Here is a 444,923-nt window from a genome sequence, read left to right as displayed (position 1 = left end):
GTGCTAAGATTTGAGAACCACTGTCCTACAGGAAGGCCCAATTGTGGCTGGGTCATCCCCCCTCTGGCCCTTCTGGGTATGATCTTGAGGTAATCACCACTGTGTCCCACTGGCTCACTTGGTCAGGCTCACCCCATTCATTCTCACTGGCTCTGTTCCCTCCTACGAAGGAGGCGGTGGTCCACCCTCACAGTCAAGTAAGAATGCCCTCTACTGGTCTTGTGCCTTCGTCGGCAGGGTCCAATGGGAGCCCCTGAGCCCTGTTTATTTCTGGCAAGACTCCCCTACTTGCTCCTCCCTCAAAATTCACAGCCCTAAACTATTATTTTCACTTTGACTATCAACACTGATTTTATCATGACTTCCTCCCTAGGATTCTAATCCCTATACAGACCTGTGTACCCCGTTTTCTGACACTATCTTCTATACTCCCCCAGCTCCTGACCTCACTTCTATCAGGCCCTCTGGAATTCAAGATCTATCATCAGCAAAATCCCCTAAAACCTCAATCTCCTCTCTCAATGTTTGCTTCGCCTTCCTGTTGCAACTGAAGGCTCTAGCTTTAGGAGTCTAAGTGGTGACCCTCATACCAGTGGGCCTGAAGTTGGAGTAAGTGTCCTTCATGCTCCTCTTTACCCCTTCCAGCCCATTCTCCCTCCTTCCTCCTGAAAACTCCAAGCTTTGACCCTCATCACACTCTAACGTCTATTTCCTCTCCTTATAATAGTCATCCACCCACTCCTACCCAAAGATTTTATCTGTTTCACAGCACTATTGTTATAATTCTTCAGGATTTCCATATACATTTGATCTTTTAAATAACCTGATCTCTCAGTTCCTTGATCTCCTTTGCTCCAATCATCCCCCTAACCTTGACCACTCACTGCCATGGTCGTATCCTAGATCTTGTAATGACCAATAACTCATCCCCTCTGTGATCTCAGTTCCAAGCATCCCACTCTAGTCGCCACTTCCTATTTTTCCAGCTCACATTTAGTCCAATTCCAACAGTGCTTTGACTCAACCAGAACCTCATCTACCTCATGTTGTCACTCTCTTCTTACCCAGCCTAAGATTCATGGTCTATCGTGTTAATCACTCCCTTGCACACACCCTCAACTCTCTTGTCCCTCTCTCATCTCATGCTCTTAGTGAGGAAAACTGCAACACTGTTTAAATACAACTCTCTGCCACCATGGTAACTAATCTTACTAGAAATATATGGGCTCTTAATGCTGCCCTTAAATTATATTGTGTTTCTCCTGTCCATTCTCTCTCCTACACTCCCAAGCAACTATTTCACACCTTTTCAAATCTCCAACACTTTTCATCACTTTTCAAATCTCCAACACTTCCTCCATAATCCTCACTCTCAGTCAATGACTTTGCTTCCTATTTCATAGAAAAACAGAAGCAGTCAGTCAGAAGAAAATTTCTAAAGACCCCACCACATCTACTTGCCTTCTTGCATCTGTGCCTGTATGTTCTGCATTCTCTCCCATCACTACAGAGAAACTACTGATGCTTCTAGCAAAGGTTAATTTCACCACAGGCACAGTAGATCCTATCTCTTCTCACCTACTCAAGTTTATTACCCCAACAACTTCTCTTCTCTATCTGACATCATCAATTTTTCCCTGTCTCCTGGATTTTTCCCATCAGTACTCCAGCACACTCCCACTTTTTGATAAACCTTCTCTGAACTCTGCTTACCCTTCTAGCCACTGCTCTATTTCTTTCCTTCTCTTTCCAGCTAAACTCCTTACAAGATTTATCCATACTCACTGTGTCCAATTCTTCTCCTTCCATTCTCTCTTGAACCCACTCTAGCCAGGCTTTTACCCTAACCACCCTTCCAAAACTGTTCTTGTCAAAGTCCACAATGATCTATCTTCAATCCCAACTGATCCCTCTTTCCTCATTAAAACATTTTCTTCACTTGGCTGTAGGACATTCTTCCTCTGGGGTTTCATTCTACCTCATGGGTCACTTCTTTTTGGTTTCCATTGCTAGTCCCACCTAGGACTCAATCTATAGAATGATCTACAGATTCATCCCTAGCTACACATTAAATGCCTATCCAAGACAGGTCTCAATGTCCCACACCCACTGTGTCCCTTGTTTGAGTGCAGACAACCTCCCTCAGTAGATTCAGCATCCAGTGGTTCCTACAAACTCAGTTCTGCCTGACAGGTTAGTCTCCCTCTGGTTTTCTACTAGCCTAAACTGCTGAGGTCCCAGAATGCTTGGAGGCTACTTCACCCGTCACGTGACAAGAGGAGAGAAGGAATAACGTGAAAGCCTAAAATGAGGATGTTAGCTAAATGTCAAAAGGCCAAGGAAGATGAGAAAAGGTCACTTACTCTGGCTTTTGTAATTACTCAGACAAACTGGCGCATTTGCTCCACAGCTACATATGAACCAATGTTGCCTTCAAACAGTAGGCCTAGCTCTGTATAGCAGGGCCCCAGGGATGGGACTCTACCAAAACCAGCTTTCTCCTCTTCCTCATCCCCAGTCACAGACCCTAGAAGAGTTTTCTGCCCTCTGCTTACCCCCCATTGGATTTGATGAGTGATCCCCCTCTCTCTGGCACGACCTTTGTTCCAGACCTGGGATTTGGTTTCCCTGCGCCCCAGCCCTTAGAAATGAGCCTGATCCTCTCTGTCTCCCAGCCCAGGTCATGAACCACATGCCAGAATGTATATTGTATATATTCTTGTAGAAAAACAGAGTGCAAGGAATTTTAAAGAGAGGAAGTACATAAGAAGGTGAACAAACAGAGAAGTCAGTTGAAAGTCAAAGAGACCAGAGAGAATTTTTACACTGGGTTTGGTGGAGCTTGTTTAAAGATAGAAGGGAAGGGGAGAGAGAAAAATAGAAGGAAGATGCTAGAAGAGAACATAAATATGACACCCAAATCCCCTAAGAAGTAGGGTAAAAGTCTGCCTTCCTCCAAGATTTTAAGGAACAATAAAGTAGCAAACATTAATTATTTTCTTTGAGCTACACACAGTTCAAAGTGCTACATACATTGACTCAATCCTCACACTAATCCTATGAAGTAGTTTCTGTGAATATCCTATTTAACAGATGAGGAAAGTGTGGCACAGAGAGGTGTAGTAACTTGCCCAAAGTCAGACGGATAGCAAGCAACAGAGCCAGAGTTTGAACGCAGACAGTCTGGTTCTAGCGCTGTGCTCTCGACCACTCCCTGCCACTGTCTATGAAAGGACAAAGATAGATTGATGGCATGTCAGTAGGAAGACTTGGGTAAGCCATCTGGGAACTCACTCTGGGTAGTCCCAATTTTTTTCCTTACATGAAGGGGTAGGAAGGCCTAGAGAAGTGCTGTCCAACAGAAACATAATGTGCCCCGGAAATGCAGGTCACATATCTCAATTTAAATTTTCTAGTAGCCACATTTAAAAAATAAAAAGAGGGGCCAGCCCAGTGGCATAGCAATTACGTATGTGCGCTCCACTTCAGTGGCCCAGGGTCCGCCAGTTTGGATACTGGGCACAAACCTATGCACCACTTATCAAACCATGCTATGGCAGACATCCCGTATATAAAATAGAGGAAGATGGGCACAGATGTTAGCTCAAGGCCAATCTTCCTCAGCAAGAAGAGGGGGATTGGCAGTGGAGCTAATCCTCCTCAAAGACAAAATAAAAATAAAAATAATAAAAATAAACAGGTGAAATTATTTTAATTAAACTCAATGTATCCAAAATATTATAATTTAAATATTATAATTAATATTATAATATTATTTTAACAATATTGTATCAATTGCTGAGATATTTCACTTTCCTTTTTTCATACTAAGTTTTTGAAATTCGTTGTGTATTTTAAACCAACAGCCCATCTTAATTTGGACCAGCCACATTTCAGGTGTTTAATAACCACATGTGGCTAGTGGCTCCATATTGGACAATGCAGGCTTAAAGAGCTATTGGTAGGAGGAGTGAGAAAGAATGAGGATATGAATGGAGATTAGGTATTTAAGAAGAGGGAAAAATCTAGAATACCTGTGGTTTGGGATCTATCTTGAGTAGTTGATGAGAAACAAATAATAGGATTGACAAGCAGAAGCCAGATCTGCATTGAAATAAGACAACATAAATCTATATGAGTGTGTATCTTTGTGTGTGTGTGTGTGTGTGTGTACACACACACATATGTACTGGGTGCAAACAGATTCAGCATTCATGATTGGTAGGCCAGCAACTGGCATAATTTAACATCAATAAAGATTTAACATCTCCCCCACAAAATGCCTTAGACTGTCTATAATAGAAATAGTCTTCGGGGACTTAATTCCAGGTTGTCTCCCATCTGTCTATCCCTTGTCTAATTTCCAGTCATGCTGTGCCCAGTTCTCAGTGATGTACAATCTCCTCTCCGGTCTAACATCTATGACCCCTTTCTCCTCATTCGCTCCTCATTTTGGATACCCATGGCAAACACACTGATCTTGGACACTTTGGTACCGCCTTTGTCTTTCTCATACCCACACCTCTCCCTCCACGAATTTTATTAATGACACAAAACCACATCCTGTGGAACGAGGCCAGAAATTATCCCACTAACTACCTACTGTTCAACATGACATCCTTCTTTTTATTTAATGCCCTCCCTTTATTTAAAGTTTGTCATCTCTTTAGTAGTGAATGTTCATTAAGGATCACAGATCCAAAGAACTGTCTAAAGGATGTTTAGATTAAGAATCACAGGGCAGTTTGCCTGGAGGCCAGATTGGAAGACAGGAGTTGGAAAAACGAAAGAAAAGTGACTGAGGAAATGTATATCTATAAATATATTTTCTAAGTATGTAGCAATATAATAGCTATGAAATTGAATCTTCTTCCCTAGGGTAAGTAGGTTGCAGTATCAAAGGCCTTGGCAGGCAGAATAACCCCCTTTTCCAAGTTGGAAGATATCATCCTTTGATCAAAAACGTAAGATCCTTTTATTTTCCCCACTACAGTCAGTGTTTCAATTTCAAAGGCCACTCACTGTTTCTGATCTGTTATCAGTCAGACAGACTCAACACATAGAGAAAGCCACTTTAGTATAAGCTGCTGTCTCCTTTATCACAAATGCAGACTTAAGGATCCTATCCTGCTAAAACTGTACAGCTCAAGACAAAAAGGTGGAAGTGAGGGCAGAGGAAAGTCAACTTCATGATGAGTAGTTGCAGAATCTATAGTGAGAGGTAGAGATGTCAAGTGTAGGCGGAGTATGGAAAGTTACCTATATGGCTAGATAAATCTCTTTGTCTCTGAGTTAGGTTCACTCCTAGGAGCAGAATTGCCAAAAGAAAAATATTAGGATGTTGCCGGGCAGGTAAACCTTTAACATCGCAAGCAGAAAGGAAAGTACATTAATATATTGAGTACCTCATACATGCCAGGCACTGTGCTGTGCTGTCTTTCTAAATACAGCAAACCTCACATTCACCTCTGACAAGGAAAGAGAAGGTCAGAGAAGTTAGACACTTCCCCATAGTTCTCTCTTAAGTGGAGGCAGCATTATTCAAACCCCTGCCTCTCCTACCCTAAAGCTTGAGCTTTTTCTTTTAGTTATTTTCTTTTTTTTAAATTCCCTTTCTCCTGCAGCACACTGCCTCCATAGAAACAGAGAGAGGATTGGGTGTGTTGGTCTGTGGACTGGTTTAGCCAGAAGGATAAGCCTGCCTACACAGACATTTTTTTTCATTTTGTCCATTCTGTGTACATCATAATTGTGCATCCCTCAAAAAATGTTTGGTCAAATAAATATAAGACACATGAAAACATCTCTGCCTCATCCCCACAACATAAATCATATTTGCCAAATGTTGTTAAATTTGCCAAATTGGTGGTTCACCAGCCTTAACTACTAGTTCACTCCCATGCCTAACTTCACTGGGACCACAATGTAATTTTTGCCATCTGATTTTTGCAGGAGCTCTTCATATCACTCATTCATATTATTCCTTCCACAGTATTATTCAGCCAAAGACAATTAGACAAAGGACAAAAGGCAAATGATAGTTGGAATGGAATGACAATGGGAATTGAGCCAAACATAAACTATATCTTCAGTCTAATAATATATGTAATTTCCCAGCTAGTTTTATTTCAGGTTTATTTACTTTGTTTCCTTGCATAAGTTTTTGTGACCAAATTCATTTTAGTGTTTTTTTTTCAAAATCATAAAAGTAATATATACAAACTCTAGAAATACATACTCACTAGATTCTATGTGTTGTTTGGTGTGAACTCTTTCATAGCTTCTTCCATATGCTATACAAACATTTATAATTACATGAAAGTTTTTCCCACTTTTTATAAAAATAATGTACTACACACTCTATTCAACAATTTGTATTTTGTCACTTAAAAATAAATCATGATATTTCTCCAGATCGGTTCATTTAGATTGTACTTATTCTTTTAAGTCACTACATCATTTTCCATTATACCTATATCAAAACATATTTATTCCTCTAGAGATGAACATTTAGGTGTGTCCAAGTTTTGGGTTGTTTTACTATGATAAATACTATTACAACAAATTTCCTTGCACACATACCCTTCTGGACACATACTTCTTTCACAATAAGGTGTAGCCCCCAAAACAGAGCAATTAGCTCCAGAATGTGCAAATTTTTTTAAATTAACAATATTATTGAGACACAGATCTTAAGTGTACAGTTGAATCAGTCTTGACAAGTGCATATACCCATGGAACTGCCACCCCTATGAAGATACAGAACATTTCTCTCACCCCAGAAAGTTCCCTTGTGCCCCTTTCTAGTCAAACCCGCCCCCCACCCCAATCAACCATTGATTTGATTTTGCCTGTTTCATAATTTCCAACCAACAAATCAGAAAGTTTGCTTCTTTTTGTGTGTGGTATCTTCTGTTCAGCATAATAGCTGTGTGTTCATTCCATTTTATTACATGGATGTACCACAATATTTGTTCCTTTTTAATTGCATAAATTTTCCATAATGTCTTCAAGTGTTCTTCCCCTGACAAACATTAAATTTTTCTGGAATTTGTTTAATTACAATAAATGATGATACATTAAGCTTCCTTGCACTCATGTCTTTATGAACTGGTACTTGTTTCATCACAGGATGTAGCCCCCAAAACAGGATTTTTTAATTCTTTAAATTTTTAATTGTGTTAGCTACTGCCAGATTATCTTCCCAATAGGGGATAGCAATTCACACTCCTACCAGCCCATTTCCGCACACTTTTATCAATCTGAGGAGCACTTGGGGCATCATGAATACTGACCCCTAAAATGTTAAACACTCATTCAGCGGAGCAGCACATATTAAGATATCAAAAGTACGCATATGGGGCACAAACTTGTACTGAGCGCTTTGCTGGGCACTGGCGATAAAAAGTTAAAGCCTGATCCTCATCCTTGAATGTCTTACAAATCAAGTAAGAAAAACAGTGTGATTAGTACAAGAATGAAGGTTTTCACGTGGTGCAACAGGGGAGGAGATTTGGGAAAATCAGCTTGGGAGGTCTGGTAAACATGTCTGGACACGTGCTTGTAAGTGCTAGTTTTGAAGAAGTAAGAGTTAGTTGGATGAAGAAGAGGAAAAGAGTATTACAGGCAGACAGGAGACTGGAAGAAGCCATGGAGGCATAAAAAACTGATCATCTGCATTAAAGGGGACTACCAGGACATGGGACATGGCAATTACATGCAATGGGTGATCACAGGGAACAACAAAAAAAGTGCTATAAAAATTGGTGAAATTTGAATAAGGTTTTAGGTTAGGTAATCCTATTTTATTAATGTCAAATTTCTTGTGTTTGATAACTGCCCTGTGTTTGTATAAGTGGATGCCTTTATACTTAGGAAATATATACTTAATTATTTAGAGATAAAAGGGTGTAATGTCTATGATTTACTCTCAAATGGTTCAGGAAACAAATAATACTATGTAGACAGGTAAATAAATAGATAAGAAGAATGGTAAAGCAAATGTGGTAAAATGTTAACAATTGATGAATCTAGGTGAAGAATATATGGGGGTTTTTTATACCAGTCTTGCAATTTTTCCCTAAGTTTGAAATCATTTCCAAGCAAAGATTTTTTTGTACTAATATTCAAAATACAATAATGCCTTCAGTCACCTTCAGTTGCTTCTATATGACTAATGTGAATCATATAAAATGGAAAGTGGGAGCTCTGAGGGCGGAGAGGCAAGCAAAGATAAATTCTCAACAGGCCTTGTTCTTAGCTGAAAAATGTTACGTTCATCCTGAAGGCCTTGTGGAGTAAAGGAGTGATGATATCCAATTTGCATTTTAAAAAGAGTACTTCAGCAGCTTTGTGGAGAGGAACTTGCAGCGAAGGCACCAAATGAGAGGCAGGAAGACCAACTGAGAGGCCACCATGATAATTCAGACAAGTAAAGGCCTAGCTGAGGTGATGGCTGAGAGAATGGAGAGACGGGCAGAGCAACCAAATCTGTTAAGATTCTGCATGACGTAGAAAGTGAGGGATGTGGGAGGATTCAGGCTTGGGAAACTGGTTAGATGATGGTACAAGTCACCAAAATAGAAAACAGAGGTAGAAAGAGAACTTGGGAAGAAGGATGTTGACTTCTAGGTTGACTATGATGAGCTTGAAGTACACATGGAAAATTCAAGGAGAGATTCTAGAGCTTGGAGAAATCTGGACATAAGATATCTATTTTAAAGTTACCTGCATGTCAGTGGTTTGGGCTCTAATAAAGGACTGGTTCTTAAAGCTTTTTGCCTATTTCACTACCATCAAATTAACATCTGATAGTGTCCTATTTTTAGAGGGAGGCTAAAAATGGTAAGTTGCTTTCCTACAATAACTGGAATGTCTTTTTCCAAGTACCTGTGGAAACAGACCCACTAAAAAAAAACATATTAATAACTGCTCTAGGTTGAAAGAATATTATGTGTCACAATCTAGAGAGATTTCCGCTAAATGCAGCAGTGGTGAGCTGTTATGCAAAATACAGTCATGGCTCATTGCACCATCTGAGCCAGAAGAGCATGGCAGCTCTGAAGAAAAAGAAAGATCTGACTCATCTCCACTGATCCCCCTTAGCTCAGTCAGGGCTTCACAGACACAAGAATCACCCAGCCATGCCCCCAACACCCTTCACCACTACCACCCAGCAAAACTATTTCCTGAAGATGCCTGCGTTATGCCGCATTCTCTGATGACAATTAAGAGGGAAAGTGGGAACCTGGGAACTTGCTAGAAATGCAAATTCTTGGGCCCCACACCAGACTTACTGAGTCAGAAATTGGAGGTGGGCCCAGCAATCTGTGTTTTAACAAGCCGGCCAGGTGACTCTGATGCACAGCAAAGTGTGAGAACCGCTGTAATAGACATCAGTGAGGAAAACGAGCCTATTATACTATCAATCCAATGAGTGGCCCCATCCCAAAATTTGGAAATTATGAGCTTCTCAAGGACACAAGCCCTGTCTTTTAATTTTTTAGGTTCCTGTAAACCCAACGTCTAATGCATTAATTCAATAAACATTTACAGAGTACTAAATGAGTCTGACTCAATGTTTAGGAAGGAAGGAAAGAAGAAAGGAAAGAAGGAAGGAGAGGAGAGTTTGGTTATTAAAACTCTGTGGTTTCAAAGCTATCCCAGAGTTTTAAAAGTCCATATTTTTCTCTCATTCTTCCAACAGTGGCCAAGAAAAAATATGCACATGGGAGTACACAAAAATGAGCCAAGATTTTGTGGGTGGTAAAGGAAAGGAGAAAGCAGGGAAACAAAAAAGTATTTCTCTTCTCTTCCCACGTACTTTTCTTTCTTCATTTCCTTAATTCCTTGTCTTTTTTCCCCTCTCATAGTCTCCTGTTTCCTGACACGTAGAGAATTTCACTTAGACGTGCATTTTCACTCTCCCAGGGGCACATACACACCACCATCCGAAGTGAATCCTGTAACATTTCCTCCCCTGCTCTTCCCATCAGCCTTATCACCCAGGGCAGGAGCAGGCCTCCCTCCAGTCAGCTGTCTCTCTCTGCAGCTTCTCCCAGTGGGTACTTTCTATTGCTTACTATCTACAGGTTCAAGGTTCTGTTAAGATAGTATAGCCTGACTCCAGGTATATCACAGGCCACATAAAATCCCATGATTTCTCCTCTAATTTGGGATTCACTCTCCTTCCTTCAAAATCAGCATTTGAAGGAGAAACCAGGTGCTGGAGAGAAAAATAATAGCTAACACTTTTTGAGCACTAATTATGTGCAAATCTACGTGTTGTGTTTTAATAACATTACCATATATTTTCTTTACAAAAACTCTATGAACAACTGTGCCCATTCACTCTGTGAAGTTATGTGCCACATAACCTCATAAACAAGGAAATTAAGGATTAAAAAGATTGAGTAATATACCTAAGATCCAACTGCTGTAAGGAAAAAGAAGCTAATTCCAGAGTTTGCACTCTTAACTACTACAGAACAAGAAATCTCAGAATCATAGAATATTAAGATTGAAATTACCTTAAAAATCATCTAGGCCAGTGGTTTTCAACCTTGGATGCACATTAGCATCATAAGTAGTTTTTATAAGATCCCGAAGACCAAGTCATACTCTGGACCAATTAAATAATCATCTTTGGGGAGATGACCCTGCTATCCGTATTTTTTGAAACTTCTTGGTGATTTGAGTCTACAGAGAAGGTTGTGCTCCACTGATTCAAGTCCAGCTCTTCTATGCTGTTGGTAAGACGGCAAGTAGCAATAAGAACAAGACTTAGAGTACTAGGAGCAGTGCCTGCTACCCTCTGACCCACGATGAACGAATGCAGGCTTCCGCCCGCCATGGGGGCAAGGGTGGAGTGCAGTGCTCTTCTACTGCAAAGGATTCCTTTTTAAATCCTCCATGTCTAAGATTGATAGGGAGAGGTATAATTGTTTTCCTTTGAACTTTTAGGCTGGGCGTGGTATGCTCAAAAGATCAGGGTTAGTGCTCTAGAATCGACTGAGACATTTATTAACCATAATCGGGACACTTAACCTCTCCTGAGCCTGAATTTCCTTATTTGCAAAATTAGGGTAATAATAGCCCATGCCTTACTGACTTCACAGGTACTTCTAAAGATCAAATAAGACGATGAATACAATGTATACATTTGCTGCAATAAGGGTGATACAATGTTGGTTTTTAACAGGTTGGTTTTTAACTTAAAGAAAATTTGCATTGATGGCACATAGAACAGGATCTGAGTCTCGCTCTTGCTAGTCATTAACTGTTCTCAGGGACGTAAGATAAGCTCCTTGAAAGAGTACTCCCCTCTACAACACGTAGAAAGCAAAATCAATAACATCATAATTGTTTTGAGAATTAAACAATACTTTGCACGGTAAGTGACATCTAGAAGGTGTTACTTTCCTTTTCCCAGAGCCATTGAAATTTCTTATTTATTCCATCATATATTTTAAATTGAAGCATACCAGAAAAAAATTAAAGGGTACCTAACATCGTTATTCACTTTAATTAAGAATGGGCAGTCCAAAAGGAGACTTGAGCAAATGCAAAGACATTCTTTGTTCTTGGCTAGGACATCTCAACATCATCAACACACTAGTTCTAAGTGAATTTATTGATTTAATGGGATCCCAATAAAAATATCAAGAAGCTATTTATGGAGCTAGACAAACTGATCCTAAAATTCACACAGAGAAAAAAAACCATGAAAGAACAGCTAGAAAACACTGACAAGAAAGAGCTTTGAGGAGGGACTGTTCCGTCGCTCACTGAAGCATTCTACAAAGCCTTGATAATTAAAACAGTATGGCACTGGTACATGAACAGACAGGCATCCCAGTGGAATAAAACGAAGTCCAGAAACAGAGCCAACAAAATGCAACAATCTAGCATATGATCAAAGTGGCGTCTCAGATCACTGAGATGAAGTTAGTCTTTTAATAAATGGTGTTGAGATAACTGGATGACCATTTGGGAGAAAAAGACAAAATTAGATTAATTCCTCAAACCATTCACAAGCATAAACTCCAAACGGATGAGAACCTAATGTAAAAAATAAAACTGTACAAATACTAGAGGAAAACAAGTGAAATTCTCTTTAACTTGTGTGTAGGGAAAGGCTTCTATGACTCAAAACCTAGATGTAGCAAAAGAGAAGCCTAATAAGTTTGCCTATATAAAAATAAAGGATGTTTGCATGGCCAATTAAAAAAACATAAATAAAGTCAAACTGGGAGAAAACAATTGCAACTTATTACACAGATAAGGAGCAAATAAACCTACCATACGAAGAATGCTCTAAAATTGAAAGGGAAAAGACAAAAATCCTAAAGAAATATAGATAAAGACACAGACAAAAATTTTTAGGATATAAAAATGTCCCTTATACATATAAAAGATGTACCATTGTATTCACAATAAAAAAGTGAAAATTAAAACTATAGTGAGATACCATTTCTCATCTATTGATTGGCAAACACTGAGAAGCTTGATGACATACTCGGTTGGTAAGGCTGTGGGGAAACAGACTGGCTCATACATTGCTGGTGGGAATGCAAAATGAAGAATTCCCCTTTGGCACGACTTTGTCACTATTAACAAAACCACATATGCAATCTGACTTCTAGGAACTTATCCTGAAGATTATATCTCCAATAATGTGAAAATACACATGCACAAGGTTAATCATTGCAACACTATTTGTAATTGCAAAATATCAGAAACTGTGTAAACAACCAAGCATAGAAGATTGGTTTATTATCACAGTTGTGTACTATGAAGATGTAAAAAGAAAGAGGAGAATCTCTATGAACTGATGTAAAGGTATTTCCAGGAGATACTGTTAAGAAAAAAAAAATGTTTAGAGGTAAAATGTAATAAAGTAGGTAAATAGATAGATAGAATGTCCCTCTAAGGGGAAAAAAAGGGGGAAATAAGATCATATATATTTATCCGTTATCTTTACAGTAAGAAACACAGAAAGAATAAGAGCACAAAACAAGCATAGGAAGGATGAGTTGGAGAAGATATAGAAGAAAATGATCCTTCTGAATATCTTTTTGTATAGTTTTGAATTTGGGAAGCATGACACTGTTCTAGATATTCAAAAAATCAAATAAGGGGCTGGCCCCGTGGCCGAGTGGTTAAGTTCGCGCGCTCCGCTGCAGGCGGCCCAGTGTTTCGTTGGTTCGAATCCTGGGCGCGGACATGGCACTGCTCATCAGACCACGCTGAGGCAGCGTCCCACATGCCACAACTAAAAAAAAAGGACCCACAACAAAGAATATACAACTATGTACCGGGGGGCTTTGGGGAGAAAAAGGGGAAAAAATAAAATCTTAAAAAAAAAAAAAAAAAAAATCAAATAAAATTAAACCAACAAAGACGGGAAGGGAAAAAATTTAAAAACCTAAAACGGAAAGCAGACCAAAATAATAAATCCAATTATATTTCAGATGAATGCCATATTCATAGGAAAGGAAAAAGAAGAAAACTAATCTAAGAAACATGGGCAGAGTACTCGATTTCAAATATTTATCTTCAGTCTTGTGCAAGGTTGTGGAGCAGGGGGGAAACTGCACACAAAACCTAAACTCTTTTTTTGTGGGTTTGTTTATTGTAGTGGTGTGGGCAAAGTAATTCCGAAACTATCTGGGGTAAACTATGGCAATCAAGGAATACATGTGTTGATATTGTTGGGAGCCAGGGTTCTCATTAGGAAAGAAGGGACACACAAATACAGAATGGAAGAAGTTGAGAAAGAACCCTTTGGAGATGGATTGGATTTGAAGGAACTGATGAACCATGATTTTTAAAATATATATTTGTCTATGCATGTATATATGCATGCTTATGCACATATGTATACATACGTATGCATGTATGTGTATATATAAGTATGTGTTTGTATATGTGTACCTGCATGCATATATTTATTAGCCCTGTCTGCTGAAAGGTCCTAGAAACAAATATACCTCAGTAGCGATGAACACAGCCAGCACACATTTCTTCATTTTTAATACTATTCCCCACTAAAAGGAAACAGGGGTCCTCATAAAAATGGCCAATTCTGGGGCTAGGGCAAGGTAGATACAAGATGAGCCTGGGACATCTTATGAGGAAGTGCTCACAAAAATGTGAGGCCAAGTCATAAAGACGTAAGAGTCAGCTTGAACCGGTTCCACTGGCCAAACCTGGGACAATTTGACACCAAAATGTTTAAGGATAGTAACTAATTATAAACCACTGGAATAAAAAGGGAATCCATGAGTCCTTACCACTAACAAATACATAAAGAAATGTGGGAGAAAGGAGGGGTCTTATTTACAGTAGAATGCCAAGTGCCGGTGGTAAATGTGAAACAAAGGAGTTTTGCATATTTTGCAACCATCATAGAGAAAATCAGTTTGAGCAAGAATCATCACTGGATACTAAATCTAGGAGAAAGTTGGATGAGGGCCTGAATACTTGCATGATCTTAATGTGTTTCCTATAGATTGCTCATTAGTTACAAGAGAAAGAAATAGTAACTGTACAATGGAGTCATAGGAAAACACTTGACCGAGTGATCAGAATTAACATCACTAATGTGGAGCAGATCAATATTGTGGGCCTCCAAGTGACCCCCTAACAAGGTATCCAATATCACTTGTGTAAGATTTCAGCCGGGAATGCATGACCTAAATCTAATCCCTAGGAAACATCAGGCAAACCCAAAATAAGGAACTTTGGACATAAAAGACAAAGAAAGGTTACAGAAATGTTTCAGATTGAAGGAAATTAAGGAGACATGACAACGTGATGCGATATCCTTTTCTTGACTGGAACCTGCACTGGGAGCCAGGCTGAGGAGTAAGAAGAGGAGCTAAAAAGGACATTACTCATCTACAGACAAAGTGAGAATACAGATGAAATAAAAGTATCAATACATTTACCGAAGTTTTAACGGCACTGTGGTTAGGTAAGAGACTACCCCCATTCTTGGGAAATACATGCTGTGTATTTAGGGGAAAGGGGCCATGGTGTATGCAACTGACTCTCAAATGATTCAGCAAAAAATATGTACTTATATCTACATATACACACGCACATATACACACGTTATACACATACACAGAAAGAGAGAGTGTGCACAAATAACAAAGCAAATGAGATAAAATGTTAACAATAGGTGAACGTGGGTGAAGAATATACAGATCTTCTTTGTACTATTCTTATTCTTGAAACTTTTCAGTCCCTTGAAATTATTTCCAAATAAAAATTATTTTTTCAAAAAACAATAAGCTACCAAACTGATTTAGGAAAGACAGGAAAAAATGGTTTATGTTAGCCCAAAATAATATAGGTTAATATCAAAATAAACTAGAAATTCATTTTAATTCAGATCTAAAAAAGGTGAGCAAACTAATTTTGGTTAAACAACTTCGTTATTTAATATTTATAAGGCCACTTACTAAAGTAGTTTTAATACAGTAGGTTACAAACTGTAATACAATCAATAGAGTAGAGTCTATTTCATAACTAGTGATGACTTCGCAATGTGCCGTGGATTCGTTGGTGTCTTCCTGAGAGCCTTGCAAGGAAGACCCAGTTAGTGATGGAAAAAAATATTGGGGTGTCTAATCAGCAGGCTTTATATGTTTGAAATAAATATTTTAATTGCATTTCTCTTAAAATTATATCACATTTCTTTTTCTTATTTCAGAATGATGTCTTGAGACCCAATGGTAGTATCTTTTTAATTTCACATTATTAGTGCTTACCTTTACTTAAACACTAATGTTGAGATTCTGAGGGAAAAGAATACAGAATTAAATATTTCATGCCCTGTAAAAACTTAGTGTCCTTTAGCTCACATGGAAATACAGAGGCTGATATCAGAACATTTTTATTTCAATATTTGCTTCCTAAGGACTAGTGTAAACAGAATATAATCTATTGCTTTCTCAGTAGTCAGACAGCTTACCTTTGCAGGCCAGCTATACCTTTTCTCAATGAGCTGAGGTTGTTGGACCAGATGGATCCCAGGGGTTGGTTTGCATAGCATGACCTCAGGCCTTGCTTTTCTATATTCGTTTTGCTTTAAAGGAAACAAATTTGTTATAGATCTGAGATATTGCTACTTTAAAAGCTTCATGTTAATATAACATAGCAAGAAAATATAATTTACTTATTCATAAATTATCTGCTACTTATACTTGAATCAACTGAGCTATTTGCTTGTTAACTTAATAGGTTAAGTCTAAATAGTGGCCATGAGTAAATGAAGTAGTATTTGTTTTTGAAAAGAAAATCTAATTCCACTCTGCATTTCACATGTAATGGCTTTGTATAAATATACCTCTGATTAAGGCATGACTTTAAAAAGTTAACATTTAATTTCTTGTAATTGCCTGTATAAACAAAGAAAATTCATAATTTATAAATTTTCTGTGGTAGACATCAGATCACGTCTTTGCAGTTGCAAGTTACTTGGCTCGATTAACATGTAATGATTTCAACATTGGAGGGGAGACAAAAGGGAGAATTGAAAATATGGAGGGAAGAAAGTGAATGCAAAGAGGGTGAAAAGAATGAAGAGGGAAAAAGAGAGGAGGAAACAAGGGAGGAAGGAGAAAGAGAATGTCAATGGGAAAGAAAATAGACCAGACGTTAAGAAAAGGGAAGGAAGGGGAAATGGTAATGGGGCAGAGGAGGAAAATGGGAGATTAAAAATTCTCTCTCACCTGGAGGGTTATTGAAAAGCCCCTGAGCTGGAACCACCTGATTTACCTTTCAGTGAAAGGGAATATTAAGTTCTTAATCAGAAAGGACAGTTTCTTGTATTTCACATTGTTTCTGTTTGTTTAATATGGATTTATTTTATGTAAGCTAAAGCTTAGTTTGCATGAAAATATTTCTTAACACTTGTACAAAATTTAAGCATTTGCTTTAGAGACGGACGTGAACTATAATAGATGACCGGGCTGAGCAGACGCTTTGCAACATGTCTGGAATTGGTAAGAATTGCCAACTATTAATAAAGCAGTTTTCTTCCAGTTGTCACTGTGTGCCATTCTTTGAAGCATTCCCTGAGGAATATTTTTAAACAAGCTTAGATAGAACTTGTCATGGTATCATATAACTGCTATTGAACTGCTCTGAGCTTTGAATCAGCCATGTATCCTTTGTGTGAAAACGAAAAACAATCTGTCATAAAAGTGCATGAAAGTTGACAAGACTTTCTCTAACAGCTATATCCTGGGAATACATATTTATGAAGGTTTTTAAACACTGGCTTGGTAAACACATACGACATTCTCAGATCGTTTAAAACATGAACCAGTGACCTTAGCAATCACTACAACTTACTTTGCAGATAGACCTGTGGTTTTCTGATTGTCAAGCAGCCTATAATGTCCTGCATTAAAGACAGAACCCGTGTTTATATTTTCTTTCAGTATTTTAATTTATGATTAAGTACAGACATTATTCAAAATAAATGTCTCAACTTGTCTTAATGTTTATGTAATTTCCTTTCAGTATTTTAATTTATGATTAGATATAGACATTAGTCAAAATAACTGTCTCAACTTGTCTTAATGTTTATAAAATTTTCCAGACTCTATCAATTATTCTCTAATGTTCTATCATTATAAAATAAAATCAATCGGGTTATTTAAAGGCAATAATGGAGCAAAAAGTCAACTAAAGAGATCATTTTCCCTTTCATCTAAAAATTATTTTTCTCTTTCAAATCTTACCATTAATCTAAGTAATTTTTTAACTGGAAATTTGTCCTGATTTTAAAAGTACTGCAGAGTTGAATGGCAATGCTGCCAGAGTGTTATATAAATTTTCTTAGGACACAAAATTTTAAACGAAAACAAGCGATAATTATAGTTGGGTTTACAGAAGCCCCTAGAATAAACGATATCCTTGCTGTTAATTCATGATGGAGTTTATTCCAGGATGTCCAGTATGAGCAGACACAGACATCTAGCAAAACACCCACTATGTTTTACCCTTAATAAGAGGCAATACAATTCCAAGACTGGTTATCATATAATAGTCAATGCTAAATGTTACCACTGTCCTTGCATTATCTATTTGTATAGGATTCATAATTACATCCCCTAGTATTCTTTCTTTGACCTCCAAATAATATCAACTGCCTTTTAAACAGGAGTCATCTGAGGCAAAATGATATAAAGGTAACTTCGCCACCAATTAATTTAAGGTTCATTGTAATTCATGAGCTTTAATTCCTGTACTTAAGATACCAAGATACTATTTCCTCCCATCTCTGCTTATGACATTTATCTCAAATGAGAGCTAAATACCAAGATTAGCTTAAAAATTAAGACCAGAGTCAAATGCGTTAGAACATAGAAGCATAGATAAGGAACTCAAGAATTTTTGAGCTGAGGAAGATTTTAAAGATAGTGTACCCAACACTGTGAAAGAAACCAAAGTCTGAGGATGTGAAAAGAACTTCCAGATCCTGCAGAGCTAATTGGAGCCAGGAAGCAGACATGAGAATAAGGAGAAAGGAGGCTAAGTACATTTGATAAGTGCACGAGAAAGGCCAGGAGAATAAACCAAGTCTTGGCGATGTAGGTAACTAGACAGTTTTCCACAGTATTCCCATGGGCAGAGAAGTTTATGGAAGGCTGTCCAGGAAACACCCTCTAACACGGTTGTGAGCTGTGAAGCTAACCTGCTGAGGTTACTTCTTCACCACAAGCAAGAGCCAGCAGGCTTTTCACCATCACTTTGAATATGTCGACCTGTCCATAGATATACTCCATAAGCAGCATCTACACTGGACTACTACAGTCCTAAATTTTTTCATGAACAGAAAATACCAGTCTTTAATCAAATGCATGGAGAAAATGTTTTAAATAATGAAGTCTATTCCCTGGTATTTTTTTAATGAGTCAGGAAGCAGAACGGGAAGGAAGGATGTGTCAGGGACGGAACAACCTCTGTGACTAAGGATAAGAAGGGAAAACCTTTTTGCCCTTAAAGTGAAAATCCCCTCCTATTTTAAGGAAAACTCTTACTTTAAAGAATCTCTCAAATGAGTAATTAGGGTTAGATCATATTCTCCTGGGACATCTGCTTTCCAAAGAATAAGCTTTCAGTGCATTGAGAAGAAAGGGAAAAATATAATCTGACAAGTAAGAAGGAGAACCATCCGTTTCCAAATGCCCTGTCTGTTCTGTTCTCGTCAGTCTACGGAGCCCAAGTGACTGTGACAGGCAACAAAGATCTCACCTTTGCGGAGGTAAAACGACTCAAGCACGCGTTCTCCAGTCGCAGCGCTTTACGTGGTTGCTGCTCTGCAGCGACTGGCCTCCCAGAGCCTCTGCTTTACCCTAACACAGTATGTCAGAGGCAGAGAAGTAGACAGTATGGTGCTCTGAAAACCTGGCCAGCTTTCAGGGTGAAATCATAATTGTGTACTCTAAGTCAGGCTGGGTGGAGATATATACATGAATAGCTGATGTTTTATTGCTCACCCATTTAAAATGCAAATGATAATACCAAAAATTACCAAAGTCTACGCTCCAGATGTTCTGACTATTCGCTACAGCTTTTTTTTGCCTACACTTATCCTCTCCTACATGTCTCTGAATTTATTCTATCACATAACCCTCCTTATGAAAACTCCTACTTGTTTCTTAAATAATTTCATTTTATATATTTAAAGAATTGAAATCAAAAAATAAAGTCTCATTTTCCCAAGTAATGAGGAAAACACATCTTCATTTCCATATCCCAAAGTCAATTATATAGAAATAAACTAACAATAATAAAAAGTGACAGACAACCTATTTATGAAGCTCCATTGATTGTTATGTGGAAACAAAAGTGGCCCAGTTTTCCTCAAAAACATGAGAGGAAAGGTCTATGGTAGGACCCTAAAAAGAGAAATTAAAGACCTTTGATTAATGCCTAATTCCCTGCCACGAGATTGCTTAATTCAGTCTTCTTGAACCTGGGGGAAACACACACAGACACAAACACACCCACAAGCAAGCCCACTATCTTTCTGCATGAAGAAATGTGATTCCAAGCAAAGCAGGAGAGAGCAAATTCTTCTTCCCACTCCAGCCTGATAGTCTCCCTCCTGTGCCCCTCTTTGGCACAACCTAGGCACCGTGAGTTAATTATTTAATTTTCTTAATCCTCAATTTCCTTGTCTGGTAAATGGGAGCTCACGTTATTCCTACCTTATGGAGTTATAGGGAGAACTCAATGAAACGATATATGTAATGTGGCACATAGAGTCAGTGTTCAGCTAATAACTTTCTCTGTTATCAAAATAGGGAAGCTAGGGAGAGAGAGAGAGTTGTTTGTCTTATAGTTAGTTTTTGGTTTTTGAAGGGGCTGAGGACAAGGAAGAGTGAGTTGTTGTAATCGTGTTGAGTTTGAGTATCTTCCAGAAGAGCTTTATTTAATGCAGGGAGAATTGGAAGTGCAAGTCTGGACTCAACTGAGAGGTCAGGGCAAAAGGATCAATAGAATGAATGTGTAGTAAAGCCATTTGACTTGCTTAATACCACTTTTTCTGACAACAACCAGCTGTGCGGGATCATGAGCAAAGACAGGTATGCTCAGGGGTCAGCTGGAAGCTTGTGAATGGACAGACGCTAAAGCTGTGGTTCTCCAAGTCTAGCGAAATTCTATCCGAATCATTTGGAGGGCTTGGGGCCCAGCCCGGAATTTCTGATTCAGTAGGTCTGGGAGGGTGGGGCTTCCGAATCTGCATTTCTAATAAGCTCCCAGGTGATGCTGATGCTGCTGGTCCAGAGACTACACTTTGAGTAGCGCTGGTCCAGAAAACTAAGAACAGAGCTGCAATCATTGGTAAGCATCAAGACTAGATAAAAAAGGGAGAAGAAACTTAATTGTTGAGTACCTACTATGTGCCACGAGTTTCACAGGCATTATTTAATGTCATGAGTTCAACAACCCTAGGAAGTCAGTATTGTCAACCAATTTTTCAGATAAGGAAATTGCAACTCAGAGAGATAAGGAACTTGCCCAAAGCCACACGACTAGCAAGGTGGTAACACCAATATTCTGATGTAGATCTGTGCCACTCCAAAACCCATATGGGTTTTTCCCATGTGTCACACTCTCCACTTCTCTCTGCAAGTAAAGTTAGGGAGGTAATAGGCCTATTGGATAAGGACCTACAATTTACTATAGGTTTTAAGTACTATCTAGACGGTAACAACTCCCAAGTTTATCTTGCCAGGCCACACCTATCTCCTGAAACCCAGCTGCCTACCCAACATCTCTGCCCTCCTCCTTAGCTGTCCTAAATTGAACTATTACTATTGCCCTCAAGCATGCCTCCCCTTCACTTGTCCCCTTCTCAGCTGATGGCAACTCTATCCTTGCAAATGCTTCAGCCAAGTCTCTCCCTCTGCTCTTCCCACCTGTTCCCCAGCTAATCTGTCAGCAAATCTTGATGGCTCAGTCTTTAAAATAAACCCAGCCACTTTTCACCACCTCCAGTGCCACCACCCTGCTCCAAGATCCAGAGCCTCTGAAAATGATTACACTCTCTTCTTCCACCCTTGCTCCTCTGGAGCTTTTTTTCAACTCTGCAGCCAGAGTAATCACTTTAAAACCTGACTCAGATCACGTCCCTTTCTGCTGAAACCCTCCAATGATTCCCCATTTTACTCAAAGTAAAAACCTAAGTCCCACAGGATACTTACTAATCCTATTACCTCGCCTCCCATGGCTCGCTTCCTCATCCTGCCTCCTCCTTCTCTCCCCTCTCCTCTCATCACCCAGCCACAATGACCTCTCTGCCATTCCATCAGTGCTGCCAGGCACGTTGTTACATTGGGGACTTTGTACTGGCTTTTGCCTTTGCTTGGAAACTCTTCCCCCAGATTTAGTGGCTAACTCCCTTCCTCCCTCCAAGTCTTTACTCAGATTTCACTTTCTCAATCTGGCCTATTTAAAATTGCAACCACCTCTTTCTCCCGGGAACCCTAATCCCCCTTACTCTAGTTTGGTTTTTTAGTTTGTTTGTTTGTTTATTTTTGGTGAGGAAGATTCGCCCTGAGCTAACATCTGTTGCCAATCTTCCTCTTTTTGCTTAAGGAAGATTGTCACTGAGCTAACATCTGTGCCAGTCTTCCTCTATTTTGCATGTGGGACGCTGCCACAGCATGGCTTGATGAGCGGTGTGTAGGTCCACACCTGGTATCTGAACCAGCCAACCCTGGGATGCCAAAGCAGAGCCGGAAAATTTAACCACTACACCACCAGGCTGCCCCCCACCCTTATTCTATTTTTTCTGCTCTCTTTTTTTCTTTTTTTTTTCTCATGACCCTTCTAAAACACTATATAATTTACCTGTTTGTAATATTTATTATTTACTGTCTGTCCCTCTCCCCACCACTCCTAGAACATAAGTCCTTTGAGAACTCCTGTTCTCTGAATTTGGTTCACTGATGTATCTGAAGTTCCTAAAACTGTGCTTATCAAATAGCAGGTGCTCAATAAATATTTGTGAAATAAATGAGGACAGAATTGAGTTCAGTGGAAACAAGAAAGTGGAAGAGATGCGAAGTCAAGATAATGGTGTGAAAGAGAACTATTTCAGAATTGGAGCTCTTAGTGATGCTGCGGATCATGGTGATGAGTCTAAAGTATGGCAGTGCGTGAGGCCTGTGGAAGGGGAATGGACAAGGGAGATGGGCTGGAAGGAAGGAGAGATAGAGACAAAATGCGAGATTTGAAGTAGAAGAGCTTTTCTTACCACTGTCCTCAGAAAAGAAATAGAGGGTAAGGGAAAACTGGAAAATTATTTCCCCTTTTGAAAGTGTTCAAAATTTCATAGTTATCTTGAAAATATGTGTAATTTCTCAAGCCAATGTTTCTTCTCCTTGCATATCTACCTATAAAGAAGGGTAAATAGGACAAGCTTCTGTCCTAAGAACGCCTGGCATTTTCCATAGTTTGGGCTTCTGTTTCTGTTTGAACCTGAAGGGCATAAATAAGAAGTACATCCCAGACAGCAAAAGAAGAGGAGGATCCAGCCACTCTAAGCAGAATTCCAGGGACTAGGATGTCAGAACTCTTTGGGTAGGCATTAATAGAAAAACCAGTAAGACTGCCTTAAACAAGGGAGTGAAGGAAACTTATTGGCTGTGGAATATAAATGTCCACAGTTATGTTGATTTCAGGTCTGGCTTGATCTAGGTACATATATAGTGTTTATCAGGAATCTGATTTTCTCCATCAGTAGACTCTGCTTTCCTCTGACTTGGCATCATTTCCAGGCAGGCTTTCCCCAGATATGCCCTCGTTTTCTCACATTAGCAGCCCATCAGAGAGAGCGTCTTTGACAAACATTCCCAGATAAGTTCCAGGCCTGTCTCCTTGGCCTGACTTCTGTCCTCTCCCCTGAACAAATCACCACAGCCAGGGGATGCAGTGTTCTTATTGTCTACTCTTTGGTCTTACACATGTCCACTCCTGGAGACAAAAGATGAATTGGACCCTACATGGACTTATTGCAGAGAAAGATGATTCCCCAAAAGAAAAATTGGGGCTCTTTTATCAGAAAAAGGGAAAAGGATGCTGAGTAGGCTGCAAAAGCACACTGGTGTTTCTTCAGAGTTTCATAGGAGAGAGTCTTACTGCTTATATAACAACTATCTTAGGAATATGCAAGAAGTGAAGGCCAAAAACCATTTCTCTTAATTTAGAAAGTCCATACTTTTGCAAGAGTAAGCTACTTTCAATGACTGCCATGGTTGAGGACAATTTTTTTTTAAATAATTCTAGACGCTGCTGAGTCCTGTGTCACCTTCCCCTTAGCAGATGTCTGATATTTCCCAGATTCAGTGCTAGCCACTAGGTAAATACAGACAGGAACAAAGTGTGCCATCAGGGCCACCATGTTCCTGCCTTTCTCTACCTCCCCAGCCTGCTATTCAGGGGCCCCATCAGATGGCACCAACTTGAACATTCTGTTTCCAGGTCTTCCACCCATCCTGGTCCCTGCTTCCCCTAGCTGCCTGTCATCCTGCCCAGTACTACTCTCCAGAAACCTCATCCCCTCCTATTGGCGGCTGCCATCATGAGAAGTTTGTGAAAATGCTTTGGGAGGATGGGGATCTTCAAACCCTACCTCAGAAATCTAGAAACATCTCAGAAATGCCCCACTATGACTACTCACAAGTTTGACCCAACCCACCACATGTCTGGAATCCAAAAGGAAAACCCACAAGCACCAGCTCAGTTTTGTTTTGTTTTTTCCCTAGTATGGGCAAACCATCATGATTCCCTGCGGTGAGGAATCTCACTGCTGCAAGTAAAAGTAGTGATCACCTTCTCTTACCCTGTACTTTCTTAAGTAGGAAAAAAAGTAATGGCACTCCCCGTTGCTTTTGAGAAAGCCCACTTGGTGGTGATTCAGAACAGCAGCAGGAATCATAAAGGGGAAAGAAGGGAGGGAAGCATCTCTCGCAATCTGATCTCTTGCCCTTTGTTAGCCTAAAGTCTATTTTATTCTTTCATTTCTTCATTTATTCCCTCAGCAAATATTTATTTAGTGCCTATCATGTGCCAGGCACAAGGCAGGTCTCAAATAAAAAAGATGCTGTCCTTCCTCCCAGATGCTCAGTCTAACTGGGGGGGACAGACACGTGCATACTGGAACGTGTATGGTAAGTATAGCAATAGAAATGACAGTGACGGAGGAGACTAAAGAGGGGTGGAAGAGGGGCTCCTAACCCAGCTCAGGGGCAGTGGGAGTGCAGGTTGGGGTGAGGTCTCAGGGAAAACTTTGTGAAGGAGATTAAAGTAAGCTGAGTCTTAATGAATGAGCTAGTAGGGGGAAGGACAGCATGGTGGGTAAAAAACGTATCCCACAGAAGAAGGACAGCAAAAATCAAGGCAGCCAGGACGTAGCTTGGCAGGTACAGGTGGTGACAGGAGAGCCCAACAGGAATCAGATCAGGTAGAAATTTTTAAGCCAAGTTAACAAATTTGGAATTTATCCTGTAGGCAAAGCCCATGAAGAACTATCAGCACACTTTATGCAGGGTAGTAATGTGATCCAATTTCCATTTTTGATAGGTCATTCTGGCACCTGTTCACAGGGTAGGTTTTAAGAGGACAAGATAAGTCAGAAAGGAAAATAGGTGAAAGATTTCGCTAGCAAAATGCTGGCAAAAAAAGAGAAATATTTAGAAGGTAAAATCAGAATAACCTGGAGATTGATTGGATGAAGAAAAGGTAAACATAAAGACTAGGATCTGCTTACCAGCTGGTGACTATAGCAAGCAGGAGGCCAGGTGCAGCCATTTGCCATGAAGGTAAAGAGAGAGCTGAACTGGAGCAATCTAGACTTCTGGGTGGCGAGGATGCAAGTGCTTCCCACCGACTCACGGATGCAACGGAAGGTAAGCATGCTCAAGCTGTCTTCATGGGACCTGCCTAAGAGAGTGGCCTGTGGGGAAAGGGAAACTCAGGAGTTAGAGTCTGTGAGATAGACTGCAAAAGGCAAGAGCTGAGAGTCTGGACCCAGAAGTCAGTATTTGAATGTATCACCTGTGTCACTTCCCACAGGAATGAATTCCAAAAAAACACACGAATGTCCCATGAAAGAGCCGGACAGTACTAACCAGGATAGAACAATAGCAGCACCAGTGGCAAAAGACTCGCGTCTCTTCAACTGATTGAAAAAGAGGGAGAGACTCTTCCAACAGTGTAGGTCCCCTGGATGTGGGATTGCTGTTTTGATATTAAGCTGAGCTGAATCTTCTAAAACCCAAAAATGAGTTATAATTGCCTAAATGAGACTGTTTACATAACTGAAAGTGACTAGAGTGGAATCTACGCAAGATTGGTCCAACAATGAAAGGAAAGGGGTGTGTCATTGCTATGGTCTAAATGTTTGTGTTCCTCCGCTAAAAAAATTCCTATGTTGAAATCCTAATGTTTGATGTGAGGTATTAGGAGATGGAGCCTTTGGAGGTGCTTAGAGCATAAGGGTAGAGTCCTCACGAATGAGATTAATGCTCTTATAAAAGAGACCTCACAGAGCTCCCTAGTCCCTTCCACATGTAAGGATATAGCAAACAGGCGCCAGCTGTGAACCAGGAGGAGGGCCCTCACCAAAGAATACAACCACGCTGTCACCATGATCTTGGACTTCCCAGCCTCCAGAACTGTGAGAAATAAATGTTGTTTATAAGCCATCCAGTGTGGTATTTTGTTATAGCAGCCGGAACGGACTAAGACAGTCCTTGTTGAGAACAATGTTTAGAGAAAAACAAAACCAATTCCTCATTGTCTTGTTCCACCTGAGTTTGTTCCACTAAGTTCACCCCATTCTTAAAAACAGTTAGACTAATAACTCAGTGCTCCGTATTCACATAAGGTAAGGACGATTGTTAATGAAAATAGACATGTATCTATTTCACATAGTCATCTTGATCATGACAATCTACTTTGGCTGAACTTGTCAGACCTAGTTAGATCATCAATATTTTTACCTCTTAAGCGACTGATGAAGCATTTGTCTAGTAGAAGTGGCAGCGGCTCTGTTGCTTTCTTGTGGTTTGCTCTTGCTTGCATTCAGTTTAGTCTTCAAAGAGTTTCTTCGTAGGAATCTGCCTAATCCACTTGTTCATCTTGTAAGGGTTAGTTCAAGTAGATATAATAATTCATAGATGCAATTAATGTGGTGCAAGTAACCTACAACACATCAATCACAATGCTCTGAAAGCAAATAAGTGAAGGTCCCAAGGTCAAGCTTTCTCACCACATACACACATGGTGGAGCTCCCACTCTTGCCTTAAGACGCTTCAAAGGCTAAATGAAACGTGTAACCATCTGATACACACAGTACCAGTGTGAATATGTGTATTCATCACTAGTAAAGCTTAATTTTAGATGAAAAAAATCAGAAGCTCTCATTTTCTGCCACCTTCCAGGGGGTCGTCTCTCATACCGCCCTGGGAGCGTATGTGCACCTGGAGACCACTGTTTTGTCCACTCTCTGCTCTGCAGACCTGTCCCAATTTCAGTCAGGCCAGGCTCAGATGCCCACGCCAGCTGCTTTCTCTTTACCACCTCTGCCCCTTCAAGGTCCCACTGACTCTCTTTAGACCTTCAGAAACCCCTGGATGTTCTCGAGGAACCCACACTACATGGCAGTTTCCCTTCTTTTACACTTGAAACACGAAATTCTGATTACTTTTCCTGGGCAGTGGGAGTGAGGCATGTGAGAGGGATGATGTCTCTGTGCCTCAACTGGGAGTCATCCTTTCAAAGGGTCTCATGTGTCTCTGGATGAAGTCAAGACCAGAGAGCAAGGACCAGAGAGTGGGCATCTGCAGCATTCGGAAGCAGCAGTCCTTGAAGGATTGGTCTTGGTGAGGGCCCAGTAGATGGAACCAAGTCAAGGCTCCAGTTCTGGGAGAGGATTGTTATTTACTTATCATGTTTTGTTAAGTAAGCAACCAGGATTCTGGTTAGGAAGTACAGGAGGTTGTGCAGTGGCAGTAAGGACTTCCTCTTGAATTTGGTTTAAATTCTGTTCCCTTAAAATTTTCTGAACTCTTTTCTACCCATTGAGTCTTCTTGACGCCCTCAGTTCCCATCTTTCCATATTGATACTCCCTTTTGATCCCAGCACTTTATTACTTCCCTGAGGTTATCTCACATAATTCTGCTTACCCTTAAAAAAACCACCATCTTTCTGAGCTTTTCCAAGCTACCCTTATGCTGGGACTCCTGTTAATATTTTATATATTCCAGCTTGTCTTCTAAGTCTCCCAACTCTCCTTCTCCCCTATCCTTGAGAATATTTTTGTAGTTCTTATAAGGAAATGTATCTTTTATTCTGGTTCCAGATATATGTCTTTCTTTTTCCTTGGATATATGGTATTTTGAATTGTGTTATACATACTTAAGATTTTTCGTTTGTTTCATACAGCTCTTTCATACCTTTTTGTGCACATGTATAAGTAAAAAATTGTGGAATAATAAAAAATAATCAGTGGAAGAATAAGAAGTAAAAAACAATAAATAATACCTTTGGAGACAGCATAAATTATTGGGTTATTTTTACAAATTAAAAAGAGGTAAGAAGAGAAAAGATAATCTGTAATTTTGGCAAATTTCATCACATTATCACATGCAAAATGTTGTAGGGATTCTAATCTATTTTTCCCTTAACCCAATTTAGATTAAAAAAATGCTATTTCCATTTCGGTGCTAGCAGTGAAATGGATGTGAAATGACACTATGGGGATATATATATCCCTATAAAATATATATATTCTCTACTTAGCTGTAAATTTACTATTATATTTAATATATATAGGGAGAGAATATATATATTCTCTATTTAGCTGTACAGAGAACATATGTATTCTCTATTTAGCTGTAGATAAATCTACTAATCTACCCCATCATTCTTGCAACCGTATCCCATGCTCACCAATGCCCCTCCCCACACACACACTCAAATAATTGTCACCAACTGTATTCAAGTAAGAAGTTTCATGCAACACTCAGTCCACTCAGGTTTGTAGAATTTCCTAGTTAGGCCCTTATAATATTTGTCATATTGATGTTGGTAAAAAATTTTTCTATATGCATCTGGTGAGCTGCTACTTAATTGCCATCCTTTATGTAACAAATAAACCATAGATTATTTTTCAATTTGACAGTTTGTTTTTTAATATGAACTAAAAAGTTGAATATATAAACTCAAGTTTCCGGATCTATCTACGTGTCACAAGTGTTATTAGTTTCTATAAATTCTTTCCAGAGTAGTAATTGAAGCAGTATTCTTCAGTGTAGTCAATTCTCCCACATTCATCAATTTCTTTTTTAAAAAAATCTAAAGAACAAGAGGTTAAAAATATTATTTCTAGATTATTTTAACCAAAGAAAGTGCATGAAGAGTAGAAATTCTACTTTCAGAGACAGGAAATGCTATATTACCTGAGCTTCCAGAACTTTTTTCTCCTTCATATGATGTATCATTAATCAAGCAAAATGACTGCAAAACTCACTGAGCTTTCAAACTCCTTTTACCATTTAAAAGGAGCCATGTAGTGTGTGCTATTGGTGCCCCTCGGGATCAGGTTGAAGCCAGGCTCCAGCTGAGACCACATCCTTGCTAAGCTAAGCTCCTTGCCATCCCCTCTCTGCTTCCATGCTCCCCGTCTTCGGGGAACATTCCCCCAATAAATCATTCAAACAAGAATCCACATCCTGGGCTCTGCTTTGAACCAACCTGACTTAAGTCCTAAGCAAGAAATTTCTTTAAAAGAACCATTACTGCCTGTGTCACCTGCATTAAACCCCAGAAATTGATGCTATCCTGCTCAGTATTTTATATATAATGTATAAAAATTTATTTCATAGCTATAATATTATTTAATATCCATAACGTCATGTAATATTTAAGACATCAGAGGATCTTAATGTAGCAATGACCTTCTAGAGAAATCTCTTACTCTTATTTTATTAAGTAGCAAAAGCTTTCCCTCATGTATTTAGAAGTGAGCAAGGTAGAAAGGATGCACCAATTAAAAATATTCTGCTTGGAGTAGTAATTAGACTGTATACACGAGCAAGAATTTGGCTGCTAACAGAGGATGAAAAGTATATCTCTGTAAAATGTTTAGACAACAATAGTAGTTTCCTAGGCTGTTCTTCAGTCTGTCAGTAGCTTCTAGCTGTATGCTGGCTGTACAGAACATTTAAAAGTAGTTATGGTGTCTGGCCAAGCCAGAGAAAACAGGATGATAATTAATCACCTCAAACCTGGACTGAATTCTCAATGTTGTTTTAATGGCTCAGCCCTCCTCTGAGCTATCAAGTCGTTTTACAGAAGGAAAGAAATATGTCTAGCCAACTCTCAATGTTCAGCTTTAATGGAAGGACTATTCATTCCACAAATATTTATTGAGTTCTTGCAATGTGCATAGCACTTTGTTAGGTACTGTATAGAACCCAGAGAGGTAAGTAGGCTGGTAGGACATCAGAGATCAGAGCACAAAATCAAAAAACTGTACTTGGCTGTGGAGTGTCTTGCTATGGAGGACCCCAACCCATGTCAATCTGGAAACATGTCTGCCTTCTTTGCCTTCCTCACTCCTCCCTTCTCAGTTCTATTTTCTATCACATGTTACTGTCTGTTTGTTTCACTCTTCCTCTCCCTGGCATCCTAAACTCCTGCCTCTCCTTTCATTCTGTGCTTCCTCTCCATGATATCCCATCCAGCCCTCTTCCTTTTATACTCCCTAGGGGCAAGAGAATAAATAGAAATTAATCTATTTGTTCTAAAAAGACATCATGATTTGTCTAGCCAGGGAAGAAGAAGGTGCTACAGACTAGATTCAGTGAAAATCACCCATCTGCAAGAAAGCCAAATGCTTCTTTTAACATTCCTGAACTTGGAACTGTCAGAGATGAATCTAGTTCATTGGCAGAATGAATGAGCCTAGGTAATGTCCCCTTATATACTTACCTAGTGTTACAGAGTTTAAAAAATTCTTTCACATACATTACTCTATTTAATCTTCACAGCAATCTTGTGAAGTTAGCCTGCTACATCAGCAGAAACTGAGATTTAGAGTGGCTTGTCCAAAGTCACCTTGTAATACAAGAAAAGCCAGGGATTGAACCAAGTCTTCTAGCTCCAATCCTTTCAACTACTCCAGCGTTACTTCCCTCAAGCTTGTGAGAGCCCTGGATTCCTTAAAGTGGTTTTTCCTACCATTCCCCTTCCACTTCTCAACTTCAACCACTGCCTAAATCAGCAATATAACTGTCCTTCAGAAAAGCTAGCCTTTGGAATATTACAACATACTCCACCCTCTGTACCACCCAGTTCTTTAGAAGATTAGATAGATAATACATGGACCATCACTGCAGGGACAGTAATTACATTAACTACCTTCCTTTCTCCCTCCACTTGGCGGGCAATGATGCTTCAAGACATAATATTTTACTGACCAAAATGGTCTGCAGAAATTACCAGAATTAAGATAGAAAAAACTGATGTAAAGCATGTCTTGCTAGGATTCATGCACTGTTTTGGTTTGGTTTGGTTTTTTTAAAAAAAAGCACTCCAGTATTCTATAAGAGGGAGAAAGAGCTTACATGATGAAACATGTTGGGTCTCTTAGTGGGTGCCTTATTTTGGTATCTGTTCCATGACTTAACTGTTTGTTTTCTCATATGAATAATGAAGGGGAGCAAGATTAATGTTCTCAAGTTGAATCAGTCATGGGAATCACCTGGAAATCATTTTTTAGGACAGTAGTTTAATAGTATATGTGGTCTTGCACATTACATCAATATTCTTATGTATTATTCATTGATGACCAATGCCTAGATCTATTGCTATTGGTGACCACTGTCTACATCCATTGACTCATTAGGAGTTACAGAATGGCAATATTCTAATTCTAATATTCCTTCTAACACTATTCAAAAAGCAGAAAAAATTTAAAAACACACACATAAGAAATGATATTCATAACAATAACTAAACACAAAACATTAGTACTTTTTTTTTTTTTTTTTTTGGTGAGAAAGATTGCCCCTGGGCTAATATCTGTGCCAATCTTCTTCTATTTTATATCTGAGATGCCACCACAGCATGGCTTGATGAGCGTTACGTGGGTTGGTTCCCAGGACCCAAACCCACAAACCCTGGGCCACCAAAGCAGAGTAAGCAAACTTAACCATTCTGCCACCAGGCTGGCCCCACTTGATTCTATTTTTAATTTACAGCTTCATCTAAGCCAGAGGTTGTCAAACATTTTCTGTAAATGGCCAGATGGCAAATATTTTAGACTTCACAGGCCACACAGTCTTGGTTGCAACTACTTGATTCTTTCATCGTTGTATAAAAGCAGCCATGGACAATATATAAATGAACAGGTGTAGTTTATTTGTTCTGATAAAATTTTATTTACAAAAACAAGCAGCAGACTGGATTTAACCTGAGGGCCATAGTAGGCCAACCCCTGGCATGAGCCAAAGCTTTTGCATTTTTGGACACAATTTTTTATGTTTAACTTTATCTGATAGGCAACTTCAATCATATGCAAAAGTTGAAAGAATAGTACAGTGACTTCTCACTGTCCATCATCTGTCTGACAGTTTCAACAGTTATCAACTTAGGGCGAATCCTATTTCATCAACTCCTTACTCACCTCCCTTCTTCTGAATTATTTTAAAGCAAATCCTTTTACTTTATTCATAAATATTCATATTCATTTCACCTGTGAATATTTTGGTATCTCTAAAAACGTAACTGCAGTATAATTACCACATCTAACAAAACTAACAATATATATTTTTTAATGTGTGTGATAGAATCAAGAGCCTAACATGATCCACTTTCAATTGATTGATTAGTCTCTTAAGTCTCTTTTACTCCATGGGCTCCTCCTCTTCCCTCCTGCCCCTTTCAATATATTTGATGAATAAACTGGATTATTTGACCTACAGAGTTTCTCATGGTCTTGATTTTGATTATTGAATCCTCTGTTCTCCATATCTCCTGTGAATTGAAAGTGAGTTATAGAGACTTCATGAGATTCCAGTTTAAGTTTGGGGATAGAATTCTTTACGTGTGCTGTTGTGTAGTTCCATCAGGAGGCCCGTTTTGTGTTGTTCGCAGCTATTGATGATCATTGCCTAGATCCATTGATTCATCAAGAGTGACAGAACGGCGATTTTCTAACATTCTTTCTTTACTGACTAGCTGCAATACTTCTATAAAGAGAAATTGTCCCTAAATAGCTATTTAATTTCCCTGATAGCATTGGTAAATGAAAAGCCAGTTGAATGCTTTATTTTCTCTTTTATTTGGCAGATTTTAAAATAATGAATTGTTTCTCTAACATTCCCCAAAGGTGACCAATTAATTTCTCTTTAATGGGCATCTCCTTAAAGTACAGATGCCCAGACCCTACAACAGACCTACTGAATCAGAGTCACCAGAGGTAGGACCTGGCCTCTGCATAGCTAAAAATATTCCTGAATGATTCTGAAGCATGATCTACAGCCCAGCTGTTGAGATGACTGCTGAAGTAGATCCCAGCATGACCATTCTGTAAGTTTATAATGTGCAACTCATTATAGATTGCTTATATCACTGCTCCTTGTTCTTCTCTCTCTAACATGGCTTGTGCAATGGTGCCAACCAGATGTTCAGAGAACATCCATTCTCAGTAGCATGGCAGCCAAATCCTTCAGACAGCTGCACTATTTGTCAGGATTGCTTCTCTTTTCCACCCAAAGGGTGAAGGTTGGTACCTTCAGAGTTACAAATAGTTCAGGATGTCCCTCATGTTCTTCAGTTCTCCAACTCCACACTCCAAGAGATCATAGGCACATGGATTAATTTCTTAAATTAATTAAAGTCTTAAATTCACTTGCAGAGCCAGCTCTTCTTGCCATCATGTATCCTGAAGGCAACATATAAGGGTGAGATTCAGGGACCAAGTCAACAAGCAATAAAGGCACTCTGGTTATCTGCCTATTGAAACATAAGAAAGATGTTTATTGGCATCTAGGGACAAATTCATTAAAATCCTGCCTCTCTCAATTCTATGCAACTCGTGGCAAGTTCCCTAATCTCTTGCGCCTTGGATTCATTACCTCAAAAACAGGGATAATAATAGTAACTATCTCAGTGAGTTAATCTGAGGGTTAAATAAATTTAATACATATAAAATGCTTAAAACTGGCACTTATATTACTAACCACTATTATTATTTAGAGCCAGAAATGTCACCTGTGTGGAGACTTAAAATCAATAACGGGTTGACTAGATACAAACTGACTACAAATTGTTCCTTTCAAAAAAACTCAACTAATATTTCAAAGACTCCAAGATCAAGAACAGAGTAGAATATAATTCTCCTTTTCACATTATAACAGTGGTCATATGAATACTGTCAGCTAGAGGGTCACAGTATCCACAAATCTTAGTAAAAATTGGTTCAAACCACCATCACTCCCCAAATTCCACAGTGTACGAGAGTTTAAGGCCCCCCCCCCCACCCTAACAATATTTTTTGCAACTTTGTGGGACCACCTCAGACTACAGCCTGTTGCTTTTGAAGTACATCCCATATACCGTGTCATATTGATCTAGGCAAGAAATTCAGCCCTTTCTTCAATTTACACTTACCCCTACAGAGCATTCGTGAAATAAATGGGCTTTGCTGGTAATTTGGGAGAAAGATGAAAGAGAGGTTGACTTTATATCAGTGAAAACCACCTACCATGGTCAGTAGATACAGCCATCCCGAACTATCCTTTGACTCAGTATCATCCAATAGAACTTTCGGTGATGATGGAAATATCCTACTTCTACACTGTCTAACACAGTCATTACTATCCTTATGTGGCTTTTCAAAACTTGAAATGTGGCCTGTGTGACTGAGTAATTGCATTTTAGATTTACTTAATTTTAATATATTTAAATTTAAAGAGCCTTATGTGGCTAGTAGCTACCATATTTATAGCACAGCTCTAGTCTCATCCCTGTAACCTCATGGGCTTTTTACCCTATCAAGTCCAAGACTGTCCATCTTTCTCACTCTTATCATCATCTTTTCAGACCTCCCCTTAATTCATGCCAAGTAGTTTGTCCTTCTACCATGATCCCTTAGCACACACTGACACCCAAAGACAGCCACATCTTTGGATCTCTAATTACTATATGACTCTTGACAAGCTACTTAATCTCTTCATGCTTGAGATGCATTGCTCTAAAATAAGGAAAATAATAGTAAATATCTCCTTGAGCTAAACTGGGAATTAAATAAGCTAATATATAAAGTGGAATACATATCCCAAATGGGCTTAGCACAGGTCATCACAAAGAAAGACATTTTCATACCCAAAAGGAATTCTGATGATAAATGTTAAGAAATAAAATTTTCACCTCGTTACATAATTGTAGGTTTCATTGTCCAATGCAGTAGCCACTGGCCATATGTAGCTATTTAAATTTTAATTTTAACTAATTAAAATTAAGATTCAGTTCCTCAGTTGCACTAGTCACATTTCAAGTGCTCAGGAGCCACATGTGGCTAGTGACTATCATATTGGACATGGCAGATATAAGAAAGCTCTATTGAACAGCAGCAGAACATTATTATTAATTCCTTGTACATAAAATCAAGAGAGAGAAATTGCCACAGTAGGTCAGAAAATCAATTAAATTGGGGAAAACCAATTAAATTGGGGAAAACAAATCAACAGCAGATATGTCCCCTTTATCAATCTCACCCTCATTCTTGCCAGCCAATCTGCATTCCCACATTTCATTTTTCTCTTTTACTACTTCCTCTCTCATCTCAACAGTACTAATGAAATGTATTTAGCAAATATCAATAAAACATTGTAGACCTAATTTTCAATATTATCAAGAATTCTTTCTTCAGAATTTATTTTTTTCTAAGTCTTCACAGCAGAGGAGATTATGCCTTTCTTTTTATTAATACTATATCATATCTGGAAAAACCCCAGTCATAATCCTATTCATTTTCTGCAGCCATAGCACAGCTAGGCACAATAGATAACCTAATGAACATTTTTCACTTAGTCCTATTTGCTCTTAGGTTGGTAGAACCCGACACGAGATAGTGAAGGGAAAAGAGGATCCATTTTATGTGTGTGTGTATTGCACAGTGTTCACACCCATGTATATCTTTTGTGATTAATTGTAGTTGATAGAAACTTGTCTGGGCAGTTAATGAAAGTTCTCTCATTAAGCTGCTATTCTCTTGGGCCTCAGCTCCAAAGGGAAATGTTATCATTAGTACATGATGGAAACTTTCTTCCAATTTACAGAAGCTTATCTTAAGAGCACACAGTATTGCTTTAGAGGTTGTTCTGAGTCTTGACTGCCAGAATACTCCTTTTTTAATCTTGGTGAGAGCACAAATAAAGAGAAGTAGACTTGGTAGAGAAAAGGTTAATATGGTCCATCATCCTGAAGAGTATTTAGTTAGTGCTGTTTTCATTAGAAGAAAACAAAAACAAATAAAGTAGTTTAATATACTATTAAAATAATAATGAAAATAAAAACAACTCACTACTTATCTTTGAAAATATTTAGCCACATATTTTGGAGTTTTATGTGGAAATGGAAAAGGATCCAGATTCAAACCCAGGTGCTTTGAATCAGACTCTGTCAGTCCTTACAGACTGTGTGACCTGGGGCAAGCCACTTCTCTGAGCCTTTGTTTTCAGACATCTCTAAACCTCAGAGTTCAGGTCTCCCTCCCTTCCCTCTCTGGGAATATCTGAGGTCAGTTTCTCCAGAAACAGACTCTAAGACAGAGATTTACTAGCAAGAGTTTTATGGAAGAATGCCCTTGAGAATACCCATGGGAAGTCAGAAAAGCAGGGTTGGGCAGAGGGAGAAATTGGGGTACAATGAATTACAACAGAGTCCTCAGCTAATACCGTGGGAGCTCTGGAGTTGGGTAGCTCTTCAAAGATGTCCCAAATGGAGACAAGGGGGCCTGGCCTTTGAACTCCCAATTGAACAGCCATACCATGAGTGCTGTCCTTTGCTAATGGCAATTCACAGAGAAGGATGCGAGCTGCTGGGGCAATGAGTGGCTGGGCCTTGAAGGAAAGATCTGCTATAGAGAGGAAAACCCATCTCATGTCCTGCTCCAGGGGTAGTATCCATTTCATTCAGGTGTGTGGGCTGACCTCTACGACCCAGCCAAGGCAATTGTAAGAGTCCATAATGAACCACCTGTCTTAGTGAGAGCCGCCCTGAAACAGACCCTGAGATGGGGATTCCTGTTAAAGTGATTTATTAGGAAATGTTCCCAGAACAAACCAGTAGAGAAATGAGACCAGGAAAGGAAGGAGGCCAGCAAGAGTATCAAGCAAAGTCCTACAGCTGGTCACTTTGGCTCAGTTCTACAGGCAAGCTTTGGAAACAGCATAGCTACTTCCTCAGCGTTGTCCCCAGCAGGGGGCAAGGGAGCTTGCATATTTAATCCCCCACCCCCACCGCCCGGCATCCCTCAGCCATTGGTTAGGGACTTCCTCCGGGAGAGCTTAAGTTCCCAGGCTTCCCCAACTCCCCGAAGTGTAGGCAAATTGGATTCCAGTCACTTGGGCAACTCTTCAACAGACACAGAAGCTGGCTTTACTGGGAAAGTTTCTGTTTAGTCCATCCTGTAAGTGTATACTAGTGATCTCCTCAATGCTGTAACTTTCTGAATTGCTTTTAGAAGTGATTTTAAAGAGCTTTTTACAATGATATCCAATACAAGTATTTATGAGGTCATACTCCCAGTAATAATTATTATAGCTGTGTTAAATTTCTTTGCCTCCTTTAAAAATTAACTTCTTTCATCAGGCGACTTCTATCAGCCTGTAAGACTCATGTTAAGGAGGGTCATTTCAGGCTAATACCTCATTCCCAAATAAGGTTTGTTGTTCCAAATTTAAAAACTGAAAGAGAGCCTCATAATAGGAAACACTGTAAGGACCTGGATATGAGACAACTCCCTTTTTTATGGGGGACAATTTGGGGGCACAACTCCTGCTTTACAATGATAAACAAGATGAAAGGAAGGCAACATTAACCACACTTAAGTGTTGGTGCCCATGTGCAAGTGGCAAAAGTAGGCTATTAGGCAGGCACACAAGCTTTATGGGACCTGCTATAGACTTTCTTTCTCCAACTTTTTCTTAGGGTCTCCTATAACTTTATTGATCCCGTCTACAAGTACAACACTAAATGCATTTCTATACAAAGGTGAAGGAAAAGGGTTTATTCTCTTTCACTATATGACCGTTTTGAAGAAATGACCTAGGTTATGATATCAAGCAGCAACTTCGATGTCACACTGAGAATGAAATGCTCTGTTGATATTTTACTTAACCCTTATTATAATTTACTTGATAAATGTAGTATCTATATAATAAGCATGCAGTTTTCTAAGTGTCTAGATGAGAGATCTATATACACTTACTAAAAACATGATATAAAAAATCATAGACCATTTAAACTAAAAGCAATTTATAAAACATTTTGCAAAGTCTATTTTCTGAGGCCATCATGTTAGAAATTACTAATGAACTAGCTTGTTTATGTTGCCCAACAGGTAAATTGTGGAAAGCATAAATATATTTATATTTGGTCAGCTACATACAGTTTTACACTATTCAGGGATTTTACAAGAAAGATTACAATTTAAATTGGAAGTTATATAAGATTACCTGTCACTGGAGAATTAAATTTTTTGCTCAATTTGCTTAACATTCTGTTGTTAGAATATTTGCTTTGTTTCTAAATATCCTATGATTACGTTTATAAATTACTATGTAACACACACACAAGAAAATTAATCACTAAAAAACTGCAGTGGGCTCAGACAATTTGGACCTGTTATAACTCAAATTTCTTATCTTCAGAAAGGAGAGACACAATGTCTTATCACCTGTGTTTTATCTGATTTTGATTGGGAATTCCAGTCTCTTATTCTGTTGAAGACATACTGAAACCAGACAAAGGATTTCAAGGCAAAGAACAGGAAACAGGTATTGATTTCCTTTATCCACCCCAGTCTCTTCGTATCTTTTTGTATTGTACTATGATGGATTAGGCAGACAGGCCAGCAAATGTTTCACATTTGCTACTGATTTGATGGGCTTTGGAAAAACAGGTTTTGAGGCCTATGCTAGTAAAGAGAAGAATCCTTAAAGCCAGGTCTGGGTCAGTGTGATAAGTACCAAGGCATATGTTCCTTTCATTTGAAGGCCCCAAACCTCCTACCTAATACGTTACATAGCTCTCTCTTACTAAACACACACACACACACTCCTAACTGAAATAAATACTACTGATTTTCTTAATCTAAGATTTCTTTTGATCATTCTGTCTTTCCTATCTCTGGAGTGAATATGGTCATCAAAATTATGCTTTCTCATTCTCACCTATAATCTTCTCGGTCAGTATTTCTCAAAGTGTAGTCCACGGAGAGAGTGTATCCAAACCATCTTGGATAAAATGCAGATGCTAAACCAATTGAAGCAGAGCCTTAGGGAGGGGGCCCAGAAATCTGCATCTCACCACCAGAGTCTTGTGCACATTTAAGTTTGAAAGTCATTGCTACAGTTTGTCATATATGATTTAAATGATAAAGTAAATAAACCAAATTACAGCCATTCCAAGAGGTATCTGACACCTGTGAAAAAAGAAAAATACAAGATTAAGTGGAGGGGTGACACAAGCTTCCCCGGCCTCTGGGTCATCGCAGCTCCCTCTTTCCTACTCCTTCAAGGGCTTTCTCATCCTTCTTTCTCAGCAGTAAATTATTTACAACAGAATTAAGAAGTCATTGTCTAAGTGTTTCTGGCCTCTCATCCTATCCCATTCCACCTTTCGATTTTCTCCTGACATTCTCTTTCTCACTCCCTTTAGGAGAGTGAAGTTCAACAAATTGAAAAACTAAAGACAAAATAATTCGAGTAGAAATGTAACAGTAGTATGAATGGCTCTCCACCAGATACCAGCAGGGGCACTTGCACAGCAGGTTGTCTATTTTCGCCTCCCTCCATTCCCACCTCCCCTGTCGCACTTGCTCCTCTCCTCAAGCCATCCAGTCACCCAAAGGATATCCCCTAAATAGCAGGTCACCCAAATTTCCTTTGGGAACAATGCATCTCAGCAACCATATCTTTTGTTTTTTCCTTCTTCCCATAAAAACTCTTCTGTTCTGCCTTCCAGGTGAACAACACAAACAACAAAGTAATCACCAAGAAAATTTTCTATTTTGGTATTTCTCATTGTGCATATAGCTTTTCTTTTTAAATCAACTTCTTTGAAGAATAATTACATGGAGTAAAACTCACCCATCTTAAGTGTACAGTGTAAAGAGTTTTGACAATACAATACAAATGTGCAAATATCTCCACAATCAAGGCATGTAACACTACTCATCACCTTAAAGAGTTTCCTCCTGCCCCTTTGCAGTTCATCTCACCCCACACCTGACCTCCCAGACCCAGGCAAGTACTGATTTGCCTTTGGTCACTATAGACGAATTTTGCCTCCTCTAGAGTTTCATGTAAATGGAATCATATCATGGGTACTTTTTGTGTCAGGCTTTTTTTCTCTCAACATAATGCTTTTGAGTTTTATCCATGTTGTTGCCTGTATGGATATACCACAGTTTGTTTATCCATTCTCCTGTGGATGGACATTTGGGCTCTTTTCACTTTGGAACTGTTATGAACAAAGCTGTTATCACCATTGCGTACAATTCTTTCTTGGACATATATTTTCATTTCTCTCGGGTACATACCTTAGAGCGGCATTACTGTTCATATGGTAGGTTTATATTTAACTTTATAAGAAGCTGCCAAACAGTTGGCCAAAGTGGTTATATCATTTTACATTCCTACCAGCAATGTATGAGAGTTCCATTTGTACCACATCCTCACAAACCTGTACTGTCAACCTTTTCAATTTTAGCCATTTGGCTAGGTGTATAGTGGTATCTCATTGTGATTTTATTTGCATTTCTCTGATGACTAATGATGATGAGCATCTTTTCATGTGCTTTTTATTCCCATTCATGTAGTTTTTTTTCTGAAATACCTGTTAAAAATCTTTTTCCCATTTTAAATAGGTTATTTACCTTGTTACACACGTAGGATACTTTTAATACTGAACTCAAAAGATAGATTCTGATGGTAGGCATCAGACATAGTGGTAAATGTTGGAATCTGTTTTTGTATATGGGAGGTGGAACTTTACCCTATATAAGCTGCAAAGTACTGGAATCCAGTGTTAATATTGGCCCTGCTTTGTTTTCATATAACACAGTGATTAGGCACACAGACTGGAATCACTCAGCCTGGGTTCACATACTGGCCCCACCACTTACTAAATGCATGACATTGGGCAAGGTGCCCAACAATCTGCCTCAGTTTCCTCTGCTGTAAAATGGGGCAATGCTTACCTCATAGGGTTGCTGTGATATTTAAATGAGGTCATTTAAACACTTTGAACAGTCCAAATACAGAGCAAGCATTCAGTCAATGTTTGCTATTATCAGGATGAAGAATCGGAGTTTTGTTCATTAAGGTGCTCACCCAACCACATTCTTTCCAGGATCATTATCTATACAGCATCATCTCTCCTCCAGTCCTCAATTCTATTTCTACAACTATTTTCTAGATAAGCAGTGTCTGGAGACTTATTTTCCTATTGCTCTCAGGTGATTTGTAAAAGCAATGGTAGAAAAAGAGGTATCATGAAGGTAGCTTTTACTTAATTAGTTTTACATTTTGTATCAAATTTACCCATTTGTTCCTTGGAAGTCTGATTCTTTTTAGAATATTTTAACAAATCCTGAGATAACTTAAAGCTCAAACGAGGGAAGCGAAAGCAGACTCATCCCAGCATGAGGCTGGGAGTAACATTTGACAGTCAGATTATTTTATTTCAGGACAGAAAATTGGTTGCCTCCAAGACAAACAGAGGAAGTGAAACTTTAACAACTTTTGGCCTTGAACTTCAGGAAGCCCTTAAAATTCCTGAAAGCACATATTAAATGAAAAAGAAAGAAAGAATTAAGATGTATTAGATTAATATAATAAAAGACAAAAAGCACATGATCATCTCAACAGACACAGAAAAAGCATTTGAAAAAATCCAACATTCATTCATAATAAAAACCCTCAAACTAAGAATAGAAGAGAACTTCCTCAACCTGATAAAGGGCATCTATGAAAAACCTACAGCTAACATCATACTTAATGCTCAAAGACTGAATGCTTTCCTTCTCACATCAGAACAAGGCTACTAGTTGTTCTTACATCTCACGTCGGAACAAAGCTAAGGCAAAAATATCTGCTTTCACCAATTTTATTCTACCTTGTACTGGAGAGTTTCTAAAACTTGTGCAATAAAAAAAAATTTCTTTTTTAGGGGCCAACCCAGTGGTGTGGTGGTTAAGTTCACATGCTCTGCTTCAGCGGCCCAGGGTTCATGGGTTCAGATCCTGGGCGCAGACCTACACACCACTCATCAAGCCATGCTGTGGCAGCATCCCACATATAAAGTAGAGGAAGATCGGCATGGATGTTAGCTCAGGGAAAATCTTCCTGAAGCAAAAAGAGGAAGATTGGCAACAGGTTTTAGCTCGGGGCCAATCTTCCCCACACACATACAAAAAATTTCTTTTTTAAATTGGGGGCATCCACATTGGAAAAATAGAAGTAAAACTGTTTTTATTTGCAGATGACATGATCCTATATGAAAATACAAAGGAATAACAGAAATTTTACTAGAACTAATAAAGGACTTTAGCAAGATTGCAAGATCAAAATACAAAAATTAATTGTATCTCTATATGCTAGCAATGAATAATCAGAAATTGAAATTAAGAAAATAATTCCTTCACAATAACAGCAAAGAAAATAAAATACTTAGAAATAAACTTAACAGAAGAAATGCAAGACTTACACACTGCAAATGATAAAACATCATTGAAAGAAATTAAAGAGGACCTAAATAAATGGAAGGACATTTCATGTTCATGCACTGGAAGATTAAATATTGCCAAGAAGGCGTTTCTCTCCATATTGATCTATAAATTCAATGTAATCCCTATCAAAACCCTACCAGAGAGGCTGGAAAAATGAGTATCCCTCTTAGCTTGCCCCATAACTATTATGGGGCCCAGGGATGAGGGTACAAATGGCACAAGTCCCAGACACAGCCTGCTCTCTTCTCTTTCCACCCCCTGGGTCTGTCTTACACCATGAGGTGCCTCATGGGTGTGTGTGTATGGGTATGTGTGTCTGTATTTGTCCCAGCCTACAGGTATGACTTCCAACCTTTTGGCCCCTAGCCCTGTCACAAGTAGCTCCCTCTTGGCCACCCCTTCAACCCAGGACTGCGCACACTAGAAACGTAGTCCCCTTTCAGGAGGACAGAGCTAGGGCAGAGGCCCAAGCCCTCACGGTTGCTAGGGAAAAGCTCTCTTGGAGCCAAGCGGGCAGGGAATTCCATAGTTTTCTTTACCGGAGGCATGGCCTAGAAGCAGAGGCATGGGCTCCAGATGGGCTCATCCCCTTGGCCCCAGTGACTACTCAGGAGGGAGCCAGAGGTGTCCTCCAAGGCAATGCTTCTTTAACTTTAATATACAAACAAGTCACTAGGGATTTTGTTAAAATGTAGATTTAGTGGGTCTGAGATAAGGCCTGATGGTCTGCATTTCCATCGAGCTTCCAGGTGATTCTCTGCTGTTAGTCTGTGGACCACACTGAGTAGCAAAGCTGTAAAGCTGTGGCCCAGATCAGAGGCCCCGCTGAGCTGGCGCTAAGGGCAGAAATCATCTGTGGAATGGGAGTGATATCTATGGGAGTGAAATGTTGCTTTAGAATTATCAAGCCTTCATCACCTACGACTGAGCACATTGGTGATGGCTGATGGTGAGCCGACAAATAGTGTTTGCATTACTTGGCTCATGAGGAACTCATAGTCTAATGGGCTAGTTAGGCATAAATAATTGCAAGACATTGTATAAAGGGGAATAATAGAGGAATATACAAACTACATAGCTGATACAGCAGAGGTGAGTAATGTCTGAGCAGAGCACTGAGGGATGAAGTAGGCTTCATAGAGAACAAAGAGGGAAAGAGGATTCAAGGCAAAGGGAATGACTTATCTGTGACAGATTGTATTTTCCAAAGATGGCTGCAGCAATATCTCTAGTCCCATAAAACCTTCTAGAAGCTTTTCACACTCCTATCAAGAGGTGAAGTTTAATTCCCTTCTCCTTGAATCTGGGTGGATTTATGATGGCTTCCACAAGTACAATGTGGAGAAATGACACTATGTAACTTATGAGGCTAGATTAGAAAAGAGTATGCAGCTTTTGTCTGGTTGTCTTGGGATGCTTGCTTTTGGAACCCAGCCACCATTCTTTGAAGAAGCCAAGAAGCCCATGGAAAGTTCTGGTGGGGAGGAACTGAAATCCCAATCTTGGACTCCCATTAAACTCCTAGTGAACAGCCAACACCAACTTGCCAGCCATGTGAATGAGCCATCATAGAAGCAGGTCTTCTAGCCTCCTGTCAAACTGCTCCAGGTGACACTGTGTGGAGCAGAGATAAGCCATTCCCACCAAGCCTGGGCCAAATTTCAGTTTGATGCGCAAAATAAATGATTCCTGTCATTTAAATTACCAACTTTTGGAGGAGTTTGTTATGCTTCAATAGATTCCAGAAATAATATCTAAAGGTAAAAAGATATGGAACAGCCTGGTGTTTTAAAACATGACACAAATAAGGGGATGTTTATGTTATAACTTAGCTATTAGAAATAAAAACAAAAATATGGGAAATGTTTGGAATGTTGAATTTGTGACATTGAGGGAAAAAATTTTAGTAAACAAACTATTAATAGTGTAAATGTAATGAAATTGTAGCGTGTAGTCAACCATACTTGGACTAATTATTATTCATGGCTCTGCCAGAAAACATTCTAGATATAAAAGTAAACTTATTTATATAACAAAGTTTTCTTGCTGGAAAAAGTAAGTTCTTATTGAAAAGAAAATACTAATAATCTACTATTGTGTGTGCTCTGTAAATGAAGGCCAGGTTGACAATTTCCAAAAGAAATCAATTTATAGTTTTTACTACAAAATGGAAGCATCATATAATTTCAAAAATAAACAAAAAACCCACCTGAATTCTTCTATGGGCGATAAGTCCCCATATTGTTGGGATAAAAGTACACAATTCTGACCTGCCATCAATACCTTTGTTTTTCCCACTAAACATACACATATCTAAGAGAACCGACTAAAAGTTTCTGAAAGAGGTAAAATTTATGACTATTCCTTAATGCTGACAACCTTATTTTCTACAGGCCTTAGGAATGGTGGGTGCATGCTAATTTGAGAAATAAAGATTTAGAAGGTACTGAACTGGTATGCCAAGATTGTTTCCTAGGCTATGGGCCTCCTGAAAAAAATTTTTTAAAATTCTTTTGACCCTAGTCTAATGTTTAGTTGAAAAGCAATATCCCCATGCAGCATGGGAATTTATATTACATCTGAAAGTTCAGAATCATAGATTCCTCGGACAGAGGTAGCAGGTGACAACTTCCTTCTGCTCTCAGCTAAGCCGACTCTTCCTGGAATATTGTGTTCAGTTCTTGACACCATATTTTAAGAGAAACATAGACAGATTAGAGTACATTAGGGAGAGAGTGACTTAAACGATGAGGGAACACAACCCTGTGTCACATGAGGGACCAATAAAGAAAAGTGGAATGTTTACTTTGGGGAGGAGACAACTCATGGGGCATGTTAGCCATTTTTAAATAAAGAAAGAGCTTTCTTGCAGAAGAGCTGTCAGCATTATTCTGTAGCCCCAAAAACATAATGAGAAAAGGATTGGGAGACAATTTAGGGGTGAAGAAAGTCAAAACTGTCCAAAGATGGAATTGGCTATCATCTTCGGCTATCATGTAGTGATGGGAATTTCCATCACTAAAGATATTTGAGCAAATTATTTTGAAAGAATTCTAAATCAGATAGCGGTTGGTTTGGACATGCTATAAAATCCTTTTCACTGTTGCCAAGAGCTTTGAACTCCTTCAGAGTGCCCTGTACCATCGCCTCTGGGAGTCCCCAGGTGTGCTCCCGCATGTGCTCACAATACAGCCCATTCTTTTACTTCTGGCTCCCGTAAGCGATAACATTTCCTGAAGCCTATGAAATCCCAGAGATAATTTGCTGTCTACCTCTGATGGCCCCAAATAGCTCTGTGCTAATGCCTCCCTGGGCAAGAGTTGCTCCACTGTGCCAAGTTACCTTACGACTGGTCCCACTTCCACTGTACTGTCAACTCCCTCAACACAGCAATACCTGACTTCTTCCCTTTTTTGCATTATACTGTGCAACTGTTGTCAAGCCAGGACCCCATGATGTCAAGCAGATCTTATGGGCAAATAGCTGTTAGTTCTTAGTCAAAAAGTTTCTTCTCCCTGGACTTAACTAAAAGTCTACAGGTGCTGAGTTGGAATAATCAGGGAGGGGGCTGGCCCATGGCTGAGTGGTTAAGTTCGCATGCTCTGCTTCGGTGGCTCAGGGTTTCGCCGATTTGGATCCTGGGCGCAGAGATGGCACCCCTCTTTAGGCCATGCTGAGGCAGCGTCCCACATGCCACAACTAGAAGGACCCACAATTAAAATATACAACTATGTACTGGGGACACTTGGGGAGAAAAAGAAGAGAAAAAAAGATCAGCAACAGTTAGCTCAGGTGTCAATCTGTAAAAAAAAAAAAAAAAAAAGGAATAGTCAAGGAACAACAGATTTTATGTCTTGCTTAAAATTGCCTTTATCCAGAGTGATGTGCTCACTGTCCTTAAGCAAATTTTCTAGGTCTCCAATCTCTTTTATCCTTGTGGTCAGTTCTTCCCAGGACACTCTTTGGTTCCTCATTTAAATATCCCTGCTCCTCCTTAAGGGGTTGCTCTACGACCTTCCTACATACCTGACATTCTGAATCCTGGGTTGAGACAGATTAGACTTAAGCTGTGGCCTTGTCTTCTTTCCTTTCCCCTATCTGCCCCCATCCTATATGATTCTATGACTTAGTGGTTAGAGCAGAGAATAGGAAAATAAAGATAACAGATGAAAAATGTTTCATGGAAGGCAAAGGGAAAAGAACTATGTGATGTGAATGGCTTAATTAAAATTTTCAAGTGAATTAAGAAAATTTAATACTATGTTTATATGAATAAATAATGTGACTAAAAGAAATACTCAGGTAATTTAGCAGTAACAATGTGAATGGTCATCCTCCATAAGATTTCACTGGTGAAAACCTAGTCTATATATCAGGAAAAAAAATTATCTAGCAGCTTACTGATAGTATTTGTGAAACAATTTTTATTACTCATTCAATGCTAATTATAAATTTTGAGAAACAAATTGAGAATAAATTGTATATGCACTTTATAAAGATATTTACACACTCACACACCACGTGTATCAATTAGTACTCTCCAACTCATGAGTTAAGAAGCAGCTTGTTGTGAGTGTCCTTGGCAAAGTTATGCTGAGGATAGATGGAGGACAGAGCATACGTCTGCCCTTCACTCTGAACAAGCAGAGAGAGAACACTATTTAGCTCTTCCTTCTGAACTTTCCTTAGAGGTGCATAACTCCTTAAGGATGTAGTTTTGGAACATATTAGGGGGAAAAAGAAGCCAACTCTTTAAACTTTTATGTATTCTTCAGAGCATCTGTCCGTGGGCCTCTTTCTCTTACCTTTAAAAGAAAGAAATGATAGGAATTAATAAGAAAGCTAATACTCTACTCACTCTAACTTTAAACCTCCAAAGAACTCAGGCATTTGTTTTGATTTTCTGAGGCCAGTCTAATGAAAGTTGAGCACAGCATGGGACTGAACATATCAACTATTAAGCAAATGCAAATAGAAGATTTAGGGGCAGGATATCAGCTATAATCAAAAGCACGAAGTTATAACCTAGGTTAAAGTGGAAATGGTGAGCAATAGTATGAATGAAAGAGGTCAGCCAAGTTAGCAAGTCCAAGGCAGATGGAAAAACAGAATTCTAGTGTCAAACTATATTCGCGAATGTGGAGTTCTGATGACAAAGAGGTAAGGGGAGTGTGCAGGTATGGAGATGCATGGCTGGGATCATTCTTCAAGAAAGAACTTGTCTATCAGATGTGAGGATATCAGTTAGCTGACAGCTGCCAGCTATAAATGCCTTCAGGACCCATTTTACCTGTTGAGCCAAGGACATGCTCTTCTTGGGCAGTGTCAACAAATGACTAAGCATGATGGAAGCACTAGAACCTGGCCATTTCTGCCCAATGTGGGACCGCTTTAGGGGCAACCTTTGCACTGGAGCTTTTCGTTAGGCTAGACAAGACTTCCTCGGAGCTGTGCTGCAGTCTGAGGCTCTTCCTACCCAATCCTCCTTCCTTCCTCTCTCCTTTCACGGGTGTCAAACCTGCATTGTAGCCTGAAGGATTTCCCTACCTACTCCTGCTCCCCTTTCCTTTTTTCTTTCATAGATACATAGATAAATCTCTTGCACTGCTAACTTCGTCTTGGTGTCTGCTTCCTGGAAGATTCAACTGATACAGGGGGAATGCCAATGTCCCAGGTCTCAACCTAAATAAAGACAGGCAAGTAAGATATGCCACCACCTGGGGGCCTTGACACTTGGCTTCTCTGATGATGCTACCTTTTCATTTGACCCTGGTGTGAAGATTAATACCAGGGAGCCCAAACAAATTGTTTACCTACAGTGTCCTCATAGTGAGACCTGGTCAACAGAAAAATAGAATAGACAGAAAGTGAAGAAGAGCAGAAGAGTCTTTATTCTTCCGTAGTCACAAAATTTGTACCCTCCCACGAACATGTGAATATACTAAAAGCCATTGAATTACACATTTTAAATTGGTGAATTGTATGGTTTGTGAATTATATCTTGATAAAGCTGTTATTAAAAAATTGTGCATTTCTAGGTATAGAAGGGAGTACTAAGATGACTGTAGAGGAAAATAAAAGTAGTAAGATAAAGACAGGAAATAGCATCTTTTTTCATTGTGGCTGTATATAACGAGATCTCAAAATTTTTCTTCATAGAAGCTGCAGACAGGGCTAGAGGGTTCACAAAGCTCTGGAAAATATTCATTAATATATTTTCTGAATTTATAAGAAAGAGTAAAGAGCTTATGTATTCTTTGAAATGGTTTTCAAATGAATGACATGGAACAATTACACCTACCTCCCAAAGTTCCATAATTTGGGGATATGGCAGTTGGAAAGCAGGGATATTCATTAATTTGACCAACCCGTACGAGATGCCTACTCTTTTCTGTAAAGTGTAGACACAGAGATAAATAAAGTTGGTCTCTGCCCTTGAGTAGCTCACAGCAAACTAGTGGACATAGGCTTTTAAACAGTAAAGGATGCAGGAGACACGCTGCTGTGACTGACGGGGAGACGATGTGCAAGACAAAGTGGCAAACTCAGGTGAGATAGTAACACCCAGACTTGAGGGTGACATGGCCTCCCACTTATCAAAGCACTAGGAAGACTAGTAGCTCACACTTCTATGACGCTTGTTTTGTCTCAAGCTCTACTTAAGTTGCTTACATATATTAGCTCATTTAAGCTTCTCTCTTACCCTGTGTAAGTATGAGCTATTAAAATAAGTCTCATTAGTAGATGAGGAATCTGAGTGAGTGAGAAGTTAAGCAACTTGTCCATGATCACAGGAAAGAAGAAGCAGAGCCAGGATTATGAATCCAGACTGTCCAGTTATGAAGCATCTCTGTACTGCCTAAAGATGCAAATTAGGGCAAGACTTTCCTTCCTTTTGTCTTTGTTTGTTTCCTTCTGAGGTTTCCCTAAGTTTAAAATATTTTTGTTTATTGTACTAATAAAAATATAATAACTATAACAAAGAAAACCTTACCTACAGTCTCATTGCTCAGCAAATCTCTGACTCTTACATGTCATTATTCTTTCCTCTATTCTGATAGTCTTTTTCCAAGCAGATCCTTCCTTTCTTACTTCTCTGGTGTCTAAAGATGACCCCTCTGAACCACTTTTCTTTTTTTCCATGCCTGGCCTGTGCTGTCTCTTCAGACCGTTTAGCCATATCTCAGTACCTGCTTAAGGCCCTTTGCATTTCTAGGAAGCTAGATGTAATAGCCTATTTCAGGAGTGAGTGGCACTCCTCGCCCTACAGGAACTACCACAGCAGTAGCATCCTTGATATGTAGAGGACTGGAGGAGGGAAGTCCATCATTAGAGAGGAGAGAGCGTGTGTATTAATTATGTACTGCTGCATAACAAATTACCCTCAAAACTTAGTGGCTGAACACAGCAAACATTTATTATCTCAAGGTTCAAGAGTGGCTTAGCTGAGTGTTTGTGGTGCAGGGTCTCTCATAAAGTTGCACTGCAGATGTTGAGCGGGGTTGCATCATCTAAAGGCGTGGCTGAGGCGGAAGGATCTGATTCCGACCTCACTCAGGAGGATGTCAGGGGAGACCTCATCTTCTAGCCACGTGGACCTCTCCATAGGGCTACTCAGAATATAGCAGCAAGCTTCCCCTAGAGTGAGTGATGAGAGAGAGTGAAAGAGAGAGAATGAGAGCGAGCAACCAAGATGGAAGCTCTAATGTCTTTTATAAACTAATCTCAGAAGTGACATACTATCACTTTTCAGGGTTCTACCAACCCTGGTATGATGTGGGAGGGGACTACACAAGAGTGTGAAGACGAGGTGGCAGGGCTCATTGGGACCATCTTAGAGATGACTACCATTCTTGGGCAGGGGATGGGGGTGGGAGAAGCAGCCAGACTTCTTAATTTGCATCTTAATTTATGTGAATGTTGCCCCCTGACATTTTGCAGTGTGCAACACATACACTCATACATAGTGACTCAGGTGGCAGTCCCTGACCAAGTGGGGAAGTCAGGGGGATTTGTCCTCAGCTCTCTTCCATTCCCTGTTAGGAATTCATCCATTCATTTATGCAACAACATTTGTTAAGCACCTGCTGGATGCCTCTGTATTGGTACCATACTAGGCAATGAGGTCCTAGGGTCTCAGCTGTAATGGAACTTTACTTTTCCCACGTCAGTGCTGTCCTTCTTAAGTATCCAAGACATTCAGAGTGACCACAGGGTGCCTATAGCCCCTTTCAAACCAGGCTGTAAGCAAAGATGATTGTCTTCCATCCCATTTTCTCAGGGTTCTAATCTTAGGTAAACTTAAGCTAATATGATATTTCATATCCAAATATTTAACAACCCCTGATCACTGGGTACCTGCAAGAATGGAAGTTGCCTAAACAAGCAGCAGCTCTGCCAGTATGATGCGTTTTGCTGAAATCCAGCAGTTACCCCCAAACAAGTCTTTTCGATCACACTTCCAGTCAAACTGGAAAACTAATTATGACTGTAACTACTCATGAAGTTGGCAGTAATAAATTATAAGAAGAGCCCTCCAAAAAACATTCCCATTTGCCAATTATAGTGGAAAAAATGTAGGCTCTAACTTAAAGCCCAGAAATAAGAAGTGTAGGAGACAATGAATTCATGATGACAGATTGATGGACCAGAGCAGGAAATACAAGGAAGGTGAGCTATTTGTTTTGGAGACCAAGTTTGAGTCTCAGGGGAAAGGAACTGAGAAAATCAAGTAAAATCTACGTTTGTAACACTGGACTCATGCTAAAGTGTCCTGAAGTTCACAGACTCCAGAGTCAAACTGCTGATTTCAAATCCCAGCTCTGCTATTCCCTAGTGTGTGATGTGGGCAAGTAACTCAGTTTCTCTGCACCTCAGTGCTCTCATCTGTACAGCAGGGGGGACTGAATGAGACCAACCTCATGGGGTGTTTGTGAGCTAATTTATGTAAGGTGCTAGAACTTAGTCCGGCACAAACTGAGAACACAGTAAGTGCTAATTATTATTATTGAAGAAATCAGAACAATGTCTAATATGCCATCAACTGAAAGAGGTCAATTTCATTCACTCAACCACTATTTATTGAATATACATAGCAATGAACCCCAGCCAACAAAATCCTTGTTCTCAAGGTGCTTATATGTGGAGAAGGAGGGAGGGAGGAGTAGGGGAGAAGGGGAGGACTAAAATAAACAAATAAGTAAAAAATCTATTATGTCAGATTTATTTGGATGACCATGAAGAAAAATAAAGCAGAGGAGGGGGATAGGAAGTGCTGGGGGAGGTGTGGGAGGGAAGAATGTTCTAGAGATAGGAAATTTTAAGTCTTGAGGCTGAGAAATATTTGATGTATTCCACAATAGCAAGGAGGCTAGTGTGGCTGCAGGGAGATGAGGATGGGGTGAAGTTGTACAATATGAGGTCAGAGGGGTCCTGGTTGGGGGTGGCGCGCAGATCCTGTAGGGTCATGTAGCCATTGTAAGAACTTTGGCTGTAGCTCTAGGATGGGAAGCCACTGGAGGTTTTGAGAAGAGAGAACAATGTCTTAAAGAATTGCTCAGACTGTCATGTGTGGGGAGGTGGGGTGTGGTGGTGGTGGGGAAGTGGATAGGGAAAGTAGAAAGATCAGGCAGGAGGCTCTTATTGAAAGATGACGGTGGCAGGGGATTAGCTGTGGGAATGGAGGTGGGAAGAAGCTGATACTTTCAGAATATATTTTTGAAGGCAGAGTCAACAGGATTTGCTGATGAACTGGATGTAGCTTGTAAAACAAACAGCAGGGTCAAGGATAGGGACAGGGATTTTCCTCTTCTACTTAATGTCATATCCCAACTATCTAGACGGTTCCTGGTACTCAATAAATATTCCTTGAATCAATGAAAAGGGTAACTGATTTATATTATACCCTTCTTTAACTTAGTAAGTAGTATACAGCAGTTAAAACATCTGGAGATAAATGAGGTACTGTAGCAACCCCAGTTTCAGCATTTAAGCAGTGAAATTTCTTCTAATCCTTCCATAAAGTTGGAAGTTGACATTGCTGCATCCTTGGCCCCCACCTGCCAATGACCAGGACTAAAAACCAACTTTGATACTTTCTGTAATAGAAGAGTCCTTTGTTAGAAAATATTCACTGTAAACAAACAAAAACCAACAGGATATATACCGGAGTATAACATAAGAGTAGTTTATTTGGAGAAGAGCATAGAGACCTAGGAAATGGGCATTCTGTCATCTATCCTCACCAAACAGTTGCAAAACACAGTGAAAAACAATCAATAAAATGAAAATATTAATATACAAAGGTTCATGAGATAAAATAAAGAATGCACACATTCAAGGCAGTCTATGAAATGCTCTAGTTTGGTCATATTCTAAATATTAAAAAGCAAATATGTGGGGCCGACCTGGTGATGCAGCGGTTAAGTGCACATGTTCCGCTTTGGCGTCCCGGGGTTCACAGGTTCGGATCCTGGGTGTGGACATGGCACCACTTGGCAAGCCATGCTGTGGTAGGAGTCCCACATATAAAGTAGAGGAAGGTGGGCATGGATGTTAGCTTAGGGCTAACCTTCCTCAAAAAAAAAAAAAAGCAAATATGACCCATTTTATGTCATCATTTCCCACTAATATATTGCACTATGTGAGAGACATAGGTGGCTATCTCATTGACGAGGATCCTAGGAAATGGTACTTTCTATTCTTCCAATATATATTTTAGAGTTTAAGGGCAACAGGGCCTGATAATATCCTTGAGTGATACACAGCAGTGATACAAAGAACACACCCATTTATTGCTCAATGGTGACTTGTGGAGGCTAGAAACCAACATCTGCTTTTTACAATTTTCAGGGATGTTATAAAGTAATAGTCAATTCTTATAAAAGGCATTTGGTAAAAGGCTTTTCAGTTCTAGATGTATGTATGGATCTTAACTTGCTCCTGTCCTCTGGGGTCTTATTGCACTGCTTTCTGTAGCTGCTTGATCTGCTCCGGTGTCTGTGGGGCTGTCTTCAGCCCTATCTGGGCAGGATGCTCTGTCCACATACAGTAACAGCTCCAGAGTTTCTATACAGGAGAGGTTTAGGAGCAGCAGCAGCAGCAATCAGTTGGTAGGAGGGGTTGGGGGTGAAGGTGGAGGTAGGGGAAATTTTGTGGAAGCTGAGTCTGCATAGCAGTGATAATTTTTTGTTTTTTCATAGTTATTTGGGGTGAACATTATAGGAGAACCTAATGTTCCCTCGGGTCACCCACAGCACTGCTTCTGTTTCCGTACCCTTCAATTGGGTATTAAGGCAAATTTCCCCCCTCGCTCTGATAGTGGTGCTACCCCCTCCCCCCACCCCTCTCCCCAATATCCCAGGAATAAATGGCCTGGAGCTTCGGCTCCCGGCTACTACTGTACATTGTGGGCCAGGGCGAGCCAAAAGGCAGCAGGACATTCCTGTTGCCGTGTTGGGTGAAGAGTCTGGCTTAGCCTGGCAGAACTTTCCAGGCCAATGCGAAGTTTTCCCATCTTGGTGCATGTGGTTACCACGCGTCGAGTTTTGGTTAGTATGTCAACAGGGTCAGTCCCTGTCCCTGTAGCTACTTCGAGAAAGCTCTGAGGCAAGTGTGAAGGCAAGTGCGGCAGTGGATGGGGGTAATACACCGCCCCCAGCTTCGTCTTAGGGCAACTCCCTCCCCCAGCTAGCGTTTCCCTTTAATGCGCGTGCCTGTCAAGGTCCCCGCGTCCCCTCCCCTCAAGCCGCCCCTCAGCCTGTTTCCTTCACCTCTCCCGGTCCCTGCCGTCCCTTCTCCGTGGGATGCCCCTGCCCACCCACGCCGCTGCCCGCTCGCTGGACTCGACTGTCACTTTACTTTTCCTCGCTTCCTCCCCGCCCCCTCGCCCAGCCGGTGGGGCAGCCCGCCCGTGCGCGCGCCCGCCCCCGCCCCCTCGCGGCCGCGCGCGGGGAGGAGGAGGGGCGGAGCGGGCCGGGGGGGGCAGGGAGGCGCGCGGCGCGGCACGGCCGACGTGGGGCTCGCGCTCTCGCGGTCTCTCCCGGGCGGGCGCACGGGCACGCGCACTCGCGGGCGCGCGCGCGGACGGCCGGGCGGCGGCGGCAGCTCTCGGAGGCGGTGGCTTCACTTTCCAGGACTCAGGGGCGGCCACAGCGGCAGCCGCGGGCAGCAGCCTCGGGAGCCGGAGCTGGAACGGCCGGGGGCGGCGGCGGCGGCGCGGAGGGTGAGTCCGGGCGGGCGCGAGCGCGGCGGGGACAGGCGTGGCCGGGCTGTCCGGTGCGTGGTGCGTGGGTCCGGCTCGCGGTGACTAGACGGTCTGCAGGGGCACCCCGTCCTCGGGGCCTCTTCAGCCGCCCTCCCCCAGCCTCCGCAGCCCTCTCTTCCCACACTTGGGCTCGAGCCGGCGACCTGCGCGGACGCCCCTCCCTCAGGTATTCGCCCGGGCTGCGCTGGTGCCCCCCCTCGGGCGCCCTCCCCCTCGTGGGCTCCCCCCGCCACCTCCCCTCCACGTCGCAGGGCTCTGCTTACACCGTTTGAGCCCTAGTTCCCTCCCTCGCTGCTCCCCGGCGTGCCCCATTCCCTGCGCCCCCTCCCACGAGCCTCCTGCCCCGGTTTCTCGCCTTTTCCACCCCTCCCCCTCCTTCTCATCCACCCCCCCTTCTGCCTCTTCCCTCCCTGCCCATCTTCTACCCCCTTCCGTTCTCAGTTCCCCATCCTCCACCACCCTCCCAGCCCCTTCCCTCTCCCAGCCGCATTCTGGAACTAAGTCGTTGCAAAAGTACAGGATAAATGTCACGGTGGAAAGTGCCCGGCTCGATCTTTTGCTGTTTTCCCTAATTGCATAATTGCTGCACATGGTGTCTCTCCTGGCGAGTGCCGGGTCTGGCTCCTCCGCCGCCGCCGCACCCCCGTGGCCCGCCTGGAGGACACCTTGTGGGGTGTGTTTGTGTGTGCCCTGGTGTGGAGTGTGTGTTGTATTGGTCTTTTGTGAAGCCTAGCGCTTGTCACAGTTTGGAGCCGAAGCCCGTTTTTCTCTGGTCTCCTCTGCAGCCCCCACTGGCCTGGTTTGAAACTGGATTCTCTCTCTGGTCCCCCCTCCTCCCTCCCGCCCCCGCTCTCATAATGTTTTGATCCTTTTGCCCTTTACCATTTCTAATGAAGATAAAGCGTAGCTTCTTGTGGCTTTTTTTCCCACGGCCAACCAGAAATGTCCAATCCATCTTCCCTTAAGGAAATTAAGGCCGCTTTAGAAAGACATCATCCTGTGCTCGGTGGCTGTTAGACCTATTTGCATGTTTTCAAGATTTATCGTTTTGTATTGTGTATTCTTGAGAGTCTACTCGAATATTTTTATTTAAAAGTACAATGGGAAGTGCTAGGGTTTACCTTCAGATTATCTCGCGCTTCAGAAAGATTTTGAGCTCTTCTTAGTTTTTTTATCCCTGATTCCTTAAAAAGTATGTTTCTGAATTTGTAATAATTCAGTCTGGACCTTGGAATCTAAATATTTGTGTTTACTCGTACAGTTTGGATGCTCCTTGGCTCTTTAGAGTTTTTTGTGTGGGTTGATGCTGAGGGTTGATGCTGATGATGGAGTGTTTTCATATATTGTCAAACCCCATTCTATTTCCTCCAGGACATAGCACCTTTTCCTCAAAAATCGGATGTTTCACTATTATTTCCTGCATAAATATCTTTACAGTTAAAAGCTGACTATTGCTAGATGTGCATATAATATAAATTATTTTCCATGTTAGAAAAGTTTAGAAATGTGAGTAGGAAGACAGATAAGAAGATATCAAATGACGGAATTAAGCGTTTTCTTGTTGTAAAAGCTCAAACATTTGGTTTCGCAGTTTTATACCATGAGATACAGTTATAAGGCTTATCTGGACAGTAATTCGGATTTATGGAGTGACTATAGTTGCTTTTAGGTTATCAGTAATATTTAAAACCGAATCATTTTTATGGAGCGTGTGAGTTTCATTCACTGTATGTTGCTCGTTTCCAGGAGTGTACTCAGAACCTAGAGCACACAGCTAATACAGGCTTAGATAATTTGTGTTGAAGAAGAAACAATTAAACTCTTAAGATAAAACATGTTTGAGGAAAGTCTACCTTACTATTTTATGCTTAGAAGCCAAGTTTTACTTTGAGTCTAAAATAAAAATATAAATTTAAATATCTTAATAACTTTGAAACTATCATCGAAGAGTAGCGCTATGTTTTTAACCTTGGGACTTAAGTTTATTTTCCCTCTAGATTGCGTGATTGGATCAAATTAGCTATTTAGGAATTAATCTTAAAGATAATTTTAAAATCCTGATTTAGAAGATATTTAAAGAGTTTTAATTCAGGAAATTTTATTCATTTGTACTTCAGAAAGACAAAACACCAATTTCATATTTATAACTAATTAAAATGCTTGTAGGCTGCTTTTTCTTCATAAAAATTAGTTGCCACCTGAGTGGTACAATACTTTTTTCCCCATACTTTTTTCTGTGGTTAGGCATTCAAAAAACAAAACCAGGAGAAATTTGCCTTCTTCTTGATATTTGAAAAAAATACGAAAACTTTGTTTCTAAAAGTTTCTATATTGGTTATTAGTGGCCTCAGATGAATTTATCATCTGTAGGTAAGATTTGGGTGAAATAACGTATCTTAGATCACAAGTGGAAATAATTTTTTTTTTACTGTGAAACTATAGAAATTATGCCTTTATTTGGGTATTTTTAATAGTATTTTTAATAATTCTGTAGTGAGTCTAATTTTAGTCTGATATTCTGAAGCTGTTTATGAAATTTGGGTTTTGGATAATGGCTCAGATTACATCATTGAGTAGTCCTTTAGGTAATTATAGGCTCATGGCATTATTAGTTAATATGTAAGTGTACATAAATAAGAATATTAAGAATGTGTAGCTTTATAACTAATGTAATATACAGCTGAAACTCTAGGCTTAGTTTATTAAACTGAAGCCCCAGCTTTAGTAAAAAAGAATTTTATTTCATTTAGATTTCATGTAGTGGATTGCTTCTGGTTTAAGATGTATAAAATAATTTCTCACTCATTTCACATTTCTTAAAATATTGCTGGCAGCATTTTGCTGTGTCAGAGGGTCTTTCCCTGAGAATTGTTCTTTTTCTTACCTCCCTGCACATCTGTTCTTTCTAACATGCTCTTATGTGCATATTTATAAGGTTTTAAACTTGTGATATATTTTATCTGAAATAAGTGAGCCGAAAAAAAATCAGTGTTAAATCCAAGGATTAGAATTAAAGTGAAATAAAAATGAAAAAAAGCAAGAAATATGTTAGAACTGTTAGAGTAAGACGTGAAACATACTGATATAAAATTCCAGTATTCTATTAAGTGACTTTAGTGCTCATAAAAGATGTCACAGCTGTGGAGACTGATGCTCTCCATTTACAGAATAGGTGGAAAAGCAGTCACGTTTTCCTGTCAGTGTGTTTCAGAACTGTTTGGGCAGACCTGTTTTTGTTTGGCATGGGGGACGGGAGCTGTTAGGGTTGAGAGGGGTGGTGGTGGTGTGTTTGTGGAATGTCTCACTGAAGGCATTGAGTGTTTTCTATTGACTCTTCCCCTCTGTGTGCTTCCTGATTCTTCCATTCTCTTGCAATGCTTTTTGGCTTGTCTTACATAAAAATTTCAATCCATTAAAGATCTGTATTACAAAATTGCTTTGATTTAGAGCAAGTTACAAGTTAAATCTTTGGTGGTGATGAATTTTCATTTTTGTCAACTAGCTATACATTTGGGCTAATTACAGTAATAAAAAACAGTGCTTTGAGGTACATATTAATTCTTATTCTTGATCATATCAAATACAGTTTTATTTCGCATCTTAATTTGATTGAGTAATATAGCATGTTTTTCAAAAGGTGTTCCATTTATCTGATTTGTCTGTGTGTGTGTGTGTGTGTGTGTGTGTGTGTGTGTGTGGAAGATTCGCCCTGAGCTAACATCCCTTGTCAATCTTCCTCTCTTTTTGCTTAAAGATTAGCCCTGAGCTAACATCTGTGCCAGTCTTCCTCTACTTTGTATGTGGGATACATCTGCAGCATGGCTGATGAGTGGTGTAGGTCTGTGCCAGGATCTGAACCCGTGAACCTGGGCTACTGAAGCAGAGCGCGCTGAACTTTAACCACTCGGCCATGGGGCTAGCCCCCATCTATGATTTTTAAGGGTATATTTTGTGTTGTTAATGTCACTTCTTAAAGGTAGTTTTGTTTTTTAATGAAGAGGTGCCTGAGGATGTCACTGTACAGAGCTTGAAGTGGTTATTAGGTGGGAGTAACATGGCAAGCACAAGGCCCTTTAGAATCTGGGCATTGGTTTTGTCAGCTTGGTTTTGGATTTGTCAGTACACTCTAAGCTAGTTGGATTGTAAGGGATGTATAGTAATCAAATGCAGAAATCGATTATGATAGAATGACAGTTGAGAGGGGATATCCCTTTTCACTTAGCAGAATTTTTTGTGTCTGCTATCTAGGTTATAACAGTTACCTACATATCAAGGTACTGAGGAAATTGAGTTGGTAATCAAAGCTGCTTGGGGAGCATGAACTCAGAGCAAAGGGAATTTGAAAGCCTTAAGGGATATTTCATCCAGACTACAGGAAGGAAAAAAAAAGAATCCTTCAGTGTCTCAATACAGTCACTATCTCTTGTGAAACATGGTTGTTTAGTATATTGCTGGATCAATGCTGACACCATCATACAGTTCAGTTTTTATTTAGAATCGTACAGGCCTCTGTGTTCTTCTGTTATCACAAAGGATACTTCAAACAGTTGACTAGTTTAGAGGATTTTAACCTTAGCCTAGTCCTGAGGATTTATTCATTGGATATGAAAGTGTCTCCCATTTCTCTGTTCCTGTGGCTGTTTGCTAACCTGTGTTATATCACTTAGTATATTGGCTTACCCACTAGACCAAATTTTTCATGCTGTGGGACCAAAGGGCCTAGCACAGTGTCTGGTGGAGAGTAGGCCCTCAATCTTTTTTTTTTTGAGAAAGCTTTATTGACATGTAATTCACATACTATAAAATTCACCCTTTTAAAATGTGTAACTCAGTGGTTTTTAGAATATTTAGAGTTGTGCGACACCACCATTATCTAATTTAAGAATGTTTTCATGACCAAAAGGAAACTCTATACCCAATAGCTGGCCTTCCCCATTCTTCCCTCACTCCTAGCCCCTGGCAACCACTTGTCGACTTCTGTCTCTGGATATGCCTATTCTGGACATTTCATATAAATGCAGTCATACAGTTTGTTGTCCTTTGTGATTGGCTACTTTCACTTGGCATAATGTTTTCAAAGTTCATCCATGTTGTAGCATGTAGATACTGTACTTCATTCCTGTATGAGTCTGGATGATATTCCATTCTGTGGATACATCATCTGTTAGTGGACATTTGAGTCGTTTCTTCTGTTTGGTTCTGTGGCTAATGTTGCTGTGAACATTTTGTCTATATATCTTGTATGTTTTCATTTCTCCTCTCAGTACATGTTGAATGGATGAAAGAAAAGTTTTGACAACTCTCAAAGCTGTTTTGTAAATGATGAACTTATTCATTTTATATCAGCTTTACTTGTTCTACTTCGAGGGTCACTTTCTCTCTGTTCTCAAGGTACCTTACTATAGTCCTCCCATAACTGAATAAATGATTTTTGATTCTTTAATCCAGGATCTAAAATGTCCACCGAGGCACAAAGAGTTGATGACAGTCCAAGTACTAGTGGAGGAAGTTCTGATGGAGACCAACGTGAAAGTGTTCAGCAAGAACCAGAAAGAGAGCAAGTTCAGCCCAAGAAAAAGGAGGGAAAAATATCCAGCAAAACAGCTGCTAAACTGTCAACTAGTGCTAAAAGGTACCTTAATTATTGTAACCTTTTTTATTTTAAGTATCAATTTATTGTCTTGAGTTCTGTCTTTCTGTTGCATTTAATCATTTTTCTGGGACGTGGACCATGAAGTTCATATATTTTTTTTCTCCTTCAATATTAATTCTTTTACATGGTTTTAATTGTAGGCAATATGAACTTTTTGGTATTTAAAGTCAGTTAAACAGCATGACAGCCAGCCGTGGTGGTCTAGTGGTTAAGATTTGGCACTCTCACCAGTAAGGACTGAGGTTCATTTCCTAGTCAGGGAGCCACGGCCTGTTGGTCGTCATACTGTGGTGGCTGTGTGTTGCTGTGATGCTGAAAGCTATGCCACTTGTATTTTAAATACCAGCAGGGTCACCTGTGGTGGACAGGTTTCAGCAGAATTTTCAGACTAAGACAGACTAGGAAGAAGGACCTGGCCACCTACTTCTACAAACATTGGCCATGAAAAAAAGCATTTGTCTGATATAGGGCTGGTAGGTAAGAGGAGGGTGCAAAAAGATCCAGCAGGGTTCTGCTCTGCTGTACACAGAGTCGGAGTTGACTCCACGGCACAAACAAAAACAGCATGGCAAATTCACAAAATACGTATCCGTATTGTGTTCATGTGTGTTTGTGTCTTGTTAGGTGAGCATATATAGGAAAACACATGTGAAAGTGTGGTGGTTTGATATATGGTTACTTGACCATAAATATTTTATTCTATTCAGTAACACAGAATAGAGAGTAGGAATCTAATGAAATAGATTACTGAAGTAGTTATTGAATGATAGTGTATTTGCTACTACTCCCTGTTAGTAAAGTGAGAAATGGTGGAGTTAGCAACAAATGCATCCTGGTTTCATAATATTAGGCAGTGGGTCAGTCTTGATACAGATTTTCTTTTTCTCTAGAGAATAGATAGATCTGGAAGGTAGATATTTGAATACTTCTCTTGCCACATCAATTGCTTATGCTAATTAGCATGTCATTGCACTCAGCAAGGGGAATCTGCTTTAATATTGTTAAACTATAGAATATCTGTTGGAAAATAATTTAAAGATAAATTTAGTAGAGTCTTCCCTGATCCTGTGATTTAATGTTATTTTGTTTTAATACCTTTTTTATATCAAATAGGAAATGTAAATAAAAGCAGTCTGTAAATTTTAGGCATAGTGGAATGTCTGAATGTTGACTGATAGCTTTATATTTTATTGGATAGTGTGGATTGGGGGAATTCCTTTTCCGAATATCAAAAACCATCATGGTCAGTAGACTTTGTTTTCCTCTGGTCTAGTCAATCTACAGGATTGGGAAGAACCTTCTTAGGCCCACTGGTGGGATGTGACTTTCTAAGGAGAGATGTTGGAGTGATGGTGAGGGGTCAGCAGACCATTCCAAGGGACTAGGGTAGTCAATTTCCCCTTCTCAGAAGTGTGTTGCTGATCCCTGACCTCTGTTGAAGGAGTTGTGTGAAAGTCAGATAGGCTGGAACTTTAAACCTTTAAACTTCTATACTAGAACATGCCTGTGTGGGGAAAAGGGTTCAGTTTGTTTTTGCTATCCCACCACAAGTCCAGAGGGCCTCAGCTGGCCGACCTGGCCCCTCTGCTGTCTGCTACAACACAAAATGGCCTGTTGCTGGGAAGTGGGAGTGGAGATAGGATGGATAAGAAAGGTGGGAATGGAGAAAATACAAGCCTTGAGATGAAAGATAGGAGGCTGGGGGTGGGTGGGTAAGAGAGATTCAAGTGCAGATTGTGGCCCTGTGTAAATGAGGAAACTAATTCAGTCCTCAGCTTCTCATAGTGAGGGTTTTCACAGGGCCTTTTCAGCTTGTTAGAAAAGGGAGAGGAGGGGCTGGCCAGGTGTGTAGAAGTAGGGTTCAGAGAGAGCTTCTGCTGCATCTATGCTCTGCTTTCCTGTGACTGCCAATTAAGAAAGACTCCTGTCCACCTTCGTGAGGCCCTGCCTTTTCTCATGGCTGCGAGCATCACCATAAAATAACTCAAAATAATATTTCTTGGGTGATGTATCAAAGACCAGTTCTGCTTATGAAAGAGAGTGAACTGTATAATTTGTGAAAGTGAGGATTGTATGAATTTTTTCAAGTGTGTGGGTCATCTTTTACTTCATTTTACTACAGTGTGTACAAAATATGGATTATGTATTCAAATCTAGTTTTTCTCCCCCCACCCCTTAAATAGGAGATAAAACTTAGTTTTGACGTGGTCTGTGTGTGAAGAATCCAGGATGTGCCTGATTGGCATGTAATAGAAATTGGTATTGTTGTATTGGTGAGAATAAGAAGTATCTTTTGAGTTGCTTCCTGGCTGAAAGCAGCTCTTCATTGGCAAATTTGTTCTTGTGAATCTTGATTTTTAAATCGTGATTCATGACCTTTCCAGAAGGTCTCTGGGTGGTTTATGGGTGACAGTGTCTGAAGTGACTTAATCATTTACTGTTTATTTTAAATATAAAAATGCTGTTACACTGTTAGTTTTTTAAGTAAAAAAACAAAGTTTAATTCTTTCCCTTTCCCTTCTCCCAATTTAGTTGATAGTGAAGTTAGTTTTCCCCCCCCATCTCTGCTTAAGTTCTAAGAACTGAGGAAAAAAATTGGGAATCATGAGGGCAAGGACCTACATCTTTTTAATTCACCATTATATCTGCAGTGCCTAACATAGTAGGGTCACAATATTTATTTACTGGTTCCCTTAGAACCTTGAGTTAATTGTAGGGATTGGATCTTCTGTGGACGTTAGGATCTCAGTATAATGTGTTCAGAGGATTCCGAGTTAGAGGTAGTTTCAAAATAAAATTCTAATTTATATTTTATTATTGATAATTGGCTTTTATTCAGATGAGAAGTCTTTTCCAAATAGTGTCATTTTGTGGGAGAGTTAATCGGTAGCAGTGCAAAGCTTGGACTCCAGAGACAGTATCTGAATTTGATTCTAGGTTCTGGCATTTAGTAGCTCTTTGATCTTAGATACATAATTTAACATTTCTAAGCCTCAGTTTCCTCTTCTGTAAAATGGAGATAATAATGGTACCATCTTCACAAGGCTGTTGTGAGGACTAAATGTGATAAAGCCTTTATTTGGCACACAGTAAAGTCTTATACCTTTATAGACTTTGTGCTAAAGTCTACAATGATATTTTTCAAGTTCATTTGATAAGCTTTAGGAAAATGAGGTATATGTTAACCTCTGAGGACTTAATGCTATTGTTAAACTAGAAATACTATAATGCTATAATTATAGTATTGCTTTAATTATATACGTTTTATAGTAATTATATGCATTTTATAGTAACTCAAGAAAAGAACTTTGCACGTAAGTGCTCAAGTGCATGAAATGTGTTGTGATGGTAGAATTAATAATTTGGTGTAAAACATGTTTTCATGAGAAAAGTCTCAGTTTTCAGGTATTACAGAAAAGTGATGTAGGATACAGAAAACCTTTAAGTGGTATTTTATTTAAACAATGGTTTAAATTGTCTTTTTTAGAGTTTAGAGGAAGATTATAGTTACATCTCTGATGCAGTGTTGCTCTTTGGCAAGAATTTGTTTCTTAAAAAATTGGCATGCTCTTATCACAGTCTGTTCTCTTGATAATATCTATATCACTTGTTATATTTGTAAGTATGTAGTTGGACTGTGTCTGCAGTGACAAATTTTGATATTATTAAGTTGACTAGTCAATTCACTAAAACATCTATTTTGAACTCTTCATTGAATCAGCTGTACTGCTTCTTTCATGTGTTGACACATCTGTATATGTGATTCTTAAATCACATTTATTGCAAATTAACTTTGAGAGAAGACATTGTGATTTTTAAACATTTTGGCATTAACATATTTTAATATGGAAATAACTAGTACTTAAAAATAACATTCTTTAGGGAATAATATGTGTATATATATATATTTTTTATCACAGTAACGTTGGTTTATAACATTATATAAATTTCTGGTGTACATCATTATATTTTGATTTCTGTGTAGATTATGTCATGTTCACCACCCAAAGACTAATTACAATCCATCACCATACACATGTGCCTAATCAATCACCCATTTCACCCTCTTCTCTCCCCCCTTCCCCTCTGGTAACCACCAATCCAGTCTCTGTCTCTATGTGTGTGTTTGTTGTTGTTTTTATCTTCTATTTATGAGTGAGATCATATGGTATGATATTCTGCCTCTTATTTTGCTTACCATAATACCCTCAAGGTCCATCCATGTTGTCACAGTTGGTCAGATTTCATCCTTTTGTATGGCTGAGTAGTATTCCATTGTGTGTATATACCACATCTTCTTTTTCCATTCGTCCCTTGATGGGCATCTGGGTTGCTTCCAAGTCTCAGCTACTATAAATAATGCTGCAACGAACATAGGGGTACGTACATCTTTATGCATTCATATTTTCATGTTCTTTGGATAAATACACAGCAGTGGAATAGCTGGCTCATATGGTAGTTCTTGTCTTAATTTTTTGAAGAATCTCCATGCTGTTTTCCATAGTGGTTGCAACAGTTGGCACTCCCATCAGCAGTGTTTGAGAGTTCCCTTTTCTCCATATCTTCTCCAGCACTTGTTATTTCCTGTCTTGTTAATTATAGCCATTCTGATGGGCGTGAGGTGATATCTCATTGTAGTTTTGATTTGCATTTCCCTGATAATTAGTAATGTTCAACATCTTTTCATGTGCCTCTTGGCCATCTGTATATCTTCTTTGGAGAAATGTCTCTTCACATCTTTTGACCATTTTTTAATTGAGTTGTTAGTTTTTTTGTTGTTGAGATGTATGAGTTCTTTATATATTTTGGATATTAACCCCTTATCAGATATATGGTTTGCAAATATCTTCCCCCAATTGTTAGGTTGTCTTTTCCTTTTGTTGATGATTTCCTTTGCTGTGCAGAAGCTTGTTAGTTTTATGTAGTCCATCTGTTTATTTTTTCTCTTTCCCTTCCCCAATCAGACATGGTGCTTGAACATATGCTGCCTAAGACCTATGTCGAAGAGTGCACTGCCTATGTTTTCTTCTAGAAATTTCATGGGTTCAGGTCTTACATTCAAGTCTTTAATCCATTTTGAGTTAGTTTTTGTGTATGATATAAGATAATGGTCTACTTTCATTCTTTTGCTTGTGGCTGTCCAGTTTTCCCAATACCATTTATTGACGAGACTTTCCCTTCTCCATCGTATGTTTTTGGCTCCCTTGTTGAAAATTAGCTGTCCATAGATGTGTGGGTTTATTTCTGGGCTCTTGATTCTGTTCTGTTGATCTGTGTGTCTTTTTTTGTGCCAGTACCGTGCTGATTTGATTATGATGGCTTTGTGGTATATTATGAAATCAGGGAGTGTGATACCTCCAGCTTTGTTAGTTTTTTTCAGGATTCTTTTGGCTATTCTGGGTCTCTTGTTCCATATAAATTTTAGGATTCTTTGCTCTATTTTTGCAAAAAATGCCGTTGGAACTTTGATAGGGATTGCATTGAATCTGTAGATTGCCTTAGGGAAGTATGGACATTTTAACTATGTTAATTCTTCCAATCCAAGAACATGGAATGTCTTTCCATTTCTTTGTGTGTTATTCAATTTCTTTCAAGAGTGTTTTATACTTTTCAGTGTACTAGTCTTTCACCTCTTTGGTTAAGTTTATTCCTATATATTTTATTTTTTTTGTTGCAATTGTAAATGGGATTGTATTCTTAATTTCTCATTCTGCTACTCATTGTTAGTGTATAGAAATGGAGCTGATTTTTGTATGTTGATTTCATATCCTTCAACTTTAGTGTATTCATTTTTTATTTCTAAAAGTTTTTTGGTGGATTCTTTAGGGTTTTCTGTATATAAGATCATGTCATCTGCAAATAGTGACACTTCCACTTATTCCTTTCCAATTTGGATCCCTTTTATTTCTTTTTCTTTTCTGATTGCTCTGGCTAGGACTTGTAATACTGTATTAAATAAGAGTGGTGAAAGTGGGCATCCTTGTCTGGTTCCTGTCCCTAGAGGGCTAGCTTTCAGTTTTTCTCCATTGAGAATGATGTTTGCTGTGAGTTTGTCATGTATGACCTTTATTTTGTTGAGGTATTTTCCTTCTATACCCAGTTTATTCAGAGTTTTTATCGTGAGTGGATGCTGTATCTTGTCAAATGCTTTCTCTGCATCTATTGAGGTGATTGTGATTTTTTTCCTTCATTTTGTTAATATGGTGTATCACACTGATTGATTTGCGGATGTTGAACCATCCTTGCATTCCTGGAATAAAACCTGCTTGATCATGGTGTATGATCTTTTTTTTGGAAGAGTTTGAGAAGGATAGGTATTAAGACTTCTTTGAATGTTTGGTAGAATTCACTAGGCAAGCCTTCTGGTCCTGGACTTTTATTTTTTGGAAGGTTTTTGATTACTCTTTTGATCTCCTAACTGGCGATTGGCCTATTCAAATTCTCTATGTCTTCTTGATTCAGTTTTGGAAGGTTGTATGATTCTAAGAGTTTATCCATTTCTTTTAGATTATCCAATTTTTTGGCATCTAGCTTTTCATAGTATTCTCTTATAATCTTTTGTATTTCTGAGGTGTCTGTTGTAATTTCCCCTCTTTCATTTCTGATTTTATTTATTTGAGCCTTTTCTCTCTTTTTCTTGGTGAGTTTAGCTAAAAGTTTGTCAATTTTGTTTATCTTTTCAAAGAATCAGCTCTTAGTTTTATTGATTTTTTGCTTTCCTATTTTTCTTAGTCTCTATTTCATTTATTTCTGCTTGGGTTTTTATTATTTCCTTCCTTTTACTGGTTTTGGGCTTTGTTTGTTCTTCTTTTTCCAGTTCCTGTAGGTGCACTGTTAGATTGTCTGTTTGAGATTTTTCTTGTTTGTTTAGGTAGGCCTGCAATGCTGTAAACTTCCCTCTTAGAACTCCTTTTGCTGTATCTCATAAATTTTGGCATGTCATATTTTCATTTTCATTTATCTCCAGGTATTTTTTGATTTCTCCTTTGATTTCTTCATTGACCTCATTGTTGTTCATTAGCATTTTCTTAAGCTCTACATATTTGTGGCTTTTCTGATTTTCTTCCTGTAGTTGATTGCTAGTTTCATACGTTTGTGGTCAGAAAAGATGCTTGGTATTATTTTAGTCTTCTTAGATTTATTGAGACTTGTTTTGTGGCCTAATAAGTGATCTATCCTGGAAAATGTTTTTTTTTGGTAATTTTCTTATTCTTACTTGCAGTCTTCTCTTTTCCACTTAAGTAAGTACCTTTAGCATTTCTTGTATGGCTGTTTTCTTGGTGATAAACTTCTTTAGTTTTTGCTTGTCTAGGAAACTCTTTATCTCTCCTTCCATTCTGAATGATTACCTTGCCGAGTATTCTTGGCTGTAGGTGTTTTCCTTTCAGCATTTTAAGTATATTATGCCACTCCCTTCTAGCCCATAAGGTTTCTGCTGAGAAGTCAGCTGATAGCCTTATGGGGTTTCCTTTATATGTAACTTGTTGCCTTTCTCTTGCAGCTTTTAGGATTTTCTCTTTATATTTAATTCTTGACATTTTAATTATTATGTGTCTTGGTGTGAGACTCTTTGGGTTATCTTGTTTGGTGCTCTCTGCGCTTCCTGTACCTGGATGTCTGTTTCCTTACTTAGGTTAGGAAATTTTTCAGCTGTTATTTCTTCTTATAGATTCTCTGCCCCTTTGTCTTGTTCTTCTCCTTCTGGGACTCCTATAGTATGGATGTTAGTGCACTTGATGTTGTCCCAGAGGTCCCTTTGACTGTTCTCACTTTTTTTTTTGTCTGCTCAGCTTGGATGATTTTCTCTAGTCTTTCATCCACCTTGCTAATCTGTTCTTCTATATCATCTACTCTACTATTGAGACACTCTAGTGAATTTTTCATTTCTAATATTGTATTCTTCATTTCTGATTGGTTGTTTTTTCTATTTTCCAATTCTTTGCTGAAGTTCTCACTGAGTTCATCCATTCTTCTCCAAAGATCAGTGAGCATCCTTATGACTCTTAGTTTGTACTCTTTGTCAGGTAGTTTGTTTGTCTCTGTTTTGTTTAATTCTTTTTCTGGGGTTTTGTCCTGTTCCCTTACTTGGATTGTATTCCTTTGTCTCCTCATTTTGCCTCTTTCTCTGTGCTTATATCTATGTATTAGGTAGGTCAGCCACAGCTCCTAGTCTTGGAGAGGTGGCCTTATGTAAGAGATACCTTATGAGGCCCAGAAGTATGCTTTCTTCTCCTCATCAGTTCCAAATGTTCCAGGAGTGTCCCCTGTGTGGGCTCATGCATCCTTCTGTTGTGGCAGGGTTGCTCTTGCTGCAGGTGCCTGGGGAGGCTAGGCTGTCCCCACAGCTGGCTGGTTTAATGCTCAGCTGCGTGTAGCTGCTATGGACCCTACAGTCATTTTATTGGGTGTGGGGAGCCCCAGTACAGTTGGCTGCAAGGTGTAATAGCACATTTTTGTTGCAGTTTTTGTGTTGAGGAGGCCCCCAGTGTGGCTGCTTGCTAGGCTCAGGGGCTTACAATTGCTGTAGGCCTCAGGTCTGCAAGGCTGTTGTCAGCTCTCTCAGAATCACAGTTGAGTGCAGCCAGCCCCAGGCATGGGAGCACCCACTTGTTTCAGGTTTTGGAAGGTGGGGCTGTTCCCCTACGTGGCTATTTGAGAAGAACAAGTCTGCTGTAGCTGACAAGCCCCACAGCTCACAGGGCCACACACCCTGTCATCACAGTCCTGCCCTGTGCAGGGGCCTGGCCCACTGAAGTGGACCCAGCAGAGGCCCCACACATTCCACCAGTGCAGGCCTGCTCCTCACACATGCCTTGCCCCGCAGAGGTGGAGCCACTTGCCCTGCTGCAGAGTTTCCAGGCACCCTACTTATGGGGGCCCTCAAGTTGCCTGCAGGCTTGCTCTTGTGTGGGACCAGTCCCTAGGGTGGGCTGCCTGCCCTGGCTGAGCTGGATTAAATTGGTGCTCAATCATGTGGGGCAGACCCCTGGGCTAACAGGCCAGGGGAAGAACTCCAATGGCCTCTGCCAGAGTCTGCGTCAGCATACCTATACTAGGTCACAAAAATGGCTGCTGCCAATGTTTCAGTCCCTGGGGAGGTCTCACCTCTCACCTAAATGCACGCAGAAGCTATCTGGTGAGTCTCTTTTCACCAAAGGACTGTGCACCTTTCTTTCTGGTAGTTTTAGGTTGTTTTCTGAAATAGCTGAATTTGTGTGTGGGCCCTTTAAGAGCAGGCTTTTTTCCCCCTTCTGTCTGATAGCTTTTCTGGGGGTATACCTGGTTGTAGCTAATAGCCAATAAAGCCAGATGTCATGACACTTGCCTCCATTGTGCTGAGTCCAAAAGCTGCTTGTTGTGGTAAAGTTTCCTTCCTCAGATCCCCCACCCTTCCAGGGAAGGCTTCATACATTAAGATTTCTCCTGGCTGTCCATGGAGCACCATGGCTAAAAGCTGTTATTTTTCTCCCCAGAAAGGAACTTCTGCCTCTTCCATTTTAGTCTGCACTGTCCCTTGTTGAGAGGATTCTTTTCATCCAGTTTTCAGTTCCCTCTTGGGTAATTGTTCCAAGAGTAGTAGTGAATTTGTTGTGTCCATGGGAGGAGGCAAGTTCAGAGTCTGCCTATGCTGCCATCTTGACACTGTGATTTTATTGGACGCAGTTTAGTAGTGTTCTAGGAATGGCATTTGATTTTTGACTCTAAATTTTCGTTGGATTTAAAGATTGAGTCCAGTGTATTCCATTGTGAACTTTTATTATATGGACTTATCTGAATTTGTTTTCTACTTGAGGATGCAGTAGTACTCTATAGATAATCTCTCGTAATTACTGCGTTTTCTTGATTCCAGAGGTACATTTAAAAACTTTTCAATGTTTCTGAAATCAGGATGCATCTTAAAATTGTTTTGCACAATCATTTAATTGAGGATGTCTTAAAAATCAGTAGTCTCTTAGAATCACAGATACATGGTATATATCACATTCAGAATTAAACTTGAGGCTTATTATTTGCCATGGTTCTGTGTTTTCTAGGTTAATTCAGAGACTACTTTGAGATTTAAAAAACTTTTGTGATTAGTTGCGTGATGTTTTCTTCTTGAGAATAAGTTCACTTTGGAAGATTTTGACCAGTTGATTCAATTGGTTAGAATAGGGATTCTCAGGTGACTGAGGAGTGCAGTCCATACGAGACTAAAGAACGTTATCTAGGTGGGATGAAGGGGTTTTTTTTTAATAACTGCTAAGAAAACACCTTTGTGAATCACTATGTCCATATATTAATACTCCTTGGCCCTGAGTGAGTTATTGAATTTTCTCTAACCTAAAATATATGTGTGTGTTTTAAACAGGTCAGTACGTACATACTGCTTCGGTTTTCTGAACCATTAATTCAATATGTTGATGTTAAAATGAGTGCATCATATCTTCTCCATTTTGTATAATTTTGGTATCATATTCTTCAATCAAATCTGAATGGATCATTCTTTTCTTTCCCCTCTCTTCTTCTTAGCACATGACAGTCACATACAGTAGAACTCTTGCCATTCTTGCAACAGTTATTAGATAAAGTCTTACAAACTGAAATTTAGTTCTTATTTTGCTTCTGACTTGTCTTAGTAGTTATGTGCGGTTGCTGACTTTTGTATCATAATAACCAAAGCAGTGGCACTGCCAGATGGAAATTGGGAATTTAGGTGGTGGTTTAGTGATTTATGTCTAAAGAAATAATTTTGTCTTAAAGGTTCTGATAAAAGAAAGGTCTTTTTGTTTGTTTCACTTAGCAAGATAATTGACTGTCTTTCACCTTACCAGTGTACAGTAACTAGCCTTACTTTCCTTACTCTTAAGTGGGGGCTGTTAAAACAGTAATTCTTGGAGAATTCTGTAAGGTTTATTTAATTCACTTTTAATAGCCTAAGATCATCTTGTAAAAGGTACACTGTAAGTGTGAATTACTGATACTTTTTCATTTTTCTTCACCCTAAGGGACATTGCCTGAAATAGCTACTTTCCTTACCCCACATGTCAAGACTGAGAAACTTAATACATACCATGATCACAACTTTTGAGATAGAATTGAATTGCTGTCATTGAAAACAGCGGGACATCTTGCAACCGTTTAAATAGCAATTCTTAGTATAATCTTTTCTGTCAAGAGAAATACAACCACTCTTAGGTAACAGTGGCTCAAAATATAATATATTGACTCATGGCTCAGAGTTGTCAAGTTTATCAGTAAATTGCTTTTGTATTGAATAATTAGATTTGGAATTATAGGCATCCAGAGGGGTTCCAGTTCTGTTATAGAATTCTATGACAGAAAATTATGATTTATCAAATTTTTTTAAACCGAAAGGGACAGTATAAGCATAAAGCAAGACAAATTATTTGAAAATCCCAAATAAGTTCTTTTATGTTAAAAACAGTTTTCTTTGACAGTCTAAGCATGCTCTTTGCAGTGCCTATTCTTTTGGTCCTCTTAGTTTAAAAGACAATGTATAAAAGTTATTCATGTTTCTGGTAACAATTAAACAGTACAGAGACATTTTTGATGGAAAACAATAGTTTTCTGTCCAAACACTCTCCCTATCCCAATTCCATTCCCTTGAAGCGAACTTTTTTAGCTCTCTGGTTTTAGTCCTTCCATCATTTTTCTGCATAGCTCTAAATAATATACCTGTTTGTTGAATTGTTAACTTAAATAATATCTTTTGACTCCTTCCTGTGAAATTTGAGGATGTAGCTTGTTTACTGACTCTGCCTTCCTTCCTTTTCCCTCCTCCCAGTTAATGATAGTTAGATTTAAAAAAAAAAGTGTTAGTTGTCTTTCTAAACTAAATGATATAGTTAAGCCACTATTTCTTATTCTTTCAAATTTCAACAGTATTTCTTGGTTCCCTACTTTGTAAAATGGGGATATTAATACCTTTGTTCTTCCTTCCATCTACTCATACCCCTCCTCTATGCACTTTTAGCTGGTTTCTATTGCTACACTTAATTTAACATCTTCAAGGTTAGTAACATTTACATTTTTTAGTGCAGCTGCAACTCATCTTCTGTGCTTTATCTGTAAGTAAAAGATCAATAAATTGTCTGTACATTTATTGTAACTAAATATTCAGTGATGGACCAAATAGGATATTAGGATTAGATTTCCTTCAAGTCCAATGTCATGTTATCTAGGCTACAAAATAGATCAAATCTCTCTTTTTTCCCTTTAACATCTCTTACTTGGTTTAAATCAGTTTACATTTTAGTTTCCTTCATATTTGATCTATGATTTTCTTATACAGATGTTTTTCTTCTGTGATTTCTGGTTGTCTCCTCCCCCCCCCCCCAGATTGAATAATGTGTCTTTATTATATCCTTATACAATCTGCAGCCCCCTCTTGGCCATTTCAACTTGTTTAATTTACACCCATCCGCTTTGTCTTTCAGAAATATGCTGCAATTTCTCATCCGTTGGTGACCACCTCCCTTCTCCTTGCTGTTTCTTCCTTTCTGTATTTTGCCCCCGCCACAGGTGGGGTCCTGAAGGAGTGGGAGGTGAATGTGTGTGTTCAGTTTGCTCTTAGACCTGCACTTACCCATTCAGTTTTAAAGTGCCTGTTTTATACTTTTGGGTGTGAAATCCGTAACGGGTGTTTTTCTATATCAGATCTTTGAGACTTCTCTCATTTAATTATGGGCCATATGTACTTGATATGCGTGTAAACATATCATAGAACCCGTATTAGAGGGAAATTATATGTTTTAAAGATAAAAGATGGAATTTGTCCTAGTTCACCTCTTTGTTTTATAGGACAGAAAACTGAGGCTGAGAGAGAGAGAACCGGTGTGAGCAGTCTTTTTACCCAAGAACTCTCCATTAATGACATAGCAGAATTAAAATGAAAGTTTTTTTGTCTTTGAATTTATTAGTCGAGCTGTACTTCGTAATGTCTACCACCTTGAATCACGTGGCTTAGAGAAGTGAAAATCATGTTAGTAGCATTGCAGTTCTTTTAGGAAGTTGGTGCCAATCCTCTTGGAGGAGTCTCGTCTATTCTGGTAGTTCTGTTAGTTGTCTTGAAAAAGATGTAGAATGAAAATGTTTGAGAGTAAATGTTTTGTTCAGATTCTTGTTTTTTAAGGTACTTCAGTTATTTATTGTCCATGTACTATCACAAGAATGACCAAACAGCAAGCATCCAGCTGCTAGTGAATCTCATATTTAAAAACCAGGCAAAGGCGAAGAAATGATTTTGAGGGTATTTTTCTGTATTTGGTTTAACAAAGCCTGTTTTAATAATGCCTGAATGATAGTTAAGAGATTGCTAAGCATAGTCTTACAAAACAGTGTAGCATTGTTAACCTTTGTATATGTATGTAGGGAGTTAGGTGCAATTAAAACTGGAAGTTGAAAATAAAGCATGATGACAAAAGCAGGCTTCTTTAAAAGAGTTCTTTGCATGAAGCTCAGGCAGTGACAGATATTAAAATATTTATCCACATATTATTAGGCTAGTTCCACCAGAAGGAATAGTGTCAAACTTGAAAACCTCAACCTCCTGCAACCTACAGGTTTCAGAGAGGAATGCCATTTATAGTTTGATAGCAGTTTCAGGTGTTGGAATGACATCCTGATAATCCTTTCTTCACCAGTTGATTCGATCAATCAGGATGCTTGGATTCAACTTAATATGATCATCTTTGCATCCTCTATGGGAAAGTTCTAGTACAAACCAGAAGTTGGAATGATCTATAAATAATGTAGCAAAAGTTTCCAATTTAAACCAGAAGTTTTGGTTAGTGTTATCAGTGGTTTAATGAAATTTTAATTTAAGTCATAGGCTGCTTGCACTGATAGTGGCCAATCTTGTTACCCTTTGTAGGTGCATTGTCAAAATCATGGGAGAAATTTCTACTTTGTTATTGTATATGATGATTTATGCAGTATTAGTATTTCAAATTAAAAACATACAAATGGGAAATATTAATGTAAAAGTATAACATTTTGATGACCTATTAACAGAGTGAAGGCATTTTAACATAACTTTTTGTCTTTATTTTAAAGAATTCAGAAGGAACTTGCAGAAATTACGTTGGACCCTCCTCCCAACTGTAGGTAAGTACTTATGGATTTTTATTTACTTGTATCTTTTGCAGAAGGTATAATTGAACTGTTTTGTCTGTTGTGCAACTGTTGTTGTTACAGTTTGATTAATTAGTAAAAACAACATTGTGGTTCCGAGTTAAATCACCGTGGAAGACAGTGGTGGTGGTTGTTTCTGTGCAGAATTGGTATATTTAGCAAGTAGTTTGTAGTGGTAGAGTGGAGTTGCCAAAAATAGAGTAATGCAATAACGATGAGATTATGAAATTATAGAGTAACAAATACAATTATCTTTTAATGGAAGAGGTGTTAGGGCCTTAAGTGATTTCTTTAATATTAATAGTGTGTCTAAAATATTCGCTATTTGATAGTTATTCAGTTGTTATCTTATTGGAAATTGATTTTTAAAAATACTGGAACATTAAAGTGTTTCTTCATGGTTTACATTATTTCTTATAGTCATTGGTTGTGACTGAGAATGGGTAATTTGAGGCAATAACGTTAAATTTAAAACAGTCTCTCCTTTATGACCACATGTCCTCAATTTTCTGGTCAGACTTTACTTATAGGAAGTAAAAGTGCTTGCCTGGAAATGATTAATGATACACAAGTACATAGAGGAAGAAGAGAAGGGTAACCTCCTGCCTTAGACTGTATCTTGGGTCTGGTGCAGTAGTTGGAAGATGGCTGTTTGGCTGTTTTAAGACACTTCTTTCTGTTTCAATATGAGGTCAGTGTTGGAACCAGGCCCACGTGGAGTTTGTATAGTTTAAATTGGTAGTCTTGTGGATTGGAGGTGAGAGGGCAGATTGCAGAAAAATGTTTCCAATATTAAATGCAGGTAGAATTTATTGTTTTGTATGATTTCTAATTTTACTGATCTTACTTTTATGTGAAAGCAAAGATAACTATAGATATTAATGAAAGTGAAAATTTTGCTCCTGGCTATATTGATAGTTGGCTAGTTGACAACTATTTTGTGTAATAAAGCCTAATGAGGCTTATTATGTTTGTAGTGAATCTAATACGGTCCTTACATGAGAATCATATACAGTATATAAACTTGCAATAATGTTCAAAGAATATTTCACTCAAAAAGAATAAATATTTCTTTGTTAGGTAAAACTGTTTAACAGTAGGACTTTTTGTCACACTTAAGATTGTGTTATGTCAGAGCTGTCTCAGATGGCACATCATTGTTTAGGCTTTGGTGGCCAGTTCGTGGAAGTGGATTGATTTGCAGAAAACTTCCAGTTTGGGTGAAACTTAAAATCTCTTATTTCATAGGATAGTATTTGTTTTAATGGTTTGAATCCTTTTTAAAAAAATTAACTGTTACACCACATTTATTATTTTTATAACCTTTTTACAAACAACCAAATTGGTAAATATGTGAACTTAATTTATATGCTCATTTGCTTAAATTTTGACAACAGACTATTGGAAGAATAAACTAATTACTTTGTTTAATGAGCTTGTTTAAGGCTCATTTTTGATAAATGTAATCCACATATATCATGTGATGGTTAGACTCATTGCAACTTTGCTATCAGATATATTATTTTCTAATACATAAGTTTAGTTTAGCTTTGACTTATTACAGGTAATAATTTAACTTTGATTAAACCAATATATTGTAAACATGCATGAAAACTTAGTCTGAGGAAAGGAATTACATAATGTTTATTACTTAAACTAAAATAATTAAAAACCATTGTTCTATTTAAAGTAAAAAAGAAAAGTTTATAGTGTCATCTGAAATTTGGAGATTTATTTTTTCATTGAGCCTTAGTTAATGATATCATTATTGGTTATGTAAGCTCTAAGTACAGCAAAATATATGTAATAGGTTTTGATTTTTAAATGTAGATGTCACAGTTTCAGGAAAGATACCTACTTTGTTGTGTTTTTCCCCCAGTTTTATTGAGATATAATTGAATATAACATTGTAGAAGGATATCTACTTTGGTTAATTTGCTTGTTTACGAGAATTTGCACAGAAATCTATTTAACGATATCAAGATTGGATAGCGAATAAGTTTGCTTTAGAAGTGAGGTTATGGTGCAGTGGCTTTGGCTCCTTTTATTGATCCCCAAATAGTTTATTGGGGTGGATCAGGCATAGGTAAAGATCGTATCCACCGTCATGTGGGTGGTGCTCCCATTGGGCAAGCAAAGGATCCTTTATGCTGTGGCTTACTGGGGAGTGGTGATTAGTTCTGTATTCCCTATGTGCTCATGCTGCTTAATATAGATGTTCACTGTGCTTGGTAAGAGGATTACTGTGGTCTCTGGATTGTTTGGTGTCAAATATTTGATTGTGGTTTATAGTAAAATCTGCCCATCTTTAGTTCAATGAGAATGTGGTTACTCGCTTCAGAAAGAGAAGTTAGAGCATAATTTTAGTTTGGCTTATTTTTGGCACATAGTTAACAGTGCTTTTGTGGTTGATTTTTAAAAGTTCTGTGCTGCCTTCATGTGTGTCCTAATGACTATAATGAATTAATTTATAGAAATAGAGTAAATTAAAGCTATCTGCCTAATAGAAGGAGTCAAAATCCCTTTCCCTTTGTACTCCCTTTGTGTATTACCTTTTCCAGGACACATGCTTCTCAAAAATCCTGCCTTTTGGTTGCTTGGGTAGTTAACTTGCTATCACAGATAAAAATTATGTGTAAGAGAACATCTGTGGGCTTACCTGTCAAGGCAATCAGAGTGGACAAGGATTTTATCTCTTGGCTTTCTCAGTGGGGAGGTAGGTATGTTGCATTCCACTTAGAGTGTGGTTTATCCTTCTTCTCTGGAAACCTAGACTAGTACAGCCCCGTTCTCTGTATGTCAGGTTAAAGATGAGTCCTCTGAATTTTGGTGCATCTTCTATGTAACGTCTGGTTAAGCAACTCTTGGAATCATATTGAAGGAACTAGCATGTGCTTAAGTATTCTGCAAGTCTGTCATTTGAACATGTTAGGAATATAAAGTCTTCCTGAATTACGTCATTCGGTACAGGTTTGTTTGAGGCATTTCTAGAGGAAGCTACTCTACTGTAGTATGGTTTAATTTTCTTTTTCAGGTTTTGAATAAACTCAAATACTACTTTGAAAGAGCAGCCACAAAATACTTTGATAATAGGTTCAATTATTTCTTCTCATGGGAAACACATGCCTGTATATCTTTCACTTTTCTTTTCACTTTCTTTGTTGTTCTTGAGGTAAAAATGTAAAAAATTTTTTAAAAACTGAGTTAATTATCTTTTTTAATATTACGGCATAAGAGTTAATGTTTAAAAATAAAACTTTATGATACAGCTAAGAAAAAAGTTTCTTTTCATAAAATCGTAGGGTCTGAAGGGTCATAGGCATAGAAAATTATATATAATTTGAGTAAAATTTGGTTATATACTTAGAGTATTTCCTGTAGATAGTAGAACATATTTTTGCTTTGCCTCAGCTCTTATGATGGATAGCATGGTTGACCTATGACATTTGCTGGGGCTCTATCCTGAGACCTCTGCAGATCCATAAATGTTTTCATACCACCAGCTGGGCTATTGGCTAGAATTGCTCTCTACCTCAGTGCCTTGCACATCAGCTTAGATGGATGGAGTGGATAAAGTTCATGCCATGTCGTTACAGAGCTCTAATACTTGGAATTGCTGCCCCTTGTAAATGTTTGTGTTGTGACTTTTAGGATTCTTTACAAATCGTCAAAAGCATACATCTTAAATTCGTAAATGTCTTAATGTGTTCGTTTATATTTCCTTGTTACTAGTGGAAAACTGGCAGCTAGTTAGAAAAATCTCCAGATTAAAATTAAAATTTGTGTCATTCAAAGGATAACTTGTTCTTCTGTTTTGCAGAGAAGCTAAATTCAAATTCTGTTAATGATATGATACTGGCCAAGTTTGTATTAGGTTTAGGAGCATGGAAATGACAGAGATCCTTTTTACTTTTTGAAAGTAGAGACTACAGTAAAATGATTCATTTGGATTTTGATTTAGTAATTGAGCAAGCAAAAAGAGGAAATACTAAAAAGAGGATATAGTTCAGTTATACTAGCAGTTTTCACTTTTTATTGCTGTTTCAATCGACACATTGAACACAGGCTCTGCTTTACTTTTTTTTAAATTGTAGCAGTTTTATTGAGGTATAATTTAAAGAGTAACGTTAGTGACTTTTAGTATATTTGCGGAATTGTGTAACCGTCACAATCAATTTTACAAAATTTGGATCACTCTGAAAAGATACACCATAACTTTTAGGAGTCATGCCTTCCCCATTTCCTCCCAACTCTCCCACCACCTAGTCCTAGGCCACCATCAAATCTACTGTGTCTCTATAGATTTGCCTCTTCTGGACATTTTGTATAAATGGAGTCGTACAATATGTGGTCAGTACAAGCATAGTGTTTTCAAGATTCATCATGTTGTAGCATGCATCAGTACTTCATTTCTTTTTGTCTCTGAATAATACTCCATTGGATATATTGCATTTTATTTATCCATTCATTAGTAAATGGACATTTGGGTTGTTTCCACCTTTTGGCTAATATGAATAATGTTTCTGTGAATATTTGTGTACAAGTTTTTGTGTGGGCCTTTGTTTTCATTTCTCCTGGGTATATACCTAGGAGTAGAATGGCTGGGTCATATAGTAACTATGTTTAACCTTATGGGGAACTGCCAGAATGTATTCCAAAGTGGCTGCACTATATTACCTTCCTACCAGCAGTGTATGAGGGTTCCAGTTTCTCACAGCCTTGGCAATTGTTATTGTTTGTCCATCTTTTTTTTTTTTTTTGAGGAAGATTAGCCCTGAGCTAACATCTGCCGCCAGTCCTCCTCTTTTTGCTAAGGAAGACTGGTCCTTGAGCTAACATCCATGCCCATTTCCCTCTACTCTATATGTGGGACACCTGCCACAGAATGGCATGACAAGCGGTGCATGGGTCTGCACTCAGGATCTGAACCAGCGAACCCTGGGCCACCAAAGCAGAATGTGCAACTTAACCACTGTGCCAGTGGGCTGGCCCCTATTGTCTGTCTTTTGGTTGATAACTGTCCTAGTAGTTGTGAAGTGGTATGTCATTGTGGTTTTGAGTCGCATTACTCTAATGGATAATGATGATGGTGACCATCTTTTCATATGCTGATTGGCCGTTTTTATATCTTCTTTAGAGTAATGTTTACTAACATTCTTTGTCCATTTTTAAATTGAGTTGTCTTTTTATTGTTGAGTTGTAAGTGTTCATTATTTATTTTGGATACAGGTCCCATATCAGACAAGATTTGAAAATATTTTCTCCTATTCTGTGGATAGTTTTTTCACCTCTTGATAGTGACCTTTGAAACATGAAAGTTTTAAATTTTGATGAAGTCCAATTTATCTGTTTTTTTCTTTTGTTCTTTGTGCATTTGGTGTCATTTCTAAGAAACCATTGCCTAATCCAAAACTATGAAGATTTGTGCCTATGTTTTTCTTCTAGGAGTCCCTTAGTTTTAGCTTTCATATTTTGCTTTGTGATCCATTTTGTATATGGTGTGAGGTAGAGGTCCAACTTCATTCTTTTCCTTGTTGTGGGTACCCAATGCCCTCAGCACCATTTGTTGAAAACCATTTTCCTCATTGAATTGTCTTGGCTTCCTGGTTGAAAAATTGTTGGATCCTAAATGTGAAGGTTTAGTTCTGTACTGTCAATTTTATTCCATTCATCTATATGTCTATCTTTATGCCAGTACCACACAGTCTTGATTACTGTAGCTTTGTAGTAAGTTTTGAATCAAACTGTAAGTCCTCTAACTGATTCACTTTTGATTGTCTTAACTCATTAGTTAAGGCATTCCCAGTATAGAAGAGGCCATAACTGGACATAAACCTAACCGCTGTCTCACCTTACTGTTGATGAGAGCCATTTAATAGAGGAAAATGTGTTTTCCTGATCGTAGTAACTAAAACAGTATATAGGGAAAATGTGTGTGGGTTAACCTTTTTCAAAATTATGTCACAGAACAGGAAGGCATTAAGATAGAAATTAGGGACAGTGCCTATATAGGTGTGATCTCTAGAAAGAGCCACCAGTGCAAAAATGTAATTATTGTCACTACTTATTTTCCTTTTTTGGTCATTGTAGTAATATTTATATAGCATTTGGTAGCTTTTCAAGGACTTTCATATATGATCTCATACTTAGTCTTTTCAGCCACTCTGAGACTCATGGGGTTAAGTAACATGCTCAGGGTTGCAAAGCTAGAAATGGCTGATTTGGATTTAAACTCGGGTTTTCTGATCTTTCATTCTTTATTTTTCCACGTGTGTGACTAGATAGAGAAATACATTCAAAGTTACATTTGTGGCTAGTTATTTGTGGTTCAGTTAAGGGGGAAAAAAAGAAAAAATCAACATGAAGGCAATCCAAAAAATCATTTGTACTGTGTTTGATGTGTATTTCTACCACACTCCCGTGTGTGTGTGTATTTGTGTGGGCACATATGTTAGTGTGGCGTTATTACTGGCACTTGTCCAAGTGAAGAATTTCTTTACATTTGACAGTTCTTACCTCTGTGTTTGTAGATGTCTGCACTTTTAATGCCAAATTGGTTTTTTCCTGTTACCTTGATTCTAGGTCATGTTCTCGTACAGTTTACTTTAGTAATTATTGAGGGCTTCATATTAAATCTGTGCTAGGACTAGAGTAGGCTGGAAGAAGATATCCAGGTATAGTTCCTAATCCTAACGATTGTTACAACCAGTTGAGATATAAAACATACAGGTGCTTAGAGAACCAAGACTTGGAGAATGATAGTACTGTTGGCAGAAACTGCCAATATCTATTGCCTCTGGGAATCTTAAAATTGATAATGCTTCCCTCTTTACTTTGGTTGCCTAGAAGCTATTAGCCTTGTTTACTCTTCGACTTTAGTAATTAACTGCATTCTGTGTAGAAACCTCAACTCTGGATGTATTTTATTTTCTTACTCTTTCTTTCCTGCTTTATATCCACATCTTCATTTTGTACTTTTGTACTACGTACATTTTATTAAGCCATCTCAGAATCATTTTGGAGCAAGGCAGAATATGAGTCAGTAAACAGTATGAAGAACTGAAAGGTGATGTAAATGTGTACTGGTTAACAGAATGCTGGAATGCCTCTTATGAGGAGTCATTAATATGATAAAATTTAAATATACATTAAGGGTTTGTGTTATATAGAATACCGAAGTATTCATATTCATCTTTCTTTTCTTTAGTGCAAATAACAGTAATATTTTTTATTCAGTCCGATGAGTTCTTGACTCCACTGCTGCAGTGTTGAGTGGTTTTGCACAGACTTTACGAAGACAAAGTCTTTAACATTCGAGATGCATTGAGTGGTTAGAACAGATAAAGAATCGTTTGGAATAGCACCTGAGGGTTGGAGAGCTGTGGAGTTGGAGTCCGTGTGCAGCATGACAGAGAATGAGAAAGGTGGTCTTACCTTACGTTACTTTGGCAGTTCAGAGTTTCAAGCTTATGTTCTTATTTACTTACCTTCTTTTATGATTTTTTAGGGTGCACTCTTTTGTTACTGCCAAGAGTGTATTTATGGTTTTCCTTTTTCCTTTACCTTGAGGCTGACTTTTCACCTGGGGCACAACCAACATAGAGCCTTAACAGGCTGTTACTGCAGATGGAGAACTTCAGGTGTAATTATTTTATGTCGTGTAACTTTACTTCAAAACTGTAGTTGAAGAAGACATAACTATCTCAATAAAATCACCAGAAAAAGTCCTTACTCTTATTTCAAAATATTATTTTTTTATGTATGCCTTTAACCATAGATGTAAAAATGTTTATTTCATAATAAAAGAAAACGTTGAGTGATAAAGTGAGTTTAGTGCCCATTACTTGAGGTCTCTGATAGTTTATTTCTTTTTTCCTGATCTTTGTTGCCTTAAGAACAGTACAAGAATGTCTGAAAAAACATATATTAAATGATCACACTGGGATTATATTTTATAATAGCAACAGAACATTTTATCACTTATTTTAGTTTGCCCAGTTTTATAACTGGTTATTATTTTAGATTTATTACCTAAGCACTTTAAGTAGAAAGTATCATTTTACTCTCTAACATGTAATATTTTAATTCCTGTCGCTGTTTTATCTTTTAATATGTCCTGAAAACTGTATTCTTTAGTGCACCCAAAGCATTTTTTACAGTGATTATTATATTCGACTTAAATCTTTTATCAACTAAGCATTATTGCAAATAAGTAAAACTTTATTTTGTTAGTATATTTTATTTTGAGAACAATACAAATTTTGATTTTTAAATTTATGTTGTCAAAATTTGCTTTTTGACTGTTTTTGTAAACATTCATTTAGAAGTGTACATTTAGAATGTCTACGTCCTGTAGGGGCTTACTGAGGGGCCTTTCAATTATATCTAAATCCATACTTGTGTAGAAGCAGCACATTATTCTAAAATGTATAATAGAATCAGGCAAAGCCATAAGCTAAAATTCGTTTCCTATTCCAATACATAGCAGGTAGACTCTGTGTCTCCTCTCACCTACAGTCATGAGTCACTTAATGACAGGGACACATTCTGAGAAGTGCGTCGTTAGGCGATTTTGTTGTGTGATCATAGAGTGTACTTATACAAACCTAACTAGTACAGCCTAATATACACCTAGGCTATATGGTACTAATTTTATGGGACCACTGTCGTATATGCAGTTCATTGTTGACTGAAACTTTGCTATGCGGTGCATGATTTCACATGGAAGATGAAGCCTAGTAATACTTTGAAACAAACCGAAAGGAGAGGCAGGTCCCTTATACCAGAGCCGGAGTTTCTACTTTGGCACCTGCTGTTTCTTCTGCCTAGAATATAGCCGGCCCCCTCTCCTGTGCTCCAGTTCTGTCAGTTCTCCTGATGCTTCATATTACAACTCTTTTACCCACTCGGATGAGAGCTCTTTTTTTAATCTCTGTGTTTCAAATCTTAGCCTTCAGTTGATGTTCAGTGTACTTATGAATGAATAAATATAGTTAATTATGCTAGGGAGCTAACAGCTATTGAATACCTCCAGTATTTGAGGCAGTGTGCTGAGTGCTTTACCGTTTACCATTATCTCATTTAATCTTCAGGACCATCCTTGAGGTAGATAGACTCATAGGATATTGAAACTGGAAAGCTTATGGTCCAGTACTCTCTCCAACCCAGAGAGAAAATTGTACTTCTCCAAGGATGTACAGTTTAGTGACAAAGCCAGGACTAGAATTCAGTTCTGATAGATCAGTGTGTTGCTTATTTCATTGATAGAATGGATACAGTTTATATATTTAGAAAATTTAGATAATTAATATAAACAAGGAAATTTGGGAATTCTTATCAATGATCGTGAAGTACATTTGAAAGGAATTGGAGTTATTTTTGTCTGGAGAAGTGAGGGGGCCATAGTAGCTGTGTTTACCTGTTTTCAGAGACATAAAATGGAGGAGAGATTAATCTTAGTCTGTGTGATTTCAGGGAGTAGAACTAGCACTGCTGTGTTAAATTAGAAGGAAACCATTTTCTTCTTGATAAGAAGGCTTCGTCTTCAGTCAGAGCTGTCCAGAGTAATAATGGACGATCTCAGGAGGTAGTGTGTGCCCTGTCTCTGGAGGAATTGAAAATGAATCTGTTTGCTTATTTGAGAAGGATTTTCAGTTGTCAAGTGTGAGGTAGTACTAGAAGGATATTTCCCAGCTGCTGGACCTTAGACAAATGAAGTATGTTTTTATCAGCTTTTGCCCTCTTCTCCCATGATTATGACTCATTTTTCCTCTCTTATTTGCCTTCTTGGAGCCTTTAGTACGTAATTTATATAGTTTATTGGCCTGACTATTTAAAGCACCCATTTATTTGTTTTTAGTTCCATATCTGAATTAGTAAGTGAGGCTTTTATTTCTTTCTTTACTCATAACTTTTAAATTTATAAGAAAAGGACGATATTACAGAGAATGAGGAAATAAGAGCCTGGTGTGGGGTTTAGGGACATAGGTTAATATCCATCAATTTGATAGGTCCCAGATTATTACATGTTGTTTCATAAACTCCACTTATCTAACATAGTCAAGAAATAAAAATGTTACTGTTAATCAAATACTAACATAAATTGAATTAATCCTCTAATTGAAATCTTTTGAATATTCATTTAGTCATTATACATACTACCTTCAAGTCTATCAAACTATGTAACAAACTGTTTGGAATCCTCATGGTTTCCTCCTCGTCCCTGTGGTCCTGGAAAAAAATTATTTGTATCTTTAGAAATTGAATAAATAATAAATGAAGAAAATTTATGGTTTATTTGGGATGTGTTTTTTCTGACATAAATGTTCCATGAGCCAAGAAGTCTTAGGATTAAAAGAAAATTCGAAGTTTTAAAGATTTCAAATGACAGAATACACTAAAGAAACTACCACTGCTCTTGACACATACATGTGAACTTTCTTTTTCATTTGTGATCTTAATGACTGAGAGATATTTAAAAACTTTTATCCAATCTTGTGAAAAGATGACTGTCATGTCTATAAGCTAGGACAAAATTCTGTGACCTAATGCATCAGAGCAGAATGATCTGAGACCTGCATGTAAGTGGTGAACTGGAAGAAGTTGACAGATTCAGCTGCAAGTGCTGGAAAATCCTTGCCTGAAGTTAGGGCAGGTTCTGAAGAGTGGCAAAACTGCTTATTCCTTTAAGCAATTGAAATTTTGCCGTTAGGATGAAGTTAGCAGGCAAATGAAGCCCAACATGTGCAGACTCTGGCTTCCACGTGGACAGGTAGTTCCTAAGGGGGTTTTCAGGAGGGGAACTGGCACTAGCCTGGGCCTACCGAGGCAGGGAAAGGTGGTCTAGGATCTGAGAAGGTAGAACTGTAGGGGTTTGGGAGTCACGGCCCCTTGACTAAAGTAGGATAGGATAGGAGTAGTCTCTCTCAGTTCTTTCTGAGTTAACTATCTTGTTTTCCAGTGTAAGGTAAAAGATTTGCCATCTTAGCCAAGCCCTCATGCATCACTTCAGTAAATGCTCTGCTACAGCCTCGTTCATAAGTGATATTAAACAGTGTTATGATCCAACTTTGCAAACAACTGGGATTTGAGGTGTGAGGGAAAGGGATAGATAAGTTTTAAGAGGAGGCAAATGAATTACATTTACTATCCTGTTGCATTAATATTAAATCCTTTAGAAATTTTTAGAGTTCATGTAATAGATATTTTGTCTTGGATGATTTCTTAATACATTGAAACAAAACCTTGTGCATTTTGCTCTAAATTTGAGTGGCTATAAGACACTTCTGGCACAACCCAAATGACTTGGACTATCTCCAAGTAGCTTTAGTTATTGCGGTACCAAATTATGAGTTAGCTTTGCCTAAAAGGTAAAATCGACCCCAAAGACAACATTAGAGGTAGCTGCCAATATTTATGTAGCAGACTTATTCCATTCTTAATTATCTGCATTAATGGAAAATTAATAATTCACTATGTGGTATAAGGTGAAAATACATAGTATTTAAAAATCATGGAATATGAATCATAGATAGTATTCTGAATATTAGAATGGACAAAGTGTTTTAAGTACTAAATTCAGGGTAGCCTCAAGTATGTAAATATAGATGTTAGAAAACATTTAATAAGTATCAAAATTATCATATAGTAGTTATCTAAAATTGATTCTTTCTCATTCTTCAAATTATGTATGGGCCAGATGTGTCCAGCTTTCAAGTGGTGAGCAGAGGTTAAACAGTTCTTGAATATTTGAGCTCACCAGAGGTGTGGGTTAGTGGGTTGGTTGCTGACAGAATCTTTTTACAGAGAAACAGAACTATACATGGTTTCTGATGTCATCATTGTTCGTACTTGAAATAGTCCTTCATTCCCCTACTTGCCATCATTTTAACAAGTTAGAGGTTTCGACTGGGACATGAGCAAATTGAGTGTGGCTTTGTAATCAGCCAGTTGGGGACTCCTGACTCTGGATTTTGAAGATGGTGAACTTTGGTTAGCAGATTTTCAATCTTCTGTGTGGAAAGTAGTCAAAGATGGACATTGAGTTGAACAGTCTGAATGTTCAACTGAACATGTAATTGGACACATACATGTAAATGCACCCAGTGACCTTCAGTTCCTCCATGGTCAGGCCCATCATCTGGGGATCCAACTGGGGAGTTTTGACTAACCTGGAAAGTAGAGACTATTTGAGTAAGCACACTTTTTTAGGCAAGAGATTGGGCAGGCTTAAATTTGTAATTGTGTGCTTATAACATTAACTTTATAAGTTAGACATGATCAAGGACTATTGGGATTGATGCCCCATAGTTTGCTGGAGGCTTGGGAAGGGGGAGTTCTCCTGACATATCCCATGAACTTAGGATAAGCACTTCTTTCTAAGTGTTTATTAGAATTATGGTAAAATAGAGCAGAAATGCATTTTGCCACGTTGTTAAAAGGTAAGAATTTGTCAGAGGAATAAGAATAACCTCCATGTTTGACAAAGAAACTGGTCAGAGATTAATAGGGAAGCTAATGAACAGGCTTAAAATGGTATTGGGGCCTGGGAAACAGCAAAATAAAATTACATTCTTGAATAAGAGTATGTAAGGTGCTGGTTTGTTCAGAAAATAACTATTAGGTTAAGTGAATAATAAAATAAGCTGAGTAGGGTGTATTTTGAGATTAATATTCATTTAACAAATGTTATTAAACCAACGTTTTCTTAGGGCATATTATGTGATCAGCAGTGTGCTGGATACTGGGCATACAATTATAAACAAGACAAAAAGGGATTTCCAGCCTTTGTGGAGCTTATGTATCAGCTGTGAAGACAGACTGGGACTTGTATTTAAAAAAACCCAAAACTGCCTTACCGGAAGGGGGAAGTAAACAGACATAATAATTGCTGTGAAGAAAATAAACTAGGGATGAGTTTTAGAGTAGGGATCTGCTTTTACTTTGGTTTTGGAAGGCTTTTCTAAGGAGGTGACATCTAAACAGAGAAATAAATGAAGAAGAGGTACTAGTTACATAATGTGTGGAGGACCCTTGGAATAACAAGCTATATGTACTGAAACTCTAAAGCAGATAACATGCTCTGGTGTTTAAGGAGTTGCAAGAAGTCTGGTGTGGCTGTAACGAAGGGGAGTGGGGAGTGGGCAGGGGGAATGCTATGGCACAAGATAAGATTGTAAAATGAGACTGAGGCCAGATCAAGCAGAGTTTGGGTTTTATGAAGTTTGCTCTGGCTGCTGGAGTGGAGGGGTGGGTATAAGATTGGAGGTTGATAGTCATGCAGATGAGAGAGGATGATATTCTGAATTGAGGTGGTAGCAGGGGAGATGGAAAGAGGGTAATTTGAGGTGTAGTTTTTGAAGGAGAATTGCCAGAACTTACTGATGGATAGATGGCAGATTTGAGGGGAATGTTAGAGGAAAGGGAGAAATCGGATTGGGTTTGTGTCTTTTAGGGAAATGGTGGTGCCTATTCTGAGGGAAGTGGTTTGGCAGACAGGATCAAGAGTTCTATTTTGGATATGTTAATTGTGAAAGGTCAGTGAGATATCCAAATGGAGATGTCAAACAGGCAGTTGAACATGAGTTGGAGCTCATTGGAGAGCTGGAAATATCAATTTGAAGTTGTCATCCTAAAAATATTTAAATCTACAGAAATTGATGAGTTTATGTATGAAAAGTGTGTAGAAAAAGAAGAGGACCCAAGACCCAGCCCTCTGAAACCGTAGCATTTAGAGATGGGTAAAGGAGGATGAGCCAGTAAAGGAGACAAGGAGTTTGCCATCCAGGGAGTAGGAGGAAAACCAGGAGAAAGGTTTCTCTGAAAGCAAGAGAGAGAAGGGAAACACTCAGTTCTGAGTGAATGTGTCTAAAATTGATCATGAATGAAATGTTCAAGTGAATAAAAAAGTGGAATATGATTGTAATTACTCTCCTCACCAGGAAAGTAATAAGTGAATAAAGACTATCAAGTTGCACTGAGATTTCAAGAGTAATTTCTTTTGTAATTTTCCAAGATTATCCTTAGTACCTATCAACCGGACTCCATAATTGGGCTCAAGAGGGAAGGCTTTCCCCTTGGGAAGCAGAGTTTTGCCCATCTGAATGTTGTCCAGTCAGGCTCAGGATCCAACTTAATTAGGAACACTTTTGAGAACTCACAGCTGGACTATGACTATGGACTGAACACAGCTAGTTGTGTATGTGTCATTATTTATTGTCTTTCTCTTAGTCTAGTTTCTCACTAGAGAAGAAGTCATTGCTGGTAGCAAGTCAGTTTATATATGTCTAACTCCCGTCTCTTGGAACACGCAATTAAGTGTGGTCAACATATACTTTTTTTCATTTTTGCCGCTAAGAAAGAGCTGTCAGGAATGTTATACCTGGAGAAGAACAAAGGCTACTGTTAAAGCCAAGGTTGGCTTAAGCATGCTCTCAAACATTTCCTGTGAATATCTGGACCACCTGTCTCTCTCTGTCACCACTTCCGTCTGTGTCTTGTGTGTGCAGAGGCCAAATAGAAGTAGCAGAGTGGGAAAGCCTTTCCCTACACATGTGTGTAAGCATAGCCTTTCTCCATTTCTTCCATTTGGACTTTAAGACCTAGCTCAAATATCACCCCTGTTCTATAAATTTCTCTGGTCTTCGCACACCCACAGCACCTGCTCCTTTGAGTTAGAGTGGCAATATTGCACAGTGGTTTCTTCTGGAGAGACTGCCTGGGTTATATGTATATATAAAACCTCTTGGTCTAGTTGTATGACTTCTCTGTGCCTCAGTTTCTTCATCTGTAAAATCACATGGGTTTGTGTGAGGATTATATAAGTTGATATATGTAAAGCACTTAACAATAGTGCCTGGCATATAGGGGCTCAATAATTGTTAGTCGTTGATGCCATTATTATTTATAGGAGTTGCAAGCATTTACCTTTTCATTTGTTTTGAGGATGGTGAAGGCATATGACATATAATTCATATTTTCTCAATATGGTATATTGCATATAACAGATGCTCAAATATTTTAATGCAGCAGTTACTGAGGCAGAGAACTTCTGAATGTTTTATTTTTCTCTAAAAGGCTAAGCATACACATAAGTATCTTATGTGGGACCCTGGATTTCTTGGTTGTCAATATCTCTTGATAAAGGTTTTTCATTTTCTTCAGTATATGGAAGTCTGATCAGCTAGGCCAGTGTCAGTAAAAGGAAGATGATTTAGAAAATTCATTAGGAAAAAAAAAAAAATGGGGGCTGGCCCTGTGGCCAAGTGGTTAAGTTTGCGTGCTCTGCTGCAGGTGGCCCAGTGTTTCGTTGGTTTGAATCCTGGGCGTGGACATGGCACTGCTCATCAAACCACGCTGAGGCAGCGTCCCACATGCCACAACTAGAAGGACCCACAACAAAGAATATACAACTATGTACCAGGGGGCTTTGGGGAGAAAAAGGAAAAAAATAAAATCTTAAAGAAAAAAAAAAGAAAATTCAGTAGGAGGTTGTATCGGCTATTTTATCACGAAAGCAACTCATTAGTTTTTCATGTTTACAAAACTCATTAATTGGGGTTGTGTTTATTGTCAGCTAAAATATCTTTTGTCCGTAGAATGTAATCTCTAGTTTTTTATATTAGTTACATTCAGTTGAGGTACTTTGCTTCATTCTCACAGGTATGTGAATTGTCTTAGGTCTTATGTCTTGTAGCAAGGCCTACCACCATCAATAATTTAGAAGAATAGTAGTTTTTGAAAATATAAGCTCCTACATAAGCTAAAAAATATTAAGTACAATGCAATTATAAACAGAATCTTGTTGCATTTGATAATTATCTCTTCGTAACATGAGGTTAAGTTTGGTTTTAAGCTATGACACAAGTTCCTAGGGGGAGGGGGACTTTTTTTTTAAGATCAAAAAAATTTTTTTCAGTGTTTTCCAGTTTATCTTTTCTGGTGATGCAGCACAACAACCATGAATATATTCAGTTTTCATGGGTAGCTTGGCATTTTAATCAGTTCATGTACAAGTGCTCAGTGCTATGGGGAAGTGGAATAAGTGTAAGATATGGCCTCTTGACTTTAGGAGTTTATAATCTTAATTGTTGAAATAAGGCTGACTCACTTGAAATAATTAGAGAAAAATGACAGATGGTATACACAGGAAGTGTGGTATAAGTAGTAAGATATTCCTGTAGCAGTCTTGTTCATTTATTCACCAAAAAGCTACTGAGCGGCTTCTTACTGGAGTCAGAACCTCTGACTTTTAGCTCAAGATCTGCTGCTGAGAAGTTGAACAAGTCCCTTATCTTTATTGAATTTACTCTGCCTACTTCATAAGATGATAACAGGAAATATGATGTATATGAAAGCTCCTGGAACACTAGAGCAGCATGCAAATATACAGTTATATAATGTTAAATTGTTCAGGGCAGACCATACGTATGGTAGCACTTAAACAGTGAGGGCTGGAATAGTTAGGGGGGTCTCAATCTGAGGCTTGAAGGGTGGATGAGATTTTCCCCCTAAAAACATTAAATGGAAAGGCTATTTAAAAGTCAATGTATAAGGTTAATGAAGTAGTTGGAGAAAAGAAGACGTTTTTCAGTACAACGTAAAAATTGTCCGGTTGTGTGTTTTTGGAAGATGAAGTGTTCTCTGTGAGAGTTCGTTGAACAACTGAAATGTATCCCTTCAAGTTCCCAAATTTTGTATTATATCATTTAAGGTAAAATGTGTTTGTATAATGAGTTTTTCATTTCCCTTAACTCTGACAGAGTATATTGAGTTTAACACTTTTTGTTAGTTTAGGACCTCATTCTGAACTTCAGTTATAATACTGTGATATTGTGATTGATCATGGAATTGCTGAGTTACTGAGATATGTAGGGCTTTTACCTCATGCTCTATAAAGGACCTCAGGCTATCTTTTTTTAAATTGGGATATAATTTAAATACCATAAAATTCACCCCTTTAAAGTATATAACTCAATGGTTTTAGTGTATTCGCAAAGTTGTGCAGCCATCGCCAGTATTATTTCCAGAGCATTTTTATCACCCTAAAAAGAAACCCCATATCCAGTAGCAGACATTCCCCATTCTCCCCTACCATCAGTCCCTGGCAACCACTGGTTGACTTTCTGTATCTATGGATTTGCCTATTCTGGACATTTCACATACATGGAATCATACAAGGTGTGACCTTTGTCTCTGGTTTGTTTCACTTAGCATAATGAAAACATTCAGTTTTATAATAAAAAACATGCTAGTAAAATAAATTGAGTAGGGGTGAGGAGGTTTAAGAGATTCTGTGAAAGAAGGAAGATGAAATATGAGAAGGATGAGATCAGAATAAATTCAGATTTAGCAAACGTTGAACATCCGTAAGACTCGCACTGTACTAAGTTATTGGGTGATAAATAGAAGAACTTCTAAAAGATATGCTGGTGTTTCATCCTTTGCTTGATGATAATTGAACTTTAAATAGAAAGTATAGAATTACGGAATGACCTCTTTGAAAAGGAGTTGGAAAGCAGATTATTACTTATAATCCACTTTTGACTAGTACCGTTTCAACTTTTATTCCTCTTTTAAAGTATAATTCCCATTTCTTTCCAATTTCCTTTTCTTGAGATATGTAGAGCTCTTGCTCCATGATGCTAGCCTTGTCCTGGGTTATAGTTTTTCATTTATCATAGAGCAGCCAGTGAATTTTGGAAATACTATTGACTGGGGGAGTAGGCATCTCAGTAATTTCTCTCTATACCTTATTGCTTAATATTTAAGGTTAGACAAATACATGGATAAAGAGAACAGATTAGTGGTTACCAGAGGGGAAGGGGGTTGGAGGAGTGGGCTAAAGGGGTAAAGGGGCACATATGTATGGTGATAGATAAAAATTACACTGCTGGGGGTGAGCACGATGAAGTGTATCCAGGAATTGATGAACTATGTATACCCGAAATTACATACACAATGATATAAACCATTATAATCCTAGTAAAATTACTTGGGAAAAAATATTTAAGGTTAGAATAACTGGCCAAACATTCACATTTTATTAACTGGTAATTCTCATTTTTCATTTATTCCACTGACAATCTTGCCTCACCTCATTTCACTTGTTTACCTGTTTTGATTCTTTAGCTCAGCAATTCTTATCGTGCTTAGTTAATTTTTGTTTTGTTTCTTAGTTGTGCTAATGCACTGGCCAGTTAAAATATTTTCTTAAAAATTTTATTAGGTACATAGCTAACTTGGGTAATACTTGATAAATGGCAGTGTGTAGCTGCATAGCAGTCTGCTTACATTAACTGTCAATACTCAGTTCTGATTTTACCGTGTTATCCTTAATAAATGGTAATTATCCAGTTATTTTGTTAAGGGAGAAAACCTTTCATTAAATAGTTTTGTTTCTGTGGTGCCCAACAGTACTATTTGTGATGCCATTATGAATCTGCAGGGCTTACTTTGTCTGCAGTGAAAGCTACAGATGAAATCTGGCAGGATCTTTTGGCATTTTGATCTCTAAACATTATACATCTACTATAGGGTTGAATTAAACCCTCTGTGTTGTTGAGCTTGATTATGTAAATTTACTGGCTAGCCTAAGTATTTTCTCTGTTTGCCGGTATTCACTTTCAACTTACTGTTGAATAAAATTATAATTCTATTAGAGTATGTTAATATTCAGTGAGTTTTTTGTAGTTTTGTGACCTTTAATGATGGAACATTACATAGATGTACTAAAGGAATTAATAGTAGTGAAAATTTAATGATAATGATAGTAAAATAATAGTGAATAATAGTGATTAATAATAGTGAAAATTTATTATATTGATTAGCTGGTCAAATAGATGTTAACTAATTAAGGTTTAATTTTATTGTTTAAATTTTATTTTTGTTTAGCTGTCTTTAAATTAAATCCTGTCATTTAAAGTTTAATCTCTATGTCTAGCTACCTGCTCAGCACTCCATTTGAATATTTTGTAGACACTTCAAAAGTAACAAGTCCAAAACTGAACTGTTTTCCCTCCCAAATCTACTTCACCCACAGTTTTTCTCATCTCAGTTAATAGCAAATCCATTTTTCCAGTTAGTCAAAAAACCTTGGAGTCATCCTTGATTCCTTTCTCTCTCTCTCTGCATCCGTTCTGTAAGCAAATCCTTTTAGCCCTACCTCCACAATATTCTTGCTTAAATTGCATGGCCACAGCTTCCTAACAGGTCTCCCTGCTTTTATCCTTCCTTCTGTGTGGTCTATTCTTAATATGACAGAATGATCCTTTTAAAATGAAAGTCAGGGGGCTGGCCCCGTGGCCGAGTGGTTAAGTCTGTGTGCTCCGCTGCAGGCGGCCCGGTGTTTCGTTGGTTCGTATCCTAGGCACGGACATGGATGGCACTGCTCATCAAACCATGCTGAGGCAGTGTCCCACATGCTACAACTAGAAGGACCCACAACAAAGAATATACAACTATGTACTGGGGGGCTTTGGGGAGAAAAAGGAAAAAATAAAATCTTTAAAAAAAAAAGAAAGTCAGGTCATAGATACTCCTTGGGTTCCCATTACAATGACCTGTGAGACACTAAGTGATCTCTTCGCTCTCTGACCTCACCTCATAGTCTCTTGATTGCTCTGGTCCTGCTACTTTAGCCTTATCCTAATCTTCAAACATGCCAGGCGTGCTTCCACCTCAGGGTCTCTACGCTGGCTGTTTCCTCTGCTTCAATTGCTCTTCTGTTGAATAGCTGCATTACTTATTCCCTGACCTTCAGTCTTTCCTCAAGTGTCACCTCAGTGAGGCAACTCTGACCACCCTACCTCAGAAAGCCCAATCTTTTTTACTCTATTTCTTTCCACAGGACTAAACACCTATCATTTACTTCTGTTGTTTACTTATGATTGTGTGTATTGTCTGTTCTTTCCCATTAGAAAGTTAGTATCCTCCAGGCACGGATAATTTAAGTGATCAATAAATTGCACTTTATTGGCAACAGGACATTACTAGCAACCTAGAAGTCTCCCTCATATTCCCTTGCATTCATACCTCTTTCCCAGTCTGATGGTTTTCAAAGTTGTTTTTAGTATGATTGGGTATCGTTCTCATACAAATAAAGGTCTATTGCAGAGTGGTAGTCTGTACGTAGAACTTTATGTATCTGGTCTCATGCTTATCTTTTATGCTCCTAACAGTTCTATAATGGCAGGTATTACAATTTCATTTTTCTAAATATGTTTATTCAATCTCTGAGCCTTAGTTTTCCTATCAGACCTCAAATATTGAGCCTTTTCCCCTGTCTCCTCTCCCCCGTCTCCCAGCTTCTTCCTAATTTTTTATTTCATATTTGATAGTCTGAATTTTCTCTAAAGAGGAACATATACTCATTTTGAAGTAATGGCTTTAAGAAAATAAGTTATTTAATGTTAAAAATAATACTGTTTTGTTGCTCAGCAAAAAATTACCACTAGTTCAGGCATAATCATTTTGGCAAGCCTTTCTTTAAGCATTGGTCAGGCTAATTGAACTTATGAATACCTTTGTGGTATCTTAAAATTTAAAAGCTACAACTAGTATTTATAACTAGTATTTCTTTTTCTTGGCTTTAGGGCTTTAATAATGATTTTTTAACTAAATAGTCCTCTTCAGAATACTTAAATATAATAGGATGCAGCAGATTTTGTTCTACCTAATGACAATGTAGAGAATATTTTATGTTTTCTATGAAAATTATGATGCTTCAGGATTTTTCTTTAGTTTGCATATTTATTCATTTTCACTTGATATTTTAGCTGCAACTTCATATCAGAGTGGCACAGCCTTGATGATTATTTCCTCCTCGAACCATGGAGGTGTTTTTTTTAAACCTGTACAACTTGTATGTGTGTGTGTGAGGAAGATTGTCCCTGAGCTAACATCTGTTGCCAGTCTTGTTCTTTTTGGTTGAGGAAGATGGTCCCTGAGCTGACATCTATGCCAGTCTTCCTCTGTTTTGTATATGGGACGCCGCCACAGCATGGCTTGCTGAGCAGTGTGTAGGTCTACACCTGGGATCCGAACCTGCGAACCCCAGGCCGCTGAAGCAGAGCAAGTGGACTTAACCACTATGCCACCAGGCCAGCCCAAACCTGTATAGCTTTTAATCTCTTATTATATCTGTCAAGGGTGATTTAATAGGCAGAAAAACATATGCGTTGAGTTTTATATGGGGGAAAAAAGAGCAAATTGTTAAATGGTAAAATTTTTAAACATGCTTAGGTTTTTGGTTTTTTTAAAACATACTTAGGAGAAACTTTTTTCCCCCCTTGGAAAGATTTGCCCTGGGCTAACATAGGTTGCCAATCTTCTTCTTGTCTTTTTCCTCCCAAAAACCCCAGGTCATAGTTGTATATTCTAGTTGTAAGTCCTTCTAGTTCTTCTATGTGAGCTGCCGCCACAGCATGGCTACTAACAGATGACTCGTGTGCTTCTGTGACGGGGAACTGAACCCGGGTTGCTGAAGGTGGAGTGTGCTGAACTCCAACCACTAGGCCATCAAGGCTGGCTCAGGAGAAACTTTTAGTATGAATGTGCCTTGTGCAGAAATTTTAACCACGAAAGAGTAAATGATCTTTAGTAATTATATTCTCACTGTATGTTGGCAAATTCATATTTACATATGTTATTTGTATATAAAGATAGATTAGTTTCCAGCTTTGTGGAAATTTCATTCTCCAATATGCATTCTTTCTTTTTAACAACACTTAACAAGTTGTGCCTCTATGCAGTTGACTTTTCAGTATTAGTGTTCATTAGCCTCCTTAATGAAGATTTTTATAGTCAAAGTGGAAGAGGGCCAACATTTTATTGTTAGTGCAGCAGCATAATTAACTATACAAGGTTTGTTTATTATAGCTGAATACTAGAACAATGCTTCAAAGAGGAAAACATACAGAGACAATTAGTAAATAACATAGCAATGTGTGAGGCTTGCCAATTGTAATAATGCCTTCATTGGGTAGTTTTTGAATTTGTAAGCATATGCTTATATTTTTCAGATAGTAGAAACTAAAATGTCTAATGTTAATTGCCATTTCTATTACACTATTATAAGAAAATAATGGAAATTTTGCTTGGAGAAGTGATTGTATGGAGAAGTGTTATGTATGCTTTGGTTCTGAAATACTTTGAGCTGTTTTACACAGATGGATAATGTTAGAAAGATAATGAAAATTCACTCTAAGGTACATTTTTTTGTTTCTAATGTTGCAAAATTGGATCCACAGAAAAATGATACATTCCAATAATTAATAATAAGATAAAAATTTACAATGGGGCCAGTATAGTGCAGAGAATTTAGGGTTTTGTTCATCCCACATTTTCTGGGAAGGTTCTGATTTCAGATACTCCTTGTTTTCTTTTTATGTAAATACGTTTATAAATGAAAATACCCTTTGGGCCTATTTATTATGATCTAGTAAAAGTGCTTGGCCAATATTTTAGGTACTGTGGGGATATACAAAAAAAAAAAGAGGAGGTAGTGAAAGATATTGAGATTACAATTCCATTTACATGAAAATGGAGGGGCATAAATGGAAAAAAACCCACAGAGGATTTATTGTCTGGTCAAAGAGGGTATATAACTGGTAAATAGGTTATACATTGTTCAAAAGAGGATAAAAAGGAAATAGTTCTGATGTGTGACAGACATATACTGAATATTGTAATTTTCTCATTTATTTAATCTGCACAACATCTGTTCCAGGTAGGTATCATCACCCTCATTGTACAATTGGGGAGACTGAATCTCAGAGAGCTTACAATGTTGAAGGTCACACAAAGCCAAAATTCAAATCCTTACTTTAAATCCCATTTTCTTCCTATAAAATCCTAACATATGGCTAGAAACCCTGAAAGGATATAATTTCTTCAAACTAGACTGAATTGGCACGTAGTATTGGATATCTTTAAATACTTTAAACTTATCAAAAAAAGATATTACAGGCATAATTTAGTTCTTAAATGTACCAATTCAGGTTAGTAGGGGACTCTTGATATTCATAAGAATAGCATGAATAATTGAAGTCATCAGAATAATGAAACAGTTTTGTTTAGTAATAATATATTATATTAGAATAGCATTTTACAGTTTTAAAGGGCACTTTCATATCTGTTATCTGAACACGTTAAACCTTTTATTAGATCAACGAAATAATTGGTTTTGTTCCCCCCTGACCTTTTTAAAACCATGCCTCTTTAAGTTCAGGAACTATCTTTGCGTATTTATATACATACATCTTTCATTCTCCCCCCAACTGTTATACCCATGGTTAAGCAATTACAGATAAATGGATGGATGAATGAATAAATAAAAGGACAGGTTTCAAAAGGAGGAGCAAGAATCTTCAGGTGAATGTCTACCTACAAGTTGTTGAAAATAGGCAATAAAATGTATTTTGAGCATAGACTACCTGGTTATAATCAATTAAAAATGAAACTTTTTATTAAATCTTTTTTTCTTTTTCTGTTTTTCTTTTTTTGCTGAGGAAAGTTAGCCCTGAGCTAACATCTGTTGCCAGTCTTCCTCCTTTCTAGCTTGAGGAAGATTAGCCCTGAGCTATAACATCTGTGCCAGTCTTTCTCTACTCTGTATGTGGGTTACCTCCACAGTATGGCCAACGAGCAGTGTAGGTCTGCACCCAGGATCCTACGAACCCGTGAACCCACACCGCTGAAGCAGGGCACACTGAACTTAACCACTAGGCCATGGGGCTGACCTCTTTTTTTCTTTTTAAACCATAGTGATGTACGTGTGTCTTTCCCAAGAATTGTGAGGCGTGTGCATCACAAAGCACCTGGATCATCGCCTTGCACTTAGTAGGCCTTCACTCACTACTTATTAAGTGAATAAATAACCACACTGGAGACTTCCTAGACTTCTTATTGTAGTTTCATTTTTTCAGAAAACCAATTCCCAAAGAATACAAAAAGTAAAAGAATTTATTAATTGCTGAAATATAAAACTAGTCTGGTATTATTTTTTGTTTTGGTACTGTGATGTCTTGTTCTTTATTATCTGATATTTAAATCAGAAAACAACCTGGATGCATATAACTTATATCTATGAGTATATCATTTTTAAAGCAGAGATAGTTGGTCATAAGGAAGAATTCTTCCACAAAGTATTGAAAAGGCATTTCTTTGACAGTGGGCTGAATTTAGAGACTCATTTCCAAGGCACTTCCCACTGCTCCTCTTCCCCAGAAATTACCTTATAAAATAATTCTACTGACATTTACTCCTTTTTCCTCCCCACCCCCTTTTACTAAAGGGAAACAATAACCTGTAGAAAGTCACTTACAAATTCATTTGTGGTTTTCTATCTTGTACCCAAATAGCAACTCTAAAGATGCTAAGTTTTAAGTCTTAGTGTTGTGCTTTAAAAGAGGGATAGTATTGCCATGTAAAAATTTTGATTAACATAAAGCTTTAGAAGAGTCCGTTGCATATGCCAAGGAAGTGTATTTTTATTTCCAGTTCCCAGTTCTAGTAAATTTTGTCCTCATTTCTCTCTGTTGGAAAAGTGTAGCTTATGTTGCCCGTTTTTTGTAGGTGAATATTTTTCTTCCATCAAAAAAGCAATTATTGCTTGGCCTGATGCATGCCAGTTTTGCACATTTCTTTAAATGTTTTGATCAGGTGACTGCCTTAATGACAGACATCTAATTCCGTTTCTGAACATGGGAATACTCATTAGGCAACATGGCCTCAGTTACCCCACATCTTCACTACTGTTCTTTGTTTTAAAGATAGGAAAAAGAACTGGCCTTGTGGCTGAGTGGTTAAGTTTGCGCACTCCACTGTGGCAGCTCAAGGTTTCACCAGTTCGGATCCTGGGTACGGATCTAACGCCACTCATCAGGCCATGCTGAGGTGGTGTCCCACATAGCACTCCCAGAAAGACCTACGGCTGTGTACTGGGGGGCTTTGGGGAGAAGAAGAAGAAGAAGAAAAAAGAAGATTGGCAACAGATACTAGCTCAGGTGCCAATCTTGGAAAAAAAAAAAAAAGAGGGGCTGGCCCAGTGACACAGCCATTATATTCGCACGTTCCACTTTGGTGTCCCGGGATGCGCCGGTTCAGATCCCGGGTGTGGACATGGCACCACTTGGCAAGCCATGCCGTGGTAGACATCCCACATATAAAGCAGAGGAAGATGGGCACGGATGTTAGCTCAGGGCCAGTCTTCCTCAGCAAAAAGAGGAGGATTGGCGGCAGATGTCAGCTCAGGGCTAATCTTCCTAAAAAGAAAAAATAAATAAAGATAGGAAAGGAATTTTTCTGCAATTTCCATAAAACTGCATCTTAATAACCCCTGATTGAAGAAGGGGTTAAGGGGATCAGGTGAAATTTGAAATTGTTCCACAGAATCTGAGTCCTACTAGCTAAAGTGGAATATTGAAAATCTAGAACACGTAGCACAAAAACATCTCCTAAGTTGATATGAAAACCTCAAAAAAGACTGTGCCACGTTATAGAATTAACATATAATATATAAATATTAAATGGATAGAATCAGAACCACTTTTAGAATTTTTAGTGCAAGCATTATTTCACATTCATTACATTTTATTTAATGTCTGTAGATTCAACTATGTATACTTAATATCCTTACAGAAAGGGAGCACGCTTGGAAGAAATACAGTTTAAAGAGTAGGGAGCATGCTTGGAAGTTTAAAGAGTACAGAGGAGTGTCGTTCAGCCATTGTTATCTTTCTGATCACTGAATGTGTGTCCCTCAGTGAGAGATGGAAGCTGTTCTTTCAGTTCTTGATTGTGTTTCATAGTGTGAACAGTTCCCTTTCCTAAGTGTGATTTCAGTCTTTCCTGAACAGGTCAGCTGCTTCGTCTACTACTCAACTGAATGGACAGTGATGTGAACAGTGCTGCAGGAAAACTGGCTGTTTTGGCCTTACTCAGAGATAATACTTTAAAGGCTGATTTAAGAGGTATTCAAAGGTAATTTTGACTGTGTGCAGTTTTTGCATTTTACAGTGACCTTAGAATCTAATTCTGGAGTAAGATGTGACTTTGCCATAATTGTAGATGAATTAAAGATTAACTAGATGACTAGAGCTGAAGCCATATGGAAGTGTTTGAGAACAATTGGCTTTGAAAAACACTGGACATTCAGTAAGATAAGCATAGAGAAATAATTTTTTAATCAATCAGTTTTCTTTAAAGGCTGCTTAGTGTATTTTCCAACTTCTTAAAATTTCAACCAAGTGAACAAGTGGGAAGCAAGAGATTGATTCAGGATAGATGTAGTTAAATTAGCCAAGTTTAGAGATTGTAGTGACCTTGATAATAAATATTTACATTAAGTAAAAATCAGGTTATTTTAATTAAATCTGATAGTTAAAGCTTTTATGTTGACCTAAAGTTTTAAAAATACACGTTCTTGAAGGATTACCTAGTAGCTGATAAGTTATATATGTCAGACTCTGACTAACTCTGTTTAATCTTCACAATTCTAGGGTCAATGGACACATTCGGGGAGCTTTATATATATTAGCTCATTTAATTTTTAACAACTCTTAAGAGTAAGGACTGTTGTCATCACAACCTTTCAGATGAGAAACTACAATATAATCACAATTAGAAGGTCACATAGCTATTAAGTAGATGAGCCAGGATTCAACTTCAGACTGGCTTCATTTCCTGTACTCTTAATCTGTCTTCTCTGCTGATTCTTGATTCTGTATTACACTATTGTGTCATATATAAAGCTTTCAAATGCCCACTCCAGTTTATGGAATGTGGCTGCTTTGAGGATTCTGAGACTAGATCTGTACTCAGTGAAAATTTTCTCATTTCGTGTCAGAGTCTCTTATGAGCGTGAGATTGGAGAGTTGTGGCATATCCTCATTTCTAACCTTATATCAAACTGGATCATCAGAATGCTAGTTACTCCTATATTTTAGTATTATTCCCTCATGTTTTATCAACCTTTATAAGTTGCAGTTATATGAAAAATATTTCTGCATCTCCTATAAAAGTATCTTGAGTACATTGTCTCTTATGATGTTCAGTGTTCCCTTTATAAGAATTCACATGACACGGTGCCAGCTTTGTGGCCTAGTGGTTGAGTTTGGCTTGCTCTGCTTTGGCGGCTGGAGTTTGGTTCCCAGGTACAGACCTCTACTACTCATTGGCGGTCATTCTGTGGTGGCCACTCACATACAAAATAGTGGAAGATTGGCATCAGGTGTTAGCTCAGGACTAATCTTCCTCAGCAAAAAAAAAAAACCCTTTAAAAAAGAATTCACATGATAAATTCTTCAGTGATTTAGTTTTAGAGAAGTTTCATTATGATCTTCCTTCTGTCAGCCATTGAGAAGTATTTAGCCCATTGTATTTTCTATTTGTTTTGGCTGCAAGGAAGCTTGGAATTATATTTCATTTTAATTACAGTAACTTTATTAGCCTAGCTTTTTGATATGGATAATTTCTTCTCTAGTTCTTTGTGGCAGGAGTTTTTAATCCATCCTCTGTGATTCAGCTTTAGGGAGTTCATGAACTCCTCTAAAATGATAGGTAAACTTACGTGCCTGTGGGAATTTGGGGAAGTGTCCTTGGCTTTTGTTACATTTTTAGTGACCCTCCCCCGCAAAGATAAAGAACCATTGTTCTCTGGGTTTGCTGTTTGTTTTATATTTTAGTGGTCTAATTGTATAAAGTCTCCTATAAGCTGCTGATATCCTTTTTGGTAATAGTTGGGCTATAAATCATACCTTTACATTTAAATCATTATTCTATTTCTCAATTTTGTCAGAAAGTTAAAAAGCAGCCTCTGTAATTTTAAAAGCGTTCAGTTTTGGAAACTTAAAGAATAATTGATGTCTTCATGCAAACTGTATACCTGCTACATTTATTTTCTATTAAAGGAGCTTGTCTTTCTTAAATTTATTACCTTAAATAGATAATAGTAAATTATTTGTAAAGTGATTATTAACTTATATTTAGAATTAACATATTCAAACAAAATCTGTATATGAAAACAGTGTTCCTACATCATCTTCCTTTGTTTGATAGGTAAATAGAAAAGATTATAAAATCCTAATCATCTCTCTGGACTATTTATGTGTTAGGAGATACAACTCTTTCAAAATACGTGGGATAGGGTTACCAGCAATTTTTGCTATACTCATACATTTATAGGTAAAAGCTATAACTCTTAGGGGAAAATAAAGCCTGTGCTTCCAACCTCACTACTCAGATTAATTTTCACAGCTGTCATTTTAACAGTGTTTTTATAGGTTTTCAAATGTAAATTATATTGACAGGTACTCTACATAAATGTGCTATAATCCAAGGGGGCACATGTATTATGTTTTTGATTGTAATAGGGCTTTTGGTCTAGTTGACTGTTTTTCTGCAACAAAATAAAATTACGATTACTGAAGCTAGAAAATAGGAATAAAGCTGTCTACTCTTCACTAGGTGATATCTTGGTTTAAATCTGTAAATTGTATGTGCATACATATTTTTCTGTTGGAAGAGTTGATGACTGACAAAAAACCTTACCAACGTGTTGTTATAACAAACGTGATTGTGTCTGTAAATTATTATACAGCAATATGTTATAGTATGAATCATAATAAATTATTCAGTAGTTCTTCACTTCACAGTTGTAGAACCCTGTGAGTAACAGAGATCTGAGGACTATGACTTAGGAAAAGGAATAGTGCGCTATTATCCAGCTTGCTACTCTGCAGGCTATGTATGTGAAAAAAGAATTTGTATGACTTAACCACAGACATTAAAATTTGGTTTGCCAGTGAAATCAGATTTTCTTAAGCAATATGATTTATATTCCCACAATAGAAAGAAAAAAACCAAATCTGCAGCATTGTCTTGTCCTTCATTTTAGAGTGTGTTTTACTTTTGTATTTATATTGGTTGAGTAGCCTGTACAGAGACTAGTAAGCTTACAATAATGGGTAGTATTTTCTACATTTTATTTCTTAATAAAGAATATTTGAGAAACATTTATTGAATGCTTAGCATGTGAAAGGTACTTAAATAGGTTCTTCGGGGGCATGCAGAGATGACGTATTCTTTACCGATAGACTAGAGGGTTAAATATAAAAGAAAAGTAAGACTAGGAGAAAATAGATTTTGGGGATGACTTCTAGAAGTGATAGAAAAAATTATAAGGAAAAACAACCAATTTAACTAGATAAATTGCAAACTACAATGCTTAAAAAAGTGTGTGTTGGTGGAGAGGGAGGAAAAAGTACTCCAAAGGGGCAAATAAACTCAGAAAATGTATTCACAGTAAATGGGACAGGCAGAGGATGACAAACCAGTAAGAAAATCATGATGACTGCCATAGGTTAATGGGCCTAGTACACAAACAGGGTCCACAGAGGAAATATGGTTAGTAAACAGGCATATGGGAAATGTTTAACCTTGTTAGGAATCTAGGAAATGTGATTTTAAACAAGGAGGAATCATACGCAGTGCTGCTGAAACTACTGCTGTTGCTGGAGGACTTGAAAGATACAACTCTAAGTGAAAGCATGTTGACACTTTGTTTCAGTAGCAATGGAAATGTTCATAACCTTTAGTTCAATAATTTAACTTAAGGGGCTCTAGCTTATGGAAAATAATTAAAAATGAAGACTGTAACAGTGAAAAGTAAACAATGTCATGCAAAGAGAAATGGCTAAGTTGTGGTTAATCCTTTCATTGGATGGTTATGTATACAATAAAAATAGTTGGACAAACTATATAGAGATATAAAAAGATGCATGCGAAAAGTAGTACATTATATGTAATATGCGATTGTAAGTTTATAAAATACAAATACAGAAAAAAATTTGAAAGGAAAAGAAGAAACTTTATAATCCTTGCATTAATGAGGTTACAGGTGATCTTCTTTCCTCTCTTATGTCCTCTCAGAAATAGCATTATACAAATTTTAAAATTTGAATGTGATTTATATTTTAAGGAGATCTAGTTCTTGTTCTCAAGGAACTGCTAGTCTACTGGAGTAGAACTACAGGAAAAAGAAATATGCTGTTGACTGAGAGAGACATAAACAAAAGCTCTGGGAAGGCTCCTGAAATTCACTTTTCTGCATATGTACTGTACTAGCTTCTTATAAAATCAGGTGAACCTTAAAAGTTAATGTTTCTTCGTGAAATAAACTAGATTTTTAAAGGCACTGAAAAATTTGTATGAATCTAAAAATGTCAACAAGATGCTGTTCCTTTTATTCACATTTTGATTGTAGAACAATTAGTTTACATACCTTACTATTCTGCCACAGAAAAGTCAGCCAAGTAGTATTTACTTAAATACATTTATAGAGTGCTTATAAAATTTTCTCGGCATGTATGTGAGGGTGGGAAGGAATGAAAATGAGTAACTTGATTCTTGCTCAAGGGAGCTTTGCTTTAGTTGAGGAGAATCATCTTTGCATCTGATTAGACCCTGATACTAGTCACACTTTATTAAATACTTCAAGCGATGTTTACGTCAAGATGACAAAATTGTAGGGAAGAGAGGTAATTTTGACTGAGCGATGCTGGAAAGACTTTACAGAGGTTGTGACAGGTTGCTGAGCCTTGACGCATGGTAAAAAGTCATGAAATAAGCAGTGTTTTCTCAGGTGGGTGTCTTTGAAGGCAGCAGAAGATCCATGAAGTAAATAAAAGGAAGATGAAATGAGATTCCTGATATAGGGAATAGCATGAGCAAAGTCATGGAGATAATAATCCTGGATTTAGGGAACATCTGATTGCCCTTTCTTTCTGGAGATGTAAGTTTGTTTGTGGGGCTGTGATAGGAGAGTCAATAGCCAGTGTTTGAGAAGCTGATCCTTGCTAGTTTGTGCAAGTAACTAGGGATACAGAGATGAAAAAGCCTCTGTTCTCAAGGGACATGTGGTCCAGCTTGGGGACCAATAATTAACTAATATCTGGTATATTGGCTTAAATTTATATGTTAAGGTTTATTTGACCTCGTAAAAATTCCTGTGCACAAAATTCAAGACCTTCTGTTGTTCTAAAGGAAACCATAGGATGTTATGGGATTACATGAGGGTCGGGGAGGGGGAGTGTTTGATCCTGGCTGGGAAAGAGGTGAGAAGAAGTGACCAAGGAGAATTTACTTTAGGAGGCCGTATGTGAGCTGTGTTTTGAGGATATGTAGAAATTAGAAGACAGGATGGGAGTGAGGAGAAGAGCAATCTGGAAAGGCAAGATGTAGCTAGACTATTCACAAGGTAGTTAAATGATCTTAAAGGGATTTAGGGACTCTGTTGTTTCTTTAATGCATTTTTTCTTATGCCTCATGATATATCGGTAAACCTATGACCATGTTTAAAAGAAATTTGGTAATGAAAAGGATAAGCCAGTGCTGCCTAAAGTGGTTTATGATTTCATTATAACTTGGCCGTCTTCAACACATCTTAAGAACAGTTTGTTATGAGATAGTGAAGGACAGTTTAAGGGGTAGCTTTTATTTAACTTTAAAATAGCATAATTTAAAAGAGGTAAAAGGTAGAAGTTTCCCATTTATTAATGAAAAGTCATATGAACAGAAAGGAAGATTCAAGTATTTAGTGAGGCAGCTAAAGAGAATTGAGAAATACAGGTATAGAAAGAGCTAAAATAAGGAGTAATGGCATTTCCAGATAATTGACACTGGTCTATGTTAATAAGTCTAAGCACTCTCCTTTCTTCTGTTTTACAAAAGTATGAGCTTCTGAACATTTTGCTTTTTATCACCTATGGTGTCTTTGTCTTGATTTTCACCAGATTTAGCTTCTTTTAATCTAAACTATTTTACTGTTGGATAAATTTCCCAGTAGCTGGGAATGAAATACTCCAGCGGAGCAGCTTATGAGAGTACTTATTAGTAAACTTGCTTTCCCAAACCAGCCTTTGAAGTTAATTCAGGAAATAGTAACTATGTTATAAAAGCCAACGAGGCTGCCCATCATAAGTCTACGAGGCAGCTGTGGATCATTCTGTTTACCTGCTCTTTAGAAATAAATTTGGCTTGTGAGTCATGGCCACTGAATTTTTCTTATGTTCTTATGAAGTTCTGATTAAAAAGTTCTTTTTAGTATACACATGCTTTCAGTGTGTATGGAAAAGACTTCACTGAAATTAATAGGATTGTATTTATAGTCTCATCATGATATTTCTCATTAAAATAATTATTTTAGCTATTTGTACGTCTAAGTAAAATATTGGTACTGCCGTGTCCCATTGAATGCTTGGGCATTTAGATTACTGTTTTTGTTAGTCTTTTATCTTAAAGGATATTCCATAACAAGGTGTATGTGTGTGTGCGTGTATTTTTATTAGTAATATAAACTAAAGAATCTTTTGTATTTTAATCTTGGACAAAAAGCAGGTGCAGTGTAAACTATGTTCCTGAGGGTTATGTTACTTAATCAAGAGCGTTTTAATTCTTAGTTATAAATTTTAAAAAAGTGTGGTTATGTCAATTTCTTTGAAAACAAAGAATAAATAAAATTCCTTTGAAATTATTAGGATATATAAATTCTTCATAATGATACTAAATTAGGTAGTTGCATGGCTGCAGTTTTTGCTCTGAGTTCTCTACATTTTAATGCAGTGCGTTAGATAGTGCTTTAAGTGTTTACCTGGAAGCTTTATGTACTTAGTTCTAAGGCCCACGCGTGTGTACACACACACACACACACACACACATACTCACACATGACACACGAAATCACTTTCTCCTTGTTTCCATTTTATTCCCTCAGAGGTTGCTGGGGTGGCATCTGTTGTAGCTTGAGGAATATGCAGTATATTTCACTTCTTCCTAATGCTCCTGCGTGGTTTTTTTGATAGAACATCAGGCACTTAACAAAGAATAGAAATCTGTTTCTTGGGTTTTGTGAATCCAGAAAGAAGTGGCACTGACTTAGTAATTTCTCCATTTTCCCACCTCAGGTCTTGGGGATAGGATGTTTTTATGGACCATGTATTCCTTTCCTCTGGATGGATGTGACTTAAGGGAGAAACTGTGTTAATAGCTCCTAAACCATGGTTTCTCTCTGTGGGTCTCCTTTGAGGAGAGGCCAAGCCAGAACTACATGGTCTCAGGTTGTCATCTAAATGGCATGGATGTAATGACAACCACAGCACATGGGTTAGGCTGAGATCTTTTTTGGTGGTCTTCTCCCACCCAGCTCTTTTCCATCAGAGCAGACCAACCCTTCACTGGTTCCATGCCTCAGAGCCTGTTAAACCACAAGCTGAGCTTTTATTTTTATATTTCTAAGGGCCAATCTCATGAGTGAAGGTGTGCAATGAAACGGCTCTCCTGTGTTAGCTTCTGCTTTATCTTGCCTAAGGGAGAAAAAGTTTAATATTAGAACTTTCTTCTGGCTTTTACTTTTTTTCTTGATTCATGGTACATTTGAAGCCAAAAAATACCCAATATCTTGTCCTATACATGTCAGCATGACTTTTGTCTCTTCTTTTCAATTTGGAGGAAATAGCAGTATTTTGTGGAAAAATTTAAATATACAGGCTGGCATTTGCTTTACCTTTCTTCATCATCTAGGTTTATAAAATTGATAATCAGAAAGAAATCTCCTAAACTTGCTATAATTCTTTAGATTTTGTAATTTTGCTTTTCTCCATTTAGAACTGCCTCTTTCATCTGTTCAACCACTGCCATTAAAAAAAAATTCTCTTCCTAGGAGAAATGAGTGTTAGAAATGGATTTAAAAAGAAAAGGTTAATGAGAATAGATGACAGTACATATATAACCATGTGATTGCTCTGTAAAGTATGAATTAATTATGCTGATAATGGAGGCTAAGCCTAGCACAGGGATGGGATTGGAATGCTAGTAGGATGGAATGGCAACTGCATGTGCAAGATTAGAGCATGTAATTGAACACACTGAAGATAAGCCTAAGAATTTACATTTGATTAGAAAGGCGAGAGGCAAAACAGTAGATGCTTCACAAGGGGAGCAAAGATGGTGACTAGTAGATGTTTTTCGTAGGACAAAAAGGAAGAGATGTAAGATATGGTAATATGAGATCCAATAATATGAGAGAGTGTGAGTCATGGCATTGGAAATGATTTTGATGTAAGTGGGGTTAGTAGTAATAGTAAAAAGTAGAAAACAACTTAAAGCTGTTTCTGTCAACTGACTCATGGACTTTTGAAAAAAGTCACCTTAATGTACTGCTTTTGAATGAGCTTCCTTTAGTTAGTTTGTCTTTCTCTATCAATTTTATTAATAACAACTACAGTAAAATGAGCTATCAAAAATCAGATCATTATGTTGATTATAACAAACATGTTTCTTTGGGTAGTGATCTTTTGAAAAGGGATCTACCTCAGGAAAGGAGAAAGTTCATGTCATAATGTTTTGACTTGTATGAAATAAAAGACCTTTTCTGAAACAGAAAATCCTTGGCAGTTTCTTTCTTTAAGGTGACCATTTTTATGTAAGTGAAATCTATTTTTTTCTTTTTGTATCTGTAACTTTTTTTGTAAACGCACCTTATTTTTTAGAGCGGTTTTAGATTCCCAGAAAAATTGAGCAGAAAGTAGAGATTGCCCATGTATCCCCTGCCCCCACACGTGCATAGTCTCCCGCATTATCAGCATTCCTCAACAGGGTGGTATATTTGTTACAATTGGTGAACCTACACTGACACATCATTATCACTGAGTCCATAGTTTACATGAGGGTTCACTCTTGGTGTTGTATATTCTGTGGGTTTGGACAATTTTATAATGACATGTATCTACCATTATAATATCATACAGACTAGTTTCACTCCCCTAAAAAATTCTCTGTACTCTGCCCATTCATCCCTCCTTCTCCCAAGCCCTAGTAACCATTGATCTTTTTACTGAGTCTGTAGTTTTGCTTTTTCCACAATGTCATATAGTTCGAATCATACAGTATGTAGCCTTTTCAGACTGACTTCTTTCACTTAATAATATGCACTTAAAGTTCCTCCATGTCTTTTCCTGGCTTCCTAGCTCATTTGTTTTTAGTGCTGAATTCCATTGCAGTTCCATTTTCTAGATATACCACAATTTGTTTATCCATTCATCTACTGAAGGACGTCTTGGTTACTTCCAAGTTTTGGGGTAAAGCTGCTGAGTGCAGGTTTTTATGGGGACGTAAGATTTCAGCTTCTTTGGGTAAATGCCAAGGAATGTGATTGCTGGATCCTGTGGTAAGAGTATAGTTTTGTAAGAAACCATCAAACTGTCTTCCAAAGTGGCTATACTGTTTTGCATTCCCACCAGCAGTGAGGGTTCCTGTTGATCTGCATCCTTGCTAGGATTTGGTGTCTCGATTTTGTCCATTCTAATAGGTGTATAGTGGTATTTGATTGTGTTTTAGTTTGCATTCCCCTGATGACATATGATGTGGAGCATCTTTTCATATGCTTATTTGCTGTGTGTGTATCTTCTTTGGTGAGGTGTCTTTTAAGGCCTTTAGACTTTTTTTTAATTGGGTGGTTTATTTTCTTATTGTTGAGTTTAAAGTGTTCTTTGTATATTTTGGATAGTAGTTTTTTATCGGATGTATCTTTTGCAAATATTTTTTCCTGGTCTGAGGCTTGTCTTTTCATTCTCTTGACATTGTCTTTCACAGAGCAGAAAGTTTTAATTTTAATGAAATCAAGCTTATCAGTTCTTTTGGTGTTGTATCTAAAAAATCGTCACCAAACCCAAAGTCATCTAGATGTTTCTCCTATGTTATACTCTAGGAGTTTTATAGTTTGGCATTTTACGTTTAGGTCTGTGATCCATTTTGAATTAATTTTTGTGAAGAGTGTAGGGTCTGTGCCTTGACTCACTTTTTTGCATGTGAATGTCGAGTTGTTCCAGAACCATTTGTTGAAAAACTATCTTTGCTCTATTGTGTTGCCTTTGCTTCTTTCTCAAAGATCAGTTCACTGTATGTGGGTCTCTTTCTGGGCTCTCTCTTCTGTTCCATCGATCTGTTTATCTGTTCTTTCACCAATACCACACTGTCGTGATTATTGTAGCTTTATAGCATAGCAAGTCTAGTAGTTGAGTAGTTCTCCAGCTTTTTCCTTAACCTTCAGTACTGTGTTGGCTATTCCAGGTCTCTTGCCTCTCCATGTGAACTTTAGAATCATTGTGTCAGTATCCACAAAATAACTTGCTGGAAGTTTGATTGGAATTGCATTGAATCTGTAGAGCAAGTGGGAAAGAACTGACATCTTGACAATATCGAATCCTCCTATCCATGAACATGGAATCTCTCTCTTTTTAGTTTTTCTTTGATTTCTTTCATCAGAGTTTCTTTAGTTTTTCTGATACAGAGCTTGTACATATTTTGTTAGATTTATACCTAAGTATTTTATTTTGGGGAGGGTGCTAATGTAAATGGTATTGTGTTTTTCATTTCAAATGCCACTTGTTCATTATAGTGGAACAGAAGTCACAAAAAGTCACTTTAGATTATAGAAAATGTATGGAACAGGGATATGAATGTTACCAACTGGTACCTTGGTGGGATTTCTTGAGTATCTATCTCCATAAGAGCCACTGAAGGGCCATCCCCTCTCTCTTAAAATAAACAAGGCAGCCTCTCCACATCCATTGATCCTGCCTTAAATCGCTGTTTACTTCCTTCATGATCCTTGTAAGCGTGTGTGTGTGTGTATAAATGCACATGTGATCACAAATGGGAAGTTATCCCAAAGGTAGCTCTGCTCATTTTTATAAAGTTATATTTAAGTTATTTCGGGGGTATGGTTTGATAAGACATTAGGGTTTTTTTTCTGTTTCTCTAAGTGTTTAGTGAAAATGTTGCATTGTTTGTTACTATATTATTTCTTCTAATGAACAAACAGTATTTTTTCAAAAATCACTCAAATACTGCAGTTTTTCTTAAGAGTGGAATTTAGTCACTGAAGCCTATATTGCATGTGTATATGTTAACATGTAGAAAAATTATCTTACATCATATCTGTGGAAATTGTTTGGATATTTAAAAATTAAAATATCCTTTCCTTTGTGTCATTTAAAATAGTATCTTACAGTTAAATCTATCCTCCCTTTTTAATCGTTGCAGTTATGTTCTAGATATATGTATAACATTGCTGGGTTAAAAATTACTGATCTGGGGGCTGGCCCTGTGGCCGAGTGGTTAAGTTTGAGCACTCTGCTGCGGTGGCCCAGGGTTTCACCAGTTCGGATCCTGGGCACAGACATGGCACTGCTCATCAGGCCACGTTGAGGCGGTGTCCCACATGCCACAAGTAGAAGGACTTGCAACTAAGATATACAACTATGTACGGGGGGAATTGGTGGAGATAAAGCAGGAAAAAAAAGAGAAGATTGGCAACGGTTGTTAGCTCAGGTGCCAATCTGTAAAAAAAAAAAAAAAAAAAAAAAATTACTGATCTGTGTGTCTTTGAAAACATCTGACTTACAAAGAAGATTTCTGATATATTAGCCCTTTTTTATTTGATGATACATATGGTAAGTATGGTGGATATATTATACAATTTAAAAACACAATTATCTAATCCATTTATTACATATATTTAGAATGCTATTTTTTTTAGAATTGGAAAACAGTTGTAAATTATAAGCCTGTACCAAATTTTACTTGAATTATTTTCAATGCCAAGAATATTTCATAGTGTAGTTTTAATTAAAAAAGTATAAACATCATAAATCATAAAATATAGGATGTTGGGGCCACCTGTGGCATAGTGATTAGGTTCAGCACATTCCACTTTGGCAGCAGAGGTTCAGATCCCAGGTGTGGACCTACACCCCTCATCAGTCATGCTGTGGCGGTGACCCACATATAAAGTAGAGGAAGATTGGCACAGATGTTAACTCAGGACTAATCTTCCTTAAGCAAAAAACTAGGAAGATTGGCAACAGATGTTAGCTCAGGGCTAATCTTACACACACACACACACACACACACACACACACACACACGTAGTGTATAAAAAAATGTATTCTTTTTTAAAAAAAGTAAGAAGACATCTCACATGTGATAAGTTCTCGTAATTTAATGGAACTCAATATTTGATATTTAGTAAGCAATGTAAGGGTGTAGTAGAATCCTTTAAAAACCTTAGAAATTGTGTTTGAAAGTCCTTTTTAAAGTATAGTATTCTGTGTAAGAGATGCGAGATTGTTTGGAATGCATTGGTACTAGAAAAAGCTTTTATCTGTGTAGAAGTTAAGGCAAATCACCAAGATAGGCATAATATTTAAACCTTACTGTAGTCTTAAATGTCAGTATACAAGTGTTTATCTTCGGAAGGCATAAAACTCTTGGAATTGTGCTATCTTGTTTTCTAAGTGTGCGGAGGAAAAGAACTTCCTTCTGAGGAGGAAAAGCAGATGTAAAATTAGTTAGTGTTACAAAACAGAGATGTACCTACTGGACTAGTGTCTCCCCCTCTGTAATGAGGATGAGAGAAGGGACAATTAACTTTTACGTGAGAGGTGGAGGTATGTTCTTAGCTGAGGAAAAACATGAGTTTGGCATACAGTGGTACATTAACTCTACACTTAATGAACTAACTGCTTGAGCCACTGGGACAGCTGGGGGATTTTGACATCTGATTGAGTTAGGTGAGCAAGCAACCATGGGTTTCTGTCTTTTATTTGTTTAAATCTTTTTCTCAGGTATTAGTTTGTAAAGCCCGATGTTTCCAATGTTTATATATGAGAGCCTTATAGAAAGACATTATGTTTAACTGTTTACACAAAGATCTTTTGTGTGTTTGAGTTGAACTTCTTAGGTAATTAAAAGAGTTAACTTGTTGAATAAAATTTCTGAAGAGCATCTGCCAATAACAATGCTTTCAGCTTTGGCATAATTGATATTGAGCGTTTCTGACAGTAATAGATTAACAGATTCAGCTGCTTCTTGAGTCTCTTTTTGGACCATGATAAATAGGGTCATGTCAACATAGTGGAGGATGCTTGTCTTTCTTTTTTTATTATTATACTTGGGGAAGGGCCTTTCATTTAAAAGCTGTAATGATTTGTGAGATATATGTTTAAAAAAAAAAGCATGGTTGGAACATAGCCCTGCTGAATTTTAAGGAGCATAATTGCTTATCAAAAGACCATTTCAATCATTTCCTCTTTTTTTTTCTTTGAGGAGGGTTAGTCCTGAGCTAACGTCTGCTGCTAATCCTCCTCTTTTTGCTGAGGAAGACTGGCCCTGAGCTAACATCCGTGACCATCCTCCTCTACTTTATATGTGAGATGCCTGCCACAGCATGGTTTGACAGTGGTGTGCAGGTTCATGCCTGGAATCTGAACCAGCGAATCTGGGCTGCTGAAGCAGAGTGTGCAAACTTAACTGTTGCGCCACCAGGCCAGCCCCCCATCATTTTGATTTTTATAGTATTTGATAAAGACTTAGAAAGAACATTAGAAGACTTGACTTCATGTTAATATTGTAGAGTTTGGTTTGTAGATAGTTTATTTCTTGGACTCAGGGTAAGATTTTATGTAAGTGCTAACAAAGTCATAGTATTTTTAACTCTTTATTTTTATTAGTTTAAAATTTTGATGAAACAGTGCAGGTCAGTGGTACTTATAACAGATAGGCTTAAGCCTCCTTTTTTTTTTTTTTTACAAGCTTCTAAATTGATACTCAGACAGTATCTTTGTACTCCTCCTCATTCCACAGAGGATTTGTGGTGACTAATAATAATAAAATAATAGTAGTTAACATTTATTGACTGCTTACTATGAGTTAGGCACATGATCTTACCTAATCCTTACACCAACCATATGAAGTGTAGTTAGTACTATTATCTTTGTTTTGCAGTTGAGAAAAATGCTTAGAGGAGTTAAATTGCCGAAATTTAACATTCTGGAAGATGGAGCTAGAATGCAAACCTAGGAAGTCTGACCTTTGCTCCTGATGTCTACGGAGCAGAAATGCAAACCAGAGTAAATGTCCAAACCAGGAAGAAAAAGAAAATATTGGATGTTCATGTCTTAAGGTCCTATGGCTCTTATGACTAGACCATGAATGTGACTCTGAATTTCCTACAGCAAAAAAAAAAAAAAAAGGTGGGGGAGGGTGAGTGGGATATGGGAGAATACTGCGTAAAACCCTTTTCTTGGAACTTAAATCTCAAATAGAGTCCACCTGTGGGAGCCTCAAAAGGAATCTGTCTGGGAGATGTTGCGAATGATTTCTTCAATAACACTTCCTATATTCTGTGCGGTGATGGGTTTAATAGAACTGCTTCTTTTTGATCCCACAATGAAACTTGAGGCCATGATACCAAAGCGTGATTTAGTAAGGAAACTTCTGTGAGATACCATGGTGATACGGACCAAGTATGCATAGTTTGGTATGATCCATATATAAAATCCAAAATACTGAGAGGAATGGAATGGATGGTCTGTGCACATTTGCCAGTCAATCCTGGGCTTTGTATGTACTTCAGAAATCAAATGAGCAGATAGTAGAGTTAACATCTTTGTTTTGAAAATTGAGAAGTATAAACAAGGAACATAGTGATAATTGTTGGTTTTATTAAGCTCACAATTGAATGGGTAATTATCTCAGGCTAGGGCAGTATCATGGAAGCCAAGAATGTCAGTTTTCAGTAAAAAGATATTTTTCAGTCCTGTGAAATACAGTGGAGAGATGCCATGTTAGATAAAAGGACTGGAAAGTGTCACTACATTTCAGAGACAGATCTTTTGTATCTTAGCAAGAACAGCATCAGTGGAGTGTTGTAGAGTAGAAACCCCATTATATTGGGTTCAGGAGTGAGTGCATGATGAGAAAGTAGCAACTCTGTGTGTAGACTTCTCTTGTAACTGCAGGTTATAATGAGAAGAAGGAGAGAACCAGAAGCTAGGCGCCCCAGGTTTGAAGAAGGATTTTTGTGTGAGGACTTGAAGAGGCTTGAGACTGTTTATATGCTAAGCAGAAGGAACAAATGGAGAGGGAAAAATTGAAGATAAAAAGCAGAGTGATGTTGCAAGGTGCGTATGATTGGGACTGGAGGGGATGGAATTCAGATCATTGAGGGTGGCATATGGATCAGCTCTACTGAGAGAGAAGTAAGGGTGTCTCTCCCACTCCACTCCACCACCCTCTCCAAGTCATCCAGAGAAGTATAGATGTGGAAAAGGGGGGTTAGCCTGGATAAGATGGATGAAGTCAGGATGTAAATCAAGAGTGCGTGACCTGACTGGAGAGGTGACTGGGACCAGCAGCAGTTTTCTCCTAAATCCTGAAAATGAGAGCTGTTTTGGGAGTTGTAAATAAGGGGAACTGGGGCTGGAAGGTGGAATAAGCTAGAGAGTGACAGAGAAACCAAGAATCCTAGTGAAAATAAAAATATATTCCTTTTTGCCACCTTTCCTAGTGGATGATTTTGCTTTTGTACCTAGTGGGTCCCTCTGCTCAAGGGCTTCCTCATCTGGCAATGCAGGGGTAATGGAGGCGACAGGGAGCTGTGGGTAAGGAAGCTGGGTTTGCCCCTCTCATATAAGAAATTTGTTTTAGGTGGGTTATGCATTTGAAACCCACTTAGAGTTGGCATGTAGAGTTAAAAGTTAAAGACCAAAGACTGTAGAGTCTGTGCTCCCGTTGGGGACACATTGAAATAAAGAAATGTGGACAATGCTCAGAGATTGAAGAACTGCATTTATTGGCTGGAAGGGGGCACAACCTGTCCAGATGAGTTCTCACCATCCAGAGGGAGAGGATTTTAGGGCTGGATGAGAGGCAGAGGAGAGAGAGAAAAATGCTTTGCTACCATGCAAAGGGCTGGTTAAGAGAATGTCATCTGCTCTAGACACCAAAGAACAGCTTTTAGTTGATATTTTAACAAGAGCAGTGGCAGCTGAGATAGATTGTGCAAGGCACTAGAGCTCTTTTTGGCCAGAGAGTAGAAAGCTCATGGCAATGGAAGCGATAGAAAGAAATCATAGGCGAAGGAAAATGATGTGCAGCGTAATGTGGTGAAGGACCTAGTAAAAAAGAAGGGGGAAATTTTTTCACCCTATTTATTTTTAAGTGAAGAATATGTTTTCTCAGGCCCCAGCAGCCCTGAGGAGCCAAGAATCAAGAAATAGGGGTCACAGTAACACCAGATACTAGGAATTCCTTGAAAGTCTTGGTTTGGAGCACCTTCTGTGTAACTGAGGACTCCAGAAATGCCTTGTCCAGGTGTAGGCCTTGAGAGGCTCATGCATTTACTGTCTGGTTACTACCCCAGCAGCAGTGGGCCGGAGAGGTCCCTACTTCTGGGCCCTTGACTCTGTTTGTGGTCAAGACTTTTTTCCTTTTTGCCATTTCTCCTCTGGTGGATGATTTTGCTCCTTGTGTCTGGTGGGCTTCCTCTCCCACAAGGTCTTCCTTATCCTGGGTGAGGGTCAGGAATCCTCCTCACCTGGTGCCACCCTCAGTCCAGTGTGGTTAAGATTGCCTTTGGGTGTAGGGCATGTGCTGGGATGGCGGATTTGTGCAGATAGGGCTTGGCTTAGCTTGTCTGTTGCTCTCCCTTCCCTCCTTTCTACAAGAGCCCCATAGACCTGAGTTACTTGGCATCTCAGGGAGGGGCCTGGGACCAAGGCTTAGGAGTCAGAGGAACCACTCAGTGTGGTTTGCAAACACACTGGAACTGAGGCTTAGCCCACTTCTCTGCAGGGCTGATTCTGCTCTCCTTCTAGCCAGGACTTCGTGTGGTTCAGGTATTCTGGCCCTGAGAGGACAGGCTGTGATACAAGTATCTACCCACTATTTGTCTCTAAGCTTTCCGTCTCCATGCCTTGGCAAAAGAAATAAGAAAGAAATGCTTTGAGTGGACAAATCATTACTGGCTGCTGATATTTCCAGCTCCCTCTGTCAGAAAGCTCCCTGTCAACTCTCAGTTGTGTGGATATTTGTTTTTAGTTATAATGCTTAATAAGTTTCAGGAATTCATTTAATAGTTTCTCCTAGGTGTGCGGTTGTTTTTCTCAAGCAGATTTGGTTTTCAATCATAAGTCCTGGATTAAGAACAATAGTTGTCTAACATTTATGAAATTCTCCTGACAACTGAACTTGTACCCCTTTTGTTAACAGATGATCCCTGATCCGATTTACTTGCGTCTTCTCTAAGCTATGAGCAACTTGGAGAGACAGACTTTATCTTATTCATTCCTCTGTTCCCTATGCTTAGCATGGCAGTAGGCACTCGAAAAGTGAAGATGATAGCAATAATGAAAAACATGGACCTTGAGGTTCTGGAACTTGTGCTCTGAGGGGCCTTCAGAAGATAATGAGTGTGACTGTCTTGGGGTGTGCATGTGAGAAGCAAGAGTTTTGAAATGGTGATATGGGATGGTGTATTAGAGCTCTCCAGAGAAACAGAACCAACAGGAGGTGTATAGTATTTAGAGAGAGGTTTATTATAAGGAATTGGCTCACGAGATTACGGAGGCTGGGATGTCCCAAAATCTGCAATCAGCAAGTTGGAAATCAAGGAGAGCCGATGATGTACACTCTGAATCCAAAGTCCTGGGAATCAGGATAGCTGATGGCATAAGTTTCAGTCCAAAAGCTGGCAGGTTCAAGACCCAAGAAAGCTGTTGTTTCAGTTTGAGTAGAAGGAAGAAAAAGACTGATGTTCAATCAGGCAGGAGGAGTTGCCTCTTACTTCAGGGAGGGTCAGCCTTTTTGTTCTATTCAGGCCTTGAACTGATTGGATGATGGGCACCCACGTTAGGGAGGACAGTCTGCTTTACTCAGTCTGTGATGCAGATGTTAAACTTATCCCAAAACACCCTTGAAGACACAGCCAGAATAATATTTGACCGAATGTCTGAGCACTCCCCAGGCCTAAGCAAGGTGACACATAAAATTAACCATTACCAATGGCTTACACTTCTAAAACAATTTGATAGTATCAGATGTAATATAGTCATTTTAAAATATGAAATATCAGTGAACTTCTAAAATTGTTGAATTAGGAGCCATTCTCCCACTTTCCCAGATTCTTTTCTTTTCTTTCTTTTCTTTTTTTGGAGGAAGATTAGCCCTGAGCTAACTGCTGTCAATCCTCCTCTTTTTGCTGAGGGAGACTGGCCCTGAGCTAACATCTGTGCCTGTCTTCCTCTACTTTATATGTGGGACGCCTACCACAGCATGGCTTGCCAAGTGGTGCCATGTCCGCACCCAGGATCCGAACCGGCAAACCCTGGGCTGCTGGAGCAGAACATGTGCACTTAATTGCTGTGCCACCGGGCTGGCCCCTCCCGGATTATTTTCATTTGAAGTTGTTGTGGTACTTGCTGTTAAAAATGATTCAGATGTTAACAGACTTGACTCTTCTTAGTGATTGAATCATTCTTGTTCAGAAACCCTTTGATACATTGGGGGAAAAAAGTGCTGCTGATGAAAAAAGGGAGGTCAAATGTTACAGGACAGGGCTGTCGGTTTAAAAATTATTTTTTGAAAGCGCAGTAGCAATGAATTGCTATGCTGCTGTATTTTGTCTCCCTTCATGTGGTGCTGATTTCTGATCTTGGATCATGTTAAAAACCAATGGCAGTCACTGAATACAAAAATTTAGTATTTGGTGATAGCCTCGTAAGTTACAAAAACTCAACAATATGTTGAACAAATGCCTTGATTCATTAAGAAAATGATTTTCAGTGTTCATATATTTCTTTACTTGTATGTTCCATAATTTATCCTTTTCACTAGAATTCTTTACTTTTTAAAATAGTCACGCATTGAATATTCTTTTATTTTAAAGTATTCTGCATAGTTCTCATGTCTTTACAATAAATGCTGTGGGGTTAATAAATGGAGTGGAGCTGTATCAAATGGTGTCCACTTTTTGAACGGTTTTAGTAAATACTGCCTCATTGTCCTTATTAGGCAATATTAATAATATAAAATAAATATTAATAATAACAGCTAACCTATATTGAGTACTGGTCAGAACCTGGACTTTATATGGATTGTTTAATCCTCAAATTAACATTGTGAAGTAGGTGTTATTAATATCGCCCATCAGGAAGCAGCTGAGTGCCAACTGTGTGCAAAGCACTGTGCTAGACAGGGAGACTATGGTAATGAACAAGATAAGGATTGTTGATGCACATGTTGTAGAGGAAAAAGACAAGGTCAACAGCTTCTCTCAATTTATTTAATTGCCGTTGTGAAAAAGCCTATGAAAGAGAAATTTAGGCTACTTTGAAAGTGCATTACACAGGGTGTGGAGAGGGGTGGCAAGAAAGAAGTTATCTTTGAAAAAACACCTTTGCAGCCTAAGTTGAGTATGCAAAGTGGGAGAAGGAAATGTTTTAGGGTGAGGAGACAGTATGTGTGAAGGCCTTAAGGTGGATAAAAGATGGGGATGTTCTAGAAACTGAAATTAGGTGAAGTGTGACTGGAGTCCTGAGGTGTCTGGAGAAGAGTGGCTCAAGATGAGGCTGGGGCTAGATCACATAGAGTTTTTTTGGCCTTGTTAAGTATTTTGTTCTTTTTCCTAAGAGCACCGGGAAGCCTTTGAAGTGTTTTAAGTAGAGGAGTCCCCAGAGGGTTTACTTTTAAAAGGAAAACTTTGGCTGATATTGAACAGTGGGTTTGTAATGTATGAAATTTTCTATTGCCCTGTAGTTTTCAGAAACCTTATTATGGTCAGTTTGATAGGGCGAGGTACTTAAATTTCTTAAAAAGAAACTAAAAAGTTAAAAAGGAAATCCATAATCATAGAATTGAGGGGGAGGAGTTTGAAGGAGTGGCTTGGGAGAGCAGGAGGGGATGATTCAAGGCTTAGAAGTTAGAGAACTACCAATCCCTTTTTGTCACAGTGTCAGAAGACTTAGTTTGTATTTGAAGCAGAATATGTTGCCCAGAAGATCTAGATTCATTAAAAATCTGAATTTGAGCTTCTTTCTGTTGATGATAATGCTTGCCTCCATCCCATCTGATCTCCACAACCACATCAGAGAGGATGTCAATTAAGGGATTTACTGAAAGATACTGAGGGGGTTTGTAGATTGATAAGACACGGGATAGGAGAGAAAAGTATAGACAAGCTTATTTTTATTTTATTTTATTTTACAATTTCTTTTCCTTTTTATCTGCCTCATGATGTCAATGAAAGTAAGACAGCTATTTGGCATGTGCATAGGTTGGTTGTTAGAGAGTCTGCGTGATTTTTAGTTCTTTCCTTTAGCCAGCTGCTTCAATAAGTTATCTACCTCCTACTTTTTCCCCTAAGACACAGGTAGTAAATTATAGCCCATTTCTTAGAATTGTAGTTCTATAGAGGTGCGCTTCATTTATTCTAATTTTTGCTTTTAAATTTGTTTTTGTTTCAACAAACAACCCTTTTAAAACTATTGAATACTAGAAAACTGTACTGCTCTTGAGTAAGTTAAAAATAATTACAGACAAATTTTAATTTATCAACTAAGGAGGTTAATTTCCATTAGCAAAGAGCTCTCTTTCATTTACCTTTTTTGAATCTTTTCATAACCTCAGAAGGAAAAAGAGGTAGAAAGTTTGTAAAAACGTTAATGTATTTCATAATGCTTTCTGCCTTCTAAAATGTGTTGTATGAATCCTATAGTGTTATTGTGACATGGACGTGTGTTCAAATGGTCATGCTACTTTTTCCTTTGGTTGCTTAGAATTAAGCTCGAGTGCAGCAAACGTATAAAAATCACAAGTAGAGAGTATGTTTTGTGCTTTGAGGTCTTTAAGTCATTATAAATAAAAATAGAAAGTTATCTCAGGATATCTTGGGATACTGTTTTACGTTGTGAGCATCTGTACTTTTGTTTATATTTCTAATCATGAGTATGATTTTGAGATTATTTCATTATATAAACTAGGATTTATAAAAAGAAATAGCCCATCATAGTATTAATATTTTAACAGAATAATTTTTTTTTGTGCCTGCCTGAAGAAGGAAGAGTGAAGAGTTTTTTTTTCTTTCATTCTTTAATACAAAACAAAATAAAACTGAGCTAATTTAAGCAGTTGCAGTGTTCTGGGAAAACAAAGGCTTTGGTGTACATGCTTTTGATAGTAGACGTTGTGACCATATCATGTATGCTTTCTTAATAATGTCTGACATTATCAGATTGATTAACTCAGCATGGGGCCTAATCAGATTTAACTATGGTTGGCAGCTGTACACTAGAAGAATAATAATACTGAGTGGGAATAAAATTAGTTTTCTAATAAGCTGTATTAAATACAAAACTAAAAAATATATCAAAAGTGTTCATTATTTCACAGCAATATGTAATACTATTGTATTCACACAGTAGCCTTCTCAAATCCATGCTGACTTATGTTTTCAAAGATTGGCTACTGCCAGAAGCTAGATGTGCTGATAATAAGATTTTCATTTGATAATTGATGGTGTGGGTTTTAGGCAGTTATGATTTCCTGCAGGCTTCAAAGGTCCACATTTGTATCTCTACATTGTGCTTACTGTGTAAACTCATCTCCAGTCCATGTAAGAACTAGAACCAAAGCTACTGCTTACTTTTCCTAGGATCAACGTAAATATTTCTCTAAGAAATTAGTCATTGCAAAAGTAATTGTTTTCCTCCTTGCTTTATAAAAGTATAATCATGAAAAGTTAATACATGATAAATAAGAAAAAGTTAAATTAAGGAGTTGCAATTGATTCTGATTCTGCTATTATCCAGAACTTGAGCCCTAGAGTTTGATTAGATCCATCCACAAGTGTTCACTGACTGCCTGCTATGTGCAGGCCATTCAGGGCTCTCTGTTTTGACCAAAACAGCAAAGATACCAGCCTCATTCAAGGCACTATTTTGATGTGCTGAAAATCTCTGTTGAGGATAGCAGTCATTAATTAAGCTTCGAGGACTAATTTTCAACTATTGAGAAATAGGTGTGGCAAAAACAGTCTGAGTTTCTAAATTGTGTTGCATAAAGTATGTGCACAGAATTTTCTGTTCTACTAGGTATAACAATCAGCCTTTAGTCAGTGTTCTAAAGCTATTGAGCTAATAAAACTTTAAGTGAATATTCAAATATTATCCAGTCAGATGTTATTATTTGGAATTAAGGTAACAAAACAGCTGATAAGTGAGTGGAAAGGTATGCAAATTATATGGAGCAATTTTCACCTTCTGGGAAAAGAATAACTGCATTTCAGAGGAAATTTTCCAAATAAACATTCATTAAAATGGACTTAGATGCCTTGTATATTAACACATAATGTTATATGCATGTATGAGAAATAGTGTATATTGAATTTCTCATGTTGCTTAAGATTTCTAACTTAATTAGTGCAGTGTCATGACTAGTTTGCATCTAGAAAATTAAATATACTTAATTTAGGAAAAAGGAGCAATTTATGTCATTTTAAGGTACAGTAGCCTCTAACAGGTCTTCATTATAAGAGAATATAATTTTTAAAGATTTGATAAGTTCCTGAATATAGTAAATTAGATAACTTACTGAAACTTAACTTTAACAATAGTCTTGCAGATAAGAATGAGAGTAAAATATTCTAGATCCGAGAGGTGTTACTTTGAGGAGTTTTCAGTGCCAGGAAACAGCAGCTTATAATAAACATGTCTATTTAGCTGTCACTGTAGCTTTATTTTAATGTATAATATGTCTAGGATATGTTATAGGTAGACAGAAGCACTGGTTGAATTGAATTAAATGTATGCTTCCTAGAAGTAGCTTTCAAAAGATATTGAGTAATCATTTAACTACACTAAATTATAAGCAGTAATCAAATGATCAATATTAATTTATGAAATCTGAAACTAATTTAGAATAAAAAGAATTGATTTGTGGTAGAATTGAGCAGTAAATTTTGCATAAGTAAACTACTAAAACCTAAATTACCAAAGCCCTAACAGTACAGAACCAGACATAGCAATATTAGATATGATTTATGACTCATTGATAGTTTATTTAAATAGATATTCACATATTCCTTTTGTAATTTTGTTTTGAATCATGTGATAAATCATTCACTATACTAAATTGTCACTTTTTAATGGTATTAGAATTTACATAGACTTCACTGATCAGGTCTGGAGTTGTGTAAGTTTTTAAAGAGATTTGGTGGAATAAACTCACCATTTAACTTATTTTCTATTATAAACACGAGTTTTAAACAGTTGTCATTTTTAATAATTGTGCGATTGTTTAATTTTCAGGTGATAAATTGACAGATTCCGTTGAATAGCTGAGGTATGATTTCAGGAAATGCTTACCCTTCTCTCTTCAATACTTCTATCACCATTCATTCACTGATGATTAAAATCACTTAATAGTCACAGTGCTAATTCACCTGTTAGAAGGCCATAAATGCAAGTAATTCTGGGAGGGAAAACTTGTTCGACTTATTACCACATTAAGATTCAAATCACTGATACCAAATTCTTTTCTTAGGTAGCTTTGATAGAGAAGAGAACACATAGGATGGGACTTGTAGCAAAGGTAGGCCATGTGTACCAAAGAAGAATAACCTATGTTAAAATTTTGCCAAGGGCAATCCCTGTGATTAAGTTCCTTAGACAGTTTTTGGAAGTATTTTTATTAACTCTTATTTGCATCTCTTTCTGATATTCAGAATTGCAACCCTAAGTGTAATTTGTTAATGGTGAGAATTTTGATAGTACTGATATTCTTTGGGAAATATGAATTTTTTGCATATACCGTAGTCCCCCGACCCCTACAGTGAAGAACTGATACAGATCAGGATCACATTGGTACCACTTTTAACTGGGAAGTTTTGAGGGATTATGGATGGGACACGAGTACACAATCTCTTTGGTCGTTCTTTCTTTCACATTTTACACTTTTTTTTGAGGAAGATTAGCCCTGAGCTAACATCTGCTGCCAATCTTTCTCTCTCTCTCTCTCTCTCTTTTTTTTTTTTTTTGCTGAGGAAGACTGGCCCTGAGCTAACATCCATGCCCATCTTCCTCTACTTTTTATATATGGGATGCCTGCCACAGCATGGCTTGACAAGCAGTGCTAGGTCTGCACCGGGGATCCGAACTGGTGAACCCTGGGCCACCTAAGTGGAACATGTGAACTTAATTGCTGTGCCACTGGGCTGGCCCCTCACATTTTACACTTTCCCCACTTCCCCCCATCTGTAGTTGGCAGTTGACAAGTGTTGAGGTTGCCATTTACTTGGGAAGCCTATTGACCTAACAGCAGCCCTGCTGACCCAGTTGTCTTAGTCACTTAGAAATGGTGCCTTCTTTTAGTGGCCCTTGCCATAGTTGCCCTAACACACTGTTTGACATGTAACCCACTACTTGGGCTCAGTAAATATTTGTTTAATAAAGGAATGAATACTGGAGATTCAGCTTCTCTGTGTCTGCTTCTTATTCTCCTTTCTGTTTTTACTGATTCTGCTTTTCTCCACTCATGTTACCTTCTCTCTTGTTTCACATTCAAAATTCCCATGGAGGGTCAGGTCAGTCAGTCACTGTCGATTCTAGGGTGACCAGAGGGCAGAGTTCTCATATCAGCTATCACTGAGACCCTCAGTTTTTCTTCTGTTCAACCTTCAGCAGGTTACCTTTGACTAGGGTGTGGAGTCCTATTTTAATTGGCTGTGGCTTGGGTAGATGGCTTGCCTGACCCATAGTTTGAGGAATTTAGTAGAGTTTAAATGGAAAAATGTATTTTATCTTCCAAACATACTAATTATATGTTAACTCAGAAACGCTAGTTTTTATGGGGGATATATTGTATAGAATGCACATATACTTGTATTATAAAGGTTAAAATTAAAACTTTTAATGAAGTATTTTTGTCTAGAGGAAGAGTTTTTTAAGATTTGATATTTATTTTAGGTATATGTACTTATATCCACTTACATTTTAGGTATACCTACATATATCCATATTTGGGTATATCTATTTGTATACTTATAAGTGTATCTCCTTATATCTATCAAGAGATGCCTTCATGATATTAAAAAATACATTTATGGTCCAATATTAATACTGCTAAACACTTTATAAAGAAATAACATCTATTTTTCTTAAATTTTCTGTACTTTTTAATGTTAGGAATAAATAACCAGTAAATCTTGTGAATAGAAAACTCTGTTTCTGAAAATTGCATTAACAGTAGCATTAGAAATCTAAGTCCCTTATAAATCTGTCAAATACAAAACAGTTTGAATTATTTTTATTGAAGAAGTAGATATGGGCTGGATCTTCAAAAGTAGGTTTATTTTTATTAGTGAAGTAAAATGTCAGCTGCCATTTGTTGAACACTTTCTCTATGCCACAGATAGTTTGGGTGTAATTTGAATTCAGTCTTCAAAATGGTTGTGAAAGATTAGAGGAATTATCTAAATATTGCAGATGAAACTCAGGTTTCGGGATTTGGTTGCTTGCTGTCAAAGCTGTATACCTGGCAAGGGAGAAGAGCTGAGACTTAAACTCATCTCTTCCTAATTCCAAAGCCCAGGCCTTTCCTCTCTGCTGTATTTAATTTCTACTCTCCTATACAGATGGCCATGTTGCAGTGAATGAAATAAAGAAAAGAGTGTCCCTATTGAAGCCTCTGAGGAATTTTTTATTACATTGCATTTTGTGAGCTTTCATCCAGGTCCTTCTGTCATTCGTGTATGGTTGGCAGTGGGTGAATGTTCATTGTAACGAATTAAGTATAACCATTACTCTAATCACACAGGCTTACCTTTTAATGTAATTATGTATTAGTTTCTATTCTATTGTGAACAGTTTTCTTTGCTGTTCTCCCAGCAGATTATAGTTTTAATATAAGCAAAGCACACACATAAAATTCTCATGTTGATAGCTGATACACTTATAGGGCCTTTTATAGGAGATAATATGCCTAGTTTGAGTGCACTTTAAGTTGTAAATAAAATTTGCTTTGTATGCTTTACAGTAATACTGTATTTGATTATCCCAAGCCTTGTTTTCTGCAGTGTGAAATTTAGAGTTTTATCCTCTTTCAGGATAAAAATTCTATTTTTATATGCCAACAAAAATGATTTAAAAATTAAAGTTAAGTTGAAAAAAAGTACAGTCAGTATATTGTCAAAAGTAGAGAATATGAGATTAACTGGGTTCAGCTTGTTTAACACGTTACGTAATTTATGGAAGTTTTGATTGAAAAAAATGCAACAGTGAATTAATTTGGTAATGAACTAGGTTAATTTGTAGAGAAAAGGCTCTGGTCAGGATCAGATTTGGAGCTGTAAGATAGTGACATGAGTATATCAGAATAGGCAGAATTTGGAGAGGACTAAAGTTCATGTTTTATCAGATTGAATGGTAAAGGCCAAGTGATTCCAGAGGGAGACCTCAGACTGTTCAGGACAGCTAGAACAGGATGATTTTTGTCCTAAAAACTGTTATCCAAAGAGAAGTTAATAAATGCTACCCTCCTCCATGCACCCCTGAATGCAGATTAATAGATGATGTTCCAAAGTCCCCCCAAGGGAACCAAGAAAATTTTGTTTTCTTTCTGGAAAAGGTGGAACTTAGTTACTTTGCAGATGAAATTCAGGCTTTGAAAAGCAGTACTTGTTCTCAAAATTTGTAACTATCAAGGGGAGAGGGTTGAGACTTGAACCCACCCTCATTCCAAAGCCCATGCTCTTTCCTCTGTGTAAAGCAAATGCCAAATCATGCGAATTTGCAAGATTTAGAAAAACTTAGATCAGTGGTTCTCAAAGTGTGATCTCCAAACCAGCAGCATTGTGTCACCTGGGAACTTTTTAGAAGCGCAAATTATCATACCCTACCTCACATTCACTGGAACAGAAACTCTAGGAGTGGGGCTAGCAGTCTGTTTTAACAGGCTCTCTTGGTGATCCTGATGCATGTTAAAAGTTTGAGAATCATTTCCTTAGGTGTCTTTGCAATTTGAAACCTTAAGGACACACTTAAGAGGGACTCTGTACAATGTAGTACTTTCCCTACTTAGAACTTAGGGATAAACCCATTTTGTGCTAATTGATTATAATTCATGTATAAGCCTGAATTAACACTTTACTCCAATTCCAGTCCCCTGTAGGTAGGATTTTTTAAAAGCAATCCAAATACTAAATTTGGTCAGAATTTGGTTTATCTGGTTTACTGTTTTTTTTTTTTTAATTTTTTTTAAAGATTTTATTTTTTCCTTTTTCTCCCCAAAGCCCCCCGTTCATAGTTGTGTATTCTTCGTTGTGGGTCCTTCTAGTTGTGGCATTGTGGGACGCTGCCTCAGTGTGGTTTGATGAGCAGTGCCATGTCCGCGCCCAGGATTCAAACCAACGAAAGACTGGGCCGCCTGCAGCGGAACATGCGAACTTAACCACTCAGCCACCGGGCCAGCCCCTATCTGGTTTACTGTTTTTAAAAATAGCTCTGAGCCCTAATGTTTCTATTTTAGACTTAGCCATGTTGAGAGAATTAGAATTTGGGTAAGAACTACATAATATTTATATTATTCAAAGAAACAGACCATTTTTGTTTGCATTAAAGAGAAGGTACAATATTGAATTTTAATGATTGTATGGAATTTTAAAAATAAATAATCTCTTATTGGTCTTATTTTTGCTTATAAAATATTTGGACAGTTTATCAGTAGATGTTGCTAAAATAGTGTAAGGTGATTTTATTCTTTCTCAATGGTTCAGTAAAGAATCTTTGTTTGAACTGACTTGATATCTGATGTTATTAAGGAATTATCATTCATTTGTGTGTGTGTGTGTAAGAGAGGGGATGATACCTTGGATATGTTTAATAGGAGGAACATTTGTTTTTTAAAGATAAAGCATAATTTCATCTGTAAATACTTCAATATGTATCTGGGATTTGCTTTAAAATAATTGGAGTGGGGTAATGGGAGATAATACATGGGGATAGAATGGAAACATGGTCAAGCATGAGTTAATAATTGTTGAAGCTGAATGAGGGGTGCTATGGTTTGAATGTTTGCCCCCCGCCCCCAAATTCATATGTTGAAATTGTAATGTCTGTTGTGTGGTATCAGGAGGTGGGACCTGTGGGAGGTGTGCAGGTTATGAGGGTGGAGCCCTCATGAATGGGATTAATGCTCTTATAAAAGAGACCCCACAGAGTTCCCTAGCCCCTTCCACATGTAAGGTCATAGCAAGAAGGCACCAGCTATGAACCAGGAAGAGGGCCCTCACCAGAGCTGGCACCATGATCTTGGATTTCTCCAGAACTGTGAGAAATGAATTTCGGTTACCTGTAAGCTACCCAGTTTGTGGCATTTGTTATAGCAGCCTGAAGGGACTAAAATAAGGGTTATATATAAGAGTCTACTCTTCTGTCTAAAAGTATGCTTGTAATCTTTTATAATGTAAAGTTGGAAAGAAAAAAACCAACGATAATACTAGCTCATCACCCTCCTCACACAGTGAAGGTTTGTTACTTTGGCTGACTTTCCTGGCATGCATATCTTCTTATAATGTTAAAAGAAAACTTTTCTGAGCAAAAAGCAGTTTGACACATTGCCACTTACAGGTATGATTTTTCAGTGTGATGTGTGAATAGGAATTAACAAACAAAAGCAAATCAGGAGGAAAACCTCTTAAAAATGTCACTTTAAAATGCTATACTATGTTACCATAAATGATAAAATAAGGTACATTTCCACACCCTGTGTTTAGACCTTTTTGATTATTTTTATGATTCTCCTTTATATGTTGAAATATACACATTAACTGAATACCACGGTATTTTAAATGCTGGCTATGTAATTTTAAAATGTCCAAGTATTTCTTAATATTTAAACTTACAAAACTATAAAGAAATGAAATGTGCCAATGACATTACAGTTAAAGCCTTTCATTGTCAAATTGTAATGTTATTTTATTTTTAATTTCTATTTTAGGAATATAATAGTTCTCTAAAAGTGATTTTTCTTAAGGTGATACAGTTTTTCCTTAATATACAATTATACCTTTGCATAAAGATGATTGATAGATTGTTTAAAAATTTCTCTTATGGTGTGTGTGTATGTGTGTATTCAAAATTGACTAAAGAGGCCTCATTTGAAACATTTCTAAAGGAAAGTTTGAGTTCACAAAAGGGTGAATATAAAAGACATTTTAAGTCAGTAATTAAACCACTCAGTGAAAGGTGGGTTTTAGAGCATATGCACAAAAATGATTTTGTCACAACAAAATCCGAATACGTGTTTACTTTGCTAAGCAGTTAGATTGGGAACTACAAGGTAGTAGCTGCTGTATCTAATTAGGTTAGTACAGTAAATGAGAGAACACTTAGACTGTGCACCTTTTCTTCCAGCTGTCCAGGCCACTTGAGGCCCAAGGGTTGCTTTCTCTAGTAGTCCGGATACCTGTTTCTCAGACTTGAATGTAGGTAAGAATCACCTGGAGATCTTGTTAAAAACGCAGACTTTGTTTTTAGTAGGTTTGGGATGAGGCCTGAGATGCTGCATTTTTAACAGGTTCCCAGATGATTCAGGTGTAGGTTAGGGGACCACTCTTTGAATAGCCAAGGACAGAATTACTATAGTTGTGATTTAGAATTCGAAGTCTCAGATAAAATATGATTATAGATAATATATTTCCACTGACTAAAATAATTCAAATTTTATTATTTTCTTGGGTTCAGAAAATGTTGTTTGCTTAGGGATGCTCTTAGCCTCTACCATACCTTTTGCTGTTGGGTAACTAATGCTCTTTGAGGTAGATTCATAGCTTGGCCAGCTAAGAGGCCTTTGTGAATTAGGAAAAGATGCCTTCCTTAGGTAGATGCAGCCCTGCGCATGCGGGTCTTGAACTTGAGTCCTCACTTACTCCTTAGGCTGGGAGCTTTGTACGGTATACACACTCACAAATTACTGGTTGATTCTGCCTGTTTAACCTCTGAGTACAAAGTTACAGAATAGTATGAAAAGACATTTAAAATGATTATTAGAGTGATAAAATCAACTGCTGAAAAAGTGTATAAGCAAAGCAAGAAGTATTCTCTCTTCATTTGTTGACATAATAGGACTTTTCTCCACAATTTTAAAATGATTGCTTAAAAAAAAAATAGTGTTGTTGCTGTATACTCAGTAGATTAGCTAAAATGCAGAGAACATATGCAAGCAACGTACTGTTGACCATGTTAACTTAGAAACTAGGCACATCCACAGATTAGTAGTCCAGGGAAGTGGTTCCCAAATTTGTGGTATTGGACAAAATGAGAAAAATAAAGAAATGTAGTGAGCTTTTCATATTTATAAACTTATTCTATTGAAGGGACTGGTCGTTATTCATTATTATTTTTGGTGTTGGAGTGTCTTGTTTGTGAAAGAATGTTGGTAATATATTAGAGATGTATTTTTGTGTGTGTGCTTGTGTGCAGGTATGCATATCCATGCTACTTTTGTTCCTGGCCTTATTTTTTTCAAAGGGAGAAACAGCTTCTCTTCCTGGTCTTTAACAAAGAAGAAGGATACCAACACTGAGCCTGGTAAAATTTGGAAGTAGATAAAATGATAGCATTCTTTTACTTTTCACCCGTCTCCTGGGTGCCTCATAAATAATTACCAACGATTGTCTTTGTTGCAAGACTTCAAGAAAATTCACCTCCTGGGAGGAATCTAGGCCTTCACAATAACCTCCTGCTAGTTAGAGTAGCATGGTAGTTAAGAGCTTGAAGTAGACAGTCCCTGCTCTGCCACTTAATGGCTGTGTAGCCGTTACATAACCTTGACAAAGCTACATAACCTGTTTGTGCCTCTTTTTATTCATATTTAAAATCAGGATAATAGTACATCCCTCACATGGTGGTTGTGATTATTAAACATTTGGCACAGTGCCAGTAAGATGAAAAGCACTCAGCTGCTGTATTGTCCTCATTCTAATTTCAGTTGTTGCGTGGAAAGCAACAGATTAAACTATTAAATAAAAGTTCACACCCCTCACCCGAATTCTGTTTCAGTCTCTCTGTGTTTGATGAGCTTACCACTGATTCTTCTATTTAAGACCTTACCTTGTGTTATATTTAATACATAACCTGAAAGATTCTTTCATAGTGAACTTCATCTCAGACCTGTTTTAGCCACTAAGGATAGATTATGTGTAGTCATACACATGAAAGGGCAGGGATTTTGTTCGCTTTGTCTAACGCTGTATCTACACTGCCTAACGTAGCTCCTTGAATGTGTGCTCAAACCTCATAGTTTTTGGGTTTTTTTGAGAAAGATTAGCCCTGACCTAACATCTGCTGCAATCCTCCACTTTTTGCTGAGGAAGACTGGCCCCAAGCTAACATCCACGCCCATCTTCCTCCACTTTATATCTGGGACGCCTACCATAGCATGGCTTGCCAAGCGGTGTCATGTCCACACCCGGGATCCGAACCAGCGAACCCCGGGCCACTGAAGCGGAACGTGCACACTTAACTGCTGAGCCACCGGCCCAGCCCCAAACCTCATAGTTTTTTGAGATAACACAGACTTAAAAAAAAAAATGAGAGCGAACATTGGTTCCAGATACGTTACAGAGACCTTCATGATGAATTCACTGAAGTGTAAGAAATTAATGGACCCTATTTTTCCCGTGGTTTATTAGAAAAAAGATCGAATGAGCTATATTTAAATATATCTTATCTCTAGAGTAAGACTAACAACTGTCGTGGCAGTGTTGTCTCCCTTTGTTTTGACTTTAGGACAATTTTTTTTCCTTTTATCAAGAAGTTATGTAGGAAATGTACTTTTATTTTTCTTATTTTCTGGTATAAATTTTGTTTTTTTATTCAATTTTAGAAATCATACTTTTAATTAAGAAACAGAGTTCTTAGGCAGTGAGGATGCTCGTAAGTATAATCTGTAAAAGTAGAAATGTGTTTTGTTAACCTTCAATAATTTATTAAGGCATTGAATAAAAATGCTAGGAAAAGTAATAGTTCCACAAGAATAATTGTGCAGTGATCTTATTTCTGAGTGAAGCATTTTCAACTATATGTTTTTAGAGAAAAAATTTAAATGTCCTTGGTGGAACTTACATTATTCACAGGATAAAGGTAGGTATACAGCAGTTCTTTTTTTTTTTTACAGCAGTTCTTACTGAGCTGTAATGATAAATCAGTGTCTGGCTAAACTAGGAAAAACAATGCTATTTAGTATATGCTTTTTCCTGATGTAATTTGTATGTCTGGTCAACTGATTTTGTATGAGCAGATCATTTAACATAGGTTTATTGATGAGAAATCTTGATTTCCAATTGGTGTGATGTTATCTTCTACCTTCCTTGGTTACAATCTTAAGATTACCCTACCAGAAATGAAAAGATAATAGAGAAATGACTATCTCATTTCCATTTCTCTTTATCATCTATATATTAAGTTCAGAATTTAGGTGAATTTGTTGTTGCTTTTTTTTCATCGTTATTTGCTCTAAAGATACTCTATTCGCATTTGTTATAACCAAAAATATAATGAGGCAGGTAGTTATTTTTGTCTAAAAAATTACTCCCTAAAACCAGTTGCTATACTGAATACAGAAACTTCATTGTTTCCGTCTGCCTGAGACTAAGTCTGAAACCACTTCTCCCAACTTCCTCCTCTTACTCTTTTCCATTTAAATATGTATAAAGATCTACAGTTTTAAAAAAATCATCTTATAAACCGATTTACATATAATATCCATTTCTCTTTTGTTGTTTTTGCCATTTTCTCTAGCCCTTTTCGAATTCATCCATTGTAGAATGCATTCTACAGCTGCATCTGCTCTCAAAGGCTGTCAGTAGCCTCCTGCTTGCTAAATTCTGGTATCCACTTTTGCTCACTGAAGTCATCTCCTCCCATCACTTCGGCAGAGCTGTACTTTTCTCTGATACTTCTTTCTTGGTCCCTTTGCTGGTTTCTTTTCATGCTTCATAGTATTTTCTAAATTTGAGGCCTTAATTCTCTGCTTCTATTTTAGGGTTACAAATTTCTCTAAAGAGACCTGTTAGTGAGGAGAAGGAATTAATGGGCCAAGTAGGGACACAAGTACAGTCATGTATCGCATTAGGACGTTTTGGTCAACAATGGACTGCATATACGATGGCGGTCCCATAAGATTAGTACTATATAGCCTAGGTGTGTAGTAGGCTATACCATGTAGGTTTGTGTAAGTACACTCTGTGATGTTCGCACAATGACAGAATCACCTAATGACGCATTACTTGGAACGTATCCCTGTCATTAAGCCATATGTGACTGTAATAAGAAAGTGGATCCCTGTACAAAGGGAACACCACAGTTTGGCTTACTTGTAGGGAAAAAAAAGGTTTACTGTAATCAGATCTAATAACTCGAGAAGTATGGGAAGTCTAAATTTTTATGTGAAATATTCCAGAGTTTGAGTGTTGGCAATTAATTGAAGTTTAGGAACACCCATATGAGAGGGGGTTGGCACAATACTCTGTTTGGAAGGAGGTTTATGTATCTTGTACACTGCACAGCCTTTGGATGTATAGTCTACATTATAATATGTACCACTTGTACTACAATAAGGAGTGGTCCTAGAGGTTTCCTTAAAGCTTAAATTTTCACAGCAAGTGCACATTTTGTAATTTGGTGTATAGTTTGGGGGTGCCATGGAGGAAAGGTTAATAGAGATGGTAAGAGTAAATGTCCCCCAAGCCACTCTTTCTGCTGCAACTGTTTGAAGCCCATTCTTTTTTTTCTTTTAACACTGCAGTCCCAGCAAACATGACTATGGACCTCTAATTTGTGACCTCTGCTCTGAATCTTGGAGAGCTCATATGTTCTCATAGCTTCAAACATTTCTAAATAGAAGGTAGAGAACTAAATTCTTGGTTCCCTTTCAGGAAAGTTTTAGCTAATGACTTGGGAGTCATAATTCTTGGCTATCAGTTGTCTGATCTTTGAATTGGAGGCAAATACCTATCACAAAGAGAGAGGACCAACTCAACTCAAGGGCCTTTCCAGTTCTAAAATTTATGATTCTATTACTCTAAATCTCTTATTTCTTGTCTGACCTGTCATACCAATTCTCATATTATATTTCTGACCACTTCTAAAACATTTCACTACTTTAGTATTTTTTTTTCTTCACAAGCTTAAAATTAGCATGTCTCAAATTGAACTCATATTTCTTCCCAATCTAGTTTCTTTGTCTTTAATCGGTTTCGGTAATTCAGATTTGTGAGAAGTTGCTGACTCATGTCCATCTGTCCTCTAGGCCTCTGGTCCAGGACTTACTGAGACCTGGCAGCCAGATTTGCTCTCTGGCTTGTCTCCATGACTCTAGTCTCTCTGTGCCCGACTCCGTGATATGCCTTCCAGCCATTTCCAGTCTACTGTAAACAAAACTCGGACCACACAACTTCTCTTTTTGAAAACCCCAGTGGTTCTGATGAGGAACCTGCTAAAAATATTTCTCTTTCCGATTTTCGAAGACCTATAATCTTGTCCTTACCCTATCCAACCATATTTCCCACTATGAAACAGTTATTACTCCAAGTTAGGAAGATAATTTGTTGCCAGTTTTATCTGCTGTTTTTATTTCTTCCCGTTTCTCCCCCACTGAAATATCTGTGTCTTTTTACCCCTCTAGGACAAACCCCACACATCCTTAAGTTTCATGCCTTCCAGGAATCTTCTCTGGTGACGCTAGCTCATACTGACTTTCTTTGAATTTCTGTTATACCAAATGAGTGCTGCATCGCTTATCACTTAAAATCTTAGATACTTTTAGAGCTGGAAAGTATCTTAGAGATCAGCTAGTCATCTGTGCATTTTATAAATGACAGAAAATTTGTGACTTGTCCTTGATCATATTAGTTAATAGCAGAGCCCAAACTAGACTTCTCACCCAGCTTCCTCTATAGCTCAGCTGAGGTAGAGTGAAAACAGTTATAGACAGTACTGGAACTGATGAATGTGGCTGTATTCCAATAAAACTTTACCTAAAACAAGATGCAAGCCTGACTTGGCTTGTGTGTCATAGTTTGCCAACCCGTTCTTGAGTATTGCTAACAACTGTTCTAGCAAAATGTTCTTTTGTGTTGGTTTTACAACCAACACATTTAAATACACTATTTTTTTCTCCCCAATGCTCCCCCGAACATAGTTGTGTATTCGTCATCATGGGTCCCTCTAGTTGTGGCATGTGGGACGCTGCCTCAGCGTGGTTTGATGAGTAGTGCCATGTCCGCGCCCAGGATTTGAACCAACGAAACACTGGGGTGCCTGTAGCAGAGCGCGCGAACTTAACTAGTCGGCCACGGGGCCAGGCCCACAACCAACACATTGAAAAACATACGTATACACATGTTAAAATAAACAAAACTAACTTTTATTTAGAAGCATCATCTGATAAAGAAAGAGGTGCAATTTATTTTTTATTATCAGGTATAAATTTCCATGTTTAATTCAACTTTAGAAGTCATACAGTAATGTTTCCTTTCAGTTGAGAAACATTGCTTTTAGGTAATAGCGAAGATTTTAAGTATAATCTGTATAGTAAACTCATGTTCTGCATGAATGTGGTGTGATGCCTTCCCAGTGACTAGTGTAGCACTTTAAATCTGCAGAATTATTGTTTTTCTCACACTCTAGATACTTGGAATGAAACAGAGTGTAAAGTTACTGAACCAGGGTCACAACAGGTTATTGCAAGAGCAATAAGTAGAACTGAGTAGCTTAGTGTACTCAAGTCTGTTTAGGTATAATAATTAGATTCTAACCACTCCTGGCCATTAAGATTCCCATGGCTTTTCTCATAGGAATTAGACTGTTAACCCTGTTGTCCTGGCCAGATCCCAACCAATATAATTATGTTTTTAGTCTTACCTGGATTCCCTCTGTAGACTGTCATTATTTGAGCTGGGTTCTAGCCAAGGGACTTGAGCTTAGCACACCTACTCCAAAGGGGTCTTCTTATCTTCATTCCTAGACTATTGAATAATTTCATTTCTTCTGTTCAGCAGTTAACTACTACCCTTCATGGAAGAATTGGCATTTATGTTCAGTGTAGTGTATATTTGATTTCACTGTTTACTTTGTATAAGAATAAAACTGACCGTGGCAGGTCACTTTTGACCTTGGGTAGGTCAAAGATGTAAGTATGATGAAATTGTAGCAAAAGGTAAATATTTTGACATAAAGATATTGGAATCAACCTTAAAAACATAGAGACCTTTTGGGGCCGACCCGGTGGGGTAGTGGTTAAGTTCAAACGCTCTTCTGAGGCAGCCTGGGCTTCATGGGTTTGGATCACTGGTGCGGACCTAGCACCACTGTCAAGCCACACTATGGTGGCATTCCGTATAAAATAGAGGCAGATTGACACAGATGTTAGCTCAGCAGTAATCTTCCTCAAGCGAAAAGAGGAAGAGAAGCAACAGATGTTAGCTCAAGGCCAATCTTCCTCACCAAATGAAACAAAACAAAACAAAAGAAACAAAGAGACATATTAATTTTTGACAGTCAAAATCTGCTATTTTATGCCACATAATTAAATCAGCAGTTCTAAAGCTTTTTTGTTTCAGGACTTTGCACTCTTGAAAATTACTGGATTATATCTATCAAGATTTGCTGTATTAGAAATTAAAACAAATTTTAAAATGCATTTACTTATTAATTTGTTTAAAATAGCAACAGTAAACCCATTCTATGTTAACATAAATTTTATGGAATACATCAGTTTAATATACATCAGTTTAAATATATTCTGAAAAATCCTGGAAGAGTGGCATTGTTTTACATTTTTTGCAGATCTCTTTAATGTCTGACTTACTAGACCACAGCTGAATTATGCTTCTGTATTCTCATAGTATGTTGTTGTACTTGAAGTATGTAAAGAAAGTCCTCACACATATATGTAGTTGCAAAAAGGAAGAACATTCTAATAGCTTCTTCACATAATTGTGGATATTTTTCTTTGATAATATAGCAAAAGTTGACAAGAGGAATTTTTAATAGGTTAGTTGCAATGTAGAATCTGAAACCATATCAGTGAACTTTCCATACTTTGTTACATTAAAATCGCCTGTTCTGTCTTATACTTTGCATGCACGCATTCCTTCACTTATATGTTGGTGTGTGTGCATGCATGCACATGCACATTAACTTCTGTTTTTTTCTTGTACTTTGAATCTTTTATCCATGCATGATTTGTCATATCAAGTATTGGTCATTTGGAAATTGTTGACTCTGAGTTAGGAAAACCTTCCAAATGTTGATATATTTCATTACGCAATGTCAAAAAATATCAGTTCTTTAATATCACCACCAATCTCATCAGAAAAATCTTTTAAGTATTGGTGGCAGATATAAGGTTTCCAAAATTATGATTTTTGCTTGATAGATCAAATTTTGTCATTGGCAACAATTACTTTAAGTTGTTTTTCTTAATATGACAGGCTCATTCAGTCATTATTTTTAGAAAGTAGCTGCTGTATACCCAAGTTTGAATAAGCATAGTTTATGTGACAGTCATTCTTTTGAAGAAAAATGACATTTCACGAAAAAAGCAGCTAATTTTATCTTGCAACTCTAGCAGATACACAGTGCTTTGCATCAACACAGCCGTCATATTTAGGTATGTAGTAGAAACACTTTATGCATGCTCAAGGGTCAATATTTAGTACTACTAATAATTTTTACTATTTTATCAAGAACAAGGGTAGCTGGCTTTTTTTTCTTTTTTAACTTCAGGTAGTGCAGTTTGTTGCCATTACATGATAAGGCACCAGCAGTTTTACCTACTGTTATGTTTGCATCGGCTGTACAAATGTCAACACAGTGAAAAGACAAATGAGGTCTTAGTGTTGTCATGAAAATAGTTTTGACTTCATTGATCCTCTGAAAAGGTCTTTGGAATACTCAGAAGTGTATATGCCACACTTTGAGAACTGCATTTACAACCCTTATAGAAGACAATATTTAATATTCCCTTTTTTTGGACAGAATAAAATCATAACCATGCTTTTATCTTACCCATTTCATTCATTTTGGTATTCTCTAAGAACTTTACTATGAAACCTTTGTTTGTTTTCTAATGCTAAGCCTTTGTTTTGGGTTTTATTATTTTTCGTTATTTTGTACAAGTGATGATACAGTCATACTAGTAATGATTCTTGGATGAACCTTCAGAAATTAATGGTAGATCAAAAAGGAAGAGACTGAAAACAAAGTGTTTAGGAAAACTTATACTAGAATCCTACCTAGCCAGTGAAGTAAAGTTTTGAAGTGTCTTTTTATTTTATAATAATGATGGAGAACTAACCACTGTGTGTGCCCAAATCTGACTCCAAATCTATTTATTCTGTTATCCTAAGCATGTTGTTTGACCTGTCTGTGCCTCACTTACCTTAACAGTTAACATTGCTGTAATTCTGGGATGTGTATCCAAGAACTGAAGGAGATCTCTATGGGAAAAGACACCGTCCTTTACTTAAGCCCACTAACAATATTTTAGTTGTGGTCTGGATCTAAACAGCGATATTAGTCAGTTCAGTATACATTCCCATCCCCCAGGACATGTATTCATTGTATTTTCAGAGATGAGTGGTATATGTCTGAATGTTAAGCAGCTGTATCTATCAAAGATAAAAATATTCTGGTTCAGATTATAGATATCAGTAAGATTCCAATCAAAATAAATCGAAGAGGTGAATAAGTTGTCTAGTTACAGTCATTTCTTTTATACTGCAAATATTGCTTTTGCTTAGTGGCACTAATTTATGATTTATGGCCAGATATGTAAACATTTTCTCCACTTCACTACCCCTAGTTGGCTTTTGTAGAGTACCGTCATTCTGTCTAGAATGACAAGCAAATGAATCAGCAGGTACCTACAGAGCAAGAACCACCATGGGCACTGATTTCGGAACCTGGCTCAAGTAAGTGCATAATGTGGAAGAGTTTTATTTCACTATTCTCCTACCAATCCAGACAGCCCTACTTTACTCATTTTTAGATATTCTTTAAACTAGATTATATTATTAAATAATTCAGCAAGGAAATTAAACAAATCTTAACTGATTGACTTAACTAAGGAAAATTGACACATTTCTTCTATATGTTCATACGAATTCTTTTGTTTAATAAAGACATTACAGGATTTATAATGCAAGAAAAGCAGCAAACTAACATTTAGAATACCATATTCTTTATAAATTAGAGAAATTTAAAGGGAGTATGCTAATTTGAAGCTATTTTGGATAGAAGTGGTGCCCATATTTGATTAAAATTTGCTCTGTGAGACATACAACTTTCTATGCTCTCTTTCAATTCTGTGAATTTTTTAATAGTATAGTTGTAGTTTTATGGTTGTGAATATCTTCTGTGAGTATATTAATAATAAAGGTTGCCTCTGTATAATCTTTCTCCAGGTTGCTCTTTTTTGACTCTTTTATGTCCAGTAATCCTTGGTCACTTGTGTGTATTTAATTATGGGCTGGGTTTCTTGAATCTGCTCAATCATTATTACTTGTTTATGGGCTTTCCAGCTTTCAGAATTTATTGCTTTTACCTCTTCTCCCCTTATCTCCACACTGATGTATTTGTGTGTGTGTTTTTTTTTAACAAGTTTTACTCTGTCATTTTAATAGGGCTTTAAAGAGAACAAATGTCAATGTGTTTCTTCCGTTTCCGTCTTTATTTTAAAGATTTGCCTATTTAAATGAAAACATCTATACTGTTCTTACTTCGAACCAGAAGGCAAGTTCAGCAAGCAAGTATTAAAGTCAACACAATAGTCTAAAAAATTGTTTTAGCAGTCATATTTTTATATTGTGTGGATCCCATAAAATAATCATATGGTTCAATAATGTTGCTTATGAATTATCACATGTTGTTTTTGTTAAAAGTTTATAGGGTTTTAAAATTGTTATGAATGATTTAAACACCATATTTACTTAATGAATTAGGTAGTTTTCATTAGGTAAATTAAATAAAAGTGGACATCTTAATGCTCTACAACTTAAGCAGTAATTCACAATTGGAAAAGATTTATAGGAGCACGAAATTAGTTTGGTTTTGAATATGCTTGATTTTGCCTGTGTATACATTTCTCCTGACCTACTCATCAAGTGACTCCTTCTTGGGAAGTGAATTTCAAGAATGTTAGCCTTGAGATTTTACAAACTCCCTCGAATATTTTAACACATAGGCTTGGATTGAGTAGTGGAATGTCCACAGTTATTGGAATCAGAACCTGGAATTGCACCCTGGCTTTAGGTCCTAGCTCCATTACTTAAGAAGGACAAAATGGAAAATGGTGATAATACCTTTGTTTTAGAATTGTTCTTAGGATTGAATGAAATGAAATATGTTTAGTACCTAGAGCATTGCCAGGCATTCAAATATTAGTTTCCTTCCTTTGTAAGCCTGCTTTGCAGTTTTTGTTTCTTCAGAGTGACACATGTCAGTTCTCCCATTATTTTCCCATTGCCTGTGGTTTATTCCTATTACTATGATCATCCTTCAGTGTGAAGAATCCATTGTGTACTATATTGTATTCGATTGAATTAATAAAATTAGAAGATGATTTTATACAAAGAGGTTATTGTTTTTACACTAGTAAATGTTAAGGTAATGAAGATGGTTTTGCTATCATTGACAATCAGTATAAAATTTTTTACCCTGCTTTGTAATAATAAAAAAAAGAGTTGTTTTTATCATTTGAAGATAGTTATTCCTTTTAGACACATGACATCTATTAGTTTCTCAAAATTTACTATTATTTGGATAGATCACAGGAATAGCTCAGGAAAATAAACACACTTTTAATAGCTTAGGTGCTAGGTATTATTTCAAACGTCTCATTAATTCATTCATTGGCAGCTGTGTCACCAGTACTGTACTAGGTGCTAGAGCTGTAATGATGAAGAAATGTATCAGTTATTTATTGCTGTGTAACAAATTACCCCAAAATGTAGTGACTAAAACATTATCTCCTAGTTTCTGTGGGTCAGGAATTTGGGTGCAACTTACCTAGGGTATTCTGGCTAGGGGTCTCTCATGAGATTGTCAAGATGATTGCTGAATAACAATCTGTTGTCATCTGAAGACTGGGAGGGGCTGGAGGATCTACTTTTAGGGTGGCTCAGTCACATGCCTGCCAAGTTGGTCCTGATTCTTGGTAGGAGGCCTCATTTCTTTCATGTGTGGATGCATCCACAGGTTGCTTGAGTGTCCGCAAGACGTGGTGATTGGCTTCCCCCAGAGCAGGCATTCAGGAGGGAGGTGGGGGGAAGGGAAGAGGAAGAGGAAAAGATAGGGGAAGGGGAGGTGCAGAAGCTATCTAAAAAGAACCCCTCAAAAGCCACATAGCATCAATTCTATCACATTGTTTTTATCAGAAGCCAATCACTAAGTCTGGCCCACATGGATTAGACTCTACCTTTTGAATGGAGAGGTGTCAAAAAATTCATGGACGTATTTTAAAATTGTCACAGTAAAACATCTTTCTCTTCCAGATATTCTTAAGATTTAGTTTCATTGATAACCATAACTTATTGTTGTGTAAAACTGACGTGTAGTTACTAATATAAATATGAAAATGCAGTGAGGTAAGTGCTATAAAAGCAATATACACAAAAGGCATGCCCTTTTTGACAACTGCTAATTTGGGCATTTTTGACTTGGATGTCCTACCATTTTCTCAAATTCAAAAAATCTGTAACCTGACTCACCAACTGCATCCCCAAATCAGCTCTCTTTACTTCCTGTTTGTCACTGTTACAATTCTTCTGCCAGTTACCTTGACTGAAGCTAAGCCACCTTTTAAACACTACATTGCAAGCGGTCCTCTGGAGTAGCTCACACCCTTCTTTTCAACTTCCATTTCTGGTATCTTAATCATATCCCTCTTTCCTCACTGCCCTGTTACTCAAAGAATGAAGTCTTAGTTCCTCAACTATTTAAGGTTCTGAGATCTGCTCCCAGCTTCTCCTTCTAGTTTTTTTTTTCTTTTTTTTTTAAAAAAGACCTACTTCATTAGTCCTCCCCACCAAAATTGGAGAGGTTCTACCAAGAGATATACTAGTAAATATTGTCAATATGTTTCTGAAGTTGTTCTATAGGATTAAAACAATAAAGTACTATAGCTAAAGGATTGTCTTAAACTTAAATGTAGAGAGAGAAAAGATATTACAAAATTTGCTCCGTTGTGGAGAAGCTGTTGGGGGCATGATAGGGAATGGAGAGGAAAGAGACAAGAACTCTTTGGGTGACAAGTGGGGACAAGTTGAAAGATTCAAATTGAAAGGTAATCTTAATTGACTGAATGAATGTGAAAGCACTTAGAAGAGTGTGAAGCATTAGTGAGGGTAAGATAGTGCTGATGTCTTTATTTACTAGACTGCTTAGCTTGATTCTCAGTAGGAAAGTCTAGCTCTCTGAGCGCGTCAGAAAAGATGGAGAACCATTGGTGTAATAAGAAAGACTTGAGTTGTCAATGGCTGCTTCTGCAGCCTTTGTCAAGTTGCTTACATTCTCTGGACTTTAGTTTCTTAATCTGGGAAAGTAAAAGAGTTGACTAGATCATTTCCAATGCTAATATATTATGCCTTTGGGAAGGAATTTAGAATTTAAATATAACAGAAACAATTGAATTTGTCTGTGTTTCTTTTGAAACAGGTTTCCCCCATCTCCTTTTTTTTTTTTTGGTGAGGAACATTGGCCCTGAGCTAACACCTGTTGCCAATCTTCCTCTTTTTGCTTGAGGAAGAATGGCCCTGAGCTAACATCTGTGCCCATCTTCCTCTATTTTTTATGTGGGTTACCCCCACAACATGGCTGATGAGTGGTATAGGTCTGCCCCCAGGATCCAAACCCACAAACCTGGGCTGCCTAAGCAGAGTGCGCTGAACTCAACCACTGTGCTACTGGGCTGGCCCTCCTCCATCTATGTTTTAATCTCATTAGAAACAACTTCAGAAACATCTTGAGAACATTTACTAACATCTTTGTTTAGTTGAATCTCTCCAATTTCCATTTATTGAATGGAAGCCAGTATCAGGTTATACTATTATAACTGCAGTTGCTGTGTTCAATTAATAAATATTTTAAAAAATACGTTCTTATTGGGTTATAATTTGAAAGTGCTTATTTGAGAAACACTTTCTGAAACTTATGGGCTAGAAAGAGTTAAAATTACCAGTATATCTGTGTAAATAACAATCTGTGTATACATTGTCGTGTAAATTAATTTTTCCTTATATAATTTTGAATATTATTTTAAGATTACACCCTTTCCAGTGTTCCAGTTGTTAAAAAAATATTTTCAGGGACCAGCCCAGTGGCGCAGCAGTTAAGTGTACATGTTCCGCTTTGGTGGCCCGGGGTTTGCTGGTTCGAATCCCGGGTGCAGACATGGCACCGCTTGGCAGGCTGTGCTGTGGTAGGCGTCCCACATAGAAAGTTGAGGAAGATGAGTACGGATGTGAGCTCAGGGCCAGTCTTCCTCAGCAAAAAGAGGAGGATTGACAGATGTTAACTCAGGGCGAATCTTCCTCAAAAAGCAACAACAACAACAAAAAATATTTTCATGACAAAGGAAAGTGTGTGTTAAAGAAGTCAGTGAACATTAAATGGAGAGAAATTGATAGTCTGTTATTTATAGAGACTAAAGGATTTGCAAATTGTGACTTCTTATTTTAAACTGTAAATGAAATTTGTATTGTAATTAATCTAAATTGACCTTGTTAACCAAAATTGATTAAAGCCTGGTTTTATAAACTTTTTAATCTTCCAAGGTAAACAGGAATGAGTTGGGATTATTGTTTTCTTATTCTTTCCCTGCCTTAGCCCTGATGATCTCTTTGGTCCAAAATGGGACCAAAAAAATGTTTTTGGCAAAACATATGTTCTTGGTGAGAAGGGTTACAGATGAGCACAACCTCCTTAAATGCTGTAATCTTTACCTTCCTACAAGTGTTTGTGTTGACCTTAATAATACACTCTAATTCTCTTCATTTTATAGCTAACGCTTATATATATTGCTGACCATGTGCCAGACACTATTCTGAGTTCTTTTATGTGTATTGACACATTTAATTCTCAGAACAACCCTATGACCAAAAAATATCCTCCCCCCATACTTTTTTTTTTTTTTTAATAGATTGTTGTTCTCCTTTAGTATCAAGGCTGATAGCTGGGTCATAGACTATAGCTGAGATCCCCAGGATCTGGCCAGCACTGGTGGTTTGTACCCAATGGTGGGCTCAGAGAGCAGTCTTCATTCAAGAAACAGATTTGTCCTTAGCAGCAGCCATTTCTGAAAGCACCCATAGCGGGGGAAGACCAAGTTTTATTAGGGTTGTCACAGTGCCTAATACAAAGGTTCCCGGTGCAGAAACCTGAGAGTTGTCCCAGCCATCTTTCTCCCCTTAATCTTATCCAATCTTAAATATTAGTTCTACCAACACAATGTTTCCCTTTATTAGTCCCCTTTTCCTTGTGCCCGTTGACGGAGGTCAAGCTGTGATTGTCTCCAGTCTGACCCGTTTTAAGTGATAGCCCACGCTGCTCTTCATGCCTCTGTAGATATCACTCCACTCTAATTCTTTGCAAATTGTAGGTTTTGATAGCTTTGTTCTTTTTGGTAATGGCTTTATTAAGACATGATTCACATACTATACAACTCACCCATTTAAAGTGTATAATTCAGTTAGAATATTCACAGAGTTGTGCAATCATTACTCCAAAAAGAAACCCTATGCTCGTTAGCAGTCTCTCCGCACTTCCCCATACCTTGAGCCCTAGGCATCTAATAATCTACTTTCCGACTCTAGAGATTTGTCTGTTCTGGACATTTCAATACAACATGTTTTTTGTGACTGATGTCTTTTACTTAACATAATGTTTTCAAGGTTCACTGTTCAGAGAGGCTACTCATTTGGCCCTAGTTCCGCCAGGAACTTGTAGCACACAATCCCTCTAGTTCTTCCTCAGAAGGCACAGCCTTGAACATGTGTACAGTGTTCAGGACCACCAGGGATGATTGTGGTTTTAGCTGAGTTCTCTCTGATTGCTGTCCCGTCCACCTCCACTCACCTGCCCAGTCTCCTGTTAAGCTTCTGACTATTCTGTGTCTATCAGTATCACACCCATCTGTTAGTCTCCACTAATTCCTAACTGTATTAGTTTTCTAGCACTGCTATAACAAATTACCACAGACTGAGTGGCTTAAAACAACAAAAATTTACTGTCTCATAGTTCTGAAGGCTAGAAGTCCCCAGTCAGGGTGTGTGGTCATGCTGTCTCTGAAACCTGTCATTGCTTCTTCTAGCTTCTGATGTTTTCTGATGTAGTTCTGGTGTTCCTTGGCTTGTAAATGCATCACTCCACTTTCTGCCTCAGGCTTCACATGGCCATGTTCCTTCATGTGTCTCTGTCTTCACATGCTATTCTCCTGTGTGTGTGTGTGTCCAAATTTCTCTCTTCTTATAAGGACACCAGTCGTATTGGATTAGGGTCCACTCTGATGACCTTCTCTTTAACTTGATTACATCTGCAAAGACCCTATTTCCAAATGAAGCTACATTCACAGATGGGAGTTCTTCAACTTTTGGAGGATACAATTCAACCCATAACACTAGCTGATTGCTCTTTTGTTTTCACTGTGCTCTGGGGCATAAATTGCTCCACATTCTGATCCAAATGAAGTCTGGCTCTTTGGCTGGGTTAGGGTGCTGCCAGTCTGTGAGGCTTGCTTAGACCCTCCCCTAGGCTTAACTTTCATACTATGGATCAGGAGCTGGAGGGTGATGAGGAGCTTGCCCTTTACCAGCTGTCCACCTGGATCTTCCCTGTGGACATTTGTGTGAAGAGGATAGAAACTTATCCTGCCATCTAGCATAATCTTCCACAACCTGTATCTAGTAGTGGGAGTTGGGAATGGCAAAACGGATGCTGCCTGGCTGCTAACACCTCCTTGGTGTAGGTCTTCTGCAGCATAGAGCTGTGGGAAATGATATCTGCTGGTGTTCACCAGCTGTCAAATCCACCAGTAATAGCTCTTCCATTCCATGGATCTCTGGGAGATAGGAACTGCCACTTGACTGATGAGCCTACTAAAACAGCTCTTCCATAATACAGAATTGTAGGGGGATGGGTACAGGCTCTAATTGGAATGCCATGGCTTCCCACACTTATTGCCAAATAGCTGTAGATTTTGTTGAATAATGCTTTGCAATTTGTTCTGAGCCCTTCATTCAGCCTTCAGAGAATGAATCATTGTCTTTGCTAATTTTTGCCAGATTAATAAATATTGGGGAGGAGGGGTTCCAGGTTCTTCATAAAGCCATTCTAGAAAGTCTTGCGCCTTGAATAGTTTTTTTGTGTGTGTGAGGAATATTGGCCTTGAGCTAACACCTGTTGCCACTCTTCCTCTTTTTGCTTGAGGAAGATTGTCGCTGAGCTAACATCTGTGCCAATCTTCCTCTTTTATGTGGGATGCTGCCACAGCATGGTTTGATGAGCGGTGCTAGGTCCACACCCGGGATCCAAACCTGTAAACCCTGGGCCGCCTAAGCAGAGTGCGTTAACTTAACCACTGTGCCACCAGGCCAGCCCTTTGAATAGTTTTTAAAGTACCATCTTTGAGGGTAGGGTAGTGAGATGGATGTAGAATTGGAATGACATATAGCTTCAGAGAATTTAGACTGTAGAAGAATGATTTCCATTAGTGCTGATGTTATTTTTCAATATATTCAACTATTGAAAAGTTTACAACCCTTTGTTAAAATGATTGAAATTATTTCTTAACTTGATTTAATAGCGTTTTTGCACGTACACACAAAACACAGAAGAAAACATTTAAAAATAAGTGGTTAGAGAAGAATGTTAATAAAGTTTCATTTCAATGAGTAAAATTATTCTTGCAATATTTAATGAGCTAATTATGTAAGCTAAGTCCTCATTTTGTTGGAAGCTGAAATTTTTCATCATGAACTTATAGCGCATCTCTTTCATGGGTATTTATTTGATGTAAATGTCACCATCTGGGCTGCAAATTTTTTATTTTATTCAGTTAGTTGAAAGGGCCAGCGAGATATCTTGAAAGCTTTTTAAAAACTCTAAATGTATTTACTTAGGGTTAGCATTCTTGTAGTGATTAGTTTTAACTAAACTGAGCCCTATAGTTAGAGATTTCTGAAACTGAAAGCTATTATAAATCTCTGTTATTTCTCCCAGACCAAAGTCCTGCTTTTTAGACTGGGAAATCACCTGAGACTTCATTAATAATGAGGAATAATCCCAAGGTCTTCTTTTTAGTGTTTTCTGTAAAGTCTTGTAGGCTTTGTATCTTACTGTATAGGACCATAACTACCTCTCTGTATACGTTCATTTATCAGTAATGCTTTTTATTAGAATTTTACAGATGGTTTGAACCTTAGATTTTACTTTGTCCACCCCATCATTCTGAAGTAATTGAAATCCTTAGAGCTTATGTAACTTTCTGAGCCTTAGAATTTAAGGTTACATGTATAACTGTAAAGGCAAGAGCAGAATTAATAACACTTCCAAAAGTCCATAACAATGTGTAGTCGTCTTTTTTCAGAAAACTTTAGGAAATGCCATGTATTTTCCTCTATAATTTAATATTATAATAATTATTTTGTTTAGCATTAATTTGGCATCTATACCAAATAATTTGAATTTTAGATTTAACTAAACCAGAGACCTGAGAATTTTGTATTTATTTTTCTAGTAGAAAGCATTTCCTTGTCTCCTTTTTCAACATTTGTGTTTCAATAGAACATATAATAACTGTCAATAGAATTAATATAAATATATAAATTCTTATCTATACACCTCACTAAAGGAATTTTTTGACTCCATGAATCAGAAATTGATACCAGGATTTATTAGGTCTTAACAAATTATGATTTGCTTTGTTTATTGCTATATAGTTGACAGGCTTTCTATATATTATTATATTTGATTCTCATAGCCACCTTATCAAGGTAGATTGGACAAGTTTTATGATTTCCATTTTATTGATGGAGAAACTGTGGTTTGGAGTTTAAGTAATATGTGTAAAGTTCATGACCTTAATAATTTGCTCCTATAGTTACCCATTTTTTGCATGTCACTAGTCAGTCATGGTAGTATTTATCATCTCATGTCTTCCAGAGAATGTGAAAATCTTGATGATTTTTATTCTAGAGAATTTAAGAGGAATAATTTGTGTCATTTGGCATGACTGCAAAGCTAGCCCAGGTGGAAAGAATATAAGTTAAACTCTGAATGTCAGGATTTCTTCCTCCTCCTTTTAGCAAACTCCTGTCCTTCTCTCAGTTTTTGCTCAAATGTCACCCTCTGTGAATCCTGCCTTTCTTCAGAGGAGACAAAAATCTATTTCTCTGTGCTCTCTTATAGCACTTTTTTAAATGTGCCTCACTTGGTACAGGTATTATTTGTTATTACCATGATTGAGCTTGCTTGAAGACAAAAATTGTGATATGCCTCTTCACTTCTCTAGGGCCTTCAATGAACTGTAGTGGAGCTCAGTAAATGTTTTAAAAATAAATGATGAATGAATGCTACACGTTTGATATGTGTCCATAGCTGTATAAGCCAAACAGCATGTACTCTCTGCAGTGTTAAATGTTTGACTTACTGCATGATATGCTGTTGGTTTTTGCTGCATAAATACTCTGGAGTCTTCTGTTGGGGGGGCTTCAGTTTATTCCTGCTCCACTTCATCACTTATGGTTATTTGGGACCTAGGTGAAGCAGTTTCATTGTAATGTTGCGTTAGTTGAATTTGTAATTTTACTAAAAATAAAAAGTATTGTTCAGAACATTTAATTTCTTACACAAAGGAAGTTTTGTTGCTTGAAGTTCGTCACATTTGTCTAAATTTGTTTAAAAATAAAAATCTTAGCTAAACTCTTGACTATCTTGTAAGTGAATTTAAGAAAGACCAAACTTCCTTGTGAATTCGGAAGGAACTTTAAAGTGGATACATCCGGAAAAGTCTGGTTAGGGTCTGATTAACCAATTCCTGTGTTTTCTGTGCTTTTCTCCTCTCCTTTCTGGCAGCCACTTTCTGACCATTCCACTGCTTATTAGCTGCAATAACAGAAAGTGGAATAGGAACTGAAGTTCACATCCTTCAGTTTTGTTACTTGTTAGCAGATTCCTTAAACTTAGGTGTGAATAAGAATGAAAATAGTTAGGTTATTTGTGTCTCATCCCTATTATTTCTGCCTCCCATTATCACAGATAACGATGACTTATCTATAATTGACTAAAATTGCAGGAAAGAAAAGTAGTTAAGAAATGCTTCCTCAAGATTTTTTTCACACCTTTCATTTGGGAAAAGTATTAAACAGAAAAAAGACCTAAATGGATTCTGATTATTTTCTTTATCTATGGTATTTTGTTTTGTTAAATTGTGTGTTATATAATGAATAGTGGAATTGGGCTCAGTCGTGAATTACAGGAAGTGGCACATATGATAAAGACTGTGGTTTTATGTTTGTTCAACAAACCAAGGTGGAACTGAAATGAAACTATAAATATTTTAACAACACCAATACCTTCTGCCACCAACCAGGACTAGTGCTTCTGAAAACTAGATCTGCTGATACAAAGTTAATGGGAAGCAGGGCAGGATAGGTCCTTATTTAGTTTCAGGCAAACTTTAGCAGTTTTGAGTCTGCTAGGCACACATTCATTTTGTTAACTAATACAAATATTAGAATATTTTACTCTGTAAGAATTAAGTAACCACAATAGAGCTGTCTTTTATATTCTTTTTTCTGGGACAAGGATTTACATTTAAAATAAAATGTGTTTTGTATATAGTAAATATGCATGAAACAATAAATATTGAAAAGCAAGTGAAAATGTTCAATTTGTATACTCTTTCCACAATTTACATACCAATCTGCTACGAGGCTGGAGCAGGGGGATAAATTCCCCAGATTATTCAGCTGCCAGGAGTATATCATACTTTTGGAAGCTTTTTATTGAATACTAGTAACTATTAAGATTTTACTGTTCTCATTTAGGTACTTCAATATTATATAAAGAATATTAAGATATATTTAACTTGGATAGTCTTAAGTAATTTTATTCTTTCTCTTTTCTTGGATTTTTAAGTTTAGAGCAATAGACTTAGAAATTTAGCCTTTGTCCAAAGGAGTAAGAATGTTACATTTGTGCTTCCCTAAACAGCTGTGAAAGTCCTCTTGAGTTTATTTTGTTTATTCGTTTTTCAGCATGTCAGAATTGAATGCTTAGTTTGTGCAAAATAATGTGCCATTGTGAGGAATATAATAATGAATTTCTAACTCTCCTATATTATTGAGATTCAAGTCTAGTAGAGGGGAGAGAATGGTTAGAATAACTGGGGAGCTCATCTGTCCTGTTTTATGCCTCTCACCCTGGCATAATTATTAATAGTATCCTCTTTCACTTTCAAACGTCCTGGTTTGGATGACAAGTTATATGGTCACATTGTGAGTAAGTATATATAAATATCAGGCTGAGTTTAAGCATTAGGCTACTTCAAATAAAGCATTATGGAAATTTAGAAGAAGGGGAAATTGATTTAGGTACTGGTGGGGAAAGAACAGATATCTTAAATCTGACACTTTTTCTTATTAGGTGGCAAGGGACTGTCTTTTGGTTCTTGGAAACTCCCTAATGTAAAAGTAAGAATTTCCTCTCTCATTTTCACTTATAGATATGTGTATTATAAACTGTAATCTAAAGAAAGAAAAGAAGGGCACCAATTCCAGTGTTTTTTGTTTCGTTGTTTTGAAACTATCTCACTGAGCAGTTTCTGAGATTTTTATGTTTTTAAGTTGGTTAGATTAAAAGAGAAACGTTTAGGATGTTTCCATCCCCTGGTCTTTCTAAATCACTTAATCTTACTAGGAATATTGATTATTAAGTGAGAGAGAGTAGTTATAATTAATATCAAGTATCTTCTAAAAAAAAGTTTGAGGTTGTATATAGTTTTCCTTCAAAAATTTTCTAGAAGTCTTATAAAGGCACATAAAGTTTAATCGGCAATACAGATTCTAACCTGCTGCTACTCCTTTCCTCCCACCATGGTCCACTCCATTTCTCTAATGAGAAACTCTTTAAGGAGCCTTCTAAATAGGATAAATGCTTGCAGAAGCCAATACAGAAAAGATTGCTTATTGTCCTTATGGCCAGCTTTGTTTGTGGCTGTGATTAATGTTGGAGAGTGTCTGTCAGGAAGTTAGTTATTCTGGAATTGCCTTTTCTGTTCTTTAAGACAATGAGGGTATATGACTTAATTCTCTATCTCTTCTTGGCTGTACGTACCAGGAAAACAACGAATACTGAATACTTGGGCAAGCAACATTTTATGAAATTGTTGGGTAAGCATCAGGTAGGAAGGTGATGAATTGGAGACAGTGCTGCAGCTAGAATCAGTCTTGCTGAAGTCATGAAAAAACGATGACCTAAAATAAGAGGATGTGTTCTGACGAAGTAAACCAGAACTCCAACTTTGTTTCATCTCATCAACCCTGGAAAGGCTAGACAAAATTTTATAGACTACTGAAGTCTTATACAGGTCTGAAAAAAGCACTGTAAGGTTCAGATAAAATTTTTGTCTGCAAATTAGAAGTTGATATGGTCTAGGAGCGTGTAAAGATGAAGTCTTTCAGGTTCTGATTTCATGAAATGTCATTCCATATTAATCTTAGTTGTAGGATGAGAGGAATATGCTGATTTCTTATTTAACAATAATTATTGTATGTAATAATTGATTTGTCTCGTATTTATTACCGTCAACATAGAGCAGTGGTCATAATGTTGATATTGAGGACATCAGATATTCTTTTTTGTGATCGAATGTGAAAAGTAATGCAGCATTTCAGAATAATTTGGTTCACTAAGAAAGAAAAGAAAAATGAAGCATGCTAGTAATCTTGACAGGCAAATTTCCTAATTTTTGAAACAAAAGATCAGATTAGATAATCTCTAAAAGTACTTTCTCCATCTGTGTCTTTTAGTTTATAAAATTGACTCCTATCATTTAGCTGAAAGGTCTTGTTCTCAGTAGGCTTTTTGCATGTGGGCTATTTAAACTGAGTAAGACATTCATGCTTAAACACTCTTGCCCCCTTACCCTAAGATCTTATTTGCTATAGTAGGTGTTGGTTTCCCTTGAGAATATAACAGTAATTTTTAATGAATATTTTAGTGTTTAATGCTATGAAAATTAAGGTAGGAATTCATAGACATATGAATTTTTATATTTGATAATAGGGAATTCTAGGTATAGCTAAAAGTAAAAATTTCAGTATTATACTCAAAAGTCAAATTAAATAGACAGATATTAAAGGAGCTTCTAACATGTGCAAGGCTCCTCTCTCAGAATGGGTATCAAGAAATAGCCAGTGAATGAACAGTGGATGCATCTTACAAGGTGCTTTGGGGAGTGAAATTGCATATTTTCTCTTTGTAGTTTGCCTTGAATTTGCTAAAAACAGTTAAAAGCAAATGCAGTGATTATATTTTGCCAAAGTACAAGACAGAATAGTAGGCAGAAAATTGGTATGTAGGCGGGCAAAAGGGCAGATTCCCTGCCAAATGCTCTAAATGAGTTGATGCAAGGAATTTAAATATTAGGCTTTGATGAGAGATTGTTGAATTTCCTCAATGTTGTTGTTTTCTTTGGTATGCAAGCTAATTAGACAACAACAACTAATTGGAGCCAGTGGCTCAGACAGCTTGCCTCTGTTGGCAAAATTCTGGAGAGTGCACAGTTGGATTTTTTGCTCACCAGGAAGACTTCCATCAAGGCTTAACCATAATTATGCCTGCAGATCCCTCCTGGTCCTCTCTTGGAGAGCCTTGCCTTGAATGGGCCATTGGTAGCAAAGGGTCTTCCAGGAGATCCCCAAGACTTTCACTGTCTGTGGTATTGGTGCAATTTGTACTTGCCCCCTCTTAATGTATTTTAGCAATGTCAAAGTTCTGCCACTCTAGAAGAATGGAGAGATCCCCTATTTGGCAAGAATAAAAAGTATTACAAAGCATCCTGATTCTGTATTCAGTGTAATTTTCAACAGAGCAGCTGATCTTAATCCTAATTGTGTGTAAAAACACCTAGGAATCTTGTTAAAAATTTAGACTCCTGTCTACTCCATAAATTTTAATGCAGTAGGTGTGGGATGAAAAACTGTAGAAGCCAGCCTTTCCTCAGCTTGCCCAGAATGGAGACTGCTTCCTAAAATATTCAGAAGTCAGAAGTGATTTTAAAACCAAAGTGTTTATAAAAAAATTTGGTCTGTAAATACGTACTTCAGAGCTGAACTTAGTACCCTCTTTTCACAGCTCTTAATATCATGCTTTCAATTACATGAGCTCATTAGTCTCTATTAGTACACTTCCAGGCTTTTAGCAATAGGACTTTGAAAGAGTGCTTCCCTTATTTATTGTGTAGAAGTAAACACTGAAAATAAGCAATCCTCAAAAGTAAATTTACTCTACATTGCTGACTAAGATATGTCTGTCCTATAGGGGTAGGTGATAGCTGTCTTTAAAACTTTGACACATAATAAGTACAAGAGAGGTTATTTAGATAGGATCCTATAGACCACATTATATATTGAATAGTGCACAGATTACAAGGATTTGGGTGTCTCCTAGTTGAGCCATTTGAATTTGATAAAGCAGATTGCCTTCCTTAAAAGTGAGGGAGAGAATCCAGATGACCTCTTTGTTGTCCAGCAGCTTTATCCATCAGAATTGGACTATACAAATTCTGGGGTAAATGATTTAGGATTCCAAAATGCTCTAAACTATTCAGGCGTATTTATTTACATAGTTGCTTCTAAGATTAGGCCAAGTTAATATCCTAGGCTCAGAAAACATATTTGAATGTTTTGCCCAAAGAGCTTATTTTTGCTTCCTGAGTAAAAACACATAAGATAAGAAATGATTTACGGTTAATGCAAAAGTTTAGAACAACATTGTTACACTCCTTAATTATTTACAGTTATCCTTTTACGATTCTGTAATGCCTAGATAAATTTGTCTAATTATGTTAGTTGGCTGCCATGTAATGCAGTTAGTACTTGCTTGTGAATTTTGAAGTAGAACATGTTAATTTAAGGAAATATTTGGCGAATATGTTTAGGCAATTAGTAATTTTCTTTAGTTTTTTCAAATCCACTTTATCCTTTGATACTTGGGTATCATACAGAAGTATTAAATGTCTTAACAATTTCATTTTGAAAAAAAAGAAAAATCAATGCAATTAAAAGAGGTCCTTTCAAAACCTGTTTAAATGATGCATTGTCCCTTTAGTTTTTTCTTTTCAAATAATAGTGATAGGACTTGCTAATATTTATCAATTACTTTGTGCTAGTCACTGTGCTAAACTTTCATTTAATCCTTAACACTGATTCATTGTGAAAGAAGTTAGCAAACCCTTAAATATGTACCATTCCATTTCATTATATTGGCTTTTTAAATTAAACTTTTTAGTTTCAGAGAATTGTAGATTCAAATACAGCTATAAGGAAAAATAACAGATTCCTTGAACCCTTCACTCAATTTTCCCCACTAGTAACCTCTTGCATTACTATAGTACACTTATCACTATTGTGACATTGATAAAGCTGTCAAGCTTATTTAGACTTCATAAGTTTAACATGCATTCATGTGTGTATTTAGTTCTGTGATGTTTTATCCGATGTGTAAATTCGTGTAAACATCACCACAGTCAACACAGAACTGTTCCATCGTCACATCTCATGATACCCTCTTATAAGTCACAGCCATTATCATTTTGTCATTTCAAGAAAGTTATGTAAGTGACATTATACAGTATGTTAGCTTTTGAGATTGGCATTTTTCACTCAGTATAATTCCCTTGAGATACATCAGAGCAATTGGGTATATTCATAGTTTGTTCCTTTTTATTGCTGAGTGGTATTTCCTGCTGTGGATATACCACAGTCTCTTTAATCATTAACTTGTTAAAGGACATTTGAGTTGTTTTCTCTTTGGAGCTACTACAAGTAAACCTGCAGTAAACATTCATGTGTATGTTTTGTGTAAACATAACTTTTCATTTATCTGGGATATATGCTCAGGATTGCAAAATGGTTCTCTAGAGTGGCTGTACCATTTTACATTTCCACCAGCTGTGTATCAGTGATCCGCTTTCTTTGCATCCTCACCAGCAGGGATGTTTGATGTTGTCATTATTTTTTCTTTTAGCCTTTCTGATAGGTGTGTAGTGATATCGCATTATGGTTATAATTTGCATTTCATTTTGCTAATGAAGTTGAACATCTTTTCATGTGTTTATTTGCCATCTGTACATCCCCTTTGGTGAAGTGTCTCATGCTTTTGCCCATTTTCTAATTGGATTGTTTGCTTTTCTACTGTTGAGTTTTGAGCGTCCTTTATTCTAGATATAAGGCCTTTTGTTGGATGTGTGATTTTCAAACATTTTTTCCAAGTTTTCTCATCCTCCTAACAGGGTGTTTCACAGAGCAAAAATTTTAAATTTATAAAAAAGTTTAAAGGATCAGCTTATCAGTTTGTCCTTTAGTGGATGATGCTTTTGGTGTGAAGTCTAAGAATTCTTTGCTTAGCCTTAGGTCCCCAAGATTTGTCAGGAAAGGGGTGTTAAACTTCAAATTTGGTTTCTTCTTTTAGTATGATACATCTGTCACAACTAATAAACCAATAGTGATACATTAATATTAAGTAGAGTCCAGATTTTGTTCGTATTTCCTTAGTTTTTAATCTCATGTTCTTTTTCTGCCCCAGGTTCCCGTCCTGGATATTATATTACATTCATTCATCATGTCTCCTTAGGCTCTTCTAGATTGTGACAGTTTCTCAGACTTAATTTGTTTTGGTTACCTTGACAGTTTTGAGGAGTGCTGGTTATAGATATTTTGTAGAAAATCCCTCAATTGAGATTTGTCTGATATTTTTCTCATGATTAGACTAGAGTTAATGAGTTCTTGGCAGGAATACCACAGAGGTAAAGTGCCATTTCATCATATCATATCAAGGGTACTTAAGATCAAATGAGTTATCACTGCTGATGTTCAGTTTGATCACGTGGCGCAGGTAGTGTTTGCCAGGTTTCTCCACTGTAAAGGTATCCCTTCCTTCTACCTGTGCTGTAATCTTTAGAAGGAAGTCACTATGTACACCTCACATGTCAGGGGTGGGGAGCTATGCTCCACTGCACACATTTTGTTATGGTATATTTTCATTTTCATTCAGTTCTTTGTTTATTGCCTTTGAGTCATCTTCCTTGACACACGGATTATTTATAAGTATGTTGTTTGATTTCCAAATGTTTGGAGATCTTCCTGTCGTCTCTGCTGTTGATTTCTAGTTTGATTCCATTATAGCAGAAAATATACCATGTATGATTTCATTTCTTTTAAATTTTTCGAAATTTGTTCTCTGGCTCAGGATATGGTCTATCTTGGTGACTGTTCCATGAGCTCCTGAAAAGAATGTGTAATGTGCTGTTGTTGGGTGGAGTGTTTTATATATGTCAGGTGTACCCTCATGGTTGATTATTTGTTCAATTCTTCTATGCCCTTTCTGATTTTCTGTCTAGTAGTTCTATCAGTTGCTGTCAGTGGGGTATTGAAGTTCCCAACTATAATTGTGGATTTGTCTGTTTCTCCTCTCAGTTCTATGAGTTTTTTCATGATGTATTTTAAGATTTTCTTGTCTGGTATGTACACATTTCTGATTGCATCTTCCTGTTAGAGTGATCCTTTTATCATTATGTGGTGTCCTGTTTGTCCCTTAACTTTTTTGCTTTGAAATCTACTTTATCTGATATTAATATAGCTATATTCTTTCTCTTTAAAAAGTTTTTTGCATGCTATATCCTTTTCCATCCCTATACTTTCAACCTACACATTTGTTGCATTGGATTTTAAAAGTAAGTCAAAGTCAAGTTCAGGTTTTGAATATTCTTGTGAAGTTCTTTTGAGTTCTTTCAATTAAGGTCACAGTACATATGTGGGTAAATGGTTCAAATCACTTTTAAAAAGTAGAATATTGGCACAAAGCAGACTGGAGAGAGCCTTATTTACTAAGTCAGTCTTTTGGTCATCACACAAATATTTGTTGAATACCTCATGTGTGCCCGAAATTGTTCAGGTGCTGGAGACATGGTAATAAACAAGACAGAAGGAAAACAAAACAAAAACACTACTGGCTGGAGTGTACATTCTAGTGGAGGAAGAAGAGAGTGAAAAATAAACTATATTGTATGTCAGAAGGTAATAAATACTTTGGAGCAAAGTCAAGCTGGGAACGGGGCAGAGATCGGTACTACCTGTGGATAATTTTGTGTTGGAGGTGGCAGGGGTGAGGTTTTGATTTCAGGTAGGGTGATCGGAGAAGACCTCTCTGATAAGTTGACGTTTAAGCAAAAACTTGAAGATGAGGGGGGAGCAAGCTATGCTAATTTAATTTCTCTGGGAGAAAAGTATCTCAAGCGAAAAAGGGCATGCATGGCTTGTTAGAGGAACCAGTGTGAGATCAATGTGACTGGAGCAGAGTGAGCCATGGGGAGCTGGTAAGGAGATGAGGTCAGAGAGGAAGCAGGGTGCTAGGTCATGTTGAATCCTGAAGGCTACTGTACGGACTTTAGCTTATGTGAGATGGGAAGTCATTGGAGAGTTTTGAACAGAGTAGTGACATGATTTAACTTTCGTTTCAAAAAGAGCATTTGCTAGTTTGTGTATACTTACCTCGTCTGTTTAATATAGGAGAGTGGGAAGGTGGGGATTAAATGCATTTGATTTTAAAAACATTTTTTAAAAAGAGGAAGGTGGACTAGATAATTTCAAAGGGTTTTTTCATTTCTAAAACCCTTTCTCTTCTTTACCTTTAATAAATTTAAAGTAATTGATTTTTAAAATTTAAACAATATGAGGAATGTTGTGGAATAATTCTAGATTTGACCCCACCAGTAGCATTAGGGGGAAAAGATGTCTAATTTCTGTTGAGCAGTTTGACAGCCCATTTTATAGGTCTGAAGGAGTTCACCAGAGATGCAGAAGCTATCATATCAAGAATAACAAAAACTAGAACCTCTGCCACAACTGTAATTTATCTTCGTTTATTTTCAATGGACTGTCAGGCACTTCATACTCACTACAACAGCTGAGAGCTTAAAACAGTATACCTAACAGCAAGAGCAAACACAAATAATTAGGGATGGTAAAGAAAGAAGACACATAAGCCATTGATAACAGAGACTAACTTTACACAATTTTCAAATTGCCAGAGCCTTGTCATAAATTTTCTGATAGGCCATTTCACTTAAGAAACTTCAGTGAAGATGAGGACAAGAAAAGACAAACATGAGAAAATTGTGTCTTATGGATACACAGGGAAATCACAATCACAGTACTTAAGGGATACAGAAAATGCACAAAGATTGTTTTTTATAGACATCAAAAAAGTAGATTTGGGGGCCAGTTTGGTGGCGTGGTGATTAAGTTCTGCGCACTCTGCTGTGGCAGCCCAGGTTCATGGGTTCAGGGGTTCGTATCCTGGGTGTGAACCTACACCTCTCATCAAGCCATGCTGTGGCAGTGACCCACATACAAAATAAAGGAGGATTGGCACAAATGTTAGCTCAGGGCTGATCTTCCTCAAGCAAAAAGAGAAGGATTGGCAACAGATGTTAGCTCAGGGCCAATCTTCCCCACCAAAAAAAAAAAGATTTTGCAGAGGTTGAAAGTGGAAGATTTGTCTGAAATGTGATCAAAATCCAATCCAATTCACTTTTTTTTTTTTAAGATTTTATTTTTTCCTTTTTCTCCCCAAAGCCCCCCAGTACATAGTTGTGTATTCTTCGTTGTGGGTTCTTCTAGTTGTGGCATGTGGGACGCCGCCTCAGCGTGGTCTGATGAGCAGTGCCATGTCCGCGCCCAGGATTCGAACTAACGAAACACTGGGCCGCCTGCAGCGGAGCGCGCGAACTTAACCACTCAGCCACGGGGCCAGCCCCAATCCAATTCACTTTTTGAAAAGAAAAGAATAAATACAAAGAACGAAACAGTACCCTGTGCTTTATGTCAAGATGATCTCACAGCCTCTGTTATAGTTCTGACCTGCACCCAGAGTAATCTATAACCACAATCTACTTAAACCATTGTGAATAGTGTTTAAATCTCCCCAGAATTAAAAGTCCTTCTAGGAGCATCGGCATATGCATGTCTTACACTTTGCTTCACTTTGAACCCCTCCTCTGTCCCTAAACCAAAAAGTCTTTGTAGGTATTAGCCTCAAGTAGATTACTTTTTCATAATCCTCCATAGATTTTCAAATAGCAAGGACTCAACAAATGCCTTCTGATTCAAAGCTTGGGTAAATTGTAACTGATCAGAACGTCAGGCAGCAGTACCATCAGTAATAGGAATTATATTTTCTGATCCAAATATCAAAATAACAGCATCTGACAACAGGTCAAAATCTATGAAAATTGAGTCACCAGAAAATGCAAGATATAAACTCTTTGTATCTACAGAGAAAAATACTTAACTTTTATCTCAAATTTGAAATCCTATTTTCTAATCTTAGTGCTTAAAATACTTGACTAAAATGCACTGATTAGCCTATTTCCAGAAGTAGTAACTATGTCAAAATTAAATTTGATAATGTCTCTTAATATGTGAAAACTCACTTAAATATGCCTCCCTCATATTAAAAATTCATGATACCTTTAAATAAACCTATGAAAATAAATGCAGTAGCTGAATAGATCTAGTGTGATAATACCAATTAGACAAATATTTTTATTATTTATCTATAGAATAAACTCATGCTTTTAAAGAATCAAAACTATGTATAATCATTGTTATTCCTTTATGGACACGTTACAGTTGTTAAAGATGACTACTTATATCAAACAGTGTCAGATAAGTAGCCTGAGTATTCAGCCCTGACTCAGAAAAATAGATGTGTTTGTAATTCTTGTAATTTTAGTGGGCTGACTTTGCACCACGTGAGTTGAAAAAATTCAGTTTATTTTAAAAAGTCACATCCCATCACAAAAAAAAATTTCCTTCCCAATTTCTCCAATTTTTACAGTAATAATAATGACAGTAAAATAATGATGATGATAATGATAGAGCTACCACTCATTTGTGTCAGGTTAAGCTGTTACTTGGAATATCCTTCTCCTTTTTCAGAAAACTTCCTAATCATCCAGTACACAGGTGTGTGCTCAAGTGCCAAAATCTTCAAGAAGTCCCCTTGACAATGATAAGCCCATGCTAATAAGTTCTCTGAATTACTCTGATCGCTTTTGTCTCTACTATGCAATCTGGTGTCATGATGTAGGATTCTGGCTATTTCCTGAATGTAAATCTATTCACCCCTAAAAATAAGCTCCTTATGGGTCAGTACCATGTTCTCTTTCCTATGCCTTCACTTATATAGCACAGCTCTGGAAAACATATGCACTTAAAAAATAGCTACGGACTGCTCTCATTTTGCTTTTAATATTAATTAGGATTCTCATTACTTTAATTTACAAAAATTTTCCCAGATGATTATCCTCCTCATTCTTGACCTCAACACTTTATCAATAAGTTCCCCAAAAAGGCTTAGTTCACAGACACAAAGTAGAGGTTGACCTTGAAGAAAAACAGAGTATCTTTAAGTGCTAATAATGCACAGTCATAAAATTCCTGATACAGTTCAACTAAGTTTTCAGTGTAATTGTAACAAATTTTGTGTCACTTAAGTAGTGAGCTCTCCTATTAGCTCCACTAGCTCCGTTATTTTGAAGGTCATGCTGACCAGAATAACACTTCTCTGAATCCAGCCAGAGCCCCCAAGATACTTTAAGAAATAGTTTTTTTCTAGCCAGGAAAGGTTTGAGGGAGGAGTCGTTTAGTCCATTTTGCAGATATGGTATCTGAAGTACAGAAAGGTTAAATGGCACATAATGGATTCTGAATACATGTTTGATCTTGTTGTTCACCAAAGTGAAAGTGCTAGGTAAACTTATAAAAAGAGTCAAGATTAAAGCTGGATCACCCTGACCCCTAGTTTAAAGCACCCTCATTTGAAGAAGGCTGAAATCAAACTACGAGATGTACACACCTACACAGCAAATCAAGGAAAGATGTGGTGTCTTGCAAACTTTTGGCACAGAAGATGTCTTCTCTTTTTAAAGTTGTTTGGTTCCCATTCAAGCCATCTCTTCCTCCACAAAATTTAACTGTTTTGTCATTGTGATAGTAATCATGAAAATGCATACTAAAACCTCATTAATAGAAAACCTAAATGATTTGGGAAAGTTGGTTTGGATTACCTGCCACTTATTAAAGACCTAAGAGAACATTTAATCTCTGGAAAGACAGAAGTTTGTTTTGTTTTGTTTTTCTGATAGTAATCATTTCAGTAACAAGTTTGGATTGTGATTCTTAACCCAAATTATGCAAGTGATTAATGAAATGACTATGGCTGCATCCTTGAATGGATTGTTCTCATCTATTAGAAAGTTACTAATGAGAAACACTTAGAAACTGAATGGATGAATTCAGCAACAATGTTGATGTTTACCTAAAGGTGGGAATCATTTAAGGAGAGAGTTGACTTTTAAATATTAAGGTCAAGCAGCTACCATTTATAGATTATCCGTGACATTGGTTTTCTTCTTATCCTTTTTGCTGACCTCCTTCACTATATAATCATTCTGCCTCAACAGAGTAGAAATAAGATGTAATAAAATTCAAGTTGTGTAATTTTGCTTCAGGATAGGAACACTTTGAACAAGTTTTGTGGATTTCACTGATTAAAAGACAAGACTTTTTTGTTCAGTTATTTATAATGCTATTCATAATATCATGGATGAGTATTGGCCAAAATCAAGCCACAGCTCTACAACCATTAAAATTATGATTGTGGCATTTTAGCTATGTTATAGTTTGTAAATTGAAGTAGCTTATTGATAGACCTATCTCTCTTTTTAGCGCTTTGAGATGTTTGTACCAGTTTCCTGTAAGCGGGTCTTAATTAGCAAAGATTTTGAAGTCCCTGTCCCTATCAAGACTGCTTAGGAAGAGGCAGAAACCAGTATGACTGGCAGATAAACTGACTACAGTATTTGGAAGAATTTTTTAAAAAACTTTTAAAGGTCAGATCTATACATTTTGATATAGCAATATATGCTGATAGAGCAGAGTTTGTAAGTTAAATCATATACCAGTTAAATTCAGTTTGTTTTGAGGGCACAGATATCACCCCAAATACAGATCAGTAAATGCATCTCAGGAATCAAAAGTATGAGAGAATGGACTAATGAATGGAAAAGAAATATTAGACACTAAAAATGATGCAGTTTTCTGAAGTAGTGTTAGTGTTTGCCCTGAAGTTGGTCAAAACAGAACCTAACCCTGCATATGAAAACGAGATTTAGCTCTGCTAAAGATCATATCTGATTTCTTAAGCAGTTTCATCAGTGTCAGCTGTGAGATATGCTTAACATTAAGTGACAAGGCAAGATTACAGTGCAAGCCCTGGAGTCCAGCCAATTTATCATCCTTGAAGCTGTGTGGGATGCTGTAAAACACTATTGAGAATAGATGACAGAAGGCTGTCCAAAAGCAGCTGCTTCATGGTGGGCTGAAATAGGGAGACCAAGAACCAGGCCGACAGAAGAAATGCTGTCAGGGCACACTGAATCACAGCATCAAATGATAAAACTCACTCAGGGCAGCCAGCAAACAGTTGTTTCTGTGAATGCAATAATCATAAATGAAGTGACTCTTTTACAACTAAGCCACTGAAAATAATATGATTCTAAAACAGTTGCTTGCAAACGGGGGCAGAATGTACAAATAATAGTTGCAGCTCAAATCAAAGGACAGTTTAATACAAACATGAAAAGGATTGATTAGATCCTTTCCTTTGAGCAGTTCACAAACTATTAGAAAAATATTTCATTATCAAGATGTCAACAGCCTTAACCACTTATCTAAGACAGAATTTTAAATTATGTTACTTTGGTTTAAAAAATAATATCAAATTTCCAAAGGGCTAATTTTCCAGTGTAGAAATGTTCCTGTCTCCTCTAGTATAAGACATCATTTTGACATGTTAGGTACTTAGATAAATTGTAAAGTTGATTTATTAATGGTTTTCTATGACATGAAACTGGAATCTTTTTTTATCATTGGAAATAATGCATTTTATTGATGGGGACATAGACCACTTTCTTGTTCATTTGCTTATGAGTAAATCATGTTGGTATAATAATATAGAATAATTTAGTTTAAAAGTCCTATAACAAGAGTATATCAGCAAACTTTAAAAAATGAGAATAAACTAGGCCAAATAAAGATTCAAAGGAAAACATATTTCACTATAGCTAGGCTCCTAATTTAAAGCCAGTTACATCCCCAAATTTCTTTGACATAAGTAGCAAGTTACAGAAACTCAGAATGCGCTTTCCTAAAGAAATGATAAATAACAGATTCGCAGACTGCCCCACAGGTGCCAATTCAACACTTAATGTACCTCAAATATTATACATTTGCATTGAAAAAGGAAGCTAACCACTGCAAATACATACCAGTAATTAAACAAAATGGAAAAAATAGTTGAAATCAGAGAATAAAAGTCAGAAATTAAGTGATCCCTTTGCAACAAAGCCATTGAAAAGAACATCATTCCAAAACAATAGCTTGCCAACGGGAACAAGAGGGTACAAATTATGGCTGCAGCTGAAATCAAAGGATAATTTGATATAAACAGCAAGAAAAAGAGTAGTACTAATTAGAGCAGATGAGTTGGTTGAAAACTTTTGAGTCTATTTTGAAATCTATATTGGAACAGGGCAGATATTTTAGAAGTTATGATTAATGTCTTTTCAAAATGCTTTTCTTTTCACTGATAAGGGCAAATTAGAAGCCTCACTTTTTCCTCTGCTCATCTCTTAAAAGCCAGTTGACTTCTTTCACATTCTATATACTTGTTGGTGATTTCATTGACTTCCCTGTACTTAATCATTCATCTATTTGCTGAACTTCCAGATCTATACTCCTAATCTATATCTTTCCTCTTAAATTTGCTAACATATATTCAACTGCCCACTAACATTTCCCCTTGGATGTCCCAAAGATATTAAATCCAGTATGTCCTTAGCTGAATTTATTGCCCTGTCTCCCTCAGAAAAACCCAAAAATGTATACACTATCAACTCTTGGCCTAAATCAGAACTCTGAGTCCCTACCTCCCCTTTATACCTATATCCAATCAGTTCTCACCCATATTAATGCAGTATCTTCCTAAATGTTCTTCCTACTTCGTTTTCTTCCTTCCAGTTCATTCTTCAAATTCTGCTCATACTTCCTAAAACTCCAACCTGAAAATGTTACCCTACTTAAAATTAAAACTCTTCAACTGTTCTTCTTTGCCTTCAGGTAAAGTATAAACTCTTTAACTTGAATTACAGTGCCTTTTATGATTTTTACACCTGTTTATCCCAATTGCCTCTTACCTCCTGGCACAGTGAAGGGCTGATCTTCTAGCAGTTCGATGAAAAACATATGCCATTCCATGCCATTACTTCTCAGGCCTGGTCTTTTGCACATGCTTTTAAATGTATAAAGAAACTTTAGAAAAATACACAATAATTTGTAGCAGTTATTTGTTTAAAGGGTAAAACAGTTCCTTGTATTCATAAACCTAAGTGCTGGTGCCCGCCCCGTGGCCGAGTGGTTAAGTTCGTGCGCTCTGCTTTGGTGGCCTAGGGTTTCGTTGGTTCAGATCATGGGCGTGGACATGGCACCGCTCATTAGGTCATGTTGAGGCGGCATCCCACATGCCACAACTAGAAGGACCCACAACTAAAATATACAACTATGTACTGGGGGGATTTGGGGAGAAAAAGCAGGAAAAAAAAAAGATTGGCACAACTGTTGCCAATCTTAAAAAAAAAACAAACCGTAAGTGCTGTGGATAATTCAAACCATAGATTTTAATTATCACAATGAAGCTCACAAGCAATGTTGTGATTTTTAAAATGCATTTTTAAAGATGCTTAATTTGCTTAGGAGTAGTAAATGTAAACAGTGAATTCTGTGTGGTGAATACTATTTCTCCCAAAAATTTGGAATCATTTAAAAATATGAATATCAGCTTCTCTCCCAATATGCCATTGATACATACTCACAGAAAAATCAGTGGTTAAGATTTTAAAGTATTAGTACTTATGAAGGATAGTGTAACTTAAATTACCTTGTTTTGTTGACAGTTTGTAAACTATAGACAACCAAATAGTCCTGGTGAATTACCAATGGTAAGTAAAATTAACCATCTCTCGAATTACAACAGCTCTTTTAAAAAATGGGTTATGTTAGGGACTGGCCTGATGGTGTAGTGGTTAAGTTTGCATGCTCTGCTTCAGCAGCCCTGGGGCTTGCGGGTTCGGATGGATCCCAGGTGTGGACCTGTACACCACTCATCAAGCTGTGCTGTGGCAGCAGTCGACATAGAAAATGGTGGAGGATTGGCATGGATGTTAGTTCAGTAACAACCTTCTTCAAACAAAAATATTGATTGGCTTAGGGCCAGTCCTCCTCACCCCAAAAAGAGGGAGGGGTATGTTAGAGTAGGTTATCCTCAGGATGGGAAAGGAGTAGGAAGAAGGGGAAGGATCCTGGGACCATGAGACCTGCCAACATAATCTTTCTTATAAGATCACCTGTGGTTAAGCAGCAGCTATTCCCCCTCCCTTCTCAGTCTGTATCTTCCTTCACTCTCCAAGTCACAGTGGCCTAAAACAATAGGAAACTGGCATCTAAAACAATGTTAACATAACCAACACCAAGCCAAAGAAAACTTTATTTTCCTCTAAAAGTAAATCACATAGATGAAACAGGACTTTGTGAAATTGTGCTCCTAAAGAGAATAAATTGGCTGTGAACTGAATTCTCATTGATAGAAAAAAGTATCAACAGGTACTTCTAAATGATACTCGTAAGATGTTATGCAGTTTCTTTTAATAAATAAGTTTTCCCTTCCTGATTGATATTAGTATAATTCAGGAGGACAAGAGATGCTCTATTTACTAGAATTTTGGGCAGCCAGGATACTGGCAGAAAGGTCCTGCAGAGCAATGCAGGGCTCTGAAAGAATGACTGACACACACACACATCACCCTAGAGAATTTTTCCTAAACAAATCTGATCCTATACTTGAAAAAATACCCATAGCCTATCTTCCTCTCAGATATTTGCACAAACTAATAATGTTTTCTGTTCATGGACAGTGAAATCTATAGATTTATTGGGATTTTGGATAGCTTTTCTCATTTTGCTAATAGAATATATTTCTACATTTCTTCCCACATTTACCTAGAAAGAAATCATATCTGACCATCTGATTTGAATTCAGTGCTAATCTCCACCTTAACCTTACCCCAAACCTATGAAAGTATGCTGAAAATACAATCTTCAGACTGTTTTTAATGTGGGAAAATAAAAACAAAAGAAATCAGCAGGCAGATTTATAAGGAGATGATTTAAAAGTCTTTGTTAGAAAAGAAGTAGTAAATAAAGTGCCCTTTCCAGTTAGGAGAGCAGGAAGCCTGAAGGCTCCGTTCACTTAACACCACCAAAACATCAGTGACAACACTGTGGACTTTTACAATGAGTCACAGAACACGGTTATTGAAAATGAAAATACAGTTGAGTTGAAACAGTTCCAAACTTGTAAACTAGTTATATTTCAAAACTTGATCTAGCCACCTTAGTGCTTAGAATCTGGCATTCACTTATCCAATTAATTTATTTTGTATATGGTTTCTAAAATCCCATGATTGTTCATAAAAAGAAAAAGAAGTCACAATGCCACTGAAATACAGAATATCGCTAGCAAATCCAATTCTGAATCAAGGGAAAGCATACTCAAAGGTAATAAAAGAATGGTATCTACACCATTTGTATGGACTGAGGACCCCCCCCCCCCCCCCCCCCCCCGTCGATCAAAATCATTGACAGGAGGTGCATAAGCACTCAAACAGTTGAGCAGCAAACCAGAAATGTGAAAATGCAGCTACGGAGGATGAAGGTCAGGGTACTTTACAATTATTTATTTTTAAATTTCCAGTGCTTTACTGATCTGCAGATATTCATTCCAAAACAAGACAATCAGTATCAATACACTTTTGAAAGGGAATGCCTTTCCCAAAGATATGTATAAATGCATAGCAGTGCTAATTTTAAAGAAAACACTTTGGTGTCTGAGCAGTATATGGACCACACATAGAGTTTGCACAAACATTAGCAAATCACTTCTACTAAAAATGTAATAGTTAAAGTGAGTCAGAGATTTGTGAAATAAGATTGGTGTTAATGTTATTTTTCTCTTAAGTAAAATTTAGGTCTCAAACAAATAGTATTTTAAGTTAAAATGTCATCAGTTATCCACCTCTGTTTAGTTCAGTCTCCACAACTTCAGCCAGTTGAGTCTAACTTTTGTACTTTTTGCCATATCTCCATACTAATTTTTTTTATGGAATTTTTTAATCAGCACAATTTTTTTAGACTTAAGTGCATTTCAAAGGGAAACTTTATCAATTCAAAAACAAAAGCCAATTCACTTGTAAGTTAATAGAAGATGATCTTGAAATTTATTATACGTTAATTAAAAAAAAAGTTGAGCATTACCTACAAACATTTTGCCACCAACAGCTCACATACCAACCTCTGAGAAACAGGAGTTTGACTTGCTGGTTCCTGCAGAAGATAGGATTTGGTTACCCAGCATATATGCTATTAAGGTTTGGAAGGACAAAATAGCGCCTCTTATTCAGCTGTGGTGTTATGTATGTCTTTTAGAGTATAATCAATACCACAGTAGAATTATTCAGATGGGACACACATAGCTTTGAAATTATTAAGAAAAAAAGAAAAAAGAAGCATTTTACAATGAAATTCCTATATACACTAGTGAAAGTAAGGTGTGTGTAATTTTAAAGTAAACTGTGGTATTTTTTTGCTCCTTATTTGTGGTTAGCTTTGAGTATATTCTGCTTACTGACTGTATTTCCTTTTTAGATGGGTATATAAACATCATGTGTCTGAGCTCACTTTGTATTCTTATTTTAAGAAACTCGTGTGGTTTCCTGTTCTGCTTTTAATACTTCTCAGCTGTAGTCATATACCTCACATTATAGAAGATTAAGAAAATATCATGGGAGGAATAATTAACTTTAAGACACCAAAAAAGTAGGTGTTGAGAAAGGTGATGATTATGTGTGTTCTTATTAGCATATATATAGTTACATATCTAGTTTTTTTTTTAGGGAGAAAAATTACGGGTTTTTATCTTATACAGGTACACATATAAGAGATGTGTACAAGTTGTTGAAACTTGAAATTCCACATATCATTATGAAGATTAAAAAGCAAATAATATTTCGAAAAAAATTAAAAGAAGAATGTTTTTAAAAAAACAAATAATGTTTATTGAGCCCTAATCATATACCAGGTACTGTGCTAGCACTTTATCCGTTATTTCATCTAATTGTCTCAAAAATCCTAAGGGAGATAAGGAACTGAGGCTTGAAAAGTTTAAAGTAACTTGCTAAAGGTCACCCAGCCAGTAAGTGTAACAGGTGAAATTCACATACAACTGTGGAATTCTAGAGCCTGAGCTCTACGCGCTTTCAATGACAGATTATAAAAACCATGTTTCACCAAGTCCTTTCAATATTCTGCTTAATGGCTATAATCTAATACATAAATGGACCACTGACTGATCTAGTAGATGGGGGAAATCATTGTCCTGGTTCTGCCGCTTGCTTTCAGATGAAGCCTTTTGCAGATCCTTTAAACTCTGGTCTCCGAAAGGTAGAAATAGTAGTGATCTCATTGTGAAAATAATCAGGCAACAATTAGTACCATCAACACTATCATTAACAATTACTACAATTACTATTATAGTGAACAAAGTAACATAGTAATGCACTTTAGATGCAGGCTGAAAGGTATATACACAACTATTCCTTCTGCAGTGTGCCTGCTAAATGACACTGTTTTGTCCTGCCAGGTATATGGGTACTGAGGCTCAGCTGATTGAGTACAGTGCAAATAACATCAAGGTCAGGGGTCTGATTTCCTTGTAGGCTAGTTAGCTGTCCACGGTCAGAGACAGAACATGGGCTCAGTGCCAGCCACTTGTGGGGTAGGTTTGGGTGAATGTAGTAATTAGAGAAAAGCATGACTAACATCCAAATCTAGGAGAGATGCCTGAGACTGAAGTTAGTAAGAATCCACATAAAATGTCTAAATAAGCTGGCTATAGGAAAGCTCCTCAAAAGCAGCACAATCTATCTTGTGATTTAAAAGACAAGTATCTCAATACGTATTGTTAAGTAGTGGCCTATCTAAAATCTGTTCAATGGAAGAAATCTACAAACAGTATTATGACAGAGGACATACATGATACATATATTTCATTTATATAAATTCCTTTATAGCAATATTCCTTTAAAATTATGTTTAGATTGTGTATTCTTTATTATATCATGTTTTACTAAACATTACACATTTGTATTACTGAATATTGTTTTACACAATGCACGTATACTCTAATTTATGGGCTATTTATGGAATTTTTAAGGGCACTGGGACACATTTTTGTCTAATGCACTATCTTTAGAATCAACCTACAAATTAGCTGTGATTCTAGAGTGCAGAATTAAAGAGATTGATGTTGTAATAACAATCACAGTAAGAATATGCTTTTCATGGATCTGGACATGTTAATAGTTTTTAAATTTTTATAGAGTGTCTAGAACGTATGCAAGAGAAAGGTATTCTAATTATAGACAACTGGTCTTGATTCTTTATACAGAAACATTCAGAGAAAAGGGACAATTTATTAATCAGTAATGGCTTGAGAGAAATACGCCTTAAAATGCATCCACTAAAAATCCATCTGAAGTATCATTGGGTTTTTTACCTATAAGAGTCTACCTACCAGAAAGAAAGGGACCGCCTCAGTACATTTAACCACCACATATCCCTCATTCATTCATTGTAGTCTGACTTGTGTTTTATGTATTGTTGTCTAAGCCATTTTACTAGATTATGAACTCATTGAGAATAGGGACTGTTTTTCACCTTTGTGTTCTTTGTAGTGCCTGCACTGAAAGTAATGGGAACTCAAAAACGTTGGATGAATTTTTCTGGTTCTTGGATCAGGTAGCGTTCCCATGGTAAATTAAAAAGTGATTTACTAGTTTATAAATCGATCTCTTCTGAGCTTGGTTAGCACAAATTAATTTCCCAGAATTTGATTCCCATGGGTGAACTGATAAAATTAGAATGGTACATGTATCAGGAGGGTACAGGGGACAGTGTTTCTAATACATTCCTATAAATAGAACTGCACATTTCTCCAGTGCATATCAATGGGATTTTATGATATGCTAACCCTCTTACTTCACCACAGTCTCTGATGTTTTCTTGCATCTTATGATGTCCAAATAGGAATAAGAGTGTAGATTTCTTTTTATTTTTGCCTGTTATTATTGTAAAATAACTCATTTCTTGAATGGTTTTTAAGGTACGTAAATATATTAAAGGAAGAAAATAGAGTTTTCATGTAATCTAGTGATTTTAAAAATTAGAATAAATGGACAAAAATAATAATTTTATTTAGCAACTCCCTAAAGACAAGAGGCAGCAAGTTCCATCTTGAAAGTCCCAGCAGATCTGTAATCTGTGTACTGTGGATGTAGTTAGCAGGCTGGTGTTTTGAATAGGAAGATTATGGCTCATCACTGAAGTTTCATCCTGGAATGAGAGAAATGAACTTAGAGCTAATATTAACAGGTGATAATTAAATTATGGGTTCTGTATGTTCAGTGTCCTAGACTAAGGCAAGATGAGGCAACTGGAGGCCACTAACTTTAATAATTGGAGTCAGTATCTCTCAAGTAGGATTTTATAGCACATTTGCAATGATTGATTAGTATTAAATCAGAAAATAAACTATTTTCTTACGAAAGCATGTTTTACTAATTCAGCTTCAAGCCTGTATATTTAAAAGTGCAGAATAATTTGTAGGAGGCAATAGGTCTTTTAAAAGGTAAAAAAAAGGTAAATATAAAACATTTGTCAAATCCTAAAATCACTACCTCTATTTCTAAACATTATTTGTTTTCTACATTTAACATAAGTTAAAAATAACGTTCAAAATGAAGGCCCATGATTGGTTACCTTTCATTGTAAAGGCTGAGAACAAGAAAAATTTAAACATTCAATTTTATTATTAAAGCTGAAAAATTCTTAATTAAAATGTTCAAGTATTCTGTTAGAAATATTTTATGCCATTAAATTTGACTTCCTGTTTTAAATATTAGGTGGTTATTCCACATTAATTGTATGGGTGGTACTATAGGCATCATATAGGAATTATTTCATAGTAATGACAATCCTCTTTCCAAATAATTTTTTGTTTTGTTTTGAAGAACATTTAATGAACATTTGCATTTATAATATTTTTAAACATCACTGCTACTACATTCACTTTGAAATACTTAATGTCATATGTTTACATTTTGGGTTTTTGTTAATCCCCACCCTCCCTGAGAATTCTGTTTTTGTTATGACTAGAGTGACCACGTAATTTACCATCCATACTTTTGGGGAGTGAAAGGGAATGCTGTCATTAAAAATAAATATGTCAGGACAACAGGTATATAAACAAGGATTTTTATCACCCTAGAATAATAGTAGACTATTATTTTAGTACAATTCCTGGGTTATTATATTCCCTAATCACCAAAGCAGTGCATCTCTGGAAAAATGCTTTCAGAATTCCTGCTTCATATAGCAGGGATGCCTGTCTCCTCCCTGCTGCCTACAGTGAGATCTCCCTCAGCTCCGAGTCACAGGAGGTGGTTTTGTGGTTGGTTTCACTGTGGTGTCTCCAGCACCTACCAGGATGTCCAGCACATGAAGATGAAACTAGTGAAATGTCAGGCTCCAGACTAAGAGAAGAGTGTGCTGGAGTTGTGCAAAGCGGTGGTCAGAAATGAAGAGAGTTGGAGGTTGAGGAATAGGGAAGCTGAGCTCTTCTTCCTGTTTAAACTCCACAGGAGGGTGTCTCATTATTCCTCTTCTTACAGGACTGCCAGAATTTGAGCGAGCCCTCTTTCGTTTCCACGAATCTGGTGGTGTACTCAGTACCCACACAGAGACTAAAACAAAGACCATTCATAAGAGAAGTGAGGCTGTAAGTCCACCAGGATTCCGTAGTGGGGACTGGGGATGGGGGTTGTGGGCAGATCTGAGGTTTAGGCACCCCTCTTCAGTTCACCCATTTTTCTCTATCCTGCTGCTAAAGACTGTGTTTTGAACAGGAAGGGCTAATCATTTACAGGATAAAAGGTTCAAGAAGGCTGGGAGGGTCAGGTGGGAGGGGAGGAGGGATTGGGAGAGTAGTAGTGGATGTGGTCCCAGGCCATAATAGATTTTATAACTTTAGTGTGGGGGAGGGGGGGAGTGTTTCTGATGAGATACCTACGTCCATGACTAGATGCAGGTAGAACAGTCACAAAGATACCCCTCTATCTGGACATATAACCTATAATTAATCCATACCTATATAATTCTTACATATTTTAAACAGGTCTATAATCTTCTCAAAAATAACAGCATGAGTAGGCTTATTCAATTTTTCTCTTGTTCCAGTGATTTTTCACAGCAATGCCTCTGTGCTCCCAGAAAAAAAGAGAGGTCTTGTAGCTTCGCATTATCTTTAAATGTGCTTTTATTGTGTGCTTCTCTGCACTACAGTATTTCAGTGTACAGACCCCATGGTGCACGCACGATCTTTAAAATGGGAAATCTATGTAAGGAAGTTAAATGAGGAAAAAAGAAAAAAATTTCAAAACAGGGTACAAATAGCAAGGTTAAATTGAGTGCTGTTAACCCCCTGCTGATACCAACTAATAGTGCAGAAGCAACAGCAGGAATCTGAAATAGAGGTTAGTGTTGGGAAATTTCAGCTCATGGCAGTTATAAATGAAATACATTGGCAAGTTTTTCTTCCTAGGGTATCACTTTAAAGAACATTTTAAAACTAATATCAAAGATGGTACTAGGTGTATATCCAGTAGAAATTATAAAATTAAGACAATATCTTAGTCTAAAGCATCCATTAGAATTCAAGCGAGTTTTGTCCTGTCTTTAAAAAATTAAGATATATTTTACATACAGCAAAAAGTATAAATATTTTAATTATTCATTATACAGCTCACTGACTTTTAAGGTGAGAATAAACCCATGTAATCAGCAATCATATCAAAGTACTGAACGTTATTACCACCTGAGAAAGTTCCCTCATGCCTCTCGAAACCATGTCTGTTATTATTCAGAAGTTTTGATTCTCTAATTATTCTCAGTCCACCTCCAATTCTGTATAAACTACCACATCTGTTTCAAAATTACAGGCTTATTGGAATGCTTCCCTCTGCCTTCACCTCTCTCCAATATATTTCCAGAACAGTTCTCTTCTGCTTTTGGCCTTATTCCCTCATACCCTGTTAAGTGAAAAGCAGCTCTTATTTTATGGATAAGTAAATAATTAACAGTGACATGGTTGCCTTGGTAGAAAACTTGCTACTTTGAGAGTATATATATATATATATGAAGAAACAATCAGTGACATTGAGTGAAAAATGTAAAATATCCATAATGCTGTATGTAGGGTATAGGTATTTAACAACTCAAAAAACATCCGTTAGGAATATGTTTGGGGCCGGCCTGGTGGCATAGCAGTTAGGTTCAGGCACTCTGCTTTGGTGGCCTAGAGTTCACTGGTTCAGATCCCAGGCGAGGACCTACGCACTGCTTATCAAGCCATGCTGTGGCAGGGGTCCCACATACTAAAAATAATAATAATAATAGAGGAAGGTGGGCATGGATGTTAGCTCAGGGCCAGTCTTCCTCAGCAAAAAAAGGGAGGATTGGTGGCGGATGTTAGCTCGGGGCTAATCTTCCTCAAAAAAATAAAAAAGAGAAATATGTTCACAACTCCTCGTAGATTTCATTACGTATTAAAAATGGTAGTCACTCACACTCTAATTTACTCACTTGTTCATCTTTAAAAAACTTTAAATTTTATAAGCAACAGCCTCATTTATTTTTCTTTTCTTTCACTTCCACCCTTTCCCTTCTTATAAGAAAGCTAAACTCAAGAACAGTTTTCGTTTGCCTATTCATCTTCCTCCTGGTATCTTTGACTCAGGTGTTCTTTGATTGTCTTCATCTCCTTTTCTCCCCATTTCCAGAGCTCAACACATCCTTTCCCCTTATATTCACATGAATCCAGTAGTTCCACCTCCACCACTGGTGGAGCTTATGATTTCCTCCTTCTACAACCCAGGTCCTTAAATATTAAAATGCTGTTCTCACAGTTCCCGCTTTTCTCACCATTTCACAGAACATACCTATCCATTCTTCCTTTCATACCATTCCTATGAAAATAAAGTAAAATTCATTTAGAAAGGTTTTAATTATCATGAATTTAATTCTGTCCTATTTCCTAGAATATATAGAAAGGCTATATATAAAATACCAGGGTGTTCCCGTCCTAGATTCCTTTACTATAATGGGGTTAATTTTGTTTTAAATTTAGTCAGTGTTTCTTTAGTTTTCTAAATTGCCATTGTTATCTATAGTTAATCCATTTCAACATTTTATGTTTTGACTCTAAGCTGCTAGGTAGTAGGGAAAGGTGCCCACTGAACTCCTGTTGAACAATGCCTTACTAGAGAGCCACAGGAGAAGTTTAGGTGATGATTCAAGACAGGGACAAACTTAGGACAGAGAGAAAAGGAAATCTGGTAGAAAAGTAATACAGAGCTGAGAAAAGACAAAGTTTGATGAAGAATATAGAGAGATTAAGAGAAAAAAATTAAAAGAAGCAGAGTCATTTGGACCAGAGAAACAAAACAATATAACCAAAAAACCCCCTGCCTTTGGTGTAAAAAAAAAAAAAAAAAAAAAAAAAAAAGGGGAAACAAAACATGGAATAGAGCAGAAATGTTCTGGTGACTGAGTTGATTTAGCATTTGAGAAATTTTCATGCCTCTAAAAGAGTGATTAACTATGGACAGAGCTTACCTTTTCCATTTCCCACATGAGGATATTAGTATCTAAAGAGGCAACAAATATAAAATATCTGAGAGATTTGAGAGAAGTTTTTTTTTCTCACTAAACTTTGTTTTAATGGGCCTCAAAATTCTGTGACAGATTTTTGGTCAAATTGTTTCTATTAAAAAAATACTACTTTAAAAAACTAGTAACTTAAAGCTGCAGAACACATGCACAGAAAGCAAATGGTCCACAAAACACTCTCCTTTCCTTCTGAAGGTTTTATGATCCACTCTTATCGTTAACAAGTCTTTTGCTATTAAACTGAAATGGCCAGTTGAGACACACAATGCTGAGACGGTTCTTCCACCGCTGATTAAGACTGGGGTGGCAGGTATTAGGGATAATATTCATTTAGCCTACTGAGCTTTCTGGGCAGACTTGGTGACCTTGCAAACTCCAGCAGCCTTCTTGCCCACTGCTTTGATGACGCCTACAACAACTGTCTGCCACATGTCACCAACAGCAAAATGACCCAGATGAGGATCTTAGAGAGGCACTCAACACACATAAACTTGCCAGGAACTATATCAACTGTGGCAGCATGACCATATTTCAAGAATTTGGGGCCATCTTCCAGCTTCTTCCCAGAACAGCGATCAGTCTTCTCCTTTAGCTCAGCAAACTTGCAAGCAGTGTCAGCTCTGTGACAATCCAGCGTAGGTGTGTAGCCAGCACTGATTTGGCCTAGATGGCTCAGGATAATCACCTGAACTGTGAAGCCAGCTGTTTCCATTGGTGGATCATTTTTGCTGTTATCAACCACATTGCCGTGACGAACATATTTGACAGAGATGTTCTTGAAATGGAAACCCACAATGTCCCCAGGAAGAGCTTCATTCAACACTTCATAGTGCATTTCAACAGACTTTATTTCACTTGTAACGTTGACTGGAGCCAAGGTGACCACCATGCCAGATTTGAGAACACCAGTCTCCACGAGGACGATACTAATACCACCAATTTTGTAGATGTCCTGAAAGGGCAGATGCAAGGGCTTATCAAATGGATATGTTGGTGGTAAGATGCAATCCAGAGCTTCAAGCAACATGGTTCCACTGGCATTGCCATCTTTACGGGTGACTTTCCAACCCTTGAACCAAAGCATGTTAGTACTTAGCTCCAGCATATTGTCACCATTCCAACCAGAAATTGGCACATATGCTACCATGCCAGGATTGTAGCCTGTTTTCTTAATGTAGGTGCTGACTTCCTCGGATCTTTTCTGGCTGTAGTGTGGCTCAGTGGAATCCATTTTGTTACCTCTAACAATTAGTTCTTTCATACCCAGCGTGTAAGCCAGAAGGACGTGCCCAGGAGTCTGCCCATTCTTGGAGATACCTGCATCAAATTCACCAACACCAGCAGCAGCAATCAGGACAGCACAGTCAGCCTGAGATATGCCTGTAATCATGTTTTGATAGTCTCTATGTCCTTGGGCATCAATGATGGTCACATAATACTTGCTGGTCTTGAATTTCCACAGGGAGCTATCAATGGTGATACCACAATCACGTTCAGCTTTCAATTTATCTAAGACCTGGGCATATTGAAGGAGCCCTTTCCCATCTCAGCAGCCTCCTTTCAAATTTTTCGATGGTTCTTTTGTTGATCCCACCAGATTTGTAGATCAGATGGCCAGTAGTGGTAGACTTGCCCAAATCTATGTGTCCAGTGAAGATGTGTTGATATGAGTCTTTTCCTTTCCCATTTTGGCTTAAATTTAGTGGTGATTTTCATGACACTTGTGTTCTGGAAGTAAACCTGTTGCAAAATGAGGAGAATTTTTTTTTAAGATTTTGTAAAATTGACCTAAAATATATCTAAAACTCCCAGTGTAGAAGATTGGCTTAGAGATTAGGGAACTATATAAATATGAATATATCAGCAATTACACTTACTAGACTAGAATACAAAAGATCAGTCTTCATGCTTTGGGACATAAAAAGATCACTGGATGCAATCAAAATGAAATTTCTCCCCTTCTGTACATTATTGCCCAAGTAGGCAGCTCAAGAGACATTAATGCCTACCTCTAATGGAAGACAGAACTGTGTTCAAAGCAGAAAACCAGACGAGGTGGCTGGATGGCTGGCTTCAATATGGAAATTCCCATATAACTAAAAGCATATCCAAAAAGTATGCTTAATGTGTCAGCAGGTTTGGTAGTTTTGAGACATGCTGAGTGAGAAATAATAATAGAGCAAGTCCCTGGGGGCATGATGTACCCGAAATATGATGATATGTCTGTAGGACAATGATTTGCAAGAAACTGGCGCCTTTAAAGAGTGTAATTTCATGATTTTTTCTTAGGAGAGAATATAAGAAACCAAAAAATCTAAGCCTGAAAGACATCTCAGTGACACCTTATGGCTGTACATAAGAAATCTATCATAATTATACATGCTAGAGGACAAAAGCTAAAAGCACCCAAGGCAATAAAGCCATAACTTCTGAAGTTTTACTCATTTTCAGAGGCACTTTTCCTGGAACGCCATTATTCCTGGGACCACAAAGTTCTGTGTGCCTGAGTAACGGGCTAATTTTAGACTCCTTCCTCATAGACTGTTTGATGTTGAAGAGATTTTTTTTTTTTAACTATACAAACAGCATCTTTGACCAAAGGCCATCATCAAAGCTGCTCTTTGAATGAGAAATAAAAGTTTCAGACAACTGAAAATTTGCCGTAGGCTGAATCAAGACTAGTATCTGAAATTTCAGATTCCACAGTTATAAAAGACTGTAAAATATCTGTATTTCCTCCATTCAACTCATGCGTATATCAAGCTGATCCTGGTATTTTAGGGTAATGGGTTATAGAAAAATAGACATTGTAAAATAACTGCAGTGGCAATCACAAGTTTCCATTAAATAGACTTTGGGAAATGGTGTACCTTTCTCCCTCTGAAAATAATAAGCTATTAAAATTGGATGTACTTCATGACATCCAGCAATTTTTTAAAACGTTACTATATTTTATGAGATTTGTTTTAAAATCCAATCTCATTAATTTCACGTCTTCTATTCGATTTTGACTCGAATCTGCTGAAGCAGGGGTATGTATTAGTGGAAAATCTCTCAGTAACAAACTGGAGGAAGAATCATAATTTTTACATGATTCTTAATAGCCAATGTATATAAACCTAGAAATGTATTCCTACAACTGTGGGATAATCAAATTTTTATGAATTTTATATGTGCCTAAAAGACATTTAATTTATGAAAAAACTCTCATATGAGAAATTAATGCTGTTTTATTTTTAGTGAGGAAGATTGGTCCTGAGCTAACATGTGTTGCCAGTCTTCCTCCTTTTTTTTTTTTTCTCCCCAAAGCCCCAGTACATAGTTGTATATCCTAGTTGCAAGTCATTCTAGTTCTTCTCTGTAGGGTGCCACCGCAGCATGGCTTGATGAGTGGTGCATAGGTCCACGCCCAGGATCCAAACCAATGAAACCCAGGCTGCTGAAGTGGACGGTGTGAACTTAATCATTTGGTCATGGGGCTGGCCCCATGAATGCTTCATTACACCAAAGAAAGGCATAATGTAGCGCAAAGAGCACAAACTTGAGAATTAGAATGGCCTGTCTTTAACTCCTAAGATGCTCATCACCTGTACGTATTTCTTCAATTTCCTTATATATGAAATCAGGATGTTTAGCACCATCCTTGCTAGGTTGTGAGAAAGATTACTATATAAACTGCCTAGTGGGGCAACTGGTACAGAATGGGAGCTTCACAAAAGACAGCCATCACCGTCATCATCATCTTTATCATTTCATAATCTAGTTGGTTTCTATGCTAGGATGATTAATTTTTTTTGGGGGGTGGTGAGGAAGATTGGCCTTGAGCTAACATCTGTTGCCACTCTTCCTTTTTCCTTGAGGAAGATTGTCACTGAGCTAACATCTGTGCCAATCTTCTATTTTTATGTGGGATGCCACCACTGTGTGGCTTGATGAGCAATGCTAGGTCACCACCCAGCATCTGAACCTGCAAACCCCAGGCTGCCTAAGCAGAGCATGTGAACTTAACCACTGTGCCTTCAGGCCAGCCCCTAGCATTGTAATTTTTATAAAGTGATTTCCATACATAGTGATATAAATAATTAAAAGAGATTAAATGAAATGTTCTATTCTGTTATGAAATATTAATTCATACCAGTTCCTACAATTAAAAAATTAGTAATAAGGAAACAAAAGCCATCACAAAATGAAACTATTAATCAAATGACCACTTACAAAATTAGTCGTAACTCAAATGTTATTTCTCTGTTTAATACCAGTGTCTATATGTATGCCTATCCTATCAAAGACATTGGTTACTCAGAAAATACAAGGCAAATTCACTTATAAAGTGAAATGAAATCATTCAAAAGATTTCATGAAATTAATTAAAGTGATAATGAAGAACTGCTAGGATTATGTTCCAAGCCACTGGTAAATGGAAAACCAACAAGAATGATGACAGAATAAGTTCTTCAGAGTGACTTGACTTTCAAAGGGCTAAGAGAGACCCTTAGAAAGACTAATGAAGCACCTTAATATTTTTTAGAAAAATGTTATCACACTGTAAAAGTCAAATATGCAGTAAAAAAAATCTAATGTGCTATGAAGCATACAAAATAATTATCCCAATAAAACAAACTATCCTACACTCCTAATTTTCACTATTCTACTAATTAGAACACTGTTTCAGTTATATTACGCATTTTCTTAATTGAATTAAAATCTTATTTTTCTAATTTTTCACAGTTTATTCTGAATGTTTGATCCTGGTTTTAAGTGATTTCACTTTAAGAAACGTTTTCATGGAATTACCTCAGAGAATAAGTACCTAGTATATATGAAATAAAGTTTATATAAAAATTGTTAAAATTTTTAAGTTACATTAAGTAGTATGAATGGTACTCTGTATTCTCACGTAACACTCAAATAGATGATTTTATATGAAGTGGTTCTTTGGCTATATAAAGAATATTCAACAATATCTTGAACTTATGAAAAGAAATTTCTTCTGAGGAGTTCAAATTGCTTTATATAGAATTTACAAGTTGGCCCATCTTCGGCCTGAAATAACTTTTGGGTTTTTTTGTCTAACAAAGACTACTGTTCATTCAAAAGAGCCTGAAAACCCAGAATAACCATGGTAAATCCAAACTAGTAATTTTTCCAAATACGGTTGCACCTCATTTATCTGACACCACCGGAAAATGAAGTATTGACTGGAAAACCCAGCAGGATTCTAAAGCTGGTCCTGCTGGTCTCCCCCATAGCCCCTCAGGAAGGTTTCGTTATTCTTTCTTCCTTGCTCCCTAGTAGTATTTAGAACACAACCAATGAAATACTATATTGTATTCGAATTATTTGCTTACATGTCTGTTTGAACGATAACATAGTAAACTCTTTGAGGACAAAGAAGATGTTTCATTCATCTTTATATCCATAGCATTCAGTACAGGTTTGGCATACAGTAGAAATGCAATTAATCTTTGTCACATAAAGGAAGGAAGGAGGTGGGGAGGAAGGACTCAGGCGTTTTGTTTTTTTTTTTTAACATTGACAGTTTTTTTAACAAATTTTTCTAAATTATAGCACTCTCTTTTTCTTACTGTACAGCGTGAACTAAACGTGCTTGTTAAACTTTTTTGGATGACCAAGGGTCGTAGTTTGGAACATTACTTATCATTCTATGCTATAATAATGATGCCTTCCACTGCTGTTCATATGCTTTGGTTGAACTTTCCAAGAATTCATTACTGTGGGGCCTTTCCAGTTGGGGATACCTCTTCTCATCTGCAGGAAGAACTTAAGATTGACAAGGAAAACCAGTTAAACAAGCACGTGAAACTAGTAACCTTAACACTGAGGATAGTCCTGGATCCCAGTGACATGGCTGGTTCTGTGGCAGTTCAGAGGTCTTCTCCATATTCCTAAGGATTCAGGGATTTGTTCCTACATTGAGTTTAGAAAGCTAGTTCATGTTTAATTGTATTATCTATGTTTCATAAATTTTCCTCTTCTAAGTACAGTAGAATCTCACATTTTCAAAGTGTCCGCAAGATGCAGGTATTTTTTAAATAATTTAAATGCTTAATTATATTAAAAACAAAAAAATCTTAGTGCTCAGCTAAGAATTACACAAAGATAAAAATGTATCATTTTGCAATGTCCAAGAGAAAGGAAAAAAAGACAAGTTTTGTATCTTAAGTATTGGTTTTTAACATACTACAAATGTTTATTTTGTAGATCAAGGTCCATTTCAAATATGCTGCCATCAAAGCAGTTTCCAAAGTCCACAGATACCAGTTATAGAGGTCATGAGAAGTTTCTCAGAAGTTACTTTTCATTTAGTTCCAACAGAAGGAACAAGTAGATAGTGCTTTGTTTAGAAAAGAAACTTGCACAGTAAGCTAACACCAGCCCGTTCTTATCTGACTCAGGCCTGAGAAACCTAGGTGATCTCTCCAGGACCCACTGCCTGGTACAAACCTATCTTTACTACTCCACACTAGAAAAACCTGCCAGAACTATGTTTCTCAAAGCAGATGCTACACTAGAGCTGGTGGGACCAGAACTCTGCTACTACCCTTAGCAACACCACAGTCCTGAAAGTGCAAGGAACATGAGCAAAGACAGAAAAAGTAGTAGTTTGTCCAGGGTCTATGAAAAGTAGCAAAGAAAGAACTCTGAAAGAAATGTAAGGCTCATGATGTTGAGTAGTTGAAAAGAGGGCTGAGGGGCTGGCTGCGTGGCAGAGTGGTTAAGTTCATGCACTCTGCTGCGGCAGCCCAGGGTTTCACTGGTTTGGATCCTGGGTGCAGACATGGCACCACTCATCAGGCCATGCTGAGGTGGCATCCCATATAGCACAACTAGAAGGACCTACAACTAGAATGTACAACTATGTACTGGGGGGCTTTGAGGAGAAGAAGAAGAAAAAAAAAGATTGGCAACAGATATATCTCAGGGCCAGTCTTTTAAAAAAAAAGAAAAGAAAAGAGGGCTGAATGTAGGATGAGATCAGATCATGGCTCATTCATGGTCAATCCCCTTGTCCCTGACACTCCCACACCCACCCCAAATCTCAGAAATAGCAGAGTATATGTGAAAAGAACATACATGAAGGTTCGAATTTTGCTTCTAATACTTAGTGCCCTTTGGCAATTTATTGAATATATCTGAGCCTCAGTTCTTATAGGGTTAGAGTAGGGTTAAATGAGATACCATGTATAATAATAAATAGGTGACCATGCCTTGACATAAGCAAGCACTCAGTCCATGTTTGTTTGTGGCACATAATTTAAAGCATATGATGTACTTTTTTTGCTTTCCTTAGAAACAAGTAGTTATTTAAAGACCTATTTTCAGTTCTCTTGTGATATTCTGACAGCTACTTTTTAAATAAAAGAGATAGATATAAGCAAAATAGAAAGCATGATTGCTTTTAACCATGTAGTTTAATAAATTACTTTGTAATTTTTAGTTATAGAACAAGTATATCAATTTGATTCCGACAGACTCAAATCCTAAAAAAAGTCCTAAAATAAAAGTCTCAACTATTCAGTTTTTTGCAAAGGTACATATGGATATCTTTGATGGAACTATTTGAAACTCATTTTCACCACTTCTTTTAAAGAGATTTATAGACTATTTTATTGTGACAAATGTATTAGATGTTTCTAAACTGATTTTTTTGCAGGGCTTAATGAATTTTATGAACCATCATACACAAAACTATTTTTTAAAAGCTTAGTTTACTATATTTATTTTGTTCTGAGACATTTCAACAAGGCAGAGTAGCTACACTATTGTATACCGTATGGGCATTTTAACAGACCTTTCTATAAAAAAATTTTAATTCTCAATTTTAAACTCAAAATTTAATTCAAATTTTAATTCAAAATTAACTACTGACAGAACAACAAAAGGCTACCTGGAGTATATAAATATTTTTTTCAGGTGGTCCTATATCAGTTTTCTTCCTCTTTTAAAAATAGATTTCCTTCTGTTTTTGAAGATGAAATAATTTCAGATCGGAAATTTCTACCTAAATGTAGATGATAAATGTTTAGGAATCATTAAGAGTCAGTCAAATAAAAAAAAAAGCTGGAGTCAAGTAACTCCCTAAAGATATACCTGTGGTTTTTCTAGTTCTTTTTAGTATCTCTTCATTCAACATATTTGTTTTCTAAAAATAGTACCTGCTGATTGAGAGCTCTCGTGTGAAATTAACGGCTGTATCAGAAAGGCTATGCTACCGGACTCCTCAAATCCTCTTTGGAATATAATTCTACATATACAATTAAGACAGATATAAATCTGCCTATTATACTAGATACTATTGGGAATTGAAAAGGAATCAAATACTTAAATATTTTCTGTGGATATGTTTGCAATCTCATTTATGTGTATATGTAAATACACACATACACACACACACACTTCTCCAGGCACTGACATTCTCAGGACTCAGTAAATGATAGCTGTTAGAAAAAGGAATTAAGTAAGTGATCAGACAACAGGTAAGAAAACACGTACGGTAAGAAAAATTACATTACAGTAAGTCTACACACAAACTTTTCATTGCCCACACAGGGTGTGCTGATGACTTAGTATTTGTCCATTCTGGTTCCCTATTCCTTGTGGCCCATGGAAGGATTATACTTCCCTCCTCCTTGCTCTTGAGCAAGACCAAGAGACAATTTCTGGCCAGTGGGATTTGGGCCAGGTGAAAGCATTTAATTGCCAGTTTGAGACCCTCCACTCTTGTCTTCCCTGCCATGGCAATCATGGTACTATATAATCAAAGCAGCCTGGATTACTAAACTACCAACATTGTGTCAGTAGCCTGGAAGAATCACCCAGGTACACAGTGTATATGTGTAGTGAGAAATAAACTTTTGTTGTGTTAAATAACTGAAATTTTGATGCTGTTTGTTATCCAGCATAACTTAGCCTGTCCTGATTGGCAGCAGAGATTTAATGTTTGTTTTTCCACCAATGGCTGGTTCCCAAAGCCGTTTGGAGTTTACATGAGGTTTTCTGAAAGAGGAGAATAGTCTCATACAAAAATTTTACAAAGTAAAGGGTACTGATGAGAAGGAGAAGAAAACCTTTTGGCGCTATTTAAAAGAAAGATGAGGAGGTGAAGTCAAGGAATATACTTGGGTATAGGAAGAAATGAAATAATCAACAAAAGTAAATTCTGGAGAAGTGTTTTCAGGGAACATGAAAGTGAGGAATTTGTCTGCAGTTAGTATCAGGATATACCACGATAGGCTGACAGCAAGGTGAAGCCTCAGTCCTGACCTCTTTCACTTACCTCACAGGGCCCAACTGCAGGTTTAGTCTGTGCAACTCTGGGGTTCATTTTTGAATGAGCGTGAAATATTGGTCTACTTCACAACCAAGATTTCTTTGTTACCAGTGACTCTTTCTTGCTCCGTAGGTGCCTGTCTGGTTCACACTCTTGATCATCTGATTACACTGGGTAAATGCCACCCTATTTCTTGACGCTTTTCCTAGTTTCTATTCAGTGTCTTCCCCTGGTCCTGAGGATGGTCCTGAGACTACCTTTCTTGCTCAGAACTTAACAGCTTCATATGTAAAATAAAAACCTTTAAGAGATGGTATAATATCTAACAATAAAAATCAGAAAATCTTAGATGATTTACATGAGAGCTAAAATTTTCTTTATGTAGTTACAGAGGATATGTACATACTTCATACACTGCTTTATATGGTCAGTAAATAGACATGAATGGTAACATGATATTTTTCATCTTTTAAGGTTAATGGTGTAGAAAAAGGAGGAGTCAGTGTTAGTCATGCAGTGCAGGTTTTATTGATCAGGAATTTTAATTTGTATGGTGATTGTGACAGTATTATTATTTGATGTTTTCTATCATAGAGGGTATAAATTGGCCAGTCCCAATCTAGGGTATGCAAAGAAAGGTAACTTTATTTTCTAAGTGATCTCTTTGTAGTTACAGGCTGCCATTCCAAATCATAGTATAAAATACTCAACTTTATCTTTTAAAAAGATCTCTCAGTATCTGCTCATTTAAAGTACTTTGTTTTGACTAATTATTCAATCTATAAAAATTTCTCCTCCTCTCTCTGATTCTCCTCTCCCTTCTTAATCAAGTTAGCATTTGAGCACAGGGGGAGGCATAGACCTGCTTGCTGTCCTTCCAGTGAGGTGTTTCATGGGCTTGACTTCTGAGCCTCATGCCTTGTCCTCACTATATCCACTTGGTCAGTAGGAAAGCTGTGCCAGGAGTTGCAGAGGTGTACAATTCTCTGTTCATGAGCAATCTGCACTCAGCTGCCGCCTTCTCACTCTTGAAGCTGAGTGAATTTCAGTCCTACACATCCCCTCAGCACTTCCAAATTCTAAAGGGGACCTCGAAACTTGGTTGCTTTCTCTCCACTACCCTGGAGTGTGTGGAGCCCTGTAAAAACTGCCCCCTGGCCCATTTGCTGGGGAACGCCCTCTCATACTTCATTCCTCTTTCCGTTACTACTGTGCCATGATGAATGCAGCACTTTGTTCCAGACAGCACTTTCTGAAAGGCTTCTGGTTTTTGCAGCCTCTTCTCGCAAGGAAGCCAAGCACCAGCCTGAAAGATTAGGGATTCTCCCTTAGTTTTTCTGAGGGTTCTGTCTTGTTCCACCTCTAGTGTGAAAGCCAGAGAGAATGAAGGGAACTTAATCCCTCCTCAGGACCCAGGCATCGTTCTCACCCTAGGCTTATCCACTTTGAATCTCTCTCCATACCTCAGCCCTCCTAGACCTGAAAGGGATGGAATTTCCTTTGCGGGGTATCTGGAATTATTATTCTCACTATGATTATAATATAATTAGTCCTCCAAATTTGTTTTTTCTCATGTAAAAACTCAGCTTTGCAAGTTCTCAAAAAACCTTTTCACCATTTGAAAGCCTGCCTTATAAGCTTTGGACTTAAAAAAGAAAATCTTTCAAACTCAAAGTTAAGCTGTCCGGTTCTAGGTGGCATCTCTAGCAATAAATTTTAGATTTATGGCAGAATTAAGAATAGTCCTAATGGCAGGAGGGAGAGTAGGGGTGGGGGGAGGGGTGGTGTGGAGAGATGGGAATAGCATGACTAAAAAAGAAAAGGGCACTGGATAACATTTAAGAAGCTACTGTATTATTCTAAGTACAGTAGTCCTCCCTTATCCACAGTTCTGCTTTCCACCATTTTAGTTACCTGTGGTCAACCATGGTCTGAAAATATTAAATGGAATATTCCAGAAATAAACAATTTATAAGCTTTAAATTGCAGGCCATTCTGAGTAGCATGATGAAATCTGGCGCCCTCCACTTCCTCCCACCTGGGACGTGAATCGTCTTTCTATCCAGCGTATCTATCCTCCTGTTAGTCACTTAGTAGACAGCTTAGTTATCAGATCAGCTGTCAACTGTTGTGGTATTGCAGTCGTTATGTTCAAGTAAGCTTTATTTTTACTTAATAATGACCCCAAAGCACAAGAGTAGTGATGCTGGCAATTCGTGTATGCCAAAGAGAAGCAGTAAAGTGCTTCTTTTAAGTGAAAAGGTGAAGTTCTCAGCTTAATTAGGAAAGAAAGAAAATCGTATGTGGAGATTGCTAAGATCTGCCGTAACTTTTATTACAGTGTATTGTTATAATTGTTTTCTTTTATTATTGGTTATTGTTGTTAATGTCTTACTGTGCCTAATTTATAAATTAAACTTTATCATAAATACGTACATACAGGAAAAAACATGGTATATATAGGGTTCAGTCCTATCTGTGGTTTCAGGCATCCACTGGGGGTCAACATATCCCCCGTGGATAAGGGGGAACTATAGTACTAATTGGCCATCAGAGAATGGTACCACTTGAAGGGAGAGGGGTCTCTGATTACAGTGCTTTAGTACCCACAGTGTCTGACTGGGTTCATATGTAACTTAATTTTCTCCTTCAGAAAGCAGGTTGAATCAGAAATTTTCAGGAATGAATTGATTTTTCCACAATATAATAGATAAATTATGGTGTTTTTCTTCGTAAATGTTCATAGTTCTGTGATGAATGAAAAAAATAAAACAAAAATGCTGAAAACATGGAAAAGTTGCATATTTTTCTAATGTTGTGAATAAAATTTTATTGATGATAAACACCAATGAATACAGTTTAGGGATAGTATTCATACAGGAGATCATCTTAGTAATTAATATGCAGTGCTTTACAGTCTTTAGTGAAATAGTGAATCCCTTTATAAGTGTGTACACATGTATAGCTAAAACTTCACTAGTAATCATGCAAAGTAACATCATATCTCAACTAGTGGACTGCTTGCAGATCTTTGACAGCTAAATACATTTCACTGGAAGTTATACCTTAATAATTCAGAAAATGTCATTTTCAACCTATGTGTGATGGTGTAATGATAGCATCTAAACGCAAAATCTGGACCCAATAGCTTAATTATAAGTGAAAGGCACTCATCTTTTACTATGCTAGGATATTTACAACTCAACTGAAGGCATTTAACAGTTGTAGAACAAATTTTCGCCTAGCTGAGTATTTTATTTTAATCAAAGAATATTATTTCCCTGTGTCTAACAAAAGATTAACTTTTGTTGAAACCTAGCTGGCTGCCAGTTTGGTTTTTTTTTTTGCTGTTAATTATTAGCTTTAAAAGAAGTACATTTTTAGAATTTACCTTTTAAGGAAAGGGAAACCCAGAGTTAGTAAGGTTTAAAAATTACAAGCGAGTAGAATGTGTTCCAATAAAACAACGTATGAATCACACAGAACTGCTTTCTGTTATAGCACCATGATCAATTAGATCAGCAACAGCTGAAAACCATTAGTTGCTGCTGGCTGCTGTTCGTGAGATGTTTTTCCTCCTCCTCAGTATTCTAATGTCAGTTTATCACTTTTGCCTAAGGCTCTGCAAACGTTAAACACAGAATTGAAAAGAATGAAAGAAAATGTTTTAGTAATCAAAATGAGAATATCAATATCTTGTTTAAATATTAATCAAATATACAGCAACAACTACTCAAATAAAGATTGTGAAAAATGTTTTATAAAGGTAATTTAAATGCTTAACATGACAGTAAACAAAATTTATCGGTTTAGTGGTTTAAGAAAATTTTTGATATCCGTAGTTTTAATTTTTTAAATTTCAGTGACTTATTCTTCCTATACCCATTTTCTTCCATGACTATTAATTTTGATAGTAGTCAATACTATTAAGATGGAATTTAAGTTCATTTTTAGTTACATGATAACAGGAATGTGTTGGTTTTGTGATAATTATTGTGATCAAAATTCTTAAGAATGTTTTACTATGTTATTTTTAAAGCCACATACAGTAAACAATATATAACAAAATGATAAAGACAAAAAAAGGTTGTATTGGATCTGCTGTGGTGAGAGCTGCTGAACTCTAAAATAATGTCATTAACCTGTCCTAAATTTTAATAGCCAACAGAAGTTTAATACAGGATGTCCAGAGGATGAACAACTCACACTGATCAAATGTGCTGACCTAACCCTTCCCAGTGTGTATCTATAGTATCATTCAGTTTTTTATTTGCTACAACCACAGTTATACTCAGTTCACAAAGGTCAGTTGCAATTTAAGTGCACTTTCAGGCAGGTGGTCTCCAAATTTAAATTAATTGCAGTTGGTTAATCTTTAGTCAGAGGTAGAACTATACCTGTGCAAATGAGTGCATCTGTACTGACAAACGCCTGTTTACAAGCGCGGAACTGTTCCTCCTCTTTCAGGATCTCGTGAGGATGTTGTTTCCACCAGTCAAGATTGCAGACTTGGGGAAGGGTCAACAGTTGAATTCAGAACAATAATATGTAACATGTGAAATGTTTTTTTCCTCTCCCCACAAATTTTTTTCTATTCAAAAAATTATTCATTGAATTAATTCAGTCTCTCATTCATCAAACATTTTATTGATCACTTAAGTGCTAGGTGCTAGATATAAAATTTAATTTACAAACCCCCCCCCCCCCAAAGGAGCTCAGTCTGGAGGAAGAGACAGACATGTTAACAAACAATTGGAGAACAGTGTGATGTCTTACAAGACTGTAGAATAAAGGTAAAAGAGAATTCGTTTTTTTCTGTAAAGAGATATCTTTGAGAAGTCCTTTTTTAGTATGCTTAAATCACATTTTAATAATTTGCTCAGGGTCCTACTGTGGACAGTCTCCAGGAAAGGGTATACATAGGCAGACTTTACTTTGCATTTCTTTACGCTTTATCACTTAACTCTCCCAAGCTGTCTCCTTAATATCCATACTGTAATTCTCAGTTTTTCATCCATTTACTCATTTCTTGCATCAGAATCACACAGGAAAGCAACTCAGACAGTGGGAAGTGATGATAGGAGTGAAGGTGATTATACTCACTTATGTTAAGATAAGCAAAAATAGTTCTAAGGCATTACCTTGCTTCATAAACTCTGTCCAATATTACATTAATGACTAAGGTGCAAGGAGTTTTGTGGCTCTGACGCTTTTTATATGAGCTTTTGATTTCTTTATTGCAGACAGTAGGAGTCGCCCAATATGTGACCTCTGGGAAGTTTTTCAGAATGTTTTTAAACAGGTTTTTAAGTGTCTCTGAAGTTGGAAAAAGGAGAGTGAGCTGGCTGCCTCTATTGTGAAATGACACTGACCATTATGAGGGAATGAAAATCTCTGAACTAGATAAATCAAAGTACTTATGTTTGAAGAAAAATAGGTTAGGCATAATCAATAACATGCTTAGACGTCCCCAAATCTGCAGGTTCCTAATAAATCAGAACTGGAAAGAAAAAAAAAAAAAACATAAGAAAGTAGAAAACTTATGGAGTAATTAGCATAGTAAATCATTTGCCAATTTAAAGATTGTTCATTTGAGAACTAGATTTGGTTGGTATTTCTGGTTTTTAAATCCATTTTTAAGTATAAAAGTAATAAATGTTATAAGCCCAAAGTGGAAATGACTAAAGTGCTCATAAACATAGAATGGATAAATTATGATTTATTCACACAATCAAATAGTACACAGCAATAGGAATAAACAAAAACTACAAAAACAGAGATGAATCTCACAAACACTGTTGAGCAAAAGAAGTCAGACTCAAGAGAGTACATAGTGTATCAATTCCAAAAACAGTCAAAACTCATCAACAGTGTTAGAAGTCCAGATAGTGACTATTTGGAGGAGGCAGGATGCAGTGACTGAAAGGGAGCCTGAGAAGTTGCTGGCCATGTTCCTTTTTTAATTTGGGCACTGGTTATAGTACAGGTGTGTTCATTTTAGGAGAATTCTTCAAACTCTACACTTAGGATTGTGCGCTTTTCTGAATGCATGTCATACTTCACAAAAGTTTGCTTAAAAAGTAATAGACATGTTCACTTCAGAAGATTTAAAAAAATGGAATATATTACATATTTAGTCTTGAATCTTGCTTTTATTTTAATTTAACACCGTCATAAGCATATTCCCATGGTATTTAATAAGTTTCACTTACAGGAATATTATTACCTTCATTATCTTGATTAAGATATTTTGAAAATAGGGAAATGTTCATTTACACACTAACACTAATATGTAGGGTTATAACATTAAAAACTACAGTTTAAAAGCCCTATGTAGAATAACTTTTTTATGCTTTTTCATGCTCGACCCTTGGTAGCATGGTTTATGCTACCAAAAGCATAATTACCATTCCTTCAGCACAGTAACAGTAGTAGCAAGGGGAGAAAAGTTCTCCGAAGGAAATGCTTTTCTCTCTCTGTTTTTCTTTGGTGAGGAAGGTTGTCCCTGAGCTAACATCTGTGCCAGTCTTCCTCTGTTTTGTATGTGGGATGCCACAACAGCATGGCCTAACAAGCAGTGTGTATGTTCTCGCCCAGGATCCAAATCCGCAAACCCTTGGCCACTAAAGTGGAGCACGCGAACTCAACCACTGTGCCACTGGGTGCCCCAGGAAATGCTTCTCTTTATGATTTGCCCTGAAATATCAGTACTTTTAACTGTAAGAGCTTGATTGCTGTAGTTCAACACAGTTATGAAGTAGGGAAAATAATATAAAAATTTATTCTTGACCTTAAAGTTTATTAAAGGAAGTTCACCCTTTTCTAGCAAATTTGTCTCATTAAGTCAGGCTGATGCTAAATACTAATTTACATTCTATAATATTTCCAATGAAAGATTGAGTCAGAAATTTTAAAGTACATACATACGAATAAATAATAAAGTTGACTATAAATAAATACACTGGTACACTGCAGAATCCACCATGTTCTATAACCAGAGGCATGGTTTATATAATTTTAAAATTTAGTCCATTACCATAGGATAGTTCACAAAATCTCACAGAAATTAAAGTAAATGTTTATAAAGCAATGAAGAACGTTAAACCTCCTGTGCTAAAGTAAGTCATCGAATCAGCTAAGTACCCCATAATGCCTAATTCCCCTTTCAGTCTAGAGAGAAGTAAAGAGTGTTGCCATCAACACCTTTCCTCCCCTACTAACCTAACCAAATTTGGCTTTTCAAATTCAAAGTCCCATTGTAAACACCAAATTTTAAAAAACATCTGAGTCTTAGGCAAGAAGTCAACAAATATTTATTCCCTTTCACTTCCCTTACTATCAGTTATTAGGTTTGTTTTGTGGAACCATATGCACATAGTTACTTAGTCTTTAAATTCTTCTGGTTTCTTTGTAATTTTTACATCATCTCATTGTTTCCATTTGAGAATTAAGATAAAATGATACAGAGTTGAGTGTTGTTTACTTTTCTTAAGGAGGAAGAATTGACCAGATGCATTTGCAGATAAATAGTTTGGTCAATGACTACACTATTAACATTATCAAGACATTTTTAGAAAAGAAAAAGATAAAGGGAAGGGAGGGAGGAAGTGAAAGGAAGGAAGGACAGAGACAAAGATCATGATTTAGAATATACCTTATGCAGATAAGAGTAACTATAGAAGACAGGGTTTTAAAATACTACCTTTAATTTCTGTTCACAGCTGTTACCTGGTTTAGATGCCAAAATGTAGGCTTAGACCTAAGCTTACCTGTGCTTAGCTTGTGGTCTTTTAGATTTAAGGTGAAAGGCAAAATCAGAAAAATATGTATATTATAAATAAACTATCAGGGTTCATAGTAGAATCTCAACAGTATGGCTGGGTTTGTTTTTCTTAAATTGTAAAGATTGGCTCGAGCTAATATCTGTTGCCAGTCTTTTTTTTCTTCTCCTTCTTCTCCCCAGATTCCTGCAGTACGTAGTTGTATATTTTGCTCCTTCCAGTTCTGCTGTGTGGGATGCCACCTCAGGGTAGCTTGATAAGCAGTGCTAGGTCTGCGCCCAGGATCCGAACTGGCGAAACCCTGGGCCACCAGAGTGGAGCGCACGAGCTTAACCACTCGGCCATGGGGCCAGCCCCAGCAGTGTGGCTTTGAGTAATTAATTATACCTCAGTTTCCCCATCCATAAAATAAACATAAGGTTAGTTCCTAACATTATAAGGATTAAATGAGTGCATACATGTCAACCACTTAAAATAGTGCCTGGCACACAGGAAGTAGTCTATAAAAGTTTACTGTTACTACTACAACTAAGTCACCAGCAATGAGATAATTTGTGGCTTACCATCTTGTCTCTATGTCTGTAGTCCTACCTCCAGTATTTAATGCTGCAGTTGGATGGAGAAACAGAATTTTAGGCTATTAGCAAGACTCGTATCCACATCCACAGTACAAGGCCTCTGACTCTGTGATCATACTCTTCTTGGAACCATGGTCTGTGTTTCAAAAGAAACACTCATCATTTTTGTGGATAAAGATAATTTGACCTATTCACTTGTATAGTCAGAAGGATTTCCAAAGAAGCTAAATAAAACTCTGGTGACCTTGGTGTTGATGCCTCACTCCTGATCTGGGGCTGGAGAGGGCAGGGGATGTCCTTGAAAGAAGAGCATATACAAAGGAGTGTAGGAATTGAGGAAATAGAATAGGAGAGGAAAAGTGCATTGCCTGGATAGAAACAAATGGTTGATATATCTGCCCTAAAGATCCCATTAACCTAATCATCCTTTTCTCGAGTTTCTGGCTCTCTGTTATTAACAGAGTTAACAAACACACACATTTTTCCTAGCATTCAATCTTCCCTGTTTTGACTTATTTATAGGCTACATGAGGAAATTCATTGTCATTACAAGCCAAGAAGGGTTTCAAGGACTAGAGATTTCTTTTTTTCCCCCCTAATTCCCACCATGCACCCATCTAGTCCCTCAAAAAAAATACTACATCTTGTGTATCTTTTGTTCCTCTGTTTAACATTTTAAAACACGTATTTTAGTGTAATTAGTACATTTATTTTAAGGAGGATTAGGTGTGATTGTGTGCATCATAATGGCAACCTGTAATTATTGTATAATCATCAGCTGTTCAGATTTCATATTTATTTTTCAAAAACATGACGGGCACTTTCAGTTGCTTCACAAGAAGAAAAAAATATGGTACAATAGTAGATGCAAATTATTTTCCTCACGTGTCCAAAACTAGTTTATAAATACTCTGTATTTTAGCTAAAAATTTAATGTAAATAAGTGCTGACAGTTTTGAACTCTGAAAACCTGATTGCCAAATAGACAAAAAAAAATTTTTTTTAAAGAGTAATGGCTCTTCAGAAATTCAGCATAATGTTTGTATCCGTTATCATTAGGGTATTGGATCCTACAGACCTAGGTTCGAATGTTACTCCAATATGTTAACTAGATGACCCTAGTAAAACAGGTAAGCTTCTAGGGCTTCAGCTTATCCGCATATTAAATGGAGGTTAATAACTGAAAATTCGCTGTATTTCCAAATATTTAAAGATTTTGAATGTTTTCCCTCTTTCATCCTAAGTCCTTTTAAGTATTTCAGTATTTCCAGTTATTCCCAATAATTAAAAATAAGCTAAAACAAACAGAAAGTTAATTACTTTGACTTCTTTGATTATTTTAAGTGAGGTTAACATTAAATTATTTCAGGAAGCACAGTTACTATATATTAAGAATATGTTTTAAAAGATACATGGTGCTAACACAGTAGAAATATATCTGTTCCCAACATAATATTTATGAAGAGGATAGGAAGACTGAAATATTCCTCAAATGAGGTAAGTATACAAAGACAGAGCCTAAGAATAGCAAGTATGTGTCCAAAGCATAGAGAACTTGACACTAGCATAGAGAATTTTTGCAGTAAATACTTCCAGAATTATCTAATGCCTTGATCAGTATTTTATAATTGTGGTAACTGAAATATGGGATATAAATATAAAGTTAAATTTAACAAAACCAACTCTACTGTATCATCTTTTCTTCTCCATTAAATTGAAGAAAACATTTAAATTTGGGGCTTTGTGTCTTTTCTATTTTTTAATTTTGAAATAATTTCAGACTTTAAAAAAGTTGTAAAAATAGTACAGAGTATTCCCATAGACCCTTCACTTACTTTCCTCAAATGTTAACATCTTATAAAACCACAATTCAAGTATTGAAATCAGAAAATTAATAATGACATTATTCTGTTAACCAATCTACAGACATTTATTCAGATTTTGTAAATTATCCTACTAATGTCCTTCTGGTCTAGGGTCTAATCTAGGATCTCCCATTGCATGATAGTTATCCTTAGCTTCCTTTAATCTGGCCTAGTTCCTCTGTTCATCGTTCATAATCTTGACAATTTTGAAGAACACTGATCGGTAAATTTATACCATGGTCCTCAATTTGAATTTGTTTGATTTTTTTTCTATGATTACATTCAGATTATGTAATTTTGGCAAGAAAACCACAAAAATCATGTTGTGTCCTTCTCAGTAGATCATATCAGGAGGTACCTAATATCCGTGTCTCATTACTGATAATGTCTACTTTGATCATTGGGTTAAGGAGATAGCCACTTTCTCCACTGTGTATAGTTACCATGTTTCCCTTTGTACTTAGTATCTTGTAGTGAGCTACTTTGTGACTATGTAAATATCCCATTTATAATCATACTGTATCTTCCACTAAGTGGTGATTCTTGCCTGAAATAGTTATTACTGTCCCGTTCCTCAAATGGTGGTTTCCTATTTCCATCATTCCTTCTACATGTATGATTGAAGTTCTCTGGCAAGGATGAGCTTTTCTTTCTCTCCTATATAGTTACTTACTTAGTTATATCTGGATATTTATTTTTATTCTATGGATTATAATCCATTACTATCATTGCTCAGAGTGTCCCCAGTTTGGCTACTGAGAACTCCTTAAAGTGGGCTCCTCTAGTCTTTGACATGCTTCCATCATTTTTTGAACATTTCCTTACTTTCTGGCACACAGGATCTTCCAGGCTCGTCATGTGCTTTCCCTGCCTCAGTCCTGAAATCAGCCATTTCTCCAAGGAGCCCTGGTTCCTTTTATTGATGTTTAGTACTTAGAAATCAAGATCTTTGTGCTAAGTGTACTTATTGGTGCCATGATATCAATGCTTCTAGGCCCTTTCATGAAGAGAGCTAGGAAATGTATAATGTATACACATACATATGGTCACACTTTTGTTTCTATATCTAAAACCATTCATTCATGATAATATCTCCAATTCCAATCCAGTACTACAAGTTTGATCATAGCTTCCCCCTACTAATAAGGAATTATTTGTAGCTTCTTTGTCTGACATAAGAAACTTTGATTCTTAATATCTACAATATATTTATTTGCTCAATCTTAGATGTACGTCAAGTAGTTTCATAATTGCTAACTCACACTTGTAGATTTCACTGGGTTTTCAATGAGCCTAGTTAGATTGCACATTTTGATTCTAAGATGCACAAATGATGGGACCACATACACATTCAACTGTTGGAAGTGTACCAACAAACATTATTTGCAGTCTTATCAATCTTGGTAATATGTGGCACCACCAGGAAGAAATCTGTAGTCATCTTTTCTTACAGTTACCCAGTTTTATTCATTGTATCTCCCAATAGCTTGCAAACTGCTTATTTCTTTTCTCTCCAGCCTACTGTATATCTCAGCTAAACCGCTGGCGTAGCTTTCTGGTAGATCTCCCCACATCTGATTTTGCTCCCCTCCAATCCAGAGACTCAGTCGGTGATCCTTTAAATATACAAACTTGATCATTTAACTCTTGCTCTCTTTGGTGACTTTCTCTGTATTTCACAAAGTCTAAAATCTTCAGCATAGCCTAAAGTACCCTATATGATCCAACTACTACCAATCTTCCCAGCTTCAAGGCATGCAATATTCTCTCCCCTTATTCTCTGTGCTCCATCTGTATTAACCTTCTTCGAGTTCCTCTTTCACATTCTGGATCTTGCACATGCTGTTCCATTACCCTAAAGGTGCTCCTCCTTCTTATATCCCTCTTAGTCTTGCTAACTTCTAGATGTCATTCAAGTCTCAAACATCATTTCCTCAATAAAGTTATCCCTGAACTCCCAGTCTAGGTTAGACTCCTATGTCAAATCATCCCAAAGCACTTGGCATTTCTCAGTGACAGTGTCCACTAAACACATTTGTAATTACTTCTTCAAAGTTGGCTTTCCCAGCTAGACTGTAAACTTCTTAAAGGAAGGTATTTTGTTTGTATCGTGTACTGTTATATTCCCAGTGCCTGAAACAGTATACAGCACAAAAACAGGCCTCAACTGATATTGAATGACTGCCTAAATAAATGAATAAATGAATCAAAACGTTTTGTCAGAAGGTGTTAGGTAGATGCTGGAACCATATCATGATGGATAACTGCCAGCAGTACATAGCAGCTAACCTTTGTGTGATTTTTATGGATGTGGAGACTTCTGGATCCTTTCTGCTGTGTTACAATATTGGAAATATCACTGTAACGTAGTAAGCGGCCCTATTCTTATCCAGCAAATGGACAAAGGTTAAAATTGGTTTATACAATGAATCTAGAGCCATAAAAAAAGAATTTTTTAAAAAAGTCTAAAATCCAAACACGTAATAAAGAATCCTCCTCACTCTTCCTCCCTCAAAAGTTTATTAGATTTTGCTAACCATAACTTATTTTAAATCCAGCTGCTTCAAGATATTCAATACAGTCACGTGCTGCATAAAGACAATTCCGATCAACAATGGACCGTGTATACGACGATGTCCCCTGAGATTATAATCAGAGCTGAAAATTTCATGTTGCCTAGTGATGTCATAGCCATCATAATGTTGCAAAGCTGGAGAAGGGGCAAGAGAAAAAGAAACTGCAAGAGAAGAAACAGAAGGAGAACCCTCAAGAAAATTCAGTTTAGCAGAAGCTTTTGCAGACGTCAAGTTTGAAAACATGGACTCCAACACAGAAAAGTTTTCATTAATAGAAAAGAATGTTCATGGTGCATTATCTGCCTACAAGCAAATCTATGATGAAAGAAATAAACCAAGCAAACCACCATGGACATATTTCTGAAAAGAGTGACAACTCCTCAGGAAGAGCCTCACGCAGGTCCTTAAGGGAGGTATTCCAGAAGAAGGCATTGTTGTCATAGGAGATGACAGCTCCATGCATGTTATTGCCCTTGAAGACTTTCCAGTGGGACAAGATGTGGCGGTGGAAGACAGTGATGATCCTGACCCTGTATAGGCCTAGTATAATGTGTGTTTGTGTGTTAGTTTTTAACAAAAAAGTTTAAAAAGTAAAAAAAAAATTAAAAATTTAAAAATAGAGAAAAGCTTGTAGAAGACAGATATAAAGAAAATATTTTTGCACAGCTGTATGTTGTTTGTGTTTTAAACTAAGTATTAATTACCAGAGTCAAAAAGTTAAAAACAATTAAAAAGGTTTATGAAGTAAAAAAGTGACAGTAAACTAAGTTTATTATTGCAGAAAGAAAAGTATTTTTTATAAATTTACTGTAGCCTAAGTGTACAGTATTTGTAAAGTCTACAGTGTGTCCAGTAGTATCCTAGGCCCTCACATTCACGCACCACTCACTCACTGACTCCCCCAGAGCAACTTCCAGTCCCGCAGGCTCCATTCACGGTAAGTGCCCTACACAGGGATACCATTTCTTATCTTTTATACTGTATTTTTGTTGTACCTTTTCTGTGTTTAGATACACAAATACCATTGTCTTACAACTGCCTACAGTATTCAGTACAGTAACCTGCTGTACAGGTTTGTAGCCTACGAACAATAGGCTACACTATATAGCCTGGGTGTGTAGTAGGCTATATCATCCAGGGTTGTGTAAGTACACTCTGTGGCGTTCTCACAAGGACGAAATTGCCTAATGATGCATTTCTCAGAACGTATCGCCACTGTTAAGTGACACATGGCTATATGTAGGTTGGCCTGCTTTGTGTACTTGCTGCAGTTTTACATTCAAGATAATTTATGTTGGCTTAAACACTAATACAAAGACCAATCTGTTTAAATGAGATGGTGATTGGAAATTTTGAGATGTTTTGTCACTGCCATTGATTTTGTATTCCCAGTTCAGTAGATTTTTGGCAGAGGTTTTACTGTCATGTGATTAAAGAAAACCATGACTGAGCATAAATGGGTCTCTAAATATATTTTCCCATCAAAATAATTTGTAGGAATTTGGGAAAGATACTTATGAAATCAGAATCCTACTTCATTTCTCAAGGAGTGACTTATGAGAAGGAATATAGTTCATTGCAACTGGTTTTTTTCCTTCCCTTTTTTTTTCTTTTTTCTTTTTCATACAATTATTGTTTTCCTGCATCTTGGAATACCTAAACAAACATATTAGCAAACTTGTGATTTCAAAATAATAACATAAAAGCTAAACAATATTAATTCTTATAGAAATAAAAAAACAATGTTCCTCTCTCACTTTTACTAATAAGTGAAAATGAGACACTTTCTCAAGAGCACAGCACATGCGAGAGAAAGACACAGACCTGCTTTAGGCACTGATGACTGTGAATGATAAAGACAGTATTTGATATCTTGAGGCATCACAGAGGGTTATGCTACCTACTATGTAACTGATTTTTTGAGTGAAGAAGAACTAAGTCAAATGTTTGTACCTTTTACCCTGTTCATAATAATTATTGTGACGTTTGAATAAAACAATAATTTATTAAATTTAATTTTACAAAATACACTCAAAGTTGAAAATGCATTAATATATTTTGCTTTGTTAATAATAAGCAAACTACACATTCACTTTTATTTCACTCAAATGTAAAACAAGTAAAGATAATGAGCTTCAAGTGACAAGGTTTTACTATACTTGATGTTATTACTATAGATATTTACTGTGGATTAAAGCTAAGTGTAAAATATAAGCTGAAAGCAAGCCTAATGATCCCTAAATAATTTTTAAATCATTGAAAGATTATTTCAAGTTTTAAAATATACTACTGTAATCACTAAAACAAGTAAAAGTGAAACTGAAAGTCTAGATACATCAAATTGTTCGTAACGGTGGGTTTTTTTTTTTTGAGTTTTTCACTATCTTCTAAGTCTTCTCTAATAAAAAGTATCCAACTATAAAAGAATTTTTATTTTTTTAATTGTAAAATATACATAACAACATTTGCTGTTTTGATTGTTTTTAAGTGTGCAGTTCCATGGCATTAAGTACATTCACGTTGTTGTGCAGATATTACCACCATCCATCTCCAGAATCAGATGATTTTTTTAATTGACATTATTTTCTTTCTAAAGTGTCTAAAAAAGTTTTATTCAAAACTAATCATGATTCCCATAAAGCCACAGAATACTTAGGACAAAACTGACTTGGCTTTTATTAATGAAATAAAATATCAAATTATAGCAGTCTTAAATATACTTAAAAGGATCCATAAACAAAATCTAGCTTTAGTGTTTTATGAAGGAGCTTTATTTCAAATATATGTGACTACTACATGTGGGCATTTGTTTAAATTTTAGAAGAAAGAAATCAAATCTTTATTTCACTTAAAAAAATTCACCTTCCAAGCCAATGTTTTGAATAAAAGTTATTGGTGAATTCACCTAGTTTAAAACAAAAATACTTCCTATATATTCAAAATTAAAATGATTTGTTAATTTTATAAAAATTTTCTACTTTTTCCCCATTTAAAGTATGTAATACATTTGCCCCACACAAAAAAAATACTATAAACTGCGTATGGGGGCGTTTCTTTTGTGTTTTTTGGTTAATTTTATTGATTATGGGTAATAATTGGATTTATGCATTTTTAATAAACACGCAGTTTTTCACAAAGCATTATATGAAGTACATATGTACACACGTTTGCTGTGTATTTTAAACCTCGTCTGTAAACTTTACATCAAACTTTTTCTTAGTGTTTAAGTACATTCTGTTTGCCAGTTTACCAATGAGCTGACCTGCAGGTTGACATGTACAAACTGTTTTTAATGTAATTCTTAAATACAAAGTTTGGGAATTTGAGATTGACTCAATTGTGATTTATATTTCACTCCAAAGTGATTTATATTTCAAACAAATAGTTGGGGTTTTATAGCATTATTTTTTTAAAAATTGGCTTAAAAGTCAGCATTTTCCTAATCTGTAAGAGGTTAATCAATACTCCGTTAAAAAAGATTCCATGGTGAAGTGAATTTTTAAAAAATGCTTTATACCATATCCCTTTCAATAAACTTTAGCATATATGTCTCTAAAAAGTTCATGGGTGATGACGTCTGTTTCAATTTAACTCCCTGTATCTCAGCTTTTTGAAGATGGAACCAAATTTCTGGTGACATCCGTTAACACTTCCATGAAATGATGGTCTGTATTAGTCTGCTGATCTAAGAAATAGTATTATAGTTTATATTACTTCAGAAATCTACTGCCCAAAAGCCTCATGTGTCTGTTATTTGGTCAAAATAAATCTTTCTCTGTGAATCAATAGAAAGGAAGGGCAGAAGTAGACTAGATCCCTGAAAACCAGAGTCAGTCTCTCCAAGTTTTTTTCCTTTTTATTTTCTTCTTAATTGGTGGTCAAATTCTTCTCTCTTCAAACTCCAAGGATTCACCAAACCCTTAAGGAAATATATTTGAGAACCACAAAACGACCCGTTTATTTAAAGCACAGCAAAGAAGGAAGAAAGATGCCTAGAGAATCCATACAGCTGGAAAACCAATCCTTGTATTTAAGAATGGTACTCATTTATGTATGTATTTGCTAGGACTTTTAAGGCCCTAAAGCCTTGTTTCTCTCAAATCTGCACATAATGAAAGTCCTTATGGTGAAAGTGATTATGATTACATCATAAATATAAAGCTTTCTATAGGAAGTCAAAGAAAAAACTGACAAATTAGCCAAATTTTAAACAGAAGAGACAACTAATCTGGATAATTCACATCTCAATAGCTGATCTCCTGCTTAACCATCCAACTAATTGCCTCATTCCTGAGCCTGTGGCTAAGTGTGCTCTTGTCCAGAAAAAGACATTATAAGGGCTGCTCCTGGAGATTTCAAAAATATCACCTTAGCAGAAAGAAAAACATAATATGTTTGATTTTTAATTAGCACAAAAATAATGCTAACACAGTTTGTTGAATGTTTGCTATTATTCTCTTATTTGAATTCTTATTTAAAATGTATCCCTGTTCAAAATTCATTCTACATGATTTGACAGATATTCAAGTTATAGTTTCAGTTACCATATTTTGTTTTCTTTTGAAATTTTGGTCATTAAAGAGGGTGAAACGAATATTTTGGTCTTTTTTTGTACACCGAAATCTTCTCTAAGTAGGTACCACTGATACTTAAGTATAGGATATTTAAATACTGAGAGGAGAAGAGGTCTTGAAGGCTCAAAGACATAGCAGGATAAGGAGATTCTTGAAAGCCTTCCTCATAATCTCAAAAAACAAAAACAAGAAAAATTCTCACTGCAAAAATACTAGTAAGTTGTATTAGAATAAAGATGAAGAAGCCTTTTAAACCTATTTTCAAAAGAAAATTCATACTATTTTATTACTAAAATGGTTTGATACTAGTGATAGTGCACATTTTAATTTAAGCTTTGAGTAGGGCTGGAACCTGTTTCTTTTCTAAGTAACATGAAGAATGTAGTTAATGTTGCTCTTTCTGAGTGGACCAAATGCACCAGCGAGTGAAACTTTTAGTGTAACAGATGATAACAGTTGAAAGAAAATGAGATTTGAAGTCTTAGGATTTGAACTGGGGTCTCAGGTTCTAGTAGGTATGTTGTCTTAAGCTAGTTAACCTTTATAAGCTTTGATTTATTCTGGCTTAAATCTGTTAAATGAGGTGATAAATATCTCTCTCAGTTATTAGGAGTATTAAGTGACATTATATATATACACAAGTACATACACAGAGTAAACTAAACCCTTTGTAAACTGCAAAGTATCTACTACTAGATGCTACTGCTCCTACCATTACTCACTACTATTACTAACAATAGTAAAATGCAGGATTATAAATAGTTCCAAGTAATTTTAATACTGTCATTCGCCACTCTCACTGCTCTAATCAAAACAGATGCTTGGGAAGCTTTATAGGGTCATCTTAATTTTTTCTCTTGCAGGTGAAAAAAAGAGTCATATAAGCAGGTGTTGTGATTTTGTGCCAGAAAACCTTTGCTAAGGTTCCCCCTCCTCATCACAGATCTGGAACATCAGAATCTCTTTTTAGCCCTAATAACTCCCACAGTTCTCCAAGAAAAGAAAATATGCAAGGCTGGTCACTCAGATGTCCTATAACGTACTCCCTCAGGATTTTGGTCTTCCAAAGGGACAGAGATAAATATTACATTTGATGAGCATTGCTAACCAAGAGAGGGGTTAGGTATGGGAGTTGAAAAATATTTAAACTGAAAAAGAACTTTTTCTTCAAAGCTCTGGAAGCTCAGGACCCTCTGCATTCGGTATCCCTCCAGGATACCTACCCCTGGACCAGTTAAAAAACACTAGTCTCAGAGAGCCTTCCAGGGCTGTTACTTACTTCAGATTAAGGCTGAAACTATATCTGTTCAGTACTGCAGAACAGCACCAGCACAGAGGTACGGGGGGGACCTGCAGGTTGGGGTAAGGAGAAACAGGAATAAATCGCCAGCATCACACTTTTCCTAATCTTTTTCTCAAATCTCTACTTAAGAATAGATGCTTTATCACCTGTACAATAAAATGCAGAATAGCTGTATTTGTGCAGAGCTAACAGCATGTACACCTGTCATCACTTTTTAAAAGTGCCAAAGGAATCTTGATGAAGTGTTGGTTTTCTCTAAAATTATCAAAGTGATTTCAAGCTTTAGTGAAATACATTTGGTTGGCACATAGAAGTGGTCTCCTGGGTTCTTAAATACTACCCATTTCTGCAAATAAGAACATCATGTGATACATTTCCTAGACAGAGATATATCTGCAAAAAGCACTGGCTGCCAGGAAGCTCGAAGCTGAGTTTTGTGTCCAAATGCAACCATTTTCCTTAGCCTAGTTTTCTGTCACAGCTGTCATTCTTCCTTTCGTTACATAGGTCCTGTTTACTTTTCTTTCTTTAAATGGTGGGGTTTTTTTTTCCTTTTTTTCCCCAAGGCTCCCCGGTACATAGTTGTATATTGTTAGTTGTGGGTCCTTCTAGTTGTGGCATGTGGGATGCCGCCTCAGCGTGGCTCGGTGAGTGGTGCCATGTCCGCACCCAGGATTCGAACCGAGGAAACACTGGGCCGCCTGCAGCGGAACCCGTGAACTTAACCACTCGGCCACAGGGCCGGCCCCCTAGATGGTGTTATTACATAGAGTTTTTAGGTTGCACTGGTCACGTGATTTTTAGCAGGTTTTTCTATGATTTATCTGTATTTTAGTGACTGTCATGTATGCCTTTCCTTTTCAGAAGTAACAAGACATAAATAATAAATTACACAAAACAGATATTTGGACTAAAGCAACCATACATTTCCTTTAGAATGTCTGCTACTGGGAGGAATACTTTTTAATAAAGAGGACAAAGAATAGTTAAACTGAGCTTCAAATGAATGCAATGTCAACTTATGTATACTTATTCCAAACCACGTGGCAATCATCAGCTACTTAAAAATTACCAGTTTTCAAAGAAATTAAGACCATACAAGTATGCGCTTCATTACCATCCTTTACAATCTTGATTCACAATCATTTGTGGAGTAAATACTATAAAATTATTAGTAAATAAGGACTACTGCTCTGTTTAAACAATATTTCTCAGTATTTGCCTACTCCTGTAATTACATTGTAATTTTTATTGTTAACGGTAAAATATATAGCATATTTCACAGGTGGAATTCTCACTGCTGGTCTATTTTAAAATATTGACATTTGGGTGATATTGTGTAGGCTAATTAACATTGTTCTCATACATCCCTGGTCATAGTCAACGAGCCCTGTTAATTTTAGGACATTAGAGGAGAAAATATATCTCACCTGGAAACCTTATGGAAGTATGATGGTATCTGTTTACAAATGTATTTTTACTGAAATGTAAACTAATCTTAAAAATGTCTGAGAAATTTTAAAGCTTTTAATACTACCTGGAAAATACATGTAGTATTTCTTCATTTTATTGAAAATCTACATGTTAATCTCTAATACTAATGAAATATTTCAGATTATTTTGTATATGATATATTAGAAAACAGTATTTTGACATTATCAGCTTCCATTCTGTTTGTTTAAATACCAAGCTAGTATTTTTGAAACAAAATGGAAATATATTAAGAAGGTAAAGTTCAGAGGTGGTAAGATTATTTTCATAGTTGGTTTTGAGGTCTGTATGTGTTGTTTTATTGCCCCATGTTAAGTTGATTCATTATAAAACTTACAAAGCTTTTTAAAGCATGTATGACATTCACTTGTACAGTCATTTTAATACAGCCTTGCGCCACATAACGATGTTTCAGTCAACAACGGTCTAGTATTCAACAGTGGTCCCATAAGATTAGTACCATTTAGCCTAGATGTGTAGTAGGCTGTGCCATCTGGGTTTGTGTAAGTGCGCTGTATGATGTTCACACAACAACAGAATCACCTAACTATGCATTTCTCAGAACAGATTTCCATTTAGTGATGCATGACTGTAGTTACTTTATGCCATTTGTTGACACTGAACAAAGCTATCTTTATTAACCCAAAAAACAAATCACTTCTTTTAGGAAAGTTATTCAAGAAATGCCTGTTGAATTTATCAGTGATATTTGTTTACCCAGGTATTCCTTGTATGCGGCTTACTTTGAAAGCTCTTCGTATTTTAAACTGTTCTCCAGGGTAGACAAAAGAAAATTTTGCTCCTTTGGGACACCTAAATATTTCTTTGATTTTTTAAAATTGAAAACAGTACACGCATTTTTAGTTTATAGAACTGAAATTTTGGTATAAGATCCCTAAAAATACTGCTTGTAGTTGAATTAGATGCCTAATTCATGCTTTTCAGTTCCAAATTCTCTCAAAACATTGATTTTTTTCCTTTTGCAATTTTAAACCAAAACTCAAAGTTCTAAGCATGTTCCTTTGCCAGAGTATGAACTGAAAAATGATTACATAAACAACTGAAAGAGAGAAAATAAACCCTTAGAGACTTTTCTATCCAAATATGTGTCTGCTATTCCCCACATTAACTAATTTGAGATTGATTTGACTTATACATATCTATTAAAATTCAGTTATTCCTAGACAGATAGAAGAATGGATCAGGATAGAACAGAATATAAACATCTAAGAATCTACCCAAGACCATGTGGAAATGTGATATATGAAAAAAATGGGAAATCCTTAGTGAGTTAAGGACATAAAACTGCAAAGAAATCTTGAACTTTCTTCAGTGGTTTTATTAGTAATATTATTAGAATTGTGACTTTAAAATTTTTCAATGTTTGTGTATGAAAACAGGTAAGCATATTTATTAGAACTCAAGATATTCAGACAAGAGAAAGTACAAATACAAAATGAAAGAAATTAAGAAAAAAGCCCTGTAATGTCAAATTTGAATTGGTACTGTCATTATGAATTCATGATATTTCAAAAATGTATTTCCCATTCTGTCCATGGAAAAGGACCAGAAGCAGTGACTAATCTCAGTAGCAGTGAATATACCTAATGCCCAGATCTTCCTCTCTAATTACCATTCTCCACTAAAAGAAACCAAGATGCCTTGGGGAAACAGCTGATTCCAGATGTGGAGAGGGAAAGTATAAAATGAGCCTGGGATAATCTTGTCCCAAAAAGCAAGGAAGCCCTGAAACACCAACCTATTAGTGAACTAAAAGAGCACAGAAGTCCCACTGTCTAATTATGGGATAATTTGGAATTAAAAGCTGCAATGACAGTGGAATTAAAAGAACAATCAATTAAATGTAGTTGATTTAACATTGGGCAAACAAAAACATCCATAAGTCTTTTGTAATACTGGGACAGAACTCACCCAAAATTTGTTTGCCAGTATTGGAGGTTACTATTATGCCAATTCCTTATTTTGAAAATTGGTATAAAAGGGAAAAAATTAAATTTTAACCCTGACTTTTCAGGTTGATGAGGGAAAATTCTTACATAAGGCTATCAGTTAATAAATGTGGATAGTATGAGACAGTAGAAAAAGCAGTTTTTCAAGTTCGATACCTATGTCTGGTACAGATCTAGTGTTTTTATATCTCAGAGGTGAGTTCTCTTTCTTTAGATCCCATACCAGTGGGTGAAGTTTTCTAGCGCCCTCCTAAGGGACAGAACAGCTCTTGGAAGTTCTCAGCTTTATTCAGGAGTCTGTTTCATCCTCTCCTCCTCCTGTGGTCTGGAGGACACAACTTCTAGATGTATATTAAGACCTTTGCAACCCTCCATCCAAAGCAGCAGCCCCATGGGTGTGCCATACATAGAGATTTTCTCTTGGGATCCTTTTGTGTCTTTTACCATGCATTTCTTTTCTTCAGTTTGTTTGTGCTATGTTGACAGAAGTCCTTCTGGCAAGACAGTTCTTTGTCATGCTTTACACCATGATGCCTGCAGGGATCAGTTAAGTAGTGAAGTAAAACAAGTATGTGTAAATAGAAGGGAGTGGAGCACATACTCCATCAAAATGCCACTCTCGGCTCAACCAGTTGTTGCTAAATAGGAACCCTGGTGTAGTTTTTCCAGTTATTTTTGTTTTTTAAGAGAAGTTAGATATTCTCACATCTTTGTGAGAAGTCTTTTGATTTTTAACTTTTGGCAACTCGTAAAATTTTAAAAAACCCTCACACTGATTAGACAGAATAAGACAATCTGTGGGTCAGATCTGCTGAATTTTTATATTTTTTATAAATGGAGACTTTTTTTCATATTCTCTCTTCCTGCCACAGGATCTGAAATGCAGTAAGGTTTTATAAATGATGAAAGAATTCATTATGTTTTATTGTATCTTTCACTTTTTTACAAACTTTTAAAATATATCAATTCTGATTTTAGCTGTCCTTTCTAGCTTTGTTACCTACGTAGAGTTAATCATTTTTGTTCTTTCATGAAAATTACCTGGTAAGTGTTAACGGGGACTGGGTAAGGTTCAAGGCATGCCATACCTTGCAAGTTGATCTCAGACCATTGATTAGCACTGTTTGGGTTTGATCCTTCAATTAAATGAGAATCTACTTATTTATCTTGAATATCATATGACAACAAATATCTTGCAAATTTTGGTATACCACCTTTTTAAAATTCCTTCAGCTGTCAGTCTGGTGACTGTTAAAAGAAGAGAAATAGGATCTTTTAATGTCACTTCTTTAAAAATGTACCTAGATTCTGGTGATTATTACTCCTTTTTCTAAGGGTAGGCAAAACCCGTCCTTTTGAGAACTGAAGCATTTTGCTTAATTTGCTATCTTTTGACACCATGGTTTTCTTTATAGTTCCTTAAATAATACATTGGTTCCTATATAAATTTTTTTAGTCTCATGGGAATCATTTTAATTAGAATGCTTTCTCAGTTACCATGCCAAAGTCAACTAGCTGAGAACTAAAAATCTGTTAGCATAAAGAAGTAGTTCTCAAGCCAGAGGTAGTTCAGTGGGGGGTGGCTTGCTTAGGCATTGAGAGGCTTTGAGGACTCTGAGCTGTGTGGGTATCATGGGATCACTATGAGATGAGAGAAAGCTGAATAACAAGACATGAAGTACAAAGTTCACTTACTTCTAATTTTGATAGGAATGGCATTGGGTATGTGAAAGTGTTTCACTAGTTTAAATGATAGGCATATAGGCATTCTACCCATTCCTTTAAGTAGAGTTGGGTTGGGCTGGACAGAGCTCTAGGATCTTGAAGGCACACAGGCAAAAGTGAGAAACTTATCAAAAGCATCATGGAGTGTGTGTCATGCATCTGAAATTATCCTGTCTTGAAGCATATCAAATACTGTATCTGGCGTAACAATTTATGGAAGTCTACTAGGTTTTTGGCTGTGGGCGAATGAATGTTAGAGTTGGAATAATCTAATAATCCAGTAATCTATTTGTATCAGATGCTATAGTCAAGTAAGATCAATATGAGTTGTCAGTGCTCACTTAAGAGTAAATGGAACTGAGAATAGTCTTCAGTTAATAAAAAGGACAAATATTGTGTGATTCCATTTATATGAGTTACCTAGAATAGGCAAATCTTAGAAACAGCAAGTATAATAAAGGATGCCAGGGGTTGGGGAGGGGCAGAGGCAGAGTTACTGTTTAATGTTTCTGTTTGGGATGATGAAAAAGTTTTGGAAATGTATAATGGGTGATAGTTGTACAACATTGTGAATATACTTAAATGGCACTGAGTTATACACTTAAAAATAGTTAAAATGGTAAAGTTTATGTTACATATATTTTACCACAATAAAAAAATCATCAGTTATTCTCAGTAGAAAAACCGAACCAGAAAAAAAAAGTAAATAGAATACTGAGATCATTGACAAGGTGCCAAAACGTAGTCCACCAAAAGAGAGGAAAGCCACTGTGGGCCAGAACCATATGGCCGGGCTGTGCAGTCTTAAAGCAGTAAATGCCCACCCTGTGAAGGGTGAGACCTGAGCAGTCAGAGCTGTCCCAAGTCACAAAAACATAATTCTGGGCACAGCTGGACTGGCAGGCTAAGGTATCCACACTTGTTTGTCCAAGAGTGTCAGCTTATTGAAGCTAAGTCATGGAACTATGAATTCTCCATTACATGTTTGCACCATTACACATTTGGGTTTTTAGTTGACCCATTAAAATATATTTTTTGAAAAACTTAAAATTATTTCATAACAATTCTAAGCATAGAATTTTCCTTCTGTTTAATTTGTGAAACTATTCAAATTATTTTCTCTAACTTCTCAGTTTTTGTTTTAGTATTACTAACTATTATCACTTCCCAGTACTCTCAGCCTAGAGGTTCTAGAGACTAGCTCTGTGGGAGTAGTCTTTAGTGCTTTTTGTATTCATTTTTGGAGAGATAGTTTTTAGGAAGATGATTCAGTATTATTTATTTTGTACAGAATAATTTTTGTTTACGTGGATATATTTTTCTGTTGCTGACATAATAGATTTTCTGTGGAGTGTGTGGTTTAGTAGACTCCTAACAAGATTGTTTTAAAACATGTCTATTAAATAACACATTCTAATGGGCCGGCCCCATGGCGTAGTGGTTAAGTTCATTTGCTCTGCTTTGGTGGCTGGGAGTTCGCAGGTTCGGATCCCAGATGTGGACCTACACACTACTCATCAAGCCATGCTGTGGTGGCATCCCACATACAAAATAGAGGAGGATTAGCACAGGTGTTAGCTCAGGGACAACCTTCCCCAAGCAAAAAGAGGAAGATTGGCAACAGATGTTAGGTGAGAGCTAATCTTCCTCACCAAAACAAAAAATAAAAAAACAGTCTGATTTATCTTTATAGCTGTTTTTCTACTTTGAACAACCTATCCATTGAAAGGATATGTAAAATTCAGATTTATTGTTATTTTGGTTTTCCACTTGCCGTGTATTGTCAAAACATATCATTGTATCTTTGCTTTTGGCATTCAGTCTTATTTATATCTAAATCACAATAGTCATCCTATTTTAATAAGTCATTAAGTAATAATGTTAGATATATGTTTATATTTGTATATATAACAATACTTATATAGCAGCCAATGTTTATTGGATACTTATTTGTTTGTTTATTAATGAAATGCTATTTGCTTTACTTTGGAAGCATTTAATCATCACAGTAACCCTATGTGGTAGATATAGTATCCTTATTTTGCAAATGAGAAATCTGAAGTGTTGGCATGGTTTGTTACTTACCCAAAGTCAGTATCTAGCTTTATCACATTCCATAGGCAAAGTTCTTAACTACCTAACTGTGATTTAATGAATAGGTAATTCCTGGAAATCAACATGAGTTGCCAGTTACATTAACTGTTAATTAAGCTATACATTTTTAAATCCTAGTTTGAAATAAATATTAGTAGTTTGAAATAAATTTAGAATGTACAAGTAAACCATAGTTCAGGGATGTAGAAGGTACATTACCTGTGTATTAACACATTAAGCACTCATCAAAATTTTTATTGGACTTCTATTATGTGCTAAATACAGGGATGATGTAAAGACTTAGAAATATGATCACTCTCCCCAGGAGGTTTGAAATCTAGTTAGATGTTTCTCAACCTTTTTTTTTTTAAAAAAAATCTGTGCCTCTCTTGGACAAACAACCAATCAAAATGCCTTGCCCTCCTTAATTTAAAATCTCAAAATAATTTAAATTCAGGTATTCCTTACCATCTGATTCTGTTTGGTTCCTGAGTTTGTGTAGTGAGGGATAGCTCATTATCTACGTGTGTTTGGTTTCTAAGTTTTGGCTATTGAGTAGTAATGAAAGCTTGAATAGCAAAAGAAAACAACCCCATCTCAAAAAGTTTGTCTGTTCATTTCCTGAGTTTGGATAGTGTGAGTTCAGTTAGGGAGAGTTTGGATTGTGAGGGATATGAGTATCACATCTTAAAATAATAAAACAATAATAAAGAAAATGAAGTGGTAATTTAAGACAACATTTTCACTCCTCCATCATGGTTCTGTTGTGTACCCTTTGAATATAAAGATACTCCACAAAAATACCTATTCCTCTTTAAAAATAATTGTCACAGAAATTTAGTAGATTATGGTAATATCTTAATCTTCTGTTTGTGCTGGCTTACGTTTATATATAAGTAGGTGAAATGGTTTAGCATGCAGATGCAAGTATTGGGTATGAAAAGGATTAAAGGACTTGATCCACATAACAATAGTACAGTCGTGTAAAGATAGAGTCTCTTATGGATTATGTTAAGACCGATGACAGGACAGTAGACCCTTTTTTGAAATAAGCCTTAATAATGTGGCCTAGTGCATGTTGTATAATATTCTGCTAAGAATATAATCAATCAGTTCATTCAACAAATCGAGTTCATAATATGTGCCAGACTCTGTGTGAACTCCGTCTGCCTGGTGCTTGGCCACATGAAAATTAAAATCTAGTGAAGTTCTCTACTTTTCAAGAGGCAGTATTTATGGTCTGGAGGCAGATAGTTTGGATTTGCATTCTGGTTCTTCCACTTACTGCTGCTTGAATTTAGGTGAATTACTTAACCTCTTTATGCCTCAGTTCGCTCATGTAGTTAATAAAAGAGAGAAAGAGGAGGAGGAGAGAGGAGAATTCTAGTAGCATCTACCTATGGGATTTTGTGAAGATTAAATAAACAAATGTATGAAGGGCTTACAACAGTGCCTAGTATAATAAGTGTTAGCTATTTTTATTGTTTTAATATGGAGACGGATGGTTAGAAAAATTACACGTTAAGGGGATCTTGGCCTGGTCTGGGAGGGTCAGGGATGACTTTCCTGGTGATGTGATTTGGGCCTGAGAAGTGAAAGATGAATAGCGTTGACTGATTGAATAGGAAGAGAAGTAGAAAGGGAATCCCAGGCTGAGAACAGCAAGTACGAAGGCCAGGTAGGAGCATTGTCAGAATAGCTTAAGGACAAGTATGTTCCAGAAGAACTAAGTGAGGATGAGGCAGAAGAGATGCTAGGGGCCAAATCTTGTAGGGCCTTGGAAAGACTTAGAAGGGTGGTTTTAAGCAAGCAAGTGGCATGATCAGATTTTCATCTCACAAAGATCACTCTGTATGCATACTGCAAAATGTTTTGGAATGAAGCAGAGTAGGTGTGGGGAGCACAATCAGATGGCTGTTGAAAGTAAAAGGTGATAGTAGCTTGGAGTAAGGTGGGAGATGGACAGAAGTGGATAGGTGAAAATATATTTAGGAGATAAAATAATCATGACTTCATGTTTTATTGGATATGAAGGATGAGGGAGAGGAAATGTCAATGATAGCAAATCCATTGCGGTTAAATCAAGAGAGTAGAGGGAATGTTTTGAGAAGAGACTGAGGGTATACTAGAGTTTGCTGACAATATTGAGAAAGTTCTAGAGCAGTGATTCATAAGGTGTGGTCCCTGGACCAGCAGCATTGGCATCACCTAGCACTTGTTTAGAAATGTAAATTCTCTAGTCCTACCCTAGACTTACTGAATCAGAAACCCTGAGTGTGAGGCCCTCCAGTCTGCGTTTTAACAAGCCCTCAGGTGATTCTGATTCAAGCTAAAGTTTGAGAACCGCTGTGCTTAGAGGTGCACTGGAAAGGTTTAGGAAGAGGGGCAAATGAATGTTAGAGTCAGAGCAAGGACTTGATTAGTTTCATGGAGTGACAGTACTTTTGAGCAAGGATCAGCAAAATATAACCAGTAGGCCAGATCTGGTCCACTGCTGGTGTTTGTATAGCCCACAAGCTAAAAATGGTTTTTACAAATTTTTTAATGATTGAAAAAAAACAACCAAAAGAATAATATTTCCTGACAAATGAAAGTGATATTAAAATCAAATTTCAGTGCCCACAAATAAAATTTTATTGGAAGCCAGTCACACTGATTCATTTATGTATGTTCTATGGTTACTTTTGCCCATGCAAGAGTTGAGTATTTGCAGCAGAAACCTTACAAAACTGGAAATTCTTACCATCTGGCCCTTTACAGAAAAATTTGCCGACCCCTGCCTTAGAGTATTAAAATATACTATCTTTGGTAACTAGTGAAAACAGAAGAGCTGCGTGGGGAACTTTAGACTCTTGGCCTCTAGATGGGTGACGGCCTCTGAGCCTAATGGACGGAAATCTCAGCTTCCTTGGTTTGAAAAGATGAGCACAAACCACATGGTCCTTGCTTTGTGCGGTGTAGGGGCCTGCAGTCTCAGAATCCCCAGTTGTGCTTGACGTAGTAACTTTCCTGATGCTCTTTGTAATCATTTTTGGAGAAAAGCTTTTATGAAAATGCTTCAACATTGTTTATTTTGTACATTGCTGTTATCTTGGTATTGAGTGTACCGTGTATAAAAATAATCTATATTTTCTCTTAAATGTGTAAATGGTCTTCTGAGTTCCTCAAGCAGTGTTGCCCATGAGTGAGCCTTTATAGTTTGTTTGGATAAGATTCAGTCTTATCATGGAAAAAAATTGAACTTTGGAAATTTTTGCTTTTGGCAGTGGTAGATAAGCTTGTTGTACACCAGTCCTGCCAAGAACTAGAAAAACTGGGCAAAACAAAATCTAGTTGACGGCATTGGAGAACTAAGAAGTCAGTGAGCACTTGAGGGACCAGAAAGCAGAAGTGCAAAAAGAGGAGCTCAAAATTTGGTACTACCCTTCACCCTTGGTCATTTGCCTAATTCTCAGCAGTGGCTAGGAATCTGAGCAGAGCTTCTGGTGCTCTTCTGGGGCCAGAGGTTAAAAGTTGGAATCCAGAGGTTGCTAAGAAGGAATGGTCTAGGTAAAGACCCCAGGCTTTCACTTAAGACCTCCAAAGGGTTAGAACAGCACTCAGAAGGTCTACAACCCAGCCTGCAGTCAGCCCAGTCCTTTATTGAAGTAAGGTGATCTGCCACAGAATTGATTTTGGGGCTGCCACATGGTGCAGCGGTTAAGTGCACATGTACCGCTTTGGCGGCCCAGGGTTCACTGGTTCCGATCCCGGGTGCGGACATGACACCACTTGGCAAGCCATGCTGTGGTAGGCGTCCCACATAAAAAAAGTAGAGGAAGACGGACATGGATGTTAGCTCAGGGCCAGTCTTCCTCAGCAAAAAAAGAGGAAGATTGGCAGCAGTTAGTTCAGAGCTAATCTTCCTCAAAAAAAAAAAGGAATTGCTCTGATTTTACTATTATTATACTGGACTCTAAATCAGATAAAGTAGTTGAGCCCAATAATTAGGCCCTCTGTGTGGGTCTAATAAAGGCAATGGGAAGGAAAAGCCCTCCGCTGCTGAAATAACAGGAGAGGAGAGAAGGACCATTTAAGTGAGTAAACCTGCTTCTTCTGGTGACAGGAGGTTAAGAGTGGGAAGCCTGTAGGAAGCCTAACCTGGTCAGGAGGAGGGGCTGCTGGTTTTTTAGATGATGTTTTGAGAACTAACCTGATGCCTCACAACTTTCCTCTTAAGTACAAACCAAACAGCAGAAAATGGGGAGCCAGGCAGCAGCTAAATCTGGATTCTGGTGAGGTCATTTCCTGACAGCAGCCATATCCCTTTGAGGCAGAGTCTCAGCACCTAAAAATCCCCTGCCTTGGGTGAGGCGTAAGGAGAGAGACAGGTAATTGGTGTCTGTTTCTTCCTTGTTGTTCTAGGATGGTAAAAAAGTACCTGATTTGTTTAAAACATGCAAGTAGGTTATGGAACATTAAAATAAGCTGTCTATAAATTATCCAAGCTGTCTGAGAAGCATTTTACAAATACATAGTCACTATGTATTTCAGTGAATGAGAGTGAAATTAATTTCTCTGACTAGTAGACTTGTGAGCTTAATCATTCTTCTGATTTCTTGAATCTGTACTCTGATTTGCTCCCTAATCCACATTTTGGGAGTCATACCTCTTTTTTTGTTTGTTTTTAAGAGTGAATCCAAAATCTTCTTTAACTTCTAATGCCAAGAAGGACATAGTCTAAGTTTTCTTTCTGTTGACTGCATTCTTGGGTGACCTACAAACTAGAAAGGAGAATCTGGGTGTTAGTGCTGTCTCTTCTTTTAGTCAACATGATATGTAGCCTAGGCAGGTGTGAGAATTATTTCATAGCAAAGGGGAAGGCTTGCAAAGTTAAATTTGAGTGGATGTTTTTAATTTGACTGTCGCTTCACTAAGTACACAGGTGAATGTAATGAAACTGAATTTCATGCAACTCAAATCACCTTATTACTACCATATTCATTATCTAATTTCTATTGGTAAATTTGGAAGATTTTTCTCTCATCATTACTTTAAATATAATGTGTGTTCAAATTAATCATCACCTCTGTTTTGAAGAATAGTTCTTTTCTTTTTATTACAGTGCTTTTTAAGACTTTTCAATGTATTTCCTGTATTTAGTCATTTCAAAAATTAGTATAATGGCTATAATTGTAATAATTTCTTCTACTGTATGGCAGAACTTAATCTTTGCCTATGAATTTATAGACAAACATTTCCAGAAGGTAGAATATCTCAAGATTTGTTTTAAAACTTGGAATTTGGGCCAAGATCAAGCTTCTCACTTTCATATGTTCCAGGCATTAAAAAAAAAAATTCAGTTAGGCTTTACTTATCTTGAGGCTTCAGGATAAGTAGAACAGCAGGATTTAGTGGAAAGACTATGGTCGTAGGAATCCAGAAGATCGGTAGACCTGAGTTAAGCTCTTAGATCTGCCTCTTTCCATCTGTATGACTGCAGGCAAGTGACTTAACCTTTCTGTGCCTCAGTTTCCCTATAAAATGGAGACAATAGTAACTTCGTCATAAGAGTAAATCAAATAATACTGCATGTAAAGTACTTAGAGCAAAGTGTGGCACATTGTAAGCACTCAACAAATGTTATTAATATTCCTGGTAATAGTAAAAATACAATTTTTATTACTTCATCCCTGCTATAGGCAGGCATTGTGCTGGAGGTATGGTCACAGCTCATTAGGGTAGATGAGGGGAGGTAGGTAAAAAATGCAGTGTGATAGATGCTCTAAGTAGAGATTTGGCAGTGTGCTATGGCACCTCATCTGAGAAGTGGCTAGCTCACATTACTCATTCATCTTCCTAATAGGTCTCCAAAGTATGATTATTCCCACTTACAGATCCAGAGAACACAGTGATTAAAACCTCAGTCCCCAGACCCCTAGACTTGTCACATATGATCATGTAGTTCTGTGATGAATGAATGCCAGGTGAAACAAATTGTTTTTGTGTACCTAAAAAGCATGTGAAGCATTTTGTTACTCTTTTTGGAGAATACACGGGAAATGGAAGACCTTAGTTGTCGATCAAGAAGTTTACACATATGAAATGGCTAAATACTAAAAGGCAATGCAGACTCTATAGCAAGGTAGTGACTACAAATAACTATTCATTATTATTGGTAAGCCTTTCTTTTTTATCTTCAAAAAAGTTATTAACAATAATACACTTCGAAGTGTGAAGACAAATGTGTAGCATAATGAATTATTATGAAGTGAACACCCATTAACCACAACTCAGGTCAGGAGATAGAACAGTGGGGCCAGCCCCATGGTGTAGTGGTTAAGTTCGCATGCTCTGCTTCAGTGGCCTGGAGTTTGCAGGCTCAGATCCCAGGCACTGACCTACACCACTCATCAGCCGTGTTGTGGTGGGAACCCACATACAAAATAGAGGAAGATTGGCACAGATGTTAGCTCAGGGCCAATCTACTTCACCAAGAAAAATAAATTTAAAAAATAAAATAAAACTAATTGAGAGTAGCTATAAAAAAAAAAAGACATAGAACGTTGCCAGTTCCCCCAGAAATCTTCTACATCCTCTTTCCCACTCATAACTGTTTCCCTCTCCCCAAAGGCAACCATTATCCTCACTTCCATGATAATCAGTTCCTGGCTTTTCTTAATTGTTTTACCATCTCAGTGTGCATTACTGAATATTATAATTTTTTCCTGTTTTGAACTACGTGTGTGGAATCATATGCTGTATTTGGGTGCCTGGCAACTTTGTTCAACATTGTTTTTAAGATTCACCCATGTTGTATGGAGTTGTAGTTTGGTCATTTTCTTTGTTATATTCCATTTATAAATGTAGCACATTTTATTTATCCATTTTACTGTGGATGATTGTTTAAATGATTTCTTTAAAAAGCTCCTGATTCAAGGAGCTGCCTTTTTCCTATTCTATTCTCAGGCATTATTACTTTCATTCATTTGAAGTATGTTTATCACACATACATGTTCCCTTGTGTGGAGTGAAAAAATATTTAGCTGATTTGTCCATAATTCTTTCTAGAATGATAAATACTATATATTTTTCTCCTCAGCCTTCATTTCTTTTTAACATCAGAATTTGGAGTATCCTACAGCCACTTGTCACTTTATTGGTTTATATTGTTTAAATGAGCTCTGAAGGAACTTGTGATATAGGATTCCTCAACACTGTCTGTTTTTTCCAAAATAGGCATTGTGTTTGGAATGTCAGATCTCATTGTCTTGGTCTTTCTGCTCTCCCTAGCTTTGGGAATGGCTGACATATCTCCAAGAACCTCAAAATTCAGGTCTTAGAGTAGGCATGATAGTGACAACTTGGAATTGGAAAAGTCAGAAGACAACTTCTACTTTTTCCATGCGTACTTAGTATAGAGATGATGTCAGAGGGATGTGTGCTCAAGTGAACAATTGCAGCTCACCTCTATATTGATGTCAAAATGATTTTTCACTAGTTTCATTTTTTATTTCTTTACCAGTAGAATCTTCTGAAAACTACTAGAAATGCCATCTTTCTGCTAGGAGATTTGAAGAAATTCGGAAGGCACAGTGTTTTATAGCAGTGCCTTAACATTGATGATGCATCTTATTTCTTTAAAATATCTGGATTTGAACCTTGAAATCAAATCCCAGAAACACAAACTTCCTATCAAATATTTTATTAATTATTCATATGATTATGAGAAAACTATTGGATACAAACTACAAACTTTGTCTTCTTAGATAAAAATTAAAATTCCATATGATGAACTTGAAAATAAAATGAAAAGTAAAAATCTAGCATGTAAAAACCAGTTCAAATATTTACAAACCATGTGTACAACTCAATTTTCTTCTCCTGCCAAGCAATACCTTTACATTATAATTCACTATTCACTATTTGTATCATGAAATATATTTATTACATTGACATATTGCTAGTGTGGAAGTGGAAGAAAAAACATTATGTAGATGAGTTTTGGACTTTTCCTTTGCTGAAGTAATTGCATCCTTATTTGGCACTTAAGTTGAGAATTACACTCTTTACTGTGCTACACAGCAGGCTGCTTTTAATTACTCCTTTCTCTTGAACATTACAATACTTTAGAGCATGTAAAAGGTAGCACATCTCTGTCTGAACTATTACCATTCCATTGATAAAACACTGAGAGAAATATTACTATCAGGTATAAGTCCAATAAAAATGCTGCTGATAAAGTCTTATGAAGCCTCACTAATGTAGTGTGCAGAAATTCTGAGCTTATATTTTGCAAAATAAGAGGATTTGCCAGAATACCAAAATTGGGAAATCGTGTCCCTGTTAGGAACAAAAGTAAACATTCCTACAGATTAGAATTCTTGAATAGTCTTTTTGTCTGATAAACCACATTCAGTCATAACAGAAAACAGACAAAACGGAATGAAGTGAACCACTTAATTTATAGATGAGGAATAACAATAGTGGATGAGTTCATATATCCTATGGGTAGGAGCTTAGATGGCTAGCAGTTAGCTTTCAGCGTTCATCCTAAGATCTGCAAGTGAATAGAGAAGGGAATAAGTGAACCTGCATATATATACACACACACACATTCCCATATAGATTTATGTATGTATATGCATATATAAAATCACCTTTACATGAGCTCATGCCTTTGAGTACTGTAATTAGGTACAGGAATTCATTTGCTGTCCACTTATATGGAAAACTAGATCCCCATAAAGTTGTAATAACCTTTAGGTCCTCAAATTCACTTTTTTACAGTCTCGGCCCCCTTGCCTTCCCTTTCTCCCCCACTCCTTTCCTCCACCCCTGCTTTTCTTCCTCCTTCCTCCTTTTTACTAGTACTTAGGACTAGTTCTGGGTGCTAGAGATACAGCTGTGAGCAAGTCTCTGTTCTCATTGGATTTATATTCTAGTGTGGTGAGACAGACAGTAATCAAAGAAACAAATGAATAAGAAAATATCAGATGTGAATATGTACTCTGTAGATAATTAAAACAGAGGGTTCTGCTGAAGAATAACTCTTGTTCTCTTAGAATGGATGCTTAGGGAAGTCTTCTCTCAGGAGGTGATATTTAAGCTGTGGCCTGGTCATCTTAGAAAGAATCATCGTGTAATATCTCTGGGAAGAACATCTAAGACAGGAGTCAGCTTTGTTTATAGGTAACAGAAAGAAGACCAGGTGGCTGGAGTGCAGTGAAAAGATGGTACAAGATGAGCCCAAGGAAGTGAGCAGGGATTTTTAGGTCACGAAACGCTTTATAGGCTAGGTAAGAAGTATGCATGAAAAGAAAACAAGAAGAAAAATGGTAGCTGATACTGTTTATTGACTGACTTTATCAAGTGCCAAGTACTTTGCTAAGCATATTACCATACATTGTCCTGTTTAATGTTCACAATTCTATGAGGTAAATATTGTCACCCACATTTTTCAATGAGAAAACTGAGGCTCAGAGAAAATCCATTTGCTTAAGATCACATATCTATGAAGTGAGAAAAAAATGTGATTTTATTTGAGCCCTGATCTAATGGACTCCAAGACCCGTGCTCTCAACTACCATGCTGTAAGGAATCTGTATTGTTCTTAACTTGCTCCTCCTGGCCCCTCTGTCCCTGAAAATAATTTCTTCTTCGCTTACGCTGGTACTGGGACATAGCCAGAGAAGCCTATTATGTTCCATTGGAACTGGCTTCCATTCTTATTTTATTTCTCTCATTTGTCACTTTAAGTCCCTTATTTGATAACTTAATTACATTGTCTTTATTTGCAAAGAATATAAACTTAGAATAAGACTAGGACATTATGAAACAACTTCCAGGTAATGTCAGATCCAGGATAGTGATCCTACTTGATAATCACTAGTACTTCAGGTTAAGTTTGCCGGAAGAAGTACATTAACAATTTGCTAAAAAACCATTTGGGCCAGAATGGATTTCGGATTTTCTGGTTCCACTAGAAATTAGCAGACACTCTATAAAAAACAAATTTAGGGCAAGTTTCAGGATTGATAGTTTTTAGAAAATGTTTTAAGAACTTTAATCCAGGAGAAGATATTTTGTATTTCAAAAATACATTACTATTTTAGCCACAACGCCCTGAAGATTTTTCAACAATCTTTAGTTTGGATATTCTTTGTAGACAATATGTATGAACTCCTTTCATTAGATACAGAATAGAAAAAATAATTTTATGTGACATCTATCTCTAGGTATACAGCTGCTGCAATGTCATTAGGATTACGATACATGAAATAAAGTAAATATTCTAGCTATGTACTTTTAAATGGGAATATATTGGCAGTAGCACCAAAGCTCATTTTGATTTCAGCAATTTTCCAAGATGTCTGCCATCTGATTCAGCACAAGATCTGTAGTGGTCGTGACACTCATTTGAAGGCTCAGGATGAGCCTGTGACCTTAATCTGATGCCTAGTTGGATACCAAACCATAAATGTGGTTGAGCCCCAGCCAGAGTACAACCACAGCCCAACCACCCTTGACACACCTCAAGCGTGATGGTCTAAAGGCTGCTTGAGGGGAAAGGTACATGGTAGCCTCAGGTACAGATCGGATGCTTCTTTTCGACAGTGAGTGGCAGTGGCAGGCTGATTTGCTGGAAAGTATTGGACCTTGCTATGTAAATGGTTTATACTTACTCAGAATCAAATTAACAGAAAATTGTTTCATAAAATCAGGCAAAGATAAAAAAGCTTAATGAAACTAAAGTGAATTTAACTTCTTGAATAAATGTAATTATTTTTGCACAGTTATCACTTAACTTGCACTTTGCAGTACTTGATCCAAGCATTCAAAGAAATACCCATAGGCGGGATTTCATGGATGTTACAGTGACAGTCAAAAGCAGATGAAAATTGCACATCTTTCAAACATCTGCAGTTTCGCTTTTCTGGGATCTTAAAATGAGTGTTGTGCCATTAATTGCCAAGGTCTTATTTTTAAATCCAACCTTGTGTTTTGTTCAGTTGTTTGTAGACTACTGATGTCAAATGATATAACACTCTATTGAAAAGTTTTTTGTTGCCTCTGAATGCACATATTTAACTTTCCATGGAATAATGTTGCAACCACATAACAGAACTCTGTCATCAACATATTAAATCCTCAGAGTGATTATATGTGATGAATGCTGTAGTAGGATAGTAGTAACTTTAAAAATAATCAGAGAACAAACAAAAAGCACTTTCTACTTCCAGCCAAGAGGAAGAATCAGCCCTGTCAGTAACCAGAGGAGACCATTGCCGCGTCTATCCTTACTGCTTCTCTGTATAGCTCTCTCTTCCTACCTTCTCTCACTGCCATCCCATTTGCTTTGCAGTCATGAGGCAGGAACTGGATGCAAAATACTAATGACTGTGTCCCTGAAACAGAACGTTTTGCCCCTAATCTCTTAATTCTGCTCCTTTGACATTACTTTCTAAGAGAATGCTGATGGATTATACACTAATCACAGACACACACACACAATACTAATAAATTTGTTTATAAATTCAGTAGTAATGAAATTCTGCATGTTGGAATAGCATATAATGAAGAATATCTATATTGGTCTTTATCAAACATTGGGTTTTTATATGACTGCAGGAAGATTTGATGGCAGTGTTTTGAACTGTTCTTCCCACTCCTCATTCCCTGCTTAACTCTGCAACATGACATCCATTCATCAAAAATAAATGCCCAAATCAATGGAGTGTTTCTGTAACAGGTAGTAATTACCTTAGACTTATTACCCATAACCCACAGAGTCTTATCGTCATTCTTTATCAAATAATCCAATTGTTCCCACATGAGTAGAGATTGAGCTGTGTGTCCGTTTTTCTTGTTACTTGATGAATAGATCACTTGAGCGACTATTAGAAATATAGCATTTGGAATTGAACAAATAATGGGTTAAGACTTTCTACTCATTTTCTTTTGTTTTTTACGAGTCTGTTTATAGCAGCCCCAAATACCTTCTTTTGCGTAGATTTTTGTTGAAATCAGCATTTTTTGCTATTTAAAAAGCATGGTTTTTATCCTTTATGTTTAAGATAATTGCCAACTCTATCATTTAGATATTTGCCAAGCCTAATATGTCTGTTTGTGTTTGATACTCCTATGGCAACAGGCAGAATTTGGCTATAAATTTCCATCAGTTTTCTACACTGTCAAATTATATTATGCAGTTGTGGATATATTGAATACAAGAGTGTGTGAGATATAAGTAGTTTACCTCAATCCATTTCCCACTACTCTATTTAATTAAGCCATTTTGTTAGTATTATGAAATCTGGCTTGTATAGTTTTACTCAGCTATTTTCTGATGAAAAAAAGTGTGGACAAAGCTGGTACTTAATTGATAGTTGATGCTACTATAATCAGTTCACCTTTGAGAAATATATTACAGACACAGTTTCCTATACAATATTTTTGGGTTTGCTTTCATTTTAAAATTTCATAGATGGAAAGTCACATGGGACAGTATAATGTGGTAGATAAGTTTAGGTTAGAATTCTAAATCTGTCTCTTTGCTTTGTCAACTTGGGCAAAGCATCCAACTCTTTGAGCCTTTGTATCCTTTTTAAAAAATGTGAATGATGTGTCAATGTGTCTGCCTCATTGAGTTGTAAGAATGAAATGAGGTTATGTGTAAAACATTTAATACAGTGTCTAGTGCCTTTCTTTAGTCCTGAAGTCCCCAGAGCTTGGTAGTGGCGGAGTATTGATCAAAAGTCGAGTCTTCTGACACACACAAGTGATTTTTGGCCACAGCACATTGTCGGTTTTTACTGGTTGGTAGGTAGTCTGGGTACTGGCAAATGGTTATGCAGAGGTATGACTTTTTCAGATAATTTTTTCCCATAAAATTCTGTTAAAGATTTTCCTCAAGAATTCTACCAAATTAGTAAGAGTTAGTTGAAAAGAAATTGGAGGAGTCAAGAGATATCTAGGCTTTCTGCTAGGTGACTGTTGATAATGGGGACATCCAGTGAAATGGGAAGCACAGGAAGAAAAGCAGGTCTAAGTGAGCCTTAGGTGAGTTTGTTCATCAGAGCTTTAACATTTTATCTAGTTTTAACCTTTATTTAGGGGTTTTATAATCCTTAATATTATTCATTTTAGGGCATTCATAAATTTGCATAATCTACCATTTGGAGACCCTTTTTTTAATCCCCCATGCAAGTCTAGGTCAAAATAATAGAAATTCCATGGCAGTGCTATCTCTAACGTCAATCATTCAAAAGAATTGACTTTTCTATTGAGTTTTCCATAACTAGGGCCAAGTTAAAATCTCAGCCTCTTTTTTTTTTTTTTTTTTTTTTTGGTGAGGAAGATTTGCCATAAGCTAACATCCGTTGCCAATCCTCCTCTTTTTTTGGCTTGAAGAAGATTAGCCCCGAGCTAACACCTGTGCCAGTCTTCCTCTACTTTGTATGTGGGATGCCTCCACAATGGTGGCTGATGAGTGGAGTAGGTCCACACCCAGGATCCAAACCTGTGGACCTGGGCCGCCAAAGCGAAGCACACAGAACTTAAACCACTCGGCCAAGGGGTTGGCCCCAAAATCTCAGCATCTTTTAATGACACTTTTCTCCCTGAAGATCATTTTAATAAGATTCTAAATGTATGTTTGTGTAGAAAAAAATGAATAAAGACAGTAACTTGAGTATAAAACTGGATCACTTAGAAGTACTGGTTTTATGTTGACTTACTGGAAGGCAAAACCAAAAAGGAGAAGACAGTGTTAGACAGTCTTTCCAAGGTCATGTAGTTCATAAAGATTTGGTAATGTATTTTCCAGTTCCCTTCTTTCTTTCTTTTCCTGCCTTCCTTTTCTGTTTCTTCCTTCTTTGTGGAAATGATGCAGCGTACTGGAAAGGGCAGGGCAAGCTGACCTATGTTCAGATCCTGACTCCTTCGCTTACTACTTGGGTGACCTCACACTGCTCTGTTTAACTCTCTGAGCAAGCCTCCATGACTCTATCTGTAAAATGTTGAGAATGATGCCTCATTTATGAGGTTATTGGGGAAAATGAGAAAACAGATTTAAAGAACTCATTTACTAAGTAGGAGTTTTTAATATTACTATTATGCATCTAGTTGAAAATACAGAGTAACAAGGCATAGTGAAGCTCAAATAAATAAATTTCATGATTTATGGATTGCTAGGTGAAAGTTTTTGGTTAAAGAGGAGATTGAAACTAACAGTTAAAATAAGTATTCTAAAAATTATCTATGGGGTTATCCCTGCACCCTGTCTTCTGTGACAGTGATAATTGAGTTGACCATAAGAAAGATGAAATGAGGACACAATTCTCCTGCCAGCTTAAAGAAAATTTGTATGCCCAGAGGCATGCCTGTCCAGCCTTATTGGAGAAAGTGCTTTAAAATTCAGCCGGCAGTACTTGAGACTTCCCTGATGATGAATTGCCTGCTAAACTATGCCACGGAGTATTCAGTTTAATTCACCTCTCTCTCTTTGCATAGCTGCTCTATCAAGTCAGTCCCCTCGCAGGGTGGAAAAAGATCAACGGGAAAGCCCATTCCAAATTTTAAAGTGAGCATACTTAGTGATAGTTTGAATTCATGGGCTGTTTTCTTCCCAAATTCCCCAGCTGTTTTGGAGACATTTTTTCCTTCAGCTTCATGTGCTAAAAATACTCTCCAAAGGATGTCATCAAGATGGTATATTCTTTCTTTTTCTCTGGAGAACCCTGACTTTCAGGATGGCCTGAAAGAAAGGAGTTGCCCACTATGCAAGTGAGTATCAAGCTGCATACCCTCTTTCTCTCCCTCCCTCCCTTTCTTCTTCCAGGAGTCCTTATCTGAAACTAGCTGTTAACAATTCTGCTGTTTTTCTTTTGGAAAGAAGTTAAAGACTCAGAAGAGATCTGAGACAACCTGGTATAATGGAAACAGTCCTAGTTGTGGCAGTTGTATGTCTGTTCTCTGATTCTGTGACCATAGCTAGGATCTCACTGTCCACAAATGTAAAATTATGCCTTGACATCTTGATGTCTTGATTAGCTGGACGGTTCTTTTTGAAGAATTTTAAACTTTTGTGAAAATGTCCAAACGTACACAAAAGTAGAGAGTTAAACCCCCATGTACCGAACAGCTTCTACTGCTGCCAACATTTGCCATATTGTTTCATCTCTCTCTTCTGCATTCTTCCTCCTACCTTTTATGGTCTTTTGGTTTTTGTGTGTCAAGTATTTTAAAGAAAATCCCAGTCTTCTTGCCATTTCACTCCTAAACTTCATTATACAACTCAGGTAAAACCTAAAAATTTCAAGTCTTTTACCTATGCCTCCCCCCACTCTTCTTGGAAATAATTACCAATAATATAGAAATGTGTAAAAAATCTGTTTTCAAAAGATTTCTGACTCTGTAATAATCCTACTTTAGCAATTCTTAATTTGAAGTTTATAGAACCCCTTGTGGATATAGGAACTTTCTGAAATTAATGCATGTATTTGCATGTATGTATAGTTGTGCTTTTGTTGGTGGGGGGATCAAGTGATATCATTCAGTAAAGTTTCCAAGGAGTCTGGCCCGGAGATTCTGAGCCTGGGTAAAGAGTATATAGGGTCTTCACCTGACTCTGGGGCCCTGCATAAAGTGAAGTACTATATGTAGAAGATGGTGTAACCTTGATAGCATAATAGTATCTTTGTAGCATAAAACTGAGCTAATTCTACTTACAATTTTTAGTGTGCAATATTTAGTGAGGCAAGGCCATTTAGAAACAAACTATAAATAAATGCTTTGCACACATATTTAGAAAAGGATTATTTATAGCTAGGTATGATATGTATTTGCGGCCTCAAGATCAAGTTATCAGTCTTACAGTGTCTATAAAGAAATAAAACTTTCTCTTTTTTTGTGCTAATAAAATGTTTTCAAAGGAAGGTCATTTAGTATTGATTTGGGTTAGAAACCTTATTTGTCAAAAAATGAATATAATTTATCTGGAAAATCATTAAATCTGGGTTACACTGGACATTTAAATCTTTAAATTAAAACGCATGCTGCTCCTTTGCTCCTGCAGCAGTTTTTCCCAACCAAGTTAGATGTGAGTTTAAAGCTGGTAAGTGTGCCAACCCTGGGTAAGGATTTTAAGATCTCTTGAAGTGTCTGACTCTGTTGGCTGGCTCTTCTAGGTCATAAATCTCTATAGTAAGATATACAGAACCTGAATTAGGAATGACTTTTTCCAATTTGACACAAGAATTGGATATTGGGAGCAGAGTTTTGACAACAATGAAAGCCACTCACTGAAGCAGCACTCAGCTGGGCCTCGTGACCTATATCTAAGAGTTACAGTTCACAGAAACTCCAGAGATTTGCCAATACTGTGGTTTCATTTTCTTTTCCTTAAGGACTACACTTGTTACTTGGGGTGTGCTTGTCAGTTTTTGTTCTTTTGCTTTACCTGGATAGATTATCAGACATGAGCAAATGCATAGGGTTGTATTAGCCCTTGATGGATTTCCCTGAGGGATCATAAATAATGCTATCAGAAATCAGTAATGATTTTTGTGTGACAAAGAACAGACCCTTGTATTGGGAGTTATGCTTCATTTCTACTTTTGTAGGAAGTTGTTAGATCTGAGTAGCCACAGTACCCAAAGCAGATTAATGATTATTACACTGTAAGGAGTGTGGTTCTCATCATACTTCATAATTAAAGAGAATGCTTCTGGTGGTGGTATTTGTTGGGCTCCACGTCCAGCCATTGGCTTTATTTTCTCGGGAGTAATGGAAAGTGGATTGTGCTGTATCCTTGCTTTGCTCTCAGCCATGTGCCTGAGGATGAGTGTGGATAGATGACTGCGACAGGGTCAGAGTAGTATGTGTCTATAGCCCCTTTAAACATTCAACACAACATCACTAAAACAGAAAAATCAGCACAGAACAGAGAGTTACATAGGTACTGGATCACAGAAGAGAGAGATTTCTATGGCTGTGTAGAACACCAAACCAAAATCATTGTGGGTTACAAAGCAATCACGTAGATAGAACAGAAGAACCCTTGGGCAGAATTTTCTAGAAGTAGCCTTATAGCTACTCTCTGATTAACGTGCTTTTACGTGGTGGAATTGGGAAGACAATATGTAGGTACTTCTTCTAGTGAAATCTACCCCCAGATACTTTCGCCCTAACTATATAAGGCAACTGAGAAAATGGATACTGCAAACTATTTCTTCATTTTGCACTCTTTCTACTATAACTGATGTGTGTTCATCTTTAAAAGGCTGTATCAATTTCCTAGGGCTGCTGTTAACAAATTGCCCCAAACTCAGTAGCTTAAAACAAAAGAAATTTGTTCTTTCACAGTTCCATAGGCTAGAAGTTTGAAATCAAGGTGTCAGCAGGGCCATGCTTCCTCTGAAGGATCTAGGGAAGAATCCTTTCTTGCCTCTTCCCAGCTTCTGGAGGCTCCAGGCAATCCTTGAAGTTCCTTGGCTTGGAGCCACATCACTCCAATTTCTCCTTCCATTGTCACGTAGCCACCTTCCCCGTGTATGCCCTCTCTGTGTCTGTGTATCCAAATCTCCCTCTCCTTTCTCATAAAGACACGAGTTGTTGGACTTACCGCCCACTCTAATATTGCCTTGTCTTAACTTAATTATATTTGCAAAGACCCTCCCTAATTTAAGATCACATTCACAAGTTTTGGGAGTTAGAACTTGAACATATCTTTTGAGGAAGATAGTGTAACCCAGTACAGGGGCCCTTGTCAGGGGTAAGCAGAAGGATCAGTTTTCAGTGTAGATTCAGAGTTACGGTTTTATTTCTTCTTGGTCTTATTATAAAATTATTAATTGAAGAACTAAAAAGTGGATATCAGTTCTCTGACACATAATGGGAACTTGTGTTAAGTGAGAGATGATTCTACTTCGTGTAGAATTTTGTTTGGTTAAAATTTTTTGGTGTTTTTTTTTTCCTCTACAACAGTTAACAATTTTAACCTTTAGGATATGATTTCTTGATTTTTCCTTTTCTTTATTTTTCATTGTTCACATACTTGACACGGATTTCCAGAAATACATGTTAAGAGAGTAAAGATAGGGTGGGAAATAACTGTCTGTCAACCCTATTGTTTAGCATACTTATAAAGTAATGAGGCATGTATGTTATGAATGTTCTAATAAACCTTACAGTTTATTATGGGGATTAGAGTTGAAGAATACTATTAATTATGAAGTGTGTAGTGCTTTCAGTTTTTCTTTTCTACTAATTTTACCCTTAGAATAACCGTGTGAGGTAAGTTATCATATGTATTATCTCCACCTCAAAGATGGGAAAACTGATGTAGAGATAATATGAATCCTGTCCAGCATACCAAGTGGTGATATATGTAGATAACATAAAAGCAGAAAATATCAGATGTCCCCTACTCTCAAGGCATTTACATCTGGTGTGGCGTGCAGACAGGTAACAAGTAATTATGTCTAGTGTAATGTTAATGGTACAGGTGTATATAGGGGTGCTTTGTAACAAATGTGTGGGGTTTGACAAAAAGGAATGAAAATTCTTGGGGAAAAACAGAGGACAAAGAAAGACCATTCCTTCTTTCCTTTATCCCCCTTCTTTCCCCTTATTCCCCCTGGAACTGGTGCACCGTTTCTCATTTTTTTGTGTGTGGGGAAGATTGGCCCTGAGCTAACATCTGTTACCAATCTTCCTCTTTTTGCTTGAGGAAGATTGTTGCTGAGCTAACATCTGTGCCAGTCTGCCTCTATTTTATGTGGGATGCCACCAGCGGGCCGGCCCCAGCAGTTTCTAAATTTTGAAAAGTTTGGTAAACAAATTCAAGAGAGTGATCACACTGCAGAAAATGTGCTCTGAAGGATCAAGTGCAAATATTTTCACATCACAGACCAAAAACACAAGAAAGGGCAAACAGTGTCTGTTCTAAGTCTGGGGAAATCCAGGAATCAGGCAGAAAACTTTTCCCCATCAGTTGAACCCCTGAGAGGAGTCTTCTCTGCTTCTAAACAGAAGAAGCCTGGCAGGTAAGGTCAGCAAGGTCCAGGAGCAGTTTGGCTCTTGAGGGAGAGTCTCCTGGGGTTGGGAGGATTGAACCCTGCAGGGGTCCAGAGGCCTCTGTTCCAGATGCCCCCTAATCTGCTGGTCTTTTAGACCTTGGGGAGAGAGGCAAGCCTTCTCCTTTACTGCTGGTCCTTTGGCTCATGCCTGATGATGAGGAAATGAAGCTCTACTCCTGTTTTCTCCCTGGGAGATCTCAGGATAATTCTGGACCTCACCAGCATATCTGTTGGTTATTGAGGGACCTCCCAAGAGGATTTGGGAGGAAAAGGGGATTGAGGTCAAATTTATATTTGCTAAATTAAACATTTTAATTTTTCAATATTACAACTTAGAAATACTCTGGTAGATTCTTCTATAATATCATCTTAAAGGCATGATATAAATGTCCTCACTGTCTACCTAATAGCTGGAGCATGTTAGACAAGTTACTGTAGTACTAAGTACTACCGTAGTACTGTTAGTAAGTTCTTCGTAGCTCATTTTCTTCAACTAGAAGACTGAGATTGAGTGTAAAAATTAATGCTTAGTGCAGTGCATGCTACCTTCTAAAGATTCAGTGAATGTTAATTGTTATAATTATTATGCATAATTGTTTTCATCTGTTTATGAAAATCTTTAATGCATCTTTGTTAGCCACACATTATTAAAATTAATAATTCTAATTGGAGCAAAAGTGAAATCGCAGTTGCTTGTCTATGTTGTGTATGTAAATGTGTAGAGAGGAGTAAAGTTAATCGTACTGACTAGTCATAAAATTAGCTGCTGTGATAATTAAAATTGTTGTGCAAGCAACACATTTAGATGACAGTGTGGACCTCATTTGTAGCCAACTTGTGTTCAAGTAAGTGGAAATCCCCCAGAGATGGTACAGAATTAATTACTGATTATAATCACATATTTAATTAAATAGAATAACTTTTAACGTTTGTAAATGTTGACCTTAGTTGATAAAAAAGCATTGTAGTTATTTATAATTACCATTTTCACTATCTTAAAATTTATTGCTATGTTTTTTAAGAAAAGATTGTTGTTCACATTAAAAATTGTTTTGCCTATAAAGGAGCTTTTTTGTGCACTAGATCAGTTTGGAAGGTTACAGTTACATTGAGTAGCAGTGGCAGCAGCAAGGCTAAATTGGTTTCAGAGAGCTTTCAAAGGCAGAATGCCCTTAGCTGATGTTTCTTGCTAGACGTTTTTGAAAAGCTTAAACTATTTAACCACTCTTTGTGAAGATAGAAGTATACTGTTAGTAGAATTCTTACTGGTTCTTAGAATAGTAAATTCAAAGAGGAACGTTGGAATGTCAGTTCCTCAAGATGTTTAGAAAACGCAATTCAACTAAGTTACATTTGGGCAACTGACTATTACTCCCATAGTTAAAAGAGTTCAGACACAAGTGTTCTTTCCTCATACCTTTATTCAGGTACACTTAGAATGTGATTCTCTAGAGCAGTGCTTCTCAAGGAATGGTCTCAGGACCCCAGCATCAGCATCACCTGGGAACTTGTTAGAACTACAGATCCTCTGGCCCCACCTCATGCTTATAGAATCAGAAACTCTGGGCTGGGAGCTCAGAAACCTGTGTTTTAACGAGCCTGCCAGGTAATTCTGATACAGCTGAAGTTTGAGTATTGTTCCTTTTTATCGTATTGGCTCTTAGCCAATATGATGAAAATTTTGAGGAAAAACTGACAAACTAGAGAAAGTATTGCATTATACAGAGAAAATCAAGATACTTATTGCAGAGTAAGTTTAAGCTTCAGTACATCATGTGGCTAATGTTAATTAGGTAAAAATTTCCCTTCAGCTTTGTGACAGAAACAAGTTAAGTGTTTCAAGCCATTGCTTTGAATTTGTATCATGTTGATTTTGATTTCTGGAATAGTATGACTAATATCCCTTTGACCTTATCTTTACCTAACAATATGTCAAGTATAGACCTTCAGGGAAGAGATTGAAAATATTAAATTTCAAATTCCAACTATAGTCATTAAGATCAATCCAACCGTAATATCTTGGTACTTCCCCCTGCCTTGCCCCACCACTCAGTCGGTCTAAACTACTTTATTTCTCTCGACTTCTAATGCTCCTTCTTCACCTTTTGGTGAAAAAGATTTCATTACCTCTGCCTGGAAACACCCCTTGCCGCAACTCTTCCCCTTGGCCCGCTCATTCTTTAGGTTTTAACTTAGATATTTCTTGAAGTAAACTTCCCTTCCCTTCTCTGTGTTCCCACAGATCCTGTGCATCAGTACCACCAGAGGGTAATTGCTTGTTACTGCTTTGTAGCCCTACTATATGCTCATGAGATCAGGGATTTCCTCCAGCTGCTAGCGCAGTGCCTGATGTACGCATTAGCTTTCAGTATGTACCTGATGAATAAACAAATGAGGAATCATTCCGTTAGATAGCTAGCAACTAAGCATTCAAGAAAGCAATATGGATGCATGCATGTGTGCTTATATACCCTGTTATTACCATATATTTGTGTATCTTGGTTTTTACATTTTTTTCCTTTTTTTTATTTTTTGAGAGTAAAATCCTTTGTAAGTCACTGCATCCCTTTCTTAGGAACTCTTCCTAAATGTGCCTCATCCCATTTAGCCATGTTTTGAAAGAGAATAAACATGACCTAAATGGTGGTTTATCCCCGTATTACAACTCAGCATGTGAAATTCCACATTAATGGAATTGTTATAATATGAAAGAACCTTTTTAATCCAAGACTTGCTTTTACGAATTTTGTAATGAACCTTGGAGAGAGCCATACTGGTCTATTGCTTCTGATTATCAGGGGAGACCTCACTGACTGGAGACACTCAATCTACCTGACCCCATTTCCAGTGAGTGAAGATATCATTTCTCTGTATATGTGAGCTAGGGCACACTTGTAAAGCGCCTGACACAGTGCCTGGTATACTACAAGTGGTAAATAAATGTGAATTGCTTCCCCTTCCTCTTTTGAGCTTTCAGAAACCAATAGCATACCTTTTCTATGAAGAGGAAGCCATGGGAACATTGGAAAATGGAGGGGGGATCATTATGTCAAGGAATGTGCTCAAGTACCACCTTATCCTCAACTTTTAAAGGTTATTAGTTAGATTTTATGATGTATTTTCCAAGTTGAATTTCATAATGTGGGTTTCTTTGTATCATGTTTGGCCAAAGAAAGTATGGGTTCAATGAATGTGTCAAAAGCTCAAGAAATAGTGTGTTAGCCATTTTTTAAAAACTCACATCTAGGTATACTTTCCAAATTGGAAGGTTAATTCAATAATTATATTATGATTAAAGCTGACCTAAAGGTATCTGTTCTTAAAAATTATGATTATTTGATATTTTTTAAAAATAGTCCCATAGGAATTTGGCATTCACTCCTAGATGGAAAATAATTAACCTCTGCTGCTCTTATGCCATAAATTTGGTTTCGTTTGTGTTTTAAACCTGAAATATTCTTAATTAACCAAACTAAATAATAAAACAAGAGAACTAGAAAACTCAAATACCTGTATTTGGCTGGTCAGATTGGCAAAGATTAAAAAGATAAAACCCAGCTTGTCAAAAGGATGTGGGGATGTGGTAGCATTGTACACTGTCAGTGAAACTGTAAATTGGTAATGTCTTTCGATCTGGCAGTTATGAAGTATGTATCCTGTGACTTTGAAATTACAAAGGAAATAATTGGACAGGTGCTCAAAGATATTTGTCCATGGCTAGTTGTGTAGCAGTAGCCTAAATTTCCAACAGTGAGAGCTTAGTGAGGTGAGTTATAGAATGAATAGGCAGCCATTAAAATGTTGATATATACATATGAACGTGGAAAGATTTCCCTAGTACGTTAAGTGGAGGGAGGGACGTGGTTACATAGCTGTATGTTATAAGCAAAGAAAAAATTTCAGAACGAAATACAGCAAAATAACAACAGAAGTTATTTCTGGGCAGCTTTCCTCCCCCTCCTCTTATCTATATTTTCTGAAGCTTCCTTTATGGTCATGTATCATTATTACTGTTATTGTTGTTACATCTTTTTCTCAAGAGGAAGAAGCCATATTAAAATAGCATCAAGTCCTGTCCTAATCTGGTAGGCACAGAGAACTGAATTTAAGAAAGATTTTCCACAGGAAACTTATTTTAGCAATACCTACAGAAGAACATTTTAGGGGCACCTGGTTCAGCCATCCTGCTAATTTAAACTTTATAGTTTTGATACAGTATAATCCTAAATTTTCCAAAGGGTAAAAGAATTTGCCTGATGTCGAAGCTGCCCTTATGAATGCATTAAATAGGAAACCACTCACCAGATATAATTTAAGGGATCCTGGGAGTCCCCCTGCCCTCCAAATCCTTCTCACTCCCTCATCACCCATGCTCTAGGACTTGGGAGGGAACCATTAAAAGTATATTCTTTAGGTTAAGCATTTTCTTTCTGTCGTCTTTTATGAAAGATTAGTGAGGGGTGATATGTCAAATCACTGACTTTGTGTGTGTGAGTGTGAGAGAGAGAGAATTAGTTCATCAGCTTAATCTGCTCCATGAGATGGGGGTTTTGAAGCAGAGAGCAATGCATGTGAGGGACCTGAGGGAATAGAAATGCTGACATCTGGGGATAGCATGTAGGGAGAGATGGGGGAATAGTGGGGTGAAAGCTAAGTATTTCTCCTTCCTCTCTATTTTACTTTGCCCTGTTTTAGGTGAAAACCATTTACCAAATAATTAGATGAAAGAAATACGTAATTGTGATAGCAGATTTCCAGATGAGTAATAGAGAGAGTGCCAGATATAGATTTCATTGTTAGTTATGTCTGTTGCCAACTGATTTAGACATAAGCAGTTTTGGAACCAGATATCTGAGATGACATCTGTCACCTGCTTCAGCATCTCAAATCTTTCCTTCTCTTCTAGCTTTTGATACGTCTTGACAAAAAAGATTGTGTCATCCTGCTGACTTCTGGTCATCTACAGACTTAGAATAACATTTTCAAAGCTCTTATTCTCCTTGATCTTCTGTGCATTTTGCACAATGGGGGACTCATTCTTTCTTAAAACTGTTTCTGTCTTTGGCTTCCATGATGCAGTTCTTTCTTTGTCCTCCTTATCTAACCACTTCCTCTTTGGCCCTTGAGTTGGTTTCTCTTCAGTTCCCTAATTGGGCATTCACCAGAGCTCAGCCATTGGCCCTTTGCTGTTCGATCAGGTGTTCTTCCCTTTGTTGATTGATGGGGCTTTCTACAACAACTTGAACAATTCCTCTCAACTTTCACTCAAATCTTTATCTCCATTTTTGTGTCTGTCCTCCGCACTCTCTCACCAGAACTTCCTTTTTGAGAATATCTCACATCTTCTGCATTAAATCAGACACAAAGTCCTATGAATTCTTTCTTCAAAGTTTATACAGTCACCCCCTTTTTTCCATCCTTATTGGCACCAGCCTCCTTCAGGCACCTGGCACCTCACAGCCAGGTGATTGCTAACCGCTTTGTAATTGATACTGCCAGGTAATCTTTTTTAAATGTTGCCACTAATTCAGCCTTTCCGAAACACCTTATTTTTTTGCCAGTCATTTCCAATCTTACCTCCTGTACGAAACCAAATTTTTTTGCCAATTCCTCCTCACTAGATGTCTCCTTAGCATTACTTCCTTAGAAATGATGGTATAATATATTTCATAGTGTTTAGTACTTAATCATGCCTTACCTTGTACTTAACTGTTTTAGGGATTTTCTTGTATCCCCATTTAAATTTCAAGTACCTATTGAATTTAATAACACATTGCACTTTTTCCATACAAGTAATTGTATGGAGTAGTGTAAAACTCAAATGTTTTGAATTTGTATGTGTATTTTCCACAAACTTCTAATTTAGTGGTTTCTCAAACTTAAGGTAACTCTATAACTTCTCAGATTTCTTGTTAAATATGTTAATTGTCAGGCCCAAACCCCAGAGAGTCTAATTTAAGTCTGAAAACCACACTTTGAGCAATACTGCTGAGATATTCTTTTCATAGGATTCATTATTTCCTCCTAACATCTATATGTAGTACAAGTAGAAAATGTGTTTTAATAGCACTGTTATTGCATATGGTTGTGAGTGTATACATTTTTTAAATTTTATGCACATATAAGCCATAGCGGTGACATTCAAGCCTAGCCTCAGAGAATGCTAGGACTCCTTGGATGCTTTAGGAATGCCACAATGAGTGAACTATTTTCTGCCAAACAGATTTAAACTACTAGAAACTGAATCGTGGTATTTAGATTCCTTTGAGTAAAAAGACTTCTGCTATCAAAAAAAAAAGGTTGAGGGGCTGGCCCCGTGGCCGAGTGGTTAAGTTCGTGTGCTCTGCTGCAGGCGGCCAGTGTTTCGTTGGTTCGAATCCTGGGCGCGGACATGGCACTGCTCATCAAACCACGCTGAGGCAGCGTCCCACATGCCACAACTAGAAGGACCCACAACGAAGAATATACAGCTATGTACCGGGGGGCTTGGGGGAAAAAAAGGAAAAAATAAAATCTTTAAAAAAAGGTTGAAAACAACAGAGCAGTAAACAAAAGGTAGTGAGGAATGTACATTCTGTTTAATTACATGAGAAGCTGAAATAGATTTTTAAAGTAATATCTCACTTTAATAATCCACATTTTAATGTTACAAAGGGTGCATCTGTTTCATGTTATAAAATAAATGTTAAATTCTGACTTGACAAATGGGAAACTATTTAGGACTCAAATTTATTACATTTCCTGTTGAGCTTAGTGGTTTTTTTTCCTTAATAGAATGAAGCTTTTTTTGACTCTTTAAATATGGGCTATTTTCTTCCATTCTCCTTTTTCCTCTTCTCTATGCCAAACTTTAGTTAAATACAGCATCTGACCTCTGTAGTTTGAAAAACAAAATTTGTACAAAATTTTATTAGAATATAGTAAATCATTCATTGAAGAGAAACGAGATAGTTATTTCAGAGATTGAAAGATGATTTGCTGAAGATTTCTTTCTATAATTAAAAACATGTTTCAAAGAAGTTAAGTGTTTGATGAAATAATACTGATTTGTGTATTGTATGAGAATTATATTGGCAACAAATAAAGTAGAAGAACTAATCCTAGAACCATGTTTCACAGGCAAGTAAATTCCCTGCTTTGTCCTTTTAAAAATACTCGGGCAAGCTCGAAGGCAAGAATATAGCCTTCTGATGGTAGGATCAGCTAACTTTCTAGTCTGGTTAGGCATCAGAATCTTTTGCTATAAGGATACTTGCACCCCTATGTTCATTGCAGCATTATTCACAATGGCCAAGACTTGGAAGCAACCTAGGTGCCCATCAAGGGACGAATGGATAAAGAAGATGTGGTATTTATACACGATGGACTACTACTCAGCCATAAGAAATGACGAAATCCAGCCATTTGTGACAACATGGATGAACCTTGAGGGTATTATGCTGAGTGAAATAAGTCAGAGGGAGAAAGTCAAATACCATATGATCTCACTCATAAGTAGAAGATAAAAACGACAAAAAAAAACCACATAGCATTGGAGATTGGACTGGTGGTTACCATTGGGGAAGAGGGGAGGGGGGAGGGCAAAAGGGGTGATTAGGGTCACATGTGAGGGGATGCACTATAATTAGTGTTGGGGTGGTGAACATGATGTAATGTATCCAGAATTTGAAATATGGTGTACATCCGAAAAAAATAAAAATTAAAAAAAAATGAAATAAAATATGGCACAAGAAAAAAAAAAAGGAATCTTCTGCTAATTTGGGGGAGGGTATTTGATACAATAAAGAGACCTGAAGACTTTCATGACCTTGGGTGCAACTCAAAAGGTCTTAGGCTGCTGAAATTGCCAGAGAATCCTACTTCTTTCATGCAAAGGTGGAGGAGCTTGTATGCTGTTTCTGGCCAGTCACATATTTTGGATACTGTTACTTCCCCAATAAAATTTATGGCTAACATCTTTTGTGCTCATAAATGGACCCTCCATTGGAGATGCAGGTAATGGATTTGGGTAAATCTAATATTGGATAAAGACGTTGGATCCAGCTGCCTCTGGAGTTAAAATCCTGAATAAAGTCTTTGACAAGCTAACCAACCGCTCTCTTAGTGATAATCTGATCTGATAGTTAGTAGTTTGTGAAAAATCAGTGGGACCAACATCTTTTGCTTATCATAGTTTAGGATGGGATAGGATAGCAGTACATTGCATGTAATAAGTATTGTTTTGTGAAGCTTTCCTCCATATGTATAAATCACTGGGTAATGATCTAAAATGTATATCTTACTATGAGTCATAGAAAAAAAATTTGAAATCAGTAGTTAGTATATTAAAGTAAATTATAGATGAGGTGCAACTATAAACTTAGTCAATTCTAAATTTATAATGGAGTAGAATTTACTGGCTTCTTGAGAGTCATTTTAGTAAGTAAAAATCTAAGCCTTTCCTATATTTCTGAAGTTACATTACTCTTATACAGAATTGTCAGCTGAGATAGTAACTGGGAAAAAAAGTGTTGTTTGTTGAAAAACAGATCTTAAGCTAGGCATTCTATCAACAACAGTCCATTTTCTGAAGGTGTTAAAAATCACTGTTATGATAGATCTTTCATGTTAGCATATAGGTAGACTCCCTGAATCTTCAGAACAACAGTAGAGGGAGAAGATGTGATGTGATGATTACAGCAGTAATGACTCTAAGTGCCAGATTTAGCAGTATTTAAGTCATGCTGTTACTTTGCAAATGATACTTTAATATGGTTAAAATTCTCTTGGCAGTAAGGATGTTAGAATAAAGGCCTTAGCACCTGTTCTAGTCTTCCTGATTTTCCCTTTCACAAATGTTACTTTTCAAATGTGCCTATCATAACCTTTGAGCTTTAATGTCTCTGGCTATGCAGATGCTTCAAATGTAGAGAAGAATTACCACTCCTTCACCCTCAGATGTGCTCGTTTTGTTGTTTTATCTATACAGTGATGGGTTGCCAACATGTGACACACTTTCTCTTACCAGGTCTCCCTTAGGTCTGGCATGACAGTGCCTAGAGTGGAAGCCACTTAGGACTTGAAATAACATAGGGAAGTGCTTCATCAGAATCACCTGGGAAGTTGTGGCTGTTGCTTGAGAATGTGCGTTTTGTTTTGTAGTGGCTCTACGAGATTATTCCCACTCACCTGCGGGGCACAGTCTTGAGAGGGAAACCCAAATTAGATTGTGAGCTCTGTGGTAGCAGAGACATGCCCTTTTTCCTTAAAATTGTTGCCTTTGTGCCTGATACAAGCATCTGACAGATATTAGGCACTGAATAAATAAATATTTGTTAAATGAATGAGCCATTGATTTCATTGACATTTTCTTCTCACAAGGCACCAGCTCAGCTGATTTGAATTGCATTGTACCACATGCAGTGGGGCAACTCTTCCTCTCCTTCCTCTTGCTCAGCGCTGCAGAATCCGGAGGACTTCTGCCTCACTCCTCAGTTAAGAGGTTTCAAAACCAGCAGTGAGACTTGCATGGATGCTCACAAAATCTGTACCTGCTGGTAGGCTGCTAAGTCTTGGCATGTGTAAACACAAAAACAAATGAACAAAATACTTCTTAGGCATTTAGGCAGAGGCTGATGCTTACGGGAGAGAGTCTATGATGAAACATTAGAACAGGTGGCCCTCATCTACTGTAGAACTTATGATTTTCTAACCTGAATTATCATATTTGTTAGTTTCAATTGTCTGCTAACTGTAAGCTGCTTTTATGTCTTTATACTTTTTTATCATTCATTAATTTGATATTATTAATGAGATACAGCCCTTAACAAGAATGCCAGTGACATTCTAAGTACAGTTTTTCCTTTGATTATGAATGAAAATCAGTCTCCTTAGAGAGAATTTGGACATAAAAAGAGGGCAAGAGATGGTGAAAACCACTTGTAATCTCAGAAAGATCAGTATCAACATGTTGATATCTTCCCAAGTTTTTATTCTGTGTGTGTAATTTTTACAAAAAGTTAAAATTAATTTTGTATTTTGCTTTTTTCACTGAGCATTTCCCTATATCGTTACAAAACTTTCAAAAGTATTTTTAATGATTTTGTGTTATTCTGTATGAATGTATTGTAATTTATTTAACCATTTTCTGTTTTTAGATATTTAAGTTGTTTTCATTTAAAATACATAAATAAAGATATCTATTCATATTGTAACCTCTATAGCATTTGACATAGTGCATTGCACATAGTAGGGGCCCAGTAAATGCTTAATGAAGGTATAAATGGATTAGATTTCCCAGAAGGAACTCTGTAACTGCTTAGTGAGCTTCCTGTTTAATAAAATGAAGGAATTGGACTAGAAAGCTTATAAAAGAGGTCCTTTTTGTCTCTTCAGTTTTATGATTATGTTATCTGGAAAAATAATTTTAATTGACAATCCCATAGTCACAGTCACATCATCTTCTTAAGATGTATATGTAATTTAAAGTCCGTACGAGGCTCTTTTATATGGGTGTTAGAAACAAAGCTTAAAGTAATTAGAAGTACTAGAGAATAATTCAGGAGATAGGCACTTCTAATTAACAATGCCACATAATGTGTCAGTGACTGTTCTTTGTATCTGTGGTGTAGAGACAAATGATGTTCATAGTTGTAACTTCCAAGACCGGTCTTTACAATATTCTTCACCATCTGCGTCAGAACCACCTGTAAAAAGGCAAGAATATTCTCTAAGTGTTGAAACATGATATATCTGTTGACACGCACACTTGAAATTTAGTTTAAATCCTTCTTCTTCTGTGGAGTCTTCTCCCACAACTTCTCTCCAGGAAAGGAGTGGTCTTTACCTGTATATTTTTCTGCCTTTATAATTAGGCGCCCAAAATCCCAGACTAGGTGTTGCCTAGTCAGGAAAAGAGTAAACTTGAGGAAGATAATAAGAACTGTTTCACAGATATAAAATGAAGGTCATGTGGATCATGTAGAAGAGGTAGCATCCTTATTCCTTTTGCTTTCAAAAGAGTAAGGGCAAATGTTGTAGGAAGCAAGATTTGAGTTTAGTATTAGGGAGAACTTTTCTGAAAGTTAAAACTCTTCCCAAGGGGCATGGTCTACCTTATAATGTATGAACCAGTAGTGTTTAAGCATCTCCTAAGGATCATTATGTAGGGGGTTTCTCTGTCAGCTTGGAGATCAGCTAGATGATGATTTGTAGCTCTCAGATCATTTCGACAGAAATGCAACAGAAAATATTTTAGTGCATGTTTGTGGTAGGCACAGACTTTTATGTCACTAGGTAATGACTGATATCTATTACAGTCTAGCATTACCTGGCTTAGGAGATGGTCTTCTGCTTATCCAAAAGATGAAACTTAGGAATAAACGCAAGATATCAAGTCTGGCTTTCCCAAATATAATGACACTGTTAGTGAATAAGAGAAATGAGGTGTAATGGTAACAGGAGATTTGTTTACCAGTGTTGACTAAAGACCAGGAGATTTGTTGGTCAATGAGTCAAAACATTAATGGTGATGCAAAAATAACTGACTAGCTGTTATGTGATAATGAATGAACGATTTTTAAAATTAAATATATATATTCCAAATCAAGGGAGCTAAGTAGTAACTCATACCTGATGTTGATCAGATCACACTAGAATAGTGGGTTAAGAGATACTTTTTTTAAGAGGTAATTTTCTTAGATACTTATGAGGAATGTTGACAAAAAATAAGAGGAGGGGCAATGGGAGATGGTAGATAAAATGGCTGTTTTAAATAGCATGGGCAGGTATATTCCTTCTGATATATAGCACTTGAATGTTGGGGAGACTGGAGCAGAATGCCCCATCTACTGTGCCGCTGCTCAGCTAAAGTTCACTGTCACCAGCCCAGTGTTGCCAGATCTGCCATTTTTCAAGAGAATCCAAGAATCTGTACATCTTCTGAAATTTTAAAAATAGTGAGCAGGTAAACAAGCATGTCTGACAACTAGATGTTCTTCTCCGGTTATCAGTGTGTGATCTCTATAATGGGGTCTCCTAGGACCTCAGCCCTACCTAGGCATAACGAAAAAGAAAGTCTTTGAGATAACCACGATCATTTGGCCTAGAGAAGGGACAGAAAGCTACTTCAAATACTTGTTGGTTATCAGATGTAAGAGGGAGATTTGGCTTGTTCTGTTTCCAGAAGGCAGAACAGGGACTAGTGGGTGAAAGCTGTAAGAAGGCAGATTTTTACTCAGCTTAGGGAAGCACTAGCAATTAGAGCAGACTAGAAATAGTATAGGCTGTTTGCTTGGAAAATCTTTTTCTAGAAGGTGGCATTCAAGCCAATGGTGGATGATTTGTCCGGAAGGTACAGTGAAGGTTTTAGACAAGGTGACATTTCAAGTTCCTTCCTATATTGAGATTCTTGAATCACCAAGTTCTAGGTCCCTGTTTAGCTGTTCTGCAAATGCTCACCTTTATGTTCAAAAGTGAGTGAACACCCTCCCATACTGGGTAAGTCAGTGCATTATTCTTAAAGGGTTGGTTTTTCTCTTTGTGTCTACTTAGAATATATGCCAAAGATTCTTTGGTTTGTAATTCTTGTTTAAAAGGTCCCTTCTTTGTTAAGGAATCACAACATTCAAAGTCAAAGCTTTAGAGTCTCTGAAGCTGTAATTGTTTTTTGTTTTTTTAAAAGAATTTATTTTTTTCCTTTTTCTCCCCAAAGCCCCCCGGTACATAGTTGTATATTCTTCATTGTGGGTTGAAGCTGTAATTGTTTTATTCTCCTAACTACATGTAGAACAATTTCATAGCTAGGGCTTTAACTAAACCCAGTTTATTCCAGATGTAATACTACATATGTCCTGGAGGTATAGTACATTGGCAGTGCAATGTGAAATGAACTAAAGATAATCTTTTAAAAAATCATTAACTGGAATCGTCTCACATTTTCATTGTTATTTATCTTAATGGTAAGTACATGAAAATAGAGCCCTACTATTTTGTTTTTCTTTTTTCAATATACATAACGTTTTCTGAAGATTTAATATGGGAGTGAATGTCTATTCTGTCTAGAATGTCTATTCTGTCATAACTGTTGTTTTAATGGTTAACAATTGTTTCTGTCTTATCAGGATGACAGTTAATATATTGCCAATCTAGATAAGAGTTCTTGGTTTTCTTTTACTTATAACTGCTTTTAATTACTTTGTAACACACTAAAGCTATAATCTGGATAGTGCTTGCATGGCCAATGTATTTATTCAGTTCTAAGTCAGTTAATGTAATAGGTACCAGGTGCTTAAAACATGTATCTAAAAGTGGAATATGGGCAATTACACTTTTGCAAAATGTATGAAGTCTTTATTAGGATACTCATGAATGTTATCAGTGAGAATATGATCATAAATCCCACATCCATTCTTGACTTGTAAAATCAGTAGTACATGGAGCCTGGTGCTGCCTGTCTATAATAAGAGTGAAAACCCATGCCTTAGCAGTGGAGTGCTGAAAACACAATCCCCACACCCTCGTTCAACTCCTGACGCTCAGGGAACCTCATTTTGCCTGGCTTAGTTACTGAGTCTGGTGGTTGAACTCTTGAAGAGTGGGAGGGGACACTACTGAGAATTTTGAGAGTGCTAAGAGTGAGTAGATATTTTAAGAGTTTCCCTTTGATCTTTTCTTCTCTGACTAATTTAGAAAGACAAGTACTGTTTGATAACATTATTTAATGCAGTAGTTATTTACTATGCCAAGCTCTACAGAAAATACCAAATTAAATAAGACATAAATCTTTAAAGAGGTTCTTTTCTATGTCCAACCAGATAAGTCTAAGAAATAAAGCAAAGACTTCATAATTTATAGTACAATATTGATGGAAAGATAGCAAAGGCTTGCAGTTATCATATTAAGGTACAAATGATTTCCTAACTGAATTCCTTTATCTACAATCAGGCACTAAAGAAGCAGTCAACTGAGATATCTCCTCTAATAAGGGAGTGGGTAGCCTTCCACAATGGAGAGTAAATATTAATGGACTTGAATACCTTTGATTTTCCTGAATTTGCCTTACTTGATACTGAATTTGATGACTTTTCCTTCTAGTTTATAAGGGTAAAATACAGAAAATTTAATCCTATTGTTTGGATTAATGAGCATTCTTTTACAATCTTGTGCAAATTGTACCATTAATAAAAACTCCTCTGCTACAGGCAGAATATTTCATTTGAGAATGAAAATGCAAATCAAGTTAATGTATTGTGTAAGAGCTTTGTAGTTAAGTATTGTCTTAGTTTAAACTCAGCTGGGGCTGAGGTGCTCTGATAGCTATGAGATGTTAAAATAATGGGGAAGTTTAGAGAAGTATGACTGTGAATTTTGTACAAATAAGGCAATTTGATTTATAATTGATAGAGTGTATTTTACTTCTATGATTTGGTAGATGTACTAAGCCAAGTAATTTTTAAGTTGGTATCAACTCTCAATTCATATTTACTTACAAGCCTTCTAATAATAGTATCAATTCTTTTGGTAGTATGAATGGATAATTAAATTTGAAATAAACACTTGTTTCATTCTTTTCTATTTTACCCTGCTTTATCATTTGACTTTGGAAAATTTCAGTCATATACAAAGTAGGAGATTAGTATAATGAAGCCTATTTTCTTATCACATTTATCAATAGGTGGCCAATCAATCATCTTTTATCTGTACCCCCACCAACCCCCATCTCACCACAGATTATAAAGCAAATCGTAGGCATCACATCATTTCCTTGTAAATATTTCAGTATGTGTATCTATAAATAAGGGGTCTTTTTTTTCTTTAAACATAACTATAATCCTCTTTAAACAGAGCTCCTTTTTAGCTGCAGATAGGAAATAGGGAATGCTGGGATCCAACCAGTTCTGATAACTTTAAGTAGCTCTAGGTACTTGACCAAGTCATTTAACTTTCCTTTCTCCACACTCTCTTGTCTTTAAAAAGAGAGGATTCAACCAAATAGTCTCTAAAATCCCATCTGTCTCTAAAATTTATAGTTTAAAAAATGAGGAGACTTCCAGGTTCTGGTTCAGCATGTAAGGACCTTGCAAGTAGTCACTGTGTCCTAACAAGTAAAAAGCTGAAGAAACTGAAAAATCGACAACTCTCCTTAGATCTGTCAGAGAAGTGATGTTGTCACAGGGCATGCCACTGCCCCCAAAATTGGAGAGACAGACAGGTGAATACAGAGAAGCACACTGGAGCAGAAACTTCTGCAGGAACCAGGACTGGGCTGGGAAAACCTGAACAGTAATTGATGGAGTGAACAAGTCTAAGAATTAAGCACAAGTGAACCCCTTGTGCTTCTGGCAGGGGGAGGGGAAAAGAACCATAGTCCAGGACATTCTGTTCTTTATAACAAGGACTGCCCTTAAGAAAAGCTTTTACCAGAGCCTAAACTATTGGGGATTTATCAGAGCTTAAGTGACTTGGGGGAAGGGAAATACCCAACTCAAGCCCACTCCAGCCATCCTGTACCACCTAAGTTTGGGGGGGGAAACTGAGTATTTAGTTCACATTTCAGAGGCAAAGGCTCACTAAAAGACTGAGATCTAAGCATAGGCCTGCAGAATGCTTCCCCTATTCCTGTAACTTACCACTGCAGCACTAAAGGCCTGTTTAAAGCAGTTCTCTTTACCCACTCCATCACATCCAGCTATCAAGAGAAAAATCACAAAGCTTACTAAAAGGGAAAAAACACAGGTTGAAGAGACAGAGCACACAATAGAACCCGTCTCCAGTATAGCAAGGATGTTGGAATTATCAGACTGGGAATTTAAAACAAACTGTGATTAAAATTCTGAGAGCTCTAATGGGTAAAGTAGACAGGATGCAAGAACAGATGGGTAATGTAAACAGAGAGGTGGAAATTCTAAGAAAAAATCAAAAAGAAATACTAGAGATCAAAAACACTGTAACAAAAATGAAGAATGCTTTTTGGGTTTTTTTTTTTTTTTTTTGGTGAGTAAGACTGGCCCTGAGCTAACATCTATTGCCAATCTTCCTCTTTTTCCTTGAGAAAGATTGTTGCTGAGCTAACACCTGTGCCATTCTTCCTCCATTTTGTATGTGGGATGCCACCACAGCATGGCTTGATGAGTGGTGGGTAGGTCCGTGCCCAGGATCCAAACTCACAAACCCCAGGCCGCCAGAGCAGAGTGTGTGAACTTAAGCACTATGCCACTGGGCCAGCCCCCTCAGAAATGAAGAATGCTTTTAATGGGCTCATTAGTAAACTGAACATGGCTGAGGAAAGAGTCTCTGAGCTTGAGGACATGTCAATAAAAACTTTCAGAAAGGAAAAGCAAAGAGAACAAAGACTGAAAAAACAGAACAAAATATCCAAGAACTGTAGGACAACCACAAAAAAGTGTAACATTTTGTAATGGAAATACCATAAGGAGAAGAAAGAAAAAAGAACAGAGGAAATAATCTGAGGCAATAATGACTGAGAATTTCCCTAAATTAATTTCAGACACCAAACTACAAATCAGGAAGCTGAGAGAACACAAGGCAAGATAAATGCCAGAAAAACCACACCTAGGCATATCAGGTTCAAACTGCACACCATGATTGTCATGGTATAACTTCTTTATACTAATGACTTCCAAATATAGATGTAGGTATTGTGTGTGTATGTCCAACTCTGTTCTCTCCCCAGAGCTCCAAACCCACCTGTACAACTGCCTACGTGACATTTGCATTTGGATGTCTCACAAATGTCTCAAATTTTACATGTTAAAGGGAAGCAACTGATTTTACTCTAAATTTATTTGCAACCCTCTCCCCCCCACCAATCTTTTCCCAACTCATAATGGACCATTGTTCACCCAGTAACTCAAGCCAGCCTCTCACCCATCCCCCTATGCTATTCACCATTGAGTCTTATCCCTTCTACCTACAAACTAAATCACCAGTTTGTCTCCTCTCCACAGCATCTTGTTCTCCTTGCTTGCATTCTTGCCCTCCCCTCAGTCCAACCTCTACAGAGTAGCCTAAGTGATCTTCATAAAATATAAGTAGGATTTTATCTCTCTATTGACATCCCATAATGCTTGAAATAAAAACAAATCCAGGCTCCTTACCATGCCCTCAGAGACCTTACATGACCTATCCCCTCAGCCCTCATCCTCCCACTCTTCTCCTTACTCAATTTGAGGAACTCTTTCTGGTCTTCAAAACAAGGTATTTCCCATTTTAGGGACCTTGCACATTCTGACTCCCTTCCACCTCGTGCATGGCTCTTTCTCATTCTGTGGATCTCAGCTTAAATATCACTGTGAATTGAGGCTTTTCTTTACCACCACGTGGGTAAACAGCTTCTCCTCCCGCAGTTTGTTACCTTTATAACATATAACTCTTACTATAGTCTACAACTGTTACTCTTAGTCTGCTTTTGTGATTTTTGTCTGCCACCGCTCCAGAACATAAGCTCCATAGGGCAGGGACTATTTCTATCTACCTTGCCATTATATCTCCTGGTCTCTAATAGAGTGTCTGGCTCATACTTGACACTCTGAACATATTTGATGGAAGGATAAAGGGAGGGAGGGAAAGAGGAAGGGAGGAAGGAAGAGTAGATATGAGGTAAGAAATGAGGTTTGGAAAATATAGCTTAAGTTTGGAGGAATGGAGACCACGGGAGAAATGGAGAAAGGGAAATGTTCTAGATAGGAATGCAGTATGAACAAATGTAGAAAAATGAATGTAGTGGTCATAACAGTTGGCCCTAACATCCATTCCACTCTAGTAATTAGTCCAACCCATTCATAATAGTCATATTTCTCTTGTGTGGCTTGGTCTGAGCAATGAGATATGAGGGGAAGTCAGTTGAGTAGGATCTGGAGATGTTTTCCTCACATCTGTGAAATAGAACATAGGAAGTGATGCTCTCTCTTCCTGCTCTGGAGGTGGTTCTGTCTAGACAAGAAGATTGGAGCTCCTGAAACTATCTTCACACCAGGTGGAAGATGAAACCATCATGAAGAAGAAAGGGAGGGGCTGGCCTGGTGGCCCAGTGGTTAAGTTCCCACATTCCGCTTCAGTGGCCCGGGGTTCGCCAGTTTGGATCCCGGTTGCACACATGGCACCACTTGGCACACCATACTGTGGTGGGTGTCCCACATATAAAGTAGAGGAAGATGGGCATGGATGGTAGCTCAGGGCTTCCTCAACAAAAAGAGGAGGATTGGCAGCAGATGTTAGCTCAGGGCTAATCTTCCTCAAAAAAAAAAAATGCATTTTAAAAAAAGAAGAAAGGGAGCCAGAGACTTGGAGTCAGAGCCCCTGTGTTCTGCACTTACAAATTTATGCTCTTGGATTTATTATAAGTAACACAATAAACACTCTCTTTACTTACTTTCAGTTAGAGGTTCTAATGACCCTCAGTGAAACAGTGAGAATCTACCTAGTTGAAGGAGCACATTCATGTTGGCTAGTAGTAGGAATTCCTTCTGGAAAGATTAGGTTTTGAGAGTCAGGGCCCTTGAATGGTAGACTGAAGCAGTTTATGTAGTGCTTAAGAACATAGAATCTGGCTGCAGACTGCCTAAGCTCTAATCTTATTTGTGCCACTTTCTAGAGTCTGTAACCCAGGACAGGTTACTTAACCTTTCTCTGCCTTGTTCCTCAAGTGTCAAGTGCTGATAGTAATAATACCTACCTCATGTGGGTGTTATGAGGGTTAAATGAGTTCATCCACATAAACCTCTTAGAACAATGCTTGGCCCACATTAAGCATTTAATATGTTGGCTATTATTCTTGGTGGTGTTGGTGTTTATTTTATAGTTAGTAGTTCACAAGCTTCTGTGTATGTAAGAACCAAGTACAAAGTTTGTGAAAGGCTGGATCCCAGTGCCAGAGCGTTTTACTGAGTGGGTATGGATTTGGCCAGCGCATCTTGACTATATGGGTAATTCTGCTGCAGGTAGCCCACAGACCTCACTTTGAGAACCTGCAGGAGATAGTAAAGAGTCAATGGGGGCTTCGCAGCAGTGGAGTGAGATGGGACAAGTGGTCTGTTAGGAAAATTAATCTGTTGGTATCTTTACGGGGGATTGGAGGTTGGAGGATAGAAATGAAAAGGTTTTGAGATGGTTGCTTGAGGTAAGACAGGAAATTTTGACAGGCTTTCATATAAAATACAACTTTGAGATTTTGAGCTTATGTGACTCAAAGCATGATGGTACCATTGAAAGGACGAGAGACTGTCAGAAAGGTGAGTCTGTTTGCTGAGGATTTGTTTCCTTTAATATGACAGAGGTCCACTTGGGGCCATGCCTAGTGGGCTGTTAAAAGATGTTGGGGGGCCGGGCCCATGGCCAAGTGGTTAAGTTCTCGCGCTCCACTTCAGTGGCCCAGGGTTTCGCTGGTTTGGATCCTGGGCGTAGACTTGGGTACTGCTCATCAGGCCATGTTGAGGCGGCATGCCACATAGCAGAACCAGAAGGACCTACAACTGGAATAGACAACTATGGGGCGGGCGGCGGTGGGGTTTGGGGAGAAGAAGAGTAAAAAAAAACCAAACACTGGCAACAGATGTTAGCTCAGGTGCCAATGTTAAAAAAAAGATGTTGGGACCCGAAGGGAGAGCAAGAGAAGCAGTGAGCTGCCTAAGAGAAGGGTTGCCACCAGCCAGCCTTCAAGTTTCTCAGCTAAACTCATGCATCCAGAATCCTCCACTTACAGTTTCTTAGACGCTGACGTTGAGATTGCGTTGCTTGAAATTCCGTATCACTGTGTAATTATTTTTTTGTGTTTACTGAAGTTGTGATAACTTTTCCACAGTTTGCAGTTCTCTTGTTTTTCTTATTATTTATTGAAGAATCAGTTAACTAGAGACTTAATTTTGTTACCTCTCTTAAAACCTACTACATGCACTATACTGGGCACTTTACACACATTATTTGTAATCCTCAAAACAGCCTGGCAGGGTAAGTACACTTGTGTTGTATGTGAGAAAAATAAGGCTCATAGCGGTTAAATTACTCACCTAAAGTCATAGCTAAGCTGAAATTCAAGCTGAGGTCTGTCCTGGAACTCCTTGCTCTTACTAGGTTTCCACGGATGTATTCAGTCATGTAACTAACAGGCTGCATAACTGTGCTTAAACTTTCTTGGAAATCTATGAAATCTATGAAAGGACTTTTCATTAAGATGCTATCATTCTGCTTTTTTCATATTGCATGTAGCAGGTAGGTGGTATTTATGAGTAAAGAACAAATAGATCCTGAGGTGCCTATTTTATCTTTTAATGAACAAAAGTTATCATTATTTGAATATTTTAACTTTCACATCCATATACCATATTCTCACATGAGACATTAAATCCATTTATTCCATTTTAGTAAAGGATGTACTTTTTTCTTTGGATTATTGTTCCTATTTCTCCTTCCTCTGACTCTTCCCTCACAAATAAATTACCTTAAGAATAAACGTTTTCTTTATGTAAGGATAGAAAAGCAAAATCTTATGAAAACTAAAAATGTTGCCATCATGTCTTAAAAAAAATCTAATTTTGTTGGGAATGAGAAGAAAAATTCCTGAACATACAATTTATGAATCATCCAGAAAGTTTCTAGCTGAATTCCAATTTTTAGCTGAATTCCATAAAGATGTTTTAATATATTAGCCAACCTACCTTTTTTTATCATTATAAGAATTAAATGAATTGTCTAAATACTGTGGGATGGGTGTTTAATAGAGCCTTGTGAGTGACTTGGAGAGTTTTACCTGCTGAAAGAGTATTAATACATTTTCAGGAACTTGTGCGGCGTTGAAAGGGCAATTTGAGAACACTGTCCACTCTTTTACCAAATTAATGGAATTGGGTTTTCTTTAAAGTCATTTGAAAGAAAAGAGTCTATAAAGATAAGATTTTTTGTTACCACCGTCAGCAACAACGAATATATGAACACAGATAATGGCAGCGCTCTGCCTGGCTCTCTAGAAACTCTAATGCTCTCACTGTCACTATTGCCACTCTGTTGATAAGCAGAGACACAATACACATATTAGTGGAACCGCTCAAATATTGAAGTGACGCTGATATTTACATATGGCTCTTGAAAACAGAAAACAGATTTTGTTAATATACAGTTGTACCTCTTAATCTGCTCAAGCATTTTAGGGTCAATGTACATTCAACTTGGATAGGATGATAACATTTAACATGAGTTTCACAGCAATGATCTCTTCCTTTTCTTACCTCACCTCCCATCCCCGGTCTTTCTCCTACAGTCTGTGTTGCTGTTAGTTATCTGAACTGTAGGGAGTGTGAGGATGTAAGGGGCAACCGGTCAGGGGCAAAAACAGAAGAAAGGAGAAAGTAATCAGTTTGTGAGTTGTTTACAGTGCTTTTTGATTTGGGGTTTTTTTTTAAGCTATGGAACTCTTTGTTTAATCCAAAACTCTAAAACATGTAAAACCTGGGCTGCTCTGTTTGAGTAGGAATACAAAGCTGAATTCTCCTCACTAATATATCCCCCTCCTCTGAGTAAGAGTAGGGGACAAGGGGAGTCTTTTAAATAACTTGCAGGAGCACCATTTGAAAGTCATTGCTCTGCACTGAAGATTCATGCTTTGTTGCAGTATATTGAGTCCAGTGTGTTACTGTTTACAAAGAAATAAGGTTTTTTTTGTGAGCTCAATATGTGCAAGATATTAGATAACATAACTTAATAGATTAAAAAATTTCAATAGCCAGACTGTTAGTTTACTTTTTCATGTTATTTTCCTGTTAAGAACGTCCCTTTTCTTAATAAAGGATGTAGTCTCCACTTTTTGTTATTCTTCGGAAATAGCATGAGTACAGTATAGTATACTTACTACAGTAAATTCTAATCATTAAAAATTCTCTGATTTCTCTTGAGCTGTGGTGTACATCAGCTGTTAATTTTCTTAAATAAGATTTTTTTTTCTGCTTTATCTCCCAAATCCCCCCGGTACATAGTTGTATATCTTAGCGGCAGGTCCTTCTAGTTATGGCATGTGGGACGCCACCTCAACGTGGCCTGATGAGTGGTGCCATGTCCGCGCCCAGGATCCGAACCAGCGAAACCCTGGGCTGTCACAGCAGAGCACGCGAACTTAACCACCCAGCCATGGGGCTGGCCCCCCAGATAAGATGTATTTAATAGAGCTATCTTTTGTGTTGCATAATGGAGTTTACAGATTTATCATCACTTCTGACATATCTTTGGATCTCCTCTTAAGTATAAAATAGAGCTTTGCAGTAAGAATAAAAGAGTATAAGAAGATATTTAGTCTCTGAAAACCACTTTATTTGCATTCACCACGGTATATAGGAAAACCTTCCTGTTGTCACGTAGTATCCATTTGAATTACTAAGCTCTGCAAGCTGGAGGTTAAGGGCCTGAGTTTGATTGCTTTGTTATCATAAATGATGACATATGGAAATGCAGTTACGTGATACTTAGTAAAAATAAGCCTTAATATTTAGGGATTAAAATTAATTCAAAATATTTTCATTAAGAATGTGGCCAAGTTGGCCCACATACTGTAGTCCAAGCTGTTAAATAGGAATCAGAAGATTATGATGTACGATTACTAAATAAGCTCTAGCAAACAGTTCGCATAAAACCACCTTTAAATCTAATAACTTAACTGAAAAGCATGTAAGTAAACCCTACTAGTCATGATCACGTGGTAATATACAACTTTCAGTCCAGAAGATTTAGATAAATGTTCTGCAGCTACACCCAGAAATAAGCTCTTCGGTAATTCCTGTAAAGTATTCTCTATGTTTTATCAAATACAGTAATTATATCACAAGCAGTTTCAAATTCCAAAAGCTGTGTGTGGAGAGAAAAAAAGCAACCATGTTTGCCTTTCTTAATTCTGATTACCCTAAATTAGGGTAAATATTTCCTTCTTAATTAATTAATTAATGCTTTAAAACTGTGAGTTGAAAGGTGCCATAAAGTGCAAATTACTCTTTATTTGAATAAACTGTCTTCATGTTTAATAATTAAAAGGCAGGATAAAAGGAAAAGCCAAAAATTGTAACAAATAGTACTGGCATTTAAAAGCAAGTTTCTTAAAATAATTATTGCATTAGACTTTAAACAGATTTTTCTACATCTGGTGAGATTTTTTTTTTAATATTTAGAAAGCTTTTATTATGTAACTGCATATATCAATGTACCAGTTACAGGCATACCTCGTTTTCTTGTGCTTCACAAATACTGTGTTTTTTACGAGACCCTCCACCAGCAGAAATATTATGGCTCCCTGAAGGCTCAGGTGATGGTTAGCGTTTTTTAGCAGTAAAACATTTTGAAATTAAGGTATATACATTTTTTAAGACATAATGCTATTGCACACTTAATAGACTACAGTATAGTGTAAACAAAACTTTTATTTGCACAGGGAAACAAAAAAATTTGTGTCACTCACTTTATTGCAATATTCACTTTATTGCAGTGGTTGGGAACCAAACCCACAATATCTCCAAGGTATGCGTATATAACATTTTTTTAAAACTTTTTATTGAGTTCATGATAGTTTACAACCTTGTAAAATTTCAATTGAACATTATTGTTTGTCAGTTGTGTTGTAGGTGCACCACTTCACCCTTTGTGCCCACCCCCCTTTTCCCCTGGTAGTCACTAATCTGTTCTCTTTGTGTACATGTTTAACTTCTACATGTGGGTGGAATCATACAGAGATTGTCTTTCTCTATCTGGCTTATTTCGCTTAACATCATTCCCTCAAGATCCATCCATGTTGTTGTGAATGGGATGATTTTATTCTTTTTTATGGCTGAGTAGTATTCCATTGTATATATATACCATATCTCCTTTATCCAGTCATCAGTTGATGGGCACTTAAGTTGCTTCCACGTCTTGGCTATTGTAAATAATGCTGCAGTGAACATAAGGGTGCGTTGGACTTTTGGAATTGCTGACTTAAGTTCTTGGATAGATACCCAGCAGTGGGATGGCTGGGTCATATGGTATCTCTATTTTTAATTTTTTGAGAAATCTCCTTACTGTTTTCCATAGTGGCTGCACCAGTTTGCATTCCCACCAGCAGTGTATGATGGTTCCTTTTTCTCCACAACCCCTCCAACATTTGTTACTTTTTATTTTGGTTATTTTTGCCATTCTAATGGGTGTAAGGTGATATCTTAGTGTAGTTTTGATTTGCATTTCCCTGATGATCAGTGATGATGAACATCTTTTCATGTGCCTATTGGCCATCCGTATATCTTCTTTGGAGAAATGTCTGTTCATGTCCCCTGCCCATTTTTTGATTGGGTTGTTGATTTTTTGTTGTGGAGTTGGGTCAGTTCTTTACATATTATGGAGATTAACCCTTTGTCGGATATATGACTTGCAAATATTTTTTCCCGATTAGTGGGTTGTTTTTTTGTTTCAATCCTGTTTTCCCTTGCCTTGAGGAAGCTCTTTAGTCTGATGAAGTCCCATTTGTTTATTCTTTGTCATTTCCCTTGTCTAAGAAGACATGATGTCTGAAAAGATCCTTTTCATACTGATGTCAAAGAGTATGCTGCCTATATTTTCTTCTAGAAGCCTTATAGTTTCAGGTCTTACTTTTAGGTCTTTGATCCATTTTGAGTTTGTTTTTGTGAATCGTGAAAATGAATGGTCAGCTTTCATTCTTTTACATGTGGCTTTCCAGTTTTCCCAGCACCATTTGTTAAAAAGACTTTCTCTTCTCCATTGTATGCCCTCAGCTCCTTTGTCAAAGATTAGCTGTCCATAGTTGTGTGGTCTTATTTCTGGGCTTTCAATTCTGTTCCATTGGTCTGTGCATCTGTTTTTGTACCAGTACCATGCTGTTTTGATTACTGTAGCTTTGTACTATGTTTTGAAGTGAGAGATTGTGATGCCTCCAGCTGTGTTCTTTTTTTCTCAGGATTGCTTTAGCAATACGGGTCTTTTGTTGCCCCATATGAATTTTAGGATTGTTTGTTCTATTTCTGTAAAGAATGTCATTGGGATTCTGATTGGGATTGCGTTGAATCTGTAGATTGCTTTAGGTAGAATGAACATTTTAACTATGTTTAGTCTTCCAATCCATGTGCATTGAATGTCTTTCCGTCTCTTTATGTTGTCATCAGTTCCTTTCAGGAAAGTCTTGTGGTTTTCATTGTGTAGGTCTTTCACTTCCTTAGTTAAATTCATCCCAAGGTATTTTATTCTTTTTGTTGTGATTGTGAATGGTATTGTGTTCTTGAGTTCTTTTTCTGTTAGTTTGTTATTAGAGTATAGAAATGCTACTGATTTATGTAAGTTGATTTTATACCCTGAAACTTTGCTGTAGTTCTTGATTATTTCTAATAGTTTTCCAATGGATTCTTTAGGGTTTTCTATATATAAGATCATGTCGTCTGCAAACAGCGAGAGTTTCACTTCTTCCCTCCCTATTTGGATTCCTGTTATTCCTTTCTCTTGCCTAATTGCTCTGGCCAAAACCTCCAGTACTATGTTGAATAAGAGTGGTGATAGAGGGTATCCATGTCTCATTCCTGTTTTCAGGGGGATGGTGCTCAGTTTTTGCCCATTGAGTATGATGTTGGCTGTGGGTTGGTCATATGTGGCCTTTATTATGTTGAGGTAATTTCCTTCTATCCCCATTTTGTTCAGAGTTTTTATCATAAATGGCTGTTGGATCTCGTCAAATGCTTTCTCTGCATCTGTTGAGATAATCATGTGGTTTTTATTCCTCAGTTTGTTGATGTGGTGTATCATGTTGATTTGCGGATGTTGAACCATCCCTGTGTCCCTGGTATGAATCCCACTTGATCATGACGTATGATCCTTTTGATGTATTGCTGACTTTGGGTTGCCAAAATTTTCTTGAGAGTTTTTGCATCTATGTTCATCAGCAATATTGGCCTGTAGTTCTCCTTTTTTGTGCTGTCCTTGTCAGGCTTTGGTATCAGAGTGATGTTGGCCTCGTAGAATGTGTTAGGAAGTGTTCCATCCTCCCTGATTTTTTGGAATAGCTTGAAAAGTATAGGTATTAAATCCTCTCTGAAAATTTGGTAGAATTCCCCAGGCAAGCCATCTGGTCCTCAGGTTTTATTCTTTGGGATGCTTTTGATGGCTGATTCACTCTCTTTCCTTGTGATTGGTCTGTTCTGATTGTCTGCCTCTTCTTGACTTAGCTTTGGGAGATTGTAAGAGTCTAAGAATTTATCCATTTCCTCTAGGTTATCCATTTTGTTGGCATGTAGTTTTTTGTAGTATTCTCTTATAATCCGTTGAGTTTCTGTGGAGTCTGTTGTTATTTCTCCTCTTTCATTTCTGATTTTGTTTATTTGAGCTTTCTGTTTTTCTTTGTAAGTCTGGCTCGGGACTTCTTGTCAAAGAATCAGCTCTTTGTTTCATTGATCCCTTTACTGCCTTTTTTGTTTCAGTAGCATTTATTTCTGCTCTGATTTTTATTCTCTCTCTCCTTCTGCTGACTTTGGGCTTTGTTTGTTCTTCTTTCTCTAGTTCAGTTAGGTGTAGTTTAAGATTGCTTATGTGGGATTTTTCTTGTTTGTTAAGGTGTGCCTGTATTGTGATGAAGTTCCCCCTTAATACAGCTTTTGCTGTATCGCATATGAGTTGGTATGGCATGTTATCGTTTTCATTTGTCTCCAGATATTTTTTTATTTCTTCTTTAACTTCTTCAATGATCCATTGCTTGTTCAATAGCATATTGTTTAGTCTCCACATCTTTGTCCCTTTCTCAGCTCTTTTCTTGTAATTAATTTCTAGCCTATAGCATTATGATTGGAGAAGATGCTTGTTGTTATTCCAATTTTTTAAAATTTATAGAGGCTTGCCTTTTTTCCCAACATATGATCTATCCTTGAGAATGTTCCATGCGCGCTTGAGAAGAATGTGTGTTCTGCTGTTTTTGAATGGAGTGTTCTGTATATGTCTATTAAGTCCAACTGTTTTAGCTTTTCGTTTAATTCCACTGTTTCCTTGTTGATTTTCCGTCTGGATGATCTATCCAATGATGTGAGTGGAGTGTTGAGATCCCCTATATTATTGTTTTACGCATACATACCTTTTTCTTGATAGATTGCTACTGGAAATATCTCCACAACTTTCTTTACTTTCTTTTTCCAGCAAGTTTAGTACTTGAGAATAATATTTCCTATTATTCTGTCCCAATTTAGTAGTAGTTTTCTCAGTTTTGAATATTTCATATTCAATTAAAGTTGACTTAAATACTTTTAAAAGTCCCCCCCAACCCTACAGAGATGTATTTACATATGGATTCATTTACAGAGAAAAGTAACATGCAGACTTCCTTTCGATTACTTTTTCCTTGCAGTTCATAATGAAATTAATAAACCTTATGTGTAGTCCTATAAGAATAGACATTGATATCATGATAAAAAGATTCTTGATCATGCTGCAACTGAAAATGTTAAACACTACATTTTCAGCCTTTTCATGACTTTGACAGGTACTCTATCTATGTGATAAGATGTTAATGAAAGCAAAAAATAAATAGAGTTTTTGGTAGAAGACTTGTACCAAATGTTGATTCATTCCACAAATAATTATTGAATGTCATTTCCTGTATGCCAGGCACTGTTCCAGACACCTGGGATATGACAGTGTACCATATAAAATCTTACTCTCATGAGTGACCTACCCAACTAAATTCCTGTATTATCAGTTTACTCCCTATAAAGAACTAGACTAGCTTTATGGCAGTAAACAGAAACATCATAAGTTTATATTTTAAAAAAAGAAAAACACTGCGATGAGCCCACCTGGTGGCATGGTGGTTAAGTTTACACACTCCACTTTGGCGGCCCAGGGTTCACGGGTTCGAATCCTGGGCGTGGACCTACGCACGTCTAATCAAGCCATGCTGTGGTGGCATCCCACATACAAAATAGAGGAAGATTGTCACAGTTGTTAGCCCAGGGTCAGTCTTCCTCAAGCAAAAAGAGGGAGATTGGCAACAGATGTTAGCTCAGAGCCAATCTCCCTCACCAAAAACAGAAAAGAAAAACACTGTGGAAATCAGCTGATTAAATCCTATGGTATGTGAAGCTGGAATCCTGTTTGATGTGTGGTTTTTAGATAAATGGTATTAGAGTTCTTGGAGTGTTTTATGAGCTGTTTTAATGAAGATGAATATTCTGGACTAATGTCAACAGTAAATGTATATGATTTTTGAGTGTTGTTTGGCACTATAAATTGGTTGTTTAAAAATTCTTTTAAACAAATTGATACAGACTTATATAGGCTGATGACATCTCATTGGCTATAATTAACCAGAATATATGGTATCTGAATGTTGAAAATACTATGCAATATTAAAGAATCAAGAAAATGACCTGTCTTATGGCTTTAAAAAAAAATTTTTTTAATGCTGAGCTGAGTTATGTTTGTGTAATACTACCAAACTCTTCAGCCCGAGAGATAGACTTAACAGAATAAAAGTAAATGAAAAATCTGACCCATTGATGGTCTCCTTTTATAAATTTATATCCTTTAAGAAAAGTTAGATATAGAAGCATGTCATGTCTTACTTTTTTTTCCAAGATGTAAAATATGGGAATATGTATAGACTAGGAATGATAAATTTTTTAAGCTACCTTGTTTGTAAGAATAAGAGAGAAATTTGGGGGGTTTTTTTCTCATTTGCACTTAAGGTAAATCCTCAATGTTATATTTAACTATTTGTAATATAGTGAAGACCATTTTCTCTGAGCATACAAACATAAAGATTTCCAATAGTCTGCAGCTAATATGCACTGTCTGAAGCTAATTGATTGGACGGAATTCTGCTGCTGTTTGAGTAAAAGTTAATGCTTTTGAGACCAGCTAATACACTTAACTATAGTGTATGAGCAGCAGGTGTTCTGCTTATTTTTATTATAAGCTTTATCACTGGCAATTTTCTTACAACATGTTAACAGTAACCCACTTTAAGCTGATGCTTAAATATTTATTGAATGTGGTGGTCAAGGAGCTATGTTTAAAGGATACGTTAACAAATACCTCAATATGGCATTCCGTTGCTTACTGTGTAACATAACCTGGATTTTGATTTATCTCAGACTTTATAATAATAAGTAATGTTTCAACATCAAGCTAGAATTCTGAAGAGAATAAAGTTTGCATCCCCAAATGAGACAATTATGTATCAGCTCTACTAAAATAGCCAAAATCTAAAGTCAGAAAATTCTTAATACAAAAAAGATGCTCCAAAATGATCAACCCATGTGTGTCCAAAAAGATCTTGACTGTATTGGATGTCTCATCCCCCCTTTTTTTATAGTTCTAAAATTTCATTTTAATATGAGTGTATATAAGATATATATTTTATACTTTTCCTCCTCTCCAAGTACATAAATATGCAAACTTGCATAAGATTATGTAATTACATAAAAATTAAAAGGCATAAGGATGTACTACAGAATTCAGAAAACGTATGTACTTAAACAAGTTGAAATGTGATAAGAAAAATCTGAAGAAAAGGAAATTTTGCCAGAGTAAAGCTTTATTAGCTCTATTTTTCACCTTGTCTTTTATCTAGAGCAACCTGTTTTTTTCGTTTGCAAAAATAAAGCATTTGCACACAGAATGTTAGCTTATTAAAAGGCCTTTTATCACTATATATTACTACATTCTTTGCATATCAAGATTCACGCAAAATACAGTTGAACCTACTATTTAGTATCTTGAAAGCAGCCTTGGTTTCATGTCTACTTTCATTATTTGCCAAAAACTCTTGCAAATTCTCCTTTTAGTCCTTTTTGTGCTAGCTGGAATTAAAATGTTATTATTTCTAATAAATAAGCCAGATTGCTTTTTAAACCAAATCTGGCTAATCTGTCATTTATATCCCCTCCTATTATTTCAAACTCAATTATCATTGCTTTTAACTTTTATAGGTTTTAAATCAGTAGTAAAAGTGGTGGTGATATGGAGGAGGTGACAGGGTGGGGATTGTATTAAAGTCAACCATGAGTACTGTCCTGCTAGACACGGTGTTCACAATAAACTGCTAGATACAGTGCTCACAATAACCTGCAAGGTAAATATCATTAATCCTGTTTTATGGAATAAAAAGCTTGGAGGTGAAAGTTAAACGACTTGGTGTGAGGCCTGAATTACATATCCAGTAAGTGGCTGTTTTGATCACCTCTTCATCACTTCACCCCTTTGATGAGGGAGGGATTCCTCCTGTAGGATTGTGGGAATAGCTGAACACACAAAACCCAACAGTTGTTAGATGAGATTGACAGCTGTTTATTAGTCACATATATTCAGGGAAGAAGACACTGCAGGCACATGGGAGTTCACTTGTGAACAGCCAGAGGCTGTGGGAGGCAGGCTTTGTAGTATTAAGAGAGTAGGGTATCCCCTGGTTTCCACAGAAGGATGGGATTGGTGTGTTTGAATAATTCCACAAGCTGGCAGGGAACTGAAACCTGCTATGCCGGGATAAACAGGAACTACACCTGAGCCCTTTGATAAGGAGAGTTAGGGCCCCTTCTCCACAGGAGCGGAGTAGAGAAAGCAACTTACAGTGAGACTATTTAAGGCGTTCCTGATTTTACCAGATTCCAAGGCATTGCATAATATTGAACCTTAGTTTTAGGTCTTACACCACAGTGGCTAAACTGGAATTCTAATTGTGGACTTTCTGACTCCAGTGCCCGTATTCCTTGTACTGTTGCATGGTATTTTGAGCCTTGCTAGGATCACATGTTAACATTTTATTAATAACTAAGTACTTTCCTTTCTCTGGGCATTTCTTAGTCCTGTTTTCTTATGCATTCGTACACTGTAGTATCTATTGAATTCAGTAAAAAATTAGAGCACTGTCATTTGGAAAAGAATTTGAGAACTTGTTTTCCTCTTAAAGGAAATCTAAGTCCTAATTGTATCTTGATTTACAGTTTTCTTCCTCAGAGAGAAAATTTGTTGCAAGAATTCTACCCTCCCTTCCCAAAACAAAATCTTATTTCTTCATTTTCCCTGTTGTTGGATTTTTTTTTCCTGAGGAGGATTTGCCCTGGGCTAACATCCACTGCCAATATTCCTCTTTTTGTATGTGAGCCACCACCACAGAATGGTTACTGACAAACAGGTGGTATAGGTCCGTGCCTGGGAGCTGAACTCAGGCTCTCAAAGTGGAGCATGCCAAACTTAACCACCAGGACTTGCAGCTGGCCCTCCCTGTTCTTGTTGTTAGAACTTTTTTACTTTCCCTCCACAGCCATGAAGCTGGCATGCCCCAAGTCTGGAATGCCCCTTTTCTCCAACTGCGTCTGCATTAGACCTTTTCAACTACTCCTGCACACAGTGACACACACCCCATTCTTTATCTCACTTAGGAAATTCTTCAAGGGTACTTTGCATAATACTATGGGCTGGATGCTGCAAGACATATTAAAAAACATGAGAGATCATTTCTGCTGTTGCAGCTCTAACTATGGAGAACAAGAAATAAGGATTGCATAATGTAAAAGTAAATCAATACACATAGAACTCCTTACTCAGGCCCACAAGGCCATCTGTGAGCTGGCCTCTGCTTACCTATGCAGCCTCATCCTCTGCTATTTTTCCTCTCTTTTACTTCGCTCTGGCCATGTTGACCTTGACCTTCTTCCTACTTCTCTACTATACCAGGTTTTTCTCATCTTGGGGCCCTTCTCCTTGGTGTTACTTGGCCTGAAACACCCTTCCTTATGTGTCTGGCTCTCTTCTTTCAGGTCTCTTCCAAAGTGTTGTCTATAAGGAGAGCACTTCCTTGCCCTTGCTACCTAAAACTGACCCTTTTGACTGTTCTATGTGTAGTGGTTCCTAGGTCAATGTCTTAAACTACCTGTGTGATTTTTTCAAGATACTTAATTTCTCTGTGCCACAGTTTGTTAATCTGTAAAGTGGTAATATTTTAATAGATCAGGTTGTTGTGAGAGTTAAATGTATCAATACATGTAAAGTGCTAATTATAATTATGAGCCCCTGGCATTTAGGGAACGCTCAGTAAATAGTCAGTTTCTACTCATCATCATCATAATTAAGGGTAAAAGAAGAAGTGTAACACTTAAATGCTATAGGAGTTCAGAAAAGAGAGAAATCCTTGAGGCTTTGAATCACCGCAAAAACCTTCCTTGTGAGGGCAGAACTGAACATCATTGTCTCTATATAAAGTCTTGATTGTTTCCTTCAGACAGGCACACCATCCTCCTTTGGATTTCCATGGCTCTTTTGATTGTTCTCCCATGATACCCTGATTTCCTTGTATGATAAACTGCATATATGTTCTCACAGAGGGGTGGGCCTGCATCTCTGCATCCTGGCAACATTGTGCCATACACATTGGACAGGTGACCACTTACTTCATCAACATAAGAAAAAGTCAGAGAGATGCCATGAAATCTACAAGTTTAAAAACTCTCAACATGGGCAGTAGATGCAGTCTGGGCACCATGACTCAAAAGATCAGTAACTGGAAATGTCCACTTGGAGCAGTAGGGGTACCGACTATTTATGGGATCTTAAGTTGGTTGTAGAGTCAGTTTAATTCAACAGACAATTTGAAAAGTGTCATTTCATGCCAGTGTCTGAGCTAAGATTGTGGGAGCACAAACATGAACTGATAAAGATTCCTTTAAAACATTTAAAGTTGATTCAGAAGAGACTTGAGTGAGTAGAAAGAAGCAAGAAAGGTGTTCCAGGCAGGCTTCAGAAAGAGCACAAGGAGGGGCACAGAGTTGGCAAGGTTCAGGGATTCAGATTGTCTAGAAAAAAGGTTTCCTCATTCTAGAGCAAGAGGAAATAAGATTGAAGTGAGGGACCCCAAATTATGGAGGATTTAGGATACCAAAACTAGAACATGGGCTTTATTCCTTTATTCTGTAGACAGGAACCATTGGAAAGTTGGAGCAAAAGACTGCCAGTAGTATTCAAAATTAATAATACGTTTCTGTCTTTTCTCTGATATTATAAATTCCTTGAATCTAAGTTTGAAAAGGTTTCAATTAAAAGGGACAAATCTTCTCAAGTTATTTGTCAGACTCTTTTAATAGTTGTACAGTTTTGATCTTTTATTAGTTGGTACTGAGTAAATTTTACAGCATAGTCATAGGCAGTTAGTGACAAGCAGCCATTCAGCTCTTAGTCATGTAGTTTTTACTTGAGTAATAAAGTATTAAAATGTTCCTTTTCATTATATTTTATGCATATGAACTTGATATATTATTGAAATATTTATGAAATTAGATATTGTGCATGTGGTGCATGCCACACGTAAATGGAAAAGAGAAACTTAACATAGTTCATAAATTGAAATATTCAGTTTCAGTTGTATTCAGATTGAAGCCATCAAAGAATCAGAATGACTATAGGTTGATGATTGTCAGATGTACCACCAGAGCTACAAATTTTCTAACAACCTCATCTCAATATTCTTGTAAGGTTTGTAGCCTCTTTGCGAGCATGTTTGAATACTCACCACACCTCATAGTGGTTAACTATTCTTGTTTTCATTTTAAGGAAAACTTGAATATTATTAGATTTATCCACAAATAATTAAGTGTTAGATTATTTTCATCAACAATGAAATCTGAGTAGAGTATGGGATTTGGAATAGGACCTCAATAACACTTATAAATAGGTTGATCAAAAGAAATATTTTCTATTTCTTAACGTTGAGTTTGTGATGTTTTGCTTTTTATATGTGATTTTTTAAAAAAAACATCCTGTTATTTTTATAAGAGATTTCTGTGGATAACATGAAACTGTTCCCTCATGTACGCTGCAGACGAAAGCCATGTGATTGAATTCCTTACGAACTGATCATCACATATTGTTACTTGGGAGATGCCAGGAATCCAAGGACTAAGGACTAAGGGAATACAGAATGAATGTCATAGCGCCTGTGCCAGGAGATACTGCCAGACTCAGAGGCACCCTTCCCCTCCAGGTCTGAACCCTGGAATTATGCTAGGGATTCTCATGGATAAATCTTTGGAACTAAGGTAGATCTTGGAAATGAAGTCAGAATTTTAAGTGAACCCTAGTGCTGGCCAGCTGCCCATAGCCTCTAATGCCCCAGAGATTGTGAGCAGGAATCTCAGGAGATCTGGAGTGAATTATATGCACTCTTAGAATGAACATTCTCCAGCCTGTTCTCTTACAGCTCTCTCCACCTCTCCCCTCAAGGAGTTTGGAGCCCCCATCATATGACACCAACCTTTTGGAAATGGAAAAATATACTTTTATTTTAATGTTTTTAGTAGATTTACACCTTCAGCCAAAATGCACTGTATTGCTCTCCCAATCCCCACAGTCCAGATGTATAACTCAAGTACTGTTGCTCTCTCAGTGATTAGCCCGATTTGTGCTTAACCTGCACAGTCTGAAGCTTCCATGGCCTTGAAACCTACCTGAGCTCAATAGTTTATCTGAATGAGTGACCACTGGAGCCGGAAAAGCTGTATTTATTAATTCTAGACTTTATCTTTTTTTATAAATACCTAATAAGATATAAAATAATGACTTGCATTTTCTCCATGTTAACATTTGCACCTCAAAGTCTATAAAGGCCAAGGTTCGTATTGTGTGAACAGAAATGTTTTAGCATCAAAAGAGACAACTGTATTTCTTGATAGAAAGGAAGTGGTCACAGATCATGCCAGCCAAACAAATCTGTTAGAGCTTTGAAATATAGAGCCGTTAGGTGAGATGCTGGGATAAAGGATAAAATAAGATCAGCCTAAGTGTTTCAGTCTAGTTAAGTTGATTTGTACACTAATAAATTTTACATTTAGGAGATAGTCTTCAGATTTTAAACAGCTATAAAGGCTTGTGTTATTGTTTAACTTGGATTTTTAAAAAGGAGGAGGGGGTGTTTTTGAAGGCATTTCCTACCATTTTCTGCCACCAGGTTTCTTTCCTGCTCTTCCTAGAACTGGCCCTTGTTGACTCCCAGCAGTGTAGCTGGCTGTTTAAATCCTGAGAGACTTGCTTATTGTTGGGCAGGTCTGTAGTCTGCTGAAACAAGCACAGGAAATTTGAAACACCTAGAGGCTATTTTAAAAACCCCTAGCTGCTGACATTTTGCTTAGGATTCTAAAAAGAGAATGGACTCTTTGGATACTGAGCTCTAGTGTAAAAATGCTGGAGTTTTTAGACGAGCTTTCAAACCTCTGAAGTCATTTGACCTGGCGTTGTGTCAGTTGGGTATTCTGAAGCATCAAATGAAGACTAAATCCACTCAGTGTTGGCAGGCAGCCGTTGTACCTGTCAATAAATTAGAATTGTTGGAATACCATCCACCTACTTGAGCATGAATCAGAAAATTAGGGAAGGAAAGCTTGATGTGTGGAAGATATGCCATCATCTCTGAGTAGAGAGACAAACGGTTGTGTTATTGCAAAGAAGCACAGACTTCATTAGAGGAGCCCAGTGACTTGGTTGTAATGCTCGTGTGGCTGGAGCAGGCCCCCAACATTGCTAATAGGTATCGATTCTGTCTTAAATTATAGTGCGTTCGGTACAGCTTTATGCTGTTATGTTACTTGTACAACCCTTGAGGCAATATTATGAACTAAAGATTTTAAATATGTCGTGTTTTTTAATTACCAAAAGCAGTGACAGAAAATAAAACTCTCCACTTGGGTTCTTTGAAACACTTATATTTACCATTGCTGTGACACTTATGTTAAAGAACATTTCATATTTATTTAAGAACTTTAAGAATGTTTGTGCAAAGCATGGCTTTGTGATTTAAACTGAAGTTCTCCAGTATTCATATTGTTAGTTGTAAATTTAGATTTTAGTCCCCTGACTATATTATTAATTATAACTTTGGACTGAAATGTAGCCTATGTAATGCATGTGGTGAAAATAAAACCTGTGTGGAAGTTAAAAGAACAGCATAAGTGTCTGTTAATAAAGACCTGGAGTATTATTACACTCACTAAACATTAATAACAATAGGACTAGGAATATTGACTGAAACAGACAGAAAATCAGAGTGAAAATCAGGCAGAGCTGATTTTTTTTTTACACTGAACTAAATAAAAGTTTTAATAAACTAAAGAAGAATACCAAAACATTTCTAAATTTGAAAAAAATTAATTTCTGTAACTGATAGATACAGAAAATTAATAAAATTTTTAAAAGATTATGTAGATTCTTGGAATAGAGGATGACCTTATGTCATATCTTTTGGCCTTGTGATAAATCTAAGTATTCAGCAAGGTTTGTTTTCTGATCCTCAGTGTTCATAAAGATGTACATATAAAGCATTTTTATGAACTCTTATGCCCTCCTGTGTGTAAGGAAGAAAATCTTGGTGTGAAACGTAGTTTTAAGGATGCCAAACTAAAGTGCCTTACTCAGGGTGCTGAGCTTTCTGTTTTTTCTATATCTCCTTACAAAAACTTGTTTTATGAACCTTTTTTATTTTATTTTTTGATAGCTTTTTTTAATCCAAAAAAATCTTTAAAAGTTAGAATTTTGTAAATTAATAACTTAGCTGCTAGATTATCCTCTCTTCTTTCTATATTCGCCATCAGTTTGCCCTCCAGAGAGGCACAGAGAAGGAGGTCTGGTTACTGATGCCTCCAGTCTTGCACAGTTTGCCTGGGCTTTCTGCTCAGAGGAATTATCGTTTGAAAAAACTTCCTCCACCATACTTTTATTTGCATATTATTTAATTTTCTTTGATGATGCATCATATCAAATAACCAGAGAAGTCAGGATCTAACCAAATTTAGTAATTAAAAAGCAGCAACTCCTGGGCCAGCCCCAGCGGCCTAGTGGTTAAGTTCAGTGCACTCTGCTTCAGTGTCCTGGGTTCGGTTCCCAGGTGCAGACCTACACTGCTCTGTTAGCAGCCGTGCTGTGCTGGTGGCCCACATACTAAAAACATAGAGGAAGATTGGCACAGATGTTAGCTCAAGGTGAATCTTCCTCAGAGAAAAAAAACCCAACTCCTTAGATATATATTACCTATGTGTCCTACTAAACTCCCTCACAGTAACAATATTTTCCACCCACCTCTCTGGCCTCTCCTCAATCTTCTTTTCTAGCCATTATCCTCCTCATGGCCATTAATGGGCCATGTGTTAAGTCCTCTTCTCTTCTTTTTCTTGCTCTCTGAGTGATCTCATCTCTGCCTGTGGTTTCGCTTGCCACCTCTGAGCACCAGAGGAATGACCTCTTGGATGTCATACAGTCACCACATAATATGAGGTTTGTCTTAGATTAGATTCCCCAGAAAGGAGAGCCTGAAGCAAAGGGCTATGTGCTGTTACTTTATTAGGGGATGATAACCCCAGCAAGTAGAGGGACAAGGAGAAGGTAGTTTGATAGGAGGGAGGATTATTACATGGGCAGGTTATTGAGTTGGCTGCCACTGCCCTATCCTATGGGATCATACCCTGAGAAATCATAGAAACTGTGTCTTAGGAGTGTGCCTTGTGAGAGGAAAAGAAGGAAGAATTTTTCCATTAGTTCCTGTCTCCCATTGATCAGAGATTTTCCCAACAGTATATTAGCTCCTCCACACTCCTGTGTACTTAATGGGGTGGTGTGCAAGTGGGGATCCAAAACTCTGTCAACACAGATGCCATGGAGTGAGAGAGACGAGCTGTCCTCCAGGCATGAGGCACGGTACTGTCAGTTCTATGTAAGTTAGTACTGATGAAACAGCTGAAATAAGACACAAGTAAGGTTGAGAGGATCTAAAGTGGTACATAAAAGGTGTCCAGTGTAATATACCCCTTTTACCACTAAGATCCATTCATGCCCTGTATTATACCTAGCTTCCACACTATAATATGGGGCCTCTGTTTTTGTGAGAATCAGTTGCCCTCACTTCTTCCATGAGATCAGAGATGCAAGTGCAGTCAGTAACTGAGTCCCATTCAAGATGAAGCCCTGCCTTAATCATATAGAAGAGACTTAAGGTAAGAGAGAGAAACAAGCTACACACCCTATTGCTGCAGCTTACTCTGAGAGTATAATTGATATTCGTCATCTCCTTCTAACACCCATTCTAGATTTCTTTCATTAGTGGCAAATTTTTTGCATGATTTGAATTGTTTGCCTGCTCAGCTGACTCAGACCTTCATCCATCAAATGTGTGAGCCCTTAGTTGTCTTGTTGTCTTGTTCATAGTTGCTGAAATTTCCCATTTACTGTCACCACTGACTATGGCAGCACCAAGAGATACCCCAGTGAATCCCCCAAGTTCTTGATGTATTCTTCCTTCCCTCACTGTGTAGCCAAAGTCTTTCTTTTTCATGATAATCAGGATTGAGTATCCCCAGCAGTAAACTCTCTTATTCCTGCTGGTGAGCTGACATGAGGAGCCTAAAATGACCAGGAGATAGAGCTTCAAATTTAATGGAACTCTTACATGTTCCCTGGAGGAAACAGTCGTCTTCCAACTCTGCCTGGGAATAAGAACTTCTAACTTGGCAGATATTTAAGTTTCATGGATAGGAAACAAATTCTGCAGGTGGGTCACTGGGAGTGATGATGGCAAAGGCTGATCCTACTTTCATCTTTTGATTCCCAGACCTAAGTATTCTAGCTATTGGGAACACAGACAACACATTGAAGCCATTGCTTCCATATGTACACCGCATACTGGAGGACAGTGCTTCAACTCTGCAGGAATTATCTTTAAAGATTGTCTTTTTTGCTTGCTTTTTAGCAGGCACTCTACCTATCTATTAGGCCAGCAGTTTCTTTGTACGTGGAGTCATATTTAGACCAGTGGATTCTAAGGTTATGTACCCACTGTCACATTTCCTTTGTTATTAAATTAGTCCCTTGGCCTAAAGCAGTGTTTTTTGGCATGTCATATTGAGAGATCAGTTATTTTATAAGCCCTGGGAAGATGGTGATAGCAAAAGTAATGGGAACTGGAAACCAAATTCATGTCCAGAGTAGGTATTAATTATGGTAGAGGCAAATCATGGCCCCCTCCCATGAAATCAGTCTTACACCGTGACTAACAGGTCTTCTTGAGTAATGCTGCCATATCAAATGCTTGACATCAGTCTGTCTTGCTGGCGGGGTAGGCATTTGGCAGTAGCAATAACTTTTTCAGCACTGGTGAGGGGAAGCATGTTGGCCACTCTATTCATGGGTGCATGGTGTCAACACTCTTTTGTGGCCTGAATGGGAAGCAGGCTGACAGCCATAGAATGACTCATCCTGTCCACCTTTTGATGACATTTGGCAACACGCATGTTGACGTTTTGCTGGATGCTTCCTAGAGGACATTAATGTGAGAAATAAAAATGCTCCTGATTTGTGCTCACTCCATCTTTCCCAGGCCTTCTTATCATATCATCTTTCACTGTTGTTTTCTAGGCCCTGACCCATAGTCAAGTCATTTACTACCTCCCAGGAGTCAGGGTATGTCTGTAGCTCAGGCCATTTCTCCCTCCATTTGAAATGGATGACCAAGTGTACTACCCCAGCTGTTCTCACTAACCAGGCTTCCTTTACCACAGTCCTTTAGGTCCGCTCCTGAATCAGATGGCAGTGTAACAGCAGTCCATTTTTGGCTACTTCTGAATCCCTTTACTCTCTGTCAGTTGGTCATGAAAGAGAAAGACAATCATCATATGGGAGTCTGGGTTACCTGTAAGTGTAATTTACTCGTGCTTTCTGAATGTACGTGGGCCTGTTCTCAAATAAGCCATTTCCCTCATGTAGTAGGTTCTTTCTGTGCCCATCTAACTTTATGTCTCAATGAGTACTTCCAGTCACAGGGTCATTTGATGACCCATGGTCAGGCATGCAAATTCTGCTAGGGCTCTGTAACATATTAGGACCTGTGTTTTAAGCAGAAAATTGTTCTCTGCCACAGAAGCCCAGGGATCTGCATTGTGACTTCTCTTGTGGCACTTGCCAGAGACTCTACAGCCTCCTTATCTATCAAGGATAGGTCTGGCACCCTCAGATTCACTTGTCACAGGTGCACCATAGCCTAGACATGCTGCAAAGTCTTCTCTATTACTCTGGGTCACTCTTGAAAGAAGCAACCACCGAGTCTCTGATAAATGGGTCAAAACAGTATTATAAAGTGTGGAATATGCTGCCTCCAGAATCCAGAGGTCCACCTTTTTCTTAGCAGTAGGTGCTTAGGGAAGCAACTTGTTCTTTACCTTAGAGAGGATGTTCTCAGCATGCCCCAGAGCCCTAGACTTCTTAAAAACTTAAGCAGTGTGGTATCTCTCTTAATTTTTGTGAGGTATCTGGTGTGTGTTTCACTGGGCTAACCAGAGTGCTTTCCGTTTCTTGCTCACCAGATCCACTTAGTATGTTGATATCAATATAGTGGATTAGAGTCACCTTCTATGGAATATGAAGATGATTTAGGTTCCTGTAGACTAAATTTTGAGGGAGATCAGGAGGGTTAACATTGCCCTGGGGCAAGGTAGTATCCTGTCTCTACCAGGTGAAGATAAGTCTGCTTTTGATCCTCCCTACTGATGGGCTCTGAGAAGAAAGCATTCACCACATAAATAGCTGAATACCAAATGCCGAAAGCTGTAGTAATGTCGTATCTCAAATGACAACTGCTTTTCAAGCTTCTACCAGTTTAAGCTTACAATGGTCTATCATCTATTTTTTTCTGCAGGGTCATTATAAGTATAAAAAGGGGACATGAAAAGGGACCACCATTTCTGCATCTTTCAGTCTTTGATAGTGGTGCTAATCTTTGCAGTTCTTCCCAATATATGCAATATTGCCTTTGATTTACTCTTGACTGGGAATAGAGTTGTGGGGGAAAGTTTCAAGGGCTTATACTCAGCCTTTCTTACAAAAATGACACATCCCCCATGTCGGGGAACCAGTGTGAGGGTTTCCCAGTTATATACTTGAAGTCAAAAAATAACTCCAAGGTAGGGCTGTAGATCTGCTGGACCTGGGCCAACACTTCAGTAATGACCTAGCCTCATAAGTTCCTTGAGGGTAGTGTCATTACCTGCTGTGTGCACTGCTATAGCCCTAGCTTAGTACCTGCATCACATATTAGGAGATTAATAACTATTCGAGAAATGATTGAATTGTTAAGTGGGTGAAAGAAAGTGAAAGAAAAGCATTTCTCCCAGACATCAGGAACCCGTTTACTCTATCTCATCAATTCTAAGAAGTCTTTTTTTCCCTATTTTAATGTTTCTGATATCAGTTGCTTTTGGCCAGGGAGCTGTTGTGAGTTAGTTGTGATTATTTGTGTGTGCACAAAAAAAACTTGTAAAAAATGTGTCAGCAGCTCAGAAGAAAACTCCAGGAGCAGTAGTGGAGCAACATTTCAAGATACAGTGTGTCGACAGTGTTCTTGATGACGCAAAGGACTATATTTTGTGGAAAAACAGTCATCTCTGAGCTGAAAAGTAATGCAGAAGAGTTGGAATCTGAATGTGAAGAAGTTTTAGTGGTAATCAGTTTTTTTTGTTCACATAGTCTTTTTATTTGTCCTCAAGAGTGATATCATCATATATCACCATTATCATGAGAGCCCATTCAATAAGTATCAAATAATTTTTATGTGATAAGAAATCACTTAGTTATAGTTTAATTTGGCAGTTTTTTTCTTTCTTAGTGCTTCATAAAATAATAGTACATCATCTTTACATTCAATGAAATATGGTATTATACAGGAGTCTTCAGGGCCTCCATTAACATATATGGCATTTTGTGTGAATTAGAAAGAAGCATTCCTTTCTCCGGCCAAAACAGCCTTGCAGCCGGATGTGAGGGGTGGTGAGGAGAGCACAAGGTAGATTTCATCCCCTCTACACCAGATGCCTTTGGGAAGGCAACCAGCAGCACCATGTGTGGCAGCTTCAACACTCCTTACAGCAGTGTCAGTTTGACAAAGGACCATTTTATCTTAGAATTTGAAACAGAGCATTATATATAGTTTTAGGCATTGCTGTCCTGTTTTTGAATGTTATGACTTAGAAGAAAGGTCCCAGGAAAACTTTGACTGTATAGCAAAGTGAATGTCAAATCAATATTCAGAAAAATAGGTTTCTATTTTAAAAATCATCCTCTTTGAGGAAGTTTTTTCTAATGGACAACCTATTGTGAAGGGGTTTTTATCTGTGAATATCAGGGTGTTTCTGGGTAGACAGGAAGTCTAGCAGAATTTAATTTTGATCGAGTCTTTCTGGGTCAGTGACCTCATAATCTTTTCAGAATGAAACTCTAGCCATGAAGCATTCCAGTCCCACTCCTAGGAACTTTGGTCAACTCCTGAAAGGCATGCCTGCCTTTGATGTTTGATGTACATCTTTATATTTCTGTCTTTTGCAATGTTTTTCTTTGACCATATTCTCTAGAACTACTTTTCACACTAATTGTGTCAAAATTTTAATTTTTACAACCTTACTTTGTCCCACGGCAGCTTAACATAATTTACCCACTATAATTAAGATTTTGAATGCAATTAGGAATAGTCTACTAAATTAACACTTTTTATGCATGGCCTACCATAAGGATTCTGATAGGAAACTAATCAAGAATGATATTAGTTCCTGTTGTAGAAAACATTCAAACTTACTATAACATTAAGTATTGGGATTCTAGATACTTCTAACTATATGAAATGCATTTCTATTGTGAATTGGAAGGTTTATAATTTCTATTTAAATGTATCATCTAGTTTTGTGTAAAATATCTTTTCCTGCTTATGATTCCTTTCTTCATCTGCCATCCTCATTGCAGTATAGACAGAGAAGTGCAGTTTGTAGTAACCTGACCTCTAAATTGCTGTCTGGGAGCATAAGTAGTTATAAGAGATTAGAGGAGAAAGCTGCAACTCAAGAGATTAGGAGAGTAAATCAGGCAGAACAAGGATCTGTGGTACCTAGTGGGAAGATGAATGGCTTTCAGTGCACACCACCTCCTTCTGTTTACTTCTTCTGGCATCTTCTCAGAGTTCACCACAAACTTGTGTTTGCTAATCTTTTCAGTGCTTTTTAAAAGTGTGATATTATCCATCATCCAGAAGATACCATAGTGTTCTATTGAATTGGGCCTCTTACCTTACTGCCCAAAGGTATGCCATTATAAAATACACTGGCAAAAAAGAGTTTAAACTGGAGGAATGTAAGGTAACTGTCACAGAGTTCTGGAATGTCAGTAGAAGTGTTCCATTGTAATTGTGTATGTTGCAGCTAAAACAATGAAAATGCTCATCTTGTACAAGTAGAAAACATTTTGTGAATGAAAGGGTTCATGGGGGATTTTTATTGTTAGCCACATTTTTAGGTATTAACAAACTGCTTACATGGATTTCTTAAAATTTGTTTGGAAAAAAACAACCGATCCTTATTTTTTTTGACCACTTGATCCTTATTGTTAGTACCAGATCACAGAACGGTCAGGAGAAGTGAGTGGATGGAATTCAAACATTTTCCTCTCGTTTTCAATTTTAAAAGTTTGAGTGGGGTGAGAATGAGGAGCTGTGGAACTTTGTGAGGTTTTTGGTATATCTCATTATATTTGCGCTTTCCACCGCTGCCCATTACTAATAATTAAAAGACATTTATCCTTATTTTTTTTTCTTGATTGGGAAAACCGTTACCTGGTTCAGTCTCATCTTTTCACTATGTGACTAGATCTAAGATTCTAACAGTTCTAATAACGCTGCAGGTTATTTTTCCTGGTAGACAGAGGGGCAAGTAGAATCTGTCACACATCATGATTCATCAGTTCTAAGAATTTATCTCTTATAACCCTGTTTTGAATTAACTAAATAATCCAGTAAGCAGTGTTTTTAATATCTCAAAGAGGGAAATATTCGCAACTGGCTAACAATGGAATTTCCCATTTTTCACTGGCAGGAACCCCAGCCCCATAATGGGGAAGGTCCCACCAGTGTGAAGGCCCCACATGGGGACCCCTCCCCTAGTGAGGAAATGTACCCCGAAGAGGAGTCCTCCTGGCCACTGGGCCCACTGCTACCCTGCCACGTGAGTACAGCAATGGCTTTGAGGACATCAGCAATTTTTCCATTTCTTACTGGCCATTTGTCTGATGTGAGAATTCGCCAGACCCTCTTCCTTTTCATCCTCTTAAACATTTCAGAAAAGGAGGTGTAAGCCTCCTTTAACCTTTGCTTCTTTTTTGCAAGTTTAATAAAAAGAATTTGTTTGGATAAGAGATTAGGGCTGTTGGTTAAGACTCACTTAAGTGCAATTAATGAAACAATCTGTTGCTGTCTAGAGCAGTACTGTTCAGTAGAACTTTCTGCAGTGATGGAAATGTTCTATGTTTGCACTTTCAATACAGTAATCACTAACCACATGTGGCTACTGAGTACTTGAAATATAGTGCAACTCAAGAATTTGGTTTTTAATTTTAATCTAAATTTCTCCACGTATGACTAGTAGCTACAAAAGTGGACAGTGACTGCCTGCATTTAATGCTGTGTGTGTGAGATATCCAGCCTCTTTGAACATTTCTACAGATACACCTTTTTACCTGTATTTCTTTAATAACCTAGAAAAATTTTCCTTGTATTATATGTGTGATTCTTTAATAGTGAGAAAATACTTAAATTAAAAATTCTCATTTCAAAATTTATTCACCCATATTGCCCTTACGTAGTTTTAATTACTTTATGATATTAGGGAAATTTAGTTAATCTTAAAATTATGAAGTACTATCTATTTAAATATCCCAGCTTTATTTTCTCCTTTACATGTTGTAATTTGAAACTTCAATATGTGTATGTAGAAGTAATTACACACATTAAAATAACTTTTCCATTTTATTATTCCTTTTTAATGAGACTATAAAATATCCTACGTTAGTACAGTATATGCAGTGCTATTATTAAACATTAAATTTAGCATTTACTCATAATACAGTACTTAGAAGTTTCAAAGTTTGGTTCTGGTAGATGGATTCCTTAAATTACAGATAAATTAAATTTGTTGTTTTAACTACTGAGAGTAAATGTCCTTCCACTATTGCTATCATTAAAAATTGCTTACATCATAAGATATTAGTAAGGGAAATTGTGTATGTGGGGGGGTGTATATGGAAACTCTCTGTACTATCTTTCCAATTTTTCCGGAAATTCTAAAATTATTCTAGAGTTTACTTTAAAAGATTGCATCAAATTTTGTCATGCTATCCATTTATATTCATTAATTTAGCTCTATACATTCGAAATAAAAACTATCACCTCTGTAATGGGTAGTACTTATATAAATATCACTAGATGATAGCTTCAAAATATCCCCGAGAGATACTGTTATCATAATTTTACAGAAGAGGAAGCTGAAGCATGGAATAAAGAGTAATTTGGCCAGGTTGCTTAGCTGGTCAGTGGCAGAACCAGGATTTGAACACGGCAAGTCAAGTGCTTTTAACCACTACACTATGTTACATCTAAGGAGTCTTGATTATGCAATATAAGATTTGGTCTGTCTGCTGTCAGTGTAGCAGGACAAACTTTCCACTGTAAGAAATTCAAAATAGAACCAGCCCTGATGTCCTAGTGGTTAAAGTTCAGCACTCACCACTTTGGCAGCCCAGATTCACTTCCTGGTCAGCGACCCACACCACCCATCTGTGAGTTGCCATGCTGTGGCGGCAGCTCACATAGAAGAACTAGAACAACTTACAACTGGGATGTACAACCATGTACTGGAGCTTTTGGGAGAAAAAAGAAAGAAAGAAATCCAAAATAAAGTAATACTATGGTAATAATTACTTTTACAACTTGAAAAATATAAAATTATGCTTTATTTCTCTTATAATGATTCAGACTTTATTCCCATACAATGATTATTTTTATGAATGAGAAATATGTTTGTATTATCTTGACAAGAAATGCCTGTATTGGTGGGTTTTTAAAAATATGGCTTTGTTAAGATAGCGACTAATAAAGAAAAAAATAAAGAGAGCAGTACCTAAAGGGTAGGGGAAATGAATGTGATTGGTTATCTCATAAAAAGAAAGTTTTTATGGGACTTAAGTTTTTAGGGAAATTAAATATGTGGCCTATTGTTTTATGAAATTATTACAGTGTTGTTTTACCATATGCCTATTACAGTGTTTTGTTAATGTTGTTCTTCCTGGACATTAAATTATAGATATTTGATTTTTAAAATTTAAATATGAGAAGGGTTGATGGTAAATTTTCAGCATTTCTTTGAGATGCTTTTGTGGGACTTGGAAAGTATTTCTTTGGCTGAAAATAGAGAAGAAAAAAGATAGAGTATGTTGCATAGTTCAAAAATTGTCGTAGGTGTAATATATTGGTTCATCTACTCATATAATGAATATTATATACCCATTGGTGTATTCACACATTCAACAATGTGCTGTATCTAGCTGCTGCATGGATTCAAGGTCATGCATTTACTTTCAGCACCAGACATAATGCTAAATGCTTTAAGGCAATGTGAGTCATAAACAGGTATAGTTTCTTACAGGATCATTCCTTTTCTGTTGGTGTATATACTTGTGAACCAACTAGCAATCCTCTCTTGACTCTTGTAAATTATTTGTATTCGGACGATGTTGCTTTCTTGCTAAGAATGTATATTTTTAAATCTCTTTTAAAATTTTTGTGAGACTGTAGGCAGTTCAGTGCAAAAGTCATGTTTGCAAAATAAGGGAATTTTAAATTCTGGCACATACAGACCAGTTAAAATTTAGGATTAGATTCTTGAATTAGAGTGACTTCCTAACTTGATCCTACTTATAATCTTTATTAGGCCAGATGATTCATGTTACCTAATGTAGTTGAGTTGCTACTGCATCATTCTGTGTTGGGCAAAGTAGGAGTAAGGTTTATCTCTTAAGGGAGAATGATATTTAATTCTATCATTTTTTAAAGGACAGTATATGACAAGAGATCTGGTGAGGGCAGTAGGAGGAAAAAAACTTGAAGGACCATAATTTATTTCAAAATGCCTGTGATCCAACAGATAGCTTTAAGATGAACACAGTCTTTTTATGCCATTGGGTTCTGTTCTCCACAGCACCCCTTTGCTCAAATAGCAACAGTATGTCTTGGATTTCCCAGAACAAGCCAACTTTCTGGTATTCCATCCTATTTTTTCCGTAAGTGCACTTGTACTAATTAGACCATATGTCCCATTTTTTTAAATAGGATATTTAGAAAAATGACTACTGTACAAAATAAATGATAGGTAAGGTATTTTGGAACATTTCACATTGGGAAAGTAACTAGTATGCAGAAGACTTAGATATCTAGGTTTGAATCTGCCTTTCTGGAACTGGTAAGTGCTAGCTTTAGTAGAGTATCCTGGCTTAATGTGGTATTTTCTACGTTATTAAAAGTAATGAATTTTTTTGTTGAAATGAACACAGTATTTTTTAATTTCCATTTCTACTGGAAACTATGTTCTCAAGCTCTCAATTTGTTTCTACCTTTCATGGGGAGCAAAAGAGAAAATACTTTATATCTTCAATCTGTTTTTAAAAAGAGAGTTAGTTTGAGTATGGTTTAAAGGAAGTTAAACAGAACAGATATCCAAAGTATTAACAAAGAAAACCAAGACTAACGTTTTAGCATACTTTCTCTTTCTACCTATTTACTTCTTATTTAAAAATGGTACAAATATTAGAAGACTAGAACTGAGGTACATAGAACTATAGTTTAGGGACTTAAAAAATCCCTTTATGTGCTTTTCTGAGTCTGGAAGGGAATTCACTGAAGATCTTAATGAAGTATAAATCAAGATATTGCACAGAAACCACTTTATAAACCAAACTGTAAATAAATTTTTCATGATACGTTTTCCTAATCCTCTGCAACCAACAGAGCTTTCTTCTAGGGCAAAATGTAACAGCTTTCTTTTCAGGATGTATTTGCACATTGGCCCAGGAAGCATCCCTTAAGTGTTAAGATGTTGTTAATACCTTGAGTAGGGAGGAACCCCTTCCTGAACTTATTAGGGAGTTGCTGGTTACCTCTTAAAAAGGTAAATGTCTGAGAATAAATAGGTAGGATGTCTGCTATAAAAGAAAACTAAAAGTATGGTTTTCTGTACTCTTTGGTTTCACGGTAGAGAGGTAGCATTTCTCAAATATTTGCTAATGGTGTAAAATTATCATACTAAGTCCAGGTACTTGTTAGAATCATAGGCTGCTAGAACTTAAAGGGAAGAATAAGAGAGAGATATGTTTTAGTTTTCCTCAGTTTTGTTGTGTCTGGATTTTTTAATAAGCAAATGAATTATTTAGATGCTCATTAGCTGCTGTTAAATTTGATAGATTTTAATACTTTATAAACTGATTTTTAAAATTTTCATAGTACTTAACTGTACTAACTTCTCTCATACTGTATCTTTATTAGTTATTAATATAGCAGAAACTCTATTAGAAAGAGATTGTTATTTTAGAACAAAAATCTGTGAAAAAGAACTGTTTATTTTAAATGGTGTTACCCATGAAGGGAGTCCCTTTTTTTTTTTTTTTTTTTGAGGAAGATTAGCCCTGAGCCAACATCTGCTGCCAATCCTCCTCTCTTTGCTGAGGAAGACTGGCCCTGACCTAACGTAGGTGCCCATCTTCCACTATTTTATATGTGGGACGCCTGCCACAGCATGGCTTGCCAAGCAGTGCCATGTCCGCACCCGGGATCCGAACCAGCGAACCCCGGGCCGCCAAAGTGGAATGGGCACACTTGACCACCGCACCACCAGGCCGGCCCCAGGAGTCCCTATTTTAAAAGCTTAGAGCTGGGTTAGACCTCTAAAGGGTGTCTCATGTCTAAGTGCTTTCCATCTACCCTCTAAAATCCGATTTAAGTCTGATGTTCTACCTTGTGTCTTCTTTAGTCTCATAAAGAACAAGACAGAAATTATGGAGTAAATTGCCAGAAAGCCTAACAAAACAGAGTTTTAGGCTAGAGGGAGTTAGCAAGCAGATGTAATGAGAATGAGCTTTCTTCACAGTGCTTCACTTACACACAGTATGAGAAGAGCTGTCACCTCATAAACCAGAAAACGTAGCCGGTGCCCCAGCCAGCTAATGGGATAATCTGACAACTCTCTTTCATGTATGAGTAATGTTTCATTGTGCCTACATGAGAAATAATGCTGTGTAAATACAACTAGACTAACAACTCGATTAAAGTTGTATTTAAACTATGTGAAAGTCTTAAGATGCCAAACTTCTAAAACTGCATACAAATGCAAACACTATCTCCCTTTAAGTTGTAGTACAGTGTACTTACTAATTTACCTGTAGTTGAACTCAGACTGAACATTGCACAGAAAATGTCAGAAACATTTTTCGTCTGCTTGGCTCATATTTTGCAGTGTGCTTTTGCTCCTTTATGGGTGTGTCAGAGATTCTGAGAAGTCATTGAGGCCAAGTGTGAGGGCTTGATTCCAAAGAAATCCAAGAACTCACTAAGGTTGTCCTGTCTGCCATGCAGAGGCCTTTGCCTGCCAAGGACATCTTAATACAGATTTTGCTCCCTCCTCTTTCTGAGAGAAGACCTGAAAACTTAGGTTTCCAAAGGCTTTTCCGCATGCAAAGTACGTGGAAGGAGCAGAACTGTCAACAGAGCTGTGATTAAGCAATTTGACTACCTAGCTTAACTGTCCGTGCCTAACCTAACTGCCAATAGGAAGTGCCTCTGGTGTCTACAAGTAAATGGCAGTAAACCAGAAAGTAAGATAATCCTGTTGCCTGTATTTTAGGTACATTCTGATTTGATAATTCAGATTTCATCTCATTTTTTGCAAATGGTGGTTTGAAGTAGATCGCCCTTTGGATTCAATTTTCTGCCTTAATTGTGGTGCCACACACAGTTAAGCAAGATCTTCTATGCTCACAAATGATTGACTTCAATTATGTTTTCAAATCCTGCCAAATGGTTTTTTTTGCTGTTTACATAAGCAGATCTACCCATGGGAAATCCACAAGGGCTACACTTGACTCCTGCGAGTATTTTGCTTGAAATTTATTTTTCATCAGTCAGTTATTTTGTAGCTAATAGAACAAAATGCACTTTTTCTTTCATAAGCACTCTGCTCATTGACAACGCAGATATGACTAGCAAAGATGAGGAATACTAAGAGCAAAATTTCTGATACACATAGTTGAATTACATCCAAAATTGGTTAATAGTTATTAAAGACTGCTTAGTTGCTAACTTTTTGTTCTCCACCTTGTAATCATGAAAAAATAAGTGAATGGTAAAAGAACCAAAGCATTTTTACAAATGCAGACACGTTTATGAAGCAACGTTTAAACTAACCAAAATATGAGGAGGAACAAAAAGCTAACGCTGATTTACAGTAGAGGAGCTATATAAACACTGCTGGGACGTCCCTCTGCAGTAACACTTCTATTGCTCTGAAGTCTGCCACACAGACTCAGCATGGGAGCAAATTCTTCCTGCCTCAGGCCATTTTAAGTTGTATGGGAAGTTTCTAGAGAAAGTCCACCAGCTGGTGTAGAGAGCTATTTTGCTTATCTTAATTGCGTATTCCTTAGAACTTTCGTGATCTGTAAAAACCACAGACCAGAATGTAGCCCCTTTTCTCAGCATACTTTAAATATAATGAATTCAAGTATTTGTGTTAGTTTTAAATGTTGGAAAGGAAAAGAAAAAAAAATTTACTTCGTGCTAAACAGTTTTATTCTGAATAACTAAAAGGTTTTTTTCCCCCTCAATTTCAAATCCTGTGAGTTCGGGTAGGGGTCAAGTACTTAGCTACATTTTCCGGATGAAGAATCCCTGGCATGGAGATTAAATGACTAAGCTGGCTGTCACAGTACGTGGCAGTGCTAGGCAGGAGCAACTCAGTGTATGACACTTCTGGGGTTGTTTTTATGATTTGGACCAGATGTGACTGGTTGGCACTTTGAGCTGTTGAGTTGCCTCTCAGAAGTCCTGTGGCACACAGTTGGAGTTAGTGTGAAAGCCAGAGATACAAGATAAAGCACTTCAGAAAACATTGGAGTTCAATTCAGAAGACCTGGGTTCAAATCTCTCCTAATCAACCTTAATAACATTATGAAAATCGTGCCTTTTTGGGGGGCTGGCCCACTGGTGTAGTGGTTGGGTTCGCAGACTCCACTTCGGCGCCCCAGGGTTTGCAGGTTTTGATCCCTGGTGCAGACCTAGCACTGCTTGTCAAGCCATGCTGTGGAGGCATCCCACATAAAAAAGAGGAAGGTTGGCACAGATGTTAGTTCAGCAACAATCTTCCTCAAGCAAAAAGAGGAAGATTAGCAACAGATGTTAGCTCAGGGCCAATTTTCATCACCAAAGAAAAAAAAAATCATTCCTTTTTGGCCTGCCATACAGAGCTTACTGCAGACGTGGTTTTGCTCAGCACTCAGGCTGAAATCCTGGCTCTACTACCTCTGTTTTCTGTCTCCTCATCTATAAAGTGGTAATGGTACCTTCCTCGTAGGTTATATGTAAGGATCTCAAAAATCTATGACTTTTAGTGTGTAATAAGCCATCTGTAGCCTGGAGCAGCAGCAGCAGGTAATGCTACTACTACTGCCAGTGCTGCTTATTGTTATTATTACTATTATTATGAGGATCAGTAAGATGTGTTTGACAGCATGCCATAAACTGTATATTAATATATAATCAGAGGAGATAAAATATGTAGGTAAATATCTATAATATAAAGTAGATGAGCATAATCTAAAATTCTTTGGTAATCACAGAGAGGAGAGATTATTTCCATCTGGGCTGTCATGAGAGTGTTCTTGGAAGAGGTGGTTTTTGAGCTTGGCCTTAAAGAATAGTAAAAATTTGGACATGCCAAAGCTGGAGGAATTGAAATTGGTGAAGGACAATCCAAGGAGAAGCAAAAGCATGAACAAAATTAAATGTTTTGTTACTAAGTTACTGTATTGATTTCAAGGACTCATTTACATTTCATTCATCTTTTGGCCATATACCTATGTCTATATGAACATAGCCTGCTGTTTTAGGTACTGGAAGTTCTTGCAATATTTTGTAATTTGCAAAATACTCTTAATTTCCTCAGAAAACCAGTAAGATATGTTTTGTTATTTCTATTTTATAGATGAGGAAACTGAGACTTTCACAGCAGTGATTGTAGAAGGGGAGAACAAGTGTACAAACACTGAATTTCATGTATTTCCACAGCGACACACTGCCTCTGTTAGTCTAAGTAAAAACAGTTTCAAGGCCATCAACTACGTATTTGGCCCAAGGTTGCCTTCTTAAAATGTATGCCATGTTCAGAAGGGCTGGAGTAACAGTTTAGATGACCCCATGTAAATCCAACACCACTTCTGTAAAGGTAACCCTAAACCCACAGAATGCTAGTGATAGTACCTAAAAGGCAGCCACCGAAGCAAGTGTTCGTATTAACACTGTGTGTGATCTTTGTTCCATTTTGCCACAGTTAGCTAGGAAGCTTTGATTCAATATTGTCTTCAGTTTATTAAATTGAAACTGACCAGTAAATGACTATCGGGTCTTAGAGCTGTGCTGCAGTGATAGAGGAATCTTGTTTTTGATTGTTAACTCAAAAATATTTGGAAAAATAAAAAATGAGAATTTTTGTATAGTATTGATATTAGGAAATTATAAAGTCATAATGGTCAAATAATTAAAGTAGGCATCTCTTCAAAGCCATACTACTCTGAGCGATTTTCTTAACATTAGTTTCATTTTCTTTTTAAAGGAATTTTAATGTAGGTAAAATAGCATGACTTGCATTTATTATTTTAGTTAATGTAATAAGTCACAGAAGCTTGCGTTTTTTCATCAAATCTCCAAGACATGTATTTCTGGTCTTAGGAGAATACAATCTATTTCCCATAATTCTGCTATTGCATATTTGTTACATTTTAAATATAAAGTTAACATATTTCTGCTTGAAATGTCTTGATTACATTGCATATTCTGAAAACTCACACTACTCCAATAAAACTGTTACGTCAAGAGTAATATGACTATATGATATGACATTTATATTAAATGTGATTTTCATCTACTGTATAGGGTTTTCTGAAATTATAACAAACTGTAATTCCATCCAGTTCTGACTACATTGTAAACTTGGGAGTGAACTGAAGTGATTTGTCATAAATATCCCACTATGGGATTTATTTGAAATACATTATAACATTTTTTATTTTTAATAATACAAGATTAGCATCATTCAGTGTGAAATATAATATTGTTATATAGCATAATTCAGAAATGTCTCCCTGATGCTGTCACTGTATTGTATTGATTTTAACTTAATGTTTTTATTGTCTGATATTTTCTCTGCCTTATATGCTGCTTGTTCTTAATATTGCTAAGATGCCTTTGTTATCACTGTGTAGCTAGTATCAAGAACATCTGTTAGCATTTTGGAGGTGAAGTAGTACTTTCAAGCTGCGGGTCCTAGGTAGGACTGGCGCGAGTTTAAGTAGGACACAAGTTTAAAATGTTAATTCTAATTATATGGTAGCAAGTTCCAGAGATTGTTAAATTTACCTTAAAAGACCAATGAGTTTCACCTTCTCCTCCATTGATAGTCTTTATCTGTCTACACAAGTGTGTGATAATGTGTGATGAAAAAATACAGCTTTTTATGATTTTTGTTTGCTATGCATGACCAACGCTGAGTCCTCTGGTTTCTCCACCTCAGCCCAGGAAACTTGCACAGCCCAGGAAACTTTCCCTACTCCTGTTTGCTAGCCACACACCAGTCTAGGCAGGCAGGAGGAAGTAAGTGGGATTAGTCACAGGACAAGAGTTAAGTGATACCTGGGAACTTCTAGGTTAAGGAAAGGATCAGAACAATTCTAGGCCAAATATCAACATGGAAAAATTGCTTTTGATGCCCTTGCCCTCATCTTTTGCATCCCTTGTTATCTCTCATACTCCTGATTCTCTCTCTATATGTGATAGAGGAACTCTTTTACAGCAATAGAGTAACTGTTACAATGAGGACTCTGAAGACATTTATCAGCAGTGTGACGTTGAACAAATTATTTAACCTCTCTTTGCCTCAGTTTCCTTGTCTGTAAAACTGGCTTGGTGTGTAATAGTACCCCAACCCAACTGGGATGGAAAGTGCATGTAACAGTGCCTAGCGTATAGTTGACACCATGGAAGTGTTAGCAGTGGTGATATTATAATAAATTATTCTTATTGAAAATTAAGTGGTTAAGGCTATCTATGGTAGAGACCTCATACACACCTAGAAGGGGCTCCACAAATGTATTTATTGAATGTTCCATTACTGAAAGACCTGCCTTTTCTTATAAGTGCCCCTTGCTCAAAACTACTCAGTCTTTTTTGCCCTTAAAACTTTAATTCCTTCAGGGTATACCCTCATAAGGAAGCTAAGAGAGAAAAAATGATGATCAACTAAACCAAACTACACCAAGATGAGAATGACCAATGGCCCAACTCTAGGAATGTTTTCTATTTAAATCATATTAATTGGCAGAATTCTAGGCAACTTGGAATTAGGAAGGAGAATTTGAGCCTGTAACCTGAACACCCAAATCAGTTTAACGTCTCACATCAGAGAAGATATTGCCTTACCAGAAGCCATGAGAGATCCAGGACTCAGTTTCTACCATTTAGTAACTAGGAGCAGTCATAACTATCACCCCAGTTCTCATGGAACATTTAGGCTGTGGAACCCTCTTGCCAGTGACTTGAGATAGCCTGACCTCCTGGGTCCCTAAATGACAAATGTCTGCAGAGAGGGCCTCAGAGTAGCTTCTTGATCTGATTAGTTGTTGTCTCCCCTCCCCATTGTTTCTTTAAAATTTTTGACTGGCTTTTAATAAACAGTACATAAACTTATTATTATTTCTCTTTAATTACCACCCAACATAATGTAGTAACTATTAGCTGTATCATTATGTTTCATATTAATGAAGTTTTAAATTTTTTAATTCCAATAGTTATAAACTCCTTCATGTTTAGTGATTGCCATTTATTGTAACATAACATGATCCTCTGCTTTTGACTCAAAAGAATTAGATGCTAGCAGTTTTCATTAAGCCAATTTTAATTAATATGTTAAAGATCATATTGTTCTTGATAAATTAAAATGTACAGAACATATGAACTGTGACTTTGAGCTTCATTTTAAAATAGCATGTTTGCATATCACTATTGTGGTTCTTTTATACCTCAAATGGTCATAAAGCCCTGTCTTACATTTAGCAGAAAATCAACAACTCTGACAGAGGAACTTTGCCTAATAACAGCACAAGTGATCAATCATCTGTAATAGTAATAAGGGTGATCTTTGAAGGGTAAACCAGAACCTGACCTGCAAACTCAACAATATTGTCAAAGTATTTTGTATCATTTATGGTAGATGGACTGTTTAATCCATTATTTAAATGTACTTAGTACTTTTTTCCAAGAAGCTAAAATAAAGCCAGTATCTTACCTTTGGTGAAAACACCTTAGTTATACTGTCATGTAATTGTAATGCTCTAAAATAACTCCAAACTGGAGCAGTAAGCCAATCTAGAAAGGATGTCTATTAAGCATCTGAATAACATCAATTATTGACATAGTTTTTCGGTTTATTTTTAGGGCCTTCACCAAACACAGCATACTATTCTAAAACCTAATAAGGATGGAGATAGATATAGATATCTATAGCTATACTCAAATAATTCATTTAGAAGTTTTATTGTGCTGAAAAATATTTTGTAAATTCTATTTAAATCCATAGCAAAACAAATTAACAATAATCTTAAATCAAAACTTAATTATATAATACCCATTTCTTTTTTTTTTTTAATAGAGTCTTTCTTTTTTTTTTTTTTAACACTTTATTTTTTCCTTTTTCTCCCCAAAGCCCCCCAGTACATAGTTGTATATTCTTCGTTGTGGGTCCTTCTAGTTGTGGCATGTGGGACGCTGCCTCAGCGTGGTTTGATGAGCAGTGCCATGTCCGCGCCCAGGATTCGAACCAACGAAACACTGGGCCGCCTGCAGCGGAGCGCGCGAACTTAACCACTCGGCCACGGGGCCAGCCCCTATAATACCCATTTCTTTATCTTAAAGTGTGAAACAAGTAGACGTTATGAGAGGCAGAGTTGATGTAGTGAGGAAGTACTTCTCCAGTTACTGTAATTGTGGCATAATTAAATAAACTTTCTGAACTTCAGTTTCCTCATCTACAAAATGTGAATAATACTTGTAGTACTTACTTCTTAGGGTTTGTGGTAGGAATCAAATGAGATAATATGTGAAAAAATGCTTCAGTAATTACCAAGTATTTTTCAAATGTATGTGAAGTCTTAAATACAAATGCTACAATTAGCAATATAAACTTCTAAGACTACACCTACACATCTATATCTTAGAAAATCATTTGCCTAACATCCTCTGAAAAGCAGGTATATTGTAACATAAGCTTTCATTGACACTCAAATTTTCATCTTAATTTTTGTCTCATTCAAAGGGATGCTGCTTCACATAACTGATAGCTAACATTTACTGACTTCACTCTTCAACTACTATTTCTACATGTCATATCATTTAATCCTCACAACAATTCTATGATGTAGGTAATGTTATTATCCCATGGAAGGAACTGAAACAGAATTAAAGAATTTTCCAAGATCACACAGCTAATGAGTGGCAAGACTAAGATACATCTCAGATCTGTGTGATTCCAGAACCCAGGCAGCTCTACTAGCCTGCAGTAGGCAATTTGAATCAGACTAGGTATAGTATAGTTCATGTCATCTCAGAGCCCCCAAAATCACAAATTTCTACAAGACCTATTGTTATGAAATAGTTTTAGAACTGGTGGTCCTGTGACTTTTCCCCACAGAAGGACCTGCTAGCTTTTGCTAATTAAAGGTACCTAACAAATTCATTACCTGACTTTAAGATGAAAGTGGATGACTCTCTGGCCTCTCAGAGACCACCAGTGGTTATGCAGTGGCCGAATTGGAAATCCTTTAGCCAGAACAAGAATTGTGGGCAGAAGGAACCTTCACTTTTACTGCTCTCCAGGCCAGGCCTGTAGGACTCTCTCCCTCCTTTGCATCTCCATATCCCATTCACCTTCAGCTTCCCAGCTCCAGCACAACTGGCTTTTTTCCTTAACTAATGACAAGTATCATGACATTTAAAGAATTACTTAAGCCATATTAGTTGAATGCCTACACAGGCCCTCCTGAACAGTGGCTATCAAGGGAAAAATGTATTTGTTTTAACTGTAACTGAGTTATCTAGTATGCCTCCCTTTTTGTAAAATTTATGGTTTGACTAAGTTTCTAGTCTCAGAGCAATAGTATGTGTTTATGAGTATAGGCATACATTCTTTACAGTCGGGTAAATTACCATAATAATTTACACAGTTGTGGAGGAATACTTTTGAACTGTTCCCTTATTAGGAGAGCACCTATAAAGGTGTCTCCCAAAGTATGTTGCCTTACCACCAGGGGTGTGCAGAATGACTACTGGTAGTACAGAATAAACATTTTTTAATTCATAATTACCTATATTACTTTCAATTTATATTGGGAAAAGTATATAACTAGTACATCAAAGCCATGATTTCATGATTTTTTAATTGAGGCTAAACTAGGTATTTTATTTTTTAAAAGGTCTTACATAGGTATTTTGCTTTTTTAAAAACTAACTTAAAGAAAATATTAAATGAAGGATACTATAGTTAGTACCTGAATAAGCAGCTACACATATAAATGATATGTGGAAAACACTGGCCCGTAACATGCACAGTTAGCTCAAGCTAGTTTTCTCCAGTGTCCTGTATAACAGTCCTGATGATCCTTGCCTTTGCTTTGGTGACATGACAGTCTGTAATGAAAACTTTGGATTGGTTATTCTTTGCACTATAGTAAACCCTTAACAGAATATTTTGTCTTGTTCTAAAATAACAGTCAATCTCTGAGTCTTGTTTCCTTATTTCTCTTATAAAAATGTATTTATTATTTGCCAGCTCTTTCACAATGGAGGAAATGCCACAGAGTTTACTATGGTGCGTTTGCAAAATGAATGCAAAACAGCAATTATTTTTCTTGGTAATTTAAATGAGATCTTACTATAGAAAAGTCTGAGATAAAACTTTAAAGCAATTTTTCCCTGAAAAAATTAGACATTCAGTAAGTAAAGTGGGCCGCAAGGGATAATGTATGTGCTCTGTTAAATACGAAATGTATGCTCCATTGCAATTTCAAAGTAACTATTGGTCATGTAATATACTTTGGTACATGTGTTTTTATTTTTTGAATTTGGTTGCATGAGAAACCTCAGACTTAAAAGTTTTCTTTTCTTGGCTTTTGATCTTTTAAGTGTGTTTTTCCCTTTGTGGTTATGTTTGAAAATAATTTAAGTTGAAAGCCTGAGGTTTGTTCTTTGGTGAAGTTTTTTATTGTTTTGATATTTTTATTGTTTTTTATTGTTTTTTATTTAGTTTTATTTAGTTTATTTAGTTTTATTTAGTTTTTTATTGTTTTGATGGCAAGTTGCTTGACTGACCCACAGTTACACCACTGAAAATGGGCCTGATAATCTTTACTTCATGGAGGTGCAATCAAGATTAATATGCAATACTCTAAAGGTTTAATGCAGCATAGGGACAGAGAAAATAGGTGGTAACTATTTGTTTTATTTTCAGCAATCGAAAATGACTCCAAAATTATGGTCATATAACCCCAATATTCAAAGCCTTACTGTACTTCTAGGAGTTTTCTTTCCTTGCACTTCTCCTACAGAGCCTCCTTACCCTTGCTCCACATAGACCATTCTGGATTGTGATACTCACTCTCTATCTGCCTTCTCTTGTCCCAGTCCTTTCCTGTCAGTCCTACATGTCATTTGCCCTTATTATTTCAGTTTTTACCACTGTTTTATCTGAATTTCCAGTTGAAGTACACAGTTTAGCACTTGTTTTTTGGTCTACTTCTTCTAGTCAAATCTTAATTTTTCCAAGCAAATTATAAGTACTCAAGGGCAAAGAAGATTGTGTCCTATACTTTTCCCATATTACCCACAATTGTCTGGCTTAACTACAAAAGCAAAAAAAGACATTAAATCAAAGTCATTGAGAAAAGGGCTCAGTGGTGATTATAAAGTAAAATAGGGGTGTGATACATTTAGTTTGGGGATGGTTATACTAACTGAGCATCTACCATAGTACTTTACCCATTGCAGTCTCTAGAAGATAGTCATTCCAGTCAGCTTAACTGGGGGAGGTACCTAACTACCCAGTAATGGAAATGCAGTGGAGAAGAGAAGAGGAAATACACTAAATCCCTGATGTCATAAGACCTGGATTCAGATTTTATTACTCTAGTTGCATGAGCTTGGGCAAGTCACTTACCATTAGGTGTGAAATTGTGGGGGTGGAGAAGAGTGGGGGACCAAACCAAAGAACTGAAAAAATTAAAACACACTTGACTCTGAATATTTGAATCTTGGTTTTGGAACTGACTAACTGCATATGTGCTCTTGATCAAGTCATGCATCTCTTGATTTCATCTCTAAGTTGAGCATGATGAAATCTTTCTCACAGTGCTATTATTAGGATTAAATTTAGAACACGTATGTGTTGATGCCTGATATATTGTGAGCACATACTAAATTTTATGTTTATTTTTAAATAAACCTCTATGGATCTACGTTGCCTCAATTGTAAAATGAGAGACTTAAGTTAGACAGTCACCAAAATCTCTTTGAGTTCTAACATTCTATGTCAGTTACCTCAGAGAGAAGATAATAAGTAAAGGATGGGTAGTATTATTTTTAAGCGTATTAGTGATTCCTGACTTACCTAAAAGAAACAGTTGCAGCAAAAAATAGATACATCTAAATTACATAAGGAACTAGTAAAATATATTTTCTTATTTACATTATGGCTTTACCTTTATAGTCATACCAGTGGACATCTGTAGCATCTTCCCCTTTGGTTTTGACATTCCATTCTGCCCAGTAAGAACTCTGCATATTGCACTCTTAGGATGATCAAGTACCTCAGTAATAACTTAAAGCAGAGTTGAACCTGTCAAGTTGACATGCAATTCACTGGCAGAAAAGCTGTATTTTCTAATACATATGTCAAGTTTGACTTCTTAATATTATACATGATTAAACAAGTTCCAAGAGAATGTAACATTGATTCACTCCATTTTTCAGTGGCAAAAGATTCTGCCTATTGAAGAGAAAACTGTAATCTATTGCCAATTCATGTTATTTTTTGCTTGAAGTCCTCTGATTTCTAAAATAAACACAAAATCACAGTTTTCTTTTCCTTCATTTTCACAACTTTTCTATGCACACAAACCTTAAATATTGTCCCTTTCTGGCAAGTTTCTGAATAAGGGTTTACAATGCCTTGTTTATCTGGCATGTAGGCAAATGTTGTAAGTCTCACGTAGTACTAATCTGAATCTTCAGGTAAAAGAAGCTGCTATCTCTTAGGCAGGTTGGAAAACTTAAGAGCATTATAGTAATAAGAGGTTTCCTGGGAAGGCCAAGTTCACCAGCAATCAAATATAGAGGTCTCAACTAACAGAATCCACCAGTTGATCTTAAAATTGGGCCTTGTAGATCTCTGTAGATGGGCTGCGTGCCCGCCCTTTTCTTTTCTGGTTTGCCAGAATTCCAATATGGTACTGCCCTCCCTTGCTTCCTGGGGATCTCACCATCTAGGGAAATGAAAATCTCTCTGCCTACAAAAAGGTTACAGATCTGACCTCTGATCCGGGAGGCTGACAGGCAGGTCCATGAAGTTTGATTTCATGGGTATGTGGTACACTATAGTAAATCCCAGAATGTTGGGCCTACCTAGGAGGAGTCATGTCTTCCTCCACAAACACTGGCATTTAGGGTTTTATTTTTATTTTTTCTAAAGTTGTCCTTTTAAACATTTCATCCATAACATCTCTAAGGGAGGGAAATTGAAATTTTAAGTAGAAGAAACAAAATGCAAAAAATCAAATTTGGTTGATTATTTCTGAGATTGAGCATGTGTAATTTTAGTTTAAATTTTCACATTTGTTCTAAGTGAATAGTTGAACATTTATGAACCACATTTGATACCATAGTTGGTATTCAGGCAGCAGATAGTAAATTAGAGAAAAATAAAATCAATAAAAACTGTTAACAGAAATGTAGAGGAATATAAATGTATACTTTCTCCTTAAGCCTTTGAAAAACATGAGGGATTATTAAAAGCTATGTTTTTTGCTTGAACTACGGTTGTAGTTCTTGACTCAACTTATCTCTGTGAACAGTAAATCTGTTTTATGAAAGTCAGCTCACTTCTCTTAGGTTTTAAATACTGATTTTAAAAGATGACTCCTGAACAGTGGTGGTCAAATGGTTTTAACCACATAATCCTTTCTTCAAACAAAATATTTCATGGAAGTACAGTAACTATAATACCTGTAGTGGATCCCCTCTGTTTGAAGTGGGGTTGAGAAAGGAAAACAGAAGTGCATGGACACATGCAGACATACATACATAGATCTCCCTTGGTTCCAAGAACTACAGTTTGAAAATCACTGGTATTTTGCTACCTTTTTGTTAGAATGACTGATAGCCCTAATTCATAGTATTCCGAAGTAGACCTTGAACAATAATTACTTTAAATGAAAAATACAGTTTTCGAGAAGATTCCTGAAAGGCAGTAGCAGCAGTGGCATTGTTCTTTAATCTCTCCTGAAAAACAGATAGAGCAACTAGGATATCAAAATCAAAACCTACGTAGAGCAGCTACATCAAAACCAGCTATCCCACAAACCCCAAAATACTGGCAGGTAAGGATAAACTGCTAACAACTCCAGGTTCCATGTGGGATGAGTCACCATGTGAGAGGAAGCAGAGGAAAGGAAACAGGGCAGCTGATGACCCTGAGAAGAGGAAATTCCTCAAACTGCCAGCAAGTACTCACTGGAAAGCACAGCAGGCCAATTCCAGAGCAGCCACTGAGGTTGGGTGGCGGTTTTGCAGGGTCTAATTCATAGGTGAATACAAGGGGACTGGGAAGCAATTCAGTTTGATGATGCTAGAGCAGTCTGGGCCTTATAACTACTTGAAGCAAGCAAACCTAAGCTCTTCCCAAACAAGTCCTTTCACTGAGGAAAGCTGCTTGAAGTAGAATCCAGATTGAGGATGACAAGACAATAGGGGAGAAGAAAGAAAAAGTCTAGATGAAAAGCAGGTGATGACAACATAAGGAGTCCCACAAAGTGGAAGGCCATTTTTTTTCCAATAGTTTTATTGAGATCATAATGGCTTATAACATTGTGTAGTTTCGGGTGTACATTATTGTATATCAGTTTCTGAATAGGCTTTATCGTGCTCACCACCAGTAGTCTAATTTTTATCCATCACAGTACATATGTGCCCAAGGTCATTTTTTTTAAATCACTTTGTGAAAACAACAGTAGAGAGAGTTCTAGAATCATGAAGTTAGACAAACTGTCCTGGGCTGTCACTTTCAAAGTAAAGGTAAATTTATTTAATTTAAAAAAAAAATTTTAAAGAAAGAAAAGAAAATTAAGGAAAGTTTTTCTAAGGAAATAGGAGCAAAATAATGTCCCTACACCAAAAACATGCTCCAAAAGTCTACAAAATAGATGAAAACTATAAACTATTATTTCAAAACAAAGTAAAAAAAAAGGTTTTTGATGATAGAGGATAGGAAAGAAAACATAAATCAGAATTAGAAAAGACTCAAAAAGTAGGTGATTAGAGAAAAATCCATGGAGTAGCATATTTAAGATACTCGAGGTTGGAAAACTTGAGCCAATTTTCTATCCAGCCAAACTTGCCTTCAAGTATAACTACCACAGACAAATAGTTATGAACACTCCAAGAATTGAAATATTGTTCTCATGAGCCCTTGCTGAGGAATCTACTACAGAATGAGATTCAGACAACCCTTTTCCCCAACCCCCCAAGAACAAGAACAGCTGGAGAGACCTCAGAGTAAGCGTTGGTGAAATTCTGTTGCCTGGCACTTAGGTAGTGGTCCATGTGACTGAGTTCTGGGCCCTGACAAGGGGTGGCAGAAATACAGAGTATTTCTAAGCACTATCCTCCACATAGTCTCTTCGCTAATTGGCCAGCTGGGCTGCGAAGGATCCAGCAAAGTATTCTTTAACACCAATAGAAATCACATGACTGTTATTCCAGATGTCTCAAAATAATGTCTATGCTTCTCTACTTTAAGATTACAATAATTATTAGACTCACCAGATTAGATGGAATTTTGTCACTTATTTAAATAAGGAAGCACATCTGTAACACCAAATTTTTGAACACTTTGATAACTATATTTTGACTGTTTGAAATCTGACTTCAGGAAAACTGATAACTGTCTTCCTTTGTAATACTATGCATTTTATGTTATACATTTAAAAACATTATTCTGAGAAGAGGTCCGTATGCTTCAGCAAACTGCCGAAAGAGTCATAAACAAAAAAGAGGTTAAGAACTCCTGATTTAAATGGAAGAGTCAGCTCTCTAAATTAATAGGAGCAGAGTGCCTTCTCACCACTCCGTCAACTGACATTAAAAATGACTTGAGCAAGAAATAAACTTTTGGTGCATTTAAACGAACATGATAAAAAAGAAAATTTTTAAAAAACCAGTGTGGAGGAAATTTCTTACTTGATTTTATTGAAATGCTTTTGTAGAAAGAACATTAGTTTTTCTGAATGTTATAGTAGCTTTCTGTTATTCAAAGTCAATTTACATGGTCCTTACTGATTACCCCAGAGTTCAAAAGAAGTACCAACCTGTCTTCAGTTTTTGTGGTTGGGCAGACTAGGCCAAACTGAACATTTCTGTTACATGCCTGAGCCACACAGTGATTCTGGTTCTTACTTTAAAGTACAAATTTGGTTCAAAGTGCTCTTCCCCAAGGTGAATGTACTTACTTGTGGATATCAGACACAAAGTTTAGATTTAAACTTTACATGTGTAAACTTGTACACAAACTTTACATGTGTAGAGTTTAGACTTAGACATGTCAGATTTACCCGTGGTCATACAACCAAGGTAGCAGTCTGGGCTTGAACTGTGCTATTTCCACACATGTGATATTAACATTGTGTTATACCAACTCTTGTCTTCCATCTTCTTCCTCTTCCCTCCTTCCTTCCTGTCACAGGAGAAGAGGTTTTGGTGCTTCTGTCTTTGATTTAATCCTCCCTCTTGCCTGTGTGCATTGTATTCCATCCCCTCTTGCCTCCTCCTCAAGACACATTCCCCTCTGCCCCTTCACATCCAGACTTCCAGGAAGAGAAACACATTGTCTCTCCTTTAATATCTTTTATTTTGCATTCCTTAACCCACAACCAGAGGCAAGCATTTCACTTAAATTCTTCAAATTCTTCTTCTCTAAGTCATTAACATCGGTTTTTGCTGAAACTGATGGACTGTTCTCAATGTTGTTTTTCTTCACCACTCTGCATTACATTACACTGTACCACTTTCTTCCCCTTGAAGTGCTCTCCTCTTAGCTTCTGTAATATCATACTCTTCTGAATTTCCTCTCGTCTGGTTGTTCCTTCTAGTCTCCTCATCTTATGTCCATACTTTTAAATGTCAGGGAGTGTTTCTCATGAAAACTCCCTCCTAATGTCTCCCCTTTTGCACTGCTCGTTCTCTCATAACCTACCACTCCTGGGGCTCTAAAGACTCACTGGGTACTGTTGTCTCACCAATATTCTGTAACACAGCTCTTTCACTTGAATTTCATACCCAACTGGACATCTGCACTTGCACGTCTTATGGGCCCTTCAAATTCAACATGCTCCTTTTGTGTCTCAGCTCTGAAATTCATTGACTTCTTTCCAAGAAACCATCATTACTACCATCATCTTACACCTGGATTACTATAAAGCCTTCTAACTGGTCTCGTGTCCCCAGTCTCAGCCCCTTCCTCATTGCTGTCAGAGTGATTTTTCTAAAATAAAAATATGTTCACATTCACTTCTCTTTCTAAAACCTGTCAGTGGTTCCAGTGAGTTCCATTGCCCTCAAGATAAGTCCACTTTAGCATTGTGTAAAAGGTGCTTTCTTGATCTGGCTCTGCTTACCTTTCCAGCCTCACCCTTTGCCACAGCGTCACGCAGTGCTTAGTTTTCTGAAAGAAACTTCCTCTTCTCTGTTGCCTCCTGGGCTTTGCCTGTGCTCTTCTCCTACCTGCCCTTCTTCTCTCCCCACCCTATCTTCCACTTTTCTCCTACTCTTGGCTAACTTCTTTGTATCTCTCAGATCTCACCTCTCGTGACTGAGTTGAGGAGCCTTTTCTCTCTCCTTCCCTAAGCACCCTCAACACATTCCTATTACAGGTAGCACTTAGCGGAGTGCATTGTAATTGCTCCTTGACTTCCCTGTCTTCCCTGGTAGATGGTAAACTCTTGGAGAGGGCAGCTGTGTCTTACCATCATGTCCCCAGGATCTAGAATCTGCATTTTCTTTTAATGGATGAACTAATGTACCCTATTAGGCTTTAATAAAGAAATTTTACTTTACTACAGTAGGACAAAAGCTAGGACACAACTAGTCTTCAGGATCCATACCATATCCCTCCAGTATTGGTAAGATTTCTGCCCTCTGGAAAGCTAAATAATTATATAAACTCTCTTGGACCTTTGAAGTAAATAGAATAGCCATTTTCCAGTGTGCTGAGTTGTAATAAGAAACACAGATTTGCCAAAATTTTAAATGTTTGAAAAGAATCTTACCTTTAGTAATTCTCTGAAAATTCCTGGGAGTTTTTGGAGTTCTCTTTTTTTCCTTTAGAGCCTGGGAAAAGATTTTATTTTTCCTTCTTTCTTAAAGCTATGTATATGTTTATTTTCTTTACCTCATGAATCTGATTACAGTGACTGATTAATTAAAATGAATAAATGAGGAAAAAATCCAATTACCGTTATTATACAAATACAAATATATTTGTACTTAAATATTGCCTAAGAACAAGTGATGAAACCTCAGAAGACTCACAAATTGATCTAGTAGGCAGGTTGTGAATGCAAAACATTATCTTACCACTTTTTGTTTCTAGATGTAATGCCTAAAATTCCAATTAACATCATTGTTAGTTATCCTACCACTCATACATAGCTTTTAAATCTGCCTTTGTTATTCGCATGTAGAAGAACGTAGAATTTTAATGTCCACAAATGCTTACAGCAGTTTGAGAGACAGGAAATAATACAGTTAAAACCTCTCTGACACTACCCAGTGTACGTATTCTTTGAATGTTCTCTTTCGCTTTTGTGGTGACCAGCCATTTTGTAAGTGAGCCTGGGTGTTGTGCTCAGTGTCTTTTCCTCTCTTTGGCCATTTTCTGGTCCATAGCAGCCTCTGGTCTCTCCTTCCCATAAGGTTCCTTCTTAGGAGTAACCCTGCAATAATTGTCCTTGTTTCCTTGCCTTTACTTGATCTTCAGAGGTAGGTGTGTTTTTAGCCTACTCATCACTGCTTTGCTCAGAGAACTGGTGCTATTCAAGCCCTCTTGATATTTCGGTTAGAGCATCAGGACAATCAAACTTAACAGGATCTCATCTAGATTATTCTGTTCTTGGTATGCTTCTAGTCTCACTTTTCCTACTCTCTGGAAGTAAGCATTTCTCAGAGCTTTTGTCTCTGAAACCACTTTTCTAATTGAAATCCTTTAGTTACGTTCTTAGGAAGAGTATCCCATTCTTTTTTCAGTTCTTCTTCCTTAATGTATTTCTTTTTGTCTGTATTTATAACTATTATTAATATGAAGCATAGTTAAATTGAATAAAATACATTTCTTAAAATTTTAATTAATAAGTCAAAACTTAAATCAGTTAAGGTTTATAAAGAAGCAGGAAGCTGCCAAGATATGAGTTTTAGCTTTTTCAAGAGTATATTTTTTAAGCATGATTAACCATGAAAAGGAAACAGGTCTTAGTTGTTTCATGCTGGGTTTCTCAGTGACACGTGCAACTCACCTTGAAATCCAGGTGAGCCGAGTTTACAAACATATTAGCAGGTCTTGAATTTTTTCCTGGCATTGAGACTGTTCTAGTAAAAGGAAGAACAGATTTATGTCTGCTTATTCTAAGAGAAGTATACTAATATGTGATAATATCATAACTACCAAAACATAGACCCTTCTCCACAACTTACCTTAATTACCATACAAGGCCGCTGAGTTGGCAAGCCAAGCATTAAGAGTGAACCTGTGAATACTCATAATGTGTCTACAACAAGTCCAGCCTTTTTTAACGGGGCAGTTAAAAGCATGAATTGATGTGTCATCCACCATCTGATTAAGATTCGAAATTTAAAATTAGAGGAGTCACTTAGTTTGTGATGACTTATTGGGCTTTGGAAATGGACTGCTACCAACCCAAGCAAAAGCGTGGAATACCCAAGGATTCCCATTCACTATATGAGTTATAATGTATTTTATAGTGTTTGAAGCTTACCTGCCTCTACCTTCCCTTTCTATTTTGTTTTCTGCATTGCCTAAATGACCCAGCAAAAAAAAAATTGCGTTATAAAGTGGATTTTTGTTCCTTTATCCAACATATTTTTATCAATATTGGTTTGCCTTTCTCTCTACTAACCAGTGGGATTATCACCTGTCTGAGGTTCTTATTGCTGGTGTTTTGACAGCTTAGGTATTTTCCTGACGCTGATAGTGATTCTTTGGGCATAGACATTGAATATAATTACACTAGATACTGTAAGATTTATGAAATTGGCAGTAGACCACTAAAAGATACTGACCTACAATTTGAATTTAATGAATCTAAATGTTTTGATTTTTCGTTCTGTGTTCAACGTTTAATAAACTATTCTTTATTACTTTCATCCTGTGAATTATAAAAACTGTCATATGAGTTGCTGCTACCCACATCATATGTAAAGTTACAAAAATAATCAAATTGGAAAGTTCCAACATTAACTAATTAGTTTAGTATTTCCAATTTAGTGTTGATTTAATTCTGGAAGTTTGAGTTAAATTCTTTATTGTTTGTTTTACTAAAAACATTCTCTATCTTTATTTTAACATTATTCTGCTGAATTAAAGAGAGATAATCATTAATAAAATTGTAATTTTAAAAATTACATTGTGAATATTTAGCATGCTCTGGTCACAAACAGTCTAATTGTGTTTGCAGTGAATAAATTGTTAGCCTAAAATAGAAAGAACTCTTACATGAATTAGGACAGAATTTCTCTTGATATTTTGCAGATCCTTAGCCAGCTGTGAACATACAACTAAATAATATTACACTTTACAGAGAAAGCAATTTATCATTTGCTAATATTTTTCAGGAGCTTCTGTATAATGGAACTTACAGAAGTAGATAAATTTCACAAAGTAATACCTAAATGTTCCACATATGTGATTTAGGTTTTGTTTTGTTTTTAATAATTTGGAATTACTGCCTTCACCAAACCTGTTTTATTGTTTAACATTATTTCTCACCATCAGACAAACTATATATTCGCTTGTTTATTTGCTTACTGTTGTCTTCCCCTCACTAGGATATAAATTCCATGAAATTAGGGACTTTGGATTTGTTCAACACAAAATCCACATTACTTAGAACAGTGCCCAATGTACAGAAGGAGCTTAAAATGTATTTGTTAAATTATGAGTAAATGTACAGGTAAATTAATTTCATTTTACATCTTTTTTTCTTTTTATTTAACACATTTTGAAAGAGTAAAATACCTTTTTTAAGAAGAAATCATGGTACATTAAAGCAATTAAATGTAAATCAAATTTGATGGATATGTTTTAGTAACTCCATGTTTGTTAAACTAACATTGTAAATGATAGTTTGTAGATTCTGTATTCTGATCCACCACAGTCTTTTGGGGAAAAATTAAAGGAAAAAAGTGTTACAGTGTACTTTATTCTCTCAAATTCATGAAGATACCAATCCTCTGATTTAAAAAACCCTCTTGAAACTGAAGAATATTCATTACCCAATGTAAAGAAAATTGTGGGTATCATGTGTATCCATGAGTAATGCAGTTGGGTATGGTACAGTATCGCTACTCCAAATGGAGTGGGATGTACCCCGAGCAGGTGCTTGGACTTGGAAGCAAGGCTGAGTGACTGACTCTCTTGGCACAAAAGCCTCTGAACCCTTCAGTGGAGGATAGTTCAAGGAAGTCAAGTATGCCCACAAAATAGCATAATAAGTGTCATCTTACTATTTAGCTAGCAGTTTACTGTTTGTATGTATTATCTTTGAGAAACATGTGAAACTTATGTGCTCTGCTTTTGGGTCCATTCACTAAAATAAACATTCTACAACTGGGTAATTTTCAATCATTTTTTGCCTCCATCCTGCAGTCTTACCCAGCTTCTTCAGATGGTTGTTGTTGAATAGCTGCTCTCCTTTTATATATTATTACAATGTATTTTATCTAAACAAAATTAGGTTTTATATTTATCAGGGCTTGAACTGGAGTACGATGAGGAAATTCAATTCTTTTTAAAATATAGTAGTAAATTGTACTACTAAATGTGTGCATATCACATTTTAGTGGTACCAAACAGCTCTCTTTCACTCCAGTTTTTTTTCCTTATCTTTCTTTTACCTTTCACTGCCTTCTTTCTCTCTTCCTTTCTTTTCCTCTTTCTTTTCCTATGTGTGTATATTCCCAAGAGTAAATGAGGGGATAAATGGTCAGATACACCAGTATGCTGGAGTAACTTGCCCAGTCAGTCCCATTTCTTTAACAGATCTCTCCCCAAAACTTATATTCTTTCTCATTTCCCTTCTATACTGATCTCCTTTATATCTCTATGGACAGACATTTGACAGGCAGATATAAAAAGGAAAGAAGATACTTTGGGACTGCTGTGCTAAAAAGTGGTTTTACTATCAGTAGTTATATTGGAGCTATGGTGATGTCAGTGATGCGTTCTCCACTGCTTATTTACAGAAAGTCACAGGAATGGACATCTGGACAATTTGGAGTGTGACATAGCCTAAAGAATTGATAAGTGACCATTGACCAAATCTAAACTATTTCTAGGGTTTTTGTATCATTTCTCTTGAGTATTCAGTTGACATATTGAGTATTCAATTGACAAATCTTGAATGATACAGCCCCTCTGTAGTCTTTGGATAGAGGGGAGATGGGTTTGTAAAATTATTTTAAGTTACTAAAATATCATGATCTAATGCACTGGAAAGTAGCTACTGGCATCCCAGCTAACTTTTCTTTTACTGTATATCTCTTTTCACTGAGCTTAGTAAAGTGATAAATAACTAATATACCGTGGAGTGATTGAGGGCTTGGGAGCAGAGGATCAAGAAAACTGAATTTGGACACTTTCACTTGAGTGTGTCTTAGAACAGATCCAGTCAAAATGTCTCCACTCTCACCTCTCCCCACATCTCTCCTCCCTAAAAAGCAGGTGATTTTCAATTTTGATACTTTACTAATACTGTTGGTGAGCAGTATCATATTACCAGTGTCATTAATAAAACAAGGGTATAGCTAATGTAAAGCATGTGACAGTATTTGGGGAAACTTTCCATGTAGAGCGATGAGTAATCATATACTTTCATTTAAAACTTCAACATATGTGCAAGCTGAACATTTGTACATATAGGAATTTTCTTTACAAGAAACCCAAGAAAGATATTGTCCTTGTCATTCTCAATATCAATTTTTTAATTAGCTTTTTATTTTAGAATAACTAGATTTACAGAAAAGTTGCAGAGATGGTACAGTGTTTCCATATACACATCACCCAGTTTATCAACTTAAGTTTTTATTTTATTGCTTTTTTAAAAGAACGGAGCCTAGGGGCTGGCCCGGTGGCACAGCGGTTAAGTTCACACTTTCTGTTTCGGCGGCCCAGGGTTAGCCAGTTGGAATCCCGGGTGCGGACATGGCACTGCTTGGCAGGACGTGCTATGCTAGGCATCCCACATATAAAGTAGAGGAAGATGGGCATGGATGTTAGCTCAGGGCCAGTCTTCCTCAGCAAAAAGAGGAGGATTGGCAGCAGATGTTAGCTCAGGGCTAATCTTCCTCAAAAAAATAAAATAAATAAAATAAATAAATAAAAGAACAGAGGCTAAGGAGACGTGACTACTAAATAATATGGTATCCTGAATTTTGGAATCCTAGAACATAAAAAGGACATTACATAAAAATTAAGATGTAGACTTTAGTTTATAATAAAAATAATGTGTCAATATTGGCTTATTGTGACGAATATACTAATGTAAGATATTAATAACGGGAAACTGGCTGTAGGGTATATGAGCACTCTGTACTTTCTTTGCAACACTTCTATAAATCTAAAACTTTTAAAATAAGAAGGTTATTTTTAAAAATATCACCCCACCACCCCACCCCCCAAAAAAGTTAACCGTGTATTTATTCAGTATTTACTCTGCCCTCAGCACTTTTTGGTCAGTGTTACAAGTGTCAGTTATTTGTGAATTCACATATTGAATCAAAAAGTATCTGCTGTGTTCCAGACACTGTTACAGATGCCTAGGATGCAAAGATGAGTAAGACACCATACCTTCCCCCAAGGCACTCCAGTCTGCTAAAGGCAGAAGACAGCCTAACCTGAGATAAGTGCTGTAATAAAGATAGAAGTCAGAGCCTGTGAGAAACCAGAGGTGGGGATCATTTATTTTGCTGGGTTTGGAGTGAAACCAAGTGTTACAAAATGACTAACTTTAAGAAAAAGGCAATGGACCAAACACCAAAGGAAATTTAACAAATACCTGATAATTAGAGGGTGATGGCAAAGGTATAGTGATGTTCTAAAGGAACGAGTAATGAGAACAACTGTATCCAATGGTGGCTAATTACAAATAGAACTGAAAGATTGCTAGTCCCAGTGGGGAAACAAGTTCACTATAAGCCAGCAGGTAGTTTTCTTACATCAAAAACTGATGTGGGATAGGAAGATATTAAAAATACAACCTGCAAGAACAGAAAAGTAGTATTTCTATTCTCCTGCATGAGAAATTTGTCTTTACTAAAATAGCAAATCCAATTCTATTCTCTTTTGGTCATCCTTTTACCTGTTATATGCAGAGACTTATCTTGAAGTTAGATATGCAAACGATTAGAGAAGATTCAGAGAACCAAAAGAAGCATAAAAATGGAAACTAAAAGTCATTTTGAAAGCTATAAAATTGCTTAGTTCAGAAAAAAGATTTCTACCCCCCTAACTTTCCAGTAACTGAAAGGTAATTATCAGAAGGGCACCAACAATATGGTTTTTTGAACAGAAGTAAAGGAAAAGGCCTCATATTTAGCAAAATAAAATGAAGCATAAGAACAAACTTCCCTAGTGTAGGCAAAATTAAACATCAGTAATGGGAGAAACTGTTCTCTTTGATTTATGGGTATGTTCTGGCCTTTGTTGAAATTCTAGAAACAGAAATCATTGTTTCCAAATATTCAGATAAATAGGGTACTCTTTGGTTTGTATATGATATTAGATACCAATAACATTTTAGCAAGTATATAAAATATCAATGACTGTTTTGTGATCTTAACACATAAATATGACAGTTAAGTTTGGGTTTGGGTGCCCAAAGGAAAATTAAATCCATCAAAAGCAAAGCAAAATCCCAGCTGGCATAAGCATTTGGCGGATTCAAAGAAGATAGGGTTTTCCTGTAATATATTCTATTCTCAGCCTTTTGTTTCAGCTTTAACGTTTCTATCCCTTCAAATGGTACTCCAGCCAGTCCACCTGCATCAAATGAATAATAGCTTTTTATAAGTGGTAGCAATTTTTTTTATGTAGACAATAAGAGTGCCCATCTTTAGAAGCAGTTTTTTTCTGTAGAATCAGGCTACTTTTACTTTTTTATTTGAACGAATTACTGGGTACTTCCAGAGCTTTGCTTTTCATATACTACGTATATTGTAGTCACACTATGTCCTTAGCATTTGTTTCGGTTTATAAAGAATACAATTAGCCTTTTTAATGCTTAGTTCAGTCACAATTAAAGCTCCAATAATAGTTAGGGCTTGGTCTTTCCAAGCTGAGAAGGTGTCTTTAATTATTCATTCCTCGGTTTGTTTCTTACAGCAGCCTCAGCTGTGCTTTATTATTCAGAGGTTAATGCAAACTGAGAAGTGGGTAAATTAAATCTGCTTGGCAGCCAACAACCCTACATATTAGCAGACACTGTAAGATGGGGATGGGCAGCGCAAGTTATTTCCACCAGTGCAGCGCTGCCAAAAGCAAAAACCACTAAATCCCTCAAAGATAGCCTACACTGACAGGAATTATTAAGGGATACTACAAATTGGTGGTTCTTAAGTAGCAGATCTTCGGTAAAATCTATGTTTGTTTTGCTTACAAAGAGAGAAGGCAGTGGCTGAAATCTGAAAGGTAATCATAGCTTCTGTAGAAAATTGATGTAGATACCGTGACTAATGAACTTTGTATAATATTAGATCACCACGTTGAGTGCTGAAAGTCACTTCTGTAAATGTTTTACAAGGGCAGACTGCAAAATCTCACATGAAAGCAAGGGCATAATGGACTGTCCTTAGACAACTAACCAGTATGAAAGAGCTGTCATATACTCCACCCCTGTGAGTGTTGTGAGGAACAAAATGTTTCTAGAGCCTTTCATTTACTTCCCTTTTAAAAACGTGTTTGTTTGGGGTTTTTTTGTTGGTGAGGAAGGTTGGCCGTGAGCTAACATCTGTTGCCAGTCTTCCTCTATTTTGTATTTGGGGTGCCACCATAGCATGGCTTGATGAGCGGTGTATAGGTCCACACTCAGGATCCAAACCCGTGAACTCCTGGGCCACAAAAGCAGAGCATGTGAACTTAACCACTATGCCACTGGACTGGCCCAAGTGTATTCTTTATAGCTGTGGAATCAGAAATCGTGTAGATTCTTAAGGATGCCTGGTAGAAATATTAGCACAAATAATGTGGGGGCGTAAAAGGCATAAATCAATAGATTTTGTGACTACACCAAAAGCCAAAAAGTAACTTCTTAGTCTTGTTTGGTTACCGATTCTCTCTTCACCAGGGTGTTTTGTTTGGCTGGTTTATTAAAAACTCATCTCTAGCTGGGGCAGCACTTCTGCCAAGAGCCCCCAGAGCTCAGTCAAGTACCTTCCATCCCTTGTCTGTGGAGCAGATAAGATAGACAGACCTATGCTACCTGCCGTCTTCTTACTCCCTTTGACCAAAAAACCCATCTATCTTCTGACCTTTGCTGAGGGGCTGAAGGGAAGAAAGAAGGATAGGAGATAAAATCTCTGCATGTCATCGAAAATGTGGGTTTTTTTTAACACAAGCCTGATGCTTTCATGAAAGCCACTGTAAGTTATTAGGAAATCCAGGTTTATGAGATTAAATAGGGATTGAAGGAGGATGAAAGTAAATGGAGTGAACTCATTTGAAAATAATAATCCCGTCTCACATAGTTGTGGTGAAGGGTAAAGAAGATGATGCATATGAAAGTGCTTTGTGAACTCTATAAACCTATCCAGAGATTAAATATTGTTAAATAGTAACTAAATATTATTATATAAATATTGTTAACTAAGTGCCTACATGATGTCAGGGTTTACATGTTTTCTTCAAACCATAATACCTCTAATCTGTTTTTATTTGTTGTACTTATTTGTAATTTTAGCTAATTCTAGTCTCTTAAACAGAAATGTAGGGAGCTACTGCTGGTGCCATTTAGTTTATTATCAGTGCTGCCATGTCTTCTGTTTCTCCTGCTTCCGGTCTGTGGTAAGCTTTGTTGTCAGTGTTTTCTGGGTAAAAAGATGAGCCTTTGAATGAGACAGTCCTAGGTTTGAAACTCAGTTCCACCATTTGCTGTGTAAGCTTTGTCAAGCCACTAAACTTCTTTGAGCCTTAGTTCCAGATGACAGTAAGTTTGCAGAATGGTAATAATTTGAAGCAATGTGTGTTAATAGTAGTAGTTACCATTTTTTAAAACACCCACTCTTTGCCAGCCCACTGTACTTGACACTTTATATATATCTAATTCTTGTGAAGCCCCACAAGGTAAATAATGTTCCCTTTTATAGATAAGACAACTTATCTGATGCTCAGAGAGGTATGTCTGACATATAGGAGATGCTCAGTATATGATGGATGATGTTACATCACATAGATTTCACTGTGTGATCCCTACTTGGAACCTCCTGTCAGTGCCTGTCAACATTTTATGTACATAGCAGTCACCTGTAGATCTTTTAAAAAACGTAAAATCTGATTCAGTGGGTCTGCGTAAGGCTACTCCTGTCTGAACCACGCTTTCAGGCCCTCAGTGTCTCCATAGTCTGTGTTTGTGGTTCTCCATCCCAGGTGCTCGCTGAATTCTGATTCGATTGGTTTTGGGTAGGACCCAGGCTTTTTTTTTTTTTGAAGTTCCATAAGCAGTTGAAACTTGTTTTTTAAACACTGGACTGCCTTTATTCAAAGAAATCATGTGCTGAATATGTGTGTGTGTGTGTGTGTGTGTGTGTATAATATGAAAACTAAGTGGAGTTTTTCCGGTTGCATATCATGTGAGGAGAGAGCAGAGAGATGAGTGATCCCAAAGACCACACTGGAGCCCTACAGCTCCTAGAAGCAACACATTTGAAAACCACAGGTCTCCAGAATACATTTCCAACTCTCTTATCGTGGCATTTCAGGCCCTCTCCTACCTAACCTCAGTCACCTGGCATATTTGCTGTTCTCCCAGCAGGGTACCTGCTTTGTTCCTCCCAGCTTTTTTTCTATGCAATGCCTTTAACCTGTTATGCCCCATCTTCCTCTACCTGTTGAAATCTACTTTATCTTTCCAATACAGCTTAATTGCCATCCTTTTATAAAAGCTTTCCCTAGAGAAGGTGCAGTTCATGTCAGAACCACCTGTGGGATGTGCTCAGACCACATGCTTACCCTGAGAGAGTGTGATGTTTCTTTTACTTGGTCACTGCTGAAATGAGGTCTGGTACTGCCATGCTGTAAGGAAGCCCACCCAGCAGGAAACAAAGTTATTTTCACAGGGCTCCCATGGCATCTTGATTTTGAATCCCATGGAGTACATTCATCTTACCTTCTCTCATGTGGCCCAGATGGGAAGCCCCTTGGGGATCAGGACTGGTTTTTTGTTTTGCCCAGATCATAGTACAGTGCCCTACACATAGTAAGCCATGAGGAAAAGATAGGGAACTATTGAAAATAAGTCTCAGCACCCTACTGCCAGTATTTTTATCTTGTGGAGATCTTGATCTCCTGAAGTAATCATAGAGAAGTTTTGAATTAAGTTTGCTAAACACCAGCTCATATTGACAATCAATCAATGTCTGTTAGTGCTGGATTATTATTTACAGTCTGTTTCAGCCACCTAGCACCTTTCTTCCCCACAGGGCTGACATTTAGCCTTTCTTCTCCTAAACTTGGGGGAAAAAGTGTCTCTATGTTTTATTTGTTTTTGTTGAAGTGGTAATGTGTGTGTATTCTGGAGGTGAGAGGATGAATTTTAAAGCCACTGTTATAGACCTGGCCTGGTGCTGTCTCCTATGTTGTTATAGGATGCAAGATGTAAAACTGAAGCTATTCTTTACTGAATTTTAAACCAAGAAAGGTGGAACTTATCAGTCATTGGTCAGTTTCTTTCCTGAGCTCAGTATTTAATGGAGAGAAGTATGGGGGGCAGAGAGAGAGATTACCATACAAGATGTCATACAGCAGGGATAGAAAAGGGAAATTAGAGCCCCTAAGATAAACTCTTTCTGTTTCCGTGTCTTGAGTCCTGGGGTAGAAGAAGAGGTGAGCTTCAGGAACTTGAGTTAACCCTAGTAGTCACTCACTTTCCTGATAATAATAATAGCATAAATATATATAGGCTGTACTGTAAGCCAAACACTGTTTTAAGCTCTTTACATATATTAACTCATTTAGTGCTCACATCAGCTCTCTTTCAGTGATGAAGGAACTGAGACAGCAAGAGGTTAAATAACTAACTTTAAGTCACATAGTAAGTGACAGAGCTGGCATTCGGACCCTGGCTCTCTTGAGCTGAAGCCTGCTTGCTTACCACTATGCTATACTAACAGACTATTGTTTTCTAAAGATGTTTATTTATTGCTTTTCCATAAACCTTTATTAAGTGCACGTACAGTTCACTTTCGCTGTTAGTCTTCTGGTTGACTTGTTTCCTCTCCCTCCTCTGTGCTAACCTTGGCCTCCAGGCAGCCTGGTGGAAGAGAACAGTGACGATGGGTCTTGGAGGCAGATAGCAGTGTCAGGGATACAAAGAAAAATCGCGCAGGTTGTAGGATGTCACAGCTGACCTTTTTTGGAGTAAGATGGGCAGCTGTATGAAGAAATTGTTTACCATTTCCCTATCCAAGAAACAAAAGATATTCTCAGCTAATGAAAAGTGTATTGAGTATATTGGAGGCATTTATTAACCTACTTGGGAAACAAATTTGCCTTGATAGCAACTCTGTATACTACTAGTAAACAAATCTTAACTTTCAAATGGAATTTTTACTTTGATACAGTATAAATGTTAGAAAGTAATAAAGCTGTATTTGGAATGATACCAGGGAACTTTATGTTCTTTCTGCTACGAGTGTGAACATTTTTGAGAACTAAAAAGTGTTGAGGGGGATGTGGCTTCCTGAAAGCTGTGTAGGGGCAGCAGTGGCTTGCACTCTTGTCAAAAGCTTGTTTAACCTGCCCGTAAGATCAGTACACACGTTAGAGCTCTACAGCCTTCCTGTCTAACACGTGTGGGGGAAATTTTAAATAATAAAGAAACGTTACTTGCTATGTGGGCTAGCTCGAGGTGCCAAAATTGTTCTTACAGTACAGATAAGAGAGGCTGATTCTGGAAGCCCTGAGTACCTTTCTTTTCATTTCTCACAGAGAATGGAGAAAAATCACGAGAGTTGGGGTGGGAGGTAGACAATAAAAGCAGTGTTGCAAGAGGTGGTAGGTTTGCTACAGACTAAAGAGAGTAGTCAAAGATCACTATTTCTAGTTTGAAAAGCTAAAAAAAAAAAAAAAAAAGGAATTTGGTAGCTGAAGTAAAAATGGCTGTTGACCAAACTTCTGAATCTGCTCCTTGAAGCATGCCCAGAATGAAAAGGTAAAAGAAAACCCAGATAGTGGTCTTGATCTCTGGTCTCCTATCTTAAACATGGCAGTTTATCAAAATGTTAACCATACAGTTTTTCCAGTTGAATCTTCATATCTGAATTGGCAGCAGTTGTGATGTAGTAAAAGCCTCTTCTTAGGATCAGAGAGCTCAGCTTTTCTTCTGTGAGTGTGGTCTTGGGCAAAGCACTTCATTTTGTGGACCTTTAATTTTATCACTTTTTTTTTATTTTTCCTTTTTATCCCCAAAGCCCCCTGGTACATAGTTGTGTATTTTTAGTTGTAGGTCCTTCCAGTTGTGGCATGTGGAATGCTGCTTCAGCATGGCTTGATGAGTGGTGCCATGTCCGCACCCAGGATTTGAACCGGCGAAACCCTGGGCCGCTGAAGGAGAAGGTGTGAACTTAACCACTCGGCCACGGGGCCGGCCCCCAATTTTATCGCTTTTGAAATGAAGGCTTTGGATAGAAATGATTTTCAGTGGGGGAGGAGCTTTTCATTTTTTCATATTATCCCTTCCTTTTCCCTTCCTCCTCCCCCATATACATGCCAAGAATCACTTTTTTCTGCAAGAAGAGAGTATGTTGAAAAGGAAAAAAAAGGCTGAGGATAACTCAATTAACTTATTTCTGGAGTCCTTTCAGCTGACTAAAGGATTAAAAATTCTATAATTTAGTATTTTAAGTAAGTCTGATTGATTTTTATGCCTAATTGTCTAACTCAGTGGAATTCCAGTCCAGTTCTAATGCTTACTTCTGTGTTATGAAGAAGTTGAGCTAGATGATTTCTAAAGTCTTTATAATTGTAATCTTATTTCTAACAGGCCAGCCCTGATAGTCTAGTGGTTAAGATTCAGCACTCTCACCTCTGCAGCCCAGGGTTTGTTTCCCAGTCAGGGACCTACACTACCTGTCTGTTGGTTGTCATACTATAGTAGGTGTGTGTTACTGTGATGCTGAAAGTTATGCTACTGGTATTTCAATTACTAGCAGGGTTACCCATGGTAGACAGGTTTCAGTGGAGCTTCCAGGCTAAGACAGACTAGGAAGAAGGACCTGGCCACCCACTTCTGAGAAGATTGGCCATGAAACCCTGTGAATAGCAGTGGAGCATTGTCTGATGTAGCGTTGGAAGGTGAGAGGAGGGCACATAAAGATCGAGCAGGGCTCTGCTCTGCTTTGCACAGAGTTGCTAGGGTTCAGAATTGACTTGACAGCACTAAAAACAAATTTATAACAACCCACATACATAAAATAAGATTTGGTTCTTTTTGATTCTGTGACTTATCTTTGTGCTTACGCGTGAACAAATGTAGCTCAGAAAGAAAAGGAAGATTATATAGTTTTTCCCTGTAGTCTTCCTTCCTGCTTCACAGTTTTTCTGCTTCTCTCTGCTCACTGTTTCGCAGTTATGTCTCTTAAAGTTTTAAATCTGTTGCAAAATTGTCCACTCACTGAGCTATATCACACACTGGGAAAAATAAATACGCACACACCCCTATACATAATATAGAAAGAGGCAAGGAAGGTTAAGATGTCATAAACTTACCTAGGGAATCTTCCTTCCTCAATAACTTATTGAAGACTAGTTTACTCACTGAGTGTACTATCTTGCTAGCCTACTACCTTCCCTGGGAAAAGAAAGTACTATGATTATTAAGCAGTATTATTTTTTGTTTAAAATCCTCTTTTCCTCCCATTTCTTCCTCTCTGCCAAGTTGTTGACACTGTTAACAAAGGGTACAAAGTAGATGACAGTAGTAACTGTAAAGTAAGATTTGGTAAAAGATAAGTATAGTCAAATGAAATCATTTGTTTTTTCATCTGTCCATCTCAAATCTGGAAAGTATGATTGAGGGTATAGAAATTCTTCCCATTTATTGAGCACTCATTGACCAAAAGTATAAAATAATTTTTTTTCTTAGAATTCTTCAAGAATAAGGACCAGACCCATAAGGACTAGAAAGAAACTGTATGAAGGGGGAAATCTTTTTTTTTTTTTTTTAAGATTTTTATTTTTTCCTTTTTCTCCCCAAAGCCCCCCGGTACGTAGTTGTATATTCTTCGTTGTGGGTCCTTCCAGTTGTGGCATGTGGGATGCTGCCTCAGCGTGGTTTGATGAGCAGTGCCATGTCCGCGCCCAGGATTCGAACCAACGAAACACTGCGCCGCCTGCAGTGGAGTGCGCAAACTTAACCACTCAACCACAGGGCCAGCCACTGCAGGGGGAAATCTTAACATCCAGTTCTGCTTGGAGCTTAGTATATGAAATGGGTCTTTTCTATTGGCACCATTATATCCTAACTTCCTAAGATGTTATAGTACACTTTGATGGCATTGGTCTTTTTAAAAATATTACTGGATACAAACATAGGGAACCTCAGGAGTTCCATTCTCCATTTGTCTTCTCAAGAGCTATGATCCTGGCCTGTTTTCTCAACACCTTCTTGGCCACAGGAGATGCCCTTTCACTATCAGAATGAGTTCTTTGTTCGTGTGATCTAGATAATGTTGTTGCTTAGTATTCCTTCTTTCCCTAGTATTAAAGGCCCCATAAATAACTGTTTTTATAATGCTGTGTTTGCATAGAATGTTACCACTTCCAAAGAAGAACTTAACCTTTGGGACTAATGAAGATGTCCTGGAGGACAATGCAGATAAGGCCTAAAGGACGAATAGAATGCTCAGACCTGCAGAGCATCTAATCCAAAAGCCAGTAGGCAGTAAAGAGCCCAGCTCCCTTGCAAGTTCAAGTCATTCAAGTATGATTGGAGAATGGAGTTTGAGGAGAGGGAGGGATGAAGCCAGAGATGTAAGCTGGAGCCAGATCTTTGTGAAAGACTTTGGATGCTACAAAGGAATTTGGACTTGATCTTGAAGGTATTAAGAAGTCAGAGAAAGCAGGGAAACAAAAGTTCCTGTTTAAAAGATTTTCTAGAGATTGTCCTCTCTGCAGTTTGGTGGTGCGATTGGAGGAAAGCAAGACTGGAGGCAGAGAAGCCACAGACGATGCTGGTGCCGTCGTCTGAGTGACAGCTCATGCAGCTGGTAGACAGACAACAGAGATATTATGGAGTAAGATTTGGGGGAATTGAGAGGAGGAGAGAAGGAGGAAGCATAGTCAAGGCTGACTCTCAGGTTTCTGACCAGACTAGAGACTCTGTAAGTGTTCGGTAGGTTGATTGTCAAAGGTGGATAATGAGAAAATTTCTCACTGGAACGAAGGCAAGAGAACAAGGTGGCTGAGGGAAGAGACCCTTAGGGAGGCAGATATTCAAGAGGTGTCGTGGAAGAAAACAGAAGAATTGGAGTAGTAGCCTAAATTAGAGGGAGGCTCTTGGAGAGATACCTGGGGAAGGGAGTTTTTCAGGAATCAGGGTGGAAGCTGCAGAGAGTTTCGGTAAAATGAAGACAAAAAGCTCTGTTGGATTTAGCAACAAATAGGTCAGCCCATGGCTTTGAGAACACTTGGAAACAATTTCCTCCTTGAATCTCCCCACCCCCACATGTTTTTTCTCGTTTCATTCAGGCAGTTTGGTGGCATTTCCCCTCTTCAACTGCCGTTTTTGCTATCCTTATCTGTAACTGATCTGGGCCATATTTTCTTTTCTTTTTTTTTTTTCCTACTTTTTTTCACCAAATCCCCCCAGTACATAGTTGTACATTTTAGTTGTGGGTTCTTCTAGTTGTGACATGTGGGACGCCGCCTCAGCGTGGCCTAATGAGCAGTGCCATGTCCATGCCCAGGATCCAAACCGGCGAAACCTTGGGCCACCAAAGAGGAGTGGGCAAACTCAACCACTGGGCCACAGGGCCGGCCCCCATATTTTCTTTTAAGGGATGGGAACTACCCTTTCCTTACAGTCTGACACTAGAGAAACACATACATTTTTGCCTTGTAAGCCTGAAGCTCAGTATTCCTGCAGCTATTTACTTGTAAAGGGACTTTGGACATAGGTGCAACGTATCATTTGTGTGTTAACACTGTGCCTCCCCTCTAGAAGGGATGAATTCAGCTACATGGAGGCTGACATAAAAGCAGGGATTGCTAGAGCTCCTGAGAAATCGTCTTGGAGCCAGGATCCCCACATTGCCTGCGCATCCTTCCTCTTCACCTCTCTCAGAATCAGTGTTAAACGAAAAAGAAGCAGACACGGCCAAAACTCTTAGTCTTAGAGTCATAACTGTGGCATGCACATTGAAAGTATTCAGGTATATTTAAAGCATTTTGTAATGTTAAAGACAAGGAGTGCTTAGTCCTTTTCAGCATTTTTATTGTAAATGTGTAATACTTCATATATATGTAAGGGCTCATTCACTGTAGGCAGCAGCATGGAAAGCTGAACACAGTTTGTAACGCTTCTCCAACAGGATTTCTCCAAGCAGCAACTTTGGGCCTTCAACTAATTTGTAATTTGCTAACTGATATTTGCATTTTAACAGATTTATCTAATTGCATTTTATTTTGAAATTGAACTCTGTTGTTTTTCTTCTTTAAAAAATAAAATCTGAAAATTAAAAAAAATAACGATATTGATCATTAAGAATACTGCAAGTGGGAAAACATTGCTTAATAATCTCATATAAATAAAAATCCTGATGTTAAATAAACATTCCATTCAGTGAAAAATTGGATTTCCTGAGAGTAGCAGCTATGAATTCTGATAATTTCCAAAGTTCTTCCCTATCTAAGTACACGTCATAAGGCTGGGTTGCAGGATGATGATGATGATTAATGCACAGGTCTTGGTAGCCTGTTTTCTAGTCCTGGGGTCTTGAAGCTCTTCGTATAAAATCACCAGACAGTTAACCTTTTGAGTGTGTTGGTGAACTTCTGTATCATCCACAAGGCATAACCACAACCACAATAGTAGCTAACATTTGGAAGCTTACTATTTGGGCCCTTAAAGTCCCCGTTTTCCAAGCTCTGTGAGTACAGTTCTACTGAAACTTCACAGTTGCTCCATGAGGTTGCTCCATTTTGCAGATGAAGCAACTAAGGCATTGAAAGATTGCATATTTACCAGTGTCGTAGAGATTTTCAGTGGCAGGGCTAGGATTCACACAGGCAGGTATGGGTCAAAGCCTATTCATGTTCTTCAGCACCCCCTCTATGATACAAGTGTTCTCTGGCACCAACTTTTTTTTTTTTTTTTTTTTTGGCGAGGAAGATTGGCCCTGAGCTAACATCTGTGCCAGTCTTCCTCTATTTTTTGTATGTAGGCTGCTGCCACAGCATGGCTTTACAAGCAGTGGTCTGTGCACAGGATCCAAACCCACAAACCCTGGGCCGCCAAAGCAGAGCACACGAACTTAACCACTACACTATCGGGCCAGCCCCCACCAACTTTTATTTGATCAACTTAAGGGCGAAGCAATCACTAAAAATATAAAACAGTCTGCAGCATCTGCTTCTTTGAGCCAAAGTATGTAAAAGTCCCTTCTTCTCTTTTGTATAGACCCAAATAATTCTAACATATAAAGAAATATTGTGGTTGGTATGGGCTGCTAGAGTCTCTAGATCTACACTGTCCAATATATGTGACCACTAGCCACATGGAGCTATTTAGTTTAAATTCATTAACATCAAGTGAAATTGAAAATCGACTTCCTCATTCTCACTAGCCTCATTTCAAGTTCTGAATGGCTACGTGTGGCTAGTGATTACCATTTTGGGTAGGGATAAGAGCTAGAACATTTTCATTATCACAGAAGGTTTATTGGACAGCGCTGCTCTAAAATAGTACTGTCAAATAGAAATATGTGAGCTGTGTAATTTTAAATTTTCTAGTAGCCACATTAAAAGAAATAAGAAGTTGATGAAGTTCATTTTAGTATATTTTTAGCCCAATATATCCCAAATATTATCATTTCAATGTGTAATTAACAAAAAGTAATGATTGTTATAGAAATTTGATAATATTTTACGTTTTGCCTTTACAGCACATCTCAGTTTGCACTAGTCACTTTTCAAGTGCTCAGTAGCTGCATGTACCATATTGTACATCACAGTTCTGAACTTTTATACCAGGATTTCTCAACTGGGACATATATCAAAGTAGGAGTGAGACAGAGGGCTGTGTAGTTCAAGAGCCACTGCTGTAAGCTTTGGGATTGCAAGTGGTGCAGACATCCCATTTCTAAGATGAGAGAGGAGGCCAGATTGCTAAGACTCAAACTATGTATTAGGGAGGTAATACTAGTTTTAAATGCATTTTAAAACAATCTGTTTTCCAGATAGTTTGTTACTACTAGTATTTTCTTAAAAAGACACATTTTGAAAGCATAAACCAACTGAGAGTGATAATGTTAGCTATGTTATTTAATCCACTGTTAATAACTGCATAGACAGCTGACTGACTTCAAAGAACCAATGAAATTTGTAGTTTTGACTGGGAGCCAGGTAAAACTTGGAATGGGCACAAATTGAATGTCAGTTTTCTAAAGACATTGCCCACTTTTATTTAGTATGTCCTGCCTTCTCCTTCTGAGTTCCTTCTTTGGTGGCACTATTTGGTGACTCCTTATTTAGCCTAATTATATAGCTATGATTATCATTCGTGGAAGATCACCTTAAAATTTATCAAAGTAGCTCAGAGAAATTATATCTTCTTATTTGGGAAATGTGTCTGTGCACATTGTTTCATAACTGTATTCTCCTGTGTGTATTTTTTAAACTAGATTTCTTCATCTGCCTTGAAGTAATGTAACTACAAACCTATAATTTACTTTTAAGCTCTTCCTTCTGATAAACTTATCTATTCATATTGGGTCTAATTATAGCTCAGGGCATAAGCATGTGTATTATTCATCTGAATGAGTGAGCCTGTCTGGCAGCAAGGGGCTGTTGCCAAAGCTTTATTGTCATCTGGCCTGACTCTGTTCTGTCTGTCAGCTTCAGGAGAGGTAGATAGAGGGGAAGATGGGGCAGGAATGCAGTATTCTGGTCCCTTAGAGCACTGCTTCTCAGTATATTTCAACACTTGCAAAAAACTTGGCTAACTGTGATTTTACCTTAGTTTTTCACTTAATCTTTTCTTTTAAATAAGAAATCAAACACTAGAGAGAAAATTGATCTCTCCTTCATTCCCCGTCTCCAGATTTATTTCCTCCCATCCTCCACTCTACCTTTTCTCTCTTCCTTGGGCAACCATGGCCATGGTTGTGCAGTTCGTTTCTTCAATTCATTTCTTAAAAGACTTTGACTTAGATATGTATCCATAAACAATATAAAATATTGTTTTGTTTATATTTTATACAGTAGGATCACACTGTACATATGCTGCAACTTGCTGTTCTCAGATAACATTTTTAGATACTTTTTCTAACACATAGGTTATGGGACTACTAATAAAACACAAAACTCCTGAATCCACCATACATACTGAGAAGAAAACATTACCAGAACTTTTGACTCTCCTGTCTACTACTCCTCCACCCTCTGATTCCACCCAGGAAACAATTCTTTTGAACTTTGTTGTCATTCATTTTCTTGCCTTACCACATATGTATGTATCCCTCAGCAATGTAACTTCTTGTTTGCTTGTTTTTAAATTTTGTAGAAACAGTATCATATTGTATATATTCTTTTTAGACTTGCTTTTTTGTTCAATATGATATTTTTAAGACTCATCCAAGTTAATCTATATATCTTCATTGCTGTATAGTGTTCCTTTAGGTGAAATTTATCCATTTTTCTCTCCATGGACATTTGTGTTGTTTCCAACTTTGCTGTTCCAAATAGTGCTTCCGTGAAGATTCGTGTATATGTCTTGTGTACACACGTGTAAGAATTTCTCTGAGGAAGGTACCTAGGAACGCAATTGCTGTGTTGTAATGTAGAAGTGTATATATTCAACTTCACTAGATAAGTCCACATTCTTATCCAAAGTGATTGAACACATTCATCGGCAATGCATAGGAGTTCTTGATTTTCCATATCCTCATCAACACTTGGTTTTGTCAGGCAAATATTTTTGCCTATGTATTTTGTAAAATAATATTGAATTGTAGTTTTAAATTCCATTTCCCTAATTTTAATGAGATTAGCATTTCTCGTAAGGTTATTGGCCATTCATGTTTCCTCTTTTTGAAATGCCTATTTATGTCTTTTCTAATGGATTGTTAGTCTTTTTCTTATTCATAGTCTTTTTCTCATTCATAGCAATTAGTATATTCTGGACATTAGAATCTGGTCAATTTTATATGTTCCAAATATCTTTTCTCAGTTTGTGACTTGTCACTCTCTTTAGTCAAACTCTGAAACTCTGTAACTTTAGACTTTTACATTTAAGTGCTTAATCCATCTGCAACAGAGTTTGGTATACTTATTGAAGTAGAAATCCAATTTCTCTATTTTGTAAATACGGAAACCGTTTTCTTAGCCCCATCAGTTCTGACATGTATTATATTTTCATATGTGTATGGAACAATTTGAGGAGTTTCTTTGCGCTTCCAAACGTTTTAGAATCAAGTTGTCACGTTTTATTTGTTTGTTTATTTATTTAGAGGAAGATTAGCCCTGAGCTAACTTCTGTCAATTCTCCTCTTTTCACTGAGGAAGACTGGCCCTGAGCTAACATCCATGCCCATCTTCCTCCACCCTATATGTGGGATGCCTACCACATCATGGCTTGCCAAGCAGTGCCATCCATGTCCACACCCAGGATCTAAACCGGCGAACCCCAGACCGCTGAAGCAGATCGTGCACACTTAACTGCTGTGCCACCAGGCCAGCCCCTCAAGTTTTATTTTTAAAATATCTGTTAGACTTTTGATTGGAATTGACATTGGATCAATTTGAGGAAAATTGACATGCATAGGATACTGGGTCTTTCTACCCATAAACTTGATATCTCCCTCCATTTGTTTAATCCTACAGAATGTATTTCAATAAGTTTTATAATTTTCTCCGTAAAAATCTTAGATATTTTTAATGAAATTTATTTGTAGGTTCCTTATATTATTAATACTATTGTAAAAGGTATTTTAAATTACATTTCTAATTTTGTTGGTGTATTGAAATGCGGTTGATTTTTGCATAACGATCTTCTATCCACCCTCTTTGCTAACCCCTTTTATTAAGTTTAATAATTTGTATATAGATTTTGAGAGTTTTTTTCTGTGTACCTAAATACTGCAAATGCTAATGGTCTTATTTCTTCCATGCCAATCCATATACCTTTTGTTTTTTTCCTTTGTGTCTTTTATACCTTGGTGACTATGATCTCTAGTATAATGATGATTAGAAGTGGATATAGTGGACATCCTTGTCTGGTTCCTCAGTTTATTTGTTTTTTTTAGATTTTTTATTTTCTCTTTTTCTCCCCAAAGACCCCTGGTACATAGTTGTATATTTTTAGTTGTGGGTCCTTCCAGTTGTGGAATGTGGAACACCACCTCAGCATGGCCTGACAAGCGGTGCCATATCCGAGCCCAGGATCCGAACCAGCGAAACCCCAGGCTGCCACAGCGGAGTGCACAAACTTGACCACTCGACCATGGAGCCGGCCCCTCCTCAGTTTTTTAAAGCATGTGCTTTTAATATTTTACCATTGAATATATTAGTTGCTGTGAGGTTTTTGGTAGATGCCCTTTATCAGGTTAAAGAAGTTTCCTTCTATTCCAATTTTGCTAAGAGTTTTTATCATAAATGGCTATTGTCAAAGCCTATTTCGTGCTTTTCCTGAACCTATTGAGATTATCATTTTTTTCTAGTTTAATCTGTTAGTGAGGTAAATTACAGTAATAATTTTTTATCATTAAACTATCCTTGCATTCCCAGAATAATCCCAACTTGGTTAAGATGCATGCTTTTTGATACACTGCTCAACAGTGAATTTTTTGTAGATATAAACTAATTTTGAAATGAGAGAATAGAAGCTAAATATTTATTGATGATAAAATCTTTCCCAAGCACCTTAACAGGATTGCCCACTTTGCTACAGGTGTGAGGAGAATTTCTGGCTATTAGATGTAGGTATCAGCTTGATGTAGCAGAAAGAACACTGAAAAACTAAATTAAAATCTCATTTTGCTGTTCTGTTCACCTAAGAGAATGAATACAATTCAGGTGGCTTGTGTGGGCCTTATTTTCCTCAGTTAGTTTCTCTGACACTAAGGTATATGTTTGCTGCTTGTGGCCATGTGGCATCCCTTTCTTTGCTATTAATCCATCATCATCCAACAAACATTTACTTACTAGGCACTAAAATCAAGGCAAAAATCTGTTCCCCATGGAACTTCTAGGGAGGGACAGAAAAAATAAACATTGCAAAACAGTTATAAAACAAAATGATAATCTTATCTTTGGCAGACCATACTAGTTGTGACGTGGGGGGTGGAGGGCTAGGCAGAGATTCTTTGGGCAGAGAGAGAAAAAAGAGATTTTAGATGAAATATGATACTTGGGCTGAGTTTTATGGATAATGAATGTTTACTGATCTCCGTGAACCTCATTTGTGTTCTCAGTTCTTAATAAAGGAATTAGACTGGTTTTTTTTCTCTAGCAGCCCTTCTGGCTTTGAAAATCTCTCTTTTTGACCCTTTGACTATATCACTCTTTTCAGGACCTCACAAATAATTTTGTGCTTTACTAAATATTTGTGCTCCTGCCTCTGACCTATGGCCCTTAGAATCTTTTGTTCCATAGGTTTAGGGTTGTGAATGGCAAAACGGAATCTTCTTGGTTCTGTTTTATTAAGTAGTACCAACATATTTCATTTATAGAATATTGATGATATTGACATGAGTCATCATGTAGAATTAACCTATTAACTTTGTTGTGTTTTCATGAAATTGCTCGATTTACTGTTACCATAAATAGATTTTTTTTTAATTTCAGGCTTTATATAATCTCTAAGCACATTTCATTTGTATGTCTTATTTCAGTGCTGGACCCAAAGGAGACAACATTTATGAATGGAGGTCAACTATATTGGGACCCCCAGGATCTGTCTATGAAGGAGGGGTGTTCTTTCTTGACATTACCTTTTCACCAGACTATCCGTTTAAACCCCCTAAGGTCAGTATGAAGTATTCATCCGTTTTTAGCAATATGTATTGTTGTATATGTATACACATATACATATTCTTAAATATACATGTGTAGGAGTGCATGTCTATTCTGTTAACATAGACAGCTTCCCAGGGCTGATTGTATGTAAAAGGAAACAGAATGTGAAAAATTATAAATTATTCCCCCATGCCAGCCCTTTACTCATACTGCATTGTTTTTTTCTCCTTCTCTCTCAGAGTCTCCTTTCTCTGGTATGTGTTTTAATCTAACATAAGACAGCATGTTAGGGATGGAAGTAGGGGAGTGAGGTTGTGCAAGTGCCAGCCCTAGAGCCAAGAGAACCAGATACAGTGTGAAGCTGGAGCCAGGCTAAAGGAGGAGAGAGCCCCACCAAGGTGAGGGTTATGGCACTAGCAATGGAGCTTTGAGTTTTGGTGCCTCATGGTTCAGCTGCTCACATGAAGTACACACACACTAGAATGGAAAGTTTGACCACAAATACTTAAAAATGAGGCTAAGAAAATTCACTAAGGAAGTATTTATAATAGTCCATTAATATAAATGATTAATTAATGAAAGGTCATATGTAAATGACTGAAGAAATTGCAAGAGTACTGTGTAATCAGAACATGGGAGAATTTGCACTTATTTAAGACAAGATTATATACCTTAAGAATTCTTCACAGTCCTTTCTACTGACTTAAGTCAGTCATTTGACAAGTTTAAATTTGTTTTCCACTTTGGAAAGGAAATGACCCTGAAGACACTGACTCTGTGTTTTGGCCATCAAGAAAGAATTCTCATTTGACCCGACTTAACCTCCCAGTGCAGAGAGAAGTAAAACTTATTTGAGTTGTAGGTTGGAGTAAACAATTTTAAAAAGCAAGAATAAGAGGGTACCTTCATCATAACTTTCTGTAATTCCTCTCCCACCTTCTCACCTTTACTCTTTCTTTCCTCTCTCTTCCTTTCTTTTTTCCTTTCCATTGGTGCTTGGATATTGTTTTGATATCAAAGAAAAAAGGAATAACTATAATTTTACCAAAGAGGAAACCAAGGCACAGAGAAACTAAGTAACTTACCCAGCATTTTGCAGCAAGCAAGTAGTGGTGTCAGGATTTGAACCCAGGAAATCTGGCTCCAAAGCCCATGCTCCTTTCTACTTTACACTATAAATTTTATCCAAGCTGCCAGGACTGGTGGCACTGATGTTCACCCAGAGCTGCATTTGGTAGGTTTTCAGTGACGAGGCCATAGTGTATCTAATACTTAATTTCTTCTTTTACCGGATGGGAACCTTATGTCTTTTCTTTCTACTTTGGACCAGCCCATAAATCACCTGGAGTACCTGTTACACTGCCAGTGATGTGAGGACCTTTCTCTGACAGCCTCTTCAGTAAAGGAAGTACAGAGTAGGGAAGAGGAGGGAAAACTCAAATCAGGCAGTTGTGCTGCGTGTAAGTCTGGTGTAGTCTGTTCTATGAAATATACCACTCAGAAAATGTGCGGGTGTGTCCAAGTTTTGGGTGACAGAAATGTGTAGATTAAACAAAGCTAGAAGGGGGAACTAATAAGTTAGATAAAATAATTCCATTTCCAAAAAGGCCTCAATGAACTGGAAGGATGAGCCAAAACTAACGAGATGGAATTTAACACCCACTACGTGTGTGGCATTTCATTGAGAATCAGAAAGAAATCATGATACAAGATAGGAAAGAGAAACCTACTTTATTTTCATATAAATAAAATTGGTGGGCTTATGGCTAACTAAAATTCTGTGGGAACTAGAGGTTCTTGAAGCCTCAGGAGACATTTTCGGGAATACAAGCTCCAGAACTCTGAACCAGTCACATTGTATCTGGAGTGCCTCATTCACCTCTAAACTTCTCATTTTAAGGACAAACAGGAATATGCTGGGGAGAGAGAGAGTTATTAACATTCTTGAGTTTCTTCACTGAGTCAAGCACTGTTGTGGGCATCAGCTGTGCCAACTCATCTCTTCTCCAAAATACCCTAGGAAGGCTAGGATATTCCCTTTCACAGATGAGGAAACTTAGATGAGGTTTGCCAATAATAGACAACCAAAAATCTGCTGAACTGTGACTGCAGGACTATGTAGTTTCCAGTGAATTATACACATTTACCCTGGAGATGTTTACTAGTAAAAATAGGACATAAGAGGAATGTGATATCTGTCCGCAAATGTTTCAGGAACTGTGGTGTGGGTTGGGGTTAGACTTTATCCTGGATGGCTGGATGGGACAGAAATAGAAGCAGGAGGGTGTCAGTTACAGAGAAGTAGATTTCAGTTCTGTGTGAGGAAAATCTGACCCATAGCTGGGCAGTCTGCTTTGAATAGCTCTACTTCTGAGACACTGAGCTTCCCTTTACTGAGAGTGTTCCCAAAAAAAGCTGATTAGTACCTGTCAAGGGTAAAAACAAAAAAAATTAAATCCTTCCACAAAAATTATTTGATTAGACAGTCTCTTGGGACAAATAAAGATCAATCTTTGCTAACTGAAATCACAATTTAAATGTCCATTTATTAGAAACTTGTGGGAAGTTTTTCAAAGCAAATTATCACTACCTACTTTATCAGTTTTAGAAATCAAATTTTATGGACAGGTATGTTATTCTCAGGGCAAAAAGTTTGTGGGTGTCTTGTTAACTAAAAGAAAGACTTTTATTATTAATAGTTTTAGAGTACCATGCCCATGCCTTTCAAGTCTTCTATTACCCTAAATAGGCCATTTGTGGGGTTAAGTCTTGGTTTTTTTCTCTGTTGCCTTCATCCTTTGTTCTTTTCCCAACGACCTTATCCACGCATTTCAATTCGTGCAACATTTCCCATTACTGTGAAGAAAGGACCAGAACAGCTGTAGGTGTCAGGGAGAATTGTTGGTGGAACAGAGGCCCCCAAATGTGATTGGTTATCTAATGGTTATCGACTATCCATACCATAAGATTAGTCTATAGCATGACTGAATCCGTGAGATGACTTTTCCAAAACTCTCATACTCGGAGTCCTTAGTGAGGACTTTTAAACACTAGTGCTCAGACAGAGTGCTTAAAGGTCAGCGGAGGGATTTGGATGCCACCTCTCACCACAGGAACTTTTTGGGATTTGGGCTTCATCAATTTGGACATCCTGCACTCTAGTAACTAATCTTTCAAAGTCAGAGATGAGCTATTCCAATAATTTCTTCCAGATTCCACCTTAATTCTAATAAAGCAAGTGAAACAGTTTTTAATTAAGTATGTATACTAGTTTTAAATACAAGTACAATTTCAAGTACAAGTTGTACTTTCAAATGCTGTATCTCAGTACAATTTTTAGTACATTGATTTTCTTATAAAATCAATATGTTTATGCCTCTTTTACTAAATCTACAGCATTTTTTTGGTATGACATTGTTAATTCTATATGAAGTATCTGATGCCAAGTCTTTCGTTGAATACATAACCACCAATGATAATATTATTTCTCTGGGAAAACATCTGTTTAATTAAACTTTATCTGGGAATGCTATGTTATGGCCAAAAAGAAAAGCATAATAAATTGCTGGTATGTCCCAAAGTTTTTTAATACTGTATTTCTTTTCCAGTATAGACATACATTTTAATATTATAATTCAGATCTCTCTTTCTTTGTAACATAGAAATTGCTTTATAGCTTATTGGGGATTACATTTTCTTATTCATATTATAGATAATTATTCCTGTGCTCAAAACCTATACTTTTTTATTTTGAAAGTTTAATGTGTAAGTATTTTAATGTTTTTAACTTTACGGAATCTACATATTTGTTATGGAATAAGAAGTAATTGCAGATAAGCAAAAGGAAAAAATTTATCTATAATCCTAACCCAAAAATTAATTATTCACACCAGTTTGTATATCTCTTTTGAGATTTTTATTCTGTGCATATGTATGTAAATACATATAAATGTGTTTGTATGCATACACACAAATATATATATGCCTTAAAATTGGGCCATGTTCCCCATGGTTTCAGAATTACTTTTTTACCTACCATTATATTTTCACCCAACACTATACATATATATTTGCAATAAACATATAACTGCATTACAGTTATAAAGGCTACATAGTATTCCGTTATATAAATATACCAAATTTAATTAATTTCCTGTGATTGGTCATTTAAGCTCTTGCCAGTATTTCTATTGTAATCAGTGATGTGATGGACATCCTTATAAGCAGGTATTTTATATACATGCATGATTATTTCCTGAGGTTAAATTTGTTGACATGGAACTTCTGGGTAGATGGGTTTACTACACACATTTGTAGAATTTTGGCGAAGGTTGACAGATTGCCCTCTAGGACCATTGTATCAATTTACATCGTGGCCACCAACATCTGATAGTACAGTACTTCCCTGCACTTCTTGCAGTCTGAGGATTCCTAGTCTTTTTTAATCTCTGCCAGTCCAGTAGATGAAAACTGGTGTCTCATGGTTGCTTTAATTTATATTTATTTGACTACTATATTTATTTGAGATGTGGAGTAGTTTTCATGTACACTCTTGTCCAATTATTTATCTTTTTGTGAATAATATGAAAGTGTTTCTTCTTGAAAATCTCACACTAAATAAAATTAACAAGCGTACTTGAAAAATTCAGAAACAAAATAATGGAATACGTTTTATTACTATATTATTTTTTTCCCACTAAAAACGCTTTGAAAATATTGTGACAACCTCTGTCTAATGTCTTGTGTCTCAGAGATTCTAATGATATACATCCTAACTAAGGAATCATATTAGGTGACAGATCAGATCTTTGTTTTTACAGTAGAAATACGTAGAGGTAGGCTATTCATAATTTTTCTGTCTCTCTGAGGATCTGGATATTTTATGAAAAAAAACGAGCATTCTAAACAGATTTAAGAGCAGGTAGGTAGGAGAATCAAGCATGTTAGTTAGTTATTTTTAGTATCTCAGGCAAGCTATGCACAAGACAGACATGCTGTGTCAATGTTCATATCTGTGAGTGGAAAACATCATTTTCTTTGGTAATGGCAAGACAGTATCTTCCAGCAGATATTTTCCAAAAAGGAATGATAAAACTTGTGCCTAAGATGTTTTAGGAAAAAATCTATGTGCATATATAGAGGTATTTGTGTGAGAAAAGAATCTCTTTACTATGGGGCCGGCTCTGTGGCCGAGTGGTTAAGTTCACGCGCTCTGCTGCGGCAGCCCAGGGTTCAGATCCTGGGCGCGGACATGGCACCGCTTGTCAGACCACGTTGAGGCGGCATCCCACATCCCACAACTAGAAGGACCTGCAACTAAGATATACAACTATGTACAAGGGGGGTTTGCGGAGATAAAGCAGAAAAAAAAAAAACTCCTTACTATTAATATCTAAAAGCTTTTTATTACAAATTCATCAAAAATTTTAGCAAATACATTTTAAAATAAATCTTAATGTAGAGATCATTTCAGAGCAAGTACATTTTGTTTTTATAAAATCTTACTATGGATTGCTTACTAATGAAATGTCAGCTAATAGGAAAGGTCTTAACTGCTTTCAGACAGTGAAATAGATAATTTAGGTCCATCAGATTTTCAAAATCTTCATTTTATTATCCTCATTAGATTTTAACCTTAAATTGGCAGGTCAAGGCTAATCATGAATAAAGTAGCTAATTAGTTATAGTAGCAGCAGTGATATCCATCATTTGAAAGCCAGAGAGAGATCTATGACTAAAGTTCAACAGGGAGTTCCACAATTTTATTCCAACTAGGTTAGTATTATTTACTTATTTTTGTTGTTACTGCTTCTGCTAGTGCTCAAAGAAGAAAGTTGGCAGTGTCTTCCAGGATTTTCAGAAAGAGCAATGGTTTACATGTGTAAACCTGACTGCCCACTCATTTACTCTGGCCTTGGGGAGAGAACACACAGTTGTCATGGAGTAACATGAACTAACTTGTTTTTGACATGAGTTCATACATTCATGTAAAGCCTGACTATGGATCAAGTGCTTTCATATGTATTGAATTGCCTTTGACATCTCCAGTTGTACATCCAACAGTCACCTCAAACTTAGCAGGCCCAAAACCAAACTATTGGTTACACAACCCCACCCCACTCCTGCCAGACCAGCTCCTCCAGTCTTCCCCATCTCAATGAATGGGAACTCCATTCTTCTAGTTGCTAAAGCTAAGAACCTTGCAGTCATCCTTGACTCCTCTCACACCACCTAGCTAGACCAAGTCACCCTTTGCCTTATCCCCCCTGCAATGTATACCCCAACACCAAATGATCCTTTTATATTGTAAGTCAGATCGTGTCCATTTTCTGCCCAAAACCCTTCAGTGATTCCCAGCTCACTGAATAAAATTACACAAAACTTTATAGGATTACCCTGTTCACAAGATACTTTTCAAAATCACCAGCTATCACTCTTGACTCAAATGCTCTAAACATTCTCCTTCTGCAAGCCTTATCATATGCTCTTCTTGCTGCCTGCATTGTCTTCCCCCAGAATTCACGTGGCTTACTTCGTTTCTCCCTTCAGGTGCCTGCTCAGATGTCACCTTTTCAGAGATCTCTTGTGTGACAACTCCCAACCACCTTGTGCTCCCTATGAGCTTCCCCACCACGCTACACTTGATTTTTCTCCATAGCACTTCTCCCTCCTTGTATTATATACTTCTGTTTATGAGTTTATTATATTTCCTTTTCTCCGATTAGCATGTAAGCTCCAAGAGCACAGGGACTTTATCTGTTTTGATGTCACTTCTGTATTCCCAGCACCTAGAACAATGCCTGGCGATTCAGTGGGCATTCAGTAAAAATATGTTAATTAACTTAATTCATACAACTTTGCCATAGAGACAATATTCATTACCTCCCCACTTCATAGATCAGAAAACTGAGGCCCATGCAAGTTAAGAGGCACAGAGATCACATAGGAAATAGAAGAACTGGCATCTAAACCTAGTTCTAAACTGAACCTTTCATTCCCCAATTATAGAGAAAATTTAAATTGCGCTTAACTCTGAAAGAAGGAACACGTCTTAGATTTTACACTCTGATATCAATTAATTCTATCAGATCATTCTCTAAACCAGGTTTTTTGGATAGAGGTGAAAGAGGTGTTACAAGGCGGAAAGAATGTTAGGAAGAGATTTTGAGTGCCTATCTTTCAGTTTTGCCAAGGGCCCTCTTTCCAGAGGCACCTGGGGCTTTTCTCCATGCGTTCCTAATTCACAGACACAGGTATTACTTCTGTGTTGAACAGTAAATACTGATTTCTGGATTTTACTAGCCTTAAGCGATAGGAGAAATTTGACATTTCACAGGTCATTTTCATGCTTAACTAGTGTCAAAATAGCCTTGTATCCGCAGTATCATGACTGGGCTGTAGTATTGTTTGCATCTCATGAGTCAGTAATTTTTCTTTTTAGTCCATACTGCTTTTTGATAAACCTTTAAAAAATGTCATGCTATACTTTAATGTGAAATTTCGAAGTGAATTTGATGAATAAAAGTAGATCAAAACAGTGTCATTGTCTTCCTGCTTTTAAAACAATATACATTGTTGTATCCATCTGCGTGTCCAACTACCAGTAATTTAAGAATTACTAAGAAGATTGGATTTTGTTTGTTTTCAGGCCAAGGAATACCAACTTTATTTGTTCTAAACCAAGTTAAATATGCCTATAAGCTGAGAGGAAATCAGCCATTAGCTGATTCTGGAGAAAGACCTTTCATTTATCATTGTCTCTGAATTTCTTATTGCCCAAACCAAGTTAATCTGTTCAGGTTGGATCAAGTCAGCCACATGCACCTTTGCACACGCACTGACGGAGCTGGTGTGTAATCAGCCCCTCTGATATCTTCTCACACACCCCTGTCAGAGTCTTGCCATGGAGATGGGGGTTTCAGACAAGTTTTTTGCTGTGCCTTTTCATGCTCTGGAACTCCTTTCTCTGTGGAATGTGACCACTCCACGTGGGAGTTGGTGTTTGTTGATATTGGTGTCAGCACAACTGAGAGGAGTGGACAGGCCTGAATTCCTTCACAGAGTATGTTCTTCTACAAGGGGGTTAAATGAACAAAGGAAATTGGAGTGAGACATTCAGATGTTAGGAAAATGAGCTCTCTTGCTGTCACGGCCAGGGAAAGATGACAAGTCATATCAGAGAGAGATGATTTTTCCCAAGAAAGGTTCACAGATCTAGACAAGTGATACTCTCCCCTCAGAAATGATGAGAAAAGAGTGAGGTAACTTCAAGATGAAGTCTTCAGGATCCCAAAAGTCAAAGGGTAGAGATCCACTAGTCCCAGAAAACAGTGAACCTTGGGAACTTTGAGAGAAACACTACAAGTCACAGAAAGTTCAGAGACAATAAGGTGATTTTGAAGGAATAGCCTTGTGAAGAGGGAAACCTGCACAACTGAGCTGGAAGAAGCTTCAAATTTGGCTTTTTTCTAACCTTTTTAGGAAGAAGCCTCCAATGGGACCAGATCAAGACATGGAACAGACACCCTATATTAATTGTCTGTAAATTTAAAAACAAATCATATTTTATCATCCACTTGAGAAACGGGATGGAGAAATGGTATTCTACGTGTAGGAAAAAAATTATTCTCTACTTTATTTAAATGTGTTACTTGTTTGGATAGCAATATGTAATCTTATTTTGTTCAAGCTTGGATAGAGTAGGGAGATCTGAGTTAGTTTTTAAGACTGCCAGCCAAATATCAACCCCTTTATGGCAAATGATCAGTTTTCCTTGATTTTTTCCTTAAAGTTGGAGGTGGATCCCTTGATAAGATAGCAGCCTCCTAGAGATTTGCTCAAGCCAGTCCAAGGAAAATTAAGTAGAGAGAAGGGAATGTTCTCAGTTCCCAGCTGACCAAGATCAGAGTCAGTATGTAATCATGGCTTGTCACTAATTAGGGAGAAGATATGATCAACTGGCCTTTGCAAGTATTATACAGGTCTTGTCCTATAGAAGGTAAGGAGAAAGAAAGTCAGAAGTTAAATGTTGAAATAAAATAGATCTAGGATCAGATAGCTACACTGATTCCTACAGGTGTAGCTATTCTAAGCAGAGAGAGAGAGATTTTTCCTATGGCGTCAGTGTGTTAGCAGAAACTTGCCAAAAATCCTTATAAGTTGGTTGCTTTTTAAAATGTCTATTTTAAGACTAATTTATAAAGCAGAGATTTATTGAGCCCTTACTACTTTTCAGGCCCTTGATATATAAAGATAAGATAAGAGCCCAGGGAAGTATGGAGACAGAAAACAACAGTTAAGGGCTAAATATAATAGTCCAAGCTAGAAAATAATCAAGGCTGAGCTTTGGGGATAAAGACAAGGGAACAATATATGAATTCTTTTTTTCATTCCTCTTCTCAATAAATACGTGTGTTCCGTGCACTAGTCCAAATATTGAACATATAGAGGTGCCTGTTCTTGCATAGAGTTTACATACAAGATGTGATAGAACGGGGTTTCTCTACTTCGCCATGACTGACATTTTGGGCGGGATAGTTTTTTGTTCTGGAGGACTGTCCTTTGCCTTTTAGGATGCATAGCAGCATTCCTGGCCTCTATCCACAAGACACCAACAGCGGTATGTCTCCCTCCCTCCCCATTTTTTGTCCTGTGGAGGTCCTAGGGAGATCACTCATGGTTGAGAAGCACTATTTTGCAATGGCATCTGTATCCACTGGTGACTGATTTGAGACATCTGTGAGGACTCTCTGGTTTCTCATCTGAATGACTAGGTGGGGACATGTTTCCTAACAAGGAACCTATAGGACATGTGGGTGGGAAATGTTCTTTACACAGCTTTACAGATCTGGAGTTCAAGTGAGTGATGTGAGCTAGAGATACAGATTGGGGGTTAAAACCCTAAAGTAAATGACTTCATCCATAGAAATGTGCAATTTTCAACCCAAATTCAATTTTTGGAGCTATAAATTTCCAGAATGGGTTTCCCAAAAGAAAGACTGATAATTGAAAAGATTAACAAAACTCACATTTTCTCTTTCTCATTATTTTCTCAGTGTTTTGCGATTGTTATTTTCTGTATACAATATACAATAATGCCTTACAAAATATCATATTCTCATTAAAAAGACTTATCTGTTGTTAATAAATCATAAAAGCATGAACAGTTAAACCAAATAAATTAATCTTCCCAGAAGTGCCTAAATGAGGACTAAAATAAATCAAAATAATTACCTGTGGTTGACATGTACTCCTGCAAGGGAATGGACTAAATGACCTTCTTCAAGCTCCCCTTTGAGCCTTTCATTTCAGTTTCAAATTCTGTTGGCATACAGGTGGCTATGGAGAATTGTGTACTAGACATTATACTGTATTTTTTAATGCCTAGTATTTTATACTAACATTGTATACTGTCCTTTTACACTCATTATCTCACTTGATCTTCTCACTTTGAGAGGCAAGTTTCATTATCACAAGAAACTAAAACTTAGATTAAGTAATGTGATTAGGATCTCATTGCTAATAAGTGCCAGGGCCAGCATTAGAAGTCCTGGCCTCCTGATTTCCAGTCCAGCAATGCCACTCTTCGCACCTGAAGCAGCTGAGCTGTGAAGGGATCTTGCTAACCACACAGTAATTCAGTTTATTGCCAACAGCCATACTTTAGATAACCCTTTGCATTCTTTTCTGTAGTTAATGGAAAACATCCTTTTTGTTTTTATTTTTGTAGAGAATTAGGTTAAATAAGGTTTTTTTATTTTAGCATTTGCCTAATTATAAACCTGTATATGTACAGTGTATTGTGTATTTATGTTTCCCCTATATTTGGCCACTAACTTATTTTAAACTCTATTCTTATAGATTACATAAAACAATAATTTTTTACAACAGAAAAACAATACCTAAAGCAATATGTTTATTTCAAGTTATTTCCAGTTATTTTTTTTCATTTCTACACTTTTTTTCCTTATCTCCTTTTCTCACTTTAAAACATCACCTCTTCTTTGGTGGTTTGCTTTTAAAATCAGACTAGTCATTTTTAAAAACAGTTTTAAATAGGTGATACACACACACACACAGTGAAAAGTTCAAACAGTACAAAGGTATATACTAAAATTAAGTTGTCTTTCCATTGCCTGGCATTTTCATTCCACTCCCAAAGACATCTTTGTTCATGCATTTGCTATTTTAATTTATCATCTTCAAGATTGTCCAATATTCATATATATAGATCAGCTCCATTATATAATATTTCATTGAATGAATGTACCATAATCTATTTAATAAGTTCTCTACAATGAACGTGTAGGTTTTTTCCAATCTTTTGCCATCACAAATAATGCTTCACTAAGTAACTTTGTACGTACTGTCTTTGTGGACTTGTGGAAATATATCTACAGGATAAGTTCCTAGAATTGGAATTGCTAGAACAAAGGACATACGCGTGTTCAATTTTGATAGTGCCCAATTGCTTTCCAAAGAAGTTGTACCAACTTATGCTCTCAACTTAGATGCACCCGCCTTTTCCTTATATCCTCACCAGTGCTATGGCACCACCAAGTATTTGACCTTTACCAATCTGATAGATAGGGAAGAGTGTTTAATTATAATTGCATTTCTCTTCTTATGAGTAAGAATAATACCTTTTCATGTGTCTGAAAGTTTGCCTTTTTCTTATTGAAAAGAAAAAACCTATGCTCTTGACACTTGCCACTCATGTAACTTGATGACACTAAACCCTCTGGAATTTAGTGTTTTCGTCTGTAGAAAGAGAAAATTTCACAATCTCTAAGATTCATTTAATCTTTAACTGTCAGTGATTTGTCACTGCTCTGCTTGAAACTCTTTTAGTGGCTTCCTGTTGCTGGTAGAATAAAGTCCAAACTTCTTCCATTGACCTGCAAGGCGTTCGTGGTCTCTCCACCTGCCTCACCACACTGCAGCCCTCCTCCGCCTCCTTTTAGTTCTTCAGGACCTTAGGATTTGCTGATCCCTTTGCCTGGGACATGTTTGATCCAGTTTTTCGTGTGGGCAACACCTTCTCATTCTTCAGCCCTTATCGTTACTGTTATCTAATGAGAGATGCATTTCTTGACCACCTTATATAAATAGTTCCACACTGGTTGTTTTCCAGCATATCAACCTGATAACCTCTTTCATGAATCTTTTCATAGTATAGCATTTATACTTATTTGTTGGTTGGTTTTATTTTCTGCCTACTCACACTAGACTCTAAGCTCCATGAGAATAAAGACTTGATCTGTCTTGTAGTGCCTGGCAAATAGTAGTTTTGATGAAGCAAACGAATATTCATTTTGCTTGTCATATCTTTAACACTTCTGAGATCTCTTTGTACTCTGTTGGTTTGTAGTATTGAAATGTTCAGTAGGAGCGTGCGTGTGTGTGTTCTCATTCTCTCTCACAGAATTAGGCATGCCTGGCGGGCAGGGTCTTCCTTTTCTATGAAGATCTTTGTCATAAGGGCATCTAGTAGACCCAGTAAAAAGTAGTGCATTTTATTTTAAAACAACAAAAGGTAATACAGTTTATCTTAAGATGCTTAAAATTAAGTACTACAGATATTGGCATGAAACTGTTGGCAAAAAATTAGTCCATGTTAAAGAAAAAACTTCAGTTTTTATTTCCATCTTGTTTGAAATATTATATTCTTGATTTTAAAAAGTAGGCTGTATTTTATGCAGACCATCTGTTGACACAAATTATAAGCAAATAATTTGTGTCTTTAATTATAGGTTCGAATAATACTTAGTACATGGGCCAAATTTTGAAAAGCAAGAAAATATTGCAATCCAAGACCCAAGTACCTTTTCCTGTAGATATCTACCTTCAGTAATACAGTATGAAGATATTCACACTTCTGTGCTATTTTTACAGTTTCAGAATTTGAAGTCACATCATGAAAGCCAAATAAAAGTGTATACTTGTTTTCAAAGCCAGGCTTAAGCAAAGAAAGTATGTAAACTTTGTCTTTGCTGTCACCTTGTCACATTGCACAACTGTCACTTCTTAAGCTTTATTTAAACAAAATTCCTGGGGAAAAAATTCATATGTAGTAGAATGGATAAGTTGATGGTGTATTCATACTGTGGAATATTATAAAATACTGAAATAAAAAACACAGGACATGGACCAGCCCCGTGGCCAAGTGGTTAAGTTCACGCACTCCGCTTCAGCGGCCCAGCGTTTTGCTGGTTCTGATCCTGGGTGTGGACATGGCACTGCTCATCAGGCCATGCTGAGGCGGTGTCCCACATAGCACAACCAGAGGCACTCACAGCTAGAATATACAACTATGTACTGGGAGTGCTTTGATGGGGAGAAGAAGAAGAAGAAGAAGAAAACAACAATGAGCAACACATAGAAATCTCACATGATATTTAAAGAAAGAAGACACAAAAGAGTATGTACTGTATGATTCCATTTATCTAAGTTCAAAAACGGAAAACTAATGTATAGAGAGAGGAGTCAGAATAGTGGTTACATTTGGGGAGATGGTTATGACTGGGAAGAAACATAAGGGAGATTTCTGGGGTGCTGGTAAGATTCTATATTTTGTTTTAGGTGGTGATCACTCAAGTGTGTTCACTTTGTAAAAATTCATCAAGCTGTGCACTGATGATCTGTGTACTTCTCTTTATATACATTATATTTATTGTTTCAATAGTTTCCATTCAAAAAGCCCTGTATCATTACATTTAAACCGGGTCTCCTCCATCTTGTGAAAATTTTTGCTTGAATCTAAATGTAGGTCTTTTTTTCCTGTTAAATATGCATTCTTTGTTTTAACCTATAGTTTGACATGTTTAGATCTTTTGAATCTTCACTTCTGACCAGTGTGTTAAGTGTCTACCCAGCTTTATGTTGTCTGTAGCTTGATAAGCATGTCATTTATATCTCCGTTTAAGTCTTTGGTAAGATGTTGAGAAAGACAGGACTAATTACAAATCATCCCACTAGAGACCTTCTTTGTGCCAACTTAATTTATTTGGTCATTTGGCAAGATCTGAAATCTGCTTACTGAGCCTATTCCACATCTACCATACTGGGTTATTATCCAGCCTGGAATTCTTTCTCTTGCCCACAAGGATGCACTCAAAGTGAGGTTTGCAACAGCCCAATTTGTTTTGGAACCTACTGTTTACAATCTCGTTGGTCATAAATAATACTCCCTACATACATGAAGGTCAAATTTATGACTGCCAAGCTGCTATGTTTATTTCAGCATTAGGCCAGTGCTATAGATGGTAATAAAGGAAGAAGACTTCTAAGAATTTTTTCTATCATTATTAAAGTATAATTGACATATAATATCCTGTTAGTTTCAGGTGTACATGATAATGATTTGATATTTATATACATTACGAAATGATCACCATGATAAGTCTAGTTACCATCTGTCACCATAAAAATTTATTACAATATTATTGACTATATTCCCTATGCTGTACATTACATCCCCATGACTTAATTACTTTATAACTGAAAGTTTGTCCCTCTTAATTCTCCTCACCTCGTTCTCCCACTCTTCCCAAGCCCTCCTTCCTCTAGTAACCAGTTTATTTCCTGTATCTGTGAGTCCCTTTCTATTTTGTTTTGTCTGTTCATTTGTTTTGTTTTTTAGATTCCACATATAAGTGAAATCTTACTGTATTTGTCTTTCTCTGCCTGATTTATTTCACTTAGCATCTTCTTTATCCATTCCTCTATCGATGGACACTTCCATTTTCTTGGCTTTGCTGCAGTGAACATGAGGGTGCAGGTATCTCTTTGAAATAGTGTTTTTGTTTTCTTTAGATAAATACCATGACGTGAAATTTCTGTATCATGTGGTGGTTCTATTTTTAATTTTCTTAGGAACCTCCATACTGTTTTCCATAGTGGCTATATCACTTTACATTCCCACCAACAGTATATAAGGGTTCCCTTTTTTCCACATCCTTGCCAACAGTTGTTATTTTTTGTCTTTTTGATAATAGCCAAGACTTCTAAGACTTTTGATTGTGTATATGCCTGACCAGAATAGGAAGAAGTTGTTAATGGCTATAAGGAATGATGTGATCACCTTTGAGCTATAACTGGATGGCACAACACCAGCATTCAAGGAGAATCTGCACATGGCCCTCAGTCTATGACTTGACTTAGTAAGTTGTTTGAAAGACTTTTAAAAGACTTCGTTATAAACCATGCTGGAGTTCAAATGTACTATATCTGCTTTATTCCCCTAATCTCTAATCTTAATAACCATACTGAAAAAGGAAAAGGAAATGGCGCAGTTTGTTTTTGATATATTCACACTTAACCTCATTGATCACCACATCATTTTCTTTCATCATAATTATTATTATTATTATTATTATATTATTGTTATTTGTGTGTGTGAGAGGAGATTGGCCGTGAGCTAACATCTGTTGCCAATCTTCCTCTATTTTATGTGGGATGCCACCACAGCATGGCTTGATGAGCAGTGCTAGGTCCGTGCCCAGGATCTGAACCTATGAACCCTGGGTCACCAAAGTAGAGTGTGTGAATTTAACCACTACACCACTGGGCCAGCCCCATCACATCATTTTCTGAGTATTAACAAATGATCTGCTTAATAATCCTTTCTCAAAGTTTATTAAAAATATCATTCTCCTTGTTAACAAAAGAAATAAAATTTAATATAATTGAATAGAGTTGAAAAACTGTGCCTCCTCTCTGCCGTGGGTTAACATTTTACTGTATCTGCTCCAAGGAGTGATTCTCTTCCTCAATTTGCCACGTTCTTGCTTAGAAAAGCCTTATTTTCCTTAGCATTTTTTTCTTGCTGGATATGTCTAAACCTATAAAATGGTTTTAATGTCAGAGCTTTAAGACAATTAAAAGGTAAACACAGGAAATAGTATTCACCCTGTACTAAAAGAGACCCAACCTTGGCCCTCATGGAACTTATAGACTATTCGGGGGACAGGCATGCCAATAACTGTAATAAGGATAACTGTGCGATGGAATCATTGGAGAAGGAGAACCTGAAGGATGGAAGCAGTTCCCCCAAGAGAGAAGAAACAGTATTCCTACAAAAAGAACAGCGTGCACAGAGGACTGCAAGTGTGTGACCTTTTCAGGGCAGTGTGGTCCATGGAGAACCAGGAGCCTGCCTGGCTAGGCAGGCCTGCCATCCTTAGGAATTTAGAGTTTATCCTGCAGGCAGTAGACAACTGAAAGTATTTGCATGCTGGAAAGATCACCCTTGATGCAATATGGTGGGTGATAGTGGGAAAGAGAGACCAAAGAAAAGTAGTGTGAAGGAAGCTGTTGGAATAATCTCATCTAGCAGTGGTGAATGCCTGTACTAGAGTGGTGCAAGGAGAACGAAGAGGTAGAGAGAGAAATTGAGGTAGTGTCGACTCCATACATTTCTCTCATGTCAACACTCCACGTTTCTTACAGGATACATTAATATTACTTTGTATTTTTTCTGAAGATCTAAGCTTTTGTACATAGTCATTGCTATGCAGCTGAGAGTGTGTGAAGCCAATAAGTGCAGGTTAGTTTGGCGTGATACCAGGAGAATCTTTTATGTAGACACATTTGAAGTTGTCCATCTTGTTCTTGGTGAACACTTTAGGGGAAAAGAAAAAAGATAATCAGCAAACCCTCCTTTCCCCATCCTTTAAAATTTGATTTGTACCTACCTCTTCTCTGATACTCTCTGGGATTCTTCCCAGCCAGAATCATTGTTTGATCTGAACTCTAGAGCCCTGTGTCCTGTCATGAGATATTTCGTGGTAGTTATCTATGTGATTCTCTTATCTCTCTGCTAGATGGTCAGATATCTCAGGGTCAGGACCCAACTTGTGCATCTTAGCTTCTTTCTCCCACCCATCCTCCCCAATTCCACACAGTGCTTTGAAGGTAGTACAGAGTCAACAGATATTTGTTGAATAAATGAAAATTTATCCCGTATGTTCTTTTGTTCTGAACCAAAGGCTTTTATCTTTATAATTGGCAGCAGACATTCCTCAGAGCCAGAGAGTATTTATAATTTTGTATCTTCCCTAAAACCTAATATAGACCTGTGTAGACTGTAGGCATCAATAAATACCTTCTTGGTTTGTTAATAGGTTAATTGATTATTTTGAAATTCTTGGCAGTAAGGACAAAGAAGAGGAACAAAATTCATGACTTATTCACTGAAGCATCTTCTCAGAAAAGGTTTCTCGTCTTCCTGTGTTGAATTTACTTGTATAAATGCTAATAAGTGAGGTGAGTTATATTTGAACAAGTATTTGGGGCCTATGGGGAGGTTGGTAACTACTCAAAATAGATGACTCTAACCAAGATGAGAAACCACTGTCTGGGGGCCGGCCCGGTGGTGCAGCAGTTCACTTTGCACATGCTGCTTCGGTGGCCTGGGGTTCGCTGGTTCGGATCCCAGGTGCAGACATGACACTGCTTGGCAAGCCATGCTGTGGTAGGTGTCCCAAATATAAAGTAGAGGAAGATGGGCATGGAGGTTAGCTCAGGGCCAGTCTTCCTCAGCAAAAAGAGGAGGATTGGCTGATGTTAGCTCAGGGCTAATCTTCCTCAAAAAAAAAGAGACCACTGTCTGGTCATGTCAAGTATATTCCTGAGGGTAAACATCCTGAAACCTCTGAATTAAATTAAAATTTAAATATAAATCAAATAGAAAATCAGTAAATATATTCAGAGAAAACTTTTCTCCCCTTCTTCCACTCCTACTCTTACCCCTACCCCCGATTGGGGTTGAGAAGGAACACAAGCACTTGGTAGTCTAAGGTTTCTTTCAAAGAATTACCATTTATTTATTCAGTCAATAAATAAATATCCAAGCCCTATTAAATGTGTGGCAGTGCTTGATAGCATGGACGTTGTAAAGAAATTGCCTACATGTCCCGCCCTCAGATAGCCTTCAGTCTAGGTAGAAAGAAAGAAATATACACGAAAGGCTAACTTTAAATGTAATAAAAGTTCAGTAAAGGGATTGAGTGCTGTGATTGGAAATGGCAGTGGGACACTTTATATAAGAAGTATCTATGAAAGATGGTTAGCATTTCTGTACGTAAAAGAAAACATTGAGTTATCAAGATGCAGGATGGCAGAACTTTGGAAGTGTGGGAAAAACAAGCTTGTTCTACCAGCCAGGTCCTAAGCATGGTAATCTGTTGCATATATGGAACTTGAATTTAGAGACACATCATATCTAGAATAGTATATTTAGATGTCATTTGAAACTGAAAATAGAAAAAAATCTCAGCGTTAACAGTTAGTCTGTTCATTGTAGGTTTGAATTTTTTTAAAATAAAAAGTTAAAAGAAAATGTAAAACAAAATAAAGTAGGAAGTATTTCTTCATAAAGGCGCACACATACATACATACCCAACATTGTGGAACACTGTTATTGGGCAAACTGACGGTAGCAGGGGAGGACTTCTTAGAGGAAATTTTATTTAGCTGGTCCATCACAGATGATAGAATTTCAGTAGACAGAAGAGAGAATATAGGTTTATCAAGGTACAGAATGATAGTGTTTTGAAGTATGGAAAGTATAAGCTTTCCCTCTTCATCAGAATGGACACCATCTCTTGCTGGGAATTAGTTTGGTACAAATGTATTGCCAACACCATAATCTCACTATGTAAAAGCAAAAACAGAGACATTTCAAATTGTAATACATTCTTATTAATGAAACATATAAATTAAAAAGAAGGAGCCAGATAAATTTTGCTCAAAAGTATACTTCTTTGTATCATTCTACTCCAGAAGAAAAAGATACTGAAGCTGATATGCTTGCTTTGAAAGCTGAAATGCAGGTGGACATTCAGAGACAATTGTGTTATCATGAATGCCAATTACATTGCTCTAACCATTTCTAGAACCAAGGCTCAAGAGCAGCTTTCTTTTTTTCCTCAAGAGATTGTGTGAAGTAACAAATAAAGGCAAAAATACTAAATATATTAGAATTTATATATTATAAATAAAAGTCAGGACAAGAGCATTAAGTTTGCTCGTAAAAATGTTCAAAAGCATCTTCTTAAAGCAGTACATAAAACTCAGTTTGTGAGGGGCCAGCCCGGTGGCGCAGTGGTTAAGTTCACACATTATGCTTCAGCTGCCCGGGGTTTGCCAGTTCGGATCCCAGGTGCAGACATGGCACTGCTTGGAAAGCCATGCTGTGGTAGGCGTCTCACATATAAAGTGGAGGAAGACAGGCACAGATGTTAGCTCAGGACCAGTCTTCCTCAGCAAAAAGAGGAGGATTGGCAGCAGATGTTAGCTCAGGGCTAATAATCATCCTCAAAAAAAAAAACCTCAGTTTGTGAGATTACTTCAATGAAATTGCATTATCACCCTGGATCAAATCTGTAAGACAAATTGTTGAAGGAAAGATATGTTTTTACCTTCCTCAGTTGCCATTAGAGAAGAAGAAAAACTTAATAACTTTATAGCAACAGTATATTATACCAACAGTATCTATAACCAAAAATATCTTGTTCCTCCACTAAGCTAGGTATAAAGTGAGCAAATGTGTATTATAACAGTCAACAGTGAGAAAATACTATTCTTTCACTATAATATCAAACTGAAGATTTGATTTAAAAATATTTGATAGTGAAAATGTAATATTAATTAAAAGTTTGGAAAAATGTTAAATTTATTCTTTTATCCTCTATCCTTAACCTCTTTCATGAATTGTTTTTTATGGTCAGTGAAGAATACAGTCACTCCTAACAAGGCCAAAAATACTCCATCGTGTTACTGTAAAGCAATGATACAGATTTTAAGTACATACCTGAGAAATGAATCTTATTAATTTAGAGTTTTACTACATCTAAGAAGATAAAACCATTCATCTGTTAGAGTTGTGGAGCCTCTGAATACATATGCTTTTTGTTGGTCATTTTTACCTGGACGTCTCAAATTTTTTAATTCTTTGTACTATTTATTTGAAATAGATACAATGTAATGATAATGTGTCATACTTCTGGAATGTCTTATCAGTTCTATTTTTTAATTTGAAGGATTTATGAAATATCCTTAATCCTAACTCTTCGATTGGTGTTTGAGACTATTATAATCTCTACTGACTAAAATATTAATCTCAAGACTTTGAAAGTTGCCTTAAATCAAAATTTGAATAACAACATATTTCCCTTTATATACTTTACACATTTGTCAATTGGTAGTGCCCCCCCACCCTGCTATAAAAGGCACTGTAAACCTAACTTTGGGAACATCGGAAGTTCTCAATCATTTGTCATTTTTAATTATGGTATGCATGGCCTCTTTTCAAATGTAAATATCCTATATTTTTCTAGTTCATTTGCTTATTGAACAAATACATATTGACATCTTACTCTCTCCTACCGGAGATAAAAATCAGTATCAGATAAAATCCTTGCCCTTAAGGACTTTATATAAATTTGTTCCCTTTATAAATAAACATTCGTTGTTAGCCTGTCTACAAAAATTCATTTCTAAAGTATTTATTTAGCTATACATACAACTATCAGTTTTGTAAAATGAAGTTAGTAATATTTATTAAAAAGCCACATATAGTGCAATTGTTTGCTTTTAAAAGATAATATTGGTTATACTACAGCAGCCAATTTTCTACAGTACAGAGTTGAGTGTTACAAATTATAGGGAAAGTTAAAAAAGCAGCCTAGAGTTTTTATTTAAGATACTACTTCAGATTTTTTTGGAGATAGGAGATTTAGGCAGCAGGAATAGAACATTAGAAAATGTAGTCTATTTTTTCCACCTAATTCTGGATCATTGCTGTTTGACTCTTTTTTATTTTAATCCCCTTTGTTTCTATCAGATAACATTTTCACAAACCTTGGGGAAAATTAACCTATTGGATTTTTTTTAGGGCAGTCGTCTTACAGAGAATACTGGAGGGAAAAAGACAGACCCAAAACACCAAGCTTCAGAAGCCCTGAGATGTGAAAAAAGCAAGATAACCTAGAAGGTGGAAATGGAAACTAGAGAAATAATGTCAGTAATCACAGAATGATAGCAGAGATTAGATTGTGAACAAGTGAAGAATGGGAGAGGGACAGGAGAAGGAAAGAGATTGCTGAGGTAAAAGAAAAATAGGCGTGAAAATTTCAAAAGAAAACAAACTCAGGTACTTGTAGATATAAATAAAATTTAAGAGATTCCTGTTAATACTAAATATTCCTTCAGTAAAACTAGTAATTCTTGAATACTTACCAGGAAGGCAAAAAGAGATAATATTCGTGATAGTCTTTCAGTTCTTGATATGAGGTAAAAGCCTATGTACCTCTTTTTTTTGGTGAGGAAGGAAACTTACGTCCATCCTTATAAGGATGCTTCAACCCAGAGAATCTCTCAAGGTAAGAATAGTTACCTTGGGCTATTCTATTACACATTTACTCTCTTCCTTTTCCTCTCTCATCTTCTCAGCAGGTGGTTTCCAAGGGGTGGTGAAAGCCAGGATCAGAAATGGTTTTTCAGCCATTTCTCGTGGTTCTTCACCTGCAGTGCCTGGTCCCTCCTTTCCTACATACGTGCTTCAGATTGTGGCTTGAGTTGCCCATCTTTTTTCATTTCCTCTCTCTTTTTTCTGTTTCACCTGTATTCATTTATCTCTTGGTTTGATCAGCTGTTCAGACAATATACAAAAAATAGCTTCTGTGGTGCTGATCATATAAAAGCCATTTTGTGAACTTAGGAATAAGTTAAAGGATTCATTCCATGAGGACCTACTTTAAGATGGAACACTATATAACAACGCTATTACAAATTCCTGAGATACCCCTTTCATCATGGCACTCCCTTGATCAAAAACCACTCAATAAGAGACCAGCTCCTCTTTTATCTTTCAACACTCTCCTTGTTCTTCCAGTCAGACTTCAATCTAAACACTTGTAAAGACTTACATAAATTCTCATTTTACCACAACTTGATCTGAAGAAGCTATTGAATCTCTATTGGCCTTTCATCTAAAGTCAAACTGTTGAGATCTAGAATTCATATAAATGTCTTTATTCTCTTCCTATTTTTTTTCTGTCATTTTCAAAAAACTCTTTGGGGCTATCGGTTGTTTTCTTGTGTGTGTTTGTTTTGATTTATTTCCTATTTCCTTCCTCCTTATAGCTACTTTCTATTGGGATTGCCTCAACTATGTGCATATAAATTCCTCTGAACATGTCTCAGTTTATCTATAAAATGAGAATAATAATTGTATCTCCCTCATAGGGTGATTGTGAAGATTAAATTAAGTAATAAGTGCAAATCACTTAGAACAGTGCCTGGCACATAAACATGGCATAATTGTTAGCCCTTTTTAATTTTGTTTTATTTTATTTTATTTTGAGGAAGATTAGCCCTGAGCTAACATCTACCACCAATCCTCCTCTTTTTGCTGAGGAAGGCTGGCCCTGAGCTAACCTCCATGCCCATCTTCCTCCACTTTATATGTGGGATGCCTACCACAGCATGGCTTGCCAAGCGGTGCCATGTCCGCACCTGGGATCCAAACTGGCGAACCCCGGGCTGCCAGAGTGGAACGTGTGAACTTAACCACTGCACCACCAGGCCGGCCCCTATTTTATTTTTTATTATTGGCATTTTTAGTTATAACTTGCTGTGATATACATGCTGTATTTTTCTATTGTGTGATGTAAACATAGGGAACCAGTACAATTACTCTCCCTGGTATACATGCAAAGTTTGGAAACTTTTATGGTATTTATGACACTCTACCACTTTCAAAGAATGTCCCTTTTGTGTGTTATGTAGCACTCACTGAGAGAGAGTGGGCATCCATCCAACTCTATAATTGCTGTTAATTTACTGTATCATTAACAGAATTAGTCATTGTTTCATTTTAGACTGTTAAAATATGGTTTACTTCTACACTGTTGTGGGCTGTATGAAAAATAAAATTGTCATTTCTAGCTAGTTGTGATGAATACTTTGTGTTGTATGTATATTGAATTATTAATCTCTTAAGATAACTGCCACTTCATATGTCTACAAACATAAAATTTATTACTTCTTTTCCAAAGGATAAAGAAAGTCTGCATATTATTTCCATTTTACATTTAGCAAATCTATAAATATACCATGTCTTATAGAATTGCCTTGGATAGTATGAGACCTGTAAAAAAAAATGTAAACAAAATAAGAAGGAGGGCATTCTTCTTATGTTTATGTCACTGTCTTTAATTTAACAGCAAGTGTCATGTGGTCGGTCATTTATTATACACTTTGCGTGGAATCCATGAAGTGTCTCAGCTGTTGTGCTTCGTAATTAATTGTCGTTATGTATGAGACACTCTTGAAGTTATAAAGCAGAAATGAATCATCTTGTCCTAGAAATGTAGGTTCACTGGACATCTGTTAAATTACGTCTTCTTTATGCAGTACTAATTAATAAATAAGTGTGTGGGGGTCAACATAGCCTCACATAATGGTTTTAAGTTCAGTGTTCAAGAGTAGCTGTTCTATTATCTGATTTTGGAGGAGCGAGGGTGTGATGCCTCTAGTGGGACTATTAAACTCAGAGAGCTTTGAGTTCTGGTTTTAATGGACCCCCAGGCATTGATTAAGCGTCTATTGTGTATATGCTCAATGAATTAAAACAGTGGTAATGTTTAAGTGATATTTTGTATACATGTTTAAGTTTAGATACCAAATCATCATCATTTCCCCCTCGATTCTTTGGGATTCAGCAGTTTTTGAATCCATATGTGATTATGTTACTGGAAAACTTGTCTAAGCCATGAAAACAGATTTGTAGAAAACTCATACAGCCAGCTTTTTTTTTTAAGTTCTTTAATTGTTTTAAAGTACTGTATTGCTTTTTTAAATAAACTTTAAAAGGCTGTTAAAATCCATGCCTTCCAATGGTGAAGTATGCCTAGGAATGTCCTACTCCTCAAGCTTTGTTAGATTTCTACATTTTCCTTTTTTTAACTGACTGAGGAAGGAAACCACTATATCCATGCCAAGCAAGCATTGGTTGAACTGGTTTCAGGCTCCTGTGTCAGGCTACAGTCTGGTCTCAAACTTGTTGTCTTTGAGGCCCAGGAAGAAGCAAATGCAAAACAGTCCACAATCCAAGGCACATAGGACTTCTACAGAAAAATAACAGTGTTCACTGAGGATGAACTCACACTCAAAGATTGCAGTGCACACTGTGATACGATCCTACCATGAAGGAGAAGCAGCTGGAGTAGCGTTCCTGAAACTCGAGACAGTAGAACAGGTCACAAAAAGACACGAAAACATATAATGAAAGAACAAGTCATTAATAAACACACGAATTTGAAAAAGAACCACATTGAACCTTATTCAATATAGATATGTTCCTGAAACATTCTGTATGAATTGAATTTTTATAAATTATTGGTCCCTAATGGCATACCAAGTATCCTCCCTTATAGGAGTTGGGAGGAATCTGTGGCTGCATGGTAGGAAAGGGCCCTGGGAATTGAATAAGATGCTCCCATCTTCTAAGAGATTTGCTACTCATGGTGGGGAATATTTTCTAGTTGCATGTTTTTCTACATCTGTACTTAAAAGGAACTGAGAAAGACTTTAAATTTAAATGTCTATGCTGTAAAGGTCTTTTATTTTTAATCATTTAAATTGTACTTGAAAGCTTTAAAAGAGTGGCTCTGGCCTGTGGTCAAGTGTAGTATGCTGTACAGTCTCATTCCTAGCAGGGTGGGTATCATCTTTACACATTATGGTTTCTGGGTAATGTTTAATTTTACTTCCTTTACTGCCAGTTATTCAAGGTGGAATATATTTCCAATTTTTTTTTAATTTGGGTAAGATTTTTGTTACATTTTGCTGATATATTTTCTTAGAGTTTCTTTAAGATTTGTGATTCCCCTCACTAATAGTGGATTTTTCCAGTCTTTATTTTGTCGCTAATAATTTAAAATAATCTTAGGTTGTGTTCGTTGTTGGTATGGTGCTCTTAAGTCAATTTTAAGAGCACTGGAAATCTCAGGGAGGGTGGCTGTACTGACATGTTTTCAATGTGTACTAGTGACCTGTCCAAATAAACCAGTTTCATAGTGAGCTTATGTCCAAGATCCATTTGAATGATGTTAACCCTGCTATTTTTGGACCTTTGTTGCATGATTCACTGATTTATGGCACAGGGGCTCCAAATATTTCCTCTCTGGGTCTCCATGAAAAACTATTTTTAAGAGGAATGTATTTCTCACTGATCTCACACTTCCTCAGTAAAATTATAGTGCCATTTATCTCCTGATCAGAATTTTTTTGAAAAATAGAGGCTATGTGGAAAATAGAGGTTATTACTGAAATATTATTGTAAATGCTCATTTTAAATATCATTATCAGCTTTCCAGCTTTGAAGTGTTTATTTCCTTTAAAACATTTTCCTTAATTATGTGTAGAATCAATTTGTCAGAAATACTTGATTAAAATATTTTATTCACTCTCTCTACTCATGCCCTACATGATCTCTTTCCCCTTACAAAACCACTTTTTGTCCATATATGGAATGTTGTCTATACTCTAGAGTAGAGGAGTGGTATAAAGAAAACATTTAGAATCCGGGTGGTGGAGGAATTATTACGTGAACACTCATTGAAATAATCTAGTAAAAGTACAGGTGAAGAGGGAAAGGGAGACTAACGGTGCTTGAATTCCTGCCGGGCGCCAGGCATGGTGTTAGAACTTTTTGTGTACTTCAGTCTTCACAGCCACTATGCATATAGCTATTATTTTCCCCATTTTACACATAAGGAAACTCAATCTCAGAGATGCGCTAAGTTGATTTGTCCAAAGTCAAGATTCCAGCCCAAGTCCAGCTGACACCCAAAACCATATATTATTCTCCTAATACACCTCTTGGATCTTGGAACTAGAGTGGACCTTAGAGGTAATCTGATTTAAGTCTCTTGTTTTGTCAGGAAGTAGAGGCTCAGAGTAGCAAAGTGACTCATCCTAGATAATTCACTACTTAGTAGCATTCTTTTATGCTATAGTCAGCATAAAGAATTTTTTTTTTCAAAGATTGGCACCTGAGCTAATGTGTTGCCAATCTTTTTTTTCTTCCCTGCTTTTTTTCTCCCCAAATCCCCCCAATACATAGTTGTATATTTTAGTTGTGAGTCTTTCTAGTTGTGATATGTGGGACACCGCCTCAACATGGCCTAATGAGCAGTGCCATGTCCACGGCCAGGATCCAAACCCTGGGCCGCCAAAGCAGAGCACGCGAACTTAACCACTCGGCCGTGGGGCCGGCCTCTAAGAATTTTTTTTAACTCTTTCTAAAGTTATTTTTAAGGAGAAGTGATTCTGTGAAGTATAGAAATAGCACAGCTACACTTTAAGGTACCTTTTAAGATAAAGTAATAAGGCAACTGGGAAATATAAGTACACATTGTATTCCTTTCTTATTGCTGCTGTAAAGATTAACACAAACCTGGTGGCTTAAAACAATATGAATTTCTCGTCTTACAGTTCTGGAAGTCAGAAAACTAAAATTAGGGTGTCAGCAGGGCTGCATTACTTCTAGAGGTTTCAGGGGGAAATCCATTTCCTTGCCTTTTCCAACTTCTAGAGGCTAACTGCACTCCTTGGCTCATGGCCCCTTCCTCACATCACTCCAACCCCTTGCTTCTGTTGTCTTCACATCCCCTACTGATCCTCCTGCTTCCCTCTTACAAGGCCCTTGTGATTATATTGAGCCCACCCAGATAAGGCAGGATAATCACCCCATCTCAAGATCCTTACCTAAATCACACCTGCAAGTCTCTTTTACTATGTAAGGTAACATTCACAGGTTCCAGGGATAGGCTGTGGACACCTCTGAGGGGAGAGGGCATTATTCTGTCCACCACACCCATTCACCCACGTGCCTGCATGGGTGTTTATATGTCACACATAAATTAAAACCCTTCTCATCCAGAGTCAATCTGGGAATTACCTATTGTGGATAAATAAGTTTTTGGTATCACTATATCCAAATCATGTTTTTAAAATTTCCTAATATTTGGAAAATGTTCTAAACTATGATATCTTCCTTGCCTTTGAAAACAGTATTCTCAGTATAATTTTACCTTTCCTTGAGGAATGGTAGCTATCATTGCAAACATCAGTGTCAAGCTGTGCTTCAAATACAGCGATAAATGCAAATACAGGTGTAGGTTTGTGTAGTACACAGAACTCAGTGAGTATTCCCTGGAACTGGAATTTTCCTTATAGTCATCTTTTATCACTTGGATCTTTGTCAGAAGGGTGAAGTAAATGTACTGCTGCCCAGGCCCCTGAACAAGATAACATGATGGGCTTTCTGGAAAATTGAGTCAGATCAGAGCAGACCTTTGTAGGGTGAAGGTGAGCGGAGGGTGCTTCCTCAGCCTCTAAAACCTCCTTCTAACAGTTGCATATCCTTTGTTATTTGTCAGTATTCAAAACAACATTTTCTATTTCTGCATCACTAATGACTAAGGACTGCAGACAGTTCCTTATCAGTTTGCATCTATTCTTCTCTCGCATTTACCCTACCTTCGTTGATAGTGTCTGGAACAGAATGCTGGCTGTTTTGAGTTTTTATTAGCAAGTTTTCGCCTTGATTGTGGAATGCTTTTGTTGATGTGATCAGACCACACAGTATTTAAATAAGCAATAACAACTATAAACATTTTTATGTTGTTGGGGCCTGCCCAGTGGTGCAGCAGTTAAGTGTGCACATTCTGCTTCGTCGGCCCAGGTTTCGCCGATTCGGATCCCGGGTGTGGACGTGGCATCACTTGGCAAGCCATGCTGTGGTAGGCGTCCCACATATAAAGTAGAGAAAGATGGGCATGGATGTTAGCTCAGGGCCAGTCTTCCTCAGCAAAAAGAGGAGGATTGGCAGCCGATGTTAGCTCAAGGCTAATCTTCCTCAAAAAAAAAAAATTTATGTTTGAGTGCCTGGCACATATTGAGTGCTTACTAAATATTTGTTATTTTTATTATTGGCTTAACCTATATGAAATCTCTTTTGAAATAATAATCTGTCGGACAATTTAGTAAAGTAACATTATGAGGCAGAAAGATATTAAAAATATCTCCTGCTTCCTCAGGATACTCTCCACAGTTTCCCAGCTTTCAGTCTACTGTAAGTTGTGGTTCTAAAAATGCTCTTTTACCTAAAGAACAGTAAGGTGTTACAACTCCTCAGAGAGGTAGTTGTCTGTTTCAGCAAACAGTGGGCTCTTTCTGTGTGCCAAGCACTGCATAGGACATCAGTTGAAAGAAAACACTTTCGTGAGTAATTCATGGTTTGGTGAGGAAGTCCTTTGGCAAGTGAGATAACAGAAATAGGAATTTGATGAGGGAACCCCAAAGAGGTCATGGCTTACATTCCAAGAGGTAAATGTGTGACACTACTCAAAACTCCAGGATCGTGAATTTTTCCCAGCTTGGAAAGGTGGTATTTGTAGAAGTCCCTAGCATTAGAACATGTAGGAACCATCAACCTACCTAAGGTAGTTTAATTCAGTGTGATTTTTTTCATGAACAGCGGTCAGGACAAAAGTTGACAAACATCACCAAAGTCAATCCTTTTTGTCAGTATTATAAAACATTAAAGTGTAAAACATTCTCTGTCCAAAAAATCCACAAGATTCTTTGCAAACTCATGCTTTGAATGGCTGAATTCGGAATAACAAACTCAGAATGGCTAAAATAAAGCATAGTGATAATTCTAAATGCCAATAGGATGCAGAGAAACTGGATCACACTGCTGATGGGAATATAAAATGGTACAACCTCTCTGGAAAAAAGTATGGCGGTGTCTTATAAAACTAAATATGAGCTTACCATACAGCCCAACAATTGCACTTTTAGACATTTATCCCAGAGAAATAAAAACCTGTATTCACACGAACACACACAAATGTTCATAGCAGCCTTAATTTTCATAGCTAAAAACTGGAAACAATCCGTTTGTCCTTCAGTGGGTAAATGATTAAACGAACTGGGACATCCCTACCATGGAATACTACACAGCAATAAGAAGGAACAGACTACTAATATGTGCGACAACTTATGTGGATCTCAAGGGAATTATGTAGGGTGAAAAGAGCCAATTTCAAAAAGTTACATCCTGTATGATTCTGTTTATATGGCATTCTTGAAATGACAAAATTAGAGAGATGAGGAACAGGGTGGTAGTTGTTGAGAATTAAGAAGGGAGGAAAGGGGGGAAGATGACTGTGGCTATTAAAGTGTAGGACAGGATGTTTGTAATGAAACTGTTCTGTATTTTGACTGTGGTGGTGATCAGACGAATCTACACATGATAAAACTACATAGAAACAAATATACATGAGTGCATGTAAGATTGGTTATATATGGAAAAGGTCAATGGACTGTATCAATGTCAGTTTCGTGTGATATTATTCTACAGTTATGCAAGATGTTACCATTGAGGGAAACTGGGTGAAGGATATGTGTGATCTGTCTGTATCATTTTTCGTAATCTTGTGTGAATCTATAATTATCTCAAAATTAAAATATTAAAAAAAAAAAGGCATTGAGGCTGGGTAGGAGAGCATGGGCCTTTGGATCAACAAAACTGTGTTCAACTTCTGGCTCCACCACTTACCAATTCTGGGACTATGAGCCAGTTCTTTAACCTCTCTGTGCCTCAGTTTCTTTGTTTTTTTAATTTTTTTCCAGTTTTATTAAGACATGACTGATATATAACATTGTTGTTAGTTTTAGGTGTACAACATAATGATTTTATATATGTATATGTTAGGAAATGGGTACCACAATAAGTTTAATTAACATTCATCACCTCACGTAGTTACAATTACTTTTAGAGTAGAAACAATAATACTGCTTCCTTCCTTGTGTTGTTTTGAGGATTAACCGGCTCAGAGTAGCCAATCAATATCTGATAGGTTTTAAAAATATCATATATAAAAGTCACTCTTCATTTACATTGGATCATAAAAATATTTTGTCTTTTCATCTAGCACTTAAAGGGATGGGCGATCTGACTTCTCTGCAGAATTTTAATATTACTAGGTATTCTCTATTTTATTAACTTCTCACGTCGTCTTTTCTACTTTCACTGAGTTTACTCGATTATTTTTTTTCCTTCCTTAGTCAGACACTTAACTCATTAAATGTCTTTCTTCCTTTCTGATACATGCATTTCAAACTGTAGATTTCTCTTTTACAACTGTTTTAGCCAAATCACAAATTTTGGTTTGGCAGCCCAACATTTTCATTGTCATTCAGTTATAAATATAGTTGACTTTTTTCTTTGATCCAAGAATTATTTGAAAATGTTTTTTTCAGTTTCCAAACATATGATGGAGGATCTTTGTGGTCTTAGTAATTCTTTGAAATATGTTAAGCTTCCTTTGTAGCTTAGCATCTGATCAATTTTTATAAACGTTTCTTATGTGCTGGGAAAGGAATATGTATTCTTTAATTACTGAGTGTAGAATTTTATCTTCATTCAGTTCTTTGATTTTGTTAATTTTGTTGTTTGTATTTTCAGTGTCCTTACTATGTTTTGCTGTGGTTGCCCGCCCTATCAGTTACTGCAATGAAAATGTCATATATTTGATCTGATAGTAATAACGTAGTCATTTAAGCTCTTTTTTAGTTAGTGTATGCATAGTGTATATGCCCAGGGGTTAGAATTCTCAAGGGAAACACTTTTGTCCCCATTCCAGAGCCCAGGCTTTCTCTGGTGTCTTTGCTGTCTCTCCCATAAGACGTTCTCTTTTCAAGTTTATCTATTTACTGAAAGACTAGCTGCTGCTCAAGTGTCCTAATTTATGTAAAGGCTCTCAATTCCAACCTCTTGCCTCATAGAGACCTAGGATTTCTTCTTATTTCTCCATGCGGGCATCAAAACCCAAGCCTCCAATTTATTAAGACTCACTACTATCCTTCACCTCCTCCCTCTTTCCCAAGCCCCAGCCCCTGGCAGCTACACTGTCAGCTCGTGTGCTTACTATAATTTTTGGTTTTTAATTCTGGCCTCTGGGGATTCCCCTTGAAAATGCAGCTGTGCATTTTGGTGGATGTTAGTTATGTTTTCTTCAACATTTCTAGGTGTTTGGGATGTGTATGTATAGGGAGGGATGTCGAGGTTATCCAGTCTGGCATGTTGCTAGAAGGGAAATTCTCATTAGGAGTATTAAACCAAGCCTGAGACTAGTACCCTATTGTTCAACAATGTAGAAGATGGACCTATCCTTTGTGAGACTTGACATCATATGAATTAAGTATCTCTGATGTTTGAGTAGATGCTGGATGCCTTGGTGGGGTGGCAACAGCTGCAAAGATCTACTATGTGTGTATTTCTTGGTTCAGAGCCATTTTGAACTTAGGGTACCAGAAGACTGATCTTTGGAACAGGTTTATTTCAATTTATAAATTTGAGAACATTTATAAACATGATATTAATAAATAGCATTAAAATATTGTTGCTTACATAAGACTTTCATAAAATAGTTTTATCAGTTATAAAACTGATTTGGACTTTCCTTTTTCAATAAAAGTTCTTTAAAAATGTTATAAGCATGTTTCAAAATTATACCTAAGCAGAGTACAGTGGTGACCTAGCTATCATAAAGAAGAGCTAGACTGCACTGATACTGCTTTCAAAATAGAGGACTTAAGGAGGAAAAGCTTGTGAATGATAGTGTAGTTTTTCTGTGAACTAGGTGTATTATTTACGTGTGTGCCCTAGTTCCTATTTTTAAACCATGACATAGAATAATATTTATTTCCTTTTTATACTATTCCCATGCTTCTTTGAATTTTATAAATGTACAAAATTCCTTAAAGCAACTGAAATCCAATAAAAATTTTCCTTTGAAATTTTTGTTTTCAAAAATGTTTTTCTTTGAAATTTTTTTAAAGGTCAGGGTTCGTTTTCCTCTTACAAACATTTCTGCAATTGCACTAAGAGTAAATTCAGTCCCCAGAATGTTAGGTAAATGATAGGACTCTTCATCAGAAGCAGAATATCATGATTTTGCTGTTGAAGTTTAGTTATCTATGCCCAGAATGATAAATTCTTGAATAATGATTTTGTTTATTGACTCTTCTCATGTGCCTAAGGAAAAATTAAGTATATGGTTCAACCAGTGACCCTTGGATTATTTTTTCTAATAAAAGGTATGTCTGTTTATGACAACTTTGTATTTTCTTCTAGGTTACCTTCCGAACAAGAATCTATCACTGTAATATTAACAGCCAAGGCGTGATCTGTCTGGACATCCTAAAGGACAACTGGAGTCCAGCGCTAACCATTTCTAAAGTTCTCCTCTCCATCTGCTCACTTCTTACAGATTGCAACCCTGGTAAGAAACTTTAAATCCAATACAGAATTGGAGCTATTCAAAACTTCAATGTCAGACCTTAGTAAATTGTTTACTACTACCACCATCACCACCACTACTACTACTATGATTGTGATTATGATTATAATTGATTTTAAATTTCCATAGCATCTAACTGCTTTCTTTTCAAATTGAGTCTTGTCATTAGTCCTTTTCAGACCTATTATTTGCCAACACGGAAAAAGCATAGGGTGATAAAAATTAATGAAAAATCATTTTAGTTGGGGAAGTGCATTTAAAGAATGCTCTACATTCTACTGCCAAATAATAATGATAATTCAAATTGAATAGCTTAATCTTTAATTAGATGCCCACCAGAAGATGTTAGTTTGAGAAATGTGGGCTATTAAAATCTGATAACAACTAGGTAACACCACACAGATGTGACCTTTTTGACATCTTAATAACTGTGCATCCTTACAAGCTATTAGACCAAAAAAGTTGAATGGTCTTGAATTAGGAAATACCCAAAAAGTAAACAAGGAAATGCAACTTTCCCGGAAAACTAAAGAGAGTTCATGGCCAGGCTTTTGTGACTTGCTGGTGTGCTTAATGCTGAAAGTTTTTACTTTCTCTGTGTTCCTAGATGTGTGATTCTGTGCCTTTGACCAACTTCTTTTAACTAAAAGATAAACCAACTGCCAAGTTTTTACGTATTTGGGTTTATTTTGGAAAATACAGAAATCCAAAGGGTTTTCATTGGTGTTCTCAGTGAGAAATTTTTCTTTGAGTATTTAATTAGTAGTCTTAGTATTTCATGAGATCCCATCTTCCATGTTAAGGAATGAACTCTATTCACTAGATAAGTGACGTTTCAGATGACAGAAATGACAAGTGGGAATCAGAGTCTCTCTTAGGCTCCTGGCTAGTTTATGAAAAATGAAGAAATTATAATCTTTTTAATTTTTGTGTTTGTTATTTTTCAGTAATAAAGACTTTTTTAGTAAAGAAAGATAAAAACAGAATTTAAACTGATATCTTTATAATATGTATATAACAAATTAATGCTTTTAACATCAAAAAGAAAGTATAAATGTGCGAAATCATTATAAAATAGTTTTTAAATTAATTCATACTTCACCCCAGATAGTGAAGTTCAGTAATGCCGCACTAATTTAAAACTGAATGGCAAATGCTTTGTTCTTTCAACCTCATTATTTCTGTTTCAGTCTCATTTATCTCTGTGACTGTGTAAAACCTCATGTGGAGGTAATGTCATAAAAAGGCTTTTTTTGTGTGATATGAGGCCTAGACCAAGCGGTCCTCCTGGAAATGTTAGGACATGGAGCTGCATCTGCCTCCCAACTCCCAGAAAAGAACTTCTTCTGAGGTTTGCTGGAATCTGGAGGGGGGTGGTGGTTTTGTAAGAGAAAAATTTATTTTGAGAGGTAAAGTCACTATTCAAGAAACTTTTGATGTTAAGTCATTATGCTGTACGCCTTAAATTTATACAGTGTTGTATGTCAATTATATCTCAATAAAACTGAGGGGGGAAAAAGAAGCTTTTGAGACCCTGCTCTTTACAAGGCACTTCTAAGCACTAGATGAATAAGTTCTCATTTCTTATACATGAAATAAGATGTCCCTTGACACTTAGAGAGAAAACTCCATGCCAAGCAGCAGTCTTACCACAGAGGGCGCAAGGCCTGCTTGGTCTCCCGTCAGCCGAAATGGGTTTATCAGCCCGAATCAGCTTGTGCGTGAGAGTGTGTTCTCTGTACAGGGATCCCTACTTAGAGAAGTAGACTTATTTCACCAAAGCCTTCTCACAGCAATCCAGGAGGTTCTGCTCGGTAAATTAGAGTTTTCTTTTGCTGTGTCTCAGAAAATTACAGATGCATTCTGTAAAAAAAAAATAAAAATAAAAATCACTCCTGGCTAAAGCAAAATCACATAAATAAAGTAAATAGATTTTGAAAATAATCTATCAATAGTAAGAATAAACCTAAAGATAAGGCTAAAGATATAATGTTCCTTAAATTTCACCAACTAGAGATAGCCTGTCTGATAGAATAGAATATTTGTAATGTACATGCTACCAAACTAAATATTCATACTTTAACATATATTAAAAAAAGTTTCCCAGTTGGCACATCATTATATGCATGTTCACACTTCTAGAATCTTAAAAAGAGTTATTTATGTTAAATAAGTCAAAATGTCCGTTCTTTTCTTTAATGGATTTACTTCACCCTGTTTTCTGGTACACTTCTAATCTCTAAATTTTTCCTCCTAGATTTAAGTTAAACTTCAATCTAACCTATCTTCAAATTATCACAGATGCAAGTTCAGTAGAATGTGAATGGATAGAATTTTCCTACACTGAATCTGTAGCGCTATTTTAACACCAGAAATGCTGTCAGCTCACAAGTAGGCCTTGCATAAGGATATAGACATTAAAGGTGCTTTCTCACTTATCTTTACATAAACTGATTTTGTTTAATCCTTTTCATACTCTTCTCATAATTTACATTTGTCTCAGAAGTTTTTGTCCATTCAGAAACAAATTTTATATGTTTCAAGATGAGGCATGATATTTATAGTCAACAGACATAAATTTAAAAACCATCCCCACTGTTTAGTAGTGTAACCTTTACTGGTCACTTAACTTTCCTCGGCCTTAGTTTCTTATATAAAGCAGAGATTATCATCAACCCTACCTAAATCACAGGATTCCTGTGAGTTTCAAATGAGATAATGTATGTGAGAGCTCTTTGTAAACAGTAATGGGCTGTTGCTGGCATTGTTTCCCAGAGTATTTAGAGTGGCGATCTGTAATTCTTTTTCTGTTTCTTTTTGACCATTACAGAGTTGTCCACTCATCCTTTGTAGGATTCTGATTGGTGTGTCCTATAATAACACGTACAGCAAAATCTCACCAATTCAGTATAATTAAGAAAAGGTCAGCCTGATTAGTAATTTTTTAATGAATTTTAGGAAATTTTAAATGAGCGAAGACCTAATACTTTTAAGCACATATAGGAAATATTAGTAAAATGTTTAAACTTACGTGGCCTGTAGACTCTGCTTTACCATGGAAAGGGATGAAGTGGGTTTTAAACGGTCACAAAAATAGAGAAAATGATTGTAATGAACTCCAGTGTATCCCTCACTCAGCTTCAAAACATGCCTTTGTTTAGAGTTTAGGTATTTTTACAGGTTAACAGGACGTTTTTTAGACAGGCTAAATATTCTCAGATAATAGTGCTTTACACCATTAATTTCCAGGGCAACTCTTTTTTAAGAGATAATATGGTAAATTTCAGAACAAGTTGCCGCATCAGGATTATTAATAATATTTGTTACTGAGTTGCTGTGGATGTAGGCTACTGAGTAAAGTCTTGTTTTTTTAAGGAGAAATTAAGATAAATTACTTAAACAACACATTTAAATAATACATATTTGAAATCATAACAATTCACAGGAGTGTTTTAATATGGAAATTTGAGAGTTTTGAAACAACATAATAATAACCCCTCTAATAGTCTAGAAATTTACTCCTGTAGACAAAATATCCAGCTGATTGGATAACATTTTGCCTTTTTAATTTGAATATTTTAGATTGTATTGTGTCTTGGGAGAAATATAATTATGAAAATTTGAAGAATTAATGTAATCCTACCAGTGGCTGAGTCAGGAGCCCTTAACAACTAAGCAATTATCTTTATTTTTCCTTACTAACTCAGCCTTCCATTCAGTATCTGGCCTGGGCAAGATGCTGTCAGTAGCAATACTGAAAATAATTCTTATTTTTAAAAAAAGATGCCTCTAAAATGTCAGAATAATTATTCCTATACAACAGCAGTAACTTCTTTCATTTTTTATTCTCTTTGTATTTGTCCTTTAAGACATCCAGGAGCTTAATGCTTATAATGGGTGTTGAATTTTTGGCTCTGTCTTATTGGTGAAGAAATTGCATAAAAGCAGTATAGGAGTGCCTTTAAACTATAGGTATATTTCTTTCCATGACAAGTTTGTTCCTGGAAAAAAATTATAAATCAAAATATTTTAGATGTATATGAAGAACCTTCTGCTTAAGAGAGAAACCTATTGCGAAATGAAACATTTAAAACTTGAATCGTGAATCCTCCCATTTGTCTTTTCTTGAAAATACAAGGGGTTTTTTGGCCTGTAACTCAGCACTACCTTCCCTCTGAGGACATTTCCCCAAATGAGTCATATCATTTGTGATACTCAAGTGCATAGGCCAGCCTACAAAAGCCTGTTCAGCTGTGTGCCTGTAGGTAGGTGTAGGTAGTACCTTCTGGGGCAACTGTTCACACCAGTGAGATGCACGACCTCTTATTCAGAGAATTGTGGCCACACATGTACTCCAGTGACTGACTTTTTTGTCCCTACTGGTCCCCATGATGGAAACATGTTCATACACAGTCTAATTCAAATGCATAAAGGCAGTTAGGACAAACGGAGACCTAAAGGAGATGTCTTTATAGTTTATCTAGCTTTGGATGCCAGCATTAGATTTTTATAAGAAAAATTCCAGAAAAGAGCACTCAGCTACAGTGCATGAATAAATAACTGCTTCACGGGAGCAAAGGCACGTAAGAGTGCCAGCCACCCCTGGTCCTCTGTAGAAGGGTACGTTTACCTGAGGAATGTGTACATGTTTTATCTAGGCAAGGATCTAATAGGGCTGGTGTATTTTAACTTTAGCCTTTTTCAGAATGGTTCTCTGCCTACAGAGACTGCGTCCTTTCAGTGGATTCACATTCAAGATATTGTGGATAGTTTAGATTGGGATTAATCGTTTCTGAGTTCAAAATAGTCTGTGTCCAATTTGGTAAAAGTTTTTAAGTGAAAGATTACTGTTTTGGGGAGGTTTTTATTTGCTTGTCTAATTTTCTGGAAAGGTGATTTACAGTTACTGTAACTAAGCAGAGAAGTCCTTGATTTATATGTGACAGGTGCATTTAGGGAACGAGGGCCCAGTGTATGTTCCTAGTTTTCATGTTGCAAGGAGGATATCTTACAGTGAAAAAAGGGTTCTGGATATACTCCTTGATAATGTATCTGTATTGGCTTTTTCTTTTTTTCAAAATGGAAATATCTTTATTGTTTTTTCCTAAAAATAATGCATGCTTATTAAGTTTTTCTTAAATCAGACATCCTTTAAAGATAAGTATTTACTTTTCATTTGAGGCTCTTTGCTCTGCAAACTTAAGTTTGATGGGACTCAGCAAAGTATATTTGTCAGTTAAGTTTGTCTCATTATAATCTTGGTGTAAATTTAGTCACAGTGGCCTCAACTTTTAGCCCTGGTTTTGACCTTCTTCTACTTAGCATTTCCCTGTGCATATTTTACTGCCCTTTAATCAATATAAATCTAGACATGGAATAGCTGTTGCTACAGATTTTCTGTTATAAAGTATATTGCTATCCCTGCAATGATAACCTCTAATTTATTGGTTTGTAAGTTGATCTCATTAAAAAGCTATTGTATCTATTAACTTATAATGAAAATTCTCTTCAATTTACTTCTTAGAAAATGCCATTTTGGGATTTTCTGTTTTAGAAATCACCAATGATCTATTTTTGTTCAGAAAAAATCTGAGAAGGAAATGATGGGGTGGGCTACATCAGTACTTGTCAGTTTCTACACTCTCCCGAAACTGGGGTCTTCCTTCACTAAAATAAATTAATTAATGTCTTTCTTAGTGTTAAAATTTAGTAAATTGTCTGTATTTGAGGTGTTTTCTCCTCCTAAATTATCTTCATATCTTTGGCATCTGATGTGCTTTAGGGAATTGGGTAAAGCTGTGGAAGCTACATCTTCTGTCATTGTCAATGAAACGCTCTGAGAACACAAATAAGTTGAAAAGGGAAGTAGACTCTGAATATAAGTAAACACCATTCCTTAAATCACATGAGAATATGTCTTTTACTCAGAACTGTTTACCCACGGAACGATTCAAAGACTATCTTTCCCTCACTTGAGGAGTTTCTGAAGAGTCAAGAACATTTAGTGTAGCTTTTAATTTTTTCTTTATTTATTAAATGAAGATAATTAAAAGATAACAATCAGCAATGGTGAATAAGGACTCAGATTAATTCTCCTAATTCTAGAGTAAAAAGAATTTTTTTTAAATGATAGCGAAGGAATTATGCAAGAATTGGTTATTTTACGTCAAAGATCTTTCCTATTCCCCTAGATAACCTCTCCCAGTGTTTTTTCATTTTTTTATGGTTTAGGACCGATAATAAGTTTGTTACTCATTAAAATTAATCCTTTTTCCTTCTGTAGTCACTTTTTTTTTTAACTTTGGCCTTCAGGTAGCACAGCACTAATTAATGCTCAGTTGCAATAACCACATTACCCCTTATAATTAGTATACATGCTAATTATACATGCTTCTCTCCTGTACTCCTATCTATACTTTTTATTATGACTTAGATTATTCTGTTTTTGTTATAATTATTTTATTGAGCATATGCATTTTATTGTAAATCATTTGACTCTTGTTATGCAAAATGAGGCGTATAAATAAGATATTAAAGTTTTTGCTTGAGGTGGGTTCAAGGAGCACATTTCATACCTCACTATTTGGGTTTATTTACAGCTTCTGTCAGGAGAGACATAACTGTGTCAGGCTTTGCTAAGCAGTCTCATTCCAACAACAAGATTTATTTTTCCTGTGTCTATTGTCCAACTGTTCTGTAGTCTCTTGGTCTCCACACAAATAGAAAGGTTTCAGGTGTTATTCCCAGGCAGGGATTTGCCACAGATGTCTTTTCTGCTTAAAATATGTAGAAATGATGAGATTGTTAACTAGCTGACAGTGGTCTGTCTAATTCTTGTAAATCTTCACTGTATGCCACTTTTGAGGCTCTAAGTGCTATTTCTTTGTTGATTAACTTATTTTGCAATTTAAACTTCAGTCCCCATTCAGTCTATATCCATAATGTGGTGATTTGTTAATACAGTAGACTTGTTTTTCGTAAATGGAATCATTCTAATGATATTTATTGTCAGAAGCACCTGTATCTGGTTTATAAATGACATACCATGGGTTTTACTTTATGTAAATTTAAAAAGTGAATACATTTTTAAAATTTTATAACAGCATGAAACATCCTCCAGGGTGTTGACTGGAAGGATCCCTCAACCTAGAGGCCATGGTGCTCTGATCTCTTTTCTGTCTCAGTAAAGTTCCCCATGTGGCTGACACATTCCCCTTTCAGGTGACCTTTCAGGGAGTACGGCCTTCGGAGACCACTGACACCATGCACGCAGCACTGAGGAGGCCCCTCTGTGACCACGCTGACTTTTAAAAAGTCAGAGGATTTGTTAGTGAAGCTTTTCTGTATTTTGTTAGTACTTGTCTAACGTCCTCCGGGACCAGGTGTGAAAACTGGAGGGAAGAGTGATTCTCCTGAGCTGAAGCATGAGACTCTCTCCTGCTGCTGCAGCTGGACATAGCCAAAGCAGCATGAACCACGGGGCTTTTGCTTATATTCTCACATCAGCTTGTTCATTACTGCTTTCTAAAGACTGCCTCTTTCAGGAGTCCTAAGAGAAAAAGCAATTAGAAAAAAGAGAATGAACCACATCAGAGGTTTTCCAAAAAGTGGTATAAACCCACATCATCTTTTGCAAGAGATAGGTACTAGAACTTCATATAAAGCTACATTTCTCAGCCTTTGGTGACCCTACAATACTTTCTTACTCATCTTTGACCTGTCTCCAGGGCCTCTGTTGTACTTTACTGCCCGTAGTTTGTCATATAAAAACAATTGATCTGTTGTATGTGTTTTCAGAGCATGTATGCACAAACTCCACCTTCACCCCAGGCTCGGGTTTGACTCCTCCCTCAAGCCTGAATTGTATCCCTACCCTCCATAAGAGTCAGTGAGCTGGAGCCCGGGCAAAGTGAAGTGGACCAGCACAGTGTTTCTTTCTTTAGGACAGAGCTTTGTGGTGTATGTATCCTTGGTTAGTCCTTCTTTCTCCCTTTTCCTATTACCTGATCTCTTCTCTTTTATTTGTATTTCCAGCCTCTTGGTTTTTCTGCTACTACTTCTCTTTTTTTCATCCTTATTGGTCACCTGCTGTTCTCCCTTTTAACTCTTAACTTATTATAACTTTTCTTTCACCCAGTAAAATGCTTAAAAAAAAAGAAGGAAATCCAAACTCTTTTTGATTTATTTTTATTATAAAAGAGTTTTATTTATTATTATCTCTATAACCATTTGACTTAGCTTCTAGTGTCCACTGGCATGTTGTAACCTTGGAATAGTCCATTTCGCTTCATGTGCCCAGTGGTAACTCTTGTTCTTCTGGTGTACCAGGGCAGGTATGGCCTCATCAACTCTCAAAGGGGTATTGTGTCAACTCTGAAAATGTGGCTGAACACTGTGCATAATGTTGGAGCTGTTGCCATTCTCAGCCAGTGCATACCTTCTTAATGCCGTGGCCTCTTTCTCCAGTTAAACAGTTTCTTTTTTTAATCTAGTTTGGAAAATTTATTAAATATAAAGTCCTATGCTCTGTTAGTAGCATTGCCAAAGCAGTATCATGTGTGTAGCACCATAATCTCATTTTGATGTTCTGAACTTCTTTGTCTTGTGTATGGATGGCAGGATTTTAAATGAAAACACTGGAATTAGTCCATAGTGTAAAATGGTTTATATTGTTTAGCTGTAAGCTGTTGCCCTGATCTTCACTGCATTTATGCCTGACTTTTCTAAGTCATAGTGACATTCATGCATCTTTGCAGCAATCCTGTGATACCCCTTGCTAGACTCACCAGTGTCAGATCATGGACACAATGAAGATTATACTTTACCATGGTAAAAAGATTTTCAAAGGAGCCAAATTATACTGAGTTTTAAAGATGTCAGGAAAATTAGGGTGTTACCCCCCTTTCTCACTCACTAGATAAAATCAGAGCCCTCATTTGTGAATTGAAGACAATACTTCCAACCCTGACTATCTGGCAGCATTATTGTAAAAATAAAGTGGTAGGTACAGACCTCTGTAAACACTTTGAAGGCTATGAGTATCATTATATGGAATGTATTGAACTGAAGGCCCATATTAGCTCTGCAAGGTGTGATGTCCTGGCCTTTAAGATGTATAAAAAAGCAATTTCATTTCCTGCATAAAATCTTTAAATGGCTTTTTCATAGTTTTGAGTGTTCAGAGTTTCATATGTGAGAGAATTTACTTTCTAGTAACTAATAAGAAGAATGAATTACAAGTCAAACTTGACTTAATTCTTTCACTTTGCTTTAGGCTCCTGTCTTTATAATCTTGATAATTTAAATATTTACCATTATCCTCTGTCATCTATAAAATGAAATATAAATCTGCTTCTTTATTCCAAGCACCCATAATGCACCAACTGTATGCCCTCTGTAGCCCCATCTGGCCAAAAACTCCCCGGGAGACTGCCTTATTTCAAGCCGAAGCCTTTTTTAGCCTTTACTCCTGTCTCTAGTGTTCCTTTGCTCTTCCCTTGTATAGGGTGTAAGTCTCAGACCTAAACACAACTTAAAATATGTCAGGATATTGGATGACAAACTCCTGAAGATCAGACTATGTCTAGTTAAGGTAGGAATGAAACCTAGCTGTTTGTGGTAAAGTTTATGTAAATTTAATTGCCGAACTGGATATACTTTGTTATCTGGATTGTTTGTAATGTTTTTAAAATACATCAGAGTGGACTTCTGCCTCTGGCCATGAAGAAATAACAGGAACCAGATTTACACTCCTACCTTAAGCAAATAGAAAACTAGACATAGGACAACAGGCAGCCCAAGACTACAGTCGCTGAGAGAAGAGAAACAAATGGAGTGAACCCTGCAGTTGCCCCACCTTACTGCCTAGAGGCCGTTTCCAGGCTGCAATACAGGGAGGAAGAAACCAAAGAGAGAGACCAGCAGTCTCATAGAATTGAGGAGACAGAGATAGGAATTTGGGAAGACCAAGGTAGCTTGTGTTTGTAGGGCAGAGATCCAGAGAAGAGGAACTGAAGGCTCCAAAGATCTGGAAAGGTATCCCCTCGAGTCTTGGGGTAAGTTTGGATCTGTGCATATGTCAGAATAAGCAGCCTGGGGCCAAGGGAAGAACTCCACAAAGGAGTAAGCTGAAAAATTCCTGGAGCTCACACAAGGCTCTCTATAAGTGGAAAGACCTCACAGCAAACAGGAAATCATGCAGTACTCAGAAGGTATTGCCTTAATAGTAGGGGTAAGTTAGCTCTGCACTAAAGGCTTCTCTGCACCTGCCCTAACAGTTTAAAAGCAAGTTCAAAAGGATCAGATTTCTTCTAAATAAATACGTGCTACAACAAAGTACAACATTCTTTAAGGGACTGCCACAAATTCCAACACCCAACAATGTAAAATTCACAGTGTTGTACATCCAGTAAAATATTACTGGGCATTTTTAAAGCAAGAAAATAGAACCCATAGCCAGAAGAAAAATTAGTCCATAGAACCACACCAAGAAATGGGAGGAGGTATGGAATTAGTAGGCAAGAACACTAAAACAGCTATTATAAATAAATTTCATATGCTTGAGAAGGTAGAGGAAAACACAAACATGACAAGGAGAAACACAGAAAATGTTAAAAATATGCAAATGAAACTTCTAGAGATGAAAAATACAATATCTGACCTAAAAAGTACATTGGATTGGAGTAACAGCACATGAGATAGAGTAGAAGAAAGGATCAGTGAAGTTGAACATAGTAATAGAAGCTATCCATAATAAAACAAAAGAATTAAAAGCCTAAAAAAATAAAATGAACCAAGCTTCAGTGAATTGTGGGACAACATCAAGCTAACTAACATACTTGTGACTGGAGTCCCAGAAAAAGGAATCAGGAAAGAAAAAATATTTGCAGAAATAATGGGAGGAACTTCCACTTCCAGTAACAGGGACCAGATTTGCCCTCCTACCTGAAACAACCAAAAGACAGACAGATATGTAATACAATGGTTTTCAAAACACTGGACTCAGGCAGCAAAGGACAGTGATCCCTGAAACATGGGAAGCAAATGAAATGAACCCTAGATTACTGTCCGGTGAGAATTTCATGCTGGAACGGGAACCCAGGTAGAGTTCAGCAGACTCTCTAAGTTGGACAAACAGACTCAGTCCAGGGAAACTGAGGCAGCTATATTTCACAAGACAGAGGACAGAGAGCAGAAAGCTTCACAGATTGAGAGAACTCCAGAGATTTGCAGAAGGTACCTCTTGAGTATTCAGCGGAGTACTGATGAGCACATGCATACAAGGAAACTACCCAAATCTGAAGAAAGAACTCCTGTTTACCTCCTCTTTGCCATGTTGGTAAGGAATGGATTCCTACCCTAGAGTGATGGGGAGTGGGCAAACACACAACACTCAACACTGGACAGATGAGATTGATACAGTTTTTAGTCACATGTATTCTTAGCCTGGAGGAGAGGACATCACACACCATGCAGGGCATGTGGAGACTGCACTCAGGAACAGAGTGAACAACCAGGGGCTGTGGGAGACAGGCATTGTATTCTCAAGAGGGTAGAGTACTCCCTGATTCCTGCAGGAGGATGTGATTGACTTGTTTGAGTAATTCCACAGGCTGGCAGGAAACTGAAGTCCACTTCTCATTGATAAGCAGGAACTGTTCCTGGTGTCCATGATAAGGAGGTTTATTTGACTAGAGTTCCTTATCCATGCGAGCAGAGTCAGGAGGGCAATTTGTGATTAGGCCACTTGAGGCCTTCCAAGTTTTCCTGAGATGTCAAAGCAGCACATAATATTGAACCTTAATTTTAGGTCTTATACCACAAGAACCATCCTAAAAGATTAAAGGGAATATTGCATTTTTCCTCCAGCCAGACTGAACATATTAATAATTCATGGGATGTTGGATACACAGGAAGGTCTTGCCTCAGTTGTGGAAAATAATTAGCCCCAGATGAAGCACTGCTTCAGCCCACCTCCCTAATCAGAAAAGCAAGACCTGACAGGATCAAGCTGTCTTCAAGAACAAAGCTCAAGAATATTTATAAGAATACAGAAATGTCTAGTACCCAACAAGGTAAAACCCACAATGTCTGGCATCCAGTCAAAGATGAGCAGCATGCAGCGAAGCAAGGAAAACATGACATAGGATAAGGATAACCACTCACTCAAAGCTGACCCAGAACAGATGTAGATGTGAGAATTAGAGTAAATAATCTTGGATATTTTTCCAAATTTGATGAGAACTTTAAACACACATATCCAAGAACCTTGATGAACCCCAAGCAGAAGAAACATGAAGAAAACCACACCCAGACACATCATATGAAATTGCTAAAGAGTGGTAAAAAGAAGTTTTAAAAGCAACCATGGAGGGGGGGAAATGATCATATTATTACAGAGAAGCAAAGGTAAGAATGACAACAAACGTCTATTCAGAAACTATGCAAACCAGAAGACAGACGAACTACATCTTTAAAGTACTAAAGGAAAAACCGTCAACCTAGAAGTCTATACCCAGTGAAAATATATTTCAAAAAATGTATTTTCAGTAAGATATACCAAGCTTATGAACATTCTAAAGCTAAAATTTTGGATTGGAGAAAGGTCTTTATAATCAATTTAAGAACCCAAAGTCATAGAGAAAAAAAGATCAACAGATTTGACTACATAAAAAATTTTAAATTCTATGGGGCAAAACATAATTAACTGTTAACAGATACCAGTCTTGCAATGTATACAATGGGCAGAGAATTAATATCCTTAGGATAGAAAAGACCATAAATCAACAAGAAAAAAACCAACAACTCAGGGAAAAAATGGGAAAATGATCTATGCAGGCAATTCGCAGAACAACTAAATATGACCAAGAAACAGGAAAAGATGTTTACACTCTAGTAAATACCAACTAACATGAAATTTCTCTTTTTAATCAACTGGATTGACAGAAATAAAAAGATTAATAACATCCTATGTGGGGAGAGTGTAGGGAAAGGCACATTTATAAACTGTAGGAATATAGATTAGTACAACATTTTTTGAAGACAGTTTGGAGGTACCTATCAAAATGTCAAATGCTCGTAACCCCTGACCAGCAATCTCACTTCTAGGAATTCATCCTGTAGAAATACTCATACTCGTAAGTGCTTATAGATATATGTACCAGGAATACTCCACAGCATTATTTATAATAGCAAAAAACTGAAAAAGTTCTTAATGTGCATCATTAGGGATTGGTTAAATAGATGCTATGCAGCCATGAAAATAGAAGGAAAACCCACAATATTATGTAGTTTGATCTATTAAAAAATAAAACTGGCCATACAAAGACATGAACACCCTCACACATTTGTATTTGATATAAATGCAGGAAAGTGTGGAAATATACATAGCAAACAGTTAAAAAGCAATTACCCTCTGGGGATTTGGAATTTGAAAGTATAAGTTAGGAGAGAAGGATTTTCATGACTTACTTTTATATTTGTTTTATTGTTTGAGTTTTTAAGAGTTAGTAAATAACTTAAAATTTTTATATAACTAAAATTTTTAAAAGTAAATGTTAGTAAATTAAAATGAGAGGGGCTAAAGGTAAATTTTAGTTGATGAAAGGGCCAGTTTTTAAGTTAGTTTGTGAAGCATTATTGTAGTTTTTAATTAATATTTTCAAGTTTATTCAGCTCATATCTTTATGAAATGTAAATGCTTAAGAATTGACTAGTATTTCTTTTGCTTAATTAGAACCAAGATATTACATGTTAAACTGGGCAGAAATTTATGTTGGCTGCAGTAGAAATGTGCAAATATCCGTACTGTTCGCACTTGCAGTAAGTTGTTACCAGAACTACGCTTCATAAACGTTCTCTGTACCCTTTATAGTTTTAAAGCATCCATCTGTTTCCATTCACTCTAGTCACTGATGATTCGTTCCTAAAATTATGAACTTTCCCGTCTTTGTCTTGAGGAATTACTTCCTTTTTTTATGAATAATTAGTAATGTGTGTATTTGCTGCTTACGAAGGTCTTATGTTAAATTTACAGAGAATTAGAAACTCATTAGGAAATGAAAATAACATTTCAGAATTAAAGCAGAATTAATTTCTACTTTTTCAAGGAGTTTTAGTAAAGAAGTGTTGCTTCGGCTCCTCTTTTGGTGTCAGTAAGGTGCTTCCTAGAGGTACCCTCTTGAGAATAAGGATGTATAGGAACAGGCATCTTCCTGCATCTACTGGGCATCAGGAAAAAAATGTAACCCTCTTGTTTCTTTTGTGGTCTTCCTAATATGTAATTAGAATGTGTTTTGAAAAGTTTTAATTTTTACTTTTAAAATGTTTATTATATATGTATTTTAATATATCATCCCAATGACATCCATTGCCATTGTAGTAATCAACCAGAAGATAGGATGGAAAATATATTTTAGCATCAAAAAGGAAATTCTTAAATGGTTGTGACATTTTCTTCTTAAATGTCTAGTCTAATACTCTTTAAATAGTTATAGAGGCAGTAGGTGTTATGCAATTTAAGTAGTTAAATAAATGATAACATTATTATCCCCATGCTGTCATCCCACCCCCTGAAAATCTATTTACAGTGTAGATTTTCTATTTGTGGCCCAGGAGATGAAAATTAGATCTGACTTCATGTTTTAATTATGCATCCACATGATCACAGTTGGGTTCTCACCAGCCACCGTTTGATGATTTCACTGCCCATGAAAATAAATGTTTTTATGATGAGAAGAAACTTAGACCAAGGTCTTAGTAAATCTTCGTTAGTACCAAGGTGTGCAGGCTGCATGTAGTGCAGTACTTGAACCAAAGCAGATCCTTAGGCATCACCCAGGAGGCCCCTGGTCACTCTCAAGGTCATCACTGGACTTGAGGGGGAAAAGAATTTTCCTACAGGTTGTTCCTGGGGAAGCCATAAAACATTGCCCTTCAAGAATCGCCATCCAACAACTATTTGAATTACTTAATACCACTGAGTTGTACCCTTGAAAATGGTTAATATGGTAAATTTTATGTTATATATATTATATATATATACATTTTAATTTAGAACAGTTCTTTAAACTTTATTTATTTACGTTTTTCAATTAGCTCTCTCTAGGGATGGCTTCATTCTTTTTTTTTTTTTTTATTAATGTTATGATAGATTACAACCTTGTGAGATTTCAGTTGTACATTATTGTTAGTCATGTTGTGGGTACACCACTTCCCATCTTTGTGCCCTCCCCCCACCCCCCCTTTTCCCTGGTAACCACCAATCAGATCTCCTTGTCAGTATGTTAACTTCCACCTATGAGTGGAGTCATATAGAGTTCGTCTTTCTCTGACTGGCTTATTTCGCTTAACATAATACCCTCGAGGTCCATCCACGTTGCTGCAAATGGGCCAATTTTGTCTTTTTTATGGCTGAGTAGTATTCCATTGTGTATATATACCATATCTTCTTTATCCAATCATCAGTTTCTGGGCATGTAGGTTGGTTCCACGTCTTGGCTATTGTAAATAATGCTGCGATGAACATAGGGGTGCAAGGGACTCTTGGGATTTCTGATTTCAGGTTCTTAGGATAGATACCCAGTAATGGGATGGCTGGGTCATAGGGTATTTCTATTTTTAACTTTTTGAGAAATCTCCATACTGTTTTCCATAGTGGCTGTACCAGTTTGCATTCCCATCAACAATGTATGAGGGTTCCTTTTTCTCCACAACCTCTCCAACATTTGTCGCTCTTGGTTTTGGATGTTTTTGCCAATCTAACGGGTGTAAGGTGATATCTTAGTGTAGTTTTGATTTGCATTTCCCTGATGATTAGCGATGATGAACATCTTTTCATGTGTCTATTGGCCATATTTATATCTTCTTTTGAGAAATGTCTGTTCATGTCCTCTGCCCATTTTTTGATCGGGTTGTTTGTTTTTTTGTTGTTAAGCCGGGTGAGTTCTTTGTATATAATGGAGATTAACCCTTTGTCAGATAAGTGGCTTGTAAATATTTTTTCCCAATTAGTGAGCTGTTTTTTTGTTTCAATCCTGTTTTCCCTTGCCTTGAAGAAGCTCTTTAGTCTGATGAAGTCCCATTTGTTTATTCTTTCTATTGTTTCCCTCAACTGAGGGGTTATAGTGTCCGAAAAGATTCTTTTGAAACTGATGTCAGAGTGTACTGCCTATATTCTCTTCTAGAAGACTTATTGTTTCAGGCCTAATCTTTAGGTCCTTGATCCATTTTGAGTTTATTTTGGTGTGTGGTGAAAAAGAATGGTCAATTTTCAATCTTTTGCATGTGGCTGTCCAGTTTTCCCAGAACCATTTGTTGAAGAGACTTTCTCTTCCCCATTGTAGGCCCTCTGCTCCTTTGTCGAAGATTAGCTGTCCATAGATGTGTGGTTTTATCTCTGGGCTTTCAATTCTGTTCCATTGATCTGTGGACCTGTTTTTGTACCAGTACCATGCTGTTTTGATCACTGTAGCTTTGTAGTATGTTTTGAAATCGGGGATTGTGATTCCGCCGGCTTTGTTTTTCTTGCTCAGCATTGCTTTAGCAATTCGCGGTCTTTTGTTGCCCCATATGAATTTTAGGATTCTTTGTTCAATTTCTGTGAAGAATGTTCTTGGGATTCTGATTGGGATAGCACTGAATCTGTAGATTGCTTTAGGTAGTATGGACATTTTAACTATGTTTATTCTTCCAATCCATGTGCATGGAATGTCTTTCCATCTCTTTATGTCATCGTCAATTTCTTTCAAGAAAGTCTTGTAGTTTTCATTGTATAGAGCCTTCACTTCCTTGGTTAAGTTTATCCCAAGGTATTTTATTCTTTTCATTGCGATTGTGAATGGGATAGAGTTCTTGAGTTCTTTTTCTGTTAGTTCATTGTTAGTGTATAGAAATGCTACTGATTTATGTATGTTGATTTTACACCCTGCTACTTTGCTGTAGTTGTTGATTATTTCTAATAGTTTTTCTATGGATTCTTTGGGGTTTTCTATATGTAAGATCATGTTGTCTGCAAACAGCTAGAGTTTTACTTCTTCATTACCTATTTGGATTCCTTTTATTTCTTTTTCCTGCCGAATTGCTCTGGCCAACACCTCCAGTACTATGTTGAATAGGAGTGGTGAAAGTGGGCACCCTTGTCTTGTTCCTGTCCTCAGAGGGATGGCTTTCAGTTTTTGTCCATTGAGTATGATGTTGGTTGTGGGTTTGTCATATATGGCCTTTATTATGTTGAGGTACTTTCCTTCTACACCCATTTTATTGAGGGTTTTTATCATAAATGGGTGTTGGATCTTGTCGAATGCTTTCTCTGCATCTATTGAGATGATCATGTGGTTTTTGTTTTTCATTTTGTTGATGTAGTGTATCACGTTGATTGACTTGCGGATGTTGAACCATCCCTGTGTCCCTGGTATAAATCCCACTTGATCATGGTGTATAATCTTTTTGATGTATTGCTGTATTCGGTTTGCCAGAATTTTGTTGAGGATTTTTGCATCTATGTTTATCAGTGATATCGGCCTGTAGTTCTCCTTCTTTGTGTTGTCCTTGTCAGGTTTGGGGATCAGAGTGATGTTGGCTTCATAGAATGTGTTAGGGAGTACTCCATCTTCCTCAATTTTCTGGAATAGTTTGAGAAGAATAGGTATTAAGTATTCTTTGAATGTTTGGTAGAATTCTCCAGAGAAGCCGTCTGGTCCTGGACTCTTATTTTTGGGGAGGTTTTTGATTACCGTTTCTATTTCCTTACTTGTGATTGGCCTATTCAGATTCTCCATTTCTTCCTGATTCAGTTTGGGGAGGTTGTAGGAGTCTAGGAAGTTGTCCATTTCTTCCAGGTTGTTCAATTTGTTGGCATATAGTTTTTCATAGTATTCTCTTATGATCCCTTGTATTTCATTGGTATCTGTTGTGATTTCTCCTCTCTCATTCCTAATTTTATTTATTTGTGATTTCTCTCTTCTTTTTTTGGTGAGTCTGGCTAAAGGTTTGTCGATTTTGTTAATTTTTTCGAAGAACCAACTCTTTGTTTCATTGATCCTTTCTACTGTCTTTTTTGTTTCATTATCGTTTATTTCTGCTCTTATTTTTATTATTTCCCTCCTTCTACTGACTCTGGGCTTTGTTTGTTCTTCTTTTTCTAGTTCTGTTAGGTGTCATTTGAGGTTGCTTATGTGAGTTTGTTTAGTGAGGTGAGCCTGTATTGCGATGAATTTCCCTCTTAGGACTGCTTTTGCTGCATCCCAAATGATTTGGTATGTCGTGTTCTCATTTTCATTTGTCTCCAGATAATATTTGATTTCTTCTTTAATTTCTTCAATAATCCATTGTTTGTTCAGAAGCATGTTGTTTAGTCTTCACATTTTTGCACCTTTCTCTGCTTTTTTCTTGTAGTTGATTTCTAGTTTCATAGCATTATGATCAGAAAAGATGCTTGATATTATTTCAACTCTCTTGTATTTATTGATGTTTGCTTTGTTTCCCAAAATATGGTCAATCCTTGAGAATGTTCCATGTGCACTTGAGAAGAATGTGTAACCTGCTGTTTTTGGATGAAGTGTTCTATATATATCTATTAAGTCCATCTGGTCTAATTTTTCATTTAATTCTATTAATTCCTTGTTGATTTTCTGTCTGGATGTTCTGTCCATTGGTGTTAATGGTGTGTTGAGGTCCCCTACTATTATTGTATTGTTGTTGATGTCTTCTTTTAGTTCTGTTAAGAGTTGCTTAACAAATTTTGGTGCTCCTGTGTTGGGTGCGTATGTATTTATAAGTGTTATGTCTTCTTGGTGGAGAGTCCCTTTTATCATTATATACTGTCCCTCTTTCTCTTTCTTTATCTGTTTTGCTTTGAAGTCTACCTTGTGTGATATAGTATAGCGACACCTGCTTTCTTTTGTTCATTATTAGCTTGGAGTATTGTTCTCCATCCCTTCACTCTGAGTCTGTGTTTGTCTTTGGGGCTGAGGTGTGTTTCCTGGAGGCAGCATATTGTTGGATCTTGTTCTTTGATCCATCCTGCCACTCTGTGTCTTTTGATTGGGAGTTCAATCCATTTACATTTAGAGTGATTATTGAGATGTGGGGGCCTACCACTACCATTTTATGTCTTGTTTTCTGGTTTTCTTCAATTTCCTTTGTTTCTCGTCCCACGGTTTAATCTGTTCTGATGTAGAGCTGCTACTCTCTGTTGTTGTCCTTCTACTTATCTCCTCTGCTCTTGGTTTTGTAGCTCCTTTCCTTTTTTTGATTTTTCAGGAATGAGGGTTTTCCTGAGGATTTCCTGAAGAGGAGGTTTTGTGGCAATGAACTCCCTTAATTTTTGTTTATCTGGGAAAGTTTTTATTTCTCCATCATATTTGAAGGATATTTTTGCTGGGTAGAGAATTCTTGGCTGTAGGTTTTTGTCCTTCAGATTTTTGAATATATCATTCCACTCTCTTCTAACCTGTAAAGTTTCTGCTGAGAAATCTGCTGATAGCCTGATGGGGGTTCCTTTGTAGGTTTGTTTCTTCTGCCTGGCTGTCCTTAGTATTTTCTCCTTGTCGTTGACTTTTGCTAGCTTCACTACTATATGCCATGGGGTTGGTCTTCTTGCATTGATAAAGTTTGGAGATCTATTGGCTTCTGTCACCTGAAGATCCATCTCTCTCACCAGATTTGGGAAGTTCTCAGCCATTATTTCTTTGAATAGGCTTTCTGCCCCTTTCTCCTTCTCTTCTCCCTCTGGTATACATAATCCTTACGTTGCCTCTCCTAATTGTGTCTGATAATTCTCGGAGAGTGTCTTCATTTCTTTTTAGTCTTACTTCTCTCTCCTCCTCTGCCTGCAGCATTTCTATATTGCCATCTTCCAAATTGCTAATTCTTTCCTCCATATTATCGGCCCTACTGTTCAGTGCATCTAGATTTTTCTTAATCTCCTCTATTGTGTTCTTCATTTCCAGTATTTCTGTTTGGTTCTTCTTTATCGTATCAAACTCTTTTGTGACATAGCTCCTGAACTCATTGAGTTGTCTATCTGAATTCTCTCTTAACTCATTGAGTATTTTAATGATGGCTGTTTTGAAGTCATCGTCATTTAGGTTATATATTTCATTTTCTTTGGGATTGTTTTCTGTGTATTTGTTATTTTCCTTCTGTTCTGGAGATTTAATGTATTTTTTCATATTGCTTGATGTTGTAGATTTGTGCCTCCGCATAGAGATAGCATTTAGTTGTTCCTTCCGCTTGTTTCTGCTGGTGTGGTGGGGGAGCAGCTGTTTATACTGCGCCAACCAGGATCCCTATCCATAGTTGCTAACTGGGCCTGGGCCCCTCCTCGTAGTCACAGTGGTCCTTTGGATTCCCTCTTCTGCCGTGGGGGCCGTCACGGGGGGGCTTCAGGCTGCTGGTGCCTACTGTTGCAGCCCACCTAGACGTGCTCCCTCCTTGGGGTCTGCAACAGTGTTATGGGCTTTTCCAGCGGCCAGGGGTAGGATCACTTATATTTGCCACTCTGTCACTGTCGGCACCCACAAAATCTCACTTGTCCATTATGGGTCGCAGCAGAGCTATTGGCATCTTCTACAGTCTGTGGTTAGCTCACCTAGCTATGCTACTTTTGTCCCGGGGTCTTCCAGCCTTGTGGCTGCCGGATGGGAGCTCTCTACTAGTGCTGTGCAGAGGCTTTCGCTGAGGCTGCTGTGAGCCTGTAGGGTTTCCCCCTAGGCTACGGAGCCAGGTCACTGGAACTCCACCCAGCCCCAGTCCTGTTCCCCAGGAACTCGGGGAGCCCTTTGCCCTGTCTGGCGGATAGCCGGAGATCCTGATTTCAGTGGTAGCTGGTCAGCTGCTGCCCTGCCTGATATTCTCCTTTCCGGGACCCTCCTGGTGTTGTGGATGCTGGGCGTGGCCCCTCCACTAATGGCAGACAGAGTTTTGTCTGCTGCCCGGGCGGAACTCTGGAGCTTCCCCCCCGGGCCCCGGAGCCGGCATCTGGAGCTCCCCCCAGCCCCAGTCCTCTCCAAGATCTCCAGCAATCCTTTGCCCCACGGGGCGGGCAATGGCAGCTGGGGGTCGCCGCTCCCTCTGGGATTGTCTTTGGGACTTTCCCGGAGTTGTGAATGCTGGGCGTGGCCCCTCCGCTAATGGCAGACAGAGAGTTTTGTCTGCTGCCCAGGGGGAACTCTGGAGCTTACCCTCCGGGGCACAGAGCTGGCCTCTGGAGCTTCACCCAGCCCCAGTCCTCTCCGAGAACTCCGGCAATCCCTTGCCCCGCCATGCAGGCAGGGGCAGCTGGGGGTCTGTCGTACCCTCTGTGATTCTCTCTGGGACTCTCCGGGTGCCGTGGACACCAGGCAGGATCTCCCCGCCAATGGCGGGGCGAGACTCTCCCCAGGGGCTCAGGTTTGTAACTCTAGAGTTTCCCTCTGCATTTAGGGGTAATTACGGGGGGTTTAGGTAGGGTTCTGGTCACCTGTTTGCACTGTCGCTCCTCTGGTGTGTGCTCGCTCCTGCCCTAGGTGTGTGTTGATCTTCTGGGGGTGTCCGTTGGAAGAAAGCCGCTTGCAGGTACTAGGCTGTTCGGTCGGGGTTGGAGAGTTTTCACCTATCTCCACCTCCTCCTGGAAGGAAGTCCGTCTGCCTTCCGATGTATAGTCGCGTGGGTCTCTCAGACGTCCTGAGATGCTATCTGGATATCCTTTGTTAAGCGATGAGTGTCCAAATAATTGTAGACTCGAAGGGGGAGAGACAAAGAGGACTACTCACTGCGCCATCTTGGATCTTCTATGTTATATATATTTTAACACAATAAAAAATTTTTTTGAAGAATCACCATCCACCTTCTAAAAGCAGCTCCCTAGAGACACCAAACAGTTTAACCTAAAGGTTAACCTATTGAGTGACAGTTGACCCAGGATGGGAAAGACAGAAAAGGAATTTTGAGAAGCCAGCCCTCTCTGCTGCTGCAGCTGAAATGGAGTGACTCCAGCAGCATTAACACCCAGGCAGCAGTGAGCATAAGTAATGGCTGTTGACTTTTCTCCTGTTCTTTTGCCCAGTTTAGTGATGGTAATGATAATGAATATGGTAATAACAACAGCAGCAACAGCTGGCCAATTTTGAGCCTACTAAGTACCAGGGACTGTATTTATTGCTTCTCATTAGTTTTTTCATTTAATCCTCTCAGCCACCCTTTGAGGTGGGCACTAATGTCGTCGTCTTTTTGCTGATGAGGAAACAGACTCAGAGAGGTTACATAATTTATCCAGGTAAGGGTCAGAACTGGAATTTACATTCAAGGAGTTTGACTCCAGAGCCTGAGCTCTTAACAGCTGCATCATACTACCCCAACCATGGTCTCTGTGTGACACAGCTAAGATGTAGCTTCTATGCACAGACATCACTTTAATGACTTAAGCTAAGTTACTTGGTTGTTCAACAGACATTTACCAAGCTCTGGTTCAGGCCCAAGGTCAGGGCAGGAAGGAGGGAGTAATAAAATGCTTAGGTCAAAGTCCTTTCTCTTGAGGAGATTAAAGTACGGGAGTTCAACAGTAAGCGAATCATCACTTAAAACCAGAAGTTAGGGCCAAAACTTGTGTTCACCTGAGGGCTATGGTGACCAATGATGGAAGCCCTCTGACTCAGTATCCCTGCTTTGCTAGGATACAAGGTACTCCTTTTTAGGGAGCCCAGAATGCTTTTATCAGCATTTCTGCAGTGTCTGTCCCTTTAGCTGGGTAGAAGACTCACAACACACTTAATTCAGGGGGTGGAGGCATGATAGAGCAGTAACTCAGCTCCTTCTCAGTCATCAGACTTCCTTACCAAGGTGCGTCCTTAAAGGTCAAACACATTAGACCCAAGAGGTCAATTTCTTCAACACACTCTACTGCTCTTCCATCTGCCCCCAAAGAAAGGTGCCTTGTCTCTTCCAACCGTCCTATTCAGAGGACCCTAGTGATCTGTACAAAGAGAACATGAGGAGAAAGAGGAGAGCTCTGTGTGGGCAAGATTCCAGAAGCTGGTTTAAGACAAATCACACTCAAATATAACATTACGTTATTAACTAATTTATTCATTACAAAAGTCCACTGTAGCACACTCACACGCACATTATAAAGTGTGCACATCACACTCCGGATCTCCTCCAGGAACACAATTTTAATAGTGAGCTTAGGATTGACCAACTTGGTGTGCGGTAGAGGAAGCTGCCTGTGTAGTTCTGAAGTATCTCAGAACCTTTTTAGAGACAGGAATGATATATAAATGCTCCCTACATATATTCTATATAGCATCCATTTTTTTCTCTGTTTAGTAGTTTATCTACCAGTATTGACATCTGGTGATTCCAAGATTCCAGTATCTTTTCCAGGTACCTCTAGCTACAGGATATCTTGCAGTTGGCATTGTAATAGCACTCTGCAAGTCTCTCTGTGAACAAAGGTCCAGGGGTAAGCAATCTTTTCAAATTATTCTTCATCTACCCCAATCTTTTAATAGTATTCATTTACATACTCCCCTTCACACAAGTTATGCTCACAGATTTCTGAATGTAAAATAACTTTCCTGTTCACTATTAAAGTAGTCATTTTAAATTAGCCTATTAAATAGCCATTGTAATTAATAATAATTACTACAATTTTAGAGAAACCACAGGCATTCAATTCAACAGATATTTATTTTTAGTGCCAAAAGTTAGAAAGAACTGTACTAGGCACTACAAGGGGTTCTACAGGGGCTATGATCACTACCAGTACTGCTACTACAGGACATATTCTTCTAGCCATTTACATCAAATGGAGGGTGGGTCAGAAGTAAGGGACTACAAGAATAGTATGTTGTCTCATTGGAGCTTGGAGAGGGTATGATTAGAAAGGTTGAAGGAGTATAGGACAAAGAAATGTGGGGATGAGAAAGTGAGAAGGATGACTAGCTGGAAGGCTTGCATATCGGGAAAGGATGGTGGAGATGTGAAACTGCTACAACTGGCCCCCAAGCTCAGGCCGAGCAACCTCTCAGGGTGTGCTATGGACTGAACTGTGTCCCCAAAAATTCCTTTGTGGAAGCCCTAACCTCCAATGCGACTATATTTTGAGATAGGACCCCTGTAAGGAGATAATTGAGGTTAATTGAGGTCAATAAGGGTAGAACCCTGATCCAATAGGGTTAGTGTCCTTATAAGAAGAGACACCAAAGAGCTGTCTCTCCATCTCCCTGAGGTGTGAGGACACTGGGAGAAGGTGGCTGTCTGCAAGCCAGGAAGAGAACCCTCACTAATTGGCTCACATTTAGATCTTGGACTTTCCAGCCTCCCGAACTGTGAGAAATAAGTTTCTGTTACTGAAGCTACCCAGTCTGTGGTAGTTTGTTGCCGCAGCTCGAGCAGACTAATACAGGGTACGTATAAGTTTCGGTGAGAATGCTGGTAAAAATATTCTGCATCGTGTATCAATTCCTAGTAGACCTGGATTTCCTCAGTTTATATATTTAGGACACAGCACTATCCACTGGCCTCGAAGGAGGGTCTGGTGTTTGTTTTATCGCAAATTTTAGACATAAGGGCAAGAATGGATCTTCCTCCTCCTCTTGCTTACGTCTAGCAAAATGTCCAGCAGTATAAAAGGCTCATAGTAAATATCTGTTTAACTGACAAAGATGTCACTATTATCAAAGCACAAGATAAAGAGAGCCAAAACAAGGGAAGAGTTTTGAGTTTGAACATTTCTTCAATTCCAAGAACTAAGTAGTTAAGAGGTGGCACAAAGAAGATGTACATTTCTGTGTGTATTCCCACTCTGCAGCTCTAGTATCCGCACAATCAGGAATCCTGGTTCTCTTCATTATAAATAGAGTCTGTATCACTGTTTCTTATTTTACAATGACTTTTTTACAAATTGTACTTTTGAACTTTTGAGACTATCAGGTTTTGTATCATCTCTATTTGGTGACCTCATCTCTCCGTCAGTTTTCACCACGTGAATGCAAGCACAGTCTGCAGTGCTCTTCAACTACCATTCAAGGCTTTAAACATGCAGCTATAGCCATAAATCATCCAGAAAAACATTGACCTCTAGGTTGACTAGATTTCTGGAAGCTGATTTTCCTCCATTCCCTGCTATTTTCAGCCAGTCTTTTAACTACCAACATAGTTACATGGTGCCATAAGTCAGTCGTTGTATAGCTAAATAAATTTTCCACAATGTATTGGTAGTGATTTCCATATAAAATTTTCAAATGCAAATTAAAAAGTTCTTTATTTCCTGAATTTTAGTAGGCACTTTCTTGTTGATACATATACCTTGATTATATCCATCCTAGGGTCTTACTGATCAAAGTTGAAGATGATTTCAGGGGGAAAAGATGTTCTCTTTTATATCAATCATAAAGTTAGCCTCTGGCCTATAAGTAGGATAACAAAATCAATAAATTACTTGACATATTTCCATTATTAACATTGCCCAAAATGCTCTACATTTCCTTTTTATGGAATGATAGAAACCTTTGGTCACTCTTTAGTAAAGCAAAAGGCTAAATCAAGAATCAATGGGGGCTGGCCCCGTGGCCGAATGGTTAAGTCCGTGCGCTCCGCTGCAGGCTGCCCAGTGTTTCGTTGGTTCGAATCCTGGGCACGGACATGGCACTGCTCATCAAACCATGCTGAGGCACCGTCCCACATGCTACAACTAGAAGGACCCACAACAAAGAATATACAACTATGTACTGGAGGGCTTTGGGGAGAAAAAGGAAAAAATAAAATCTTTAAAAAAAAAAATCAGACCAGTAAGGAGACTGGTATTTAAAAAAAAAAAAAGAATCAATGATATAAACTTTATAACCTTTTTAGGGAAAAAAAAGGATAACTGCAAAGAAGAGTGACTTGTGAACATGGAGTGAAGCAGTTTCCCATCACAGATCAGTGTCTGAGTTTTTTCAGTTTCTTGAAAGTACTTCAGTATGCCGGTAGCTGTAACCATAGGGCCTTTGTTTAGGTCAATGATTTTTAACCTCTCATTTACGTGAGTACACTGACATAGCTCTTAAAGTGAATTGTACATTAACCATCCAAAATTGGACATTTATTTCTGAAGGAAATGGTTTGGCTTTCTAAATGCCTCTGTTCCATTCTTTTTTTTTTTCCCAATCATTAACAATAGTTCTTTGGATTTTTTTAGACACTCAGTCTTTCTCAAAAGGTATGCCAAACAAGAGACGGATACTTCAAAAATAAACATGAGAAGAAAGCAGATTAGAATTGTTGATTTTATATCACTGTTAAGAAACAGCTGATCCTAGATTTAAGATGAAATCCGTATTACATACATTCATTCAGTTTATATGAAGTTAAAGAGTCACCTTTAAAATATGTAATGCAAACTTACAGTTTAGAATTTTATCCTTTATGCCACTCAAATGGCTTAAACATGTGGATCTCAGGAATCCAGCATTCCTTCCTCTATACCATCAAAACTTATATTTTAAATTAATTCATAAAAATCCTACACAAGTTTAAAACAAATGCTAACATTCTGTGATTCTTAAGTAGCAAACACAGAATTGGTATGTTCTGTAAAATTATTTCTTTCTTTACCTATCAGTAATGTAGTTCATACAATTGATGAGATTCAACTTCCTAATAATTCACTCAATTTTTCAAAAATAAGGAGCATAGGAGACCTCATCCATAACTTATTTCAAAGATAAGTTCTCAGTTTTTTATTAGCAAGTTTGTCTGTCACTGTATTTTTCTACCCTCTTGTCCACAAACGAGGCTTAAGTAGCTTTCCTTGGAGTTTGTAAAGATCTGACAAATTCCATTAGAAAGTCAATCTAGCTTTTTGTTTCTCTTGACATCAACACACTAGGTCAGCCTGTGTCTGAGAGGAACATGTCAAAATGGCTGTCTTACTGCATTTCTCATTGTTGCTCTCTGGGGTAATATCCCTTGAAGGTCATATTACAGATCGTTTTATCAAAGGCATGTCAACAATAGTAGCTGGGCAAGGGTTGGTTCCGCCTAATGCGCTCTGTCCTCCAAAGCCACTAACAGCTTGATGCCCTAACAAAACCTGTTGTCTAAATACTTCACCATGACTTTGGGCTAGTCTCAGACTTTCCATGTCTGATCTGCACATTCATTCTCAGACTTCAAAAGTACATTGTTTAATATCTTTTATTCCATAAGTATTCCAGATAAATGCAAGTATGCAAACAGTGTTTCACTTTATTATTGTTCCTTCTCCGCCCCACACTTTTATACACCTAAGCAGACACATACACACAGACATATGTATAAGTATGTACACATGTTTTCAGTTTGATGCCTGAGTCTCAGACTTATTTAGAAGAGGTCTGGTAAATGAGTCCAGGCCATGATGTTTGGACCATCCTGAATCAGTCTCCAAGAAAAGTAGGTTCAAGGGACCAGCTCATCAACAAATTTTCCCTAAAGTAGATACACCTTGTGGTTAATCTATAGAAGTTCATCCTTAGTCTAACTTGTAGTATGTTGTAGGTGGATGGGAGGGATGACATGTACCAACTTTTTTAATATGACATAGTTTCCTAGCATCCATCACCTGGATATTGCCTGTCCAAGATGAGCTTATTGGTTTGCCTGTTTCAACACTTCTGTTCACTAAAATCTGCTCATCTAAATGTTATTTATTGACCAGTCCAAATGCTGAAGCCGAATTTTTATAGGCACCTTCGTTCCCACAATAAGTGAAGTACCATTTCCCTAAGAAACTCTAGTGAGATCAGTCAAATATATCATTAGAAAACTGAAGTCTCAGCACGAGCATGATGTAATGATTTGCTGTAGGTATGGGCTGAAGATATTGCAACTCTATGGACTTTAGTTTTGACAGATTAAAAATAACCAGCTAATGAAATTAAGCACTAAAGTTTTATTCTTATGTTGTCCCTAGATAAAGTCATTTTTATTTTGGTTTCTAACTTGATTATAAATCGAGTTGGCTTGTTAGTACAACCATGCACCTTTTAAGGAATCCAGGTGCATTTGATTAAGCATTTAACATCACTCCCAAGGGCAGGCAATCCCAAAGAGCCACTGGGCATGGAAGGCATTAACCATTCATTTTTCTGCCTGTAATCAGCCTTAACCATGACCTGTCACCCCCACACTAGATTACCTGGGGCCTTTCTGTGTCAGATATCATGTACTAGAGACCTGAATTTAGTACAAATGAGAATTAGATTTAAATTACTAAGCTAATTTTCATTTCCGATTTTAAACAAAACTTAAATACTTGCCTCCAGAAATAAGAGTCGTGTTTAACCAATACCAGCAGCCCTGTCTTCTTGCTATGAGCAGTTTATGCATCCTTCCTTTTTTTTTAAGTACAATGTTGAATTAGGACACAAACATCTACTTGCCACTCCAATGAGAATTTTAATGTCTAGTTAAAATATTTAACATGAGTTGACACCGCAGTGGTTTGGCAACAGGTACATTAGAAATAACCTCTAATTGAGTTAAAAGCTGATGCTTAATTCTTTTATCTTTATAGGAATAGTTCTCCAATATTACTTTGATTTATTACTGACTTTTATGATTATCCTAGACTGAGTAATTTAAATATGTAAAGCCCTATAGGTACCTGCTGGGCCTAATTTGCAAGGGAAAATATAATCATTGTAGGCATCGTTGATGCAGATAGTGGGTGTGTTCTCATTTAGAGGCCAAAAGGCTATTGAGTATCAGTCTCAAGATGCAGCTCCCCCTCTGTATATATTTATTAATAACGGAGCTGGAAGTCTCTCCTGGTGTGCTGAGCAGGTCATATTATTTTCTCTAATGATTTTCTCTTTGAAGCTTTTAACTTTGTGTCTTATCAGAAATAAAAAAAATTTTGAAGAATTCAACAGATTTCAAATTGATAATTTAGGGATGTAAGCAAGAATCCTCATTAACAGTATTCTATAAGTGACATGTTGGCAAATAGATAAAATTAAAAAGGAATTCCATTCTATTAAATTTATTTGCTACAAATAGTCATTGAGATGTAGATTTTCCATAGAGCTGCATTTTTTGTTTGTTTTTTTTCCTAGACCCAAATAACATAATATAGCATGTGTCAGTGCCAAAAATTTGCTGTTATGACCTCTGACAAAATGGATCAAAACCTACAGGTCTGGCAGATTGGTTTAACCTTACAAAAAAAAGTCTGTTGTTTTTTATCATCATTCCTAAGAACAATCACGGTGTGTGTTTACGAAGAATGGTTATTTAAACAAGGAAAACATCATAGGTACAAACGGTACCTAATTTGCAAGTGAAAATATCATTGTTCATGCAGATGTGAGTACATTCTCTTTTAAGGGCAGTGGGTCTATTCATTGCCTCTTCCCCCCCACCTCAAAAAACAGCTCTAGACATATAATCACTATGCAAATTTAGTTGGGCATATTTACACTGGAAACAAATGTAGCCAATTATAGAAAAATAGGTGGAGCTGTTTTAAGCATTCATTAAATCTCTCAAGGCAAGGGGGTAAATTAAACTTTATTAAGGCTGTTATAAAAATAACTATTTTAGAATTTAAATATGGTTCTGTAATTTAGTGCTTGTTGCCAGATTCAATTTTAACACCAAAATTTAGCTTTCAAAAAGTACTCCAAATGAGATATTGCATCTGGGAACCTGTGACTGTGCCCACCACACAAGCATTTAAAAATTAGAGCCTCAGCATGTGCCATTTCATGCTGAATCAAGAGTGGCCTTTCAGTTTCCAAAAAGAATCCCCTGGTTTGACCACTCTTGAATCAATAAAGTAGAGGGTTAAAGCCCCTGTAGGTTAGCTTCTGCCAGCTTCGTCAACAGGGTAGAAAGCATTGTCCGCCACCGCCCCCCCCCATCTTAATGGTCTGCATGATCACTGCCAAGAAGCCAGCTTTCTACAACCTATTTTCTCACTTTTTTTTCTTTCTTTTTTCTTTTTGGTGAGAAAGATTGGCCCTGAGCTAACATCTGTTGCCAGTCTCCCTCTTTTTGCTTGAGGAAGATTGTTCCCGAGCTCCTCTATTTTGTTCCCATCCTCCTCTATTTTGTATGTGGGATGCTGCCACAGCATGGCTTGATGAGCAGTGTGTAGGTCCATGCCCAGGATCCAAACCCATGAACCCTGGGCCACCGAAGCAGAGCACGCAAACTTAACCACTACACTACCAGGCCAGCCCTATTTTCTCACTTTTAATGATGAATCTTGCAGAAAGAATTAAAGTGGTATAATATGAATGTTAAATTGACATTTGAAAAGCTAAAACATCAGTGAGGGTCAAATTTCTGTGAAGAATGACTAGCACAGCTAGCTACATGAGAAGTAATCATCTAAACCAGGCTTAGGAGAAGGGGATGGAAAAGATAGAGTTGTGTGTCAGACACGGTGCTGAGTACCTTAGAGCAGCAGGGTGGATGGCAGCTTTCAGCTATGTGATCTGAAGAATCCAAAATTCCTCCTAGTTAAAAAACAGTGCTAAATTATACACATACACTTTTGTTACAATTATTTTGTATTAGTTTCATTTCTTTGTGCTAAATGTAGTCTCTGCAGCTCTCTTTGACGTACGTACTTCTGGAAAGATGGCAGAGCAGATGACAGTCACATTATGATCAGGTCTGTGAACATTTCCTTGGGAGAGAAAGATCTGTGAGTAGCAGGAGGGGGAAGTATGCCAGTGAATTAGCCAAACAAGGAGGGAGACAAGGAGATAGAAGCTGGATTTCCCTCCTTTACAAAGTTGCTCTGCAGTCAGTCAGAGAGGGGCCCAGCTTTGAATTACTACACGTGAGAAAAGCGTGAGAAAAGTTGGAGAGTTTTGATGTATGTCCTTGTCCCAAAGTGGGCCTGGCATTTTTTTAACTGAGAGAGGCTTGCATCTGGGCTAAGAAGTGTTAAGGTAAGAAAGGTCAGCAGGTTACAGAGGCCAATGCAACAGGCTTGTTAGGTGTAATCAAAGACCTACTTAGGGAAGCAGCAGGAAGTGGAGGTTTGGGATTTCCACCCTAGGGAAGTTATAGGGGCCAGCTGGCCAGAGAGAAGTTGGCTTAACTCTGAAAAGGTTTAAAATCTAGTTTAAAATGCTGATTAGAAAAATCCCACAATGAGCAGTTTGATCTTTCCCCACCCTCATATATGAGACACGATGATGCTGCCCAATACCTTGGCACTATTTTACAGGAGCTAATGTGTACACAGGTGACTCTGGTAAGTGCTTCTGCCACCTCTTTTCTTTCCTCCTCTCTGTGTTTTAAGAGCCTCCCTCCCCCCAACCTCATGAGATCAATGGTTTCTGTTTTCTTCTTCCTCAGATATTGGCTCCCTGGGGAAGACTAGAATGACAGTGTAGACTGACCAAATTGTTGTCAGGAGTGGTTGCTCATGAAGCCACTTCGTACTGATGTGCTGTTTTTATATAGAGACCAGCACTTTGCACTTCGTGAGCATAAAGTTTTTTATCAGGAATTTTCCTTTTTGAACAATGATTCCACACTATTCTGTGTTATAGTATTCTCTCACTTTAACGTGTTTGCCTCTTTTGAAAACTTGTGTTTCCTCCAGAAACACTAAGAACTAAAGAGGAATGCAGAACTTTAGAAGAGCCCTCATTGAAGATAAAAGTATGATTAGGATATTGAAAAAATAATTTAATGGGTAAAAAGCCTCTGGGACATCAGAAAGGTTATTGACAAAGATACATCTTTATGCATACTTGGCCTTGCCACTGGGGGTATCGTGGTGGGGGAGGAGGGAGACAGGAAATAGAAGGTTTTGAAAGAGGGACCTTGCATGACTAGGTTTGTGCCTTTAGAGACTAAAGCTTAGTTCATCTAGGAGTGGAGCGACTGAAGATAGGGAGATGTTCAAGAAGGTATTTTGATGGTCCATGTAAGAGGTGACAGAGGCCATGAAGAAGAAGAAGGGGGGAGGAGCCAAGAGGTATTTGGGAATCAGAATCCCCAGGACTTGGTTTCCTAACCACTCTGACAGCATCACTGGTGACTGTGTGAACTTGCTTGTGCCTGGTCTCCCACAAATTTCCAGGCCAATCTTGGTGAGCAACAAGGATGCATTCTAAGACCAGTGAATATTACTTAATCAGTTCATGGTACCCAGTGAGTTAACCCTCCTGTCACCTCACTAAGCCATCCCCATTTTCTGCTAGCAGAAAAATGGAAAACAAGGTTCACAATTTACCGCCTATGATATATTAGAATATGATATATTAGAAATTAGAATTTGTTTGGATGTGATTCTCTACCTATATCAGAATGATACAGTAAGAGTTTGAATCCTGGAAATACACTTGCCCACTTGGCTAAAGCAGAAGTAGGGGAAAAAGCAGTAAATATAGGCAAAGTTTGGTCTAGTGGTACAACATGTTGTCCAAGGGGTTAAAACAACAGTAGGTTCAAGTTCAGGAAAGATGTCAATAAAACAGAAAACTAATAAATATAAGAATCTTTATAAATTATGAGAACTGAAACCTTCAGGCACTAAAAGAAGGAAATAGCAGAGAAGCTTGAAGACAAAGCAAGAAGTTGATTATAGGAAATACATCATATTGTCTGCTTTAGACTCGAAGCAGAGATAGCCGAGTATTGAACCACAAAAAAATTACAACGGGGCTGCCCAAATGCTTACTATTAAGTCAGTGACTTGAAGAGCCACTAATCCTATAGGTATAATTATCATTTAGCCTCAAGCATGGGAAGGAGGAAGGATGTCTAGCCAGGAACCTGATACCACCTACAAACTAAATTCCATCCTGACCAGTCTTGGGTCTGATTACCAATTAATTCATTTATTACACAAATATTTATTGAATGGTCATCTACAGTGCCCCAGATACTCTGCTGGTTTTGTGATCCAAGACTGAAAAACAGCCACTGCCTACTCTCAAGGAGGGGAGGGAGTTGGCAAGCACAGAGTGATAAGTGCCCTCCTTGATAAGAGGTAATGGTTGGGTTCCAGCTTTAGCAGAGGATTCAACAACATGCCTTTTGGAGGAGAGGATAAGAGCAAGGCCTCAGCCCAAATCAAAGCCCATACTATCAATGGAAAGTCACCCCTCAGCATAGACAGCATCCATGTAACTCACCAGGCTGCCTCAACTACAGATTTCCAGCACTCAAAGGCAGTCAGAATGATCTAGTAAACTGAAACCACTGAGATTCTTGTCCAGCTCTGGCTCTGATTTGGGTTATTTATATCTCTGGACTCAAGTCCAGATTCCCGGATGTGATGGAGACTATGGTCATTTGTGATAGGATCTAGAGCATGACTGCTATATTCACACCCACTCTTGAAGCTCTCTCTGTCCCACACTTAGCCGCTAATTAGGAGCGTGAACAGAAAAGGCTGTATGAGGGGAAAATTGATGTATTAGAATACTAGTTTTAGTGGGTGGGCTACATTTGAGGACTGTGGAATAAATTTTTATTTTGAAGAAAAGGTATACATTACAAACCCTCTCCTTAGATTATTGTTGTCATTTTTACTTCCATCAGGGTTGGAAATAGAGGGAAGAGGGGATCAAGATAATCTTCAGTCTCTCATAGCTAGAGATCATAAGAAAAATACTCCAATTTAAGAGAATTTATTTTCCATAGTTGGCAGGAACAAATGTTTGTAAAGAATATATATTTTTTTAAAAATGGATACCTGGTGGGTATAGGCCAATGGGGCATAAGCTATTTTCTCTTTAAAATCTAGCATGCTCACTAATCACAAGTGTTGGTAAGGATATGGAGAATTGGAATCCTCACACGTTGCTAATGGGGATGTAAAATGGTGTGCATCCTCTTGGACAGCACTTTGGCACTTCCTCTAATGGTTAAGCATAGTTACTAATGAGCAAGCCATTCCACTTCTAGATATCAACCCAAGGGAAATAAAAACATGTCCATGTAAAAGTTGAACAAAAATATTAATAGCAGCATTGTTTATAATAGTCAAAAAGTAAAAACTACCTACATGTCCATCAACTAATGAATGGATATATATAATGTGGTATTTTCATACAGTAGAATACTTTTTGGCAGTGAAAAGGAGTGAAGTACTGTTGCATACATGCTACAACAGGGATGAACCTTGAAAACATTACACTTTGTGAAAGTAGCCAGTCACAAAAGACCACATGTTGTATGATTCCATTTATATAAAATGTTCAGAATAGTCAAATATATAGAGACAGAAAGTAGATTACTGGCTACTTAGGGCTAGAGGACTTGCTAATAGGCACACGATTTCTTTTTGGGGTGATGAAAGTATTCTAAAATGGATTGTGGTAATGGTGGCATAACTCTATGAATGTCCTAAAAACCATTGAAGTGTACACTTTAAAGGGGTAAATCCTATGGTATGTGAATTATATCTCAATAAAGCTACTTTTTGAAAAAATCTAGCTTCAGTATCTTGGCATCTTTGACTCTTTCCTTCTTGCTGCAGCCACAGCTTTTTGCAGTGGATTTCAGGGAAAGTAACATGTGAATCTCTGGTGTCATAAACAAGTCCTCTGCTGTAAGGGTATTTTTGGAGAGTTCATTAGGAATGATCGCTTAACTGGAATTGCAATCCAATAGCTTCTCAGTAAGAATGCACCATCTGTGCTATTCTTTAGATGAGTCTATCTAACAGCTTTATATTTCAAAACACTCATTGATTTAATGTACATAGCGCAGCTATGTAGGCTTATAGAATGAGTTTTGAAGTTTTTAAAACTATTTTATCAACAGTATACTTTAGGTTATAGCCAATGTATTTTTATTGTTTATTGAGCAGTCTCAACTCAGGAGGCATTAGTATGGAATGGTTTTAATTTTCTCCAAATCACTGCCCTAGGCCATGTTTTATTGAACCTTGCTTTTCTAGCCCTTAACAATATTTAGCAGATCTGATACTATTCAGGTTACTTTCAGTTATTAGGAGGTCAATCTGGTTCATTTTTAAACTCCCATCTCATACCTGGTTTAAATCTGATTTCCTCCTTATACTCCATTAGGGTGGATGGAACATGTTCTGATTCTCAGATCCCTCCTTTCTTTTCCTTTTCAAGGCCTAACTCCTAGGCATGGGGGCCAAGTAATGATTGATTACCTAGTGTGCTTTGCCTAATTTTCCATGGTTTACCATCCTCCCTGCTTCTTTAGCAAGCACCGTCTTGCCATCCATGCCTTCTGGGTGACAAAGTACTGCTTCACGTTGCGTAATTTGGAGACCTCACTTCCCAGTTCCCTGGTGTGGAAGATCCAGCCCTAACTCAGCCTCCTTGGTTAACTAACCCCTTCCCCAGTGGTGTAGTGGTAAATGTTTAACAACTGGCTGGGTGCGAGAGTAGGATGGTAGTATGTGCAAATGTACGTAATGTTACGTTTATTATACATTTTACTGATGTATAAAGAATGTGTGGTACACAATTTATAGATAATATGCAATACTCTAATGCAAATTCCATATAGCCAATTGATTCTTCCAAAAGACTTTGAGTGGGTTGTGGGTTTTTTTTAAGGTTTTTTTCTGTACAAAGAGCTAGCATTGTTTCTGCAGTAAGGTAGATGTCCTGGACCCATTCAGGGACATTCACTTCGTCCAACTTAAAGCCTATATCCTTCACATACTGATGGAAACACTGTCGGCACATACTGAGGCCGTATTTCTGAACAAGACCCTGCCAGTTTGAGCAAGAACAAGAACAAGAACCCTGGCCAAGTTTTCTTGGATGGCTCTAGTAGAAGTACTGGTGACCCATCTTGCTTTCTTGGAGGCAATGAGGCAGAAGGGCGACTTTCAGTGATTTTTGTCAAAAGCTATTGTCTGTAGCCATCTTATGGTTGCAACCGACAAACAAGTGTAGTTCTAACATGAATGTTGGGTGATACTTTCATTTAAGTTAAGAACTAAGACAAAAGTGAAACAAGAAAGATGTTGGAATTTCACTTTTTAGTCAGTGTCAGGAGCAGCTTTTTTGCTGAATCAGATAATAGTTTCAAATACTGGAAGAATATTTCCGCCAATTTTTAATGCTATTCACATTGTTGGCACTCTAGACATGATACACTTTTAAGTTTAATCAGCATTAGTAGCATTTTCTCCATCACTTTTAACTGTAGACAGTCAACAAAACAATAAATGAGTCCTAATTTGTAGCATTTTCCAATTTCAGGCTACATAGATGATCTTACTGAATACATAATTGTGATAAGATGCATGGTGGCACACTGGTATTATCCACCATACACAAACAGTGGACATAAAAAAAAAACTATGAGGATAAATAACAGCAGTAAAGTAATTAAGAAATGATTTTTAAGTGTTTATCTTTGTTTATAAATTATTTAATTGTAACTTTATGTAATTTAACTTTTAATAATGAGGTATTCGTTTACTCAGTACCTCTTTTAGCATTGCTAGTTATTAATTCTGGAGTTACAGCATATCTTGTTAGACTCGTATGCAGTTTTACTTAGTATTCTCAAATTTAAATCTAGCTTGATAATATCTACCATTTGGTTTAAATCACGAACTTGATAATTTTCTCCCTAAATCATTTTATGAGTGCCACACACACACTCTATGTGTGTATGTGTGTATGTCTTTTCGAGATACTTAACAATCTTTCTGGTTTGGGTTAGGCCTATAATTAATAGTCTGTTTCCCCACACTCCAAAATACAAAAACCTTAACTTTGTCCTACTCACTTGACTTTTATTTAGTAGACCCAGAGGAATTCAGATACTCCTAAATCTTGTTGACATTCTTCAAAGAAACATGAGATTTTTATACCTCTGGGGTGAAATAGCTTTAATTGCTCTAAGTCTTAACCTCATCAAGATTAGGATTCTCCAAATAAAATTTTAGTGAAGGAAAGAAATGGGAAAGAATGAGAACTTACCCTACCGAATATCAAAACATACTATTAAAACTATTTAAGAAAACAAGAGGAACAAATAAAGCCAAAGACAAATTAATCTGTTGAAAGAATGTCAAGTGCAGAATCAGGTCCAGATATGTATAGGAATCTTATGTTTGTTAAAGCTAGCATTGCACATAAAAGTTACTATGTGTAAATATAGGAGAGTATTTCTAAAATACAGAAATGAATGGAGAGGCCATTTGTAAATAAGCATGACATCAAACCAGAAAATAATAAGGAAAGATTGACATGTTTAACTACTTAAAAATTTTAGACTTCTTTATGGCAAGAGACATCATAAACTAGATTAAAGGGCAAATGATATACTGGGAGAAAGTATTTCTTCCACACATAATAGATAAATAGTATTATCCTTAGAGGTACACTGAATTTATTTTGGCTGAATACTGAACAGCTAGTGTTAAAATCAAAGAACAGCCTAAGGCAAGGCTAAATGTTCCCATCATTAAACGATCTTCTGAGATACAAGAATACATATGAAGTTTTATTTTAAGAATTTAAATGATATAATTTTATTATTAAAAATGCAGTATGTTTTTAAAGTTTGTCATCATGATGTAGCAATATAATCTCTCAGCACTGCCAGCTGCTAGATGGTTCCTCTGCACATTTGCAATACTTAAATAGATCTTTTTACCTGATAAAAATCATGAATTGGAGGGGGGCTACCTATGCCAATGTAGGTTACTATTAATGGATATTTTGCTATCCGATCAATAAGCTTTCCTTTTTCTCTAATAATAACAAAAAGGTAAAGACTAACCTCCCCAACTCCTAGACCTAAAGATTTGGCTGATTGTAATGGTGCAGCGTTATTGAAGCACTCCCACAAACTAAAACTTAATGCGTGCAATGCTTAAAGAAAACGCTTTCTGAATATTTAAGATGTAGGATTTTTGCCCTCACATTTTTATTTCTAATATTTTTACGTTCATTTGCTACTTCCCACAATTATTGGATGTCCTGCTTTCTCTGCTGGCAGCCATTGGTTGTTACCAAGTCCTTTTCTGTCAGCGTTAGTATGCGCAGCGAACAATATTAAGAGTTGTTTTGTTCCAGCAGCTTTTTCACATGCGATAGCTGCTCTTCCATCTCGGTTTGAACATTTGTGTGAATACGTGTAAAGGCAGTTACAAACCTTTCCTTGTGTATCATATTGTTTGTCTTTGGCTGAAAGAGATTTTCAGTCCCAAGTTACAGTCCTAATACTTATCAATATTTTTTAAACCAGTATTCAGATATTAGCAATAAGTCCAAATGATGTAAGTATTATGCTTATTAAATATGATGATAACCTATGTGATCTTTGATCTCCACAAGTTCAGTAAAGCTGGAAATGTCATCCAAGCAGGCATCTGTCTATTCAGTCTTCCAAAGACTAAAGCTGATTTTGGCTGAGTACTGAGGCCAAAGCTGAACTTCAGTCATGTTTAATATTTATAATATATAGAGTACTCTTTTAGATTAGTAAGAAAAAAATGGACAAAAGACATGAACAAATAAATCACAGGAGAAGAAATACAAATAGTGAGCAAACACGAGAAAATGTTAAACCTCAGTAGGCATCAAGTTACATGCAGTTACAACAATGACAATTTTTTTTATCTTGACAAAAAGATTTTAAAGCTCGGTAAAGCAGTATTGGTGAGAATGTCCAGAAACAGGGTAAATTGTACATCTTTTTATTGAAGGGCAGTTTTGCAATATTTACCAAAGGTTTAAAATGTGTACTCTCTGGTCTAGCACTGTCACTTAGAGGAATGTACCCTCCAAAGTACTCAAACATGTGCTCAGAAGCTTATACAAGACTGTAATACTAGTTCTAATAGCGAAAGTTCAAATCAAATCTAAATAGGCATTAGTAGGGGGCTGGAAAAAATAATGCTGGATAACTATGCAAAGGAATGCCCTGTAATCACTAGAAATAATGAACTGGATCTATTTTTACTATCTTAGAAACACACATATATTGTTAGAGAGGAAAACGCCAGTTGCAGAATGTCATGTGATTCCTATTTGATTTAAAAATAAATAAAAAGAAAAGTGTGGAAGGACAAGCACCAAACCATTAATGGTGATAACTCAGGATGGAAGAGGTATTGGGATAGAGGAAATCGTAGGGAAGAAGGTAATATTTTTTACATCATACATACTTCTTTATTATTTGACTTATTATAATGAACATGTATTACTTTTTAATTTTATAAAAGATTTAAATAAAAGTAGGATAGACTAAACCATGGAAGAAAATGTTACATTAAGGACAGAAAAATGAGCTGTTCCTCATCTTTCCAAGGCAGACCCACAGAAAGCCTCCAGTGACTTGGTGGGTAGCCAAAAGAATGTTAATCACAGGTATAATTGAACAGCTGGAGAAGCAGCGGTTTATAACCTTGAAGAATTCAAGAAATGACAAAGTTACAAACCACAAATTCCAATAATAAAATAATTAAGTTTAAAAAAAGGAGAAACAGGGAAGAAAACTATCAGAATCAACGTCATGTCCCCTTCTCTCATTTGCTAATAATCCATGTATAGAGGAGAAATTTCTATGATGAACCAACTTATAATGCTAGTGCTACAGAGGGACACCTGCCTTGTAGAGTAACTGCTATTTATGGCTATTTTGTGTGTATTTCTTATTTATTTATCTTCTTCTATCCATCCATGCTTTCCATACAGTAAACACAGGGTTAACAAGAGGGATACAGAGTCAACAGGCAGAGTCCCATGAGGGCAGGAATTTGGTTAGCACTAGTTCTCTAGTACCTGGTACATAGCAGGGACTCAGTAAATATTTGTTGAATGAACGAATGTGTGGGCTGCAGTCCAGTGGGAAATATGGATAAGTAAACAAACAACTGGAAGGCATATTCTTAGTGCAGTGATATAGGTATGAACAGACAAAACAGAAATGGGCACATAGACTGCTAGGAAGCCCCTGGAAGACATCCCCAAGGAGGCTGTGCCTGAGCTAAATATTGAGAGATGAGAAGAAGCCTGCCAGGCAAAGGTAGCAACAGAAGCAAAGGTGCAGAGCCAGGAAAGAGCAGAGCTGACTGAAGACGCTGCAAGGCGTTTAGTCTGGTTTAAAGCATGGGGAGAGAAGGCTGGAAAGATTAGGTCCAGGTCACAGAAGATCTTGGCAGCCATGCTAAGGATTTTGGATTTTACCTGAAGAGAATGTCTTCAAGAAGACAAACAAATTTATATATATTTTTTTTTAAGATTTTATTTTTTTTCCTTTTTCTCCCCAAAGTCCCCCAGTACATAGCTGTACATTCTTCATTGTGGGTCCTTCTAGCCGCAGCATGTGGGACGACGCCCCAGCGAGGCCCAACGAGCAGTGCCGTGTCCGCGCCCAGGACTCGAACCAACGAAACACTGGGCCGCCTGCAGCAGAACGTGCAAATTAACCACTCAGCCACGGGGCCAGCCCCACAAATTTATATTTTTACAAGATGTACGCAAATACTTAATTTGCTTGTCTTAATTTTGAAAATAATAGAAGAAATTTTGTATGTGCTTTACAAGAATTCATTTAATTCTTATAACAATCTATGGAGTAGGTACTCTTATTGTCTCCATTTTGCAGCTGAGGAGACAGAGGTACAGGGAAGCTAAGTAATTTGCCCAAGTTGACTCAGTCATTGGTGGAACTGAGATACAAACCCAGGCAGTCTGGATCCAAAGCCCAGGCCCTTTTCCATTATACTGCACTATTTTTGTTTGTGTTTCTTTAAAAACATATAGGCTTGCTTCAGAAAAGGGAATCAAAAAAGAGAATGGAAAAAATTTCTCCTGACCACCCACCACCCAAGACAGAATGTTCTCTGGCCTTGCAAATAGAATCACTCAGCAGTTCAGCAGTCTGCCTGTCTTTTCTCCACTCCCCTCTTACCATTCAGGTGCTTCTTAACCCCTTTAGTCTTGATCTCTGTCTCCCTCCTCCCTTTCTGGATGGGCTATAAACCTTTCTGGCTTTCAGGGTACCCCCGGGTACTTCCAGGGTAGCCCCAGCCATGAGAGACATGAGATTTGAGACAGGGTTACAGGAGCTGTCTGAGCCTTTCTCTTCTAGAATCAAAAGTACATATACCAGGGGCTGGCCCGGTGGCACAGCGGTTAAGTTTGCACATTCTGCTTCGGCAGCCCAGAGTTCACCGGTTTGGATCCCAGGTGTGGACCTATGCACTGCTTATCAAGCCATGCTGTGGCAGGCGTCCCACATATAAAGTAAAGGGCAAGGATGTTAGCTCAGAGCCAGTCTTCCTCAACAAAAAGAGGGTTGGTGACAGATGTTAGCTCAGGGCTAATCTTCCAAAGGAAAAGAATGCACATACCACAGATCTCAAAAAAATGGGAGAGGTTGGCAGAGGACTCAGTCTGATCATCTTTTACTCACTTACGAATAATCAAGATTGTTATTCAGTCCACAAGCATTTACTGAATAGCACCTCTTTGTGCCTGGAACTGTGTAGGGAGGCAGAGGTGAGATGAGGGAGGAAGAAGATGTTACCCTCATCAGTGATCTTTCTGTCTTAGGCTTTCATTCAGACTAGTATTTCATAGCTAGCTTTGTGTCAACAAAAATGACCACGTGATTTTTACTGAACAGATGAGGTGATGTGGTTTAGAGGTCTGGTTAGTGGAGGGCGCTGTATACCCAACTCCCACCCCTAGGCTGTTCCATTGACCACACTGTAAATCCTGTACCTTTGCTTCAGGGAACCTCTATACATGCCACACTATTATTTGGGAGGATTAAGTGTCATCATCATCTAACCTTGTGCTGTAAGAGGAGCAATGTGAGAACGTGCTCTCCTCTTTTCAAAAATTCAAATAATTGCTGAAGAAAGGCAGAAAATGTAGGAGACTTAAATTTCAATTTACTTATCCACTGATGAACTTGTGCTTTTTCTTTAGTAAAGAGTGGAAAGACTGATAGATGATAATCTCAAAGATTGATAAAAACTTGGAAAAAGTAGTAATAATCTGGAACCAAAAATGATGGGAAATTTTTCCTTCTTTTTTAGAAAGAAATTGTTAGAGAAATAAGGTCAAGTAATTTGGAGACTATCCTTCATGCCTGGCATATCAGTATCCATGCAATATGAAACCCTATAACAAGATTCCACCTTACTTAGGGTCATAATTATAAATTTTAAGAAAGAGTGTCTTATGCCATTAAGTTCACTGTGATAGTCACTGGCTACATATATACTGCATAGTTTCGATTCATTTACTTGCAGTCTTAACTTTCTTCTATTCAGCAAAATATTTTAGCATTAAAAACTATTTGATTAATAACACAATTTTAAAATTCCTTCATTTTATACTTTTATTCCTTCTTTTATACTTTAAACAAGTTTAAGATTTTTATAAATTTGCAGAGATGCATGCACAATAATGTTCTTTACAGCATTGTTTATAAAGCAAAAATTGAAAAGAACTCAAATGTCTCTAAACAGGAAATTGGTTGTCAATTCAGATGAATATTAAAAATGATAAAGTAGGTCTGTAATTACTGATATAAAAAGTTATTTACCATATAGTGATTTTTTAAAGATTATAAAAGCAGACTATAAATTAATCCTTTTTTAAATTATATGTTTAGAAAAGATGTCTAGGAAGATATGTCAAAATGTTAACAGTACTTCTCTCTGAGTGAATTTACACATCGTCTTCTCTTACAACTTTCTGTCTTGTGTATTGTCTGAGATGGTTTTTAAAATTGTTATTAATTACTGTTTTTAAATTAGAATGTATAATTTTGCAGGTGAAAAATATTTTTTAAAATCAAACTTGAAAAGGTAAAAGGAACTCTGAAAGATATTTACTGTTAATTATTTAAGCATACAAAAAAAAGTTTTGCACAATGCGTGTTAATTTTGTCAGCACTCTAACTTGTTTCTGAGATGTTTTTTCCCCCTCTCCCCCTACTGAAATAGTATTAACACTTGATGTAACACTTTTCCCCACCCCACAGCTTCCTGTTCCCTATCCTTCATCTGTCTCCCTCTCCCTCCTTTGACCTGCCTTTTGAGGTAGAACGTTAACCTCACTGGTCATTCTTCCGACGTTAAGCCTGTTCTCTGCCTCCATCAGTAAGTTAGGAAGTAGAGGTGGGTCTTTAGTGTGTTTCACTATTACAGAGTCTGTTTAACTAAAAACCTGTCTTGAGTGATGTAGGCTTAAGCCTTTAAGGATGCCCAGGTTTCACCCGAAGGCTTTGCCTTCTGCACTGCCAGAAATTGGAACAAGATGATTTTTTTTTTTTTTTTGAGGGTAGAGAAATGCATCTCAGACCTCTTTTTGGCCCTTTTTTAGACAATAAGGTCATTACTTAGTCTGAACTGAAAGGCCACATTTTCAAAAAAGTGCCATGTCAATTCCCAGGTATTTTGTGTCTACATTTAGTATTGCTGGTTTAAATCTTCTTGAGCCCTGGCTGGGCTGGTTTAACTGATAGAGTTTTGGTTTCAGCATTTGGGCAAGTGAAGGAGAAGAATCATGAGAGTAGGCAGAGAGGCAAAAGTTCTGACCAAACCCATATACTGAGTAGTCCGTTAGTTGTTTGTGATATAAGTGAATGTAAGAAACTGGCCTCTCCCTAGAAAAACAGTAACAAGCTTAGCACAACAAGAAAACTTAATCAAGCTTTGTTAAAATTTAAGCAAGGTCTGGTTAGAAGGGCTCTCAGTTGCTTTGTTGTCGTCAGCCTCAACAGATCATTAAAAGGTGATGTTTCTGCTGCGCCTTTAATATTGAGAAGATGCGACCATGAATAACTTACTAGGTTAGAGTCTCAGAATCTTCCCAAGTTATGGGTGGTGTTAGACCATAGGCACATTTCCATTCTTTACCTTTTTTCTTTTTCATATTTAACATTAGCTTTGTTAACTTTTCTCCTTTTCCTTTTTGGTTCCTTCTTATCCACTTGCTCTAATACATTCAAATTCTCAACACCAAAAATAATGGGAAATAAAAGTCAGGGAAGGAGTGAAATTAGAGAATAGAGGGAGAAGGGTGGATTCTGGGATCTCCAGAAACCTAAATTACTTTTTTTTTAATTGCTTTGATTTTTTTCATTAAACATTGATCCTGTCTGAGTAAAGAACAGTCTCCCACACCACCTGCAGTTAGGAGTGAGGACTCCTTTCAGAGCCCTGCTCCTCCCCTTGTGCCGCTGCCTTTGGCAAGTGACTTTCCCACCTTGTGCTTCAGTTTCCTCAGGTGTCGGCTCTCTCCGGGTTTTCTGTAGTTAATACGTTTAGGACATGGTAAATCAGTGAGTGTTAACTATTCTTAGCATCTATTCGCATTTTTTTAATAAAGGGCCGTGTAGATTTTGATATTCGCAAACTTGGAGAGAGAAGTAGACCATGTTCCCCTGTGTCATTGGGTCTCACTACCAGCTGCTGCATGACTGTGTTCAGCTGAGGCTGAGTGCGCCCTCAGTGCTAATAGACCACCACTGCCTCGGATACAACCTGGGCTAAAGGAGTTGACCCTGGAGTCTCCCTTCCACAGCCCACCTGCATTTTCTCAGTGAAGTATCAGTTTGGAAACAAGGGGAGGAGGGTGAGAAGTGTGTGGTGGGGACAAGGAGAGAGAATAAGACTTGTCAAGAAATATGAGAAGAGGTGTCACTGAAAGCACAGGTAGATGACTCTTGGCGCAGCTGGTGTGACATGTGGCTTATCAGTGGCAGGTTATTGCCAAAGTGATGCTGTTTCAGGTGGGAGCAGCAGCTTCTCACCTCCTCCAGGCCCACTCCTTGAACAAGGGCCAGCTTTCCAGACACTCCTTCTCTGGAAAGAGGAAGAGGTGCTGTATTTACTGACTCCTGACTCTGCTTCCTTTCCAGCTGACCCTCTGGTGGGCAGCATTGCCACACAGTACATGACCAACAGAGCGGAGCACGACCGGATGGCCAGACAGTGGACCAAGCGGTATGCCACATAGGGGCCTGCTGCCTGCCGCCCCCGCCGGACCTGTGCAAGCACATTCACCAAGTGCATCAGTAGCCCTGCCCACCCCTCCGGACCTCGGTTCTTATTTTCTTATTTTTATTAAATTTTGAACTGTTTTGTGATGATATGTCATCCATCCCCCACTCCCTTCTCCCTCTCTCCTCCTCTTCCTTTGCTTTCCCTCCCACCCCTTGTTTTATTCCCTTTTTGATTTCTATTAACTTGAAAGATTTGGGGGTTTTTTTCCCACCTCAATGTGGATGGGAACTTTTGTTTTCAGTGCAAACAATGTTGGATCTGTAATAGTAAGAGCTTTCTTACAAAGCTTTGTATTACTGTGTGGTTTTGTTTTTTGTTGTTGTTCGTTTTATTTTGATTTTTTTCCTTTTATGTGATCTTTGGGAAGACACGAATTCAGAATTATATCTTGTTTCTACTTAAATGTAGTGCTTAGGATTAATTTTTTTGTACTGAAGTCTTTATTGGTGGGTGCATGCTACTGGGAACAAGTTTTTGTACAAAAGCTTCAATCAGAATCACTGTGCATTACTGAGACTCTGTTTATCACTAGCCTTCTGTCCCCCACACAGAAGACTGTTGGATTGAACAAAATAATATGTATTTTGATTTACTTAAAGTGCTTGTAAATTTCTTAGGGACCTGCCACTTTTGACTGTGGATCAGTTGATGTACACTTGTATTATTAAAGCACTCAATAAATCACTGTGGCTGATAAATGCACTTCTGGTAACCCGGCGTTTGCTTTGTATCCTGGTGACCGGAGTAGCCCTGCATGTGGCGAGGCTTGTCTCATTCAATTACAGATTCCAGTGTATTTTTCATCTCAAACCTCTAATATTTCTTTTCTGTTGAGTAACTTAGCATGTTGAATTTCTGCAGCTGTCAGTATCCTGATGATTTTATGCTTATTTCAGATTACTATCATTTTACACATTGGCTGGACATTACTTTCTCATAGACATCCTTTGTTTTACAACCATCTTTACGCAGCACTTAAAATGTGTGACTCCAAAAATAGCCTTCTAGTGAAAAGGAGGTCTGAGCTGATCATTGCGTTCTACCACTTTTGAATTTATTTCTCTCCTCTTTTTCCTCTTAAGATTGTTGTAGTGATTGCCCTTGAGTTTTGGGTTTATTTTTTCTCCATAATTTTAGGGAAAGAAGTAAACTCAACTGTATCAGGCATGGTCAGCACCTTCAGTGGCAAGGGTGTGTCTGCCTGGCTTTGACCTTCAGGCTATTTTAGGTATGCAGCTATAGGAGGCAGAGGACACATGTGTGGTGCAGTTTGGAAAACACACTGACATGCTGATTGATATTCAGGGTTCTTTGTGTTACAAGGCATAGTGGAAACTCCTGCTTCCACTAATTACAATTAAGCCCACCATACAGCTTGGTCTCTTTTAAGGAACATCTTTACTGCTGCATAGTAGGATTTACAAGTATAAGTCATACACCTCTAAATATTTCTGATTCAAATTTTATTATCTCTATCTAAAACATTTTAAATATCTAATTCAAAAATACGCAGTTTTTGTTGGTTTTTAGCAGTTAAAAAGAAATCCTAAAGAAAATCTGTTTAAATATTGAAAATGTTACTTTTAAACCAAAGTACCTAGGGATATTTTTTCTCTTCTTAATAGCAATTTTACCATTCATTTTATTTGAAAACATTTTCAGCATACCAAAACACCATGCGGTCTCTGTTGCAACTGCTCAACTCTGTAGTTGTAGCAAAAGGAACTACAGGCAATACATATGAATGGGCATAGCTACGTTCCAAGAAAACTTTATCTACCAAAACATTCCGTAGCCAGGTTTGGTCCCTGAGTTGTAGTTTGCCATAGACTGGGGGGAAAAAAGAGTCAATAAATTTAAAATAAAATACATTTAATTAATATAATACAATACTAATTTTTAGGAAATTACCCAGAATGTTTTATTGCCTACAGACTTTCTTACTACAAAGGTTTATATATTTACTTTAATACCTTAGATTAAAAAATTCAACCCTAAAAGCGTTGAACCATTGTAATACACAATTTTATTAAACTGATTTTTTTTTTACTTTTAACTGATTAAACAAAGTCGCGATATTAGTACTGACTTTTATAGACAATGTTTAAATTCACTTTGCCTTCTTTCTTTTAAAATGTCAACCCCATTGGACACACATTTTAAATGATACGTTACATCTACATCTCATACCTGGTTGTACTTCAGATCATTTAAAAATGTGTGTTATTTAGGAGGCAGAGATTATAACAATTCTAGTAAGAAACGCTGTCACAAATCTGTGCTTGCTTTCCCATGAGCCATTTTTAGGTTTTATGCCAATTTGATATGAAGAGTCTATAAAATTTCCCTCTGCATGTTTATGAATTCTGGATACTTAATGACAAGTAAGTGTACCCTCCCCTCAAAAGGTGAAAGCTAGAGAAACTCTGGAGAGACCAGCAGACTCTTAGTTGATTCTAAGTCTGGATTCCAGGTAACATGGTCATTTTACTTGAAATCTGTAACCACAGCAAGCAATACAATTCCAATAAGTTTTCAAAAATGTTTGAAAATAAGATTTGGGAGTAGTTTAGCACTCAGAAAGCTGAATAGTTTTGCTAATAATTGTAGGAATAACATTTCTTAAAATTCAGGAACGATTTTGTACCTTAGTATTATTAACTTTCTGAACCCATTATTGCTGGTTATAGTATTTTGTAGCTTTGTTAAATAAAATGTTGGCAGGTCCTTGACTAAGACAGGACCATTGGTCATTGAGAAAGTAGTTCAAAATGATATTTATTGATCTTAAGTAATTCAGAAGGTTGTGGCCTTAAATTGTCATAAAACTGCAAATAAATAGGACGTTCTTCATCTGTCCTTCTACAGGAATCCTTTGAAGATAGCAAGTACAGAAGTAATCAATCTTTTCTTATTCCAAGACTAGAGAGTAAACCTAGAAGTTCATCCTGAAATACTGGTTTGGGAATTAGGAGGAAAATATTTGTTCAGAAATGTACTGTATACCAGGCCATCAGTTACCTAATAGAACCTTAGCCTAGCCCTTTGGGTGTAGGTGGCTGCCGTAATCTGAATGTTTGTATTCCGCCAAAGTGCACCTGTTGAAATCCTAATCCCCAAGGTGATGGTGTAGGAGGTGGGGCCTTTGGGAAGTGATTAAGTTATGAGGGCAGATCCCTCATGATTGGGATTAGTGCTCTTATAAATGAGATCCCAGAGTGCTCCCTAACTCCCCTCCACCGTGTGAGCGCATAGTGAGAAACAGCAGGCAACAACTGGGGAGGAGGGCTTTCAGCAGAACCCCGCCGTGCTGGCAACCTGGCCTTGGACTTGCAGCCTCCAGAGCTGTGAGAAATAAATTTCTATTGTTTATAAGCCACCCAGTCTGTGGTATTTTGTTATAACAGCCTGAATGGACTAAGACAGTGGCCCTCAGTCATACACAGTTAACAGGGTGCCAGAGTGAGATTCCCACCCAAGCATGTGACACCAGAGCCCTTGCTATCAACTAAAAAACCACGTACGCCTTTCATCTAACTACAAGATCACACTGTAAAAGTAACTAGGCATAATTCAGTCTTAGAGTCAAGGTGCTGTACAATTTCTAGGTGGTGGGGGTTTACCATCTTCAGTAAATGGAAAAGCGTTGAAGGAAGTGTGGACCTGGTATTAGATGGGCAACCAAACAGCACTTCTAACCTTAGTGGTGCCGCATTACATTTTAACCAGCCATGGGGAGACCCCTGAACTTCTCTGCATCTCAGTACTACAGTAAAAGGTGCTGTTAATTATTATCAGGCATGGCAGTTTTTAAATGTCTCTATAATAATTTGTGCTTTAAAAAGAGACATGTTCATAATTAACACTGGAAACTGTTAAAATTGTACAAAAAAGCCCTACCAGAGGATCCTGACCTATCCATGTATTTTATTTCCAGGTGGCTTTATAACCTGTCACAATGTCCCTTCTGTACAGGCTCTCTGGTATGCAGGGTGGGACCTCAAGCCGTGTGCGCACATGCTGTATCCTTAACTAGTCCTGTAATTGTCCTCCAAGGAATTCTGGGCAGGCCTAGCTGTATTCTGAATCCTAGCACTTAAGCTGCATCACATGTGGAACCTCCTGGAGTTGACTTTTTCAGGGGGCTCAGGGCTAGCTTGGCCTCTGAGGACTTCCTGTAGTAGCCATGCATTTCCCCACATCCATGCTCCCCCTGGGGAGCTGATTGGTTCCTTGAGACTGGAACATTCTTTCTCCACTAGATACCTTTCGCTCACAGATTGCACCATGAGCACTGGTAATGTGGGTTAGGATAACCAACTTATCCCAGTTTAGCTGGGACTTTCCCTGTTTTAGAACAGAAACTAGTCCCAGTGTTAGGAACTCCCTCAGTCTGGGACAAACCAGGAGTGTCAGTCATGAGACCTTTTGTGCCAGAACTAAATTTCAACATAAGGCCTCAGGCATTACACGGGGCCACTTTGGCCTGCAGAAATGTTTTATTTGAGGAACAGTGTTTTACTTGAAGTACAGGAATCCTTTTAGAAGAGACATGCACTCTACAGTTTGAAGAATTTCCGCCACTCTCACTGGCTTTCACACCCAGCCATTTTCATTCACTCCCTGGTTCTGAAGGCATGTGAGTTTAAACCAACCACAACCTTCCTTTACATCTTCAGACGTGACTTAAGGTATGTATGCCTTGCTATGAATGAGTAGTCTTAAGCATAATATGCTTTTTGAGAGGATTTTTTTAAAGGGAAATTCCTGAATTTTAAAAATCTCTTATGTATGGGACCCACACGGGAAAATGGAGGAGACAGTGTAATCCCCTCTCTTTCTCACCTGTTCATATATGCACGGTCAAAGTGGGAGCCAACCCCAATTGCTCCAAAACTCGAAGTGTCAGGGTTTTCAGTTCTGGTTACAGAAAAATCGCTACCCAAACCTTGGCATCTTTTGGAGCTGGTGTGACCCTAATCCCACTCTCGTATCATCCCCTCCTCCCATGCAACATTGCCCTCCCATCCATCTTAAAAAATTAGATGGGAGGTCAGAGTTCAGGATGACAATCATATCCTGGTCTGTAGGAAATTTAGACCTCCTGAGAAATTCTGTCAAGCTATGCAACAGAAAAGTAACAGATGCTTTACAGTTGGTGCCACTGAGCGCGTTGAGAAACACCAAGCATGATTCTTTTACTTACTCTATAGAGCAAGAACTGTACAAAGGGGCAGAGAGAGGTCACACTTGCCTGGTACAGCCTGCCTCTGCTGAGATTGCCAAGAAGTAAGATGATAACATTCTTCTTTGTCTGTTCAGTCTCCAACTTGAAACTACTGACAAATAAATAAATGAAGATGGCCACCACCATAAACTTTGACAGTTTTAGTCTCCATCCTTTAGACTGACAGCTGACTTTATGTTCACCACCGAACAGCTCCCAAGACTGTGATTTAAACAGCTTATGGATGGTTATTGAAAACCTATGATGAGAAATTCCAGAGGCTATTATTGACCCCAAAGAGACCCCATTCACTTTAAGCAATAATGAGGAAGTTATTTTAAATTCAACCATGACTGTATGTTTTTATTTAAACGTAAAAACAGCTGTCCATGTTAAAGAATCCCAGAATTCTCATGTGTTTTTAGTGGTGCATAATAAAATACCAGCATGTACTTGTCAGTCCACATTTGGGCTCTCGGATTTTGGAGGCATAGTAATGTTTATTATTTGGGATTTTTTTAAATAGTTGAATAGAAGAGAGAAAAAATAGATTTACATAAAAATTGTATTTTTTAATGTAAGAAAAATTTACATAAAATGAGTATATATAGGGGCCGGCTCCATGGCCGAGTGGTTAAGTTCTCGTGCTCCGCTGTGGCGGCCCTGGGCGCAGACATGGCACCGCTCGTCAGGCTACGTTGAGGCCCCCTCCCACATCCCACAACTAGAAGGACCTGCAACTAAGATATACAACTGTGTACGGGGCGGGGGGGAGGGGTTGGGGAGATAAAGCAGAAAGAAAAAGAAAAAAGATTGGCAACAGTTGTTAGCCCAGGTGCCAATCTTCAAAAAAAAAAAAATGAGTATATATAAAAATAGGTTTAAGTAAAAATGTTACTTTCCTGGGCAGTGTAAAATAGCACAAAGACTATATGTAGTAAACTCCCAAAATGTTAGGGGCCAGCCTGGTGGCATAGTGGTTAAGTTCATGCACTCCGCTTTGGTGGCCAGGGTTCACTGGTTGGGATCCCAGGTGCAGACCTACACACTGCTCATCCAGCCATGCTGTGGAAGCATCCCACATACAAAATAGACCAAGGTTGGCACAGGTGTTAGCTCAGGGACAATCTTCCTCAAGCAAAAAGAGGGAGATTGGCAACAGATGTTAGCTCAGGGCCAGTCATCCTCACCAAAGAAAAAACTCCCAAAATGTTTGTAAGCAATTTAACTTGATTTGTTTTATGGATTAAGAGGTCAAGGAGTAAGTTGCTGGGTTAAGGGAAATCAGCAGGGTTAAGGGAAATCAGCAGGGTTAAGGGAAATCAGAAATGTGCACTAGTTAAGAAGAATAGAAATTTTGTCATATTGGTAATATTTATAGCAAGAAATTGAGAGTGTAGCCTCCATTGGGAAGATGAATAGGGAACTATAATTCCTTCTGAGGCAGAGTCTATAAATTACCCCTAATATCCACTCTCCTTTTTTTCCTCTTATAAATAAAACCATTGGAGTTCTAGCTGGGCACGTGACCTCCTAGCTAGAGACTAAATTCTCCAGTCTCCCTGTAGTAGGTTGATAACAAAAGTGTTCCCAATTCTCTCTCTCTAATATCCACATCTTTTGCAGCTTCTTCCATCAAAGGGTGGAATCTTTTTTTCGCCACTCCTTGAATCAAGGCTGGCCTCATGACTTGCTTTGGCCAGTAGATGATGATGCAAGTAGTCTTGTGGCAGTTTCAAGCCTGGGCCTCCAGAGGCCTCATGCACTTTTCACCTCTCAGAACCCTTCCATGCTTTGAAAATAAACCCCAGGTTAGCCCACTAGAAGATGAGAGACCACATTGGGAAGAGCTGAGACATTCCTAGACCAACCCGACCCCCCCCCCCCAGTATCCAAAACAGCAGCTGACAGCAGTTGCGTGCATCAACCCAACCAAGGCCAGATATGCTGTCCACCTGATCCTTAGAAATGGTGTTGACTTAAGCCACTGAGTTTTGAAGTGCTTTGTTGCGCAACAATATCTAATACCCTTCCTTACAGCTAGGCATAGCCATGGAACTAAATTCTAGCCTAAGGAAGTGAACAAAAGTGACAGGAGCAAAGTCCAGATCTCACCCTGTGAAAGGAAGCTCCTCACCCTCCACTCCCTCTTTACACTTTCCCTGGTCTGGAATGTGGGTGTCGTGCTGGTGAGCCAGCTGTTACCAAGTCGACAAGGGCCACACCCGAGAGAATATGGAGCAGCAACAGGCAGAAAAAGTTCAGTTTTTAACATGTTGAGATGGAAATACCTTGGCTACATCCAACTAGAAATGTCCGGCCCCTCGATATGCTAGACTCACTTTCAGGAAAGCTCAGTTTCCGCAATGGTAGCTATGAAGTTGGGAATCCTCAGAGTATGGAAAGGAACGTGGTGATGGGATGGATGAAATCGCTTAGGGAGAGGGAGAGAAGAGGAAGAAGGCCAGAGCCAAGCCTTGAGGACGAACCACGTGGCTTACCACCTGTCCTGCCCTAAACGTCCAGAGATGACATTTTAATGCATTTATTTGAAATTGTTTATTTTTAAAACAAAATATCTATACCATTGATGGGAAAAAAGAATGCCATCAGGAGATGAAACATTCTGAAGAATTATGAAAAGACAGAGAAGCTGGAATTATTGACAGACCAAAAGCAGGAGTGTGCACAAAGTAGAACTCACGCGAGGGAAAACTACAGGGTAAGAGCCGGTCCAGAGTTACCCTCCTTCCTGCTGCTGGAGCTACTGCTATGGACCCCGCAAAGGTGGAGCTACGAGATCACAGGAGCCTAGGTCCCTGGTGCCGTAGAGTGTGGAGCACCCTGGACATCCCACCCAGACTTCCATGTGGAGAGAAGTCTACCGTTATCTTCTTTAAGCCACTGCCGCGTTGGAATTTCTGACACTTGCAAGCTGGTCTGAGCCTGGCAAAGACGCACACCAATCTCGTGATGCTGGCTGCCTTGGGGGAACAGAGGGAACGAGGGAGACACCCCAACAAGATTTCAATTTTACCTCTAACATTTTATTTCTGTTTTTATGGAGATAAAAGGCTAATAACTATGACAAATGTTAACACATTCTGGGTGGTTGAAACACAGGATGTTTCCTATATTATAAGCTGTACTTTTCTATATGTAATTATTTTTCCAAATTAAAAATTTTTTAATGTAAAAATGGATTGTAAGCAAACCTTAGATAAGAGGGGATAAGAGTTTAGTTACTGTGTGATGTATTTTGATACACTTGTTTTCTATAGTGAGTGCATATTACTTTTGTAATCAGGAGAAAAATAAAGACATAACCGAGAAGGTAAAAGTTGGAATGGGTGCAAGCAGCCAAGGTAGGAAATGGTTTCAATAAGAATTGTTTTGAGGGGCCGGCCCGGTGGTGCAGCGGTTAAGTGCACACGTTCCACTTCAGCGGCCCAGGGTTCACTGGTTCGGATCCTGGATGCGGACATGGCACTGCTTGGCAAGCCATGCTGTGGTAGGCATCCCACATATAAAGTAGAGGAAGATGGGGACGGATGTTAGCTCAGGACCAGTCTTTCTCAGTTCAGGACTAATCTTACTCAAAAAGAAAAAGAATTGTTTTGAAAGGAGATAGCAAAAACGGATGGTCATTTGAGTGAGATGTTTGATCAAAGGAGGGGTGTTAAAAGTGAAAGATACTAGAGCCTACTCACAATAATGAAAATCACCTGGAAAAGAAAGCATAGGCAGGGGCTGGCCCCGTGGCCGAGTGGTTAAGTTCGCGCACTCCGCTGCAGGCGGCCCAGTGTTTCGTTAGTTCGAATCCTGGGCGCGGACATGGCACTGCTCATCAGACCACGCTGAGGCAGCGTCCCACATGCCACAACTAGAAGAACCCACAACGAAGAATACACAACTATGTACCGGGGGGCTTTGGGGAGAAAAAGGAAAAAATAAAATCTAAAAAAAAAAAAAAAAAAAAGCAAGCATAGGCATCTAGCCTTGCTACTGAAAGCAGTGGCATCACCTGGGATCTTGTTAGAAATGCAAAATCTCAGGCCCTGGCTCAGACGTGTGGGATCAGACTAGGCATTTCACAAGGCCCACAGGTGATTCACGTGCACACTGAAGCTGAAGTAGCACCAAGATAGGGTCACAAGCCTGTGGACGGAGGGGCACTTCTGTCCTGGCCAGGAGGAGGGTCCTGGGGGCTGTGCAGATGCAGGAAGCTTGTTGATTTGGTAATGGAGAGGTGAGGGAGTCACCATCTGACAGCTTCTAATTTCTGAGTAAAGAGCGAAGCGGAATCACCTTCTAGGAGGCAGGAAGGGAACGTGGGAGGTTTCAGAAGAGAGAGAGTATGAAATGGTCACCTCAGAAAGGGAAGAGTGACCAGGGCGGAGTGCCCACGTGGAGATGTGAGCTCATGAGCTGAAAGAAACCGACACTGGTCAGCCAGCTTGAATGGCTTTCTCGAGCAACGTTCGGCTGCTCAGGCGCAGGCAAGAGAAGACAGATGGGCCACGCAGAATGGGCTTTGCTGAGCTACGTGGGCAGGAGGCCGAGAGAGACGAGAGAATCAAGGGAACTGATTAAATGATGGACCCTGAAATCCGTCCTGGCAGTGAGGATCTAAAAGCAAGGGGAGGACGGAAAGCGGCCATTACAGATTCAGTAAGGGCAGTCTGGCATTGATGTGTTTCACTGTGTATTTCACTGGGGTTAGTTATTGACATCACAGTCAGATTACTGTAACCGGAACAGACCTCCTTCTGTTCTGAACCGAAGAGTTCACTCTCCACATGATTCATGTTGTGTGTGCAATTTTGTTGTGTGTGCCACAGTTTCTCTCCACTCGTGTCAAAAATTGAGGGAATCTGTGGGGCTGGCCCGGTTGCATAGTAGTTAAGTTCACATGCTGTGCTTTGGCAACCCAGGTTTTGTGGGTTCCGATCCCAGGCACGGACCTACACACCACTCATCAGCCATGCTGTGGCGTGTCCCACATACAAACTAGAGGAAGATTGGCACAGATGGTAACTCAAGGACAGTCTTCCTCTTGCAAAAAGAGGGAGATTGACAACAGATGATAGCTCAAGGCCAATCTTCCTCACCTAAAAAAAATAAATGGGGGAATCTATATTCTGAGTTACTGGTAAAGGTAATAATACCAGGTGCCCTGAGAAGGGGCCAGGAAGAATCACCAATGTGCTGCCTCCGTGCCAGGTTCTACATATATGCATGTGTATATCCTTCTCTAATTCCTAAGATAAGCCCTGTAGGAGAGGCCTGATCACAACCTGCCCCCCACCAAGTTTACAGGTGAGGAAACAGAGAGGTCAAGTAACTTGCCCAAGGTCACCCAGCTAGGAAGTGACCTTGTCAGGATTCAGACCCTCTCAGCGTTCTGAACCCTGCTCCTACACCTCCCTGTCTCTCCCCGTACGAAGATGGACCTAGTTGATAATCAGGTGTGCAAACAGCTGCGCTCTGGCCAGCACACACATTCCACAGTTCTGGCCACAGTTTTTAACTAACGAAGTAGCAAGGCACCCTGGACACATTCTTGGGTGATGATGGGACTTGCTGCGGGTGGGTGTTCTCGAGCATATGGCAGCATTTCTTATCTGTAGGGTTTTTTTTTTAATCTTGACGTAACAATTGAGGGTAAAAATCTTTTAGAAGTACTAATGTAAAAGGTTTGCAATTCTAGATAGCTGTGAAAATTGTGTGTCTTCTGGCCACAAAAGCAGATTTCTGTGGCGGAACACTTAGGGCTTCTTTTGTTCCTTTGTTGGCTCATTTTCATTTTGTATTTAATGAATAAAAAGGGTAATCTACTGGGACAAGATTCTGTATTATTATTATCATCATCATTATCATCACCACAATTACTACCCCTTCTGAATATTTACCATGTAAACATTCAGCACAGGGCATGGAACACATTATATGAATATGTGTGTGTGTATAATCTCATTTAATCCTTTCTGTAATCCCCTGAAATGTGTATTATCCTCACCATATAGATGTGGAAACTGAGACCCAGAGATTTCATAGCTCCAAACTCGCGTAACCGTTAAGTGGCAGAGCTTTGTCTCAAACCCAGGTCCGTGTGGCTGCGAAGTCCGTGCGCTGAAGCACGGTGCGGTCCCAGCTCCCCATCCAAGGAGACTGGATCTGCATAACTGTGAATGTACCGATGATGAAGTAGGAAATTGCTGGGTTTATACAGCCAAACCCTTGAAGCTTATGTTAAATGGACCTCTAGGTAAAGCAAAATATTGCAGTCTGCTCCACTGGGTTTAATAGCCCCTCAAAAGAAAACAAGGAGAACAAAGCAGGAGGAAATGAGCATGATCTTTACAGTCGGGGTATTTGGAAAAAGCGACAGAAATCAGCCGCAGAGAGCACGGAGTCACCTCTGCACTTCGCAAGCCAGCCGCGGTCGGCCCCATGCCGTTTCTTTTCTTCCCGCTGGCGGTCGGTTTCTGCTTTTTGCTTTCTTTTTTTTCCTAACCCCGTGGGAAGACTTCTAGTCATTTTATAGCTGAATTCAGTAGAAAAATAATGTTCATTCACTTCACAGCCAATTTGGGCAGAACACGTCTCTATTCCATAAAATAACGCATTGATACATTTATGAGTCAGAATTGCAGGCACCGTCCTTGCGTACCGTTGTGTTTCAGGCTGGATAAAATTAAAATATCACTTTCCTTTTTCTTTCCTGTGGATTCGCTTGAGTTGCCCTCATTAGGCGGAACTGGTGCTCTTGGGAGAAATGCTGAGTTCAGAATCAAGTCCTGGTAAATCTAACGCCGTCAAGTTGCAGTGAGCCAAAAACGAGACACAAGGTGAAGGTGAATGGTAAGTGGACTTCTCTCTGTGTGTGTGTCTCTCTCTCTCTCTCTCTCTGTCTCTCTCTCTCCCCACCCACCCCATCTATCTATCCATCTATCTCTCTCCCTCTCTTTTACGCACACACACAATCTGCCTTCCATTCTCCCACTTTACTGAATCCACTCACTCAAATGTCACTAATCATCAAAGCCAATACCATCTTCTAGAAGCTCATCTTCAGGCCTCTAGAGCACTCCATGCTGTACCCCTCCATCCTGAACTTCTTTTTGCCTTGGCTCAGGTTGGAATGAATCTCACAGGCCGCAAAGGCAGCCTTTCACACCCTCTGAGTGTAGCCAATCCCTGATTTTCTGGCCAGTCCTCTCGCCTTCTCTCTTGTTTGATGATCTCATGCCATGTTTTCTAATGACCTCTAAATCATTCACCTGACATCTCTCACAAATGTCAGCTCTAAATTTCCAACTTCCCACTGAAACGGTTACCTGGAAATCCCACGAGCACAGCAAACTCTGTCTTTATTCAGTTGAACTCATGTACTTAATATGCATTTATTGCGCCTCTCAACCTTGTGCAGTTGCAGGAGAACCACGTAGATAAAGACAAAGTTCATGCTGCACGGGACCCAATCGGCCTGATACCACGCACATTTGTTCCCCCAAAGGGAAGTGGTCATCACGGGCCCAGCCTGCCGCAGTGCCCCACTCCAGAAGGAGCACAGACCCGAGAGCGTGGGCTTCAGAATCAGATGAGCTGGGGCCTGCGCGATTTACGTGACCTCCCTCACGCCCGTGTGCCTGCCTACAAACTGGAAATAAAAACACCCACCTTGTGAGGTTATATTTTAAAGTGCCTGTCAAATAGTAGGTGCTGAATAAATATTATCTGCCTTCTTTCCCTTCCCAAATTATCATTCTGCCAAAATTTATTCATCACCTGGTGTGTGCCAGCCAGAGTCTCCTTTCCGAGCCAATCAGTGGTAGTGGCAGAGGCTGCCCTCCTTGTTCCTTTCCTGTCTTCTTAACTCAGAAATATAGAAGGGTTAACATTTAATTAAAAGAGGAAGAGAAAAGAAAGAAGATGAGTTAAAGAGGAGGCAGGGTGGAAACACTGGATCAGTGGAGATTGAGGGGTTTTTCTCAAAGTTATTAACTCTGGTGAAATTTGTTTCAGATGTTTCATTGGCGCTTACGTTAAGCTTCCACTCCATCTTCATGTCTCTGGAAGGGCACGCAAGACACAGCCACAGCCGCTGCCTCTGGGGCGGGGATTGGGTGCTGCGAGTTAGAACTGGGAAGAGCACTTTCTTACCACATACCTTTAGCCTTGTGTGAATTTTAACCACGTGCAACTGCTGTGTTTTCAAACAATAAGAGCTACCAACAGAACAACACCACAGATTTCTCTCCAGCAAACAGTTTGGGGGCAATTAAGAGAACTATCTTACCCAAAGCGTACCTTTCTTTTTTGATAATAATAAACCAAAATTAGCTCATAAAGTACGATGCGTGATCATCAAGAGTTTGAAAACGCTGGTGTGTCCTCATCACCCAAAGGCAGAGCCAGCTGCAGTGCAACCTCATTTTTAATCTGCTGCAGGATGCGAAGAAAGGGCTCTAGCCCTGGGCGACGGGGGCTCCAGGGTGCCAGGGGGTTAACTAAACTGAAGTGGGCCTGGGAAGTGAGAGGATCAGGTTCCAGCCTTGGCCCAGCACTGACTGGCCTCCATCTCTCTGCCGCTCATTTTTCTCTTCTATGAAACGTGGTTTGTAAGGTTGCTCTGATCCTCCCAGCTGTGTACCGAGTCAGTACAGAGTAATTAGACCTCGCTCTCCCCTCCAAGCCCGTAAAGGCCGAGTCTGTCTCTGCTCCCACCCTGTCAAAGTGCCTGCACTTCTCATGCTGAGAATGCCTTCTTGGCTTTCGGTGTTATTTCTAGAAGTGCCTCGCAGCCCCTATCGAGATATTAGACGTATGTGTTTTCCAAAGGGCATTTTCAGCCAGAGGGGATAGGAAAATGATTTGGGGTAGTACGTTGACAAACACTTATTTTAGTGGTTATGTATTTATGTTTATTATGTTATCTATGTTTATATTTATGTGTTATGTTTACCATTAACTTCCTCATGCCATGTGATACTGGTGTTCCTTTTATGAGTATTATGGTCCCAGGTAAAAAATAAGAGCTAACCACAAAAATAAATAATAGTATAGGTGGTGTATTACTCGTGAGAGCAATCACAAAGGTGGTTTTAAAAAATGACTGAAGTTTGAGGAACACTGTTATGGGTTGAATTGTGTCCCCCCAAAATTCCTGTGTTAAAGTCCTAATCCCCAATATCTCAGAATATGACCCTTTTTGGAAATAGGGTTGTTGCAGGTGTAATTCGTTAAAATGAGGTCACACTGGAGTAGGGTGGGCCCCTTGTCCAGGATAACTGGTGTCCTTATGAAAGGGGGGAATTTGGACACAGACATGCACGCCGGGAGAATGTCTTGTGAAGGCTGGAGTGATGCTGCCACAAGTCAAGGAACTACCAGAAGCAAGACGACAGGTCTAGAACACACTCTTCTCTAAGCATATTCAGAGGGACCCGGGCCCTGCCAACACCTTGATTTTGGACTTCTAGACTCCAAAATTGAGGGAATAAATTTCTGTTTAAGCCACTCAGTGCATGGTACTTTGTCATGGCGGCCCTAGGAAATTCGTACATGAATGTAGAGCACTGCGCTGTCCTGGGGAAAGGGGACAAAGGGAAGATGTGCGGGGAGAAATGGCTTAAGCAAGTGGGGAGATCGCTAGGGCTTGGGGTGTTCTCTCGGCCTTCGGCAGCCGTGGCCCCAAGCAGGGCACTTCGGTCCAGGCCTGGAGGAAGCAGCTGCCTCAGAGGCTCTGCTGAGATGTTGCTCCTCCTCTGCCTGAGCTCAGGACTGTGCACCTCCAGGCGGACTCGCTACCGACCTACAGAAGCTTCTCGGAGTCTCCTTTCCAGCAACTGGGGTGGTAGGCCTGAACTGGAGTTCTTCAGAATCTTTTTTTGCCTCATCCCTAGCTTTGCCAGGACCTCACATCAACAACTATTAACCATTTTAAAAAGCATTTTAATAAGCTAACTATGACCATCAATGGACAGTAGGTTAGTAACCATGCTCTTTTCCCACGGTGGTAATTTTTAGATGCCATTAAGCTCAGTGCTACCTTCCCCCCTCTGAGATACCACTGAGCGCCAGGGCAGGGTCCTGGCTCATTTGTGCCTGCATAATGGAGAGAAGGTAGAAGGTTGGAAAGCCTGGCCAGGGCCCGTGCCGGCTGCGTGACTCCGGACAGTCATCCCCGCCTGTGCTCCGTGTCCTCATCCGTCACAAGCGCATGAAGTGCCTTCAGCGCCTCAGCTCGTTGCTATGAGGATCTATGGAGACTGTCTACTTAAAGGGCTTTGAAATTTTGAAAACTGAGAGACTTTCTCCAAACATTTGTTGAGGACTTCCTAGGTGGGTGAAGTGAGGGGAATACAGGAGTGCTTAAAATCCTTTCTTTCTGGGAACGTTTACTTTACAAATGAAGATAACACTTATCAAGAATAACCACCAAACGAAGATTTACATACGTTGAACAAAGTAAAGTTGAATTAAATAAAAAGCCAGAGTGTTCAGACAAGGGAGAAGTCACTGCAGGACAGAGGGTCGGGGAAGGTTTCCTGGCCCTCGAGACGTGGGAGGAATGGCGAAGAGTCTATCCATGTAGAGAGACTACTCTAAACAAAGATTTAGAGCTGGCTAAGGCCAGGCATGCGCTAGAACCACAAGAATTTCAGGTTAGCATGGACAGGAAAGAAACAGATTGGGAAGAAGCCTGGATGCCGGCAGGAGGGTTCTATACACAACAGATTTGGGGGTGGTTGGACTGTAGCAACATACTCTGTAGGCAGCGGAACTCCCTGGGAAACCACCAAAGACGTCAGGCAAGAGATGGCAGGGCCTGAACTCAGGGATGCTGAGAGATGCAGCAGAACACAGGGCCTCTGTGCCAGGACTGACGGAGCTGAGAGGCAGGGCGGCAGGGAGACCGCTGAGGACGATGGGACAGACTGCCGGTGACATCAGGGAAAGGGGAATGGTGACAAAATGAAGTGGATGGGGGCTTTGATACGTGCCCTTAAAATTACTCAGGGAATCAAAACAAAAAATTACTCAGGGAAGAGGAACATCATTCTCGTTCATCTGTTACTGAGAGCTTTGCGGGCCTTAGTCCATTTCATCTTCACGAACCCCTGTGAGCTGAGCACTAGTTTATAGATGAGAAAACTGAGGCTAAAAGAGATTAATTAACCTGCCCAACATCCCACAGCTGGGGGTGTGGAACTGGAATTCAAACCCGGCCTTCCAACCCCTATGCCTGTGAAGCTTATTCAAAACATACTTAATAACAATTGAATGTAAGGGACTCTCGAGTTCTTCTTTTCATTTATTTCAAACTTTTAAACATACAATAAAACCCACAGGTCTTAGATGTTGAATGTGATGAATTTTGACAATTGCATACGTCTGTGTAACCATCACCCAAAACAAGATCTAGAACGTTTCATTCATCCCAGAAAATTCCTGTATGCTTCTTTCCTGTCAGTTCCCCTCCCTGACCCCCAGGGAACAACGTTCTGATTTCTGTCTCCACGAATTGTTTGCCTGTTCTAAATTTCCCGATAAATGGAGCATGCATCCTGTTATGTCTGGCTTCTTTCTCTCAGCGTGTTTTGGGGATTCATCCATGTTATTGCACGTATCAATAATTCAAAGCACTATTTAACGCTAGTCCCCTGAGAAGCAGGTAAGCGTTATGTTGCTAATACTTTTTAAAGTCTCAGTGGGCTGTTCTCTTGTGGCTTTCTCAGAACCTAACCTTCATTCGTCCACCTACAGCATCCACTTGCCAGAAAGGAAATTAGCATCGACTGCAGAAGAAAAGCCATGAGAAAGAGGGAGGGAAAAAGAGACTTTCCTCACATAATGACTATTGAATTAACTTTCCAACGTAAAATCACATTTTGGAGAACGGCTTATTTTTTTCCAGTACAATAACCTTTTTTCCAAAAGCACACTAAATATGTTAAAAGCAGTAATATTTTGACATCCAGGCAGGCAAAAACACACTCAGCAATTTAGTCATCACAACCATGTCTTGTCAAAGAATATCGTAGGAGACAGATTTGAATCGCGCACCTTGTTTGCATGAGCCCAGTTTGCCTTGCCAGTGTAACCCGGGCGAGAAAGATGGAGTGGCTGCACCTCCTCCAGCTCTGGGCTTGTTACACACCTGCGGTGTCCCCACAATTCCAAGCGCTATTGTGCTCAGCCTTTATTTTTCCCTAACGATGTTCATCTGTATACACCTTCAAGTGCAGCTTGAGAGCAGAGTAACTATGAGCCGGAAGGTTGAAAATGTGGTGAAGAAAACATGCAGAAAGAAGAATGAACCTGCCAAGGAAAGATTCTCTCCCAGCACTCCTCCTCCAACCATTCTTTCTCCCTTGGTGAATTCAAAAGAAACGCTAGTTACCTTCCATTTTATGTACAAACTAGATTTACCTACCTTCACTGTTGTTTATTACTTGTATAAGCTTATTTTCGTTGTTCAACTGACGGAGTTTCTACCTGGGAAAGTTGTTGAGATCTCTTGGGTTGGGAGAAAATACATCATAATTTTTTCCCACTAAAATTAATGGGAAATTTTTTTTCATTAAACAACTTTTCCCTCAGCAGCAAAAGTTTCAGAAATGACTCAGGTGGCTAAGCAGGGATAGCTGGGTTTAGATTTCTGACTTTCCAAAATGGGATTTTGCGGCATGACGATAATCTTGAGTCGTCTGAATCCCTTTGTGCTCCTGCGGGATATCAGTGGCGGAGATTTGCATGGAAGCAGTACAGACAGAGAGGGGAAGTGAGCAGCTGGCTCTTTGACTGGCCCGAGGTGGGAAGAAAAGGGAAGAGAAAATAGAGACTAAGATGCACAAAAATGGAATTCTCCCTCACAGGCTTTGGCTTAGGGAAGTGACGGTGATGCCAGGCAGAGGGGCCAAATTGGGCACTGGCCACTTTGAAGAAAATCAGGAGAGGCCAGAATCAGGGAGGCCCTGGTGGCCAGCTTCCCGGAGGCACCCTTAGAGACCGTAGCTGGAGCCTGTGGGCCCTGCAGGATCTGAGGAGCTTGCTGCCCCATTTGTGGGAGCTGAGGTGTGCTGCCCCAGGCAGGGCCACTGCTGGGCCCTGAAGCTGGAGGACCCTCAATCACTGCAGCCACAGACCTCAGAGGACATTTCCTCAGGGGCCAGGAGGGAAGGGCTTCACCCTGTGAACCTTACCTCCGGGGAAGCCCCCAGATGCCCCACAAAGAGCATTTACCATGTGCCGTGCAGGGACCTCCTGGGCCCTTTCTCTCCCCAATCTTCGATTGACGTCCTGAGGATGCCAAACCCACCAGTAACTGCTGACTACGCCCGCAAGTGCCAGGCCAGAGGGAGTGTTAAAGGAAAGTGCTGGAATGGGATCAGCAAAGTGCAGACTCTGGGAGCTCTGCGGAACAAGTGACACGGGTTCTTCAACGGAGAAACTGGGGGAAGGTTGTAGGGGAGCCTATAAATTAAAAGCAGCTTAGGAAACAAATGCACCATTTGCAATGTGTGGACTTTATTTGGGTTCTCTTTTTAAACAATCTGTAAAAAAAAAAATTCTTCAACAATAAGGGAAATTTAGTGACCTTAACGAGTTGTTCACTGTCTTTGGTGTGATAATAGTATTGTGGTTATTTTTTAAAAAGAATCCTTTGAGATACATCCTGAAACACTGTGGGTGAAATGATATAGTATCTGGGATTTGCTTCATACTAATTCTCCGGTGGGGAGTCGCTAGGAGAAGAGACGAACCACCACTGGCCGCGTGTTCACGTTGTTGAATCTGGGCAACTAGAACACAGGAGTTTGTGATAGTGTTTTGTCTACTTTTGAACATGTTTGAGGTTTCCCATAACAAAATGCTAAGGAAAGAGGGAGGGTGGGAGGGAATGGAGGCCCAGAAGTGGAAGAGATTTCATTGTGACTTGGGAGAAGTGAGGAAGGCCAGGAGGGGCCGGTATCTCAGCCTTGAAAGCCCCTTAGGGTTCTGACCACGTCGAGAAGGAAGGAAGGGCTTTTCACAAGAGGAGAAAATCAGCAAAGGCCTGGAGACACACTGGAGGGCACAGCACACCTGACGGACTGAGGGATGGGAGGCGGAGGGTATGGGAGCCCAGGTGGTAAAGGGCTCTGGGTGGTTCCAGCTGGAGTTGAGTCTCATGCCTTCTGCATGCAGGGAGAGGTTCTGAGCTGGGCCATTATCCCTTTGAGCAGCTGGATGGGGATGGGCCTGAGAGGCGGGTCGGGCTGTCCCTCTTCTGTCCCTCTACCCGAATCCATGCAGCAGTGTGGTCTGAAGTCTCGGCATCATTACTTGTACCTCCTGGCGCCACCAGAGTAAAACAGATGTAGCCAAAGAAATAAAACAGAGATAAAGATTCACAGGCCTGAAGGGAAATTAGGCACAACTACAAAGGATCTGTGGCATGGAGAGACTTGGGGGGCAGGGCAGGAAGGAGGGGAGAGGAGAGGAAAGGGGGTTAATTTTGCTCCCTGACTAAGAAGCAATGGGAGCACAGAGCCTGGAAGTCGGCACGTGCTGTTGAAATCTCCCAAGGGGAAATCTTATACCTGGATTCTATTTAAAATCAACTCTGACGAGGCGTTGTCCTGTTTGGGTTTCTACCATTTATATAGTTAGGATTCATTCACTACCTGTTTCTAAGAAGGAATTTAAGGACTCTGCTAATATTAATTTGCAAACTTTCTTGGGAAGTGTGTAGGTTTTGAAACTTCGATAAATGTTCCAACCCTGGAAAAATAACTTACTGCTAATTTTGGTTAACATGATGATGACAGTATGCTCACATCATTTAGGCTGCAAGGGGTGTTTTAAATAGAAAGATGATATAGAAAAAGAAATTAAGGGAGAAATTGTTTTTCAGCCTACATTTCACATGTAGGTAGAATCTCAGAATCTCCCGCTCAAGAACTTGAAACTGACTGTGGAAGGAAATGGGTTGGGGAAACACCTTCCTACAGAGACATCAAAAGTGTCTACTCACAATGAGGGAGTTCTAGCCAGAAGGGGTTCGAATTCACAAAATAATTTTGAGTGTCTACTATGGGAAAGGCAGACTTTGCTCTTCTCTCATATCAATTTACCAATTGCATGATTTTCTTTCTTCTATTTGAGAGAGAATGACATTTCTCTTACCCTCTGACATGAAGAGATGAGCACACGGCTTTGCCATCTCTCTGTGCATGGGACCTCACCAACAATGACAGCCCTTCAGTGACCCCACAGCCTCCGGGCCTGGGGTGTAACAGCCTTTATAAATTCAGTCCTCTGGGAATTTGAAAATGTAGACTTTTTCTTAGGGCCCCCATCCCTAGGCAGAAGGGAGAGTCCCCAGTGGGCTTTGGATTCAGACAAAGACTCCTAGCTGGCATAGGTTCGGGGGTTATGTACCCTCCACGAGTTTATGAGGATTAACTGAGAAAATTTAGGTTAAACATTTAGCCCACACTGGGCACGTGTTAAGTGCTGAGTAAGTGAGATCTACTGTTGTTATTATTACTCATTGTTATTATTGCCAGCATTATTATTTTATGGGCATCACGGATGAGCTGGCAATGCCAGTACAAACTCTCGCCAGAGCTTGACAAGGCCAGAATAAAACTAGACCAGCAACCCAGCGAAGGAGCTTGTGCTCTGCAGGCCTCAAGAACTCGCTCTCCAGCCGCAGCTGCCCGGCCGCCTCCCTGCTCCTCTCAGCTCTAGTGAGAAACAGCTCTTAGATAAAGCTCCTTTGAAGCCGGCAACTCTCTGTTGTGCCAAAGTAAGGGCAGCCCCCAAAGGTGGTGTTTTCTGAGCTGTTGAGGGACAGCCTGCAATATGTATATCAGCCAAGCTGGGTGTTTTTCCTTTGGGGGCCTGCCCAAGAAGGGCCTGGGTAAGTCCTGTTAAAGAATTCTGGAGGAAGTAGGTGGTCTTGCATTTGAGAAGGCGGGGATTTGTTTCAAGGCCAGGCCAGTGAATGTGAAACATCCTGGTCCTGCCACGGCAAAGGGGAGGAGGGGGACCCGGAGAGAGGCTGTGCCCATTTCTGTAGATTTGTCACATGCTGCCATTTTGTAACATATCAAGGAGTCAGAATCTGAGATTTTAGTTCACTGAAGAAGAAATAAGTTGGGGGTGGGGAGGAGGTGCAGCTAGATGAATAAAGAAAAACCTGCCCCTCCTCACATCCTAGGGTGGGCTCAAAGCCAACGTGGACGTTAATGTTTCTGGGAATCTCCAAATTTGGTTCGTGCCAAGTAACTGGAGAGTCTGAAGTCTTCAGGAAGGGGTGGGGGGATCTGTGTGGAGCAGGCGAAAGGACCTGGGCAAAGGGTCAGCCCTCACCTGGGCAGTGGAGATTCCTGTGTCCCTTGGGAGCAGATATCTCCCAGGCTTATTTCGGACAACCTAGCCCCAGAGGAACCCGTTGGCAGAGCCCACTCCGAGCTGGTTATTGCTCAGAGAAAATTCCAGGGCCCTAAACCCTGAACTGACTGTGTCTCCTCAGAGCCAGAGGGAAAGGCAAGGAGGACCCTGTCTTTAAAGTGTTTTAAAAAGCCACGTTTTCAATAATTAGGTTCTGTTAAAAAAAGAGAGGAAGAAAGAGAAAAGCCTGAACACAGGTCATGCTGTGAAAACAAGCTCATACTTAGCTTGTTTAAAATTTTCTAAATAAAACTTCTCAAGTAGAAATTTAGAATTAAAAAAAAAAAAAGAGCCGCTCGCTGTCGAGTGTGGTGCGGTGAAGTGAGGGAGCAACATCAAATGTGAACGTGTGGGTGTAACTATTGGTATCAACTTTCATTGCTCCAACAATCCTTCTCCTAAGATCTGACAGCTCATCGCCTCCCTGGGAAGTGAGTTTATTTCATTTCAAGCTCTCGCAATGAAAAGAAACAGGGCTCTAACCCTTTTATGGAGTGAGTGAAAAATGTTTTGTGTAGGTAATTTGAGCACAAACTAGAATTCACCAGGTGATTTTATATCATTTTCATAAACTTTTATTGATTTAAGATAATAGTGTTTTGAATTTGTATGTCACATTTCTTTAGAGGGAGCAAAGCACATTCATGTCTATTTCCTTGGTTTTCAAAAATCCTTGTGAAGTAAGATCTGGCAGGCGCTATCATTCCTATAAAGTAAAATCTACGTGGAAAATGTTTTTGCTTTTCTCTTTAGTCTACCCGGATAAGTTTAAGCCCTGTAAGAAATTCTTAGAGTCACAAAAGACTCCCCTTATAACTGTTAGGAACGCTGTAATTTTATTATGTGAAGCAGCTTTATAACTTCTTTACGGCATCGTGAATTCCAGCTTTGAAGCTGCAACTTCTGAAATCCTGCTTTCTCCGTTTAAACATCAGTTTCAAAAATAATCTTTTTGAATATTAAAAGATCAGAAGAACAGTTTAAACCCTTTTTTAAGACAGGAACAAGATGGAGTGACAATTCCCCTCTTCAACAGATGCCCCAAACTATAAAAGAAACTTCTTTCCTTTTCATTATAAAAGAGAATTTATTATACACCATTCCACTGACACTAGTGAGCAATTTAGAAAGGTGTAGTATTTTCCTTCCTTCAGATTTTGCCAAAGGACCAAAAAAAAAACCGTTGCTAATAGAAGATGCTGCTATCACAATCATCAGAGACTATGGCGGGGGTGGGGGTGGGGGGGCGGTGAATTTGAGTGCAAATGTCTTGTTAAAGAGAGTGTTTCTTTAAAATCGAGATATAATTCAATCTCAGCTGGCCAGCGCTGGTGGTCTAGTGGTTGAGATTTGGCGCTCTCACCGCCGCAGCCTGGGTTCGGATCCTGGTCAGGGAACCACACCACCCGTCTGTCATACTGTGGCAGCTGTGTGTCGCTGTGATGCCGAAACCTACTCCACCGCAGGGTCGCCCACACCCATGGTGGACAAATTTCAGCAGAGCTTACAGACTAGGAAAAAGGACCTGGGTACCCACTTCCAAAATATATGTATATATATTGGCCATGAAAACCCTATGAGCAGCAGGGGAGCATTGTCTGATACAGCATCAGACGATGAGGGGATGGCACACAATGTACACAGCGTCACCAGGAGTCAGAATCCACTCAACAGCACTAAACAACAACAAATAATTCATATACCGTAAAATTCACCTTAAAGTGTACAAATCATTGGCTTCTACTATGAAGTTGTACAACCACTACCTAATTCCAGAACATTTCATCACCCCAAAAAGAAACCCCATCCCCATTAACCCCTCAGCCACCCTCACCCCCACAGACCCTGACGATCATTAATCTGTGAATTTGTCTGTTATGGACATTCGTATAAGTGGAATCGTACAACATGTGGGCTTTTTTGTCTGGCTCCTTTCCCTTAACACGTGCATGTCACAGCATGTGTCAGTACTTCATTCCTTTTTACGCTGAGTAATATTCCATTGTACGGATGTAACAATTTTACTTATCCATTCATCAGTTGATAGACATTTGGGTTGTTTCCACTTTGGGGCTATTATGAATAATGCTGCTGTGACATTCGTGTACAAGTTTTCGTGTAGATGTATGTTTTCAGTTCTCTTGGATACACCCCTGGGAGGAGAATTGCTGGATCATGTGGTAACTGTTTGAGGAACTTCCAGACTGGTTTCCATAGTGGCTGCACCCTCTCACATTGCCACCAGCAATCTATGAAGGTCCCAATTTCTCCACACCCTTGCCAACACTTATTTTGATTTTAGTCATCCTAGCGAATGTGAAGGGTATCTCATTGTGTAAAGAAAGTCTCCACTTAGATCATCAACAAAGGTTTGCAAATAAGATGTACAGTCATCCCTGCCTATGGAGGGGGGATTGGTCCCAGGACCCCTCCATACCAAAATCTGGGGATGCTCAAGTCCCTTCCATATGAAGTGGTGGAGTATTTGCATATAATCTATGCACATCCTCCCTATACTTTAAATCATCTCTAGAGTAATTATAATACTCAATACAATGTAAATACTATGTAAATAGTTGTTATACTGTATTGTTTAGGGAACAATGACAAGAAAAAAAAACTCTGTACATGTTCAGTTCCAGAGGGATGGAAAGGATAGGCCTGTCCATCCACAGTTGGTTGAATGCGCGGCTGGGGAACCCACGGATACCGAGGGCGCTGTGATTGTTTCTCCCCAGAAGACCAAATATTTACTACTTAATTATTGCATAGCCTGCAACTTATTTTGAAATCCTTCCTTTCAGCAGAGCATACATTTAGTGTCTCAGGGACCCCCGCCTCAAAGCTCCGGTCCTGTCCACTGCGGGTGGTCCTCCCTCTCGCGCTAGTTCGCTCCTGTCTTTCAAGGCAGTTTCGTTCTCACTCCTATAAGCTCAAGCAGTAGTTCTCAGAGTGTGCTCTCTGGACCAGCGGCAGCAGCATCGCCTGAGGACCCATTAGGCAACTTCCCAGGCTCTCCCTCGGACCTGCCGAGGCAGAGTCGCTGGAGTGGAGCCTGGGAATCTGTGCTCAGCCAGCCCCGAGGGGATTCCGACCCAGCCCGTTTGGGCACCACTCCAGTTCCAGTGTCCTGCACCACCACATCCAGCTCTTGATGATTTAGACAAAGTCTGGGATTCAAAAGACTCTTTTCTTTCTTAAGCACTAGGCTTTCAAAACTTACCTCTGCTTTAAACATTCGCAGAGCCACCTGGGAACTAGTTCAAAAGCCACGCTTTGTTTCTTAACAGCCTGATTGAAAGATAACTGACTACAATCCACCGCACACGTGTCAAGCACACCATTTGGTAAGTTTGGGCTTATGTAGAGATCCAGGGAAACCATCGCCACAATCAAGGTAGTAAACATACCCATCGCCACAGGAAGATTCCTGTTTGCTCAGGATTTTGCTCCTGGTTTTGATGGGTTTCTCCTTCCACTGCAGGACAAGCTTCGGCTCATCCCCATTTTTCGTGGTGAAGGGCTTCTGGAGGAGAGAGGGAGGGGTTGCCAGGAAAGAAAATCCACTGGGTGATGATTCAAAACATTCTCTCACTACAAAGTCACTCCGCACCTACAATTTTGGAGGGAAGACTGGACTCTGAGCACCGTGCTGGGAACTAGGGGTATCACAGCGAATGAGACAGTCACCACCCCGATCCCTGAGTGACAGTCCAGCTAGGAATCCATGCATTGATTATGACTGGGGTGCGCCTCAGCAGAGAGAGTGCTGAGGAGAGAATAAAAAGGGAGCCAGCCCAGTCGGCTGTCTGGGAACTGGTGAGAGGTTGGGCATTTAAAGTGAGACCTGGAGGACGGGTTTGAACGGACGGGCTGAGATCCAGTCAGAGGAACAGCCCAGGCGTGCGTGCAGAGGACTGGCAGCTCCAGGAAGCCTCAGCCACCACCAACTGAGCAACGAGCTCGTCCTCCGCTTCCAGCGCTTCCTCACTTTGTAATCGATTACAGGCAGCTTTGCGTCTTCTCTTGTATCATTATTTAATTCCTACAGTGTTGACTGAAGTTTTTAATATTTATCTCTCCTCTTTTTAGTCCAGGCTGTGGGCTTGCAAGCACAAATTCCACAACTTGTTGTGTAACATGTCACAGTCATTTGTTTCACTAAATTAAACTAACTCAGCTCTGAGTCCCACCCCACTTACCACAAAGGACAGAAATTCAGGCTCAGTTTAACGGAAACTACGTCTCCACGACTCTCTCCCCAGGATCCTGTAAAGGTACTGAGGGTCTCGTACAACCCAGAGCACTCATCGAGGACCCTCCGGTTTGGGGCCCTCACTGCTATGGTCCGAATGTTTGTGTTCCCCCAAATCTGCCTGTTGAAATCTTAGCCCCCAGTGTGATGGTCCTAGGAGGTGGGCCTTTGGGAGGTGTTGAGGAATGGGATTCGTGCCTTTATAAAACGGACCCCAGCGAGCTCTCTCAGTCCTCCTCCCCTCGTGTGAGGACGCAGCGAGAAGTTTGCTGTCTGTAACCAGGAAGTGGGTTCTCACTGGACACTGAATCTGCAGGCACCTTAATCTGACTCCCAGCCGCCAGAACTGGGAGGAAACTGTTCGCTGTTAGAGCCCCCCCTGCCTGGCACTTTGTTCTAGCAGACATAATGGACGAAGAGGCCGACAATGGCTCAGGAACTCGCCGCCAGAGTCTAGATGGTCCTTGAATATGGGAGGGTTCTGGCAATCCTGAGCCAAGCTTGGACGTGGGGATCTTTCCTGAGACTGGGAGTCCCAGAGCCTTGGATCCAGCCTCCCTGGCTGCACCCCACAGCCTCTCCCTGGGAACCCTGGAGGGAATAGGTGTTACTGCAGATTCCTCTAAAACATTACCCCCTTCCCCATCTCTCCGACTCTCTCCCCAGGCTGGCCCCTTCCACCATCTCTCCTCCCCTCTCCCTCTAAGCAGATCCCTCCTAACCTCCCGACATTGGCCTCTCCTTCTAGGCTGAGGTGGGGGTAAGATGCTAATGCTGGTCAGCGTCTCCTGAGGACCTCGTTCTGCCATCCCTCCCTCAGCCGGGCTTACTCTCCATCCTTGTGTATCCCTCCAGAGTGGGGTGGAGTTGGCTTTTAACCCGGGTTCCCTGGGCTCTGTCCTAGATTGCTTCCTTAGGACAGTAATTCTCATGGGCCAGGAGCTAAGCCTGGGAAAGGGTGGGTCTTCCACCTCTGAAAGGTGGCCACCTCCTTGGAGAGTTCCTTCATTCCTGCTCTGGCCCTGTGTTCTCTGGTGGCTTCACATAACCAGGGGAGGAACAGCTGTCTTCAGCCAAACAGCTCTTGGATGAGGATTCAGCTGGACACTTCTGAGGACTGATACACGGAGCAGCCCCTGGCTCAGCACCTCTGTCATCCCCCCAAGATGGAGCATGTGCCTCAACTTACATACAAGTACCTCCCCCAAACCAGATGGGGAGCCTCTTGCATATGGGAACCCCACATGAATTGTGACCCACAATGGAAAGCCAAATGTGCTTTGTCCCTGCTCTGTCGCCAACCGGCGTTGTAACCTGGGCCTCAGTTCCACAGGCTGTAAAACAGGGGCATTGATTTGAGTGTCCTGGGGTCCCTTCCAGCACTACCACGGGACGTTCCCAGGAGATGTTTGTATGAGTGGTGTCGGTAATGCTTGAAGAGATCAGAGGAGGAAAACCACTGAATACGGTAGATTTATAGACTTACATTTTAAAAATAAATACAGTTGTTTGGGAGCCAAACCCGAGGGAGGATGATGCTTTGGGATGACTGTGGAAAGGGAGTCTTGGTTCTCTGCCAGCAGAGGGACTCTGACGTCAGTCACTCTGCTCCCGCATGAGGGTCTCTGTCCCAGTGCGCCTCTGTAAATGGGGGTCCGCAAACTAGCACCTGCCGCCGGTTTTGTAGATAAAGTTTTGTGGAACACACCATGCTCATGGGCTTCTGTGGCCCCTCGCTCTGCTTTCGGGAGACAATGGCAGAACTGAATACTTGTGACAGAAACCCCCTGGCCTGTAAAACCCAAAATATTTACACTCTGGCCTTTTACAGAAAAAGTTTGCCAACTGCTGCACTGAACCTTCGCTTCTCTTCTGGTGAAATCAGCACTGAGTTTATATTTTCAGTTTATTTTGCCAAACATGCCTGCAGCTGGCGGTGCTGATCTCAGCCCGTCACTAGCACAAAGGGAGGGTAGGACGCAGGCGCCACTGAGCAGCCCTGGGCTGGGCTCCTTGATGTCTCTGACTCTTATCCTACGCAGCCCCTTGACTCTGCAGGCAGAACCCCAAAGTCACCTCCAGGCAGCTCTGTAAGTGGACTGTCACTGAATACACCTCAGAAGCAGACCCTGGTGTTTGCTTGGATGTGGACAAACCACGACACCTTCCCGGCTGAGGGCATCTACTCAGGGCTGACCCCGCGGGGGCCAGGAGGCCGCAGTGAAAAGTGAGAGAAAATACCAGGGTGGGAGCAGAATGCTGCCGATGGCCTCTGCCTTCGCCAGACAGGAGCAGAGGCCCGCGGGCTCTTTCTCGTCCCTTCTCTCCTTCCATCTCTCTCCGTTTTAAGAGTTTTCTCCAGTTTGCTGCTGTCATGATGACCAGGGCTTTGAAAACCACGGAAATTGCCTGTGCAGCTGACAGTCCCTCCAGGGACCTGTAGCCAGGTGTGTCAGCAGAGGCTGTGAAGTCAGGAGAGCAGGCTTCAGGGAGCACTGTAGACGAGACCACGGGACCCCTGCCCTTGGCGCGCCAGAAGGACCTAGCAACTGTTACCATCCCGGAATTACTCCCCACTGGGACGCTGGCCCAAGCCTGCAGTAGTCCTCAGAGAGCAGATGGTACGGAAGACCAATGTCCCATCTTCCAAATTACCCCCTTTCAAATAAAAATAAAGCACAGACATTTGTCCTGTGTGCTGCAAGGAGAAATGCGGATGGTAACGGCTGCGGCTCCTCGGGCCAGGCGTGCTTCATTTTGTTTCCATTTTTACTGTCCTATTTCCTTTCAAGCTTTTTCAGAATTGACAGTTCAGTCCATGAAGTCAGTGGGAAGCCACAAGGAGGTATTTGTATGAAGGTACAACTCGTGATGGAAGTGGAGCTGGCGGGGGAACAGCTGTCTTCTTCAGTCCTCAATCTTAGGAGTGGTTCCAAGGTGTTGTCAGAATCTTCTCTCAAAGATAATAAACACAGGAGGTTATCGACTGGAGGAAACACAAATCCAACTAAATAAACAGTGCTCTTTTGTGGCTGCTTTCTGTTCTTTTTCTTTACACTAGTGACATCGAGCAATGATTTCTTATCAGAGCCTGCAAAGGCAGAATTGTGAAATAAACTAAATTTGACTTCAGTTCAACAAAGATTTGTTGAGTAGAGTGCAAAGCGATAGACATCACAGGCCACAGAGATGACTAAGACGTAACTCCTGTTCTCAAGCAGGGTACAGCCAAATGGGGGCTGTGGGGCAGACACATCCCATTGACGAGCTGCAAGGGGTGCATGGTGCAGAGGGGTTCAGAGAAGGGACGAGCCACAATCGAGGCCACGTGAGGGTGTGCAGGAGAGAGCAGAAAAGGCCTGGGGGAGACGGGCCTTCCAGGAAGGTTGGTTAGCGTTTGTCACAATAACGCTGCATTACTCACGCCCAGAGCTCATTCACATGTGTTCAGGTTGGCTTGGGGTTGGCTGATCTACGCTGGCCCGGCTGGGCAGCTCTGCTCATGCTGAGGCTCTGCTGGGCTTGGCTCCGCCCTGCCCAGGGATCACTGGGTTCCACCTTTGTCTGGTCTCGGGCAGTTCTTCTCGCGGTGATGCAGAGGCACGAGAGGCCAACCCAACTGCACAAGCACATCTCAGACCTCTGCGAGGTCACTTCTGCTAACATCCATTTCCCAAAGCAAAGTCACGTGGCCAAGGCCACAGTCAGGGATGGGGAAGTAGACTCTGCCTCTGCAAAGTCACGTGGCCAAGCAGAGAGGGATGAGGAACTGAGGCCAGTAGTTCAATCTGCCAGAAAAGGGCCTTCCAGGCAAAGGGAGCATTGCGTCCCACAGCACAGTTGCTGGAAAATGTGAGTCATGTTCAGAAATAGCAAGTAGCCCTGTGTGATGACAGCACTACGGAGGTGCTGAGAGAAACATTAGTCCTACGAGAAGCTCCACACACAAAAACAAGGGGTTTTATGGTTTAAAAAAATGTAGGGAAATGTTGTGTGCTAGAGTCTGCCTTTGGAGTTTTCCAGTGGGCATCAGCAGAATAAAGGTTCTGACACGTCCTTCGGGAAATAAACCAGTTTCGCTTTGTTCAACCCAATGCTTCCTAAGCTCGCTTGGCCTCAGATCCTGTTCTATCAAGTAACACTCACTGAAATTGCACAGAACTCCTTTTGAGAAATGCTGCATCACACCATAAGATGTGCATATGTAGACAGGCCTGGAAAGCGAGTTTGGACCATGTCACAGGGTCCTTTTGTAGCGAGATAAAGAGACTGTGCTTAATTTCTTAGTGTGCGGGAAGCCTCCAGAGTTTTAAGAAGAGTGACCTAATGGAAAGTACTTTCTGCCTACTTCAACCCTTACCTCGACAAAATTTTTCATAAACACAAATTTTTACTGTTAATAAGGCTTCCTGAGAACTAAAATCAGTAAATAAGCCATGGCCTAAAGTCATGCTGCAAACTTCAGTCATTTGTGCACCATGGTCTTGATTCTGTATGCCACTATACAGTTACTCATTTTTTAAAATTGACTTCCTTTTACCTTAAATATATTTTAAAGGGGAACTTTGGTTTAAAACCACTACCTGTCCATAAACCAATACTCTTCCCGTCAAGATGGGGGGCCTAATTCTCCTCTCCCTGAGTGTGGGCTGGAATGAGGAGTGACTTGCTTCTAGAGAATAGAAAGAAACAAAACTGATAGTGGGAGACTTCAGAAACTAGATCTTAAAAAGCACCGCAGCTTCCTCTCTCTCCCTCTCTTGAATCTCTCGCTCTGGGGGAAGCCAGCTGCCCTGTCATGAGCAGCCCAATAGATGGGCCCCATGTGGTGGCAAACTGAGGCCTCCCACCAACAGTCAGTGAGGAACTGAGGCCCCCAGCCAACAGCCGTGAGAAAGAGCCATCTTGGAAGAAGATCCTCCAGCCCCAATCCAGCCTTCAAATGACTACAGCTCTCACTGACATCTCACCTGCAACCTCATGAGATGCGAAGCAGAGCCGCCCTGCTAAGTCCTTCCCAGATTCTTGACCCTCAGAAACTGAGCGAAGGAACAACTGTTTATTACTTTAAGCTGCTAAGTTTAGGGGTTATTTGTTATGCAGCAATAGAGAACCAATACATGACTATATATGGAAAACCAGGACCACTTGCCATAAATAGAAAGTATCCTGAAAATCAACAAAGTGAAAGCCCAAACAATGTCATTGAATTTTCGTTAGATACTCAATACCCGAGTCTCTGAACCTGGACCAACCCTCTCTTTTTTAAAAACAGAGAGTAGCGTGTGTTGAAAACATGCTAGCTCCACACAATGAAAGACTGCTCAGCCGTGAGAAGAAACAAGTTACTGATACACACAGCAGTGTGGGGGAGTCTCGGACACGAAGAGAAGCCACATACCAAAGAGCACATATGGTACAATGGCGTTTATGTGAAATGTCCAGAATAGGCAAAGATGTCGAGACAGAAAGCAGATCGGTAGTTGCCTGGGGGTGGAAATGGGGATTAACCACAAATGTGTACAGGCGACATGGAGGACACTTTTAGGGATGATGGAAATGTTTTCAAACTGGATTGTGGTGATGCTGTGCAACTCTACACATTTACTAAAACTCATCAAATCATATACTTAAAATGGGTGAATATTATAGTATGTAAATTATACCTCAATAAAGACATTTAAAAATTAAAAACTAAAAGACAGAAAAATGACATTTATTTTCGCTGTATGAGTCTAAGTTAGCCTGTGCCTAAAAGCAACACGTCATATACCAGCAGTGATAGGCTGACCATGCTTGGGCAAGCGCTGTTTGAGAATGTCCCCTCCTGCTGGCATACTCTGTGCCTGGCCAGACCTCAGCCAGAGCGCGAGGCAGTTTGTGATGATGTGAACTTTCTAGAGCCAGGCACTGACTGCCTCTGTGTTTCCGGCACGCAGGCCCCCTGAAACGCCCTATTTCCAGCTCTGCCAAGGACTCCAGAGGCAAACAGCCCTTACTCGAGGAGGTTTTTCAGAAAGCCCTTTTGAAGTCAGAGTGGATGATATGCTAAAGGTTTTTGAACAATAGACCCCTCCTTAGCAAAAAAAAAAAAATCTTTGGTGCTTGTGATAGATTTCGTTTATGGCCTGAATTCATCACCCTCCCCAGCCATACCCAAGACCTTGGCCGCAGTTCTTTTCACTCAAGAGGCGAGTCTGCTTCCCTGTCGCTTGACTTCAGGTTGAGCCACGTGACTTGCTTTGGCCAATGACATGTGACATGCCACGGCAAAGCCTTGGAAAGCACTTGTGAGATTAGTTTGCCCTCTTGTTCTTGGAGGAAGAGCCAACAAGACCTGCTGAGGGAGTGGATGCATGGGTGGGAATGAGCAATGAGTCCCGGGTTTGAGGACTGGGCAACTAGGTGGAAAGCGATGCTATTTACTCGGCTGGGCAGAACGTGGGTAAGATTTGTGTGTAAGACAGGAGCATTAAGGCAGGAGTCAAGATTATGGTTGGAACAGGTTAAGAGATTGTCAAGAATGTGAGGGATCTGAGATTTACCCTCCTTGCAAGTTAGCCTGCCACTGTTTTGGATGCTGACAGAAGACACAAGATGTCTGGGTCAAAGATAAAGGATAGTTTATCACTTACAGCAATAGCGGTAGCCAGAGTATCAGCATTTATCCTCAGGACCATTTGACAATTTAGAGGCAGGAGATTCGTTGACTTCTCTCAGAGTTCACTGCTGTCACCCACGGTGCCTTCCTGCTGCTTCTTTTGGTCTGCAACAGTCCACTTTCAACAACACAGCCAGTCAGATCGTGTCACACTGTTTTCTCCTCTCCCAGCCAGCCCCGTAGCCTTCTCTCATTCCTAGTACACACCAAGGGCAGTTCTGTCTTCTCTTTCCCCGGCTATTCTTTTCTTTTCTTTCAGATTCAATGTCACTTTCTGGGAAATGTCATTCTTGACCAATATGTCTAATGTGGATCTATCACACCACCAGCCCCTTCCTTCATGGCGCCTGCCACAGGCTGTAATTGTTCTAGTCGTTTATTCGTGTTCTTGTTTATTATCTCACTCCCCTGAGAGCAAGTTCCCTGAGGGTAAAGACCTTGGCAGTGTGGTTCCTCCTGTTCATAGTCCAGCACCTGGCACGTGGCAGTTTCTCAATAAATATTTGTAGAATGCAAAATTCTATTTTCCGAAGAGCAGCTTGTGTTCTAAAGGCCCATACGAGCTGGCATTTTGGTAGGATAAATTCTAACAATTATATATTCCTTGAAAAAGGTACATTTTTATAATTTCCTGCGATCTTAGTATTTTTAAGACATTCCAGAAAGCATAATATACAGTTCAGACGGCTTCTTGATGATTTTCTGGACCTTCTGTATTAAATGATAAATGCCCTAACAAGGTTTAAAAGCTGCAAAATTAAATGCAGGGCTCTTTTCCAGGAGGAGTTGAAATACACAGTAGCTTTTAAGTTTCTTTCATCCTCCGAGCCAACCACTCTATGGTAAAGGCTCATGAGTGTTATGGAAATCTTTTGGAGTTTGAGTGTTCACAAAAACATTGCATTTATTTTTAACAATATTGACTGGTCCCCCAGATTACACAAAATCGTGTAGAGTGCTTATGCACTGCTGGCACTTAATAGTCAATAAATGAAAACATGAGGCGTTGGATTGTGACTAACGATACTCTTTTGGAGAAGTTTCTTCTAGTGTGTAAAGTGCTGTCATAATTCTTACATGCATTGCCCTCTTTCTTCAATGCCTCATCTTACAGTTAAGATGTCCAAGAAAAGCTACTCCAATTGACTTCATTGGGTGTGAAGAGTCCTAGGAAACATTTTGCTTTCCTGAGAAAAGGGTTGTATGCAATGGGTACAGCCCTTCTTCACCCCTTCTTCTAGTCTTGGATGTGAATGAGATGGCAGGAACTCTGGTCACCTTTTTGCAACCATGGGGGAAAGCACAAAGAAATCTCAGAGTTACCAGTTGTGTCAAGAGACAGATGCCTAGACGGGATTAAATGTGCAAGGATTTTATTGGGGGAAATGCCTGTGTCAGGGAAAATAGGGAGGGAGCTGAAGAAGACTGGGAGAGCCATCAGATTATGATCAAGTCTGACCCCAAGTGAAGAAGAGGGGAGAGAAGGTTTTACGGTCTAAAGAAAGCTCAGTAAAGCCATCAAGAAGTCTTCAAACCAGGGCCTGCCCAGTAGCTTGGTGGTTAAATTTACCTACTCCACTCTGGCGGCCCAGGGTTGGCCGGTTTGGATCCCCAGCACTAACCTACATACAGCTTATCAAGCCATGCTGTGGCACGGGTCCCACATATAAAATAGAGGAAGCTGGGCACAGCTGTTAGCTCAAGGCCTGTCTTCCTCAGTAAAAAAATAAGAGGAGGCTTGGCGGCAAACATTGTGATGGATTTTAAAGTGCAACAGCTGGAGCCCTTGGTCAACTATGCTCCCTGTAGCTGGAGGTCTATGAGACATATTCCCAACATCCATCTTTGCATGATTGAACCTTTGCCAAAAACTAACTTCCTCTGGGATTCTTGCTTTTGGAGAAAGATAAGTTCCTATTTGTCTGCATATGCCACTGTCCCATTTCCTCTAACTTGCTGCTGAACGCATTCCTAACAGATACACCCTCCACCCCAGCTAAAGCCCAGCCTCCCACCATTTCAGGACTCCCCTCTTTCCTCCTTCCTTTTCTTCCCTCTTGTCTCTTATCTCTCCTTTCCTCCCTTCATTTTCTCCTGCAGAGCAGCTCAATTCAGTCTCTTTCACACTTGAACTCACGCCAGCTCCCAGCCCCCAACTTCCACCTTCAACCCCAAGTTGAATGGGCTTATCAAGTTGTTTTCCCAAAACAAACACTGTTCAAGGAATTCTGGAGCCAGGTGGTAAGATAAAGACTTCAGCTCGCTGTACACACCCCCCCCGACACACACACCCACACACCCACACACACGCACTACAACTGTTCTCTAGGATAGGTTACTTATCTTCCTAACATGTGAAGTACTCTAGAACTAAGGCCATATCTTTTATGTGTAATTTAATTTTATTATAACTCATTTTAAAATGTAGAAAAGTATCAAGAATAATATAACACTCACAAAAACATCACATGGATTTAACAAATGATAACGCTTCACCATATTTGCTTTGAGTCTCATTTTAAGGAACAAATTACTACAAATGATAATAATTACAATACTACCAACTCATAGTGCTGAATATGTGCCAGGTCTTGTGGTAAATAATTCATATGTATTAACTCCTTTAAACCTCATAAAAGTCTGTGAAGTAGGTATTAATATTGTCCCTATTTGTAGATAAGGAACCTGGAGCACAGAGATGCAGAGTAACTTGCTAATAAATGTAAGAGCCAAAATTTGAACCCAGGCAGACTACACTAGATGCAGTTTTTGGATCATATTTGATTCATGCTTACGCTTAGAATATAATAATTACCCAACAGATATTTGTTGAAAGATGAATAAACTCATTAATTTAGTGTGTAAATAAATACAGGACTGACTTGCATACTGAGAGAATTAAGCTCTATGAGATGACCGAATCCTTTTTATGAAAGAACCCAAGCCATAAACTCATAAATTTTCTATTGAGATAGTGTTATCTTGAGTCCTAAAATGTTTTTAACTTTCCCGCCTAGTGGCTTCCTACCAGGAAGAGGCAGAGCTCTTGCATTAGCTATTTACTGCTACATAACAATACCCCAACCCAAAGTGGCTTAAAACAATAGTCCCTTATTACCTCTCACAGTCTCTGTGGTTCAGGGATTCAGGGCTTGTTGAATGCCTTGTCCCTGCTCCACAACCTCTGAGGCCTTGGCTGGATAACGCCAAGACTAGGAGCTGGGTTCATTGGGAGGTTCATTCACTCACACATCTGGCAGTTGGTACAGGCTGTTGCCTGGGGCCCTGTCAGCCTGGGCTTCCTTACAACATGGTAGCTGAGTTCCAAGGGCAAGTGACCCAGAGAGAGAGAGTCAGGAAGAAGCTGCGTTGCCTTTATGACCTTGAAGTCACATAGTACCACTTCCACCTCGTCCTACTGGTCAAGGTAGTTACAAAGCTTGGCCTGGGTTCAAGAGGAGGGAACATAGATCCTCCCTCTCAGTGGAGGTGTGTCAATGTCACATCGTGAGGAAACCAGGTAGGATGGGATATGGACACAATCTACCATAGATTTCAAGAAACAGATAATATAATAGGTATTCTTCCCATGACGAAAGGAGAGTTGATGCCTTTTAACCAATTGGATCCCACTAGGATGTATGAGAATGGACTTTACCAGTGTGTCCACTATTAAAGCAGACTAGGAACAAAAGTTACTATACATTTCAATTATTGTAAAACTAGTACCATGCTTTTTTCTTTACCAGTTCAAATGTTATCAGCCCTTAAAACACTGAATATGCAGGCAGTCTTAAAAATCTAGCCACATCTCATCTTCTATAATTCCAGAGTGTTTTTCTTTCCAATAATTCAGGCCGGCTCCTCCCTCTGCTTCCCTTTGTCTCATGAACCCACTATCCACAGGTCAGTGCGGGGCTGCGGGTCTATGGCACCAGCTCCACCCATACTTTCATCACTAACTCCTGTAAGTCAGAGCAGGTTTGACAAAGGGGTGCTACATTATTCCTGCATCCTTGTGGAAAGAACTACCATCTGGCTGGTTTACATTCCAGGAATGAAGCAGATGTAATTCATACCTTGAGGAAATAAAGGCAACATTCTATTTGACAGTTCAAAAGACTTATTCTCCCTGTCCTGATAGAAAATATCTACTTCCAGAACTGAGCGAGAAAAACGTAATAAAGTGGAAAAGCCTCTGGAAGAAGAGGTGATGGCATCTTTGCTCTGAAAGAGAATGGCAGGTCACTTTTAATGGTCACATCACAGACAGGGCGTTCTTCTGAGTGGCGGGAAATCAAGTAAACCCTTAATGTTTTCTTCAGTCATAACGAGAGAAAGTGCTAAGTGTGCTGAGCGAAAGATGCCCTCGTGCTAAGGTTTTCAGTCTCCTGTGTGTGTACGAAACCCAAGGCTCCTGGCAAATTCCTGCCGTATCTGGAACTGTTCCTGAGAGCGGAGAGGAATGACAGTGTCTAGAGAGCATCATTGCTGCTTCTTTTTTATTAAAGAAAATCAGCCTTTTCCCCTGTCCTAGGACCAGTCAATTTCCACTGTCACTGCATAAATAGCTCTGTGATTTTGGGCATATTTTTTCTAAGGCATGAGTTATTTGAGTTCTCTAATTTAATCATCCTAAGATTATCTTCCTACACCGATTTAATAAAGGAAATTAAAATGTGTTTTCTTTTTGTCAGTATCCTCAACCACCATCTGCTTAAAAATGTGGATATAATCAGCCACTGGAAAGTATGAGAAACAGATCATGTTTATCAAGAAGTTTCGCTCTTTTGAAAAAGTGCGTGAATAAAATTTTGAAATCCCCACGAGGAAAAAAAAAATCTGCCAGAATTTTTAGTTGAAAGAGATTTCATTTCATAGCGAGAGCTGGTAATGTAAAATGATCCCACCAAATATAAACCCATGGCTTCCTGGTAATTGTGTTATTTTTAATACAAATAAGGTATTTTCTTCTAATTTATTGTTTTCCAAAAACTCTTTTTGAAGTCTGTCTGGTAGCACTCAATGGGGCTAAATCTGGGCCACCTGTTCCCATTGGTTTTCATGTACCTTATGCATCTGGAAAATTGCTCCAGTCATCTTTCCACAGTAAGGATTTTCTGGAACAATAAATACTGTTTTTACATTAATAAGAATATTTTTTGAGTAAGGGATATTAATATTAAGATTTTTAAGCTACTTGGAAGATTGACAATTAGTTCTTTCTTCATCAAGGAAAATATACATTGATTTTTTTAATAGCTTTCATGAGATATTAATATACCATGCAATTCACTTATTTAATGTATACAATGCAACTTTTTGATATATTCACAGGGTTGTGCATCCATCACCACAATCTACTTTTAGAATATTTTTGTTCCTCAAAAAAAAAAGCCTGTACTCTTTAGCAGTCATTCCCCAGTCCTTACCCCCAACCTCCAGCCCTGGGCACCCATAAATCTGCTTCCTGTCTATTGATTTGCCTTTTCTGGACATTTCATATAAAAAGATCCATGCAACATGTAGTCTCCCGTGACTGGCTTCTTTTAGTTAACATAATGTTTTCAAGGCTCGTCCAAGTTGTAGTATGTATCAGTACTTCATTCCTTTTTGTGGCCAAATAATATTCCATTGTTCAGATATGCCACATTTTATTTATCCATTCATCAATTGATAGATGTTTGGGCTGTTTCCACTTTTTGGTTATCAAGAACACTGCTCGTGCACAAGTTTTTGTATGGACATATGTTTTCAATTCTCTTCGCCCTATACCTAGGAGTGAAATTTCTGGGTCATACAGTAATTCTATATTTAACTTTTTGAGGAAGTGCCCAACTGTTTCCCACAGTGACCAAACTTCCACTAGCAATGTGCGAGGGTCCACTTTTTCCATATACTCACTGACACTTGTTATCGTCTGCATTTCTCTCTATAGTCATCCTAGTGAGTATGGAATGCTCTCTCATTGTGGTTTTGATTTGAATTTCCCTGATGACAAATGATATTGATCATGTTTTTATGGGTTTGTTGGCCATTTATATATCTTTTTGCAAAAAATTTCTACTCAAATACTTTTGAATTGGGTTGTTTTTTACTTATTGAGTTGCAAGAGTTCTTTGTATATTCTACAAACAAGTTCCTTATCAGATATATCATTTGTAAATATTTTCTTCCATATTTTAGGTTGTCTTTTCACTTTCATGATAATGTTCTTCCATGCACAAAAGTTTTTGAATTTGATACAGTCCAATTTGTTAATTTTTTTCTTTTGTTGCCTGTGCTTTGGGTGTCATTTGCAGGGTCACAAAAATTACCTCTAAATTTTCTCCTAAGGGTTTTCTAGTTTTAGCTCTTCCATTTAGGTCTCTGACCCATTTGGAGTTAATTTTTGTGTATGGTGTGCAGTAAGGGATCCAAATTCATTTTTTGCTTGAAGATACAGTTATCTCAGCACCGTTTAGTGAAAAGACTCTTCTTTCTCCACTAAATTATTTTGGCACCTTTGTTGAAAATCAATTGATCAGAAATGTAAGGGTATATTTATGGATTCTCAATCATATTCCATTGATCTGTGTGATTATCCTTATGTTAGTGCCACACTTTACAGTCATGCATCGCTTAACAATGGGGATACGTTCTGAGAAATGCATTGTTAAGCAAATTCGTTGTTGTGTGAACATCATCACAGAGCGCACTTACACAAACCTAGATGGTATAGCCCACTACACACCTACACTACGTGGTACCAATCTTATGGGACCACATTCGTAAATGCACTTCGTTGTTGACTAAAACAGCTATGTGGTTCATGACTGTACTGATTACTATCTTTATGGCAAGTTGTTAAATCTAGAAATGTGAGTCCTCCAACTTGGATCTTCTTTTCCAAGATTGTTTTGTCTATTCTGGGTCCCTTGCATTTTCATATGAATTTTAGGATCAGCTTGTCAACTTCCACAGAGCACAGCTGGGATTTTGGGAGGAATTTCATTGACTCTGTAAATCAGTTTGGGGAAGGTTGCCACCTTAATGATATTAAATCTTCTAACCCATGATTTCCACTATCTGATCCATTAATTTATGTCTTCAACTTCTTTCAACAATGTTTTGTAATTTTCAGGGTGCAAGTTGTGCATTTCTTTTGTTAAATTTATGACTAAGTATTTTATTCTTTTTGATACTACTGTAAACAGAATTATTTTCTTAATTTCAGTTTTGGAATGTTCATTTTTAGGGTATAGAAATAACACTGACTTTTGTATATTAATCTTATATCCTGTAACCTTGCTGAACTTGTTGATTAGTTCTAATAGTTTTTTAGTGAATTCCTTAAGATTTTCTATGTATAAGATGATGTCACCTGCAAATAGAGATAGTTTTAATTCTTCCTTTCTAATGTGGATGTTTTATTCTATTAGTAGTGTGTATTACATTGATAGATGTAAACCAACCTTGTATTCCTGGTATAAATTCCACTTACTCATGGTGTGATCCTCTTTATATGTCACTATATTTGATTTGCTAGTATTTTATTGAGAATTTTTGTGTCTATATTCATAAGGGATATTGGTCTTTAATTTTCTTTTCTTGTGATATCTTGGTCTGGTTTGGTATCAGGGTAATACTGGCCTCAGAGAATGAGTTGGAAAGTGTTTCCACCTCTTCTACTTTTGGGAAGAGTTTGTGAAGAATTGGTATTATTTCTTCTTTGAATGTTTGGTAGAATTCATCAGTGAAGGTAACTGGACTTGGGTTTTCCTTATGAGAAGTTTTCAAATTACCTATTTGATCTCTGCCTGATATAGGTCTAACCAGATTTTCTACTTTTTCTTTAATCAGTTTTGGTAGTTTGTGTTTTCTTAGGAATTTGTCCATTTCATCTAAGTTATCTAATTTTTTTTTTTTTGAGGAAGATTAGCCCTGAACTAACATCTACTGCCAATCCTCCTCTTTTTGCTGAGGAAGACTAATCCTGAGCTAACATCCATGCCCATCTTCCTCTACTTTATATGTGGGACACCTACCACAGCATAGCTTGCCAAGCGGTGCCATCTCTGCACCCAGGATCCGAACCGGCGAACCCCAGGCTGCTGAAGCAGAACGTGCGCACTTAACTGCTGTGCCACTGGGCTGGCCCCCGGGTTGTTTCTTTGTTTAGTGACTTGACTGAAATAATCCTCTGAAGTCTAGTTCCCCCACAGTGTGCAGCCCCGGTGTCCCTGATCAGATTTCTCGTAGCTTGTTTTTCTCTTTTGACCTGGCCACCTAGGAATCACTTCCAGTGGGTATGAGCTACTTATTGCGCAAAGCGCTTAAGCCCCCTTATCCAGTTAGGTTTCAACCCTTTGTGGTGGTGTATGTGTGTGGCTTGGAGGTTGCCGTCACAGTTTAAGGGGTTACTTTTTTGTCCCATGTTCTAGTATCGTAGAGTCCTCTGGCTGCTCCTCTCTGATCCCTCCCCAGTGGGGAGTGTGTGTGTGTGTGCGCGTGCAGACTTGGGCATGCACACCGTCTTCCAGACGGCCAGGGGTGACTGTGATATTATCTCTAAGCCTGGCTCCCTAGGAGTCGCCCCTGTGTCAGAGTGCCTTAGTTTTCAGTCAGTGTTGTGTTTAAGCCCCTGGAGTCAGTGAGGCCTCCCTGTGAGGCGGGTCTGTTGAGCCTTGAGGGATGTTTTCAAGCCGGCTCCAAGTCCTGCCCTGATTGCTCAGGGAGTGGGGCGGGGCGCGGCAGGGCCGCTTACACAGCCTTCCCGACCCCCAGAGTTGACTCTTGTCCCAGGAGGGTTCTCCTGCGGTCTCTTTCCTGCTTCTCTCTGTTAAACTTCTGGCTGCTCTGCTGTTTTTCTTGTATCAGAGTTACCAGCCTCTTTATTTCCACCAAGACCTCCATTGCTTTTGACAACACTCTTGGGCATAGAGTTCACTCTGTTCCAAAGAATCAGTCCCCTCAGCAGAGCTGCCGCACTTTTTGTCTTTATGGCCTGCCTTTGCCCGGGCAGAACCCCTGCAAGATGCTGGGGTCAGGGACCCACTTTTCCTAGAGTAACAAACACCCCCTCTCTGCAAGTATGTACTGGGGGTGGGGGATGTGGCAGCCCCTGGTCTTCTTAGCTTATCCCTTACAGTGTGGACCTCTACCCTACTAGCTAGTGCGCTGGACCGGGATAGAGGTGACAGGGGCCCCAGTATTCTCATTTGGAGTAGAGATCCTAACCCAGGAGCAAGTCGGGCAGCAGGGGAAAGGGAGGCTGGTCCTCTTGGCTGTACTAGCCAAAGAGAGCTTCCACAGCCTGGGACTGGTGGGCACGAGCCTACCGCTCCAAGGATGAAACCATACCCTCAGACTGGGAGCTGGGACAAGAGGGAGCCCCCATTTTCTTGGCCGCACCCGCCAGAGCAGAGGGCCCTGTGTAGCACTTCCCTAATATGGAGCTGGGGGTGTAGTGCGTAAGGAAGCAGGATGTGGCTCAAATGCCACAGACTCTCGCTGTGCTTACTAAGGTTTAATAAATTTTCGTGAATGACTTTTTCTCCATTTGCCGTGTGCCCTTTGAACAATTGCCAGGGACTTTAAATTATTGCTTTTTAAAATTTTTCACCAGTTAAGTTGTTGTTTTGCTGGAGAGAAAGTCTGCTGAGTTCCTTACTGCCCTACACTGATTTTTTTTTTTTTTTTACCTCTATACTTAATTGGATTGAAGAGCTCTTGACCACACCATTTGGGAGGACTGAGAGCTAAGAAAGTCATTAAGGACTGAGAGGATGGGAAATAATGACTCTGGATGGTACCTGAAAACGGCAGTTGCTTAATGCAAACTCTGGTTGCCTCTGAAAATTTCAGATGATGTCATATTTCCTCCCCCGCCCAAAGTTATCAAAACACATTGCTGGTAGCTCACTTTCGTTTTATACCACGAATATGTGACATACGGCATCTTCAACTTGGAAGGAGACATCAAACAAATGAGGATATAAGTCCCAAGAGAACAGAACTTGCTATTCTAGTTTTCCAATTTCTGTATGAAATAGGAAATGGTGCTTAAACAACAAATGATGTCTTTAAAATGGTAGTTTCAAATTGAGTACTGTTTCTGGATAGCACAAATTATTCATAACTCAGCAGGGTCATAGCTTCATATTCTCAAAAGCACACATTCTCTTTCCTAAGACACAGGGCCCCGAGACTGAGAGCTGAATTAAGACATTCCCTGCCATCAGCAAGAATTGTGAAGTTTCAGTTTGAGGAAGAATACAATCTGAAATCTAAAGGCAGTCAAATGTAACATTTTAAAATAGAAAGATAATTCTCCACTTAAACAGTTATCATGTCAGTTCTGTTAAAAAAAAACTATTCGTATTTAAGAAATATTTCTTTGGGGGAAACAAAACCACAATATTTAATAATGTATGCTATACTTGTTCCACAGGGATAGCAGTTCCTGAGTCTGATAAGATGTGAATTAATTTTTTAAAATATTGATATATCTCTAATGGTGTACTTTAGTATATTTCCATTCACAGAGCTTCCAATATTTTTTTTTCTATAGAAGGGTGTGGTATACAGATATGACTACAGTTTATTGAGGATAATTTTAATAATTTTGTCCATTTCCACGGCCATATGCACATCAGCCACAGGTGATTGGGTCTCTGTTCCTAATGCCTAGTAGCACGCTGTAAAACATTTAGAGGTCATAGTGCTGTAGAAAATCGCAGAATGCTGAGATGGTGACCTCTGGGGCAACTGAGATGGAGGAAAATTAAGTGATTTTTCCCCAAGGCCCAGAGTCAAGAAGTGGGAGAGAGAACTAAAACCCAAGTCTCCTACTTCCTGTGGACGGCCCTTCCCCGGGTCACCTAAGGCAGCTCGTATCCTGAAATGACAGGGAGAGTGCAAGGTAGGCAAGAGGACGTTGAATCCTAAGAGCGGCATCTTGGGACTTTTCAATTTATAGGATTTTCACATTCCTTTTCTAAATTTTATCTTAACACAATCCTTTGAAGTAGTAGTAGGAGAAAGTAGTAGCAGCAACAGCAGGAGTAGAAGCAGTAGCAGCAGCAGTGGTAGTAGCAGTGGTGGTAGTAGTAGTAGTAATAGTAGTAGTAGTAATAGTAGTAGTAGTAGTAGTAGTAGTAGTAGTAGTAATAGTAGTAGTAGTAGTAGTAGTAAGCATACAGATAGTCTCTTTTGGAGATGAGGGAATTGAGGCCTCTATGCATGTACTGATTTCCCAGCATCACACGGTCAGGGAGGAGGAGAAACCGGCCAGGAACCCAGGTCTCTCCACGCAAATTAGCATTTTAGACACGGAGTGAAAGTCAGTGGGACTTCACACACTGATTACCAAGGTGTTGCAGGATCTTCGAAGATGAACAAGACAAGGCCTCACCCGCAGGGCATTTGCAGGCCAAGCACACCCCTCACGTTCCTTCCTATTCCACACTTTGTCACTCCACCCATGAGGCTTGACTCAATAATAGTGACACCAAGAATCCAACAGGTTCGCTTGAGTCTGCCAATGTTCTGCCTTTGAGTAAGTTATTCTGTCTCTCGGTGTCTTGGTTTTCATTTTAAAAAACAAAACAAAACACCTCCCAACCTCAATAGGATGTAGCAAAGACCAGCTGACTACATAATAAATATGAAACTTCAAAGAGCCAGAGTGGTATATGGCACTTCTGATGACACCCCCCATGCATCTCTATGTAACAATGATTTCCGTGTCCTCGCAGATGCACTAACATAGCACATTGTGAGTCTAGTCACCAAAAGAATCTCCCAGTCTTTGTCTATGTAGCTTGCATCTCCTATATGAAAAATGACCCTCTTATATGGTTTATCTACACATAACACCACGTAAGTTAAGAGTGAAGGCTTGGAGGGCAAGAGAGGACATGAACTATAATACAGAAGTTTCCCAGCAGCTTTTGTCGTACAGTTCAGCTCACCTCTCTTTACATGAAGGAAATCCTTCCGTTCCTTAACATTGAACTGAGCACAGTGACACAAACACAGTCATGTGCTGCATAATGATGTTTCGGTCAATGACAGACTGTATTGTGATGGTGTTCCATACAATCAGTACCATTCAGACCGGGTGTGCAGTAGGCTATACCTCCCAGGTTTGTGTAAGTACACTCTGTGATGTTTGCACAATGACAAAATCACCTAACGACGCATTTCTCAGAACGCATCCCTGTCATTAAGGAATGCATGACTGTATTGGTAAGAATAGTAGAAAGAACAGAGGAGGGTGGCCACTGGGAAGGAGTGTTTCAGTACTGCCGCATAAAAAACTGTCCTAGGGACCGGCCCCATGGCGTGGTCAAGTCCAGCACGTTCCACTTTGGTGGCCGTGTTCATGGGTCTGGATCTGGGGTGCAGACCTACACCACTTGTTAGCCATGCTGTGGCAGCATCCCACATGCAAAATAGAGGAAGATTGGCAACGGATGTTAGCTCAGGGCTAATCTTCCTCACAAAAAAAAAAAAACTGTCCTAAAACTTAATGGCTTAAAACAGCAATGATTTATTATTTCTCACTACTCTGTGGTTTCACCCGGGGTTACTTGTGTGACTATAAGCAGCTGTTGATTGGACTGGAGCTGTCAGCCGGGGCATCTTTGTTCTCCTCCACATGGCTAGCTTGGGCTTCTGTGCAGTACAATGGACTCAGCGTTCTAACAGGGCAAAGTGGAAGCTGCCAGGCCTATGAAGGGCATAATGAGCAGGGCATCACTCCCACTGCGCTCTATTGGTCAGAGCACGTCACAAGCTTCAACTCAGATTCCAAAGGAGGCCACAGGCCACACCTCTTGACGGGAGAAGTGAGACGCTCATTACAGAATGGAACGGATTGTTGGTGGCCATCTTTGGAGGAGTGTTATGAAATAGGGAGGCTTATGACTTCTATTTGGAAATTCCAGCCCTGGAAATTCCAGAGAAGGTGGGTGAGGTGGAAGAGTCTGCGTGGAGTTGTCTGACGGGTCGAGACAGTTCTGAAGACATCAGTTCAGTGGTCCTAGTTTAGTGAGGGAGTGATCCAGTCTGAGTTCTTCTGGAAACGTTCTTCTCTAGAAATTCAGCAGGTAAGGCATGCCCATATTCCCACTCCCCTCACCTTTGGGGAAGTATTGGGGCAGGGTTAGCTGAGGTAGGGGGCATTACGGACTGAATTGTGTCCCTCTCAAAATTCATATGTAGAAGTCCTAACCCCCAGTACCTCAGAATGTGACTGTATTTGGGACAGGCTGTTAAAGAGGTGATTCAGTTAAAATGAGGCCATTGGGGTGGGCCCTAATCCAATCTGACTGGGGTCCTTATAAGAAGAGGACATGAGGGCCTGTCCTGTGGCATAGTGGTTAAGTTCCCATGCGCTGCCTCGGCTGCCCAGGGCTCATGGATTTGGATCCCGGATGCAGACCTACACACCACTCATCAAACCACGCTGTGGTGGCATCCCACATACAAAATAGAGGAAGTTTGGAACATATGTTAGCTCAGGGCCACTCTTCCTCAAGCAAAAAGAGGAAGATGGCAACAGCTGTTAGCTCAGTGCCAATCTTCCGCATCAAAAAAAAAAAGAGACAGAGAAAGATGAGGACAGAGAGGGACACCAGGGGTGCACAGAGGGATGACCACGTGAAGAGGCAGCAAGAGGGTGGCCATCCGCAAGCCAAGGAGAGAGGCCTCAGAAGACACCAATTCCGCAGACACCCTGACCTTGGATTTCCAGCCTCAGTTCTGTGAGAAAATACACTTCTGTTGTTTAAGCGGCAGGTGTGTGGTATTTTGTAATGGCAGCCCAGCAAACAAATATAAAGGGGGAAATCCTAAAACGGTAGGGCCAGTGAAACCAAAAAACCCACAGGGCACCTTGAAGGCTCAAACGCCTGGAGGACTGCTCTGAGGCTCACAGACCCTGAGGCACCAGAGCGGGGTTGGGACATGGTGACGTGTCCCCAGGGTTCTGGGGGCAGGAAGGCGAAAGTACCCGAGAACCAGAAGCCTCCAGAGGTCACATGCCAGAGACTCAGCCCCGGCTACATCTTGCTGAGCCCACTGTATTTTTATAGAAATTGTAATTAGTTGCCAACGTTTAAAAATAGAAGATTTTACTGTTTAAAAAAATTAGGGTTTCCAGCTTCTCTTGAAAAATCAGAAGACCTGGCTGCCCTCACCCCACGTGTCTCCACGAGGGAGGACTCGGACTCGTTTTTTCACTTGATTCTCCGTTGTCAAAGCATGTGTGTGTGTGTGTTTCCTAAATGCAGTTTCGTGAATAACAGGTGGCAAAAGAGACAAGCACATTCTATCAAATCGCGGCACTTTGAAATTCGGGGATTAAAAGTCTTTATGGTAATTTACGTCTTGTCATTACTGTAAAGCGTGTGATTCAGCATCTCCACTCTGTTCATTGTGATTTACCGTGGAGGAAGTTACCTAATTGGCCATAGCCAGAAGAGGTGGGAGCCTCCAATATCCCAGGTAGGGCTTTTAAAGGGTTTTTGTGATCTTAAACTGAGTTTTTATAGGTGTTTCTATTTCCAGAAGACATTGGAAATAGCTTTAAGTGTACGTACGTGTTCAAACTGCTTCTCACTTGACACTCTTAGATACGCATTGGCAGCTTGTAAATTCCTACTTCAGTGTAATGAAAAATCTCGTTATAATTTGCACATCAAACAAGAGGGGCCCCGTTACTCTAGCTGGGGGAGCCTTGATTGAATTTCTAGGCTTTTGAGAAACTCACAACACTCCCAGTTGTTAATGTTCTTTATACATAATATCTGAGACAGAATTAGCAACAGAATTACTGCTCAGATCTGAGTTGCTTTTCTTTCTTCCAAGGCACTTTGCATATTTTACAGAGGATTCCCCCTGTTCCCCGGGTTAAATTAGGCATTCAGAGAAGCTGCAGTCTCTGCCTCCTGGGCACTGGGGACTTTATCTCCACTTGGGGAAACTGCTTCTAGAAAAGGGATGATGCTGGCTTTTCACACCTGAATCTCCGTGGGGCATGAAGGCACAGCCTCCTGACTGGGATGTGTGGGAGACTGGGACGTCTTTGGCCCCTTCGTGCCCCCGAATCCTTCTCTTTTAATGACCTCCCCTTGCACCCATGCCACCTTCACAGACCCCGCCATTCTCCTGCCCTTCAGCTGTTCAGGAGAGAACATTCTCCTGCCTCTCTGGAAAAAGACCCTTGATCCAACTTTTCACTGTTTTGCAATCATTCTCTCAAGGCTGGCTTTTCTCCCTCCAGTCTAGTCCAGGATCCATCAGTGATGTTCCATTGATCCCTCAGTAACTGTTGCCCATGTGCACGTTGCCAAGTCCTGCCACACTCTGGCCCCCGCCCCGCGCCCGAATCCGTGGGGGCGGGACAGACGCCAGGCGTGCCCGCTCTAATAGACCCACACTAGCACGTGGAGAGGCTCGCTGAACCCTCGCCGCCTCCCGCTGGGGTAATATTTTTATGATGCCCACTTACAGATGAAGAAACTGAGGCACAGACTTACACAAGGTCTCACCATGGGAAATGACAAAGCTGGTGTTGAACCCACACAGCCTGACCTCAAAGCCCTAAAGGCATACACGTAGTTACACGCAACCCACACTTTGTTCCGGAAAGGATTTACGATGGTTCACGGAAATACATAAAGATAAAATTTAAAAAAAAAAAACCCTCAAAATCAACAGGGGAGTAAATCAGGACGACAGGAGAATGAGGACAGGAAAA

The 444,923-nt window shown here is 38.1% G+C and overlaps 1 protein-coding gene and 1 pseudogene across 2 annotated transcripts; one reads left to right on the top strand and one right to left on the bottom strand.

Moving 5' to 3' along the window:
• Positions 1-54,557: 54,557 nt before the first annotated feature.
• On the top strand, positions 54,558-397,285 carry LOC124229701 (ubiquitin-conjugating enzyme E2 E2). Of its 2 annotated transcripts, none has more exons than XM_046645032.1 (6): positions 54,558-54,787; positions 60,278-60,461; positions 74,541-74,591; positions 319,119-319,251; positions 351,458-351,605; positions 396,439-397,285. In XM_046645032.1, exons 2-6 carry the CDS (start codon positions 60,286-60,288, stop codon positions 396,534-396,536), a joined length of 606 nt encoding a protein of 201 aa, XP_046500988.1. In that variant the 5' UTR covers positions 54,558-54,787; positions 60,278-60,285; the 3' UTR covers positions 396,537-397,285. The 2 variants fall into 2 exon arrangements, with proteins under 2 accessions (XP_046500988.1, XP_046500991.1); XM_046645035.1 differs by lacking the exon at positions 54,558-54,787 and adding an exon at positions 54,828-54,995.
• LOC124229685 (elongation factor 1-alpha 1-like) lies at positions 176,142-177,493 on the bottom strand (annotated as a pseudogene).
• Positions 397,286-444,923: the final 47,638 nt, after the last annotated feature.

The sequence above is a fragment of the Equus quagga genome, chromosome 1, assembly GCF_021613505.1.
Source record: "Equus quagga isolate Etosha38 chromosome 1, UCLA_HA_Equagga_1.0, whole genome shotgun sequence".
Lineage (NCBI taxonomy): Eukaryota > Metazoa > Chordata > Mammalia > Perissodactyla > Equidae > Equus > Equus quagga.
This window is presented reverse-complemented; position numbering and strand designations above follow the sequence as displayed.

Excerpts from the sequence above, each read along its gene's own strand:
- LOC124229701 (XM_046645032.1), top strand. The coding sequence starts at position 60,286 with ATGTCCACCGAGGCACAAAGAGTTGATGACAGTCCAAGTACTAGTGGA. Across the intron at positions 74,592-319,118 it reads GACCCTCCTCCCAACTGTAG|TGCTGGACCCAAAGGAGACA; the intron begins GTAAGTACTTAT and ends GTCTTATTTCAG. Across the intron at positions 351,606-396,438 it reads TCTTACAGATTGCAACCCTG|CTGACCCTCTGGTGGGCAGC; the intron begins GTAAGAAACTTT and ends CTTCCTTTCCAG.